Source organism: Cydia pomonella, chromosome 24, assembly GCF_033807575.1.
Source record: "Cydia pomonella isolate Wapato2018A chromosome 24, ilCydPomo1, whole genome shotgun sequence".
NCBI lineage: Eukaryota > Metazoa > Arthropoda > Insecta > Lepidoptera > Tortricidae > Cydia > Cydia pomonella.
The window spans coordinates 454,622-933,255 of NC_084726.1; the positions used below are offsets into that span (position 1 = coordinate 454,622).

General features: G+C 38.5%; 6 protein-coding genes, 2 long non-coding RNA genes and 1 other non-coding gene across 13 annotated transcripts in view; 4 read left to right on the forward strand and 5 right to left on the reverse strand.

The window, feature by feature from the left end:
* LOC133530854 (uncharacterized) overlaps positions 1-12,697 on the reverse strand; it is a 22,058-nt gene extending 9,361 nt beyond the window's left edge. The window contains exons 1-2 of the long non-coding RNA XR_009801386.1: positions 12,492-12,697; positions 9,931-10,055 (exon numbers count right to left, since the gene is read on the reverse strand). This is a non-coding gene — a long non-coding RNA (uncharacterized LOC133530854). The remainder of the gene's footprint in view (positions 1-9,930; positions 10,056-12,491) is intronic.
* A 22,587-nt stretch (positions 12,698-35,284) lies between these two features.
* LOC133530852 (putative serine protease K12H4.7) lies at positions 35,285-101,860 on the forward strand. Its single transcript, XM_061868909.1, has 11 exons — positions 35,285-35,334; positions 39,041-39,198; positions 39,750-39,928; positions 73,366-73,476; positions 74,177-74,310; positions 75,801-75,939; positions 78,562-78,707; positions 79,501-79,629; positions 97,995-98,127; positions 99,674-99,868; positions 101,286-101,860. The coding sequence occupies exons 1-11, from the start codon at positions 35,331-35,333 to the stop codon at positions 101,443-101,445; spliced, it is 1,488 nt and encodes a 495-aa protein (XP_061724893.1). The 5' UTR covers positions 35,285-35,330; the 3' UTR covers positions 101,446-101,860.
* A 5,208-nt stretch (positions 101,861-107,068) lies between these two features.
* On the forward strand, positions 107,069-107,568 carry LOC133530861 (uncharacterized). Its single transcript, XM_061868916.1, has 2 exons — positions 107,069-107,214; positions 107,250-107,568. The coding sequence occupies exons 1-2, from the start codon at positions 107,069-107,071 to the stop codon at positions 107,566-107,568; spliced, it is 465 nt and encodes a 154-aa protein (XP_061724900.1).
* Positions 107,569-109,634: 2,066 nt separating this feature from the next.
* Positions 109,635-423,832, reverse strand: LOC133530850 (rho guanine nucleotide exchange factor 11). 2 transcript variants are annotated; one of them, XM_061868905.1, is made up of 35 exons: positions 423,656-423,832; positions 355,704-355,797; positions 353,984-354,127; positions 353,469-353,548; positions 348,698-348,788; positions 347,464-347,579; positions 338,143-338,718; positions 336,285-336,366; positions 335,333-335,457; positions 334,077-334,174; positions 332,242-332,429; positions 325,140-325,312; positions 322,443-322,606; positions 307,617-307,725; positions 306,649-306,760; positions 305,324-305,497; positions 304,418-304,489; positions 169,641-169,737; positions 167,301-167,429; positions 130,335-130,438; positions 129,640-129,768; positions 128,566-128,807; positions 127,040-127,224; positions 126,270-126,434; positions 125,704-125,848; positions 125,079-125,314; positions 122,754-122,867; positions 121,879-121,994; positions 120,224-120,425; positions 119,466-119,605; positions 117,562-117,702; positions 114,456-114,545; positions 111,769-111,918; positions 111,102-111,257; positions 109,635-109,990 (listed from the first exon to the last, which is right to left on the reverse strand). In XM_061868905.1, exons 2-35 carry the CDS (start codon positions 355,792-355,794, stop codon positions 109,638-109,640), a joined length of 5,289 nt encoding a protein of 1,762 aa, XP_061724889.1. In that variant the 5' UTR covers positions 355,795-355,797; positions 423,656-423,832; the 3' UTR covers positions 109,635-109,637. The 2 variants fall into 2 exon arrangements, with proteins under 2 accessions (XP_061724889.1, XP_061724890.1); XM_061868906.1 differs by lacking the exon at positions 338,143-338,718.
* Trnad-auc (transfer RNA aspartic acid (anticodon AUC)) lies at positions 240,115-240,187 on the reverse strand. Its single transcript has one exon. It is a non-coding gene; the product is annotated as a tRNA-Asp (tRNA).
* Positions 404,951-408,628, forward strand: LOC133531089 (uncharacterized). Its single transcript, XM_061869189.1, has 3 exons — positions 404,951-405,373; positions 405,469-405,568; positions 406,983-408,628. The coding sequence occupies exon 3, from the start codon at positions 407,018-407,020 to the stop codon at positions 408,374-408,376; it is 1,359 nt and encodes a 452-aa protein (XP_061725173.1). The 5' UTR covers positions 404,951-405,373; positions 405,469-405,568; positions 406,983-407,017; the 3' UTR covers positions 408,377-408,628.
* Positions 423,833-424,005: 173 nt separating the features above from the next.
* Positions 424,006-425,414, forward strand: LOC133530853 (uncharacterized). The gene is made up of 3 exons (XR_009801385.1): positions 424,006-424,310; positions 424,396-424,468; positions 424,568-425,414. It is a non-coding gene; the product is annotated as an uncharacterized LOC133530853 (long non-coding RNA).
* LOC133530851 (zinc finger protein 665-like) lies at positions 425,406-436,366 on the reverse strand. 2 transcript variants are annotated; one of them, XM_061868907.1, is made up of 3 exons: positions 436,010-436,366; positions 434,925-435,764; positions 425,406-426,944 (listed from the first exon to the last, which is right to left on the reverse strand). In XM_061868907.1, the coding sequence occupies exons 1-3, from the start codon at positions 436,256-436,258 to the stop codon at positions 425,673-425,675; spliced, it is 2,361 nt and encodes a 786-aa protein (XP_061724891.1). In that variant the 5' UTR covers positions 436,259-436,366; the 3' UTR covers positions 425,406-425,672. The 2 variants fall into 2 exon arrangements, with proteins under 2 accessions (XP_061724891.1, XP_061724892.1); XM_061868908.1 differs by lacking the exons at positions 434,925-435,764; positions 436,010-436,366 and adding an exon at positions 427,416-427,946.
* A 1,308-nt stretch (positions 436,367-437,674) lies between these two features.
* Positions 437,675-475,842, reverse strand: LOC133531224 (dynamin-like 120 kDa protein, mitochondrial). 3 transcript variants are annotated; one of them, XR_009801505.1, is made up of 23 exons: positions 475,536-475,842; positions 475,232-475,454; positions 474,695-474,830; positions 473,702-473,839; positions 472,259-472,351; positions 471,317-471,468; positions 469,684-469,865; positions 468,720-468,830; positions 467,120-467,249; positions 459,651-459,749; positions 458,468-458,599; positions 457,377-457,522; positions 456,496-456,657; positions 455,943-456,136; positions 450,513-450,673; positions 449,941-449,994; positions 448,421-448,562; positions 445,069-445,282; positions 444,081-444,162; positions 441,823-441,957; positions 440,941-441,010; positions 438,762-439,538; positions 437,675-438,682 (listed from the first exon to the last, which is right to left on the reverse strand). XR_009801505.1 is itself a non-coding variant. In XM_061869370.1 (22 exons), the coding sequence occupies exons 1-22, from the start codon at positions 475,562-475,564 to the stop codon at positions 439,474-439,476; spliced, it is 2,826 nt and encodes a 941-aa protein (XP_061725354.1). In that variant the 5' UTR covers positions 475,565-475,842; the 3' UTR covers positions 437,675-439,473. The 3 variants fall into 3 exon arrangements, 2 of the variants coding, with proteins under 2 accessions (XP_061725354.1, XP_061725353.1); XM_061869370.1 differs by having other exon boundaries at positions 437,675-439,538; positions 473,702-473,815; XM_061869369.1 differs by having other exon boundaries at positions 437,675-439,538.
* Between the last annotated feature and the right edge of the window lie 2,792 nt (positions 475,843-478,634).

Here is a 478,634-nt window from a genome sequence, read left to right on the forward strand (position 1 = left end):
CGAGGAAAAAGAAGAGAAAGAGCACATAAGAAAATACACTGTACTTAATGCCATAAGGCATTCTCTACCAGTCCACCTTTAGGTAAAGCAGATAAGTTGTAGGTGGTGCAAAAACATGTGGTATAGACGATGATATAATTATTATACCATGTCTTTTACGAGTACCTTAGAGACATCGGTTAAAAGTCAAAATATACTATAAAGGTCAAAATATACTAATCTAACATTTATCAGAATTTTATTTATTTATAGGTTTATTTTAGAAAAAATAACAAACCAACACACACCTTTATTGGGTATTAGATTAGATTGGAAACTTCTTTAGAGCTTTGTTTGTTTTGAAAGAAAGCAAATTTTAATCTATAGGTCAGAGTAGATCAGAGTGTTGGATCCTAAAGGTGACGGATGAAAAGAGATTGCATGTAGGGGAAATGAGAATGCTAAGATGGATGTAGGATTAGGAATGAGTATATAAGAGGAAGCCTGAAATCTGCACCCGTAGTAGAAAAAGTAAGAGCGAATCGCCTAGCGTGGGACGGGCATGTGATGCGGAGGGATGAAAGTCATATGACGAGAAAGGTATTACGAGTGAATGTGGAGCGATGTAACTGAGGAAAACCGAGGAAAAGGTGGATGAATTGTGTGAGAGATGACATGAAGCGGGCGCGAGTGAATGATGAGATGACGGGTGACAGAAAGATATGGAAGAGGGAGACATGCTGCGCCGACCCCAAATGAATAGGATAAGGGCAAGCGAATGATGATGAGGACGTTGCCTTTATTAAGGATAACAAAATACTGAGAAACAAATTTAGAAGATAAGTAAGGGGATGTAATAGTGCCCTGTCAGCTATATCGACAACCTTGGTCTTCCTGAGGATATTCTTATTAAATTTTCTCTGATTCCGCAGAGAAAGTAGGTACAGTCGCCATCAGATATACAGGAGCGGCCTTCGTACTCAAAAATATCTGAACACGACCTCTAACGCCTTGACAATAGAGATGTGTTTAGAGATTTGTGATCCCCTTGGCCGCTCCAATATATCTGATGGCGACTGTACGTGAATAGCATATTTATTTAACTAGGTAGGTATATTACGCACTAGCCAGATTGTAGTGTCATGTTCGTAAATCGTATCATATCATATTAAAAATAAATCAACTAATATATTTACAATCTGAATACCGTCATTTACATTAAAAACATAAATATAAACAAAACATGTATAGTTCGTGTCATCCACGATGACGCGTGGATTAGTCAATATTTTATTGTTATATTCATAACAATATTCATTCGAATCTATATTCATTCGAATATAGATAAAGATAAAGATAATTAACCTTTAATAACGTCTTCGTGAATTACAAGATCCTACCTACCTGCTTTAACCCGCCCCGGACTGGTCCCGAAGCAAAGGTGCCTATCACGCTCGCTTTGTTGCCGCGATGGATTGCAATGGACAGCCTTTGCATTAGGAAAAATCCAGAGTGGGGGTCAAGATGTATTTTTTTTATAGATATCGTGTAAAAAATACTGTCAAAAAGCGGCCAAGTGCGAGTCGGACTCGCCCATGAAGGGTTCCGTACCATTTATGACGTATTAAAAAAAACTACTTACTAGATCTCGTTCAAACCAATTTTCGGTGGGAGTTTGCATGGTAATGTATATCATATATTTTTTTAGATTTTTCATTCTGTTATTTTAGAAGTTACAGGGTGGGGGGACACACATTTTTTCACTTTGTAAGTGTCTCTCGCGCAAACTATTCAGTTTAGAAAAAAATGATATTAGGAACCTAAATATCATTTTTGAAGACCTATCCATAGATACCCCACACGTATGGGTTTGATCAAAAAAAATTTTTTTTTTAATTTTATGACGTATTAAAAAAAACTACTTACTAGGTCTCGTTCAAACCAATTTTCGGTGGAAGTTTGCATGGCAATGTATACCATATATTTTTTAGATTTTTCATTCTGTTATTTTAGAAGGTACGGGGGGGGGGGGGGGGGGGGGGGGGGGGGCACACATTTTTTCACTTTGGAAGTGTCTCTCGCGCAAACTATTCACTTTAGAAAAAAATGATATTAGGAACCTAAATATCATTTTTGAAGACCTATCCATAGATACCCCATACGTATGGGTTTGATGAAAAAAAAACTTTTTTAAATTTTTTATGACGTATTAAAAAAAACTACTTACTAGATCTCGTTCAAACCAATTTTCGGTGGAAGTTTGCATGGCAATGTATATCATATATTTTTTTTAGATTTTTCATTCTGTTATTTTAGAAGTTACAAAATTTATTGATTTTTTTCTATTTTTGTGTATACATCTTAATGCAGTTCATAGAATACATCTACTTACCAAGTTTGAACAGTATAGCTCTTATAGTTTCGGAAAAAAGTGGCTGTGACATAATCGGACAGACAGATGGACATGACGAATCTATAAGGGTTCCGTTTTTTGCCATTTGGCTACGGAACCCTAAAAACGTGTATGCTGTCCGTACATCCTGTCTGCTGATTTTGTGTAAAAAATCATGGAAAACATACAAAGTCCTGCCCTGTCCTAGCTTTATTGGCATTTGGAGTCTTATTCCCATGTGCATAAAATCTATAATAACCTGCGGTATGAAACCAGATGATGCCTGTTGAATACATGGAAAAGTATATCCGATGTCGCCGTAGCGGAAATTGGGTTTTATGGGGAAAATATCAATTTATGAAAAAGAAAAGGATAATCAGATACTTTGTTGTAGAACTTAGTTGTAGACAGAAATATAAGGGGAGGGGGGAAGGCTTATAGAGCAAATACATACTACAGCAGCATTATTGACTTAAACCAGATGAATTTGACCAAAGCTCAAAGTTTAATCGGAAAATAATTTGTGTGATCTACCTAAAGCATTTGACACTACTATTTTCATGGCATTCATTATCCTCCATAAAATAAACCGCTAAAGGTTTCATGAAAAGTTTTGAAACTAATGACCAATTAAATACACGCAAAATTTAATGCAAGTAGATGAATATAGACTTATAGACAATGTAATAGAAAAAGCTTGGTGTACCCCAAGGACCAGTTCTAGGTCATATTATAATTAATAATTTATGTTAATGAATTACATTTAAATATAACAGAATTTACACATGTAATATACCAGATTAGCCAGATTGCAGATGGTACAGTCGAGTTCACAAGCAACTTTCCAAAAATTATTTACACTTTTCTAAGACACTGACAATAAGGTTGTGAAAACATGATTTTGAAATGTAGGCTTGCAAAAATATGTGTAAACTCGACCGTATGCTTTCCCTTTAAATGCTTATCTTATATAACAACCGTGACTGAAAATACTGACGCATATAAACCACCTACGCTTTCGAAAGCCACTATATCACCAGCAGGGGGCACAATGGACTTAACTGAGCTTAATTGGCCCCCGGGCTTGTGGCATTACTGCAGATAGCTTTTCAAAAGGCCGGACTTTTCGCAACTTTTTGGGCGGAAATGCTAGCTTTTTGCGAGTTGCGATGTTTCTGGTTTTCAATGGTATTTTTGCGCTTTGGGATTTAAGGTGAGTTATATTTGTGAGAAAATGTATAAAATGAGTAAGTATATTTTTTTTTTTTGTAAAAATTTGATACAAAATGGGCTGCACATTATTTTTATTTAAAATAAAATCCAATAGTTATTAGCAATGATTTACAATACCGCATATGATATAATATGAAATTTTATTTATTTGTGTGTGACGAACTGAAAGATCTACCTACTATTGTGAATTGTATTATCTACTTTTATATTCTTATATAGGTTACCTGGCTTAACGACCTCAAAGCTATACTCTGGTTAGCTTCTTTATGCATGTCATACGATTAATAATATACTTATACTTATACACACGGTTAACTGATAACTATAAATATGCATTGTCTTTGCTAATTCGGTGCAAACTTGGTGTCGTTGGAGTCTAACTAAGTCTAAGTATGTCATTGTTATGATCCTAAAATGGCTAGTTCAGACCATTAGTATATTAATCACATTAATAACACAACAAACTGTATGACCATATTACTCATAATGTTTCTACAAAGCAGTACCCACGGATCACAATTCGACCTTCCTTGATGAGTACTTATAAGATGAATAACGGTGGGTATGGTTGGTGTGAATCTAGTTGACTCATACACGTGTCTAGTGACGTCATTGTTCTAGCCATTTGTGATTGGCTACTGGCAGGTACAATCAGGTTCATAAATATGTATACATTTCTTCGCCTTCATTAATCAATAGAAATAGGCACACTTAAACAGGGGTCATTTTGTTTACAAAAGTTAAGAACGGTGATAAAATAAAAGCCGACATTTTAGATATAGCTCAAAACTATTGGAGATTTTCGGGAAACATAAGTCATAACCATAAATTAATTATTTAACGTTCAGGAAGGATTTTTCTTTTTCTGTGTGGGTGTACGACTTTAGGAAGGTATTTTAAATAATTATTAGCGGATCAAAGTCCATACTAATAAAAGTAATAAACTATATATTAATAAATGATAATTAGATCCAATTAATTGTGGTGCTTAAAATAATAATAAAAAAGCACATGCCGAAATGTTCGCCCCAAAAATAAAGCAAGAGCTATAACCAAATTGTTTTTTTTTTTTTTTTTGAGAAAACAAAACAAAAAAAATTAAACATTTATTCAAGCCACACCCCAAAGGCAAAGCACCCATAATTAAAATATAATGATAAATGTTATAACATAGCAAAATATGTAATGAACTGCACTCATATTAAAGCACGGTAAAGTGAACACTTATACTTACTTCTAGTCCAGTGCTCCTAAACTGCTGATTGTCAGTCAACTTGCAACTCGTTCTTTTTACAACATAGAAACTAGCAGAACAAACGTACAAAGTAGAAAAATACTGTAAAAACTTCACCCTCCATAAAAATGCAGACAAACTTTAGAAAAGATTCAACTTACGTCAGCAAAAACTACCAAACTAGGTAGTTGTCATTCTTGCGTTTTCCCGCCATTTCTATCCTATCTGTGCAAAAAGATAGAAATATGTAAATTGAGAGTTCCACAATGAACATAATACCACACTAACATACCACTATAAAACAAAAACTCAATCAAAATTGACCTTTAGATCCTAAGCGAAAGCGTATCCTTACTATTTTCCGTTCGCAAATAGTTTTTGCAAATGAAACACATTTATAAAATGCCGCTAATGAAGCGAAATCCATACCAAAACCGCTCTTAAAGCACTGACATAAGAGTCATAACTTATTTAAGGTCTGGTTGTAATGACTTGCCGGATGTAGGGTAGCTCAAGCAAGCTTACAAGGGTTTGGTACCGCAATGCGGGACGTACCAGAATTTATGGTACAGATCCAATCTCTTGGAGTTACCGAGTAAGACGGTGTCAAGTAATTGATATGGGGAAATTGTTTTATGGGAATATCTTCTAACGTGCCGAAAGCTAGGATATAAAATAATAAAAAGACTTTGCTATGTTTCTCTTAATTAATTGGACACCCTGGAGTTCGTGATAACTTAAATAATAAAGGGTCAAACTATACACCGTGGGTCAATTAAACCCGATGGATTTTAAAGGTGTAAGTATTCTTGACCGCATTTAGAGATTAAAATGTCATGCGTTTTCTGAAATCGGTCTTGTTTTAGAGATAATGACATTTGTGAAAATTTGTTTCTGTTATAACTGTTTAGCTGTAACGCTGCCACTATGTGACTTGGTTTAGACATACCTACGTATTGCCAGGCATTAAAGTTAGGTAACCGGTAGTGGGTAAACTCGCAATTTTTATCTGTAAATATTTAAAAAAAACTTTACTTCTTAGTTGTAATGTTTTTTTTTTCACCAAGGTGTCATGTCATAAATAACGGGTCATGTGCAGAAAACGCAAAAAAAAATCTTTTTGTTTCTCGGAAAATTTTTTTTTTTTTAATATGGCTTGACTGTGGTTATAACTCATATATTTTTTTATTCTGTTTACGACCTCAGGAATGCTTCGTTAAAATCTGTCGGGTTTAATTGGCCCACGGTGTATACTTAGTCGTGACTTCGTGTAGTAGGTATTATTTATCAGCTTTTTCAAAAGGTGCCTTTGTTTTGTTAGGGCAGAAAATCAATAAATAGCTTAATATGTAAGTAAGTACCTACATTAAGTACATTAAAGTGTTCCCAAAGATCGCAAGCTGGAATCTGGCTCGAAGCAGTGAATTTTTCCATTTTTTTCCTTTTAATTTAAAAATGTGAAATATCGCTTGCAGACGTAAATGTTTGATAAAAAATAGGTTAGCAAATATATTTAGAATGTTCGTGAAATTATATTTCATTCGTAATATTTAAACAAAACCTAGTGATATGACAATAGAATAGGCATTATAACCTGTGAAAAGATCGTTTAAATCGCGTCCGACTGTGTCCCATTCACCGCTCATTTGAATGTGAATGGGGGGATTTATGTGCTTCGGAACTTTGTGGACCAACCCCCCTTTTACCCCCTACAGTTATACAATACTAACGTACAAGAGTAATGAGAGAAAATTGAGAAAACATATTAAACGTTATAAGTACCTTTAGGTATCGACAGGAGAGTTAAGGTGAATGATTACACTACACACACCATCAATCTAGATTTCTAGAATAACTGGATCAGTCATGAGCGGTGGGGGGAAACAACCGAACGAGATAGTCTTATATATCTTTCAGTAGGAGTAGCAGAGAAAGCGCTATTATTGTTTGTCCTGGTTACAGTCTATTTTTTATGTTCCCTGACGTGGTTTAAGGTGGGCAACAAATAACCGACCAAATTACGTAGGTTGTTTTTGGAATGTTGTCAGGAATGTTTAAACATGTTTTTTTTAATTTTGTCGCATTGCGTATGTTCAGTCCCTCACAGGCGCACGCGTATAGCACATCTATACGATCCTACCATCTATGACACACACAAAAATAATATTGAATGAACGAATTTGACGCGTACGATATTAACCTACAAAAATCCCTTGAATAAAATGTTTGGTCCATCTTGCAATTGGTAGTTCAACTTGCTATCGGCAGGACAAAAATCTCGTTGTCATTGCATGATTTAGTCGTTGTGCGCGTGACTCTAGCTCATGTGTTCATAGTTACAAGCAGTAACAATTTAGATACACACTAACATAATATGTACGAAATTCGAATATTGGAACCTACATCCAATAATTAACTAAGTAGGTATGTGTATGTGTAATAATATATTTATTATTATATATATTACTACTTCAAAAAACAACCCCTGTTCGGACTCGGTATATATGTTATATATAAAACATAAGTGACATGCACAATTGACAATAAATGATTACTTACTTACTTATAAAAAGAATAAGTACCTATATTATGAAAAAATATATTCAATGAGAATACAAAATTACAAAAACAAACTTATTAACAAAGTAACTTAACACTACATAATTGTGATGTGAAATGCGAAAATCATTTTAAAAACGTATCTAATTTAGTCTGGCGGGTTCTATTTATGGACTAAGCAAAGGCTTTGTCCGCCAAAGAAAAGGGTTCACTCGGCAGTTCAGATTACAGCGACGTTTAGATAAATCAGTGTGTAAGCGAATTTTAAACTATCCTTCTTTATGCGATTTAAAATTAATTACTAATAAAATAATGTAAACAAATAAATTACTAAGGTTTCGTTTCATATAAGTCATTGGCTCGAGTATCGGAACGGCCATTCGAATACCATCTAAAAGGGGACGGTAGAAAAGGAAGGCATTCAGTTGGGACGTTAACTGGAGGACGGTTGAGAAAAATAGAGCTTTATCTTAATTATTTCTAAAATACAGTAAGCACATGGTCGGCGGACATGAAAACCTTTATGGGGGCCCTGTCGGAACGGCTGGTCGACGCCTCGGGGACCATAGGGCTGGGGCTTACCTTTCCCAGCCCAGCGTATATCCCTGGCAATACAGAGAGGTAACGCGGCCAGCGTTATGGGACCGCAGGCGGAAGCTTTAGAACGGGTATTCTTTTTATAACCGTAAAACTACACAACTATAGTCCAATACTGCAACTATGGTCCACAAGTTCGAAAGGTAATTAAGTATCTATACCAATGTTCCTTTTGGTTTACTCCTAGTTTTACCTTCCATTTATAAACATACTTTGCCTTAGAACTACAAAAATATAGTAGAATACACACCAGTGCCCCTAGTGTAAATTTAGTCGATAGCGAAACGTGACGTACGCGTTTGCGTTAAGTCTCATTTTGTATGGGTTTTTGAACAGCGCGCCAAGCGGGACGTTTTGGAAAGTCAAAAATCTCATACAAAATGACACTTAACGCAAACGCGTACGTAACGTTTCGCTGTCGAAAATATTTACACTAGGGGTACTGAACGAGAAAAATTGAGTTTATTTGTGGACCATAGTTGGGAGCTTTGGACTATAGTTGGGTGGTTTTACGGAACTTATTTGTTTAACTAGTATATCTTTTAGTTTTAGTTTTATTTAAAATTAGTTTAATTTATATTATGGCTAGTTTAGTTTTAATTTGCCAACTGAAAATCCTGTATAACTGATAATTACGTTGTTAAAATCACATCGTTATTTGTATTGAGCCCCACATGAAGCTATTCCCGTGGATTAACCTTATATGGATTATCGAAGCCCTACTGTATCAACAATTGTTCCAAGCACAATTTAGGTTATTAATATTATCCGCTATGACACGAGGCCCGCGTTGGTGTTGCTAAGCCAAAACCCACAATACATTGGTTAACATTATATTGCTAAATCAATATTGCCATTACAATAGCGCAGTGTTATATTGTATGGTTGTGGTTTCCAGTTAGGATACAGTCAGCAGTGGAGTAACCATAGGTATTTCATTATATGTAGATAACACAGAAAATCACAGAATCAGAGACTGTAAACGATTTCCGTGAAATTGACTTAGACTTCAAAACAACGTGTAACAATGCAAAAGCATTTTTACTTACTTCTTTTAGAATATTGTATTTCTTACAAATTATGATGTGAAAGTTTTTAAAATGTTCGATAAATAGGGTGGATTTTTTGTGTTAAATTTGAACCTTATGCCTGTTTAAGTATATTCCCGCCTTCTCTTTCTATTTTATATGTCCTACCAGTCGCTTAATAAACTCGTACAAGATCACACGTCTTTCTGATTTAGTTAAATGCAAAAACCACAATTTACCAAAGTGAACCTTATTACAACCACCAGTACCTATTTAGAACTAGGTTTGAAACTTATAATTAAGGCATACGAGTTTTTATCGCACGGTAAGACGTTACATTTGTTTCGTTTGTATCTTTTAGGTAAGCATGTTACATCTTAGACTGCATCGGCACTTAACACCAAGTGAGGTTGTGGTGAAATGCTTATCTTTTCTACAATAAAAAAAATCTGAATAAGTTTAATTACCTACGCATAATATTTATCTACCAAACGGCCAAACCACACCGCAAGTGCGTAGGTTTGAGTCAACTTGCCTCTTCGGGATTTAATATACTTACATACGTGACTAAACAAGGTACTTACCTATTTTCAATTGAAGCTAAGTATTGGGTTTTACTTGCGTCGTGATAAATATAAACATTGAGAATTATAATACAAATAAATATTTTTGTATAGATCGATGTTGTTTAGATAGATGGTGATCGAAGGGGGAGGCCTTTGCCCAGCCGTGGGACACCATAAAGGCTAGTAATAATATATAGAACTGCAAATCTTTCCATTCCTGTACCCGTTGTTCCAAAAGGTCGTAAGTCCGAGTCTTGCCGAAATCAGTGTATTTTTTTTTGCTTTTATATATATTTTTTATCACAAATGAGTTTTTATTAGGTATGAACTAAGTATGCTAACGAAATGGTGACCGCTTTCAGACGAAAGGAGTGCCTGGCGTCCGTTGGCTCGTTGGGTGGACGACATTCGGAAGACTGCGGGTTACTTCTGGATGAGATTGGCTCGGGACCGGGATAAGTGGCGCACTGGAAGAGAGGCCTATGCTCAGCAGTGGGCGATAAAAGGCTGATATGATGATGATGATGATGATGAAGTAAGTATGAGTACTCTAAGCTTACTTATTTATCTATCTTGATAGGTACTCATAATGAAAGCTGTGTAATTTTTAATATTACTATCTCAATGCACTTGTATGCACGTGTAATGTTGACCCTATAGCATGTGAATCATAACCAGATTTCACTGACATGCCTACTCGTACAATACAATACAATACAGTAGCCGCAAAGGCTGGGCCTTCCATAGTAATCAACAGTGATTCACGTGGTACCACTTCATGAATCATGTTGACCATATTGTCCTTAAGACCTTAAATCATATACTGTATGAAACGTGACATGCTTTTCGGACCCGGAAGCAAAAACCTTTTTGCTCTTCCCAAAATAAGAACCAATGCTGGAAAGCGTGCTCCGTTATACAGACTATTAGCCACCTCAATACATTTCTAAATGAAATGAATAATATTCTCGTGCTCCCGCTCCCAGTTCAAGTATGCTGTTACTCAAATATATCTTATTAATGTAAAAAAATGAAAATGTTTTATTTGTTAATAATACAGGGTTCAATTGTAAAGGTTGGAGTCTTCTAGTAAGTATAAAATACCTGTGACAGAAGACCCCGCTCTTCCATAACAACACGTGTAGAACTTAATTAACAAATAATATAAACAACAAGCAGTTTTGCGGACTAAAAAGAACAAATATAACAATCTTGATATTTATAATATCAATACATTTAATTTTACTAATACATTTAACTTTGAGTAAATTTTAATCTAATGTGATACAAATTTCCTATTGTGTGTGTGTGTGTGTGTGTGTGTGTTGTGTTGGGATTGTATATGTTATGTCTCTTGTTATTCTTCTGTCATCTTAGTAATGTAAGCTTTACCTTTTAATTCCCTAAGCATACTACAGTTCAGCTACAAGCAATGTACTTTTAACGCACGGTTTTGTTGTGAACAAAATCAAAATATTATCGCATTGCGCATATGAATATACTAAATGTTCTTAGTAAGATATATCCAAGGAAACATCTGTATCTACACATGTTTGTTTCTTGTATGATTGTTTCTGTGTTATCTCCGACATATAAAATAAATAAAATAAAAATGTCATCATGATCATTTCAGTCAAAACTTACTTGACATAGGCTATCCCTAAGAACCTCTACAACTTGGAGAAGAGTAACAGTAAGAAGTAAGTACTTATGTTCTTTATTCACAAACAAAAGAGAAAATTATAAACATCGGTTTAACCAAGTCATTAATCTACCTTGCTTTGCCTTGGAGAGGTCTTTATATAGGTAAAAAACTTAAGTAAGTCACCTGTTGTATGTAGTTGTGGCGTGTTCGAATAGACAATACATGTTTAAAAGACACACACAAACAAAACAAATGTCTATTCGAACACGTCACAACTACATACAGCAGGTGACTTACTGAAGTTTTTCACCTATACCTTATATTATATCTTTGTTAGGTTAGTTTTATTACGAATTAATTTTGTACAAACTACCCGGAACTGTAATTTATTTGTCATACCTATTATTAATAATTACTCTTTAAGTTTTAAATGACATTTAACCAACGAAAGTGTGTCAAATTACGAATTGCACGCTACGGAAATAAAATAAATACCTAGAATTAAGAGTAATACAAACGTAGACGTATAAGTGCACAATTATAAACTGGTAAGTATTAATGTCTCCTTTCTTAGTCATGATGACTAATTTTAGAAAGTAAACATTCACTATTAGCTGCTGTTTTCCTGTTTGTCCTATTTTGGTACAATGCGGTTGGGAAACTGTGAAACTGTACTCTAGATCAATGAAAACGGATTACCATACGAAGTGACCCGTTTTTATTGCTTTGTATATGCTAGATCCAGTGGTCAGCTAGAGCAATAATATTATCGGACTTATAGGTATTAGTTAAGTAACTATATAGCACCATGCATGCACTTGCTTTTACATATTTTTTTTTCGGGAAATTTCCAAGTCAAGTTTGACCTAAACATTTTTGTACATTCACTACAAAAAATCTTTATCTCTAATGAAATAACGTCAAACCAAGATCTTGATAACGCAGACGATGCACGGGTTATTTTTAACGTCAAACTTCTATGACGTTATTTGACACTTGCACCTTCTGGGCTTTCAAAATCGCTGCCAACTTATCTTGGTCTGGCTCTAAACCCTTGAGAAGTGCATTTTATACCACCAATCAAGCCACCAATTTAGTAGGCATGGCATGGTTGAACTTCAACACCCATTGGTAACGCGAGGAATGCCGAAGGACCAGAGAAAAAGCGCAGTCCAAGAAATACAGAGGGACTATGGCTATGAGAAAACTAAAAATGAGAATAAAATTAAAAGGATGTTAATGATGAGGCCGACCGTACCTGGGTATAGATTCCGATTTGTTAACGGCGGCCGCCGTATTTAATTTTTGGTTCGTTCTTCTCTCTCCTTACTCCTTCACACTCACGTTTATCACTCTCGTTTATTATAATTATTTCATCGTATTATTTTATTCATATTGTAAGGAAAAAGGTATATTGATTTTTCACTTCATTGACGTTGTCCAACAATTGACATGTATTAAAAATTTTAGCTTCTTTATTTTGCGTTTAAGTAGGTCGGCAAAAAGGCGGGTGATATGAGAATAAAAATGAGGTTGAATAGAGTAGATAGTATGAAAAAAAAGCGAGCGAGATGGATGAATATGAATGATAATGTATGAAAAGGGGCCCATAATTATTACTGCGGTGCACCAAAGCTGATAACTCACCGCACACCTGACTCAGCCGTTACTCACTGTGCGATTGATTAATTGCGACTTAACACTGGAAGCGACAATGTCAACACAAATACTTCAACCAAACGTCAAAGAAGCACAGCTTAAAAACTATGGAGTGTGGAATTAAGAGGAGTGACATCTCTTATGGTAGAACTGTTGCAAAAGTGTCCAGCTGTCAGCTATAAATAATAGTTCCAAATCTCTCCAGAGTAGCGCTAGAGTAGCTAAGAACCTAGGCGTTATTGACGGAGTGAAGTGCGCTGTCTATGATTTAATTTCTTTGTTCAAGTACTCTAGGTATTGTAGCGCCACCTATTTAAGGTTTTTTGATGACACTTTTTGGTACATGGAGATTTCGTTCCTTATCTCCACCTTCCGTATTAAAAACTCTTATTTCTGGTTGTCTTATTAGTTTGATATTGTTGGCATTTGACATATAGTAATAATTATAGCGACTGCTGTGTTGAAGCTTCCCGTAGAAGGACAATGAGACACCATCATCATGCAACCAATCTTAAACCCCGGAAAGCATATAACTCACATCTGGGGGCCTACCCCCAGGAAAGTGCTCATTATTATGAAGGAGACACATTCAGACAGCTGAGCTGCTTTCAAGGGGTACGCAATCATTACGAGGATAATTGTGGACGACCGCGTTTCCATACAAACGTTGTTCCCTTTTTTAACCGACTTCAAAAAAGGAGGACTGTTTTTTTTTTGTATGTATGTTACTCGATATCTCTGAGAATCGTGAACTGATTTTCAAATATTTTTTTTAATCGAACGGGTATAACCCCGAGATGGTCCCGTTGGCACCAAGTCGGGGTCTGATGATGGGATCTTGGAGAAATCGAGGGAACTCTTCAAAAGTGATCCGTCTGCTCGTTTGCCTCCTCTACCATAAAAAAAAAAAAAGTTATAGGTACATGTATTGCGCTTTTGGTAATATTTGAAGTCGGTTTTATTTTTTGTTTCCCTTGATATTGACAGTATGGATAATATTTTTACACAATTTATTGTTTATTTCCCATAGCCACGCCACGCCCCTTCGATATAAATTTGGCCAATAAAGTTATATTAAATTAAAAATATGTGGCATTATCTATGAAAAGGGACCTTATTGTCAATGGCGCTTACGCCGCACTGCGACGCGCAGTGTTGTATTTGTATCGGAGCATCGTTTATAACGTCACATATATATCTAGAACAGCAATTCTAACTCTACTGCGTTGCCAAAATCAGAACATTTGTAGCGATTGGTTCTTTTTAGGACACTTATTTTTCGTTTATTGGCAATTAGGTAATTATGGTTCTATAATTTAGGGGTGATTAACCTTTTAGGGTTCCGTACCCAAGGAGTAAAACGGGAACCTATTACTAAAACTCCGCTGTCCGTCCATCTGCCCGTCTGTCACCAGGCTGTATCTCATGATTCATGAACCGTGATAGTCAGTTGCAATTTTCACAGATGATGATAAAAAAAAACTATAAAATATATTTATATATATATGGGAATAAAAAGAAACTATGACTGGTGGAAAATGAAGATATATCTGAGGATTAAGCACTGATACAATTTAGATCGATTAGCAGGAAAGTCGAACAGAATGTGATGCATCACGCACGCGAACAAAAGCTATTTATATTATTCAAACAATTAAACTTGTTCCATGCGCGTTTATGCAGTTACCTACAAAACAAGATTCTTTCAGTTTACGAAGACACATTATAACAGATAAAGTACATATTTCTGTTGCCACTATAACAAAAAATACTAAAAAGTACAGAACCCTCGGTGGGCGAGTTCGACTCGAAGTTATCTGGTTTTTTCATGCATCTGAGCAACTAGAGGACAAAATATATTTAAACACCAGCTGCTATTTAAAGCACGCGATCATCAATAAAGAAGTGCACTTAAATAAATTGGCTCTTCCGCCGAGACTCAGAGATCTTAACCTCAGACCTCCGCACGTGACATTAATAAACACACGAGATTGATGAACATTAGGTATCATTTAGATCGTAATTTGTTTTTGATGGACCGACGATCTTTTGAAAATGGAATGGAACTGTCAGATGGGAACAACGTGCAACCGGTCGTTGAGAATTATGTCAAGTACCATTACTTATCGGGTGTCTACACTTGAGCGCCGAGTTGGTGCGATTTTGTGTTTTGGGTCGACACGGGGGCCACAGGTCCACATTCAGGAGATTTTGCGAGGTATGGCAGGGCGCGCACTGCATACCACGGACGTTTTCATTCTTTTGTGTAGCTCCGATTTTATTTTGTTTTTTGGACATGTCGACTGGCAATCGCTGGTCACACTTTTGTGTCTCGTGCTACCGATTGACCAAGCCTGACGTTGAAGGCGTTGGAAAGGCACACGATATTTTTTGTGTTCACGCAGCCGATACAACTAGGCTATATTTTGTAGGCGTTGAGGCGACACACGGTATCGCCGCCACTCATGCCTGGTATGTAATATTGTTTCGGCACACAACCACGTGGTTGACAAAAGCATCTAATACCTACCTCTATAATGTAAGTTAATCCTATCTTAATTGGTTGTAGAGTGTAGGTCCTGGGTTCGAATCCCAATAAGGGTATATACTACTCGTTCACTTCGAGTTGGCCGTTACATAATGACGTCACAGTACTAAGCGGGTCTGGGTTGCGGCGTGGTGCCGGGGGAGTTAACGGCCAACTTGAAGCGAACGAAGTGCTAGTAAATTAGTAATTGTGTTTAACACAAATATTTATTTCAGAATTATGAATATTTTCTATGCAGGTAAGTATTTAACCTATAAATAAATAATAAATGTATAAATAAATATCAGGGGACATCTTACACAGATCAACCTAGACCCAAACTAAGTAAATCTTGTACTATCGGTACTAGGCGACGACATATACATACATACCTATATATGTAGAAAACACCCATGACTCCGGAACAAATATCAGTGTTCATCACACAAATCAATGCCCTTACCGGTATTCGAACCCAGGACCATCGGCTTCATAGACAGGGTACGTAGGTACCCACAATATAGGCCAGACCGGTCGTGATGTATATATACATATATATCGTCTAATACCAGTCTCATTGAACTTACTTTAAGTCGAAATAGGCTTCTTTGATATTACTGCATTGAAAAACAAAAGGTTTTTTTTTGAATTGACAATTCTGACACATCTTGCATCTCTGATTAGTTTCAGCGCACTAAACTAGGACTACTGACACGCCAGTCACCAGTAGCATGACAAGTCGATAGCGGGCAAGTGACGCGACTGGCATGGCAAGTAGGTACTTACCTCCAGTCCTACACCTACACGTTACATGCAAATGAAGGTGACGTAATGGTGCTAGGTCGTTAGACACACCCACCAAATAATTCGTTACCTCGGATCCCTTTGTTTGACATAATTATTGAAAGTCATAATGTAATGATTGTCAGATAATCATTAATCATTCTGAAACCGTTAACTTCTCAGGATTTTCGCAAGCTTATCGTATATATAGGTTAGGTTAGGTTTGTTTTATGGCAACCCCGAAAAGTTACGCGTTTCTGTGAAAAAGCAAATTATGACTAACGCAAGTGCGGACAAACAATACATTATGACTTAAAACTATATGGGAAACAATAGACACCCTTGTCATCTTCCTGGTGTTATACGGAATTTGTCTCGGCTTACTGAGGGAGCATAAGGTCCGCTCGGTGACCTAATCTCAATTGCCGGGATCTTCCAATCTATTACGAGTAAAACAAGCCTTGTTGGGATTAGTCCGGTTTCACATTTTTTTTCCTTCACCGAGAAGCAACTGGTAATTATTTTAAATTTCGTTTATGTATAATAAGTTCCGAGATACTTACTCATTGCTACGTACAGGAATTCGAACCACAGCCTTTTGTTTGATAGCTTTACCAGACGTCAATAATAGTGGATAAACTACGATAAATTTTATATTCCAGATATTAAAAATGATAATGAGACCTGCGTAGACATATTGACACCGTCCCACCTCCAACGGACTAATTTAAAAGTGGGTGCAGCGGCGAGAAGCGTCGAAATTTGGAAACGTAATAAATAAGAGCCTCTGTAGAGAGTACCATTTTGTATCATTTGGTGTTGAAACTCTAGGTCCATGGGGTCCCAACGCGCACAAGTTTTTTGCAGAAATCTAAAAGCGTTTGGTTGACGTAACTAGTGACCCAAGAGTTGGCGGCTTCCTCGCACAACGTATCAGTATTGCGATACAACGAGGAAATGCCGCCGGCATTCTGGGTACAATGCCTCAAGGGCCTAATTTAGATTTAAGCTAGCTATAGTAATCATCTGTATATATCCTTTATGTATATTGTTATTTTATTGTATTTTATTAGCAAATTACTACGGACAATTAGGTACAATCGGACTGTCGTTTTATCTATAATTTAAGAATAAAGTTTACCCTCCGGTCTCGAATATAACAATGTAAGAGCATATCTAAACAACACTTCAAATGAGCAAATAGCCCACTCCCAGAAGTACGCTTCGTCGAATCTCCACTTCCGTGGCATTTGACATTGACACGTGCTTGACTCATACTTTGCCCTGTTGCCCAGGCGCATGCAATAATTAAACCATTCGAAAACCTAACGGTGCCAACTGCCGTTACCATTCACACAAATATAGAGCTTAGTACTACGTCGTAAGATTGATTTTCAAATAAACTTGATAACACTTCATGCAATTTAGGTTCATAAACTGAAAAGTATTATTTACCGATATTATTCACGCTAAAACAGACCTTTGCTCCTGCGTTTTAAGATTGACTTTGAAATACGCGGTATAGCGCATAATGAAATTAAAATTTCGAATGCACGAACGGCGAAAATATAAATTTATATAAAGGATATTCGTTACTTATTTAAACCTTATCAATGGGAGGTAAGATTGACATTGTAACGACAGAGCTAAGGCAGTTATTGCGTTTTTGTTATAATTTACATTGACGGTGTTACCTAACTGACGAGATGCAGTTGTATAACTGTAGATTATGATATTGATAACTTCATATTGTAAACAAAAACAACAACGCGATCCGCAAGAGTATTTTACTAGTAATACAAAAGGGTGGGTAAAACACGGGTAAGTACTAAGTACCTTAACTTTATGTTCAGCGTTAAATTTTATTTGTATTATTTTCATTTTAGCATCTTAAAGAATAGAAAGAATACATAGGTCATAGAAGAAAGCAACATGACTCTGAATAAAATCAAACAAGAACAGTTCATTTTTACTTGGAAAAGTTATCAATTCAATTCAATTACATATAAGTATAATAGTATACTTCGAATCAGGAGATCTATATATTGTTAGTAGGTACAATAAATCTTAAAATAATTTAGGGTTAGTGACATACGATTACAATTAATTTAAAAGACTCATAACACAAGAAAAATAAATAACAAAACAAAATAAATAATACATTACACAATAATCTAGGTAATTTAGATACACCATTTCTCAACTTCAGTTGCTGCCAATTGTAGACCGATGCAGTGCTTGACTACTAAAGGAGTATATAGGTACTTAACTGTTTATTCGACGTACAGGCTAAATCTTAATTCAATTTTAATAATTGAGTAATTGATATAAGATATCTATTATTTATGTACAAAAACAAACCTTCAGGTCCAATAGATAAAGAAGTTTGGCACATTTATATTTGCACTGTGATTGTAATAACTTTTTTTTTATTAACTTGAGGTGCACACGAATACGTAGTAATTGATTACCTAAACCTATGACGCTTATAATTACATTTTATTAATAGGTACCACCGTAAAGGTGAGTGCACAGCTGAACAATGGTCTCCCGCTACTTCTTTACGTGATCCGATTCTTCTCATCGTATCAAAACCAAATTAAGTTCACATTTTAAAACCTGATTAACACTCCTGTTTCGTCTTGTATTCTTCTTTTTAAAACGTATTACGTGTTAGAATTAGATTTCTGCGCAATTATGACTGTTTTAGTATATTTTCGTAGGTATAAATACCAATTGTTTTGAATTAATTAATTCATTAAATCCAAATAATAAACAATAAACATACAATTCTAGGTAAACCAGAATTATTGTTTAAGCATCTAACTTCCTTGTATTACTAATATTACTATTATGAATTTAATGAACAGCCATTAAGATGTCATCTAACGTTTTGAATTCAGCTTTTAAAATGATAAATTATATAAATTTAATTTATATTCCTTCGTTGTAGTTCAAACCGTCTCATTTCCAACTACGATTCACGTGACTTGTGTCTTGTTGACAGCCAAAGAGGCCATTTCGAACCTTCGATATCATTACATAATTGACAATAACAATATACATAATGGATATATACAGATGATTACTATAACTAGCTTATATCTAAAATAGGCCCTTGAGGCATTGTACCAAGGATGCTGGCGGCATTTCCTCGTTGTATCGCAATACTGATACGTTGTGCGAGGAAGCCGCCAGCTCTTCGGTCACCAGTTACGTCAACCAGACGTTTCGCGATTTCTCCAAAAAACTTGTGCGCGCTGGGACCCCATGGACCGAGAGTTTCAACGCCAAATGGTACAAAATGGTACGCTCTACCGAGGCTCTTATATTAATTACGTTTACGTTTATTAACATAATTATTATCATTAGCCCAATGCGTCTCGCTCGTGCGCTGCCGATACATGCATGAACAACAACGAGCGAATGGAGGCCCAAATGATAACGAAGTAACATTTTTATATCGGAATTTAAGTTCCAACTGGCCTCAAGGAAATTATTTCCGTGCCAGTTGTCAAAGTAACAATCAATATGTATGCCCTGGCCCAGATTTTAAAACCTAGGGCCCCTAGGCACTTGGTATTGTATTTAGACTTTAGGGGAGCCCTCTTCTCCATCTCAGAACTATTGCTAGGCTACCTGGGGCCCTAGGCCCCGGGCCTTGTAAGCCCTGTGTAATCCGCTAGGGGAGCTCACATTATGAGGTATTTTGCGACACTACGAAATGGTACAGAAATAACATTATTTGACCGTGCGTATTAGTTAAATGAATTATTAATTTAATAAAACTTCCGTTAAATGTTTACAAATGCAACACCGTTCTATCCTGCAATACGCACGTCATAATTTGTGGTCACCTTATAAATACCTAACACTTGAGGATACCTATCAGCATGTTTTGGTTTTGCAAAGACGTAGACGTATTTTGGTACTAACATGGTGCAGATGACGTACATATGTAGATATTTCAACTATTATTATTATTATTTTATATTTTTATTTGTATAAGTATACGATATTTGTGTGAATTTCTGCTATTTTGATGGATAATTAGGTAACATGTAAATTATCAATAAGAAATAAATATTATGTATCTTCTTCTTCTTCTTCTCCCGAGCCTATTTCCCATGTCTCTTGGGGTCGGCCCTCCTAGTCCTAAGACGCCATTCTGGGCGTTTTTGTGCAATTTCGGGTTTTAAATCCGTCGTCTTCATGTCCTTGGAAATGGTTCCCATCCAGGTCGTCGGACGGCGAAATAAATATTATGTATCTATCTATTAAATAAACAGGCTTAAGTTTTATTAAGTCCACCAATTTATACACGCAGTTGTTTACAAAAAGGATTCTTTGCTTTGTAATGAAATATATTATGATTTTATATTTGAAAAATAGTGTTTAAACTTTAAACAGACCCCAAGTAATTGATTATATTGTAACTGATTCACAATTAGGTTTAGTGTATTAAAATTAAATTAAATTATTTTAATTTTAATTTAATTTAGTGTATTACCTATTATAACTTATGTAATGTATGTAAACAAACACAATAGGGTAAGAAACGAGTGTTTCTAATCGCCAACAAACTTTACTGCGGTTTGACGCAATTTCAAGGCTGCAAACTTTTTTTGTTGTGTATATTAGAAAATAAAAAAAATAAAAAATGTGTACCTAGTACCACCTACTGTGACGACCTCATTTGTTTTTTTTATTAACCTATTTGTGTGTCCCACCTGCTGGGCAAACGCCTCCCCTCTTGCTTTCCAATCCTCCCTGTGCTGAGCAAGATCCCGCCAATCCCGCTGAAACGCATCCAAGTCCTCCCGCCATCTCTTTCTCGGTCTGCCTCTGCCACGACTACTCTGGGGATGCCAGCTAGTGGCTATTTTGGCCCATCAGTCATCATTCATCCGGCAGACATGTCCAGTCCAGTCCCACATTAGCCTGGCGGTCTTCATCCCAACATCGACGACACGGGTTTTGGAGCGAAGCTCTGTGTTCCACCCTATCAGATCTTCGGACACCCAGGATACTCCGCTCCATTGCCCTTTGGCAAACCTTGAGCCGTTAAAATAAATAATAATAATAAATAAATACCAGGGGACATCTTACAGAGATCAATCTAGCCCAAAACTAAGCAAAGCTTGTACTATGGGTACTAGGTGACGATAAACACATACCTTATATGGATAAATAAATTATTATATTCAAACTCAGGAACATATATCTGTGTTCATCACACCAATACATGCCCTTACAGGGATTCGAACCCAGGACCATCGGCTCCATAGGCAGGGTCACTACCCACTTGTCAGGCCAGACAGACCGACCCTACCAGGTAGGTCCCTATTTTACATGTTTTATAATTTGTATTAACTACTAATGAGTAATTCGGTTATTATGATTCACATTGCACCTAATAGTAATAACTCATGAAACCACAAAAATAAATTATTTTAATAAATCTTTTTGATACCCATTATAAAATGTCTTGTTGCTCCTTATACCCATATACCGAGAAACTCAATAAGTACAAGGTACAATTCATTTGTAATTTTAATTGCATGCAGTGACTTAATGATGTTACTTTAATTTTAATAGCTAATTCATTAATTAACTATACGAAGCACTAACTTTAAAATGTATGTTTCAAAGTTAATTTTAAATTGTAAGATTTGGTCAGTCAAGTAACCGAAATTGTACGAGTAATTGAGCCCGCTCCATGCAAACGCGCCAGCTAGCGGAGGCGATAAACATCAAACAGCGGCGGTATTATAGTCTCATTTTTATCACTTGTCATGTCATGTGTCACTTTCGCACTTATATACTTGTTAGAACGTGACAGGTATGATGACAGATGATAAACAGCCGACCATCTTAGCCCTACAGATGTTGAACTTTGAAACTTGCCGCTCAAATTAGATCGATAAAAATGTCAAGTGGTAACAGTTTTTATAGGCTCATATATAGCTCATATTCTGCGTAATAAAAACAATTTTTTTTTCTTTAAATTGATAATAGAGGGCACTAACCTATAAAAAAACCGGACAAGTGCGAGTTGGACTCGCCCACCAAATTATGAAAATGTCAATTGTCTAGCTATCACGGTTCATGAGATACAGCCTGGTGACAGACGGACGGACCAATAGCGGAATCTTAGTAATATAGGGTCCCATTTTACCCTTTGGGTAAGGATTACGGAACCCTAAAAAACAATAAAAAATAGTATAGCAACGGCAGCAATCATGAGAAATTTTAGAGAAAATTTGAACCATTTTTGATATTTGAGAATACTATTACCTAAAGGCAATAAGTCCGCACTAGGCTGCGTGTTTGCCACCGTCGTGGTTTAAAATAAAAATCTATTGTGTATTTTGAATTTATGTTTTCGACGTGTTTAATGAAATATACTGCAATTGGTTTCATTTCAACATAATTAACAAATTAAAACTATGTTTTTGTACTCCACTCATGAGCAGTATGACGCCTTTTATTTTTAAGAAATCAAAAATTAACGAAACGTCAAACTTAGCAGCTTTATAGCTCAAGTTTATGATAAAATTAAGCCAGTGTTTCAAAACCGATGAAAAATATTTATTTTACAGGATTTATATGGACAGGATAGGGTCTTTAATATTAAGTAAATATTCTTTATTGCACCAACAATTATACATTTTACATACATGTAAAACTACAAATGAATTTCAAAGGAAAATAGAACCAGGTAACAACAGGCGGTGGTATCGCTAAAAAGTGATCTCTTCCAGACAACCTTTAGGTAGCAGGAAATTTAGAACTCATACACAAGTCAACAGGTAGTGCAAGGAGCTAAATATGGAGACTATTAAACACAAAAACACATACTATTATTATGATATTTATGACTTTTTTCGGAATTTTCTTTGTCGCATTGGTACCGACCGAGGCCCTATGTACAATCTCCATGTTCTTAACCGGTTTTTCTTTACTTGTCACATTATCTGCACATATATTATAATACAAATACAAATACAAATAATTTATTAATAACATAACATAGTTACAGGTCAGCTACCATTGTTGGTATTATACATACTTAATTCATGATTTAAACATTATTACGCGTAAGGCAAAGTATACAACACTTACTTATGATTTATATTAGAATAGGTAGGTTAAGGAACTCTTCAAAGCTATAAAATAAGTGAGTCATGAGCCACATTTTTAATTTTTTCTTAAAAGCTGCGGTGGTAGCTGCTATTCGAATAGTGTCGGGCAAGCGATTGTAGACGCATGGTCCCAAATATGGATCAATTTCGCTGATTTGGCGAGTCGGTGTGATTCGACTACCAGCCTATTTTTATGTTTGTTACTGCGAAGTCTGTACTTGTCGTTAATACCTTTACATTTGAACCTGGCAATATTTTCTCGCGTGAACACCGCTATCTGTTGTATAACCAGACATGGGAGGGGAAGGACCTTTATATCCCGGAAGAGGTCACGTGCAGGGGTATCCGCTGCTTTACCGGCCATAGCGCGGACAGCTCTTTTTTGCATGGCGAACACGCGTTTCCAGTCTGCTGCGCGGCCCCACAGTTCCACACCGTAGGTGAGAAGCGAGTGTACTGTGGCAAAGTAGCACTCTCGCACCGCGGGTCTTCCGGCGGTGTTTGTTTGTTTGTTTAAACTTTATTGCACAAATTTACAAAAAGAGTACAAATGGCGGACTTAACGCCTTGAGGCATTCTCTACCAGTCAACCATTGGGCTAAACAGAAATAGTTAGTTTGGTGCAGGATTGTAAAGAGTTGATATGGAAATAGACACAAGTCGAGACTACTATGATACTATACTTACACTAATATATATTTTAAATATACCTACATATATACATATTCAATATATATAAATAAACATACATATATATAATAATAATGTACCTATTAGTGTGAGATATCACGCAGACATTTAGTCACGAATGTTTTCAAATAAGTGCTTACGCAACTTGCTTTTGAAAGAAAGCTTGCTCTGTGCTTGTCTGATAGGCAGAGGGAGAGCATTCCACAGACGTATTGCTTGGCAAGTGAATGAGTTGGACAAGAATCCAGTCCGATGAGGGAGGACAGCCAGCTTCAGAGTTCGAGAAGCACGAAGAACATAACCAGGACGGGCTGTTATAAATTCAAATTTAGACCTGAGATAACTGGGTGCAGCTGGGTCAAATAAAATTGAATACAAAGTACATAAAATTCGCAATGACCTGCGTTCACGAATTGCGAGCCATTGGAGTTTACGGCGAAAAGCAGAGACATGGTCATATTTGCGGAGGTTAAAAACGAATCTGATGCAATTGTTGAGGAGACGATCAAGTTTGGAAAGCGAGGCTTGTGTAATGTTAGTGCAACACACATCAGCGTAGTCAATGATTGGTAATATTAGGGACTGAACAAGTAAAATTTTAGTACTTGCCGGTAAAAAGTTTTTATGCCTGTAAAGCGCCCGCAATGTATTGGTCACCCTGCGACTAACGTCAGACACATGTTGCTCCCATGTCAAACCACTGTCGATAATTAAGCCCAGATTTTTAACATGCGCTGACAGAGGTATAACGGTGCTTTCGAATAGGATAGGCGCAACGAGAGAAAGATCAGTTGACGAAAGTAAGCGGGGGCTTCCCAAAACTATACCTTGGCATTTCGTGGGGTTAACGGCGATTCCAAAGTCACGGGACCAAACAGCGATGCGGTTAAGATCGTCGTTAATTTTAGCGATTGCACATCCGATGTCTTTGGTATTTGCTTGCGTATAAAGTTGCAAGTCATCAGCATACAAATGGTAAGAGCAGCTAAGACTATTAGTAATCAAATTTATAAATATAGAGAAGAGAAGAGGAGAAAGTATGCCACCCTGTGGAACACCCGAAGTGAGCTCTAGCCAGTCAGAAAAGGACTGACCAGCGCGAACCGCCTGCCGGCGATCCAGGAGGTAAGAAGAGAACCACTCCGCGACTGATGATGAGATGTTTAAATGTTTTAGCGCAGCAAGTAAAAGATCATGATTAACCGCATTAAAGGCGTTGGAAAAAATCGATTAAAACCAATACAGTTAGCAGAGAGTTCTCCATGCCGTGCCTCACATCCTCAACTACTTTCAGCAGAGCTGTCGATGTACTGTGCCCAGGGCGAAAACCGGATTGAAAAGGCGACAGTAAATGGTTAGAGTAGATGTGGGTAGATAGTTGTTTATGAACTACTGCTTCTAATATTTTTGACATGAATGGGAGAATGGATATTGGCCGAAAGTCTTTAAGTAAAATGGGGTTAGAATTTTTGGGTAAAGGGATAACATGGGCATTCCGCCACACTGAAGGAAAAACCCCATTGAACATTGAAGAATTAATCAGAGAAGTGATAACTGGGAGAATACATTCTAAGATGCAGACAATCATTAATCTACTCAAGTCGTCGTGACCAACTGCATTGGACTTAATGGACAGGATTACTTTACGGATCTCATCATCAGTGGCAGGGGAGAAAGAAAATCTATTAGAAATAGAAGGTAAAGAAGAAATGTACGAGATGCTTAAATCTTTGGTATCAGGGTCTAAGGTGGGACTTTTTGCAAAATGTTTATTTAAATCGTTAATAGAAAAAGAAGAGAATGAATTGCATGGGCTATGAGATTTGACGACACCAATAGATTTTAGGAATTTCCAAATGTCAGCTTGGGATGAAGAAATAATATTTTCATGTATATATTTACGCTTAGCCGCTCTCACCAGTCGATTACACCGATTCCTAGCAGCCTTATAATGTTGCCAGTCTTCGTCACACCGGCTGCGTTTGTACTTCCGGAACGCCCGATCACGTCTTGCCATGGCCATTCGGACCCCTCTAGTAATCCAGGGCGCAGGAGGTCGTTTCAGTTTGACAGTACAAACCGGTGCGTGAGTGTCGTAGAGCTTTAAGACTGCTTTATTCAATAAAGCTACTCCCTCATCCACCGAGGGTGCTGCATATACCGGCGTCCAGTCCACAGCACACGCGTCACGTTTTAGGGCTTCAATATCCAGCCTCGCAAAGCTACGCAGCTGAACAAATTTGGATTGTGGTTTAGGAGGCCGGATACGATAGCTCATGAAAATAAGGTCGTGGTGAGAAAACGCGGGCGCTGTGAACTGGCCAACCTTGTCCACGAGATCTTTGGAAGAAGTTAGAATAAGGTCAAGCCAGGAGTCCGAAGCATCACAGTTGTGGTGGGTAGGGTTAAGAGGAAGAACGTTTAAACCCGCTGATTCAACGATTTCGTGCAATTTTCGTGACCTATTGTTAAATTTTAAAAGATCGGTATTAAAGTCACCCATTACCACGTGATGTGTGTACACTGAGCTAATCGGAGACAAAACTGATTCAAAGTCAGTAAAGTAGTCAGTGTTTGGAGGACAATAGACTACACCAAGTACTGCAAGTGAACCCCTCACGTTAATTTCGACAAATAGATATTCAATAGACCCAGAGTATCTCGTGGAAGATGATGAAATAATTTTATACGTAATATTGCTGCGGAGGTAAATGGCAACACCACCGCCACGTTTGCCTATACGGTCGTTACGTAGCAACACAAAACCTGAAAGGCCATAAGAAGTGGAGGGTAGCTCAGGTTTAAGCCATGTCTCTGAAACCATTATAGCATGTATATTACTCGAAGAGAAAGTGTCTAAGAAGTCATTGTAGTGGCTCGGAATACTCTGGGCATTGATGTGGCAGATGTTAATATGTTTGCAATCGTTCTCAAAAGTGTGTGTGAGGCGATTCCCGAGCGTATCCGGCTCACCGGCCGAGCTATCAAGCGAGTAGAAAGAGGCAGACAAGTCGCATGCTGAAAGGTAAGATTCATTGTTCGACATAATATTTCACTAACGCAGGTACAAATATAAATATATACAAATAAATAAGTAAATTAAAAATATATAAGTACTAAAACTATTATACCCGTATACAGGCAATTTTTACAAACTATACAAGTTCGGTTTACCCTGCCAGTTGACCAATAGAAAAAAAAAAAACAGGAAAAATCTACAATAACAGAAAAAAAACATAACACAACTTAAATTACTTAAAAACTTGTCGAGCACATTAATTAGGAAAAGAAAAAACAAAAATAAATATAAGTTAATACAAGAAAAGATGTTGACATATGTATTTGCAAACTACCGTAAAATTGTCTTGCAAAAACAAAACGCATAATTTGACATCTATCATCATGACGGCTATATTGACGTTTGACTTGACTGAATCGAATTTACTAGTGAAAAATAAACTCAATATAAAAATACAAAGACGGTAGACTTATAAATTGTTCAGTGACCATAAGTTTTGCTAAACTGCGTAGTTTTTGACATTATATAAAACATGAAAAAACCTGTCAATGGCCACATGCAAGGCCCACTAACGTTTCGTTGCAGGCCTCCTGGTCGCAGCAGTCGCTGTGCTTTTACCGGCCACCGCAGAGACTTGTGATGCGGAGTTTGAGGCCATGGTGATAACCGCGTCAGATGCGAGGATTACACCGCCGGCCGGCGCAGGCGCCGTGACTTCAGACGGCGCAGGTGATGGGACTGCGGGTGGCACAGAGGCTGAGGTTTCGGAGGTGACAGACCCGGAGCTTAGGACTGCATGCTGCAACATCAGCGATTGAAGATGTTCATCCGAGGATAGCCGCTGTTTCCTCCCCGAAGGCAACTTGACAAAAATATTGCCGTCCATTGTCCATACTCTGCGCATACCAAAATACTCCCGAGCTGCATGGAACATTGATTGTCGCTCACGAGTAAGAAACTCAGAAACGACTGTTGGGGTGCCCTTTAAGCCTGTTTTCTTTGACCATATTAAGCCAACTGGTCGAGGTCGCCCGTCCTTTAATGCACCGAGCCTATGGCAGACTAAAATAGAGTCCTTGTTCACATCAGCAAGTTGAAGGCGGTTTTGGCAGATAGCGACTACAGTACCAGTGATGTCCTCGCTGCTCGCCTCAGGAATACCAGAAAACAGCAGAAACTTCCTCCGATGGCGCATTTCAATGGTGTCCACCATACTCATGACTGAGCAGATCTGATGCTTGAGGAGATTCATCATGCCCGACACTTGCTCTTTGAATGTGCTGACCTCCTTGCTAAGACTAGCGATGGTGGGATGAGTATGGGGAGATGCCAACTTCAGTGCCGCGTCCAGCTCATTGAACCGCTTGTTGATAGATGCCTCAAACTGCTTTTGTGTGTCCAGGATGGTGTTCATGGCCTCCATGTTTTGTTTTAGTGCCAGTAATTATATAAAAAGTGACAGGTGACAAGTGCAGACTGGAGTGCAAAGGTCAACAGGCAGGTTGGTGATGATTTTACACACTAATACCACATAGGAAATACTTTCCCACACAGTATGTCAATATTTAGACTCAATGCTAGTAATTTAAGGCCAAATTTTGTTTAAAACTTTTGAATATAAATAATAAATTTAATATACTAAAATCAGGTGACTTGTCGTTTTTTATACACCTACCCACCTCTTTTTGATGTGCGAAAGCCTCCGCAACGCGAAGCACGCGCGCCCAAGCTTGCCGCACAGCTCGTTGATATGCGCTTCCCAAGTTAGAGCATTGTCCAGCTGAAACCCGAGAAGTCGTATGCAGGTCACCTGCTGTATAGGGGCACCGCCCGCACACACTCTCAGGGGTGAGCTGGCGTGGCCGTTCAGTCTGATCGTCATGAAGGACGTTTTTTCTTTATTTAGTGCCAAGCCGTTTGTGCGGAACCACTCGTGCAGCTGATTCATTACGTCATTTAGTGCTCTCTCCAACTCCCGTCCAGAAGTCGTACTTACTACCGCCGTTACGTCGTTGGCGTACATAAAAATTTGAGCGCCTTTTATAGTTTTCGGCAAGTCGTTTAGCAGAATACTGAACAATGTGTTGGAGAGGCACGATCCCTGCGGGACACCCATTAAGTTTTGTAGTTCTGAGGATTTGACTTTCCCGCCATCGCCGACTACAATTTGGGCTCTCTCGTTCATGAATGATAATAATAGTCGGGAAGCTGGTCCCCGTACGCCATAATGGGCGAGTTTGTCGGCAACGAGGGCGTGATCCGCCGTATCGAAAGCGCGGGACAGGTCGCAGCAGATCACCGCCACGCTGTGTCCTGTCTCGCGAGCCAGCATAACGCAGCGCACCACTTCACGCACCAGGTCGGTAGTAGATCGACCCTGGCGGTAGGCATATTGACTGTCAGTGAATACATTCCTAGGCGACCAGAAATCAAGAAGTCTTTTATTTAATCCTACTTCGAGACACTTACTTGGACACGGTACTAAAGATATGGGACGGTAAGATTTAATAGCAGATTTCTGGCCTTTACCTTTATACAGTGGACTTATCTTGACTTTTTTCAAGCTCTCCGGGTATACACCTTTTCTCATGCAGCAGTTAAATAGCTGAGCCAAAGCATATGAGATCGCTGGGCTAGCTTGCTTGAGGAGATTGGCGGATAGGCCGTACACGTCAGTGCTGTTTTTGGATGCTATAGATGTTCTAAAGATCTGAACGACTTCGTCTGGTGTGAAAGGTCTGAGCCTTATTGAGCAGTCGGTGGCGATGCGCTCGTGTGATAAGGTGGTGATGGAAATGGTGCGGTCGGCGGCGGGCGCGCCACACGCAGTGGCGGCCGTCACGAACTCACGGTTGAGCGCGTCCACCGCGAGCTGTTTCGTGGCGTACGGGTTGCCGGCGCAGTCCACTAGCAGGTCCGTGTAGTCAACTCGCTCACGGGGGGTACGTCCCAGCTCGGTGTTAATAGCATTCCACATTGCTTTGCTTTTGTTTGGATTATTGCTAATTAAGTTGTTAAAATAATTTGTACGCTTAATTTTGAGTTTCAGGTTGTATAAATTTAAAATTTTATTTGAAGAATCGGTAAAGGAAAGATTGGTGGGGTATTCTTTTGAGAGATTTATAAAATCGAATGCTAATAGTTTCAGATCTATCATTTCGGAATCTATCCACGGACTACTTTTTGCGTGTAGGGTTATGGTTTTAATTGGGATGTGTATATCAAGCAAATATCTCATTATATTAATAACTTTTGTTGCGAATGGTTCACACTCGCCGTGATATTTATTAGCCAGCTCATACCAGTCTATTGATTCAAGCGCATATAATGAATCACAGATGGTATTTATACATTTTTCCCCAGGTACGTACGAGTATCATCGTATAAGGCTAACGCCAGCGCTTATCCATTTTCCTCCACTGACTCAGATCTTAGCTTCCTTGTTGAAATCTCGATTACGTGACTACGTGGGAAAGAATTTTTGCAATTTAATATAATTTATGGCTGATGTTTTAGCGCATGTTGATTCATTGTCCTTATAGTTTGTATTGTGTATACAATAAATATATGTAAACTCTGTCGGAAGGGTCTCCCAGTTAAAACAGGAGCACAGAGAGCTATGGAGCGCGCGATCCTCGGGATATCCCTGCGAGACAGAATTCGGAATGTGGAAATTCGCCAACGCACAAAAATTACCGAAATCGCCAAAAGAATTGCGCAGCTGAAGTGGGAATGGGCCGGCCATATCTGTCGCAGGGATAATGACCGAGGGGTCAGCGAGTACTGTTCTGGAGACCTCGACTGGGAAGCCAAGGTGACGGAAAGACACGAGCCAGATGGTGGGACGATATCAAAAAGACGGGAGGGCCGACCTGGCATGAAAGAGACACCTATATGCTGAGAAGAGAAGAGAAGAGAAATGCTAGCTCCCTCTTCATAGAAGTTTACAAGGCTTAATTAGTTAATTTATGTATGTTTTATCCCATTCTTACAAATACATAAGTCAAAATAAAAGATTAAGACAAACTGTTAGATAATAGCTAATTGTAGCTTGTAGCGCATTGTAGCGTGTTTGTGAATAACGCCGTTAGAGTATATAATAGGGACCGCGCGCGTTGTAGGGTGTGCCATCTTGTGGCCTGAATCGGAAACATAAACTTGACATTGTCACTTCACGCCAAAGCAAGTGCTGCCCTCTGCAGTTTTCGTGCGTTTTCTTATGCAATGTAGCGTCTGCCATCTTGTGACCTACATTGGAAGCTTCAACTTGACTTTTACACTTCGCGCCAATAAACAGGGGGCTCCTGTCCTGCCCCCTACAGTTAATGCAGGTTCCCTATAATTGGCAGAAGCCACGATGACAATAATTTATTGACAAATACTAACCGAAAAATGTAAATGTATGGGGATGAAAGATGCGATCATAAAGTCATTTACATTTATACATTTATCAAGTGTCTATTGACATTTTCTATATTCGATTGTCACTTGGCCTACCCCCGATATTCAATCTCGACCTAATAGTAATCTAGATCTATGGACGCTCCGGCAACTATTATCTATTGTGCAATTGTTATCTGTTAAGGAATTGGTCAAGTATCTTCACAGTTATAATAAAAAAAATTAAGCAATCAGACTAGACACAATTTGGTATCTTCTAACATGACTAGACAAAATATCGGGTCATTTTCAATGGAAATTCCAATATTTTCAATGCTAAATAGCTAGCCAATATAAACATTACAAAGAATAAATCAATTATAATCTACGATAGAAAGGTATTCGCCTAATTACTCAATCTTATCGGACACTGGCTTAGTTATCTAAACGCACACGAGTAAAGTGACATAACTCAAAAAACCAACATATTAATGTCACAAAGAAAAAATAATTTATTCACTGTTTTTTTTAAATCCATAGATACCTACTTAGGATGAAAAAATAACGTGTTTAAACATATCAGATTGGAGTCTGGGAGTATCACAGAATAAATAATAGTATGTACTACCGTACAGAAATGACACATCCTACAAAACCGAAGTTTGACAGCGATTCAGGGACGAATCATGCTATCCCTTTCTAATGTATGAACTATCATTGTCGTTTATTTAGGGTTGTCAAAATTCATGTGATTATCTTATCTGTGGTCGTGCACGCATAGGGACGTTAAGTTGTGCCTACTCTAATAATTGCTCCGAGCAGTTATGAACGGAATGGAGCCGAGAATGCCCGAAAGGAGGAGTGTCGCCCCACTGGTAATACTGTGATTGTGGATGTGGATTGTGAATAACGGCTTCCTAGCTTAGTCGGCGGTAGTGAGCCTGCCAACGAAGTAGGGTGTCCAGGGTTCGAATCCCGGTAAGGGCATTTATTTGTATTTTTTCGTCGTTTGGGGCTAGGTAGATCTGCGTAAGACTGTCCCCAATATTATTATTTTGTTTTAAGATAAGCGCTATATCTAGTTGTATGAGTATGGCGTAGGCATTAAATTGTTTAATTAAAAATTGTATACAGGTTGTTTATTTTGTCACCTGCAATAATTCACGGGCGGAATATATAGGTCATACTGAGCAGCTTTTCCTATGGGACCAACCCCGAAATCACGAAAAAAAAAATTACTATCCCATAGAAAATTACTATCCCATAGAAAATGTCAAGGTCAGACAGTCAACATGTATGTAACAGGCAATTTTTTTCCGATTTCGGGGTTGATCCCGTAGTAAAAGAAACACCTATATATTAACCCTGTAAATTATTGCAGGTTACCAAATAAACACCCTGTATTTAACTGTCCATTGACCCCTTTATTCGTAGATTTAGCAAAACGTTTTTAAATTTTGGTTCTTTCTAGTAAAAGTAAATGTTTAAGGTCAGAAAGCTCTGACCTTCTTTGTGAAAAATGCTTCCAAGAAACATTTTTCTCTTAATTTGGCGTGACACACACTGAGTGGGGTTTTCTTTTCAAAAGCCGTCTAAACTTTCCTTGTCCCGTAAATTAAAGGAAAAAAGACGAAAATACTTGTAATATGTTTCTTCTCCTTTGAAAATTAAGTGTTTTAATGTCATCAGTATAACTTGTGCCTTTGAAATAAAAGTATTAAGGGAAAATCATAAAGATAACTTGACAGCTTACTTTACGATAAAAAGCATATTCCAAAATTACAAAATTAAGCTCACTTTGAAAAATGTGCCGCAATGTCGCGAAAGACTTGATTATCCATAAAGATGACGAAAATTTAACGGTCCCATAAAAAATGAATGTAAAAGAACGTGTAAAAAGAAAAACGAGTTTTCGTACTTACGACAACCTTGTAAGATTGTTGGGTTTTTGTTTGTAGGTCAGATTCTGGCCTGGTTTTGTATGAGGAAAGGGTCGGTTTAAGTATATTTTGTGCGTGTAAGTACTTCTGATACTTTATATCTTGGATGTGTATGTATACGGTGTTATTAAATTTTGTATTGTATTGGAAGGAGTTAAACAAGGAACGGCGTAAGACATTTTTATTATTTAGGAAATGTATTGTGTTCTGGCCGAAGGGAAGGGAATCCTACATCGAGTCAGACGACGTTTCGGAGCCACGCCAATGTTAAAATTGTATTTTGTTATTTGTTGTGTTTCCTCGTATTTTTGTATTTTTATATATTTTGTAGTTCGCAGTGCCATGGTATTAATATTGTAATGTTGTGTAACTAATTTAAATAATAAAATAAGTAAGTATTAGAACATTGCGTCCGCTTAAGATCATAATTTTATTTTTATTATATACGTGCGTGATGTATGTATATTTTATGGATGACATCCGTCATCTTCTCTGTATGACAACGTAACTATAATTCCGAGCTGCTTTTTTTTTTAATACTACGTCGGTGGCAAACAAGCATACGGCCCGTCTGATGGTAAGCAGTCTCCGTAGCCTATGTACGCCTGCAACTCCAGAGGAGTTACATGCGCGTTGTTGACCCTAAATAGACATTAAGACACACATTGCTTTGTTAACATTAAGTATACCTGAAGTGGAGTTCAATAGAAATGGCAAATAATGTAAACAAAAATAACAGTTTTTGTAAGCATATGGCCTGTAATATTTTTAGTTATTTTTATTTTTATTTTAACAAATAATTGACACAAATACAATATTTATGTTGCTGTTAATGAATTCATGGTTATCCTTAAAAAGTGCGAGATTACGAAGTAATTTGGGTAAATTGATTTGTTTGGTGCATTCCCATCTGTTCCCGCCGGGCACAGCTGGTAATAGGCACTTCATACACTCATTCCCATCTGTGCCCGCCTCTTGTATAGCGGTGGGGACAGATGGGAATACACCGTTTGTTTACATTATTTTCCATTGCTATGTAACTCCTCTTTACACATTGTGTTTTGCATTACCCCTTTTTAGGGTTCCGTAGCCAAATGGCATGAAACGGAACCCTTATAGTTTCGCCATGTCCGTCTGTCTGTCTGTCTGTCTGTCTGTCTGTCTGTCTGTCTGTCTGTCCGAGGCTTTGCTCCGTGGTCGTTAGTGCTAGAAAGCTGAAATTTGGCATGGATATATAAATCAATAAAGCCGACAAAATCGTACAATAAAATCTAAAAATTTAAATTTTTTTAGGGTACCTCCCCTACACGTAAATTGGGGGTGAATTTTTTTTTTCGCTTCAACCCTGGAGTGTGGGGTATCGTTGGAAAGGTCTTTCAAAACTAATAGGGGTTTTCAAGAAACATTTGTTGATAAAGTGAATATATTCGGAGATAATCGCTCCGAAAGAAAAAAAAAAAAGTGTCCCCCCCCCCTCTAACTTTTGAACCATAGGTCCAAAAAATATGAAAAAAATCGTGGAAGTAGAGCTTAAGAAAGACATTAAATGAAAACTATAGCGGACATGATCAGTTTAGCTGTTTTTGAGGTATCGCAAAAAGTTTTCCCTTCATAGTAAAAAGACTTACTTTAATTAGGTACTGATTATGCAAATTTGCCTATTTGTTTAACTCGGGTGAAAGGTACCATTTACTACACTTTAAGCTCCAGTTTAGCTTATTGTGACGGAAGAGTAACTACGGAACCCTACACTGAGCGTGGCCCGACATGCTCTTGGCCGGTTATTTAAACTAATTTAGGTACTAACATAAAATTCTAAATTCTTAACTTCCATCCTTGTTACCTAGCGTGCAAATTAGAATATTATCGAGCAAGATAAGACGATAATTAACAGATAATAACGATTAAGCGATTATTTTATTGACAAAAAGAATTGGACCAACGCGGATCTAACATGTGTAAGTAATAGGCATTTATTTATTATTATTATGTTAATTAATTAATATTCTGAAATATCAACGTCTTGAGTAGTGTTCAATTTATACTATCCTATGTGTCCTTCCTCGGGTCTCAAGCAATCTCAATGCCAAATTTCATCTAAATAGGTCCAGCAGATTAAGTGTGAAAGGATAACAACAGACAGACAGAGTTACTTTTTCATTTTAATCTATATCGTACCTTGTTATTTGTATGACTTAAAAGTTTTATTTTTATTTACATAATAGATATATACAAAGGTATTGCAGTAACTGTACATATACTAAACTAAATTAATAACATAATAAATAACTAGCTTAAAACTTAAAAAAGGCCCTTTAAACATTGTACCAAGAATGCTGACGGCATTTCCTCGTTGTATCGCAATGCTGATACGTTGTGCGAGGAAGCAGCCAGCTCTTCGGTCACCAGTTACGTCAACCAGACGCTTCACGATTTCTGCAAAAAACTTGTGCGCACTGGGACCCCATGGACCTAGAGTTTCAATGCCAAATGGTACAAAATGGTAATCTCTACCGAGGCTCTTATGTTTTACGACGCTTTCCGCCGCTGCGTCCGCGTTTACATTAGTCCGTTGGAGGTGGGACGGTGCCAGTGTCTACGGACTCTGCGCAGGTAGCATATATACCACAGAATCAGTTTAAGTATCGACTTAATTTTTTTCATTTCTAACTTATCTAATAGTGAATGGTTTATTCGTCCAGAAGAAGTCCTTGGGAGAAGTGAAAATACCTACTTAGCTCTCGTGTATTTCATTAGGTAGTTGATTAAATGTACACAATGTTATTTTACATCTTTACATTTATATAAAAAATATTACATACTATTTTTACATTTTATATTACACTTTCGTGTACTTAAAACAGTTATTAGTTAACAAACCAAATGCAAAACTGCCTAGCTCGGACCTTAACGTTCTGGCTCTTACCTATTTTCTGTACCTTCAAATAGCTAAACATTCAGTCTCGTTTTAGGTTTTTACTAGGGCCAAGTAGTAGCAAATTTTGCAAACTTGAGTCTTTAATGCACGCCAGCATGGGCGTGCATCTAAATACCTCGCTTGCAAAATTTTACTTACTCCCCTCGTTGCACAATGTACTATATTATTGGTTTGTTTACATTTTGTTAGATCCCTAAAGAAATACACTATAGTCTCACCTCACTTTCAGACACACTGTCTCCACCACCTCTAGAAACCCTGGTATTACCATTACGGGAAATCCGTAGAAACCACAAATATTCGATGTCTTTCCCGTACTTTGGGAGACGAATCGGGAATTCCCGCTTTTAGAATAGGTATATTGTGGTAATGATGCGTGCCGATTTACATGTTGCTTCAAACTAGTTGTAAATACGTGACCGCGGCCGGCAAAACGTCCCACTTAGTCGCTTGCCATAAGGTAGACATATCTTTATATGAATAACCTGTCAAGGCGTCCTTATGGCTAGCTACTAAGTGGGACGTTTTGCCGGCCGCGGTCACACATAGTGGAAATAAATGTAATTTGTGAAAGAAAAAGTAACTAAGGAGGTCGATTCCCAGTAAACAATTGGATATGGATCGTTTTGATGATTGTCGTGCGCACCTCACGCACGACTTTTACTTCATTTCGTATGCACCAAGCTGCGAGGGCGGTGTTCAAAGTCGTATCAAGATGAGATCAAAACCGTAACTAATTATTAAATCAGAATCGAGCTTAAAACCTCGAGTGCCAGTAATATTCTCCATAACTTTTTCATCATACCAAAAATTACGATTCCCAATTAAAAATACCAGGATCTTTGGCACAATGCCGCGGGGCCGTATATATAGATATATTTTAATTTAGATGGGTTTTCTATTTTACTATAAGTAGTTTTTTTTACAAATTACAATATACAATGTACCTATAATTAAAGTTTCGCCAAACTGTTTGTTGGCGATGCGCTCCAACTAAACTAAAACAACAACACTGTTTAGGTACCATATATCGACAACACAGCTGTCCCCCGGCCAATAATTAACCGTATTTGGACGCAGCTGTCATAACATCGTTATATATATGTAAAGTATTTAGTATTTGCTGTGTACAGTGTTAATTGCTGCTAAGTAGTTTATGAATGAATAATTGAATTAAAAATAACATTGAAACTAAAAGGTAGATTGTAAAGGGTTACGCTAAAAGTTATCCACGACCCAAAGGATTAGTTTCTAATTACGATAGGGTCTCATGATTACAGATAATCCCGATAATACTAGATAATACACAACTGGTTTAATTCCGCACGGGATTCTCCGATAAATTAACAGTTTATATTAGTTTTTGATAATTATCTCGCCATTCCGTTTTCCGGGAATCTAAAATTAAGCTACACGTGAATTGTGTTGTTCTAACTTGAAATTACAGGATGGCGAATAAATCTATTGACAAATACAAATAATTAGGGAGTTAATTATAGGTTTGAAAAAATTTACTAAACAATAGACTTTTAATTAAGTAATGTTTAAGTGTGATGTTATTACGCGCCTTTCTAAAAATCTGGCTCATGTTTCGAAAGCTCAGTGTGTTGTTTATTTATTTTATTTTATTAGTATTCAGGATAACAAATGACCTAAATGTAACTAAAACATAATAACGCTTACATAAATTGACGACCGATCTGGCCTAGTGGGTAGTATAGTAGCCCTGCCTATGAAGCCGATGGTCCTGGATTTGAATCCCAGTAAAGGCATTTATTTGTGTGATGAGCACAGATATTTGTTCCTGAGGAGTAATGGGTGTTTTCTATATATTTAAGTATTTGTATATTATATATATCGTTATCTGAGTACCCACAACACAAGCCTTCTTGAGCTTAGGTACTGTGGGGCTCAGTCAATTTGTGTAAGAACTTCTTATAATATTTATTTATTTACATAAAAGAAGGCCAAAAACAGTATTATAGCGACTGGTTCGTTTTTCGAGAAAGTTATCAGTTTGGCCTAGTGGGTAGTGACCCTGCCTACGAAGCTGATGGTCCCGGGTTCAAATCCTGGTAAGGGCATTTATTCGTGTGATGAGCATGGATATTTGTTCCTGAGTCATGGATGTTTCTATGTATTTAAGTATTTATAAATATTTATATATTATATATATATCGTTGTCTAAGTACCCTCAACAGAAGCCCTAATGGGCTTACTGTGGGACTTAGTCAATTTGAGTAATAATGTCCTATAATATTTATTTATTATTTATTTATTTATTCTTGTTTTATATGCACGTAACGAAAAATAGTGTAACTAACGGAGTCGTGTTTAAATAATTTTGAACACTTCGCCCGTTTAAATACTTTCTGCAGCTGATTGTTGCGATTTCTGATTCAAGCTTTTATCGCTAAATGTACTTTTCTTTCAACAGGCAACTCATCGAGACAATTCTTACAAACCCAAACATAATCATAATGCTTTATTTGTAAACACAATTAGGTTGCGTTGTATTATCACACAATTCCTACGGCCGCTTCTTGTGTCCATCAGATCAGCTTGATGGTACCATAATATTACCATGCCACCCAGCTTACATGTGTATGTGAAGTTTCAGCTCAAACAAATAATGGGAAGTGGGTCTAATTTAGCTTGCAAGATTTTACCCGAACAAACATTGCAAGTTGAATAAAAGCTTTTAAAAAAATAAATCTACATTTCAGGGCTTCCTGGACTGCTCGTGTTCCTGGCTTCAGCATCAGCTCTCCGAGACTTGGAGCCCCCAGCTCCGACCCGTGTGTCCAGGAATGACCCCGTGGAAGGATGGCTGAACGTCAGGCTGAACCATTTCAAGGCCAGCTTTAATGATACCTTCCGAATGGTGAGAGCATCATCATATGTACTTACACCAGTTTTTTTAATATTTGATCAGCAGGTGACTAAGCTTGCTTATTCTTAACTAAATATGTGAGTTATGATTAAGAATTACGAAAACACGACGTTATCTGAAATTGTCTAACTATTTTTTGTTTGTTCGTTAACTTAAACAACCTGTAGCTCATAATGTATTGATCGTAGAGTAAAAATAAACAACCAAATTTGTAGGTAATTTTATATTAAAACTATTGTCAGAAATAATTATAATGCTCTTTGTACAAATATTCAAAGGTACCTTAGGTAGGTAAGGTACCTTCAATCTGGCTGTTATCAGCTGCCTTTTTTTATTTGTAGACTGTCTCATAATTCAATTCGTTACTCCAAAATCCTACTATAGTTCGTGTCATCCACGATGACGCCCAGATTTGTCAAATCTAACCTTTAACAACATAACATTACGAGTCAAGTCACGCGTCTTCATGAACGATACGATCTATATCATCTTATAACCTACATTATGCATGTATTTATAATAACCTTGCCTATATTTTCCAGCGTTACTACTACAACGACGAGTTCGCCGACAACAACAACATCGTGATCTTCGTGGGCGGCGAATGGGCCATCCACCCCGCCTGGACCCAGGGAGGGTTGGCGTACGAACTGGCCGAGCTGACCAAAGCAGCACTTTTCTACACGGAGCATCGGTACTATGGAAATACTAGACCTAGCGCGTGAGTATTTGACATTTAATTACAGCTTGATACACACTTCAAATGGTCATTATTCCTGAGTGTTTCCAAAGAACCAGAGCCTTGAAATTTGGCATGGTATTAGGTATTATAGAAAGAAATTTGCCACCGTATTAGGTAAGTATTATAAAAGACGAATTCGCCGATAAACGTTATATTCGCCGATAAACGTTTATTCGCCGATAATCGTTATATTTGGCGAAATATTATGTAAATGTATATTGTACCAACTTTGTTTGATAAATAAATTTAAAAAAAAGAGCAAATCTGTAACTTAATCTTAACAAATATAGAAACTTTTTTGATGGACGAAAATGGGTAAATGGGCCATCCACCCTAGTTGGACTCAAGGAGGTTTGGCGTATGAACTAGCTGACTTAACTACTGAACATCGCGGTACTATGAGAATACGAGACTTAGCGCGTATTTTACATGCTTACTTACCTAATCATTTAAAACAATCAATAATTGTGGGTGTTTCCCAAAGACAATAATATATAACCTTGAAATTTGTCATGGATGTAAATATAATAAGTCTAAGGCAGTGTCTTACCTGAGCGAATAACTCGCGAACGCGAAGCGAAGCGGTACGGCGCGGGTGAATTCAATAGGTCTCATGTCGACAAATCAAGAACATATTTTCAGTAAATTTTATGTACTCATATTTTATTATTATAACTAGTAGCTCTGTGAGCTGTAGACCTCGCGAGCATAGCTTATGGCTCCTCTACACGATGGCCCAGCGTAGGCAAGTCCTAGAGGCGCATTTATGCGTTAGAGCAGCGGTTCCTAACTTGGGGGTAATAACCCCCGTAGTGGTAAATCTGGTATTTTACGGAGGTAATAAGCTCAATTAAATATAACAGAAATTAGACCTGTAAGAAAGAATATTGATATTTATTGGGAGTAGGGGTAAAATCGGGTTCCCTAGTTAATAAAAATAAAAATAACTTGTCAGGATGTTGCCGTCGACGGATACGTCTGGGAGGACATCATCATCATAGGGGTGGCAGAACTGACAAGGTTAGGAACCACTGCGTTAGAGGGAGCAAGTGATATTGCTATCTCATTTCACCGCATAGCTGCGTCCCTTAGATTGGCCTACGCTGAGCCATCGTGTAGAGGAGCCCTTAAAACTGAATAAATGTATGGCTCCGCTGTTTAGAAGAATTTATAAAAAATAAATTGACAAAAAAACATAATTATTGAATAGGATGGTCCAACTTTGTATGTAGAAAAAAGTTGAAAGGATTTTATCTTCACATGGCTCCCTTTATATAACAGTAATCTATGTGCCAAATTTGAACTCATTTGCGAATGATTAGGTGGTCGCTATGATTTTGTGATTTGCAATATCCTCATAGATACAAATAAAAAAATGCAAAGTTACCTAAAACAAAAAAAAAAACGATCGCCGTCTTTTTTAGCATACTTAGAAATAATAAATAAAATGAATAAAGAGCCCTTAAAGACATTTTCAAAGCAGAATTATTGATGGGTCAATTTATTTTCATACTATTTTGTATAGCATTATTGTTTCATTTATAGCGACCTCTAAATAATGTTAATAGCTTTAATTTTTTTTAGATACTTTTTCGTATATTAGAATTTAAAAAGCCCGCACGTAAAAGGAATTTTCATTAATTATTAACTAAGAAAACTTTGTAGACACGTATATTTACTGCCATCTTTGGACACATGATTAAAACTTTTGGAACGTTATGGTGCCATCGCTCGAAACGATGCTGTCAAACATTTGGCCTTTAATCTATTAGATGGCGCCACTTTAGGTCTTTAACAATTATAACATATATTAGTAAACGAATAAGGATCAAAAAGATCATCAAGGAAAGGAAAGTCAAATGGCGTTCTACAAATTTTTATCATGTGTCGAAAAATATAGCAGCAATTTTACTGTAGCAACAAAATTTTGTTTGACAATCCACCTCCATTTCAAATTCTCTTTGCCAACGCCTACAAAATGGGAAGAAAAGAGAAAATACTCCCTTTCCCGTTTCCAAACGCCCACAGTTAGTCGGTCATCCCCTGAATGGTAAAAGTAGAACCACCTCCATCTTCGTCGGCAGAAGAAGGGCCATCAGAGCTTCACTCTGTAGTGTTTTACTCTATAGGATTTGGCAATTTAATCCACTAAAACATCATTTTGCTACATCGAATACCTTGACTAAAATATCAACAGAAGATATATAATGTGTTCCTGCAAATTTGTGCCCTGAATTTTTGTAGACAAGATTATAGCAAGCATCGCTGGCTCTTAGTAATCTATATGCACCTAAATTTTCTAAAAGAATGCCACGAACCGTACCGAAACTTTCTGCGGCGACTGCACGCAGGAAATATGTTAGAAAACCGTTTCCCTCTTTTAGCTATGATATATATATTTTTTTTATTAAAGCAATATAACATACATTTACGTTTAAACTTCTATTCCTAATATAATATCAATATTCCAATCTACAACTACGTCTCTATAGCAAAGCCAAAGTTGATAAATTAATCCAAATGCAAAAACTGCTCAGATTTTTTTTAAACATGAACCCGTTTTCGCCTGCGCTACTGTCCGTCTCCTTGAACTTTAACGGCTGTAAAAAAAGTTCAGACAATAAAACTGAAACGAATACGCTTTGCTCGCGCTTTGTGCTCGCTTGATCAACAATACGAAATTTAAATACAAAATGTTACAATTCAGGGAATAGATCCAGGGTCCTCTTCTCTCTCCCTGTTACAAAGCTAGCAAAAAATAGGAAAAAAAGTGCAAAAAAAAACAAAAAAGATTTCATTGTTCGGGATTTGAGCCCGGAACCTAATGATTGTTAAGCTAGTGTATTCCAATTGACCCACGAATGGAGATATGTGACACGGTGAAATTAGGCTACTTATTCTCGAGTAAAATCTAAATATCTAAATACCCCCTAAACCAGCGTTCTAAAATATCTGAATTTTTCGCAAATCACTCTGTAACCATGTCTCACAAGAAGCAAACTCTTATGATATCGATACGGCTATTTGTTTAGGCGCGACGTACCATGACTCCGCCATTTTGAAAAAATTCCAAAAACTGGATCGACAAAAAAATTCTATTTGATCATAGAATATGGTCGCAAAATTTCACGCGAATCGGTTGAGAATTGCGACCTGTAGAGGAGAACATCCGGACATACGAAAGCAGATTGCGCGAGTCAAAACGTAGACCTACGCTACGCTTCGGTCAATAAATATTCACAACACTATTCTCGTTAAGTTTATTAGCAGACTGTTTGAAACTATTCTCTCCAAGTTTTACTCCGGTCATCGGAGACTTAATAAGCGCTTTATAACGGTATTTATCACTTGCACAAGATATTACCCAGCTTCCAGCAAAGCCTTTGAAATATGCAACGCTTTATACTAGATCTCGGAATTATGTACTCAAGACTCTAGGAGCTTCTTTGTAAATAAGTGGTACAGAGAACAAACCATTTGGTCGGCGAAAAACGCATTAAGTATTTTAAGTTTAGTTGTGTCAATGGCATGCGTATCAAACTTGCTTAAGTTCACGCCAAATGGTGGCTCTGTGAGCACTTCGCATTTTGTACACTTCGCGAATACCCGTAGCTCTGCATTTTGAATAAAATCCAAATACTCAATTGACAAAAAACTATATTAATTATCAAAGCTACTTACATTTCACAAGACTGGCTTGAGAAATGCGATCTGTAGAGAAGAATAATCGGACAGACGTACGAAAACATTTTTGTCTTAGCTAAAACGGAGACCGTCTCCTTCGCATGGTCAAATATATATTGGTGTACCAAATTTTGATGACTTCATGAAAACAGGAGTTGACTCGTAAAAAAATATTTATTTGGGTATATTTGTATAAGTATATTATCTGAGTAGTCTCAACTTTTACTTTGGAGTTACAGGTGTCCATGGGCGGCGGTAATCGCTTACCATCTGGTGATCCGTCTGCTCGTTTGCCTCCTCTATCATAAAGAAAAAAAAAACTTATGTCTGCTCTCATGTTTAGACCAATGGTTGACTTTTACAGAATGCTTTAGGGCGTTAAATCCGCCATTTGTTTTTTTTATAAATTGTGCAAGAAGCTGATATAAATAAAAAAATTAAAAAATGTAGCGGGCAACTTCCGAAGATGTAGCTTCTCAATCGTATGATGTTGCGGTTGAGAATCTCTTTTCCAGCAGATTCTTGCTAGTTTTTGCCCCCCTCCCACCCTGTAACAAGAATAAGCCGACCCTCTCCAACTGTTTAATATTTACTAACTAAGAATGTACCCCCCTCCCCCCTCAATCCTCTTACGTAATAAATCGCCCCTGCTACTGACATTTCAAGCTTCTAAAAATCTGCAATTCACCCCCTGCATAGTTTGCTCCTCAGCGAGTGACAGGTCTGCTCCTCTCTGGTCTCAAGGCAACAAATCCCCCCGGACTCGCTCTAATCAAGTCTAAATTAATTTAACAAGAGATGAGATTGATTATTAACGACTGCTTCCTCTTAGCTAATTTACGTATATTTTAGACGTAAATGAGATTAATAGTAATTTAATTCCCAGGGCAAAAATACCTTTCCTTTTAAATGTTAAAGGTAAACAAAAATCGTATTACGAATACTAAGAATAAAGCATGACAGTTCTGACGATCGGTCTAGCCTAGTCGGTGGTGACCCTGAGTATGAAGCCGATGGTCCCGGGTTCGAATCCCGGTAAGGGTATTTGTGTGATGAATACAGATATTTGTTCCTGAGTCATGCATGGTTGTTTTCTATGTATTTAAGTATTTATATTTTATATATATCGTTGTCTGAGTACCCATAGCACAAGCCTTCTTGAGCTTACCGTGGAGCGTAGTCAATTTGTGTAAATATGTCCTATAATATTTATCTACGCCGACCAGTCACAAACGTTTCCTTGCGATCTCGAATGAATACCATCTTGTTGGGGCCGTGAGCGGCCTTCGATTTGCGGTCCCTACTTGAAAATCTTTCCGATTCTGTAAATGTTAACCACAGTTTAGTGCCATTACCTATATGATGTTCTTAGTAATAAGTATTTCACTTTTGCTTTGTATTCGTAGAAATGTGTAAAATAGGAAAATAAAGTGTTTCATGTGCCACGGCAAATTCCCAGAAATGAAATTACAATCCAACTGGAAGGCGTAACCTTCGCCTTATCTTTCACTTATATCTCTTCAAAGGAGCCCTAATAGTGATGTTCCAGATATTCCCGAGTTAAAACAAAATATTACCGAGAATGAGTCTCTCTTCATTCTCGGTAATATTTTCGGTTTTGACGACCGGTCTGGCCTAGTGGGTAGTGACCCTGCCTATGAAGCCGATGGTCCCGGGTTCAAATCCTGGTAAGGGCATTTATTCGTGTGATGAGCATGGATATTTGTTCCTGAGTCATGGGTGTTTTCTATGTATTTAAGTATTTATATATTATATATATCGTTGTCTAAGTACCCTCAACACAAGCCTTATTGAGCTTACTGTGGGACTTAGTCAATTTGTGTAACCATGTCCTATAATAATATAATTTATTTATAATTTATTTATTTATTTTGTTTTAACTCGGGAATATCCGGAACATCACTATTAACCAGAAAATTAGAAGAAAACAAAAGATTTAGCACGCCGCCACAGAAATGCCGTACAGAAATGACACTTCTTACAACACCGAAGTTTGACAGCGATTCAAGGACAAATCATATCTCTTTCTAATGTATGGCACTATCTCTTAGGGCTGTCAAAATTCAAGTCATTATCTTATCTGTGGTTGTGCACGTAAAGGACGTCAAGTTGTGCCAACCCTCATAATTGCTCGGAGCAATGCTGAGCCGAACGGAGCCGAGAATACCCGAACACTAGTGTCTCTCCACTGACGCTGCGCGTAAATTGCGACGGAAGATATGACCGTCGTGCGGGTTTTGACATTTCTATTTAAAATTTTGTTCGTTAGACACACTTGTCGACTACATTAGTAATTATTTTATGGGTCGCTATTGTTTCCCATATAGTTTTAAGTCATAATGTATTGTTTGTCCGCATTTTCGTTAGCCATAATTTGGTTTTTCTCAGAAACGCGTAACTTTTCAGGATTGCTATAAAACAAACCTATCTATAGGATAACCGAAGGAAATTCCTGAAAAGTTAACGGTTTATGACTAATGATAATATGACTATCATTACATTATGACTTTCAATAATTATGCCAAACAAATGAATCCGTTATTTTACATCTACCATATTTTGCTACGGTATGCAGGGTAACGATATTCAATTGAAAATAAATGAATATTAGACATGTTTTGAAACTCTCAGGTTATTTCATCCATGTAATATAAAATACCACTTTAACGACATTTGTTCTCGGGAACGGGAATATTGCCTTGAACGGCACATCACTGCCACTACCCGTGCCGAGTTTTTTCAATCAAACCCGCTAAAGAAGCCCGATTGGTGCCAACTCCCGACTTGGCATAGCTACCAACAACACTTTGATTTTAGATCGGGCTGAAACACCTACAGAATATTCATCTGGTTATTGGCAAAATCCACGGCACGTTTGTGAATCAGTTTTTTGATTATTTTGACAAAACAGAATAGAATAGAATAGAAGAAAATTAATCAGAAAACGCTTAAGTTTAAGTAATACATGAGACGACATAATCAATTTATTATATTTATATTTTTAGTATTACTGCAACAAAAGTGCTGCGTGATTATTGCTGCCGCAAATGTTAGAAATCCGGGCAGCAAGATCGATTTTGACATTTGATTTACCAATGCAGTCGGCAGTAATGTTGCCCGAAAAAAGCGGCCAAGTGCGAGTCGGACTCGCGCATGAAGGGTTCCGTACCATTTAAGACGTATTAAAAAAAAATCTACTTGCTAGATCTTGTTCAACATTTTACCACTTTGGACACACATTTTACCACTTTGGAACTGTCTCTCGCGCAAACTATTCATTTTAGAAAAAAATGATGTTAGGAACCTAAATATCATTTTTGAAGACCTATCCATAGATACCCCACACGTATGGGTTTGATGAAAAAAATTTTTTTTAATTTATTGACGTATTAAAAAAAAACTATTCACTAGATCTCGTTCAAACCAATTTTCGGTGGAAGTTTGCATGGTAATGTATATCATATATTTTTTTTAGATTTTTCATTCTGTTATTTTAGAAGTTACAGGGGGGGGGACACACATTTTTTCACTTTGGAAGTGTCTCTCGCGCAAACTATTCAGTTTAGAAAAAAATGATATTAGAAACCTAAATATCATTTTTGAAGACCTATCCATAGATACCCCACACGTATGGGTTTGATGAAAAAAATTTTTTTTTTAAATTTTTATGACGTATTAAAAAAAAACTACTTACTAGATCTCGTTCGAACCAATTTTCGGTGGAAGTTTGCATGGCAATGTATATCATATATTTTTTTTAGATTTTTCATTCTGTTATTTTAGAAGTTACAGAGGGGGGGACACACATTTTTTCACTTTGGAAGTGTCTCTCGCGCAAACTATTCAGTTTAGAAAAAAATGATATTAGAAACCTAAATATCATTTTTGAAGACCTATCCATAGATACCCCACACGTATGGGTTTGATGAAAAAAAATTTTTTTTTTTAATTTTTATGACGTATTAAAAAAAAACTACTTACTAGATCTCGTTCGAACCAATTTTCGGTGGAAGTTTGCATGGCAATGTATATCATATATTTTTTTTAGATTTTTCATTCTGTTATTTTAGAAGTTACGGGGGGGGGGGACACACTTTTTACCACTTTGGAAGTGTCTCTCGCGCAAACTTTTCAGTTTAGAAAAAAATGATATTAGAAACCTCAATATCATTTTTAAAGACCTATCCATAGATACCCCACACGTATGAGTTTGATGAAAAAAGATTTTTTGAGTTTCAGTTCTAAGTATGGGGAACCCCCAAAATTTATTGTTTTTTTTCTATTTTTGTGTGAACATCATAATGCGGTTCATAGAATACATCTACTTACCAAGTTTGAATAGTATAGCTTTTATAGTTTCGGAAAAAAGTGGCTGTGACAGAATCGGACAGACAGACGGACATGACGAATCTATAAGGGTTCCGTTTTTTGCCATTTGGCTACGGAACCCTAAAAAGTGTCATGTTGGACTATGAGCAAAACATAAAAAACTTTCACATTGTGACCCACTATGATAGAATATAATGGTTTAAGAAATTTATTCTCAAAAAGAATTTACAAAATTCGCTTACTTGAGAATACAATATTTATATAATATATCTTAGGACTAACATGCAGACAATGTAAGATTAGGAATATAATCCACAGATAATCGAATGTTGTCCATTTCAACAATCGAATTCGTACATCTTCGTCACTCCAATGCAAGAGCGATAAAGATGGAGATAGATAAACGATCCGAACTTCAATGCTTGCAGTTTCCGTAATACGTCGTTGCAATAAAACAAAGGCACATATTTTGACTCTTATTTCCATAGATTTTTAGGTTCATTTTTGTTGTTTTCCGCCATACGTGGTTGATACTTTTGTAATGAATGATTACACATATTTGGACTCTATTTTAATGGCGTGTAGGATCATTATCGATTGTTCGCCGCACGTGGTTAATACAAGCACCACATTAACCTAATAGTAGATGGTATTGACGCCGGTATCGCCTGATTCTGGGTAATGTGTTAGTGTTAGGCCGCCTGTCACGCCGAATATTAAAAGCTTTTTTAGGGTTCCGTACCAAAAAAAATCTATAAGGGTTCCGTTTTTTGCCATTTGGCTAAGAAACCCTAAAAAGAAAATCCTTTTAGGATCACTCGTGTTAAAAAATATATGTTTGCTAATCTGCGAAATAATAAAGGGTAACAAATCTCAAATTATAGTGTTTGTTTTTTTACCACTTTTTTATGTGACCTTTTTGCCTCTTTTGTGTTATTTCTAGTCAGAATCGCGAGCCCGTTTCATCCTTACAGGTGAAAGAAGAAAAAATTCCAAACATTTTTCATACTTTCCTTTTTGTCACCGCCATACAAAGTAACACAATAGGACAATAGGGAAAAAAATCTGGGACATGTTTATCCAATTAGGATCGAAAGAGTTCGTGATTCTGAGTAGAAAAATACACAATTTTTTAAAAATCCAGCCAAGTGCGAGTCGGACTCGCGCACGAAGGGTTTCATACCATTATCTAAAAATCACTTTTTTTGTATGGGAGTGGGAGCAGGAGTGAAAATTTCAACCGTCTGACTATCACGGTTCATGAGTTATAGCCGGGTGACAGACGGACAGACAGGCGGACGGACAACGGAGTCTTAGTAATAGGGTCCCATTTTACCCAGGTAGGTACGGAAACCCTGAAAAAGGCGAAAATTCGGCATCAATACCGCCGCAGTAATGTCGCAACAATAATACAGCTGCTCTTAATATCCAAATGTCACCTTTTATGTTTGATTTTAAAGACGCTGTACGGCAAAACGGTCATCGGAAGTTTTACTTAAGGTTGTCGGTAAGATTAAAGATGGCGAAGAAGTCTCGAGAATATTTTCATTTTCCTTTTTGCTCGTTCATGTTTTTTAAAGTGTAATATTGATAGCTTATTATACAGTTTATTTATTTATTCGTATGGCATTTACAGAGTCGCTTAATTATAAATTATAATACAATATCTAAGTTCTTCCCCCATTTGGCAGCGTTTGCATTAGGTGAGTGAAGATATAGGGCCTCTCCAACAAATTTCCGTATCGGGCAATTATGTGTAATGTGGTGTATAGTCTGCACTATCGTGGAAGCGGATATCGTGGATACAGTGAACTATCGTGGAAGTGTGCAGTTAATGAAAAACTAATCTTGAAACGCGTTTAACCATGTTTTAATGAACACCCGGCAATCCATTGTGACTTTTAGTAAAGTCCAGCTATCTCTTTACTAAAAGCAACTACCGAACAACGGCATGCTCTACGAGCACATTTAAAAGTACGAGTAACTACCGAGCAAGGACTTGATATTGGCAAAATCATCATAAATTTGATGGAGGCCATATTTTAAAAGAAGTTTTAACTAGCAAATGACTGACACAATACAAAAGTGGAACAACATATTTCCTTCTCCAATAAAAATGCTAATCACTCCACGACGACAATAGGGTCATTTTCCCACGGGCCAGGAAAGATTTAAAGCGTCATCTTGAGCAGGAAAGTAAAGAGGAAATCGTGATTTTGAAAATTGTGCGCTTGGATTCCCGTTAGTGTATGAATGAATGAATCTAGTTGGTGACGAGTTGTTGTTATTAACACAGTGAGATTGTGTAATGTAATGAATCAATAACATAATTATATTACTTAATGGTTTTGTTTAAAGTTCTACATTTCTAAACGCTTCTCACTACAGCCACCTTGACATTTTTCTGTTTGGCGCTATGGCTGACTGGTAGAGAATGCCATCAGACATTAAGTCCATCTTTATGACAGGTGATCGATGATCACGAGATGATTTCTATAAAAAACCGGACAAGTGCGAGTCGGACTCGCCCACCGAGAGTTCCGTACTTTTAACTATTTGTTGTTATAGCGGCAACAGATATACATCATCTGTGAAAATTTCAACTGTCTATAGCTATCACGGTTCATGAGATACAGCCTGGTGACAGACGAACGGACGGACAGCGGAGTCTGAGTAATAGGATCCCGTTTTACCCTTTGGGTAGGGAATCCTAAAACCAAAGTGTCGAACACCTCTGCCCGGACCCGGACCATTCTAATAATGTAACGTGATCCTTTAATCTAACAATTCTCAGTGTTACGCCGGCAACCGTAAATAGGTAGGTACACAAAATCAGTAAATATTGTGGGTAGGTTTCCCTTATAGTAAAAGGGAGACCGTTTCATATTCGTATTGGCTATGTGCGAAGTTGGTGGTGGGGGAAATACAAGCGACGCCAACATATGAACTTTCGTGAGACGACATCTTCATACTATTTGGCAGCTGCCAACTGACGAATAAGCAAGATGTCCCGTATGTCCTACACTCACTACCCTCACTAGGGGCCTATTAGACTAATGTTATTATTAGTCCACGAACTGGGGCCCATTTCTTGAACGGTATTAGACTAATTTTATTAGTGTGTTGTCATGGTAACTCCTACGATTTGACAGTTCACGGACTAACAATATTAGTCTGTTTTGATGACCGGTCTGACCTAGTGGGTGGTGAAGGGTCGGGCAGGGGCCTATGAAGCCGATGGTCCCGGGTTCAAATCCTGGTAAGGGCATTTATTCGTGTGATGAGCATGGATATTTGTTCCTGAGTCATGGGTGTTTTCTATGTATTTAAGTATTTATAAATATTTATATATTTTATATATCGTTGTCTAAGTACCCTCAACACAAGCCTTATTGAGCTTACTGTGGGACTTAGTCAATTTGTGCAATAATGTCCTATAATATTTATTATAATATTAGTCTGATACCGTTCGAGAAATAGGCTCCTGTCAAATTGTTGCCATGGCAACACTAATAATATTAGACTAACAACCGTTCGAGAAATGGGCCCTAGGCGGCGCCACAGTCATGCGCAGGGCTAATAAGTGTAACAGGCGGCCTCGCTATCAAACGTTAGAGCATTAATTAGAGCTGCGCATTCGGGAACACGATCGGGAGAATAACAGCCGTATAGTCGTGTAACAGCCGTAGGTAGTCGTTAATGCTGTAAATTATTAGCAAGAATTATATAATAGTTATTTGTTTTATTTACTAGGGGGCAAATTTATGTAGCCCCTCGTGCTAATATTAACAGATTGATAACCGAGTAAGTAAAAGATTCAGAAATTGAACTACGAGCGCAGCAATTGAATTGTAGGTAGAATCTTGAATGTTGGGAGGGTGTCGAGGCGTAAGGATTAAACAAACATTGCTACCGAAAGAAAGAAGCTTTTTCACCACACTAACCCGAGGAAAATACTACCTTATTGTAAAACTACTAACCAAAATCCAAAAGAATGCTATTAAATATTTATCAGACATAATAATATCTCTTTTGTTTCCTCGCGATGTCACCGTCTGTGAAGGAAAACATCGCGAGGAAACCTGCATACATCTGCGAAGAAATACAAAGGTATATGTGAAGTTCCCAATCCGCATTGGGCTAGCGTTGGGACTATAGCCCAAGCCCTCAGGCGCATGAGAGGAGGCCTGTGCCCAGCAGTGGGACGTATATAAGCTGAATTATTTTTATTATTTATTATATTATAGGATTATGTCAAATGGTAAACAGATGGCCATATTTGCCCTGCAGCCTGAAAAATACATATAACTAACGAATATAAATGTCCTAACAATATAACCCCAGACCCTTCCTAACTCGAATCTGAAAGCCCACCTCGTGAGCCTCGTCCAGGGAATACGTATGATGCTTTTAAATATGAAAACGAAGTTCTTCTTCAAAGGTTTTTATAAAATAAAATAAAATAAAATAAAAATAAATATTATAAGACATTATTACACCAATTGACTAAGTCCCACAGTAAGCTCAATAAGGCTTCTGTTGAGGGTACTTAGACAACGATAGGTATATAATATATAAATACTTAATACATAGAAAACACCCATGACTCAGGAACAAATATCCATGCTCATCGCACGAATAAATTACCAGGATTTGAACCCGGGACGGCTTCATAGACAGGGTCACTACCCACTAGGCCAGACCAGTCGTCAGTTTTTAATCAGCCACGTTAACAATTAGTTCTTGCAACCATAATGCTTGACAGATCGAGTGAAGTTGTGAGTCACAGCTAATACATATCCGCCTGACGCGCCAAAAATAATGCTTTGGGCGAGCTTTGCATATCTGTCTTATCTACTAATATTACAATCATCTAATACACTTTATTAGCCATACGACAACTTATTTACAACATACTTTATTAACAAGAAACAAATCTGTGTTGACAGATACTAGATACCTACAATGTGTTTAGCCGTCACGTTGTTTGTTAGGACTGGAATATTACTCTATATTGTAGTACATACTATAAAAAGCGGCCAAGTGCGAGTCAGACTCGCCCATGAAGGGTTCCGTAACATTTATGACGTATTAAAAAAAACTACTTACTATATCTGGTTCAAACCAATTTTCGTTGGAAGTTTGCATGGTAATGTATATCATATATTTTTTTTAGATTTTTCATTCTGTTATTTTAGAAGTTACAGGGGGGGGGACACACATTTTTTCACTTTGGAAGTGTCTCTCGCGCAAACTATTCAGTTTGGAAAAAAATGATATTATAAACCTAAATATCATTTTTGAAGACCTATACCTAGATACCCCACACGTATGGGTTTGATGAAAAAAATTTTTTTTTTTAATTTTTATGACGTATTAAAAAAAACTACTTACTAGATCTCGTTCGAACCAATTTTCGGTGGAAGTTTGCATGGCAATGTATATCATATATTTTTTATTTATTTTCATTCTGTTATTTTAGAAGTTACGGGGGGGGAGGGGACACACTTTTTACCACTTTGGAAGTGTCTCTCGCGCAAACTATTCAGTTTAGAAAAAAATGATATTAGAAACCTCAATATCATTTTTAAAGACCTATCCATAGATACCCCACACGTATGGGTTTGATGAAAAAAAGATTTTTTGAGTTTCAGTTCTAAGTATGGGGAACCCCCAAAATTTATTGTTTTTTTTCTATTTTTGTGTAAACATCATAATGCGGTTCATAGAATACATCTACTTACCAAGTTTGAACAGTATAGCTTTTATAGTTTCGGAAAAAAGTGGCTGTGACAGAATCGGACAGACAGACGGACATGACGAATCTATAAGGGTTCCGTTTTTTGCCATTTGGCTACGGAACCCTAAAAATGGTAATTAAAATTGTATTAGTATTAAGGCCTTAAATCAAGAATTAGATTCAGGATTACATCACACACATTACTAATTATGATTCATGTCCATTGTCCACCTGCGGAAATCCAAATACATAGCCATAATTTAGAGTTAAATTTGCAACGTAAAACCTACGCTTACCGTACCTGAAACCACCAACATAACTTGACCTAAGATTACCTTTTCACCACACCAGTACGTGAAGGCTCTGTTCATCCTGAAAAAACTTATGAGAAAGTTGCATTTTATCCTCAAGAGAGGCAAAGTGACTTGATGCAAATATTGAGTTAGTACCTCATGTTGGCTTGTGGAATTTACTTTTAAGTCATAATTTTGAGTGGTAAGTATATAATAGGTGGTGTTCTTTTGGATTTGATTTTTAATGCTTTGCGGTTAGTATTTTTCTCAAGTTGGTAAGGTAAAAAATGTTGTCCTGATTGCACTCGGTAGCCAATATTGATAATTAATTTGGATCTTCATCAATTTGTGTATTTAATTTCAAAATTCATACCTGTAATCCTTTTTTTTTTCTTCCTCGCGTTGTCCCGGCATTTTGCCACGGCTCATGGGAGCCTGGGGTCCGCTTGACAATTAATCCCAAGATGTGGCGTAGGCACTAGTTTTTACGAAAGCGACTGCCATCTGACCTTCCAACCCAGAGGATAAACTAGGCCTTGTTGGGATTAGTCCGGTTTCCTCACGATGTTTTCCTTCACCGAAAAGCGACTGGTAAATATCAAATGATATTTCGTACATAAATTCCGAAATACTCATTGGTACGAGCCGGGGTTTGAACCCGCGACCTCCGGATTGCAAGTCGCACGCTCTTACCGCTAGGCCACCAGCGCTTCAACCTATAATCCTTTGCATTCATTTAACTCCAAGAGCTGTTCTTTGCTTGAAAATTAAGTACCTATATTTTTAGTGGACGTTCCAATAGGCGATTTTAAGATACGTTAACATCGTGCATCGTCAAACCGTAACCGTATTAAGTTATCCTCACACCCTTTCTCCAAAATTAGGTCTTAATTTAGCACATGAACATAAAACCTGGGTCATTACTTCTTAACGACACCTTACTGAACCATCTAATTAATTAATACCCTGAAGTACTAACTAGATCATTTTACTGCCAATATAAACCTTACTAGAAGGATATAAGGTTCAAAGTTTTTTGTGGTCTGCTGTAATCTTGGAATCGTCAGACGGCGAAGTGTCATCAATGAAGGGAGCCATTTCGGCTTATTGACACTCTTAACTACATATATTACTTAATTGTATCGTTGGTGAAACATTCTTAAGCCCTTCGGACTTACCTGATAATACATTCACCGTTGAGCTACGGTCGTAGCCGATAACATGGCTTTCCCGGTATGTAGCAGAAATGCTTGGTAGAGGCAAAACGACAACGTGTCGTGATTAGCGCTGAATGGGTTAAGCTCTATTTAAAATTCTAGGGAAAAGGTTTATGTTATGATTTTAGCCGTCTGTGCATGTTTGTTTTATTTTACGCATATTTATTTTATTGGATAAAAACGAGGAATGCATTGTTTTTTACCGAATTTATAACAATATTATTTACTTAGTAAGTAGGTACGTTTTCGGACTTTAGTTCTGGAAAAAATGTTATCGCAAGGCAGTCTCCACTTTATGACTTTGTTCTACCACGTTTAGGTATTTATACTCTGCCTATTCCGATCACTGCATATGTTATGCCATTTACAGTTTCTAATTTAGCTAGGACCCTAAATGGCTCAACAAACGCGGAGCGTGGTGCACTCATCTCTAGCCACAAAGCAGGTAGTACAGGGTACCTAGGTCAGCACGGTTAAGTGCTAAAAGCACTCGCCATAGATCTCGCTCCGAGCCTTCGGCAGCCGTTTGGCGACTCGCCAGATACAGCTCACGTATATGGCTGTGAAATATGTCCATAATAAAAATTCGAATGAAAATTGAGAGCCTTTGAACTAATATACGATTCACCCCTTCACCACTGGAAGGATTGATTAATTTTTCTTGAATATATGACATCTATTTCAATTTACAATTGGTACTTATTCATACAAGGATGTTTATTATGATTAAAAAAAGAGCTTGACTTACATAAAACAAACAAACATTGACCAAGGGTAATGAAACATCAAAATCTACACGAAACAAATTTAAAGGAAAACCACAATAACCCTGGCGCGGTCCGAATGGCAGTCTCATAAACTCAAATTGGTCATATAGTGTTATAAACAGACAGAATATTCCGAAGCATAACTATTAAATTAAAAAAAACCCTGACTCTTACATCATTGTTGCACTGCACGTCGCTGTACACATGCAGCCTGTGGGCCAACTATACGCTGAAAGCATACAATGCACTTCGCGTCCAGTACAACAACGCATTTTGAGCAGTGATGGGGCTGCCTCGCTACTGCAGCGCCTCGGGTATGTTTGCGGCGGCGCACACGGCGTGTTTCCATACCACGATGCGACTGCGTGCTACGTCCATGGTCCAGCGGGTGCGAGCCAGCCCCAACACAGTCCTAGCGATGATCGCGGACAGACTGGACTGTCCTTACATCATGCACTGCTGTGACAGGCATGTAATTAAGACTGGGATAGGATAGGGAGTGAAGTAGAAATTTATTGCATTTGTATTATTATTAATTTGGATTTTTCTATTTATACCCATGTTAGTTTCAATTTTAATTTTTATATATTGTATTGTGAATAATGATAATTTTAATTAAGAGCAATTTTAAATGATTATGTTTATATATATTTGTACAATATTTTATGATACGATTTAGAATTAAGACATGTTAAAATTGATTATGAGCCTTGTAGCTTGAAATAAAGGAATTTTTTATATTGTTTATACTTTTCAAACACTGCTGGACTTATCAACCGCAAGGAAACTCGCTATCACGTTAAAAAACCGCATCGGATTCGGTCCATCCGTTTTAGAGCTACGATGCCGCAGATAGATATTGGCGTCAATAGTTCAAAACCCTTATTTTTGCGTCGGGGGCTAACGATTGTACGAGAAAATGAAACGTTTATAAATATGTTATTGATAAGTCCATAAATATTGTAAAACCAAAGTATGTGAAAGGAAAGCCCGGGTTCATCATCACCATCCTGAGGGTCGCGAAGTTGGAATCTCGACACAATGCGAAATTTAATTCGTTTGTGGTGAGCGTTCCGAATGCGATCATTCGACTGTCAAGGAGGAGTTTCGAACGAAGGGTGTCAAGTTCCGGCGGTTCCGCGGCCGGCTCCCTGACACTGTGAGGTTGCGTAATGCATCGCAACCATAATGTGATTGTTTAGTTTTAAAATATATTGTTATAATATGTACGTTCGTTTTAAGTATCTATGGGCCACTAGTTGCCTGAAATAAAGATATTCATTTCATTTCAGAAGATGTTAGTCCTGCTTACTCTAAATTACCGAGAAGTTTCAAGTATGCATTATCCATTACAAATCAGTGCATAATTCAAGTACCTTAATATAAAACGTTTGAGATCCATTTTAAAATTATATTTCATTACTGATTGTGAATTGTAACCTTGGCGATCTTTTTGGGAGATAATATATTATTTTATGGTTTTTACTTATGTTTTCATGTTGATAGTATAATTATAGTCTATGGCGGCCGTGATGTAAATTATTATAATTTTGGTTTAGGCAGATTTATATTGTAATTTATATAAGGAAAAAAAATATATTAATCAAATGCATCAAAAAATATTATACGACGTGTTTAGTATTTATTATAGCTGTTTTTTTTAACAAGGGTAAAAATGGGTATCTACTTATAAAGTCTATAATATCTAAAAAAAGCGCTAGTGGCAGTAAGAGCGTGCGACTTGCAATCCGTTAGGTCGCGGGTTCAAACCCCGGCTTGTATAAATTAGTTTTTCGGGACTTATGTACGAAATATCATTTGATATTTACCAGTCGCTTTTCGGTGAAGGAAAACATCGTGATGAAACCAGACTAATCTCAATAAAGCCTAGTTTACCCTTTAGGTTGGAAGGTCAGGCAGTCGCTTTCGTAAAAACTAGTGCCTACGCTAATTCTTGGGATTAGTTGCCAAGCGGACCCCAGGCTCCAATGAGCCGAGGCAAAATGCCGGAACAACGCGAGGAAGATGAACTTCTATATGTCTATAATGTTAATGTCAATACTCATTTTGCAATCACTCGTTTCTGCCAGGAAATTTCTATGTCTGGTTATAAACCACCAGTTTTATATGAACATTTCCCAACGATAATAACCTAGTTCCGAAATATAAAGCCGTGTTCAAAAGCCGTTGAATCTGCTGGAATTTGAATTTAAACTCGATTCTAAAGATATTTTTATCAGCTCCCAGTAAACATGCCTCCACTGCAGAATTTAAACCACCAAGAGGTGTACTCGCCTTTCGCAAATATGATATTGATTAGATATGACGACGTTCAAACCTTCAAGAAATGAGCATCTCCAAGAGCACTCCATTCTTAAAGGCCCCTTTAGTGTGGCAGGTGTCCATGGGCGACGGTAATTGAAATGAAATGAAAAATCTTTATGTAAGGCAACCATAAATAAATACCTTAAAACTAGCATACATATTATAAAAAAATATCTTAACATTATAAATAAATATAAATAAATAAATATTTATAGGACATTTTACACAAATTGACTAAGTCCCACAGTAAGCTCAATAAGGCTTGTGTTGAGGGTACTTAGACAACGATATATATAATATATAAATATTTATAAATACTTAAATACATAGAAAACACCCATAACTCAGGAACAAATATCCATGCTCATCACACGAAAAAATTCCCTTTCCAGGATTTGAACATTTTGAACCCAGGACCATCAGCTTCGTAGGCAGGGTCACTACCCACTAGGCGAAACCGGTCGTCAACATTAAAAACTACGAAAACACATAGCTGCGATGAACTACACAACCCCGCAGTGTCAAGGTCTCAGGGGGGCGGCCGCGGAACCGCCGGAACTTGACACCTTTTTTTGGGCTTGTCTCCTCCTTGGCGGACTACGTTCAGTCGGAACTCTCACCACAAAATAATTAAAATTCGCATTGTGTCTAGACTCCAACTTTGCTTACCATTAGGCCATTTGTTCGCTATAACTTGCCTCCTATCATAAAAAAAAATCATCTCAGATCATTGTGAGTATATGTACTTAGGTAGCCTCTATTGGCAAAAAAGAAGTCATCGGTCCGAACGCGCTCATACTATGAATTTTTCGGCAATTATGTATGAAACATCATTCGATGCTTGCCAAACGCTATTCAATGAAGGAAAACATTGTAAAAAAAGATTTGAAACTAGCAAAGAACCGTAATCTTCCCCGTAATCAAATGACAGTCGCAAGAAAAACGAGGCGTGACAAAATGTCGAAATAACTTAACAATTAGGAAAAGGTAGAAGAACATTTTTTTGACGAGTTTTTTCTGTACAAAGGTCAAACATTTTTTGAGTGAAAAAAAAAATTCTTCTATTTTTTCCTAATTTTAATTTCCTTTCCTGAACACGATACCTAATATGCCCTTAAACAGATCCTCACTATTTTTGTTACATTCTGTATAATGATTAATCTCATATCATCTAGCTTGCACTCCGAAAGTACCGCACAATATATTATACCTACCTTCTGACCTGTTCCTGCAAATCCCTTTTGGTTGGGTTTAACTGAAAAAATGTTTGAAGGAATATGTTTTTTCCGTATTTGTATTACATAAATGTTACATTTCTAAATAAAGTAATGTGCTAAACTACCAAAAAAAATCTAAATACATACATTTTACGCAACAGCTCCATATAAGAATTATTTATCATAGAAATCATCATTCGACGTGAGAAGGTATTAATTACAAATCAGCAGACATAGAATAGAATACTTCACAAAAAAGTATTTAAAAAATAAACTTAACTGTAGAATAGTGTCAAAATATAAGAAAACTACCAATGGGTGTATCAAAGAAGATATCGAACGTGTTGTGTATTTCGAGGTAGCTATCTTTTTATACAATGTAAAAAATATCTACAACGCTAAGGTAACATCGATAATAGACATAGATTTTGTCGATCACTTTATTCTGCCACCAAAACTTCTATGTCTGATCATATTTTAAAAAATCGGAATGCGCCTCCCGTCAGGGTGTAATTCCCGAAAAATATCGAAAACGAGCGCCGAATCTCATGCATACGAAACACTACATTACAAACTTACTGTACCATTCACATGGACCGTATGGACATGGACATATGGTTTAAAATCTTTTAAATAACCTTTTGAATAACTTGGCTTTTAACCGTTTTATACAAAGTTTTGTTTACGGTCTATTTGATCTTTAATTTGATATGGTTAAGGATTATATCGCTTTGTTTTTGTGTAGTTTGCTTATAGTTGGATTGGAGAACTAATTAGTAAGGATAGGATAACATTAGATAGGAATAGTGATGTGCAAGGAATATTTCTCAGGGATTATTGGGGATTTTAAATTCCTTATTATAATTAATTGAATTCATTAAAAATATTGTTCAAAAACCTAGCCGTTTGTTATTTAAAAAAAATATTAAAAATATCTTTATTATCTATTTACAAACATATAGTAAGCATTTGCTGGGGCCTCTCTTTAGGCTTACAAAGCCTGTGTTGAGACGTCCCGCTCTTCCACAACCGTAATTACTTGTAGTTACATTATATTACAAAATTACAGATTTTTGTAATATATTGACATTGACATATTGTAATATATTGTTATATATTTTTATAATATATTGACATTGACATATTGGTACAGATGTTATCATATGCACCAATATGTTTGTATTAAAGCTATTGGTAATTTTTAAAATTTGCGACCATATATACAACAATGATTGGCCATGTAACCTGAAAAAAATTTAAACTGGTAAATTCATGTTGGCTGGTGGAATTGACTTTTAATTGATAACTTTGAATGATAAATATTATATAACATTCATTTTAATTTGGTTTGTAATGTTTTACATTTAGTATTTTAGTAATAGTAGTAGTAAAATACTACTCCTCTCTACTATCCCTCCTCCTACTCACCCTCGTGCCTTGAAACCCTTGCAACGCTCAATATTCCAACTGTCGATAATTGAATTCTTTCGCTTGCTCGGGTATCAATGTTAGCACATGTCAGTTAAGCAACAACTTGACAAAATACTAGAGTATCCCAATCCAATCCAATAACATTATGTTGAGTGAACTTGTCGGTCTGTCCGTTAATATACCCGATGATCCCGGGGTCACTGGAGTAAGGACCAATTAACCCGACGCAGGATTCACTTACGCTTCACCAATCTGACCATTACGTCTGACAGGATTTATTATCTATGTAGGATTACTTTTATATGAAAAATATTTGACCTCCCTATAATATATTCAGGAACCTATATTAACAAACTTGTATCTGTAGGTGAATCGTAATTTTAACGTTACTTTATCGATAATCGATACCTTAATTACATTCAAATTTAGAACATCTCTGAGAAACAAAGAAATTTGATTTGGCCTCTATTCTAATATCTGTCGAGGTGACGTTTTATTTTAAAACACTGGTGTGATCATTTTAAGTAACTCATTTCATTCGTTTCATAAACCCACACTCGTATTGTAATGGCTTTCATTATATAGCAGTTACATAAACTACTATTATAGTACATATGGTCAGGGATCGGAACCGGTTTTTTGCAAAAACATCGAAATAATAGTTATTTACGATACATTTAAGATACCCTAGATAAGTAATGTTTAATTCGAAAAAGAATAATAGGTATGTAATCCCATTAGCTGTAAAGTGACATGTAAAATACCTTTATTTTATCAATAAATATTTGATTGATTGATTAACGCTATTAAGCTTAGAAATAGAGACAGTGACCTTTCCCACTTTAAATTCATTACTTTTATAATGGTTTCCAGGGTAATACATATTTTACAGTAGGTATGTATGTATTAATCGTTCACTTCTTTCGCATCATTAAGGGAAACACACGGCCCAAATATCAAATATCAAATATCAAACATTTATTCAGCAAATAGGCCACAGGGGCACTTTTACATGTCCATTTTTACAAACAATAAATTAAAAAAAAAAAAACAATTACAAATATCGAATCTATGAAATAATAAATTCGATTCGAAGAATAATTAAGACACTTTTAAGATCTTGGAAATATCTTTGAAAGGTCGATTACTAAACGACATGTCAAAATTGACGTTTATTTCGATTCCGCTGTGATCCCAATAAGATCTGTCTACGATATTTCTAACGTCAAAGTGACATTGGTTGCCCGAATCGATCTGCTTCTGTCAATTATACGACATACAAATGAGAACTTATTTAAACCAGAACTTATCGTTATCGTATCTCATTGTTCGAATCGGGCCGTAAAGCTAATTTTATCGCTGCACCCTTACAGGCAGGATATATATATTCACAATTTGAGTCTCAAATAAGAAAAATGGGATATGATATCAAAACGGGGTCGTTAACTTTTATTGTTTTGCCCACAAAAGTGACCTTTATCTAAAATAGGTTTGACCTTACCGTGATAAAATTATGATAAGTTTCTATAAACATTTTTCTCTAATTAAACAATAAATACATTAAATATTTAATCTTGAAAAATATTTTTTGAGATAACAATATACATAATGGATATATACAGAGGATTACTATAACTAGCTTATATCTAAAATAGGCCCTTGAGGCATTGTACCAAGGATGCTGGCGGCATTTCCTCCTTGTATCGCAATACTGATACGTTGTGCGAGGAAGCCGCCAGCTCTTCGGTCACCAGTTACGTCAACCAGACGTTTGGCGATTTCTCCAAAAAACTTGTGCGCGCTGGGACCCCATGGACCTAGAGTTTCAACGCCAAATGGTACAAAATGGTACTCTCTACCGAGGCTCTTATATTTATATCTTGAAATATGTGTAATATTTTTTTCTATTATCTCAGAAGAATTAATGAATGGCACATAACTCTCATTACCTACTTCTCAATTAAATGGACAAAATTGACTTCACTTAAAATGGCTCCAGTTTGTTCCTGAAACTGAAGCGAACTTTAAAAAAAAGATTTATTTATAATAGTGCTGTTGACTTTTGTATGAGTTCTACATTTCCTGCTACCAAAATGATTTCTGGAAGAGATCGCTTTTTAGCGATAAGACCGCCTGTTGTTACCTAATTCTATTTTCCTATAAAATTTATTTGTAGTTTTATATGTATGTTTAATGTAGAATTGAGCTACTTAACCGCACCAGTGCGATAATTAGCACATTACGTTTGAAATTACAAAATTTATAGGGCAATATGTAAAACGTTGTACGATACATGTGCGAATAGGCAATTCACAACACTCCCTTTAGTCGTGTTTTAATTTATCGCCACTCGTTGCGATTTTCCTATTTTTCGCACTTGTATCGTAATGTATGTTATATACCTAGACCCATTATTTAGAATCTAAGATAAGAAACCTTAAATAGAAACCACAAGCCTTTACACTGGATAATGAAAATATTCTTTGTAGACCACAAAGGGCCGAAAAATGAAGTGGTTATAGCTCTTTACACTGCACGACACGATTTCAGCTCGGATTCAGTGTCGTCCTCGCGGCTTATGGGAGCCTGGGCTCCACTTGGCAACTCAAAGATTCAAAGAATTTATTTGCATAGAACACAGTAATATAAAGGTCTTACAAGATAAAAGAAAATCCGTGCATTAAGTCTGCATGCAGGCGTGCAAATATTTAAAAAAACAGGCAATATATATAAAAATGGAAAATAATTTAAAAATATCAAATTTACACAATGTCAAGTAAAATAATAATCGCGGGTCGAAGTTAAACAAAATGTCAAAGTTATAATAAATAAAATAAAATTTACAATATTTCCTGAATATGAATGTCAATTATCAACTAGAAATTTCAGCAGCATGTCAGTTGTGATCTAAATATTTTTGTACACTATAGAAACTGTACCCCTAGTGTAAATAAATTCGACTTCCAAACGTGACGTACGCGTTTGCGTTTAGTCTCATTTTGTATTGGATTTAGAAAGAGCGCGCCAAGCGGGACGTTTTGGAAACTCAAAATCGCGTTCGTCACGTTATGATGTCGATCAAATTTACACTAGGGGTACTGATCCTAGGAATCAGCGTACGAATTAGTTTTTACGAAAGTGACTCCCATTAGGCTTTCCAACGAGGGGAAACTAGGCCTGTGAGGATTAGTCCGGTTTCCTCACGATACTTTCCTTTACCAAAAACCGTCTAGTAAATATCAATGAACAAATGATATATATCGTAATTACATCAGTTCCAGGAAACTTACTAGTACAAGCCGGGGCTTGAACCTGCGACCCCCGAATTGGAAGTTGCATGCTCTTACACAATTGGGTACTTGACACATGTTGAATATTATAACAAAATTTAGTTAAATGGATAGAAAATGAGCCATCCATTATAAAAAAAAGGAATTTAAAAAAAATTTGAGATTTTAAAAAAATACATGGCTCCGAAGTCTCAAAAAAACCATTTTTTTTTTGTCTTTCAAAAATAGAAAAGAAAATGAAACTATTCGATTCCTTACACTTTATTGAAAAATAAATTGTATGATAACTATACACATAAACGCAATATTTCAGGGTCAAAATGGCAATTTCTTTGATGTTCCATACATTTAGGTCAGACTTATATGATGTGACGTCACATCACCTTATCATTTTGTTAGAGGTGTTTCAATCGTCGAGTGCGAGCGTCAGACTTTAACTCTCATTTCTGATCTTTGTGTTGCTTAAATGCCATGAGTCCTATATAGACATTTGATCCTCAGGAAAATCAAGATCGATTGACATTATTTACAAAAAACAGTCAAGTAGCCAATTATTACGGACACAATTAAACATTTAAATTATAAGACTTTCTTTTAGCAGATACTATAACGTTTTGCAACTATACATTTAGAAGATATTGTTAAAAGAAAACGTTGAAAAATAATGCGCTTTTCAAGTATTAGAGTGTCTGGACGATAGACGGAAATAAATACATTTTGGAATAAAGTGACTACCTAAGGATCCCAATCATAAAAACATATTTTTTTAATATTTCACTGATACCTGTAAAGTGGCTCATAGACGTGTGAGTAAGTTCGCGAACTTATGGCACGACGACTTTTTTCGCTTGTAAAGTACGCGTACTTAGGCTCACACACGAGCGAAAAAGGTCGTCGAGCCGTAAGTTCGCGAACTTACTCGCACGTCTATCCGGGACTTAAAAGTTATTTATTTATACTTTATTGCACATAAAATATTAAGTACAAATGGCGGACTTAATGCCTTAAGGCATTTTCTACCAGTCAACCACTGGGTCAAAAAGAGACGTTTGTTAGGTGCAGGCTTTGTACTTGAGAAATAATAACCGATATCACTACCTACTATTTACTAATTAAATACTAATTAATATAATATAATGAAATCATAAACTTAAACATATACTTTGTATGATATACGAGTACTTACATACTGTTATAGTTATACTGTTCGAATGTCCTATTCTTATTTGGTTTCCAACATATTTCATATAAGATACTGCAATCAGTTTCCACATAAGGTAAGCGTCCCAGTGCTCGACAAGCTAAATAAGCTAATAATGTAAGTTTAAATATGTCTTCATTACCTAATTAATATTAGGTATGCAATTATTGTTTTTTTCTCCAATTATAGCCACTAACGGCCCTATTCGAAGGATGATATACGAGAACGATAAGTTCTGGTTTAGATAAGTTCTCATTTAGATATCGTTTTTATGTCGTATAATTGACAGAAGCAGCTGGATTCGGGCAACCATTGTCACTTTGACGTTAGAAATACCGTAGATAGATCTTATTGGGATCACAGCGGAATCGAAATAAATGTCAATTTTGACATGTCGTTTAGTCATCCATCTTTTAAAGATCTTTCCAAGATCTTAAACGTGTCTTAATCATTCTTCGAATCGGGCCGCAAGTTTTGTTTTCACCGTGTCCTAGAACCATAACTACTCCGGGGTTTTGGGGGCATGAATCTTTACACTATCCTACAAATCAGTAAAAATGTTAACAACAGAAACTATTTTAACATTTCTAAGCACATTTAGAGCTTACTTCCTATTTTTAATTCATGTTTCGGCAACTTTTTTTTATGGAGTACCACGATCTCACCTGATGGTAAGTGATGATGCGGTCTACGGTGGAGCACGCTTACCTATGAGATATCTATTTAGCCTTGAAGAGATCCAGATTGTACTCATACGGAAACACAGACTCGGGCGGGACATTCCATTCCTTGGCAGTTCGCATAAGGAATGTTGAAGCAAAAATCAAAATCAAAAACAAAAATTTATTCTGCAAGTAGGCCTCAAGGGCTCTTTTACAAGTCAGTAAAACATTATAGTAACATCATATAGTGACATGAAAAATACATAACAACATTTATAAATACAACAGCCAATACCTGGGTAAACATTACATTATAATAATCTTAAAATAAATAATTACTACAATACAATAGAGATGTATAGTCTCTATGGTTAAAAATACATTAAATCTGGAGATGTAAAAGGTCCCCAATGTCAGAGTACTAATACTAATAAGATTTGGAGGTGTAAAGTCTCTCCAAGTGTCAAAATAATATTTATACTAAATAAATAAACCGCGTCTGGACTGTTAAACTAGCAGTCTCATAAACTAATGCTACAGAATACATAACTAGTATGTACCAAGTCAAGAATATTATACAATATTACAGAGACGTATAGTCTCCACGTACTAATACATTATGTTTGGAGATGTATAAGGTCCCCACGGTCTGAAAAAGTAATAATACACAATAATAATGACATTAATAAGATTTGGAGGTGTAAAGGCTCTCCAAGTGTCCAAAAATAAAAATAAATAAAAGTGTATGAAATACATGTTTCACGTCAAGAGACTGTTCAGCTAACAATCTTAAAACTAGTTTTACAGAATACATAACTCCTATGTATCTAAGACTACCAAGAAGCGATGAACTAATTTACAATAAACAAAGTTATAAGTACACGAAATCAATCCCCCTCCCTAAACCCCGGAGTATGCAGACAACCCAAATCGTATCGTACAATGTATAAGGGCTTTAAGCGTAACGCGAGCGCGTCCTAAATCACGGAGATTTACGGCGCCAGTAATCGTAAGACGAGCTTAGCCCTAATATAATGAAGTGGAGATACTTTAGGATTTAACGGAGGATAATCCAGGAAAAATGAGCGGGAAATCAGTAAAATTGAGTGTCTGTATTTCTAAACAAAAATAGGTCTTACAAAACAAGAAGAATACCACAGAAGATACAAGTTTAGTTTTGATTCTGTTCTGATACGCGAGTTTGACACAACTAAATATAACTAGATTTTAAAGCAGGATAATCCAGTACAAATTTGAGAGAAATCGATGTTATTTGTAGTTGAAAAATTTGTGGTACTAGGCGATGATATAGGTACCTATATACGTATAAAATAATAATAATTCAGCCTATATAAGTCCCACTGCTGGGCACAGGCCTCCTCTCATGCGCGAGAGGGCTCGGGCTATAGTCCCCACGCTAGCCCAATGCGGATTGGGGACTTCACATACACCTTTGAATTTCCTCGCAGATGCATGCAGGTTTCCTCACGATGTTTTCCTTCACCGAAAAGCTAGTGGTAAATATCAAATGATATTTCGTACATAAGTTCCGAAAAACTCATTGGTACGAGTCAGGATTTGAACCCGCGACCTCCGGATTGAAAGTCGGACGTCATATCCACTCGTATATACATAGAAAAAAACCCAAGACTCGGGAACAAATAGCGCCTCTAGCGTCACTACTCTTTTAGGTTCTGGTAGAATACCAGCGCTGCGGGTCTCCGCAGCTTTATGCTGAGCCAGCACCTAATCTTCGCACCATCACATGGCTCGACCCATTTTCATACTTTGTTATTTTTGTATTCATTAGGAATTTAAGACAAAGCATGTTTGTTCCAATTATTTGTGCATGTTTCTATTTTTATTACTACTTACGTAAACTTTTGGTACGGTAATCTATATAGAGATGACCTCTTCTGATTACCGTACCAAAAGTTAAAGTAAACCGCCATAGCCAGTGTGGGATTTTTTTTAATTTTTAGGGATAAAGAAAATTAAAAATCATAGCTCAGAAAATAACAGGGATAGGAAGCTGAAAATTACGAGAAATAATAATTAACATGAGGGCTCTCAATAAAAAAAATACTGTAAATATTTCGTGGAAGGGCCGCTTTCACATGAAAACATATATGCTCTTTAAAATTATGCTTGAAACTAATAATATCGGCCATTAGAGCCATGTAATAATCAGAAGAAAAAAGTTTTTTATCTTTCTAAATATCTGTGATTCGGACCCGGTACCATCGGCTTGATAGCTTATTTTAATTTTTGTCTATATCTATCAATTATAATGATCGTCGACTAGTACCCCCAACACAAACCTTATTGAGCTTACTGTAGGGGAAGGTGGATTTGTGTAAGATATATTGAAAATGTCTGGCTTAATCCGATTCTCGTGACATCAGGCCAAAATGTCAATCGTCTATAGAAAACGCCAATCAAAAGTTTAATAATGTATGGAAATAGTCACGATACATTATTTAATTTCGTTTCTCGATGTACGATTGTCATCTTGGCTAGACACGCTGATCTTGGCCACTTTGAACTTGAACCATTCATCATTATCATCTTCCTCGCATTTTGCCACGGCTCATGGAAGCCTGGGGTCCGCTTGACAACTAATGCCCAGAATTGGCGTAGACACTAGTTTTACGAAAGCGACTGCCATCTGACCTTCCAACCCAGAGGGTAAGTTAGGCCTTATTGGGATTAGTGAATCGTGGATACGACAAATCTTTCGTGCGTGCAGCCAAACTGTGGAATGAGCTGTCTATTCCGCTCAGACAAGCACAATCGGCTGCGTCGCTCAAGGTTAGGTTGAAGAAGCTGTGGTTATCTGACTGCTCAATAATTTTCCTTTCCTAGTGTATAATTACTAATTATTTTCCACTTTTTTCATTCTTTTTTGTTTAGCTTAATTTCCCTATTACTTTTTTGTGTAATATATGTATGTTTATCCTATAAAGTTTGTATGTATCAACTTTCTGGTACCTTGTTGTACATGTTGCTGCATTTGTGACCCTCTTCTCACTCTCTCCTGTCATTTACTCCAAATTTAACTGGAAGAGATCCCTTCAAGGGATAAGTTCGCCTTTGTACTTAGCTTTTCCTAATTGTAAGTTCCTTTTATTATGTATTTTTGTACAATAAAGAGTTTACTACTACTAATACTATTAGTCGTTACAATGTTTTCCTCCACCGAAAAGCGACTGGTAAATATCAATCAATATCTTGTACATAAGTTCCGAAAAACTCTTTGGTAAGAGCCGGGGTTTGAACCCACGACCTCCGGATTGGAAGTTCGCTCTTACCGCTAAACCGCCAGCGCAAACTCCCATTCAAATAACCAAATACTCTTGAAAAAATCCTCAAGTATCTTTCTTCACGACTAAAATAAGGAAGCACTAAACTTCTTAATACTCATGCCACAGTCAACGCAAACACGACAAATCTAAAAGAAGAGCATTGTTCAAGTCACGAACTAAATAAAACAAGTTGCAGCAAAAACTACGGCCAAGTTCGGAAACTCGGCAGACTTGGCGAAGTGAACTAACAAGTTTATTTATGAAAGTACGGTCATGTGATGTGTGACGGGTTTCTGATTCGGCTAGCGTTGTACAAAGGAGAAGCTTCTGAAACCTCTTGGAAATCTTTCGGACCCGGGTACGTCTTTCTTTGTTTCTTTCTTTTTAGGGTTATGTACCCAAAGAGTCAAACGGGACCCTATTACTGAGACTCCGCTGTCCGTCCGTCCGTTCGTCCGTCCGTCTGTCACTAGGCCGTATCTCATGAACTGTGATAGTTAGCCAGTTGAAATTTTTACAGATTATGTATATCTGTTGCCGCTATAACAATAAATACTAAAAACAGAATATAATAAATATTTGTTTCCAATCTCGAGGTTCTCATCCAATCACCTGCACCTGGAACTTGCACTTTGCTAGTAGATGTGGCCAAAACCTTGACCTTTTTCTGGACTCCAGTTTGATAGGTTGTATTTTACTTTCATCAAATCTAACAAAGAGAAGTTGTATTTGTTTTGGTAGTAGAATCCTTCTAAATATGTACCCCCTTATTCACTAAACTTAGTAAATCTCTGTAAATTTTGTCCCTTTCTAACTCAACAATCACAAATGATTTACACAGTTAGAGTTAGTTAGACTTTACAAGCTTTTTATTTTTGAATAATTCCAGTAGAAAGTAAGACAACACTGCATGTGTGATACTTTAATAAATATATAATCAAAAACCGGCCAAGAGCATGTCGGGCCATGCTCATTGCAGGGTTCCGTAGTTACTCTTCCGTCACAATAAGCTAAACTGGAGCTTAAAGTATAGTAGATTGTTAACCAAGGGATGAACTGTGGGTGTACGTCTTTTTACTATGAAGGGGAAACTTTTTGCGATAACTCAAAAACAGATAAACTGATCATATCCGCTATAGTTTTCATTTAATGTCTTTCTTAAGCTCTACTTCCAAGATTTTTTTCATATTTTTTGGACCTATGGTTGAAAAGTTAGAGGGGGGAGACACATTTTTTTTTTTCGGAGCAATTATCTCCGAATATATTCACTTTATCAAGAAATGTTTGTTGAAGACCCCTGTTCGTTTTGAAAGACCTTTCCAACGATATCCCGCACTGTAGGGTTGAAGCAAAAAAAAATTCACCCCCACTTACCAGGTACCCTAAAAAAAATTAAATTTTTAGATTTTATTGTACGACTTTGTCGGCTTTATTGATTTATATATCCATGCCAAATTTCAGCTTTCTAGCACTAACGACCACGGAGCAAAGCCTCGGACAGACAGACAGACAGACGGACGGACATGGCGAAACTATAAGGGTTCCTAGTTGACTACGGAACCTTAAAAAGTGCTGTATGAAAACCGAACTGACTAAAACACCCAATATATTATTCAAGTCACATATTATTTTCATGTTCAAATTCACACACACATTACTGCTTATTGGCTACGCACCCAATGAAGCGAAACACACAAACAAACAGTACAAGATCCCCAAACTTTATGACAGCGCCTAAGTTATGGGAAGAATTAGGGTCGTTTCCCAAACTTTATCGTGTCCATCCACCCGAAAGACTTTTACGAATCATAAACACGATTCTTTATGGGCAACTTTCAACCTAAAAGCATGAGAACAGAGTAGTTATTACCTTGAGAAGGGATAGTAAAATTAATTCAGGCTATTTATCCATAGCGTCGAGATATTATATCGTCGTCTAGCTTCCAGTAATCGTAATGTTTTTGGCTTGACTTTAGTGCAGAGGGCGTCCGCCAGCTGGCGCGGGTACACGGAGCGGGCGCACGCAGTGATGTTAGATGCCAACATCAAAGTTATGATACAAATTTGCAAAAAAATATGATACTTAATGGAAGGTCGAGAAAAAAATATGATTCCCCATACAAATGTCCAAGAATTTACCGTGTAAAATGAACAACATGTATGAACATCCCTCAAATTTTACATGATACGCAGGCTTGAAAAATGGTACTTGTATCATAATTAATTAATTATGGTACATATAACACCACTGCGTCCGCGCCAGTTAGCGTTACTACAATACGTTGCACCAGCGTACGTACATTGTTATAATGCGTTGTTTCCCCCGGGATGTCCCTTCGGAACATCCCGGCGTCAATCAAGGGATATGATAGAGGAACTTGACCTTTAAACTCCCATAACAAACCCAAAAAAAAATGCGTTGTATTGTTGTTGTTGTTGGAGGAGGAATTTTGGCCGAAGGGTGCGTTGGTTGCGTAATGCATCGCAACCATAATGTGATTTGTAGTGTCTAGTTTCCAGATATATTGTTATAATATTTATGTTAGTTTTAAGGTATTTATTTATGGGCCACTAGTTGCCTGAAAAAAATATTTTCATTTCAATACAAGGCAATATAATCATATTAAAAATAATACTTTTTATGAAAAATGCCCTCTACAATTTTTCTGAAACTTACTTTAAATTCTCGTGTAAGTTCCCAGAAACTTGCTGGAATGTTTTTGCATTCTATGTTTCGTTAACTCGCTCTCCCACTCCGTGCAACACTCTTCACTCGTTGTTTCGATTACAGCTGTCTGTCGCTGTGACATGCAGTTACAAATAGGTAAATCAATTATCTACAGCAGCTAACTTGAGCAGCCTGTGGTCGACTAGGCAACCTTATACTCTAATACATAACTGAAATACGGAATTAATCAAAATTGCATCTAAATTTACTTTAAAAATATCCCGTAACAACAAATATACTTAACGATTATTCAAAAATATTCTTCATTTCTGAAATACCCCCATTCTTAGTTGCAACTCTGCAGCACCGATTTTGTCTCAAGAAGCGATATAGAGGTTATCTCCAAAGTGGGTGCATGCTCAACAAGCAGATACTCTTGCAGATAAGCTTTAGCGGGATATGCAAGCGCAAAATGGAAGATTGTCTTATCTGTTATAATTTGTATTTAAATGAAACTTCTTTAAAGGAAACAATCGACATGAATTGCATGAAATGAGAAAGTTAATTAATGTTTTGCTGGAATATTTAAGTTATTTATTTATGCTGATCCCTATAAGACAGGTTTACCTAGTTTAGGGCTCAGGACACTATTCCTAGGCTTTCCAACAATAGAATGCTTCTAAAAATGTAATACTTTTCTACTGTGTAATAAGCTGCAATTTTGATACCTAAATAAATCATTTTTCATTTTCATTTAAGGAGGAATACTATATCGTAAATATAGAAAACTAGATATTATAATTTTACATTCACATTAAGTAGTACATAGATAAGTAGAAAACACAGTTAAATATACTACAGTTATATATTACGTACTATGTCTATATATAATTTTTTCCATGTAATAAATAAAATATTAATTAATAATTTAGCATTTTATTTCCAATAGAAAACAATACATGCACGAATAATTATAAAAAAAATTTTTTTACCTATTTTCATTAATTAATTTAATTTAAATATATTATATAGGTATGTAACACAAATGGAAAAGAAAATGTATAACGTTTGTACGTTGGTAGGTGAATATTACAGTGATATTTTTAATGAAATCTGTTAAAAAGAAGTACAGAAAGTATGTGGCGTTCCATGCCAAGTAAAGGGTCCTTATGCTCCGTGTGCATAATCTTTAGGCATCGAAATCCACGTACACTACTTACGGTGACCAACGTTTTAAATTGTATTAAGAATTTTATTTGTTAACAGGGATACCAGCGTGGAAGACCTGCGGTACCTGACCGTGGACCAGGCTTTGGGGGATCTTGCTCAGTTCATCCAGCACGTCAAGAGCGACTCCTTCGAAAATGGACGTTACAAGTAGGTTAATACAGCTACAGTAGATAGGTAAAATAATCAATATTATCATATCATTCGACGACCGGTATGGCCTAATGGGTAGTGGCCCTGCCTATTAAGCCGATGGCCCCGGGTTTAAATCCTGGCAAGGATTTTGTGTGATGAGCACGGATATTTGTTCCTAAGTTATGGGTGTTGTTGGGTGTGGGTGTAGAATGGGTGTTATAGACGGACGGCCGAGGATGGACGAGACTCGCAAGAGATAGAGAGAAATGGAAATCTTTAGAGGAGGCCTTTGTCGAAATACAAGCTGATGTTAAGAAACCCAACCGTCGGAAAAAAAACCTAATAATATTTTATTTAAATATATATATTTATTGTAGGCATATATCGTTGTCTAAATACCCAAAACACAAGCCTTATTGAGCTTACTGTGGGATTTTAGTCAATTAGTGTAATAATGTCCTATAATATTTATTTATCATTCATATCACTGATTTATTCACAGACAACAATAGTCCACACAATGTTAGGTAATTACAATTAAAATAGAAATTAAAATTAAGTATAAATTAATTATGAATTAAATTAAAATACATAAAATTGGCTTGTAAATGTCTGGCCCCCGTACGTGAACACTTACACAGTGACATATAGGGGCAGTCCAGCCGATCTGCAATTATGGATGGCGCTATAAGATGACTAAGCTATGTGTCAACAGGAATGGCTCGGTTGGCTTAGTGGGCTGCTCCTACGCGGGCAGCATGGCTACGTGGATGAAACTGGGGTATCCACATCTCATAGATGCCGCCTTCTCCGACAGTGGACCGTTGCACGCTCAGGAAGACTTCCCCGGTAGGTGCCTACATCAATATATTCATCTCACATTTAGTTTGTGTTACCGCCTCATCTCACCGTTGATAATTCCAAATGAAGTAAAGAGCTATCTTTGTTTTTGTGCGGGTATGTATCATAATTTCTAAAATCAAATATCTTAAATTCGAAAAATTCCTAAAGACAGAACCTCGAAAATTTAAATGTCTAATGTACGAAATTCCTAAAGTTGCATGTCCTACGGTTAATCAACCTCTTTTTAAATGTCCAAAGTACAATACTGCTAGAGTACGAAAATATTAACGACCTTTTTCCCTACGTCCAGTTGACCTAAGTTTAAAATGTATAAATTACGAAATTTCTAACGACATTTGTCCTACGTTTGTCCTGTTTCATACGTTTAACTGAAGAGTGTAACGTACAAAACTGATTATTTTATTTAATACCATAACTTATTTCTTTTACTAAAACTTACATAGACGGAACCTATTTCTGGACGGTTTAGGGTAGGGCTCAGGCGACTCAGGGTAAGAATTAAATATTCTCGGAAATATTGAGTCTCAAAGTACTGTCATTAAGCTTTTTATACGTAGCTATTTTGAGCAGTAGACATAATTATTGACTTTCAAAGCAGGTATTGTCATAAGCATTTTGTACAAAGGAATATTGATTTTCGAAAATGAGATCGTTCGATTAAAACTATATTAGGACTAGAGTTGAAAAAACTCGGAAAAATACGGGAAAATTTCCAAACAACTCGTTTTTTTCAAGTTTCTTTCGAAAAAACAATGCAAATTTCAGTTACAATAGTTCGGAAAAAAAGAATAAAGCCGAAAAAACAAGTTTTTTTTAAACTTCTGTATTTTTCCATATGAATTTAATTGGGAATCTAACAGGAAGGTTAAGGTTGCACGTCTAATGTGTTAGTTTCTGGCATTTTATATATTTGACACCGTCATCACTCATCAGTTGCATTGTGTGTGACGTATTTAATTTTTCTGAATAAAACAGGAAAAAAATTGAAAAAAAAACGAAATTTGGTAAAATTCTCAAAAAAAACAATTGATGTTTTCCGGAATATTCATCCCTAATTAGGACATAGGCTACGGATACTGCTTACCATCAGGCAGGCCGTATGCTTGTTTGCCACCGACGTAGTATATAAAAAAAAATGCATGATTAAAAATTTCATACATTTGAGTTTTTGATTTTCAATGTTCTGTCTATAGGAATTTCGTACTTAGTATATTTGATTTCAGAAATTATGCTAAGTACATAACCTTCTGTACGTTGGAAGCCGGTGTTGCTCGAAGTTCTGTACACATGTTTCTAAATCGAAACTCAGTGAAGAGACAAGGCACTATAATGAATAGAGAACTAATATATCAATCCTTTTCCTTACTACTTAAAAACCTGACAAGTACTCGAGGTCTGACTAATTACCTACTATTACCAGATATAATAACAAATCAATGCTGAATATTGTTTAAATTTCTTTTAATAATTTTCAGAATACCTAGAGGTGATAGCAGAAGCGATACGCAGCCAAGGCAGTGAAGCATGCTTAACAACCGTCGAGCAAGCTGTCGAGCGTATTGTCGAGCAACTTGCCACAACGGACGGCCCTGCTAATATATCTAGTTTATTCAAGTAAGTATTGATTATCCTCAAGTCTGTGTTGCTGTCACCTATATGACAATTGTCAACTGACAATGATAATTTGCCGTTCATTGTACAACCATACCATACCATAGATATATTGTAATGATCGAGTTTAAAAAAAATATGGATGGTCTTCAATACCTAGTGGACTAAGTCTGTCCTTTTCCGTTGACCTTTTGCTGACTCAGTCCTCAAAATAGTTTTTATACGTCAATATTTTTATTTACCGCTCTGATTCACGACCTTGCCAAGAGCTTCACACTAATGACGTCATTTCGCGCCATATAATCGCTGTTTTCGTCAGGAGCAGCACCGACTCGTTAGCTCAGTAGGTTAGAGCGCCGATATACAGCAAAACTTGACCATCGGAGGGCGGAGGTTCAAATCCTTCACGAGTCAGACTTTTGTATTTATTGACCCAGTTTTTCTGAGTGTTAGTGGTTAGGAGGACGTAATGATATTCCCGAAATATATGATTAATTATATTTAAGTAAAAAAGGCAGATATTTTTGTCTTGGCCCCGTACATTTTATTATAAAATACCGTAATCATACCATTTAAAACTTTCACGTTTTGAACACATATTAAAACATATTTAAACCGGGTCTATCGCTAATTTATTTTCCAACGTTTCCTCGCAGGTTTCACTGACTTTTTTTTTACAAAATAAATCAATGTCTACGGTTATTTTTTGGAATCTCGCCTCTAACCTAACCTAACTTAACCTGTTCTTCGCGATGCCAACCAGTGAAACCTGCGTCGAAATCGAAACATCAGAAATAAAGGTAACAAAAAAAATCGCGAAAGACCCGATTTAAATCTTACCTTATTAATCTTCCTACTTTATCTTATTCATTTATATCGTTAATGATAGACCAAAAATCAGGACGAATACAGGAATTAATTAAAAATAAATAACAATAATTGTTTTAATTCCGTAATCAGTTTAATTAAACCTCTAAGCTTTTTTATACTGAGTCTTCAACCCACAGAGCATTTTTACCTAATTAGACTGTGTATTTTTAACTTCCGTAGGTAGCCTTTAGTTATACCGACGTATTTTAACCTAATACTCCGTTTCTACCCACAAATAACTTTTAAATGGTACGCCTACTTTTTTGTTCCCCAAGTGATGATGATTCAGTAGACGTGAACAGGATCAAGCATGCGTATTCAGTAAGTTATAAGCAACTGTTTCGTACCAGTATTATTGAGATTAACGTCAATTTAATTTTTTTTGTTCAAAAAAGTTTTATATATTTTAAGTATGACATTTATTGTCACCCTCTTTGTTTCATCCATAACAAATGACAAATTGAATGTCATCGGAGTCTGGTTACTTTTTAAAAATCGTATCACAATCTCACTCTAGTGTAGTATGTTATTTTCTTTATAATCAAACTGCTGTCATAACGGTTAAAGAGGTTTTATCATCAAATTTGTCCTTAAAAAAAGTTAGATAACAGACAAAAACCTGATTGTTTTACTTAAATATGACGGTGAACGATTCATTAACATTTACTTATTGTGTAGGCTTGGTCCTGCTCACGTCTCATGAATCATTCTGTATATTCCACTAGTTAATAATATTCAAGAGCGTTATTAAATTTCAAAGGTGCTAGTGAAATGAAAGAAGACAATTGGGTCTAAAATAGATATAAATCTATTTTAAACTTCATTGTTTTCTTTCATATTATTGGGTTTACATTTACACCGAATTTCCATTGTTAACGACATTGTTATAGGTTGCTTTTATTAACTTTGAAGTTTAAAGTTCGTGTCATCCACGATGACGCGTAGATTTCAAATTACATGATATCACGAATCAAGCCACGCGTCTTCGTGAATTACACGATCTATACACCGTGTTTTTATTGAATTCCGTTAACTCAGGGGTATGGGTACGTTTAAGGAAACTAAACGGCATAGATTGTAAAAAAAAAGGTTTTTTATTTTCATAAAAAGTAATTAAATGTTGCATATAGCATTGTTGTAACACGGGCATTACATTCAACCAAACGACTGAAAACTATGACATATCAATGTCATTTCGAACATCAATCGTCCGAGATAGTATTTATGTTTAGTAGCAAATGTACACACTCGTACTAAACACTAATCAATATGTAAACAGGCCATAAGGCAAGTGTACACGCTCGTGAGGGCCTTATAAGATAAAAATAAATTATTGATTATCTCGGAAATGGACTTAATTAGAATACCGGTGTCTTTGAGAAAGTGGCTTAATTTAAGCTCAAGAATGCACCCTTGAAATTAACGGAAAAAAAAAAAACGGTGTACAATCTTTTAATTTAAAGCGATTTATACACTGAAAACGCAGGACAGCTAAGTATAGCAATGTTTGTATTGGCAATGCGCAAAGTGAGTGGTTGAGGAAATATAAGCGAACACAACGCATGTAATGAAAAGTCGACTTTTTCAATAAATCTTCATATTATTTGACAGCTGTCAGATAACTAACGTGTCCCATAAGGCGTCACAGTCATTTCCCGAGCGAATATGATATGACTCCACTTGCCGCGGCAGATCACGATACCAATGTGTCTAAGGTGGTTTTTTTTTTAAATTTCACTTTTCTTTCACCCACAGCACATGTTCGACAATCCAGCCTACTCCCTTAGACATGGCCACGTTCTTCTGGTTCGGCATCACGGAAACTTTCGCGTATTTGGTGCAATACGCCACTCCTGGAGACATACCTGATGCTTGCGCTGTTTTAACCGACTCCTCTGTTGGTAAGTCTATCCATCACTTTACATAGTGTATTAACAATAACTTGTTATATAATAATATACATTTTTATGATGCAGGGGATGGAGCCGCCCGATAAACAAAAAAAATGCTTGTGTTGGGAGGCACCGCTCTTCCCTAGGTTATTATATATTTTTGTAAACGTTTTTTATTCCTAAAATTAATTTTAATGTGTATAAAAATATGTATAGTAATAATTGTGGTCTTAAAATTGTATGGTAACTATAAAAGTGCATTTTCCAACACAATTTTGTATTGTTATCGAATAAACGACTACTATAAATACTGAACAGGCCGTAACTGAGCCACTGAGCCTTAATGACGCTTACAATCAGGCTCTTGTTTCACCATGGTGCCCATTGTCACCTGACAATGACAATTTACCGTACATTTCTAGGCCAACAAGTAAAGATGTATTTACGCTAGGTCTAGGTACTGTCGTGATGTTTTGACTGGCAAATGTTCACTGTCAGGTGATAATTGCTGTATCACCACGCTGACATATGTCACGTGACAATGATAATTCACCGTAAATTGCTGGTCCAACACGTAAACATTGACGTTAGGGGCCATCCTTGCTTACCGACCCAGACATTTTCAGAATATTGTCATTGTCAAGTGACAATTGTCAAGTCAAATAGGCGTCTCGTGAGATAAGACTAGGATTAATCATAATCAGTAATCACACAGGTCTGTCTCAGATCTCAAAGCGAATGTTTTTTTTTAGGGACGGTTTTTTGGATACAAATGGGTCTTAATACAGCTTTTTCTTCGCAGAGGATCCCGTCCAACGCCTAGCCAACTGGATCACCAGCCAACCTTGGACGCAACCCTGCATCGAGAGCCGCTACTCCGTCATAGTAGAGCAACACACGAACACTAGTTATGATGCCCCGCAGTCAGTCAGTAAGTAGACATGTTAATTCTAAGCTTAGAAATAAATTGAAAGTAAATAAATTCATTGTCTCGGGCGAGAATGCTCTGCCAGCTGAGCTACCGAGACTTCTCCCGAGGATAGCGAATATTTTCACCACAATGCGCCTTAGGAGGCGCCCCTAGCGACATTTACCGTAAGTGTTGTATAAACAACACTTCTTAAACGGCTACCGGAGTTTCAAGTCATATTGGAAATGATGTTCATTTTGTGAACTAAGAGCCACTTGCACCAATCACTAACCCGGGGATAACCGATTAAACCTGGAGTTATCATGGTTAGTTAGTTACCATGGCAATTTGACACTAGTTTAATGGTTTAACCGGTTAACCCGGAGTTAGTGGTATGGTGCAAGTGGCCCTAAGTGTTTTAAGACTTATTCTTCCTTTTTTCCTCGATTTCTTTCATATTTCGATCTTGAGCTGTCGAGTATAGTCCAGTCGCGTTAAGATATACGTACCTAGTGACTCATCAGTATCAAAGTAAAGGCGCATTAATTTCGAGGTAAAAATTAACTCGATTTTTTTTTTATGGTACAGGAGGCAAACGAGCAGACGGATCACCTGATTTATCCATGCGTTTGTTTTAACGTGTCCATCGTTTACGTTTATATGATGATATAAATCATTCGTATATCTCTGCTATGAATTATTGATCCACTTTGATGTTTACGAATAGGTGAAGTACTTTTGTAATCGACCGTACTGTACTGTCTGAAGGGCTGGTCAATGTGAATACGACATTCTAAATGATTATCACCCAATTGATCCAGCCGAAAGCCGAAAGTCTACCGTGACGCCTTATAGATTATAATTTGTGAGACCTAATGGCTGTCTTGGCCTACAGGTCATTTAGCAGACGTATTACATACATTTTTTGAACTTTGCGGCAGTTTTAACCACGTCAGTCGGCTTTGCACGAGTGCTCCAGGACAGTATCTCCTGCGCGAGATGTAGACTACCCGTCTTTTCCTTACTATATGAATTAAAAAGGGATAAGTAGTCTATGTCGCGTGCGAGATACTGTCGTATGATTGCAATTATTAAAGTTTTGGAGCGCAAAACTCAAAAAAACTAATTTATAAATCTCGATGCTCGAACGAACGCTTTGTTACGAAAAGACTTCATGCACCAAAAATCCGCCTTCAAATAAAGTAAACTACGAGCAATATCGCTCAAACACCCAATAACCTAGAAAACACTACCCCACTAAATGCAAAATTTCCATAAAACTCAAAAATACACTTTGTTCCCTTGTAAATACTGAACAGAATCGCTTAACGCTGAACTACGATTTTTAAAATGCAATCCTTGTTTTCGTTTTGTCCATCAATATTGAAAAATTCGCAAGCTATGCGATTTCGCTTTAATAAAAAACCAGGATATCTTGAACCGTCATCTGTAAGACAGTTTAGAAAGATCACGGGTCATGTTTTGATGGATTTAAAGGTAAAAGATTGATTTGCGAAAGGCATTTACGCTAGAAATATTAATATATTTCTCGAGAAATAAGTAAAATGGATATGTAGCAGCGAGCTTGGCAAGTTATTATTCATGCTGCAAAATCAGTATATTTTGAAATAAAGAACAGGTTAATAATATTTTGACAGATTCAATTTTGTTGTTGGAGTTTCTTTCAAGATTTACATATACATTCAATCTCGTATATTTTTACTAGGAATTTATATTACAACGGGTCATTCGTATATTTTAAGTCGAAAATCGCTCGACATGTACCTCCATATCGAGGAGTGTCATCGGGAGCTCGCTTTGGCGGACCGGCTGCAGCTCTCCGCGCCCGATGATTTAATATGCCTGTGTCTCGCGTAAGTTGTATTATTAAAATTACTAGGAATTTAATCAACGGAAAAACAAGTTGAACATGTATGTAGGTATGCTTTTATGTCATACATTATTTAAAAAAATACAAAAACGCGTTATTAAAAGGAGGATGTACGCAAAATAGACGCCAGTCGTCGAGTTGCGGAAAATCGCCCGTACTACAATACAATACAATACAAAAGGAGGTGTTTTCACTGTCGCGTCTTTCGTGCAAACTTCATAGTAGTAAACCGTTTAGATGTTTTATAATTAAAAAGAGTAGCTCGTTTATTGAACTAGTACAGTCAGCATCAAAAGTAGCGGATGAAACAACGCGCCAAAAGTATCTGATATTCGGGATAACTTTTCCAAATATAGATAAATTTCTAGAATTGGCGTTCCAAAGTATATCTTTTACAGTCTTAGTTGTTCTATATTAAAGAGATCACTTTTTGTTAAGCTGTTACAGAAGGTAGATACTTATGAAGCGTTATTTGATCCGCTACTTTTGATGCTGACTGTACGTCTGACGACCGGTCTGGCCTAGTGGGACCCTGCCTACAGCCGATGGTCCCGGGTTCGAATCCCATGCCCAAAGGCAGAGGCGCATTTAAATATTAGGCGCCACGGACCAATAAAATTCGCCGCCCTATTAAGTAATGAATAGTAATGATAGTGTATTTCATTTAAGGCCACGCTTGGCCCTAGGGTAAATACGCCCCTGCGATAAGGGCATTTATTTGTGTGATGAAAACAGATATTTGTTCCTCAGTCATGGGTCATGTTTTCTATGTATATAAGTATGTATTTATCTATATACTTACGTATGTATATTGTCGCCTAGTACCCATAGAACAAGCTTGGCTTAGTTTGGGGGCTAGGTTGATTTATGTAAGATTGTCCCCAAATATGTATTTATTTATAAATAGGCACATTACTACTCATTGTCACTAACCATGTGACCGTCCAAGGCCCTCAGCCCACGGAGCGTAAGCGTACGCGTCGCGTAAACGTCGCGCAAGCGTAGCGTATCGTAAAAACATAACGGGTACCTACGAGCCGCATACAGTTCAGTACCCCTAGTGTAACTTTGATCGACATCATAACGTGACGAACGCGTTTGCGTTAAGTCTCATTTTGTATAGGATTTTGAGGTTCCAAAACGTCCCGCTTGGCGCGCTCTTTCGAAATCCAATACAAAATGAGGCTAAACGCAAACGCGTACGTCACGTTTGGAAATCGAATTTTATTACACTAGGGGTACTGGGCACCAAGCGTCGCGTAAGTAAGTTTTAATAAGTGAAGTTAAAATGATAGCGTCACTGACGTCAAATGTCTTCACGGATGTATCAACGATCTTACTTTCTCGTCAGATGAAGAAGATTTTTTTATGATAATGTCAGAAGTTTTGTTTTTTACGTCTGTCGTAATAACAACAGAAATCTCATACGCTAGGTACGCTACGACGACGCTTCGTATGCGGCAAAGTGTGCGGACTTGTTTGAATTATAACTAGCCTAGATGCCTAGTCTGTACATCCCTAGTGAAGCCATTTCGAGTACGACATTATGTCGCCCTCGTGTCATCGTATCCGAACGGCCCTCGCAGTACTCAAGGTCGAGTTGGTTTGTGTACACCTCCCGGTTATAAATTAAAAAATACAAGAAAGATGGTTGTTTGTGCGGTGAATTGGTGTCACAACACATCAGTGAATAAAAACAAACCGCCTGATATAACATTTCACGCGTAAGTGTCCAGTTTAATGTGATATTTTTACGTAATTGTAAATACAAAAATCCAAATTTTCGTCAGCCGCCATTACTTATAAATGTTGCCAGGTGATATGAATCTTTTTTCCTCCAAATGAGGCATGACGATTACATTGATAAAATTAATATGCTTACTTTAAGTTCCTTGTATGACTATAGAAAATATTCTTTTTTAGTTTTTCATTCTTTTATTTCAAATTATGTTTTGTCTTTTATAAAATTACAGTTTAAATTCATATTTTTATTTTGTGTGATATTCATTTTAGATTTCCGACTGATCCGCTTCTGTCTGCGAGATGGACGGAAAAAATTAGATTAAATAGGAACGATGCAATATGGAAACCGACTAAACATAGTCGAATATGCTCTCGCCATTTTGATGAGCAAGTAAAGTAAATTTTATTTGTGGAACACAGGTGTTACAGTTAAGGTCTGTAAAAACGAAACGCAACTGTCACTGTCGCACTTATATGGAAGACTGATAGAGAGACACAAAGCGTTTCGTTGTTCGAAGCAATAGCGATTGCCACCTTGGCTAGGCCTGCAGGTACAATTACTAGTACTGACGATAAATAGTTATTTGTTTTACAAGTGGAAAAGTTGTTGTTTAACCGCTCGTGCTAATATTGCTACTCGAGCTAAATAAAGATCCAAAATGTCGAAAAATGGAATCTTGAGCGTTGCGAGGGTTTCAAGTTACGAGAGTTAAACAAATTTTGCCCCAAGTGAAACACAAAACTTTTCACCACACCAACCCGAAGAAAATATTAGTCAAATAAAATCAAACCAAATCAAATCCAAATGATCGTCATTAAATATTTATCATTTAAAATCATTATTCCAAAGTCAATTCTACCAGCTATTATCTGTGCACATTTGTAAAATAAATTCATTTCATTCATTTCAAGGATGTGGTTAAAATCCATCTACTTTAAGGGGAATAAATGAACTCTGGCAACCCATTTTTGTTTATATGTGTGTGTCGCTGAGCGTAAGACACGAGCGTCGCACGCACACATCGATCGAATTTCGGCTTCACTTTTGGCAGATTAGCCTTATGAAGACTAACTGTCTATGTGTGATAGGTCAGTGCCTATACCTATGATATTTTCTATTTGATTTTAATTTGCACCCAAAACGCAATGCTCTCGGCAAACTAATTTATTACTAGTTACTGTAATAATGAAACCTAGCTCGTGTGACGGTAAGTTTAATTAATTTGTTGACCGGAGCAGTCATTGTGGACTGGCCGGTTACTGCCATTGCGTGCGCGGCCGAGTGTCAGCAGAACCAGTGTAACGTAACCTTCTCCGGGTAATTCCACGAGACTGTAACGTCAGTTACCAATTCTTTCATGTGTTCTTACATTAATTAAGCATTTTTAAGTATCCAGATATCTACCTGTAGGGTTCCGACAGACATACAGACACTTAAATTTGCTTAATTAATGTAAGAACACTCGAAAGAATTAAAAAAAAAACATTTATTTCGGACGACACAATCCATATTTTGTTAGTTACAAATATACTTAAATTACTATGTTAGTACCTAAACTAAGATGTTGGGAGGTCCAGTGCCTAATTAATGCACTGTCCCATCTCCCTGCCACGACGGCCAGGAGACTGTGGCGGCTGTCGCGCACCCTTCGGAGCGTCGCGGCGCAGCGCTTGCGCAGCGTCGCGTGGAAACCATCCACATGCGCGTCGGCGAACATGCCCGACGCACTGCAGTATCGCGGCAGCCGCAACAGTACCCTGAACGCGCCCTGAATTTGTACTGACGTTACAGTCACGTGGAATTACGTCTTCGTAATTATTTATTTTGGCTACGATTTAGGTTAAGTATAAGTCAACGAACAAGAATAACAATAGAAGCCTGGTTTTTTTTTGTAGCCTATTTTATGTCCCACTGCTGGACAAAGGCCCTTTCACGCCCATCACTCCACCTCTCCCATCACGGTTTGGTGCATGTTCCCGCCAGTCGCTGCAAAAAGCGTCGAGGTCCTCCCGCCATCTCTTTTGTTTTTGACTAGAGTTCATAAATAACTCCACCTGTATTTCGTGTCATTCACGATGACGCGTAGATTTGTCAAATCTAACCTTTCATGACATGATATTACGAGTCAAGGCTCGCGTGGTCGTATTGTTCCGCGAGCGACTCAACTATAGGTAAAGCCCGACCAGAAATATATGATCATTGTCAAGAGGGCACTGTTATTCTCATGTATAGGGTGACAGTTCAGTTTAGTATGAAAAATTTAGTTCTAATGAAATTCCGCAATATGGCGCGTGATCATATATTACTGGTGATAATCGTATGTTACTTTTGATGCCGATTATTTCAGCTAAGCCTTCGACTCAGCCTCTGTAAGCGAAGCGATTACCGCGCCTACGTAAATAGGACTCTACAATGAGAATTTCATTAAATTTATAGTAGGCTTAAAGCAAACGCGTGAAATTAAATTATTCGCTTTGATTGAACAAATAGAGAAAATCATTCCATTGCCAGAAGTATATTATTAGAATAAAGTATATTAATAGATGTGTTTGGGAAAATGACAATAATTTTACAAATGATATGAATTGTATATAACGTATTTATAAAATCTCGGGTTCTCGGTAGTACCTAACGTCGGCTCCATAATTAGGCGGACTAGATTGACAAGTCAATATGCACAAATGTTGCCATAGTTTGGGCCAGTGTTATTCATATCGAAATTATGCAAAAAGTATGCAATACGGGATACGGCGAGTTTTCCCCGCTAGGGGCGCTACTGCCTCGCGGCCAGTTCAAATGTCACTTTAAGTACATAAAGGTATTTTAGAAATGTTCGTAGTTATTTTAAAAATTGTACAATCTCACAGTAATAACGACAAACATATTATTATTATAGGATAAAACAATTGTGATTAGATAAATGTTTTGGCAATGTACGAAGGCCAACCCAGACGGGATAAATTTTCGCACAATCTAATTAAATTGTCAATTTAACTGTGTGTGGATGCAAAAAAGAATCTTCTCATGAAAGTTTCCAGAAATTGCGGAAATTTTGAGAATTTTCTGTAACTTTCACATTGCTAGTCCAATTTTGTAGTAATTATCTTATACTTAATAAAAAAATGTTTGATAGATTTGATAAAAACCAACTTAAAACCCCCAACCAACCACCAACCAACTTTAAAGCTACTAAAAAGTGGTCAAACTATATATTAACGGCACCAATCATGGGACAGTTAAGAGAAAAATTTGAGTATTTTTGATATTTCACCAACACCTGTAAAATATTTACCGCTTTACGCTTTAAAAGTTGAATGTCCAATTCGTCCTTTATGTTTTATTGTATTTAATGAAACCTACTGCAATTGGTTGTAATATTATTAACCAATTAAAACTGTGGTATTTTGCTCCAGTCATGGGATGTATAACGCCATTCATTTTCATACTAACAAATATCAATGAAAACTTAAAGACCTTAAAGTTGCTTCAGCTCTTTGGTTCTTGTTTATGGTAAAATGTTGCCAGCGATTAGAAACTAATGGTAAATACTTGTTTTACAGGATTTGTCTTTATAATCCCATTACTGGTGCCTGTACCATTATAGGGGTGTTTACTATAGTACCTAATACTTACGTATCACAATACATTTACATCAAAAAATACATTTCCGCCTAAATATGAACACATTTCAAACTCCAAAATTCCAAAACATCCAACTCTGACCAGATAAATAAAAGTTGGCGCTAACCGGCGGAATAATTCCAATGTTTCTGTTGTTTGTTCGATTGTTTGTTTGTTGTTGGCTTTCCACTTGAGAGTACTGGGATATGATTTACTTTGTGAATTGAAAATTACTGGCCCAAAAGGGCATTCATTTGTGCCAGTACGTAGGCTCAGCGTAATTATTTATTTATTATATGTAGATTTGTTTAGATATTGCTTAGAAGTAAAATGTGCATGCAATACAATCCTTGGTGAATTGTTTAGTCACCTGGAAGTTGTACATTGTCCATACTTTAGATAATGCTTCCATTCCATTGATATATTATTGATTGTTTTTATATTATTTCTAACCCTCAAAATACCTAATCGATCCAACTGTTCAAAATTTTAAGTCATAATAAAAATTTGTTTTAACTCTTCTTAATTATTATAGATAGTGTACCTATGTGACTCACTTACTTAAAGTACTGGAGATGTTTTAATGTACCTGTTACAAGTTATATTTAGAGCGTTTTCACATTGTTCGATGCGATGCGATATCGGATGTCGGATGCGACCGCGGAGAAGTAAAATGAAAAAAGGGATTTTATTTATTTATTCAATAAATGAATACTGTTTTAAACGAAAGAGTTATTGCAAAAATAATAGGACTTATGCCATAGGGCTATCTTATCTTTCTCCAAGGGTCTTCCGATATGTGATATCGGATTAGAAAACGCTCTTGCTTCTGTGTATGCATGTATGTACCTATATTGCTCTTTCTATCCTAGGTAACATAATCTCTTGGAACACACTTCTGTCAATTTCTGTAGGTATTTAACAAGACTATATTCAGTAGGTAACCACGCACCAATGATCGCAGGCTGCAGCCTACGTAATAATGCTTCAGCACGCAGTAGGGGGGGGGGATTCTGAATTGTAGATTCAGTGCTAATTTGTACGCCTGAAAGATGGACTACACATGGATGACACGGACGGCAAAAGCAAATCAAAAATCATTTTGTCAGGCAACAAAGCCCCATAAATACGTAATTAATTACATACCTTACAGACTAACATACAAACGCTAATTGTAATCTTAAGAATCAATACACAAGGTTCAAATGACCGTATATTTATTTAGAGCGTGGCATATTATCCAAACGTCGCGAAATCTATAAGGTTAATATAAAATAAACAGAAGGAAATTACAAAATAATAACGTCGAAAGTAAGTAAGTAATCAGTTTTAGTAGTTATTTAATACTTTTATATTTTATTTTATATTTTTATATTTTATCTCTGACACTTAGAGACTTATACATCTCTAAAGAATTTTAGTATTTTATGGTTTTATTTTTTTATCATAGTTTTTTTTTGTGTAATTTGACATTTAGAGACAGTATACATCTATCTATACATATAATAAAGCTGAAGGGGGTCGAAAGTCTGTACATGGAAGATATTCGAAAAAAAGTAGGCTGGGGATACTAAGGATCGTTAACAGAACACGTTCCAACAGTTTTTAGAATTTTTGTCTGTTTGTCTGTTTCTCTGTTTGTCTGTTTATTTGACCTCGCATCACGTGAAAACGGCTGAACGGATTTTGATGCAAACTTTACTAATCTGTCGAGAAAATGCCCGGCAAAGTTATAGGCTATAAAAATTCAACCCCTAGAAGGGGGGGTAGCCACTACACTCGAATGAGTTAAGTTTGCACCTGAATCTTATGGCGCTACTTAGGAAGGAGGTGCAAACTTTTACAACAAATATGTGCTACGAGTATCGAGTACCCTGCTAAACTAACAGATATGGTGCTGAAATTAAGCCACCGAGGAAGGATTTTGCCAAATTAACTCTAAAGTACCCCCCTCGTACGGATATCAATTCAATTTCAATTGTGTTGATGTAATAATACAACGAAATTAAACGAACGATTATTGTTGATTTTTGATTTCATACAATTAAATTAAAAAGACAGCGTCCTACGCCTAATTATGTAGAAAAGGAGGTAACATGTTTTTTTTTGTCACTGCACCCACCTTGACACATTTCAGATTTGCCCTATGGTTGACTGGTAAGATACCCGAAATAGGGTATTCGACTGTATTTAAGATAAATTATTTCACACCATGCATGAAATAAAGCACTAGATAATTATTAAAAAAACTAAATAGGATAGAAATATAAAAATGTGTCTTGAAAACCTAACTGCTTGACAAACATGCACAGAGAACAAATTGCCAAACGTGAACTATGCATCGTTGAAGAGTTCCATTCTGTTCATCATGAACAGTTCCACTTCATCAAATGTCACTTCTATAAATGTAAATACTTGATTTGTTGATGAAAATACAAAAATCACTATATGTATGCCTTTCACATTTGAAGAGTTTCCTCGATTCCTCATGGACCCCCATCGTCAGAACTCGAACTTGACAAAAATTTGTCTTGAAAATCTAATTTACTTAACAAACACAGCGAAGAGGACAAATCGCCAAACGTGTACTGTGTATCGTTGAAGAGTTCCATTCTGATCATCATCAGCAGTTCCACTTCATGAATAATGTCACTTTTTTAAATGTAAATGCTAGATTTGTTAAAGAAAATACAAAAATCATTATATGTATGACTTTCATATTTGAAGAGTTCCCTCGATTCTCCTCCTTTTGAAATCTTGAAGTCGGTTAAAAATGAGTTTACTTACATAGTTAAGTAGTGGCAAAATCAACACACATATCAACACGCGTATAACTGCATAATTATTTAAAAAAATATTTTCTCCGTCATGAATGTACCTGATGTATACCTAATCGTAATTTTATCGTAACCATATTCATACGTATCGCCTCTTTTAAGCACTTAATAATGGCTACGAAAGTGGGTATAATGAAGAAAAAAATCTCTGATGCTTGCGGTGTAAATGTCAAACGATTTGGGACTCGCATTTTATACGCGTTAAAATGCCATAAGAACTAAAAACTGAAAATGCCTTCCCGAAAAAAAGCGAACCTTTCACGAAAGTCTCGCAACGCATTGAGGTTACGAAACTATAGCGACGAACGTGATTTTAGGCGTAGCCACAACTACCAGAGACGTTATGCAGGATCGTTCCATCCATTGAAAACCTCATTCGTAGCATGTACGGAGACCTGAGCCATTCTTGGGTTTGTGAGAGATCCATACTCACGCCCATAGAGGAACGGTCCATGCTCACGCAGAAAAATGAACAGGCGGAAATAGAAGGTGAACATGCAGTATATAATTTCATCAACACTGTCTTGGATGAAGGCAATGTCACAACATACTCGGTAGAGTTCCTTAGTTCCTTAGCTCATTGAGTGCTTCAGGACTCCCAGCACACACATTTACCCTGAAAGTTGGAGTTCCAATCATGCTTCTTCGGAATTTGTCGCCTCCGAAGTTATGCAACGGAACCCAGCTAAAAGTAGTGCAGCTGCAGCGAAACCTCATTGAGGTGCAGATCCTGACGGGGTGTGGCGCCGCAGAAGTCGTGTTCATCCCGCGCATCCCCCTTATCCTGAGCAATTTCCCGTTCCACTTCAAGCGCCTAAAGTTCTCCGTGAGCGTCTGCTTCGCCTTCTCGCACGTGCAGCTCTACGTGGCGTGCTCGCGCGTTACCAGCTGCACGGAGCTATTCGTGCTGATGCTCGCCGGGGAGACTCGCAATTTGGTGTACAAATAAATATTGTAAAATGTCAATGTTATGTAAATATACTATTACATACCTACTTATTAGTATGTAACTGTAGATATAATTATATGTATACATTTAGTTGTGCATACATAAACATAACTGTAAACAAAATGTAAATACTCGGCCTCAAGTTTTTGATATCTACGAGTATTCTCCTTTCCTCTAATCCTACTTCTAACTACCTAATAGGTATTACACCTAAATTCGATAGTGTTCAGAAGTATGGATTTCTATGGGTATATTTCTTACCTTTTCATGCTTAGACTGATTTGGATAGGTACAGTCAAGAACGTAAAAAAAAATACAAAAGTGGAACTGTATTGTCCGATATACACCTACTACTCTATGTCGTTTAAATCACGTCAAAAATTTGAATAAGGACGAATTTGAAAAAAATAACAATTGATTTTGGAGTGTAGTTTTATTAGGTGGTACCTAATTGTAAAATATTTTATCTAGACTACAGTCCTCTAGCGTATCCATCTGTCAACTTTACTTCAAGTTCCACCTCCAGGGGAGAGGCAGAGAAATTAGCGGTGAATGAGCCGGTTACTGACACAGACCGAATACCACGCGGGCGGAGCCGCGGGCACAGCTAGTCTCTAATAAAGTATTTATTATTTCATAGATTCGATATTTGTAATTGTTTTTTTTTTTTAATTTATTGTTTGTAAAAATGGACATGTAAAAGTGCCCCTGTGGCCTATTTGCTGAATAAATGTTTGATATTTGATATTCATAACGTTGTCAAGATATTATTGCATGTGCCCATGTAAAATAGTGCATGTTATTTAACTTAATATTAAATATTGCTATATGTGAGATCCTATAATTGGCTCTGTGTCACTATTTGTGTCGTTATTAGCATAGTTATAGCTGTTGGTTCTCCATGTAAAATAAATAAAAACAAATATATTGAATACATAAAGCTAAAGTTAAATATAATTACAGGTCTCAAGTCAATTCCTAAGTTATTAAACGAGTACGGTAAACATGTTTGCAAAAGCCAAAATTAGATTCGTCGAACCTCATTATATGGCGCAGAGTAAACATTATACGTATCTAATAAAGTTGTTTGATGTTATTACCAATATTCTTCAGTCTAGACTAACTTTAATAGAATAATCAATCGCACCAAAAACATTTTCATGTAAAATGTCGCAAAGACGAAACCATAAGGCTCGCACTATGTATAACCGCGAAAATCGAAGTTCGTCAATTGCGGTCATTTTTGTCTGTCACTCTAATTACGTCTTAGTGAGAGTAAAAGAGAAAGATCCCCGGAATTTGCGAATTTCGGTTTTCGCAGTAGGCCCCCAGATCTCATGTAGAGCCAAGCTTATAACTCTAACAAGCCCTAACTTCACAAACTCAATACCTTAGTCAAAATGTTACATCTTGGAGGAGAAAAAAACATTACAATGAATAAGAATGTCATTCCAGATCTAGAGCAGAGCCCAACTGGGGAAGTACCTCCACCTTACAGAAAACCGCAGCCAAATAACACTAGACCCTACTCATAGTGTTGTGTTCCTGCCGGTGAGTAAGGTTGCCAGAGCCAATGACGAGGGGGCGGAGTTGCAGGCGTACTTAGGCTACGGAGACTGCTTACCATCAGGCGGGTCGTATGTTTATTTGCCACCGACGTAGTATAAAAAAAGAAAAAAGTAAAGTATTTTATTTACAGATTCATTTTGCGAGTTTCGTTTAAGACTATTGTCTGTCAGTAGATTTGTCTAAACCAGGCACCCAGTGCATACCCACTTTTGCAACCTCACTATACCAACTGTAAGATCGGCTTTTTAGGGTTAGTGCATCCGAAGAAAGTCGAGGATTCTAAGTTCGAGGAGCTAGTAGCGGTGTTAGATAAACAATTAGCACCAAAACGTTGTATTTTCGTCGAACGGGCGAAATTTTACGAGGCGACGCGTGACGTTGCAGAAAACATCGAACAATGGGCGGCTCGAATAAGTGGACTTGCTGTACGCTGCGAGTTTGGAGCCCCCTTGGATGAGCTGCTTAGGGACAGATTCGTGCTGGGGCTGAGCGTAGGCCCAGAGCGCGACCGGCTGTTCGAGCAGGATGCTGCCACGTTAACGTTCGCGAAGGCCGTGGAAGTGGCCCAGAAGGCGGCGTATGCTAGGAGCGCACGTACTACGTCTGTTCCTGCTGCCGTCGTGCAAGTCAAGCAGGAGCCGGTGTACCGGGTGGGTACAAGTCGCCCTGGTACCGGGGGGTCCTCCGACTCTCGACGCTGCTCCGTCTGCGGGCTTAAGAGCCACGACGCAAGTAAATGTAAATACAAGAACTACCGCTGCCAGGGATGTGGACAAAAGGGGCATCTAAAAAAGGTGTGCAACGCTGAGAAGGCGAAACAGTGTCGTGTTAACTGCATTCAAGCTGACCTTGAGGAATCAGCTGAGGCCTCTCAGAGTGCTGAAGGTTGCAAGGAGTGCGAGCTATTTAATTTAAGGTACGTTAATTATGCACCAATATTATTGGATGTGGATCTTAACGGTAAAAAGTTAACAATGGAACTTGATTGCGGTTCAGGCGCGAGTGTGATAAGTGACAAATTATATTATAAAACGTTTTCGGACACTAAATTAAAAAAATGCGATTTAAAAATGTGTTTCTACAATGGTCATCAAGTCACGCCACTGGGCTATTTCACTACAAAAATAACATATTTTAAACAAACGCATGACATAGATATTTATGTTATGGAGGATGGTAGTCGTTTAGGTCTATTGGGCCGTGATTTTATGACCAAGTTTAACATGTATTTTGCGATTGATAAACAAAGAATTAATTTTGTTAGTTCGGAATCGTTTCAAAGTGAATTACCGCGGTTGCTAAGCGAATATTCGAGCCTTTTTAGTGAAGACTTAGGTAAATTTAATAAATTTCAAGTAGAATTGAGATTAAAAGAAAATGTTACGCCTAAATTCTTTAAGCCTCGTACGGTTCCTTTTGCTATTAAAAATAGGGTAGAGGAAGAAATTGACAGGCTCGTTGGTTTAGGAATATTGGTACCGGTAACATTTTCTAAATATGCGACACCTATAGTGCCGGTTTTAAAGGATAACGGCAAAATAAAGATAGCGGGTGATTTTTCCGTAACGCTCAATAAAGATATGATAATAGATAAGTATCCTATGCCCCGTATCGAAGAGGTGTTCGCGCGGCTCGGTGGCGGTAACCGTTATACGAAACTCGACCTTAGTAACGCATATAATCAATTTGTTTTATCAGACGATTCACAAGAGCTTACTACTATAAATACAACAAAAGGGTTGTATAAGTATACGAGGCTCGTATATGGACTAGCCAACGCGCCGGCTATTTTCCAACGCGCAATGGAGACACTCCTAGTAGGTATAGAAGGAGTCAGCTGTTGGCTCGATGACGTATGCGTAACGGGACCTACTGATGAATTGCATTTATCGCGATTACGGGAGGTTTTAAAAAGGTTTCATGACTCGGGTTTAAGATTGCAAAAAAGTAAATGTGATTTTTTTAAAAACAGTGTAACTTACCTCGGTTTTGTAATAGATAAAAATGGTCTACGTGCATGTCCTAAGAAAACCGAGGCTATTTTAAACGCGCCTAAACCGGCAAATATTTTAGATGTTCAGCGTTTTTTGGGCATGGTAAATTATTACCGCGGTTTCGTACCTAACGCGTCAGGCATGCTGAGCCCTCTCCACGAATTATTGCGCAACGGGGCAAAATGGGAGTGGGGTTCCCGACAGCAAGAGGCTTTTGAAAGCGTAAAAAAAGAACTGTGTTTAGATCGGGTACTGGGTCATTTCGACCCCGCGGCACAGCTGGTGTTATCAGTAGATGCTGGGCCTGGCCTTGGTGCGGTTCTGAGTCAACGTGACCCACAAACGGGAGCGGAACGGCCGCTTGCTTTTGCCTCGCGATCGTTAACCCCTAGTGAGCGAAATTACAGCCAAATTCAGAAGGAAGCTACTGCCTTAATATTTGGAGTAAAACGTTTTCATCAGTATTTATATGGTAGACAGGAACCATTTATCTTAAAAACGGATCATCGACCATTATTATCCATTTTTGGTAAAAAGGTTGGAATATCCGTAATGGCGGCGTCTCGACTTCAGCGTTACGCGATTATACTGTCGGCCTATAACTATGACGTCCAATACATAAGTGGCTCGAATGTTTGTTTATGAAAGGCGGTACGTCTACACGATCTCTAATACTCGAGTTGAAAGAATTGTTTTCAAGGTTTGGCGTGCCACATGTTATTGTATCAGATAACGATGTTAAAATTAAGTCAACAGAATTTGAGCATTTTTGTGTGATGAATGGCATTAGATATGTAACATCACCTATTTATCATCCTGAAAGCAACGGACAAGCCGAAAATTCTGTAAGAATATGTAAAAAGATGTTAAAATGTATATTATCTACCGGCAATTCCCATACAGATGTACATAATAAGTTATTAGGATATTTATTTGAATATCGAAATACATCGCATTGTTCTACTGGCGTATCGCCAGCGCAAATCATGTTTGGCCGTAGTTTGAGGTCGCGTTTGGATCTGGTCTTACCTCAACGTAAAAATGATTTTGGTTTAAAAAACCACAATGAAGAGCTGCCTTGTAGACAATTTAAAGTGGGGGATAAAGTATGGTTAAGATGGTTTACAGCAAGAAAACAATTTTGGACTTTAGGTTTTATACAAAATATAATTGGTAACCGGATGTTTGAATTATATGTTAACGATTACAATGTTTTGTGCAAACGGCACATTGATCAGATTATAAGGTATACGGGGACCACAAAATGTGACAGTGATGTAAGAAAAGGTGAGGACGATGACAAGTACACGTGGTTCACTCCACCACCGCCCTCGGCATCGCCGCCATCTTCGCCCCCATTACCAAGTGACGAATTAAGTAATTCGCCTCCTTCTCCAACGACTGTGACTCAGCGGTCGGATCCCGTTTCCGACGAAATAGGAAGTGAGGAGTGTAACACAGAGTTACCGGTGGAAAAGGAGGCAGAGCAAAGTTCAACGGACACAGGTTCGAATGTGGAACCTGCATCCTCATCCGTCGCGGATAGCGCCCCCGCGCCGCCGCTACGGATTGGCCCGACCTTGAGGCCTAGAACTAAGAAAATAGACTATACATTGTAAAAAAAAAAAAAGAGTAGTAAGTAAGTGTTAGTTTTAATTCTTTGTGTTTTCTTATTGTTATCAGGTTTCAAAATTAAAGGGGAAGGAGTGACGTGTATGCGCCCGCGCCGCCCCCCACTTCAGTAATAAACTAGCTTCGCTATATACCGGTCGTTGGTCATTTCGCACCCCAAGTACTTCCCACGTAGTCAACTAGGAACCCTTATAGTTTCGCCATGTCCGTCTGTCTGTCTGTCTGTCTGTCTGTCTGTCTGTCCGAGGCTTTGCTCCGTGGTCGTTAGTGCTGGAAAGCTGAAATTTGGCACGGATATATAAATCAATAAAGCCGACAAAGTCGTACAATAAAATCTAAAAAAATATTTTTTTTAGGGTACCTCCCCTACACGTAAAGTGGGGGTGAATTTTTTTTTTCGCTTCAACCCGTGGGGTATCGTTGGAAAGGTCTTTCAAAACTAATAGGGGTTTTCAAGAAACATTTTTTGATAAAGTGAATATATTCGGAGATAATCGCTCCGAAAGAAAAAAAAATGTGTCCCCCCCCCCCTCTAACTTTGAACCATAGGTCCAAAAATATGAAAAAAATCGTGGAAGGAGAGCTTAAGAAAGACATTAAATGAAAACTATAGTGGACATGATCAGTTTAGCTGTTTTTGAGTTATCGCAAAAAGTTTTCCCTTCATAGTAAAAAGACTTGCTTTCATTAGGTACTGATTATGCAAATTTGCCTATTTGTTTAACTCGGGTGAAAGGTACCGTTTCATCCCTTGGTTAACAATTTACTATACTTTAAGCTCCAGTTTAGCTTATTGTGACGGAAGAGTAACTAAGGAACCCTACACTGAGCGTGGCCCGACATGCTCTTGGCCGGTTTTATTTATTTTCCATCTACTTAAGTATAAGGGTGGTTTCAGATGAGCGTTTTATAAGCTCGCTTTTAGAAGCGCGCGTAGGAGCATATACGCTCGCGTGCCATTCGTACAAACGTTGTCAGGTCGTGCGGGCTGACACGAACCGTTTCGAGCGCACAGGCCGGTGTAAGCTCGTATACGAATTACGAACGTCCGGAGTTTTGAAGCGCGCGTTTCAGCAAACGACCGTATACGCGCGTAAAAATACGCTGGTCTGAAACCGCTCTAATGCTCGTCGTCATCCACTCAAGTGAAAGTTGTAAATAAACATTTAGAATTACTTTGAAAGCTACTTGAGTGCGGTGTTACGTTTGAACGCTATTAGCACGTCGGTATTTTGAGTAACTTTTAGATTATTACTTCATTTATATAATGTCTTTTTCTAAATACAATACAAAATGTTCTTTATTGCTCACCAATATGAAAAGGAACATGACATAAAACACTTTTTGCTTTAATTCTTGTATCATGTAAGTATGCCTATGATTTAATTTTTCGAGTAGCATTTTTAACAAAGTGTTCCTAAATAAAGATGGCAAATCTTCAATGAATTTATAAAAAATTCCGTCACTGAGTTTAGTTCAATGTATGTGTGTCTGATGCTCCGTGAGTCTCACGGCCGCAATCTGCAGGCTTCGATGCACCTGCCTCTACTCAGAACACTTCCCAACCGCTACGCTACTGAACTAGGCCGCGTAGCCAACTTTACAATCGTTAACGTGCCGTAGCGTAGCGTAGTCATCTCTCTCTATCACTCTTCCATATTAGTGCGACTGTGACAGTTGCGTTTCGTTCGCCACGGAGCGTGAACGATATGCACGTTGGCTACGCGGGCAATTTACCTAATCTAGCACTTGGCTTCGAATGTCATCATCAACCTGAAGTGGATTTTAACAAACGTGTATCGTCACGCCTAACTTTCACTTCATTTCGCAAGCATTAACCAGTGTGAGCGATTTTCAAAGTCAATATCAAAACCATAAAAATAGATCTGAAACAGGGCTCCTTGGCTAATACCAAAACGGTGCACGGTGTCTCAGATCAGGGTGAGTATACAAGATGCCAATCGTTAACGCTCCATAGCGAACGAAACGCCACTGTCTCTGTCGCACTAATATGGAAAAGGGATATTAAATAAGCTGCCAGAGCGGCAGCTGGAACATGTTCCGTACCTACCAAAAATGTACAAGTGGAACACTTATGGTGTGACTTTCTTTCTTAATGGCCTACAAATGTATCGCCTTTCTGTTACAGTGCGACTCTGGACGTACCAGACCTGCGTGGAATACGGCTGGTACCAGACCACCACCAGCGGCCGCCAGCCTTTCCTCAACACGGTACCCTTGGAGTACTTCCATCAGATGTGCAAAGACTTCTTCTCTTCATAGTGAGTATATGCTTCTATAGTTAGGTACAGCGAGTACCAGACCACCACCAGCGACCGCCAGCCCTTCCTCAATATGGTTCCCCTGGAGGACTTCCATCAAATGTGCAAAGACTTCTTCTCTTCATAGTAAGGGCTCTTTCCCATTGAACATCTTTCAGTTGTCCCATTGAACAGTTTTCTACAGAATCCCATTTTGGATTTCCTAGGAGGATTTTATTAGTATACGTGCTAATATAGTAACGTTCACACGAGCATTCTCTTTGTAGGATACTGCACGCATACTACTAAAACGGGATCCAGCAGAACACCATTCCCACAAAAACGGGATGTTCAGTGGGAAAGAGTCCTGAAGTACTAGTTCAGTTTAAAGCTCAAAAGATTGGAGGTATTATAGTATAATAATACTTAAGACGGTGTAATGTGCGATATAATATTTTCAATTTTTACGATGTTTGTTTGATTAAAAACACACTAGAGTTCTGTCTTACCCCATATAATATCCGTAAGTGTCACCCGAAACCTCTTACCGTATTTTCGTAGAATAAAAATCAAGTTTAAACAAATTTTCCAATGTCATGTTCAGTAAAAGAAGCGTGCAGCTTTGATGATTATGAATAGAATAGAATAGAATAGAAATCTTTATTGCGAAACCATGGTACATAGTAGTTGTTATATTAGAGTGTGAAAACACATGGCACCCTGTTAGGGTATTGCAAATAATCTTACATCTAGGTATTCTAGTTTCTGAACGGTAGGACTAGTATATATCATGTAATGTCCTTAATTAAATATAAACAACATTGTCTAAACTTATTTCAACTAAGAATTAAATAGTCGTACCTAAATTAACATTTCAGTACACAAGGTGTTAATTAAGGATAAGTATATAATATGCAATATCATTAGTAGTTACAAAATAAAGTTATCTTCCATGAACTATTGGACGGAATAGTATGCCTTCTCCATTAAAAATAATTTTAAATTTGATATGAATGGCTTTAAATTTTCTATGTTTCTAATTTTGTTGGGCAGTTTGTTGTAAACCTGCATGGCCCTGAAATAAGGGCCTTTTTTATAGATGTCTAGCCCTCATCAATAACATAGCAGTCATCAGCCAATGCGCAACACGACTACTGTTCCCAACATAAATCAGAAAGGACTGCTGTGCTACTCCTATTTTAATATTAATTCATATTTACAGATGTTCATTTAATTTGCAATGTTAGTATGTATGTTTGTTCGGGTGAAACCTTGCAAGCTAATTAGACCCACTTCCTATTGTTCGATTGAGCTGAAAGTTCACATACATATGTAAGTCGGGTGACAATGCAATATTATGGTACCATCGAGTTGATCTGATGATGGTCACAGGAGGTGGCCATAGAAACTTTGTGATAAAACAACACAACCTAATTGTATTTTGCTTGATAAATAATATTTGCCTGTTGAAAAAACAGTAAAGTCAGCGATAAAAACTTTTATCAAAAATGATTTGATAAAATTTGATTTTGTCAAAAAACTTATTTCGAATTTCAATCTAATTCAGCTTTGATGAGGAACTCCTCGCCTCCGGCGTGTGGCGCACGAACGCCCTGTTCGCCGCGCGCCGCCTGCCGGACGGCGTCGTGAGCGTGGCCGGCGGCCTGGACCCCTGGGCGCCGATGGGGCCCAACGGGACCCATGCTACGGAGTTGGCGCCTGTTTACGTGGTGCCTACGGTTTCCCACTGCCGGGCTGTACAGTGAGTTCAGTCTTATCAATTTTACAGATAATATCCAGAGAGGAAAATGAGCTCCATCTTAGGCCCTGTCTTTACTTTCCATCAGGTGTGACTAGGGCCAATCGCCGATTAGTTTATAAAAAAGCGGCCAAGTGCGAGTCGGACTCGCGCATGAAGGGTTCCGTACCATTTAAGACGTATTAAAAAAAATCTACTTGCTAGATCTTGTTCAACATTTTACCATTTTGGACACACATTTTACCACTTTAGAAGTGTCTCTCGCGCAAACTATTCAGTTTAGAAAAAAATTATATTAGGAACCTAAATATCATTTTTTGGACCCGGGTATGTCCTTAAACTACGTCCAAAAGAGAGGTATGGGCAATGTGAATGTCATCTCGCCTTGTGTGGTAGGGCACAGCACAGCAGATGTCATTCCAGATCTAGAGCAGAGCCCAACTGGGGAAGTACTCCACCTTACAGAAAACCGCAGCCAAATAACACTTGACCCTACTCATAGTGTTGTGTTCCTGCCGGTGAGTAAGGTTGCCAGAGCTCAACGATGGGGGGGGGGTTAGGGTCGGCAACGCGCATGTAACTTCTCTGGAGTTGCAGGTGTACATAGGCTACGGAGACTGCTTACCATCAGGCAGGCCGTATGCTTGTTTGCCACCGACGTAGTATAAAAAAAAAAAAAAAAAAATTTTTGAAGACCTATCCATAGATACCCCACACGGATGGGTTTGATATATTTTTTTTTAATTTTATGACGTATTAAAAAAAACTACTCACTAGATCTCGTTCAAACCAATTTTCCGTGGAAGTTTGCATCACAATGTATATCATATATTTTTTTTAGTTTTTTTATTCTGTTATTTTAGAAGTTACGGGGAGGGGGACACACATTTTACCACTTTGGAAGTGTCTCTCGCGCAAACTATTCATTTTAGAAAAAATGATATTAGAAACCTCAATATCATTTTTGAAGACCTATCCATAGATACCCCACACGTATGGGTTTGATGAAAAAAGATTTTTTGAGTTTCAGATCTAAGTATGGGGAACCCCCAAAATTTATTGTTTTTTTTTTCTATTTTTGCGTGAACATCTTAATGCGGTTCATAGAATACATCCACTTACTAAGTTTGAACAGTATAGCTCTTATAGTTTCGGAAAAAAGTGGCTGTGATATAATCGGACAGACAGACGGATATGACGAATCTATAAGGGTTTCGTTTTTTGCCATTTGGCTACGGAACCCTAAACATAGGGACTACGTTTGTATGAAGAAGTGGTTGACCCATTTCCTCCCCGCCTCATGGCGGCGGTCACGTGGGGCGGGGGCAAATTGGAAAACGCCATAAATACTCATGTACGTGTTCGAACTATACACGTATGTTGTCATTTGTAAACAAATGATCGTTCTTTCTCTTTTCAGATCAACCGCATCAAGTGAGACGGAAGAGCTCGCCCGCGCCAAGCGAGCTGTACTGAGTTATATGCAATACTACATGACCGGGGAACGGTCCGCTGCTAACACGACATTACCTGGTATCGTCAGCTTACTGGTCGTAGTAGCTAGCTTCTTACTTCAATAGTTTCTCTATTATGCGATTATCTTCCGTGTGTGACCGAGACACCGCTATGCAAGTGTATAACGATATCCCATTCGCACATCGAAGCGGCGTGCGGATCCACATCCAATGTAAAGACCGCCTTAGTAGAGATCGAATGTCAAATTTTTTTTTGTAACCACTGCCATCTTTCGACACATGGCAAAACCTTGGCAGTGAATGTGTGAAGTGCCTAAGTCATTGACATCACAACAGCTAATGTAGCGTACATAATATGTACGTTATGTATATTATGTGTGTGTGTATACACATATTATTAATCAGTCGACTTTTAACCCAAATACCTACCTAGTTTGAAAATAAATATAGTTATTGACATATCTGTTTCTGTTAATTAATTTAACTTATAAATGAAAATAAACTAAGCTTAAATTATTTATGTTCTCGTTTTATTATAATATATATAAATTATTTATGGTTTTTTTTATGGTAGAGGAGGCAAACGAGCAGACGGATCACCTGATGGTAAGTGATTACCATCAGGTGATTCGTATATATATCACAAAAACGTTTCTGATGCTGATTTTCATATAAAAGTGTATTATAATATTAAAAGTAAATAAATTTTATAGGGACATTCTTACACAAATTGACTAAGTCCCACGGTAAGCCAAGAAGACTTGTGTTATGGGTACTCAAACAACGATATATATAATATACAAATACTTAAATACATAGAAAACATCCACGACTCAGGAACAAATATCAGTGCTCATCACACAAATAAATGCCCTTAACGAGATTCGAACCCAGGACCATCGGCTACTAGTCCAGACCGGTCATCAAAATAATAACTAAACAATGATGTTCAATTTCTAAGTGCAACTTAAAAGGTGCTTAAATAAAACTCACAAATACATTTTGTATGTAACGGTATTTATTTATACCACTAACTATGTATTACAATATATATCTCGGATGGGAAGCTGAAGCGACTCGCCTGACGGCGGCCATCTTGGAAATGCAAACGTGGCCGGTTATTTTATTTTTATCCATTTCATTAGTTAATTACCTACTATAATGATTCGAATGCAAGTACAATTCCAATTAATTCTCAAATCCTAAAAGCTCTGTATATAACATACAAACATAGAAATATTCGGAAAAATGGAGGGGATTGGTAATGCCTAGCTTACGTACGTATAAAATATATATTTTCGTATATTAAGTGTATACATTTATAAAATCGCTTGCTATATGGAATTTCATACTTAATATACAGATGATCTTATATACACCGTGGGCCAATTAAACCCAACAGATTTTAACCACACATTCCTGAGGTCATAAGGAGCAAAAAATGTTATATGAGTTTTGGCCAAATTCGCCAAAAAAAATTTTTTTTGCCGAAAAAAAACCTTTCTTTTGCGTTTTCTGCACACGACACGTTATTTATTTTTACACCTTGGTGAAAAAAAAACATTACAACGAATAAGTAAAGTTTTTTTTTTATTTACAGACGAAAATTGCGAGTTTACTTTAAAACTTTAATATCTGTCAGTAGGTATGTCAGGATGGATTGCGTGAGAGATGACATGAAACGAACGCGAGTGAATGATGAGATGACGGGTGACAGAAACATATGGAAGAAAAAGACATGCTGCGCCGACCCCAAATGAATGGGATAAGGGCAAGCGAATGATGAGTAGGTACGTCTAAACCAAGTCACATAGTGGCAGCGTCACAGCTAAAAAGGCGTTTTTGACTAAGTTAAAAAAGAAACAAATTTTCACAGAAATTGTCATTATCTCTAAAACAAGACCGATTTCAGAAAACATTGTATGACATTTTAGTCTCTAAATGCGGTCAAGAATACACCTTTGAAATCTGTCGGGTTTAATTGGCCCACGGTGTATATGGTATGCTGATACAGGGTGACTTGTCGTCAATTCATGTTTCATAAAAGGTGTTCATAAAGTAACCCTGCAAATAAATATCACACTCAGAGGCAATGCCTAGAATGTTTTTAAACTTGCTTCACTACTAAATATGGCATATACAAGGTACTGGGTTTTAGGGCACTTTTGTTTATCTACTGCGACATACATAACAGTCAAAAATTTCATAATTTGTGCATTTACAAATATCTAATCATAATTTAATGATCCAATATAATATTGTCGAGTAATACTTCCGAATACGAACAGCAAAATACACTGAATATAGTTTTTTTGATTATTTTTTTACAAAATTTAGATTACATAAAACATATAGTCGCTCTAAAGGTATATTTACATGAACTAACTTAATTAGAACATTCTGGAAAATTATTATAGAGAAACGCACATATGCGGCAGATCACATAATGTATGGAATCATAAAAATAAAACTTTCTTTTTTTAATACTACATTAATTTCGTACTTACAAGAGTAATGCTAAGAAATTATTACAAAATATACAAAGGCTCGACTCGGATCGGATCGGATCGATGAAAACAATTACAAAAATAGATCAAAAAGTTAACGGAACAAGTATTAACGAAATATTAAAATTTTACATTTAAGACAATAATCAAAAGTCATTTCGAGCGTTTCGCTAAAACTATCATACTTACAATATTATTGATTACATATATGATATTTTAATTGATATTGATCTTACACAAACATCTTATTTACGGGTAAATTTCATTATTCTGTAAGTGTTATTTGACAAAATTCCATTACAATTCAATAACCTTAATCAATAACATTGTTAATACGAAAGTTACTAAACAAACCATTGAAATGCTTATCAATGGTACAACGCATTTAAGAAAGCCGCTCCCGTCATAGATATTGTATGAAAAACGCGGCGTAGCTTTAGATCGCTATTTTGATAGATATCAGTATATGAAAACCGCCCATTTCGAAGTAGTTTTCATAAAGTTTGTATGTAGAATGCGACCTTGTCAGTTGACGCTGTTGCCTTGTTGGTCGCGTCCTCAAGTGTCCGTGGTCCAGCCAGATTGTTCGCAAGTTACTGCCTGCGCCATCACCCGCCGTTGCTCGGTTGGTCCTGCAAAAGAAATAAAAGTTACATTTGTATAACAATTAAACAGTTTCACAAACTATTCACATCTGTCCTCACCTAATCTCTAAAGCCTAATGAGAATTTCGAATATACACGAGTTCAGGTTTTAAAAGTGAACATAACTGAAATAAGCAGTTCCGCTCTCATACTCAATAAGTGCGGGAGCGCAGTGTGTGGTGACCGCGAATCTCATGTTTCATCTTGTGAAAACAACACAACAACAACAACTGGTGAAATAAGCAGTTCCGCTCTCATACTCAATAAGTGCGGGAGCGCAGTGTGTGGTGACCGCGAATCTCATGTTTCATCTTGTGAAAACAACACAACAACAACAACTGGTGAAATAAGCAGTTCCGCTCTCATACTCAATAAGTGCGGGAGCGCAGTGTGTGGTGACCGCGAATCTTATGTTTCATCTTGTGAAAACAACACAACAACAACAACAACTGGTGAAATAAGCAGTTGCGCTCTCTTACTCAATTAGTGCGGGAGCGCACTTGTTGTGTGGGGACCGCGAATCTTATGTGTCATCTTGTTGTTGTTGTGTTGTTGTTTGTGGTGAAATAAGCTGTTGCACCCTCATACTCAATTAGTGCGGGAGCGCAGTGTGTGGTGACCGCAAATCCTATGTTTCATCTTGTTGTTGTTGTGTTGTTGTTTGTGGTGAAATAAGCAGTTACGCTCTCATACTCAATAAGTGCGGGAGCGCAGTTGTTGTGTGGGGACAGCGAATCTTATGTGTCATCTTGTTGTTGTTGTGTTGTTGTTCGTGGTGAAATAAGCAGTTGCGCTCTCTTACTCAATTAGTGCGGGAGCGCACTTGTTGTGTGGGGACCGCGAATCTTATGTGTCATCTTGTTGTTGTTGTGTTGTTGTTTGTGGTGAAATAAGCTGTTGCACCCTCATACTCAATTAGTGCGGGAGCGCAGTGTGTGGTAACCGCAAATCCTATGTTTCATCTTGTTGTTGTTGTGTTGTTGTTTGTGGTGAAATAAGCAGTTACGCTCTCATACTCAATAAGTGCGGGAGCGCAGTTGTTGTGTGGGGACAGCGAATCTTATGTGTCATCTTGTTGTTGTTGTGTTGTTGTTCGTGGTGAAATAAGCAGTTGCGCTCTCTTACTCAATTAGTGCGGGAGCGCACTTGTTGTGTGGGGACCGCGAATCTTATGTGTCATCTTGTTGTTGTTGTGTTGTTGTTTGTGGTGAAATAAGCTGTTGCACCCTCATACTCAATTAGTGCGGGAGCGCAGTGTGTGGTGACCGCAAATCCTATGTTTCATCTTGTTGTTGTTGTGTTGTTGTTTGTGGTGAAATAAGCAGTTACGCTCTCATACTCAATTAGTGCGGGAGCGCAGTTGTTGTGTGGGGACAGCGAATCTTATGTGTCATCTTGTTGTTGTTGTGTTGTTGTTTGTGGTGAAATAAGCTGTTGCACCCTCATACTCAATTAGTGCGGGAGCGCAGTGTGTGGTGACCGCAAATCCTATATTTCATCTTGTTGTTGTTGTGTTGTTGTTTGTGGTGAAATAAGCAGTTACACTCTCATACTCGGTTAGTGCGGAAGCGCAGTGTTTGGTGACTGCGAATCTTATGTTTTATCTTGTTGTTGTTGTGTTGTATGTTTTTTTGTTTTTGTTTGTGGTGATATTTCTTAGGAGCGTCTACAAAGTTTACTACATACCTGTAGCGATTGGTCCAGGTTGTTGGCGGGGTAGGAGATCTCTTCGGTCAGCTGGTAATCTATAAGTATAATGGTTTTTAAGATTAACATTTATAGTAAGAAGTATTTAAAATTCATTTTTTTTTTTGCAACTAGATATTAAGTATTTTTTCAAAAGTTAATATAGGGACATAAAAAATGCATATGGGCGTTTATAAATACAACAGTCACTCCAGTGAAGGAATGTTGTCAAAGGAGGAACAGTGACCGGCTAGTAGCTTAGAAAAAGTTCTTGTCCATACCTATATGTATCTATTATATTTATGTTTTATTTATAAAATTTATATGGCTTCTAAATTTACACGAATCTTTTTTGGTTGAATAACTGTCCAAAGAAACCACGACGCAATGTCTACAGGAAGTTAGAACTCTTTGTTACTTGTAGAATAGTCCTTTCCACGGATCGCCATTTTTACAGCAGAAAAGTGTGGGAAATCAAAAACATTGCAATTTCAATCAGGATGAGGATTTCGAGGCGGAGTGGCACACTAGTGTACTCACGTGGAGCATGCCTCAGCGCGTCGTTGGCGTCTCTGAGCGCCGGCAGCTCCCGCCGCAGCTCCCTCCGCGCCGCCTCCAGCGCCGGCAGGGCTCCCAGCAGCCGCCCCAGCGTGCGCTGCAGCCCCCCGTGCAGCGGCAGCAGCGAGGCGGAGTGTCACACTAGTGTACTCACGTGGAGCATGCCTCAGCGCGTCGTTGGCGTCTCTGAGCGCCGGCAGCTCCCGCCGCAGCTCCCTCCGCGCCGCCTCCAGCGCCGGCAGGGCTCCCAGCAGCCGCCCCAGCGTGCGCTGCAGCCCCCCGTGCAGCGGCAGCAGCGAGGCGGAGTGTCACACTAGTGTACTCACGTGGAGCATGCCTCAGCGCGTCGTTGGCGTCTCTGAGCGCCGGCAGCTCCCGCCGCAGCTCCCTCCGCGCCGCCTCCAGCGCCGGCAGGGCTCCCAGCAGCCGCCCCAGCGTGCGCTGCAGCCCCCCGTGCAGCGGCAGCAGCGAGGCGGAGTGTCACACTAGTGTACTCACGTGGAGCATGCCTCAGCGCGTCGTTGGCGTCTCTGAGCGCCGGCAGCTCCCGCCGCAGCTCCCTCCGCGCCGCCTCCAGCGCCGGCAGGGCTCCCAGCAGCCGCCCCAGCGTGCGCTGCAGCCCCCCGTGCAGCGGCAGCAGCGAGGCGGAGTGTCACACTAGTGTACTCACGTGGAGCATGCCTCAGCGCGTCGTTGGCGTCTCTGAGCGCCGGCAGCTCCCGCCGCAGCTCCCTCCGCGCCGCCTCCAGCGCCGGCAGGGCTCCCAGCAGCCGCCCCAGCGTGCGCTGCAGCCCCCCGTGCAGCGGCAGCAGCGAGGCGGAGTGTCACACTAGTGTACTCACGTGGAGCATGCCTCAGCGCGTCGTTGGCGTCTCTGAGCGCCGGCAGCTCCCGCCGCAGCTCCCTCCGCGCCGCCTCCAGCGCCGGCAGGGCTCCCAGCAGCCGCCCCAGCGTGCGCTGCAGCCCCCCGTGCAGCGGCAGCAGCGAGGCGGAGTGTCACACTAGTGTACTCACGTGGAGCATGCCTCAGCGCGTCGTTGGCGTCTCTGAGCGCCGGCAGCTCCCGCCGCAGCTCCCTCCGCGCCGCCTCCAGCGCCGGCAGGGCTCCCAGCAGCCGCCCCAGCGTGCGCTGCAGCCCCCCGTGCAGCGGCAGCAGCGAGGCGGAGTGTCACACTAGTGTACTCACGTGGAGCATGCCTCAGCGCGTCGTTGGCGTCTCTGAGCGCCGGCAGCTCCCGCCGCAGCTCCCTCCGCGCCGCCTCCAGCGCCGGTAGGGCTCCCAGCAGCCGCCCCAGCGTGCGCTGCAGCCCCCCGTGCAGCGGCAGCAGCGAGGCGGAGTGTCACACTAGTGTACTCACGTGGAGCATGCCTCAGCGCGTCGTTGGCGTCTCTGAGCGCCGGCAGCTCCCGCCGCAGCTCCCTCCGCGCCGCCTCCAGCGCCGGCAGGGCTCCCAGCAGCCGCCCCAGCGTGCGCTGCAGCCCCCCGTGCAGCGGCAGCAGCGAGGCGGAGTGTCACACTAGTGTACTCACGTGGAGCATGCCTCAGCGCGTCGTTGGCGTCTCTGAGCGCCGGCAGCTCCCGCCGCAGCTCCCTCCGCGCCGCCTCCAGCGCCGGCAGGGCTCCCAGCAGCCGCCCCAGCGTGCGCTGCAGCCCCCCGTGCAGCGGCAGCAGCGAGGCGGAGTGTCACACTAGTGTACTCACGTGGAGCATGCCTCAGCGCGTCGTTGGCGTCTCTGAGCGCCGGCAGCTCCCGCCGCAGCTCCCTCCGCGCCGCCTCCAGCGCCGGCAGGGCTCCCAGCAGCCGCCCCAGCGTGCGCTGCAGCCCCCCGTGCAGCGGCAGCAGCGAGGCGGAGTGTCACACTAGTGTACTCACGTGGAGCATGCCTCAGCGCGTCGTTGGCGTCTCTGAGCGCCGGCAGCTCCCGCCGCAGCTCCCTCCGCGCCGCCTCCAGCGCCGGCAGGGCTCCCAGCAGCCGCCCCAGCGTGCGCTGCAGCCCCCCGTGCAGCGGCAGCAGCGAGGCGGAGTGGCACACTAGTGTACTCACGTGGAGCATGCCTCAGCGCGTCGTTGGCGTCTCTGAGCGCCGGCAGCTCCCGCCGCAGCTCCCTCCGCGCCGCCTCCAGCGCCGGCAGGGCTCCCAGCAGCCGCCCCAGCGTGCGCTGCAGCCCCCCGTGCAGCGGCAGCAGCGAGGCGGAGTGTCACACTAGTGTACTCACGTGGAGCATGCCTCAGCGCGTCGTTGGCGTCTCTGAGCGCCGGCAGCTCCCGCCGCAGCTCCCTCCGCGCCGCCTCCAGCGCCGGCAGGGCTCCCAGCAGCCGCCCCAGCGTGCGCTGCAGCCCCCCGTGCAGCGGCAGCAGCGAGGCGGAGTGTCACACTAGTGTACTCACGTGGAGCATGCCTCAGCGCGTCGTTGGCGTCTCTGAGCGCCGGCAGCTCCCGCCGCAGCTCCCTCCGCGCCGCCTCCAGCGCCGGCAGGGCTCCCAGCAGCCGCCCCAGCGTGCGCTGCAGCCCCCCGTGCAGCGGCAGCAGCGAGGCGGAGTGTCACACTAGTGTACTCACGTGGAGCATGCCTCAGCGCGTCGTTGGCGTCTCTGAGCGCCGGCAGCTCCCGCCGCAGCTCCCTCCGCGCCGCCTCCAGCGCCGGCAGGGCTCCCAGCAGCCGCCCCAGCGTGCGCTGCAGCCCCCCGTGCAGCGGCAGCAGCGAGGCGGAGTGTCACACTAGTGTACTCACGTGGAGCATGCCTCAGCGCGTCGTTGGCGTCTCTGAGCGCCGGCAGCTCCCGCCGCAGCTCCCTCCGCGCCGCCTCCAGCGCCGGCAGGGCTCCCAGCAGCCGCCCCAGCGTGCGCTGCAGCCCCCCGTGCAGCGGCAGCAGCGAGGCGGAGTGTCACACTAGTGTACTCACGTGGAGCATGCCTCAGCGCGTCGTTGGCGTCTCTGAGCGCCGGCAGCTCCCGCCGCAGCTCCCTCCGCGCCGCCTCCAGCGCCGGCAGGGCTCCCAGCAGCCGCCCCAGCGTGCGCTGCAGCCCCCCGTGCAGCGGCAGCAGCGAGGCGGAGTGTCACACTAGTGTACTCACGTGGAGCATGCCTCAGCGCGTCGTTGGCGTCTCTGAGCGCCGGCAGCTCCCGCCGCAGCTCCCTCCGCGCCGCCTCCAGCGCCGGCAGGGCTCCCAGCAGCCGCCCCAGCGTGCGCTGCAGCCCCCCGTGCAGCGGCAGCAGCGCCGCCGCCAGGGACGCCGACGACGCGTTGCTCTCTGCAATCACACCAATATACCACTTACTCATTTGTCACTTCACATTATATCTTCGGATGACAACCAAAACTCACTACTACTATTTCACTGGCTCAGTGACCCAAACAGGATCTTGGCCTCTGACCCAAGAGAGCGCCACTCTGCCCTGTCCTGCGCCACTTCACGCCAGTTAGGGTTCCGAGGACGAACAAGTCTTTCAGGGCTTCGTCACTCCAGCGGTATCTGGGGCGCCCAGACGGACGTTTTCCACCCGGGTGCCCCACATACGCTCCTCTCACGGCACGATGCTCTCCCATCCTCTCCAGGTGACCGAGCCAGCGGAGTCGTGTGGCTTTGATCACGCCAATTATATTGGGCACCGGGAGCAGCTCCTCTAGCTCCCTATTCTTCCTACGCCTCGCCCACAACAACAAGATATTATTTAACAAAAACCTTATTAACGCACCTTGAATTTTAGCGGGCTTCATTTATTAACAAGTAGGAAATTCCTATAGATAAAATTATCGATCCTTTTTCTCGATACCAAAAATCGCTACAAGGTTTTATTTCACTAAGTTTTGACATGATTATAAGCCAGTTACCTAGTTCCATAATATTAAACATTCTGACCCACTGTTGGTACCTAAAGGTTACCTAAGTTGCCCATGGCATCTTCGGCGTTAGGCTCTTATGGTTCAAGATCATTGGACATATCAAACGAGGCTTCTTTCTCGAGTGACGAGACGGAATCATTGGGCACCGAATTGTTCAGTCGGGAGTCCAGCTGGCCTAGGGATCTAGGGATGATCTGAAGAATAGTTACCTAGGGCACCTTCGGCATTAAGTTCCTGCGGTTCAAGGTCACTGGGCATATCGAACGAGGCTTCTTTCTCGAGTGACGAGACGGAATCCAGCATGGGCATTGGGCACCGAATTGTTCAGTCGGGAGTCCAGCTGGCCTAGGGATCTAGGGTGGATCTAAAGAATAGAGTTACCTAGGGCACCTTCGGCATATCAAACGAGGCTTCTTTCTCGAGTGACAATATGATGTTCAGCATCTACATTAAGTCGATCAGTCGGGAGTCCAGATGGGGATCGCTGAGGTGATGGTGGATCTGAAGAGTTGACCTACCTAGAGAGTCTTCGGCGTTCGGTTCCTGTGGCTCAAGGTCACTGAGCATGTCGAACGAGGCTTCTTTCTCGAGTGACGAGATTGTATCCAGCATCGACATCGAGTCGTTCAGTCGGGAATCCAGCTGGCCTGGGGATCGGGGAGGTGATGGAGGTTCTGAACACACATAATTAGAAATTAATAATGACATTTACAACAAGGAGTTGTACAAATTAAAAGGCAATGAGAATTTGGCATTGGGATCAATGGAATAGTTGAAATGTTTCGATGTTTATTATTTAGTTACTTAATAACGATTTTGGAAAAAAGACAGGATATTTTCTATCTCAAATTGGATTTTCTGAAGAGGCAACATGGGAATTGAAATTCAGTGTAGAAGTACTTAGGGGGAGAGAAACAAATAGTGAAAAATTTCATAGGAAGGAATAAAAATCTTTTTCCAAAGCGAATATTTCATTCCCCAAAGGAAATTGTAAGCGGTATCTGATATTTTATCATGTAGAACATTTCACAATGATATAATTATTATTTGGATTTAAAAAATAGTTAAAACGATTTCTACACGAAACAAATCGCGGTCAAACGATAGATACAATCAGTCAAGTCAGTGTCAGTTGGTTGTCTGTAAGAATGAGCCAGTTTCTCTGTGAATAATAAAGCAAGTGACCTCCGCCGTCCGTGCCCCGTGCCCGGAGCGTGGAGCTGCGCTGCAGCGGCCGCTTGGCGCAGCGGTCGCAGCGGCCGCGCGCGCGCGCCGCCACGGCCGCCGCCTCGTTCACGGTCAGCGCGCGCGCCAGGGACTCCGTCAGTTGGTTGGCTGCACAAACGACCATATTTCACGGCTAGGTTATGCTATTATTCATGTTCATATTCCTTTATTGATAAAATTACAAATTTTACATGTCAAAATAATAATAATCAAATTCAATTACAGTCGAATAAAACAATATAAAAATAATCAAAACAATTCAAATATCCAATAAATTAAATTAAATCATTATTATAATATTCTGACATGTCATAAAAGGCATTTGTAGTCAGCCATTTTTTTAATCGAGCGATCGATTATACAAGCTTTTATTTAACTTGCCCTGTTAGTATGTATGGGACCAATCTTTCAAGTTAAATTTGACCCACTTCCCGGTTTCCGATGAAACTGAAAATCTGCATGCATATGTAAGTCAGGTGACGATGCAATATTATGGTACCATCGAGCTGATCTGATGATGGAGACGGGAGGTAGCCACAGGAATTCTGTGATAAAACAACGCAACCCAATTGTGTTTGGGGTTTTTAGAATTATCTCGATGAGTATTAGTGCCTGTGAAAAAAAAGTACAGTCAACGATAAAAGCTTGTACCAAAAATGAAACTATTTTAGATTAAAAATAATTATATTATAGACGTCGGCGATGTCCGGAAAAAACCATTGTGTCTTTTACCCGGGTACAACGATTTCACAACAATTTTACGCCGACTCCCGACCTCGCATCGCTTAAACACATTCTGAACCAAAGACACATCTTAACATATATCAACATATCTTCTTAACATATTCCTCTTTTTAAAGCAAAAACCGATTTCGGAAAAATTCTAGAAGGTAGTGACACTTAAGCACCTAAACATGGAATTAATGAACATTTGTAGAATAATAAAAGCAATACAATATCTTTATATATACAGGATACATAAAGTCTGAATTGTAATTAAGTACATAATCATCATAATAACAAAATACATACAACTTTCACCATAGATAAATAAATACAAATACAGATAGATTCAAATTCAACTGACAATATTTGTCGTATGGAGGCTTAGAGCATTTAACCACCTGGAGACGCCTTGTCTGTAATTTTCTGTACAAAACAGTCTGCCGATTTTTGCGGGGGAGAGACATCAGAGCCACGTCCAATGTATGAGCAATAGCCGAGGTTTTCGACAGACGGGTAAACTCTTACAGACGACCCCGGTTGGTTAAATGCTCTAAGTATGGAGGTCCTAAGGTAAATGAAGTACAGGGTGAAAGATTTCCGCTTTCAAATCCAATTTTCGAAAGCGTTGTCTGAGGGAAAAGCAGGAAGGTTTTTTAGTTTCGTGAGTATTACAGACTTGCAGACGAGCCGCCTGATGGGAAGCAGTCATCGCCGCCCATGGATATAAGCAACATCGGAGGAGCCACTTATGCGTTGCCAACCTTTGAGAACCCTAAAAACCTGCTTCTTGAAGAACCCCATGTCATAGCGCAAGGGAAACACCTTTCTAGCTCATTCCACAACTTGCACGTTCTGGGAAAAAAACGAGCGAGATGCCCGCTTGTTCTTGGTTTGCCACGTGTCGAGAAAGTGAGGATGAACTTTGTTTCTTTGGCGGGAGGTGCGGTGATTAAAACGTGACGGTGGCACCAATTCAAAAAGTTCTTCAGAACATTCCCCATTGTACAGACGGTAGAACAGGCATAGAGAGCCAACGTCTCTCCGAAGACTGAGAGGTTCCAAACCGACTGTGAGATCGGGTTCACCCACAATACGAACTGCCCGACGTTGGATGGAGTCAAGTGGAAGAAGTTGGTATTTCGGTGCTCCAGACCAGAGGTGAGAACAGTACTCCCTATGTGGTCGAACCTGCGCTTTGTATAACGAAAGCCGGTGAGCTGGTGTGAAGTACTGTTTCGCTCTATTGAGCACCCCGAGCTTCTAGAGGCCAGCTTGGCTTTGAGTTCTGATTCAAATAGGATCACTGGATAGTGCGCTTTCTATTGAGACAGATATGTCCACACCAACGGCTTTTTACTTAATATTAGTACTGCAAGACCCCGATTCGGTTTTTTTTTTTGTTTTAAACTGTAATGAATTTTTCTGTCAGCTGCTAATAGTAATATTTCTGGTCCATTCTCCTTCATCTTATTAATCATAATTTGAAATCTGCATTATGCACATGTATCTTATATTTCTAAACGAGCAGTTCTATATATTTTTTCTTTCGGGGATCTCGAAAACGGTTGTAACGAATTCGATGAAATTTGCCATATGGGGGTTTTCTGGGGCGATCGATAATATCGCGGAAATCGATATAGGATCTTATTTCTAGAAAACCACGCATTTAGTATAATATAATATATATTTAATATAATAGAATAGAAATAATTTATTCGTAATCAAAAACACAAACATAAAATTATACAAAACAGAGAAACATAAAAGGAGAAAGTGCCACGAAGTAGTCTCATCTCAGCATGTTGCTGGCGACTTCCAGTGCTGGTCTTCCGATGGAACCATCCGGTGAGACAATCTCGACATTTATGTGTTTTTATGTCTCTTAGATATTAATAACTAATAGGAAAAAAGGTACATACCTTGCGTAAGAGCGGCGAGCAGCAGCGTGTGTATTTCCGAAGGTTCCTCGTTGCTCACACTACGTTGAAGCCGTAATTCGCCTGATGTATCTGTCAAAAACAATGTACAGTCAAAAATAACTATCATCAGCTTCAAATTGATGGTGTTGCCATAAATACATGTAATGACTAGTGGCTCACAGGTCGATTCGAACGTACATTGGCATCGTAGTAGGAGATACGTTATAAGGAATATCTACCCTCATCTGTTATTTATTTGTGATAAGAAATAAATGAGAGATAATATTCACATTGACAAATTGCAAATAGGTTGCCTAGTTCAAGTTTTTTGTTATTTAATCGCAATGAAAGCTTATTTTGTATATAATCTAACTGTAATAGGTCACCTTATCAAAAAGTTGTTCCAGTCCATGGTTGCCCAGATTAACCCATTGTTATCTATTATCTAGGCAACCATGGACAGGACCAACTTTTTAATAAGGCAACCTATTACAGTTAGATTAGGTAGAGGGTAGATATTCCTTATAACGTATCTTAGAACATGTAATTTTTTTTTCGTTCAAATCGTTGCATTTAATGGGAAACATACAGCACATAATAAAACAAAATGGTAAAAATTAATCTAAATTAAAATATATCTAAATAAGGCCCCCGCGGCATTGTGCCAAAGATGCTGGCAGCATTCCCTCGCTGAATGGCAATACTTATGCGCTGCGAGAGAAAGCTGTAATTTAGTGCTCTCGCCCGCGTATAGACATGTACGGACAAGTACGAGCGAAATGCACGATAAGTGAATGCCATCAGTTAGATGTGAATCCCACTTCTGATACCATATTGAATTGGCCTTTGTAAATAATGAACGACGCATTGAAGTTATTAGTTTATTGTATAAAAGTATAATTATTCAGACACGAACAGAGTGAGCGCATGTTGCGAGAGCGGATCAAAGAGGAGGGGCGAACACTCAGTGTTGCTATATATAATAATTCAGACATCAGTATACGTTTGAATTGGCGTATTTATTTATTTATTTATTTAAACTTTATTGCACAATACATGAAGAGTACAAATGGCGGACTTAATGCCAGAAGGCTTTCTCTACCAGTCAACCATGAGCCAAACCGAAAGATCCTAATTGGTGCAGGGTCAGAATACAGAGTAAAATGACAAAAAAAAAATCACAATATTACCTATATAAAATTATACGTACATAAATAATATGATACATAAATATAAATACATACATATACACCGTGTTTTTTTTTGATTTGCGTTAATTTCGAGGGTGCATTCCTGAGCTTAAATTAAGTAACTTTCTCAAAGATACCGATATTCTAACTAACTCCATTTCGGAGATAATCAATCATAAATTTTTATATTATAAGGCCCTTACGAGCGTGTACACTTGCTTTAGGACCTGTTTACTTATTAGTTAGTGTTTAGTGCGAGTTCATACATTTGCTACTAAACGTACGTACTATCTCGGACGATCGATGTTAGAAATGACATTGATATGTCACAGTTTTCAATTGTTTGGTTGAGTTAAATGTAATGCCCGTGTTACAACAACGCTATATGCAACATTTAGTTACTTTTTATAAAAATAAAAATAGTAAAAAAAAAACAAAAAAAAATTTTTTTTTTGAAAATTAACTATTCCATTTAGTTTCCTTAAACGTACTTACCGAAACCCCGGAGTTAACGCAATTCAATAAAAACACGGTGTATAAATATATACCCATCTGTGAGCTGTAGATCCTGCGAGTCCCCATGGCTTTGCCATTTAAAATATCAAAAAACTGAATCGACAAAAATCCTTCTTAATTATCGGACCTGCTTACAACATTTCATGAAAATTGGTTGAGCAATTTGATCGTAACAGCGGTAATTAGTGTAACTCGTAATTAAGCATACTTCGTTGGCGTACGTGTCGCCCCTACCTCATAGTTTTAAGTCAGGGTGCCTACACAAGATGCCAATCGTTAGCGCTCTGTAGCGCAGCGTAGTTATCTCTCTTTATCACTCTTTCATATTAGTGGGACAGAGACAGATGCGTTTCGTTCGCTACGGAGCGATAACGTATGCTGAGTGGGGATCCTATTTTAGCGTTCAATGTTTTTTTTTTTATGTCTGCATGTTTTCTTTTTCCAATATCATGAAAAGAAAGAAAGAACATACATTTATTTAACGCCACAACATATATGTTAGCGAGCTATAGAGTCGACATTAGTAATAAAATTCAACTCATATTCATACTCATACTCATACATGATTTTAATTTTATAATCAAGGTCAAGTTCACCTTGACATGATGCTTTAATTTTGTCTTTTACAAACAAGAATAATGGTCATTTTATTGCATTTATTTATATACATATTATTTTTCCTTCTTTAACCTTTTGAACGCCACGCCTATCGTACGCGGCGCGTAATCGTGAACCTTGTCGGTACACATGAAGGTTGATATTAGGCTGTAGCCGCGAGCGTCATATGACGTCTTAGGCGATCAAAAGGTTAATATACATATGTGACGTTATCAAGTAAAAGTTACCACATGTCGCTTGCCATAAAGACGCTCTGACAGTTTATTCGTATAAAGATACGAGCAAATTTCGCCCTATATAGTTAACGATAATGTGGTACCTATTGCTTGAGAACATCACATATATTTTTTTCTGTAATTTCGTAATATAGTCAACACAAAAAATGGTCATTATTCTTATTTAAGAAAATACAAAATTAAAGGATTTTTTTATAAGCTCGTCAAGGTTCTTTTTCTTGACTGTAAAATTAAAATCACTAATTAAATAAATGAATGAGTATGAGTATGAATATGAGTTGAACTTTATTGCTAATGTGGACTCCATAGCTCGCTATTGTCTTACCGTGCGATAAGAACTCCGATGCATATTACACATGGAAAAAAAAGGGGATCGGATCAAAATAGGATCCGATATGTATAGTAATATGTTGTAGCGTTAAAAAAATGTATATTCTTTCTTACTTACTTTTCATGGGGTTTTTTAACTCCATCTCTCAGTGAACATGTAAAAGGACAACCGGAAACACGTAAGCATTTTGAAAAATATATGTGACATGATCTCACCGCACTGGCCTAAAGCCTCGGCCACGGCCAGGTCGGCCACCTGCGCGTAGCTGTCGGCCGGCACGCCCAGCAGCTCGGCCACCACCGCGCTCTTGGCTCGCAGCGAGCGGCTGATCACCTCGTCCAGGCGGCGGAGCTGTTCTGTGATGCGATCAATATGGTCAATGTTAATACTTAGATAATATCATTTTTATATTAGTAAAAGAAAATTAATTAATGACACATTGTTTGAAATAAAATATTTAGGCACTTAAGCAAAATTATAAAAATAAAATAGCTGTCATTTGAATTTTTGGATTTTGTCTCATGGATTAAGGTTAGAATTGGCTACTTGACTGTTTTTTGTAAATAATGTCAAACGATCTTGATTTTCCTGAGGATCACATGTCTATATAGGACTCATGGTATTTAAGCAACACAAAGATCAGAAATGAGAGTTAAAGTCTGACGCTCGCACTCGACGATTGAAACGCCTCTAACAAAATGATAAGGTGATGTGACGTCACATCATATAAGTTTGACCTAAATGTATGGAAGATCAAAGAAATTGCTATTTTGACCCTGAAATATTGCGTTTATGTGTATAGTTGTCATATAATTTATTTTTCAATAAAATGTAAGGAATCGAATGGTACCATTTTCTTTTCTATTTTTGAAAGACAAAAAAAAATGTTTATTTTTGTGATAATCTCAATATAATTTTTTTAAATTCCACTTTTTTATAATGGATGGCTCATTTTCTATCCATTTAACTAAATTTTGTTATAATATTTAACAAGTGTCAAGTACCCAATTATGATGCTACATTACCGCCATAGTACGGTAATTGGCATTTTATGTGCCTATCTCGAAAATTTAACTCAATTATTTTTGGTCAGCCACGCAACATGTTTCGAAGGTTAGATTTTAATTTTTAGGTATTAACTAAATAAGCCACGACACGACAATTTGAATACGCAATAGTATTTTACATATCAGCCCGTAAAGTAAAAAATGTCTCAGACCGTGACTTCGCCTCGGTCGACAATTCCATGTGAATTGAGGTCTTCTTATAATATTTTTCCGCTCGACGGAGCCGGAAAGCGGAAACTTGGATCAGCGCAGGGGGCCAAAAGTGAATGCTTTTCAGCCGAAGGGCAGATAAAATTAGCTGGATATTTTCTCTGCTTCGGTCTGTACCTAAGATAGTGTCGTGAAGGCTCGGTGTACAGTAACAAAGCTTACCTTGTGGAGTGAGGGCCCGGTGTACAGGAACAAAGCTTACCTTGTGGAGTGAGGGCCCGGTGTACAGGAACAAAGCTTACCTTGTGGAGTGAGGGCCCGGTGTACAGGAACAAAGCTTACCTTGTGGAGTGAGGGCCCGGTGTACAGGAACAAAGCTTACCTTGTGGAGTGAGGGCCCGGTGTACAGGAACAAAGCTTACCTTGTGGAGTGAGGGCCCGGTGTACAGGAACAAAGCTTACCTTGTGGAGTGAGGGCCCGGTGTACAGGAACAAAGCTTACCTTGTGGAGTGAGGGCCCGGTGTACAGGAACAAAGCTTACCTTGTGGAGTGAGGGCCCGGTGTACAGGAACAAAGCTTACCTTGTGGAGTGAGGGCCCGGTGTACAGGAACAAAGCTTACCTTGTGGAGTGAGGGCCCGGTGTACAGGAACAAAGCTTACCTTGTGGAGTGAGGGCCCGGTGTACAGGAACAAAGCTTACCTTGTGGAGTGAGGGCCCGGTGTACAGGAACAAAGCTTACCTTGTGGAGTGAGGGCCCGGTGTACAGGAACAAAGCTTACCTTGTGGAGTGAGGGCCCGGTGTACAGGAACAAAGCTTACCTTGTGGAGTGAGGGCCCGGTGTACAGGAACAAAGCTTACCTTGTGGAGTGAGGGCCCGGTGTACAGGAACAAAGCTTACCTTGTGGAGTGAGGGCCCGCACGGCGGTGTGGGCCTGCTCGGCGCGCGCGGCGCTCACGGTGACGGCGGCGTGCGGCTCCAGCGCGCGCGGCGGCGGCGCCTCGTGCGTCGACACGCGGGACATGGTGGGCCGGCGCGGCCTGCCCACATACACATCGTTCGTTACCCTGGGTTCTAATCCTGCCTCGTACCAATTACTTTCTGAGAACTTATGTACGAAATATCATTTTGATATTCACCACTAGGGATAAAAAAAGCCTAAAATGGGATTTTTTTTCTAAAAGCCATGTTTTTTTTTAAAGTTTTTATTCGAATAAAAAATAATATCACGTGCCTATATTTTCCCGATAAAAACGAAAGAATCGGAAATAAACTGAAAAAAACACACTGAGTAAAGAACATGTGAATATTATTAATAATAATAGTAATAGTTTAGGTAGTTAGCCATGTATTTTGTCATCCAAATACTGAAAATCTTTTCCAAAAAAAAAATATGACAAAAAAAAATCAAACGTAAAAAAAAGGATTTAGTTTTTTTCGAGAATTTTCAACCCTATTCAGCACTGGCTACTCATTAAAAAAACCAACAACCTGCCCACAGTAATATTAGCTATTAAATATTTAACTCCGAAATGTAAGTATTTATTTTTAAACCACTAAACTACATTACTAAATCCTGTAATATAATTTTCATTTATTTCGTTAACTTCTGAAACAATACTACAAAATGATCTCATACTACATACATCAATACTCACACATGCTTATCCTCCCTATCCACAACTTCATCCTTTTCGCGTTCTTTCTCTTTCTCTTCCTCCTGTTTCTCCGCTTCCCTCTCTCTTTCCCTCTCGGCGCTGACCGCTCGTTCCTTCTCCCTCTCGGAGCTAGCCCTATCCCGCTCTTCAGCCGCGGCGGATTTCTCGGAGGCATCTGATGGATTGCGGGATACGTTGCTTCCTGTAGATACAAAAACTGGATTTTACTATCTTTGTAATAAAGTTTCATTTTTGCATGGTCTTTGCACATGGTTATTCCCACTAGTTACCACCAAGTTACCAGTGGTAACTACTGGGATTTTTTCTCCCAATATATGTTATAAACTAATAAGAAAATCCACTAATATTCTTTAAGTAAGTATGTATTGTTTGTGATAAAATCTGAAAATGGCGAAATCGACCCGTCTTTCGCGAGCCCCACGTGCGGTTTGGCTCGGCAAAAAAAACATAACTCGACTCGACTCGAGGATACCTCCCTAAATCTGGTTTGTCTAATGATCTACCATTACATTTAATAAACGATACAATAGTGCAAGTAACTTGGGATTCTATCTTCAACGGTAGTGGGCACAGAAGTAGTATTTTTGACCAAAGTAACAGTTAATCTTTTCGAACAACGACTTTGGTATAACCACAACGACATTTGTTTGCCCTTATTGATATACAATGAAATAAAAATGTGTTTCTTTATAATACAAGTTAGCAATGGAGGTGAAGCTGATACTGTTTTAGCCGATTTACAAAAAATAACATCTGAGTTGAAATCTATCGGCCTTTGAACTTTTCGAAGTGCGAACTCTTCATTGCGAATCCAGTCCCCCGATTATAAAGGACAGTTTTGCTACGATAGCCCCCGGAACCAAAATTATTAGTGAAAATCAGCTTCACCTTCTTGGCTGGCCTATTTTAGATGATCATCTTGGATGTTCTCCATCCAGCTGTAATGTAATAGTTCGCAGCCATCTCGAGTTTCCTAGTACAGTTTGGAAACCTTATCATAACATCCATATTGAACGGGTGGAACGGATACAAAGAAAGTTCCTTAAAACTCCTCGATTTTAGAACTGGTCACACACATGTTAGCTATAGCGAATCACTGATCCACCATAAACTTCAAACACTTAGAAACCGCCGAGATATCGCAGATTCCGTCTTACTCTATAAAATTATGCGCAATATATTAGATGTCCCCTCGCTACTTCACCAAATACAGCTCAGAGTTCCTCGTAGACGCCAGCGCCACTGTCAGAAGAAAAGGTTATTCTAGATTCCCAACAGTAGAACGTGTTATGCACAAAATATATTCATAAGACGTGCCTGCAAACTATTTAACGAAAATGACAAGCTCTCTAACATAGATATATTTACTTGTTCCATTAATACTTTAAAACGTGCTTTTCTTTAGGTAACAAATTTAATTATGCATGTTTTCTTTTCTTTACGCTCTCAAATTTTTAGTTTTGGGTAACATTTAAAATTGTAATCTTAAAGAAAAAAAAAACAGACTGATTTTATGTAAAAAATTAAACTCTAGGTCTAAACTTAAGCAATTTTGTATAAGTACTGTTTGTAAACGACTGTATGTTTCTAAAATATAATAAATAAAAATAAAAAATATTCCTATAGGCACGTACCCTCGTCGTCGGTGGCGCGGCTGGCGCTGGAGGCCGAGTGGGCGTGCTGCGGCGTGAGGCTGGGCTTCTGTTCCGCCAGCTTGGCCAGCGGGCACTCTTGGATGTTCTTTACCCATCTATAACGAAAAAAGAACATTACAGTACATATGGGGCTACTTTATAGCACTAGTGCGAGAAGTAGCATATTACGTTACTGTGTCGAACATTTAAAGGGCCATATGTACTGTAAAACATTGTACGATACATGTGCGAATAGGTAATTCGCAACTCGTGTCGATTTAAAACACTCCCTTCGGTCGTGTTTTAATTTATCGCCACTCGTTTCGAATTTCCTATTTTTCGCACTTGTATCGTAATGTACTATTTAGGATCTGTACGTTGTTAAGTTAACGCGATTGGTTCGTGAAGTGAAAAGTTGTAAACGGCGGCCAGTTTAAAATCTTATTTGAAAATACGTTTACAACACAATAATAAAGTGGCTCAGGAATGAGAATTTATAATGATAATAATTTACTCTTTTGTTCATATAACTTAGCAAGCTTTAATTAATTTTGTTCCTTTCTACCAAACACAGATGTCCAAATGACGGGCAAGGACTACCGATTATAAAGGGATTGTTAGAGTTGACAGGTGTTTATGAATAACGTCATTTGACTCGACACTCGAATCCATCGAAAATGTACAGTCGGCTGCGAAGACAGTAGACAAACGAATTTCTATGTAGAAGAGAGAGTCATCTTCGTATCTGCGTACCCATTTTATGAATGGAATTCATTCATCAGGTGGGTATTTGCAGCTCGCTGTACACTTTAACTGGGACCAGATCGGCCGCGAACGGACAGACAGACACAAGCTAGCTATACAGTAGTACACACGTAGCGTATTCGGCGGGCGTGTTGGCGGACAGCTCGTGCATCTGCACGCCGTTGATGTTCATGAGGAAGAACGTGTTGCGCGCCGCCGCGTTCGGCCGGAACAGCACCTTGTCCCTGCAACATGCACAAACATATTGCTGAACTAATTATCATCATTATTTGTGGACAGAGGACCCCCTCAATAATTTCGGCCGGTCCTACAATGCCGTAGAAAATTATCCATAGATTTATAATAAGGAACGGATTGTCTCTCGTTGCGTCCTACGGTCCGCGGTCGGCATTCAAGAACCTTCCCGCCCTCCATATTTTAGATTAATTTACACGTCTTAGTGGATATTCTTTGGTGTACAAAGAGCCCGAGTAAGACAACATTTGCAGTGATGATCGGTAGAGAGACTTATGTTTAACAGTGGATTTGTATTAATCATTATAAAAAGCTACTGTTAAATATTGCGTCCACATCAATTAAGCGTGTTGCTGTTAGTACTAACCGTTAACCATTTGACGAGAGGTGAGAGCGTCCCTTGTCAGTTCGGCGCAGGAATGGGTCGTAGAATAAACTTAGCAGCTCGCTGAAGCAGGACTAGTACATTTGTTAGCAACAGAGCTAGAAACGTACGTACTAACGACGAGGGAGCCAGAATAGACCGCAGATGACACGCGTGTATAATGACCGCGCCTAAGCGTCCCCACGTGGCGTCGGTGGCGAGCAGGAGAGGCACTGACCATTTGACGAGCGGCGACAGCGCGCCCTGCTGGCTGGGAGCAGGAATAGGTCGCAACACAAACTTGTCGCCTTCCCGCTGCAGCAGCACCAGCACGTCGGTGGCGAGCAGGAGAGGCACTGACCATTTGACGAGCGGCGACAGCGCGCCCTGCTGGCTGGGAGCAGGAATAGGTCGCAACACAAACTTGTCGCCTTCCCGCTGCAGCAGCACCAGCACGTCGGTGGCGAGCAGGAGAGGCACTGACCATTTGACGAGCGGCGACAGCGCGCCCTGCTGGCTGGGAGCAGGAATAGGTCGCAACACAAACTTGTCGCCTTCCCGCTGCAGCAGCACCAGCACGTCGGTGGCGAGCAGGAGAGGCACTGACCATTTGACGAGCGGCGACAGCGCGCCCTGCTGGCTGGGAGCAGGAATAGGTCGCAACACAAACTTGTCGCCTTCCCGCTGCAGCAGCACCAGCACGTCGGTGGCGAGCAGGAGAGGCACTGACCATTTGACGAGCGGCGACAGCGCGCCCTGCTGGCTGGGAGCAGGAATAGGTCGCAACACAAACTTGTCGCCTTCCCGCTGCAGCAGCACCAGCACGTCGGTGGCGAGCAGGAGAGGCACTGACCATTTGACGAGCGGCGACAGCGCGCCCTGCTGGCTGGGAGCAGGAATAGGTCGCAACACAAACTTGTCGCCTTCCCGCTGCAGCAGCACCAGCACGTCGGTGGCGAGCAGGAGAGGCACTGACCATTTGACGAGCGGCGACAGCGCGCCCTGCTGGCTGGGAGCAGGAATAGGTCGCAACACAAACTTGTCGCCTTCCCGCTGCAGCAGCACCAGCACGTCGGTGGCGAGCAGGAGAGGCACTGACCATTTGACGAGCGGCGACAGCGCGCCCTGCTGGCTGGGAGCAGGAATAGGTCGCAACACAAACTTGTCGCCTTCCCGCTGCAGCAGCACCAGCACGTCGGTGGCGAGCAGGAGAGGCACTGACCATTTGACGAGCGGCGACAGCGCGCCCTGCTGGCTGGGAGCAGGAATAGGTCGCAACACAAACTTGTCGCCTTCCCGCTGCAGCAGCACCAGCACGTCGGTGGCGAGCAGGAGAGGCACTGACCATTTGACGAGCGGCGACAGCGCGCCCTGCTGGCTGGGAGCAGGAATAGGTCGCAACACAAACTTGTCGCCTTCCCGCTGCAGCAGCACCAGCACGTCGGTGGCGAGCAGGAGAGGCACTGACCATTTGACGAGCGGCGACAGCGCGCCCTGCTGGCTGGGAGCAGGAATAGGTCGCAACACAAACTTGTCGCCTTCCCGCTGCAGCAGCACCAGCACGTCGGTGGCGAGCAGGAGAGGCACTGACCATTTGACGAGCGGCGACAGCGCGCCCTGCTGGCTGGGAGCAGGAATAGGTCGCAACACAAACTTGTCGCCTTCCCGCTGCAGCAGCACCAGCACGTCGGTGGCGAGCAGGAGAGGCACTGACCATTTGACGAGCGGCGACAGCGCGCCCTGCTGGCTGGGAGCAGGAATAGGTCGCAACACAAACTTGTCGCCTTCCCGCTGCAGCAGCACCAGCACGTCGGTGGCGAGCAGGAGAGGCACTGACCATTTGACGAGCGGCGACAGCGCGCCCTGCTGGCTGGGCGCGGGGATGGGGCGCAACACGAACTTGTCGCCTTCCCGCTGCAGCAGCACCAGCACGTCGGTGGCGAGCAGGAGAGGCACTGACCATTTGACGAGCGGCGACAGCGCGCCCTGCTGGCTGGGAGCAGGAATAGGTCGCAACACAAACTTGTCGCCTTCCCGCTGCAGCAGCACCAGCACGTCGGTCAGCATCAGGGCCTGAAGGCATAAGCAATCGTTCAACAATGTCCTTTGTCTCTTTTGCAAAACATTTACTCTAGCCGACCCTAGAAGAGGATTTCGACGCCTTAAAATGTCATCTGATTTGAAAAATGGTCCTGTCGCAAATGTCACTATCGTTATACATATATGTCACATATATGTATCTTATTAAATGCACATTTTTTTTATAAAATCCAGAAACAACTAATATTTAAGGCTTTTTGTGACAAAATAAGTATTCGCTTAAGAAATTGCAAGAGTAAATTAAAATATAAACGAAGTCCATAACTTGAATTAACTTTTCTGAAGTTTAATAACACTGTCCGGCAACTTGTAGTAGCTTTAAGATAAAGCTGGAATCTACCTTGTTCCAGATCATAACTCACCAGCACGCTGATCTTCTTGTTGCCGTCGTGCCTGATGGCCAAGTCTCCTTCCATGCGAAGTTGTCTCTGGGTCAGGTCCAGTCTGCGAAGCTCCTCCCACTCGCTTCCAGCTCGAACTTCCAGCTTGTTCTGGATTGTTCGAAGCCTGTGAAGAAGATTGACTTTATTACGTCAATTATTTTACATCGAAATTAAGTAAGTCGCTTTACCTCAGCGAGGAAGCACTCAAGCTTGAGGAAGCACCCTCGATGGGTTCAAAACATGTCGTCAATAGCGAAGAAAAAAGTCAAGTGAGTGTTACCGTGATATTTAAATATATAAATCTTGCAAGTTAAATTTGACCCACTTCCCAACTTCCAATGGAGCTGATGCATACATATATAAGTCGGATGACAATGCAATATTATAATACCATCGAGCTGATCTGAAGGTGGCCATAGGAACTCTGTGGTAAAACAACGCAACCTAAAAAAAGCGTGGACAGCGATAAAAGCTTGTACCAAAAATGAAATTTTTGCCAAAAACTTATTTAACTTGTTTTAGAAGTATGGAGATTAAGGACATACCTGTGGTCATTCTCAGCGGTCCTGATGGCAGTATCGACGCTTTGCAGTACATCTTTGGCGGTATCGTGTGCCTTCTTCAGCTGGGCGATGTCCTCGTCGGTGTCCGCGTCCGACTCGCTAACCGTGTCCACGATGCCTTGCAGGAGGAGCTGGTATTTTGTCAATCTGGAATATCATATTTACAGTACATATGGTGTTACTTTACCGCACTAGTACGATAATTAGTACATTATGTAACTATGTCGAGAACTTAGAGAGAGAAGTTACTTAAAGGACCATACTGTAAACTGTTAAGATACACGTGCGAATTTCCTAATTTTCGCACTTGTATCATAATTTACTATTAAATTAAAGTTTTGATCACTGTAAAAGATTAAAGGATAAGAGGAGGAAGATAAAGCGATATCAAGTTGTACACCTAGGAGCTAAAAACGAGTGATTGGCAAATGTTACCTTAAAATATGTAAATATTGAAAAATGCTGACATTAAAAAAAAACCTGTGGGTCTGTGATCCATACATCTCGTGTATCCTTATGGTTCGGCCATTTCGAAAATTTTTCAAAAATAAAATCGTCTATAAAATCCATATAATTATCGAACCTGCTCACCGAATTCATTGAGAAATTTATCCTGTAGGGAACAGCCGGAAGCATTTTTGCCTAAGCATTCGATCAATTACTCTCCCAATCTTTGCCACTAAACATTTATTTTCCTCTTTAATACCAACAACGTCTTCAACGTTTCTTCTGTTCAAATGTCCCAAGCTTACCTCTGCCAGACACACGCCAGCAGATCCCTCAGCTGCAGCCGGCCGCACCTGGGCAGCTGCTCGCGCGCGGCCAGGAAGTGGTGCAGCTCCTTGTGCTTGCGGCGGCGCTCGCGCAGCGTCTCCAGCGCCAGGCGCTGGCCGCGGCAGAAGCGAGACAGGCAGGAGGCGTAGCCCGAGTCACCCAACTGTGGACAAACAATACTTATTTGTTTGCCAGTTACGGAAAGAGAGACCTAAGCCCTCCTACGTGTACACGTTCAACGCAGCTGGCCAACTTTATTGTCACGCGTGCAATAGAGTATTTAAGAGCAAGTTCGGCCTGGCCAGCCACATTAGGGCTCACGCTAGACAACGTCCATAATGTGTTTATTTGGGGTCGCCGTCATCGAAAACGATGAGGAGGACTATATATATATATATTTGTTTTACAAGTTGTTGTTTTACCGCTCGTGTTAATATTGATACCCGGGCAAGCGAAACAATTAAGCGACTGGTTCGAGAAGAAAAATCTTGAGGGTTTTAAGGCACGGGTTACACAAACGTTGCCTCCGAGTGAAACACAAAAATTTTCACCATACCAACGCGAGGAATATACTAACTATGAAATACCAAAAAATCAAACCAAATGAAATCCAAATGAATGTAATAAAAAAAAATCATTTAAAATCATAATTTGAAAGTCAATTCTACTAGCTAACTTAAGGAAACAACTTAAACTGTACATTTGATTACTTTGCCCCACATGCGGACAAAAATGCAATTTTCTCGTTAGTTTTTGAACAAGCAAGAGGGCCTTTACCAATTGGTGTGGTGAAAAAAGATTTTTCATTTAAACCTTAACGAAAATGACATACGACTAAAACGAAACTTGGTCGCGTATAAAATAAACCTCAAATTTCATGTTTTTTTTTTATGTTTTTAAATTCAAACTAACAGTTATAGTACTCTTTTCGGCGAACTTTAATTGACATGTAACAATTACCAGGATACAGATGCGTGTCTACTAAAATTTCCATACATTTTAAATTTTTGTTGTTCATAAATGTTTGCATCTCCGACCTCCTTTTCTGGACACGAAAAAAACGCGATCATGTTTATCTATTTTGACAAGCTGTCTTGCCTAGTTGGTAGTGACCCTGCCTATGAAGCCGATGGTCCCGGGTTTAGATCCTGGTAAGGGCATTTATGCATGTGATGAGCATGGATATTTCTTCCCGAGTCATGGATGTTTTCTATGTATTTAAGTAGGTATTATCGTTATGTAAGTACCCATAACACAAGCCTTATTAAGTTTACCGCGGGATGTATCTATTTGTGTAATAATATCCTATAATGTTTATTTTTTTATTATCTTTTCAGAGGGTATCTTTTCACAATACTCACAATCATGATACGCAAAATGAGACTCACGTGGACTAGGCTTAAAATAGAATAAATGTGGTGTGTGGAATATAATGTCAAAGAACCAATGAATTCTTAGCTTCAAATTTACATAGAAAACAAGCATTATTATTAGATCAACGTACCGTCCCAAGCATAGCATCAGCAACTGCCCTTATCGGCACAATATGGTTACTCGAATCATTCCTCAGCGCCCTCAGATCCGCGTACAACTTCATGTGTCTCTCTCTAACTCCAGGGAGGTTGGGGAAGAGTGCCCGCAGTTCTTCGGCGGGTAAAAGAGACGGCTGCTTTTCTAACGGGCGAAGAAAGTCGACGCCGAGGACTTTGAGCCAACGGACGTGGGAGCCTTCGGAGACGATTAGTTCTGTTGGAGAGAAAGTAATTACTTGATTAGTTATTTCTACATTGTACTATATACGATTCGCATCAAAGCACGGAGTCGAGACGCGTTTACCTATGGTCAGAAGAATTTGAAACATATTTATCTAAAAATTCTACCTACATAGATTATCCAATTTATCCGTATACAGGGTGATTGAGGAGACGTGAGCAGGATCAAGCTTGAGCATTCAGTAAGTTATAAGCAACTTTTTCGTACCAGTATTGAGAGGTTAACGTTCATTTATTTTTTACTGTTCAAAAAATGTATTAATATTTATTTACGACATTTATGACCTGGGTGACCTCTTTGTCCATAACAAGTGACAAATTAAATGTCATCGGAGTCTGGTTACTTTTGAAAAATCATATCTCATCAAGTGTAACATTTTATTTTCTTCATATTCCAAGTGCTGTCATAACTGTTAAAGAGGTTTTATCTTTCTTAATGAAGTGTTGTAGGGTGTCCATGATTGTAGATTATCAAATTTGTCCTTACCAAAAAGTTAAATAACAGAAAAAAAGCGAAATTGTTTTACTTAAACGTGATGATGAACAATTCATTAACATTTTCGGATTGTGTAGGCATAGTCCTGCTCACGTCTCATGAATCACCCTGTATTTTATCTTCTTCGCCCTAAAATCATATCAGTTAACAAAGAATCAAACTTTACCACAGTCAAACATCAAATCTGAATAAATCAAATTGATTAAAAATGTCAGTTTGATGTAAACGGAATAATATCGGTTTTCTTCTACACAAGACATCATTACGTCTCATTAGTAAGCCGGTCCTAGAATCAGTCATATGAACTTACCATGGATAACCTCCTGTCGTTTCCTGTGCCGCTTGTCCAGCAGCAACGAGTCCAGAATTTGAGGAGGCAAGCTATCCGCCCACTGTGGAGCTAGGGGATCTTCCTCCTCCGACCAGTCCGATTGGGAAGCTGGAAAGATACAAATACATAATTGAACATGTTGTCAAACAGAAAACCTAACAGGAGCCCTCCAAGGGGTATTTAAATCAGCAAAAATAAAAAAGAAGAAATGCAATGCGTATACGTAATTTAGGTAGTATTTCTCGGTTTCACAATCATTTTGATTTGGTGGTCAACACGGAAAACGGATTACCAACTGAAGAAGAGAAGAAAGAGATATTAAAGGTTGTTGCATTTATGGAGCATTCCACGGGCTATCCCGTTCAGACGCGTTTTATTTCCTGTGTTGGGACTTTTTTATAGGCGTTTGAGAAAAGAAAACTCTTGTACCTGCAAATCTTCAGGAAATTCGCATTTGTTCGGGACAACGGTAGCCAATTTCAAGGAATGCTTCTTATAGACTACTCACGGCATACTGCTGGTGTTTCAGGGAACCACCAGTGGTATGTTGAGTGGTATGTCTATTTTATGAATTGAAATTCTGCTAAATATTTTAAGGCCGTGTTTTACATAATGATGAGAAGTTCGGTTGATAACAAACTGCTCCAAGTTTAAGAGATATCAAAATAACACACCTTGCTGATCAGCGGGCACCGTGGTGCTCTCATTACTCCTGGAAGACAAGCTTGAACTGCTGGAGCTGCCTGATGGGGCCGTCGCTGCGCCTCCTTCAAGGTCACTGTAAAACCAAACGGCAGACTTTAAACTTCGTAAGTACTCAAAGGAGTGTTTTCAGTTAACGAGGAAACTAATTCGAAATGTGGGTCGGTTGCACTGAACCGATTCTAAACATCAACGGTTGTCGACTTGGTTAACACATACATACAGAATGCAACTCGCCCTAAGTAATCGGCTGTGAGTTTTTTATAGGGATAGAACCTGATGGTAAAAATCCCGGTACATCCCCCGTCCAAAACCAACAAGTCAATGATTTATACGTATTAATTCCCCGCGTTATAAAATAATATACAAGTAACTACTATAATACAATTTTTTTTAATTGAACATAGGTATGTACGTAGATATAAACATCAATGAACAGTAGGTAACTTAACTAGTGCCCTAGTGTTTCTTAATGTAGACACCTGATCATTAAATACACATTAAGGCGATCTGAACTAAAAACAACATTTATCAATTCATCAACACAAATATGGTATCTCCTTCAACCGTACAATAATACCTGTTCTAGATTCAACTCTAAATATAGAGATGACACACAAATCGAACCAAAGGTCGGTCGCGAAGGAAGCCGCTCCAAACATCGGCCGGAAACCGGACTATTCCCGTACACAAACGCATTTAGACCATTCACTTTCCGCACAAGCGTCTAAAGCACAGTTGCAAATACGACTTAGTTACTTGAGAATGTAGGTTACAATTTTCTTTAGGTGATGAAATAGCGAAATCCTGAAGACTTGCATTTGTAGATATCCTGTTATAATTAATCAATCAGCATTTATTGCACCATGGTAAAAATGAAGAGTTGTTACATCATTTATACAAGTATCTCATGGACCCTAAAAGGGTATGACAAACCTTTCCTTCATCATTCGCTTGCCCTTATCCCATTCATTTGGGGTCGGCGCAGCATGTCTTTTTCTTCCATATCTTTCTGTCACCCGTCATCTCATCATTCACTCGCGTTCGTTTCATGTCATCTCTCACACAATCCATCCACTTTTTCCTAGGTTTTCCTCTCCCGTTCCATCCCTCCACATTCATTCGTAATACCTTTCTCGTCACTTATATATTATATAAACTATTTATATATGTCATGCAATAAAGCACAACAGGTTGCATCGTATTCAATGATATGTTGTTGTCCTAAAGCACCCCAGAGGTGCAAAGGGCCTTCACAAGCCCAATCAATGATATAAATAGAACTAAGTATGTTACATAATAAAACCATCTGCGAAGAAATCTTTAATAGAGTAAGACACTTTTCTCGCAAGATAATATCTTAATTTTTTTGCGCATGTTGTATCCCTTTCTTCTGCCTTTATATAGTCTGGAATATGATTGTAGCATTTAGCTGCTGCATAAAGAGGGTTTTTCCTATATATTGGTATTATCCAAGTTAAACTAAACATATGAACATGAATTGACTGAATAAGATGCAATGCGTAGTATACTTAATGCGAAGAAATATATAAAAGCTTTGGACAGACTACCTTATCATTAAAAATTGCTCCATTACACTACGCAATTGTTTTATAAAGGGACTTTGTTTTATAAAGTGTGATAGTGATATGAAATGCGTAAAGATACAATATATAGATAAGTACAACCTTTAGTACTAAGAATATTTTAACGCAGTCGGACAGAGAAACCAAGCTCGAGATTGATACAACTTGGAAAGCTAATTACGAAACAAAGAACAATTAAAATCCAATAAACTCAACTCGTGCCAAAACTTGCACGACCACCTGATGTTTCACCAATTCCAACCGAAACGCTATTATGATTCAAAGACATTTAATTGCTTTTGGAGACGGAGGCCTATTCGGTTTTATCAACTTGATAAGGTTTTCATCATTTTTGACACGACCGTGTGTTGTCACCAGGAACTTGACATGCGTCAATAAATGCGAGTGAAATGCCTTATAAGTCGACATAACATCTCATAAGCACCAATCGACATGAGCCATTAACGCTGATGGGTGTAGCCAAGCCCGCTGACTCAAAGTCATCCCTAGTAGTAGACAAAAATGCTTTCGTATGTCCATTTCTCAACCGATTCCCGTGAAATTTTGTGATCAGGTTCAAGAATGTTTTTTTTTTTCTTGGATGAGTTCTGAAATTTTCCAAAATTGCAGAGCCATAAGGGTTCGGGAGGTCTACAGCTTACTGAGCTACTAGTATTATAAATGCGGAAATAAATAATCGATTTAGATGAAATTTGAGTATGGAGATCGTTTGAGTCCCGGGGAAGGGCATAGGGTAGTTTTCATCAATCATCATCATCACTCTACGCAGGCGCAGTCGCGGGCAGACGCTAGTATCAAAATAAGATGAAACACATATCAAGTTGTTAAGCCAAAATCGGCCCCACGATTGTTGATAGTGTAAAGGAATATCGTACAAACAAGAACAGGAAACTGCAAATTTGGCGAGCAATGAGTTGCGCCGTATTTTAACCTTTGGCATCTGACACATGGGCCGATTTGGATTGCGCTGAGCTGAGAAAGCTGTGAAATATGGGGACGATTAAAAGGAAATCGTTGGAAGATATTGTAGATAGAGAAAGCATTAGTGTTAACAAAGCAAGTATAAATAGAACAGTATAACGTACAGTCGCCATCAGATATTTCTATGCATCCAAGGTGCCCAAATATATCTGAGCAATACTATCTAACAATTATACGACGTAAGGCGTAAATATACAGTATATTCTTCTCAAATGAACAGATATTTGTGAACGCCTTTGTTGCTTAGATACGTTTGGTATTTTGTTCGATCAGATATTTTTGACTGGACGTATGCAAAGAAATTATTGAAAAACAGCATGCTCAGATGTTTATGGCATTGCAGTAGTTGCGATATAAATGGCATTTGGAGAGTGCAGAATTTATAGAAATTTAGTCTTGCTCAGAAATATTTGGACACCTTGGCCGCTCCGATATATCTGATGGCGACTGTACGTATTCTTTGATCGAAAACATGTTATGGTCTATAGAATGGAAGAAGTATAAAATGTATTGCTGAAAAGATCGTCATATGGATAGAACTCTTGTATTTTTGAGCTATTTTTAACATTCGACCACAATATGACCAGCTATATCTATCACCCCACTACTGGGTAAAAGACTTCCCTCTAGGTCTGTCCCAAATAATTTAGCAAACCACATTTTACATTAAAATTAACTGGTAATTACACAATTCAATTACAATATTATTTAGTTACAAAGACATCTTCGTCTGACTACTTATTCAGCATGAATATATTAAAATTATCAAGCACAACAATTTTATCCAACTCGGGAGTACAATTTAAAGCGCTCCCGATATGAAATTATCCGACACGGCGACATAATTCGCGACCCGAGAGCACTCAGCCCTAATCTGATTCCATCTCATCTCCGCGGGTTATTCCAACACTTATTTCTTCTATTGACTTAGGTAAGAGCTTTTATAATGATTGTCAATTTTGTAAAGTTTTAAATTTACTACAATGTTTTTATGATTTTAGAATGTTTTTGCTGATATTTGGAAAACATTATCTAAACCCAGGACTTTTATAACCAGCTAAATTGAATTATATGCCATCATGTTTGGTTTGATAACACAATTAATAATTTCCAATAATATATAAGCAATTTGCAAAGACTGAAAAGTCTAAAGAATCTGAAAAGTCTAAAGAATTTCCATTTGACGCGAAGCAGGTGACCTAATATACAACCTTGAGGTACACCCCAAAATCTTTCACCATTAATCATTGTTATTGGTTGCCACGATTAATATTAATGTATCATAACCAATTTAAAATGAAACAAATCTCCATTTATTCCCTTTTTGTTCCACACAAATCAATAATGAGTTAAAAATCTATTTTTAGGCCTCAAAGGGTAACGTACGCCATGATGGATAGCACCGGACACCGTTTGATCGGTATTTGATGGGTTCTAAACAGGAGGCCATACAAACAGGCATATGCGACGGATATTGAATCTTAAGTGTAGGGATGTAAGAAGGAAGATTGGATAAGGGGGGATGACAAATGTGTTGCAGATTAGATTCGACGGCAAATGATGAAGCAATTAAGGTATTGGATGGGCTTGGTATTGATGTATTGGTAATTATTTGGGAAAATGGTGAAGGTTAGCAAGGTGAGAGATATATGCATGTTTGTTTATTGCAAATGATAAGTAAGCTAAACTAGATGTTACAAGTCAACTTACAGTTCTACACCATCCTTTTTATACCGAGCGACGATTATTTTGTCTAGGTAGGAATCCTACACAAATCTTGCAGCTTCAATAAATTATGTCAATCAATAAACAGATCCGTATTGTTACTTTACTATTTACGAATAGTGGATTTGATGAGTTTGCTACTGGATTTAAAGACACTGTATTCTTTGATTACAATGTTTCGTTTGTTACTTTATCTGTGGTATCTGATAGGATATAAAGTATTATGTAGGTATTCGATAGCATCTGAAGTGCAAAACTTTTCTGCTAGTTCATCAATTTTATCATCATCATCACCATACCTGTCAGTATGACCTAAAGACAAAGACTACTAGCGCGATTCTCGGAATTTAAGTACTTACCTGGACTGCAAAGTCATTATTTACTACGATTACTACGAAACTATTATTAGATAATTAAACTGTGACATGTTGCACACCCCGTGTTCATAGAAGTCGGTCACGGTCGGGGTAAGTGTGGCTTTTATGTGGGAAATGTTTAATGTGTTTAATATTTCCGTGAACCCATGGTACATTTCGTGGTTAGCTTTCCAAGTTGAGTCGATTTTCTCTTATTAAAACATCTAATGTATGTATACACATCATATGTATTTCTTAGGCACTTAATGAGTTAATGAGAAGATTAAGGCGTCGGTATTTTGTTCAACATTTATGTAACATATTCGTAATATGTATAAATCGTGATATATTCGTTCATAGGTTGTTCGTTTTCAATACTTAAGTTTTGGAATTTTTGTTTTCTAGACATTTATGAAGAGAAAATAAATAGCCTGATTTTAACTAAACATGATTTTTATTAATTTTATTATATGTTACTCACGACACAGATATACACTTAAGAAGATGAATATTTAAAAATATGGTTCAAATGCCTTATAACATCTAAATTCTATTAATAGGATATAGCTTAGGAAATACTCGTGTTCGAAATGTATTAGGAACACCAAAGTAATCTTGTATTCTCATAAAAAGAGTCAATTCAATTAAAAAAAAAAACAGGATCCGTCTGCTACTTCGAATTGTATTGACGAAATTGAAAACAATTACTAAAAATATTTAGCCATCATTTTTTAAATCCATTCAATCCAATCAAATTTAATTATTCTTTAACGTGTTCGTGCGTAAAACGCCACACAACATATCCAAACAAATGAAGTCCAAAGTCCACCTCATATTATCACCAAAATCGAGAGCATAATAATGATAGAAGAATCACCTGCACCAAAACCTACGTCACGAGACGGCAGCCAGGGGGCAACGACACAGACAGACAGACGCCTACATGAGGAAGAAAAAACGGTACAATAACATATGAGACGGATCCTTACGGCGTTTTGGAAGATGTTAAGACAATGCGAGTGGGTGAGCGTTTGTTATAACTTATGACGAATCTTATAAAGGTTAAAAGTGAGATTGATGACATACTAACTACGCATCGCATTAAGACAAACGAAAATATGCTCATTATAAACTAGTGTCGCATAGTCTCTGAAACATTCAGGCCCATTTTCAAATTATTACAGATTGAATGAAAAGCCTTTTCTTAGTGTATCTGTACAAAAGTGGAAGAATATACGTTGAAAATATTATTTGATTAATCTCCTCCCTTCAATAACTTAGGAGGTGTGTTGTCTTGTCTGTTAATGTCTATATAACGCAACTGTATATATTTAGATGTATTTGTGTCAGTGTTGGTATTTTCGGAATTCGTAAAGAAAACAAATAGAATTTAACGAAAGTGAATAAAGAATCATTGTAGGATTATTCCTTCTTTGCTAATCTCAGATTTTTTGCACCACGTTGAACTGAATCGAAAGCTTTTAAGAATTTTCTTTTCTGTATCATACTAGAAAAAACATAGGACTACGCTCAAGTAAATACAGATATATCAAAACTGGCAGCAATGTATCTTGTGTCTCGACTAGAATCACTTAAAATTCCAGACTGTTAAAAGCAACATTATTGAATTCCTCGGATCAGAATGGGATCAAAGCATGGAAGGTCGCAAGAATTTGCTAAGTTTTGTTTTAACACAATGTTTTGGGCCTATAATACGTAATATGTATTTGTTTTCGTAAGGGGCCTTAAAAATATTTCGTTTCTTTTTGTTTTGGACACTGTGGTGTAGCAGTTAAAAAGTTCAAAAATATGTACAGAGAGCCAAAAATTCAATTAGAGCTCAACGAGGGGGGGGCGGGTTTAGGGTCGGCAACGCGCATGTAACTCCTCTGGAGTTGCAGGCGTACATAGGCTACGGAGACTGCTTACCATCAGGCGGGCCGTATGCTTGTTTGCCACGGACGTAGTATAAAAAAAAAATTAGAGCCACTGGTAAAATATTCCATATCACACTTTTAACTCATTCTTTATTAGCGCCTGCTTTTTCATCGATGGAGGTACAAGACTAAAGCTTCTTCATGATAGTCTAGCCATCAATTTCCGTCATTAATAAAAGGCTATTTTTAAAAGTGTAACAGCGGTCACCCATACAAATTTTATCGCAACTTTTTAAATAATAAATCATTTGCTAGACTATATTTCGCGTATCTACTATATTCATTATCTCTCTATTTAAAACTATTGTCTACATATAACGTAACACTTCCACCAGGAATACAAGGTTACGAAACGTCTTCCCATTCGTGTCGCGAATCGTTTCTTGCGATTCCAATTTCACGGCAATCCCGGGCCCTTAATGATCCGATTCGAGGTCGGCTATTACATTTGATACGGCATTCGGACTGAAAATCTGATCATGATTTGATACTGATTTCACATTATTCGCAGTTCTGGCTCGTACCTAAACGCAAGCTCGCAAATGCACAAGATTTCCTTCGCATGAATATAATAATATAATAAGTGAATGCGGTCAACTCCGTCTGTTGACAATTCCGTACATGATTTTACAGTACCGTACAGTTTTTTTCTCAATTTTTTTTAACCATCTGCTTTTGACTGCTGATACTAAACGTAATCGCGGCTTTGTTGATGAAGTTAACAATCGTTTACTAGTATAAAAATGCTCGTGTACGGTATTTCCGCAAGCGCGTTTGGCCGCATTGAATACTCCGTAAGGTAAATACAAAAATGCTAAAAAAAATGGTCCCACAGTAAAGATAGACATGCGATCGGTCGACATTTTTGAAATATGGCATTTCTGGAGTCGGTCCAATAGTAGAAGTAATTTAGTATAACCTTATCACCTCGATGGCCAAGCGTTAGAGAAATACTATACTTACTGGTACCGATACGTGTGTGCATTTATCAAGCCAATATTATATCAGGATCAGATTATTAAGTTCGAACGCCGTTGCTGATATCGGGGTTAGGGCTGGGTTTTCGTTTCAAACGATAACGTGAGATTGGAGCAGAAACTCAATTTCTTTTATATCCGATTAAGGGATGTGGTTTCAAGAGAAATATTACTCTTAATTTCTTGAAGTCAATATGAGTTTGGATCGTTTCTGCTAGCTCACTGATGTAAGGCCTTATTGAGCAGGCTTAAGTTCTCGCTCAATATAGAAAAATCCCTTTAAATAAAAGCAGCGTCACCCGGAGACAGTAAGTACCATCGCGTGTGTAATGTGTATCACAAATCCCTTACAGAAAACACAATTACGTCGGTCAATGCGTTTAGATATGAACATTCATTTGTACAACAATTACCTACACAAACAGCGTATATATTTAAACGCATAATTGTCCTCGCTGCGTCGTGGGTAAAAAATAAACGTCAAGTAGGGTCAATGTGGAGAAGACCGACATATAAAATTTATTGCTGGGAAGACCGTCATAGGGCAAAAATTCTCGTATTTGTATACGTACAGTCGCCATTAGATATATCGGAGCGGCCGAGGTGTTCAAAAATATCTGAACACGCGCCCTAACGCCCTGACAATAGAGGCGTGTTCAGATATTTGTGAGCACCTTGGCCGCTTCGATATATCTGATATATCTGACGTACGTCGCGCAGAGACAGTAAGAAGCGAAGATTGCTCCTTGTGCTCTACCGACCTTCTGTAATTGTAGTATGTTTATGTAGTTGTACACATACTGTTTGTATACATACTCGTACGCAAGCGTTAAAGGCGACGAAAGAGCTGGTTTACTGTCCTCTTCACATTTACCTTTACAAATATATTACTTGAGACATGCTGTTCTTAGGTCGCCATAACTGTAACTAGGCTTACTGTATAATGTATTCACTATGTACATCTGACTAATTGTGTACACTCCATACCTTTCAGAGAGCGTCCTCCTGGCAAGTAAGCTGACCGCTGGGGGTTGCCGTCCCGCCGGTAACGAGACATTGCGCGAGACACGTGGCGGCGCTTGAGTCGCCATGATTGTTCACTGTGTACGCTTGGTTCACTGAGTACACTTAGTTAACTCTGTACACTTGGTTCAATGTATACACTTGGATCACTAATCACATAGTCACATAATCACTTGGTTTGTTTTTCCTAAGGCCTATTTTTGTTGCGGCTATTAAAATGACAAGTAAGTTCAATGATCATGCAGAATTCGATCCATTTTTTTTTTAGATAATCCATACAAAATGTAATAGTTTTTATTCCTATTGATTGTATATAGATTTCCAGGTTTAAAATGCTATTTCTGGTGAAGTGCCTGACCTTTGCTACAATTTAAATTATGAGGTTCTCAAATGTTTAACTTTTAGTACTAACACGGTCAAATTGCCTAGAACAACTATTTAAATTTAATATGAAGCTGATCGCTCTCGATTATAATAGAATCCACTTTTGTATCCAACTATACCTACATTATACCTGGACATTCTGGACAACAACCTCTACAACGTGTCTATTACCACGGCCTCATTAGATAAAAACTATATTCTTCCTACATTGCCTATCTCCCTATTATAGAACGCAAGGGCGCACGGAACTTATATAAAAATGCACCAAGCCTGCACTAATCAATTTAAAACCAACCTCAATCCTTTCTAACAAAGTATACATTTCCTTGTAACACAAAGGCGATAGTGGTCAAGTGCTGTTAAGCGAAAATCGACATTAAATATATGAAGTAATGATGGACGACTTATTTAGAAGAACTAAGTATGGGCATAAACATCTCAATAAGTATCTATCATAGTTTTTTCTAGTGCTGTTCTTCCGCGGTTTGAGAACCATATAGAAACAGTATTTTGGACTGCATAATTAAGTTAATGCAGTACAGTTATCTGTATTATATTATATGTGAGACAGCATACACGAAAAATGATTTAAAAATATCTGACACAACAACGCGTATGCCAGATCTACGTAGAGACGTAATAAAAAAAAATTGACGGACGTAAAATAATGGCTGGCTCTGATGAATAATATGAAAATATTCATGATTAAAAAATCTTTTTAACTGCAAGAGCGTTTCCAGAATTTAAAATAGGAATACACTTTTTAAAAGTTTTGGAATCTTAATACCTATGAGAATTCTCACGGGAGAATATCTGCACTAAGAATAATAAAGAAAATTTGGAAGATAATAATATTAGGACCAGTTTATTTTTTCTAGCCATCCAATCGTGAACAGTATTATTTCTGTACACAATTTAAACAAAGACAGTTGGCTTCAAAGTTAAGACCAGGTAATTAATTCTTGTTTACCTGTTTCAATTATAATTACATTCAATTAAGCCAGTATCTCGAGCGGTAACCACACAGATCGTGTCAATCCGCCATAACTGAACACTAAACTAGAACCCAATTTTCTAAACGTGATAAACGCCATAAATGGTGTATAATTTAGCACAATACCCAACCTTAACACGGTTACATTAAGTTCAAAATGACAAAATTTATGAATTGAGGCTGATTTGTTGTAATTAAAAATCATATTGCAGTTAACATGTGATTAAGCTGATATAGCGTGTATATTTATAATTTTAAAGTACATAATACTTTGGATTATAGAAAAAATCTACCTCTAGGTAACGGCAGATGGTAATGTTCGTAAAATATAATATTATATTAAAACATAACTAAGTGTGCGTTAATGTTTAATTTTAATAATAGTTATAGTTTTAATTTACCTCGTTACTTTTTTCTTTAAAATACAAAATTATAATCAGACTACTAAATTAAGATAGTGATATGTTTTTAACCATCTTAGAAAAAGAGTATCATATCATAATTTGATCGTATTTTTTAATACCATAAATTAAGTATGTGACAACCTAGTAAACAATATTGAAATTCGTGTATGTATACATTCTTGACTGACACTAAATCCTAAACTCTATTTTTAGATTTGATAAATATTATAAGTCATATTTATATACTTAATACGAGTTAGATCAAATAGTATTGTTTAATGAGTATTGAATGTAAATAATTATAATCGTCATTCAAAAGTTGGATGTATATACACCGCGGGCTGGTCAAACGCGACAGATTTTAAAGGTGTATTTCTAACCGCATTCACATACTAAAATGACATATAAAGTTTTCTGGTGTCGGTCTTGTTTTAGAGATATTGTATTGTATTTATTTATTGCATTTCACATGTACATTACAGGTATTCCAAGTACTTAAAGGTATGGGTAGATACACAAATAACACATGAAACATTGATGGGCGCAGCAATGATGTGAAGGAATGAATAGATATAAGCAATGATGTGAACGAGTGAATGAATAGTGACAATTCTCTTGAAACCTTGTTTCACTAATAACTACGTGAAAAAACAGACATTAAAGTTTTAAAGGAAACTTGTAATATTTATCCATTAATAAATAAATAAACTATTTATTCGTTGTAATCTTTTTTTCCGTCAAGATGTAAGAAGATATAACGTGTCTCGTGCAGAAATTGCAGAATTACCAAAACTCATATAATTTTTTTTGCTCCTTATGACCTCAAGAATGCGTGGTTAAAATCTGTCGGGTTTTACCAGCCCACGTTGTATATATTTATTTTGTGAGATAATCGCGTATGAGACGCAGACAGTCGGAGATGTTGGGATTCCTCGGGTGCAACGATTTTCTATTTATAGTACGGAACGCTAAAACGTGAGTTACTTTTGACTTTTAAGATGCATACTGTCTAATTAACGGTTTTTACATCAAACACTATTTATATCAAAAATATGTCAGTCTTCGATACTAAACAATGTGTTAAAAATGACTAGTTAGTTTAAATCAAACTTTCTAGGGCAAAAAATTTAAGTCCGTTATTTAAACTGAAAGATTAAAGACTACTTTAAAATCCGTCCAAGTCGAAAAAATCCATAAAGGTAAGAACAGTTTGGATAAAAAAAATTGTATTTAATTTTTTAGTTAACTTAATTACGCGGTAAAAATCAAAATAAAATCGATTGTAAAAACGATAATTCACATAATTATATCTTGATAAAAGTATTTTATAATTATTGATTTCAAGTTAATAATTTAAAATAACACAATACAATTCCTCGATGTTCTATCTATACACGCACAATTTTATTTACATTCGAAATCTAACACAAAACACTCGCGATTCACAAACATATATGTATGTCCGTATGTACGACCGCTCGCGTTCAGAGTTAAGCGCGGACTGCCAAGCCTCTACGTACGTATTAGAAGCCAGCCAGATATTCGCAAAGCTTCAAGACCAGCATAAGCCTGGCTCCTGTTTCACCACGCTGACAAGTGTAACAACTGTCCAGAAATATTGACAACTGACAATTGTCAGAGTTGTGAAATAAGGACTAGATATTTGTTGACGGTATTCGTTTCAGCTAGGGCAAAACCGCAGCGACAAATACGAGTACTACAGGTAATATTTATCAACTGATGCAATTTAAAAATTTAAAAAAATAATTGTAGATTAAATTTAGTGAGGTCTACAGCGCACAGGGCCACTAGTTTAGATAATAATTTGTATGTATAGGTCAAGTGGTTTTATGAATAGGTTTCCGCGAATGCGTGTTGAAGGAACACCGTACTCAGAAAGGTATAAAGATTGTTTATGAGTTTTCCTACGGCGATAAACAATGTGTCCGGAGTGAGGTAAAGCACTTAGTTATGGCTATATAACTGCGTAATACTAGTTGAAAACATTGAATCAGTTAATTGAAATAAGCTGGTAACCTATAATGAAACTCAATCACAATTATTGTTTGCCAATTTTTAGGATTAGGTTGCCAAGCGGACCCGAGATCATTTATCGAATAAACTGGCTGGATATCGCCTGTTTACAATAAGCCGCCGAATAAAGGTTAAAAGAAGAAGACATCAGGATTATCGCAAAACAATAAGAACGTAAGCTTTTCCAACACGAAAAATAGTTTTCAAGAAAAAATCCTTTATTTCTATCTGTATTTACATCAATTAAGTAATTACTTCTTTAGGTACATAAATAAGTAATAAACCAAAACATATATGAACTGCTGACAAAACTACTTGTGACAATTTAACTATTAACACTTATTATTTCTTAAAAAAAATACTAGGTAAATAACCAGAGACTACTAAAGATTAATTAAATCTACAATAATTACATTCGTCATTCATTCTTAACTTTAGTGTGAAGGCTTCAAAATCGCTTGTGCATTGTAGTGGTGATCATCGTATTTTTCCGTTTAATTTCCTTGCCATCGCAGACTTTAACTTCTCAGTAATAAGTGCCATCGCATGTGGAATATGACGTTGGATGAAGGGAAATTTCCCTGGCAATTTGGTGTTATTCCAAGTGGTTACGGAGTACAGGAGTGTTGTATGAACCAGCGTAAGAGCACTATCTAAATGAGAAATAGAAAAGCTTATTTAAAAGCTCGATATATGTACAGATGTGTCTGTCAGAATTGTCTGGCGAACTCCTTAGCTACAATTCAACATTTAGACATAGATTTTCGGACTTGACAATCAAAGAAATGTAAAATGGAATATTTAGGAAAAATGACCTTTTGCAAAAGGACCATCATCATCAGATACGAAATTTTAAACGAGACATTTTGTAGATGGTGCATTTTGTAAAATGTCATTTTGAATTGCACCATTTAGAGAAGGCGTCCATTCATGATGAAGAAGGGTTATTGCGAACTAATATCTATAGGAACCGTGCGCGTTGGAGGATCTGCCGTCTTGTGGCCTAAATCGGAAACATAAACTTGACATTAACACTGTACATAAAAGCAGGTGCCGCCCTCTACAGTTAACGCACGCCACCTTGTGCTTTGTGATTCTGCATCTTGTGGCGTAAGTAAATTACGAACTTAGCTTGACATTCAAATTTCGCGCTGTTAAACAGGGGGCTTTCCCTACAGTACCCCTAGTGTAAATTTAGTCGATAGCGAAACGTGACGTACGCGTTTGCGTTAAGTCTCATTTTGTATGGGTTTTTAAACAGCGCGCCAAGCGGGACGTTTTGGAAAGTCAAAAATCTCATACAAAATGACACTTAACGCAAACGCGTATGTCACGTTTCGCTGTCGAAAATATTTACACTAGGGGTACTGTTCATTCACGTTCCCTCTAGGTCAGGACCTATACACTTATAGTACCTACTTGTACGTAAGTAGTCATCCGCTATACTGGTCAGTGTGAGCGTTAGACTGGCTCGAGCTTAAGCAATCATAATACAAAGGCACGCCTTGAAGTCAATATGGCTACAATAATGTTGACAGTGGAAAATTAAAACACCCACACACGTGGAGAAAGGTAGGGTTTTCTCCGCTCTTTACGTTTTAAAGGTACTCTCAAGGTAATATAATAAACGTAGAAAGTGAGACGTACAGTCAACCAATTTGAATCCTAGACCACTGTAGAACCTTGTCGCTTTAACTACTCTATACATGACATGCATCACTCAATAAGCACTGTCGTAGAAGTCATTATGACATGGTTCTATAGTGGCCTAGGAATCAAATTGGTTGACCGTACATAGATACTATTTACGCTTGTTTTGTCGTATTTCGTAACATATGATCCTGACATGTTTTCCGCTTATTTTATATTCGCTTTATCTCTGTTTTCACGTTAAGGTCCCGTAGGTTCGGTACGTCTCTCACTCTTACTGAGCGTACACGTTAGCGAGAGGTCATGTTCTGAATTTTAGTTTGTTGTAAGGTTAAAAAAAAAAGTAATCGATTAGTTCCCTAAAAAATAAAATTGCGCATTTTTAGCAGCATTTTCATATTTTTAGCTTTTGTACATAAATTGTTACAAATTAAAGTGCGTTTTAGACCTATGTTCGTATTTTTTTCTGTCGAGCTATAGTCAAAAAACCAGGATTCGAATCGATGAAGTCACTAGAAAAAAAATATCAAGATTACAAATTCAATTTTCGACAACCGTATTGTCATCTAAACGATCTAAAAAACCGGCATGTTTTTCAACCTTACTTATATCTCAAGACGGCGGAATATCTGTAAAATATTTTTCCACTTGTTGCCAAAGTCAATCAAATGCAAAATCATGCACAATATTAGTATAACAAATAACTGTTAAATGACTTATGTAATGAAAAGATAACATAATGCAATACAGAGCCGAAACCGCTAAAGATAATAATTAAATTGGGAACAATGATTCCATGAATAGCGATGGACGAAATTGCTTAATTTGGAATAAAATAAATAGTAATAAGTATAAAGTTAATACATAACATCCACTTAAAAATAGTACAACTGTTGAATTTAGTCTTTATTCATTCACGTCTTGCTTTAGTAACACTTTTTAATAAGATTAAGTCAATAGTAAACTGCGCAATAAGCGTAAAAATTGCTAGTCCGACAAAAAAACAAGCAGAAAAGTCTGACACCGAAGCTTTTACGATTCTCGTTTTTTCATAATGTCCGTAACGTCGTCCGTTGCCTGTGCAAAAATAAAATCCCGGAGCAATCCGAAAGCTTTCGTAAAGTCTATTGACAGCTCAAATCCAAACTTCGTAACGATTTTTTCATTCGACAGCTACTTAAAATTTTATAACGGGATATTGAAAAAATAACGGTTGCAACTGGCATGAATTAACAAGAGAATATCTGTAAAGAAAAACTTTCAATCAAAGAAAGAAAGAAGAAAGCAACTTATTCCACAAAGCAAACCCACATGGCTACAGATATGGCTAAGAAAAGAAAACCAATCCACTTGGTATCAATTGTACCTATATTCATATTTTATTATTAGAACGTTACGTGTTGTTAAACAGACACGCACTTTATCTTTTTATCGGTATTTTATTGCAGTATGGCTTTTTTGGGAATCCCATCATTAACGATTATGCGAGAGTGGTCTGCGTTTGAAGGCCAATGTCAAATAAAAATAAAAAGTAAGGTAAGGAAGTACTAGTGCTCGACGCTGCACTAGTCACCGACATGGGCACTTTATTTCATGGAAATATAGGTTAAATTTGAACAACGAAGATTTTTCTGTATTCGAACTTAATCCTTGTCACTTTGACATAAAGTGCCCATGTCGAGTACTAGTGCAGCGTCGAGCACTAGTACTTCCACTAGTTATTGAAGTATTAAGCATAGGCATGTGCAGTTGAGGGATACCTGTTAATAGAAATTAGCTGTCAAGGCTTGGTCGGATTGTCATGTTATAATGAATTTATTAGGTATGTTTAGCTAAGTTGGATGTTATATTATATACCCTATAGTATTTGTCAGCCTAGTGTTTCAGATAACATTACATTGCAAACATTTTTAAGGTTACATTGCATTGAAAGGTTGTCTGCGTCTATCTTTAATCAATTTTATTTAAGCTGTATCTTTTTACTGAGGTATGCCATTAAAGAGTATACTATTTATCTATTCCAATTACTGCTTAGTAGATTTATGCATACAACTTCTAAAAGGAGGGTATCTAAAATTACAAACCACTTTTTTTGCCTAGACGGCGCAATATTAGCCAAATAGCGTGCTAGTAAACTGGTAACGTCCCGCGACACTGCTCGTTTGCCTCAAGATGACCACGAGGCCCGGTTTACGACGGTCCGCCACGGATCGTTAACTGGACGGACGGCTATATGCGGATTAGGTCACAGTGTCAAATATGTATTTGCATAGGCAAGAATACTGTCATTTTCGCGCGTTAAGTCTTAAAACACAATATCAAACATTCTTGTAAGATTAAAAAAAATGATACTATGTAAAATAAAGTCAGACCAAGCTAAGTTTGCAGCGATTTTGATAGCCCAGCCTGTGCGAGTGTTGAGTAAACGTCGAAATTCCATAGACGTTTGACGCTTAAAATAACACTTGCACTATGCGCACTACCAAAATCGCTGCCAACTTAGCTTGGTCTGACTCTAACTCATTGGGTGTTCACTGATAACTTTGATAGACATTGGGCTAAAAACTTCACTAAAATTTGAGTAACATGGTTATTTTTAGTTTTATGCGTATTTTAGCAGAATATAGTATATAAGCTTAGAATTTATTATAATTGTTCAGTAACTATATATATATATATATATAAAACTCAGATGCTCTGTAGCAAAAAAAAACTGTTTAAAATCTAGCACTCTTATATTTAATTAAGGAAACCGTAGGTCTAGCTTTAAAATGCAATAGTTAATAATTCCGCATATTGTAAACGACCGTTTGTTTCTTAATAAAAGAAAAAAAAAATATATATATATATATATATACCGAATTGTTCCTTGAATAAAAAAAACTGGCTATTGCCATTTGCAGTGGATGCCATTTGGTCTAAATACTGCACCACATTGAATTGTTTGTGATACAATATACTAAAGAACATTTACTATTAATAAGAGTATTAATTATTTTTATACGAAAGTTTTCTTTAATACAATAATAATAAAGCGCTCGATTGATTTCATTTCATTTCAATTCTATGCGATAAAAGAAGCGTTAAACGCGATGCTGAAATTATCTTAAGCGGTAAACGCATTGTCATTTTTCCTACATTCCTTTGATGGCATGCGTTTAACGCTGCGTTTCTCGCATAAAACAACCACGCGCTTTACATTTTCCGTCAGATATATCTGGCAGATGTGTGTCCACAAACAGATCTCTGGTATGCATCTGTACATGTGTCCCTAACTAATATTAAGAGCTCATTGCCATGTTACGTTAGTCGTCATTTTTTCAATTTAGTCACATTCGCATGACAATTGGTCCAAGTTGCGCGACTTCAACGTAAATAGCTTGACCCCTTTGACACGGCTGAGCCTTTCTTTGCTCGATATTGTCGGCTGTTGGATTTGCGAGCATTTCTGCATATTGCGTCAATGTTCTGTTAGTTTTATAAAGGCAAACAGTGGCTGTTGGCATAACTTATCCCATTCCAGCGAGGATTATAATCAAAAACAGACTTTCTAAGGATAAGACAAATTCATGTGTTACCGTTGCATGTTTTTTGGTATATTGCCAAAATAATCATTTCAAAGAAAATACATTACATTTGATACAAAGCCTACACCGGAACATTTCATGCAGAAGAAAACTGTTGTGTCGCCAAAATAATGTAAAACCGGACTCCTGAACCAGTAGGAAGCGTTGTCCCGGAGAGGAAACTAACAAGGAAAGGGCAACGAGAAATGTCCAATACAGAACTATAAAGACAACAAAGGATACTCAAGGACAATTGAAAAGAGGCACTTATTATGGAAATTTACATGTACAAGAATATCGTATCTTGTGATAGCAGTCTTTGATGGGATGTCAAACATCGAAATATTCAATGCTTGAGTGTACTTAGCTGCGATACAGTGACTTTTATCTGAATGATCGGAACAGCTACGTTGATGGATTAGTCCTAGCTGATTCTGATGGCAGCCCGAAAGTCAGTCAGATTTGAATTAGAAACCGTCACAGTTAACCTCCCTGCATTCCTCAGAAATTTTGACTATGGTTCATCATACGTTAACGTCTATCAGTTTTCTGCATACATAAAAGGTAACATTTAAGCCTCATAAACCCTGATGGTGGTGGTATACACCGGTTAGAATAGACCCCATCAGTCAGTGGATTGAGGGCACAAACACACGGGGCAAATAAGACGCTGGCGTCACTGCCCCGCCCCTGCGGGTTTATGGGCCAACATGGGTAGGTCTGCGTGTGTGGAAAGTTTCGTTGTGGAAAAAGGTGTTTCAAGTTCTAATGGTGCGTTTGAAAATCACCAATAAAACTCATGATACGTTTCAAAACGATTGAGAGAATTTATATGATATAGCATTTATTATTGCAGGAAAAACGTTATTTTTGATACAAGTTAATTATAGCATTGTACTTTTCTGTCAACAATCATCGAGACGTTTCAATCAAATCCAAACTATGGCCACCTCAGATCTCCCCAGCTAGATCAGGTCAATGTCATCATAATATTGTGACTTCGGTCTTTCAAAAGTATAAAAATTAGTGCGTAACCAAACGCAAGATATTGGTTCTATTTCAGTTAGTTTCCAAGATTTTTAGACACAAAATAACACGGCAAGTTTAGTAAAACATTGTAAAAAAAAATTATGAAAGTCTTAACGCGCGGGAAAAATTAAGACACTTTTCATACTGTAGCTTTTCCCGATCTTAAGACCTTTCGACCTCCATAAGCACAAGGGTCTCTGAAAAGTGCTGACAAAGTCAGCGTAGACTGCTACGTACGTGCTCGTAGAGGGTTTACGAGTGCTACGGCTTCACGAAGAGATGACCAAATTCTTAACCTATTTCAATGAGATACAGTTGAAATTTGTGTAATTTTTTCCTTTAGAGCACAAAAATTTTGCGCAGTCATGGTGCCTTTAATCCTAACCTGTATGAAAATGTGCGAATAAATTAATGGAGCGAATACTTAAAGTGAGAAAAGTTACCTGCGAAATATCAAGGTCTCTATTGCAATTTACGTATATTTATATTCATATGAACAAGTTCTTTTTTTTATATATAGGACACTATTACACAAATTGACCCACAGTAATCTCAATAAGGCATGTGTTGAGGGTACTTAGACAACGATATATATAATATATAAATAATTATAAATACTCAAAGAGCGGACCCTGGCGCTAGGCCGGGAAAACGCTAGGTTGAAGAAGACTCAAATATATAGAAAACATAGTAAACATACTGAGTCATGGGCTCAGGAAAACATATCCATGCTCATCACACGAATAAATGCCGTTACCAGGATTTGAACCCGGGACCATCGGCTTCGTAGGCAGGGTCACTACCCACTAGGCTAGACCGGTCGTCATTCGTCAGTTTGGATTTGACGAATGTGAATAAAGTAAAAGTATTTGTATTATATGAGATACATATTGCTCATGTAGTTTTTATTCATTTCTACTCATGTAAGCTTTCTCAGATAAAAAATTTCATTAATCCCTTAATATAAATCCTTAGCAAAGGAAAGAGTGCAAGCCGGCATTGTCTTCGAGATTAAACTGGAGACAAAAGCGTCCTCGCGTCAGGAGATAAGTCGAGAAATAATTTAAAGAAAACTTCCACGACGTCACGTACTTCACGTCAACTGTACGTATAAAGCGTAGGTTGAAAACGCAATTCTACTTTACAGAAATGTTATGGTTTTTTTTTAAAGATGGGACAGAAATAATAAATTTAAAGTTCGTTTTCAATCCCATTGAAGGAAACACCTTTTGTGAAAATACTGGAACACCATACCCCGCGTTAAGACTGTTTTTTTTTTCTAATCACTCCAAAAACTCTGTGTAGTATAAAAATACTCTATAATTATTAAAGATTGGTCAAAAGTTATCCTGGCCAAAATGTCAAAGAACTATCATTTGATTTACGTAAAGTTGAAACAACACAAAGCAGACTTTTTAAATACTTGCACTTCCGTTATTTATAAATCGTCCGTCGGTCCGTCATCGCATTCGTAAGGACACAGGATGCGCAAAAATAAAACCAAATGCTCAAAATAAACCTGAATATACTCAACAAAAGTATTGAAATTGATGGAGATTGAGAAACCTTCAATGTAAATATAAAGATATTATATCGACATGCATTCGAAGAAACAAAAACAATTTTTTTTACCCTTTCTAAGGCCTGAGTGAATGAAATGACTAAGAGTGAAGTAAGTGATCCCTATCTATCATATTATAAGGTTTTATTATAATATGATAGATAGGGATCACTTTGAAATTAAGGTCAAAATCAGGTGGGTATTCCCTCTGCATTATAAAGGCTGCCTACCGACATCAAAAACGCATTCGAACAATTGTACAGAAGAAAAGCAGCGATAAATGACCCCTTAGGTACTGTCACTGTGACAAAGTGCGAAGTGGTACACAAATTAAAATCCTTGACCATGGCCACCGATTTGAATAAATCTTAATTTGACCGATTCTAACACGTACCAGTATAAAATTACGTCTTAATTCTCATTTACTATACAATTGTTTTCCCTTGCATGTCATGCGGTTCGGTCTCCATTTTGACCATGCTGATTTACAACATTGTAAAAGTTAACGATTCAGTAGATTCGAAACGCTGCGGTTGATGATTTAAACGTATTTAATTGCGAAAATGTACGTAATCGTAGTCAATTAAATGTTGCTGAACAATTTATAACCCTATTGTATCTTTGTACTCAACTACACACAGATTTTCTGGAATAAATCGTTTAGTTAACTAATAAGGCTGACTATTTTTGCCTAAGTATAATTTTTTGTGTTTTGGCATTTCACTAGGCTCGCTTACGTATGCTATTCTTTTATTTTTTTTCCCGAGAATGCAAGTAAACAACGTTTTGGACTAACACTACTAAACTTAGTATTTTTTTGAAAAAAGCCATTGAATGTCATCAGAAAAAACGGCTACCCAGAATTTCTAGATGATGATAAGAATAAACTGAATGATGATATAATGATCCAAATTGCAAGACAAGTATTTCTCTTACGAAATACCAAAATGCGCAGTTCTAAAAGTTTTCTCCAGTCCCAATCTCAAATTACGTGGCGCGAAACGGTGTCAATGCTAAAGCTTTATAAATATATCCGTATATAAACATACAGACAGAGCTATAGCCGTGCGGTTTATAAACATGACAGTTATGAGGTGTCCAGTCCGCTGTCGAACGGATACCGAAGGGATTAAGGCTGAATTCGGGGAAATTTATTATTTAAAGTACTTTGCGCCATTTTAGTTAGGCCTATGTCTTCCAAACCACAGCACACGAAAGGCATCACTGAATAGTTCTATTATCATTACAAACGTTTGACAGTTTCAGGAGATCGTGCAAAGGGCGTGTTTTGTGTTGCTAATATGCTCTTTACGTACAGCAAACACACAAAACATTGAAACATCATCAATAATCCTACACAATCCCACCCACAATCTCTCTGCTTTACCTTAAGGTTGACTGGTAGAGAATGCCTTTTGGCATTAAGTACGCCTTTTATACGATAAGTTTTCTTTTATGCAATAAAGTTTAAATCAATAAATAATCATACATTATAAAGGCTAAATAATTTGGTTACTGCAAAAAAACGGAACCCTAATAAGGGAGACTGATAAATGATCAAGATCACAAGAACACATCCAACATCTAAACATGAAGCCAGCACACGACTGATCGTGGTGGAAATCGTTGGAAAAGGCCTAAGTCCAAGAGTAGATATCATTCGCTTTACACAGTCAAGTTTAAAAATATGGATGCAATTAATAACTACTTACATCAAAATATGCAGTGCACCATAGGTCTTAATTCAGCGACGTCAGACCTTCATACATATTTTCGACCAAGATGTGTGCACTAATGTGCAACCACTGTTTTTCTATAAATCTTGTGCGTAATGGCTGTGTTCATTAATTATACACTGTACATGAATAACATCCAAATCTGTGGTTAGTGACTGGATCAATTAACTCAGCGGCTAAAACGCACTCGACGCGATAAACAGATAGCAATGATTGACGCGGAAAATTACGCCACTGGATTTGGGCCGATATTTGGCCTGGTTAAAAAATCAGTATAGTTAACACGGATTCCGATAGAACTGAAATGTGAGAATTCGACCGTTGCAATAACAGTTCCAGTCGATGGTTGCTGACACAGAATGCCTGTTGAAATTTCTAAAGATAATTATTTAAAAGAAATGTACTGATAACAAGGTACAACTTCGATGCAAACCAGACAGCTGAAATTCTTTGGCGTACCTTGAACTTTTTTTTATACGACGGTGACAAACAAGCAGACGGCCCGCCTGATGGTAAGCAGTCACCGCAGCCTATGGACGCCTGCAACTCCAGAGGTGTTACATGCGCGTTGCCGACCCTTTAAAAACCTGTACACTCCTTTTTTGAAGAACCCCATACTGTAGAACCTCGGGAAAACCTCGGAAGGGAGCTCATTCCACAGCCGAAGCGTCCGCGGGAGGAAATTCCTCTTGAACCGCACAGTACGCGACCATTTACCGAACTTGTTCATATTATCTAGGAAAGTCACTGCCAAACGTCGTTAGTGTGATTTAAACATTGAGCAGTACAAGAACTGTACTGAGATTCATTGTTGTGCTAACATGAAACAAAATCCAGAATCCAGCTAATCCAGAATTTTTTTGGCACGTTTTATTTATAAAATCCAGATTTTTTTGGTTTGTTTATGTCTCGTACTTTTATTTAAACTGTGTGAGGTATGGAATATATTGTGCAACCTTTAGCTCAGGTCAATGTAACAATCAAACTCAAATCCAATCGCATTCCTATCCCGATCCATTTGAGTCACAACAACATCGAAAACACGAGGACCCGTCTACGTGTCACCTTTGATCACGACATATACGAGCCATAAATCACATATAACATGAAATATCAGTTTTTGCCAGGAATACTTACAACAATATTTAAATGATCATTGGTAGATCTTATGTCTTTACAATAAGGGTTCCTAACAGTCAGTTAACAGTGTAGATGATGGTACAGATATCCCAATGTTTTTGCATATTTGACATATTCGCGTTAGTGCGTGTTGTGATCGCCTTGGAATCGCGGGAAAATGAGTAATGAGTGAGTTTTGAAAGCAAGGTTTAGAAGTCCTTATGTTTATTCGTGTGAGAGGTCGGATATTTTTAAATAGAGGTGTGATGTTGTATCGAACGATTTAAAGAGTATCAAAGATAATGACATAACACTAGTTATATGTGGTTAGGTTACGTTAGAAAGCAAAATAGTTTAAAACGTACGTCTTGATACACTATATATAAAAAAAATGTTATTTTGCGAAGATCACATCTGATATTTGAATGCATGACTAATGATATATTCAAGGTTCTCCTTGAAGAAGAAGATGTATTGCCGGGACGATACGACGGCTAAACATATTTCGGATTAAAACATATTTTAGCAAAACCTAAACAACAAATAACTAATTTCTGGTGTGACTAGGCATCACAAAACGACTGCAAATATCCGTCATGAGATGATTCAACGTTTGTATTGATGGGAGAAACAAAATATTCTCGGATCTGTGGAAAGCAAATACAGCAGATGTAAACAACCAGGAGCGCTATCAGGCGTTCCATTTGTGAACAGGAACAACAACTGCATATGATCCCAATTTACCGATCAATATCCTCAGATTTGAGTTAGAGACTAATAAGAGGTAAGAAGACACAGTGACAAATGCATAACCACTTAAACACCCGCCAATGTCAACTTCCGATTAATTTCATACATCGCCCGGATGATTATTACTTCAGCAAAGTTATGACAACGAACATTGTCAACTCTAAAGCGGTATCGCTCCGGAGCAGGCTTTGTGCGAATATTTTACGCTGGATGATACCAGACCGTATCTGTTTTAAGAATAAGGGGGTAAGAAGACACAGTGGCAAAAGTATAACCGCTGAAACACATGCCAGTGTCAACTTCCAATTAATTCCATGCACCGAGCAATTATTACTTCAGCAAAGTTACGACAATGAACATTGTCAGCCTGACGCGGTATCGCTCCGGGGCAGGCTTTGTGCGAGTATTCCTCGCTAGATGATACCATCTTAGGCTTACCCATGTAACATGATTTTAATACATCATTTAGACGGTTCAAGAACTTGCAATAAATATTCGATAAATTGCTAATTACAGAGTATCATTTCAGTCGATCTTCCCAATACAGAAATGTAACGAAAATCGAATCCAATTAAAACTTAAACCGTCTTAATGGGGCGTAAGAATGGTAAAAAGTTGATGCCATTTTTTTAGTTGGGACAGATGTTTTCATATGCATAGGATTTATTTTGCGAAAAATATTGATATATGAGCAAATACATTAGATAGCCAGAAGATAAGTGTTAAAGATAGATGTTCATTTTTATAATTGAGCCTCCAATTTCTTTATTTTCGGGTAATAAAAAGCATCAAGTTTTGGAACTTAGTCATGTAATTTTTTTCATTTTTTTTTTCAAATATCTATTTAACCAGATGACGTTAAAATTCAATATGTCTAACACCAACCAGAAGACAACGTACACTGGTTGAGCGGAGACTACGACTTTTCCGTAGACAATAAGCCACTGGAATAGCATCCAGCACAATGTACACTCGACTATCCGTCGGATGCGGCATAATACTCGAACTTGTTACTGGGAACAAAACATCTCGCTCTGTAGTGTTTTCAGCGAGGAACTGAGAGTTTATGAAATTAAGCTGCTAGTTTGTTTCATGTATGACATGTACATACGACAAGTCTTTGAAAACTGCACAATATGTGTAAAGTTGGAGGGAGAACCAGTTCTAAGGGATTATCTCAGTCAAAATGGCGTCTATGCATCTTCTAAATTCCAACAACTAAGTCTATTACTTACGTATTCCTACTTGCTATATGACCATTTCATTTACGCTTAACATTCTTAATGCAAGACTGTCAGTACTATACTCCCAGACTTTCCTCTGATAAAATCAGACAATAGTCTAACTTTAGCTGCTCTCCTTGAACGTTTAATCCGACATCTTCATTGCGCAATACGACAGATGTCAAGCAACCACGGAAGCGACATTGGTCGGGCTGTTTACATCGCACCAAGAAACTATTTCTGTCTAAAGAATCCGCTGTTTTAATGCTACATTTAATGTTGGCTAATTTGTTTGTGTTACTTTTAATCATCTTGGGGTTTTCCTGATTATATTTTTCATAACATTTCGTCGAATAATGATTTCATAGTTATATTTCACTCCTATTTCCACTTTCTTCTTTTATGACCTTATTTTGTCTGATAACAAAGTTTATTTAGAGACATTTGCTTGTTAAAAGCTATGCCGTAACAATATCTGGCTACTGAAGTGTTGTACATCTCGACCGTACGCAAGTTTGATTATTTTTATATTACATAAATTATAGCATAAAACAATTTCGAACAATTGTAAATATTAGGTGTGTGCAAAAGTTGTACCCGATTTCAGTGGATAGAATAATGAAAGTAATATCTATGTATAAAAGACCTTTATTAATCAATATAATATCCATTGTTATCTATAACACTCTGCCACTTTGCTGGTAATAAAAAGATTCCCTTTCTATAAAAATCTTCGGATTTAGAATCAAAAAACTGCTGTATAGCCGTTTGTAATTGTTCATATTTATCGAATTTTTTCTGCGTCAAACTGTTTTGTAATGAACGAAAGAGATGGTAGTCGGTGGGTGCGAGATCCGGTGAGTATGGAGGGTGAGCTAAGATTTCCCAGGCGAAGCTCATTATCTTTTTTTGAGTTGATAAAGCTGAATGTGGTCTAGCGTTATCATGGTGGTAAATGACACCTTTGCGATTACATAAAACTGGACGCTTAATTTTTAATTTTTCATTGACTTTCTCTAACTGTGAGATGTACAAAGTAGCATTGATCGTTTGATTAGGGGGAAGTAACTCCCAATGTATAATTCCTCTGTAATCCCACCAAACACTTAACAAATTCTTTTTTTCATGCGTTTCTGGTTTAACGACCGATGAACTCGGTTCTCCAGCTCGACATACAATTTTTTGACGTTTTATATTTTTATAACTGACCCATTTTTCGTCACAAGTTACAATTCTTTCCAAAAAACACTCATTTTTCTGACGCGATAATAAAGAACAACAAATATTCAATCTGTCCATTCGATTCTTTTCCGAGAGTTCATGTGGCACCCACTTCTCCAATTTTTTTATAAAACCAAATTCATGCATCCGTCTTTCAACCGTAGTTCTATGGACAGAAAACCTCTCTGATAATTCCTCTACAGTTACATGCTCATCGTTTGATATAGCGTCCTCTAAATCTTTTTCAGAAAACTTTGAAGGCCGTCCTGATCGCGGTTTATCTTCGCAGCTTTTATCTCCTTCGCTAAATTTTCGATACCAACGACGACATGTGCTTTCGTCCAGAGTACCCTCCCCGTACACCTCACAAATATTTCGACAAGCTTGAGCAGCATTATGACCTTTATCGAACTCGTAAAGTAAACAGTGTCGGATGTGGTCCTTGCCACACGACATGTTGACCCCTCAACGATTTGATTAATACTAAGCTAGAAATGTGTACGCGCAGGCTTGTTACGACGTGTTTCTCCTAGAATATTGTGACGCAATATTGGATCGTTTTACTATTGCGTAACCATTTTTTTTTTAACTTGGAATTCGTTATTTGAAAAACGGGTAGAACTTTTGCACACACCTAATATTTCCAACTGGTCCTAAAATGGAACCCTGCGGTAACCCTCGCTATAATGAAGTTACTATACTTGATACCTTCTTTCTACATTTATTTATTTTATCAATTCGCCTAGATTTCATCGATTTCTTATCCTACCATTACCGTCTGCCTTCGTTTAAACAACCACCATTTAGTATATCTTTAGTACAGTGCTCCGGATGTGTATGCATTTGCATTGCCAATGTAATTCTGGAATCTAGACCGACATTGCTATTTGAACAGAGTTAAAAGGTTAGTCAGAGGTAGTATCCTTTAAAAACTGTGACCTCATAATAAACTGACCGCATAAATACCCATTCAACTTAGCTCTAGCTCCTCCTAAATAAATATGTATGTGCCTGTCTGTCTAACTATTACCTCTTCACGCTTAAACCGTTAAACTAATTCAGATGAATTTTGGTATAGATAAAATTTGAGGACCGGAGAAGGACATAGAATAGCTGTTATCAATCATTATTATCGTCCTTCCACGCAGACGAAGCCGCGGGCAGAAGCTAATTTGTCAATAATTGCACCTGTCTCATATGTCAATGTTTGCCAGTGTAAGACATAAACACTACGAAATCGAGGTGTTATGAAACAGTTTTGTCTCAGTCTTACCTCTGCTCATCTTTTAACTCTGTGATTCGGGCCGGATACCTTCTTGCAACGGGTCTTTAAGACTCAAATCTGTTTATTAGCCAATTTCTTGTTCAAAGGATTCTAAGCTATTAATCCAGCTTCAATGTTAATGCTAACATCTCAATTGGTGTTTATGTTTACCTTCCAACTGGAAGTGATGCATATGCGAATTTGGCTTAGTGTCCGCTGTTTTGATAGCTGTCAGTTGGACATGTAATCTGATACACGGGTGAAAGGACGCCCTGGACTCTGAAGTTTAGTGGGTAATAGTAGTAAACTCTTTATTGTATAAAACACATAATAAAAGTAACTTACAAGTTTAATGTTAACATTTCAACTGGATGATGAGAAGTCACGAATATTATAGATGTCGAATAAGTTCCGTGCCTGTCACTGCGTCCTTCATTTTTACACTTATATTACTTTTTTGGCCTCAGCTATGAAGCTAAAGTTAAAAGGTTATACAGTCTGAAATTGTTATGATTGACCATACGCTGAGGGGTGGATATAAATATCTAGGTCATACTTAACAATTTTTACTATGGGACCAACCCCGAAATCGCAAAAAAAAATCTGCCCTCTCATACATTTTGGTGAATCACATGTCAATGTTTTATATGGAACAGCTAATTTTTTTCGCGATTTCTGGATTAGCCCCATAGTAAAAGTTGTTCAGTATAACCCACACTCAGTGTATGGTCAAATATAAAAATTTCACCCTGTATGAAGTTAAGTTAATATATGAATATACATATAAGGGTCAATTCATAACTGTCAAAAATGTATTCTTACGTTACCCCTGTCACAAAATGGACTGTCATAGTTTTTTCCCGACTTTAATTGAATGAGTGTAGTATAGTAGGTATTCAAAGTCGGGGTCATACGATGACACCACTAAACATTTCGTCGAATTCCAACTAATCTAATTTAAAGCCATTTGAATTGATGTAACACCTACTATTTCCAAGAAATATAGTCCAGGATCCATCTACGCTAGTGTGAATTTATTAAGTAACACCTACAGTTTTGTATATATATAGTCCTCCTCATCGTTTTCGATGACGGCGACCCCAAATAAACACATTATGGACGTTGTCTAGCGTGAGCCCTAATGTGGCTGGCCAGGCCGAACTTTGTCTTAAATACTGTATTGCACGCGTGACAATAAAGTTGGCCAGCTGCGTTGAACGTGTACACGTAGGAGGGCTTAGGTCTCTCTTTCCGTACAGTTACAGTTCAGTTACAGTTCTTTCAGTTACAGTTTTGTACAATCACAGTCAAGGATCCTACGATAGTATGAATTTATTTCGCCATGTGTTAGCGTTATCAGAGGCTCTGGCTGGGAGCCAGCAGCTCGGGATACCCTGAGGTGACGCACCGGTTATATTCGGCTAGCAGTTCAGTCAATGAGGACAATTTGTACTACTTTTCTATTAAACCTCTTTTCTGTGTATGAGAAAGATCCTGACCGATTTATAGTCATAATTTTCAAGAATGACTACTTCTGCTCTTACAACAGAAACGAGGTTTGAATCCACGATGTTTGAACACCAAAGGTTGCGACGTTGTGGACTGTCATTTTTGTGCAATATATTTTCATTGTCTTGTTGCTGAACACTATATCACGAAATTAAATGTATTGTTTAGGTATTAAATAAATTTAAGAAGCTAGATTAGATTTTTGTATTTATGTAATCAAAAACACTACGACTAACACAAATAAATACGCCTATCCAACAAACAAAACGACGAAAATCGTCAACAATGGTACACCAAAATATATATGCCTCTGTCCATTTTTATCTAAAAGTATATTAGGAATGGGGGCTGTTTAAATTTGGCATTAGGATTATTTTTCCTTTTAATTATCAAACGTCCCCTCTGAGGGCCTACCGCCAACATCGAAAAATCGAAAATCATTATCTGCCACTCCATCGCGATGGCTCGAATGAGAAGAGCCTACCCCTCTGATTGGAGTATAGGTATATATTGATTAGAACGTGCGCCGACGCTGTCAAGCGCGTATTGATGAACCTGCTGGCATTTGCCGCGAGAACTGGGGAAACATATTCATATTCAAATATTGAGTGGCAGAGAGAAATTAAAGCAAAACCACGATGACAGACTAACAGACGAGAAGAGTGATTAAGCAATTGCAATAAATGTAAATATTAGTTATTTATATGGATGGATGCGATAACTAGAGATGTAAGATGTGGTTACATTTACATTTTATCTGTCTGGCTGATGAAATTATGCCGGTATATATTATTGTGCCGTGTACTTGTCAAATACAGTAATAATAACTCTTTCTTGTATCACGTTTCCATTTTTCCTAAGGTTACGCCATAATATTTGTAACTGCTTTAAGGAACTCGCACACATATTGATTAATATACTGACAACAACAACACAAATGACCTTCAGAGTAGCAGATAAATTTGAAACATCGTTCTATACGCTACTATTGATGCTATATGTACTATAAGCTGCAAAAAGAGAAAAAAAGACAAAAATATACGCGTTGATGGATTAGATAACATTAAAATACCGTCTACGACGTCTATTGACGCAAAGGAATGACGGGCGACAGACACATTTGATGAAATCTCGCTCTTGGCAATGTTTATATTTGTGAAAAACTATTTTCAACCGACTTCAAAATGGAGGCAGTTCTTCGTCTAAGTTCTTAGTTTTTTGCTCTTTTTCTTTATTATAATTCTACATTTCTGGAAAACGGCTGCTGGGTCGATTTGAAAAACTATAGTATTTGTTTGAGAAGGTGTACCTACTTCATAATTCATCCCACGGTCGTCGAATAAGGATTCAAGGATTCTGGAGAATCGGGGCCTCTTCAAATATTTGTATAAAGCCTTCTTATAGTAATTTCGTTATTTATAAATCAAAGCGTGATTTTTTATTTGAAATCTACATTGGTGAAGTGGAACTGCTGATAAAGACCATTACATTACATGATAATGCACCTACTTTTTTGCAAAGTCTGTTTTTGTGTTTAGAGCTGTCTGTTGTAACCATCAATATCAATATTACCGTTCCTTATAATACTATGAGCATTTCCATATACACATAACCGTCCCGATTCACAATACATAAGCAAGGCCGAAAGCGAGACGTCAAGAGTGGTGAATGGTGAAACCGATATCGAAATGATATATTCATCGAGTATTTCCCGCGGGAGATTTATAAAGCGGAATATTGATGCTCTTTTCTCTGTTCTTGTATCACTTACGTGTACAGTCAGTATCGATAGCAGCGGATAAGAACGAAGGTCCGTATTTCTTATGCACCTTTTTTGCGCTATAAAGGCTTTATAGGCAGCCTATTGAATTTCCCCGTAAAATTAGTCCGTATCTTAGGGCCGAACACACGTAGCTATGGTATACCAACAAGGCAGTTTCATATGATGAAATCTACTCGTGCACTTAAAAAAGTGTCCGCCATTTTCTAAAATCCAAACTAATCCATGATAATGCAAAAGTAACTCTGTCTGTCACCCCTTCACGCTTGAATCGCTGAACTTATTTAGATGAAATTTTGTATGGAGATATTTTGAGTCCCGAATAAGGACATATGATAGTGCATCCCGGAAACCATCGCTTAAGGGGGTGAACGTAGTATATTATAATTATATGCGAGGTGTTGTCTCTAAATACAAGTTGTGGTATTCAGTACTTCTCAACTGAAGGCCAATAATTAAGTATAGTTAGTGATTTGACCCCCACATATTTATACAATATTTTCGGAATCGTCGTTTGGCTCGATATATTGAAAACGAACAGTTTTCAGTTCAATTTGGTTAATGTATAGTAAAATAAATAAATAAATATTAAAGGACATTTTTACACAAATTGACTAAGCCCCACAGTAAGCATCAGAAAATCCGGTGTCCTGGGCATTATTTCATAAGGTCATAGTCAACTGACAGTCAACACAACAACAAAAACAAAAGAAATTGATATTTAAGTCGGAATTAAATCTTTTTTTTTTCATTAATACTTTTTAATTTACGTGGGAAATAACACATACTTAAGCAAGTATCAAGAAAATGACATAAACTCCACTAAATAGCTATCTTACTAGTATTCATAGTTTGCTTTTTTACCCATTTCAGTTTCAATGCCTGTACAAATGAACTACTAATGTAATGTAGGAAATGTAACCATCACTTGCAATTTATATCCCATCAGAATTGCACCTTATGTCTTGACCATAAAGCTCAAATTCCATTCAACAAGCATTCACGCATAACAACTAAATTCAACGCCTTATATGTTTCTATTAGGGTTGACATTCGCACACCCTACTAATCCTTACTGGTATTGAATCATGAACTCTATTCTTCAGTTTTAAGGTTGAAAACTGTAAAAACGTTGTAATGAGTACAACATACCCAACTAATCCGCACTTAGATCCAAAGAATTATAAACTCTGTGCTTTAGAGTTACGGTAGATATTTGTATAAATAGTGTAATGAGTACAATATACGATGTTATGGTTAACGTATGGACAATACGTGCTCGACAATAGACAATCGCGGGGTATGTATGCAGGGTGTGATATATATACAGAGTAAGGCGTGCTTCACTGCAACTATGTTTCTTTTAATATTGGTGAGCAATAGTTAATATTTTTATTGTATTGTATTATATCTTCTACCCGCGATTCCGCCTGTGCAGGATAATGATTTCGGTGATAAAAACTATCCTATGTCGTCTTCAGAACACAATCTATCTCATACAGTTCATACATAATATGTATAAGTAGGCAGTTACTTAGTGATTTTACTGAAAGTCGAAATAATGAGGTATAGCATTATTTTTACGCTAATTATCACCAAAAAGGTAAATCGTCTGTGACATTTTTTTTTAATACAACTTAGCTTGTAACAACCCACGGCTATAATATCAGAAAATTTCACTATCTGCATTCAGCATTCAGCAAAGGGGCAGATTTAACCAAAATACCCTTGAAACATTTCGAAAATAATTAAACACCGGTGAAATTGCCGTATCGCCCTCATTATAACAAGTCAAGTTGTCCGACCTCGTCTTTACTCAATCCTAGAATTAAATCGTCTTAAATCTAAAGCTTTCCATTAAAACTTCAATCCGCCAAGACGAGGTTCGTAGAAGTCACCCGCACAGACCATAGATTGAACTAGACGCCGCAAGCCCCGCATTCCTTTAGTTTAGACTAACAAAACGGAATCGCAGCGGTCATGAAATAAAATTTTCAGAAATACACTTAAAAACAAGTTCAAACATATGCTTACGATTTCAATTTCAACAAGGACTCATTAAAAGTAGGTAGGTAAGGTAAGTTTAGTTTGTCCGGAAGTGATCGCTCTTTAGCAATAAGACCGCTTGTTGTCTACAATATGAGATTTTAAGTTAAATGCTTAATATGGATGTACTGTTTCAATTGTTATCGATGAGCAATAAAGAGTATTTGTATTGTATTTTAAATTAATTGTGAACGGGAGCGCCACCCGGTGTTCGAAGCCTGATATTTTTTACCACGAAAATATGAAATAAACATACAATGCGCCTTGTAATAAACGACTACCGTAGTGCCTCGACCCTGCAACTCCTAATGTCACATGCACACTGCGTATCCTAAGAAACCTATTTTTTTAAAGCCTTTAAGAAACCCCAGGGAATAGTTTTCGCGGAAGGAATATCCTTTGAACCGCACATCATCTATAAAGACACGCTATGTACAGTCGCCACCATATATATCGAAGCGGCCGAGGTGCTCCGAAATATATGAACACACACTCTGACGCCTTGACAATGGAGGCGTGTTCAGATAATTCCAGGTTTCAGGTATTCTCCAGGTTTGAGAATGGATTTAATTTTCTCAGTTTTTAATTTGTCTGTTAATTAAAACTGTTAAGGGGACTTGTGACTCGGATGCGCAATTGTGTTATCAATATTTACGGGATTACGGGAATAACGGGAGTTTCTCAATACCGCTGCATTTTTTATTCTTAAGGGAACGTATGATACGGGCTCATAGTAGTTACACCTTGGCCGGTTCTATATGGCGATTGTACGAACGCTTGCAGTGTCTACTCCAACATGTGGTCCGTGCCCACCCCCTTGCCCCCTCCCCCTCTAGACAAATCTCGTTACCGTTCGCTTCTCCACTAATGGAGCGCAAAACACCTGAGTAAGGGGGAGGGGAGGGTTCCGGGACGAGTTTGAATAACTCTACACCATAGGGAAACCTTAGAAAACTCACACATCTGGTGTAGGAAAAAGTTGTGGAGGTAATTTAACGTCATAGTTTGTCATAAGATCCTCATAGTTTGTCCTTCAACTACGTCCAAAAGAGAGGTATGGCTACTGTGAATGTCATCTCGCTTTGTGTGGTAGGGCACAGCACAGCGGATGTCATTCCAGATCTAGAGCAGAGCCCAGCTGGGGATGTACCTCCACCTTGCAGAAAACCGCAGCTAAATAACACAAGACCCTACTCATAGTGTTGTGTTCCTGTCGGTAAGTAAGGTTGCCAGAGCTCAACGAGGGTGCGGAGTGTTAGGATCGGCAACGCGCATGTAACACCTATGGCTACGGTAACCGCTTACCATCAGCCGGGCCGTATGCTTGTTTGTCACCGACGTAGTATTTAAAAAAACATATATATCGCAGACAAAAGAATTAAGTTGAAAAGTAGTTCAAATATAGAGTAGCTTCACGCCGCATTCACTGCCAGCAACCCGCCAGGCGGGCGCTCAGTCCGTAGTCGCTTTTCGCTACATACGCATTTTCCCATGTTATCGGCTACGCTCGTAGCGCGTAGCACGCGCTGGCACTGAATGTGTTAAACCGCTGAACCGATTTAGACAAGTTTGGTATGGAGATATAATTTGAGGACCGGCAAGTGACGTTACCATATTCCACGCAGACGAAGACGCGGACAGAACAGAAGCTAGTAATAATACAAATAAGATCATGCGGAGTAGATCAATAACGTATACTTATTCTCTTCAGAAAACATGTGTCATTCCAATATCGACGTTCAGAAGGCCGCATATTTCTGTATTATCATTCAAATTAACCATTATATTTCATCGACGGTATGCGTTCGATACTGTAGTACTAATATGTAACAAGGTAATTCGGGTAATTTTGATAGTCGTTAACATCTGCTAAACTAAACGTAATTCATACTTTAGCAAAACATAAGCTACAGTACAATAAATTAATAGTTTCAAAAACAATAGAAAAACACGCTTTTATAAATGCACGTAAAAAATACAAACACGGCTATCATACGATATTCCAATATTCGTGGTCAAAGTTCATTACAAGACTTTTCTAACAAATCCAAACACAGCTGTGATACGATGTTCCCTCATGAAGTTACAATTCATATCTTCCGGCTCCATCATCAGATCAGTTCGACAGCACCATATTATTGGACCCGGGTACGTCCTTAAACTACGTCCATAAGAGAGGTAATATGGGCATTGTGAATGTCATCTCGCTTTGTGTGGTAGGGCACAGCCAGTGGATGTCATTCCAGATCTAGAGCAGAGCCCAACTGGGGAAGTACCTCCACCTTACAGAAAACAGCAGCCAAATAACACTAGACCCTACTCATAGTGTTGTGTTCCTGCCGGTGAGTAAAGTTGCCAGAGCTCAACGAGGGGGGGGCGGGTTTAGGGTCGGCAACGCGCATGTAACTCCTCTGGAGTTGCAGGCGTACATAGGCTACGGAGACTGCTTACCATCAAACGGGCCGTATGCCTGTTAGCCACCGACGTAGTATAAAAAAAAATTGTATTGTCATCAGAACTACACAGCTGCCAATTTTCATGACGCTACGATCCTTGGAAGATGGTTAAACCTCAGATTCCATTCCAGTTAATTACATACAGGTCGATCTAATAAACGCGTGTTAAAAACATAATTATCCCGATTTCGAAGTTACCGCAGTACAATAGAAGTTTCTTTATAGTGCTCTTTTCATTGTAGTTAAAGCTGTTTAATTATATTATGAAAGTATCTTATGAAGTAGTCTTAGTTTCCCCAGTAAATTTACTGTATTATATATTTATTTATTTACACCTGTGATACCTGAGATAATTTTCGATTTTCACCTACATGTATGTATCAAATTATCTTATTCTATCAAACCTTAATTCAATTCAAACAAAATCACTAAAACTCACTAAAATCACTGTAATTATTTATAAAGTTAAGGGATTGCAACCGCAATGCGTACGGGATCGCTTCACGACGGCCACTGAATTCTGAAATACCTTTACACTGAAACGTTACTAAAAACCAATATAACAAGAACCTTAGTCACAAAGAAATGTACGGAATACCAGACTCAACTTATATGGACCAAGGTATTAGTGTTATACGCAATGGAAATTGGATTTTAAAATCAGAGTCATAAAGTTGTCTATCGAATGATGCGTTTAGATTAGATAAATTAAAGAATTAATCGATTCCAAATAAAAATAAACTCTTTCAGGTAAACAATACTGTTGAAATTCGTTTGTTTACATACAAACTACCATCGCATTTAAACGCGCCCGATTGAAACTTAACCCTATTCCAAGTGAAATAAAGTTGATTTTCGATTTCCCACAATTGAGATAAGTCTTTCTCATGTCTACCTCAGTAGGAATTAAGTTTGGTTTCTGAAATAGCTGAAATAAAAAGATGGCGGGTTGTTGGTTTTGGACGTGTTGGGAACTAACGTCAAACGAATTGATATAATATCGAAGGTGAACATCAAAATGTATTTCTGGTATTTCAATATCTGGAATATAAATAGTGGGCCGTCAAAGCAAGTCAATATTATGAAAATATCGAAGAGAATTAAAGTTTTTCTATGTCAATTTCATCATAAATCATAAATCATAACCCATTTACAGTTAAATATGGCAAACCACTTTTGTCAGTAACAGTCGATTAAAAAAACTATAATCATCCCTTTTTTGGGATAATAATACCTTCTAGCTCATAAAAATAGAACATAATTATCTCTGCCTATACTGCATTGACAGTGACAGGCGACTCTTGCGAAACTATAGAAGCCATTCCTTCTTAGAACCTTGGTTAAACAAAGAATTTCATATTGACTTACTTTAACGATCACACTAGTTTCAGAGTGTTTTACGATAAAAAGTTAACTTGGTATAAAACCCACTTAAGTAACAACAAAGAGAGGTTTCTTCGTAATTTCCTTTGTAAGAAAAAAAAATCATTAGTATGAATATACAGCTCGAAGATTGTCACATACCAAGGATAAACTTTTCTACCGAAAAACACAGTCTCCTTAACTTTGGCAACAGCGCCACCTATCGCTAACATCGTGTACTTACTGGTTGTTGTGCGCGGTGAGGCGGTTTGGGTCGCTCGCGTTCCGGTGTTTGCCGCGGCGGGGCGGGTCGCGCTCGCGGCAGCTCTCTGCGCGGTTCACGCCGCGACCGCCAGATGACGCTGTGCGCCAACTGAAGGGATAAAAACGATAAGTATACACTGTATACAGCCCGCTAACGAGCTACGCGAGGAATCAAATGGGGTTGGCAACTGTCAAAGGTTTTTATAGATGGCGCCAGCATAGGTTTTACCTATTTCTAGTTTTGTTCTATGTAATTTGCCTTTTAGGCTAGCATCTAGATAACAAATTTAAAAAGAATTTGACACAAGGTACGATTGTCTTCGTAATATTAACAAATAAAACCACGGGCACCATCTGTAAAATACTTCAAACGGCGTACCCCATTGTAAATATAAAATGTACGGATATTGAGTGCGCAATGTACTAAGACGCGTTAGGTATAGGTCAAGTCGGGTATGAGGAACGTAATTTATTTTGCTCGCGGCAAGGGGAAATATTCCCTACATATATGTGTTTCTCTTACCCGATCTAACCTTAGTGCGAAATGGGGTTTGGAACTGTCAAGGGTTTGCAAAGAGGCGCCAGCATAGGTTTTCCCTGTCTGAAGTTTTGTTGAAATTTGGCTTAACGGGCTAGCATCCAGGCCGTAGAATCGAGACCATAAAATTGTCACAATTCTAAGGATTGAGAACCTATGCCGGCGCCATTTCGAAAATATTTCAACCGGTTGGTTGAAACAACCCCATATTATAATTAAATACCGCATAACGTAAATGCCGTATATCACCATCTATTTCAGCTGCCGAATTTAAGGCTATAATATTATGAGCCCCGCCATCTATGAGTGAGTAGCGTAAACAAAACAGCACCGTACTTTAATTCAACAATAGATGGCGTTTCATATATGACGACTTCCGAAAATATACTCATAGACTTGAAAATTACCTATACATTTTTGTGCCAGAAAATCCTTTAACAGTATACATAAGGAGATAGGAAGTGGTCACATCGTTGTCAATAATTTCAACACAGACCGAATGTCCACCCTTCAAACTACAATGAAATCTACTTTTTAACAGCACGTAGGTATAAAAATAGCAGCAAAACTACACTGTTTACAAACAAAACCTTTGTGCTATCGTTTAGATATAGACGTTAGTCACCGTTGTGTTTTATGTACTCCCAACAACAAAATGATTATCTTGAATCTTATTGCAAGGAGATAGGGAATACCATTAGTCAGTTGAGTGTTGCTAGTGCCAACGCCAACGCATTGGACGTAGCAATTATAAAGGGCATTTAGACATTACGTGCTATCTAGGGTTTTACCGCGAACATCGAAAATCGAAATGTTGTTGTCTCTCTAACTCGGCAAAGTCATTAGCTTTGTGAATTTTGGCTATGTGAATTTTGTAGTATCGATTCTATGCTAAAACTAAATCTACATACGAAAAATATTTAGGGAACAACTCCGTTACCCTCTGTTAATTGAGGTAGACGGTTTTTAAGTGGCCCTTCGTCTACAATCCTATTTCTTCACCTGCTTAAATTAACATTATTGTCATGTGGTCCACTGGTCTGATTCGTCAACATTCCTATATCATCATTTTCCTATATTGTCCACGTTCCTATGTGGTCCACAATTCTAACTCATCCACATTCCTATATGGTCTACAGTACTGGAATTGGTGGAGGTCTAAATGACAAGCCAATAAAAAATTACCGGTAGAAGAAACCAATGCAAAACTAATGAAAAGTGCCGATGTTGTCTAATTTACAAAAGGCAGTCAGGATGATGGATGTTGCAATAATGTTGACAAGCTGGCATTGTGATCAAAATAGGAATATAGATCTGGGACTATAGTCAATACAGCAATGTGGATAAATTAGGAAGATGACAATTTAGGAATTGTATGCTGACGACGTGGCATTGCGGACGATTTAAAAAGGTGACGAAATAGGATTGTGGACGAAGCGCTCCTGAGCCCCCTAAGTTTCGATATTGTCGAAATTACGCTCTTGTATATTTAAGCAATAGAAAACGAAAACCGAAATCTGCCAATTGCGGGGATCTTTCTCTTTTACTCTCAATAAGAAGTAATTATAGTGACAGAGAAAAATGTCCGCAATTGACGAACTTCGATTTTCGCGGTTATAGCCCAGATAACGTAAATTTAATTTTCGATGTTCGCGGTAGCCTCTCATCCGACTATAGATCCTGCGAGGCAAGTAGTGAGATGATCATTCAAATAACTCGAGGACGTTCATGAAGACAAGTAATGTGTGTTTATTATACTTTATCAAGTTTTACGGTACTTACTTGGTGTCCTTAGGCGGGTCCTTGCTGGCATCAGTGGCTTCCGTCTCTGGTTCTGGGGCTGTTGGCTCTTCGGAAGAGCCCTCTCGTTTCGATTCTCCTGCGTAAGCAACGTTACGTTACAATTATGATAAAGATATGGTTTTTGAAATATTAATAACAGACCATACTCTTTGTATAATTATTTACAATGCTTGTTTTTATGTTGCTGTATTAAAATGATAGTTAGATTTTTCCAATCCGTCAAATGAGTACAGAATTGTTTATTGTTTATACAATCAAGTTTTAAATGAAATTGTGATATTACATAATGGAAGTGACAAAGAGTATATACTGTTATTGGTGTAATAGTATAGTTACCAGTAAATTTAAAAAGAATAATCAAAAAATGAAATCCTCAGCGCCATCTAGTAAAAGTAAATCGAACGCTACTTACCGAGGCAAGCTTCTAATCTATAAAAGATAGTATAGATATTCCCTCGCAAAACGACAACCCTCCTATACAACTCATTTGTATAAAGAAATAGAGCAAATGTACCTAAAAGTAAATATAAAACAAACCTACATGTTGTCACCGCGGAAAGAGTTCAATGTCACGCTGATAACAACCGCACGGATAACGTTGGACAGTGCGAAATAATTATAATTTACATAAATACTGACCACACGAGGAACAATAACGAAATACCCACACGAATAGTTAACGGTGAAAAATTACAGCCACTTATACCGACTACCAATACCACTGAAAGACACACTAAAACTCTGCTGTAAATTGAAAACGAGCAGACGAATTGTCTGATGGTAAGCGATTACACTTGCCCATGGACACCCGATGGATGGTTGTAAGTGCGTTGCCGGCATTTAAAGGTATGCTCTTTTCTTGCAGGTCGTATCGATCTGGAAATGCCGCAGGCGACAGTTCATTCCACAGTTTAGCTGTGCGGCGTTTCTAGAAAAACGCACAATTTTGAGGACTGCCAACCATCTCAGTGGTGAAGATGGAAATGTTGTCGAGTAGAGCGATAATGTTTCAATGGTTAAAATTATTGTATATGTCTAAGGCAAAAACTATCACAGTCAATTTTACGAATTAAAATCCAAATTCAAACCACCAACTTGCACAACTCATTAAGAAACACCTACCACTGACTGTAAAAATAAAAATGTTTTCAATAAAAACGAATAAGGAAACATCAAACATAATAAACGAATTACAAATGTTCTTAACGTTTTTAGTCACAATTGGAGACCATCCTGCTATAATCTAGTCTTATTAACCGCTAAACAGCATTCGTAGCTCAAATGAGTCATAAAGACGTCCAGTTTATTGAATAGGAAACAACAGAATGATATAATGACACAAAAACAATAGAACAAATTGAAATTGACAATTTATACAATGATTTCAAGAAGCGAAAGAAGGTAATTGAATAATGTAACTGGGAAAATTAAACTAAGAAAAATTTATAATAATTTGTAATAAATACCAACAGTTTTATGTCACTATACTGTAATTGAAATGAGTAAGGATTCCAAAATTTCATTTAAGGGAAGCCACCCGGGAATTTAAATTATTATTTATTTATTTATAAATTATTTATATAATCCGAACTTCCAGTTCATAGTTAAGGAAGAGATAGGCAACAATTGGAAATTATAATAATCTGTCACATTGTTTACAATGGCAGCACTGAGATATGAACTGCCGTTCATATTATGTAACGCAACGCATGTTGTATAGCTCTGAATAAACCGTAATTAATTAATTAACAGTTTTATTTGGCTCCAAAATTATTTATATGTATTATTTTTTTACACTTAACAACTACTAGAATTGCAAATGTCGATTGCGGTGGCCGTGGCAGCCTAACATCAGGAGGGTCGTACGCTTGTTTGTCATCGTCATGGTATTTATCAAAACAGAAACAAAACTTACAATTTACACAAAATTATGGAAAGTCGCTAGGTTTTTATAAATTTGTTTTACCCATCTCCAAATAAATTCCTCCAGTCTAATAAGGATTAATGATAAATTGTAATCTTACGTCAGCCCAATTGCAAATTCAAGTAAGATTTAATCTCAAAATATCTGGTTTTAAAAACAACATTAACATAATTCCAAAATGGTGCTTTAACACAAAAACTTACCGCAAATACTCATCACCACAATAAGTCATCTAGTCTTCAGGATGAAAAACATCACAAGTTACTTAAGAAGCTAAAGCCATAAGCCGCTATTCGAAGTGCAGTAGTGTTAATAAATTAGCGATGATCTCATCCTATTCTGAACGGAACAGAGCGTCGACACGTTTGTGTCCCATTATAATAGAAGCAATAGAACTGAGGGAAATGTTCAGCATTCCGATGTGGCTTGAATAATTAGCAGACAATTACAGGAACAACTACTATATGTAAAGACACAATTAAGTGATTGTATTATGACACAAGATAGTAATCGAAGATAGAGAATTAAATCAATATACTTATGACAAAAAATCTTGAGATTTTGGAACATTTTAAGACCAAAAAAGTAAAATATAATACGCATGATGAATGATAGGTTTTGTCTACTTACTAAAATGCTACTGATATGATAGGCGGGCTAATCTCAGTTAGTTCCGTTTATTTTAGCAGTAAATACATTCAGTAGCCTACCGGATGACTTTATCAACAGCATTTTCGATGTTAACCAAATGATTCACTCGGGATGTGTTCTTAAAATCTAAAGCATATGTATTTTGACGTTGGTTATACATTTTTAGTAGAGGAATATAACCATTTAGTAAAGATAGGTATCTAAGGATTTCAATATACATATTCCCGTGTGGCACATACACTGTTTTTTCCAAATATAATAATACAAACAACAAACCCATGAAAGCCATTACATCCACCGGTAAGCAAGAGAAAGGCCATAAGCAAAACAATCATTACAACACACATGTCATAATATCCTGATCAAACAGCGCCGGCACAGGAAGGTTTACACAACGGGGGTATAGTAAACATAACTGGAAGCCGAGAAGCACTGTTATTTGTGCAAATCCACTTAGATTTCGCAACAGTGTGGATGACAGTAAACAGAACTAAAAAAAGATAAGATGACGTACAATTATTTCATTTAAGTAACTAAGTACGCAATATGATGTCATTTGGAGCAAAATACAACCACGAATCATGACATACCTCTTCAAGATTTTGAATACATTTGTAGATTATAATCGCACACGGAACATGGTAATGAGAATGACACGGGTTTTTTTTTCGTATTTAAATTTGCTACCAGATAAATACAAACTCTTAAACATTCAAATAGAAATTTACAAAACACTGATCGAGCATACATAAAACAATACATGTTTATAACTGGTCGGAATGTAAACACTGTTTGAACGACCTAGATTCAATTGGAATTCTCCTTATCGAAAACAGGGCATGGTTTGGGAGCTAACTGTAGAAACTTACAAAAATAAACAACGGGAATAGTAAATTCTTTGCAGATGTAGTCTCAATATAAATCAATATCCATCAGTCTCTCACTGTACAACATTAAGAGAGAATATTCGCAGTGCTTCTTAAAGGACAGTCAGCTGCAAAGATAGTTGAACAATGACCAACTATCCAGCAGGGGTCAACTATATAGCTGACTGTACAAACAACAATACTCTTCTGTATGTCTATCGGTGGACCTTATGCCTCCTGTAATAAGGTCCATCAATGGACAGTTAACACTGTGGGCGATGGTACACGTGGACTAGTTTCCAAAGTTAATTTTCTTTAATTCATTCACTGAATTAACTAATCGTTTAGTTCCACACGCAGCTTACGAAACCATCTCATAAAAAGAAAACTGACTGACACAACACGAAACTAACACGAGAAACAAAAGAGACATAAACCTTCAATTCAATGGAAAAGCAACCTTGCTCGCACTTTTAAAGATTTATCTTAAACTAGAAAACGAAACAATCGAGAAAATAAAAATAGGGAAATTTAGTAAAAATAAAGCCAAGGAAAGAGACAAACACAAATCATATATGTTTAACCAACTTAAGATATAAGAAACTCATAAAAGCATAATGAGCAATATGTCAAACGAAATGACCGAAATCAATACCTTTATGACATAATGGCATAAAATATTATGAGAAACGCCTCCTCGTATCAGATTTGAAACAAATTTATAAAGGACCATCCTTCCACATTCGATAATGTTTATTTAGCTTAACTACACAAATAATTTTGACAAATGTTGTTTTATAATGACCATCATATTGCAATAAAAAAGATGAATTGAGAAAATCTCATTAATCATATCGAAAGTCAAAGTAAACAGTCCACGAGATTAGGTCATTTGACACACTAAAATCACTCAACACTAATCTCAAGCTAAATTGATTGCATCATACTGCAATGCCCGTATCGTCGACACAATTGATTTAACAATCGTAAACCTTAATGCAACGAGATAAGGTCCATAAAGCATCAGTTAAGTTATTTGTAACAATTTATAAATCGACCCACATCCTCAATTGATCCTATGCATTTGTAATCGATGCTTCAAGTGCACTGACGTAGGTTCACTATTAGTGGTCATTTTTCCATACAAACGTACTGGACATTTGCCTCTATGGATTTTGGCTCTAGATGAATATTTTATTAATGTTTGTACGTTTTGGTTTTTTCATATTCTTTTTTTATATAAGAACTAGGTTAGTTACTTTACTTCAAAACGCGCTAAAAACCGTCAATAAATGCGTCGTAATACAAAATTGGCAACAATAAACGCAAAAAACATAGATCATTTCTTTCTCTTTCCGTTTCCAAAATTTCGTTATGATTGGTTAACTTTTGGAGGAGGAAAATGTCGAGAACATAACCTCGATTTCTGAGATTTTTACGCAGGTTGTTTTGCCTAAGCTGCAGTTGTCCTTATCGCACTAATTTAAGGAGCCGTCCTCATCAGCGCGACGAAGACATTTACCTGAAATTCTCAAATTGAAAAAGGGCTCAGCTGGTATTTCATCTTAATGCAAATAGCTAACGGACGAAAGATCGCAATGCGAATAAGTACATACTTAGGTTAGGTAGACAATAGTTAATTCATAATTGGATGGATGGACGCAAGAGCAAATAAAATGGGTCACTTTGTGACTAAATTGCCATGTGTTGAGGAAGAATCATTCAATTTCAAGAATTTGTCGTTGAAATATAATATGTCTAATTTTATGGACAATTCCTACATCCATCTATGTTTTTGAATTCGTCATCTCTTTGAAAACTATAAGGTTCAGGGTGAAAGCTAATTAAAAGCTGTATATTGAAAGTAATGAAAATTAGAATTTACGTGAATATCGGATAAGATATCAAGTTCATTCGAACTAAACGTGAAAGCTATATTAAATATGCACAGGTAAATTGTAAGCATAATAATCATAAGCATACTGAGAATGCATCTCATCGGTAAGCACGAGTCACGGAAAAGCCATCTTAACGGTAATCCTAACAGGTTTAACAGGAAAATGGTAACCTGTCAGATTTAGGCGTACGAGTACTCCTCAGAAATTTCAATAGCTACATTCTTCGTGGAATATAAAAATAATATGACGCTAACTCTACCGACCATACAACAATTTGTTAATGTGACCACATTTATTTACGAGACAATGTATAATGTAAATTGAAGAAAAATATAAGGACCTGGTTTGGAACATTCTCGAAAATACTTGTTGAGACTACAGTAAAATATTCTACCATGCGATTGAGGTAACAAATGCTTAATAATGACTTACATGGACAAAAATCTTGGCAAATTTAACACAAAATGAAGACAACTAATTAAAAATCGTACTCATAGCAAACTAATAAAATGTGGGTCTCCATTGCATAATACACAAACACGATACAAATTGTTGCAAGACCTAATTCTAAGTCGAACTCTAATTGAGCTTCCTAATGAGCTAAATGAACTAACATTGGTAAACCCTTCCTGCACTGTCTTAAGGTCTACAAATGGTGTTGTTGGTACTACTTCAGAAATAAATTAGTCCTTCACTCAATTGAACGAAGACGTCATTGTGAAGCACAAGGATAATTTGGCTTCGGAGAAGAGTATTGAGCCTACTGGTATTGAAGTCTGACCTTTTCGTGTCGTCGTTGCGGTTATTTCGCTTTTATTTCTCGGAATTGAATGAACGAGTACCATTTTTATAACTCTGTTTTCATTAATATGTTTAAGAAATTGTTTTCAGATTGTTGTTATTATGACAATGCAAGAAAAATAAACAACGATTATAAAGTAAATACTAAACATGAGCAGTATTGATGGACCAAGGCTGCATATGCCCAATAAAATATTTGCTCATGACGTTCAGCTGTTTCTGAGATGCCATAGGCACGTTGCGGCAAAGATTTAAAACGACTTACCGACCGAAATTAAGTCACTTTCACCTACTAAATTCTTACCTAGTCTAGAGAAATACCATATTGTGCTGTGCCCGCATAGCCTTAACGAGTACTTTATGAAATTAAATGTAAGATAAAATGAATTGCATGCTAGGTAGTTTATTATAGTAAATATTTTATTTTAATTATGCTTCACCGATCTGGTAAAATTGTATTGAGAGCAAACACCATGTTATAAAAATGTATTATCTTATGTAAACATACAATTTATGGCAAATAAATGAAATGAAATGAAAAGTAGAATAATTGCGACAAAAGGGAAATAATATGACTGAAATAAGAGGCTGTTTAATATAAGTAAACATTCAACATTATTCTGATATCCCGATGATCAATCTAACCCAAATGCAATTATTATTAAGGAAATATTTACTATTCAGCAGATCGGATCCGAGATCCCCGAAATATATATATATATATATATATATATATATATATAAACAAGAATTGCTCGTTTAAATATATAATATAAGATTAGTAAACTGGGAAATTAAACAACGGTTCTCCTCATAAATGATAAAGAAATAAATAACTGCGCTTTTAATAAACTACCCAGCACTTAGATCTTACTCTAATCGTCGATCTTCTGTTACTTTTAGATGACACCTCATGCGAAATAGTTGGAGGTTCCAATTTGAGAATATGATTAAGATAACAAATATGTACCACATATTTGAAAATAGAGTCACATGGACATATAAAATAAACATTACTACGCTTAATTTGAGAAGATTTCCTGGGTGGTCTGTGGTGACATAGTATATCAATAACCAATTTTAATTTCCTGGACAGTCATGCTCATGCAGGAAATGCTCTTGCTTCCCGCACATCCGAACTTTAAAGCAACCACACACTTGTCACCGATGACTGTACCGCACTGGAAATACCGAAACGCACCATTAATCCCCCAAACGACAATCAGCAATCAGCACCGAAAGTGACCGGGATCCGAACCAGCTACGTGAGTCACGGCACGAGTGAGGCCATGTTCACATCGCGCACAGGCCAGTTTGGGCTCTAGTGCCAGTGTAATGAGACCTTGAGCCCTAACAACATGCATATTTCTGGGACCCTGGCAATCCTGCAGACCAACACGATGAAGTATCCGGAAAGAGTAAAGCAGGCAAAATGGCTGCAGAAAAATATGATGGGATAATTATCCGGAAAGCCTAAAGCTGAGTATTTGCTTCGTAGTTTCAGGATAGCATAGGATTTTGTACAATTTAGCTAAGAAATATATCTAAAAATTACACCAGCACTCTGCAGTCAAACTGTACACAAAACTACAAGTAGATTGACTAGGTAAACTAGATTTAGATTGCCACTCGAAGGCAAATTCAAAAGTTCACTGTTAACTTTCAGTTTTGGTGTGACACTTGAAGATGAAAATGTGTTTTCAAAGATCACACTTATACCGGATCACCCGAGGATACGACACGCTATCATCCACACTTTTAACTGACAGTTTATAACCTTTTTTGCAAAGACGTAAGGTCCACCAATAGACAGTTAAAAGTGTTCTGTTAGTACTCCAATTGGAATAATACCACTGTATTTTCAATCGCTTGCGAGCGTACCCATTCCCAGTACCTGTGACTTCGAGATACTTAACGACAATGGTTAATCAGAGATCACTATTAAATTAGCTGGCCTGAGCCAATTGCTTGCTTGTGCTATAAGAGGATAGGGTATTTATATCGACTTCCCGTCGAGGTGCTCTCGCGCATCCCAATTGGGAGCCATTGTCAGCCATGTTTGAAGTTGGCTGATTGATATCGGGACTTTGAAGGAAAAAAGGAAGAATAAAATTGATGACAGGGTTAATACGTCTATACAACAAATATTTGGAAGTAAAAATAGTAGGTATAATGCAAACCGAAATAATATGGGTCTCTTAGCACTGAAATGTTTGCACGTTACCAAACCAAAAATCATGTATTTGGGAGATCCATTACGAAGACTTATTCTTATTCGACTAATTCCAGGAGGTATTTGAAAAATATCACAAGACTAAGCAATCAACGGTCATCTACCTGATAACCAACAAAAGAAAACCATCAGCTAAGAATGCAAAAAGCCATCTCCATCCTGAGTACCTAACAGGTTACAATAGATCAGTGATGTGATGTCACCGCGCAGGTATTGTACAGCAGAACTATAATTGGCAACATGTGTCTATTAGTAAACGATTTAAGCAACGGCTGATAAACAATACGAATGTTTACATAGACCTATACTTATATATACCCTGCTAAGATCCGCTGAAATGTAAGCTTTATGTCTCAGTAAACAAAGATGTTTTTGCAATTGAAAAGCTGAGGAAAATGTGATCTTTAGAACATAAAGTAGAACATGCAACGGATTTCAATGAAAAATAAACCGCCAATGGCCGTTTGCCAGAACGTAAAGCTACGCTCGTCGTAGTGACGACGTCGGTTCCAGTTCCAATCACAAATTCATTTTATTGGCACTGCTTGTTGACATGTCTGATAATCTTAAAACCCAGAGATTTAAACGAGTACAAAAACAAAACGGGAAGAGGATCAAAAGTTTTTACAATTCTTAAACTAATCCTACCACAACATATTGCAAAACAGAATTTATGAAAGTCCAATATGTAACTAAGAATCAAATTTACATGGAAGACCCGTAAATAACTTTTTTTACAAACAAAAATAACGTCAGTTAAGTAAAAATGGAAACACTGGAATACATTCTTGAAAAAGTTGCCTCCAAAATTTCCAATTGGCCATTGTCAAAAATAATTGTCCTACAAGCCTCTATTAGTAATAATTAGTTCGTTGTTATCTGTCACTTTGAGATTCGTGTTTGATTATAGACAATGCATATAGGTATGCATTGCCTACCTACTTGCTATATTACCTACGCAATAGGTGCTTGTTAAGTTTAATGAATATAATAAAGTATAAATAAAGCTTTAACAGCATTTCCCACACAATTGCGTTTGTTTCCACTATTTCTCAACAAAACCACGTCATCTTAATCCTTTGTCACTCCCTATTTGTCTCGGAAAACTCTCAGATCAGCGCCGCAGATCTTATATACGCGCAATAAGTTAACTTTAAACCCTTCCTCCATTCCGATGGCCTTTTACGCGTTTTGTCCTTAATGTTCTTTTGTGCCTTTATGTTCGTGTCACATTTCACCTGTGCAAGGGCTTGCTTTGTTAGAGTTGGGCTGTTAATGGCTTTATACCCGGATCAACAGGTCACACTGTGCTTCTATATTGTATAGTTGCATTTTTATAGGCCTCAGAATTTATGTAGTCAAAACTGTTAACCAGCAATTCGTAAACTCAATTTTTCAATGTGAAGACCGATTACAGGTATTATCTTCAGCGTCAGAAACAATTTACTTATCAAGAGACTGTCTGAATGTATTCAGTTCTAGAGCCTAAATCATTACACAGTTATTTGGTTAAGTTACTTCCAAAATAAGAGAACATTCTCCATTATATGACTTATTTTTTGAAGTTGTTATTTAAGAACCACAGCCTTCCCATTTATCAACAAATAGAAAATATTTTAAAACTTTAACCCCGAATGATCGTTAAATAGAACATTAGTATGGGTTAAAGTTCTACCTATTTGCTTTGTTCATTATTTGCCAACATTTTGCTCGCTTAGTTCACATTCATTTCATTCATCTCATATACTTGTCCTGCAGGTTGGGGCCCATTCAGTTCCACACGTGCTATCTACGTTTAATAATAGCTGTATAAGACTCTCATTCAAGTTCAAAGCGGCCCATTGACGATACACGACCTATCGCATACCGTCCCGGTGGTTTATATAAACTATAGCCTTATAAGAAAGGACCTTAGGGCAATTGGCGCTTATGTCATTCTTAACAAAATTTTAATATCAACCCGACCTGTCGCGACGTAAGTGCCAGTCCTTTAAGGTCTTTATTTATACGTATAACTGTTGGTTTCTCATTCCAACATCGGTCACCGGGCCGTTGATCTAGGTGCATTTTTTGTGCGAATATTTCAGGGCACGCAAAAAGATCATTATCTTGAATTGTTGCTACCATCATCAATAATATTGTCCATTCGTATACTTTATTGCAATGAAGTAAGGTCCATCAAAATTCAGTTTTATAGCTGTTAGTATTTCAATCATCGCTGGGCATTCCATGGTTGTCAAAGTAGCAGCAATACTCTTTAATTGTGAACTTTATGACTTTGTAATAAGAATTGTATGAGTAGCCAGTTAGTATCCGAGTGTTTTACTCGGCTATGACTCATTGGAAACTTTGCCTATGGATGCCAGGGAACAATTACCGGTAATAATCTGTGCAAAAAATTCAATCGAAAGTGGACGACCATTAGGGCCAAATTCACTTTCTATGAATAGGCTGCGATAAGTTTCTTTTATGATATTAGTGTAATAACTTTTTATATTATAATACTTTGAAAAGTAAGTACAATATCTAAGCTAAATTATATTATCTATCATTTGTGAAGATTTTGCCCCTAACCTATAATTTATTTTATTTTTATTTAATTTCAAAAAATGATGTCTGTCCGTCTATGCTGTCACACTATTCGCTTATAACCTGTTCTAAGACATAAGGTACTTTTCATCCCGGAATTAAGCCCCCAATAGGGTGTAATGGGGTTGAAAAAACGGGAGTAAAGAACACTGACGAAAATACCCTCACCCTCTCACTCAACCATATCCACAATGTAATATACAATATTGTAGAGAAACTGAAGTTAATACGAGGGTACTGAGTTAAGAGTTATACGACTTTTTCGAGGACGAAGTCACAGGCACAGGCTTATATACCCGGGCCAATTCAAAATGTATTTACAAAGTGAAATCACTCTGTATAACGTTATCCTTCAACCGCCTGCGGAATGTTACCGCCGGTCACGGTGCGCCATAACGTCCACTGATAGACCGTATGTGTTAGCCAATAAGGTTCAAGAGAGTTCAGCCGATGGAAGCTGTAAAATGTGCAACTGATCGTCCGTACAGAAATAGTGTTCATTAACGTGTGTGGACGGTGATGGAACGATTAAATACGCCAATTTATTTTAACACAGTGAAACCGATAAAATGAACACCTGGATTTTCAATTCGGATCCAAAGCGTACAATCCAGATCCATACAATTGAAATCTAGTTGGATCTACATATTAAACCCAACCGACTCTCCACAATACACATATATGTAGATGCTAACCTACATGAAGAGCATTTTGTCAACGGCATGAGAAGCTTTTTGCTAACGACCATACACTATAGGCCATACATTATAGGGAAAGCTAGCCAGAATATCCTGTACAAGATTACAATGGACTAGCCGAAACCATGACCTGGAACCATAAGAAAGCATCAGCATTGTTAGTATCAATTTACTTCTTGTGCTAAAAAGACAAGACAAAGTGCTCAGCAATATCAAACGTTGTTAAAACAGTAACAAATGCGATTTAAACGAGTATGATACAAACTAATAAATAATGTATTAAGTTCCAAGTATAAGGTATAAATCAACATCAAGACCATCGAGATAAGAAACAGGTTTGGTTTGGAACTACAACTAGGTAAACAAACTTTTTTATCACATGCGTGTCAAAGTCAACTTGTGGATTTATTCCAATACACTGTCCTTATAATGCCAGAATTAATGTTTTTACAATCTTAATAGAGAGATAAAAATAATTTATTGCCAAAGCAAGAACAAGAAAATAGATATTTTGAGATTCGATATTTTATTTGCAAAAGTTAGCTAACAAATTACAAAGGAAACCAATCTAATTAGGTACGTATTTCTGTGGCTTTAGGAAGACCAGCACTTAGCTAACCACTTTCGCAAAAAATAGTACCTGTACCAATTCCTCGTAGAAAGTATAGATACACATTTTACAATTCAACTTTACTAGTGCTTCAGAAAAAGGAGTCGTAAAGAAGAGACACTACAACATTATGTTCAAGAAACATCACAGCTTAAAGATCTGAACGAGTAAAGATATAGTACATTACGATACAAGTGCGAAAAATAGGAAATTCGAAACGAGTGGCGATAAATTAAAACACGACCGAAGGGAGTGTTTTAAATCGACACGAGTTGCGAATTACCTATTCGCACATGTATCGTACAACGTTTTACAGTACATATGGCCCTTTAAATGTTCGACACAGTAACATAATATGCTACTTCTCGCACTAGTGCTATAAAGTAGCCCCATATGTACTGTAAAAGATATTTTTAAAGGTGAAGCATTTTTAACGAGAATTTATAATGCTGCAAAACGATTCCATTGTGTTAAGTGATGTGTGAATTCCAGGGAGCAATTGTCTCAATCAATAGTCTTTGTGAGGCCTAATTCGTTATTTCCTTTATTGCCTTCTTCAATTGAATCACCTTTTATAAAAAAAAATATAATTATACGTAAGACAAGTTAACTTTATTTATTTTTATTTACTAGCAACCCGCCACAGCTTCACACGGGTTATACAAAACTAACAAATTATACACCGAAACTTTCCTCATGAATCACTATAAAATCCGTTCAGTAGTTTTTGAGTTTATCGCGAAGATACAAACAGGCAGACGCGGTAGAGGGCTTTATATTATAAGGTGCACAACACCTTATCACCATTAAACAAGAAACATTTTAAAGGTCAGTTTAAAATGTAGTATTGTATATTTTTATTTAAAAGAATCTAAAGCAAAAGTATTTGGGTCCTAGAACTCTACCCAGAGCTAAACGGGAATTAGGCAAAAAACCATTAGCTTCTACAGTAATAATGGATGTACTCCTAATCTGCTTAAACGCGACGACCGCGAATGATAAATCGTCTCAACCACAAAATGAAACCGAATACAAACACATTCTGAACTGGCCAATTGCGGATCTTATGTCTTTACAATAAGGTTTACAAATTGTCAGGTAGCAGTGTGGATGTTACAGACAGGACGAGGAAGTGGCGGATGACCGACAAACTGACAAACGTATGTCGTGACTACCGCGAAGCTTCAAGACCACGCTAAGGTCGCATCGATTGTTTAATGGTCAAGCCATCAATATGCAGATGACCTGGATCCCGGAGTGACAATCGAGGTTAAACAAAATCGAACCCAATTATGCCAATTAGTATACGGACTTATAATCCTTACTTTCTAATGAGATAAATAATAAAAATCAACTCACCTCTATTTCCGCTGAACAGCCAGGAGTTCTGCTTGTTGGTATTGTTTGTATCAAACTTCTTCTTCACAATAGGCGTTGATTCTACAACACTCGCCTGCCTACTTCTTACAGCTTGAGGAGTCTTAATCTTCTTCTTTGACTTCTTTAAAGTCCCACTATGTGATTTTCTTAATGTATTCACTTTGACGGTCTGACTTTTCCCTCTGACCTTGCTTTTGCTTCTAGAAGTCTGTCTGCTCAATCTCCGCCTGTGTTCTCCGATTACTTTAGGTGTTGGTAAATCTTCGTCAGTATCGGTGTCTTCAGAGGGTTTGCTATCTTGTGATGTTAGTGATGCATGTCGCTTTTCCTCTTCTAGAAAGGATCTAGTATAATTTAGGATTTCAGTCGTACTGACAATTTTGTCAATAGCTTCAGCCACAGCTTCTACTGGCTTGATAGTCGTTGGAGTCTTTTTCCTTCTGAGAAAGAAAGAGCCAACAGAGGAACCTTTACTACTCTTCCTTGATTTAGGAGCATCAGTGGTACTGCTTTTTCTACTGGTAGAATTGCTCTTATCCTCTTTCTTGCTGTTTTTTCTCAGCTGTTCTAGTTTCGTGGTAGATCCATGAACCGAGTCTTTTTCCTCTTCACTCCAAAGGCTTTCTCTAGATTTCTTTTTGTCAGAATGTTTTTCGAGATCTCTTTTGTGATCGAACCAGTCATCGCCAAGGTTCTTGACAATTTCCAGAGGGTTCGATAATGACATGGTTTTTCGGTGTGTTTTCTTATTCTTTGCAAAATCAACCTCCTCGTCAGTCACGGCCAGTTTAAGAGATTCCTTGCTCATGGTGGGGCTCTTACTGAGTCTCGGGATCGCATCATCGCTGGCTGATATGGCGTCACTGTGGCAATCAGCTGATTCGTACAACGATTCGTCGCTCTCATCTCTTCGTTCTGTCAGAACATTTTAAAGGCGTTAGAAAATTCTAGAGTAAAAGGACATTACAGATTTCCTTGCCACTTATTTGTTTGTAGTTAGCACCATTAAAGGTATATGCAATAATCAATAAAAAAAATCACACAATGATCTGAGATCAGACAGTGCAAAAAGTATTTCAATCAATCAATTGTCGAATGACGAGACAATGTCAAGATTACAGAATGACTCACGGCAGTTAGAACGGCGAATGCTTTGCAAAAAGGCTATTATCCTAATTAACATTAACATACAATACTGTAGGCGACGCTTTCTACGTGGACAGTGCTATTCAAAACATTTAAATTTACGTAAAACGTTTTGTCTTTTGTAAAACACGTGAAAGTGTTTTCAATTTCACGTACACTCGTGGGTTAAACAAGACCTTATGAAATAGCTTACAGTGCTGCAATGATAACTCCATTTACTTTATCATTCAAATTAGTACCTTATGCAGTGCCTATTAAGTTCTATATTTCATTGTTTTTGTCTAGTAAAAGTGAGTAGGCATCTCAAAATAAACACAATTAAGTATTACTTAACGGCCTATCTCTTTATCATAATTTTCTCTGTTATCTACGAGTGCGTCGGTGTCAACACACCTAGAACTGGTTTTGAGAACAGTATTAACCTGAATACGAGATTCCTGTGTATGCAGATTAGGCATATCTTAATCTGGCTTTAAGTTTTTATTGAAAGTAGGCGAGCATTTAAGCAAGTTTTGAAATGCGGTTTTAGTGTTCGGTAAATAGATAAGCTGATTGTGGTATGCGTAAATAATTATTTAAAATGTATACCTATGTTTTTTATTACCTTCGGTTTTACCTTTACTAGTCCGGTTTTGAATTCCATTATGTAGTTAAAAATAGGTGCGTACCAAACCCAACCCACTAAACTCCCCTTGATAAATCGTATCTGACATATGAATGATGTCAGTCAAAAATGAAATTATAGTTTCGACTTTAGTAGAATATATCAAATGAAATGTTATTTTTTCAAATCCAATAAATAATTTAGGTATCCAAAATTTTGGATATCAAACCCCCTTTTTCCATAAACCTGTGATTGTTTATGTTGTTGCAGGTTGCGTTATCAGTGTACTTGGTAAAGTAATCGCTTGCGCAAGGAGTAACAGTAGTTAAACTGTTGACAAGGCTTATTTACATTATTGTACAGTCAAGTGCCGCTGTTTTCTTTTGTCATTATGTATTTTTCACGTCACTATATGATGTCACTGTAAATATTGTATTGACTTGTAAAAGAGCCCTTGAGGCCTACCTAATTGCAAAGTAAATGCTTGATTTTCAATTTACAATTAGATTATTTTCATTTAATACCATGTCACATTAGAAACTTAACATGAACAATTTTAGTATTAGCGTGCCTATAAACGTAATGTTAAGATGAAATAAATAAATATTGTCCAAAATTATAGCTGAACACCACTGTGTCATCCCAGGGATGCCTTGGAGAATATAGTATTATTAATTAGTTGGTATAAGAACTGTTAATAACTCCAACTGTACAAACATTAAATAATGTAAATATGCCTCTAAATTTCTATTGACGTCAATTTCTAATTGCTATACTATAATATTATTTGACGAGAAGGTAAAAGACTGAATCAGCAGCAGAAGTAACTAAGAAGACCTTTTCAAATTTATTCTTTTTTAGCAATATCTATTTAATGTTAGCAATACGTATAAGTCCAGCCTCGACCATCTTGTACACCTCGCGTATTAAATATTTTAAATCCTTTACACGTAACACTGATTTCCGACACAGCCGTTAGTCTACATTTGCATGTCCCTCACACCTAAACGGCAATCGCCTTGCTCACTTCCTCATTCTAGATTATGACCCCCCACTTATTCGTAGACCATCGACCTAGTCAAGGTCAACTCATGCCGAAATGCATGCAAAATCATCGGCCACACCATTGACCAATGGTAAGCCTTACTGCAGTGAAAAGTCGAACAAAGTTCAATTAAGCGTTGCTATTAGTAGGGAAAAGCTTGTATCCAAATATGAAGTTTGATTGAATTGGAAAAGAATTAGAGTTGAATTTTACTTAATCCGATATTGAAACGGCAATGCAATCTGTTTTATTTATAAGGCTTTAATTAAATTAAAATCACTATCACACATGGCGTTTTAAAAGAACTTTGCTACGTGGCTGTTAAAAAGAATTAACGCTATTAGAATACTTCAAAATTATTACGTTTGTTTCCTAAAGAGAACAGGCAGAGGGGTTCTCAACGTATACGCGATGCGCATGAGTCATCTCATCATTGTTTCATGCTTTATTTTTAAAATGATCTATGTCTCTTTGAAGTTCTGTATATTTTTGTCTTTTTGTTACATTTCGAGTATGCAAATTTAAAGTGCTGTATGTTTATTAGTATCGAAGCCCCTTGTGTCATTTTGGAATTGAAATGAATGGATGACGTAGTTCGTTCAATTATAAAATGCTTTGGTGTGATAAAAAAATGAGGTCATTCTTATATTCGGTAGTCTCATCTTTTTGATATCGATACTGCTATGTAAATGAGATAATTAGTTATATTTCTCAGAATACTAATGGAGTTCACTAAAAAAGTGGATGATATTTGAAATTACATACTACTAAAACAAGTCTTCTAATTTTGTATCAAGAAAAGCAAAAGCAGACGACTGCTTCCGAAATGTAATTAGATTTGCATTCAAAGTTCAGCTGGTTCAAAAGAAAGTCCGGGATTTAAAATCCCAGCAATTTTAATTTTCTTGATAAAAAAAAACTTTCAAAAGACTTGTCAAGAGGATAAAATCATATTCTTTACCTTCATACTTTGGATTAAACAAATCAAGAACTCTTAAATCGTAATATATCTCTGACTCTATCCAAAGGCTATTAAAGAAATCGCTTTCCAGCGACAACGCCGCCTGTTTTCTGCCTATGTTTATTTTATTCAAGTTTTCAATAAAGATTTTACTACAAAAAAAGAATATTGTCAATGCTAGAGCATTGACTTAGTAGACTAAGCCCTAAGTTGAAAACTTTGGAATTAAATTTATCTTTTTAAGTTTTTTTTTTTGGGACAAATATTGGCAATTTTACTGATATCCCCTAAAGTGAAAAAACCACCATCAATTACGCCCTTAACCACGTCATCCGCGAGACCGTTGGACCGTTGGCGAATTCAAACGGAACATTTTTCGGTTACGTTTTTTGTGCGTGAATCAGACCACGAGACAGACTGTATAGTAGAACTGGATGGTTTATTGAAGTTCCATTATATTGTTAACTTTATATTAGAAGCTGCCGAAATAATTACTAAACCACTAAGATATTAATAGAGTATTTAATTTAGAGTAACGTTTACTGCTAACAAATAAATGTTTTCATGCTTCTGTGAGTTTTCTTTATAATAGGAGGCAAATAAACTGATGGATAGCCTGATGGTAAGTGATTACCGGCGTCTATGGACACCCACAAGACCAGTGGGGTTGTAAGTGCATTTCTGCCTTCTCTCGGAATCTGTTTATTTAAACTGCTATACAAGGCTCTTCTATACAAACCTCCTAAAATGAGTTAAGCATCGTTTTTTAATGTGCCTTTGTCCAAATGCAAAAAATCGCCACGTGTCAGACGGTCAACGGCTTAAAACGGTCACAATAACAAACACATAGCTCTTATAACTTTGATCATTGGGTCTACAGTCATTTGTCAATTCGTTCATGTTTATCTCAGTTATTGTATTGGTTCTATCAATGTTTTTGTAGTTTAGAAAATAAAAAAACAGAATATAAAATGTCTTAAAACACACTGTAATCACTAATAGCTACTATTATCTTAATTTCACTAAAGGGATAAAAAAAACAAATCTCTTATTTATCTGGACGCTAATTTCCAAGTAGTTAACATAACAGATAATTTTACATTTCGCTGAAACATAAGTTGTTTATTTTATTGAAGTTATAGATAATTACTGTAACACGAGTTTATCAAAAGTTCGACACTTCGTTCGATAATATAATTCCTGTGATCGAAGCCCAATCATCGTATTTGTTAACAGCTAAGTTTTTAACATTATAATTTATTTAAGTATCAACTTTGAGAGATTGGAAGAATTTATCTTGAACCAATAATTGTAGCGAAATTTGAGAGTAATTTGCTCACTTTAAAACAATAACCATAAACAATTGAATAAAAAAATAGTTTCAGCAATCATGAAATAGACTAAAATAACTTGGAAATAGAAATATCAATTGATGAACAATATATGACTTCAATGCCATTAATGGCAGTACTTTCAGAGGTTCCCCGTTTAAAGTTTTCTAAATCTATCTAAAAAAGGTTTTATTTTCTACGGTCCTTTTTGTAATTTTTAAACGCAACTAGTTTGATTTCCTAACCACAAATTATCAAAAATACTTTACAACCTTTGTTGAACGTGACAGTTTACCATTTTCTATTTCACTGTGCACGTGTCAAAATTGTTTTTAAGCGTTTAATTCCGACCATGACTCATTATCGGGTTATCAACTAGCCTTGTTTTATTCGAGCTATTGTCAATTGACTTTAACTTCTGAGTTCAAGGTTATGCGGTTGTGTGCCAATATCACCTTACCGCATATGCGCGTTAAATTTTTAAGGCCTGTTTCAACACTCATCAACTATGTTTTTCTAAATAATTTTTTTTGAGTGTATTTGCAAGCGTCTTCTCCGTTAATTTAATTTTGTACGAACAGTGTAAGCCATTGTATTGATTACACGTGTTTCATCAGTATGAAACACGTGTAATCAATCAATATCAGTATATTGGTTATAAATGTTATTATCGTATTATGTAAAACTGATATTTCCACCATGTTTTATTATTCAGACTGTTGTCAAAATAATCGATACAGAGACCTTGCTTGAAAAACCCAATCCCATAAATAAACGATACATTAGAGCTATTACAGTCTACCCTTTGTGTTCGTTTTTCAAGGTTTTCATTTATATAATCAATATATTAATGGTGTCTATTATTAAAGTTTCCTATAGCTGACCTACTTTTAGGAAGTTATTTATTTAAGTTAATGATGAAGTTTGTGTAATGTCTGAATAATTGCATTATATTTTAATTAAGTATGATATTTTCGATATATACTATTCACGAAACCAGTTCTGCGACAAATAAAAATCACATTTTATTTACAATTTGTCATGGGAACAGTTATCAAGAACTCCCCATGGCAATAATCATAATTATAACGTCTTGATATGACAATCGGGTAATAATGACTCTTAACTCATACTCATATTCAATAAAACTGCTAATAGGAAAAAATCCAGTCCATTGTATTCAATTAAACATGACAATACAATGAACCTAAAATGAGTAGGATACCATTATTCGATATTGAAAGCTTTCGCCGAAACTAAATTAAATGTTAAAAGGAAATAAAATTAAATCAATCGTCGTTTTCATTAAATGGCATGGAAATCATATTTACGATATACTTTTCAGAGAACTTACCTAGCGACACTTTCATATCCAAAATGTCAGAATGCCGTCGTTTCTCCTTCTCACTCTCTGTCGACGTTTCCCTCTCGCTCGACTCCCTCGTCGGCTTGAGGGTTATCGCCTTCTTCCTTCTCAGTCTATTCACCATCCCGTTCTCTCCTTTCACCGTCCCATTCTCTGAAGGTTTGTCCACAACCTTCGGCTCCCGTTTGAACCACATCATGGTTCCGACCATAAGTGAAATTTTGTAGTCACTCACATCTGTTTCACTATACACTTCAGTCAGATTTTCACTGGTCACTTTAGTTAGTTTAGTTACATAATCATTATCTGCTTAGACACTTTTGGTTACATTTGTATTACCAAATTCACTTAGCTGCAAAATAAGACGTCATAGCTGAGTGACGCTCTTGGCAATGTTTGTAATTAGCCGGTTTTATTCGTTTATTTATAAACTGAGATTGTCGCCCTTACTCGGTCTAATAATAAACACTCAGATTTGTTTTACATTCAGCTAATCGATTGAGTCACATGTTTCCCGACAGAATGTCATTAGCATGACATCAATATGAATTTATCAGAAATCTAAACGTTAAATGTTTGGCGCAACTCCAACAGTATTGAATATAGACCAAGTTCCAGATTTGTACAACTGAATTACAAAACATTATGAATATTAGAATTTATAGGTCAATAAAGCAATAGATTAAATCAAGAGATAATATACAAGAAGCAAATATCGAATAAACGTTACAAAACAGATGAAAGATGAAAATGTAGCATATAATTAAAGACATTAATTACCCAATATAAATCGGAAGAAATACCAAGAAAAACTATTGATTAAGAAAACGATTCCTAACCTGCGCAAGCATTTTACGTAATGTCAGACATAACGTCACCACAAAACAAATGAAACTTGTACGAAGCTAATTGAACGATTATCGCTGAGCCGCACAAACAGCACTTGTGCTCATAATCGAGTTGATGAAAGAAATTACTATATTCTGGTAAACGAGCGTGGAGAATAATTAACATTAAGGGAATGTCGTCATGGTGCTACGTTTATTTTTAATTAGAGACCTAACGAAATCAGATTTGGTCTTTACCGTCATGCAAATCTAATAAACTTTAATGATTTAAACTTTGTCATTATTCTGCTTTGCCTAAAGGTTGACTGGCAGAAAATGCCTCATGGCATTAAGTCCGCCTTTTGTACTATAAGGTTTTCTTTTGTGCAATAAAGATTAAATAAATAAATAAATTATTCTTCTCAACCTAAAAAGGCCTAAGAACTATTGAGCTTTTACGAATTCCTTTTTGTCTCAGTAACGGTCTAAGTGCAATGAAGATAATTATTTAGGAATATAAGTCCGCTTGACTCTCATATACAACAATATGTAAATAAATAAAAATAAAAAAATAAATATTATAGGACATTATTACACAAATTGACTAAGTCCCACAGTAAGCTCAATAAGGCTTGTGTTGAGGGTACTTAGACAACGATATATATAATATATAAATATTTATAAATACTTAAATCCATAGAAAACACCCATGACTCAGGAACAAATATCCATGCTTATCACACAAATACATGCCCTTACCAGGATTTGAACCCGGGACCATCAGCTTCGTAGGCAGGGTCACTACCCACTAGGCCAAACCGGTCGTCAAATATGTACTTAGCTACTCTTAACTCAATCCTAACATGATAAAAACAATCCCAATCGAATACAAAAATAAGTATTTTTGTACATTGGTATGTCTGAATCATCGAACGTTTGTCGCTACCTTATGGTCTCAAAAACGCCTATACACAAAAGGCTAAATTAACAACAAAAAGCCTCTCCACTTACATCGTTTAAAAACTACACAGCCCAGATGCGTGCGCGCCGGAAGCTGGATAAGGAAGCAGCCTACACACTACCGCTCTGATAGTGATTGTACTATTAACAATACTTTGACCATCTGTAGGCCTTATCTTGTGGCAATAAAGTTCAAACATGGTCAGCTAGATTGTACTAACTAATGTTGCCATTGGCCTTAACGAAATGGCGAGTTTCATCTAAATCGCTGTCATTAGGGTCTAAATACAGGTTATTTAGGATTTTATGGCAGATTGCAAAAGATTAGGATATGCTATTTTTGTCTTGGATAAGGAAATAAGCCATAGCCTTATGATGTAACTGGTCGGTCGTGAGTCGAATTACGTCCTATTTAATGAGATTCTCGGAAAACATTAGGAGAGTTTTAGCAGTGTGAGTTATTTAAGTATCATAATTATACTAGGGGATCTAAGTAAGTTACTATATTGTTTTCGCATTTTCTCAAAGAAATCGCTTTTAGTGATAAATTCGCCTTTGTACATTTTTTGTTTTGTCAAATAAAAATGTCATACAAACCTACATACACGCATACTATAGTATTTAAGGACAAAGTGCCACACAAGACAAATTCCTTGACTTAGGTACATCATATTAGCTCATAGGCTACCTATCTCCGAAAATAAAAAAGACATTAGGCGTAAACTATAAAAGTTATAAAGATCTTTCAACTTCGTTGTCTAATGGTCTGGACATAAGTCTAAATTCCTCAAATTCACTTCTTACATGAAAACAATTTATAAACTAAAATCAATAGAACTACATTTCTGGTATTACAAGCAACAGCTGATAGACTTAAGCTCAAAAAACAATACAAATAACCGAAGCCTCAAGCCATATGGCGAAGTAAAAAGTGTTCCGGCCCGCCGGCCGTAACTGCATTTAGCTGCCAGACATCGGGGGTGGGGTGCAGGGGAGGATGGACGGGGGTTGGATGTTGGAGGTTGGACGAGTGCTCCCAAATTATATTTTAATGAAAAATGTTTCGGAAGTGTTGGTTCAGTTGGCTGTAGTTGTGCGTTGGTGGAGTTTTCAATAATACTTGACAGTAATGCTGAATATATTCTTAACTTCGTGATAGCTACTTATTAATATCAAACTCAGGAAAATAATATGTAAGCTTTTTTTTATTGTAAATAGCATTAAAACTTATCAAGCTAATACCGCGTGTTTTATTTGTAAACACTCGACTGTGTAAAACTGTAAAACAAATCCAGAAAACAAATTACAATTTTACAATCAACATCACTTTAATATGATGAGATTTTAAATTTATACGATATGAATTTGAAAACAATTTACCTACACGAACGTCGCATTGGCGAAACTTTTTTAAATAAAACTTCCCGGGGCGTTACTGTAAACAAAGGCTAATTTAAAAATATGAGTACGTGTGAAAATATAATTAACACGAGCTAAAAGAGTGATGCATCAAAAGCTGCACTAAATATAGGGTAAAGCACAAAGAAACAGGTTTTGATGCTAAAAAAGAAACTGGAGTACAAATTAAAGGCTTCACGGGTTCCAACTTCCAACGATTAATTTTGATAAGGAAATTTCACATTTTTACTTCAATTAAGGAACTGAGATCATGTATTATTAAATAATTGACTATAGCATGAACATATCATTATAAATATGCTTGTTACGCACCATACTCAATAGTCAACATCTAGTCATAAATTTCTTTGAAACACATAGTTATGTATTGCAGTAGGCAAATGAAATCACTATAATATACCTCCGTCAATAACCAAAAGATCATTTTTCCGTTAGGTGTCTGACATGTTCCCCTTTTAAAATGTTCTGCAATTATAGATCACCATAAACAACAAACCTTCAAGGTTTTACAAAAACTCAATTTAACTTGAATCGTACATTACAATCTAATTTTAGAAATTTAATTAAGTAACTATGTCATCCCTACTAGTAATAATATATTTAATACGCGAAACACGCGTACATAATAACATAACATCGTTTCATAATGAAATTGCTACTTTCAAAAGTGAACACTATTGAATATGACAGAAACTGGATCTATAGAAATACTCTGTCGATTTTCGCTAAGCGTTCGACGTGTCGCCAGGCCCCAGGTACAAAATTAGTACAGTCCGGAAGCGCATCCTGCTACGAAACTACTAAATATGTCCCCTTCGCGTGTAATTTACATTACGTGTCACTTGGCAGGTTAGCGTAGTTTCCGGGGGATTTTTCATTGATTTTCTCTATTTCTGGGGTGCGGTGTTGTGGGTTCGCATCCCTGTCCTATTATAGCTATTTTCATCGTTTTAGAAGCAATCATTTCTTTATCATGTTATTGTTCTAAAAGGAAGATATGTTACTAAACGAGTGTTATTTGTTAATTGGTTCTCGAAAGCCACTCTAATAATTTTAGTCTAATTAACAAGAAGTTGGAACGACAAAATATCGAGCCAGGTAAGTGTTATTCATAGGAGATTTTTTTCTTGTTTTATATCCCGATAATTTAATTTTGAATTATTTCATTACAAGCTTGCCCTTTTACTCAATCTCACACAATATTAACTTTACCATCGTCCATAATGTTAACTGACAATTCTTGAACCTAATCGCAAAGACATAAGAACTACCAATAGTCAGTACTTACATAGCAAAGCACAGTAAGTGCAGTCTGAGCACAGATTTAGCCTGCAGCAATCCGTCACAGGAATCTAGACGTTCATCCATCTTTAATGTCATATCTAAAAGGACGCTGACTATATGGGGGATGAAATATGTACATGATTATGACCAGGAAGCGAGCATTGGTGACTTTATGATAATTTATTGATGTAAACATAATAAATGTTTGAATTAACTTGTATTAGGGAAGCGGCCCAAACATATAACACTGTCAAAAGTCAAATATTTTTGAACGCTTCGCTGTACACGATATTATTGGTATACAGTGTTTATTCCTTGGGTTCACTACTAGAAAATGCATTTGTAATTTGTACATTGCTGTGTTTAGTTCTATGCTATATGATGAGTACAGATAAACTAGGAGTTCTGTGAGTTGTAGACTTCGCATGCATAACTTAAAACTGAATAAATGTATAGCCCTGCCATTAAAAAAAAACTGAATCGACAAAAACGAAACATCGAACCTGCTTACAAAATTTCACGTAAATCGGTTGAGAATTGCGACCTGTGGAGGAGGATCGGTCAAACAAAAGCATTTTTGCCCAAGCAGAAAGTTCGCTAACGTTCGGTCAATAAAATTAAGATACCTTAAATATTTATTCCAATTAATATTTAAATATATTTGGTTAGTTTAGTAAGTGTCCAAACGAGATTTAATAAACGGAAAAATCATCAGCACATTTGATGTTATCTAATCAATCTTATCTCTCTACAGTATTTGATGAGCTGAACCTAAAGCTTTTTATTGCCTAGGTTTATTCAGTAGATTTAGATTTGATCCTCGACAAACACTGACTGTTTAACTGAACTAAATGCTATTGAATTTGTCCCCTCTTTTACCTACCACCGCCCCGTCCCAAGAGTGCCATAAAAAGTGACTCAGAAAATTAGGGTCCTTTTAGCAACTTGTAAATAACTGGAAATAGTACACAAGTCGCATATTACGCAACAAACTTACTCGTAACTTAAGCCCCTTATTCATAATATCTGTGTTGTCTCTTTCTAACCAACACAAATGTAAAAATGGCGGACAGAGACAATATTTCAACGCCTTGTTAGACTTCACATAAATTTAACAGGTTGATGTATTGAAAGTCCAGCCTTTGAAAATGACGAAATCACTGAGCCAAGTGATTTGAATGTAACCTAAACAACTTAAAGAAATGAAATGAGTAACATAACACTACCCTAAGGTTGTCTGGAAGAGATCGCTCTTTAGCGATAAGACCGCCCGTTGTCTACCATAGTCTAAGTTGTGTGTTTAATTTGTATGTCATTATGTTCTTTTCATATTGGTGAGCAATGAAGAATATTTGTATTGTATTGTATAACATAAAATAAATAAATTTAATAACCTAACCGAACATCATAAATTCATCAATGTCCATTTTAACTAAATAACTACACGTCGCTCAGCCATCTAGTTAAAGGCTGCGATCAATGACTTGGCTGGTTGTTCAGCCATTTAATTAGATACCGTTTAATGAACGGGCTAAGCGACTTATTAGCTGGTAAATTTTAACCAATTGGCTGCACAATACATTAAGATTTACGATTTAACTCTATTTTTTCGTTATCTCCTTCTTCCATATTCTTCTTCTATTGGCATCTAAATTTAATTTAATCTTATTTCTCAATTGATTGACAGTTACAAGTAAAACTGGAGCAAGATAATACCCGTTCCGTTTGAATCGTTGAATGTTTTTATATATAGCGGAAGCCGTCAAGATATTTACTGTGTGTTTACAATCGATCCCGTCTGTAATGATTTGTGGTTTGTTTCCTCTGGTATTTGCTGCACTCATTATGCGACAACTGATCAATGGATGTTTTCTGTTTATTTTATGTACCGTCTCGTTAAAAACAATATTTATTATACGTGTGAAAACAATCGAGAAGGCTCTCGGCGATTTTAAACAATTACGTTGGTAGCAATTAAGAGTTATCTTTGAAGAAAATCGCGTTACGTATTATGTTGGACTTTCTTTAGATTACGTTTGTAATTACAAGGTTTACTTTATCTTCTGCGAGTTTGTTGAGATTTTGATGTAAATTGACTACTTAAGTACTTAAGATTCTTGGTTTTATTTGCACATAAAATATAAACAGATTTATACGATACAATATTTATTTGTGGATCTTTAACTAATTCATCATAATACATAAAATATATACTAATAATACATTATAATACATACTATCTTGCATAAAATCCTTACAAATATCCGGTTTCACTCGATTCGATAACCGAATTGGTACAAGACTTAAATCGCAATGTGTGAATCGAGGAAAAAGAATTCACAAATAAATCTTGAAATCCTTTTTGGAATTCTTCAATCGATTTTGGATATTATCAATCGCTTCAGAGACTGAACATATGCGGTGACTGCTGGTATTTGCGTGGAGGGCGAAAAATTCTCATGTCGTAAACAACGAACATGAACTAAAAATATAAATAATTTATTTTAAGAAGTTCATCATGATTTAATTTTAATGAACAATCAGGCCAGTAGGATAATAATCAAATAAGATACATACAAATTGAATCAAAACACAAACCGGCAAAACATCAAACTAGTTTTTCATGAACAGAAAGATAAAAAGGGATATTTTTATCATATCAGAGGCGCGAGTGTTTAATGTAATCGTTTTTACGAGTTACTATAACCATGCGCGTGCGTCCATCATAATCTTTATCTAATATTATTGTTTAGTTTAGACGGATGAGTGGATAGGAAAATTTATAAAGACAGGCAGAGCGGTATGAGAAACAGGGCACTGTGTATTATTTTTTAAATGTATATTTAGAAAGAAGATTTTAAAAGTATTGTTAAAGCAAAAGTATCTGAACTATTGTTGTTTATTAAAACATCTTAATTTATATGAGATCAATATAATGGCTGGCAACAGACAAAGCGAACCATAGATAAGACGAAACAGGACGAACGAACGGATGGACTCGTTGGAAAACACTAAACAATCACGTCCAGAAACTATCTAAGTATATTCCGAAAAGAGTACAAGTATTTTTATTCTAAAACACCCTAAAGCGAAAAAGGGTTAAAAATAAAACGGGACCTGGACCGAATTTTTTGCAAACGCAAATAAGTAAATGATATGCCTTCAGTAAGAAGGCTATCCTGCTATTAAGCCTAGGCATCGTTTTGTAGATTATAGACATCCAGTTTGTTTGATTTATGACATTGAGTTTATAATAGCAGGTTATGATATAATATAACCAGTTTCCAGTTTGTATATTCCACGTAGACGGAGAAATAATTGTATGCTTCCTTTCTAAAGCAACGCGAACTAAACATTTTACTCAACTTATGAATATACTTAACTTATGGATTCATTCATTCATTCCGACTCTGATTTTTATTTAGTTTCTTGTATTTTTTGCAAGACAGATTAACAGATAAAGTCTACGACATAGGTAATTATTACAATATTGGTTGCAACATCGCAACACGAAATCGAAGGCGAGCTGTGGCAACGCCTTCAGTTTCGGATATCGCTCGTTTCGTAAAAACACACGCAACATTACATAGATTTATCCGATATCAGACTATGTAGCATCATCAGAATCAATAACCTTTGTATGTACAATGTAAGTCGTCCCACTGAACAGACCTCATCTTGTACAAGTGGGTTTGGCCGTTTGGGCTAGTCCCCATCCCCACCAGCACCACTTTACCACTCACAGGTAGCACGATAATCAGCAGCAGTGGTAGCAGACATCGGAGGTTAAAAAGTTAGTTGATAAAATTTCGTTTAAGGAGGTCAAAAGAGGAAGAAATTATAAATCATTGATAAACCAAATACTAACAATATAACGTGATAGGTATGTGGTTTGAAGGCACTCTAGCGTATCGTTGGTCTCATATTTCGTATTATTTTCTTTTTATGGCCCTAAATATAAACGCAAAAAAACCAATAGATACATAAACACAATCGAGTTTTGTTACATATCAATATGCCTTTATGAATTGAGGCTCTCCGTGTATCAAATATCCACCCGCTTATTTATCCGCATTGAAGTCATAACATTTTTTAACGCAATTTTCTTAGGGCTTGAATTTCTAAAAAGCCCAAACTATTGAAGGTAGAACGGTTTAGGCTGTACTCTGCCTCTCCTCAGTAGATAACTACTTAATGCGACTGTTTTATATATTTAAATATGGCCTTTTTTCCATTTGATCTTTGCCTAATTATGATTCAGAAGGCTTTAATAGTATGAATGCATTTGATATGATTTCATACTTCCAAATCGAGATTCAAAGACCGCCGAAACACTTGTTTCCAATAGAAATCCATCCAAAATTAGCCACACACCTACTATCCACCGTGACAGCTGCAGTCAGAACGTGACGGCATGTGGGATTCCTCTTAGGGTGCTTCCGAGAACGCCACAATAGGCATACGTCGGTAAACATCACAGGAATTTACAGTACAATGAGTGTTGATATTTTTACTGAACGTATCGCAAATCTACTTACTGCAAAGGAGGTCGATGTCATCGCTAAGATACGTAAGTTGGTTTTCAATATCCCAGGGGGCCTAGCCAACATTATTTATTTATCGTATGGCATATGTACATGTCACTGGAACATAGAAAAAAATATAGTTAAAATCTCACCCTTCCCAGTTACGCGACCGCTTCTTCTGACAGAACTTTAAAATCGTCTACATGGCCTGTGTATCTAGTAAGGGCCGTAAGGGGGCACTTCAGAATGTTGTGGTTGATGGTCTGGTCTGGGTGCTTGCAGTTATAACAATCAACCAAGATAACAATCGTTCATAGAAAACCCTAATGAAAACTTATATAGGTACTTATAATGTATCGAAATTGTCACGTGACTTTTCGTACCATCTGTCATCTGTCGGTGTACGACTTGTTGAGGAATATTTCTTGTAACATCTTCTGAATAAATATAATATATTGTTTTATTAATATAAATAGTTATTTAACCTAGTTAGGTCTAATCTTTGCAATACCTTTAAACACCTTTCTTAGTATATGAACGTGTTTCCAACAGCCGACCACAAAGGAAATTCCACACAAACTATCCGGACAGGTTGGAGTCACTTCAAAGATACAGCTGGTGGAACAGACGCTGTTTACATTGGCGTCGACCTTGTACAGGAAATACTTGTGCGGATAGGTAATTAGGTATACTTAGCCAAAGGATTCGAAATTATGAAATTTCTCTACAATGTAAATCAAACAACTTGATTCAGGAATCACAAGTGGGTTGGGGAAACCCTTTTCACACTTTCTACGTAATTGGAATTATATATATTGTTTAAAAAATAAAAGTCAGATGGTTATTTCCATATATTATTTAAGTTTCAATCGGAGTTTTTTATGATCGATTGTCATCTTAGCTCTGTAGGGCCTCTGGTCAAGATCGCAAAGAATTGTGATAAAGTCGGTATAGTAACGGTAACACTTAACTAAGCATCGGTGGACTGCATGTTTGCAATAAGATTTACGAATTTTCATGTAACTGTATGTAGGTAATATAATTGTTATCCATAGACGATGGTAAGTAGGACTGGCCTTTTACAGTTTAAGACATTCTTGGGGAGGCCCATGCCTAACAATGACGTGTTTCGGTCGTCGATAACCCTCTGAAGATAACCTTTGCAATTACAGTTTCTTAAAAAATATGTGTACCTAAATGGATCGTATACAACCAAGGATCTTCAGCCATGTATAGTTTTTGTGGTATTGAACTGGTATGACATAGGAATGTTGTTATTTTCAAGGTGGTATATGGATCTTTCGTATGCAGGTGAGATGAATGAACATGGGATAAAAAAGACAACAAGATTCCTGTGAGCGAACGACATGTAAAGTTATATATGATATATATAGTATATACTACTCGTAGACATAATCTGAAATTCGATGTGAAAGATCTAACGAAATGATGACGATGACCGAGGTGTCCAAGACATAATATTTAAGAACTCTTTGTAATTATAACAAACTTCTAAAAGAACTTTTGAAAAAAAAAACTAATTATGCTTCTAATATTTAACTGAAGTTATCTTAAACTCCATTAGGGTTATGATAATATAAATTTAATTAACATTGGAATGTATAAGTGCGCGTATATCTTGTAGCCTACTAACCTCTGGGAAGGTCGCGGTATTCCCAGTTGGAAATAATATGGTTAGAGCAAAAACTTATGAGAAAAAGAATTCAAGTTAAGGCATTGGCCAAATGTTCATGTAAAAAAGCAAAAGCCAATAGGCGAAACTGACTATAATTGACATTTAAATCCTAACTATTAAAGCAGATTACTAGTTAACATGAAACTACGTTAAGTATTAATAAGCGCAATATGTAATGATTTATCAAAAACAAACCAGGCTATAAGGAAGGGGAAGCAAAGAATCTTGAAGACAAATAAATATGGTATTCGCAGTAAACTCGATTTACGGTAAAACAAAGACTGACAGAATAAACAAATACGATAATAGCTGCAATCTGCACACGACGAAACACTTAACCAAGAGAGCTTAACTTCTTAACAAAAGCTTTAAAAATATATACCTAATATCTAAGTACAAAAAAAGAATAATATTAGGTACGATAGGCTAATTGCTAACAGATAATTCGTAAATATTATTGCACAGGCATACGATTCACACATGCTCGGTGTCAGTACAGTCGCCATTAGATATATCTGAACAGCCTTTATTATCAAGATCTTAAATGGTTGTTCAGATATTTGAGCAACTTGACCGCTCCCATATATCTGATGGCGACTCGTCCCTACTCGTACCTTAGATTCTCTGCTACTTACGCTCAGTACAAAACCTTGCAAACAACAATAAAACAAATAATGTAATGGCTTTTAGATAACACCCAAATATACAATTAACATACATAGATGTCAATATTGCCAAGAAGCCAAGTGATAAGCAGAGCATTTGGCATTGATACAAAAATTCGCATTATAGTTTCAACAATTATTTTGGTAGGATTAGATTCAGATTTAGATTCCATTCATCATATGCATTAAATAACAATTGTGAAAGATATTAAGATTGAGAAAGAAGGAATCAATGAATGGGCGTTGTTTAGACTGCGAATCATTTACGTTGTAACTATAAATACTCCGATCGACGGCGATGTTCGATATTACTCGGTTCTAGAAAAACTGTTTTCATGGAAAAACAGGTAGTTATATTATAAAGTAACGTTGGATTGGAAACATACTTCTCATGAAAAAAGCGTTCTACCGACTTGCCATAGATTCCAAATGGGTTTCAAAGAACTGTTACTTGGTAATTCAATTGATAATTCTGAGATGCGTGAAGGTTAAATTATGAACATGTACAATATAAAGTAGCTCAGGATTGGAAACATACTTCTCGTGAAAAAATCATTCCACCGAATTGGCATAGATTACAAAATGCCACGGATTTCCAAAGAACTTCTGTTACTCGGCACTTCAATTGATAATTCTGAGATTTATAAAGGTCTAAACTATAAACGCTAAAATTAGATATTCATAAAACTAGTGTTTCGTAGGAAAATCGTCCAGCTTATGAAATGAGCTCGATCTGATGTATGTTTATGTGAGTTTTTTAAACAATGTCAAAGCAATGAAAGCTTTCCTAATAGAATTAAAACCAAAAAACCTTTAAAAAAAACCAAGTAAAATTTTACCGAGTGTTGCCCGTACACCGTCCACCTATAAACGGTATAAACATTGAGGTTTCCGAAATATCATATTATGTGCCTATCACTAATAATTCATGGTCCAATCGAAAGCCGAATAAAAACATAAAACATGTCCCAAGAACACAATAAAATCCCAGAATGTATTGACAAGCAGCACGAGCCTACAAAAGAAATATAATCCCTATCAAATTATCTTAATGTCAACCTTATGTGATAGCAGTAAGGCTTATTTTGCGACGAGCTTGAATAGTTAGGTACCTGCCTGACCTGTTGTTTAACAACGGGTAACGGTCTACAAGTGGTCGTTGGCAAAAATATCAAAGGGATTTAGAAATTTTGCAAAAGTGCAGGTAGTAAGTAGTACTACGAGTTATTATACAAGTATGTAGTAGTTTGGAGATAAAGCAAATAGGGATTATTTTAATATTAAAAGTTTCAAGGATCATTGTACATCATATCATATTTTACATTATCTTCTAAGATATTTTTTCAATAAGCAGGCAAATAACTAATGACACATTATAAAGCGGTTTCTTGCATGAAATATTACTGTAGCTAGATTAATGGGCACATGTCACGAGCTTTGGGAACGGGAAATAATCCCTCGCAAAAATTCATAAGCACGTGCAAGAAGCATTAATTTGACGGTTCTAATTTAAGGGTTAATTTTCATAAAAAGTGAAGAAAACTTAACTCAAATTGGAGTAATTAACGAAGCAAGGTTTTTAAAGTCAGTTTTTTTTAATAACTGTCACGTTATGAAAACATCTGAATTCAAAAAAAATAAATTTTTTTTTTTAAGTTTAAAGATATTTATTGAGATAACAATATACATAATGGATATATACAGATGATAAAATTGTAAATATAATGTGATCTAACATTCTGCTATGCATTATAATGTACTCGTATCAGTATTCACACCACAAGTATCATCGCCAAGCAATGTCACAACAATTAAGCTGCAAACATTGACTCACTACAACAGCCTTCTGTCACTGGTATTGACTTCGACAAGGTATCACTGTGAACTGGTCCTTTGTAGGCCTTATGTCGTTCCAATATGGTTGATGTATGGCCAAGTAACAGCGTCGACGAAGGTTCCACGAGCAGCTGGCCAAACAGTCTGTCAAGGATGGCGAATCTTCGAAACGAATTAATATAACTTGGATATTTCAAATATTTTTTAAGACAACATGGTGATAATAGAGGCATGAAAGGTGACAATGTAACTGTGAGTAGAGGAATTCCATTGTTTTAAAGTTTTGAAAAACTTAAAAAAAAATCTATCAAGAATTAATATCTAGCATTCCCATAGCAGCCCATATTGTCCCACTGCTGGGCAAAGACCTCCCTCCTATTCTTCCGCGTATCCCTACCCTTGGAATTATATCTAATGAAAAGTAAACCTAAAAAAAATACTACTAGAAAAATATTGTTATGGTTAAGTCAACCGACATACGTAAGTAATTATGAAGTAACACATATTAGATAATTTTAAAACAGAGTCTTAGTCTATTTTCGATATAACAAGTCATACGTTGAAATCCAATCAACCGTATGACAACGAATCTTTAAATAGAAAACCGAAGTTCTCTTTGTAATTAGAATATGTATTTTATTTAGAATAAAATCATGATGAATCAGAACAAGTTAACCTGGGCCCACAAAAAAAAATTGAATACGCCAAATTAGACGCTGGATTATTGGCCTCTTCAAAGGTCATGGCTAAAATATGTGACGAGTTGACGACCGATCAAATAAAAAGTTAAGAACATAAATAGCAGAATGCATCAGCCATCGCCAAGGGATCGTCCGATAACATATCCTCAAGAAAGCCAGTGCATCTATATCGGTAGTCTGTGTCACTTCGTCACGAGGTCACCCCCGCAGCGATTCCTCTCCAATCGAAAACGAAGTTTCTTCATTATAATTAAATTTCACTTAAGGCGTTATAGAATGGAGTAGGCGTTGCTGTGGTGAGCACTATGCGACTCCAAATACAGAGCACATTTGGCACGCGCGCTATATTCGGATGTATATGGAGAACGTCGAGGGCTGGACTTTTGTGTGGACGGGTTGGATTTCTGTAGGTTCAGGATTTAATAATAAAGGGCAGAATAATACATATAAGACAAAGAACATAAGAAAGATTCCGAATACTTTCTCGAAACTATTAATCCATTGCAAAAAGATAAAAAAAAATACATATATATGTACTCTGTATGTGTACAACAGAATTCTAGTAGAAGTTCGGAAACTTCGGAAGATATAAAAATACTTGTTTAAAACTGAGAGCAAATTATTTATTATCTAAGCGAGCATAATGAAATTTTGCACAAACATTTAAAGCTAAAGTGGTGAAAGCAATTAAAGATACACTTTAATTGCGAGACATCTTTTGTTTCACTTCAACACGACAAGTATGAAAAGAACGGACTTTTTCATAAAAGCACCCCGACATATCTGCAATTTGTACTGTATTAAACGAAGACAAATGAAAGCAATATGAATGGCGATATTTGATGATGCAGTATAAAAATGGGAATGTATTCACTGTTTTTAAATGATATCATGCTTATGCATCATATTTACGTCACCAAAAACCACAATTTTACTATGACGTAGCTTTATAGTTATTGTATTGTAAATATTTTAATTAATTTATAAAATTACCACATTATTTTAGTAACTCATTTAAACCTTGAATCGACGATCAAAATAAATGATGTTTTAACTAGTTCCATACATTATACTTGTCGCCACAAATAACTTTCAGCTGATCGATAATAAACGGACCACCTTACGTAAGCGTTCAATACTACGGTTACGGTTACGGTCATAACTTCTAAATTATCTTCAATCGGACAAAAAAAAATACAAATGAGGTGGACCACAGTAGCCGCTGGAATCTGGAATGCGGGTCGAATCCCGAAAAGGGAAAGGCCCGTAATCAACAGGCATGGTAATGGTGACATGACAGTAGCTATGACCACTAATCCTTTCAAATTAGACGTTCACATTCCATCAAAGAAAGGATAGTAATATTGCGTGAGAAAGAAATGGAGGATACAAACAATGATGAATTAGACAAAGACAAAGAGCTTTAGATAAAGTGTCCAAGTAGATATCCTTGAGGTACTAGTAAATGCAAATGAACACATACTCGATAAGGAATAATTGCCGCGTTTGTTAAGAAATCTAATAAAAATGCAAAGCTTACTGCTAGAGAATATAACACGCCGTGCGAGCGTGGAAAGATGGAGGATATTTATTTTAGATACAGATGTAGCTTTATTATAAACAGTTGAAAAAATTTGAAAGCATTGCTAAATTTGAACCCTAGAAAAATAGTGCGTTTATACTATGGCTGCACAGACTTTTCTAACAAGACCTGGCATGGTAGAGAATACTGCAATTGAAATAAAGATAAATAACGGGCGGTCTTATCGCTACAAAGAAACATCTTCTAGATAACCTTTAGGTAGCAAACATTCAAACAAATTTTAAGTCAACGTCGTTGACTTTTGAGGATAAGAGACACTTTTTGTCATTCACATGACCCGCCCACCTAAAAGCATAATATAATAAAGTAAACAAAATATTTCAAGGGAATAAATTTGCTAGCGACCCTTAAGGGACAGCTCTCACAGCAAAGCTCGTTAAGTGACAACGTAAAATAAGCTAAAAGGGTAAAAGGATAAAGATAAGCGTTCTGGGAACAATCAGGGATGATAATGGACCGGCGTGGGAAGACATGTTTTCTGTACAATTACAGATGGATGGGCGGCGGCGTTTCATAGAAAATTAGGCGCCATCGCCCACTGCCCTCCATAAAGCAATAAACTTCTGACAATATGTAAACCTTGTAAGAATAAAGTTTGTGGATGGTCAGTGAATTGTGTCGAAGAAAAGTCATAAAAATTCTGCTTTGTTTATTGCAATGACAACTTTTGAAGTTTCGCAGAAAATATTTTCGACCGCATTTGCTCGAGGTACAAATTCGCAAGAATCTGAACGCATAAATTGGCAAAATTAAGTAAAGGGATGCGAACATTGATATAACGGTCCATCAATGCAAATTGGGATTGTACATTAAAATCCATTTAATATTTAATTAACAGACAGACTATACATCTCTCTATTTGTTTATTTTTTTGTTATATTGTAGTAATATTCTAATTTAAGATTAATAATGTGATGTATACCCAGGTATTGGCTGTTGTATTTATACATTTTGCTATGTATTTTTCATGGCACTATAACTATGATGTTGATGTCACTGTAAATTGTATTTCACTTATGAAAGAGCCTTCGAGGTCAACTTACAGACAAACATCTTTCAATTTTGAATCCAAGGAAAATTGAAATGCCAAAGAGGCTTTGAAATGCTGTTGTTTTTTACACCGTACACACAAAGCCGTTCATACCTCTACAGAAACAGATAGGAGTATGATAAAGAGTAAGATAATACTTGTATTGTTGAGGCCTGGTCTTTTGTATATCTTTATGTGTTGTTTGGAATGCTCAGCCATTAAGTGTGACATTGTAATGTGCATGATGTTTGTTATCATGTTCTTGGCACTTCATATTGGCCCGCCCATGTTGCAACGATTTTAAAGGCTGCAATGGCAAAGTTTTGTAGAATCATTTATAGGTCAGTTAATTACAGTAGAATCCGGATATAACGACCTTCAAGGGACCGGCGATATTATGTCGTACTAACCGGATGACGTATAAAACGGATATTTACATATGTATGTAATTATGTATTGGACCGAACTTGAGTACATAATATCGACGCTAAAAACGGTTAGTCGTTATAAGCGACGTCGTTATAAATGAATTCTACTGTATATCGAATCACAAAAAAGTGTAGCCTAAGGTCTGTTCACCAGCCAACCACTGAACTCTGGTCCGTTTTTTTAATATAACCAAGATACAAGAGATTATTCGTTTGCCCAATCTGCTATTCAATCTAATCTTCGTACTAAAATGACTTTTCGATTCTGACGAATCTGCTATTCAATCTAATCTTCGTACTAAAATGACTTTTCGATTCTGACGAAACTGCTATTCAATCTAATATTCGTACTAAAATGACTTTTCGATTGAGCAGTAAATTGGGCAAGCTAACTACCATTTTAGTATAGGATACTAGCTTCTGCTAGCAACTTCTTCTGCATGGCATGATGATGATGATTGATAATTGATAAAAACTATACTATTTTCGATACCTCCTAAGTACATTAAAGCAAGTGCAAAATCAGGATATTGCAGGACAGCGGTTAAAAGTTCCAAGGAACGTAACTTCTTTATTTCTTGACGTAATTCCATAAAATGTATTCTGCTGGAATCTCTTCGAGTAGGTCTGCATTAATGAAATTCTAAAATTTATCGTAGTTCATGATATAAGAGTATATACTCGTATAAAATTTGTCAATTTTCACGATAAAATTTGATTTAAAGTAGATTGTATTGTATGTCATCTTATTATTATAAAAAAAACATTTGAAATTTATGAAATAATTGTAATTTAAATTGTTATTTGAGTTTTGATACCACGTATGTCCTTCCTCGTGCCTCCACCTACCTCCATGCCAAATTTTATATAAATTGGTTCAACGGTTACAGCGTGAAGAGGTTACAGAGAGACAGATTTCCTTTCGATTTTTTAATATTATAGTATAAATAAAAAATAAGCTTAAATATACTATAGAATTATAGAATAGTCGTCTGTGCACTCTCATTATGCAAGTGGTTGAGAATATTATTCACCGAATAGACATACTTACTCGTAATATCATAGTACATTTCATCTGACTGGCCATCGACGAACTTAAAATTTTTGCAATAAGGTTTACTAAAATTCTCATAACAGTGTGGACGAGTACAAGCTGAACTTGTGTCAAGGCGCTCAATTAAAGACATTCCGTAGAAACGGTCGTAATTATTATCGTTGTAGTAGTAAAACACCACTAAACGTTATCAAAAGCATGAAAACACATGCGCCTTCGAAATAAAAGCCACAACGAGCACGTTCCAAGTATGAGATCATACATTACTTTATCCTTTAAAACGACTTAACTCCAATATATTTCTGCTATCCTTGGATCCTTTTAGAATGGAGCTTCTTTTGAGAGCCAGACAGACTTTAGTCCAATTTGTTTTTTCACGCAAGTATACTATTAATAGGTACAAGCGTAAGAACTATTATTGTTTAAATCTTTACAAGTCTTTTGGTTGCTTGAACTCAGGTACCAGACTTGTAAGACCATTATCTTTTGCCCTTCCTGGGGAGTCTTCTTTCGTTAAAATTGTACTATTAAAGGATGAAACAGAATCTTAAGGAAGTTCAATTTAAATTGGTCTTTCTTAGAGCGGGCACTAATAATTATTAAGAACTTAGGGGTTTTATTTTCAAATGCGTCTTTTTAGTTTTTTCATTATTTGAACATTGCGGCTGGAGGTGGAGTGAAGGTATTTTCTTCATTAAAAAGATCTATCTAACGACATGCAATAAGCAACTAATCTATCTAATTCAACCCGTTTTACCCTTCTAAATAGTATTTAATATTAATAAATTTAATAATATTATATTACATTTATGTTAAGTATCAATGTATTATTGTTAGTTCCCTAATTATAAATTTCGTATCAACTTCAATTTAATTTTGATGTATCTTCACGAGACTATTAAGTAAGTAACTTAAAAAATACTGGCACTGTTTGCGACTTGAATTAGATATAATTATGTTCACCGTTTATCCAGGCATAACGTGTAACAAATGAACAATCATACATATTGTTTCTTCTTAAAATGAACTATAGAATCTCCGTAGCCAAACCGTCTAGTATAAGAAACAGGACCAAGACGGTCATAACAATTTGAGCCAAGTACTGCAACCTCACGATAACCCAAGCCTTAGCTCATATCTAAATCGATATCGATTGCATCAACAATTATAGTTCAGTGAACTAGTCTTCTGTTTTAATTATATGTGGTCTGTACTAAAGCAAAACAATGTGCAAGTTGGATTGCAACATAATCATTATGACTGGGCTAGGATTAATTCCAGGACTAATTTAATATACTTTAATCTATATTGGATGCCACATTATAAACTAACCTTCATAGAATTATATACAATATGACACCATGTAAGGTACAGCAAACAATTTGGAAGATGAGATCGAATTATTTGTTTTAAATTGTCTTCCCATTAAAAACAAATTGGTGTTATTTTATTGTTTATAGTTTCAGCAGGGCTATAACCGCGAAAATCGCAGTTCGTCAATTGCGGGCATTTTTCTCAGTCACTCTAATTTCGTCTTAGTGAGAGTAAAAGAGAAAGATCCCCGCAATTTTCGGTTTTCACGGTAGGCCCCCAGGTGACCCAGGTCACATAGGATCATCCACAAATCACGTCTCACGATAGGAGGGGAAGAAGGGGTCCATAAAATGTGACATAATATATATGTGGAGACGATTTCGATGAATTTTTAAAGAATTTTGTCATTTTCAAAATGTATAGTTAGTATAAAAACAACTATTTCTACAGTACTACTCGCATAGTCAACTGAGTCAGACATGGTCCAACGGCCTTGGCAGTTATAAGGAAACCTCCAATACCTACTAACAGCATAATTGTCTATCCTGTACTATTTACCGACTGATACACTCTTAAACGCAGAGAGAAGACAGAAATCGTATTCACCTGCGAATACTTAACCTATTGTTTGTGTATGTTATTTAGCCGGATTTTTAGTAATTTTCTTAATATTTTTTTTTTGGGTGTTTGTTTTTCTGCTACTAGAGCACAAATGAGGTTTGAACCCACGATTTTTGATCATCACACACATATGACAGGTTAAAGCTTGTTTTTTTTATTCCAGAAGGTACACGTCGATTATCACAATTAGTCCGACCGATCCGTCATTTTAATGCAAAATTGGTACCAAAAGAAGATCTTTGTGTAGTAAACAGGCAAATCAAACTCTAATTTTAGTATCTGGGACATAAACACAGATTTCAAAACAGGATACGCCCATCACTATTCACAACGGCAAGTAAAAAGTCAATTTTTGGCACCAAATTTTTAATACATGTTACGTCAAAAACGTCATTTTTTTACTGACAACTAACAGGTGTCAAAATTGGCTTATAAGCCTATCTGGCCATTGGGGAATTTTGTTACTAAGGTTATCAAACTAGAGTTTTCCCAGTCGCAACCATATTTTGTTTGTGGTGGTAACAGCTGGGAATATCCCTTTTAAAATTAGGTTATCACAACAAGTGACAATTAGATTTTAATATATATTACTTCGTCCTTACAGTAAATTGTAACTAGGTTGTGGTTGGTTTTGTATGAATTGTGCACTATTAGAATTCCACTAATATTAGACCCTAATTAAATTGTCATTTTAACAACAAATCCACATATTAATATAATATTAAGTAAGCTCCGAGTGTAAAAAACTTATAAAACATAACATGCAAAACTATTGATTTATAACTTACTTTAATTATTCGAAACGGAATGCATTAATTAAACATCGTTTCCAACAAAACAATATTTCCTATTCAAATGCAAAATAGTAATGGCAACAAACTCATAGTTCGAAAACAAAACAAAGTACCAACTTGGAAGAACAATCCAATACGACAAATCCAAAAAACAAAGCCAGGAGCATCACTAAATTCACGGCACAACACTAGGGGTCTTCGTCATTAAAAAAAAAAACACTTTACACTACACTTTCTAATGTTTGAAATTTTGAATTTCGAACGCGTCGTGCGTCCGCGAGAGAAGACCGGAGACTGACCCGACGCGACTATGCGTGCGAGAGAGACGGTGATACCAGCACCTGTGCACTTACAATTGAATGTGCGTTAGAGTAGGATAAGAATAAAACAATGCATACAAGTGAGTAAGACAGAGCTACGGCGGAGCATTGAGTCACTGTAAAACCAAACGTCATTATAACCATTTAGAGTAATTTATTTTGATCTTTATTGTGTGGAAATAAAGTTGTATTTCGCTTGGCAATGAGACAGTGATTTGTTTTTTTGCCAAATCGCTCGTGAGTTTATGGTCAGGGTCAGCATATGGCGAAAAGCTATGCAGTAGTTGGCCAAATTCCACCGAACAATATATTGTATAATTCGCCGATTACTCAACTACCACGATTAGAGGGCTTGTGGACGAGCTGTCAAGTTGACAATTAAGTTGTTAACTTTATGGTTGCAATCGGGCAAAAGTTCAACGACACCGTTGCATGTCGAGACATAATTAGTTAAAATGGTTGTATTGAAACCTACACTTGAGTGAGCTTTGTGAGTTTGTGACATTGCACATTTTTTGAGTGATTTTAAAGAAACATTTTATTTTTTAAATGCAATGTTTCCGCTGGCGCTCCCTGTCGTGACATGACTTTTTGACCCTCGCTGGGACCGCAAATATCCTTATTGTGAGTAATGATTTGGAAAATTTGGCGGATACAGAAATAAGAAGATTTAAAAGGATTTTATATTTCTTAAAGGATGTTTTTTAGTAGTGCTTGTCGTGAAAAGATTAATAAATTGCGATAAGTGCTTCTGACTAAAGCAGAGGGCCTACCGTGAACACTGAAGTTCACAAATTGGGGGCATTTTTCTCTTTTTCTCCAATTAAGGCGTAGTGACAGATAAATATGCCCGCAATTTGCGAATTTTGGCGTTCGCGGTAGGCCCTCTATTTCCCCTAGATTTTCGTACATTGACTTATTCTATTGAACACGCATGTTTGTATTGCTGTCCCGCCCATGATGACGGTTGTCAATGTCACTGTGCGAACTAGACGGCAATATATTAATGTGCCTGCAATAGAGATAGCAACAGGCGGGACAATGTACGAAAATCTATATTGAAAGTGTCTCTGCTTTACTCATCATTTATATTGTGATTCTTAACTGAACCCCTTTTCTAATAAATTGTATCGAAAACAAAATAACTTCAAAAAACCGCAATAGGTAAACGCATAAGACACAGCTAAAAACCGCCAAGTTATTCGTAAGTAAGTTTATAAACAACTTGACATGAACAACTTATGAAATTCTTCTGACTGACATTCCAATCAGTTTAAACAATGTTTCTTTCTCCTCATCTGACTGACAAGGAGGAACATCTCCAAATGAAAACATGCAGCTAATGCACATGCAGTGTAAAATACTGACAAAAATGGAGACAATAAAATTACTTGACTAACATACAACTTATATTGCAAGCAGTATAATGACTGAGGAAAACGCTGAGAAATAGGGTTGTTTCCAATTTTTTTAAACGCTAAGTATTACGTTCTACATTAACTAAAAGTTGCCCTAAAATTCATCTTTTATACTAAAAACGGCTTTAAATATGTTAAATTAACAAAATATATTTTGACAGATGCTTTCGCGCCCAAAACGCTCTTTGAAAATTGTGTGACGTCACAGTTTACGGTTTGACACATAACTACGAACTATAGAAGATACGAACTGTCAACTGACATTTGTCATTTGTTGTTTATCGCCTAACTGTCAACAGTGTTAATCCGAGAGTTGTGACGTCGTCAGAATCTTCGTTGATGTTTTGAGTTTGGTCACGTGACGAGTGCCAAAACATATTTTAAATTCAATATTTACAAAAATATGGTCATTACCGGTCCCCTAAAAGTATTTTAACATGTTCCTATAATACAAAAGAATTTATTGGGATACAATTCTGCCCTAAGATTTGTAGATGGAAACAACCCTATTAACATGGGAACCCATCACACTAAATGACTCATGTTTTAAATACTTGATTAATTTGTAACAAAATTTGACTTCTTTTAAAATCGAATTTGTGACTGTCAATGTGCCCCACAAGTCCAAATACTTCAATTCAAAGAGACAATATGAAAATTTAATGAGTTTATCTTCCTAACGGCCCGAAACGAAGAATGATTAAGACACGTTTAAGAGCTTAGAAAGATCTTTAAATCGAGATCGGTAACTAAACGACATGGGAACATTGGCGTTTATTTCGATTCCGCTGTGATCCCAATAAGGTCTATCTACGATATTTCTAACGTCAAAGTGACATTGGTTGCCCAAATCGAGCTGCTTTTATCAATTATACGACGTACAAACGATATCTAAATGAGAACTTATCTAAACCAGAACTTATCGTTATCGTATTTCATTCTTCGAATCGGGCCGTAAAAGCTCATCCTCACACATAAAAGAATGCAGATCACAAAATAAAATATAAGCCTAATTCAGATTAATCTGAATTTGTTGTTAGTCAAGAGTTTCTAATAAAACAAGTTTTTTTGGAAGTCACCATACTGCAAGCAACTCAAACTAGTATCGATTTATCTTCCCATACAATTCTTATCTAATCCCGAGACTTCCTTGCTATCATTCTCAGCGCAACTTAGTCAGTGCCTTAACAAAATACATGAATGTAACAAAAAAGCGGCCAAGTGCGAGTCGGACTCGCCCATGAAGGGTTCCGTACCATTTATGACGTATTAAAAAAAACTACTTACTAGATCTCGTTCAAACCAATTTTCGGTGGAAGTTTGCATTGCAACACACACACATTTTACCACTTTGGAAGTGTCTCTCGCGCAAACTATTCAGTTTTAGAAACAAATGATATTAGAAACCTCAATATTATTTTTGAAGACCTATCCCACTCATATAGATACGACCCCACACGTATGGGTTTGATGAAAAAATATTTTTTGAGTTTCAGTTCTAAGTATGGGGAGTATCCCAAAATTTATTATTATTTTTCTATTTTTGTGTGAAAATATTAATGCTGTTCATAGAATACATCTACTTACCAAGTTTGAACAGTATAGCTCTTAGTTTCGGAAAAAAGTGGCTGTGACATAAACGGACGAACAGATGGACATTACGAATCTATAAGGGTTCCATATGTTGCCATTTGGCTACGGAACCCTAAAAACATGAGCTTAGATTCAACAAGCTTGCAACTTGCAACACCTATTATCGATATCTCTCCCATACAATTTCAAGTCTATCTTGGCACATCCGCGCTCCCAACTCCCATCGTTCGCCGCAATTAGGAAACACTTGAACTTGGTAAAAACTCAAAACAGCTTCTGTTTTGTATCAGGTATCGTGCGCGGGCGCCGAGCGGTTGGGATTTATGGATTGAAAGGGGAACTTTTTATTTTTATACTCTCAGTCTAAATTCTAAAATACTTTGGGACTACACTACAGTCTAAGGAATCTAAATTTGTATATTAATTGACATTTATCTGTAGAAATATAGTTCGTGACGGATTTAAATAACGACAAACCGTGTGGGGATAGGTCAGGAATTAAGGATATAAATTTAAGTCACTTGGAATCAGACGAACAGAGATATTTTCTAGATTTGACATTTCTCTTAACTCTATATTCTGTTAATGGCATGATTTTGTAATACAATGTTCACCTTGACAATGTACGTGAACTATTATCGCTTAATTTTCTATTTAAGCGCATTTAATGTGTTCCGAAATAGTCGAGTCTCCACAACAATCTACTCGTTCATCTGTTTTTGTTAAATTTAGTGTTAAAGTTACTGTTAAATTTATGATTTTAATACGGTCGGTATTGGTGTAAAAATAAAAAGTATCTATTAATGAGTTCTGTGAACACTCATTGAACTGAACTCTTCGTAAACAGCGAAGAGCCATCACCTACTAAACGCATGTTTCTTACTAACTGACGTAAAAACTTTTTCCTGCTGGGTTTTCTAGGTAATTTAAAGTTATATATAGTTATGTTGCTTGGCTAATCGAGTATTTTTAAGAAAAAGGTTAGTTGATAATTGATATAGGTACGAAAAAAAAAACATTTATATCGGAGGATTAAATCTATAGTTTGTTACAATTAAACTTTAATTACTATGTTATTACCTAAACTAAGATGTTGGGAGCTCCAGTGCCTAACTAATGCACTAAAATAAAAGGCGACACAAATTTCAGTGGTTTCTTACAAAAAGGGTTAGGTCACAACACCCAGCAATTGTACAAAATATATATTCTGTTTTCAAAATTTTCATCAATCATTTTGCCAACGACATTCTTGTGTATTACAAATCTGGCAATGTTACTGGGAAATGTAATTTTCCTCTGTAAAGGTATTTAGTATTCGACAGGTAAAAAGCATAAATATAAACTAATTGAGAAAGAGGAAGACGTAAACGGATTTGAATGAGGAAGTGACTGGAAACAGTGGCAGCAAGGATAATGATATTTGTAAGTGAAAGATAAAGAGATAAAATCGGAAGGAACTTTACTATACGATGGTAATAAAATGATAATTAAATTAAAAGCATTCCTCAGAGAAGTAAACGGCACTGAAATAAATATAAAGACGATAATTCCAATAAAATTTAAAGTACTGACACAAAATGTATGAATTTAAGTTGGCCTGTATAGACGACACTATGAAAAAGTCTGTCTTAGCTCAATTTACACGGACTGAGATGAACAAAGTGAGGTGGTATCATTATAAACGTCATATTTTCATATAAATTTGATATTAATGCGATGCAGATTGCAGAGTTCGCTTGGTCTGATTCTAGATGAATTTGACCCGTACACGATTAGCTACGAAAGGAGATAAATTTAGTAAGATAACACGGAGATAAAAATACCTATTGCTATAAATTAAGCAAATGTACAAACTGATAAAACCGGTCATATCAATTAATTTAACGTTACTGTGACTTTTTACATTCATGGTCCAAAACCGTGAAAACATGTCAGTTTATGTCATTTACAACCATATAATGATGGATTAAGACGTATCTTCAACCTTCACCTTTAAATTAAACATCAAGAACCGCTAATAGGAAAACAAAACAGGATTTCTTGAAAACAAATATGTGTAGCTTAGCAAAAAGCAGCAATACGGCACTTCGATCGTTTTAGAATAACGATCTTAAAGTGCAGTTGTATTAAAGAAGGTCGTATGATGAGAATTCCGTATGGAAGTTATGATGTTTTAGAATGGTATGGCAAATTAGCATGTGAGATGATGTCACCAAGCTTTAGTCACCGTGAGTCGCACCTAGTGCCTAGATTGAGGTGAAATAATGTATACAGGTGACTTTAGTTAGACGAATATTATACTAAGACCAAATTTCAAATTCCAGAATCATTTCTATCTGTCGGTCCACAAGCGCAGCACGTAGTCAGATTGGCCCAGGACTGTCTCATTTGAAACACAGACAGAGAGAATCATACTGTCTTTGCATTACACTAGTACTAGCACCCAAAAGAAAGGGATGAGTAGTTTTCTTTGTTCTTACATACTGACAACGTGTGTTTGCCAGACTATTAAGTATCAATAACAACATTCATAATGAAATACTTCGGGTTTTCCTGAAGACCCATTTCTTTATTGAAAAGTGATGTATTGCCAGCTTGCCACACCAACTATAACAAACATTACGTAGTTGCATGCTTTCCCATTTGAACTCGGTTTTCTGGCTTTTCCTTATTGAACTCATTTCATTTTAATTTTTCTATATTTATTTCCTCACAATTGCGTCATTTGTATAGACCATCATATTTTACAAGCTATATTAAATGTGCCAATCAGTTTGAGCATTCTAATTACATTTGTAGACTTGTAATTATAACTATCATCTAACTGCCCTGGCTAAGAGTAAATTAATATAAGACCGCCTTCGGCTATGGTTTCAAGAAAAAAACTTCATAATGAACAGTGGTATCATGTTGCGTAAATGAAAAAAAAAAGAATTGAAAACTCATTTGAAGTAAGATCAAAAGCAATGTCGTTTATATGCAAACTATGGACTATCATATCAATTTCTGTCTTCTGAACGTTATTTCAATGATCACAACTCGTGACATGATTATCTAGGTAGCAAAGTTGTGGCGAGACAAGAAAATTGGCCATAGGTCCACTGTCTCTCACCGCAAACTACTGAGGGCCTAGCCAAGATACATTTGCGTGGTAATTCTCTGACATCCAAGCCGAGCATTATGAAACGTTAAACTTAAAAATTGTATATGATAAAACATTCCAGTAGTTAGCACCAAACCGAACCAAACCGCGTTGGTGGGAAAAGGTGGGAAAAATATTCCCAGTAGTTACCAACAAGGCTTGATTCGGTTTGGTGCTAACTATAGTGGGAATAACCCCTCCGTTCCTGCCAAAATTCATAAACACTGGATAAAGAATAACTCAAGTTATCGTCTAACAAACACGAAACTTACAACCTACAATCATGGTGCACCCTTAATTTCCCTCGGTTGATAATTTGTCATCAACATGACCACCTTTCACAAGTGGCCTCATGTATGCCAGGTCACGAAAAGTCACCAAATCAAGTCGAAATATCCAGTATTGATTTCACGTCACGTACACACTGTTAACTGACAAGAAGTAGACCTTATTCTAAAGAAATACGTTCCAACAATTGTCAACGAAGAGTGTAAGAGTATGACACTACGCGCCGCAAACATGATCTCATCCTTGACACGTTAGAGCGGAATATGATTTATTTTAGAGTATTAAGTCATGTGTTGTGGAGGAAAATTTAATTATATTATCAGTTTTTGCTTTGTCAACAGGTTTAGTCATTTATGGTATTGCTCCGAGGTTTACGCATTATGTGGTTGTATTAAAGTCATGAATTTTAACGGTGTGTTCTTGATAATCCTGGTCACATTTCGGAGAATAAAACATCGAAGTTCACTGGATTTAGGTCTCGGAGTTATGTCAATTCATATTCCTAGTTTCGACGATTCCGAATTAGTTACTACTGAAAACTATATTTTGGGCAAATTAAGAAAGGGTTGTATAAGGAGGTAGATTAGACAGCTCCGAGAATCTTTATTCAATCTTTAGTCACATCCAATTTCGGCCAAAGCGATTACGTGTATTGGACATGGCTTTAAGATAACTTTTTTAATGGTTAGATAGCTGAGCGCGGACCACAAACTTCTTCAGCAGGCAGAATTATTTACTCCGGTTGCTTCTCAACTGGTGTTTCGGAGCCCAGGGTCCGATTTCCGACTTATATATTCCTTGCCTTGCTCTTTTGTGAAACCATTAGTACCTGTACCGTCAAACTTTAAAAAATTTATGTCCTATATCGCAAAGATTCGCCATTTCTGCTCAAGTATAAAGTTCATGAACTCAAAGTACTCGAACCAATAACCTCCTGGCGCCACTGTAAATATTATTTGCTACCTCCATTTATCAATGAAAGGATAAGAAATACCTTTCCCAAGGACTGATTCCGATGATAACATACTTCCGTGACCATCACGAAACTAGCCGGTTCTAAACCTTATTGCAAAGACTTAAAGCCTACCATTGGTCAGTTACGGGTGATGCTTTTAGTAAATAAAGAACTAAATATAAACGTGGCACATTCAGGAGACATTTCATATAAAGTAGGGGTATCTGTAAACCGGTCGGATGTGATGCAGAAAAAACAGACCAGTATAACAAGAACCTTAAATATGATTAAGTTGTTTAGTTGAAAAGATATGTGTAATTTGGAGAATCTCTGTTTACATGAGTTTTACGAAGACATTAACTGGCTTCCTTATAATGATTATGATCGTAAATAATCGATATTATGCACTGAACAGTGTTAATGGAGATGAAACGGTTGCTTTATCAAACAATATGATATTTGGCGTTCCTTTTAAGGGACCGGATGTTCGAGACAGTCACGCACTGTGTTTTAAGTTTCATCATTTTGTTTTGATTAAAATGCAAAATAGTGATAAACCACCTTAAAAAGGGACCCACAACGGATAGTAAAGTAATTTTTGCAGTCAATTGACAGTCAGACCCGTTTCACCAACATGACAATTGGCACCTGGTACCTGCCTGACAATTACAATTTCCAGTACATTTCTGGATCGGTAAGCATACCTTCGTTTCTCAGCGTCATTATTGACTTGTTGGACCAGCAATTTATGGTAAAATGTCGTTGTCAGGTGACAATTGTCAAAAGTGTGTTTACTTATTTTCAACTTAACACTACGGCAACCCAGGTGATTACATAGAGCAAATATATATAATCTGGTATAGAATTTGGTACCATAGGTGGTTGGTTGGTTGGTATTGCCTTATTGAGCTTACTGTGGGACTTAGTCAATTTGTGTAATAATGTCCTATAATATTTATTTATTTATTTATTTATTTTATTTTATAGAATGCCTCACGCCTTTTGTAAAACGTTTACTATGCAATGAAGTTTCAGTAAATAAATAAATAATGTCTGCTTCTTTAAAATTTAATTTTAGATACTAAATTGTAGTTTACGTTTGTTCGCAGAACACTTAAGCGAACTAGATCAAACGATTTCAATGCTAGGCCAAGATTTACTCTAATGACATTGTTACTAACAACCAACGTGTCTGTCCGTCTGTTTGCGACCACCGTAAACCGTTTGAGACGCGTCGTTAACCTACAAAGTTTAACTACAGTACAGTTATTATATCCTGTACGGATATGATGGTTTTACTAATCACTTATCTACATGGCACTGTAAAAATGACAAAGATCTCTTTAGATGGCGCGTTGTTAGAAAAATATTAAAATATTTTATCACGCTGATAACGTCTGCTGGATCACATCCAAAGCGTGTTTTTTTTTTTAGTTTTGTAGGTTGGAGCCTGTTAAGCACAGTAGATTATTATAAAAAGTAGTATATCTTGGAACAAAATTATTCGCACGCAAAAAACAAGCGACGTACCTGCACAGCTATCCTCGATTAACCTGGATATACCTAGTACATATTACCCTTTGGTCTTGATCAGGCAGTAAAACTTGCTGTGTCATCAATTCCATATTGTAAGTAAGGATGGAAAATCGTTGCGCCCGAATTGTGAACTTCAAAAGCCCATTTCTAATGTTCTGAGACTTCAAACCACGGTTCGTACCAATAACTTTTTCGAAACTTATGAATGATATATCATTTGATATTTACCAGTTGCTTTTCGGTTGAGTACTTATTACGATAACACTTAGTTTCCCCTCTGGGTGGTAAAGAGCCGGGACAACGCGAGTAAGATGATGAATGTTCTGAGGATAGCTTACTGTATTTAGTACCTTGCACTGTGTTGTAAGTACACAGGCTGATCAATCTTTAATTCAACATTATTGGCATTAGTGATAGCCTGCGACCTCGGAGGAAGGCCGGCTGGTCCGACACACAGGCATTTATCTCTATGGTACTATTATATACATACGCAAGTTTGATTTATTGCTACATATGTTGTTACTGTCGAATCACGTGTGGCAAAAATATTGACATTGTTCATTGTTGGTAAATATGACCATGATTAAAGGTCGGTTGGCCTAATCTCTAATACAAAGAGGCTTAAACTAGCTGGGGCATAGGTAATACACAAATCAAAGGGGTTTGAGAGTGTATAGCGGAAAAAGAAAAGCGAATGTGTTCATCAAGCTGATTTGAAAACGACTCAATTTATGTGTAGTTTTGCATCTACTCTTTATATTTTAAATTCAATGCAAGTAAAATTTTACAAAGGAAATCATTCTGCCACTTTTTACTTGGTCTAATAGTAGAAGAAACTAAATTTTTAAGCGTTAGACCTTTCTTCGTCCAAATATATCGGGCAATTTGTTGTTCATTACTAATTACGTAACTTCGATATTTTTCGCGCGTCTCGAAAACAAGCATTAACGATTTAATTGGTCAATCCGACCAGGCATGTGAGCTATAAATCGCACTGTACCATCGTTAACTGACAATTCCCAAGCCTTATTACGACGGCATAAGGCTCATCGCTGGTCAGTAAAAGAGTGTTGCTGTTATTATGCTTTGGGAGATCGCCAGTGGCCGAAACAATTTGCAGGTTCAAGCTGGTCTCTCCTCAGTCGAAATCTTATCTTCGAGAACAAAAACAACCTTGAGTGAGGATGTATTGGGAAACTGATTGAGTGATGCTAAGGGTTTTATAGGGGGTAAAATGGACACATTGGGCATCTGGAGCGACTCGATTGATAAAATATCTTTCAGAACACGACTATACTTTGTGACTACCAACATTATCTTATACCTTTAAACGAGCAATTCTTGTATATATATATATATATATGTATATATATTTCTGTGATCTCGGAAACGGCTCTAACGATTTCGCTGAAATTTGGTATATGGGGGTTTTTGGGGGTATACAATCTATCTAGATTAGTCTTATGTTTGGGAAAACGCGTGTATTCGAGTTTTCATGCGTTTTTCTTTCGACGCAGAATATGGTTGCTAATTTCGTGTTGCTGGCCACTGTCCGTCTGGTTCAGCGGGTTAAGACGCGGACTGCTAAACGAGTGTTACGGGTTCGAATCACGCCCGGTGACTAACTTTTTTTTTTATATGTTCAAGTTTATATATTTTTTTTAATTTTTATTGTTTTAGACAAGTTTCATTTAGTAAAAAAAATGTAGTTAAGATTATCACCTATACACCACCATATTACGATAAATAGTTATAACCGAGCAACTCGGTCGCCCAGGTACTGTTTCTAATGGTGAGATTCCCAGAACTAACGAGTATATACTGAGCGGTAAGGGACCTGCGTTTCCCTTAATGTGAACAAACAGTGAACCTTTGAATGCTATAAAAGATCAGCGAAGCGCTTATACCATCGCTGGAGTTGCAAGCCCCCTGAGACCCAGAGGTTTTGTTTTCGAATGTATACGTTCAGAATAGACTGTGGAATATGAACCAACCTTTGTACGAGGAGCTAAGGAGGATAGACAGAGTTATCCGCTTGTTTGCCAGTAGACGTTCGAGCACTTTTTTTCTAATTTCAGCACGCCGGTGAACGAACGGCGGACACCCAAGACAAACAAACGGACATGCATGATGTCATCGATACGGTAAGCTCAGCTTACAGCAAAAAATGAAGTGTCATACACCGGCTTAAGAGGTAGTCGCAAATTGCTTTAAAAATGTTGTGTCAGTCACTGCCTAAATAAATATTCTCAAGAATGTGTTTACTCGTATGTTTAGGTAAGTTTAATCTCTTGCCATACCTATAAAACTAAAACAATAATGATCATGATAAGTTTGTAAACATTGTGGTCCTGTACCCCTAGTGTAAATTTAATCGACATCATAACGTGACGAACGCGTTTGCGTTAAGTGTCATTTTGTATAGGATTTTGAGTTTCCAAAACGTCCCGCTTGGCGCGCTCTTTCTAAATCACATATAAAATGAGACTAAACGCAAACGCGTACGTGACGTTTCGAAATCGAATTTATTTACATACACTAGGGGTACTGAAGGATGGATAAGTAGTTTATGTGACTGCTACATAATGAAAAGCATTAAAATACGAGTGTGGGTTTATAAAACGAATGAAAAAAGTTTCATAAAAGGATCACATGAGTATTTTAATGGCCAATTATGTACAGCTACATACCTACACTGCGTTATCTACATCAATATCTTCAACAAAACAACGTAATTTTATACTGACAAACCAATTAAACGTTAAAATGGCGATAATGCAAAGTTTTTCGCGTTTGTCTCGCATCCGTAGTTTTTTTTTTTTCTTAATTCAGAGACAAACGAGAGCAGACGTTTATTTAACATGGACAACGAAAATAAAGTGTTCACATTAAATTCGTCCCCGCCCCACATAACCGCTGCCATGCGTGAGGCGAGGAATGGTGGGAATGATTTATATGAATGCACCTATTCCTATCTGTGCCCGGCGGGGACAAAATGGGAAACACCGAAAAAAAAATTTAAATCGCCGCAGCCCAGCAGTACTTAAGAGTATCCCATTGATGTCAGTGGAGCGATGCCCAAGAGCCACAAGATCGACTCTCACCTGAGGCGGCGAATTTCCTATTTTTCTTTATTTCAAAGGCATGTTTAAAAGCCCGAATATCGACGTCTGCGGAAGCAGGTGGCGGCTAAATTTAACCCGAGCAGATGGTGCCGTTCGTACTGGTCGAATTTTGAAGGGATAAATAACAAACAGTTAAAGATTTCTTATACAAGTTTATCTTAGAACCCTTAAGAATTAAGAACATATATGGTATTACAATGCAACTCAACCCCACACTCCGTACCTACCAGTATTAGAAAAAATACTAAATGGTTTCTCGCTTTTTAAAAGTTAATAACTTGCTTTGTTAGTATGGGTCAAATCTTGAAAGCTAAATTTGACTCTCTTCCCGGTTTCCGATTGAGCTGAAATTTTGCATAGTTACATATGTAAGTCGGGTGACAATGCAATATTATGGTACTATCAATCTGATGATGGACTCAGGAGGTGGCCGTGGGAACTCCGCAAACTAATCGTTTTTGGCGGTTAGAATTGTCACGATGAGTATTATTTGCCTGTGGAAAGAACAATACAGTCGGTGATAAAAGCCAGTACCAAAAGAAACACTAACTTTCAGTTAACAATGTAATCGATGATATGACAAGCGTCACTGCACCTATTTAAGCAGTTTTGGCAACGCGCTCAGTATAAATATTGATGGAACATCGCAAACTGAAGGTAGGTGGTTGACTGACTGTTTTCGATACCGGCGGCCTCGCATGTCACTAAATAAGTAAGTAGCGTTTTTAGACGATGTAATTCCATGGAGTGTGCATGTTGACATTATTGACAGCGTTCTGATGCACACCAGACAGGCAGAGACTATCATTAACATCAATAATATGTAGTCATTTAGTTTAAAAAAAAACTTGAATTAATTTTATTATATTATAATATTCATGTAAGTAATTCTTACTGCAAAAAACCTTCAAGTTTGAGTAACTAAGCTGACCTGAAATGCTTCGCATATGTTAAGTTGTTTTGAGGTAGATGGAATAGGAATGAGGGCAGTTCTGCACTGTGGAAATGTGAACTAACCAAACAACTCATTTCAGCACGAAATTTTGACAAAAACATATCGAAGTAAGAAGAGGTAGCAAATGTGGACACAGATAATGATAAAATATATAACACCTGGGCAAACGTGACAGAATGCGTTAGTATCCGTATTTCTACCACGGGAATACCGTAGTAAAAAGCCAGCGGTCACGCCATAGTGGTCATACGCCACTGTTTATTATGACTCTATGACAGGAAAGGTTGCATCTTTCCCGCACTTAACACTCACTCTAAATTCAAGCTTAATGCTTTAAGCGACGACTAAAATTTCAACGGACTTGTCTATCAAATTGCACTACATTTTTTCTAGTAATGTGTCGCTTGAAAATTCAACTTAACAGTGAATGTCTTAAGGTTGAAATTGGGTGATGGAGGTAGTGTATATGTTGTCAAGATAGAGGGCAAGGTGCAACGGGCGTGACGTCACAGGCAGGTGGCTATAGCGTGCGCGTGGGCATATACGGGATTGAATTGCAACCCTCAGGTTGTCTAAAGTAAAGACGCTGAGAACGAAAAATTTTATACAATGCTATACTGGCACGATGCCACTGTCCCGCTCGGACAGTGGCATCGTGGCCAGAACGAGTTAGGAAATGCCGGGTCGGGAAATTCTTCATCTTTAGTGTCCTTACATTACCAGCGACAGCAATGAAGTTGATAGCAGTCGTCGTGGCTGTATCGGCCGTGGAGTTTCTATTATTATTGTATTATCTCCTTAATAAGCCAAAGGCTTGTTTTAGTTGTTTTGTGCGTTTATCTTCACACATACACAGTTCACAGTTTTATAAAAATAAATCCCCGGTCGCCAAGCCGCGGCCGTGTGTTTTCGTTTCTTCAAAATCACCTGTCGGGTAACCCCGGGCTTCATGTTAATATAATTAGTCAATTACCAGTGATTTCATCAGCGGTGGGTCTACCGCGAACAACGTTCGACGTGTTGCCTCTCTGTCACACTTACGTACGAATTCACAAGTGTGACAGAGAGGCAACACGTCGAACGTGGTTCGCGGTAGGCCCTCTGAAAAAGGGATGGTGGCGTAACGTGCCGTCTGCCGTACCATCTGTCTGTACATACCTACTGTCATTTGTATATAAGAACAAATAAATAAACATAGGATATAATACTTAGACAAATGGTCTAAGCCCCAAAGTAAGCTCAAAAAGAGCTTATAAGATACACTCTATTTTTAACATAAACTATTTTTATCAAAATTCGCTAAATTATAGGCGATAGTCCGCACCCCAACGATAGCCAAACTTGCCAATGTTGCCAATTAGGAAAATTGGCAACTGAGGAAGGAAATACGATAAAATAACCTTATCGAGACTACAAGTACGTACCTACTTGTACTTTAAAAACTTAGCAAAAACAAATGAACCTACTAGAAGTTCAGTATCAATTTACCAAGTCACGTCACATTATACAAAAACCTCCGTTTACAAACCAAACAAAAACTTCAAAAAACCCAAGGGCATGATTTACCTCTTTCGATAACCTTTCAAACTGGAATTTCCTACAATTTTTTTCAGATATACCACGCCATCTCACGGCGAGTAGTGACACAAACAAGCAACGGGAGAACTAAACGTGCGAAGTTGTAGAAGTTTCACTGGTCAATCACAGATGGCGCTAAGGATAATACTCAAACATATTGAAAATTGAGAAGGGAATTCATAAAATCTTGGATTGATAATCTACATGACTAATTTAAATATTTGTCTATAGTATATCAGGATGTCACTCGCACAATATTACATTAAATACTTAGATATTTGAATACTAAAAAACTTTTATGAATTTACCTCTCGCTTACCTTATTTCGACGAAATCGTTTGAACTGGGAACAAGCCTTACCTGTAAACAAAACAATTTTGATTAGATAACAGAATCAACAGGAGTAATATTACATTTGGGACAATATAGAGCTTTTCACTTCAATACACAGGAATTGGAGATTTACGCAAGAATGAATTATGTTTGTGTGATCAAACAAATAAGAAAAACATTGTGACAATAGAAGAATTGCTTCTTTTATTTAAGGTTTAGAATATTGAAGTCAGACAATGAATACATTCGTAGACATTATGAACTGTATAAAATTATTTATTAAAAATAAGTATAAAAATTGTCTTAGAGTTTCAATCTTAAAAACAAAACCGGCTAAAACGCATGTTGGCTCAGTTACGCCCAGCCTAGTTGCAAAATTAAACCAATGTTATAATACAATTAGCAGCAGAAGGTACTATGGAGTAGATATGATCAAAATAAACTGAACAAAACTTTAGTAAAAAGAAAATAAGAGTATATTAAACACTACACCCGTGAAACGGACCTACGTAGATGAATGTTTTGCAATGAGGGCTACCGCGTTAAATTTCGCCGCTATGGGCGCTAGTGTAGACGGAGGTCTTTCAAAATGTCAAATGCATAGATTTTTTTTTTAATTTATACTACGTCGGTGGCAAACAAGCATACGGCCCGCCCGATGGCAAGCAGTCTCCGCAGCCTATGTATGCCTGCAACTCCAGAGGAGCCACACGCGCGTTGCCGACCCCAACCACCCCACCCCCTCGTTGAGCTCTGGCAACCTTGGGGGTTGCAAGCTTTTTTTTCTGGCGAATTTTCACGCCTTATTCATAATTGTGGTAAATATTTTTCCACCTTTGATTAATCATGGTAAGCGTAAGTATAGTTCAATAAATGTTAGTGGTTTAAAAAAAAGCGCTGATGACCTAATGGTAAGAGTAAGAGCGTGCGACTTGCAATCCAGAGGTCGCAGGTTCAAACCCCGGCTCGTACCAATGAGTTTTTCGGAACTTATGTAGGAAATATCATTTGATATTACCAGTCGCTTTTCGATGAAGGAAAACCGGAATAATCCCAATAACGCCTCGTTTACCCTCTGGGTTGGAAGGTCAGATGGCAGTTGCTTTCGTGAAAACTAATGCTTACGCCAATTCTTGGGATTTGTTGCAGAGCGGACCCCAGGGTTCCTTGAGCCTTGGCAATAATAAGGGCACAAATTGTAGGAAGATAATGATGGTTTAAAAAAAGTGCCAACTAATAATGCAAAATTAATCAGGATGAAAAAACGGCAAGACGTTAAAGTACCTTTGTGTTATTAGAAAGTTTTTTTTTTAATAAGAATTTTGAGATCTGTTTTTCCGGACCTACATCTACAGTGGCGCCACTGGTGAGCACATAAACGGTAGCCCTCATGACGTTGCGGAGTATACCAACCTAAGCAGTAGCTGTTGCGGAAGCGGTTCCTCGGTCTCATCTTAATAGATGTCACTATTAACATTTTTTTCTGAACGATCCAAAGGTGGATACCTTAGTATGAGATCTTTATGTTCATAACTTTTACTTCAAGAGCATTTTCAATGGGCAGGTATTAATCGTTGGATTATCAACAATTCTTATTCTGCGAAAACTGTTAACAGATTAACATACGGGGATATCTCATAGTTGAGATTTTGTTTAAGAAAAGGAAATTAAAAGCTAAAGTCACTTGTTTCCCTAACAAACATTGATAAGATGGGATTTTTTTAGGTAAGTATGTAGATATGTAAACTTCTAGCCTTTAAAGTTCGTAAGGCAGTAAAACTGAAACTAGATTATCGCCATCATAAGAATAAACTATTTTCTTCCCAAAGAAATATGATAATTCCAACACTACACCCACAAAATAGATAAACATCATCTCGCTCCTAATGCATAACAATTTCTATTTACTCTCTAGTAGGCCGATCTAATAAGTATCAATCTAATAGTAATTAAAAAAATACATTGTAAGATAGATAAATTATTTTTATTTCTCAACCAAGTTCCGTTATACTGCAAAATATTACCAATTTCTATAACAATTTTAGTTCAAGCAATCCGAGTCCCAAGCGCGCTCCAAGTCTTGACTATTATGCCAGCACAACTTCGGAGCAAATCAAGCTATTCCATTACCATGCAGGAATCGACGCATACTACCAGAAACGCAAACTACCTGATACGTATATGACCATGCTTATGTATGCATGTTACCGTCTACGCAAAAGACCAGAATGACCGGATACCAGACCAATCAATCTAAGCATAGTGTCAGAAACGCAAACTACCTGATACGTAGATTACCATGATTGTATACGCATATTGCTGCAGACCAGTACCCGAGCCACGAGTCAGAGATAGTGTCAACATTGACATATACATATAACGCACATATGGTCAAACGGTTTTCAAGGATGTACTAAGGAAATTGTGACGGGTACCGAGTGGCCTAGAAGTTATGGAATTAGCCGCGAAAGCTGAAGACGGTTCGAAACCAGGCACTTGAAGGGTTTGTTCAATTTCTGTACTTTATGATAATATATTAAGAAGTTTGTTTAGAAAGTCTTCAATTGTATTCACACGATCATTGCGAATCGTCTACGATAGACTTTACAAGCCAATGGCCAGGGTTTTATGTCACATCACATCACTTAAAATACCAGGAAGATATAACTTGTGCCTTCATCAGAGGGTTGGAAACTACTGGACAGCTCATGGCTCGTATTGTAAATACACATAATACAGAATGCATTGTGTCGGTCCGTTGCACGGCAGTGTAAGGCCAGGCTTTGCCATAGGAATAGCGGATGTATATATGACTCAAAAACATGAGAAAATATTAACATTGAATAAAACAATCGCGTGGAAGTGCCACCAATTTGAAATATGTGACTTTTACAAGTACTTATTTGTTTAAGGAAATTATAGCCTCACTCGAATTATCATCTAATTAAGAGCCGATTTTTCAGTCCCCAGTTAAACAAACGTATAGGATTTATTCCATTGATACGAGTAACACTATTCTCATATATCATTCTCATAACTTAATTATATGGAATAGTTATCGGACACTCGTGGTAAATGGTAATCTGAAAAATCGGCCCTAAAGTAAGTAAATAGTTTTTTTACCAAAAAAAAACCTTTAAGGTTTACAATAAATAATCTTACTTATGAGGACGATTAAAACTAGAACATTACATAATAAAAACATCTTTGGTCCGACAACTAGTTAATGAAAAGGGCGAATCATTCTCTGACACTTCTAAAAGATTACAGAATGACCATTAGGTATTTTTTCTAGTTCCAAACTCGCTTCCGCGCTCGCTCTCGCTACCTCCCAACCCCGGCCACATCCCACACCTACACCTAAAGAATAAAAATAGGCATTCAGAGAACAAAAGCTCCTCCAGGCCTTAATTGGAACCTGGAGCTTAATTGGAAATCTAGGTTTCAACGGCCCGTCATTTCTCACGATGTATGAGAAAAACGAAGGTCTTGAAAAGGTTCCATTAGGTTCCTTTCAAAAGAATTTAAACGAGATGTGGGTGACCTTAAACTTGACATTCCATTGTAAAATTAGGTCGTTGGATCGATGTTGTGCAGTGAACCTAATAGAATGTGTTAAGGTTACATTTGAATTGTGACTTCAGCAGCTTTGCTGGTGCAGCATTGCAATCATTATCATGCGCTCTCACGTGACTGACATAGCCAATTTTGCAGCGAATTACGGGCGTTGCAACTGCGGAAAATGGGCGGGTAACAGTTAATTTCCGTTGATTAAGTTGCTGTCTGGAAGAAAACGCTTTTAACGATAACACCGCCCGTTCTCTAGGTTTTTCAAAAAACATTAATTTTTTTGGTGAACTATAACGAATATTGTATTGGGATGTAACGGAGTTTACTGTATCAATTATGGCAGTAATTAAATGTAAATTATCAAGAACACTGACATCGCCTGATTCTCGGTGCTGCAAACTGAAGCATTAATGCTTATGCAGTCGCAATCGAAATATAACTTTTACAGTTACAATCATAGCATTCTGTTATAAATATGAAGTTTGCATGGGATGGGTAGCTAATAAATGCACTAGAGCAAGGAACACGTTTAAATTTGCGTAGAAATTTCTCCACAAACTGACACGTAATCATTGCTGTTGAGTTTAAATAAAAAACATGTCAAAATCTGGACTCGACGGATCGCAGATCTAAGAAACTTATTGGCCTATTTCGTACGTCCCACGCCTGGGCCTGACAAATGAGGCTTAAGGCTATTGCTTCTCGGATTGGCGATTTCACCCACACTTTTTCATTTTTCATTCGCAGACGTATGCAGGTTTCTTGACGACTTTTACTTTACGACACATAAGTTCGATAATATATTAGGTGGTGGATTGAACCCCGACTTATGAGCTGGCCCCTCCACACTCTTTACCGTTCGGCTCTTCGGTTATCCTGAGGTATGAGGCTTCGACACTAACACTCAAGGAGAACAGCCTTGTAGTCACAGAAAGTAAGGTGTTAAGGAATATTCTGGGACCCGTTAAAAGAGACGATGGCAGTTAGTGGATTTGGAAAAATGCCGAAATTGCAGAAGTATGTATGTATGTATATACTTTATTGTACATTGAAATAAAAACACGAAAAACAAGGTTACAGAGTAAATTAAATACAACAAAGGCGAACTCTTCCCTGTATGGCATCTCTTCCAGTTAACCTTTGAGCCAGCCAGAAGTCATATACCAAAGCACATCGCTGGCTTAGCCACCTCGAAAATCGTGCTGTAAAGTGACCATATTTAGATCGATCGACTGCACGGTGTCCTGAAGGTCATCCTAACTATCGGTGGGCGGATAGAGTGGAGGTAGATCTCCGTGAACTCCGCATCTGTGAAAGCTGGCGTGAATACCCGTGGGACTGGGCAAAATGGCATGCCCCAGAGGTGAAAACTGATTTTAGGTCATCGCGCCATCCACTTAAGTAAGTACTTATTCAAATTTGGTAGTTATCTCGATAACTAGGTTCTCTCTATATCGTAGAATATAATTTAACATGCGTCATCGAACAACAAACACACGTCCAAGCTCCGAATTCTGGTTTCTGTTCCGATATGTCCGTTTTCCGTTTGTTTACTTATCCAATCAGCGGACGGAAGGGCAAGGTCGGGCAAGCCATAATAGTTTTAGTTAGGTTGCTTTTCTGCGGTATGAAATTGATAAAACTTCTTAGTAAGTATGGATACAGTCAGCAACTGAGCTTGTCAGAGGACGAGGTTTATTAAATAACAGAACATTATTATAAAAACAAGTTAATAGGGTCTTCCCGGCCTAATGTAATATAAAGGGCAGAACCGGCCTAGGTGGGCAATGTAGTATGAAAATTCATTACCGGCGGGCCTCGCTAACACGCGCGCAACAGCCTATTATTACGAACGCAAGGACAATATTTCCACGCATATTTGAGTAAACAATCTTATTGATAATTAGTAACACAATTAGAAAATAAACATGTACGTTAGTGTTGTTGGTTAGTTCCAAACTAGGCTGAGCCTATATTTTGGAAATGAAAAACACGCAATATGTTTAGATAATTTTGAACTATTTGCTTGTCTTAGCTAATTCTGTCGGGTAAAGCGTATAACAGAAGCAAAATAATATTTAAGCAGGTGCTCGAACAGAGGCGATCAGTGAGTGCTTAGCAAGTTGGGCCAGTTTTTGCACGTTTTGCTTAGAAAGAGTACTCGCCGGCAGTATAACGATGAATGAATGAATGAATGAAATCGTTTATTCACAATGAACATATGGTAACATAAGATCTTCAATTACAAGCGTGTCCCATGATCTATTCAGTCTAGGTAGACGTGTGAAATCAGTTGTCAGTGATTACGTTACATAACTCAGTCATTTAAAATGAATTAGATTCACAAGATTGAATATAATTTATCATCAACTTATAAAAAATGATTTAATGAGGAGTCAATAGCATGAGAATAGACATAATGTATCCGTGATAAATTAATAAGGCACTTTTGAACTAAACAGTTCGCTTAATGCGCCAAAGAGCAAACTTGAATTTGTTCAGTTTGATACAGACCGTCGAGTCTTTGATACAGACCGTCGAGTCGAGTGTCATACTAAGAAAAACAGTGCTAGTTTCTTCTTCGACTTGTTGTAAATTATGTTTAACTACAACTTCGTGAATTCTAGATTGATATGATTAAAAAAAAACATAAATATGGTTTTGTCTACATTAGTTTGAAGGTTATTCGATTCTAACACATTGTTTAGCTTTCGAAGAGCTGTGTTTATCTCATTTTCGAAATTAGATTACCAAAATATGCATTTATTTTATACGTACATACGGAATCTACATCTACACGTACGTTTCTTGCGGGAGAAAACAGTTGATCGCAATAGCCGATTGGACATATGCCTTTAAAGGCGGACCCATAAGTTTTGCACTCCCGCTTCCTTTCTGCGGGCTAAAAGAGAGGGATGATGGACCCTGCTTTAGAATATCAGTTCCACTTTAATAGAGATATTGTTTAAAGTCCACCGATTCAGTTAAAATTTACGATCAATTTTCTATTTTCATTTTATCGTATGGAACCCTGGAACGAGGCTATTAACAAGCTAGTTATCCGTGAAAATTCCTGATCTGTAAACAACGACAACTGGCGCAGCGCCAACGAATGGTAATATTTGTACCAGCCTTTGATGAACTACGGAAATATGATCGTAACATTCGACTTCGACAAGCGCCAGTGTTCGAAACAACACGCGTCTATAGGTTACGTACGTCAAACATAAGACTCCTGGAATACATAACACCAGGATTCCAGGACTCCAGGATTCCGAGACATACAGAAATAGTTGAAATAGTTGTCATATACGTCTGCCCAACACCAGAGCCTCCAGTGCCCAACGTTAGAATCGAACCAGCGTTTTAAGAACTTGCGGCAGGTGCCAATTTAAAACCGCCATCTGGGTCACGGTCAAATTTTCTCAACTATATGCAATCCGTTATAGGCTTATTTAATTTAAATATTTCGAGACAGAGATATTACGGGACACTGAAATTTTAAGAATTCCGGGATTCCGGGACTCTCGAGATCTCGTAATAGTGAAATTCAGGGAAAAGGATATTTCGAAATATTATAACCCTGGGACCTTGGATTTTGGGAGGATTTTGGATTTTAAAAAAGCGAGACTCCTAGATTTAAAAGTAAAGCTGCTTCTTTACCCGAATGTAATCTTTGCTGGATATCTTTGATGGCAGGGTCCACTCCGCCCTGTCCACGACAATTCTCTCGGATAACTTGCAATCAAATCAAATACTTTGCTATGTCGATAGCACTAATAGTTTACTTGTGAAACCTGTGCACTCATTTCAAAGTACAATACTGTGGTTCCTTGACTGAACCCGTATCTTAAAAAGCAATAAATAGTCCCTTGAGAAAACCATTGCAGTTCATCCTACAACACAACCCGAATTGCGGAAAGAAATACTCCTGAGCTTTTCAAATATAATACGTTATCAATGATAAGATAAAAGATAAATCTAATTTAGGATAAAGCATTTCGTGGAGATCATTGTATACATTTGATTAGATTACTCCCACTCGTCATATCAGGAAATAAAGGACTTTCTATTTCTATGATACTATTTTTGGTTATTTATTATTAAAAAGCGCTGGTGGCCTAGCGGTAAGAGCGTGCGACTTGCAATCTGGAGGTCACGGGTTCAAACCCCGGCTCGTACCAATGAGTTTTTCGGAACTTATGTACGAAATGTTATTTGATATTTACCAGTCGCTTTTCGGTGAAGGAAAACATCGTGAGGAAACCGGACTAATCCCAACAAGGCCTTGTTTACCCCTCTGGGTTGGAAGGTCAGATGGCAGTCGCTTTCGTAAAACTAGTGCCTACGCCAAATCTTGGGATTAGTTGTCAAGCGGACCCCAGGCTCCCATGAGCCGTGGCAAAATGCCGGGACAATGCGAGGAAGAAGAGAGTTATTGCGTAGCTCTTTGCGTTTTTATGTAAGTTTTTACAATAAATGCTTTTACCAAAATAATATTTAATTTACAGCCTAATCGATAGTGTCCCTGCCTACGAAGCTGTAAGTCCTAAGTTCGAAGTCTGGTATGGTTGTTATATTTAGGAAACTACAGAAACCAACAGATAGGTGAAAAAGCGAATCTGCTGTTTGACGATCCTTTTATGAAATTCTTGTTATTACCTAAGTTTGACATATCTACAATAATTGAATGTTTTTAAGAACAATAATAACTGCATCAATAAATTGCTCTGATATTTAGATTAAGATGTTATATTTGACGATTTAAAAATGCCTTATTTTTTATTTTTTATGCTAGGGCCTTATTTGAATAAAGAATCTATTGACTTTAGACTTTGAAATTATCCAAAACTTGTACTTGACATTGAATCCTTTCGGTATTTTTTAAACAATCCTAGTTTGAATGCAATAAAGGCAGCACGTGTACGTAGCGTGTTTTGGCATGTTTACCACTAACTCCCACAACTATGAATGGATAATTCAAATCAATGCACTTGACTCGGCGCCGAATATTGCTGCTTATCTAATCATAAAACAAGTATTATGTGAGGTATTCGCTAGTATAGTTCGACCAAAACACGTATCTGCAAATCGGAGGTTAATATGTCAGTGGTATTTCATTCAATCGTTTGGGTCGGCAGTGGTATATCGTAACATTTTGGAAAAACGAAATGTTTGTCACTATTGTACAGTCGACGTCAAAGATATGTTTACATTTTTCGTCTTATTACAAAAGAGTGTTTAAGGTGCAAAGTACACATATGACTTTGAAAAAGTCAAAAGTTTTTTATTGTTACCTAAGCTTCAATAATGAGTATTCTATATCATATACCTTTAAACGAGCAATTCTTGTATATATATATATATATATATATATATATATATATATAAATATATTTCTGTGATCTCGAAAACGGCTCTAACGATTTCAATGAAATTTGGTATATGGGGGTTTTTGGGGGTATACAATCGATCTAGATTAGTCTTATGTTTGGGAAAACGCGTGTTTTCGAGTTTTCATGCGTTTTTCTTTCGACGCAGAATATGGTCGCTAATTTCGTGTTGCCGGCCACTGTCCGTCTGGCCCAGCGGGTTAAGAGTGTTAAGACGCGGACTGCTAGAAACGAGTGTTACGGATTCGAATCTCGCCCGGTGACTAACTTTTTTTTTTTTTTTTATATATGTTCAAGTTTATATATATATTTTTTTTTAATTTTTATTGTTTTAGACAAGTTTAATTTAGTAAAAAAATGTAGTTAAGATTATCACCTATACACCACCATATTACAATAAATAGTTATAATCGCCCAGGTTCTATCTATCTATCTTTTACTCATTTATATAAATTTGTAAACCTCGACAATTTTAAAGTGCTTGTTGCTAGATCTACTTGAATAAATAATATATTGACTTTGTACAATTGACAAATCTTGTTATACTTAAAACTCAATTTATACAAAGCAGGGTATAAGTAGGCCCAGAATCCTATGCTTTGAGTTTCTGAAGAGATTTTCCGTGTTTAAGTTTATCAACGTATTTCAGACTGCAACGTCGCTTTAGGAGCTTAAGAGGCTGTCAATACCTAAAGCGCGCACACTGTCTATTTGTATCGGAGTAAATGAGATACCACTGTCGCATGTTACTGGGCCTGGGCAAGGGAATAATAAGAAAAATATTTAAATAAAAAAAAGTGGATTATTAGTGTAATATTTAACTCGACCAAGGTTTAGATATAAATGTTTTGAAATTGTGATTTTAATTGCAGACCCATAAGTCAAAACAATAAAGACATAAAACCGTTTAATTGTGATTTTAAGACCAATCTTTGCAATTATTTTCTATCGAGCCAATTTCGTTCAATCGTGTATCGAGTACGACCACGATCTTTGAAATATAATTAATACGAACATATATTTTTCTTACTTGACCAAAACAAATAGTCTTTCTTAAAAATCTGTTTAAGTAACATCAATTTCAAGGACATTGGGTGTTGACAGCCTCTTAAACCAACAATAGAACATAAAGTTTGGAATTAAGTTTTTATTTTATTTTACTGATATACTTTTCATTTAACAAACCATGCGTGAATCACAACAAATAACCAATACAGAAAATTCCTTTATCTTGGCTACTTCTGCCACTAAACTGTTTACAGACAAAATTAAATAGCATTTACTAAGATATTTTAAAACATCGGTTCTGAATCTAGAAGTAAAACATCTAAGTATTCCATGGGGAGAATATGTGCAACAAACGCACAGGGAAACAATACCGATAAGGTTAGGAACTATGGCTATGAAATATTGTGCCTCAAGGTTTTAATCCTAAAAAGTGTTGCTCATGTCTAAAGTAACGGAAAGATTAATTTGTTCTACGCTCAGATTCCAGATGACTATGAAAGTTTCTTGCTGTAAGAAAAGCTTAACAAGATTCTATTTGGCCCTGAGACAGTGTCGGTACAAGCAGCTTACTTAATGGCAATAATGTGCGTAAGTCGTGTAAAACAAATACAATGTCAGTACGGGTCATATCACCGACTAGTTTCAAAACATTGTTTATTGCAATGCTACGCAATCCTTCGTCATTATATTGATGTAAATCTTTTATTGTATTTTAAATATTTTTCCTTGCATCATTAATAATCTTTTTTGCATTTTTGTGGTCTATTCTTTATATTTGCCATATCTTTTGTTCTTGTTTATATGGGTAACATTTGACAACTTACATCGTCTGTTGCCAAAGAGTCTCCTTGTCAGTAAAATAAATTAGGACCACTGAAAAGCCGCAATATGATGATGGCCAAATAAAATCCTGTTCAGGTTAGGTATACTTAGCTTTTTCTTAATTTTCTCGTGTATATTGCATTTAAAACTAAACCTTAACTCTGTAACAATAAGGCACCTGTCTGCAGCTTGTCGGCCGTGAGGCTGCGCAGGAGTCTCTTGATGCTGCGCCGCCGACGCACGCCGCCGTCCTCGGCCGAACTCATCACGTCACACGCATTGTTCATTGACACTGCACTTACACTTGCACTTCACTTGACATTAGAGATTCTATTGGACCTTATATTGGTTTCCGGGAAATTCTTGATAGCGCGATGCAGCCGATTGTACAGTGACATCTACTGTGAAATTGAGTAACTAACATTTTAACACAACATTTCTCGTAATTTTATGTTGCCACGCATTTCAAGCTCTTAAATACAGTTGGGAGAGGTCATTTTTGGATTGATAATCATAATCTTTGACGAAAATACGGTAACTTAGTCTGTGCAGACAGTAGAAAACTAAGGTAACAATGACTGAAATGAGTTGATGAGTAGCTTTTAAAAATGAAATTCTTGAAAATGTATACGATCTGTCTATCATCATCGATATTGTCAGGGCGTTTTGAAAGGAAGAAGATAGAATAAAATTGGGTTTAGTTGTTATTGTAGCATATGAAGTATATCGTAGTAAGATTCGTTTTAAAAATGCGCCAGCAATTCAGCAGTATATTTATTATATTATGAATTTTCTGAAATGATTTTCACGGCTCAGACGCAAATCTGTTAAACAAAAACCTACGTGGAGAGGCGTCATAAGCGCGAGCCAAAGCAACCATGTTATTAAAAAGCAACTATCATGTTAATATTAAGGTTCAAAATGTTCAATTGTATGAATGGTTATTCTGAGATGAGTTCGGGCAATGTAGGACGATCGGTCGCCTGTGTGTGGCCTGTCAGATAACAGGATGCACTGTTAGATAAACTTGAACCATATAAATAGGATGGTAAAGTTTTTTAAACAAGTTTGTCCCCGTTCAGTAGCGGTAACATTGGTAACAAAAAAAAATCATTTCATAAAATTCATATTAACCCTAACTTAAAGCATAGTTGTTAATGCTTTAAGTTAGGGTTTAATTGGTTCATAGGTCGCATTTTCCTAAAATTTTATTAATCTCTAAAATACCTACCTATCGTCACAGGTGAAGTAGTACTTATAAGTTTCAAAATCGATTATGACAGGCTGTCAAGGACCTAAAGGTCAAATCAAATTGCACTAGGGTTTGGAAGCTCGAATATCAATCACGGGATGAACCGGTCCGTAATCTAGCAATCAGGCCCCAAAACTCCGAGACAAATGGACTCCCATTACGCTTATTACATTTCGCAGATTTCTTCGGCAGACGAAGCGCAGAGTTTTGGGATTAATGGAATTTTTGGAGTTAAAACATTTTACAGATATCAAATATACTTTTTAATGCGGCTTGGTATATGGTTTTAGAAACATTTTGGTTTACAATTTTTGGGCGTGACGTGAGATATACTTTTGGACCCCAACTCTTTAGTTCATTTCATATTCCATGGCCTGATCCCACTTGAGACTGCACAAAGAGAAAAAATAATGTTTATCTATTGTTTACCAATTGCTTGACGAGCTCAGCTCTTCAAGTTGGTTCGTATGACCGACAGAGAAGTAAAGTCGGGCTAAGAGATATTAACACTAGTAATAATGAAAATTTCGTCACTAGTAGACGGGTTAGTTATACTTATAACTAACTTTAAAGTATTATTCATCAGACTGGCAGCAAAATAACAAGTCAAAATGGACCAAGACTCGAAATTTGTATTTATGTATAAAACACAAAACTTAACATATAATACCTACTTAAAAGTAAAATTAAGATAAACTAGGTAACATTACAGACACTTAGTAAAATAGCTTCTGCCTAGTTTTAGCCTAATTTACGGTGCTACCTTGCAGCTTGATGATGAAAGCTGAGCATGCTGAGGTGTATGGCTGAGCGTCTTGACTGCCCGGTAATAAAATATTGGGTTGATGTGACCTTATATAAGTATTAAAACAATAGCTAATACACTAATAAATATACAATATAAATATATATTTATACTTACACATATACATTATATAAAATGGCAACTTAAGGTAGATTTACAAAGTATAGTTTCAGCAGATTTTTGAAAATGGGGAGTGATTTAGCTAATCTTATTGTAATGGCAAAGCATTCCATAACCGAACAGCCCGGAGGGTAAAAGACGAAGAGGAGCTCGGAAGGTTATAAAATTTTGAAGAAGATGAGGGAGGAGCAAGAATATGAGACTGAGAACATCTGATAGAAGAGAGATACTTGAAACGCTCTTGGAGAGACAAGTAGTCCAAAAGTATCTGTAAGTAAGTAGTTTTATGTCATTGTTTTATTTTTATTTCATTTCTTTTTACATTTCTGCTTATTATTTTCTTTTTGTACGCTAACGTTTAGGCTTGTAAGATACATTAACATCTGTGGACACTGATAGTCCGAATTTTTTTTTTACTTCGATTGTATAGCGGAGACGTTTGTGTGACTCTAAATTAATTATCAAACGAACTTCTTAAAGTATTCAATCGACATTATATGAGTACTTCATTTGAAAAGTGTTTCTGTTAGTACAAGATATATGTTGTAGGTAATGTACCTGTACGATGGTACAGGTGCATTACCTACAACACCTAGTGGGTGATGACCCACACTATTAACTGTCCATTGGTGGACCTTATTACAAAAGGCACAAGGTCCACCTATGGAGTTATCACCTACCCAGTTAAGTGCGTTGGTGTTTGTGCCATAACACATCGATAACACAAACAGGGTAAGGTCGGCAGTAAAAGCCTGTATGAAAATAAACGATCGCTTCCGATACAACACGACTTTTATTATCTGATGTTATGCAGTTATTAATAGACGAGGCCCACAGAAACCAATAACAAAATGGGGGTTTTCCTAACGCCCATCATACAAGAATAATCGGCAGTTGAATTTTAAATCAATATAGTTGGAAATATGTTTGAATTTCTTGTGTGTTTCTTTTTGGTCAAAACGTACGAGTAAGAAATGCAACTCTGTGCCGATTGATCGTAGGACTATACTATTAGTGACCGTAGGCCTTATAAACCCCCCGGTACAAACTTTTGTACATATTCCACAATCTATTTTGAGCTTTTATTGAATAACACAGAGTTCAAAATTCAAAAACAAAACAACTGCTTCTGTGTCTCACGAGGATGAATAAAGATAATTAAAATTGTTTCAAAAGCTCGCGAAATCGAATTTATGGACCTACACTAAAAAAAACAGATTTCGATTACTTTAGAATCAACAGAAACTCATTCTATTAATTATTAAGTGTTTCACTACAGTCGGTCGCGAAAAAAGTTTACTTTATTAGTTTTTAACAAACAGAAACGTTTGCGAACGATGCTATTAAGCTTACAATAAATTTAAAAGTGGACAAATTACTGTCTTGAGTGAGACTTGAACTCACGGCCTCTGGATCGATACTCCAGCGCTCTACCATCTGAGCTACCAAGACCTCATCCATAGGCAGCAATTTTTTTCTAGGTTCCCCTAGACCTATATATATGGTGGAAAAAAAATCTGCCTGTGGATGAGGTCTTGGTGGCTCAGATGACAAAGCGCTGGAGTATCGATCCAGAGACCGTGAGTTCAAGTCTCACCCAAGAAAATAATTTTTCCTCTTTTAAATTTATTCTAAGCTTAAAAGTTTACTTATCTCATATCAAACTTTGACTTATATCTATACTATTCCTGCTTGATTTAACTTGCCTTTAATAACGAAATTCCACATTTTAAAAACCTAGACAACCCTCCCCTGACGCCTTATTAACCGTGATAAAAAATTAATAACGTTTAAAGGTTCATTGCGCTTAACCCGTCCACGGCCGAGCAGCCACCGGGAGATCAAAGCGGGCGGTAGGGTTAGATGTACCAAGGTCGACGACATTTGGGTGCGATGTGAATATTAAATAAACATCACTTCAGGATACAATTAGCTTATGAAAGTCTGGAAAAACTATGATCTTAAAAATCTTGGAGAAGATTTTACAATTCGTGATTTTTAAAATAGGTAATTTAATTAATATGAAGCAGAGACGACTGAGAGCGATACAACATATTTTCTGGCAAACGTTTCTGATTAATATTTATTTTAATGATTAATATTTATAAAATATTTTCATTAAGGACACTGTAAGTCTAGTTTTAAGAAAAGTTCCTGTGTTATATGTAACTATAAAAGACTGTTTGTTTCTTAAATAAATAAATTAAATTAAAATTAATTACTGGTGAATTCTTAATATAACTTGAGGCTCCGGTGCCTGTTAAGATAAGAACATTCTTACATGTTTATATCGGTCAACAGTTTAGCGGGCGAGGCAGAAAGCTTCTCGAGAAACGCACAGTTGATGTTGTGTCTTAGTTTAGCTAAAGTTTAAAAAATGGGTGTTAATTTAAAAGTCTACACAGTTTTCGCAACAAAGACTAAGAAATGATCATTCGTTAGCAATAATTTAGACCATCATTCGCAATTCGCGTCTGCATTGAATGGCTCAATTTGCGTTTTCATCTGACGAGGCGAATCCAACCTTTTTGAGGGCTTTAAACAAGCTTTTTAAACTAACATTTTTAATAAAAAAAGTAGTACGTAAATTACTGATATTAATTGTAGAAAATAGTGCGGTGTAAAACTGTCAAGTGAAGTTACGAGTAATAATATCTTTCTCAATGAAGGGTGCAAAAATATCTAACATATTATTTGTAGAACCACAAACCGTCGGCTGAGAATACGTTTGTTCCATATACATTTTTGAACAAAATCGTTTTGTAATGATTCTAAAAACAACAATAACTAAGCTATTATTGACACTAATCGCTTTTAAAAAACTTTATTTTTCAAAAATGTTGTGCCATATCCGAATTCTATATTACACTCCGTTAACAGAAAATTATTACAAAAAGTGTGACATATCCAAAACTTTGTGTCAAGTCATAAATTTGTACGTTTAACATATACTTATCAAAAACGGTTAAGGCAATAATAAAAATGCTTTTTTTTTGCATGATTACCACTATATTTAAAATATTTGTATAGTGCTATAAATAGTAAATATGTATAGCTACATGATAAATAAGTTGAATATTTCCTAAATCTAAAACTTATCGAAAGAATTTTTCTTGCTTTCCTGCAAACCAATTTAAGTGACGTCTGACACAAACGCTTTCTCATCCGACAAAACGCTCATCATATATTTATGCGTAAAATAATACTTAATCATATAAAATAAATGACTATTTACGTTTTCACATTTCTAAATACTAATGTCGTATACCTGTTTGAATATAAAACATTGTTTTCTATTCCTTTTGTAAATGTCATTAATAAAATAATGTTGAGACCAATGAAGAAGAAAATATTGCTACATTTAATGGTATCATTATTTAAATGTATCGCATTTAATGAAACCTAAGTGTGTATATAATTCCATTACGTAAATTCTATCGTTCCATTTCACACGCTCCACGTTAAAAGCTCAGTAATAAATTAATGTCTATAGGTAAATATAGCACGTTCACAAACGATTTTAAGTAAAAAAATACCGGACAAGTGCGAGTCGGACTCGCCCGCCGAGGGTTCTGTACAAATGACTTTTTTTTTATTTTTTCAATACATGTTTATACTCGTAGTTTACAGATTTTTCCCTGTACTTATAGTACGAGTATAAAACGATATTACGTTCCCAGTTTCATAGTTCTAGATTAACCGAAATTACCCTATAAATAATGATTCCCTAGAGAATGTTGATATATACGTTTTTATCGTATCTTTTTTTTTACGTTAACTTAGAAGTTAGATTTTTTTTTCACAGCTTCAAATGACTGTAAACCTGAATATAATGTTTTTAATTTCAACTCGATATACCTCCACGCGTTCCCGAGATAAAGGGTCTTGACAGACAGACGGACGTGTAACAATAAAATAAAAACAATCAGACGTGTAACAATAAAATATTTATATTATTATTTTTAGACAAGTCTTCTTCTTCTTCAACCTAGCGTTTTCCCGGCCTAGCGCCAGGGTCCGCTCTCCTACTTAATCTTCTCCACTTTGCCCGATCTTCGGCATCCTCTTGCATTGCTCTCCACCATGTCCGCTCTCACGACCTCCAGCCAGCGCTTCTTAGGCCTACCGCGGCCGCGTGATCTAGGGCCTTGGACAGTGAGGTTGAGGCATCTATTTCCGACGTAGTCTACTGGTCTGCGGCTTATATGGCCATACCATCGGAGGCGACTTTCCTGCAGCTTATCCGCTACGTCACGAATTCCAAGGTTGCCACGAATGTGTTCGTTACGTATGCGATCTAATCGCGTAACGCCACACATCCATCGCAACATCTTCATTTCGGTGACGTGAAGCTGCTGGGCATGTCTTCCGAGGACAGGCCAGGTCTCGCTACCATATAGTAGGACTGGTCGGATGATGCTCTTGTACACAAGGCCCTTTAGCTTCACCGGTATCCTAGGGTCGCAGATGACACCGGTTACTTCTCGCCATTTTGCCCAAGCAGCACTTATTCGGACTTGGACGTCGTGATCGATTTCACCAGATTCGTGCAGCACGGAACCAAGGTATTTGAATTTATTCGTTTTCACGACAAATTCGTCTCCTACCTTTATGGGGTCGGGGTCCGTGCCGCCACATGCCATGTACTCGGTCTTCGCAACATTTAGTTTCAGATCGCCATTCTCTAGCGCACCCTCCCATTTGTTCACTTTATGCTCCAGTTTCTGTTTGTCCTCATCTGTCAGTGCAATGTCATCAGCGTACATCATCAGCCACGAAGATGGTTCATGGACTTTTGCCGAAACAATGTCTAGCACTACGCTGAACAGAAAAGGACTCAGGGCTGAGCCTTGGTGAACGCCAACTGTGATAGGGAATGGGTGAGTATTATTTTTAGATAATTGCGACTAAAAAATAAATCGTGATAAGACTGATAAGTGTTATACTTAGGTATATAACACACTTTGTAAAACGTATTCATAGTTATATATATTTGACGACCGGTTTGGCCTAGTGGGTAGTGACCCTGCCTACGAAGCCGATGGTCCCGGGTTCAAATCCTGGTAAGGGCATTTATTCGTGTGATGAGCATGGATATTTGTTCCTGAGTCATGGGTGTTTTCTATGTATTTAAGTATTTATAAATATTTATATATTATATATATATATCGTTGTCTAAGTACCCTCAACACAAGCCTTATTGAGCTTACTGTGGGACTTCAATATGTGTAATAATGTCCTATAATATTTATTTATTATACACGACGCGAAAGGTGCTACTATCGTAGCGGCGTAGCAAGTACCGCCTTCCGTAGCGTCGTCGTAGAATGTCTACGAGCAGCAGTAGCAGCATGGTTGCATTTCGTCGCCTGTCACCATGCCTGTCACTTTCGCACTTAGAACGCGACAGGCATGGTAACAGGCGATAAAAATGCGACCGTGCTACCGTCGTCGCAGTGACGTATCTGGTTGAAAAAAAGGTCACTTTTGACTTACAGGCGTATTCTGATTTGAATAACAGGTTATGAATTCGATCTGGATCAGTGATGGATATGATCTGTCAATGTCAAAAGTGTCATTTCTTCAAGCAGAAACGTCAGCATCAGATCCATAACTATAATCCAGATCTAATTCATCACCTGTTATTAGTACCATATCCATAACAAATGCTGACAAATATTTTGTTACGGCCCGATTCGAAGAATGATTACGACACGTTTAAGATCTTAGAAAGATCTTTAAAAGATCGATAGCTAAACGACATGTCAAAATTGACGTCTATTTCGATTCCGCTGTGATCCCAATAAGATTATATATCTACGATATTTCTAACGTCAAAGTGACATTGGTTGCCCGAATCGAGCTAATTCTATCAATTATAGATGATCTATCACGTATAGTGAATGCTTGAGATTCTGTGAGGCGATGGATCCTAGGTGCTCAACTGTTCCAATTTAATTTGTTAATGTGCCATGATTGTTTTACGATTGTAATAACTTATAATTATTATTGCTGTTAGTCTAAGTTTCGTGACGCATTGGTTCAACTGTAATGTCATGTAAACATTTTTATAAATAAAAAAAAATATACGACATACAAACGATATCTAAATGAGAACTTATCAAAACCAGAACTTATCGTTACCGTATTTCATCACACAATTTACAATCAATTAACGCCTCCTGTGATTTCAGCATGGGAGTACTTCCCCAAGTAAGCAGATCCCCTACTCCTGTAATTTTGAAAATTATAGTTTATAGACAATCAGGTCAATGTCGAACTGTTATTTTATTGCACCTTGGTCAACCCAGCACACACTTGGTAGATAAGGTCAGTACGCGCCCTAAGTATTGATCGCGATAACGCACGTCAATAATAATTGACAGTCATGACGCTGTGGTGTTTATGCGCTATAAAAATACCCATAAAGATGACCGATCAGGTTAACCTTCGTCCGGCATTTAATTATCACTAGCGATCCGCCCCGGCTTCGCTCGGGTTACACAAACAAATTATACACCTTTATTCAAAGAGCTTAAACTTTGAACAGTGCCATCACTGTACATATTTGAAATGTGTGTTTTAGAAAAGACAAATCCAAACCTATTTCAATTTAAAAGTTAGTGATGTGTGGGGTTTCAACACCCGTTACCCAGATAACTTGTACTTACCTAGAATAAAAACAAAATTATTTAAAAACAGTTGCTATCCGATGGCTATCAGATTATTTAATGCTCTTCCGAGTAGTTTAAAAACTTGTCCTTATGGGAACTGAAGAGGAAACTTTCACAATGGTTGCTAGAGGAATGTTTCTATTATGTTAACGAATTATTGAAGAGAAATGAAATTGGCCGTAGCTATTAAGTACTTATGTTAATTAATAAATTGATTATGGTTTGGTAATAATAGTCTAGAATAAGTTTATATATTTGCATGTTTTTACTGAAAAAGCATGTGATACCGAATACCTCTGTTATAATACCTTTGTACTGACCATGTTTTGCGAAAATAAAATTTCTGATTACTGATTTCTGATAAACCTTCTTCAAAAATCACTCTATTGATAGGTGAAAATCATATGAAAATCCGTTCAGTAGTTTTTGAGTTTATCGCGAACACACAGACAGACGCGGCGAGGGACTTAGTATTGATTTATAATTGCTGTATAATATTTAATCCTTTCTGACTGGCACAGCTGTTGCTAAGCTAATCTAGTGGCTTTGCGAGCTGTTGACCTTGCAAACCCTCCAACAATTGCAAAAACTAAACCGACAGAATATTCTAGAGGTACATGATAATAGAACCTGCTCACAAAATTTCACGAGAATCGTTGAGAAATACGATCTGCAAAGAAAACAGCCGGACCTATGACAGCATTTTTGCTAAAGCTAAAACAGAGACATCGCTCGGTTAATAAATGACGGACAGGGACAAACGATTGTTCACAGCTTTTTTGATTGTTGTATTTATTGATAAAAATGTTTACATGACATTACAGTACCAATGCGTCACGAAACTTAAACTAACAACAACAATAATATTTAATTTTTATTTTTATTGGAACAGTTGAGCAGCTAGCATCCATCTCCACACTTACGCAAGCATTCGCTACACACTGCAATCCAACGCCACGCAAATAGGTCGCACTCAGGTGTCGATACCAGGAGCGCAATGAGCAGTAAAGGGCGCGGGGCAGCGGCCAGGGCCATCCTCGGGACATCCGGGACAAACGGACGCTCGAGACGAGATACAACTTCGGGACAGTCGTACTCCCCACAGAAGGCTCAACATGTCGAGACTAGGAGTTGGTAATTCCGCCTGACATTCATGGAATTGTATCCGAGAGATTTGTCAGACGTTACGAAATCATACCATATGTTTTATCTCCAAAAAAGCACGCACATACCCACATAAAAAGTAAAATATTTTGAACACCTAGCCCGCTTGGTTACTTTTGCTGCTAACTGCACAAACTATTATCTTGAACAGAAGAGCAGCAAATAATTTTAATTTACCCTTTGACGTTCAGTTTACACTGTTGTAATTTCGCTGTATTCTAGTAAATTTATGCCTGAATACCAGCTGCACAATGCTTTGATCTAGTCGGGCGGGATGCAGGAAATTCCACAACAAATACCACATATGTATGCACAATGTTACTACACTACTGCAGTGTGTCATGTTATTAATAGAACGTGGGTGCATCGAGTTTTAGTGTCCGTTGCCATGGTAACGGTTAGTTTTCCAGGGCATAACAGCATCATTTTGGAAAAGAGCTGATACTCTTCAAACAGCTGGATCGAGTGCACTAACTAGCCAAGAACCACCGCATGGAAAGTTGCTTTCACGTAAGATAAACCGTAGCTCAAATGCGCGTCACTCCTTACGCGTATACGCGACAGCCCCAACGGGATTCTGAACGCGTTGATGCGTCGGTGGGACAGCCATATGCTGGCTTTACTAACATTTAGTTTCATAAGTACTAACATAATATGAGCTTCAACCCTGAAATAAAACATTGAATTGAATTGAAATCGGTCCACCCGTTTGAGAGCTACGATGCCGCAGACAGACATTGGCGTCAAACGTCGTCCTTCTTTTTGCGGCGGGAGTTAAAAACAACTCTAATAAACTCCGATTTTATGACATTCGGGCATTCCAGCAAAGCGTATTTTTTAACAAAACTTTTTGTGAAACCAAAAGTTCTGCGTCGGTGCGACCATGTATGCTCCCGATGAAGCTGCTCGGTACGGAGGGAAACATTTCGAGCAATTAACAATTTAAAGTACGTGAGAGACCCGTTTTAATACTTTAATAAAGATAAAAAGCCGAATATTTGCGCTACTCGACTCTTGTTTCGGCAGATATTTAATTATCAGGTAATACAAAGAAATTATTACATTCCCAGCTTTTTCGGTTACCGGAATTCTCTAAGAAACAACGTTGGGAAACATCCTTCTCTTTACTTGTTTCTTCCTTTCAAACAATTCCTTTAATTTGTCTCATTCTATGTTCGCTTGTATTCATTAAATTTCTGCCTTGCCTGCTTGTATTCAAAAATTAAATTCGCCTCGTGCTTCTGTTTTAACATTGTTTTGTATATGAAAAATTCCTTAATGGTTGTTTTTTCGATGTGCAAACATTAATAACGATTCATATATTTCAATTTCGATGTCTGTAGGACAAATATGTTTATTTTAATGGTTTGCGTTTTGGGTAACATGGTGCCAACCATTTTTCACGCAAAAGTTGTAAAGGCGTCTAAACTAACTTTTCATCGACCTCGTAAGCGACAAAGTGTGAAAGCGCTACAGTTTGCGAAAAAAAGATCAGTTATTTATGACGATTAAAAGTACTCCTCACCACACGAAATTGACTGTCCCTGATATTTCAAAATATTTTTAATAAAGGTAGTTTGTGTGATTATTTAATCGGTTGATATCAAATTCATTCTGTACATTACACTATGCAATACTATATTAGAATTGCATTAAACCACGCCTGTCGAGTGGTAACATAAACAAAACTAATTTACAATACGAATGTCTGAATCACGTGCATGGCCTGCACTTGACAAAAGCTACTTTAAAACATCACGTATCCACCATAACTAGTATACAAATATACACCTTATTCAGTGGAGATAAATTTGATAATCGGTTAGAGAAACATGTTGGTTGAGTCGCAATGGAAATGCGTTTGCATACTCACTTAAAAATACTCATATTTTCATATTAACAATCATACAAGTATAAACCTTACTCCATGGAGATAGAACTGATATTTGGGTGGAAGAGAACGTCGGTTGCATCTCTATGGAAATGAGTTTGGAGCTAGTTAGCGAAATGACCAATAGTTGGGCGACATGCCAGTGAAATTGCGGAAATACTAGTTTTAACACAGACTTACTGGTATAGTAAAATTATATCGTTTGTTATTTTATTACATGTTCATTGTTCATAAACAAAAACGTCACTTTTGACCAGTGCCAAAATATGTCAGTACATATCCTATCTATATCGGATCTAGACCTAATATTTCACGTATCTTATACTTAAAATCGGGCCGATAATCTTTAAAATATTACGAAGTGTTCAGCTTATTGCGTTGCGAACACTTAGCCTGTTCAGCAACTTTTGCAGCTTTTAACCTAGATACCCACTAGGCCTAGTTTCCCGTATGACCGTAAAAATGAGGGCTCAGGATCACTTCGTCCACAATCCTACTTCGTAAACTTCTTAACTTGTCATTATTTTCATATGGTCCACTGTTCTGATTCGTAAACATTCCTATATCGTCACCTTCCTATCTTGTCCACATCCTTATATGGTTTACAGTGCTAACTCGTCCACATTCCTATAATGGTCCACAGGGCCCAGAAACCTGCTCAAACGGTATCACCAGGCTAGGGGTCGTAGGGTTGGGTAACGATCGGTAGCGAAGAGCTGGCCACACACCAGCAGCACACACCGTCCCTCAAATGACGGCCAATAGACCTCCCCACCGGTCGGTGGGGAGCGACCCGCGACAGCTGCCGCAGCCGAAAGGCGGAAGCGGCCACATACCTCCCGCGAGGGAGGTATCGAGATCGACGTCCAGTCCAGTCCATGGTCCACAGTGCTGGTAATGGCGGAGGCCAAAATTACAGGTCAACAAAACTTTTCAGTTGGAAACAGGCAATGCAATTGTAAATGAAAAGTGTCGATGTTGTCTTATTTATAGAGGCCAGTCAGGATAATGGATTGTACAATAATGTTGACGAACTGGCACTGTGGTCAAAAGGGAAATATAGACGATCTGGGGCTGTAGTTAAAAACAGTAATGTGGACTAAATAGGACGGTAACGATTTAGGAACTGTATGCTGACGACATGGAATTGTGGACAATTTAAAAGGTGACGAACTGGATTGTGGACGACGTGGTCCTGAGCCAAATAGAGTCGGCGAACCTTTGCAGTGTTTGGTGGAAGCTTTTGTGAATGTGTTTTGATAGCCCGCAGTGTCGAAACTTTACTAAACCCATTTTGATGAATGAACTATCACTATTTTTTTTTATTAAAGCCCGTGTCACATAAGTCAGAATTCAAAACCGAGTACTAAAAATGAATCATAAGGATTTAGTAATACATACGAAGTTTATATTATTTCGTAAAAAAACAAAAAATAAATTAATTCTTAATTTTTACCCAGTTCGATTCCCGGGCGAGACAAGCGAATAAATTTTAATAATAAAATAATGTTTCCTTTAAGTAAATTACTCATTGGGTGGTATTATTATTGGTTGGTAGAGTGCCTCTTAAGGCATTAAGTCCGCCATTTATACTTTTTTGTATTATGCAATAAAGGTAAAATAAATACATTGAGATCACTTAAGCTTTTAAGGCACTTTCCCTCCATGGCCCATACTTTTTTCCACACTGTATATTAAAAAAAAAAATTACGGGAACACAAATCGTACTGCACTTGACTGCACACAAACATTCAGATAATTTGGCAGACAGCCAACATGGAAACAGAGTCGGTTTTTTGAGAGTAATCCATCTTTAAACAACAATACATGTGCAACCCATGCACCATGAGACGACACTTAAATAACACACCCCTAGCGAAAACCTTGACAAGAGTCAGACCAAGATAACTCCGCAGTACAAACTGTGCAAGTCATAATTTCATAGAAGTTTGACGTTTAAAATAACACCTATACTGTGCAAGTGATAGTTAGCCTAGACTCTAGGCCATCAAAAATCGCTGCAGAGTTATCTTGGTCAGACTATAATTTGGTTAATTTTTGGGTAAGGCTGCGTTTCCACCAGAGATATGCGAGGATGCGTAGCGACGGATGTGTTTTTAAAAACCAGTAGAATCTCTACACGCTTAGCGGGGAAAACAAATGAAGTGATTCTATTGGTTCTTAAAAAACACATCCTTCGCTAAATATCCTCGCACCTCCCTGGTGGAAACGCAGCTTAATGCAGAAAGACTGTCTTTGCTACCGAAAGTTGAACATCAAACGCTAATTGCTTACATTTCACCATTTCAGTACCCTTCTACTGTGATAATAATTTATTATGAAATAAAACTAAATTAAACATTTACTCGTATTCCAGTCTTCCTCAAGATCTTTGTTTCTCTTTAAAAAAAGGTTTCCTCATTATGTAAATATAAAAAATGTACCTTTGAAAGAGGATATTCCACTTTTACACACACTCCGCGCTTGTAAAATAATCTGATTAGAATCAGACTTAACATGTAATAATTAGTAAACGTCACAACAGTGCTAATTGGTCAGTGTCAATTGCATGTTAACCTGTGTCATGGGTCGCATGTCAAGCTGCGACTCTAACTAAATGGGGCAAGGGCAGACCATGCTGGCATGGAAAGGGCATAAAGATATTTATTTCGGGGAAGCTAAACATAAAACAAGCTTATCGGAGGTCATAGTAAAAATAGAATTAACTCTTCACACCATAAAATAAATTTAAGGGACATTTTTACACAAACTGACTTAAGTCCCACGGTAAGCCAAGAAGTCTTGTGTTATATATAAAATATACAAATTCTTAAATACAGTATAATGTCTGTTTAGGCATGGTAGAGTATATCATTTGGAATTATTATATTTTCCTGTAGAAACTCTATAGTAATCCTATAGAAAACCTATAGTAACCCTGTAGAAACCCTATAGTAATCCTGTAGAAATCCTATAGTAATCCTGTAGTGGCTATAGTGGAGTCTAATACAGGTTAATTTCAATATGCCTTATTTAGAAATCATTAAACAGAAAAATAGGAATATTACTACTAAACTTAATGAATAAAGAGAAGTTCCCGCCGTGTCTGTATGTCTGTTATAACTTCTTCATCAATTTTAAAAATTGTATCTAAGAGTGATGGAAATCGCAGCCACTGAAAACATATTTTGTCTGCACGCGTGAATTGCAGATAATTAATATGTAGAAACGACGCATCTTGAAATCTATCGACAAATATCAAGTCTTCTCTAGAAGGGATTCCTTTGCAAGCAACCGTACCTATGTTCGCAGAATGACGTTGGCGATTATTTTTAAAATCACAAAAACCAACAAGCTCAAACCAGAAGCTCGTAGAGCGGGCATGGGAGACGTAAAATCGGTCGTAACGTTCCGATTCACAAAACAAACACTCAGGGCAAGGTCGACACTTGAGACGTGCGCAGAGACCATTCATAGGTTTTCTCTGAACAGTACAATAAAAACTAGTCACATTCCACGGAAATTGTCATAGAAAGTTCCGATTTCATTAATGTAAAAATACAAAAATGATCATATCGGGAAGTCTGGCAGACCCCAAACAAGGCTGAGTCTGTATCTTAACCAGGCTGTGTAACGATGTGAGTTACGGAACGTTACACTTTCAACCCTCCTAATTTGGCACTTTAACATGCTAAATTTCAAATTCAAATTTTTCTTTTGGAATCCCTTTCGCAACCTTAGATTTGGATCTATCTACATCATCTCTATCTGCACCAGAGGGCTAACCTCGTGCCTTGCTTGTTATAGGTGTCTTTTATTTCTATCAATAAATATATCGTCCTCCCTGGTACCTGCATTTCATTTACAACACCCCGTAGAGTGAGGCTCCTATCACACCGCCATCTTGTGGCCTTGGGGTCATTGTGTGGGTATATTACAGCGTACCGTTCCAGTAGTAGGAAACGTATAACGATAATGGTAATTGATAATATAACGAACTGTCTACACGCCAAATATGGAAATGAAAGTTATATTATATATTACAGAACTTTATATGATATATAATACGGGAGATACTATTTCATTGTTTTTTATATTGTTGTGTGTTGACGATTCTTGTTGGGAGATATTATTTGTGTTCTTTTATTAATTTATCGTTTTTATTTTTCTCTTATTTTCGTAAGTTTTGACATTGTAAATTTATATTTTGGATTTTGTAAGTATTTACCTACTTACTGTTATACTAATTGTATTGACAATCCTTATTGGAGCTATAATTTTATTTCATTAGTATTGTTATTATTTTCACTTTTATTTTATTATGACGATCATGTTAGAAATTCTTATATTTTTGACATCAATGCTTTATTATGTAATTGTCTTTCATGAAATAAATCATGTAATCTAATCTAATCTATAGACAATATCCGAAAGTAAGGGACCCAAAAATGGGCTGTATTATGATAATGATCATTGGCCTTTAACGTCAATAATATTAAGCAGCGTCCATAGGTCTGTAACTTATTGTGTTAATAATTGAAACCCTGACAATTTTTTTTACATTCACAATAGGTTTCTGGCAAAACATTAATTATTGGTAAAAGCTTTTATCGCTGACTGTACTTTTTTCCACATGCAACTAATACTGATCGAGACAACTCTAATAACCCCAAACACAATTAGTTTGCATTGTTTTATCACAGAGTTCCCATGGCCACCCCCTGTCTCCATCAGATCAGCTCGATGGTACCATAATATTGCATTGTCATCCGATTTACATATGTATGTAAAATTTCAGCTCAATCGAAAAGCTGGAAGTGGGTCAAATTTAGCTTCCAAGATTTGACCCACACTAACAAAATAACATACATAAGTACTAACAGGGCATGTCAATTAAAAGCTTGTAATAAAAAGAAACTTATAATTAATTTGTCAGATTCGTTGGAAATGGCATTGTGAATTACAAAACGCAAGTATTCTATAATTCAGATCCCCTTGCAGTTGACAATTGACTTATCAAAACGTAAGCGAAGCCGCAGCACAAACTTAACCATTTCTACCCTCGTCTAGACGTGTGGGTGTAACCTGACCCCCTACGCAAACATATCGGAACAAGCTATTTTAGATCTTAAAATTATTGAATAGAGGCTATATTTGAAGGGAAATGCTGTGTAGAACCTTACGCAGAAATTCATGAAAGGGATCTTCTGTAAAGTGTTTCAGCTTGTCTAATACTCGTAGTAGGAATATTTAATGGTGGTTTAATAGCAGCATTTAACTAGTCAAACGTCTGTAAAAAAAAAATACTAGTTCAAAGGCAAAAAGTGATTGAAGGAATGGATATTGAGAAGCCTTGGTCTTGATTGATCAAAGATCAATTAGTATAGTTCGACGTCGACATTAGAAGGCGACTGAAATCAGAAAATATAAAACACTGTAGCGAAAAAGAATGCCTCAAATAACTATAAGTCTAGTGGGATATCGTAAACTGTTTTTCAAATGTTGCGCCACCTCTTTTATAAACTACTCTATTAATGCAATAGGTACTGTAATAAACAGTGTTATCATTAATTATAGTGTAATAGGCCATATAAACAAGAAAGAGTATAGGACCTATGTCACTTCCTTGTGGCACACCGTATTTATTTCATAGTAACTTAAATATATATATATATTAAATACATTTCAAACGTTTCACATGAGGTCATGACCAAATTACTTGATAATTTTAGGAAGGAGATTTGTCGACCTACTCGTGGCACACATTCGTATCTTAGAAATGTTTTCCATAGCTAATGCTCTTTCAGATGTTGTCGTGTCGACATTACCTGACATTTCACAAGCCTTATTTCAACGAGATAAGGTCTACTGATAGTTAAGTGCGAAGTTGTTATGTCAGCCTTCCGGGTGTAATGCCAGATTCCAGCGCGCTCGCCCTTGACCGTTTGGCAGCCGGCCAGCTCTGATAAATGTTATTGATTCGCCCAAACCGTGCACTTTGATGCGCTTGTTAGTAACATTGTTCACGTCAATAGACTGCTGTATGTGTGCGCAAGGATGATTGAAATACTTGCAATGATGCACTTTAATTTGAAGTCCAGGTTTTGGCAGCCTACAATTAAAGTAGGAAAAGTAGGGGACCTAGTGAACTTATGCTTCCTTGTCGTATGTAACTTATTGTTTTTTTAATTCTTTACAAACTATTATTTTGCAGTTTATGTCACATGCATTCTCTCTAAATGCAAAGCCAGTAAGTTCGACAACCAACTTTTAATTCGATTTTACCTGCAGCGACAAGGTAAATATGTAACTAAGGAAAAGTACGGAACCTGGGAAACTACCTTGTGGTAATTCTGTAAAATATTGCCTTCTATAGACGATTTTGTTGCAAATTAATGTGCCACGAATTGCTTTTATTAATTTCTTAGATCTACATATAGATTGACATTATTAAGATCTATCGAGAATCGTTACAATTTACGGCAGCAAGTGATATTAAATAAGTACGAGAAAGCAAAAGCATACAAAAAGTATAGTAAAATAGGTTCAATAACAAACGTTAGACCATATTAAAAAAGTGCTATCGACAGATGTTCAATTTAATATTCCAATTTGTAATTTATTCAAACTGTAAAATGCAATATTCAAACTGCCCTGAAGCAATGACCTACATCACGTTACATTTAACTAGACTGTATAGATACCTAGGCAATTTAAGCCCAACGGTCAACTGGAATGCCTAGGGCTTTTGAAACTTGTCGACACTGCGGGGAGTCGGGGACTAGTAGAGCTCGGAATTAAGTAATACTAGTTTTAGGTCAACTTGTTTCTGAAATAATTTCTGAGAAATTTGTTAAACATTCTGAAACCCTCTCAGAATTAAAGTGGGTCAAGTAGTTTTCAAGTGATGTAAAAAGTATTATCGCATTGCAAATTATGGACCAATGCTATAGTTTTTTTTTTTTTTTAAATGATATATGAGGCAGGGTCGAGTGGAGAGAACAAGGGGAGGCCTTTGCCCAGCAGTAGGACGCTAAAGTACAAAAACTAATAAACAAAAACTAGGAGGCAAGAGGGCAAACGAAACCAGAGGGGTTGTTTTTCTTGAAGGTTTGAAGGTTGTATCGGTTCGGAAATGCCGCGGGCGAGAAGTCATTCCACATTCTCATGTTCATGTGATTGGTCACCACTGAGACGATTATTATATCAAGTTTTTTGTACATACCAAGTACTACTACTACAAATATACATAATAGGAACTATTCAACTCGTATGCGACACTTAAAAAGGTTGGCATAAATCGAAACTTGTGAGTTAAGAAAGTGTTCTCTCGTTAAATTTCGCTGACACACCATGACCTATTTGGCTACATTTTGTAATGGCAGAGCCAAAAACTGCAATACAGATTTTTAGCATAATGTTCGCTTGACAAATTGGGTGTTCACAATAAATACTTCCCTGATACAATTTACAAAAAGGATCGTCACTACAAACCCCATAAACTTACCCTACTTACTAAAACCAATAAACTGTTTACGTTAAACATTTTCGAGTCAACAAATAAATCTTAAATATAAAACTATCAAGACAGCTTACTGCATGACAAACACCGCAATACGACATTCAAGTCGCAATAATCCATTACTATGCTCTTTGCAACGTCAACATTGCAAAGTATTACCGTTCTAACGCCTTGCAATAAGGTTGTACGAGTTAATTGCAAAGATAATTTTGTTTTGATAATGAAGATAATCTGAAACCATAAGATATGTTTTTTTTTTCTTCAAACGGTACATACTTACAGACAAAATTTATAATATCGCCAATTTGTAACCAGTTTGTTGGCGAATGAAGCGCTCAATTTACATTATCGAATTATGCACCTAAACAAAACAATTAACACCTTAAAAAGAAACATGCAGAACTTCCTAATATATATTTTTTAATTTTTCTAAAAGGTATGTTTTTAGTCTTTTTTTAAGGACTGGCTTACTTAACCTTGGTTTGCCTCTTAACCACCCTATTTCATTAAACAGCCTAGGTACTAAATATTTATTTAACCTTCTCCCGTAATACTCGTAGTTGAATGCTGGCGGCTGTATCAACTTCCCCTCTCGTACCCTTCTAGTGTTGTATTTATTAAATGCGGGCCGTTTATCCTCGTCGTAATAGTTTTCTAAAGCAATCAGGTAAACAAGTAAACTGCAGTGGCAGCATGGTTCCATTTTTATCACCTGTCACTAAGCCCACTTTCGCGCTTACATACTTGATAGAACGTGACAGACATGGTGGCAAATGATAAACAGCCGACCATCTTAGCCCTACTGATTTGAACTTACAAATCGATGTCAATTTTATCTCAATTATGACATAATGCGTAAAATCGGTGCAAGCAAGAAGCGCTCCTTACAAGTAACATTTTAAATTGGTTTCGTAGCAACCGGAGACATCTTCTAACGATACCACAATAATTCTAAGAAATAAAAGAAAAAATCCCAGTCTCGAGTTTGTGTCTAATTAAGTAGTTTTTTCCTTAAATTCTAAGTATTGAAGTAACATATCAGTAACAGATTAAGGCCGATTTTATTTTGCAGTAGTTTCTCTGTCGTCAATTCCATAAAGTTTGGTGGATACGTAGTTGCCCATTATGTCCATTATCGCAATTTTACTGTATTTCCTACAAAGTCTTCCAAACCAGTCCACCACCACCGTAAAAATTAGTAGCATGAGCGTGTACCTCTCGAGCGACTTTGTATGCTACCGTAATTAAGATTACTTTTACTTTGTAACTCTGTTCTCGTGTAAGTGACTTGTATCTTGTATGTCTTTTATGAAAATCTTTAAACCTAAACCTATCTTGCTCTGATGTACGAAAACGTATTTAATTTTAGTATAACAACGGAAAATTACATACATTTAGTCTCAAACTGGGTTTACTTATTTATTCCGCTCAAAACGAGATCTTCAAATTTACCAAATTTTATAAAATAAATCTACAACGAAACAAAAATCGGCCCATTAGTTTCAAGGGGGTTTGTATTAAGCCTGATACAAGGACGTATCCGCTACATTTCTATCACCAAACGAAGGGTAGAAACATGAGAAGGCATAAAATGGTAACGCATATCTATACGACTTACGAGTAAGTGGGCCCAATATCTCTGCGCAAATCCTTGAGGCGTATGTCAATAGTCACCAATAGTATAATGTACAAACATCCACAAAAATATCATGCATAGTTATGCATCTTTAGATATGCGTCTTTAGTTAAAGACGCAACAATTCGTGATATACTTTGATTATGTGAATTGAGGTTTATTTAAAACAAATTATTATTTTCCAAGAATCATATTGATGAATCCGGATTAATCCCATGGTCTTCAGTCATCCTGCCTGGATTGGAAAGTCAAATAACAGAAGCTTTCGTGAATACTAATGCTGCAATAGTCGGATTACAGGGATCGGCGTGCCGCGACGACATCGATATCCTGACAAACTCGTTCCTAATAATTCCAAATTAACCTGTCTGTTTTTTAATAAGGCCCTGGACGAAGTTTTTAGTCATCTCTTTGGATTTTTTTCAAAAACTCTTTTTTCTGAATTGAAACCACTATTCTCGACCGTCACACACATACAACGGTATGAGAGGTATACAACGTAGGTACAGTATCCTAAAAATCGTTAAAGGAGGAATTTGGAACAAATGTGACCGCGGCCGGCAAAACGTTCCACTTTATCGCTTGCTCGTTCGTTCGTGTAAAGATACAAGCAAATCTCGTCCTTATGCCAAGCGACAAAGTGGGACGTATTGCCGGCCACGGTCACAAATATTTATTTAAAGGTTTTAGTACAACCTACTAAAATAATGTTTTAAAATTCTACTCTTTAAAAGGGTTAAAGTATTTTAATGACTTCTGTTGCGGAAGCAATATTTGCATATAATATATCTCCTAATCGGGGCTGGAAACAGTCTAAAAACATCACTCAAGAGCAAGCTCGGGTCACTTTGATCAACATTTCAAACTCTAAACTGTATATTACATAACGACTTCGCGTAGTTTCACAACTTATTTTTATCGAACATTTTCACCAGTAAGTAACTCGTCTAAGTAAATCTTTTAGCTCAATCATAGTTCGCTTCATCTTAGAAATATAAGATAATTCCCAAGCAATGTTACAGGCTGAAAAAGGGCGGTATCCGAATACAGCGGCAGTTACAGTAAATATGCGCATACTTAGCATTCGGGGCAATACCGCCAATCGATCGGAGGATCCTACCGGCGTTTGTTGTCGATATCTGACTATGAAATTTTGGCTCAGGAACGCTTCGGCCCCAGTTTCATTTCGTCATCTCCATAAATCGTCCGCAGTGTTATGTCGTCACCCTACAATTCCTAATTCGTAACCTTCCTAACTCGTCCACTTTCTTATATCGTCAATACCCCATTTTGTCTAAATTCCTATTTTGACCATAGTGCCAATTCGTCCAATATCTGATATCGTCAATATACCATTTTTGTCTACGTTCCTATTTCGACCAAAGTGCCACCTCGTCCGCGTTCTTTTATCGACCTAGGATAAACGGTAAGGTAAAGTCTAAAGGCAGTGTTTCATTGGAAATCTTATAGGCAAGTGCGAGTCGGACACAGCCATGAAGGGTATCGTAGTATAAAAAAAATACTTACTGGATCTCGTCCAAACAAATTTTCGCTGGAAGTTTGACTAAAAAAATATTTGACTGACTTTGACGACTCCGTCGATTCTAAAACCATAGCGAGCATCCAAAAGTCCCAAGCCTAACTATTACTATGCTATGTAGTTGACGAGTTGGCACTGTGGTCTAAATAGGAATGTTGACGAGTAAGCACTATGGACGAATTAGGAGTGTTGACGAATCGGCACTGTAGTACAATTAGGAATATAACCAAGTTACTACAGTGGCCCACGTAAGAAAGCGGGCGAGATAAGAAAGTGACGATATAGGAATGCTGGCGAATCGGAACAGTAGATCAAATGCGAATGAGAACTACTTAAGAAGTTGACGAAATGAAACTGCGGCCGAAGCGGTCCTGAGCCGAAATTTTCGGCAAGGAAAGACATTGGGAATTCTTGCGCTGAGTTGAAAACAGTTTTTTTTTTATGTAGCAAACGATGAGATGAGTCGCCTGTGGCATGTGAAGTGGTCACCGTCGCGCATTCCTGAAGAACCCTACCCTCTACGACATGAGAGCAAAGGAAATCAGGAGGACAGTTGTTTAAACACTGCTACGTGAAGAATAACTTCGGTGTAAAAATTAACATATTATAAAATTAAGAACAACACTGAAACGTATAGGGACTCTATCTACTTGAAAATATTATAAACTGAAAGTTGATTATACAATAGAGTTTTATGAAATTAATCGACTATGTTTCAGGTGGTTACAATCCCAACCAGTTCTACAATTCCATCCTCCATCTTGAATTTTCTCGAAATCCAACATAACGAAAAGTTCATGTTCAATAAAAACATACTTATACGGGCTACATCTTCCCTTCAGCTCGACAAGGCTTGAGTTAACTTTGCCCTTGTTTTGACAGCTGACATCTCCGCATACGAGTACGTATACGATGTATACGTAAGTTACGCTTGGAACTCCCGTGTTTTTCTTTGTAATCAGAACATTTATCAAATCATAGGGTATTGGAAAGCGAATCTAGCGTTTTATGGATTAGGGTTCATTATTAAAAATTGTAGGTGGAAGGTGTGGGCGCAAGGCGTTAAACAATGTTTCAGATCTAATAGGTTAGGTTTATTGAAAACTTTCTATTTGACTTTCTTTCTGTGAGTCGGGGCAATGTCGTGGCAAGTAATGAGTACGTTATGCTCTTTTAGTCAGTTTTTTCATTTGCTTGCTGCGTTTTCTATGATTGCCACGAATAAATGGTTTCAAATATCAAATATCAAACATTTATTCAGCAAATAGGCCACAGGGGCACTTTTACATGTCCATTTTTACAAACAATAAATTAAAAAAAAAAACAATTACAAATATCGAATCTTTATGTTCTATTTGATTTTAATAACAGTTAAGCTATGGTATTCAATTAGCTTTAAGTATTATATATACAGCTTTTCATCCGGAGGTTTTGGGTTCGAATTCCGGTTCGTTTTTATGGACATTAGGAGCGCAGTCGCTAACGTAAATGTCAAATGCCAACTCCTGGTAGAGAAGTAGGTCATATCGAAAAAAAAAATTGAAATCGAACTTCGAGAAATCGAAAACGTACAATAAAAAGATCATGTAAAAATTTTCTCACTTCCTCTTCCTCCGAAACTTTAGTGTCGGTTAAATACTGTTCACGCAGATAATTTTTCCCATATTTTTTCGCGCGATTTCCTAATCCTCAACCGCGTTACAAAGACATTATCTACGCCACATTAGTCGTGAAATATGCGTGGTATAAACTTGAACCCGCTATACAGTGGAACTGTGCCAACTGAGTCAGTGTTGAGTCAGCGAGGGACGCCGCGCCGGGATGCCGTGTCTTCCGCGAGTCTTGTAACCCCGAGCCCGAATACGAAGTTAAAGATAAACGAGAGATTACTACTTATTCGTATGACCTGTCTGGCCTAATGGGTAGTGACCCTGCCTATGAAGAGTATAAAACCGATAGTCCCGGGTTCAAATCCTGGTAAGGGCATTTATTCGTGTGTTGAGCATGGATATTAAATTTGTTCTTGAGTCATGGGTGTTTTCTATGTATTTAAGTATTTATAAATATGTATATATTATATATATCGTTGTCTAAGTACCCGCAACACAAGCCTTATTGAGCTTACCGTGGGACGTAGTCAATTTGTGTAATAATGTCCTATATTATTTATTATTATTATTATTCGTAATATTCGTCTAGCGATCATGGTATACCCCATATTTTGCTAAAAAACTAGTGGCTCTGTGAGCTCTCATTGTAAAAAAAACAACTTCTACTTCTACTCACTTAATTTCACGGTTAAAACTGCTAGTGCAAAATTGGATTTGATGGACGATTCACAAACACCTATATGAACTAACATAAATATCTCTTGAGCAAAGATACATTGATTACTTCATTTCGTGCTTCGAATTTGACATCTAAACGAGATGGCCCGGTACAGATCCGTACATTTTGCGGTAGCTCTGCTTGTCAAAAGTTGACTTTTGACAGTTCAAACCATAAAACATATGGCGCAGTACAGCGTCATCTATTCAGGATGTCAAACTAAGTAGCACGTTTACGTTTTTTACCTCTATTACAATCAAGTCTCTTTGCTAGGCTAAGATTGTTTTAAGATATTATGGGAATGTAACAGTTGGAACTGACGTCTCACTTGTCATAATAATGACATCTTGACGCAAAATGCCGACGCACAGTCTACAGGGTGGACCTTGACCTTGAGAACTCCCGTTATCCATCCAATGACGTCATTTAACGTTGTACGCATTTAAGGTGAGATTGTATCTCTGAATCTAATCGAGTTTCGTCGCACAACGAACACTTTGTACAACGAAATAAAATAGATCTAATTTTCACTTAAATGTCCGTCTGTTCGTCCGGTCGATGGGCCTTGAGGACCGCTTGTAAAAAGGTAATTATTCTGTACGGTTCCAGAGACCTTCTGGGCCAAATTAGATGATCCAAACACGCCCAGCTCCCCTCAGGGCTTTGTTCGTCATAACGTCAGACGTCACGTACCCTCCGCGTAAGATCACGCCTAAGGACTTTTTTTTTGCAAGCCTTTATTAAGAGGAAAGTAAACGTAGTCCCCATTTTCCTCTCCTTATATTGGGTTTTTATTACTGTTAGGCTGCGTTTCTACCATAGGCGTGCGAGGATACGTAGAGAATGTTTTTATAAGAGCCAATATAATCGCTACCCATTGAGCGAGAAAAACGAATGAATCGTTCTTAACAAACACATCCTTCGCTACGCATCATCGCACACCTCTGCTGGAAACGCAGCCTAACACTTAAGTTGTTTCCAAAAATAAGTTCGCAATACTGTTTTTGCTCCTAACTCTATAATAATGAAACTAGTGCCTCTGTGAGCTGTAGACCTCGCGCGCATGGGTTCAAATTCAATAAATACAAATATAATAAATAATAATAATAATAAATTCTTTATTTTGCAGGCAAGAAACCCAAAAAAAAATTACAATGCACATAATAAAAGGTGTAAAAGAAAACATAAAATATGTGAGTGAAAACTCAAAATTAGCTTAAATCCTGAGTTGTTCGTTTCCAATCTAAATAAACGTCCATCTAAACGGGAATGCCCTTTGGGGCTCATTTGAAATTGACCAACTAGCAGCCCACCTGAGACCTAGATCACATGCAAAGGTCAGATAGTGCTCTCGTTATAAGACAGACAGCCCGTCTGCTGTGACGTCATCGTATCAATGGCCCAATCTACTTTTAAGCGTCATAAAATCGTAACTAAGTCTTAATGAGCCCACTGATTACCAGTTCGCTGGACGATATCGGCCTGTCAGTTAACCGCGATGTCAGCTTTTGCAAATAACTGACGGTTTATTTGACGAGCGACGAAAGGGCCGGCCGGCCTGGTGGTGTGCGATGTAAACATAGACACTGACATAGGAAGAAACCGGTTTTTATTGCTCTAAACCGGTTTATCTGACAAGAACTGTACTCATAAAAACCGGTTTGAAAATAATGGTTTTTCGAGCGAAACCGAAAGAACGGTTTGAAAATTGTGACCGAGTGGGAGTGAGATTGTCTCCGCTTCAGCTTGGGAATAAACGCCTTCGTATGTTCTGATGTTCTCCAGGACACATTTCTCAAATTCAAAAAGGAGGTCATTGTTCATCGGAAAATTTGTTCCTTTTTTGCTTTTTTATATATGCTCTTCGGTTTCTAGATCCTGGTTGGACAGATTGGGAACGCTCTTTTGGTTCAGAGTAGTACCTAAATAATACAATGTGCCATCCATTACGGCTTTGAATGCAGGATTCGATGTAATACAGTACACAGTCGCCATCAGACATATCGGAGGTGCTCACAAATATCTGAACACGGCTCTATTGTCAAGGCGCTAGGGAGCGTGTGTAGATATTTTTGAGCACACCGGTCGCTTCGTCATATCTGATGGCGACTGTACAATACTGTACATATATTCTCCGATCTCTTGATCACGGCTAAACCAATTTGTAAAATTCTTTTGGTTTGAAATAGTATTCAGTAGTCATAGCGTCAAAACCTGATGTTAGCATCCTGAAGAATACGAGGGAACTCTTCAAATATTGTAGGCACACCCACAGTTGTTTAGGTTTTTTGTCGAATCCCTTTGTTTTGGTTTAATTATTGAAAGTCATAATGTAATGATAGTCATATTATCATTAGTCATAACTCTGAAACCGTTAACTTTTCCGGAATATCCTTAGGTTATCTATAGATAGGTTAGGTTTGTTTTAGGTCAATCCTGAAAAGATACGTGTTTCTGAGAAATACCAAATTATGGCTAACGGAAATGCGGACAAACAATACATTATGACTTAAAACTTTATGGGAAACAATAGAGACCCGTGTTTTGTACTCGTGATTTAGGAAGCTGATATATGTATAGCAAACTAAAAATGAAACCCGCAAAAGATGGTGATACTGTTTAGTGAAGTCGTTTTCTTACTAAAGGATATTGATCATCTTTTGACCGTGATATCGCCGCTATTTTCTACGAGGACAATATTACTGCCAGGTGAGTGGCGCCCATGCACCGGCGCCCGGAAGTTCCTAACTGGTGACCCTAATTTATGAGTGGTTCCGGACCGTGTTGTACACGTACAGGTTATTGTTGATTAACCATTAGCAGTTCAGCGTAGCTGGGTAGCGAAATGTTAAAACTTTTATAATCTTATATTATGTTATGATTTTCGGGGGCCCTTGACCATATATACACTATAAGATACAATCCGACCCATAGGGATCTTTTGTGTAGTTTGCCCCTTAGGAAATATACTCCAGCTACGCAAGAGCTTTTTACAAGCTTTTATTTAACTTGCCTTGTTAGTATGTATGGGACAGATCTTGCAAGTTAAATTTGACCCACTTCCCGGTTTCTGATGAAGCTGAAAATTTGCACACATATGTCAATCGGGTGACAATGCAATATTATGGTACCATCAAGCTGATCTGATGATGGAGACATGAAGTAGCCATGGGAACTCTGTGATAAAACAACGCAACCTAATTGTGTTTGGGTTTTTTAGAATTGTCTCGATGCGTATTAGCTGCCTGTGGAAAAAAAGTACAGTCAGCGATAAAAGCTTGTACCAAAAATGAAATTTTTGCCAAAACGTTATTTGACCATCTCCATGTGCCGGATGATGGAGCCTATGGGTAGCCTTTTGAGTTCCTTTGGTCTGGCGAGGGCGTGACATTCACACATTAGGTGTGAACTGTTATAATACTTTTTTTTTTTTTTTCATTTTTATGCTTCCAGATCGTCTAGGATGAGCTACACTCTCGCGCGCGAGACCTGTACTTGAAGTCTTGCAGACTGTAGTCGGCGGAGAGCGTAACTCATGCTAGCACGTCACAAATGATTCACTCAAAATCAACTTTGCTAAGTTTCACCGCACAGTCGGGTAGTGCAAAACATTTTAAATAGCACTCCAGCACCCCGGCGGGCTGTGTGCTTAGCCACCCGCGAGGTTAACAAAATGTAGTCGAAAATAACAAAATAGGTACAGTCGAGTTCATAGAATTAAATTCTTCACCTTAATCCATTGCGATGAGATGAGATGAAAAATGTGTACATATTTATGAACTCGACTGTACCTACTCAAAATGCATGGGTATAGTTACGAGTATAAAGACCGTATACGTCTGCTGCTAGTTGGACTTAACTTACTTCAAATACAGGTGGAAGTTTATCCCAATATACATTCCGTCTATCGACGTGTCCCGGAATAGACCCCGGAAGCAGAACAAACATCGCTGTAGCCGGGCCGTTCAATTACACGTGCCTGACCTTTTTGGTATTGGCTTTGTGATCCCGCGGATCAGTCGCGTTGGAAAGCTGGGAACAATCAACATCTACACCGTCTTTTTTTCCGTTATTTCAAGGGTGCATTCCTGCGCTTAAATTAAGTAACTTCTCAAACACACCGGTATTTTAATTAACTCCATTTCGGAGATAATCAATATTTTATTTTTATCTGATAATGATAAGGCCCCTACGAGCGTGTACCTTTACGTAAACGTAAGTACACTATCACGGACGATCGATGTTCGAAATTAGATTGATATGTCACAGTTTTCAATTGTTTGGTTGAGTTAAATGTAATGCCCCAGTTACAACAAACCTATATGCAACCAAGGCTTTTCCATCTCCCATCTTGCCGTAGAATGTCTTTAACAAACGGAATATTAAACACAATGGCCTAGGCCGAGAAGCTTTTCATAAACAGAAGGCACCGTACAGATTCTTTCAAAACTTTAGGGCTCCTTTGAAATGTTGACAAGGAATTGTTAAAGCCTTTGCTTCTAGGTATTAATTAGGGATTCTTTTGAGATCACGTTTTGTTTTTCTTTATTTAGCCCTCTCGCGCATGGTTGGAGGCCTGTGCCCAGCAGTGGGACGTATATAAGTTTTTTTTTCCTAGCCTGTTTGAGTGTCTCACTGTCCCCTTGATTTCCACGACTCCCGATTTGGTGTTTCCTCCAGCCATGTTTCAGAAAGCTGTCCAGGTCATCCCGCCATCTCTGCCTGGGCCTGCCCCGTCCACGTCGGACGACCCGCTACCGGCATCGACTTGGTGGCTATGCTAGCCCACCTCTTCGGATGCTGAATTATTATTATATTTAAATTTGAGACTTTTAAGACCCTAATGAAATGGGGTAAGGCACTCTAGCCACACAAAATAGCCTATTTGTACAGTCAGCAGTAGGATTGACTAGTCTGAACCGAAACAAAGTTTAAAAACGATGATAGGCAAGTATGACAAAATTTAACTAAAAGAGAATGTAAATACAAGATTCAAGTATACAAATTAATGATTGGATCGGGTTTAGTTTTAAAAGAGCGAGGTTCTTAAGTCTTTCTTCTTCTACCTAGCGATATTCCAGCCTTTGCCAGGGTCCGCTTTCCTGCTTGCTTTCCTCCACTTTGCGCGATCCTGGGCGTCCTCTCGTGTGAGCCCGTTTACGCTCATATCCACTTTCACGACATCGAGCCATCGCTTTTTTGGTCTGCCGTGGTCAAGGGCTAGGTGAAGGCACGGACAGCGAGGCTGCCATGGATGTACTCGTTGCGAAACGAGGTTCTTTAGTATTAGTAATAATTCACACGAATTCCGGACAATATTATATGACGACACCATATACGGTGCCGCCTATAACACGACCATAAACAAAGACATAAATATACCTTATGTATTACCCAATAAGGGTTACAAATGATCAGTCAACTGTCTCCAATGTTGATATCGATACGAGTCCACACATCTTGCACTGACAATTCTTCAACCTTATTTCAACGACATTAAAGTACACATTTGGTCAGTAAGTGTCGCTGTTACATATGAAGTAACACGACTCCACCAAACGGGCAATCAATCTACTAGGCACCCCATTTCATCACTATAACTCAAAAAGGCAATAAAGGCTGCTTCGTTTCAAATGCTACCTTATACAGTGGAAATACAATTAATTTTTCAATATATTAATGTCGTGATTTCGTTTTCATGTGTTGGGATATCATTTATTGTTCTGACCGAGAAATATTCAAGCGATTGGGCCTTCTGACTGTCATGCACATTCGACAGATTCACGTCAGTCCGGTAGACTTCTAAAATGTTGGATGTCACCATCTTCCTCCCGTTGTCCAGGCATTTTTGCCATAGCTCATGGGAGCCTGGGGTCCACTTGGCAACTAATCCCAAGAATTGGCGAAAGCACTAGTTTCTGCGAAAGCGACTACCATCTGACATTTCAACCCAGAGGGTAGGTAAATAGGTCTTATTGGGATTAGTCCGGTTTGTCGGTTTCCTCAAGACGTGTTCCTTCACCGAAAAGCGACTGGTAAATATCAAATGATATTTCGTACATAAGTTCCGAAAACTAGTTTGTACGAGCCGGGGTTTGAATCCGCGAATACAAAAGGACAAAACAGGTGTGAAGTGCTTTGCCGGACTTCCCATCCATATAGTGGGAATAACTAGTTATGATACTTTGACAGATTATTAGGTAAATGAAACTTTTTTCAACACAAATAGTATTTACTTTGAAATTCATTAATTTCTTAATCTTCATTAATTAATTAATTAAAAAAATTATAAAAGATTTATGTAAAGAAACATTTTTCTTTACATAAATCTTTTATAATTTTTTTTAAATAATAGGCTACGACTAGAAAAGTTGGAATACTAGGAAAACTTAGAAATTAACATGTGGAAAAGTAACTGGGATCAAGATTGTTTAGCTTAAGCATACTCTAAGCAAAACGGGCTGCTGATTGTTTTATTACTCTAAGAGCCATTAGCGACAACATTAATCGGTGCAGATAATATTTGTTCGACTATAAATGAAAGGACGCATTACAAGTAAACATTTACCGTAGTAATTGATGGAGCCTGACAGTCCCTGTACAAGGGCTCGTCTAATAAACGAGCGAAGGTCTACACGGGCCCTGAATATTTATCGCGCGTAACGGCGATCAGTGCGATTGCCAGAAAATGGTCGTATTTGATAGTAAGAGGAAAATGGACGACCACTTTTCCATACAAACGTAGTCACAATTCTGGAAGGTGGAGGAATGGGATCTCCATATACCAAAGTGTCATCAAAAAACCTTAAATAGGTGGCGCTACAATACCCGGAATACTTGAAAAAAAATCAAATCATAGACAGCGCACTTCACTCCGTCAATGGCGCCTAGGTTCTTAGTTACTCTAGCGCTAGTCTGGAGAGATTTGGAACTATTATTTATAGCTGACAGCTGGACACCTTTGCATCAGTTCTGCCTATGGAGATTGCATTCCTTACCTCTACCTTCCATACTCACAATTATTCTTTTTGGTTAAAATTATAGCCTCCTAGACCACTGGGTGTGGCAGTTGTTTTATTTTTGAATTTAGATTTGAACTTACATGCGTATTATAAATCAGTGGAGCTAAGATGGTCGGCTCTTTATCATTTGTTACGATGCCTGTCACGTTCTAACATGTATGTGAGTGCGAAAGTGACGTATGACATGACAGGTGATAAAAATGCGATCATTACACCGCATTAGTTGTTGCTGGATTAGTTATGGATCCAATATGTCAGTGTCAAACAAAAGTGACGTTTTTGCTTGAAGAAATGTCACTTATCACAAAACGCCCGCTATATAAAAGTTCAAAATATAAGTAAGTAAGTAAGTAACTAAATATTCTTTACTGTGCACCATACAGTTAAAAAAAGACAGGAAATGAAAAAAACACGTAAAAGTTAGGTAACAACAGGCGGTCTTATCGCTAAGAAGCGATCTCTTCCAGACAACCTTTGGGTAACAGGAAACTGAAAAAAATGAAAATGAAAAATGTTTATTTGGGTAACAAATAAATTACAATTATAATATAATGGCTGGAGTTTCCTAGTAGATGAATATATACATCTGTGTCAGGAAACCCCGCTCTTCCGCTTGAGGTTTACAATAACTGTTTCCTAAATAAACTAGGTACATATTTGCAAACTGAAATTCATAGTGCATAATGACAATTTCACATTACATGTGTATGTGTGTGTGTGTGTGTGTGTGTGTGTGTGTGTGTGTGTGTGTGTGTGTGTGTGTGTGTGTGTGTGTGTGTGCGCGCGCGCGCGTGCGTGCGTGCGTGCGTGCGTGCGTGCGTGCGTGCGTGCGTGCGTGTGCGTGTGCGGATGTGTGTGTGTGTGTGTGCGTGAGAGATTGTTGGATAATTGTTTATTTTGAAAAGCGTATAACGTGTCCTTGTAGTAAAGCCTCTGTTTCATCATAGTTTAGATTTTTAAGCCACTGCATAAGGTTTTTTCTACTAAACTATGAACTTAAAACATTGAACAGGTAGTGCCGATATACATATAATTCAACAAAATTAAGACGCAAACAATATAATACATACCTACATACTAATAAAATAAAAACAAAATATATTATGGAATACATACTTACAAAAATTTGCACGCCACCCGACGGAAAAAAAACATTTGTACACAATTTGATGAACAATAACATTAGTAACATCGATTTTATGTTTCATTATAAGAATTAGGAACATCTAAAAATATGTTCGCAATTTTTTTGTCTCCGCACTCTTAAGATAACAAAAAAGACGAACGAAGGGGGCATAGCTAAGGTTCGTTTACTTACACCAAATTCACATTCAAATCCACGATGTAACGTAGTAATTGTAACGGAGAAGCGGTCATCGACTTTCCTTTTAACATCACTGATTACTAACAGTTTCAAAACGAACCTAATTATCTCGCAGTGAGTTTTTTGAAAATTCGTACCGGTTTTTTAGATAACAATACTGTTGCCAAAATCTTAATTGTTAATTAAATCTTGAGTATTGTCTCTAGAGACTTCAGCGAGTCCTGATTATTTGACATTCGTTCTTCATGTTCTTCTAAAAATGCGCAATTTTATTTTTGAGGGAACTTAGCGATTACATTTTTCTTTTTACAAATACAACACAAATACGTTTATTTCATTACTTTTTACAGCAGTTCATAGGTATACATGTCAGGTAGGTAAGTATAGTCCATCTTAGGTACAAAGAGAAGGTAAGTATTTATCTCAACAATGTGCAACAAATCAATTGTGTAAGTAATGAAAAGGGTGCGTGTTCAGCTTGCTGGCTTTTTTAAAACTTACAACAAATTAAAATTCAAAAACTGTATAACCGAGGTCAAGCTGAGGCTCAGTCAGAGTGAGAGAAGTACAAGAATCTACGGGGCCTTAATAAAACCATCGTAACGGAATCGGAAGCGGAAACCCGGGACAGGGCCCCGAGAGACCAAGGTCGCGTTAATTGCCCTCAGAGGTCGCCCTTGGACCCTAAATGGATTGTTCGTTTGACTAGTTTTCAACAAGCCTGCCTGCTAATTAAAAACTATTACGGACTTTAAGAGAAGCTTTATTTGTTTTCACTACACGGCTGGTACAGGCGCTCTTTTTTTTATGGCAGAGGAGGCAAACGAGCAGACGGATCACCTGATGGTAAGCGATTACCGCCGCCCATGGATACCTGCAACACCAGAGGGGTTGTAAGTGCGTTGCCGGCCTTTAAGATGGGAGTACGCTCTTTTCTTGAAGGTTTGAAGGTCGTATCGGTCCGGAAATACCGCAGGCGACAGTTCATTCCACAGTTTAGCAGTGCGAGGCAGAAAGTTCCTGGAAAAACGCACAGTTGAGGACTGCCAACCATCTAAGTGGTGAGGATGGAAATGTTGTCGCGTAGGGCGATGGCGAAAAGAAGCGGCAGGGATTAATCAATGTCTTGAATGTTCTAAAACTTATAAGAAGAGTGGCAAAGTAAATTAATGTTTTGAGTTGCTTCCTTATGTTGGCTGGTAGAATTTATTATTAAATGTTGGTTTTGATTGATGAATATTTAATCCATTTGGAAACGATTTGATTGGATTTTGCTTGATTTATTACAGTAAGTATTTTCCTCGCGTTGGTCTGGTGGAAAATTTTGTGTTTCACTCAGCTGCAAAATTAGTTTAACCGTGGTTCGTGGCTTGAAGCCCGGGCAACGCTCAAGATTCCACTTCTCAAACCACTCGCTACGCTTGTGTAAATTGAATCTTTCGCTTGCTCGGGGATCAATATTAGCACGAGCAGTTAAACAACAACTTTGCCCTCTTGAAAAAAGAACAAATAACTATTTCAACTTACAATCACCTGCAATCAATCAGCATTTCAGTGATGTATCTGTTTATGAACCGAAAACGCGAAATAAAATCTAATTGCACTCTAGTAGTTAAGACTAAATTTTAAAAATCTTACAGAATCGTTCAAAAGCACTAAAACCTACGTGCTCACTCCATACATCAGTTTTCTTTCCAAAACGCTTATTATTTTCGAAGTCGACATCTTAATAAATATAAACAATAGCTATGCCCTTCGTTTGGCCTTTTTGTATAATGTTTTGTGTAAAAATATTTTCCATAATGTCAATATTTTATGCTTTTCTAAAAAAAATTTGATGCATAATATGTGATACTGTTCCAATATATCTATGTAATCACATATTGGCACTAGCCGTTCATTGTTGTAAGTTATTGTTTCCTGCTACCCAAAGGTTGTCTGGAAGAGATCGCTATTTAGCGATAAGACCGCCTGTTGTTACCTATAATTGTAATTTGTGTTCTTTCTGCATTCGCCTTTTCTTTAATATGTGGTGTACAATAATGAATATTTATTATTACTATTATTTATTATCCAGGGAGGAAACATGAGGACTTTTATCGTTTGTATCGAGAAGCGGTCTCTTAAGAACACTGGGGCCCATTTCTGGTACGGTATTAGTCTAATATTATTAGTGTGTTGCCGTGGTAACCCATACGACTTGACAGTCCGTGAACTATATTAGTATAATATAGTTCGTGAAATGGGCCCCAGGTCAAACAAATCGGCAACATTTTGGTTCAGCCAACGAATACGTCGCGATCAGTTTAGCTATCTAGGACAGAAGAGACATTTTTATTTTTCTGTGTAGGTATATTAGGTAGTATAAACATTATGAAATTTATGAATGCGAATTCGTTGAGTGAATGATTTATGTAAAAACTTTTTGTTGCGAGGACGTAGCGTCAACAAAATCAGCATAATCATGTTTACCCAATATTGTACAAATAATAGACCGGTCAAGCGCGAACCACTTCTTTGCGCGTTGGTTCTACATAGGTAAAAAATAAAATGCATCGAGCAATTTAAAAAGGCTATCATTTAAGTCTATCCGACTCCTGTGATCTTAAGTTTAAAAAAAAAAACAGATTAAATGTTTATACTTTATTTCCACAACAAAATCTGGTATTTTAGCTACCAGATAAATATACTTACGAAATTTAACTTAGGTTATGATTTAGTGTGTGTTGTTGTTGTTGTCCTAAAGCACCCCAGAGGTGCAAAGGGCCTTCTCAAGCTCGCGCCACGCCTTCCTATCTACAGCTCGTCTTCTGGCCTCGCTCCAGCTCAACCCGACCGCTCGTAACTCTCTTAGGACGGACCGTTGCCAAGAGTGTACAGGACGCCCGGAGCCACGGCTTCCATCCGGCGGTTCCCACGCGAAAGCTATGGTAGCATTATTCGTTTCCCCTCTTCGAATAGTATGTCCTATCCATCTCCATTCATTAAGTGTTTAGTGTATTTTTCATTTAGTGTTTAGTGTCTGATATTACTATGCGAAAACGCTATGTAATGTATCTCAATTATACTTGACCTTTCCAAAAACCACTCTGGCCGTGATATTGAGAGCCTGTGACGTGACCGCAATATCAGACCCGTCTCTTAATTTACACGAGCCTTTCAAGCACTAAGCACAACTGCACCACTAGGTGTAGCCATTTACAAGAAATTGGGTAATAATTTAAGGGCTTTACTCGTTATATTAGTTACGCGCCACACGTTTCGGAGAGCCTAATAGGGAGGGTGTCCATTTTGCACTGAGAATGCTGAGAACGGTTCGCGATTTACCACCGCGGACTATAGCTTTGCCATCCTAGCGAAATAACGGTACTTTTTCTATGAAATTCCATTTCGGTAGAAAACGTTTTCCACTAACTAAATCTTAACAAATTACTTTTATTTTGATGTCGATCGCTTCAGCATAATATATTCTAGGTTTATATTATTCTAGATTTCACTTTTTTTTAATAATTATTTAGTTTTGCTTATTATGAATAAAAGGAAAACCTATAAACCCAGTTTGTCCTTGTGTCCATAACATATTAAAAATCATGGAGAATGGAAAATATTTAGAATGGGGTGAATTTCTAATGTAGGGTGTTATTTAGGTTAGGTTAGTAGTAAGTACCTAATGTCATGAATATTTAGGTTAGTTGTTAAATTTCTAGTTTTAGTTTAGTTTCAATTGTTAGCTTAAAAATGTTTCGTTTTAAAAAAAATGTTTTAGTTAAGAATGTAACCCTCCCCACATGCATTAATAAATCATTTTAATTAAAAGACAAATAACAATAATTAATGGTCCAAAATTTGGGTTTAGTATTAATCCTAACGCTCAAATATTAAAAAAATATGATGATTAGGGTTTTTCCATTCTATAAACAGGTCCCTAATATTCGTTTATATTTTATTAACTCGCAAGAAAACCTGAGTTCATACGAAGTTTTTTTTATGAATATTTATGTCTAATAGAGGGAAAATAAATATGCAATGAATGGAAAAATGTTTAGTACAAAAGATAGCTTTTTAAATCAAGGATCACTGAACGAATATACGTATATATTAGCTGTTCAGATCACTTTTATTTCAGTATGAATAATATATAAATAAAACCCGTTTAAGAGGACCACACCAGTAGGTGTAGTACGCGGGAAATCGTATTCAGCTGGTTTAAGTGTACCTAGTTGATTCAGTTGTAGGTAGGTTACAAATGAGGGATAATATGTTATTTTTTGAATTAAATATAAAGTTTATGAACTGTCGCCTGCGGTATTTTGGACCGATACGACCTTCAAAACTTCAAGAAAAGAGCGTACTCCCATCTTAAATGCCGGCAACGCACTTACAACCCTTCTGGTGTTGCAGGTGTCCATGGGCGGCGGTAATCGCTTATCATCAGGTGATCCGTCTGCTCGTTTACCACCTCTTTCATAAAAAAAAATGGAAATTTGAAAAAAAAATGCAAGAAGAGCCATTGATTTTTTACAAATACGTTTTAAATAAGTTTATTTCGTTATTTTTTTTACAGCAGCTTTTAATTGAAAAGGTAGGTAAGTCCATCTTAGGTATAAAGAGAAGTATTATCTAAACAATGTGCAACAATTTGATTGTGTAAGTAATGAAAAAGGTGCATGCGGGTTTTATCTTCTGCACTTCTGCAAAGACACTGCACCTACTTAATCTTTCTGGTTTAACCCATTGGTTGACTGGTAGAGAATGCCTTAAGGCATTAAGTCCGCCATTTGTACCAAAGATTAAATAAATAAATATGTTGCCATATACTTATATCGTTGCCTCCAGAAATAGTTTTGCGGTCCAATGTCAAGCACAATAAGACTATATTCGCCGCATGTTCGCCAAATTTTACTTTCCTGTAAGTGGCCATTCCGACCTAAAGCGGCATTCTGACTCAAAAAATCCGGTCCTGTTTTAATATTGCTTGCAGTAAAATCTGCTCGACCACATATATAAGTAATGCAAACAAATTTGACAGGTTTTGTTACCATTTGACATAACCTAAAATTCTTACTGTTTCCACGGAAATATTAATAATCAACATATGTTTTAACTAAAAAATGATATGACTAGAATATTTAACCCATGTTATGACGGGCAAAGTTAAAGGCATCAGACCTCAGGGCCCTCCCCCTACTAGATGGTGTGCTCAAATTACTGCACCTATGCAATTTAAACTGCACAAGGCCATGCGCTTGGCGAGGAAGAAGGACATGATGTCAAAATCCTCAGCATTGAGGAATCGACTGAAGAAGAAGAAAATAATTTAAGTATATTAACTGTTGAAGGCTTGAAAAGTGCGAGATTACGGAGTTAGGAGGTAAATTGATTTGTTTTCGTGGTTTGCAATTTTTACTGAACTTCACTATACAGATCTTATTTATGAGCTACAACAAAGCTTTGAGTTTGTGTATCAAGCAAAAGCAAAAACGTTTTAGATTTGCATTGCATTTTGTAGTCTTTATCAAACGTCTACAGTAAGAAAATTATTCTTAAATTTTTGCCAATGTATTTTTGGTCATCCTGTAAAATTCAAAATCAAAGATTAAAAAAGAACCAATAATTTACACTGCAAGTAGGCCTCAAGGGCTCTTTTATAAGTCAATACATTTATAGTAATCATCATCATCGTCTCCTAGCCGTTTTCGGCCACAGCAACTGCTTTCTACCGCTGAGAGTGTCGCTGGTGCGCTCTCAGGTGACTGACGTAGCCAATCTTAGCAGCGAATGTGCGGCCACACTCGCTGCAGGTCAGCACCCCTCCGACGTAATTATATGTTATGGCCATAGGTGGTCTGGCCTTTAGCTCGTCACGCTTATCGTCAAGTTCTGTGCGTCGCCTGGCTTCGAATTCACGCACCTGGGTCTGCACAATATGCCTCCACTGTGGACGGTCACCAGCTAGACTCTCCCATGTCGTTGGTTCTATATGAGCTCTCTTCATATGCCGCTTCAACACATCTTTGAACCGCAGAAACTGGCCGCCTCGCTTTCGCTTACCATTTTGCAGTTCGCAGTAATTTACACTGCAAGTAGGCCTCAAGGGCTCTTTTATAAGTCAATACATTTATAGTAATATCATATAGTGAAATATCATAAAGTCATATCGATATAATAATAAAAAAATGTCGAATGCCCTTTTAGACTGTAACTATTATTGGCGTCCCTTTCAACACAGAATCGCAATGAAACGCCTACGCTAAGAGGATTACAGCCTCCATTCGTTCCGTGTGCCCAGGCTTTGGGATCTTAACTGACCATCGATGGACCTTGTGTCTTTGGAATAAAGTTTATGAATTGGCAACTAACTATACGATGGCACAAGTCTTACTGGTGGTTTTCAACACACGTTTTCAAGATTTGGGGACCTTTCTCTGGAATTGCTCTAGAAGGTGACGTTCGGGTGGTAACTAGCATTACTCTTGCTACCGTTAAGTACCACCGCTGCGTTGGCGCAGCCGATATCTCTTGGTAAAATAAGTGATGGATACAACATTCTAATAGCCGTAGTGCAGCCAAGACCGGCTCTTATTTCAGCAAGGAAATTGACAGTGACATGGTCGCGTCAACGCCACAGCAGTAACGTTGCGTCAGTAATGCTTCTGCCTGTACTGTACTGTAGCCTAAGGACACCTGCGACTCCAGGGGTGTTCCATGCGCTTTGCCGACCCTTTAAAAGCCTGTACACTCCTTTCTTGAAGAACCCCATCTTTGAAAGTCACCTTAAGTGTGAAGTATTTCGATAATTAAAACAACGAGAGTACGTTAACATAGCTGATGCTTTATTCGACTGTCGGTATGCCTACAATATTATAAGTACCCACATATCTATACATAACAAAGTGTAACATGCACATTGTCACGAACAATATCTACATTAGGACAACATTCCCAACACATGTTGGCGAATTTTACGTTTTCGCAAAGTGGTCGTTCAGACCGAGCCTAGAACTATTATTGGCATACTTCACATCGTAGCCGGAGTAGACTTTTTTCATATGGATTAAATTGTTTCACTAAATAACAAAATCAAAATTACAGAAATAGGTATCACAGAAAAAATAAGATCTAACATGTTTTATGCTTTCAATTAATTTTAAAACAACAAAGGAGATGGATTCATTGTGACTATTGCTTCGTCTCTCATTTTATTCATATCATATGAGCAAGAACACTGAAAAAAAGAATTAGCCGAACTCATTGAGTAATTCAAAAAACAACTGAATTTAAGTAATAAAGAAATAAATATCCTAAAGCCCATTTTGTTCTTACAGATCATGTGTGTGTTTGTTTGTGTGTAACACATACTTCGCAAGTCCCAATTATTGTGTAATTACTAAGAAAATACTTTGTTACTGTTAGGCAAACATTTCTTTCTAATAAGAAAATTAGCAAGTATACAATTTGAGTGAACATAGAATTAGCCCCAGAGTTTTCTGAAACATTTTATATGTTTTTCGTCGTTACTCGTATTAGTAGAACAAACAAGTCATTTCAGTTCGTTAACGGAGAACAATGACACGAGTTACGAATGTTTTTGTCATTAAAAATGCTTATTAGACTGTGTTTAACTTTTATCTTTATGTTGTAGGGCAAAAATGAGGATACGTCTTTGAAATTACAATTGAATCCACCTAGATATTTGTAAAACCTAAAGAGCATTAAATATTAATTAGTTAAATGGCCTGGCGCCATGTAAATGAACACTTGTTACATTGTTGGCTTTAGATTCGGAAACGGGAATAAACCATTTTAATTTTGATTTTTGTTACACTCTGTTTTTCCTTATTCTCCGAAACCATTAATATTAACTAACATACATAGGGGTCCATTCAGTAGCTGTTAAGATCCTCTATCATTGGCTTTCGAGTAATCCTCCTGGGGGCCTAGTCAAGATGAGTCGTTGATAGAAAATGCCACAAGTAATGTATAGTCACGAATTAGGGTCCTAGCTAAGATGACAACCTTTACCGACAAGCGCTAATCGAAAACTAAAAATGTATCAGGATATCAGATGCGAACCAAAAGTGAATCATTACCATATTTTATTCAAGTTTCGATTAGCATTTTCTATAAATGTTAATAAACTAGCCCCCTAAAACAGCACCGGGTTGCCGTTCGTCAGAATTTCCCCTGACATGTCAAGATTTTTGGTTCTTTGTCAGGATTGCGGGGGGACTTGGCGAGTGTCAGGGTTTTATAGAAACCTCAACAAACCACTAGAAGTTAAATAAATTTGGAGTTAGAGGAAACAGAAGGTTATGCTACTAGTTGCAGGGTATTGTGGCGAGTTAAGGGCTAGTGGCACACGAAAGGTTGGAATAAGGGATTTAATGGGTGCATTTTTGAAGGAGCTAATAAGCTCTTGTGGCCTAGCCTAAGGTCGCGGGTTTTTGGGAACTAATGTACGAAATATCATTTGATATTTACCAGTCGCTTTTCGGTGAAGGAAAACATCGTGAGGAAACCGGACTAATCTCACTAAGGCCTACTTTACCCTCTGGGTTGGAAGATCAGATGGCTGTCGCTTTCGTAATACTTGGGCCACGCCCATTCTAGGGATTAGTTGCCAAGCGGACCCCAGGCTCCCATTAACCGTGGCAAGATGCCGGAACAACGCGAGGACTATATATATTTTTTAAGGAATAACCGTCCAGGTAATGTCAGTATTTTTAGGATGATATCCGGACTTTTGTCAGGATATTCCATATTTTCATGTGTCAACCCTAGCACCGTGTACAAAGAATGGATAACCCGATGTTATATCGTACGCGGATGCGTTTGATGTTCCCGTTTTACTATTATTAGAATGTAATTATCCACGATACGTGCAGGCGCCGTCGATCGAGGTTTTATCTTATGCTAGTTATTGTTATGGTGATGTAATACCTGCTGTGATCGACTTTCACATAGGGTTACATTTAATAGACTACTACACTTTCCTTTAGCGTTAACAGGCCTTTCATTAGCTGCTGATTTTTTTAGGAAAATTTACGAAAAAATAAAGTCATGATCATGAAGCGGTAAGGACTTTTGGTTTTTCAAGTGCAAATACGGTCACTGACATCAGAATAACTAAGCATCCCTCTTTTAAAATACGTTTTTTTTTTCTTTATAATGAACACGAATTTCAAAATGGCCGATCTTTTAAGACTAACGAATTTTAACAACATGTTTAAAATACGCCTTGAAATCAGTAACCGAATGAATTATATTGTACCTATAATATACCGATGCCACTTTTAACTCACCATTCGTAAACCTTAACGCATCGACTTAAGGTCCAACAATTGTCAGTTAATTAGTACTACAGAATAGGTATTCCAAACGGCAGACAATGCCCTGCTATCTAACATGGATGCATATCCTGTGATATAATTTAGTTACCGTTTTGCAAATTTTGAATCAAATTCAACATACATAAGTTGTTGTTTTATAAATAAAATAATTTTAAGGTGGATGCTGTTTAGTTCATTTTCCAATAAGATGTCAACTCTAAGCGTCGATATTTGGATTGACATTGCAAAATTAATGTGGGTTGACACCTTATTGCTTAACAGCATTCTATTATGCCCGGATTAATAAGGAATATTGCAATATTCTGCAGCCAAAGTGCAGCAGCACTAGCACAAAACGTACCCCACAGCACTTACTACTACACCGTAACTTATATATACTACATATGCTTCAAGTTTGCATAAATTATTTGTTACAAATACCAACCGAAGGGAGGAAGATAAGAAGAAGATAGATCAACGTTTGGATTCGTAGACGCCCTGCTCGGCAGCGCTCCATCAAGTTTTAGTGTCCAAGCTGATCAGTAGACCAACCAAGAGTCGTGTCTACAAGACTGTAATTAGGCTAATTTTCATGTATGGGTGTGAAGCTTGGACTCTGACTCAGAAAGAAGAGAGCAAGCTCTTAATAGTGGCGCAGAGGAAAATCTGGCAGAAGATTCTGGGGCCTATCATAGATAGAACTTGGAGGCGTAGGAAGAACAGGGAACTAGAGCAGCTAGTTGCGGTGCCCATATAATGGGTAAGATCAAAGCCACACGACTCCGCTGGCTCGGTCACCTGGAGAGAATGGAAAAGGATCGTGCTGCGAGAAGAGCGTATGTGGGGCACCCGGGTGGAAAACGTCCGTCTGGGCGCCCCAGATACCACTAGAGGGACGAAGTCCTAAAAGACCAGTCCGCTTCGGAATACCCAACTGGCCGCAGGATAGGGCAGAGTGACGGTCTCTTGTATCAGAGGCCAAGATCCTGTTTGGGTCACTGAGCCAGTGAAGGAGGCGGTTTGTGCTAGTGGCGCTCCCTACACAGTGTTTTGCGTAATATTCCCTATCATATTGCCAATTTACACCACAGAAACAAATGTATACGTTCTCCTACAGTACCTCCGACCCGGCAGTATTCGTATTCATGGGATATCATTGTTGCCCAAGCTGAACTAGAGACGCTTTGCGCTCGCTTGGTCAGTAAGTAATTTGTCTTAATATGAGTCTTTTTGTAAATCGCGATACAGCCTCGCCCTTAATTTATTAAAATGGCGGAATATGGAGCAAATGACGTTGTTGGTTGTTTACACGCGCTGTGGGAAGGGCGAGATTTTGGGAGCGCCAAGGCGGGCCCTTAAATGAGCGAAACGTGTGGGACATTTATGATCGAATAGCTTCGCGTGCAAACTTGATAACTACACTCCCGTAAAGGATTTCAGTCATTAAAGAGTGATTTCTAGAATAAAAGAAAATCCTTTTTAATGGTTAAACTCGTTAAACACGTCTGCCTCATGCATCCGGGTGGGCTAATAGTATAGCCACCAAGTGTAAGCCGCGGACGTGGCAGCCCCAGGCGGAGATGGCGGGACGACTTGGACACCTTCATCAGTAACTGGTCAGAGATATCACAACAATGGAAACTGTGAAGATCACGGGAGAGGCCTTCACCCAGCAGTGGAGCACTATAAAAATTGATAAACTAGAGTTCCGAGGAAACCGCGCTGGATCGGGACAGGTGGCGTTCTCTCGTTTCGGAGGCAAAGATTCTTTTTGGATCGCTGAGCCAAAACAGTTAGTTTTAGTTAGAGTTCCGAGAGGAAAACATCGTGAGGAAACCGGACTAATCCTAACAAGGCCTAGTTTAACCTCTGGGTTGGAAGGTCAGATGGCAGTCGCTTTCGTAAAAACTAGTGCCTACGCCAAATCTTGGGATTAGTTGTCAAGCGGACCCCAGGCTCCCATGAGCCGTGGCAAAATGCCGGGACAACGCGAGAAAGAAGAGAGTTCCGAGAGTTCGTCAGTTGTTTGGTTCGGTTCGTACTTCGTAGTCTCTGCAAAGTCTCTATGTTTACTCTGCACTGACTATGTGTTAAATACCTATGAAAATATGACGTTTATGGAAGCGATGCTGCACAGTCGACTAAGAGTAGGTGACTTAGAGTATACTAATTAATTTCTGTAAATTAGGCCGATTATTCGCGGGTTTACATGAAATTAACGACTTTGCACGTTTTTGTTTCCCCGGGGATCATGGCTATAACCGCGAAAATCGAATTTCGTGAATTGCAGGCACTTTTCCCTGTCACTCTAATTACGTCTTAGTAAGAGTAAAAGAGAAAGATCCCCGCAATTTGCGATTTTTGATTTTCGCGGTAGGTCCCCTGATGAGTGTAGTATCCGTGACAACATAAGAAGTTAAAAGTTTTTAGACTATCATAGAAATTATCATATTATATCCTATGTATTTTAAATCAATCTTACAATTATGATCATATACGCCAAATTTGTTAAAATTATTGTTATTTAAGTAGCCTATGATGTACATAACAACAATTTTAACACATTTGGCGTATGTGATCATAATTGTAGGATTGCTTTCAAATAGGATCCCATAAAAACTTTCTAGTAAGGCTGCATAGGTTTATCTCCAGCCAGTAAACGTTTTTAGGTATTTAGCTTTGTTATGACGACTCACGGCGTAGACAGCAATTTATTCGCCTCTACATCTGGGTCGGGCAGCTAGAAATTAAATTCTAATCTAGATGTCCGTCTTGATAGCCCCTGAACTTGGTGCGTTCTTTGACAAGAGCTCTACTCTTTGTGTACAGAGGTTGAGTTGCAGGGTTAAGGGTACTTAACGCGGCGGAAAGGTTTCAATGTAATTTGGTTTGCATTCGAATCTGCGAATAAATAACTTCCTTTACTCTGTATTTTAGGTATTTAAATAAAAGAAAACAAATTGGCAATTTTCGGGTAGTTGTAAAATTTATTGGTTAACCAACCAAATTCAAAATCGGCTGGATCTGTAACTGAACGACCTGACTTATAACCTACATTATCTGATCATGTCATGTTTTCATATATCCTTAACTGGCTTAAGGAGCCATTTGAGGGTAGATTTTACTTACTTTTATTTGTATTTTCAGATTATATGGGCATTTTCAGAAAAAAGTATACCCTGTATTTTTTTAAACCTAACAAATTTAACACTATCGATTTAAGCAATAAAAAAAGTATCCTACTTTTAATTGTCAGTTTTGTAACGCTGTTAATCATACATGTTGTATGGACCGTTACAAAACCGACTCATAAATTTTGTATGGAAAACTGAGAATCATTAAGGCAAAACGGGTACATTTTTTACTGAAAACACAGAATAGGTGTCGCGTTTTTATCACCTGTCACGTTCTAACAAGTATGTAAGAGCGAAAGTGAAGCATATATAGGTTGGTAAAACGCCTATGTGACCCCGCAGGGACCAGGGCTATAACCGCGAAAATCTAAGTTCGCCAATAGGGTTGTTTCCAATTTCTTGAAACGCTTGTATTACGTTCTATATTAACTAAAAGTTGCCGTAAAACTTTTATACTAAAAACGGCTTTAAATATGTTAAATTAACAAAATATATTTTGACATACGCTTTCGCGCCCAAAACGCTCTTTGAAAATTGTGTGACGTCACAGTTTACGGTTTGACACTTAACTACATAGAAGATACACACGTAGATGATACGAACTGTCAACTGACATTTGTCATTTGTTGTTTATCGCCTAACTGTCAACAGTGTCAAACTGAGAGTTGTGACGTCATCAGAATCTTCAATGACGTTTCGAGTTTGGTCACGTGACGTGTGCCAAAAGATATTTTAAATTCAATATTTACAAAAATATGGTCATTACAGGTCCCCTAAAAGTAGTTTAACATGTTCTTATAATCCAAAAGAATTTATTGGGATACAATTCTGCCCTCAGATTTGTAGATGGAAACGACCCTATTGCGGGCATTTTTCTCTGTCACTCTAATTACGTCTTAGTGAGATTAAAAGAGAAAGATTTCGCAGTAGGCCCCCAGGGACGATACGGTTGCCGCTGACGTCAGGCTGTACGCTTCAAAATCAGTAACAAAGTATAGATAGTTGACCGTAGATCATTGCCAGCATGTAATAAGCTGATGAACACAATTGAACTATTGAGAACAATTGAAATGCCCATTTAAATACTAGTGGTTGACCGCGACTGTTCCTGTTTCACTCAAGGAAATGCAAGTACAGTTTTAGTGTACGTATACACTCATAGTTACATTTCATATACAACAATATCTTGCACAACGAAGTACAGTCAGCTGCAAAAATATGTATCGAGATAATCGTCTCATAAATATGGTACTACGCTCTTATTACACTGGAATAAGATGCTATGGGACATATTTTTGAGTAAGATGTGTACACCCATATTTTGACACTTGGCTATACATACGTAAGCGTAAAACACAATCTTATTCTACAACCAAAGCATTTTGAAACTCCTTTTTAGACACCCAAAGTTTAAAACGGGACCCTATTACTAAGACTCCGGTGTCCGTCCGTATGTCTGTCTGTCTGTCCGTCTGTCACCAGGCTATATCTCATGAACCGTGACAGCTACACAGTTGAAATTTTCACAGTCGCCGCTATAACAACAAATACTAAAAAGTACGGAACCCTCGGTGGGCGAGTTCGACTCGCACTGGTCCGGTTTATTTTGTGAAAATTAGCTGAAAGTTTTTGACGACTTTTACGCGGATAAAGTACCGAACGAGGAGACTAGTTATAATTCATACACAGTACTTATTAGTGTACTAAGAAATAGGCTTATAACTCAGTTACTTGCTAAAAAGCGGGAAATACCTGTTACTACAATGGCGTAGCGCTACAAGAATAGCTACTAAGCGGTAAATAGGTTAAATTAAACCTTCAGCGCTATATACCTAAATTATATCCATATTATACCTATTTGTCAGCGTCACATACGAACTTTAGTACAGCCAGCATTAATATTAGCAGACAGAACTACGCGCCAAAATTATCTGTCACCAATATAGGTATTACAATAAGACATTTTTAAACTCTGCAAAGCTTTCAAAAGTAACTTACTCACTTACTTGGCTAGCGCGATGACCCAAAATGAGTCTTGGCCTCCAACACAAAGTACCTTACACTCTCATTATTTTACTTTAGATACCTACTTTTGAGGTGTACTCCATATATAAAGCTTTGGTTTCATTTAATCTTAATTAAATTTTACCCATTTACCAAAATTCCTAGATTTCAAAACGGAATAGTTTCAAACTGCCTGAATCTCAGAATGCATAACGTTTTTCCTCATAATACCAAATTTCTAAAATGCATAAGCTTCAAATTAACGTGGTTTCATAATACCAAAAAGTCAACTTAGCTACTATTCAACTTAATATGTATATTTAAAAAAGAAGTCCATCGGATATTCGGTATTTGATGAAACATACTTTTTGACATTTAGGTGTTTTGATACTTGGACGATATGAATAAAAGTCATTATGACATTCGGCTATATTAAAAAGGAAACAATTTGATATTTAGGCATTTTGGGATTAAGTTGTTATGAAATTTAGGATATATAAATTCAATTGCATAATGATATTTAGGCGCAATGAAACCAAAGCATATTAAAGTGTCAAAAACATTGCACATTTAAAATTTTCAAGACGTATGCCGTTCAGTAAATCAAATAAACCATTACCGAATTCCAAAGCAAATAACGCCTGTCCCAAAACAATTTCACGAATAGTTTGGCCAAACATTGCCGTCTAAAAATGTCACATTTTGAATGAGACAAAATGCTAAACATTTCTATTGGCGCGACCTTTTCGTTACAAAAACAAGAGAATGTCACTGAAAAAAAAACCAGTTCCCTAAATTACGCTCTGAGTTAAAAGAAATAAAGATCATTTTGCGTTATCACTAGCATCCTTTTTTTGCGGATACGCAAGTTATTTTGGCGCCAATTTCAACGCCATCAAAATACTAACATTCACGCTTCACTGATATTAAGCAAACCTTATTCACTTGCGATAAGGATCAAAATCAGCCAGTGAACTATATCCACGTACACGCCGACGTAATTAACTAACAATCCAAAAATGACCACAAACAAAAATACACTTCACAAATTCTCACTAGCACTTTTGTACTTTAACTGATTTCTTGTACTGCTACTTTATGACTACTTTAAAACCAAAAAACAACCAACATTTCTCGTTTTCTAGCTATATTTCAATCACAAGATTTACCAACCCTACCTCTAACTTTACCGGTACAATTTTGCACTGAATTCAAAGTTTTTGATCACTTGAAAATTAACATACATGACACAAATACATTTATTTAATATTACAAATCTTATACCAATGTTGTACCAAAATCACCACTTTTCAGCTCAATAAATTGGGAAAGCTCTCGTAAATACCCGAATCGTTCGAAAGCGTGAAGCCGTCAGACGGCCGTGCGGCGCGACGGACCGGCCTACACTGAAACGCTGAAAGCTTTTCAGGCGTTTCAGCAAAGTTTGGTAAACTTTACGTAAGCGACCTTGTGGGCACATTGATTGTGATTCCGTCATTTAAACTTTAAGAGCTAGGTGGGGTACTGTTAAATGGTTTTAAAAACCTTTTTAACAAAAAATAAAACCGACTTCAAATATTACCAAAAGCGCCATACATGTACCTATAACATTTGAAGAGTTCCCTCGATTCCTCCAAGATTCCATCATCAGACCCCGACTTGGTGCCAATGGGACCATCTCGGGATTATACCCGTTCGATTAAAAAAAAATTTTGAAAATCGGTTCACGGTTCTCGGAGATATCGAGTAACATACATTATCGAGTAACATAAATTAAAAAAAAAAAAAAAAAATATCAGTCGAATTGAGAACCTCCTCCTTTTTTGAAGTCGGTTAAAAAGTAACTTAAAGTGATTTTTTTGTTAAAGTGGACGAAAAGTGTTACGACGACGACGATATAAATGTGCCGAGAGTAGAGAAACAAAAAAAAAGTTTCAAAAATGTTACTAGTATTTTTTTTGGCGTTTTACTACTACTAATTGAATATGACAGACAACGTTGCTTTAACCTAAAGTAAAACACTATTTCCAAGCATTGTTCAAACATACAAATAACTGTTTCTACCTAAACCTTCCTCAAGAATTACTCTATTGATAGGTGAAAACCGCATGAAAATCCGTTTAGTAGTTTTTGAGTTTATCGCGAACATACAAACAGACTGAAGCAGCGGGGGACTTAGTTTTATAAAGTGTAGTGATTGTGTTGTTTACATGTCGATTTTCTTTTTGTTTATACTACGTCGGCGGCAAACAAGCATTCGGCCCGCCTGATGTCAGTCTCCGTAGCCTATGTACGCCTGCAACCCCAGAGGAGTTACATGCGCGTTGCCGATCCTATTTTCTTCTTCTAACTTCAGCTGTAAACTATATATTTGTCACCAATGGTGAGCACTTTATTTAAATAAACATTCTGACAATAATATGTGCCAATGACTAGCAATCATTGGGTAACAGTAACTGGACGACCAGTTTAGCCTAGAGGGTAGTGACCCTGCCTACGAAGCCGATGGTCCCGGGTTCAAATCCTGGTAAGGGCATTTATTCGTGTGATGAGCATGGATATTTGTTCCTGAGTCATGGGTGTTTTCTATGTATTTAAGTATTTATAAATATTTATATATTATATATATCGTTGTCTAAGTACCCTCAACACAAGCCTTATTTAGCTTACTGTGGGACTTAGTCAATTTGTGTAATAATGTCCTATAATATTTATTTATTTATTTATTTATTTTATTTATTTTAAAAACAAACTCTACTCGAAAGTTATGAAAAGCAACTCTAGTATTCTAGTAACCACGTGTTTGTATAGTCGTGTCTAAATCGGCGTCGAACCCGTCAAACAACACTCAGCATTCCGTTCTCTAGAACAATTAAAATTCTACAAATAGCTCCAAGAGCGAAAGCGAACTCGCGAATAGCCGTTTTATTATATAGTTCGGAGCATTAAAATTGGCTCATTTTGTATTGGAATTGCATACAAAATATTTTAGTACAGGAATAGTAGGTATAAAGTAAGAACTAATACTATAAATTAGACCTTTTCACGCTTAAACCGCTGAACCAATTATGGTTATTAGACAGGATATTTTAGAAATTTTTTCCTCGCTCAACGAATAAGCGTTGCGATTCAGCGAGGAAATGCTGCCAGTATCTTTGGCACTATACCCCAGGGGCCCTCTTTAGATATAGATTTTTACTTTTTAATTAGTTTAAGTTTGTATTGTACCTTTATTTACATTTTACTGTAATTCTTATTAATTGTTAACTGTTGGATATTTTAGTAGATTTTGAATTGTAGATGTATTTTGACTGGCAGAAAATATTTTGTTATGAAAATAAATTCGTTAAACAACAATACTATTGTTTTGTTTACTAAGATAAAAAAAATCGTGGTTTTCATGTATTGATAACAGAATTACACAGAATAAAAGCGCATTGAAATCAAAAAAAGCTCGTCAAAAAAAGTAGATTTATTGTGACGTCGCCGTCTTTGTTTCTCATTCCAATATTCCAGCTTATTCCAAATTATTTTAGCAAATATTTAATCCAATTATTCCTATATGTTCTAAAGCAAGAGGTAGGTATATAAATATATTCATGGTCAGTAGGTCACTGTCAAAATTATCCTTAACTAAGTACAAATTCCGTCTCTTTCAATATATATTTGCGTAACAGAGACCGATAATACTCCAAGCGGCAAATTGCGGCTTTTCGAGATAAGCTTACCATTGGTATTAACAACAAAACTGACGATTAGTAGACTCTATGGCTATGTAAATAATGTTTATATTTAGCCATTTAAGTGTAGCAAATTATAGTACCTAAATGTCACATGTAGCGAGCTGACTAATAGGTTTTCCTGTTATGTGTATATTTAAATATCTCTAAAATAGATTTTATTTGACTAAAAGTATAAATAGTCATATCTCAGGGGGAAAACGAAAAATAATTAATATTATGAGACAATCTGGCATCTTTAATACCCTGTAAGTTTATTAATTTTCTTTTCTATTTTCTACTCAACTCATCATGTAGTAATATAGCATTTTCTGTATTCTAAGTTAATCTGTATCACCTTTTTTTTTAATAGGTTAGGTTAGGTTACCACATACCTTTGTTAGTTAAGATACTTTACTGCGGAAGAGCGGTGTCTCTTATCACAAGTATCTCTGAATACTTAAAAAGAGACATCTACCCTTTTATTGTAAAAAGCATGTATACTAACGAATATTTTTTTTTTTATCTTACACAGAACTTTCTATAATAAACAAACAAATGAATGCCTTTACCAGGTTTCGAACCCGAAAACTCCTGCTTCGTAGCCAGGGTCTCTACCGACGTCCAACAATTTAAAAAAAAACCTGTAGAGATCGAAATCAGACAGATACGGAACTATCTGTCTGTTATCTATTAAGCAGATGCTTTGCACCACTTTCCGTTACGCGGGGTCAGCTTTCTTAATTCTGAGGCGCAACTTGGTCCGCTGGTTATTTGACGACCTATGAAGCCGATGGTCCCGGGTTCAAATCCTGGTAAGGGCATGATTCGTGTGAAGCACGGATATTTGTTCCCGAGTCATGGGTATTTTCTATGTATTTAAGTATTTATAAATATTTACATATTATATATATATCGTTGTCTAAGTACCCTCAACACAAGCCTTATTGAAAATACTGTGGGACTTAGTCAATTTGTGTAAAAATGCCTAAAATATTTATTTATTTATATGCGTCGTGCGTCAGCTCCTTCATGTCTCTCTGGACATTCGTCATCCAGGTAATCAGCGGCCTACCTCTCCCTCTTTCACGCGCAGCCGTGGAATGGCTAAGTTGATTTAAATATTTGGTATGAAAAAAACATACGAGTAGAATAACGTTTTTCATCGAAATAATCCTTTAAGGGGGTGAAACGGGGAAGTGGAATGGCAGAATCTAGTTAAAAATATACAGCATAAGTCCATGACTAATAATGGAGCGTGTGTACGCTATACAGCAATGCAGCGGCGGTGGACGGAAGCGTGAGTCTGCGGCCCAATTTGTGTAATTACACGTCCTATTTAACTACTTTCTTACTGCACTTCCGCTTTACTAACACCTATAAAAATACCTTGTTAACCCTTAAATCTACACAAACGTGAAAAGTACAGGCTGTTGAAAGTTATAATAGAAGGAAAAATAGAGGGAAAACGGGGAAGAGGAAGAAGGAAGATGAACTGGTTCGACAACATCAAATTATGGCCAACATCAAGGACGCAGCCACGCTAACAAGACTGGCCAAGAATAGAAAAGACTTTGTGGCCACCGACGCCCGCTAAAAACATCTAATCTTATACATAATTAGCAGTGATCGGAACTATGGGAGTAAAACTTTAACAAAACTTGTTAAGCGGACATAAAATAGTGCATACAGCCCTAAAAATATTCATGTCCATAGGAATAGGAATAGTATAGTACTTACAGCCATAAAAATATTTACATTCATAGATATTCGAATATTTTTAAGGCTATAAGCACTCTTTTTACGTCCGCTTGATAAGTTTTGTTAAAGTTTTACTCCCATAGTTCCGATCACTGATAATTGGACAAAATCTGTTAGTTCCTGTATATTATTTTAATAGTTAAAATAATCCATTTTCCTATTTTTTACTTAAATTTATAAAAATTACATATCTTTTAAGACGAAATGTCGGAAAACTTCGAAAAATCCTGAAGTTGACGATTTTTAATATGTGATTTTTGGATGTTTTTTTTTAGGGTTTGTGGTTATTTTATATTAAAAACTATCGTAGGTATTTCACAAATAGTGTAACTTTCTGAGGGTTACTATCAAAACGACTGAATCTCAAAATGACCAGTACCCCTAGTGTAAATAAATTCGATTTCCAAACGTGACGTACACGTTTGCGTTTAGTCTCATTTTGTATTGGATTTCGAAAGAGCGCGCCAAGCGGGACGTTTTGGAACCTCAAAATCCTATACAAAATGAGACTTAACGCAAACGCGTTCGTCACGTTATGATGTCGATCAAAGTTACACTAGGGGTACTGTTTAGCAATTGTAGTAAGATTGTTCGTATATCTCTTACTGAAAAAGAAATATTATATATTTATATATTTTTTACTATTTTTACCAGAATCAGGAAATAATTACGTGACTCATATATTAATTTCGGGCAAAAAAGAAAAAAATCGAAGTTTCGAATGGAGTAAATTACATTTTTTTAACACCAACAGGTGATTTGGACCCGGGTACGTCCTTAAACTGCGTCCAGAAGAGAGGTATGGGCATTGTGAATGTCATCTCCCTTTGTGTGGTAGGGCACAGCCAGTGGATGTCATTCCAGATCTGGAGCAGAGCCCAACTGGGGAAGTACCTCCACCTTACAGAAAACAGCAGCCAAATAACACTAGACCCTACTCATAGTGTTGTGTTCCTGCCGGTGAGTAAGGTTGCCAGAGCTCAACGAGGGGGGGTCGGGTTTAGGGTCGGCAACGCGCATGTAACTCCTCTGGAGTTGCAGGCGTACATAGGCTACGGAGACTGCTTACCATCAGGCGGGCCGTATGCTTGTTCGCCACCGACGTAGTATTAAAAAAAAAAATTTAATGATGAAATTCAGGCAGTCCAACTGACTTTTTAGTATCTGAAGGTCTAGTGTATCATGACAGCAAAATATTCGTTAACTATTCGATGACGTTAGGTGAGAAAACTACTCGGAAACTAAAAACCTATACTTTTTAGTTAACATGCGAGTGTGACATGCAACCTCAAACTCGTCCTTTACGAAAGATAGCTCATTTTGACAGTAATTTACCTTTTTCGTATGTTGGTAGAACTGGGTGGTATAGGTGGCCAAATTACGAAGTACAGCCCATGAGGGATCTTCGAGCGTAATAAGATCACCACTTAATTGGTTCGCGTTATATTTCGGTTGAATAAATGCAGTGGTCGGCAACCTTTAAGCAGCCAATGCACATTGTTTATAATTTGCAACTTTATCACTATATCTGATAATTTATTATTATGCAAAGAGCACTCGACAATGTCAACGACGACTGACAACGACAACAATTGTCAACAAATACCTATTTTAAAGGATACAAAAAAAGTTCCCGACAGCGGCAGTACTCTCAAGTTCAAATGCCGCACGGGCTTGCGCTTGCCTTACTTACTTGATAGTAATACTTTTCGATAATGAAAATCTACAATCAAGCTGTTTAAAAATATGCACCCTTTCTTCGTGGTTCGCGATACTTATATAGTAAATCTGAATAGACCATAGATTAAGTACAGATACAATTATAATATGTTAACAGCACCAATCATGGAACATTTAAGAGAAAATTTGGAGTGTTTTTGTAATTTCACCGACACCTGTAAAGTTTCTACCGCTTTACGCTTTAAAAGTTGAATGTCCAATTCGTCCTTTATGTTTTCTATGTATTTAATGAAAGCTACTGCAATTGGTTTCAATATTATTAACCAATATTAATAACAAGTATCAATGAAAAATTAAACTTAAGCAGCTCTTTGGCTCTTGTTTATGGTAAAATGTTGCCAGCGATTAAAAACTGATGGTAAATACTTGTTTTACAGGATTTGTCTATACCATTCCATTACTAGTGCCTGTTCCATTATAGGGGTGTTTACTATATGTAGTAATACGAACAAAATCGATGTTTGTAAGCGCGAGGCCACGAATCATGTTGTCCCTGTCATGTCATGTTATGTCATGATCATTTGCGTACCGAACGCGCCGACTTGAGAGACGTAGACCTGATATAAATTTTATATACAAAATAACCAGGATGGTTCGCTGGCCGCCTGTTGCCGATCCCTGAACAAGAATATTGTGTATCCGTTTTCAAACGCGCTGACTGCGGGCGAGTGTAAATTCAAATATGACATTCATAAACGTTTCGAAACCTAAACTCAATAGTTAAATTAGTCACTCGAGAGTTGTCGAGTGAAATGTTGCGTTTGGAGTTTCGCCCTCAGGTGGCAATTCCATTTTTTTAAATTTTCTAACATTTATGAAATATTTACTATTAAATTGTCTCTAGTTTTGTTTTGAAATTTGGCTTAAAGTGTTTTAAAGTACAATAAAATCAAGAATCTGACACTATTCGTTAGGACTGACAAAACCTATGCTGGCGCCATCTGTAAAATACTTCGACCGGTCAACCCCATTTAACGTGCAGTAAGAAAAAGTTCAGACGTACGAGGCCACGGCATGTCGCATGTGCTGCTGTCAGAGAGGAGTGCTGCTGTGTCTCGGTTTTAGCCAATTTTTGAGGAGAGCAAGAAAACGTAATTTGTAGGTATTTCGTCTAAAATATATCATCTGTTTACTTATGCCATTGTATTAAGGGCGATAATATTCAGTTTAAGCAGAGCTTACTTTTTGATATTTTTAGATATTAAACTTTGTACAGGCAAAAATAGTTTTCTGTGTAGATTACTGCCCGAAAATCTCAGAAGCATTCTACACAAATTCAAGTATCTCTTGTTTAGCTTTGAAATAGAAAGCACTTTATCTTCTTAAATACTTCACATATTTGGTTCTTCACTCAATAACTTTTCCAATTTTCATGCCACTCTGAAGAAAACGGTATCAAATGAAAGCTAACCGTACACACTAAACTAACATATTTTTATTTTTCTTATTAGACACTGTTTGACAAAAATCATTTGAAAAAAATTCCTTGTCTTTTAAAAAACTGCCATCCTCTGACCTTCTGACACATGTGAATTGGTACCTATTTCATTGAATTTATTACATTCTAGAAATTATTATGTGACATGATGACACATTCCTTCAGCAAACCCGTTTTAAGTCCTCGTGGATGGGTGGTGCAGGATCATGCTTACGAACTTTACTGTTCTTATAGTCCCATTTGACAGACGTGTTCGATAGGAATGAGGCTGGTACGTGGTGAGAGCTCGTGAGTCCATAAAAATCTCACACAGGTCGACCTAGTCCCAAATTCAGAAAAAACTTGTGCTTAGGGTATTAGGCGACGATACACAGACTTGTATAGATAAATGTATACTTAGGTGCATAGATAACATCCATAACTCGGGAACAAATATTCGTGATGAACACACAAATAATTGCCCATACCGGGATTTCAACCTGGGACCTCTTGCTTTGTAAGCAGGGTCACTACCGTCTAGGCTAGGAGACAGTTGAATTAGACTTTAATTGACCGGTTTTATATTATTTTTATGGAGCTCCCGATATTATTAAAACAATATAAAAGGTAATCATGGTTTATATCCCGGTCAATTTAAGTCTAGTGAAACTAACCGTGACCGTTAAATTACTTATATCGGAAGTTTCGTAGTAATAATATAATTAGATCTCTCCATTCCGTATTACCTATTTTTTATATAGCCGTATCGATCTAAAACTTTGCTTAGGTATATATTGTTTACCTTTACCATCGATGAAAATACAATAGAAATAGAGGTATACCTAATAAAGGTAATCGGTGGATCTATTCGGTTGCTATTTTTTTTTTCACAATCCATAACTCCCGCGGGAACAATATAGGCCTTTGTCCTTCAGTACGCCAGCATGAAATAAGATCTTTTTCGAGCAAGTGTGATGAAAATGAAAATTATACATAATGTATGTGATGTGTACCTATGTGAAACACCATGGATTACCGTGTTGCAAATTGCCTCCAGCATGGAACTTTTCATCAAAGTAATTGTTTACCTACCTGTCTTGATCTACCCAAAACGCTTAAGTACAAGTGGATCAGGAGGACGAAGATTTACTTCCCAGCATTCAGCGGAGAGAAGTAGGCTACGGACCGAAGAACGGTGGATAGGCTTGACTTATTCGGTCAATTTTTATCCCTAGGTACCTAATAAGACATTGTTTGTAGATTTATATAATTATTATTATGTTAATTATTAAAAAGTTGAAATAAAATATACGCCTTTTTTAATTGATCGTTCGCTACATTACAATATTTTTTCAGGTCTTGGAAGTAGGTATCCAATATAAACAATACAGTTGGTATTTTGTTTTGTAATATAAGTATAGTTTATCTATGTGTACAAAAATTATGTGCACTCAAAAACAACTCAGCAAGATGTATCCTGTAGAATACTTTACTTGCCTCTGTGCCGCCGCTTCTCGAAGCTCATTATGATATGTTACGCTCTTCATGCTTGCTTTGCACTGGCCACGTAAAGTGGTAAGTAGATATGCAACGAGCGATCTAAGATGATGGGATTACATCTTAGCCGAGATGACAATAGTTTGCTACGATAACGAAACGCTTTCCGTTCTCTTTCTCTTCCATATTAGTGAGATAGAGATACATAGCTACGTCAGCACAAACGATTGTCATCTTGAGTAGGCCCCCAGTTCAGTTTTTGATGCGTGCTGAAACTGTTGAAAAAATATCGGACTTAGGTAGGCATCGGGTAATATTAGTAGGTACTCAGCTATATGACCATTATTAAGGGTTTTGCTGTACATACTGGTATGGCATCCACGTTAATGTAAAGTTTATTGCTTGTTCGATACTCTAAAACTTCTCTTTTACTCATTGGCCTCGTACCTATAGCTTGAACAAATAAAGTAGCGGTCTTTATACGCCGGAAGATCCCACATGCACTGTACTTCGTAATTTGATGATTACCACCCAGGTCTGCCAACATGCGAAAAGAATTTAACTATGAAAGTAGTGAGCTAACTTTCAGAATTGTCAAGTGTCACGTTGCGCAATACACTCGCATATTAACGTAAAACGTATCGTCAGTAGTTTGCTCGATTAACTTTTTACATGACAAGTGTCAAACTGAATGTCATCCGAGTCTGGTTACTTTGGAATAATCGTATCTCACCCAATTGTGACATTTTTTTCTTCATAATCAACGTTCTTAAAGAGGTTTTATCTTCATCGTCTTTGGTGATGTTTTGATTCGATGTTCATTTGAATATCACCCTTAATACTTTATCAGTTAGGTCAATATTAATTTGTGTTGTATTTCTACCATTTTTAATGCGAGGGCTTGTAAACATTTTAACATGTTTATGATACTACTGCTTACTGCTGATGATGGCTCCACAACGAGTAGTAGATAGGAAAAATCAATGATATCATTATAAAATAGAAAATGAAACAGTCATTCTATTATGCAGATTGATTAGTTAAATACTTGAACGGCACTTATAAAATTAGAATAATTAAATGTCACTTATAAATTTAATTTAATGAATTTCTTGAATGTATAAGTTTACTTCTGCTCGATATTGTCTGGACCGTATAAGTCATATCTAGCACAGATGAAATCAACAATCAGCTACTAAAAGTTTGAGCTCCCTCAATACCATATTTAACAAATTTACATGCCTACATTTTTTTCATCATTTCGCTTCGGTATAATGTGCAAAACACGTTTATTAGTTTTTTAAATAGACCATAATAAAATTAACGTTAAATAAAAATATTTTATTATTTATGTCCAATCTTTTCAGAAATTTATAAGTAGGTATATTTAAACATGACTTATCTAAGTTTTATCATTTGTGACCGGTTTATTGATTGAACAATGAACATGAACTAAAAAACTTAGTTCTCTCTCCTTATCGTTAAGAAGGTGGCAGAAAAAATCATAGACCTCTACGAAGATGGGAAGACGACTTCAAAGCTCTTGCTGGTGCCACTTGGCGGAGGAAAGCCCATGGTCGGGAACTTTGGAGAAACTTGGGGGAGGCCTATGCTGGAAAGCAAGACAATCTCGACTCCGATGTCTGAAACTGAGCATTGATATATAATAATAGTTTTTAAACTAATGATAAGTGAAACTAGGAAATAAGATGTTTATTATATTTTGTAAACTAGTTAATAAGATTGTTAAATAAAGGCTTATTGAATTGAATTGAATTGAATCGTTAAGAAGAGATTATCGTCAGTGTACTCGTACTAATATTAGTTTAGTACCTATTTTACCTCAATCCGAGGACAATGCCACTTAAATATGTTCATAAATCTTAGTGGGAATTGTCTCAGGATGTAGGTTGCACTTATAATTTAAAAACCAATAAGTATCCTCTTTTTGTAACATCTGCCTATGTCTGCTTTTTTTCCAAAAATAAGAGGAAACGAGCTTTTGTGGTTCGCCGGAACGATATACCTAATATTTGTTACTCTCGACTTTCGGAGACACTCGGTTAAACTCGTTTGCATGTATGTTAAAAAGATAGCAATATTTGCCGTTGTATCTTGTAGATATATTCAATTTAACCGGTTAATTTCTTTCCACAAACACAAAATAAAACTAATTTGTCATAAACTGGTACCTCATTAGAATAGTTCTTTAACCGGTAACCGCAAGCGGAAACGAAAACCTTTTCGTTCCCGAGTAATTGTACAAAAACGGTTTAAAAAATAAAACGGTTTGCGATCCCTTATAAATACGATACGAAACGTAAACGTGAGCGACAATTTGAGTAAACGTACTTATAATTTACACTCGCTCTTTGAGTTTCCAAAACGTCCCGCTTGGCGCGCTCTTCAAAATCCCATACAAAATGAGACTTAACGTAAACGCGAAAGTTACGTTACGCTATCGAATGGAAGTTACACTAGAGGTACTGTTCTTAAATATTAAGGATTACTCACCGAATACCGTACAATATTATGTATAGTCGTTACCAGATATATCGGAGCGGCCAAGCTGTTCACAAATATCTACGCCTGTCAAGGGACTAAAGTGCGTGTTCAGATATTTTGAGCACCTCTCCGATATATCTGATGGCAAATGAGTACATTTGTATAGCTGCGCTGCCCGCTCATCAGGTTAGCTAGCGCTCGATAATGCAATGATCCGTCCACATGCACCGCTCGCGGCGAACGCCTGACGGGATCTTTGGGCACTAGAACTGCCACTTAACTAAATGTGCTGTGGCATAATGAAGATATTGAAGATGTCCGACTGATAGCAATTAACGAATAATCGAGTTGTATTTTTCGTGACAGTGTCCTTTAAAGAAAGGTTTATTTATCGTATCGTATCAATAAAATATATTCTATTAATACAGGATCTATACTCTTGCAAGCCAATCTTGTCAGTAGAAAAAGGCGAAAAATTTGTATAAAAGATCGATCTTTCACGCATACATTTTTAAAATTTGCCGCCTTTTTCCACTGAAGCTGACTTGCCAGAGCAGAGTACAAAAATCTAGTATTTCCACGTACTTCCTTTGCGCAAGATAAATAAAAAAGTCATTTATTGTCGCAAAATAAGTAAAAAAATAAGTCCAATAAGGTTGTTGACCATATATAGTGCAAAACGAAGAACCCGACACAGAGGACCAGTTTTTGACAGATTAGATATAAACAAAATAATTATTTTCTTATACGTCTTGATAATGATAGTAATGTTCTACAATACTAATTATTTTCTAATAAGGATGGCGAAACATCCAGCAGCTTAATAAACACGTAGCGCACTACGTCCACATTATACTGCTATACGCCCGCCCCCGCCCTTCAGACCCTTTCCATGTTATGCTAAATTGGAAGCCCACCGTGTGCGGTCATACCTAACTATCTATCAGGAGGGCTTTCGTCATACCTAACTATCTATCAGGAGGGCTTTCGTCATACCTAACTATCTATCAGGAGGGCTTTCGTCATACCTAACTATCTATCAGGAGGGCTTTCGTCATACCTAACTAAAATATAGCGAATCACCAGAACCAATCAAGGTTGGTATTAAATATAAATACAAAGGCACAAGGCTTTACTGGGGTTTTCAATGTTTATTAGTACATTACTAATAGAGACCGGGAAACGAAGAGTTGCAGGCCAAGTAGATATAGACTGCGATAGGAATACGCGTCCGGAAACCCCGTTTCTTGCCGAGATTTGTATAGTGCTTTTCTCAAACTTGCAATAAAATAAAATATTATAAAATCATAAAATATTGAATTAACAACTATTATGTTTGTTGTATGGGAGCCCCCCTTAAATATTTATTTTATTCTATTTTAGTATTTGTTGTTATAGCGGCAACAGAAATACATCATCTGTGAAAATTTCAACTGTCTAGCTATCACGGTTCATGAGATACAGCCTGGTGACAGACGGACGGACGGACGGACAGCGAAGTCTCAGTAATAGGGTCCCGTTTGACCCTTTGGGTACGTTGCTTTGCAGGCTTATGGTGTGTAAGGCTGTATGAAATTCCTTTACGTATTATCATCTGAGATCACAGCGGATATGTCAACATTTCATTGCAAGTTAGAGAAAAGTTATTTTTCCATTGGAATATCCAGTAGTTCTATAAATATGTACACCGCCCTTCGTCCACATTGGCGCCCTTCGCCCCCTTTCCATTTGTTATGCAAGCCCACCACACAGGCTATACTCATACCTAACTGAAATATACCTGATACCAGTCAGGGTGCTGTAGTATTTTAATTGATTAAATAAATGTAAATATTAATTTTAAATGACAAAAAAAGACATTAAAATGGACGATAAACGAAATTAAAACTAAACATAAAGAAAGATACAAATACAAAAACCTAGCCCAAAAAACCCGTCCCGAGCCCTTCCAGACGCAAAGGTGCCCATCACACTCGCCGCGTTGCCACGCTGAAACGCGATAGACAGCATCTGCATCAGGAATGACCCGGAACGAATGTCATGACCTCTCTCCCTCAACCGCCGCCCCAATTCGCCCAAGAAATTTGGGCCTCCACACACCAACACCCGCACATCTCCACCGCCAACGGGACAAACATATACCTCACAACAGGGCCACAGGGGTCAGGATTAGTGTTTATTAGGTAGAAATTAGTGTCCGGTGTCTGTAGGTTTCCGCATAAAAGTCATATTTCGGCCGAAGGTTCGGTTTCGGCAAAAAAACTGCCGAATCCTTCAGCCGCGCCGAAACTTACAACATTTATATGTAAGCCTTTATAAGGTAGAGGGAATATATTTCCCACCTAATTTGGAACTTTATTTCAAAGGGATAGGGTTGAACTTTGCATAATTTCTGACGCTTATGCGTTATAAAGTTTTAAACTTTATTGCACAGTAAAAGTTGTACAAAAGGCCAACTTGATGACAGAAGGCATTATTTACCTTTACTTTTAAGAGAAACTACAATAATTACTATAATGATAAGTTAATTCTAATCAGTCTTTCTAAATTAGAATAAGCGTAGTTCGACACGCACTTGGCCTGTTTTTCATAGTACTTGTACAAGTAAAGTGCCTCATATTAGATATAGTACCTGGGCGACCGAGCTTTGCTCGGTTATAACTATTTATTGTAATATGGTGGTCTATAGGTGATAATCTTAACTACATTTTTTTACTAAATTAAACTTGTCTAAAACAATAAAAATTAAAAAATTATATATAAACTTGAACATATAAAAAAAACAAATGTTAGTCACCGGGCGAGATTCGAACCCGTAACACTCGTTTAGCAGTCCGCGTCTTAACCCGCTGGACCAGACGGACAGTGGCCGGCAACACGAAATTAGCGACCATATTCTGCGTCGGAAGAAAAACGCATGAAAACTCGAAAACACGCGTTTTCCCAAACATAAGACTAATCTAGATAGATTGTATACCCCCAAAAAACCCCATATACCAAATTTCAGCGAAATAGTTAGAGCCGTTTCCGAGATCACAGAAATATATATATTTATATATATATATATACAAGAATTGCTCGTTTAAAGGTATAAGATAAGTTTTTGGCAAAAGTTACATTTTTGGTACAAGCTTTTATCGCTGACTGTACTTTTCTTACCACAGACATCTAATACTCATCGAGACAATTCTAACAACCCCGAACACAATTAGGTTGCATTGTTCTATCACAGAGTTCCTATGGCCACATCCTGTCCCCATCACCAAATCAGCTCGATGGTACCATGTGTGTGCAAAATTTCAGCTTAACCGGAAACCGGGACACTTCCCGACCCACTGGCCAAATTTAGCAATTTGACCCACACAAACATACATACATACTAACAGAGCACGTTAAATAAAAGCTGGTAATAAGAAAAACAACCGACATGTTTTAAGAGATTTTACGAGTAACACGTCTATAAAGGCTTCGGTTTCAGTTTCGGTTTCGGCAGAAACTGAGTCCAACCTAAGACCCTCCGCTTTGAATGGCGTACGCGTTACCTTTGTGTACTAACTGTGCGCGTTACATTATATACGTTTGTTTCCAGTATTTGACAATAACACACAATAGCGATAGAAAAAAATCTTGCGCTCTCGTTCTACGCGCGTACGATACGCTTACGCGTCTCTTACGCTGACGCTCCTTGTGCCGAGGGCCTAAAGCTGCCTCTTTACAGAAACGTTAAATTAACTATTACTACCAATGCACACACAGCTCTACCGTACGAGTAGCATAATGCATTACATCGAGGCTAAAAGCCGATCGATTAGATGTGGTAAGGTACATCACTAACACGAGCGCGGTCAGTCTCCATCTGATAACGCGCTTAGTTGCTAATAATTCTGGGACACTTACTTGTTGCCATTATATCCAGCCAATTAGTACATAATTTCGTTTAAAGTGGAAAATTCATTTTTAGTACAAGCTTTTATCGCTGCCTGTACTTTTCTTTCCACAGGCAACTAATACTCATCGAACCAATTCTAAAAACCCCAAACACAATTAGGTTGCGTTGTTTTATCACAGAGTTCCTATGGCCACCTCCTGTCTCCATCATCAGATCAGCTCGATGGTACCATAATATTGCATTGTCACCCGACTTACATATGTATGCAAATTTTCAGCTTCATCGGAAACCGGGAAGTGGGTCAAATTCAACTTACAAGATTTGACCCGTACATACATAATTATAGACTGTATCTTTAGGTATTTAAATAAAAGTGAACAAACAATTTGTAAATTTTCGGGTAGTTATAACATTAATTGGTTAACCAACCGCCTGGATCTGTCACTGAACGACGTGACCTTAACCTACATTATTTGATCATGTAATATTTTCATCTACCCTCAACTGACTAAAGGTCATCATCATAAGGCCTTTAACATCTTGACAGCTGATTTATGCAGCGTCTGTATGTGAGGGACAACGTCTCTCGTGGCTGTATAAGCCAATGCGGGCCCGGCATTTGCGTATTTGCGACCACATTTGTGGCAGCTAAAGGAAGGAGCCATGTCGGCAACAACTTCAGGTGGGTTGCGCCTCTTCGCGCGTTTTCGGGCAAGGTCTTGCAACCACATACATAGGTACATTGCAAGTTAATAAAAAGCTTGTAAAAACAGCTATTCCATGGGGGCAAAGAGAATTTAGTAGGAGAGTCAAAGTAAATTTTGTAGGCAACTAAATTGACTACCGTCTTTCGACGCAGGACTAAAACTCTTAGACATATGGCTATTTGACCCATGCTCTTTCATTTATGTGTTAAATATCTACTCGAGTATAGGCCAAATAAATTGGAGCATAATTTTTTCTTGATTTTTCGAGGCACGTTTCCTAGACTCATTATCTTATACGGAGTTATATATATCTCTTTGATGGGGGTAAAGACTTAACTGTTACATTTATTTAAATTTGCCTGCACTGATTACTTGAAATCATTCATGGGAGTAAATTCAGTGTACAATCATTCATGGGAGTAAATTCAATGTACAATCATTCATGGGAGTAAATTCTTGAAATCATTCATGGGAGTAAATTCAGTGTACAATCCAGTTACACTTGTAACATTGTTAATTGTAATATTTTGGGTGAAATATTGTGATCGTTTAGTACAGTCAAACTTAACCTGCGGTCCGCGGGCCTTGTTAGGTGACCGTCCAGGTCATCTCGCGGCCCGGGGCTACAAGGCAAAACCGTCTTCGTAGCCCTCGTAAAAAGGTGGCTTATTTAGTCGGATTTAAGTATAAAGACGAAATAATATTCGCCGTTTTTATCACTTAATCGTAAAATATCACGGTAGTAAAGTAAGTATTATTGCGCTCATAAAGGGCACAGAATAGAATCTTCAACACTTACCTTTTTAAAGGCTAGTTGTAAAGCCTTAATAAGATAAATGTAGATAAACCCCTTAGGACCACTTTCTCCATCCAGGGATAGCCACTAACTCGGGGTTAACCGGTTAAACTCGGAGTCACCAGAACAATGTAACCCTGGGTTAACGGTTAACTCCGAGTTAGTGGCTAACCCAGGAACTCGAGTGGACCTTAGAAAACGTAAGTAAACCAAAAATAAAACCTAGATACTCGTATTTAATATAAACGTTTGGTTATACCCGTTGAACTTTCTTTAAAATCATAAAGTCAGAGCGCGTTTTAAAATCTCCAATTCCTTTGTGTGACAATTATTCTGTAAAATAAATAATAAATATGAAGGAATACCAAGCTCGTGCACCTACGTCAAAAACACTAAGTAAATATTATGTCTTACTTTATCATAGACAATATACTGGCGACCGGTCTGGCCTAGTGTGGGTAGTGACCCTGCCTATGAAGCTGATGGTCCCGGGTTCAAATCCTGGTAAGGGCATTTATTTGTGTGATGAGCATGAATATTTGTTCCTGAGTCATGGATGTATTTAAGTATTTATATATATCGTTATCTAAGTACCCACAACACAAGCCTTATTGAGCTTACTGTGGGACTTAGTCAATTTGTGTAATAATGATCTATAATATTTATTTATTATTTATTTATTTATATGTTTGTGTATGCTATCAATAAATAAAGCCGGAATCCGGTTCAAGGAACCATTACTGAGATGCATTTTTTTTAACTCGTTAATTAAATACTGGCTTCTTTCAAAGGTGAAGAGGAGAAAGACGCCATCACTTACAGCGTCCTGCAACACCGACGACGCCGCTGCACAGTCAACCAATTGGATTCCTAGGCCACTATAGAACCATGCCATAATGACTTCTACGACAGCGCTTATTGAGTGCGTGTCAAGTATCTAGTAGTTAAAGCGACAAGGTTCTATAGTGGCCTAGGATTCTAATTGGTTGACTGTACGTGTCCCGTCTACATTTCACTACTAAGGTAGGGTACGAGGTACGAAGGTCGAGAACGTCGTAAAGAATGTACGAGTCAAGTCCGGACTCGTCCTGAGGGTGGTGAAGTTTGAATCTCGACACAATGTGAATTTGAATTATTTTGTGGCGAGCGTTCCGACTGAACATTTAGCGACGGTGTCAAGTTCCGGCCGGCTCCTGACGCTGCGGGGTTACGAACTGCATCGCAGACATAATTGTGTGTTTTAATATTTATTTTATAGTGACATGTATGATTGTTTTAAGGTAATTAAGGCAAATTGTTGTCTGAAAATAAAGATTTTCATTTTTTTTTTTTCATTTTTCAAATCGAGTGCAAGAAATTTTCCAGTCAATCATTGGTAGTCGTAAAGTATAGTTGGCAATAAATTATATTTATAGCAATTATTTCATTAGGATATACAGGGACTACCAAGACTATGGGACATCAAGGGAAAGTACCTTAAATATAAGACATAGGATATTTTGCTAAAAGGAGACTTCATTTTATTTTCAAAACTGAGTAATACTGCATTCAAAGATTTAAAAAAAATAAGTTACTTTGTCTGGAAATCGAACCGATTCAAATGTGAAAAAAAAAACATTTTTGTTTTTATGATGCCAATCGAAAGAATGCATAAAAAATAAGTCATCTCAGAAATATGATATCGCAAAAGAAATGAATAGAGTAAATTTTTTTATTAAAATTTCAACATTCGGTTTAATTCCCAGAAAAAGTAAGCAATTTTCAAATTTTTTTTAGAAATTCTTTGAATGTAATATTTCTTACTTTTAAAAATAAAATAAAGTCTTCTTTCAGCAAAATATCCTATCTACGATATTTAAGGTACTTTTCCTTGATGTCCCATAGTCTCTCGCTCTGTATATATTCTTTATCAGCTCTAGTGGGCAATTGTCTATTGGTTTTTAACAAACACATCCCTCGCTACGCAAACACGCACACCCCTGTTGAAAACGCAGCCTAATTGTGTCCTTTAGAATGAATGGTACCACGAGCTTGGTATCGGTACCGGTATCGGTATCAGTATCAGTAAAGCAAAGAGACTGACCTGGAGGCGGCGCGAGCGCGTGCTCGGCTCGGGGAAGCTGCTCGTCCTCCAGTTTGCGGGTGCTGCGTTCCACTGTGGAAATGTCACCATTTTAATACCCGGTCAGTTTTATTTCATATGTGTATGAACACATTAACAGCAATCGAAAGGCCATGACAAGACCTAATTTTAATTCCAGTTTTAATTGACAAAACCATGATATGAGAAACTAATACCACAAAAACCAATTATACTCGTAACTATACTCTAGCAAACCCACTTTGTCAGTAGAATAAGGCGCGAAATTCAAATTTCTATGGGAGAACATCCCTAATGAAGGATAACAGGATTACATCATGGGAGAACAACCTTTCGCGGGAGAACAACCTTTCGCGGGAAAACAACCTTTCGCGGGAGAACAACCCTTCGCGGGAAAACAACCGTTTGCGCCTAAATTTTTTTACTGACGGAAATAGCTTGCCAAAGTATAGTTTTTACCGTAAAAGTTCGTTTCATATTGATCATATTATATCATGTTTGTACGTGTTGGTTATTAGCGATACTCATCATTATTGAGAAAGTGTGCTGTACTCGAAGCGTTCCTCGCTTTCTTCTCGTCTTGTGGTTGATGAGCGAGGTGTATTAAGTCTATAAGACGGGATATCCGGTTGTGGTCGTAATACAACTTGCAGACCGAGTAGAGCGAGGTCTTCAACTCACGTCAGGATTATATGTGTGTGCTGTTACTCACTGTTTAGAAAATGTGCTGTACCCGAAGATTTTTTTGCTTTCTTCTCGTCTTGTGGTTGATGAGCGAGATGAATTAAGTCTATAAGACGGGATATCCGGTTGTGGTCGTGATACAACTTGCAGACCGAGTGAAGCTAGGTCTTCCACTCATGTCAAGATTGTATGTGTGTTACTCACTGTTGAGAAAATGTGCTGTACTCGAAGATTTTTTTGCTTTCTTGTCGTCTTGTGGCTGATGAGCGGGGTGTATTAAGTCTATAAGACGGGATATCCGGTTGTTGTGGTCGCCGGTTATAATGCACGCTTCCTCCACGGATTTGGCGCAGTTGCGATGGACGCGCAGCTTGCAATCTGTTGAAATAAGTAAGTAAGTAAGTAAGTAAATATTCTTTATTGTGCACCATACATTTAAAAATAGACAGGAAATGAAAAAACACGTAAAAGTTAGGTAACAACAGGCGGTCTTATCGCTAAGAAGCGATCTCTTCCAGACAACCTTTGGGTAGCAGGAAACTATGAACTTACAACATTGAACGGGTAGTGCCGATATACATATAATTCAACAAAAAGAAGACGCAAACAATATAATACATACCTACATACTAATAAAATAAATACATATATACATACATACATTATATATTATACAATCATAAATAAAGGCAAGTTAAGGCAGCGAAAAGAATAAGATATTTTTTATAATATACAATTTTAACTAAAACGTAGATTAAATTTTTCATATCATGCATCTCTTTTGTACAGCCAGTCGTCAAATAATTTTGTTAAATTGAGTCTTTTATTGGAAGAATCGCCAACTCGAGAATAAAATACTTTTCAAAAGCAGTCATCTCCAAGAATATGTAGAAAAAATCCAATTATATTTTATGTATTTTTACCTTAAAATTCATTACAGTTGTTTTAATCGTACATACATAACTTAATGAAAAGAAAATTATACCAAAACAAACGTCGATGCAATAGCAATTTCTGTCATAATATTCGTTTAATATTGTAATCATGATCATGATTTTTTAAACCCAAAATCTACGAAATTTCAGTCGATCGAATAAAGGTGTTGTGTTCCTGCCGGTGACTAAGATTTCCAGAGCTCAAGTCAAGAGGGTGTTAGGATCGGCAACGCGCAAGTAACACCTCTGGAGTTGCAGGCGTCCATAGGCTACGGTAACTGCTTACTATCAGGCGGGCCACACGCTTGTTTGCCAACGACGTAGTATTAAAAAAAATGGGTTTTCAGTCTTTGGGTGCCTTAAATTCGTAATTCAGAAGTCATTAATGTCATGTGTTGCAAACTCTTTTGAGATCAGCAGTGTCAAATATTTAAATTTATATTGTTCATGATTTCACATGTGTCACTCTGAAATAAATGGCTAAACGTTTGCCGCGTGTTTTCATTCGGGCTATATTTCATGTAATTTTCTACATCTAGCGACCGTGACAGGACTCGAACCTGTAAACTTCGGATATATTGTATGGTAACATACCCGTGCAGAAGTATGCCTGAGGAGCCAGACCCCAAATGACCTCGTCGCAATAATGGCAGTGTGCTTCCGAGGTCAGAGCTTGGAGCTGCAGGTGGTGGCCGCGGACAATGAACTGTAAACGACAGGATTGGTTATTAGTGGCGTCAAATTTTATATTCAATTCAATTCAATGTTTAATTTCGGGTTCAACCATGCCCATATTATGTTAGTAATACAATGTTCTTATGAAACTAAATGTTAGTTAATTACAATGAATTCAATCTAACTAAATAAATAGCTCTGCAATTGCTGCGCTATCCAGCGGGCCAGCATAGGGCTGTCCGAGAGACGCACCAACGCGTTCGGAATCATGTATATTAAAGGTTAAATTTACCGATTTCGCCAAGAAAAAAGATCTAAAAGGTACGCGTCTGTACAGAACAAACAAGAGAAATTATCTATATATATATTAAAAACCCAACTGCTTACGCGTACATATATATTTAAATTATCTTTTCACTAGCTTTCATTTGATAGCCGTATTGCTAGGTAGGAACTCCCCCCTTTTTCATTTGTGAGCGCCATTTTTTCAAAGTTCATATAGCATATGTTTATATAGCCGTGCCATAGAAATTGACATTCATACATACGCTCGAAAAACATTACCCTCATTCTAACGCAGTCGGGTAAAAAGTACGATATACGTCAAACGATGGAATTACTTTTGCAAGTTACTCCTTTTTAATGAACACATTCATTCAGCAAAGGGAGCCAATTTAATTTTAATGTAAAATGTTGACAAAATGGGTTTTGGTGACCCCAACATTTTTTATAAAATAAAGTTTTCCTATGTGATCAAATTTGGTATCTCAAGGCGTTTTTCTACTGGACATTCTGTATCCGAGTTATGTTTGTAGGGCCCTCTAGGCTTTCCGAAAAGTAGTACAATCCCGAGATAAAGCTGGAAAGATGTTAAGCATGATACGTACCGGCTGCGGGTTCATCTTGGCGAGCTGCTTGACGCGCTGCTTGTACAGCTTGTCTCGTTGTAGGAAACCTGCGCGCGCGCCGCCCGCCGCCGCCGCCACGGTCGCCGGCCTGACACAAATATTACATTTACCATACATATTTTACTATTTATACATAACAGAATTTGTAATAGAAGTGTATTGTCAAAGAAAACTTTGTAGCCACGTAAATTTACTGCCATCTTTCGACACATGATTAAAACTTTTAGAACGCCGTTTGACTTTGATCCTTATTCTTTCACTGATATGTATTTTTGTTAAATATCGAAAAGTGGCGCCATCTCACCGGACACAACCTAAAGGTTATAGTGACATCGTTGGCTTTTAATCTATTAGATGGCACCACTTTCTGATTTTTAACAAATTTTACACATACTATTAAAGGTTAAGGATCAAAGTCAAATGGTGTTCTAAAAGTTTTAATCATTTTGCTGTGGCTACAAAGTTTTCTTTGACAATCCACCTCTATTTCAAATTCTCTTTGGTTATACATTTTGGGATGTGCTCAGAGTATTTGTATGACAAGTACGTACGCATAATTGCTTCAGATATCACTTCTAAGTTAATTCCTGAAACCTTGCATAAAGTACGCAAAACAGCAAACGTGGTTGCGCATCGGTGCATTGGCTAGATTTAAACAAGTTTAGGAATCACACCTCTTGGCCTAAGGACGTCACAGCATCAGGGGCATCGGGAACCGCTATGCTTACTTCGGATAGTTTTAGATTCAAGAGCCACGGACAGGTAATCTTCATTTACATGGGAAGCAATATAAAAAAAACGAATACAGAGAATCGCAACAAAAAAAGGTTTGTGAGCCTAGACTAGTCTGTATTTTTTACTACTTTTTTTTTATACTACGTCGGTGGCAAACCGCCCGCTCGCCTGATGGTAAGCAGTCTCCGTAGCTTACGGACGCCTGCAACTCCAGAGGTGTTACATGGGCTCACTTTCACTTTGTATTTTGCAGAGATGTGACTTATTTGAAATACTTGTATTTAAAATGCAAATACAAAATGCAAAATACCTATTTTGTATTTTGTATTTAAATACCTTTTAAAGAAAACTATTTTGTATTTTATTTCAAATAGTTTTTGGGACCTATTTTCTATTTTCAAAATACAAAATACTTTTTATTAGGTGAAGTAAGTAGGAGTTACAATCTCTTCTGACGTTACAATCCTTGCAACTCTCTCATTCTTTTATGGCGACCGGTCTGGCCTAGTGGGTAGTGACCCTGCCTATGAAGCCGATGGTCCCGGGTTCAAATCCTGGTAAGGGCATTTATTTGTGTGATGAACACAGATATTTGTTCCTGAGTCATGGGTGTTTTCTGTTTTTTTTTTTTAGTGTATTTATTCACTATGAATTTTTTGAAACAGGGTTTAACACAATAAGCCACTATTGGATACCTCTAGGGTTTATGTAATAGTTGGCGAGATCACGCGGACCGATCCGCGTTTGCTTAATACTATTATTACATACTTAGTTATGTTTTCCTGTCGAAGCTGTTATTGTATCTATCGTTTAAATATCGACCTTATGTATATGTACTTAAGTATTTATAAATATTTATCATTGTCTAGTACCCACAACACAAGCCTTAATGAGCTTATTACTGTGGGACTTAGTCAATTTGTGTAATAATGTCCTATAATATTCATTTATTTATTTATTATTTTAACATGGAACTGGTGAATCTGTTTAGTAGCGCCGCTAATGACCACAAGCGTAGCGAGAGATTAAAAACGTGGAATCTTAAGCGTTGCAAGGGTTTCAAGGCACGAGCTCGAGTTTTAATAATTGACCGTTAAAAACCATCACACCACGACCGGTTTGGCCTAGTGGGTAGTGACTAGGGTTGCCACCCGTACTTTTATAAAAAGTATTGTACTCTATTTTAGCTTTGTGTACTTTATATTTTACGAAGCACTAAAAGTACGCCAAAATACTTTATTTAGGACCTTTATTCATTAATTATATTTTTTTAAGCGAAACATGCAAATTTTGGAAATTTCATATCTATATTCACCAGGAAAATACATTTGACAATGTTCCTGAACGCAACCTTAAGAAACAATGCTTCCATTAAGCTTATCAGAAATGAACTATTTTATTTTTATTACTAGGTTTATTTAAATTTGTGCATGCCATGCTTAGAAGCTATAAACATATTTCAAGCTGATAAGAAACTGTTAGCCAGTGCGAAATCAAACAAAAAATATGTATTTAAAAAAATACAATAAAATACTTTATTTTTATGCCGTGTACTTTTTATTTTTGTACCGTCAGACGAGAAATACTTTATTTGGGGCGCAAAAAGGTGGCAACCCTAGTAGTGACCCTGCCTACGAAGCTGATGGTCCCGGGTACAAATCCTGGTAAGGGCATTTATTCGTGTGATGAGCATGGATATTTGTTCCTGAGTCATGGGTGTCTTCTATATATTTAAGTATTTATAAATATTTATATATTATATATATCGTTGTCTAAGTACCCTCAACACAAGCCTTATTGAGCTTACTGTGAGACTTAGTCAATTTGTGTAATAATGTCCTATAATATTTATTTATTTATTATTATTTATTTACTTAAACGTCCATTCAACCAGCAAACATGAGGAGACACAAAATTTGCACTCTAGAGGTCTGATATACACACTATTTTTAAAGAATAAAGAAAGCCTTTCCAACTTGTAAATTCCGAGCAATACTAACTTTAATTCAGACTAGGTATTCACTATTTAAGAGTACCTTTTATCGCAAAGTATTTGTATTTTAAAAAAGCATTTTGAAAATACCTATTTTGTATTTAGTATTTTAAATACAAATTTGAAAACTATTTTGTATTTTGCATTTGAAATAGTATATCAAGGAAGTATTTGTATTTTGTATTTAAATACTTTTTATAAACTATTTTTCACATCTCTGGTATTTTGTATGTGTGGATCAAATCTTGGAACCTATCATTAATTGATATTCATTTAAATAGTTAGTGCGCACATAACAGACATAGCTTATCATTTTATGCGCATTTAATTGTCCAGAGACACACAGCGTCCCTAAAATATGGCGTTCACTCAACATGGCGGCTCAAAATACCAGTAAACTCACGTCAACTGCTTTTTCTTCTTACTCTTAGGCGACTGCCACCATCTCCTTCTAATCTCCTTTGCTTGAGTCTCAGTCACTTCAGTAAATACCACCATCTCACTCTAACACACTCCACTTATATAATTTAAAAAAAACACTCGTAACTTCCCTGCTCGATGAAAAACTAGAGTTAAGAAAGAGTTAGAGTTACCAATGAAATTTAAACGAGCACATTACATAGAAATTAAAAAAAACATTTTATATGGAATATATTCCATACGAAGTGACCCAATTTAATTACTTTTTATTAAAGTTATTAGTAATGTTACTGAACATTACGAAACCGTAGTAACACACAGACAGATGGAAACTAAAATGTTCGTTATTCTATTGAAACGACATCGAAATGTAACATTGTAATGAGGAAAAGGGACAGAATCAGGAAACAAGAATAGGTAAAGTTATAAATAAATATTTCGATACTGTATTGAAAAAAACCTAAATACAAAAGTATATTCGCTTGCGAAAGTTAATCGCATAAAATGACTTTTTTATATTAAGGTGCGTATAAATGTATAAGTCAGTACTTATAGTTTATTTTCTTATTGGGATTTACGTCAAACAAAGAAGTCAATATGTAAATGTAATATGAACGATAGAGATAGCAAGTAATTGACGTAATTATTTAGCGAAACATTATTTCCTTAAAGCAACTGATATTCCATAATAATAAAATAAGGAAAATTGTCTAAAAACTCATAATGTTTTAACTAAATGGCGCACATTACACTCAATAGTAGTGAAATCGGGCCTCTTTTTAGGGAAATGTCTACACAAAATAACCCGATCTTATTTGCGCTTAGGTGAACTGAAGATCAGAAAATTTATGACAAATAACATTTGTTTGTATGTATATTTGTATCACTATACAAGATTTGTTAGATGAGTTTCCCAAACGCAGTTATTCCTTGCAGCTAATTTTCTTTTCGCATTTTTTCCCGAAAGCGATTATCCTAAACACTTTTTTTCTCTGCAGCTTATTTTTACAGTCGCTTTGCTTCTGATTCCGATTTTTTTTGTCTGAATTTTAACCTGCAGTAGAATTTTCCTCTGCAGCTTATTTTTACAGTCGCTTTGCTTCTGTTTCTGATATTTTTTTGTCTGAATTTTAACCTGCAGTTAATTTTTCCTCTGCAGCTTATGTTTACAGTCGCTTTGCTTCTGTTACTGATATTTTTTTGTCTGACTTTTAACCTGTTTTTTGTTTCGTTTTGTGTTTTTTTCTGGTTTTTCACCCGTAGCCATATTTCCTAATAGTTTTCTCACTGTTCCGTTTTTTCGTCTTGTCGTGTTATTTTAATGTCCGCGGCCAGCTACCAGAGGGGAGAAGGGGGGGGGGGGGGGGATATATGCCACAGCCGGGCGCTACCTCGAGGCTATAGTCGCCCCGAGCACCATTAGCACTAATTAGATAATATTTAGGTACTTATATTTAAATTCTGACTAACTGTTGTTGGTAGTAATTTATTGTAATTTATTATAGCTATGTTATAATTCAATTCTTATATTCCTATGTGTCATGTCTGGTGTATACTGTAAGTGACATTATAAAAATAAATAAATAATAATAATAAAAAAAAAAAAAAATATATTATATACATATAATTTAAAAAAAAAGTCGAATTTGTATTTATGTAAAAATAATCATAATACTTTTAAAAAATTGTGTAGCACCCATATTAATCTTTTAATGTAAGGTACACACGGCTAATTCCGAAAATCGGGATATTCCGAAAATTAGAGGCAATCTAAGATTTACATAAATAAAAAATCGGCCAAGAGCATGTCGGGCCACGCTCAGTGTAGGGTTCCGTAGTTACTCTTCCGTCACAATAAGCTAAACTGGAGCTCAAAGTACAGTAAATTGTTAACCAAGGGATGAAACGGTACCTTTCACGCGAGTTAAACAAATAGGCAAATTTGCATAATCAATACCTAAATTAAAGTAAGTCTTTTTACTATGAAGGGGAAACTTTTTGCGATAACTCAAAAACAGCTAAACTGATCATATCCGCTATAGTTTTCATTTAATGTCTTTCTTAAGCTCTACTTCCATAAATTTTTTCATATTTTTTGGACCTATGGTTCAAAAGTTAGAGGGGGGGGACACATTTTTTTTTCTTTCGGAGTGATTATCTCCGAATATATTCGCTTTCTCAAAAAAATTTTGTTGAGGACCCCTATTAGTTTTGAAAGACCTTTCCAACGATACCCCACACTGTAGGGTTGAAGCAAAAAAAAAATCACCCCCACTTTACGTGTTGGGGAGGTACCCTCAAAAAATTATTTTTTTATATTTTATTGTACAACTTTGTCGTCTTTATTGATTTATATATCCATGCCAAATTTCAGCTTTCTAGCACTAACGACCACGGCCTCGGACAGACAGACAGACAGACAGACAGACAGACAGACGGACATGGCGAAACTATAAGGGTTCCTAGTTGACTACGGAACCGTAAAAACGCGTTTATAAACAAATTCGAGCATGTTAAAAATTGGTTTAGGGAAATATTGCGAGCAACAAATATACTACAGAGTAATAAAACGAATGTAAAAAAACGCGTTTGTAAACAAATTCAAGCATGTAAAAAATTGGTTTTGGAAAATATTGCGAGCAAAAAACTATACTACAGAGTAATAAAACGAAAGTGAAAAAATGCGTTTGTGAACAAATGCGATCATAAAAGTCGCTACCGAGAAATAGTAAGACAGGGAAATTAAAAAAGTGGGAAAATTTGCGACTGTGAATAACGGCGAAAAGAAAATTATCTGCAAGGAATAACTGCGTTTGGGAAACTCATCTAACAAATCCTATACAATATGTTGACATTGACAACGATCAAAACGTAGTTCAACACTCGCAATTTCACAATTGAACTATTTTATTTATTTTATTTTATTTTATTCGGAAAACCAACAGCTTAAGTAAACTAAAACTAGGTTAACATAAATATGTATCAGGGAAGCCAATTACAGGTTTCCACAGACAGGATACAAAGGTAGTCATATTACAGGTTAGCACAAAATTAAAGACTTTAGAAACGCCAAAACATGCTATGAGAAAAGAAAGAAGTAATTTGTTTCTTATTTAAATCAATAAATTAAAATTAAACCTATGCTAATCTTCTGCAGGCAGGGTAGCAAAGAAACTAGATGCCATGAGGTTTTTAATTATAGCAGGTTTCATTAGATGAAAATCCAGTTGATCGTTGCTATGACACAGTTCATTCATTGACGTAACTATATTATATTAGTGAAGTTCGACATTCATATACTAAACTTTATAGCATGAAAACCCGTCATATTTTGTAGGATTTTTTAAATATTTAGACTAACAACCTAGTAATTCAAAATCCGATATAATTTTATTTTTTATTCATAATATTTACGGAGACCCGGGTCCCGTCCTAAACACCTTCATCAGTAACTGGCCAGAAATAGCACTACAACGGGAGCCGTGGAGGTCACGAGGACAGACCTTAGCCCAGCTGTGGAACACTATAACGGGGTAATAAAAAAAATCACACGTCAATTAAGCGAGAACACACTTGGTTGAACACAATCTGAGTTGCTCATTTTAATCAACACTATAACATGTACACTTTTTATACCACGACGGTGGCAAGCAAGCATACGGCCCGCCTGATGGTAAGCAGTCACCGTAACCTATGGACGCCTGCAACTCCAGAGGTGTTACATGCGCATTGCCGACCCTTTAAAAATCTGTACACTCCTTTTTTGAAGAACACTACACACACTAATAAAAAAAACTACTTGTTAGCCGAATAACAGTCTTGTGGTTTTACTTTAAATACTTAAAACGGACTAGAGTCAAAAACTGAACAAAAAATATTCCGCCGAATAGCAAATCCGGCTTTTACTAAAGTAATGTTTATAACTGACTACTTGGATCATTTGAGGCGCTTATCTGTGGTATGTTTGTATTTCTGCGGATAGATAAATCCGATAAGTACAAGATGCAAAGATTGAGGTTATGCAACCATGATATCTGCTAGGTGACCCAGTCAGACCTGGTCTGTACAATTTTGTGAATCATTTTACAATTTGTAAAATAGCATACAGTGTAATTAACTATTAAATAAATAAATAATTATAGGGACATTCTTACACAAGTTCACTAAGTCCTACGGTAAGTCAAGAAGGCTTGTGTTGTGGGTACTCAGACAACGATATATATAATATTCAAATACTTAAATACATAGAAAACATCCATTACTCAGGAACAAATATCTGTGCTCATCACACAAATAAATGCCCTTACCGGGATTCGTACTCAGGACCATCGGCTTCATAGGCAGGGTCACTACCCACTAGGCCAGTCAAAAACCCTGTGCAATTATGTCATAAAATGCGTTACATCATTTTGGGAAATAGCTGATACTCTTCAAACTCCCGGATCGATGTTTATCAAACATAGCCAAGTCCCACTGCAAGGAAACTCGCTTTTACGAAAAAAAAAACGATTCGAAATCGGTCAATTTCTTTGAAAGCTGCGATGTCTCATGCAGACAGACATTGGCGTTAAACGCCCCTATTTTTGCGTCAGTGGATTAATAACAAAATTAGAAATAAAATGTAACCTAAAATTAAAATAAATACGTACATACTAAAACTAATACCTAAAAAATTACCCAGGTCCGACCCTGCGGAAGGGTTCCCGTAAGGGTGGCTGCGTGGCCCTATGGTCCCCGGTGACTTGTACTGGGAGCCGCTCTAATACCGTAGCGGAAGCGTGGTTATATCTCCCTCTAATTGTACCCATAACCAGCAGTATCTCTGTCTGTCTATACACACCTGCACTGTAGATACAGCGCGGCGGCCTGCAGCGCGGCCAGCAGCGCGGCGCGGCCCTCCGCCCTCGCGCCGCAGCCCCCGCGCTGGCCCCGCCCGCCAGGCACTGCACTCTCTGTGTATACACACCTGCACTGTAGATACAGCGCGGCGGCCTGCAGCGCGGCCAGCAGCGCGGCGCGGCCCTCCGCCCTCGCGCCGCAGCCCCCGCGCTGGCCCCGCCCGCCAGGCACTGCACTCTCTGTGTATACACACCTGCACTGTAGATACAGCGCGGCGGCCTGCAGCGCGGCCAGCAGCGCGGCGCGGCCCTCCGCCCTCGCGCCGGCCCCGCCCGCCAGGCACTGCACTCTCTGTGTATACACACCTGCACTGTAGATACAGCGCGGCGGCCTGCAGCGCGGCCAGCAGCGCGGCGCGGCCCTCCGCCCTCGCGCCGGCCCCGCCCGCCAGGCACTGCACTCTCTGTGTATACACACCTGCACTGTAGATACAGCGCGGCGGCCTGCAGCGCGGCCAGCAGCGCGGCGCGGCCCTCCGCCCTCGCGCCGCAGCCCCCGCGCTGGCCCCGCCCGCCAGGCACTGCACTCTCTGTGTATACACACCTGCACTGTAGATACAGCGCGGCGGCCTGCAGCGCGGCCAGCAGCGCGGCGCGGCCCTCCGCCCTCGCGCCGCAGCCCCCGCGCTGGCCCCGCCCGCCAGGCACTGCACTCTCTGTGTATACACACCTGCACTGTAGATACAGCGCGGCGGCCTGCAGCGCGGCCAGCAGCGCGGCGCGGCCCTCCGCCCTCGCGCCGCAGCCCCCGCGTTGGCCCCGCCCGCCAGGCACTGCACTCTCTGTGTATACACACCTGCACTGTAGATACAGCGCGGCGGCCTGCAGCGCGGCCAGCAGCGCGGCGCGGCCCTCCGCCCTCGCGCCGCAGCCCCCGCGCTGGCCCCGCCCGCCAGGCACTGCACTCTCTGTGTATACACACCTGCACTGTAGATACAGCGCGGCGGCCTGCAGCGCGGCCAGCAGCGCGGCGCGGCCCTCCGCCCTCGCGCCGCAGCCCCCGCGCTGGCCCCGCCCGCCAGGCACTGCACTCTCTGTGTATACACACCTGCACTGTAGATACAGCGCGGCGGCCTGCAGCGCGGCCAGCAGCGCGGCGCGGCCCTCCGCCCTCGCGCCGCAGCCCCCGCGCTGGCCCCGCCCGCCAGGCACTGCACTCTCTGTGTATACACACCTGCACTGTAGATACAGCGCGGCGGCCTGCAGCGCGGCCAGCAGCGCGGCGCGGCCCTCCGCCCTCGCGCCGGCCCCGCCCGCCAGGCACTGCACTCTCTGTGTATACACACCTGCACTGTAGATACAGCGCGGCGGCCTGCAGCGCGGCCAGCAGCGCGGCGCGGCCCTCCGCCCTCGCGCCGGCCCCGCCCGCCAGGCACTGCACTCTCTGTGTATACACACCTGCACTGTAGATACAGCGCGGCGGCCTGCAGCGCGGCCAGCAGCGCGGCGCGGCCCTCCGCCCTCGCGCCGCAGCCCCCGCGCTGGCCCCGCCCGCCAGGCACTGCACTCTCTGTGTATACACACCTGCACTGTAGATACAGCGCGGCGGCCTGCAGCGCGGCCAGCAGCGCGGCGCGGCCCTCCGCCCTCGCGCCGGCCCCGCCCGCCAGGCACTGCACTCTCTGTGTATACACACCTGCACTGTAGATACAGCGCGGCGGCCTGCAGCGCGGCCAGCAGCGCGGCGCGGCCCTCCGCCCTCGCGCCGGCCCCGCCCGCCAGGCACTGCACTCTCTGTGTATACACACCTGCACTGTAGATACAGCGCGGCGGCCTGCAGCGCGGCCAGCAGCGCGGCGCGGCCCTCCGCCCTCGCGCCGCAGCCCCCGCGCTGGCCCCGCCCGCCAGGCACTGCACTCTCTGTGTATACACACCTGCACTGTAGATACAGCGCGGCGGCCTGCAGCGCGGCCAGCAGCGCGGCGCGGCCCTCCGCCCTCGCGCCGGCCCCGCCCGCCAGGCACTGCACTCTCTGTGTATACACACCTGCACTGTAGATACAGCGCGGCGGCCTGCAGCGCGGCCAGCAGCGCGGCGCGGCCCTCCGCCCTCGCGCCGGCCCCGCCCGCCAGGCACTGCACTCTCTGTGTATACACACCTGCACTGTAGATACAGCGCGGCGGCCTGCAGCGCGGCCAGCAGCGCGGCGCGGCCCTCCGCCCTCGCGCCGCAGCCCCCGCGCTGGCCCCGCCCGCCAGGCACTGCACTCTCTGTGTATACACACCTGCACTGTAGATACAGCGCGGCGGCCTGCAGCGCGGCCAGCAGCGCGGCGCGGCCTTCCGCCCTCGCGCCGCAGCCCCCGCGCTGGCCCCGCCCGCCAGGCACTGCACTCTCTGTGTATACACACCTGCACTGTAGATACAGCGCGGCGGCCTGCAGCGCGGCCAGCAGCGCGGCGCGGCCCTCCGCCCTCGCGCCGCAGCCCCCGCGCTGGCCCCGCCCGCCAGGCACTGCACTCTCTGTGTATACACACCTGCACTGTAGATACAGCGCGGCGGCCTGCAGCGCGGCCAGCAGCGCGGCGCGGCCCTCCGCCCTCGCGCCGCAGCCCCCGCGCTGGCCCCGCCCGCCAGGCACTGCACTCTCTGTGTATACACACCTGCACTGTAGATACAGCGCGGCGGCCTGCAGCGCGGCCAGCAGCGCGGCGCGGCCCTCCGCCCTCGCGCCGCAGCCCCCGCGCTGGCCCCGCCCGCCAGGCACTGCACTCTCTGTGTATACACACCTGCACTGTAGATACAGCGCGGCGGCCTGCAGCGCGGCCAGCAGCGCGGCGCGGCCCTCCGCCCTCGCGCCGGCCCCGCCCGCCAGGCACTGCACTCTCTGTGTATACACACCTGCACTGTAGATACAGCGCGGCCAGCAGCGCGGCGCGGCCCTCCGCCCTCGCGCCGCAGCCCCCGCGCTGGCCCCGCCCGCCAGGCACTGCACTCTCTGTGTATACACACCTGCACTGTAGATACAGCGCGGCGGCCTGCAGCGCGGCCAGCAGCGCGGCGCGGCCCTCCGCCCTCGCGCCGGCCCCGCCCGCCAGGCACTGCACTCTCTGTGTATACACACCTGCACTGTAGATACAGCGCGGCGGCCTGCAGCGCGGCCAGCAGCGCGGCGCGGCCCTCCGCCCTCGCGCCGCAGCCCCCGCGCTGGCCCCGCCCGCCAGGCACTGCACTCTCTGTGTATACACACCTGCACTGTAGATACAGCGCGGCGGCCTGCAGCGCGGCCAGCAGCGCGGCGCGGCCCTCCGCCCTCGCGCCGCAGCCCCCGCGCTGGCCCCGCCCGCCAGGCACTGCACTCTCTGTGTATACACACCTGCACTGTAGATACAGCGCGGCGGCCTGCAGCGCGGCCAGCAGCGCGGCGCGGCCCTCCGCCCTCGCGCCGCAGCCCCCGCGCTGGCCCCGCCCGCCAGGCACTGCACTCTCTGTGTATACACACCTGCACTGTAGATACAGCGCGGCGGCCTGCAGCGCGGCCAGCAGCGCGGCGCGGCCCTCCGCCCTCGCGCCGCAGCCCCCGCGCTGGCCCCGCCCGCCAGGCACTGCACTCTCTGTGTATACACACCTGCACTGTAGATACAGCGCGGCGGCCTGCAGCGCGGCCAGCAGCGCGGCGCGGCCCTCCGCCCTCGCGCCGCAGCCCCCGCGCTGGCCCCGCCCGCCAGGCACTGCACTCTCTGTGTATACACACCTGCACTGTAGATACAGCGCGGCGGCCTGCAGCGCGGCCAGCAGCGCGGCGCGGCCCTCCGCCCTCGCGCCGGCCCCGCCCGCCAGGCACTGCACTCTCTGTGTATACACACCTGCACTGTAGATACAGCGCGGCGGCCTGCAGCGCGGCCAGCAGCGCGGCGCGGCCCTCCGCCCTCGCGCCGCAGCCCCCGCGCTGGCCCCGCCCGCCAGGCACTGCACTCTCTGTGTATACACACCTGCACTGTAGATACAGCGCGGCGGCCTGCAGCGCGGCCAGCAGCGCGGCGCGGCCCTCCGCCCTCGCGCCGCAGCCCCCGCGCTGGCCCCGCCCGCCAGGCACTGCACTCTCTGTGTATACACACCTGCACTGTAGATACAGCGCGGCGGCCTGCAGCGCGGCCAGCAGCGCGGCGCGGCCCTCCGCCCTCGCGCCGCAGCCCCCGCGCTGGCCCCGCCCGCCAGGCACTGCACTCTCTGTGTATACACACCTGCACTGTAGATACAGCGCGGCGGCCTGCAGCGCGGCCAGCAGCGCGGCGCGGCCCTCCGCCCTCGCGCCGCAGCCCCCGCGCTGGCCCCGCCCGCCAGGCACTGCACTCTCTGTGTATACACACCTGCACTGTAGATACAGCGCGGCGGCCTGCAGCGCGGCCAGCAGCGCGGCGCGGCCCTCCGCCCTCGCGCCGGCCCCGCCCGCCAGGCACTGCACTCTCTGTGTATACACACCTGCACTGTAGATACAGCGCGGCGGCCTGCAGCGCGGCCAGCAGCGCGGCGCGGCCCTCCGCCCTCGCGCCGCAGCCCCCGCGCTGGCCCCGCCCGCCAGGCACTGCACTCTCTGTGTATACACACCTGCACTGTAGATACAGCGCGGCGGCCTGCAGCGCGGCCAGCAGCGCGGCGCGGCCCTCCGCCCTCGCGCCGCAGCCCCCGCGCTGGCCCCGCCCGCCAGGCACTGCACTCTCTGTGTATACACACCTGCACTGTAGATACAGCGCGGCGGCCTGCAGCGCGGCCAGCAGCGCGGCGCGGCCCTCCGCCCTCGCGCCGGCCCCGCCCGCCAGGCACTGCACTCTCTGTGTATACACACCTGCACTGTAGATACAGCGCGGCGGCCTGCAGCGCGGCCAGCAGCGCGGCGCGGCCCTCCGCCCTCGCGCCGCAGCCCCCGCGCTGGCCCCGCCCGCCAGGCACTGCACTCTCTGTGTATACACACCTGCACTGTAGATACAGCGCGGCGGCCTGCAGCGCGGCCAGCAGCGCGGCGCGGCCCTCCGCCCTCGCGCCGGCCCCGCCCGCCAGGCACTGCACTCTCTGTGTATACACACCTGCACTGTAGATACAGCGCGGCGGCCTGCAGCGCGGCCAGCAGCGCGGCGCGGCCCTCCGCCCTCGCGCCGCAGCCCCCGCGCTGGCCCCGCCCGCCAGGCACTGCACTCTCTGTGTATACACACCTGCACTGTAGATACAGCGCGGCGGCCTGCAGCGCGGCCAGCAGCGCGGCGCGGCCCTCCGCCCTCGCGCCGCAGCCCCCGCGCTGGCCCCGCCCGCCAGGCACTGCACTCTCTGTGTATACACACCTGCACTGTAGATACAGCGCGGCGGCCTGCAGCGCGGCCAGCAGCGCGGCGCGGCCCTCCGCCCTCGCGCCGCAGCCCCCGCGCTGGCCCCGCCCGCCAGGCACTGCACTCTCTGTGTATACACACCTGCACTGTAGATACAGCGCGGCGGCCTGCAGCGCGGCCAGCAGCGCGGCGCGGCCCTCCGCCCTCGCGCCGCAGCCCCCGCGCTGGCCCCGCCCGCCAGGCACTGCACTCTCTGTGTATACACACCTGCACTGTAGATACAGCGCGGCGGCCTGCAGCGCGGCCAGCAGCGCGGCGCGGCCCTCCGCCCTCGCGCCGCAGCCCCCGCGCTGGCCCCGCCCGCCAGGCACTGCACTCTCTGTGTATACACACCTGCACTGTAGATACAGCGCGGCGGCCTGCAGCGCGGCCAGCAGCGCGGCGCGGCCCTCCGCCCTCGCGCCGGCCCCGCCCGCCAGGCACTGCACTCTCTGTGTATACACACCTGCACTGTAGATACAGCGCGGCGGCCTGCAGCGCGGCCAGCAGCGCGGCGCGGCCCTCCGCCCTCGCGCCGCAGCCCCCGCGCTGGCCCCGCCCGCCAGGCACTGCACTCTCTGTGTATACACACCTGCACTGTAGATACAGCGCGGCGGCCTGCAGCGCGGCCAGCAGCGCGGCGCGGCCCTCCGCCCTCGCGCCGCAGCCCCCGCGCTGGCCCCGCCCGCCAGGCACTGCACTCTCTGTGTATACACACCTGCACTGTAGATACAGCGCGGCGGCCTGCAGCGCGGCCAGCAGCGCGGCGCGGCCCTCCGCCCTCGCGCCGCAGCCCCCGCGCTGGCCCCGCCCGCCAGGCACTGCACTCTCTGTGTATACACACCTGCACTGTAGATACAGCGCGGCGGCCTGCAGCGCGGCCAGCAGCGCGGCGCGGCCCTCCGCCCTCGCGCCGCAGCCCCCGCGCTGGCCCCGCCCGCCAGGCACTGCACTCTCTGTGTATACACACCTGCACTGTAGATACAGCGCGGCGGCCTGCAGCGCGGCCAGCAGCGCGGCGCGGCCCTCCGCCCTCGCGCCGGCCCCGCCCGCCAGGCACTGCACTCTCTGTGTATACACACCTGCACTGTAGATACAGCGCGGCGGCCTGCAGCGCGGCCAGCAGCGCGGCGCGGCCCTCCGCCCTCGCGCCGCAGCCCCCGCGCTGGCCCCGCCCGCCAGGCACTGCACTCTCTGTGTATACACACCTGCACTGTAGATACAGCGCGGCGGCCTGCAGCGCGGCCAGCAGCGCGGCGCGGCCCTCCGCCCTCGCGCCGCAGCCCCCGCGCTGGCCCCGCCCGCCAGGCACTGCACTCTCTGTGTATACACACCTGCACTGTAGATACAGCGCGGCGGCCTGCAGCGCGGCCAGCAGCGCGGCGCGGCCCTCCGCCCTCGCGCCGCAGCCCCCGCGCTGGCCCCGCCCGCCAGGCACTGCACTCTCTGTGTATACACACCTGCACTGTAGATACAGCGCGGCGGCCTGCAGCGCGGCCAGCAGCGCGGCGCGGCCCTCCGCCCTCGCGCCGCAGCCCCCCGCGGCGGCCCCCGCGCTGCCGGCGCCCGCGCTGGCCACGCCCGCCAGGCACTGCACGAGCAGCCGCTCCACTATCACTTGTTCCTGTAGAACAATACATACGAACAGGTAAAAACCAGAACACTCTTTCAGTTCGTCTTTTTTTTATCTCGTACCTTACTTAGGCAACTCGGCAACCTTCGTTGCCTAAACACGGTACTCGACTGAAAAGCTCGCTATTATATCACGATTATATAAAATACTATTTAAGGTCAAACGTGGCAACGAAATCAAATTTAATATTTACTAACTTAACAACATCAAAATATATAACAAATATTGCGTAATCTCTATTCAAATCAAACCAAACAACTAATAAAGCACCTCTAAGCACCGCTGTGAGCGTCGTGTCTTCCATAGAGACCACCTAAGCGGACTTGTCTCAACCCAAAAATCCGTTTCAGATGATTACATCTGAACTGTATCAACAACGCGTCTCTCAATCTTAGCGTCGCCTGGTCGTACAGACCACCTAAGCCGACATATCTTTTAACCTAAACTCATTCAATAATTAGAATTACCCTGAGCTTTATCAACAACAAATCTCTCCTTTAGAGCGTCGTCCGGTCCGTAAAGACCACCTCAGCCGACATGTATTTTAACATGGAACTCATTAAATTAATAGAGTTATAATCGGCGATTATAACTCTAAAGAACTAGTTTTTGATAGTACCTTCACGGATTAGATATCTTAGATATGATTCTGACGCTTTATGCCAAGAACGCAGAATGTCAGATTAGCAGAATGCCAGATTATTTTTCTTATTTTTTATTTCTTTATTTAGAAACAAACAGTCTATTATATTGATAAATTGTTACAATATAGGGTAATAGACTTATAGACCTACAGTTTCCTTAAATATAGTATGAAAACCATATAACCTAAATACATATAATTACTAAACTTAACCTGAAATTCTAAGTTGCCAAATCGAAGTTACAAATAATGTTCGTACATCCTAACAAAAATAAAAACAAAGATGAAGTACATTGCAATAACACTAATAACAAACAATAATTGCAATTAAATTAAAGTTAACTATCTAATTTAAGTCCATTAATACATTTCAATGTAAGTTGTTTGAAACTACCAAACTTTTTACTGAAAATATCTACATTTTGAAACTTATCATCATACATCCTGCATGCTCTTCTAATGAAACCGTTTCTCGCATATGCGGTTCGACTACGAGGAATATAAAAGAGGATCTTCTTTCTACATGCTCGCTCACAACGACGGGGTACTCTAAATGAAACAGATTTTAATAACTCAGGGGCGTCGATGATGTTGATAATGACTTTATAGAGAATTATAACATCAGTGCGTTCGCGACGCAAGCTCAAGGGTAAAATATTATGTCTTTTCATAGCGGTAGTGTAAATCTATGTATTTATTTCCAGTGCGATATTCAATTACTCTTACAAACTTCTTTTGCACTCTCTCTATTCTATCGCCATGAATTTTATATAGCGGGTTCCACACTGAACTAGCAAATTCTAATCGACTACGGACATAACTATTAAATAATATCTTATACGTCGAAGGTCTCCTGAAATCTTTACCTACGCGCAATATGAATCCCAACTGCTTAAAAGATTTATTTAAGATATTATCAATGTGGGGTACAAAGGTAAGCTTTGAGTCCATGATTACGCCGAGGTCACGGATCTGGTTCACACGAGTTAACTCTTTATTACAAAGATCATACTGGACATTAATAGTTGACCTTTTTCTACTAAAGCTAATAACAAAACATTTTTCTGGGTTTAAGAAAAGATTATTTGTGTTACAAAAAGTCTGGAAATTATGTAAATCGTTTTGTAGTAAAGTACAATCTTCTGGATTTCGTATGACTGAAAATTTTCGTGTCGCCGGCGTATAAAAGCATGTTTGAATTCTTGATACATTCAGTGATATCATTTATATACAGGACAAATAACAAAGGCCTCAAATGGGAACCCTGCCTGTACACCAGAACTGATAGACCTATAATGAGAAATATGCGCCTTCACAGCTAAGGCCTGCGAACGGCTTTCTACATAGGATTTTATCCAGCGATAAAGATCCCCGTGTATACCAAAATGCCACAGCTTATGTTAACATTATAATCCCAAAAAGAGGGAAAAATATAGTTTTGTTATTTATTCTGCTATTACTGAAAAAATTGTTTACCAAACTATATCAGGTTATACATAAATGGGCTTAATAATTACCTAAGCCTTGACAACAACGCATTTCTCGCGTCGTCTGGTCCGTAAATACCACCTAAGCCGACTTGTCTTTTGACTTGAAATTCGTTGAGTTGTTGTGCCATTTCCTCTTTAGTTAGCCTTCTGTGTTTAAACTATTTCCTCATAATGGTATAAAAATAATAAATAGGCTTAATAATTACCTGAGCTTTATCAACGACGCATCTCTCTATTTGAGCGTCGTCTGGTCCGTAAAGACCACCTAAGCCGACTTGTCTTTTCACTTGAAATTCGTTGAGATGTTGTGTCATTTCCTCTTTAGTTAGCCTTCTGTGTTTAAACTATTTCCTCATAATGGTATAAAATAATAAATAGGCTTAATAATTACCTGAGCCTTATCAACGACGCATCTCTCAATTTGAGCGTCGTCAGGTCCGTAAAGACCACCTAAGCCGACTTGTCTTTTAACTTGAAATTCGTTGAGTTGTTGCGCCATTTCTTCTTTAGCCTTCTGTCGCGCTTTTCGGAAGACGTTGCGGAGTATTTCTTCTTTATCGTAATCTGTAAAGAAATATAAATAACAAATACACATATGAACTGTCTATTACTTACAAACGGACAGACCCAGAGTGGAGGCTTAGTATTAGTAAAATAGGGTCGGCAACGGCACGATTTAAACAAAATAAATAAATAAAGAATTAACATCAATTAATGACCTTAAACTTTTTTAGGGATTTTAGTTCAGGGGTATTTTTTTTTTGCTTTAGATTATTATGAAACGTAAAATTATATCTTGAAGATATTGTAGATTTCATCACCCTCGTAAAATTGTATGCGACTTGTGGGCGACGCACCTTTTTAGAAGATGTTTACTTTTTATACTTTTTTATATTTTTGAATTCTATTGTTTTATTGTTAGTTTATGTTCTTTTTTACATTCTGTTTGTGCATTCTTCTTCTTGTGTTCAATGAATAAACTACTATCAATGAACCAGCGCATTTTACCATTAATATTTTGGTCCATCTAGGATTTAATAGTGATAGTATACTTAGTGAAACACAAGATGGTGGTTACACGATCAGTGAAAGCTTTGGGTAAGGAGAATGGTAACGAAGGTAAGACCATTGCGGAGAGTGAGGCTGGGCCGTCGACCGTGCCCTCAATCCCTCTTGTCGACTCGACAACCGCACCACTGGCGCCTTCACAATCCCGCCCTGTAAGTACATCATCACGTTCTTCCTCCACGGTGGTGGCCAAAAGGTTAGCGGCTGAGGCGCAGCACGCGCGTCGCCTCGCCGAGCTAGAGGCGCAACAAATACGCCGCCGCCGTGAGCGTGAGGCCGCCGAACGTGAAGCTGCTGAACGTCAAGCTGCCGAGCTGGACGCACGCCGGCTGGCCGATCTAGAACGGGTGACCGCCGACCTAGAGCTAAAAGCGGAAATCGCCGCCATCGAGGCAGACGCGAGTCGTCATAGCTCTAGGAGCAGCCAAAACATCGACCAATGGTTCCGTAAGTCAGAAGCTGCCTTTCATCACGAAAAAACATTAATTAATGATGATTTTTTCAGGAATATAGAAGCTAAAGCCCCTCGCGCGCATGTCTCATCCCCTGCGCGGACAGCGACTGTACGCCGCGACTGTGGTGTCGCAATGTCAGCGACCCCTCCCGAGCGCTCCGAATATGGTGCCGCGATGACAGCGGCCCCTCCCGGGCATCCTGAATATGGTGCCGCAATGACAGCGGCCCCTTTCGAGCGCCACGAGAGCGGAGAAGTTCCACAGTTGGTTAAAAGTCTGGGTGTTTTAGTTGAAAGTGTTAATAAAGGCATTGGCCACGCAATAAATCGTGTTCCTTTACCCCGTTTCGATGGCAAATCGTATTTAGATTGGCTCAGTTTGAAAAAAGCCTTTGAAAACACACAAGGTTCCTACACAGCTGCGAATAATCTGTCAAGATTGAATACGGCGCTGACGGGTGCGGCGCGCGAGGCAGTCGCCGCGCTGCTGGTGTCTGCGCGCGACCCCGGCGTCGTGCTGCGTGCGCTTGACGCGCGCTTTGGTCGCCCCGAGATCGTGGTGGCACACGAAGTAGCTGCGGTGCGCGCATTGCCGCGCGTGAGCGCTGAAGGTAAGGATTTAGCCGTGTTTGCCAGTCGAGTTCGCAACTGTGTCGAAATAATACGTTTATTGGGTCATACGGAATATCTGGCCTCGCCTGAACTATTTCAGGCTTTAATTACTAAAATATCTCCACTGTTGCGAGCTAAATGGCTAGACTACGCCGTTCGTTATGAGGCTGCCGGTCTGTCAAAGCTAGAAAATCTAGCAGATTTTCTCGCTAACGAAGTCGACCTGCAGTCTCGCTTTGGCGTAATCTCTGAGCCGACTACTGCGTCACAAGTGGTAGATAGTAGGCGGGCCAGGGATAATGTGCATGTCGCAGCTGAAAATCAATCTGTAAATTCAAATTCAACATCGCGAAATAGCGCTAAATTGAATTCATCGGCGACTGCACCTAAAATTAAATCATGCGTCGTATGTCTACAACCGCATGATTTAATTAAATGTGACAAATTTGCGTCAATGTCAATCGATGACAGATGGAATTTAATTAAAAAGAAAAGAGTCTGTCACCGATGCCTTAAAGTAGGTTGGCATAGGTTTAATTTCTGTAAGGCGAAAAAAAGTTTGTGACGTTGACGGATGTACGTTCCGTCACCACGCCTTATTGCACAACCCAAATTACGAGCGATCAGCAGCCGCGCACGTTGAAGTAGATGACGATGAGCCGGTAGCGGGAACTTCTGGCACTGCACCGCGAGCCCTGGCCGCCCATGCCGCAGCACCTACTGTCACGAGCGACTCTGCTTTGTACGATGTCGATTCAAAGGAGATCCTGACCCATACATCGACATCGGTTGCTGCGGGATCTTCAGCTCAGACGTTGCCTGCTCGCCCATTATTGAAGATCGTAGCTGTAACCGTGTCCGGCCCGTTAGGTTCCGTGAATACGTACGCCATGTTAGACGATGGGGCCACAGGTTCGTTTATTGAGCAAGATATCGCCGCGCAAATAGGTGCCTGTGGACCCCAGAGGCGCATGAGGCTAGACTGTGTCGGCGGGTTAGGAAAAGATACGTCTGTGCAGTATGTCGATTTCCAAATTAAAGGCCGTCGTGGTAAAGATACGCACGTGATTAGCAAAGCGCGGGCGATGAAGGGTTTAGGTCTCGCTACTCAAACTCCCGATAGGTCGAGCGTACTTAAATTTTCTCACCTTTCAGATATCGCGGACGAGTTTTGTTACGGCGACGTACAGCCGACGATTATAATCGGTCTCGACAATTGGCACCTCACTATTCCTAGGGCTGTACGCGAGGGTACTAGGGCAGAACCGGTCGCGATTAATACCGCGTTAGGTTGGGTTCTATTCGCTTTTGGTTGCAGTAAAACCGCTCCCGCCGAAACTGTCAACCACGCAATAGTTAGCGAGCCCGCGGTCGCGGATATCAGTGATCGTGCAGTTTTAGAGCAGTTAATTCGCGAGCAATATAGTTTAGACTCAATTGGCATTTCAAAACGCGAAGCGCGCAGCGCTGATGATGATCGCGCTATCAAAATTCTTGACCGTACTGCGCGTCGCCTGCCTAACGGACATTTTGAGGTCGGTTTACTTTGGAAGTCGGACAATTTAACAGTGCCCGATAGTCGCAAGCTTGCCTTATCTAGGTTTTTTAGCCTTGAGAAAAAGATGGCCCGTGATTTTCAGTATGCAGAGCGTTACCGTGAAAACATACACGACATGTTTCGGAAAGGTTATGCTGAATTGTGCACGGAAGAGCCTAGCGCCAATTCGCCAGTTTGGGTTTTACCACATTTCGGCGTAACCAATCCAAACAAACCAAATAAATTAAGAGTTGTACACGATGCTGCTGCTAAAAGTCACGGTGTTTCTCTAAATTCATTTTTGTTAACCGGTCCAGATTTGTTGCAGCCCCTGCTCGGAATCTTATTTCGGTTTAGGGAGGGAAAAATTGCCCTGACTGGTGATATTCGCGAGATGTTTCCTCAAGTGAAGATCCGAGCAGAGGATCGCGACGCTCAGAGGTTTTTGTGGCGCGACTCGCCCAAAGACCTTATCATGACATACCGTATGTCTTCTATGATTTTCGGTGCCGCTTCCAGCCCTTTCACTGCCATTTATATAAAGAACAAAAACGCAGTGGAATGGCAGGAGCGCTTTCCAGACGCGGCTCGAGCCATCATGGTTGATCATTATATGGATGACTGTATAGTGAGCTTAAATTCTGTTGATGAGGCCGCAAAACTAGCTGCTGAGATCACCAACATCCATAAACATGCTGGCTTCGAAATGCGTGGTTGGATGTCAAACAATCCCTCTGCGCTGCGTCTGCTGCCAAAAGAGAGCTTGGGTGAAGTCCCTGTAGTTAGCAATGAAGTAGATGTTGATCTTGGTAGACTCACTGCGCCTGTCCGAACACTCGGACTTATTTGGCAACCCGTTTCCGATACGATTGGTTTTAATATTGGAATAAAGGGAGAACATACGTTGCCAAATAAACTCACTAAGCGTGAAGTTTTGGCTCATGTGATGCGGGTTTTCGACCCACTCGGTATCCTGGCGCCAGTAGTAATTACGGGTCGCATCATGTTTCAAAATGCGTGGCGTAAGGGTATCGATTGGGACGAGGAGTTGTCGCAAAGTGACAGTGCGGCATGGAGACTCTGGTTTGAGGATTTATTTGCAATTTCAGGTTTACAGATCCCACGCTGCTACTGCCTTAGCGAATTAAAGATTGATAAGTGCGAGCTTCATTTGTTTTGTGACGCAAGTGAGTCAGCTTTCGCTGCGGTTGCATATTGGCGGTTCGTTTTAGAAAATGGTGATGTGAAGCTGGCGCTTATATGTAGCAAAGTTCGAGTAGCTCCTTTGAAACAAATTTCCATAAATCGCTTAGAGCTCCAAGGAGCGTTGATCGCAGCCCGTCTCGCTTCTACGATTTGCGAAGCACACCGATTGAAGCCAGTAAATCGCGTATTCTGGTGTGATTCCATGACTGTTTTGGGTTGGCTTCGAAGCGAGGCGCGCTTGTTTAAGCCATTTGTTTCACACAGAGTAGCAGAGATTATGGAGATAACTGAAGTAAAAGAATGGCGATGGGTGCCAAGTCAACTGAATGTTGCGGATGATGCTACCCGCATCAAGCGAGTGACGTTATCCCCAGAATCACGTTGGATATCGGGTCCTGAATTTTTGCTGTCTTCAAAGTGGCCCAGTGAGCCTAGTTCACCTGAATATCCAGGTATGGAAGAAGAGAGCAAACAGGCAGCGCGTCCCGATTTAGTTCATCTCATTAGTGACGTTAAAAGGCACGAGCCAATCTCATCCGATCCTAAGCGGTTTAGTTCTTGGGTGAGGCTGGTACGCGCAACAGCCATAGCTCATAAGTATTTGACATTACTTAGAATTTATTGCCTAACTAGAAGGGGTCTATGTGTAGACAATTTAGTCCGCTTGGAGGGGGGCTTGTGTAGTTTTGTGTTTCAGCCGTTCAACCAGTGGCAACAGTTCACCGCCCCGCGCTCTATGCGCGACTCTGCCGCGGGCCTGTCCGCCACAGATCTGCATCTAGCCGAGCTCCATATTCTACGCCAGTCCCAGCTAACCACATTTCCTGACGAGATGGCCAGTCTAGATAGCCATCCAGCCCAGCTTCTGCCACGTACCAGCCGCTTATCAAAGCTATCGGTGACAATAAGAGACGACGGACTTATGCGTTTGTCTGGCCGTATAGGGGCTGCGTCGCATGTTCGGGACGAAATGAAAAACCCCATTGTGCTTGATGGGAAAGATCCCGCTGTGCGCCTGCTTGTCGAGCACTACCATCGCAAGGCTGCCCACGGCAACACAGAGACTGTTGTGAATGAACTGCGACAACATTATCACCTTTTGCCACTAAGAAGTACCGTCCGCAACATTACCTACAACTGCTTATTTTGCCGAATACGCCGGGCCAAACAGTTTCAACCCGTGACGGGAGACTTACCAGAAGCTCGCCTTGGTCACCACAAACGGCCGTTTACATTCACAGGGCTAGATTACTTCGGTCCAGTACAAGTTTCCGTTGGCCGAAGACGCGAAAAGAGATACGTCGCCCTCTACACCTGCCTGGTAGTACGTGCAGTCCATTTGGAAATTGTAGACAGTCTATCAACCGACTCTGCGATTATGAGCCTCCGCCGATTCATCGCTCGAAGAGGAACCCCATCAGAGCTGTGGTCAGATAATGGAACTGCATTCGTGGGTGCTAGCCGAGAGCTTCGACGCTTATACGACGACGCTACATCCCAGTTCGCTGCTGCACAAAGGATCAACTGGCGATTCATCCCTCCGGCGGCGCCGTTTATGGGTGGCTCTTGGGAGAGGCTCGTGAAGAGTGTGAAGACTGCACTCAAAGTTACTCTCACAGAACGAGCTCCAACTGACGAGGTGCTACGTACACTTTTGGCTGAGGCGGAAGCCTTGGTGAATTCCCGGCCGCTTACTCACGTTTCTGTGGACCCTCAGAGTGAAGAGTCACTGACGCCTATGCATTTCCTGCTGGGTTCTTCTTCGGGACGTCCAATACCAGTGACATCGTCAGAAACGGACCTTCTGTCACGAACTAGCTGGCGTAAGGCCGTGAGATTGTCAGAGCATTTTTGGCGCCGCTGGTTGAAAGAGTACCTACCAACACTAATACCCAGACGTGGTCGAGGTGAGGTTCCCCAGATTGCAGTCGGTGACTTGGTGCTCATTGCGGACGGCAATACTTCTAGAGGTTCCTGGCCCCGTGGACGCATCACAGCTGTTTTCCCTGGCCCTGATGGTATCACACGAGTTGCGGACGTGCACACCCTGGGAGGCATTTTGCGGCGGCCCCTGCGGAAGCTGGTGAAGCTGCCCCTTTAATAAAAAAGGGGGGAAATGTGGGCGACGCACCTTTTTAGAAGATGTTTACTTTTTATACTTTTTTATATTTTTGAATTCTATTGTTTTATTGTTAGTTTATGTTCTTTTTTACATTCTGTTTGTGCATTCTTCTTCTTGTGTTCAATGAATAAACTACTATCAATGAACCAGCGCATTTTACCATTAATACGACTGGTAGCAACGTAGAATAAATCTATATGAAATTACCTTGGAATTATTAAGGAAACCTCAAAAACTACTACCATGAGAGGTCACAAGTTTATATTCCAGTTTCATCTACCCCGAAAACCTCAAAAACGACTACCATGACTTACCATCATGTAAAGCATCTTCGACTTCTTTAATCACCTGTGGGTCTAAAATAGGCGGTCGCAGCAAGAGGGCATGTGCTAGAAAAAATCTGTCTGTCTGTCTTTTGTACAGTTCGCCTTTTGTACAGTGTTTTCTTATGTGCAATAAAAATTAAATAAATGGAAGGTGAATAAGTAACAGACCATCATGTAAGGCGTCTTCGACTTCTTTGACCGCCTGCGGGTCTAGCGTGGGAGGCCGCAGCACGGCGGCGGGCGCCAGGAAGGTGGACTGGATCTCGTAGGCCCAGCGCCGCAGCGTGGCCGGCGGCGCGCCCTGCGCCGCGCGGTACCCGTCCGTGATCAGCAGCAGCAGCGTGGCGCACGCGCACCTGGTACCAAGTACGGCTCACGTGAGAAATACACATGCCATCAGTTATCAGGTTTGTGGTGCAGTCAAAGTGCAAAGCCCGTATCGTGTGATAAAGCGCCAAAAATGTCTATACAGTATGGGGTTCTTCAAAAAAGGAGTGTACAGGTTTTTAAAGGTTCGGCAACGCGCATGTAATACCTCTGGTGTTGCAGGCGTCCATAGGCTACGGTGACTGCTTACTATCGGGCGGGCCGTGTGCTTGTTTGCCACCGTCGTGGTATTAAAAAAATATCCAGGCAATAAAGTCGTGTAAACATATTTTTGACGCTTTTTCCGGGTCAATTTTTTCGATGTATTTCGCGCTGCGTAATATAACGTTGGTAGTCTAGCGGCACGGTGCGCGACTTTTAATCCGAAGGTCAGAGGTTAGACTCCTCGCAATCGTACCGATTAGATTTTCTGAACTTGCGTAGGTACGAAATATTATTTATTTGATGTGTACCATTCGCATTTTAGAGAAAAAAACATGATGAGAAAACCGAGCCAATCCCATTGAGGCCTAGTTTTCCATCTGGCTTGTAAGGTCATGGCAGTCGCGTTCGTAAAAACCAGTAACTGTGCAAATTCTTTGGATTAAGTTACCAAGGGAACCCCATACCCCGCGAGCGAGCTTTGCCAGAATTGCTAGGATTACGCAAAACAAATGATGACATGAAATTGTACTTCGCTTGGCTCGTTCGTTTTTAAAAAACAGTTGAGTACAAATTCGCTAGGAGCTATTGGAGCTATAAGTAAGTTGCCTTATTTTAGACAACTGCAACATTTGAAATAACACATGTGGAGGAATAACGATCATTAAAACGTTTTCCTACTCCTCTACTGTTATCTGTCATTTATGCATTCATTAACACGAATATAAGAACATACATAAAAGGTTTCAAGAAAACTCTATATTGTCTATGCCTCATAACAGCTCTTGTGCTTTTAATCGCTATAACGTTACTGTCATTAATGGCTACCAACCTAACAAAATAAAAACGAATACAGTTTTAAACTAAGTGCATTTCTGCCAACTTACAAAATATTCATTTGGTTGCATAGTAAAAACAATCAATCCATAAGTCAGAAACACGCATGTGACACCCGTAATATAGCAACACCCATAGACTACGAAGACCGCTTAGCGTTGCTTGTTAGTCTCCGTAGGCTACGGTGGACAAAATCGAGAAAAAACTGTCCAAAAATTTAATATAGCAAGTAGCAAGTACCAGGGCCTCATGAGTTACGAGGAGGTGTCGCCGACCGGCCGGCCGCGGCCCGGGGCGGGCCGGCCGCGTAACAAAGTATGCTCGCGCGTCTTGGCTATATACTTTTGCTTTGTTTGCCTAAATTAAGATTTATTTTTGTTGACTCGTAGGAAAAGTATTGTATGCAACGTTGTATAAGTAGGTTAAAAAATGCTCGTGGCGTATTCCTTTACAATGTTCGGCTCCGGCTCACATTGTAACTCACGCCACTCGCCTTTTTTGACCCTTCTTATACAACTGTTGCATAAAATACTTTAAAACGCTAACAGAAAAAAACAATAACGTTAAAAGAAAACGAATGAAATTTACGTAATAGAAGAAATAGTTGGTAATAAACATTTGAACGTTGTGTATTTTACCTCCTCTCTCCTAAAAGCCAGTTGAGTAGTACCGCCGTCCGCGCCTTGGAATCCAACACCGTGCGAAGATTCGAGAACAGGCCGGGGTTCGATGTTTCCTGCAAATAAGTATACGTACCGTAGTTATAAGTGTTCTAACTTAATGGTAATAATAGAATCGTTTTTTTTAAGTGAAAACTTCGTTAGCTGCGCTGTACACTTTTTGTGATGGGGAGAAAATGTTAAACTCGCGACAGGTCACGTGACCGACAGATTCGACAGATTGAAAATTCGTAAGACGGACACGTGACCTGATCGAAAAACTGTTACAATGTCATTGAAGCCAGTAGTTAAATTTTGAATTTAATATAAATTGTCATGTTTGTGTATGTTAGCAGTGATAATTAAAGTAATTCGTGAAAACATATTTCCTAACCATTCCAAAATATCAAAAATGCACAACGTTAATAATCAAGTTTTCACTTCTGTCGGCACTCCCGGAATGCAACTCGTTGTTTTTTTTTTTCAATACTAAGGACTATGGGCAACTTTGTATTGAGCCTGATCCAAAAACCAACAAAAATGAGAGTAGGTCATTAGATAGGCATTTCGATGTACTTAATTTCGTTGTATGGTCCCCAAGCGGAATTCCATTGCAGAACTGAGATATTTGTATTTTAGTCAAAATTTCATCAGCCTTATTACCTAGGCAATAGAGTCCATGTAGGGAAATTAATTGCTGCAGGGTAGATGTTCGCGCACTGATGCGTGCGGCAAAACATTCGCCGCGCTCGCTGAGCGATAGACCCTACTGCCTAGGTAATAAGGATGATGAAATTTTGACTAAAACACAAATATCTCAGTTCTGCAATGAAATTCCGTTTGGTGTCCATAGAACGAAATGAAGAACATATAAATACTTGTCTGATGGTATTTTATACTACGTCGGTGGCAAACAAGCATACGGCCTGCCTGATGGTAAGCAGTATCCGTAGCCTATGTACGCCTGCAACTCCAGAGGAGTTACATGCGCGTTGCCAACCCTAACCCCCTCCCACCCTCGTAATTACAAAATTTTCCACGTGTTGGTTTTTGGACCATTTGGACGCATAGTCCTTTACACGTTAGGAATGGCAATGCGCAACAACTTTTCTCAAATAGAGAATTAACATTAGTTTTATCGTTTGTTTACATAAAAAGTATATATATAAGTTTGTTTACATAACGCTTAGGTAATATGCTCCCGAATAAAAATACGCGATATAGTTAATACTTACACAGGCGGGCGAGTCATCCTCTTCCATAGAAATGATGGCCCTCTGAGGATCCGCGCACGGCTGCGTGTTGTGCGCGTAGGGCGGCGGCGGAGTCCCTGGAGGGGGCGTGCCGCGCGCCCAGCCCGCTGGGGACGGAACGTTGGATTGTAATGGATATTACAGGTCAGTACATCGTTGCATAATAGATATAAACGTATTGTGCGCGCAGGGCGGTGGCGGCGTGCGGCGCGCCCAGCCCGCTGCACACGAAACGCCGTTGTATTGTAATGAATATTATAGCTCACTAAATAATTGCATAATGAATTTAAACAAATATTAAAAATGGCGTTATAGATTGATTTCTGAAGATTTTATTCAAAAACGAACATAAACAGTTTATGGCCCTACCCTGTGGCCTGAATAACCCAATCAACTTTATGCAAAGATTCATTAATAATGCCTAATTAGAGCATTAATATTTATTAAAAATAAGGTAATCATTTCATCGCAATCTCAGTTGATGGTAAGTTACCCAAGTGACGAGGAAAAAGCTTATTTGAAGAGATATTACCTATTTTATAAATTAACAAAGTTTTCAAGAATCACTACGAAAGCTCTTCCCAGTAACATTTATTTGGAGAATTGAAAGTAAAATATCAAATATCAAATCAAATATCAAACATTTATTCAGCAAATAGGCCACAGGGGCACTTTTACATGTCCATTTTTACAAACAATAAATTAAAAAAAAAAACAATTACAAATATCGAATCTATGAAATAATAAATACTTTATTAGAGATGTATATTGTCTCTAAATGTCTAATTTCACAAAAAAAAAACTATGATAAAAAAATAAAACCATAAAATACTAAAATTCTTTAGAGATGTATAAGTCTCTAAGTGTCAGAGATAAAATATAAAAATATATATTAAATTATCCTTAGAGATGTAGAGAGAATGAATTTACTTACACCTAGGCAGCCCATGGTCTAAATGCTCGGGCGACGATTGGCTCCGCACATGCAGAATCGGCAATCCCGTTCTATCGTCCGTCTGCAACGTAACACATCGTCACAAACATTATATTCATTATACATACAATGACGGCAGTCAACATAATAAATATTTACACTTTTGCACCTCACAAAGAAGTAATAAGGTCACGAATGTAAATATATATTTAAATATAAATAACACTAGACCCTACTCATAGTGTTGTGTTCCTGCCGGTGAGTAAGGTAACGCACTTACAACTCCTCTCTGGAATTGCAGGCGTACATAGGCTGCGGAGACTGCTTACTTTAACGTCGACTGTACAAATGATGTCAACCCACTACCCATTATATCATACGAAAATATGTGACGTTCTCAAGCAAGAGGTACCAACCACATTGTCACTAACCATAAGGACGAGATTTGCTCGTATCTTTTATGATAGAGGAGGTAAACTAGCAGACGGATCACCTGATGGTAAGCGATTACCGCCGCCCATGGACACCCGCAACACCAGAGGGGTTGTAAGTGCGTTGCGGACCTTTAAGATGGGAATACGCTCTTTTCTTACGACGATCTTTATACGAATAACCTGTTAGAGCGTCCTTATGGCAAGCGACAATGTGGTACCTTTTGTTTGAGAACGACGCATATAAAGATAATATCGATAAAACAAAAACAACGGTCCCTATTATGGTACCTATTGCTCTTCAGTTATATTGGGTAGTGAATTGAGATTGATATCTTTTTATTATTTTACACAAGCCGTATTGATATCTCAGAGCACTAAGACCTAAAGTAATAATTATATATTTTTTTGAGTTATCAATATAACCTAGACGCCTAAATATACCTATAAATTATAAACCAATGTATAATGCGTGTTAGTCACAAGTCGATGCGAATTGTTAGATATCTCAAAGCACACACAAATAATTTGGAAAAAAACGGGTCGCAACATATTGAAAGTGCCAAATCGTAAGATTAAAGTGAAATAAATAAATACAGTGTAAAAAGCTTTGGCAATTAAACGTTAATGCAATTATTTTAAAACCTTCACCGTTAAGTCAAAAACAACCTTGAATTTGGTCATCTTATTATAGGATAGACAAACATACGAAAGAAGAAAACATAGAAACCATAAATCGTCAAAAAAAGTAGATTTTATACGTTATTTCGTTCTTGTCTATAGCCTATAAAGAATACCAAATTAAATTACCCACTTACTTTAAAAAAATAGTTTCACATATTTTCGCTGAAACTTAGTTGTTTAAGCAACATTAAATAAATTATTCCAGACACCAGTATTGAAAGTAATTGATAAATTGATTTAAAAAACTGAAAACTACATATTATAGTGTCCTTTCTATAAATAAACTATCTATCATTTGCGCATCATTATTTCATAATACATTAAAAAAAATACATTCCATATTTAAGAAAAGATCAGAATATTTAATGTTTATATATATATGCTTCATATACTTTTTAAGTTATATAATTTGCACTCAATGTCCATCTAAATCAACGTGAAACCGATTTTTTCAAGAAATGGTTTTCACTCCACCTATTGCGAAAGAACTAGGCCACATGATAAGTGGAGTAAAAAGTTTATTCGTCACTCGGTAGCGAAATTATTTAATCGCATTTAAAACGAAGAATTCTGCATTAAAACTTTAGCTTAGTTCAGAATTCTAATTGAGAATACCCCACAGAGAATTCTGCATCAGTACCCCACTATATTAACCAATCAAAATTGTACAGTAGAATCCCCCGATATGTTCCACATTGAATCTCCATATAAAATAAGCTCGCTGCCTCGTGACAACACAATACCTGCAACGGCGGAGGCGGCACGTTCACCAGCGGGTAGCTCATCTGCAGGGCTATAGAGTTGGGCTGCGGACCGTCCAGCTCCCCGTCCAACGAGTGAGACGACATCCTCAACTTCTGACTCTCATACGACGGCATCGACTGATGCATTGGCGATCCTCTATCTCTTTTATAATATTTGTGAGCCGGTGAGACGGAGGAGCTCGGTTTCGGTTTCGCTAAAGGATTCATCGGAGTCATATTTGGCGATAGAGGAGTTCGCTTCGGACGCTCAATAGACCTTGGAGGTAACGGTGGGGGTGTGTTATCCAAACACGTCGTTGGGACCATTGGAACTGTGTTGTTATGTACGTGTCGTCTTTTGTTAGTCTCATCTGAGTTTTGTCGTACTAAAGGTGGTGTATTTTCTTGTTTATTGTTTTGTCTAGTCCTTAGATTCCTTAAGCTCTGTCCAGTAAGATTGCTTAGAGATCTTGGGAGGCCGCTAAGGAAGCTGGTAGGCGGTGGAGAGCCAGCCGGTTTGTCGAGGTTGGTCTTGGTTCTGGAGAGTCGTGGCGTGGCCGGCGATGGTTCGTTGGGCTATAGAAATTGTGTTAATTACGAAGCGTGGACATTGCAATATTTGTGCTGAGATACCGAATGAGTGTAGTTTGTGAAGTTAAAAATCCGGGCAAAATTATGTCAAGTATTTCATACAACAATGCACTCGCATAATAGTTGCAGAATATTTTGAAGTTTTATATGAAACAATATTTTGTTGCGAGTAACAAGATTTAAATGTATTTCAAATGGAAAACTTTAGAAATAGAAACACATATTTGAGAAAGTCATTTAAATGTTAAGCACTTCTTTTATAAGCCCACAGCCCTTTTCGATATTTTTCCTTAAAAGTATTTTGCTTTGTAAAAAATAAGCTTTGACAATAGAGTCATTTTCGGTATCTCCACACATGTGTACATAATTGTGTAGCTATAGAATACTGCAATGTTTATACAAAGGTACAAAAACCACCCCCACAGTGTGAGGCGAAAGCTTATTCGTATTAATCTGTTGTCTGTTTCTATGCAAGTTTGCTTTTTATTACAAATTAAAACTTTACTCGAATAATAATTATTATATAATAATAGCATGAAAATGTCTAAGGTTTAATACATCATATACAATCATTGCTATACATACGAAAACTTTTATCGAAAATAAATTTTAGTCTTAAAAAACTTGAATGTCAACCTTCATTAAAACATTAATTTTCGATTTTCATAGCAAGGTACACGATTTACATTCTTATTATTCTCAAAATTAATGCTTATTGAAATGTTTATATCGCCAAGGCCCAAATAAAAGCATTTTTGCTGCAAAGTCGTTCACCGACCATTTAAAAAGAAAAAAAAAACACTCAAAAACAACCCTTAGCAAAATAGAAATAAGATCACCCGGACGTCACGAACAAACATGCACAGAAGCGGACATGATAACATGGAATCGAACTGTGTCGTTCCTTAGAAAAAGGACCGTGGGGCCCTTTTCTCAAAGAACACATTGAACCACATGGAGTTATTTACCGATGGTCGACCCGGTTAGGAGTTAGTCGATGTACCGTGTTACATTGACAAATACACTTTCGCCTCGTTTGAGCCCAAAAAAATACATATTCCACCTATGTATTTAAATATATCATTGTTACAAAACTATCAAAAAAATTATAGTACGGCCAACGAGCACGAGTAACTTAATGTATTGACCTTTCGTACTTCGGTGACCACACTTCAATTAAGTACACACTGACATTTAACTACTATACATACATATGTGGAAAGTTGCAATTTTGTGAGCCCAAAATAAAAACATTTCGTGATACTGAAATCAAAATAAATGGCTGCAACATAGTGATTAACTATCGAAATACGTGAGCCAAAATGGTCTACTAATAAAATTTTACTGTGACTATTTTACACGTGATTTTGCACTGAAAATGAATTCATACTCAGTGCATCGTAATAAAAAATGTACAAGAAGCAAACATTGATGAAGATTAACACAAGAAAAGAGCTCACGCCGATTTATTCATGTCTTGGATTTTGGAGTAAATTATAACCGTATGGAAATAGGACCTGTCACAGAAAATGTTTGGAAAAGTAAAAGAAGCTTGAGCAAACCAATGCACAGGAAAAAGATTAAGAACTCTTAAGCTTGAACCCAACTTCTCCTAAACATAGATGGCGGTAGTAGTCGTTTATTTATAGTACTTTTAAATGTACAAGTTTTACGACTACATTAAAAAATTCATATCACTCCTTGTCCAGCTTTGGCCTTGTATTCTATAAGATTTTCTCGTATTTACTGTGGCAACATCAGCTCACAGTTGGAATTTGAATATTGCTCTGTCATAGACACGTCAGTGTGTCATCAACCTACCACTAGTTAACATCGTATTTCGTCGTTCTCGCTAATTTTCGCAACTTATTGAAAGCACTACTGCCAATCACGTCTCTAGCATTTAGACTCAGTGTTGTGTGGACGAAGGACACCAGGCACATCCGCGAAGTGGAAAATCCGAGGTCTAAGTTGGACGACTCAAGGTAACGGTTCTGAGCTTACTTCTAGCTGGCGACAAGGACAGCCAGAATCACCACCAGCGGTCTTCAACGGCGACCAACGATTCAGCCCCACAACTCCCGGACTGAAAGGTAACTTCGCCCTACACTATTTCACATTTTAGTTTTAATTTAACATTCTAATCTTAATATCTCACAACTTTCTTGCTCAACCGGCCCCTAAATTTCATTCCCTATCGCCCCCCTTTTTCGAATTACAGTCCACTCTCTCGCTATTGAACATTTTGGCCTTCGATCCGCATAATTTGAAAAGTGACCTTTGGTTTTTCGTTTCTCGTTGTTTGTTGCTTATTCGAATTTGTTTGGTCATATCATTTGTTTAATTCAAAATTTAGGGTACACTTATAAAAAAGTCGAGGGTAAGCAAGAAAGTTGGTGGCCGTGTAGTAGTGCTTTTAGTAAATCATTCGTTCACTCGTGGTTAATATTGCTGGCAACATTCTCATAGTTGTCAAGGGTTAACGTCAACTGTCAATGTCACTAGTATCAGTCAGTAGTACTTCGTTTTTATTGAATTAATTTTGCAATTAAGTTTGAGTTTTTCGCCGTTTTAGTGTTTTTAATTGCACTTAAAACAATATGAGTGTACATGGTGATAGTGACACGGATCCCGCGACAGTAGACATGTTCCATGTCGCGCGAGGTTACGCTATTTTTCGGTTAGAAAATATTGAGGGTTCCGACTTGAAAGGGTATGATGAATCAGACATCAAGGATATAGAAAAGGACTTTCACAAAGCACAACTACGGATTTTACGTCCACTGAAACCTGAAAAACGTGTGGAGGAGTATGAAGTCACCAAGGAATTTGAAAGTAAGCTAAAATCCGTAAAATGTAGGTTGAGACAAATGGCTAGAAGTGAAATAAGTGATAAGCCTGAAGTGAAATCGTTAACGCTTGGGAATAATTTAGCTAAGCTTCCAAAAATATCGATTACGCCTTTTGATGGGAAACTGGAAAGTTGGGTGTCTTTTAAGGAGCTTTTTGATTCCCTTATACATAGTCGGAGCAATATTAGTAATGTGGAGAAATTGCACTACCTTCTATCAAGCGTTCAGGGTTCCGCACATGATTTAATAAAAAGTTTTCCTTTGTCAGGTGACAATTACAGCAGTGCATATGAAACACTGTCCAACTATTATGATAGGAAGAGGCAAATTGCTGTCATGTACTATGAAAAACTGCTAAATTGTGAGCCAGTCAAAACAAAAATGGATTTGGAAAGGGTTTTTAGAACTTTTAATGAGAATTTAACTATTTTGTCAAAATTTAACCTCCCCGACAAGAATTTTATGTTATATTATTTGCTTTGGGCAAAGTTAGATGTCGCTACCCGAGAAGCATTTGAGTTACAACTCGCTTCCAATACTGAAGTTCCAAAGTTTGAGGAATTAAAAAACTTTATTGAAAAGCGGAGCAGGGCTTTGGAAAACTCCAGTGTTAGTGTTAGGCCTCAAGTTCAGAATGTTAAACCGTTAACCAAAAACAAAACGGCCCTTGTCGTTTCGACTACATCAACACCAAGTTGTGTTTTTTGTTCGGGTCAACATAGTCTCGATAAATGTAACAAGTTTATAAATCTCAATAATGATGGCCGGTTTAATTTTGTTAAGGAGAAGGGTTTGTGTATTTTATGTTTCTCAAATGCACATAGGGTGAAAACTTGTCGAGCTTCTCGCTGTAGTGTGTGTAATCGCTCGCACCACAACTTATTGCATTTCACAAAGAGTGTGGAAGCACCCACGGGCACAGAGATTGCTACTGCACCGCCTAGCAATGGCATGAGCAGTAGTAGTAGTAACACGGTTTTAGCTGCTATGGCGGGAGATAATACAATCTTCTTCGCTACTGCCCAGGTGTTAATTCGGGACAGTTCTGGTGTCTTCCGCCCAGTGCGGGCGCTCTTGGATGGTGCTAGTGCATGCAATTTCATGTCAAAATCCTGTGCAGAAATGCTAGGATTTGAAACTTCTGGACAACACACTGTGTTTGGCATTGGCAATTCGCCATATCAAACATTTGGCGCACTATCATGTGAGGTCAAGCCAATGGGAAATGAACCCTCTTCACTGAGTACTAAACTCGAAGCTTTCGTTTTGTCGCCGGTATGTGCCGACCAACCTCCTCAACCTGTCGATTCGTCGGGGTGGTCGCACATCAGGAATTTATCGCTGGCTGATCCTGGTTTCGCCCGTCCGGCGCCGGTGGACCTGTTACTTAACGCACAGGTCTTCGTTTCGTCGTTGTTGCCCGGTATACGGCGCGGGGAGCCAGGACAGCCTACTCTGTTGAAAACCATCTATGGATGGGTCGTTATGGGTGAGTGTGACGGGAGTCAGCTCACAACAAGCGCTCTCGTATCGTATCGTAACAATAAAAATCATTGTTTTTTCGTGTCGAGTCCTTCGCAGATTTTGTCGCTTGATGATTCTATAAAAAAATTTTGGGAATTAGAAAACGTTAGTTCTCCGACTAAACCTTTCGTATCTGAGGAGGACCAACGCTGCGAGGACTATTTTCTTGAAAAATACTATCGCAATGAAGAAGGCAGGTTCGTAGTTCCACTACCATTTGTCGATCCCGCGAACAAACCTACCTTCCTCAATTCGCGTGAAATTGCTCTCAAGCGGTTCACGTCGTTGGAACGCAAGTTGAACTCCAACCCCGAGTTCAAAAGGGCGTATGTGGAATTTATGGATGACTATGAGGCTCGTGGTCACTTGGAAGAAGTGGAACCTCCTTCCACAAGTGAAGGCCACTTTTATTACATACCTCACCATGGAATTCTGCGCGATTCCGTCACCACTCCTCTTCGCGTGGTTTTCGACGCAAGCGCTAAGGACGCCAACGAGGTGTCCTTGAACGCTACTCTTCTCGCTGGGCCCAAGCTTCAGACTAACATCTTCGATCTGCTCACACGTTTTCGCTGGCATGCCGTCGTCTTCACAGGTGACGTGAAACAGATGTACAGGCAGATCCTGGTCTCTGATGAAGACGCTGAATTTCAGCGCATTTTGTGGCGCCCTTCTGCTGTCGGTCCTGTGCGCGACTACCGTCTTAAAACGGTAACCTACGGGGTTTCTGCTGCGCCATTCCAAGCTCTTCGTACAATGGCTCAACTTGCCAGTGATTCTGCAGCCGCATACCCAAGTGGTTCAGCTGTTCTCGCTCGTGACATCTACGTCGACGACGTCGTCACCGGAGCGGATTCTGTCGAGCAGGCGCGTTTACTTCAGGTGGACCTTACGAAAATATTGTCGTCGGGGGGTTTCCACCTCAGGAAGTGGACCTCCAATAGTAGTGAGTTCTTGGAGAGCCTTCCGTCTTCTGATCTGTACTCGGAAGACTTTAAACATTTCGAAGAAATGACTGACATTTCTCTAAAGATATTGGGCTTGCTATGGCAACCTCAATCAGATTCTTTCCGGTTTCGTGTCGCCGCTGCTCCTAACGGTCGGTGCACCAAGCGCACCATTCTGTCGGAGATAGCTAGAATCTTCGATCCATTAGGTTTCCTCTCGCCTGTAACATTTCTCGCCAAGTATCTGATGCAATTGCTTTGGGTTTCGGGCGTTTCCTGGGATGGAGATGTCCCGGAAAGCATCAGGCTGGAATGGCAGGAATTCAAAACTCAACTCTCGTCGCTGAGTGCTGTAGCTGTGCAACGCCGTTTAGTCGGGAAATTCGACGTGCTACATCTCCACGGATTTTGCGACGCGTCAGAACGTGGCTTCTGTGCCGTAATCTATTGCCGTACCAAAACTGAGGAGGGTGACGTCGACGTACAGCTCGTGTGTGCTAAGTCCAAGGTCGCGCCATTGCGTAAATTGTCGGTGCCGCGTCTCGAATTGCTCGCAGCGGTTCTGCTGTCTGACTTGATGGCTTCGGTCGTGGAGGCTTTGAAGCCTTTCCACTCGGTAGACAGAATCTTTGCATGGTCGGACTCAAGTGTGACGTTGACCTGGATTAAGTCGTGTCCGTCCAGGTGGAAAACGTTCGTGGCCAACCGTGTGAGTCATATCCAAGACGTTATTCCTCCCGATTCTTGGCATCATGTCAGAACCACTGACAATCCAGCCGACTGCGGATCGCGTGGTTTGCTTCCCCAAGATTTAGTCAACCAAACTTGCTGGTGGAACGGGCCTGATTGGCTCAGGCACCCCACTGAGAGCTGGCCTAAGTCAGTGCTGATGCCAGATAGGGACGTTCTCCATGATGAGCAAAAGATTACAGTCCTCGTAGTGTCCAATGACAATGCACTAATCGACAACTTACTGGAGAAGTTTTCGTCGTTAAGAACACTTCAACGTGTTTTAGCCTATTGTTGTCGCTTCGCGAATAACGCGAAGAACCGAAAAACGGCCGGGAAGTGGCTACGCGGTCCTTTAACATCTATCGAAATAAAGCAGGCACTCATGGTTATTGTACGTTTCGTGCAGCAGCGCAGCTTCGCTCAGGAAATCGAAATCATTTTGAACAATCATTCGAACTCTCTCCCAAAAGCGTTCAGAAAACTGTCCCCATTCATGGATGACGCGGGTCTCTTGAGGGTGGGCGGTCGCCTGTCGCGAGCTTCTCTCGACTTCGACGTGAAGCATCCTTTGCTTCTACCTCGCGACAATCGGCTGACCTTCCTTCTTATTGATGATTATCATAAGCGGTTCATGCATCCAGGCATCCAAACACTTCATAACTTGCTAGCGCAACATTTCTGGGTTATGTGTCCGAAACGGGCTATTTATGCAGTCGTATCGAAGTGCATGAAGTGCTTTCGGGTTCGGCCACCGGGTGCTCCTGCGCCATTCATGGGCGACTTACCATCGTATCGAATATCCCAGCTGAAGGCTTTCTCGAGCGCAGCGGTTGACTTTGGTGGGCCTTTCGACATCGCTCTCGGTCGCGGACGTGGTAACAAGACGTACAAAGGTTATATTTGCGTCTTTGTCTGTACCGCAACAAAGGCCATTCATACCGAGCTCGTCACCGAGTTGTCCTCGGATGCTTTTCTCGCCGCACTTCGGCGTTTCGTCGCTCGTCGTGGTCGGTGCAGCCGGTTAGTGTCTGACCAAGGTAAAAATTTTGTCGGTGCGAACAACATCCTGCAACGCTTAGTGAAGGATGCTGCCGCACACCATACAATCAACTTCGAGTTCAACCCGCCGGGTAGCCCACACTTTTCAGGACTCGCTGAAGCTGGAATTAAGGCCGTTAAAACACACTTGTCGCGTGTCGTCGGGAACCAAAGGTTGACATACGAGGAGTTCTCGACGATCTTGGCCCAAGTCGAGGCTTTACTCAACTCAAGGCCACTAACTCCTCTCAGCACCGACCCCAACGACCTGTCGGCCTTGACACCGGGTCATTTCCTCACCACGGAACCCCTATCGGTCGTACCTGAGGAAGACTTCTCAGACGTTCGGGTTAGCCCTCTCCAACGCTGGAAGTTGCTTCAGAAGATGCACCAGGACTTCTGGAACAAATGGTCGAAGGAGTATATGCATACTCTCCAGCAGCGGATGAAGTGGCACGACAGACACCCTAACGTCCAAGTTGGCACACTTGTGCTCGTTGTAAACGAGCAGACGAGCCCAATGAAGTGGCCCCTGGGTCGCATTATCGACACACACCCCGGATCTGACGGGATCTGTCGTGTGGTTACTGTGCGCACTGCCACAGGGTTGTACAAACGGCCTGTGGTCAAGCTGTGTCCACTACCTGCGTAGTCGCTTTAATGCACTACATTTGTGTCGTCCCTTCTTCGTTTAGTTTTAATATTATCGCACTTGTTTCACTTTTACTGTTCTTTTCGCTTAGTCAAAATACAAATGCATTTTGGTGGGCGGAATGTCCAGCTTTGGCCTTGTATTCTATAAGATTTTCTCGTATTTACTGTGGCAACATCAGCTCACAGTTGGAATTTGAATATTGCTCTGTCATAGACACGTCAGTGTGTCATCAACCTACCACTAGTTAACATCGTATTTCGTCGTTCTCGCTAATTTTCGCAACTTATTGAAAGCACTACTGCCAATCACGTCTCTAGCATTTAGACTCAGTGTTGTGTGGACGAAGGACACCAGGCACATCCGCGAAGTGGAAAATCCGAGGTCTAAGTTGGACGACTCAAGGTAACGGTTCTGAGCTTACTTCTAGCTGGCGACAAGGACAGCCAGAATCACCACCAGCGGTCTTCAACGGCGACCAACGATTCAGCCCCACAACTCCCGGACTGAAAGGTAACTTCGCCCTACACTATTTCACATTTTAGTTTTAATTTAACATTCTAATCTTAATATCTCACAACTTTCTTGCTCAACCGGCCCCTAAATTTCATTCCCTATCGCCCCCCTTTTTCGAATTACAGTCCACTCTCTCGCTATAGAACACTCCTTATTAAAAACAAAATGCATAAAAAAGTGTGATTATTGAAAAATTCGTTATCTTGAGCATCGATTGCCTTAACCTAAGCTCAATAAGTAACCTCTCAAAATTTATAAAACAGCCGATGCTAGTGAGTTTTGTTTAGGAGCTGCCCTATCCCAAAACTTACTAAAGAACTTATCACCACCTAAGTAAACTACAAAAGTACGAGTAGTATTTGATGCGTCTGTTGGTTGTAAGTGTACGTTCACACTTCTGACTGATAATTTTTAAATCTTATTCCAAAGACGTAAGGTCTAGCGATGGTCAGTAAAGTGTTGTTAGTACCTGTGGGGGATGTCCGGCGGTGATGGAGTCTATCTCGTGCTGGAGCGTGGCGCAACGTTGCTCGGAGGAATCCAGTTGCGCCTGCTTCCTGACGTCAGGCACTTTGGAGAGTTCGTCTAAAGAAGAAAAATGGTTTATTATTTTCTTTACTGGTAAAGATATCTATAGTCTGAAACACCAATTATTCAATGGAAAAAATAATGAAATACAAATTTGTATGGGAGATTGACCCTTCGCACATACATTTTCGAATTAGCTGTCTTTGTTCTACTAAATATCACTTCTTTATTACGTTTGCTAGTGCTTAGCAGACACAAAGTGATCTAGCGCAGGGGGGAAGCAAACTTTTAAACAGAAGAGCCAACCACATTAAAAATCATCAGTTTTAGAAATGTCAGAGAGCACCAATAGCACTTTTTGTTTGACTGTAATAATCGTTTAGGTGTCTTGAAAAGCCGCAATTTCAGTTCCAAGAAGCCGCATGTTTTTCGACTTCTGGTCAATCGTATGTGAAGTAGATAAGTAATGTTTTTTTTTTAACAAGTGCTACTAGCATAGCTAGCTCCAAATATACACGATTTTATGTTTCACACGTATACATCGGAGGCAAAATCGAACGGTAACTAGCAAATGGCTTTTTGATACTAACTATGACTTAGCAAAATTGCACTGGTGTTACCAAAAGCAACACTCTTAGCTGTCTATTTGTGAACTTTATGTCTTTGCAATAAGGTTTACAAAATATCAGTTAAGTATGAAGAATGGTATAGTAATGAACTACAGTGGCCATCTACTTTCGACTGAAATGAGCTGACTGTACATAATTAAGCATAGCAGTACACTTTACACATACATATACAAGGCTTGATCAACAAGCGTTTATAGATTACAGTAGACTTGCCATGCCATCTGTTATATAAAAGTTGTGCTGTTCCTGAAATGTTAATGTGCAATTTAGTACCTAATTATGAGGGAATATTGACCTATTTTTTTATTACAGAATTTAAGAAATGTATGATTGGCCTTTTATAGACCTGACTTATATGCCGTCCTCGAAATGTCAAAGGTGTGTACAAATATTTTCCATTATGTCAATATCCAGAAGGAAAAATGGAGGCAACGTCTGTGTGGAAAAGCAGTCGTCCATTTCCTCTTAATTATACGCTTAATCGCGTCCCGCTCAAGTCAATAATAATGGTGAAGGTATACGTCAGTGTTAGGTTAAAATACTTACTGCGAAGCTCACGGATATATTTCTGCTCTTGCTCCAGCATCAGCCTCATTGTGTGGACTTTGGACACCTCCAGCTGCCTTTGTTTCTCCGGCTGTGGACCATAAAACATGTTAATCAATTCATATGCTTTTTAGGTTATAAAAGCTGTAGCAATAATGACTCATAATTAGAGATGCAACGAATATTCGGCTACTATTCGGTATCCGGCCTATTCGGCCACAATTTCACTATTCGGCCGAATACCGAATAGTACGTTAACACGTAAATAACGGTAAACGAGGGGTAAAAAAAGTAACAATTATTAAGATCAGTCAATCTTTCAGACTACCTTTATATTCATACTATGAATTTCATAGATAGTACAAAAATATGAGAATTTTTTTTTTACACACACGACGAAAACGAACGCACCACAATGTCCCCAATTCAATACGCACTGCGCGCATCAGAATAAACGCAATTTCTATCAAAGATTGTGGTTTGTTATTGGGATTGGCCCAAACATTAGAGTTGCATTTTTTCTTTATATAGCAAAAGAAAGTCAGCCAACCACAGTATTCAAACTCAAATCACGAAATGAACTGCCGCTACCCCATACGTGAAGAAAGGCGGTAGCGACGGTGGAGCAGTTTAACATAAGTTCCATCATTTAGCATTAAATTGAGTTCTAGTCATCTGATGACATAATTTTGACGAGTGTGAAATTTGTATTAACAACCGATGCTAGTGAGTTTTGGTTGGGAGCCGTCCTGTTCCATTTAAATTTACAAAACAACTCAACCAACACTTGTTTCTCTGTTTTATTGCTACTCGTAGTTCATAAAACTATTAAACAATCTAAGTATTTATAGACGCTTTTGATGTCTAGTCTACTCTTGATGCTAACTGCACCATCGGCCACGCTGTTAACTATCCATTCGTAACTCTTATTTCAAAAACATAAGGCCCAATAATGGTCAATTAAGTGTGTTAGTACGATACCCTTGTAACATTTGCATGTGTTACAATTTCATCACCTGTGTAAACACCGCCTTGAACCTGAAGGCTTCTTGAAGTTATGTGGCAGACAATGTTATTTACCGATGAACATATTACTTATAAAATATGCGCTTACTTTGTAACTAGTTTTATCTAGTTTGTTATTTTATATTATTTACTTATAACAATTGTGAAGGCATGACAATTAAGAGTTTTTTAAGTGGGACACTGAATGGAAATCATAAACTATAAAATATTCGACGACTGGTCTAGCCTAGTGACCCTGCCTATGAAGCTGGTCCTGGGTTCAAATCCCGGTAAGGACATTAATTTGTGTGATTTTCACAGATATTTGTTGCTCAGTCATGGGTGCTTTCTATGTATACAACGTGTCCCAAAACTCAACGATAAGCCGGCACCAGAGGATGGAGCTGCTTATGATTATTCGAGAAAAAATAAGGAAAAAAATATATCTCAATTATTTTAGAAATTACAGAAAAAAAATGAAATTCATTGAAAATCGACATCCCTAATGGTATTTTTAACGACCATGTCTACAAATATTCAAATATTACTGTTTTTTATTTTGTTTTTGGAAACTTCAGTAGCCCTGCTATCTAACACAGTTCTTAAAAATACCAAAATACATGTAGTTTTTACACAAAAAATAATCAAAATTCATTTTGTCCCTACAATTTTGAAAGATTGTTTCTTACAGTCCACTTTCAATCATCATGGTGTAAAAAAATAGTATCGACACCACTATGGCAATTATTTCCAAAAGTTGACGCAACTAACCAAGATTCCAAAATGGTATAATACTTTGGGAAACCTAGTCACAACAAAAAACAACGAATTTTTAAACAAGAACCGACATTTTTAAAATGTTGATATTATTCACTTTTGAAAAGGGTTGTTGTTGCAAGTTTTAAAATTTCAATGGAAAATGTGGGTAGTTAATACAATTTTCAAGTCAGTACACTCTGATCCTTTGTTCGCTGTGCACCGTTCCGTATTAATTGATGTGGCTCTCATACTAACAACTCTTGGCTTTGCTTTTTGGACTGGTGATCTGCAAACTGTACTGACCTGGCATTATTTTGGACTGTGATTGTGTTTTGTGTATTGGACTTTTTCCGTATTCTGGATTGTTTAGCGTTTATCATGCCGCTACCGTACACACCGTTGGAATACGCTAATATGCATCTCATTTATGGAGAATGCCGATGCAATGCTAACGCTGCTAGCAAATTGTATCGAGAAAGGTACCCAAATGTTCAAAGACATCCGGATTATCGAGTGTTAATAATGTACATCAAGCCTTTGCGGAAGGTCGTTGACCATTTGACAGGAGACACACTGAAGACCTAGATTGGAACGCGATGAAGAAGTTCTCAATGAAATAGAAAACGATTCAACTACCTCGGTACGTGCCATAGAACTAGCTACGGGAATACCAAAAAGTTCTGCACATCGAATTCTAAAACGTCACAGACTTCACCCATATCACTACAGGCGTGTGCAGACGTTACTACCGCGGGACTATCCACATCGGGTCGCATTTTGCCGTGCGATGCTGCAAAAGCACAGGGAAGATCCCCAATTCTTAGACAAAGTTCTATGGTCGGATGAATCAACCTGCAAGAAAGATGGCTATTCAAATCTTCACAACTTACATAGTTGGAGCAATGAAAATCCGCACTTGATGAGAGAAGACAAATCTCAGTATCAATTCAAGGTTAACTTATGGACGGGCATCTTAAATGGAAATGTAATTGGACCCTTTGAGTTACAAGGAAACCTTAATGGTGATGGCTATTTGACCTTTTTACAAAACGACTTGCCTGAATTATTAGAAGACGTGCCTTTACGTGATTTACAAAACATGTGGTTTCAAAATGATGGTTGCCCAGCTCACTATGCCCGTGCAGTGCGAGAATACTTAAACCAAGAGTATCCAGGGCGTTGGATCGGGCGACTTGGTCCTATCTTGTGGCCACCCCGTTCGCCCGACCTGAACCCCCTGGACTTCTTCTACTGGGGCTGTCTTAAAGACAAAATCTACTCAAAACCCATAGCAACATTGGACGAGCTTCGCCAAAAAATCACACAAGCTGCGGATCATATCAATGGTAGAAGATATGCACGACGGATAAAACGATCATTTCTAAGGCGATGTCATGTCTGTATTAATGCCGGTGGCAGGCAATTTGAACATTTACTGTAGTATTAATAATGTAGTAAATGAATTTAAAAAAAAGGAAAAAAAATTTTTCCATTTCTTTGCATTTATTCAACATTTTTCAACAACAAAAATCCTTTTTTGGGTACAGTAAAAGTGATTTCCGCCAACATTAAATAATGTCGATTCTTGTTTAAAAATTCGTTGTTTTTTTTTGTGACTAGGTTTCCTAAAGTATTATACCATTTTGGAATCTTGGTTAGTTGCGTCAACTTTTGAAAATAATTGCCATAGTGGTGTCGATAGTATTTTTTTACACCATGATGATTGAAAGTGGACTGTAAGAAAAAATCTTTCAAAATTGTAGGGACAAAATGAATTTTGATTATTTTTTGTGTAAAAACTACATGTATTATGGTATTTTTAAGAACTGTGTTAGATAGTAGGGCTACTTAAGTTTCCAAAAACAAAAAAAAAACAGTAATATTTGAATATTTGTGACATGGTCGTTAAAAATACCATTAGGGATGTCGATTTTCGATGAATTTCATTTTTTTTCTGTAATTTCTAAAATAATTGAGATATATTTTTTTCCTTATTTTTTCTCGACTAATCATAAGCAGCTCCATCCTCTGGTGCCGGCTTATCGTTGAGTTTTGGGACACGTTGTATAAGTATGTATTTATCCATACAAGTATGTATATCGTTGCCTAGTACCCATTACAGGCTTTGCTTAGTTTGGGGCTAGATTGATCTATGTAAGATGTCCCCCAATAATAAACATTTTTTTTTCATTGACTCGGAACTTCAGCTGCGCCGATTTTTTTGTTTCAACGCCATGAAATCTTTAAAAAAAACTTGGTTTATTCAAAATCAAATTATTTCATAAAGATATTGTTTAGTCATATTAGCCGCGAAAACTGAGCCGGTTGAAATCCGGCCCCGTCCAATAGAGGGTTTGATCACTTTTTGTTTAGGCGAAGAACCTCCGTACCGTAAAACTACCCAACTATAGTCCAATACTGCAACTATGGTCCACAAGTTCAAAAGGAAATTAAGTATCTATACCACTGTTCCTTTTGGTTTACTCCTAATTTTACCTTTCATTTATAAACATACTTTGCCATAGAACTACAAAAATATAGTAAAATACACACCTGAACGAGAAAAATTAAGTTTATTTGTGGACCATAGTTGGGAGCTTTGGACTATAGTTGGGTGGTTTTACGGTAGCGATTCCGCGCGGTGCAGCGGCGTCGTGTGTCCGGTCTAATGGGATTATTTACACCGTGATAAAAAAATTCACGCCGGGCCACCACCGTTCCGCGCGGAGCAGCGGTGCCACACCGTTACGTGGGTTCTTCGCCTTAGTATATGACATCAATTTCAGTGTACAATTTCAGAGACAATTGGCACTTGACCACGGTTTCGTGTATTCCAAAATTGCTGTCAGAAATAAGTGATACGAGTAAAGGTTTTTCTAAGACAATTTCCCTGTATCTTCTACAATTTTGGATTTCCCCTCAGTGTCACACTATCTGTCTATATTTTATGGTAGGAACGACTCTGTTATCAGTGATAATCAGTAAGAAAGTAATGACAATGACTCACATTTACAGGCAGAGGCGCGGTGATAGGCGTTTTGTGGCGCGAGGTGTTCTGGTGGACCGTCAGTACGGCGGTTGGATTGGCTAAAACGTAAAAAAAGGTTGAGTAAAATCGACTGCTTTTCTTTGGCAGTCATAAAACCTAGCAAATGTTTAAAATAGGATTTGCTCTCCCGAGAAAAGTCGGAATCGAAAGTACTGGGATCTTTGAATTATGGGGCAAGCAAAGAATCTCCAGGACCTTCGGATCTGCAGAATATTTGGTACTTTGTTCAATAAAAATCTTTAAATGTTAAAATTTTAGATATTACCATCATGTGTTTAACCAAACAATGAGAAAAAATGCTTTTGGACTGAGCAGTATATGTAAGATATTCGGAGTAGCTGACAAAGATTACTTTAGGTATATAACAACAATTATTTTAATAACTAATAGTGATCCTCTATCCTCTCTTGTAGCAATCCATCGGAAGATCGTCTTGTAGTGGACCTTTCGATTTCTATATGATGAAAGGTTACCTCGGATCATCATGACGACCTGCTGGTGCGTGTGGTGGTGAACAGGGACGCCGTCCACCCGCAGGATGCGGTCGCCCGCCCGCAGTCCGGCGCGCCATGCCGCCCCGTGCTCTTTCACCGATTGCACGTATACTGGGTTGTCGCCTGAAATGTGAAAAAAACATGCTAGAACGAGGGAAAAGTTTAAACACATTACGATATCCTACAGTTTTTTTTTTGGGTGCGTTTCGAGGATACATAGCGAGGGATGAGTTTGTTAAGAATCAATAGAATCACTTCATTTACCTATTCTCACTCAGCGCAGTTCTATTGGACGATATTCTATTGGTTCATAAGTTCATGACCAGGGGTCGGACAAAAAGTGCGGATGACGTAAAAATGACGTAATCTTGCACACAGGATGATATTTGAGTTTGTATTTAAACTTCCGTGTGACATGTAGTAACAAAGTAGTATTAATGAAGTAACAAAATAATCGTAAATAAATCCATGGGTTTAATAATACATTTATGCATTTTTTTATGAAATTACGGAAGTTTTCATTTTGTAGTTGCACCCAGGGTATGTTTGCTGCTATCATAAAATTTGTGAGGTTCATATTAAATTCACTTTGCCCTTTTTTTCTACGTTTCCGACATGTTTGGTTGTCTCCAAATGTCTTTTAATATTGCTTACCTTCGTTGGTATATCTTGATTACAGCAAGAGCAGTATACGTGTTTGTCACGTACCTCCAAAAACGGATATATGCCACAATATTCGAGTAAAGATGACATTTTAGAGCGTTTTCTTATACATTAGTAAATATAAATTTTAGCTAAATATAATCGTGAAGATACAATAGCTAAACAATAACGAAGTCAATTTATTGTTCATCTGATTGACAATGTGTCAGTCAAAAACGTACTTACTCATTTCAAGTGGCGATATCGTTTAATAAAGAGGTTGATAAATGATAAGTGATAATTGTTTATGAAAATCAAAAATAATATTTGAAATCATCCTATGAGTGGTTTGACGTCATCCGCACTTTTTGTCCGACCCCTGTTCATGACAAACACATATGTACCTATCTCGCTACGCATCCTCGCTTATCTCTAGTGAAAAGGTAGCCTTACTATCAATTTACAGTATACGTGTAATTTCGTCAAAAGAGTTGTCAAATAAACATATGTACATTTAAAATTGAGGAGTTCCCTCAATATCTCATGGATTCCATTATCAATGAATCTATGGAATATGTTCCTATGGGATCACTTTGGGTTTAACACCTTACAAACTAAGCCTCTAATAGCTATTTTAAGCGCCAAGTCTTTCTTGAATCATTAAATATCCTATAATATCAATGATTCCCTTTAGTTTCGGTCAACACAAGTTCACATATTCCTAGTTACTAACCGATTTTTACTTGATTCCATTTGGGTTGAAAAAACACGACGAGGGTACACTGCGTGTTTAACAGTCAGACCTGCTGGCTCTGCGAAGACTTTGTTGCGATAAAGTGTGGAATTATCGCCATAAATGGCGCAGAGTTAGCTTGGTTTTTTTTTCTCTTTGTTATTTCCCTTTCTTTCAACTTACTTACACTTAAATGCCATTTTTCAAACTCGTTGCTATGGCAGCAATAAGGTCGCTCGGCGCAGTCGGCGCTGCAGTAAGACAGTAAACTCCACGTTTAGTCAGAGTCTTTTTGTTTAGTCTGATTCTCTGTCTATATCTTACCAGACACTTTCATGCCATATCCGTGCTCGTCGCGCACGACGGTGACAGTGAGCAGCTCATCGCCGCCCGGCGACCCTGCCCCGCCCAGCATCACCTGAAAATAAAAACACACGTCAATGCTGATTCTTACCAGATTCCTTGAAGATAAAAGCAAAAACCAACCACAAGGACTTGATATATGATAAGGAATGAAAAATTAATTATTTTAGCTCATACGTAACGGCTTGTGGACCAAGAAAACTACCGAATGCACACCAAACATAGTGCGGCGTTACGGCAGATCTCGAAGGAGATGGCGGGCGGCACGTTCTTGGCGACTTTCGGAAAGCTTGGCCTAATATTTATGCGTGGAAGAAAGAGAAGAAAGCCCTAGTCCAGCAGTGGGACAAAATAGGTTAACAAATAAATCAGATTTTGGCCAGGAATAGAAGAAGTAATGTAAAGTTTTGATAGAGGTTACTAACTCCCGCCCGTCTTAAAATATTCTCGGTTGCATCCTGGACAATTTTTTAAGTATTCATAAAGTTGGTAGGACAGTCGAGTTTCATAAGTCGGACCATATTTATGAGACTCTGTCTTCCGAAAATGTTCAGTAAATTTGTAACAATGTTTTGAACTCGCGATATTTTCTTATCAAACATCGGGATTGTTAGCGCATTTTTGCAATATTTGCACGACGGTGGCAAACAAGGATACAGCTCGCCTGATGGTAAGCAATCTCCGTAGCCTATGTACGCCTGCAACTCCAGGGGAGTTACATGCGCGTTGCCGACCCTAAACCCCTCCCCACTCCTCGTTGAGCTCTGGCAACCTTACTCACCGGCAGGAACACAACTCTAAGAGTAGGGTCTAGTGTTATTTGGCTGCGGTTTTCTGTAAGGTGGAGGTACTTCCCCAGTTGGGCTCTGCTCTAGATCTGGAATGACATCCGCTGTGCTGTGCCCTACCACACAAAGCGACATGACATTCACAATGCCCATACCTCTCTTAGAATGCCCATACCTCTCTTATCTAGTCTAGTTATATTGTGGTTTTAGGCCGCTCCAGTGTTTGTTTGGTCCACTACACCGCTTAGCAATTTACATATATGCACATTCATTTACGCCTTTCCCGTATGCAAAGAAAGAAACGTGTCTGGCCCAAGTCTGCCTTCGTGGTAATGTGATGACACTACACTTTCTACAACTCATTTTAGTCCCTAGACACGTTAACTAATTGCATGTGTAAACTGCCACACTACACGACATCAAAATGCGACCACATCATACGACCATGTTCTTAATTAAATAATTGTATGTTTACATTGGGGGCCTCATTTATAATTTCAAACATCCCAAAAAATAGCAAGTCACCGACGTAAATGACCATTTGCAAAGATTAACCTCCTTATTCATAAACGTGTACTAAAGTACACTGCTACTGATAATTGTTTGTCCCTTTCCATCATACCTATACGTCGGAAAGGGACAAACGATTATTAGCAGCATCGTAACTTTAGTACACGTTTATGAATAAGGGGGTAAATGTATTAGATGTAAAAAGTGTAAGACGAATTCGTGCTTCGTATTTGACACCCAACGTATATGACCATACAGCGTCATTATGCGGTCACTCTGGATGTCAAAAGTTGATGTTTGACAATTCAGTTGCCATTAAACGCTGTAGGGCGCCATCTACTTCAGCTGTCAAACTAGGTAACACGCAGTTTTTCTTCGTTTTATCTACAAATAGATCGTGTCATCGACGATGACGCTCAGGTTTGTCAAATGTAAACTTTAAAAACATGACATTACGAGTCAAGGCAAACGTCTTCGTGAATGGCACGATTTATGGGTATCTAACACTATCAATTAATATTTTCAATTTGTAAAGTCTTGTAATGTAAGATCTACCGATTACCGATGGACAGTTAAGTGTGCTACTGTTACTATCTAGCATACATACATATTTATAATCCTGTCCGTACCGCGCTCCAAAAAAGTAAAAACAATTTGCCAGCGTCTAACCAGGCTCGGTCCAGTCGGTTATCAGATTTGGCTAACTTATGCAAATAGGACACGAACCCGCCTCATTAGGCTAGGCGCAGCTTGCATACTAACGGCTACAATTAATTCACCATTGATGGAGCTTATGTCTCGGTGATAAGGTTTAAGAAAAGTCAGTTAAAGTATGGACCGTACTACCTACAGATGCCAAGCTACTGACGGACTTTACCGCATAGGTGTAAGTGGTTTATGCTGCGGTAGTCTCCCTGTGAAGTACCTAACTAAAGCTTAGGCTACTATAGTTGGAATTTTCTGAGGTGATTTCTTGAGCTCAAACCCCTGATCTGTCAAACAAAGGGTATTGTTTTCTTTATGCAGCGAGTGTTTCTGCTATTGTTAATAACCCCGTCATAAGTAAACAGGAACAACAAGCCCGTTTAAAAACCAATTTTACATATACGTAGAATGATTACTTCCGTTATAAAAACTATTCAATGACCATCCCAAACTATCTCCATCTCAATATTTTATACATCGCGACATCGGTTCTGCAGTTAAGCATAAACAGGCAAAGACAGAATTACTCTCGCTAATAGTAGTATGAAATCAAACTTCAATTTCTATCAATATAATTCGCGGTCATTAATATTCCAATCTGTATAAAGGGCATTTTAGTTCTAATTAGATTAAGATTAAGCATGTCTTAATTACTGTAAGTGGTCAGAATCGTTACGAAACATTACGAGAACGCCTAGCGAAAACAAATGGAAGTATTACTTGAGAACCTATTGCAATAATAGATATCTTAGCCAAACACGTTACAGATGATATTGTTACTCTTATTGTATAATAACAGATCGTGCTCATCTCGGACACGTATCGTTATCATTTATTTACTTGCGTAACAGTAAAAAGCATGATCGAATGAATGTTGTGTAATGTCGCTGTGATTTCGGTAATCTGATGATCGTGCTGATGTTGGTATTTGTGCCGTTTGATGCAAAATGGAGGTTGTAGGCCCTTAGACTCTTCCTCCTGCCCTTACCCCACGTTATGTGAGGTCGGCACAACATGTTCTTCTCTTCCATTCTCCTCTATCTTTCGTCACCTCAGCACTCACTCCTTTCTTTCTCATATCCTCTTTCACACAATCCATCCATCGTTTTTTGGGTCTACCATCCGCTCTCGTTACACATTAACGTTGATGGAATAAACTTGATAAGTTTTATCCTCCCGAGTCCCACAGGCCTTTATAAAGGACAAACTCCAAACATTATTTTTAACATTCACTAAACAAGACATGATTAAAAAAAACGGCCAAGTGCGAGTCGGACTCGCCCATGAATGGTTCCGTACCATTTATGACGTATTAAAAAAACTACTTACTAGATCTCGTTGAAACCAATTTTCGGTGGAAGTTTGCATGGTAATGTACGGTCAACCAATTTGATTCCTAGGCCATTATAGAACCATGTCATAATGACTTCTACGACAGTTCTTATTGAGTGATGCGTGTCAAGTATCTAGTAGTTAAAGCGACAAGGTTCTATAGTGGCCTAGGATTCTAATTGGTTGACTGGACATCATATTTTTTTTTAGTTTTATTATTCTCTTATTTTAGAAGTTACAGGGAGGGGGGGGGACACATTTTACCACTTTCCATAGATACCCCACACGTATGGGTTTGAAGAAAAAAAATTTTTTGAGTTTCAGTTCTAAGTATGGGGAACCCCAAAATTTATTGTTTTTTTTTTCTATTTTTCTGTGAAAATCTTAATGCGGTTCAAAGAATACATCTACTTACCAAGTTTCAACAGTATAGTTCTTATAGTTTGGGAAAAAAGTGGCTATGACATACAGACACACGGACGGACAGACAGACAGACATGACGAATCCATAAGGGTTCCGTTTTTTGCCATTTGGCTACGGAACCCTAACAAAACAACGCTTCTGGGATCCAGGAGGATATTTTTGGCTACTTAAATCTGTCTAATTCTAAAGTCATTTACACTCTGTCACATTGGTCTGGGGCTCTGGGCATTAAGCAGCTCGTGTTAAAAAGAGAGGCTTTAATCCCTTAATTGGCAGAGCGAGCAAGGTAGTGATATTTCTGTTCATTAAGCGAGATTAGGGTCACATTATCCTTACCTATGTCCTACCAATACATACAACTTTTCCTTCAGCCAACATAAGCAGTTGTCCGTCAAAATGCATTCATTTTATAGAAACTGCAAGGTCTCCTGCAGTGACGACATACTTTTAAAAAATCTATGCCATAGTACCGTATTTGTCATACTTGTGTAATTCAAGTTTTTTTTATGCCGCCCTCGTGTTCCGGTGTTCCCCACACGAATATTAATCCACGACTGCATTAACATACAATAACAAAAGCCAGACTGTTTGTCCGTCCGTGCAGCGATCGATGGCAGACGATGCGACGCCGGTGCACGGAGCGGATATTGTGGATGTTATCTCCAGCCCGAAACTTCCCAGTTCCGATGCAGTGAGTCGGCTTTACTATTGTCCTGGTAACTGACACTTTGTAGACCTTATGGTAAAGACATAAGGCGCACCTTCAGTTAGTAAGCGATGAAGCTAGACACGTAAAATGCCGTGCCTACTGCCTAACTAAGTTTGCTTAAACATTCTAAAACGGTTGGTGAGGTGTCTAAGTTTGCTTAAGGGCCTACTAAAGCCGCGAATACCGGTTCGTAAGCCACGCCCGCTAGCTTCCTCACTCCCCGCTAGCACGCACACATGGAAGCGCTCCGCGGAGTCCGCGGCGCACGTGAAGGTGAAAGCTCCATCTAGCGTTACAAAAGTTAACTACGATTATACGCGGTCGGCCAGAAACTTAATTCTTAGAAAATAAAAAAGATGGCGTTATTACTTGTAACTAGAAAATAAAAAAATATATTGTTGTAAATTGTAATAAATCTGAGACTACAGTATAGCCAATTTTTATTGTTGATTTTTGGAAGATGTTAATAGTATAGTTAATTGTAAGTATAATTTGTTAGTTAGTTACATTGTTAGTTATCATATTTTATTTAGTAATATATTGTTGAGGCAGGAAATACAGGGTGCCGTTTTCCGACGACCAATTTTTCGAATGATAGTGAATCACAGTTGTCAGTGGTAACTACCTACATTATAAAAAAGGAAAAAGTAAGTAATATGGTAACAACGAAAACTACCAAAAAAAGTGAAGTAAGTATTTTTATTACGCTGAAATATGTAATATTCAACTAATAACTTTTAAACAATTACTCAAACAATCAGGGTGATTCTTAAATTGTGTCCAGAAAAATATTTTTTCATAAAAGCTTTTTATTTTTCACATATTGTTACGTATAAAAAGCATTTTTTGATGCATATGGTCAAGCTTAATACCCTCAGAAAAGGTAAATAAAATGAGTACATAATCACGGCTGTCACAAAGTGTCCCTCAGTCGTGACGTTTCGGCATTTTGGCGGCCAACTCCACTATTTTGAATTATACAATATTTTTAATATAGCCTAAGTTACTCCCATGACTAAGACACATCGAATGACAGCTCATACGTTGAAATTCGTCAAACTAGCGCTGTAGAGCGTGACAAAGAATCGGATACACATCATACATCCACATACACGCGGAAACCATTTTTCTGCTTTGGCAGTTGGGCAATAATAACAAATGAACGTAGCTAAAAAAATCCATTTCTAAAGAATGAATATGCCTCTAAATTAATCAAACGAATTGAGAATGTCACGACCACGTGTCTATATGTCACGAACGTGGATTCAAAAGTCCGTGGCGGGGACAGAATTGAGGCCACTGTCGTGACAATTTGAAACATGTTCGGTATTACCTAAAAATTACCTTTGACTTTGCAAATATTAAATAATTAGCTCAATCTCGAATGTATTAGGTATATCTTATGTTACAAACAATAACGTGAAATGAGTACAGACTTTTAAAACTGCAACACGGCGGTGACGCGTTAAGGTTGACCTTTTTTTTTAATTAACACAAATAAATAATTTTCGACAACACTTCTCCCTTCAGCCATTTGCAAATATGACACCAACACAGTATTGCTGTTCTAAAAAAATAGCGTTAAAAAGGCTGCCAGACGTAAAGGTAACTTTCTACCGAGTACTGCATGTTTATGTTACCACGCGCGGCGGTGACACGAAAACTGATCACAAGATGTATGTTATTAAAATTGTTATAAAGTCGTTATATATCCATACAATTTATAAACCGTATTGTGGAATAGGTGTAAGTGTTAACTTTTGATATAAAATTCTTCCAAAATCACTTTCAAAGAAAAATAAAATATCATAAAATCCGAGGAAGTCACACTACACGTTCCGTGACATTTCGAACTTCTTAATATGTTTCTAATAAATGCTCTTAGGATATTAGGTTGACATAAAACTAGAGGTAAATTACTAAGTATATTGATATTCAGTTTACTTATTTTCTTAAAAATATATGCTATTCTTACAGGTAAAACAAAATTGACGTATGTATTTATGATTGTTATTTTGACTGTTTTTAATTTAAGTTAATTTGTATTGTATTTTCGTTTGTTTGTGATGTAATTATGGGTCTTTCACCTGAAATAAACGATTTCATAATATCGTTCCTCTGGCTTTGGTTCACTGTGATTTTCATTCCCGTGTGTTTTGATATAAAATGTTTTCTTCATGGGCATGTACAATGTTAAATCATATGTCAAGTAAATGATTATTTACTTTCATGGATTAAGTAAAAATGATCGTAATCATAACAGTTGATCAAAGACATACTTATTTCTTTTCCCCTGGTTCTCATTCCATGCCTTTGGACTGGGGTTTCAACTAAAATCAACGTTTGGCACTTCGTTCTATAGATCTTAAAAATAACATTAACTTGCTAAGAGCGTTCTATGATTCAGTGTATTATTTTGGAACTAATTGTTCCGAAATTCATTGTCATTATGTCATTCCTTGTCATTCCCTTATCGGTTTTTTTCATTCCCTCGTCGCTTTTACTTTCTTTTTATCGATTTTATTATTCCCCTGATATATTGAAATTATATTTAATAATCTGATTTCAAAGAACGACCCTTAAATGCCCGCCATAAGCTAATTGGTTGGCTAATGGTTTCAAGAGCATGGACTAGGGAATGCTAACCGGTTAACCGGTTAACCGGTTACCCGGTAATTTGACCAATATTACAGTCGGTAAAATACCGGTAATTTCCAGCCGTAACCGGGAATTTACCGAACGTTGTATAGGCAAATAAAAATGTAACAACCTGTTGAATTAGCCCATCTATGTCTTCGTACTTACAAAAAAAAAACAATTACTACGGTTTACGATTACGAAGAGACACTTAAAATACTTACTTTTCTGCATCTTATGATCTCGTCGGAGTAGGAACTAGGAAGCAATGTTTTGTGACAAATGAGTGGTCGCTAATCCCTCGCCCTTTCCCTTCTCGCCACCCCTACCCGACCCGCCTTACTATGTTCAGTGTCCTTTGTTTTAGTCTGTAGTGTCCGACAAGTGTGGAATGCGAAAGAACATTTTCTACCGCTGGTAACTTGTGTTCAAGATATCGTCGAATGTCTAAGCAACGTTCTAATTAATCGCCTAGATATTTAACAAACGCAATTATTTTATATATAATTAACAGAATGATCTGATGATGACATGTTCCTGATTCCAACTCCTATCTTAAGAGCCCGGTAACGATTTTAGAGCAAAAATTTTAAATTGATAGATTTTGTCGTTGGAATTGTACACCTTTTGTTACGTAATATCTAAATAACGAGTATTGGTTTATATTAGCACGTTTTTTCATCTTGCCTTTTAATAATGAGGTCGCAAACGAGCGTCCCCGGTAATAGGTGACGAGAAGGGATAGTTTTTAAAAATTCATATAAATTATGGTAGTAAATTATACAAAATGATGTATAAGAACAGTTTCAGCAAATGTTGTAGATGGTTTAAGTATCAAAATTACGTTGAAATTAAGTCAATTTTCAGAGAAATTGTCACTTGTTTTAAAGTAATTTCTGGAGAAAATTGATTTCGTCTAACTTTCATTTACACTACTTCAAATTTATAGTAACAAAAATGTAGTTTATTAAAGTTGAAGTACAGGATATGTGTAATACAAAATTACCATTTTTAGCAGTCCAAACTTAACGAAATTCACAAATACGATCGACAAAATCACTGCTTTTCGCGCGTTAACCAAAACGTCCATCAGAAAAAAATCATTAATAATTAAGTGAGTCTGTTTTAAAAAAAAAATTAATATAATGAAAGATAACAAGACATGCTAAAAGAAACCAGTACTTGTTATTTTTAATAGTTAACAAAAGGTGTACAATTTCATGCGCTTAATCTATCAATTTGACATTTTTGCGACTAAAATCGATAACGGCCTTTAAAGTGCAATTTTAAAGTAACTAGTGTTAAAATGATATGAAACTTATCTTGCTGTTGAATTTTTTTCTTATATTTACTAGATGATTACGGTTTTAGTTACTTTAATAACAATATTATATTGATAGATGTGTAAATGCAAACTTGTATGACATTTAAATGACGACTGTCACTCTTTAGTTATAATTTTTGTTACCCTTTGATTACTGCGATTTTTAAAGAATTAAAAAAGTTTGATGTTGCTTATTTAATGTACAAGTTCATTTCGCTTTGAAATGATACATGTTTGATCCCTAGCATGGACAAATAAAGTATAGCCTAACATTATCAACACAGAATCGCGTTCCTCTGAAATGAAAAGTTTGGTCGGGATATCCATAATTGCACAACGCCGTCTATTAGAAACTACTTTAATTATCAGACAGTTAGACAAGAGGTTGAAGCACCGAAACAAGTGTAATGAACTGAGTGCCTACCGCGAACCACGTTCGACGTGTTGCCTCCCTGTCACACTTACGTACGAATTTACAAGTGCGACAGAGAGGCAACCCGTCGAACGTGGTTCGCGGTAGGCCCTCTGATACTGCTGTTAAATGGTGGTATCTGCTATAGCAATTGCCTAAACTTACAGGAAAGCGATTTTATAAAGACATTGTTAGTAAGCGAAAACTAAGTATAAAACTTTAATAGTCTTTGTCAAGACTAAGATATATTAAATTATTAAGGTATAAAAGTAGAGCGGTATAATTTTAAAATCAGAAAAAAAAAGAAATTAAAAACAGTTTAAGTTCTAAGATGTACATTATCGAAAACCATCCTGTATATGTTAACATTTATAATATTTTTCAAACTCGATGGGGAGGGTGACAGGTGTTATCTCTATATAATTTTAAACCTAAAAACGCCAAATCTCGCAAAATCGTATTGAAACGACAGCTGTCAGCGTACCCACATAAAAAAAGAAAGAAAACTTTACTCTTTGCTGAAAAGTCATATTAGTCATTGACGTTTTGACAGTATCCTGTTAAATAAATTATGTGAATTGTTCTTAAGGCATGCGGATTACAAATCAGAGGTTGCTGGTTCAAACCCCGGCCCGTGCAAACGAGTTTTTTTTTTTCTAATAAACGTGTTGATTTTTTTCGTTTTTTTTTTTTAATATAATAAGTAAGTATATTTGTTTTACATAAAGATTACCTAGGCTATACAAAAATTGGTATGAATAAAATAAAATTATTCGTGTCATTAAAATATGTTTTTAATACACATATTTAAAAGAATAACTTTATTTCTGTATAAGACAGACAAGATTTACTTTTACAATAAAATAGAAAATAAGGAATAAAGATATTATATAGGAACAAAAAAAGAAAACAAAAAGTTACGATTAGGTTCGATGGGTCTATAGATGTCTCGCATTTTTTCTTTGGTGTCTACACGACCACACAGCTACCGATACATTACAGAAGCTGTCGAAATTTCCTTACCCGTTGTAATTGTTCAAAGAGTATTAGACTTTGACGTAGCTAGGCAAACACGCACACATGCGTAACGTATAGGCCTGTAAAGATAGCTCCATTCGTAGTAGACCTCGGATTCCGTTACTAGTTAATAGAGCTACGACTCAACGTTTATTGGATATGTCGATTTTACGTAATTTGGAGCGCTGCGCGATTTGACATAGGTCTTACCTCTTTGAGGCACCACGGCCATCTAACATTACTGGCATAAAGGACGCATTTATGACTTTGACGCATGACAGAAAGAGAAGCCGAACTGCGTAAAATGGGCGTTTTCTGTTAAATTCATAAAATCAAAAACGAGAATAAATCCGTTTGTATAAGATAATAAGTTGATATTTAGTTGAATGATGTTTAAGACGAGATGAAAACCTTTACTTTAATGTGGATTATGCTGGATGAAGATGTGTTTTCTAGTTGCACTGAGGTAAACACTAAAAATGTAGATGTAACTTTGGATTTATATTCTATCGAGGAAATTTTAAGCCTTTTTGTTTCGACTAGTATCATATCTCTTATCATATAATCAAGATACATATATCCGAAAATCACGTCTGTTTGTTTCCGGGGCTAGCCACTGCCACGCTTCAAAGATCCCGTTATTTTTCGATGCAGGGCCTTAAACATTCAGGGGCCTATTTCAACGACTGTGACTACTCGTATTAAATTTCCTGACGATTTCTAGACTGCTCGCGTAGCCAACATGACAATCGTTAACGCATCGTATAAGCGGACGAAACGCAACTGTCACTGTCGCACTAATATAGAAGAGTGATAGATAGATAGATAGATAGAATTTTTATTGGTATTAATCATACACTGTCAGTTACATTATAATTATTAATAACAAAATGATGATAAAAATTAGATAAACATATCAATAAATCATTTAAATGCACTTAACTATAAATTAATAATGTCAACAAATTATATAAAAAAAAAATAAAAACAATAACAAAAGATATTAACTCAAATTACAATCACGGAAACGACTTATAATTAAAAAATAAAATAAAAATAAAAACAAAAATAAAGATAACGAGAGATGACGACGCTACGTTACGAAGCGTTAACGGTTGGCATGTTGACTACGTGGGCTGGACTGACCAATACCTTACGAAAAGTAAAGAATCTACCAAAGTTTTCAGCAATATTCAATTAGACATAAGTCATAGTGCATTGTCGGACTTACACTGATTTAGACGCGCTTATTAAAGTTATACCTAAATGATGTAAGCTACAATTTTGATGTCGACTAGATAGTTAACATATTGCCAGTAATTTCAGTGTATTAAAGACCTAGAACGTTGGAAACAGTGAATAAACAACAAGCAGCCAAATAAACATCATTGAGTTTTCCTCAATGAACAACCAAAGCGTACCCGCGTAGGGGCGATTAAATTGAACCAACAAAAGATAGCGCCGTCGCCGTCCTGTGGGTTATGACAATAGATTGTGACACTGTGAAGTGTGAACTGACTATTTTTAAACCTTGATGATTGATGACCTTGATGATGATTACAGATGATCAGTTAACAGCTATTTGAACTACATGTATGAACCCTGCATTACCAAATGCATTGTTTTGATCATTAGCAAGTGTGCGTAAGAGATCGTTAGACAACAATACGCATTGATCCATTCATGAAGTAGTAGAGTAGTACAGATTGACATCAGATCATATGAGATGAATCTTAGTTATTATGTCGAAGAATTTCTTTATCTGCCTGCATTTTTTCGCGGTAGACCCAATGCTTTGGCTTCGCACGAATCTAGTATATCTACTTGACAAAATGACGCGAAAGGAACATGGGCAAATTTGTATGGGCACTGTCCCCACCCACCAACAGAAACGAAACATGTCTCATTCAATAGGTCTTGGCAACCTGATGATTTGTTACTATGACGAGGATCACCTTATGTATGGGGTTTTCTTGGAAAACTGTATTTTCTTTTTATATATTTTTCGCTCATTTCATTGAAAGTTGCAGGCAGAAGGTTAAGTGATATAACCGCGAACCACTTCGTTCGTCAATTTGCCTCTCTATCGCTCTTGCATATCCGAGTGAGAGAAAGGCAGATAACAAATTTTTGGTTTTCGATGTTCGCGTCTCTTATAGGCTCGCACACCGAGCGTCACCGTAATCGTTCAGCGGTGGCAGTACGGTTATGGTTCCATTTTTATCACTTATCACTATACCCGTCACTTTCGCGCTTACATACTTGTTAGAACGTAACAGCCATAGTGACAAATGATAAAGAGCCGACCATATTAGCCCTACAGAATTCTCAATATACAAAAATATTTAAGTATTTTTAAGTAATATTTATAGTATTTTATGCAACAGTGGTATAAGAAGGGTCAAAAAAGGCGAGTGGCGTGAGTTACAATGTGAGCCGGAGCCGAAGGCGTAGGCGAACATTGTAAAGGAATACGCCACGAGAATTTTTTGACCTACTTATACAACGTTGCATACAATATTTTTCCTACGAGTCAACAAAAATAAATCTTAATTTAGGTAAACAAATTACAGCAAAAGTATATAGCCAAGACGCGCGAGCATACCTTGTTACGCGCCCGGCCCGCCCCGGGCCGCGGCCGGCCGGTCAGCGACACCTCCTCGTAACTCATGAGGCCCTGGTACTTGCTACTTGCTAAATAAATTTTTTGGACAGTTTTTTCTCAATTTTGGCCACCGTAGCCTACGGAGACTAACAAGCAACGCTAAGCGGTCTTCGTAGTCTATGGGTGTTGCTATATTACGGGTGTCACATGCGTGTTTCTGACTTACGAAGTAATTATTTTTACTATGCAACCAAATGAATATTTTGTACGTTGGCAGCAATACACTTAGTTTAAAACTGTATTCGTTTTGGTTTTGTTAGGTTGGTAGCCATTAATCGCAGTAACATTATAGCTTATAAAAGCACAAGAGCTTTTATGAGGAATAGACAATATAGACTTTTCTTGAAATCTTTTATGTATGTTCTTATATTCGTGTTAATGAATGCATAAATGACAGATAACAGTAGAGGAGTAGGAAAAATATTTTAAAGCTCGGTTCTCCATGCAAACGTCGTTACGCTCTAGATATTGCTTTGAAAGTTTACTTAACTTTAGGCCAATGTCGTTACTAATGTCAAAATATTATATACATTAAAATAAACATGCAAATGCCGAGCCGCCCAACCATCACCTACAGAATGGTTCCGGGAAATGTTTATAACGCGCGTGTCACGTTTAATGGCCGATATATTCACAATGGCCGGTGTTTACAGCTACGTTCTGTCAATTCGGTAATTATTATTAGACCATGCACGCCTACGAACTTGCTCCTATTATTACGAAGTCATTTCGAGTTGCCACATTCGTCTAGATTTTATAGACCTGCATTGGGACGCGTGGGAACTATAGACGATACCCTCTGGTACGGTCAGCTGTAGAGAGATAGGCGCCCCGGGCGCCCCTCCTACATACAAACTTCTATGCAGGAGGGGCACTTTATTTCTGCAGCTGACAGTAAAGTCAGCTTCAAATAGGTTGTGACGTCCAAAGTGGCTAAATGTAGCGTTACACATTTTTATTTCGATAGAAACGAAGGTGTGTTAGGATATATTGCATAGGTACAGTCAGCCAAGAAAGTGGTTTACCACTTTCGACTATTTGTCAAGTAATAGAGTCGAAAAGTGGTGAACCACTTCTTTGGCTGACTGTACATATGTAAGTCTGGTGACAATGCCATGCCATGTTATGGTACCATCGAGCTGATCTGATGATGGAGACGGCCATAGGAACTCCGTGATGAAACAACACAACCTAATTGTGTTTGGGGTTTTTAGGATTGTCTCAATGAGTATTATTTGCGTATAGTAAGAAAAGTAAAGTCAGCGATAAAAGCTTGTACTCAAAAATAACTTTTTACCAAAAACTTGTTTTATTATAGGTATGCATGCACTGATAATTAAAAGAAACATAATCTTGTTACTAACTAGACATCCAGAAATCGATGAACTTTTATTATCACAGTATGTGAAACAGTTGCACAACTAAAATAAATATTCGCCTCCTGTGTTTATATGTGTGTTCATCGTATTATGAACTCTAACGCAATGTAAATACGGTTTGATTTAGTACGGGGTGAGTGTTTTATTGCATTTGGAGCATATTCCGTGCTTCCTGTTATGGTTTTTCGTGGTTTATATCAAGTTAGCAGTATGTTGACTTACTTGCAAGCAGCGGCTGTGGCACGGTCGCATTTTTATCACTTGTCACTATGCCTGTCACGTTCTAACAAGTATGTAAGTGCAAAAGTGACAAGTGATAGAAATGAGACCGTGCTATAGCCGCAGATTGAAAGTTAGCCTACGATTTTTTCTAAGTGGATGGATGCAGCATACACAAGTGCTTGGTTTCCGTTGATAATTAAAAAAGGCAAGAGAACTGGAACAGTTCTGAATGAATATTGGGATTAGTCCGGTTTCCTCACGATGTTTTCCTTCACCGAAAAGTGACTGGTAAATATCACATGATATTTCGTACAACATAAGTACCGAAAAACGAGCCGGGGTTTGAATTGTCGCACATTCAATTCAAACCCCGGCTCGTCCGCAATGAAAGTCTCACGCTCTTACCGCTAGGCCATCAGCGCTTTTGCTAGTACGAATGACAACTGAACTGAGTAATGCTTGCTCTCAGCTTAGTATTTTAGGTAGGGACACAAATAAGCGCCTAATCATGTGTGTGGTAATCGCGTTTCATGGTAAACATTTTATTAATCGGAATTCGTGCGAATGAGTCACTCTACTGTACAATGTTTTGACTACATTTTATCTGTCCGCCGCGAGAGGTTAATAGCATTGACACCTAATTAAGTTGGGGGTGGAGCTATTTCTGGACCGATGATGATGATGTATTGTTACCATCATCATATACCTTACAGAATATCAAAATAACAACTAGTACAGATTTACGGAATAAGTGAAATAAAAACACGCGAGCAGTGGTGGAGCGTCCATAAAACTAGATTACCTTCAGCTTTTCTATTTTCAGTTAGCTTAGTGCTTTTACTCTAAACAGACGAATTGCCTAATAGTAAGCAATTACCGTCGGCCATGGACACCTGCATTACCAGAGGGGTTGCAAGCGCGTTGCCGAAATTTACGATGGGTGTACGCTCTTGAACGTGTGAAGGTCGTCTCGGTCTGGAAATACCGCGGGCGACAGTTTATCCTACAGTTTATTAGCTTTGTTCTGTTCAATTCAGTTCAGTGAAAAGTTAGCCTATGTAGAAGAAGTCTGTTAAAAATCCACATAATGTAGGTACTTACGTGGAATTCTTTCTAATTATAAAGACGAAATGTGAGAAGCTCTACGCGAGCAGATTTCAATTTCCAAACTACATTTTTTTTCTATCAAATACCATCGCACTTTCACTGCCTCCATCATCCATAACACACAGCGTCATAAAGATGAGCAATAAAAGTAAAAACGGCTGATGGCTATAATTACCCGAGAAAAACCGTAAGTGTGCAGCTTATACATTCGACGGACTGACCTTTTTTGAACCCTATTGTAAAAGACATAAGGTCCATCGGATGGAGAGTTAATCTTGCTGTTAATGTTCATGAATACTTTCTTTGCCCTGATGACCGGAGTGCCTTATTTTAATTCATCGATATTTCAAGCTACTTTAATGCAAAATTATTAAATTCCAGTATTCCATACACTTTCAGGAGTGTTTTTTGTCTAATAGAAGTTAAAATGGCCGCCAAGCTCAATTGGAGATTTAATTGGACAAGACATGTCTACCGAAACCACCCGGATAAGTGAGCCATGAATACGGAATGAACACCACAGTTTAGCCGGGGTAGACGCCGAATAAAAAAAGAGATGGCGCGGGACGACCTCATCGTATTCTGCAGCGATTGAGCGAAAGAAGGCCTTTGCCCAGCAGTGGAACACAAAATAGGCTATTAAAAAAAGGAGAAATGGCCACTTCGGTAGAGGTGGCGGGGCAAGGCGTGCGTGTGAGGGCTCCTCTACACGATGGCCCAGCGTAGGCCAGTCCAAGGGACGTAGCTATGCGGTGAAATGAGATAGCAATATCACTTGCTCCCTCTAACGCATAAATGCGTCCCTAGGACTGGCCTACGCTGGGCCATCATGTAGAGGAGCCATTACAGCCCCAGGCTTGTGCCAAGATTTTTATGAAACAACGAAATCGACGAAACTTCTCAGATTTCTAGATTCATAAGCAAAATAATCGAAAATTTGGTTATTAGCCAAAAGTACAGGTATACATAGAGATAATCCCTCAACTGCCTCAACAAACCAAAGCCAACAATCGTTGAAAAGCTAGCTAATGCCAGAAGTAATTTTAGATACTGCTGGAGATTGTCCGTGGTGTGAATCTAAGAGTGTATCACGGAGCGGGCAAGGCGCTCACAAATATCTGGACACGCCTCTATTGTCAAGGCGTTGTTCAGTTCAGTGCTCGTTCAGATATGTTTAAGCACCTTCGCCGCTCCAAGACCTAAATGTGTCTGATGGCGACTGACCCTGTTTTAGAAGATCCCTGCGTATTTATCAAAGTGTAGAGTAAATAATAATAAAATGTCTATTTTTACTACTTAACATGAGTAATCATGTAAACGTAATACAAATAATTAGACAAATTGCTTGGCTGTGTTCCAACGGGAATATTTGAAATACAAATTATCAACTATGGAACAAAACATGCTTTTGTTACTAAAGAATCTTTCATAAATCAAACTAAAGATTTTGATGCTTTTATACGTAAGACTTAGTTATTTACTATATCTTACGATTTACAAAGTTCACTATAATAAATAATACTGAACTACTAAATACTATGAAAATATCGCACAGAAAACTGATCAACACGGCTTCAACACTTTTTTTTATAAATCGCATGATTAATTTAATTTCTTTAAAAATATGAAACATAAATCATCATTGCCCTCCTTAAATATTTACGTAAGACAGCTAGGATATATGACCTATATTTGTACATAGGGATATCAAGGATTGAGTTGAGACCAAGTTTATCAAAATTGGGTTAGTAGCATCGATGCTACAATGAAACAAACAGACTTCTAAAATCTTAACCCTCCCTTCGACTTCACCATAGGAGAAAAACATCAAAGGGGGCGTCTATTAATTTAGTAAGATGTTTTTAAGGATTTTTGGGCACCTTCCCTTATTCACGTAGTTAATGGATATAAGAAAATAGCAACATATGTGTGACGTCATAGTACTGAAAGGTATGCGGTTTATATTTGCTCTGTATAACGACTATAACGGTTGAATAATCGCAACGCTATCAAGTCACTATCACTAACAATAAAATTGATAGACCTTAATACAATGCAATAAGACTTTAAATTGATCAGTTATCTGTGTGGACAATGCTACTAACAGCAACACTTAACTGACTAATAATAATATACCTTACGTCATTGTAATAAGGATTAAGAATGATCAGTGGAATAAGTGTACGGTAGAGCTATGAGTCAGCATGGACAAAACTGGAACGTGACAGGGCATCTCGTTCTCCCGGCACAGAACTATATAAACAATACCTTGACTTCGTTGCGTACGAATGTGATTTTCAGCGTATAGAGGGGAAATCAAAACTGTTTGAGCTTTTGTGTGTTTTTTTATAAAATTCACCTCATTAACGTCCACACTGTGACCTGGAACTAACAAATCTTTATTCATTCGGCTCTATAAAAACATTGTAGGTATCATAGTGCAAAAATATACGATACCAACAATGTTTATATAGAGCCATAGAAGCGTGTCATACAATAAAAGCGTACTCCCATCTCAAAGGCCGGCAACTCACTTACGGGTTGTAAGTTGCTGGTGTTGAGGGTGTCCATGGGCCAGGGTAATTGCTCACCATCAGGCGATTTGTCTGCTCGTTTGCCTTCTATATAATAAAAAATACACATATTAAAATATCTCTACCATAGCTAAGCCGCCCACGATGCCTGCTTGTGCGACCGGGACAGCAATATAATTAAGCGCGTGCGATAGAAATAGCATCTTCTTCCTCGCGTTGTCCCGGCATTTTGCCACGGCTCATGGGAGCCTGGGGTCCGCTTGACAACTAATCCCAAGATGTGGCGTAGGCACTAGTTTTTACGAAAGCGACTGCCATCTGACCTTCCAACCCAGAGGATAAACTAGGCCTTGTTGGGATTAGTCCGGTTTCCTCACGATGTTTTCCTTCACCGAAAAGCGACTGGTAAATATCAAATGATATTTCGTACATAAATTCCGAAAAACTCATTGGTACGAGCCGGGGTTTGAACCCGTGACCTCCGGATTGCAAGTCACACGCTCTTACCGCTAGGCCACCAGCGCTTCAAAAGATCAGCGATAGAAATAGCATCAAGCATATCAATGTATGAAATCCCTCGTGCTAAGGGTCTTTTCTTTAGAACTAAACGCCATCGCCATAACAATGTCTCTGTTTATGGAACTACATGAACGTATCCTTAAGCGGTATTTGATGATCTGTGGCAACACAGTAGACGACAGAATAATGGCGTACAATAAAGACAAGTAACATTTAATTCAGTGTTTTTATTTAAATAAATAATTGCAAAATGAACATGGTGTCAGGTGTGGGGTCAGGCGTAGTGCCGCCCATGACCTATGAAGGAAATCTGGCTGAAAATTTCAAAATATGGAGCCAGAGGCTAATAATTCATATGGAAGCTAACGAATTGGACAAGGCCAAGGAGAAGAGAAAAATTGCAATACTTCTCAACTTAATTGGAACAAAAGGAATCGATATCTACAACACGTTTACAAAAGATGAAAATGATACGTTTGAAAAAGTACTCGACAAATTCAAAAACCATTTTTCTCCAAGAAAAAATTTGACAATTTTACGCCATGAATTCTTTGTTATAAAACAAAATGGCGGTGAAAGGTTGGAAGACTATTTTACTAAAGTTATTAATCTTGGACGACAGTGTGAGCTGGGGGAGTTGGAAGATAAACTGATTCCAAGTAAAATCATTTCCGGACTAGACAGACAATATGACATGCTAAAAACAAAATTAATTTCGGAAGAGGACACCAAACTGACATTGGAATACGTGACTACGTACCTGAAAAATGCTGAAGCTTCAAGGCTACATGTTCAACAACAAAATTTAAATAAGGAACCGGAGGCGGAGGTTCTGTTTGTTCGTAAGCCTACCAACAATCAACATTCTTCAAGTAAAACTATAAAAAATTGTAGAAACTGCGGTAAATCTCATGGTATCAACAAGTGTCCTGCTTATGGAAAAACATGCTATAATTGTAACAAAATTAATCACTTTACAACTATGTGCATGAAAAAGAAAGTGCATATGGTTCAAGAGGAGTCTAATCATGTAGAAGAGGTTGATGACATGAGCGACCACTTCTTCGTCGGAGTGGCCAACGTCGAATCAGCGAATGAAATTACACAAACATTCTACGTTAATGGACAACCAACTCTTATGAAACTGGACACAGGTGCGGGATGTAACATTATAAGTACAGAGGTATGTAAAAAGCTTTTAATTCCCAAAGGATTAATTAAAATGAGTGAAAAGAAAATAGTACAGTTGGACAAGAAAAGTATGAGTGTCCATGGGGAGTGTAATTTAACGATTAGACATCCTAACAAAAACACTTACATGGTGGATTTTGTAATTCTTGAGGGTGAAGTCCCTACTTTGCTAGGCTGTGAGACATGTTTAAAACATGGTTTCATTACTGTTAATGAGGACCTGGTCAATGTTCATAGTGTTGAAATTGACAATAAAATTCCTAAGCTAATAAAAAACTTAAAAAATAATTACAGTGAGCTGTTTGATGGTGGTCTTGGATGCCTTCCCAACACAGTAGAACTGAGACTTTGTGAGGATGCAGTGCCTGTGGTGCAGGCTGCACGGCGAGTTCCATTTTCATTACTGTCCGAGCTAAAAGAAGAACTGGGAAGAATAGAGCAGATGGGAGTAATACAGAAGGTAACCAAGCCAACTAAATGGGTCAATAGCTTAGTTGTAGTCAGAAAACCAAATAATAAATTGCGCATTTGCCTTGATCCAAGAGCATTAAATAAATTTATTATTCAGCCTAAATTTCAATTGCATACATTAGATGAAATAAAAAGCAAAATGCAAGGTGCTAAAGTATTTGCAGTGTTAGATGCATCAAATGGTTTTTGGATGCAAAAATTGGATGAGGCAAGCTCAGATTTATGTACATTCCAAACTCCATTTGGCCGGTACAAATATTTAAGAATGCCATTTGGAATTTCCTCTGCGCCTGAGGAGTTTGGTAGAACAATTGCACAAATGTTTGAAAATGTAGAGGGAGTTAGTACATACATAGATGATATTTGTGTATGGGCTTCTAGTATTGAAGAATTAAATGAAAGGTTGAATAAAGTTCTTAAAATAGCATCAGTTAACGGTATCAAATTCAATGAAAGTAAATGCAAGTTTTTTGTTAAAGAACTATTGTATATAGGGCATAAATTTACATCGCAAGGTGTGACCCCAGACCCATCTAAGGTGGAGGCAGTTATGAAAATGGAAACTCCAAAATGCAAGAAAGATCTTGAAAGGTTTCTTGGTATGTGTAATTACCTATCAAGATTCATACCTAGGTACTCTGACATTAATCAACCTCTAAGGGAACTAATGAAAGAGGACAATGTGTTCCGTTGGGAGAGCAACCAAGAAGATTCTTTTAATAAGTTGAAACATGCTATATGTAACAGTCCATGTTTAACCTACTTTAACACAAACCAAAACATAACTTTGTCAGTTGACAGCTCGTCTACAGCTCTTGGAGCTGTCATTTTGCAAAATGAAAAACCTGTTGCATTTGGATCCCGAAGCCTAACTTCAACAGAACAAAATTACTGTCAACTGGAAAAGGAAATGTTAGCTGTGGTCTATGGGTGTGTTAAAATGCATCAGTATGTATATGGCCGTAAAGTGTTTGTTGAAACTGACCACAAACCTCTTGAATCACTCTTTAAGAAACCTTTATACAAAGTTCCTGCCAGGTTACAGCGTATGATGCTAGCAGTTCAAGGTTATAATTTAGATGTAAAATACAAACCAGGTCGTGAAATGTATATTGCTGACACACTTTCTCGAAGTTGTAATAAAAAAGAAACTGAAAATAAATTCCAGGAACTTAATAAGAATATTATAATGCATGTAAAATTACTTCGAGAAAGTTTGCCAATCTCAAATGTCTGGCTAAAGAAAATACAAGAAGAAACAAAGAATGATAGGGTGCTATGTATTGTAAAATCGTTTATTGAGAATGGATGGCCAAAAAATTGTCATGATCTAAATGCAAATGTAAAACAGTACTGGACCTTTCGGGATGAACTAGCAATTTTAGATGGTATAATCTTAAAAAGCAATCTTGTAGTTATCCCTAGATCACTAAAGCAATACATGATGCAAAAAATACATGAAGGACATGTAGGTTTAAGTACATGTAAAACTAGGGCACGTTCTTGTGTTTTTTGGCCAGAAATTAACAAAGACTTAGACTGTTATGTAACTGGCTGTATGCCATGTGCAAAGTTTATGCCTAACAATCAGAAAGAACCCTTGCTGAACCATGACATTGAGTTTTTACCATGGTATAAAATAGGTATGGATATTTGTAATTTTACTGAAAATAATTACTACGGGCCATATCAGCCCTCACCTGCTCAATTAATGAACTCAAGAAATTTAAACTCTCTTATACCTGTGTCTCTGAATTGTCTTAAACCTAAAGTAGTTACTATTGATAAACAAAAATATGAGCAATATCATGACTCTGTAAAAAAATATTATAATAAGAATACTAAGCATCTGTCAAACCTTAACCCTAAACAAAATGTGATGTTTAAAAAAAATATTGATTCTCCATGGGTTCCAGGCAGGGTCCTTAAACGTTGTGATGAGCCCCGCTCATATTTGTTGGCAGATGATAGTGGCAGACTCTTTCGTAGAAATAGAAAATATGTAAATGATAAGCCTAAATTTAGAAATTATTGTAATATGTTTGATGATTTAGATATTACAACAGGCACCCTAACACCAGCTGTTAGTTGTAGTAGTGATAGGAATTCACAAAATAACAATGTAACAGGCATTTCCCCTAATGTTGAAACTTTGAGTGATACTCCTAAGAATGGTGAAGATTTGTTAAGTAACGCTGATTTGGCTGGTTCTTCTGCTTCTGGTAATGTTTCTGTTATAAATGCTCCTCAAGCGTTCAAAACCAGAAGTGGCAGGATAGTCAGGGTGCCTGAGAAATTAGATCTGTAAGTTATAGGCTTATGGGTTTAAACTTTAAATTTGTTTTTATTTTTTATGTTAATTAAAAGAGGGGGGATGTTTATGGAACTACATGAACGTATCCTTAAGCGGTATTTGATGATCTGTGGCAACACAGTAGACGACAGAATAATGGCGTACAATAAAGACAAGTAACATTTAATTCAGTGTTTTTATTTAAATAAATAATTGCAAAATGAACAGTCTCTGTCAGTTTTCCGGCAGATACAGCTGCGCCTAATTCCCGCCATAAAAGCCAGACACATCTGCCAGACAGATCTGACTTTAGGAAGGGATATACGTAAAGTCAGAGTTCTGCGAAGTATATTGTATGTGAAGCCCTACAAACGAGGTGAGAGATCGCATTGTCTAACAATATAACGGCAGTGGGCGCCATCGTTGACACAGTTACTGCCCATACGTAATCCTTATTGCAAAGTGATAAGATCTATTAATGGTATACTGATAGTACAGTCGTCATCAGATATATGGGAGCGGCCGAGGCGCTCACAAATATCTGAACCCGCCTCTATTGTCAAGGCATCAGGTGCGTGATCAGATATTTGTGAGCACCTTGGCCGCTCCGATATATCTGATGGCGACTGTACCATCCTCAACAGTAAACTGAATTTTCGTGAACCTTATTGTGAAAACATAAGGTCCAACTCCAACCATGTTTTAGCTTAGTGTTAGCACACGCGCAAGTGAGTTTCTTGCGAAAAGAACCATACTTCCCACAATCCCGTAAAAACGAAGCAGAGGCTTTGATCATGGCCGTCTAGACAAAAAGTTTGGATCTTCCAATAATGTTGTGATTTGAATAACTAACACTGAGTTTAAGATGTATATCATTTAATAAGGAACACCACACGACATTGTCATAACGTAGATGATGTGACAAGAAGAACAAAAGAACAGTACTGTCAACTCTTCAAACAGCTAAAAACTTAAATGAGGTTCATATACTATGAACACATACAAACTCCATGTATTTGCATTGCTGTATTATTCTAACAAATAAGTAAAAACTTTAACATAAACACTGGACTGGACTAAATACGGTTGTTTCGTGTCCCTTGAAATTAGTTTCTCTTTCTCGCTCATAAAAGCAGCTTAGCAGTATTGACCGTTGACGCTACACGGAGTAAACATTCCAATCACATACATACATTTCTTCCTTAACGTTTTTCCGTGGTTGGGCAAAAATCGCCAAACTTACCTGAAACAAAAATATCGTATGTCAGTAGAGTAACTAAACTTTATAGAATTTTGATGTACAAACATTATATGGACGTAGTTAAAGGAAAAGGATCCAATCCACAAAAATACCAAAACATGAGTTAAGTATACCAGGCAGGCCTTTAATGTGTATATTTTCATTCAGCAAAAAAGCACTGAGCTCACATAGCGTTTTCATATTTTAATCGACATCGGATACCATCCCCCATGTATGAAAGATTAAAAATGATATTCACCAATAAGTATTCAATACTCTTGGTACCTTGTTGTAAAATTATGTTAGTGACAGGACTGGTTTATATCAATTTCAACAAGAAAAATCCAAACTGCTTGGAATCTTTTTGAGAAAATGTAATTAATACTTTTCGTCCTAAATATATATCAACAAAACTGATCCAACCCATTTGGATCGTTTTTGAGAAACTAATTTGACGATGTGTAAATACTTTAGCTAAACAACAAAAACGATTCAGCAAACTTGGATCACATTTTGTGGAATTCTTGTTATTCCAGCATTGGTGTATCAGTAAACAACAAAAACGATTCATGTTAAATATATTAACTTTAGGCTGACTTTTTAAATTTAAACAACTTTATACTTAACCTAAAAGGCAGTTTTACTGCTATGATAGGCTAATTTTGAATTTTTTACTATATATGTCGACTTGGATCGTAATTCATAAACAAACTAAATAGATGAGGAAAAATAAGTGAAATCATTCAAACTGTTTGAATCATTTTTGCAGGTTTAAATTAACTTGTTCTTATATTCAGCGTCAAACATCAAAGTCGATTTAAGTTACTTGGATCTTTTTTGATAATTTACTCCAGGTATAGTTTCATAGTGGCAAATTAATCAACGGAAAAGATCCAGTTTACATAAATACGTTATAGGGATTTTTTTTATATTTAAAATGGCAATATAATGCTAAATTTTAATAACGATCCATGTTAATTATATTGTTCATAAAAAAATTGCTTTTAGTATTAATTTTGTTTATACGTTGCTGGTATTAAAAATGTTATAGTAATTATAATTTTGAAATGTTACCTATCATTTTTGTAACTAAAAAAACTGATTTTGCTATTGCGTCATGCTGTGCATTGTCGCGAAAGACAGGCCTGTGGATTTGTAACGACAAAAATGGTGAGTAAAAGCTATTTTGGTTGAGTCCATCAAAACTTCTTCCGACTTATAAGATAAATTATTAAAGTTCTGTTCTAATATGTGTATGTTATTATTTAGCTGAGAATAGCGATCCTAAATTTTTTGCAAGGAAGGCATGCTATGACAAGAATGAATAAAATGACGAAAATAGGCATAAAAGTAAGTGGTATGGTTATAGTTATATATCTTTTAATCTACAATTACTTTGGTATTAAAACTATTAAATATTCATTTTCCATTAGTTTTACAAAAGATTAATATGTGATGAATTTGGTATGTCATGGGAAATATTGTTCAAAAATGGTATTTTGATTTATGTCCTAAAAATTTTTTTATGTAAACGATTAGTGATGCGTTTCAGCGGGACTGGCGGGACCTTGCTCAGCACAGGGAGGATTGGAAAGCTAGAGGGGAGGCCTTTGCCCAGCATTGGGACACACAAATAGGCTAATAAAAAAAATAAAAAAACGATTAGTGATTATAAGAGGCTTTTATTATCGTTAAACAGAAGTGATCTCAATTTTGTTAATACTCAATACTTTGATAAGCTATTGCATTGTTTTTTTAATAAAGTTTTTTATCTTTTCTTGGTGATTTTCTCGTTTTTTTCCAATTTATTGGGATGGATCCTTATTGCCTATTTAAAATGAAAAAGGTTACATTGAAAAAGTATTTTCTCAAAATGGATCCAACCCCACATTTAGTTAAATATCTCAAGAAATACGACATTAAACTAAATCGTTTATGTACAGAATCTTAAAACACATCAAAACTCATGTTTCATCCAAATAAGTATTATGGGAAAAGTGAATCAGTAATGAGGAATACCATTTCTAACTTTAAACCTCCATAACTTTTGCTCATCTCGCTGTGGATTGAATCCTTTTCCTTTAACTACGTCCATATGTCAGTTTTGCTATTGCCTGATAACAACTCTGCAGAAAAACCCTTATTCATAAAACTTTACTAATCTCAATGAATTCATTTATATTTTATCCCTTTCTTACAAATACATAAGTGAAAATAATAGATGAATTCGCCAAAAGAAAACATCTCAATGGTACTATTATTCCAACTCCAACAAGTTGTTGTCTGAAGATCATGTCCTTGAACAGACCTTCGCCCTACAAAGTTCTGTTTTGACGGGAGATGTCGGCAATGACCTCATTCCACGCGAAACTATCCTGTGTGAACTCGACTTTGTTGTCTGTGGAATTATTACATTACGCATTCAAAGACGTAGCCTTTTTACTTGGAAATGCTTCTAGTTGTCAACAGACTCAAAAGCTATTGATTGATCTGTAGCAGCAGTTGTGTTCAACGGGAAGAGATTTTTGCTTCGACGAAAGTTATTCTAGCAGTATTGTGGTCCGTGTCAACAAAATTATGGTGACGCAATAGATCGTATGTGGATACAAAACATAGGCCTAGCAATTGGTCAAGAAGAAACTTGAACGCCAGTAAAAATAACAGTGTACCTTAAGGGTCCACCTTGGCTATGTTTATTTTATTTTATTTCGTAGGAACTATTTTACTTACACCAAGAGTAACAAGAAGGGTTTTTACCCGTATTGGGTATATGATTATATAGAAACAGGTACAACTGCAAATTTCAGATTTACAAATTATCGTTCACAATCAGAAGCGTGAATTTGTAATTAAGTATATCAGGCCCAAAGGCGATCAAAGATAGTGCAATGACTCACAGTATTTTACATCGAATTCCTATCCTATCATACAAAATGGTGTACCTCAAGGATCTGCCTTAAGTCCGACTTTTTATCATTGTAATATAAATGTTAACATGAAGCCAGTGCACATATAAATATTGATTCACTACTTTTCAAGCCAACGGCGAATTCCTGTAATAAATAATAGGTGCACCTCAAAGGTCCGCCTTCGGTCCCATAATTCATAATGTTTATGAAGAGAGTTTATAATTATACTTCGTATCCAAATCCAAGACAACAAATATAATTTACTAGCAGCAGTACACGTTATCGTGCAGTCCAAGTCACACATTTTAGAGATTATAGTATTTAAAAAACAAGTTCGCGCTGTCCCTCTCACTCGCTACGCTGCGTTCCTGCTTCAACATCGCTCCTCCAGTACTCATTACATGTTTTTGTGTTAGTCCGAGTCACACGTATTTTCGCCAAAATAGTGTTCCTCTAAATATGTGTACCTAATTGTGTTTCGATTAATGTTTATTGTGCGTTGAATAAGAAGTATAGAATCAAAACATTATTTGAACTGCCGACCGCCGTACCCTCGAACGAAAAATTTATGTTTATTCAGCTCGGCAAGTCTAGTCTCGTTTGCCATACTTACATGGTAGTTAAACTTTCAATTTGAAATTGTAGGTATATTCGTTTAGCGTAATAAACTTATTACCTAAGAAATCAAGCAAGTAATTTTAACGTTCATACGAAATCACTTACTACAACTACCTTCTTTTTTGAATAAATAAATTACGGAAAAAATAAGTATGGGGCTACAAATAGATTACAATTTGAACTTTAAATAATTGTAATACGTACTATTATAGTATTATTTACTAATATAATATTATTTAGATTTCATTTTATGATTGCATAAAATGCAATGTTCGCTCACAATTTTTTTTTACGAGATGCTTTCGCGTACAGATTTAAATATACAAACCATATCTGAATAAAGTTAATATATACTTGGTAATCGTTTCACGAAAGCGGCTTTTACCATGTCCGATCTACCCTACCATATAATAAAATAGATAACAATGGTAATCCTTGCCGATTGGTAATAAGTGCCTATGAATGATAACAAAACGCGTCTTTATGCAAATGTACATACACAGTACCAACAAGTTTAATGAGCGTCTTATGAGGATACCTATAGGTATAAATGTACAGGAGTAATGTCAATCAATACACAATCTATAAGACATTGGAAGACTATTTAGTCTGACTGACATTAATCGACGTATACAAACGGGACGTGCTATGCGTGCTCCGATACCGTGCGCCCCATGCGCCCTCATAGTGAATCTATCGTATGGATCATGACGGATTAGGTAGTAGGCTTTAATCGGACATCGCGGTATCGTCGAGTCTTGGGTCCAATCGATGTGGTCGCCTCCTAAATTTGATCATCAGTTAGTTACCCGCTTTGTTATTATTAGACAGCTTTGATTAACATAATATAATATAATTTTAAAATGAAATATATTATGGAAAGATATACTTGATTTGTGTAATATTGTGGACTCCGTCTAATAATAATTCTCCTTTCCGTGAGTACTTAGAAGCTTAGGTTTACTGTGCAACAAGATATTCATCAAACAGAAAATCGGTATTAACTGTGTTGATTAAAGTTTTAATGTAATTTTATAATGCACATTAATTAATAGTTCAAAATTAAAACACATATTAAATAAATATTTTCTTATAAATGAGATGTCGACATGGTACTATATTTGCCCCACTTTAATAGTGAAGAGGCTATCATTACTCCACAATCATTGTGTCGAGGGCTCCGCTTTCACAGCGTTGAGGTTATATTTGCCCCACTTTAATAGTGAAGAGGCTATCATTACTCCACAACCATTGTGTCGAGGGCTCCGCTTTCACAGCGTCGAAGCTATATTTGCCCCACTTTAATAGTGATGAGGCTATCATTACTCCACAATCATTGTGTCGAGGGCTCCGCCTTAACAGCGTTGAAGCTATATTTGCCCCACTTTAATAGTGATGAGGCTATCATTACTCCACAACCATTGTGTCGAGGGCTCCGCTTTAATAGCGTCGAAGCTATATTTGCCCCACTTTAATAGTGATGAGGCTATCATTACTCCACAACCATTGTGTCGAGGGCTCCGCTTTAACAGCGTCGAAGCTATATTTGCCCCACTTTAATAGTGATGAGGCTATCATTACTCCACAATCACTGTGTCGAGGGCTCCGCTTTAACAGCGTTGAAGCTATATTTGCTCCACTTTAATAGTGATGAGGCTATCATTACTCCACAACCATTGTGTCGAGGGCTCCGCTTTAACAGCGTTGAAGCTATATTTGCCCCACTTTAATAGTGATGAGGCTATCATTACTCCACAACCATTGTGTCGAGGGCTCCGCTTTAACAGCGTCGAAGCTATATTTGCCCCACTTTAATAGTGATGAGGCTATCATTACTCCACAATCACTGTGTCGAGGGCTCCGCTTTAACAGCGTTGAAGCTATATTTGCCCCACTTTAATAGTGATGAGGCTATCATTACTCCACAACCATTGTGTCGAGTGCTCCGCTTTCACAGCGTCGAAGCTATATTTGCCCCACTTTAATAGTGAAGAGGCTATCATTACTCCACAGTCATTGTGTCGAGGGCTCCGCTTTCACAGCGTTGAAGCCATATTTGCCCCACTTTAATAGTGAAGAGGCTATCATTACTCCACAATATTGTGTCGAGGTCTCCGCTTTCACAGCGTCGAGGCTATATGTACCCCACTTTAATAGTGAGGAGGCTATCATTACTCCACAATCATTGTGTCGAGGGCTCTGCTGTCGTAGTGTTGAGGCTAAGTTTGCCCCACGTCATAGTGAGGATGCTATCATTACTCCACAATAATTGTGTCAAGGGGTCCGCTGTCGCAGCTGTCGCAGTGACGAAGATATATGCCGCACTTTAAGTTATATGTACTATACAATTCCACAATAATCGTATCGAGGCCTCCATTTCCGCAGCGTCGAGGCTATATGTGCTTCATTTTAAGTGTCGAGGTTATAATGCTTCGGTCATTTGGTTCTTCGGTTGCTTTGCTCCTTTTGGTCGCTTCGCTCTTCGGTCGCTTCGTACTTCGGTCGCTACGCTCTTCGGTCACTTCGCTCTTCGGTCTACAGTCGGTCATTATACATATCTCAAAATGATTTCGTCAAAGATATATAACGTTGCTCTACTATAACAGTGTTGATGCCAATGTAATGATTGAAGACTTTAATAGTATTGGAAGTAGCTTTACGCATGTAAATATAAGGGACTAAAGAGCAAAAATATTTAAGGTTGAGCTAAAGTTTACAGGACTTGTAAAAATAATGAAATATAAAGGAGGTTCTTGTTACGCTGAGGTAATTTAATAGGTGTTAATGCGGCCTAAAATACCTTAAACAAAATGTACGCAATGTCATTGCCCTTACAGACAAAGAAATGCTGTATGTAAACAACATATAGGAAAAAATATATCTGTAAACCCTTTAACCCAAATTTATGATTCGTACTCATATCACGCTGTTATATACTCCTAATAACTTCAAACGTCAGCTTTGATATGCTGTCAAGAATATACCATATCAACGAGCCTAATGTAATAAATCCGGTACAATTTACTTACGGATTCTCAGCTCCAAACTTCAGGGGAACATCGCCGCATCAAACAAGAGGTGAACCGCCGTTGATGCACTATCCCGCGACGCGAAATAAGTGCTGTAAATTGTGCAGCCATGCAACTAGAGTTATGCTGCCACGTGTTGCAGTCGCTTGCGCTAAGTAGCTAGATTAATAATCGCAATAAAGGGTTGAAATCCTTTAACAATAACATTATTATTGTCTGAAATGTAAATGCTCGGGTTGTCATATTGTCTTGCTGTAAAGGAAAGCTTAAATAGTTTTCATTTTTCGTCGCAATGCACACTGTACAGTTTTATTGTAGGTAACGTTAAAAAATGTTACTCCTTAAAATGAAGTACAAGTTACAAGTCATGCCAGATATTTTGTTCACAAATATATCATAACTCAACACATAATCTACCTAAGTTCCTTGCCAGTTGTTAGCGTAGTAGCCATCATCGTTCAGATACGCATAAGCAGATGAGATTAGCTATTTAGTTATAAATAATATCATATTACTATTTCTTGATCTGTGGTAATAACTAAAATTAGTCCATCTATATTTTCAAAGTGATAAGTTTCAAATACTTAATACCTACAGGATACTCTACTAGTAATTGTCCAGACTTAGTTTTAAAGTACTTACATATAGCCTTGATATTTATGGTAGCTTTACAATGAAGGAAATTCTCCTTTATCTACCTCACTCAAAGGCTATTTACCGAGGAAAGTATTGATTGCTGTATTCAAAATTAACTTTAAAGTGTCGTAACATAAAATTAGATTATATTTTAGGGTCAGTAACGCGCATGTAATATACCTCTGCAGTAGCGGGCATTCATAGGCTACGGTGATTGTTTACCATCAGGCGGGCCGTATGCTTGTTTGTCTCCGTTGTAATTACATCCAGAGAATGGTTGGTAAATTCTAAATTATACAAAATGGTTTGTTTATATGGTTACCGACAGAAAATGCCCATCTAAAACTTATTTAGAGCCAACTAAAGCTTGAAAACACATTTACACTTAATGGCGTCCTGGCTTGTAAATGACATAAAAATAGTTGTACCTTGTGAATATTAAGATATATACAACTTTATCAATATACTACAGTGAAATCAAAGAAAGTTTTATACTTTTTTAATATTAACGAAATGAAATACCAAGAGCAATTTCACTCCTTAATTTTATTATGCTATACATACATTTTACATTTATACTATGTGGATACATAAATAATTATTTAAATTGGATATAAATTAATAACTTCTAGGTGGTACGTTGTTCTCTTTAGTCAAAATCAATAATATCAGTATGTTCGTAACATACTGATTTGATATCGATATTTTATTTTATTTTCGCATTCAGGATTTGAATTTAAATACAAAGCTCTGAACATCTGCTAGTAAATTATATTTGTTGTCTTGGATTTGGATACGAAGTATAATTAATAATCAAACGAACTTACCTGTGAAGTTTGATTACAATTATGCGAGTATCCAAATCCAAGACAACAAAGACCCGCCCCCCATCCCCAAAAATGAAAATAAAATAGTCTCTGTTAATAACACAAAAATAACTCTGAAATAATGAGTACTGGAGGAGCGATGTTGAAGCAGGAACGCAGCGTAGCGAGTGAGAGGGACAGCGCGAACTTGTTTTTTAAATACTATAATCTCTAAAATGTGTGACTTGGACTGCACGATAACGTGTACTGCTGCTAGTAAATTATATTTGTTGTCTTGGATTTGGATACTCGCATAATTGTAATCAAACTTCACAGGTAAGTTCGTTTGATTATTAATTATAAACTCTCTCTCTATATTAGCCCTCAAGAAATCAAGGGCCGCTGGATGATAACGCACTGAGTCACCGCATTTCAGGCCGTTGGCGAATTCCTATCGTCTGCCATCATGGGACTGAACCGGTAATCATGAGAACGATGCGTATGACTACGTTAAATTGATTCTTTAACACGTGATTTGAGAACTTTTTCGAATAGGATACATTCTTATGAGAAACTGCAACATATGTATGTGTGATATTTTTTTGGTTTTCTTTAAATGATTATGAATTTTTTAAAACGTAACCGATTCCTCATTATTTTATTTTAGGTCGATATAATGGCGTTTTGACCATCTTGGCCGAGTTCTTGATAGGTTATTAAAGTCTATAAGTGTCAGTCCAAGTCTATGTAACTGTATAATACTTACAAAATAAAAATTAAACGTTTATATTAGGTAAAACAAGTATTTTAGAAGTTAGTTGTTGTATAAAACAACGACTGAAAATATATGTACTCGCTCATGATTTCGTTCATTTTTTTTCTAGGCTGATTGACTGTCAGAATAGCGGAGGTGACCCGACAAAGATGAGATTCAAACGAGCCATCCGCTATAAAGAGGTGCCAGAACTATTGCGACAATGAGCAAGAACAGTCAAGGCCACAAACAACACATTTGGTTCGAAGGTATTTTAACTAAGCTTAATACTATCAGACACCTAACAGTACAGGTAAGTCAAGTACATTATAGGCCAAGATCGTTATATGGATTCTACTATTTATTTTATTGTTTGCAGTTTTGCACTGATATCTATAAAATAGCTAATTACATTGAAAATGCAATTTACACATGACACACATTCAGTAAACAATCTGCACTTATGTACAGTCAGCGTCAAATACTTCGTAGCAGTCAAAGTAGCCAAATAGTTCGGTACACCATATATTTAGTATGGTGTACCGAACTATTTGGCCACTTTGACTGCTACGAAGTATTTGACGCTGACTGTACCTAACATAGACCTTATACTGCAATTTAAATGAAACTAGTTTATACTACAAGCATTGTTTTTTTAAGGTTCTAATGGCGTTAGTCATAAACATCTGTCAAATCTAATAAGACGTCGATAATCGCTTGTCACTATCCCTCATTTTGACGTTCATGTTTATTGGAAATAAACAAATTGTACTTTACTGCGGTTCGCTAGGTTTTGCGAAAAGGGGGGTAAATCTGGCGACTCTCTCCTTACTTCTTGTCTTGACTTCTTACCCTTATTTACTTTCGCCTTTAAGGCCTTTGACCTGAAATCTAGTTCTTGCCCATTGTTTCCCATCTACTTTCAAATCTATGTAAAATTAAGGAATAGGAGTTCCTCAAGGATCCACCTCCGGTCCTGTATCCTTCAAGGGCCACCTGCGCGTTCCAGGGTTGGCCAACTAACTCGCAGTTGACCGTTTATACTGGGTTAAACTATACTGTATAAACGTTTACATCCAAGTTAGTTGGCTCACCCTATAACGCGCACGTTTAACACTGTCAATTGAGATAGAACCTAGAAATCTGCCCTTATTGTTTGACGCCTCGCCACTGCACTGCGCACTTTTTAAACACTTAAGCGGTACACTTGAGCGCAATTAACACGGGCCCTAGACCCACGTCATCAATTAACTGGTTTAAGACAAGTGTAAGGCTAATTGTGGCAAGTTCTATTCCCCTCACGAACCAATACAACTGTGGCCTATGCACACACAACACCTATATGTATTCGCGGATCAACTAACGCTGGTTTATATGACTAATTGTATATGGACACGGCACGGGTACATTGACCTTGCTCATAACTCCCATTCACGCTCAATCGAACAAGCTTTTAGTACCTTGTCACACAGTGATATGACGAATTTGAAGCGCATACTTGGCCGCCTTAGTATGACAAGGTATTAGAATTTAGAATGTTCAGCTGCTCCGAATTCAAAGTATCATCGTAAACTAACTTACAATTCTTAAACCTTATTGCAAAGACATAAGTTTTTTTTTTAAATAAATAAATCATTTATTCAGAATAAATATACCCCATTTTACAAAACAACTCTGCTCCCTTAAAACATAGATGGGTAGACTTAGGGCCAATTTCACAACGTCCGAGTAAAGTATTGGATAGCTAATTGACAAATAAATTAACAGCCAGATAAAACGCGCGAACTAACTTACTCGCTAGAGCACCGTTGGTCACCGCAATCAATATTTTAAATAAGATCTCGACTGAAATAGATTTGTTTAGCTGTTCTCTTACTGAGTTCACAGAGGTCACTTACAAACAATTATGCTATCCGTAATTTATAGATATTGTTAATTATATTGAACTTACATTGCTAATTATATTAATCACATTTTTATATTTTTATTTATTATAAGAAATTATTATGGAATTGCTATTGAATTAATTTCCGGTGTAAAATTGTTTATTGAATGTTTTTAAATGACTAGTATGTAAGCACTTTGGTACAATACTGTAATGCTTATGTATGCTGCTGAAAATAAAACAATAAAACAATAAAATTTCCTACAAAACTTAGCACTTTATCTACCAGTTAAGCTTATTTGAAGATTGTGACGCCAACGATGACTTTATTCGTCAGATAAGTGGCAAGTAGCTTATTCAGGACTTTACTTGGACATTGTGAAACAGGCCCTTAGCTAAATGGCTAGTTACTTGTTAACTACATCTTATTGCTTATGGTGGTAACTTCAAATTGATTTTGTTTAAGAGAAACAATTACTTTTTAAACTTAAACATCCTAAGTGATTTACACTCCCTTATATCCATAGTATTTCATTATACAACTTGGGGACCAAATACTTCCTGTGTTTCTGTTCGTATGGCTAGAAGCAGGCCCGGACTGCCCCTAGGGCTCTTAGGCACTAGGAATTGAGGGGGGACCTTTTCTCCATCTCAAAAAATTACGGCTATGTTGATTGGGCCCCTTAGGTCCGGGCCTTGTAGGCCTAGGCGGAAATCCGGCCCTGCCTAGAAGTACAGAAAAACTACGATTGTCGGACCACGTTGACGTACCACTTGGCATGGAAACTTACCCTGGCCCGAGTCTATATCTCTAGAGGGAAATTAAAAGACTAAGGTCTAATTTTTCAAATTATCTGTCAGACAAAGATAACAAGCTCTCTTTCCTTCCCAAGCAAGAAGAAAAAGAGAGTGTTATTTTTATCTGATGTTTGAAACATCAGACCGAAGCCAGCTTCTCTAATATGCAAGAGCTTCTGCGCAAAAAACGTATATCTATTTTATCCATCTACAGGTCTGTTTACAATTTCAATAATGTTTACAACAGTTCCAACTAGTCGGCATCGGCACTACAAAGGTAAAAACAAGCTATTACCGATAACCCGGTAAACTCGGCTGAGCGTGACCAAAACAAACATTAGACTTTAGCCCGTCGTGATAAGGTTTAGGAAACTTTCTGCGACGGAACGAAAGGAGTGTAATTCTTATTGCTTACAAGACAGACTCAAATGTACAAGGATCGATGCTATCGATGTTTTATTAATTAATGAAAATTTGACGCAAAGCGAACACATGGGATAAAAAAACAAATGGACTTCCGTATACCAACCACACAGTCGGATGACCACTGAGATAAGATTATGTTAACGAAACACTACGAATTTAGCTAAACTAGACGTTCTCCCAGCCTTTCTCGCTATTGGAGTATGACAGATAGTTTTTAATGCAAATAGGAGAGATATATTTCTAATTGTAAAACTGTTAGATGCTATTGCAGCTGATGTACAGGTTCCGTCATATTATAGTAAACATTTTTGACCATGCCAAGCTGGTAACTTATTGGATCATTTGAATTTGGCAAAACTTTTCAATGGGATGTCCGTAATGTAATCAAGTAGCAATTTCATTTATTTCTCAAAGTTGATTTTAGGTCAAAATAAGTAAATAAACAAATGTTATTGCTTATGGGAAAATGTCTCGGATGGTTCCAGCATTCGAATCGTTTTCGTCAAAGCAATGGGAATACTGTAATATGTCCGCCCGCCTCTGACTCACCACCTCAAATGACACTGCGCCGTTTTTTTCTTCTGCGCAAAAACAAGGCCGCATATTTTGACGTAACGGCCAGCTATCTTTAACCTCTGAGAGTTTAAGATTTGAGTTAATTGTTTTATCGGGGTCGTGACATGACATAAGATAGATATCGCAGATCAGTTAACTGATCTTTTGTAAACCTTAATACAAAGACATAAGGGCTATCAGTGGGCACTTGTTATGGTTCTGTAATTAAAATCCAAAGAATAGCAAATTTAAACCCTCCTGCAAAGAGGTCTACCAATGTGTTCAAATGATGTTGAAACTATGTTGAAACTTACGTATTTACTTAAATTCCTAGATAGTATCAAAGTTCAAAACGCTTTCGTAAAAATCTCTACGCAAGGTAAACTGGACCGTGCCTATTTGACCTCGATTTGAAAACCATCACGAATCGGCTTTGGCTATTGTAACCAAATGAATATGTAAAGTAATTTTAACTGGCTAGAATCCTTGAAAACTGACTAAAAATGGAGAATGGATATTCAAACGCGAAGTCCGATGATAATCTCAACAGACATTCTGTCAGACAAATATTGAATATACAATTAAGGGGTCAAAGTGATAAACCAAACAAACATCCAGCCAAAGGAAAACAAGACTTAACACGTCACAATAAAGGTCACAAAGGCAGTCCTATCTTATCTACACTCCTATGACCGATTCACCGCTCAAAAGTAGGTTATCAAAGCAAGTTTCAATTATAGTAAAATTAGACTCGCTGCTCGAGAATACGTAGTGTTCTCTCTGTCACACTTAGCTACGGCGGGTAGGTGTGACCAAGACCACACTACGTATTCGCGTGCAGCGAGTTTGATTTTACTATATCCTCCCGTCCCGAGTGTCCTAAGACCTGAAAGCAGTTGTTTTGTGTTTTAATTTGGAACTCTAAGTTACTAACTAAGAGTTCAGAATAGGTTGTATAATATGTATAATGTACGCGGGGTCCCAGGAGGATAGGATTGTAGTTTGTACAGTCACTTTAACAATAAATATTTAGCACCTTATTGCTTTCGTAACAAGACCTTTAATGCATGAAGATTTTATTCCAATGTATAAGAGTAAGACGGGGTTTTACGACGCATTACAAAGGTTTGAAGAAAAGTTTTCTTGACGTTTATGTAGTTGGCTTGTGATGTGAAGATTTGTGAGCTGGAAACTTTGACATTTATAGTCTGACTGATCAGTGCTGATTGATGGAGTGTCTGGGATCTTGTAGAATAACAATAAATCCCAATTCTTAGTTCCTTTGAATCGGGGGAATACGAAAGGCCAGGTCAAGAGCACCCTAAACCGGCGAGCGTGTATGAGGAATGTTACAAAAGTGAAATAAGCCAAAGAGGTATGCCAGGATCGTAGCAAGTGGAAATCCGTGGTCTCTGCCTACCCGTCCAAGAAATAGCCGTAATTATATGTATGCTTTGAGTCTTCTAGTGAGCTGATCTTGAGCTACAGGGCTGGATAGACCAAACTGTGAGCGTAATCAAATTGGTCCTTTTAGTACGACTCAACAAACACATTTCAAAAATATGGCCCCACCCAAAATGTGTCTATGAAATGTTGCAGCTCGCTGCACATAAAAATGGAAGTGGAAATAAGCAGGAATGATCAATGTTTTAAATCTGCTTCCCTGAATTGGTCTGAGAAGTTTTAAAGTTTTTCTTAATGTGACGCTAACGGCGCAGGAACATATTTAATGTTAATCATTTTGCACGGTACAATCCGGTATTCATTATAATACGGTCGAGGAAATTGATTCTTTAGCAATTTGCGGTTCAAGTAAATTTGGTTGAACATACTTAATGCTAAGAGCTGCCCAATGTAAAGTGAACCATAAACTGCTAAAGAATCAATTTCCTCGACCGTACATTAATCCTTTTAAAGTGACCATAGGTATAGGGTACGGTCACGTTTGAAAATATAGATACACCTTAATATTATGGGCAATAACGTCGCCGTGTATACAGTCGCCATCAGATATATCGGAGCGGCCAAGGTGCTCACAAATATCTGAACACGCCTCTATTGCCAAGAGTATAATTATATTCTTGGGACTTTGTTCTTGTCGATATTTTCAAACGGCTGCACACTGAATTGAAAACAGACGATTTTGGCGATCCAAAAGCATCATTTGGTTCTAATTTCAAATCAAACACTTTGTAATTTTAGATCAAATCAACATTGAATATAAAAGCACTTACATTTTGAATACGCCTTGAACTTTTCTAGCTCAAGTTCAGGTCAGAAATATCAATGAGGACATTCCGAGAATTCAGTTGCCCAATTTCTAGCTTTGTAAGTCAACATTTCACGATTTAGAGTTCTACAAATATCATATTTTTGAATTAGCGTTCTAATTTCATGCGAAAATGGCGAAAAGGAGCTTGATGTCAGTTGTATAACTAAAAAAAAACGCTCTAGAATTTGATATATCCAATTGGAACTCGAACTACTTTAGACAATTCCAAGAAGCTAGACTAAAGCCCAGTTTTTTGAAATAAACGAAAAGTGGAAAACTCACTGTCTCGAGCGATATTAACCGTCTCGAGCGATACTCACCGTCTCGAGCGATACTCACATGTCTCGAGCGACTCACTCGGTGTCACTGTATCGGGATTTTCCACTACTATTCCTTTACTTCTAAGCATTATGTTATCATTTACAGACATTTCTTTATGTAAGATCCCAGTTAATTTATATTTTACAATGCAGCGTACAAGCTCACCCCAAATACCTCGTGTTTACTCCAAGCAGTTCAAAGTGTTCAAACGTTGCGTGTTCCGTTCTAAATATTGCCATGGGAATAGTAAACAATTACTCATAATACTCATAATCATAGTGCCGACACCGATGTAGAATATTCATAATACACTTCAGTCTAAAATCTATTGTTTAGGAAACAATGAAGATGAGTTTGAATTGACCCACAATGGAAATTTCGAGTTGTAGATTATGCTTTTCGGTCTGCGGAACGCACCATATTTGGAATTTTTAGTTGTACTTCAGTGAGCGTAATATCAATGTTTACCGGTGAAAATGCGTTGTAGGGACGAGAAAGTGCTATCTAGTTGACCTGAATGAACCGAACTCGAGTTAAACAGTGCAAAGGAAATGATGCCCTCAAAGTTTCCAAATACAAGCGAGTATGAATTAAAGATCTTCGTATTTGAAAGTATCTGTAGTCCCTGCTTATCCCAATGTACATACATAGAAATGCAAAAAGTACAATTTTTTAGATACATAGTTTGATAATCCTGATAAGATTGTTGCCATCAGTTCGTTGTACAGTCAATGAACTTAATTTCAGTACCATTTCGTACGTTGTCTCAGTGACAATATGAGGTCCCTAGCGACTTCAGTGTGACAAGGTACGAAATAATACAGAAATCAAATTCTTTGTCTATACCAAGATACATTTCATTTTGCCTGAAACGTTTATACGTAATACTTTGAATTTTACGATCACAAAATGTTCACAAGTGATTGTAATCTGTTCCCAAGTCCATAGATCCTCCATTGTTGAAGACTTATTAGCTGTTTTGTTATAGACAGCGGCTCCTATCGCAGTTATATAACTTCCTCTTTTATGAGTTTCCCCTGTAATTTATCGGAAGTTCTTTTTTATTAGTCCCATTAGTATATGGGACATGCCAAACTGTACCTACACGTATATTTGTATACTGTAACGCAACGTGTCACACCAAAGTTTAATAAATTGGTAAAAGCTAGAAAATTATGACTGGAAATCGTAATAATATATCGCTATAAAAGCTATATATGCTTGACTCTTCTCTCTCTGACAGATCTTTAAAAAAGCCTGGTGCGTAATATATCAATAAAGCGTTTGTGTGCGTGTGTTTCCACCGAATTATATTGAGTTGATTCACAGATAAAATTAACGTAACATTCCAACAGACCTTTTGCAAAGTCTGCTACAATAATAACCTTGCAAATCTAGACCGCCCTATTTATCCAGAAGACTTAGAAATACACTTACTCAGAATCGAGATGCGGACGTCACATGTATGACATGTCGTCAGCCCATCTGATTCCTATTGGTTGATCAAGTCGAGTTCTACGATTAACCAGTATATCTCGAGATCCGTATTATTCACTAGCTTTTATTAGTAAGAAAGAAAGAAAGAAAGAAAGAAAATAAATTTATTCAGGACGAATATTGCTTAAATCTATTGAAACACATTTATTAGTAAAAAGTATAAACGTCACTGAAAAGGTCTCCCCTCAGCTTGATGTCAAGTTACCTTTCAGATATCTTGACGCTGGTCTTCCGTGGATTATTAGTAGGATAACATACCACTGAGTTATTCACAACACAACGCATAATGGACTTTTGAAGTTTCTGATAAGTCCGATTATTATCATTGACTCAGTTTCATGGGCCTTCGTGCGGGGTGCGGGAGATTTCCATAAAGCATGCCATAATGCCCGCATTCCGGGAACTGTTTTCATCGCTCGATAGGACCCATATGCGGAGTGCGGGACATTTCCAAAACGCATGCCATTATGAGTTTCACTAGTCGTTTTATCACCTCACCGCCTGCGGGGAGTCACCCGCATGCTGTGTATCGACTTATGAGTTTCACTAGTAGTAATACCGCCTGCCGGGGAGTCCGCTTTGTATCGACCAAGTTATCGACCAATGAAACTGAACCATTAGGACTGCGGACCGTACCAATTTTCAATTCGTTCTATACTAACAATGCGCATGAGTTTTGAGTCCAGGGGCTGTTATAAAACTTCTATTGAAGGGGTTCCGGGAACGTCAAATAAAATCTAAAGCCGCACTCGTTGTATTTGCCTGTTAAGGCGAAGAGTCGCACCTATTATAACACGACTGTGGATTGTGAATTGCAATACAGTTATTTATAATCGAAAGCATTTCTAGTGAATTGCGTCGACTTCTAGTGTTAGTACCATCCTCGACACAGTTGATTAAACATGTGTAATGTAATTGTGAACCTTACTGTAAAAACATAAGGTCCACCGGTGGACAGTTAATGTGCTGTTAGGTAGATAGAATATTTCTGTATTACGCAGTAAACAAGGTACATAATAACTCCTGAAAATAGAGATGACGGAAATGTCTATTGAAATAATGAATGACGTAAAGAAATGACATTTCTGTTAGTAAAAAATGCAAAGCTTTTTGCGTTATTTCTGTTGGCAATTCATACAATTTGTGTAACGAAATATTTAGTAGCAACTGTCAAAATGAATGAATTTATTTAAAGTCTTCAAATGAAACACGACAACATAAGAATGATGTATGAAACATTTGACGGCATAGAAAGGTGTACGTAAAATCTTCACTAATCTATTTTAGATTCAGAAAAAAAAGGTTTCATTCTAAGTCACCATTTCAACGCTAGTGCAGAGATAACTGGGCCGTAACGCTCTTTATTGTTGAATGCACCTGCCTGCAACGCCATTCATAGTTAGATAACAACCCCTTTTCCTAGGGGAGTAAATCTAGGACGCAATAACTAGACTAGAATAAATTTAGTTCCAGTATTCACCGAGTTGTGTACCTGAATGCCTGGAACGTGTTTTTTTTTCTAGAATTATTATAGTTTTCTATTTAAGCACATCTTTAATTAAATTAGAAGCATAAGCTTCCACGACAAACACACCACAATTTATATTCCACATACAACCAAAGCTATAAAAAGCCTTTCCACCCACGAAACACCCCAAAAATATTCAAGCATCATCCAGAGCCCCGAAACACGAATATGCGGAGTATGATTTAACAAGCAAAGCTCTTAACGACCTCTCCAGACGACCTTAATGACCGAGAGGATTCACATTTGAGAATGTCAGATGTTGAAGTATTTCTAAAATTGAAACTGCCTTTATGTAGGTATATTTAAATATACATAACTTTTAAATTTCAAACTTAAAAAATCCCTACGCATTATGCCAAAAAAAACCATGTTATGCCAAAAAAAACTATGTTATGCCAAAAATGGCTTACATCATTTTAGAAAAGAGCTGATACTCTTCAAACTGCTGGATCGATTTTTAACAAACATAGCTAAGAACCAGCGCAAAAAAACTCGCTTTCACGTTAAAAAAACCGCAGTATGGGTGGCTGCCGTACTTCAAGCCACTATCGCCTATCGGAGGGGCAACTGACGTCTACGAGGATTCATTACACGTCCCCTTTAACAACTTTAGGAATTATCGCCCGGGATGCGAGGACCGACGAAATTAGCGCCGGGCACAGGAACATACGTGCGTTGTCTATCAGTACCTGTAACTACACCTCTTCTCCTTTTCAACATTTCCTTACCACACTTAAATTTCGTCTTACTCATTCAACTGTAACGCGTATAAAAACCTATACATTAAGCAGGGCACCGAACAATATACATGGCTTTTGCATTTCCAAGTTAGATCATAAATATTTACCTATAGAATTTATTGAAAACGTGTTGCCAGCTGGCAATTGGTTTTATTGACAACTTCCGGTGGTGCAGGATGTGGCAATGAGCCAGTTAATTGTTTCACCAATTACGAGTACGCTAAACTCATGGAGGATTAATTACAATCATATGGAGACAATCAAATTTTGCAGAATATTTTCTGTATTGGCATGCACTATCAGTAGCAGAAGTATCTTTGGACAACTTCGGACACTGGATTTCACACTCATAATTTGTCCATGCAATCTTGCAGCTCCCTGTACAGTCAAAAGATTTACCCATTTCGTACCTTGCCACAGTGACAAACAACATGAAAGTCGCTAGAGACCTCATACTATTCTGACTGTACAAGGTACGAAATGGGTCACAATTAAATCTTTTTACTGTACATGTTTCCACGAAAGGTTAAAGTCAAAAGTGTTTATTTTGTAAAACATAGGTACATCATATGAGAGGTGTTAGTTAATAATTGTTTCACTATGTTTTGCCTTTCGGCGTACAAAAATATACTTACATTATTAATTGTATACAGTCTTCATAACAAGCAATACATAAAGTCATCATCAATAATTTATATTCTATAACATTTTTATAAAACTATCAATTAATTAAATATGTCAACGAAATAAATTACAATTACATCAATTTATACAAGGTTATGATTTATATTTATTTTTTAAATAAAGAAAAAATCAGACAAGTGCTAGTCGGACTCGCCCACCGAGGGTTCCGTACTTTTTAATATTTGTTGTTATAGCGGCAACAGAAATACATCATCTGTGAAAATTTCAACTATCTAGCTATCACGGTTCATGAGATACAGCCTGGTGACAAACGGACGGACGGACAGCGGAGTCTTAGTAATAGGGTCACGTTTTACCCTTTGGGTACGGAACCCTAAAAAGGTAAAATGTACCTACTGTCTCGAGTGAGATTCGGACTCGCGACTCCGGGATACCGCTCTAACAACTGAGCCACCGATTACCGGAGCTACGAGTACGACTTCGGCGATCTGATGGGTGGGCTGATGTCCCAAAGCCATCTACTAGATTTGAATCTCGCTCGAGGACGCAATTTTTTCATTATCATTATAAATTCGTGTATATTAAGTCCCCAATCCGCATTGGGTCAACGGTATCGCGCGTAAGGAGGCCTATGCCCAGCAGTGGAACCTATATACTTAGTATTATTGTTATTACAATTTCGTAACCAGGCGACAAGGAAAAATATTTGATTAAGGTCTGATTTTTGAAACATCAGATAAAATTATCTGTCAGAGGCAGCTTTAAAGTCGCTCCTATTAACGAGAAAGTTATTGAAAAACGCCTTAGATGGTACGGACATATACAAAGACGACCCGAAGACCATATCGTCAAAACAGCCTTAAACTTGCCGACGACGAAGCGTGGAAGCGGAAGGCCCCCCGCCACTTGGTTGACGACGGTCTAAAAATACCTTATAGTACAAAAGATCGACAAGAACCTAACCAGGATTCGTGCCACCTGGAGGCTTAGGACAAGGAAGGCCGACCCCAAATAGGGATAAAGGTCCAGGATGATGATGATGAGATAAAATTATCTGTTAGATAAAGATAACACTCTTTTCTTCTTGCTTGTGCAAGAAAGGGAGAGCATCAAATAAAATCATTTGATGTTTGAAAAATCAAACCTTAAGATTAGACCTTAACAAGACACGACCTCTCATCACATCAATACAAGGTGACTGTCATAAGTCATAACACGCGTCATACGTCACCGCGCTTACGTCAGTGTTAGCTCATCGAAGTCGCCTGACCGGTCCTACTAAATATAGGTAGCTTAGAACCTTATACAGCTTAGATGTTTCTAATTCCTAGACTAACTGGTAAGCTGAAGTTAAAAGCAATGTTTATTTAATCTACATCATAGGTAGAGTAGAATGTAAATAAATACTAGTGTCTGCGTGAGACCTCGCGATCAGCTTTAGAAATTAAAAATACTTTGCTGAACCCGGGTACGTCCTTAAAATACGTCCACAATAGAGGTATGGGCATTGTGAATGTCATCTCGCTTTGTCTGGTAGGGCACAGCACAGCGTATGTCATTCCAGATCTAGAGCAGAGCCCAACTGGGGAAGTACCTCCACCTTATAGAAAATCGCAGCCAAATAACACTAGACCCTACTCATAGTGTTATGTTCCTGCCGGTGAGTAAGGTTACCAGAGCTCAACGAGGGGCGGGAGGGGGTAAGGGTCGGCAACGCGCATGTACATAGGCTACGGATACAAGCTTACCATCAGGCGGGCCGTATGCTTGTTTGCCACTGGCGTAGTATTAAAAAAAAACTTCTTTGCCAAAACTTCAGAAGAATCTGTTAAGAAATGCGACCTGCAAAGGAGAACTTCCAGACATACGAAAGCATTTTTGTCTAAGCTGAAAGGAGACCTTCGCTAACCCTTGGTCAATTATGGGACCATCTTACCCAAATCAACTTTGTGTTGCAATAAGCACAATAAAGCTTGTGTTGTGGGTTTTTTGTAGAGACAGTAAGTTCGTGTCATATACCTATTTAATTCACAAGATATCATTACTCGGGACCAGGGGTAATATAATTAAAAACAATAATTTGCTCTGATCTTAGAAATTCTGACCTGACCTGGCTTAGTTGACCTGAAAGATGCCCGGAAAACGGAAACATGGTCGCCTTAAATTTACTTGGTGCCGTTCCGTGGAGCAAGAGTTGGGTGTATTTGGGATGGGGTGGGAGGAGGTTACCCAAGCTGCCCAGGACCGGAGTCAGTGGAAGATAATGGTTCGAGCCCTACACCCCAGCAGGGGGTAACAGGATGGAAAAAGAAGAAGAGATCTTAGTTATATTTCGTTAATTATACAGTGTAACCATAAGGCCCGAAACTTACTTCATAGTTTCTTATTGCGTTATTTGCGCTGCTGAACATTAATTCATTTGATACATTGAGCAGAAATACAAATAGTGCAACCCGTTATCATGTCGGAGATCATTTGATTTGTACATTCATGATTTAAACAGGAATTAAAATGTATTGTATGTATGCCTCGTTGATGACTAAAGCATGCCTTTACTTAACTCAATCTCGCTACTTCACAAGGCAAACAAAATATCATTTGAATATCCATCTTCACACGTTCACTACTCAAACCTTGACTTGCAACTTCGATCATTAATCCAAGCACAGAAAGCCGTAATTTCTTGGTCCCAGTGTTACGAGTATTGATAAATAAGTTTAGGCTGTTGGTAAACAGATTGGTTGTTGCAATCAGTGGTTTACTGCCGGTTTTGTTTGCTTGTTTGACATTAGACATGGCTACTATCACACCGTGAAGGGAAATGAAGTAAATATGATCGCGAACACAATGAAGTTTTGTGTTCTTTAAATCCGAAAACAGAAAATGGTCTTTAAAAGGGTAACTAGGACTCGCCCTTTGGAAATTTTGCAATAGACAAATTACAATAGACAATTAGACACAACATCATATCAGGGGACCACGGGGTCAAAAGAATATTGGCCAAGATGGGACACTGACAACACCGACTGTAGAATCTGTGACGAAGAGTGAATGAAAATACAATGACCGACCAAGAAGAACTTTGGTGAAGCTAGGCTATCCGGTGTTTCTCCGACACATGGAGATTCGAGATGATCAAATAAGCTGAGTAGGCACAAATAGACGACAACGAATATTACACAAAATATCCCAATGGGTCGAAACGTATCCGTAAGGGTCCGAAATCTTTAAAGATAAAATAACAAACAGTTTTTTGTCCGTAGGCGGTTTGGAAAGATTTTCAATCGGGTCAGATATAACCGACAGGCATGGACCTCGCGTTTATCTATGGTACCTATGGTATTCCTGTCCTCACCAAAAAAACCGTATAATTTTCGTGTGACGGTGTGACAGGCGGCCGTCACATACGATCCGCTCTCTAATTGAAGCGTTTTCGTACAAAGCTTCTATTTGCGTGAGCATTAAATTTAATTACTGATTTACTGTCTTGCGCAGTCCAGCGGTCACTCAGCACAGGAATCGAAGGTCTTGTGTCGCAGTGCGAGTATTTTACGCTCCAACACCGATGAGTTTCATCTCCGGGTTAAAAGATGGTCTTCGGTGGTTCGAAGGGACGAAACAAAACATGGTAAGTTTGTAACGCAATATTGCGAAGAGATATAAGAGGGGAAATGTACTAGTAATTTATGTATTTTTATGTTAGATGCTCAGAAAATAATAAAGTCGAAAAAAGTCCACATGAATTTACCCCCAACGCAAAAATGGGAGTGTTAGAAGTAAAATATGTTGGTATGGCTGTCTGTCTGGATACTAGAATCGTGTATAGGTAACCACCAAAAGAATAAGGTTAGGGTTTAAATCGTTGGATGTCGGTGTTATAATTTTGATAAGGATTTTTAAATTTGGAGGTATTTGCTAATGTCCGACCGAGCGAGATTTTTCGACGAAACCGGCTGGGTTTTACTCTATCGTTGGCCGAAACCGAATCCGTCACAACATGATTTTTATGCCGATACCTGCCAATACTGAAACTTGGGTCGAGCACTAGTATTTATATATATATATATATATATATATATATAAGACATTTATTCGTGACGGTCACAAACATGTACGAACAACAAAACCAAGACAACAAAAACAAGACACAACAAAACAAGGCAACAAAAACAAGAACAGAACATTAAGTGCGCATCACGAAATGGACTCAAATCAGCATAATCTACGTTGGATTCCGTAGGGCCCATACATAACACTGGTTTCGAGTATTATGTTTAGAAAACGGTTAGTACGTAGTACGTACTCGTAGTCAGTTCTGTACCCCTAGTGTAATAAAATTAAATTCGATTTCGAAACGTGACGTACGCGTTTGCGTTTAGTCTCATTTTGTCGCGACGAACGCGAAAATCCGATGCCTCAATACTAATTCACCTGCGGCAACACCGAACAGCGCCCTCTAGGTGGAACTGTGGTAAGTTAACCAACGTAGTAAGTTGGTGAAGCTAGATTCAGTATGGCGCGAAACGCGCTAGTTCTATAAAATGTGATATAAAGTGAGGAAGCCTACAACTGTCCGGAATCATCTAAAGCTAAGTATTTTATTTACTTGGTGAAAGCTCGCAGTAGTGGTATGGTTTCTCTGTGCGATTATCTCCTTTATTCCTTTCTGGTTCGAGCTTGCCACGTGACCTTGACGTGGAAGCTATTGGGAGCCCATCTTAGGTAAGGCGGACTAGGGACTTATGATTGTGTAGGAGTCTGCGGCTTCGGCCGCAGATCCTCCTATATCAATGTGTAAGAGAATGGCAGGTTTAGCTGCTAGATGCTCCCCGTAAGGGGGGCGGCTACTATAGAGAAAGGCGTTAGGAGTTCTGTGGCTTCGGCTGCTAGGTTCTCCTTTATCCCCGTGTAGGAGTAAGGTGGCTCCGGCCGCTAGTTACTCCTTTATCAGCACGCAAGGGGCAGCTTCGGCTGTGGTACGCCCCCTTGAAACCAGAGAAAGGCGTTAGGAGTTCTGTGGCTTCGGCTGCTAGGTTCTCCTTTATCCCCGTGTAGGAGTAAGGTGGCTTCGGCCGCTAGTTACTCCTTTATCAGCACGCAAGGGGCAGCTTCGGCTGCGGTACGCCCCCTTGACTATACAGCTACTTAGGTAGTTGGCTTTGTGTAACCTACATCCGGCCGGGTAAGATGGGGCTCACTAGTAAGATATATAGATTTATGTGTGGAGGTTAATGGTTTGGAGAATACCATGTTCATAGAGCAATTTTACCCACAGATCTCGGGTGTCATACATTCAGCCGCCTTAAGATAAGCGAAGCAGATTAAGGCTCCTCTGGCCCAGGAGTTGAGGTGCAGAGAGAGTGAGGATGAAGAGTCCCTTATGGGATATGAAGGTATGTATGCGATGCATTCTATACCCCAATAGATCCCCCTAATATAACATATAACATAAGTTGCCGCCTTTCCCCTCTTTACGGTCTCATTTATATACCGTAGGCGGCTAGGGGAGAGGCGGCCACAATGGTGGTTAATGCTGGGATTCAGCAGTTAAAGAACCAAGGCTTTTTTGAGAATAAATAATATAAAGAATGCAAAGCATACATCTTCACTATAGGCATATATGTTTACTATCGGAAATCATAGATGGCGCTAACAGTAGCGAATACTGCGAGGTTTTATATTTTATGTATACATTTTAAAGTGTTTTCTTATTACATCTGGTTCGATATTAATTTAGGCTTGTTTAAATAAAGAGGCTGGCATTAATATTCATCAATTGAAGATATTTTGAGTTAATAAGTCATGTTTTTATATACGTGAACGGCAGAACATCAACATTGTACGGAGCCAACATGAAGAAATTACATCGCGGTGACCGGAAGCAGTCACACGACATTTTCATAATGGATGTATTTTATTTTCCAATTAGAATGGAGTCGCAAATTAGTAAAAGAATAAACAAAGATGAATAAAAAAGGGATTGGTGCATTTGTCTATATTTATCAATTATGATATTTATTACTTTAAATTAAGTGATACACTATTGTGTAATAATGCCTTCGAGTTACCAACGTAACCGGAAAAATAGGCGGCGCGAACCGCCTAGAACAAGATGGCAGGTGTTGCCACACTAGGAAGATTATCCACCAAATCGCGGAAAATGTGCGGATTATCGGGATTCTCAAGAAAATTAAAGAAGAAAGAAAAATTATGTCGCTAAGCTGATTCAACATAGAAAAGTTATACGATAACCAATTTCCAATAAGACGCTTCAGTAGGTACGTCATAGCAAAGCGTACTTAGATATAAGTAGATGATTTACTTTATTTTATTATACATTAGTTGTTAGAGTTGTGGATTTAATATGATTATAATAAGTAAACGTATGCGAGTCAGAATAACTAATAAGCATCTTATAAGAAACGTACGTGTAGTAGATAAGAGTTTGTATGAGTAAGCACTCTACATTTTACCTTTTATATTTACGTTATACTTTAGAACTTAAGTAGTTTTAAGAACACAAGGATGCAATCATTTATACGGAATCAACATAAAGAAGAAAGAAATTTGTTAAAGGCCCTAAATTCATTTCATATTTATCGAAATTTATGGGGTTTGAGTTGACTTTGGCAACACTGACTGTTGCAAAGCGAACGTTCCACCATTTTGAATCGTTGGCGGAAGATCTCCAAGCAGACGCGAGTTCCCCGGGAAGGTTCCTCAAATTATGCTGGTAAATATTGAGAATATTATAATTTAAAGGGCACCAACAAAGGGATAAGCGTGTAGATAGGCAAGATTGTGAAAAACTACGTATTTACTTCATAGGTACAGTGAACTCGCCGCCGCCAACCACACCGGACAAGACAACTCGGATTTGACGAAAACCCCCCTGATTAGACCTGCTATCGGACTAGACTATTTCTCGGTAAGTTTTTAAACATTTACTTCACAGTGACAGAGCTCTATTCTGTAAAACAAATGCGCGCGACGAAAATTATTTCATAGCAAGCGATCCGACAGCATGGCGGCCATGATCATTTGGGTTTCTAACAAGAAAAGGAATCCGTTTTTAACTAAGTATCCTTCCGTATGTATGAATTATGAGTCGATTTCGTCTCCTACTTTATTGAAATAATTTCACTTTCTAGAAGTTGATAGTTGGGGACGACCGTAGACAAGAGTCAACCCTATTGTTTAGGTAACACGGCTCATATTAGTACGACTCAGTTTTAGAAATATCTAGAATTTTCCAAACAAGAGGCGAACCTTAGTAATTTTCCAAGCTTACTATAGGCCTTCTGGAATGTTATCTCGGGTTCCCTAGTTAGATAGTTTGGTATTATTACGCTACCTTATTTAAACTAAGAAAGACAATTTATTTCTTTGTGAATTGATTTACGGCGTATGTACAAAGGATTTAGTTGAGTAAGTAAACGTAAGTAAGAAGTATAATTATATACAATATTATGTATATAGGCCTAAAGGGAACTTATACCTGATTTATTTTACATGCATTCCATATTGAAGTCCATGATTATATTATACGAAAGCAATTGTGGTGTGTATGTGTATATATAAGTTAACATCTTCTTTCCAGATTTATTGTGGTGACTTTTATGTGCAATTAGACTCATTAGATAAGTGATTCTTTGAAGTGTTCAAATAAATAAAATTAAAATGATTACTAAATAAATAAACCAAGCAAGTGAAATAAAATTAAAATTATTACTAAATAAATAAACCAAACAAGTGAAATAAAAATAAAATAATCATTAAATAGATCAATAAAACAAGTGAAATGGAAATAAAGTATTAATTTTCGTTGTGCTACGAGTGAGCTTGAATCAGAGACACCAACATTAGAGGTTGTGTTGTGGCAACAGTGTATAAACGTCAACATCACTTACTGACGTCGATGACGCTTGTATTGGTGTAACCTATAAATTATAAAGATAAAACTAGACACATTTATATGTAGGTGTGTATGTTATGTTGCCTTCCATCCTTGTTTTACTCCCTCTCATGATATTTAAATGAAACATCGGATTATAATTGGGTCAATGGTTTCATTCATGTAATTTAATTGACTTTGATTTTTATTCTTTTTTGGTTTCAAATTTGAAAGGATTTTAGAGATCATTAGTTAAATTTAGATTTCAATATTTTGAGATCATTAAAATAAAGAATAAATAAAATAATTTAAAATTAAACAACCTAAAGTAAGTATGAAACATAGTTACTGCAAGGCAGTATTAATTAAATCTACAAGCGTAATCATTTCATACATAAGCAAATAAATAGGACTTTAGGTTAAATGGGTTTATTTCTATACGTTACAGGATTAAACAAGAAAAGAGCTTACACAAACAACATAATGGACGATTTGCTTTTAAGAAGGCTTAGGCTCATTAACGACAAACTCACCACAGACCTAGAAGTTATTCCTGTTACCATTAATTCAGAGAACTTAGGGCAGGCTCAAATTACTTACAGTAAATTAGATGCATCTCTGAAAAGACTTGACAACGACTTGATGGAGTACTTTCGCTTGGCTTCGACACCTGCTTCTGATGAAATATGTTTACTGAGTGGATTGCAACTTCAAACAGAGGAGACTTTGGCTGAACTTAAAGTGAAGATCGACCAAATAACTTTGAAAGGCAACGCTACAGAGAAACCTCCGGAAGCGAATGCCTCATGCCGACTCCCTAAACTTCAGCTGCCGGTGTATAGTGGAGATGTGCTCTTTTGGTGTGAGTTCTGGGACTCCTTCAAGAGCAACATTGATTCAAGAAATCTGCCTGATGTTGACAAGCTCTCCTATCTTAAAGCCTCGATGACGGGAGATGCCAAGAAAGCCATAGATGGTCTGTCTACTACTAATGCTAATTATAGAATAGCCATATCAATCCTGAAGGAGCGTTTCGGCAAGACCTCTCATCTCATTGACGCGCATTATGCAACACTATATAAGGTTAAGATGGCCAAAAGCACCGCTGAAGACTGTAGAAAGACATTCAACGAAGTTGAACGAAATCTCAAAATTTTGGAATCATTAGGTGAAAACATCAATCACAATCATCTTCGTTTTATGTTGCTGGAGAAATTTCCACCCGATCTAGTTTACGAAATTAAGCTGAAGGTTAATGATGATTCTATACAAGAAATCAGGAACCAATTAGATAGAATTATTACCGCAAAAGAGGATGCTGAAAGGATTTCAGGAAGAAAACGCACGCATGAAGCAGAAGATAGTACAGTCGGAACTCTACATATAAATGTGAAACGTGCAAGAAGCGCATATCAACCCAAACAGCAACAAGGTCCCCCTAAGAAACAAAATCCTCAAGGAGGTTTTGATAGAAGACCGGAAAGGAAGAATAAGTTTGATAGTATTAATAAACCCAATAAATGGAACAGACCAAAACAAACTCCGACTTCTAACAAGGATCAACCAGAACCTCAGCAGGGCTCTTCGAAGGGGAGAACAGCGTGGACATGCATCTTTTGCAAAGGTGATCATTACAATGATAAGTGCTCTGAAGCTACTACCTTAGCAGAAAGAAAGAAACGACTTGGAAAGAAATGCTTCATGTGTTTGAAGTTAGGCCACTTTATAAAAGACTGCAAGAACAAACGTAAGTGTAGCATTTGCTGTAGTGAGACACCGCATAACAGAGCTTTATGCCATTTAAATTTTCAGAAGAATACTGCAATGAAGAAACAGTCCTGACGGTTCTAGGAAAGGGATTCACTACTCTTCAAACTTCTGTCGTTAGGGCTAACCCCCTAGATAATAAAAATAAACAATATAAATATAGACTTCTTTTAGATCCAGGCTCTCAGCGCTCCTACGTCACATTTCAAACTGCCAAGGAATTGAAGCTTCCCATTGAAGAGGAAAGTCATTTAACTATATTTACCTTCGGTGAAGATCCTCCTAAAGAAATACATAGTCCAATAGTTACTTTACAATTGCTGTCAAGGACAAATAAGAAGATAGTTATACAAGCCAACTGCGTTGAACGTATTTCAAGAGGATACATACCCACTGTCAAGTTGAAGGACTTACCGGAGTCATATATACTAGCGGATGACGGCTCGCTAAGCGGACAGGTGCAGATTCTGGTTGGAAACGAGTACTACTTCAACCTAATTTACGAGAAGAAAATACAATTGGGTAGTAACCTGTTCCTGGTCGATTCTGCCCTTGGTTGGATAATAAGTGGTAGAACAGAACCACAGCTTAGTGACGAGCCCTATGTAGTGACTTACGCTCAGACTTGTATAGAAACGAAGCTTCATCAACCTGACCCACCCCTTTGTGATGGAGACATAAAGAGCCTCTGGGAACTAGAATGTATAGGTATTAGTGATTCACCGAAAGCAACTAGAGAAGAAGAAGCAATCAAGTATTTTAATAATACCACTCTAAAATTAAATAATCGTTACACGGTAAGCTGGCCGTGGATAACTTACCCACCGGACTTACCCAATAATTATGGAATGGCTTTTGGTCGCTTATCAAGCTTATTGAAGCGTATGGATCAAGGCACGTTGTTATCATACGATGATACGTTTAAAACAACAATTAGATAAAGGTATAATAGAAGTTGTACTTGCTTCAAGAACGTCAACGGATAACGTAGTTCACTACCTACCCTTCCATGGAGTATGCCATCGAGGGAAACCTATGAGAATAGTTTATGATGCTAGCTCCAAGAGCAGCAAAGACACCAAGAGTCTGAACGAATGTTTATACAGAGGACCACTCATGTTAGAAGACCTCACAGGTTTACTCATTAAATTTAGAACTCATCAGATAGGACTAACCTCGGATATTGAAAAGGCGTTCTTACAGATGGCGTTACACGAAAAGGATCGTGACGTAACCAGATTCCTGTGGCTCAAAGATACCTCTAAACCGATATCTCAAGACAACCTATTACACCTTAGGTTTTGTAGAGTTCCATTTGGCGTCATTTCGTCACCGTTTTTGCTTAATGCAACAATCAAACACCACCTGTCTAGTGCGGAACATCAACAAGTCAGACTAAAAGCAAATGACATATATGTGGACAACTTTGTTTCGGGTTCCAGCACTACAGATGAAGCGATGGAGCTCTACAGAAATCTAAAAGGATCTTTTCAAGATATTTCAATGTCACTCAGGGATTGGAGCTCAAATTCTCGAGAATTTATGAAGAAAGTTTCTGATACATGTAAAGAAGATAAAGTAAAGGTACTTGGTTTAGAATGGGACATTAAGAAAGATACTCTTCAGTTGAAACCTAACTTGCAAGAGGAAGCAGTCACAAAAAGAGGAATACTGAAGACTATTGCATCAATCTATGATCCATGTGGTTATGCCGTGCCCTATACTCTATCATCTAAACTCTTTCTACAAGGACTCTGGAAGGCTGGAGTGTCGTGGGACTCGCCATTGTCAAGCGAACTAACAGAAGAGTGGAACGTCATCAGACAGAACTTAGAAGCCATTAGGGAAGTGTCAGTGAACAGATGCTACATGAAGACACCAGTGGGAAAAGGCTACCAACTACACTGTTTCACTGACGCCTCCCTACAGGCTTATGCAGCATCAGTCTTTTTAGTTTGCGGTTCGGGGAAAAGCTTCATCATTGGTAAATCCCGTTTAATACCAAGTAAAGATCAGGAGAGTCTCAAGATACCCCGTCTTGAACTATTAGGAGTACTGATTGGCAGTAGATTGATAAAGTTCGTTCTTAAATTCTTCCAGCAGAAGATAGCAAGGCAAGTCTTATGGACCGACAGCCAGATAGTCATAGAATGGTGTAAATCTGACAAACTATTACCACCTTTCGTTGCCAGGAGGATAGAAGAGATCAGAACAAATAAAGATCTGGAAATCAGATACCTTCCAACAGACCTAAATCCAGCAGACGTAGGCACCAGACCCACCTGTTCGAGAGAGGACGGGGAGAAATGGCTGAGTGGTCCACAATTTATAGTAGAAGATCCGAAGACGTGGCCAACTACATCCGGCAGTGGACCCACCAGTTCTCTCTTGACTGGGGAGGGTCTTGGGATCCAAGAAGATGAAGAACTGATGGAAATAGATGATCCAGATATACCTAATGTTAACCCGGTGGAAACGGAAGATGGCACAACTGCAAAAGAGATAATAAATCAAGAGAATGGTCAGATGCCAGACAATAAGTTTCAAAAATTGAAAGAAATTCAATCAGAGTATTTTCCTCTAGAAGTAGAGGGAAAAGTAACTAGTTTAAGTTTGAATTTAGGCATATTTAAAGATATAGATGAGTTACTGAGGTGCAAAGGTCGTATGAAACACACAAACTGGTCATTTGACAAACGCTATCCTATACTTATTCCAAAAAATTCAGATTTCACCAACGAAATTATAATAAAGACTCATCAAGAAAATAAACATGTTGGAGTGAGTCACACGTTAGACAAGATAAGGGAAACATACTGGATTCCACAAGGAAGAAGCCAAGTTCAAAGGATCCTGAAGAAATGCCCTGAATGTATGAGACATGACGGAGGGCCATATAGACTACCGGAAACTCCTGCTTTACCGAAAGAGAGAGTCAACTATAGTTCTCCATTTACATACGTTGGTACCGACTACCTGGGACCACTTCTAGTTAACAATGGGAATGGCAATTGCAAAAGGTGGATTAGCCTATATACATGTTTGGCTGTAAGAGCCATTCACCTAGAAGTTGTAAAGGACCTAACAGCGGAAGAAGGTTTATTGGCCTTACGCAGGATGATTTCAGCAAGAGGAGTGCCTATCTTGATAACGTCTGACAACGCAGCTCACTTTAAGTTACTCTCGGAGATTCTTCAGAATCCATACTGCGTAGATAAAGAAATAAAATGGAAATTTATACCACAGTTAGCACCATGGCATGGAGGATTCTACGAGAGATTAGTCGGATTGGTTAAGAACTGTATGAAGAAAACTTTACAGAAACATTTATTGAATGACAGCCAGCTGGTTACAGTGGTTAAAGAAATAGAAGCGGTTCTTAACACAAGACCTTTAACTTACGTGGACTCGGAGCCTGATCATGTATTAAAACCTTCAGATTTTCTTACCATGGGAAAATGTATCATTATGGAAACGTCAGGAAAGGATCCTACTACGTCACAAGGAACGGTGACTAAAGACAATTTAATTAAAGGTTGGAAGAAAGCACAGATAATTCTAAGAGAATTTAAAGAGATGTTCGAGAACCGGTATCTCCTAAATTTGAGAGAAAGATATTCCCACCATCCTAAAGAACCTAGGGTAATATCCAAGTTGGCTCCAAAGATAGGTCAAATCGTGCAGATCAAAGGTGACACGAAGAACAGAGTCAATTGGAAAGTTGGGAAAATATTATCTTTAAGAAAAGGCGCCGACGGTTTATGTAGGGTTGCCACGGTACGAGTAGGAGATACAGAGTATACAAGATCTATCGCGCATCTCTACCCGTTAGAGATCGAAGATGGAGAAGAACGGTGTAAACAAACATCATCTTACGACGAAAGCGCAGAAGAACCTCTGCAACTTCCTAATCTACCCCGTTCGTCACGCAGAGATGACATGACGGTGGATTCCGTCAACGATGTTGCCGAATCCGAGTCTCTTTCTGAGCAAAGATGCACGCAAGCAGTCAGAGATAAGCCAGAAGAAGAAGTACAACCTTATGCCTCGCCAGTAGAGGGAAGGAGTTCCTCTCAACGAATCCTAGAGCCTATGTATAGTGAGTCAAACGAGCCTAAGCCTAAGTCTATGTCCGAACCAGAACCGTTCGCGGTCGTCGACCTCGAATCTTACGAGCACACTAAGCCAGAATCACACAACCTGGAGGAGGTTACGCTAGGCAACGAGTCAAGACCTAAGAGAGCCGCAGCTCTTCGAGCCTTTGAGAAGATCAAAGAATGGACCAGCAATCTAGTCGCCCTATTCCTGCCTGTGTTGGGGAGTGTCGCGACGAACGCGAAAATCCGATGCCACAATACTAATTCACCTGCGGCAACACCGAACAGCGCCCTCTAGGTGGAACTGTGGTAAGTTAACCAACGTAGTAAGTTGGTGAAGCTAGATTCAGTATGGCGCGAAACGCGCTAGTTCTATAAAATGTGATATAAAGTGAGGAAGCCTACAACTGTCCGGAATCATCTAAAGCTAAGTATTTTATTTACTTGGTGAAAGCTCGCAGTAGTGGTATGGTTTCTCTGTGCGATTATCTCCTTTATTCCTTTCTGGTTCGAGCTTGCCACGTGACCTTGACGTGGAAGCTATTGGGAGCCCATCTTAGGTAAGGCGGACTAGGGACTTATGATTGTGTAGGAGTCTGCGGCTTCGGCCGCAGATCCTCCTATATCAATGTGTAAGAGAATGGCAGGTTTAGCTGCTAGATGCTCCCCGTAAGGGGGGCGGCTACTATAGAGAAAGGCGTTAGGAGTTCTGTGGCTTCGGCTGCTAGGTTCTCCTTTATCCCCGTGTAGGAGTAAGGTGGCTCCGGCCGCTAGTTACTCCTTTATCAGCACGCAAGGGGCAGCTTCGGCTGTGGTACGCCCCCTTGAAACCAGAGAAAGGCGTTAGGAGTTCTGTGGCTTCGGCTGCTAGGTTCTCCTTTATCCCCGTGTAGGAGTAAGGTGGCTTCGGCCGCTAGTTACTCCTTTATCAGCACGCAAGGGGCAGCTTCGGCTGCGGTACGCCCCCTTGACTATACAGCTACTTAGGTAGTTGGCTTTGTGTAACCTACATCCGGCCGGGTAAGATGGGGCTCACTAGTAAGATATATAGATTTATGTGTGGAGGTTAATGGTTTGGAGAATACCATGTTCATAGAGCAATTTTACCCACAGATCTCGGGTGTCATACATTCAGCCGCCTTAAGATAAGCGAAGCAGATTAAGGCTCCTCTGGCCCAGGAGTTGAGGTGCAGAGAGAGTGAGGATGAAGAGTCCCTTATGGGATATGAAGGTATGTATGCGATGCATTCTATACCCCAATAGATCCCCCTAATATAACATATATATAAGTTGCCGCCTTTCCCCTCTTTACGGTCTCATTTATATACCGTAGGCGGCTAGGGGAGAGGCGGCCACACATTTTGTATGTGATTTTGAGTTTCCAAAACGTCCCGCTTGGCGCGCTCTTTCTAAATCCAATACAAAATGAGACTAAACGCAAACGCGTACGTCACGTTTCGAAATCGAATTTATTTACACTAGGGGTACTGAATGTTCTGATTAGAGATTACCACTATTAAAGGTGGGCGGGATCGGGAAAACAGGTGACTAAGAGATTGACTGAACTCTAAATACCTGATTACAGTGATTACTCATAACAGAACAGTCTGTAACGTGATATGATAAGGCAAGGATTCGTTGCAATTGCCACGCGTAGGTGAGAATGAGAATGCTGGTGGCCTAGCAGTACCACACTGTTAACTTTCATTCGTCAACCTTATTGCAAAGGCATAAGATCTACCGAAGGTCAGTAAAGAATGTTGTTGTTGTTACTACCAATTAGTTTCTTGAAACTTGAAGTCAGCAGCACCAGTATCTAAGCCGGCGAGATGTTTAAAATGACCTGAGCACTAAATTTCTGGGTGTTAGAAAACAAGCTATGTTCGGATAATTCTGCAAATGGGCAGGAACACAACACTATTAGTAGGGTTTAGTGTTATTTGGCTGCGGTTTAATGCTAAGACCCTATTTACACATTGAGTATTTATTGCAATATTAGTTGTAAATTGTTGAGAAATACAAAGTTGCGACGCCCGAGACAAATCTAGTGTCAAGTAGCAGTACTGTCTACTCGATGTCGACTATTACGAAAATAATAAGCGTTTTGGTACCAAAACTGACGTATGGAGACTATGGAGTGAACACTCTATGCTTACTTCTTATTTCTTTACGACCAGAATGCTGTTTTGCTGTATAAAAACTAATTATACAGCAAAACACCCGTACCCGGACCCGGACCCGGGTACGTCCTTAAACTACGTCCAAAAGAGAGGTATGGGCATTGTGAATGTCATCTCGCTTTGTGTGCAAAGCCAGTGGATGTCATTCCAGATCTAGAGCAGAGCCCAACTGGAGAAGTACCTCCACCTTACAGAAAACAGCAGCCAAATAACACTAGACCCTACTCATAGTGTTGTGTTCCTGCCGGTGAGTATAGTTGCCAGAGCTCAACGAGGGGGGGCGGGTTTAGGGTCGGCTCCTCTGGAGTTGCAGGCGTACATAGGCTACGGAGGCTGCTTACCATCAGGCGGGCCGTATGCTTGTTTGCCACCGACGTAGTATAATAAAAAAAAACAGCATTCTGCTGTGCAAACCAGAATTTTTTGAAGGATGCTTTTATAGGGATAATTTAGAAATATCTCCTAATCAATGTGTACACAGACCCTTAGGAGTAGCCAACCGTTTAGTGCAAGTAGTATTTTACCATCATTAAGACAATAGCTAAACAATTTGCTGTTTTGGCCCATTCTTTACGCGATCACTAATTGCCTTTGTTCTGCTAATTTATCGTAAAGACGAACAATCCGTGTAAATTAGACGAACCCTATTGTTTTTTTTTTTCAAGTGGGACACAATGGGAAGTAATTTAATTATTATAATAAATGGACGTACACACACACATTATTGTTAAGGCCCCGTAGGTTCGGAGTCTTCTCTGAGGCCCTCAACACACGAGGCGTCAGCGTAAGCGTATCGTAAAAACGTTACGAGTACGAGCCGCGTAGAGTTCTGGGCACCCAGCGTCGCGTAAGCGTAATCGTTTACTAAGCGAAATCGAATTAGTTAAAATCATGTAGTCGCTGGCGTCAGATGTCTTCGGCGGATGTATCGACGATCTTACTTTCTCGTCAGATGAAGATTTTTTTATTGTTTGATTATGTCGGATGTTTTGTTTTTTACACGTGCATTACGCTACGCCTGTCGTAATGACGACAGAAATGCCATACGCTACGCTACGACGACGCTTCATGTGCGGACTTGTTTGAAGTAGTACGTGCTCGTTAAGCTTGACCGAGATGAATGTGCGTTCCCGATATCGTGATAAATTATATTTTTTTTGTATTTAAATAAAATAAAAAGTATAGATGACTTCCCTCAAACATTGTTATTAAAATTAGATTAAGTTGCTTCGAAAACAAGTCAAACTTTACGTTCCTGAAAAAATAATTACGAAAGTAATTAAATACCCTTTAATTCTATACATCTTGATCGTGCCGCGTGAACCACCACTCGCGCCGCCCGGCTCCGAGCGGCACTATCAAAATATATAGACTTGAATGAATCTGTCTTGGACATAGAAATAGGATAGTATAGAACGACTGTCAAACTTGGAAAGTGTGACCAAAAATGAAATGCAAGTGTGTGCGTAAATTGTCTATGTGCGAACAAAAATAGTGATGTCATGCTACAACATATTAATAATCTATCGATGTTTAACTGCTTTATCGACTACTTTTTCAAATGTGTTTGAAAAAGTTGAAAATGATAAAGTTGAAGTTGTTTGAAAATGTGTTCGCAAAGAGTTGACTTACCAAAGAAAATTTGAATTTCGCGCCTTTTCCTGCTGACAACTTGGGTTGGATGTGTATACGCTGTGTACAAGTATACGCTGTCTTGTGTTTCCTTGTGTTGGCGGCAAAGCCGTGGAAAAGTGGTTAAAATGTAAGTACTGTGTTGGAAAGTGAAGTTTAAATTTATCGCTAAACATGTACACGTTCAAAAAAGGTATTATAACAATCGTTATTATTTTAAGTCGGTTATAAAGGTAATATCTTAATGATGTCTTGTGAACAACTAATTCCATACCTACTAATATACCGACAAGTTATCGATACAGTCATATGAACATTTTGTCAAGCCCTAGCGTAAAGTAACAGTTTAGGTTTTTACACAAAATATTCTAAATTATTGACTAATATGATGAAATATTAACACACAATTGAAGAAAAACTTATAATGAACTGTTATAATTAGTTTTTTAAACTTTTTATGCTGTTAATTTGATAAAATATCGTTACGAAAATTTCGCTAGGAATATCATAATTACCTGTGAAATGAGTATTTTCCTGGGTTTTTTGGCCCTGAAATACTACAACCCGACACACAACATGACACCATCGTCACTGAATTACTTAATGTATAATTTTCTTTTTGATTCGCTTATATTTTTCACGTTAAAAAATACGGCAATATGATTTTGGCCGCCTCGGCCGCCTTGGAACTCAAAATTGGTTACGTTTTCTCCTATGTAGTCTGCCTCTTTTGCACTTATGGCTTGTTCATATACGTCATGGCTTCCCTTTCGCACACTTCATCTGTCTGTCAAGCGAAGCGACTGACATGTCTCTGGTCTTGGACGACAGCGGGGGCCGCTTGCCGCGCCGCCCGCCTCCCGCTTGCCGCGCCGCCCGCCGCCCCGCTCGCCGCGCCGCGCACCGCGTGCCTCCAGTCCGTGGCCTTATAGGTAAATTATTATAATATCTGTTTTCTCCTTATGTTTATGCGTCTATAACAAGTCAATGGAAACTCTGAGAGCATTCAAAACAAGACTGAGTCTATAGGCTGCTTTGCCAAGTTGCCACTAAGATGGAGATGAGACAAGTGCAACAATCAATATAGCAGTGGTTTTAATTGTAATATTATAACTCAAGATCGGTTATATTAGGCGTTCCAAAATTGAAGTGCTTACCTTGTACAAATTGTACAAGTTGCCTTTAGTCGCGCCTAGGCAAGCGAGAAATGTGCACGTTCTAACGACTCTAACGAGTGATACCAAAAGAGAAAGAGACTAGCTTATGTTTAACAACATAACGAGTGTGACAAAGAATGCAACGCGAAAATTAATCAAAAATATCAGATTTCTTCGTAGGTATAGAAATAAATATAGAACTATTTTTTGTGCTCCTTATGTATCTATAGTTATAATAAATTAATTCGCTACACTGGACTACAATAGAACTCTACATACCTTGCAACGATCTCATGCGATTTTAGAGAATTGTCAGCTACCTAAAGGTGGCGACTGACTTGTAACATTTGCTTGTAATGTATCGTTCACGGCGATCGTTACAAGTCAGTCGCCACCTTTGTAACACTCAAAGGGATTCGCGTAAAAACCGACAGCCGAGTGGAGCACGCGGTGCTCGCGTCGAGCGGCTCGGCTCGCTGCACTGACTGTCGTAATGCTCGGGTTGTATCGCGTTACATTACACCGAAATGTTACAAGTCAGTCGCCACCTTTACACCTCCTCTCTTCAACGAAATCAATCGATGCCGCAATGTAACAAAAATAACATTCGATTTTAGGTGAGGTTTATTTGCCGGTATATTTTCATCACCGGCCCCAAAGGTGCGAATTGACCTCTATTTCTTAAACAATAAGGTGCTAAATCAAACGCTTTACTGATTTATAACTCTTTGTTAAGCAAATGGACATTTTCTTTGTTTCAAACGCTTGTGGTAAAATTATGGTTAATAATTAACATACTTAAGTTGGCATTGTATATGCAATAAAATTAACTTTCATAAGTTACCGTGCTTATTTCAAGAAGACATGTAGAAGTAAACCTTATCATATTGTAATAAGCATTATGATTAATTAACTGTAGTCAATTGTAATTTAGAATGATACAATGTTTTGACGAAAGGAAAAATTGGAAAATTTTACCGCCTTGAGTTATCTGAGCATAAATAATGATGAGATGGAAAGATTCCCGAGATTCAAGCAAACTTCGGTGTCGATGAAAGCAATAATCGAAATGTCGCATTTTTGGAAGGGCTTCCACGGAAGACCAGCGTCCAGGTATTCAAAAGGTACCTATACACCAAGCTGAGTGGAAACCTTTTCCGTGATGTTTTAACCCGTTTTTGTGACATGCTATTGTTAATTTTTTTTTGTTCAAGCGTTCTGAATAAATTTTATTCTATCGTAATGTTTAATTAGGTGCGCCACTCATTCAAGGCGATGTTTTTTTTTACTTTCCTGACATCTAGGCTGAGCAGTGGCTAGTCAATATTGGTACGAGTAGCAACGGTTGGATACCCCCGGCCGTATCTCCGCTGCCCTTCACGGTTTGGTCATTACGACAGGTTAACGTAGAAATTACAGAAAAGGAACTGGAGGGCCTACCACGAATACCAAAAATTGGAAATTTAACTATCTATCGCTCGAATATGCAAGAGCATGGGCATATTTTTGATAATACGTTTTAAACTCTTAGACTTTTTTACTGAGCGTGCTCGTGTCGCCGCTGGTTACACGAACACGGGTACGAAGTTACACGAGGTTTTATCTTATAATATCAGTCTACGGCGGTTAAAAGGTTGACAAAGTTTTGCGTTTGTGTAATAAACCCAAAGGAGAATTGTTTCAGTTATATGATTTTAGTTTTAACTTTTAATGACATTTCGTAAGACGTAAGGTAATTTGGTGAATCAACTTTTTTTGTTTTGTTATCCTGTCCCGTTGTCCAAGGGACAACAGTGGCACAGTTTGTTTGAAGAGACGTTGTATGCCGTTCTATTAACATGCTTAGTAGGGGGCCCATTATGGACATTGGTTATAACGACCACAAAAACGCAAGTTTAATACATTTAAGTACCATAAAATCAGTTTTTCAATGAACTTTTGTCCCCTGGACAACTAATCGTAACCATGGCAACGAATAACGCTAAAAAGTTGATTCTCCCAATTATACCTATTTTTATATAATAATAATAATAAAAACATTTATTTCAGACAGAGCCCATACAATCTTGTTAGTTAATCTTAAAAACTAATTATTAATTGATGTTCTTAACTAGCATTACAATTTACGACTAAAAAGTAAAATAAACGAATATTTGGGTCACTCTATAATTGAATTCGTTTATTTTATAAAAGGATTAATCAATTGTGGCAGCATTTTAAGAGTTCATTGCCACTTTCAATATTAGCACAACATAATAGCCATGACGTAACACGTATAATTGGTCGGTTTCACTTAGATCTGTGATATGCCTACGCAAGATCCTTGCGCGCACGCACGGCCGAACTGAATCATCGTAGAACCTTGTCATAACAAGTAATGCAGTATACACATGAAGTCGGGAGGCGGATAGTGAACGTGAATATGCAATGACGCAGGAAAAAGGAAAGAAAAAGTAGGGAAAGGTTTACGTTTTGAAACGTTGGCAGGATGTATTCCGTGACGAGTGCGGACCGTTGTGTAGGATACAATGCCTGCTCCGCAAAGGCGACTTTCGTAAATTAGATATTTATTGCTGGGAAGGTAACAGCTGCTGCGTACATCCAGGTAGGTGGGCTAGTGTACTAAATGGATGCCAGAAAATGGGCACGGACGCGACAGGCTCAGGTAGTCATGTCGGAACGACCCAGGTATCAACCTAAACAACTGGCCGGAAGAAGCACTAAATCGGGAGTCGTAGAGATCAAGGGGAGCAGCCTTTGCCAAGCACCATAAAAAAGGAAAAAAATGCTAAAAACTTAATTAATAGAATCAGATGTGAGTTTGCGGAAATCCATATTAATTAAAACAAAACAAAATTAATATGATAGAATAAAGCCCTCTTTAATTGCCACGCAGGCAATGTGACAGCTGACATAAAATACCATAGATTACAACAGGGTAGTGTGTGATGCCCACTTATAGGCAGCGGTCTAGTTATGTTGCATTACGAATCTAATGTGATTTGACTTTAAGTACATATTTGTAGACTCCTAAACAATCTGCATAGTTTTATGTTCGCAATATTTTAATTGCTCCCACTTAATAGGAATTATAACTATTATGAACATTGAATAACATAATTGGTGCATAATTTTACACTCTGTTTGGTTATCTAACCGAGCTAGGTTTTCGTAAGTGAACTAGCTATTCAGGTTATCTTAGTCATTTAATGTTTTTATTTGATATAACTAGAGTCAGACAAAGATAAGTTAGCAGCGATTTTGATAGCCCAGCTTGTGCAAGTGTTAAGTAAACGTCATAATATCATACAAAGTAAATGTTTAAGTTTATGATTTCATTATATTATATTAATTAGTATTAAATTTGTAAATAGTAGGTAGTGATATCGGTTATTTATTCTCAAGTACAAAGCCTGCACCTAACAAATGTCTCTTTTTGACCCAGTGGTTGACTTGTAGAGAATGCCTTAAGGCATTAAGTCCAACATTTGTACTTAATATTTTATGTGCAATAAAGTATAAATAACTAAATAAATAAATTTCATAGAAGTTTGACTTTTAAATAACACTTGCACTGTCTGGGCTGTCAAAATCGCTGCCAACTTAACTTGGTCTGACTCTACGATATATCAAATAAGAACATTAAATGACTAAGATAACCTGAATAGCTAGGTCACTTACGAAAACCTAGCTCGGTTAGATAACCAAACAGAGTGTAAAATTATGCACCAATTATGTTATTCAATGCTCATAATAGTTATAATTCCTATTAAGTGGGAGCAATTAAAATATTGCGAAAATAAAACTATGCAGATTGTTTAGGAGTCTACAAATATGTACTTAAAGTAAAATCACATTAGATTCGTAATGCAACATAACTAGACGGCTGCATATAAGCGGGCACGCACTACCCTGTTGTAATCTATGGAATTTTATGCCAGCTGTCACATTGCCTGCGTGACATGCACGGGAATGGGGCTGATGTACATCAAGTAAAAAGTAACTTTATTAAGTTTTCAAATTACTATTGCCATATGGGTCTTATTAGAAATAAGAAAGCTTGCTTATTTACCAAAGAAAATATTAAATTTATTTTATAATGGATGTTATGTTTGAAATATTTATTTGCCTGGTTGTTAATGACATACAGAAAATTTTGCTTTTAATGTCTTTTCTGTTCTTAAAAGCGAAACATACACAGCAATACACTTAACAGATAAATTGTGACTGACATATTTATATGGCAATTTACCTTCAATCTCAACTAACCTGAACAGAGCAGAGTTATGGGAAGTGTAATTATTAATGATCATATTTTCTATTTAAACCAACACGATTATCATTCATAATTTTAAACACATACCATTGGATGTCGTGAGTCTTGTGTGTAGGAAAAGTGACAACCCTAGCGTACAAGTAAATAATCAAGATCAAGTGCGGGTAGTTCGCAAAACCCGCGCAGCAAGATGTTGATACAATTCCTCGCCAATGTGCCCATGACCACGAACGTAACGTCACGTTCGAAACGTCAGGCCATATAATAAACGTAAGTTTACGCGATTAAGCCCTGTATTAGTTTTAAAATTATGATCATATTTTCATATAATTTTGCCATTATTGATGACATGCCACACTTTATAATTGCAAACTCTATGCAGAGGTACCTTGGCCAGAATATCTCTGAACAGATTTTGGTGTAACAAAGTGTGGTTTTGCCATAAAACATATCATTGAAAAATCTGCGCTTAGCTTAGTCCAGATAATTCAATATGAGAAATAACACTCCAGCCAGTGTCCACAACTGTCAAGAACACAAAAGACTTTTGTTTTTTCTATATGACCTACAACACATACCTAGGTATGCATGTGTGCGCCACAGACAATTAGAAACTCACAAGGTGAAGTGAAGTCATTGTATGTTCGTGTTTATATGCATGTTTGCCAGGTGTATTATGTCATTCTTATGAATGTCTATTAAAGTCTGGATTCTGTGAGTCTTATTTATAAATATTTCAAGGTTTTGAGATTACCTACTTGGCAATCCTTTTTATCAATCATCATCATTAAGCGGGTCCACACAGAGCGAGCATACGCGCGAGGCAATTTCCTCACGCACAAAACGGCCAGTGTAGACGTGACTCGGTCGAGGCGGCGCATTCAAGCGAAGAAAACGCATGCGCCTCTTCGGCCGAGACTCATCTACACTGGCCACTTTGTGTGTGAGGAAATTGTCTCGCGTGTATGCTCGCTCTGTCTGGACCCATCTATTGACTTTTGGAGACCCTATAGATCTCTAAGGATAAGTTGATAAACTATATAATCTTTTAGTTCTGATACTTAGAGATATTTACAGCTCTAAATAATTTTTTTTTGTATCTGTTTGTGTTTTTTTTTAGTTGTTTTTTTTGTAAAAGTCAAATTTTTACAATATTCTCTCTAGAACAGTGGTGGGCAAAGAACGGCCTAGGGCTTTTATTCGGCGCGCTAAAGGTCCTAAAAAATACTTAGTATATGGCCCATAAAATAATAAAAATGTATTTTTGCTGCAATTCTGGCCAGACTCTGAAATTTTTACAACTTGAGGAAAGTTTGCCCACCACTGCTCTAAAATGAAATTTGTTTAATCTTACCAGTGGAATATTGTTAAGAGACAAGAGTCACAAAGGATGCCCTAATCTGTGTTACTATTATTCATTGATAACTCAAGTACTCTGATCTTTAATACATCCTTTACAAACAAATGGTAATGACTATAATAGTGTTTGTATTTCTGTGTCATTTCATTACACACTACAATACAGTGATAACGAAAAAGTTGAATTGCAGATGAATAGAAAGTAAAATGGGTTATTGTATGTGTAATATGCATCAATATACGAACTTTTACGCGGAGCGTTCGGCGTGGACAGTGAAAATAAATAATTTATTCCCAAAATACGCGGCAATGATGTCACTCGCAGTCATACCCGCGTCCTACGCCAGTTATGTCACATCCAATGAACAGGGGTCAACTGCAATTACCAACTCGACCTCTCATACAGGACTCCAATGCATTCATTATAGGTCACCGCCAAAACAATAACAATACTTTCCAAAAAGGATAGGGGACTGACAATACCACATACTTCGTCATCTATCCCGTTCTATCTAACCAAAGCCCCGTGAAGTAAACAAGGATAGAATTACGTGTCAAAACTTTACGAAACAAAAAGTAATATTTATAAGACACTTAAAACTATTTAAAAGTACTTTCAACGATTAATTAAAGGGTCAAAGGTTAGTACTTACCGTTATCACGTCAACATAAATCCAAAACAGATGTCAGGCCGATGTTACTCGGGAAAACAAGACACAAAACACTGATAAAACACCTTGTTAAAAACTAGATCACAACGTAGGCACTGGGTAACACAGCATTCACTGACACTAAAAGGACGGCACTAGCACTTTAGTTTATTTACAACGATGATTATTCCACGTTCATGCACACATACATTCCGGGACGTCTGCCGTGCTCCTACGAAATTCGGCCATTTTGCTATTGAAGAAAGAAGGCCACCTTTCGACCAATAAACAAACAGATTGCTCGTCTAGTGCTTCCATCTGACGACGTACCAAACTGACTGCGTCACACAAAAAAAAGTTTGCGCTGCGTTTAGTTATTGCAATTTTGCTATTATTGTAGGCTAGCAACACTGACAATTTGGTCTATTTGTGTGAAAAAGTTATGTTGAACGCACTTTTTTGACGTCATGAATGCGCGAATATTTGAAATTGACATTCCGTTTTTTTAGAAAAGGAAATCCAACGAAATTGTAGAAAGGCAATGTTTTAAAATCCTAATATCTACCACTCTAAAATATCTGACTGTGCAAATTTATAGTAAACCATGGCCATGAACTTTAGGATCAGTGTTATCTCTTTAGGAATTCTGCTGTTGATGGTAAATAAAAATAATCAAAGATACCTTAATAATTTTATTGCAATGATGTCTCACAGTGATTTGTACTAACATGCATGTTGAATAGTTTTATGTTTCAGGATCTGAATGTAAGCCAATTAAGGATACACTTGGCTCAATTACAAATTTAAGTGATACAGGTAAACTTTTTTTACACCCAAGATTAGCATAGTGGTTGTGATATTGAAGCACTACTTTATCTGTTTTGTAGTTATGTCTCTACATGTTTTTTTTTCTAGAACCACAAGGATACACTCAATATTTACGTAAAGCCCTGATGGATGCTAGCCACGTTTTAGACAACATGCTACAGAAGGGCAAAATGAGACTAATGGACCTACCTTTTGAAGGCTGGGTCATGTGATCAACTCGTAACATGGTTTCCTTTAGTTGAACCAAATGTAGTTATATCATATGGTCTCTTCAGTCATATATATATAGTCTTCAGTTCTATTATTGTGCCTGTGAGTTGCCATCACAGCACATTTTTTCTTATATCAGATGTAAAGTGTAGACAGCAGTCATAGTCATGATAAGAACTACAGACACTATGTTAATATTTTTATTGGCTATAAACTTTAAGAGCCCATCAACATGTTCACTAGTGCCACTGGAAAATAATTGTGATTATTTTTATTTTACGATAGATATTTAAAAAAGGGGGCCGCTACGTACTGTATTTTGTATTTAAGTACCTTCTGAATACATAAAACTAGTTTCTATGTTGCTGGATTCGTTGATCTATGAACTCAAAACAAAAACGGCCGTTTTAACTTTGGACGCCTAGGTTGAGGAATCCAGCAACGTAAAAACTATTCTGATGTATTCAAAAGGTACTTAAATATTACGTACAGTACGTAGCGGCCCTTTTTTAAATATCTATCGTTAAATTTAAATAATCACAATTATTTAGCAGTGGCGCTAGTGAGCACGTTGATGGGCTCTTAAACTTCACTGAGCTACATTTGGTTTGTGTTATAGAGCCATATTCAAATGTAATGCAATATTTTGAATAAATGCATGTCTTGGGCATGATATGTCATGTTTCAAGTAATGCATCTGAAATAAAAGTCATACTGATCACAATGGTTTTTATTTATAATTATATAAATATAACTAGTTGATTTAAATAAATGTATTTACAGATCAAATGTACAAATAGATTAAAATTATAAAAAACATTTTCCACACAAAAACTTTTTTCACTGAAAGTTCCTCAGAAGCCAATATTTAGTATGCAATGTTTTTTTTTTATTTGGGCATATTTCACATGTATAAAAATATCAGTCAGCATATATTCTCATTTGAACTTTCTTCAGCTTGTATTAGTTGCAATAATAAAACTTAACCCTTGATGCAGTCATTTTCCACATCCTGAGGCTTGCCTTCAAGAGCAAACAGCCTGCTGTTCGGGTTTGCATGCCTCTGCTTATGCTTCAACAAGCATGAATGACCCCTAAACTTGGCTTTACAAATGTCACAAGTCAGCGTCGGGTCCATATGCTGACGTCTCACATGCTCGGCCCGTCGGGATGAAGATAGAAATCTTAAATCACAGAATGAACACTTGTATGGCTTCTCACCAGTATGTATGCGAGTGTGGTAGAGAAGAGACTCTTTCGTAACAAATTTACCCCCACACATATCACAAGGAAAGTTCTTTTCCTGCGTATGCTTAACTGTATGTGCTTTCAATCTGCTTTGACAACTGAACTTCTTGTTACACCAACTGCATACATGTTGCTGCCCTGTGTTTGTATGTTCAAATTTGATGTGAACACGCAATGTGTTTTTACGGGAGTACTGTTTGTTGCAAATATCACATTTGAACAAGCCGTCTGTTGCCGATTTTCTATTGGATTGGCCACAGATCCCATATTCTATATGCTGTTTGAATGTGTCTTTATTTTTATACACTCTGCCACAACTTTGGCATACAAATCGCAGTCTATGTGAAAGTTCATGTTGTTTTAAACTGAAACGGTTTTTGTATGTTTTTCCACATTCAACACATATCACAGTCTGGTGGCAGTCTTTTAAATGCTGCTCTACTAGTTTATGTGAAGCATAGCTGCGCTCACATTTAGGGCATTTGAAAGTTTTTGGTGCATGTAACCTGAGATAGTGCTGGCGCAAGTAATCTAGTGTTTGGAAAATTTTAAGGCACTCACTGCATTTATATGACAAATGTGTACTATCCTTGTGTAGTATAAGTTCTTTTGGCAAAGTATTTTTCCTAGGTTTACTTTTATGTTTTTTATTCTTAATTACTGGTTCCGTGTCAAGTTCAAAGTAATCAAAATCATCATTCTTCACATCTTGTACATCATTTCCTATGTTAGAAACACTTTGGAACCTCTTTAAGATAGCCGATGGTGAATTAACAGGCCTCTTATAATCAAAAAACTCTCGGGTTGTTAGATCTTCATTAAATGAAATAAATAGTGACTTGCAATAAACATGTTCTATGTCATGTGGTATAGTATAATCTAGATTTATTATAGCTTTATGTAAATTTTGTGTGTTTTCTTTGCTTTTCTTGATAAATGTGTAGCAATGTAATGCTGTTATTGCACATTCTTTACACACTGTGTCAAAAGCGAGGATTCCGTTGACCTGGAAAATATAAAATAAGTATTGTAATTATTTTTTATATTGTGGTTTTCATCACACATAGTGGTGTCTATTCCAGATGATTTATTGATCCAAGGAAGAAAAAAAAAATAAAGGACAATATTACACAAATCGACCTAGTCCTACAGTAATACACGTATACTTTTATACATAGATAACATCCATAATTCAAGAACAAGTATTTGTGCTAAAGTAACAAATAGCCACCTACATGGCCCGGGATTCATATCCAGAGACTCAAGCTTAGTAGGCTGGGTCACTGCCGCTACACTAGGCAAAGTAGTCGTCAGGGTCAGGGGTGATCGTCTATTGCAGAATTTGCAGACAATTTATAGTGTAATATTGGAAAGACGTGTTTTGTAACTGACAATCTGCGAGAATAAGATGTTCTATCGGTAGGTTTGACAAGAGAAGTTATACAATAAATGATCGATTTTACACTGGGATACTTACCTCATTCCCTAAAACAAAACTTAGAACTTCCGAGAGCTCTAAGTGGTTTGTGACACTATTTGTTTTCATCACTAATTCGTCTTGTATATGGATGGCGGCGTCGTCCACTGCGTTAAAACACAAACAGCACATGCTCTCTTTTCGTAACAATGCATTAAATAGAGCATTCTTGATTTCCGTCATTATGTTATAACGAAAATAGTAAACTGCGGCCGGTAAATAAAGCTTTAGCAACCAAACGCTCACAATCAACTTTGACACTGACAGTTTATTGAAGTTAAAAAAAAAATGATTTATTGGTCCTTATTGAACATTTGATTTTTCACGGCAGTCACGTATACCCAAATTGAACTTGGTCAAAAAGTTATTAATTTTAAGCTTTTAATTAAGCTTTATTGCTCATAATATAATATGTACAAAAAGCAGACTTAAATTTTCTTCACTGGATTTACGACCAACCAATACTAACGGTTGATTACTTGATTTCTGTACATCCCCTCTGATCTTCGCCTCGGTGCAGTACATCCCCTCTCATCTCTCATCTTCGCCTCATAGTACGGTCAAATTAACTCAAATTTCACTAAAGTCAGGAACTAATTCTAAGGACTAATAAAATCACTACGGATTGTTTTGTATGGGCTAAAAATCGAACTTTATACAATCGTTACTAAATTTACCCCCCCGGAAAGGGGTGAAATCGGCTGAAAATAATGTAATGGTTATAACTAAGAAGAGAAAAAAGGTGTACTCGGTGTAATTTGGCGTACGTTTTACAACACTTATATCTAAATTCGCACGTGTTATTTATGTTAATTTAAGCTACGGAACAGGTAAAAAAAAATACAACATTAAAAAAAATCTATTTTGGCCATTGCGGGTCTGGGGAAAGTAATGTACTCGGTGCAAATTGAGTAAATAATTAGAAAAAATATCTAAATCCAATGTCAAATTCGCACCATGGTGCGACACCCGGAAAGTAGTTTTTAATGTTTTACTGTCGTTGTACTTCGGGGGAAATTTTAATACTATTGGAAATTGATGCAATCATATTCATTTGATTTTGTTTACATTCGCACTCCATAAAAAATTGGCATTTTTATACGGAACATGCAGTTTTGTAATCAAGTACCAAAAACGTAGACCAATAAATACACAGAAGCGACAAGCGCGTGATTAGTGGCAAGAGAAGGAACGCGCGTAGATGCACCGACGAAGCACGGCTCTTGAGGCACGAGTAGTGGCATGTACTGCAAAAATAGTAGGGTTTCTGAGTATGCAGACAGACAGTCAACAAATTAAATACAGGTACTCTCAATGTTTGTTAAATTCGAAAAATCGCGTTTTTCCATATACTTACGAAAACGTCAGACTACTTAGTTCACTCAATGATTGTTTAAACAATAGTTCCGTTTTAATGCCAGAAGAAAGATTTGTGCTCGTTGCCCGTCAAAAGTGTCAAACAAACTGTCTCGGAACAATCGCTGCGCGTAGGGTTTGAGATCCGGATATCCGAAATATCCGGATATCGGGTCATAAGATCCGGATATTACGGATCCGTTAAATATGGTTATTGACCTATAACCGGAACAATTTTCTAATGAAATTTATGAATAATTTCTTACCATTTTGTCATTTAAATATAGTATTTTCATATATTTAATCAATTCAAATACTAACAGCACATCAATTTTGATAGGTACATACAGGTGTCACGCAGTAACTTTATACAATGAATGCGAATGTTGCTTAATGCAAACATTAGATCATTGGATATCCTGATGACTTGGGGCTATAGGCTCAAAACAAAAGCAACCTGAAGGCCAAGGCTAGGATAGTAGAGTAGGAAGGAGAGAAAATTGGTCTGATAATCAACCACTAGAATAGCTCTTTATCATTTGTCATGAAGGGCATAGTGACAAGTGATAAAAATAGAACCATGCTGCCACCGCAGATCGAAAAGAAAATACCTACCTAAAGTAATCGGAAAGAGGAGATAGATGTTCGAATCCAAAATGCCCTAAGATGCTCAGCAGCGCTTCGCCGAGTTCTAGTGTCCAAGCTGATCAGTAGACTGTCCATGATTCAAGTCTATAAGACAATAATTAGATTTTGATGAATGACATCGGTAAGTATTACACTTGGACTCTGAATCAGAAAAAAAAGAACAAGTTCTTAGTGAAGAAGACGAAATTCTGGCGGAATATTCTGGGACCTATCAGAGATGAAGATAGAGAAGATGAAAGCGTAGGAAAAATAGGGAGCTAGAGTAGCTAGTTGCGGCACCCAATATAATTAGCGAGATTATAGCCGCACGACTTCGCAGGCTTGGTCACTTGGAGTGGACGGGAGAGAATCGGGCTGTGAAAAGATATACCGCAGGAGCGATGTAGCCCTAAAACGCCCTCGGAGTATCCATCTAGCGTGGAGTGGTGCAGAATAGAGCAGAGTGACGTTGTTCTTGTATCAAAGGCCAAGATTATTTTTGGGTCACTGATCCAGTGAAGTAAGTAAGTATTGCTTTCATAGTTAGTATTTCATGACGAATGAACACGAGGTGAGGCATTGGATGTATTTCCAACTATGCACCAGCTAATCCAGATATAAACCCTCCTTATTAAGTACGGTTTTAGAGATAACATTATGTTAGCTATTATAGTAATCAAGTAATCATTTAAAATTAGTTGGGGTGATATCATTGTATTAAAACATAGTTAAAAACGTTATTTCTATGTTATCTAAATCAGTTTATTCGGATATTTATTTTGGTGGATATTCGAATAATTAGAATATCACAATATTCTAATTGCAAACCCTACATATAACTTCCCAGTAGGGACACAAATAGGTAATGTAAATACTGCGAGGAGGATCTTGTTTAGGAAAAACCAGAGCGATCGAGTATATTCCTTCAACAGGATGCTCTCCTACAGCATATAAAAAGGGCATAACAGACCCACATTGGGACCAATTTACCTGAATAGCGACCCACAAATGCTAGATTCTTGCAACTAGGCTTGGCGAAAGAAAAATGATGGACCAGCGTACACCTCTGCAAGGAGCTATTGTCTTGCAAGTGCAAAGAACGCTGTACAGGGTGTGGGGGAGTAAAACACGGATTTAAATACACTATGCTATATACACACTAAGAATATAGCAAAGGTGAATTTTGAGAGTCTGCCTCCTATCTTATTCGATGGGGTCCAGATCCCGTACTCGTCCCAAGTTAAGAATCTGGGAGTGATTTTGGATCGTACTCTTTCTTGGGGTCCGCAACTTAATGAGGTTGGACGAAAAATTTTTGCTGCCGTGGGATCGCTTAGGCGTCTCCGCAACTTTTTACCGCTTGCCACTAAAATTGCGCTGGCGCAATCACTTCTTCTTCCTATTCTAGACTATGCTGACATATCTTATCTCGATCTTACAGAAGAGCAATTAAACAAGCTTGAACGTCTTCAAAATGTGTGCATTCGTTTCATTTTTGGGCTACGGAAATTCGACCATGTCTCCAGCTTTCGGTCACAGCTCAAGTGGTTACCGATACGTTTTCGACGTAATACGCATATCCTTTCTCTTCTCTACAGTACCTTATTTATTCCTAATACTCCTGGTTACCTTAAAAAGCGGTTTAGTTTTCTTTCGTCTGTTAGGTGTTCTCAAAATCTTCTTCTTGCTCCCCCTCGGTCATCTAGTAAGTTCTACATCAAATCCTTCACTTTCCACTCTGTAAGAATGTGGAATGCTTTGCCCATTGATATAAAACGAGCTCAATCCTTAACCATTTTTAAAAAACGTCTTAAAGAGCATTATTTATCACTTTCTTAGTCTTGGTCATTTTATTCATGTAATTAAATTCTCCTTTATTTTCTCTACCTGGTTGTTACTTCACTCCCTAGAATGCTTAATATTTATTTATGTAGGTTTATGTAGTGTATTATTGTAATTTAAATAATTTGTGTAGTTTATGTAGTGTATGTTTTATTGTTTGTAGTTTATAATTTAAAATTAACATATTATAAGTATACTTGTTTTATTGTTGTTTTGCACTGCCCAATAGCCTATTTCTTGCCACCGGTTCGCTATCTGAAGGTTGTCTGGAAGAGATCGCTTTATAGCGATAAGTCCGCCTGTTGTTACCTACTAATTTAAGTCCTGTCTTTGTTTGTAATATGAGTATTTCTTTAGTAGTGCACAATAAAGAATTTTATTATTATTATTATTATTATTTGGGTTCTTAGTTTTTCTCGGTATTCCACGGAATACCGGTGTAATGAAATGCACGGGCCGAAGCCAAGTGCATTTCATAATAAAATTAATCACTACATAAAAATTGACCGTTTTCAGCTCGGTTGTAGCTTGGTCCTGGTGGCGGTAAGGTAACTGAAGAAAGTTGGTTACTTATATTAGGAAGTTGCAAATCATTCTGAAGAAACTTTCTGACTATGCGGCATGTGTTTAAAATAACTGCTTTTTGCATAAGTAAATATGAAGATGGTGATAGCGATAGGGTTTTTATTGAGGTGTGTAGTTGTTTTGGGATTATTATTATGCTTTGCGCATGCGAAGGTATGCACCAAGTCTCAATATATTTATATAAAACATTAAAGAATTTTAATATTGATATGCGTCACTATAAGATGCTGTTAATTATTACGTAACAACTTAATGCTTCGAGTACGGAGATTCCAGACACAATTGATTTTCAATTGTTATGGACCACGATCGTGGTCTTAGAGACTGGACGTATTAAGACAGAAAGTCGCTTAAGTAGAGACTGAATAAATTAATAACCGACTTGGTATTACATGGATCTCACAACTTTTTACCGCAGAACAACTGAGTTGCGAGACTTGGTTTTTTTGACAAGTATTGTTTTTGATGGGATTTAATTTTGCTTTTTATGACACCCCACACAAGCTTACATGTGATATACTTGCTGTGGTATACGCAATATTCTGAACACGGCACCGGCCATTTTGATGACGTCATAACTGGTGACTTAACCACGTTAGAAACTGTCTCCCGATGGTTTTTTAGTCAGAATAACATGCTTAACAACATACTAAAATATGATGCTGGTTTCATAGGCACCTTTTGGGCCCTATATGACCATAAGGGAAGCGACTTCATACCTACTCGTATAACATTTTTTTATACAATCAAACACATTTGAATAAGTAGTCGATAAAGCAGTCAAACACCGATAGATTATTAATATGTTGTAACATGACATCACTATTTTTGATCTCACATAGACAATTTACGCACAAACTTGCATTTCATTTTTGGTCGCACTTTTGAAGTTTGACAGTCGTTCTTGATATCCTATTTCTATGTATCCGGATCCGAAAAATTGTCGGATATTGCAAGCCCTAGCTGCGCGCTGCGCTATCTCCCCGCCCCGCGCGCCCCGCGCCACGTGCTGCCAACCACCTTCGCTTGCAGTTCGTTGCGATTAATTCTATTTACTTTTTGACAAACTTCCGGTGAAAAAAATCTATTTTTTATTTAGTGCAAATGTAGTGTCTTTAGATAAGTACCGTTTTTAAAATTTTCACGTCTCTCTTAATTTCCCCCGAAGCACAATGTACAAAATAATTAAAAATACATGTTCCATAATTTGCCCAGGCGTGCAAAGTTAACTGAATGTTTATAATGCTTTAAAAAGCTTAACTTGAGATTGCACCAACCGACTGACTTATCCTCGAGCCGCAATCGAGAAAAAAATTTTTTTAGGGTATCATACATTGCACATCTTTTTAATTAAGATATACTATGCACCAAGGTGTTCTCTATACACTACTTAGCTTGAACCTAATAGCTTTTAATTTACTCCAAAATTACGGCACTTTATAGTTTATACCTAAAATTTAACGGTCTTCCGTACATAATAGGAACGGTGCAACTCGGGGGAATCAATCTAGTTGCGCCATCTAACAAATCCAAAAAAAGCACGACTACACGACTTACTTCCATACTTTTTCTTAACTTGACTATACTACTCAGTGCACAGCACAGAAAACCGCCTATGTATTTTTAATTTTTTTTTTTGCTATGCACTGCAAGTGTTATTTTTCATATCATAATTAATAGATTTTGTTTCTTTTTGTACCATAAAGTGTTTTACGACTACTATGACTCCTACATAATTAATAGAACATTACGGCTGCCTTTCCGGAAAAATACATTTATTAACTCAAATAATACAAAATTATCCTTAAAATACAAATTTGTACATGGGGGTATTATAACATACATAACAACACTAGCTAACAGTAATAAGGTTTTGATAATAATTATTGAAAAAAAAAATCTCACCATATTAAGCATAACTTTAAGGACCCGGTAACGATTTTAGAGCAAAAAATGCAAGACTGATAGATTTAGTCGTTGAAATTGTACACCTAAATAACAAGTATTCGTTTCTATTAACACGTCTCCTCATATTGCTTTTTAATAATGAGGTCGCAAGCGTGCATTCCGGTAATATGTGACAATTTTTAAAATATCTTCAAAACAGTTTCAGCAAATGTTGTAGATTGTTTAAGTATCAAAATTACCTGGAAATTTAGTCGATTTTCAGAGAAATTGTCATTTGTTTTGAAGTAACTTCTGGAGAAAATTGATTTCATCTAACTTTCATTTACACTAGTTCAAATTTAAAATAAAAAAACTACAAAAATGTAATACAAAACTACCATTTTAAGCAGTCCAAACTTTACGAAATTTTCAAATAAGATAGTTCGTCAGAAAAGAAAGATAACAAGACATGCTAATAGAAACCAGTACTTGTTATTTCTAATAGTTAGAAAAGGTGTACCTACAATTTCATTGACAAAATCTATCAATTTGATATTTTTGCGACTAAAATTGATAATGGTCTCTTAATAATTGTAGCCTAAAAATTTAAACCATGCTATTTTAAACAATCCTTGGTCCTATTATCAGGTTATATTAGTTTTCAATGTCCATCCTAACTACAACCCTCCTTGTCCTCATAGACGGTGTAGGCTGTTTTGGTTCTTTGATTCCTACAGGCCTTAGAGCCTTAGGCACATAAAGCTTGCTAGCGGGATTAAAGTGCCTTCGCTCATGTTTACGCTTACCGGCACCAGATTTAAATATCATGGGACAGAGTCTGCATGGAAGTGATGGTTCTAAGTGCTTTCTTCTCATATGTTCAATTCGTCTTGAAGCAGAGATGAAGCTTTCATCACAGTATTCACAAGGATATGGTCTTTCCCCAGTGTGCAAGCGAGTATGGTTCACCAAAGCTGGATGTGTAACAAACTTCTCATTGCAAAGACGACATTGGAACCTCCGTTCTCTAGTATGCTTAACTATATGGCCTTTTAGACTGCTTAGTGCTTCAAATCTCTTATTACACCATGAGCAAGTGTGTACAGCATCGGCACTTCCAAACCCGTGAAGAGTAATCATATGTGAGCGTACAGCATTCTTCGTAACAAATTTATTTTCACAAATATCGCAAATAAACTTTCCTATACTTACTGGTTTTCCTGTTCTGCGTCCTCGCTCACAAACTCCGTTGTAAATGTGATCTTTCATGGTTTTATAGGTTTTGTATACTCTGTGACAATTTTGACAGATATACTTAGATGAGACATTATGCGAGAGTTCATGTTTTTTCAAACTCGCTATGTTAGTAAAGGTTTTTCCACATTCAAAACAGATGGCATCCATATGGGAAAGACTTAGATGGTATTCTAGCAACTTGCTAGTAGCAAACTTATGATCACATTTTGGGCACTGTAATTTCCTTGCTGCATGAACCCTCATGTAATGCAATCGTAGCATGGTGATACTTTCAAATGTCTTCTCACAACCATTACATATTACCATCTTATTTGTACTATTTTCATGCAGCATCACACTGTCAGACAAAATGTCATTACCTCTATAACCCCTTTTAGTTTTATTTCTTTTTTCTGGAGATATACACCAGTCACTATCAAAATCGTTATCAAAATCATCAACAGTTGGAACAATCCAGGTTTTCAATACTTTTTTTTCAGATCTCTCTACGTAATATTTACCATTACATACATCAGAGGAAACATATTTAAATCTCACCAAAGCTTTAGGAAGTGAAGTAACTGGCTTTCCATAATCGTAGTAAACCTGTGCTGCAAGACTTGAGTCTAAAGAAAGAAATATGGTCTTGCATGATTCTAGATGGCTTGTCGAGTTTTGCAAAGAAATATCTAGATTTTCAATGGCTTGATGTAAGGTTTCAGTGTTTTCTTTGCATCTTTTGATGAACATGTAGCTTTGTATGGCTGATGCGACGCAATCATCGCATAGGGCTTCGAAAACTAAATTTTTCATCACCTGTAATATAATGGGCTCAATTATCTATAAAATGACAACGCTGGTCATAAAACTGCGATTTCTGGTCATTGATTGCTTAAGTAACATGAAACGTTCTTCAGAAATCGACATTCACGTTATTGGGATCAGTAATACTCAATCTTCGACTTTACCGCCAATTAAGTTTGATTTCATTTGAAAACCTATTTAATGTTACCTAAGCTTTAAGTTACCAAGATCAACTGTGACTTAATAAGGATATTTACATCACATCCTAGAATATAATTCAGCACTTCAGCAAGCTTTACGTTGCCAGAATCATTCACCATCGCGTCGTCGTCTAAATAAACATGTTCAGATCCAACTGCGCCAAAACACAGACAGCACAAGCTTTCCTTCCGTGATAATGAATGTAATATGGCTTGTTTTAGCGCTGTCATGGTTGTGATATCAAATAATTGTTGATTATTTAATTTGTTTATAGCAAAAAATACGACGCTAACAACCATCAACATAACCTAACGCAGTTTGACAGTGACGCAACAATTTGACAATTAAGACTTTTAAAATGGATAAATTAAGGCTGAATACCATTCTGCCTTGACTTTCGTAAATCGGAACGTTTTATACCTGGATCTATATTATTATACACATATACACACATAATTTAGCAATTTTCTTTATTCGTATTGCTAGATAATGCTCTGGATACTGATTTTGCTTGGTGAGAATCAGGAAATCAATGTTCTTATAGTATTGTTTCCACTTTTTATATAGAAAACGAGTAGGTACCAAAAGCCCACCTTACTTCTAGCTCTTGTAATGCTAAATACACTTCGTGGTTTGTTACAACGTATCGTCACTTTCGTTGAATTTGTTAAGGGAAAAAAATGCTAAGGACACAACCATCCGCGATTTTGAGTTATGACACATTTAATTTACGTCTGTGTCCATTTTTAATTTAGTTATGTTGAGGCCTTTACAGAGTCGTCATGCGATTTACATTACAGTGCGATACATGTAGTTACAGCCGGCAATTATTTAAAATCACATGCCATTTGTTGCAAGGTCTGTTCGATCGAGTGGAAGGTGGTTGGCCGACCGTTCGTTAAGAACCATAGATGGTAGGATCAACTAGATGTGCTATACGAACATACGCAATACCCCAAATTAAAAATACGTTTTAACATTCCTGACAACATACCAAAAACAACCTACGTAATTTGATCGGGTTATTTGTTGTCCACCATTACGGTGGCTCAGACCTCTAAGACCCGAAGGAGTTGACGGTACCGGTTCCACGTCGAACAAGGCTCGCATGTGGTTGGAAGCTAAACGTTTAGGATTGTTATAACGTTCACAAAGCATCTGCCACGCGAGCGTGTATCCTTCCTCGGAGAAATCGAGCGAATTACCTCGAGTGCACCGTCTCGTAAACAACTGCGTAGGTATTTATATTTTACGATCGGTGCCAAGCTAGCTTGATTGACTAGAGCATCAAATGTGTCTCGAAACTGCAGCCACTGCGTTAGGTCTCCATCAAAGCTAGGGAGGCTAATTTCGGGATATTATATCGACTCAATGAGGGGTAGCTGCTGCGGGGCTTGCGGACTATGGTCATTTGGTGTTGATTCGGTATTAACTTTCGCCAGCAGCTTGCCCTTAGCGCTAAGTCGGTAAAATGTGTACTCGAAAGACTCACGTTCGGCCTCTTGGGCCTCGATGCTTGGGCTCTAGAATTTCATGTTACTTATACTTATTGTAGAGTCTATTCAGAAAAAGAAGAGTCACGGAATGTATTGGGCCCCATACATTCCACGACTCTTCTGTTTCCGCACAAATTCTACCTCTATGCTATGAATAAAGCGAAGAATAGCTGACCGGACCAAGGTCGCGGTCCGGTGCGCCCGTCGTGTAATTAAAACAAAAACTTAGTGTAACATTTTATTAGAGATAACTTAGAACAAGCAGTTATATAAATAAAGAAATGATACAACACATGTAGCATAATAACCAGGGAACAATTAACGACCATTTAGGCCCTAATGCCCCTTTATAAGTAAACTCCTATGAGTCCTTTGATATCTGAGGTTTTGACGCAAACGGTATCACATTTTCGGTTACAATAAATGCTTTATTGACCACCGACACGACGACCTTTTGCTTGAAACCGACACAATTATTGCGAAAAATGAGGAATTGTCTCATTCTCACTTCATTGAAAAGGTATAATCACAAAGGTTCTGATTTAATAAATTAGGACTTTAATGTCATGACAGTAAGAGATAGTTTGACCTTTGTGAAATTAATCAATAATATGGCTGAAAATGTAAAAAAAAATACTTAGTATGGGGTGCCTTTGGTATCCAATTTCTTGGTCCAATGTGCATTGCATCTTACTCTCCCATTAAGCAAAATGTGAGACGCAACTATACATTGGACCAAGAAATTGGACAGGTAGAATACTACCCTTAGATATGTACAGTCACTATTTTTATTTCATAATATTTGTATCCAGATATTTATGAACACTTTGTTCGCTCGTTATATCTGAGGCCATAACGCCAATATCGAAAAATCTAAATAGTTAGCTGCCTCTGTCACTCGAATATACAATAGCCATAGAGGCAGCGATTTTCGATGTTGGCGTTATGCCCTCTGATCACAACTATACTGTACTCTTTGTGTGATAAACTCATATTTATTAAATTGTATATATAATCAACAACGAAGGAGATGTTTAGAGCTACACTAGCGTCTTGCGAGCGTGGCCGTCTAGTCACCTCTGTTTGCTGCTCGACGCAACGTTGGCCCAACTGCGCAGGGACGCCATTTTCCATAGCGCTGACTAGACGCCGACGCTCAAAAGACGCTAGCGTGGGGTGAATGACACTTTGGGCCACTTGAACCTTCCCACTTACCGGTTTAACCGGTTAAACCTGGAATTACCATAGTTCCCAGTACAATTTGACACTGGGTTAACGGTTTAACCGGTTAACCCCGGTTAACTGGTTAAACCTGGAATTACCACAGTTCCCAGTACAATTTGACACTGGGTTAACGGTTTAACCGGTCAACCCCGGGTAGGATGCTGCAAGTGGCGCTTAGTAACGCAGATCATTAAATGGTAAAAATATACAATCAACAGGATGAGATTTAGCAGTAAACAGTCCCTATTATTAGTGACTTTCCTATACAAACTTAATGCCTCGACCACAGACAATATAACATAATAGACGTGCTAAGTCAAAATTGTCATGCCTTTGCTATAATCACTGAAATAAATATGTGACCGCGGCCGACAAAACGTCTCACTTTGTCGCTTGCCATAGCTGAGTGTTTCTTTAAAAATGCCACTTTCATTTATTTTCAATTTTTTCATAAATTTTTCTACTAACAAACACGAGCTGTTTCGATCCTAATGACATAAAAAAATGTCCCAGAGATTTCTTCCTATTGTGTTACCATTTCCCCATTAAATGGCGATAACAAAAAGGAAAGTTTGAAAAAAGTATAGAAATTTTGAGACACTTTTTCTCCTATAAGGATGAAAAACGCTCGCGATCCTGACTAGAAATAACACAACAGGGGCAAAAAAGGTCACATTAAAAAAAGGTGGCAAAAAAGGAACGCTATTGCGACGGACCGATTTTCGAGTTTGCACGTCTATTATTGCATGTCTGTCTACTAAACGCAGCCCTGGTGTACTACAATATACATTATATTACATCTATTTCTCCTTGTTCAGAGCCTCTATGAACTCCTCTAGTCTCTCTTGGACTTGCCGGACGCGTTCTGTAAAGGATTTAAAAGTTAATAATTTTGCCAGTAGATTTTATGAAATAGGGGATGGATTGGCATGCCAAATTGTTACAAAATGACTTGTTAGTACAGTCAGCTGCAGAGATAACTGACCCCTCTCACATAGATGGTAGAATCGTATAGATGTGCTATACGCGTGCGTCCTTGAGGGACAGAGCATTCGCCATGCGACAAAATTAAAAACACGTTTTGACATTCCTGACAACAACCTATGTAATTTGGTCGGGTTATTTGTTACCTATCATAAACCATACTAAACGACAATAACGCTATCTCTGTTACTCCAACTGAAAGATAAATAAGACTATCCCATTCTGTCAGTCCCTCCACCACTCATGCGCAATCCATACTCAATACTAGATTCATGCCCCCACTGCATATAAACTTGTCAACAATCTCTGCAGATGTACACACAATACAAACTTGTCTGTGCTTGACAGATGGTTTACCTGTAGGGCTAAGATGGTCGGCTCTTTATCATTTGTCACCATGCCTGTCACGTTCTAACAAGTATGTAAGTGCGAAAGTGACAGGAATAGTGACAAACGATAAAAATGGAACCATGCTTGACCACCTGATCTGCTTTGTTTTAATAATTACACTGTCATTATAAAAAGGAATTCAATTGCAAGCGTCAAGCCCAAACTAACTATTAAATATCTGTATAGTTTGTATAAATGTTCTACATTAAATAAAAAATAAAAAATGCTCGAACAGATGGCGGTATACTTTTGGCCTATACTCGAGTAGATGGCGACACCGTTTGATATTTAACACATTAGTGAAAGAGCATGGGTCAAATAGCCTATGTCATTAGGCAGGTCCACACAGAGCGAGCACACACGCGAGGCAATTTCCTCACACACAAACCGGCCAGTGTAGACGTGCCTCGCCCGAGGCGGCGCGCGCGTTTTCCTCGCCTGAGCGTATGCTCGCACTGTGTGGACCCGCCTATTCTAAGAGTCTAGTCCTGTGTCGAAAGACAGCAGTAAATTTACTTTGACAATACGCCTCTATACTCAATTCTCTTTGATATCACGTTTAATATTTCAGTAAGTTAAATCTCATAGGCTTTCTCATAGGCAGTAAGTTAAATCTTTTAGGCGGATTTCCACTTGCTACGATCCTGACATACCTCTTTCGCTTCCTTCACTTGCAAAACATTCCTCATACACGCTCGTCGGTTTAGGGTGCTCTTAACCTGGCCTTTCTTCAGGATTTCCCCGATTTGATCAGAGAAAGTCCGCCGAGGTCTACCCCTTCCAGCTCCCTCTTCTACTTCTCCCTTATACACTCTCTTTGTTAACCTTCTTTCACTCATCTTTCTTCTTAAATCTCAGTTTAGATAAAACAGGATTGTCAAAAAGTAACTTACTTAATTCTTCTGCTAACTCTACCCTTCTTCCTGAGAGCAGTTTCTTCTTGAGCTCAGGATCTGCTGCCATCTGTGAACGAGACATATTTTAGATTAATTTATTATTATTACATATAAACTTCATGTACATGTAAAATCCAAAGGCAATAGGGTAGTTGGCAAATTTGTATTAATGGTATCAGACGTTCAGGCTACGGAACCCTAAAAAGATCTAATATAATTGATCTAAAGTTACAGTTTTACCACAATTTTCCTTTTCTTATTGACCGCTATCATGATGCACACAACTGTAAATGCCCTTACTAGGATTTGAACCCGGGACCATCGGCTTTATAGGTAGGGTCACTACCCTCTAGGCCAGTCAGGTCGTCAAATAATATACACCGTGTTTTTATCGAATTCCGTTAACTTCGGGGTATTGGTAAGTACGTTTAAGGAAACTACATGACATACTTAATTTTCAAAAAAAAAAATTTTTTTTTAATATTTTTTTTTACATTTTTTTGTTATAAAAAGTAATTAAATGTCGCATATAGCGTTGTTGTTGCACGGGCATTACATTTATCTCAATCAAACAATTGAAAACTGTGACATGTCAATGTCATTTCGAACATCGATCGTCCGAGATAGTACTTACGTTTAGTAGCAAATGTATTAACCCGTACTAAACACTAATCAGTATGTGAACGGGCCCTAAGGTATGTGTACACACTCGTAAGGGCTTTATAAGATAAAAAGAAAATATTGATTATCTCCGAAATGGAGTTAATTAGAATACCGGTGTCTTTGAGAAAGTTACTTCATTTAAGCTCAGGAATGCACCCTTGAAATTAAAGCAAATAAAAAAAAAACACGGTGTATAAGATGATAGAGCCTAGTGACCTCGTCGAGCAGCTCCCGCAGCTCGCGGTCCAGGCGCGCGGCCTCGCGGTTGCCGAGCTGCTGGCGCAGCGCGTTGGCCGTGGTGCGCAGCGTCTGCTGCACGCGCCAGAACATCACCACCTCGCAGCATTCCTTCTGCAATTGTCACTTCACTATGAGGAACAGTATCTTTTTCAACACACTTGCTCAAAACGGCGTTTTTATTCATTATAATATTCGACTAAGTTGAAGAAGGTAACTGATTGCTAATAATATGTATGGAAACGAAGCCTTCGCAATTGAATCGAAATTGGTCGAGTAGATTTTACAACGCGGACTGACGGGAGCGCCGGGGGCGAGGGGCGGCAGGCAGTAGGACAGATGCAACACTGCATACTAACCGATTTAACAATTAAAATTTGATTAATATGAAAGTTTTATGTCAGTTATTATAATTATACAAGTTTTGAGAATATAAATAATGTATATCGAACGAAAGCAACGTTCTCATAACGTATCGATATAGTAGATTTAATTAAACACATTTTTAGTTAATAAAAATGTTTTTTGGTGGGTGGAATTCCATTACGCTACGGACACTAATTCTGAAAACGCCAATGTAATGACAAACTTAGCACACTTGTATCACAATGTGCTATTACAGTACATATGGTACTAGTTTACCGCACTAGTGCGATAATTAGTACATTACATAACTATGTCGAAAATTTAAAGGGCCATATGTACTGTAAAACGTTGTACGATACATGTGCGAATACGTAATTCGCAAATCGTGTCGATTTAAAACCTTCGGACGTGTTTTAATTTATCGCCACTCGTTGCCAATTTCCTACTTTCAGCACTTGTATCGTAAAAGCTAAGTAGGTCTTTTAATGATAGGTATTTTAGAAGAAATGTAAAAAAAATTATTTCCTAAATGTCAGTTCCATTGCCTTACGTTTTGGAAACGATCTGTCATGCTATGTAGTACAAAATTGGTACAAAAATATTATTAATATTATAATTGGATAGCAGTGTTGGCCGAACGTTAATTGCAATTAACAATTAACTAATATTAATTTACGGTTCAATTTATAATGGTTAATGGCCAATACTTTTTAATTGCATTAACGTTTCGGCCAACACTGTTGGATAGTAAACTTGCTAATGAAACTGTCATTTTAATATCCGGAATACAAAAACACAGCTTAACTGGAAATTTAGAATACCTAGGTTTCGTGTCTAAAATGATTGATATTTAAATTTTGAGATCTAAATAGTGGGCAAGATATAAGTGCACAATCAAGTTTAGTCTATTATACATAATGTTTACTTAGTCAGCTGCAATAATTTACGGCGTGAATATATAGGTCATACTGAGCATCTTTTACTATGGCACCCACCCCGAAATCGTGAAAAATACTGGCTGACCTTGACATTTTCGATGGGAGAGTAATTTTTTTTGCGATTTCAGGATTGGTCCCATAGTAAAAGTTGCACAATATGACCTATACCGTCATATAACAACCAAAACTACAGATATAGATAGATATATTCAGCGCGTAAATTATTGCAGGTGACTAAATACAGCCTGTATTATCAAACTCTAGTTAAACAAAAAACTGACAACCTTAAAACCCCATAAAAAAATATGGGCATGAATTAAATTACTTACTCTATTAATCCTTTGCAGCTAAAATGAAATGTACATGAAACGACAAGCGATTTTAAGATAACATAAAATGTGTATTTACAAACGGAATATGATGTACAGTCAAGTGCAAAAATATGGGTGCACACAAGTTGCTCAAAAATATGTGCCATAGCTCTTATGTCGGTGAAATAAGAGCTATGGGACATATTCTTAAATAAGTTGGGTGGACCCATATTATGACACTTGACTGTACATCAAGCAACTGAAAAAATAAATAGGTGTCTTTTATTTAATGGTTCAGCTATTAGTAAATTTTGGCAAATAAAGTAATGCTGGAGGCAACAATGGATGTGCTATTATCAATGCTATAGATAATGTAGCACATCAAATGCTACGAAATAAGCGTTAGTTTGCAAGGAGTGAAGTAGACGGCCGAGAGTAAGCGAGGTCGTTTAGCAGTAAGAGGCTAGCGATTCCTGGTGATGATTAAAAAAATGCAAGGAAATACAAAACAGATGGAAATAATAACCTTAAACATCTTGGATAATATTTCCACGTATGTTCGAGAAAAAGTAAAATAAAGCTTAGTTAACAAAAAAAAAACATGAGATAAAATACAACTTACGCCGTTGCCGTTCTGTTGACTATACAAGTAGAAGCTCTTCTTACAATCTCTGGCTCTCGTCTGCGCGCGTTGAAGGAAATTTCTGGAAATGATATGTACATTATAATACGCGCCGTAAAAAAGGATTTCGCTCTCGAATAAGCCATTATATTATTTTCAACATTTGCCGATAGATGGCGCTATATCATGCGCTGAATTGCGCTAACAACATTTTTTATAAATTGTGTTCAGTTTGGGTAAGCGAAAGTTTCAAAAAAAATTGTGAATGCGCTTTCGGATGAAAGAAGCGTCTGGTGTCCGTTGGCTTGGGTGGATGACAGTCGAAAAATCGCGGGACACTTCTGGATGCGACTAGCCCAGGACTGGGATAAGTGACGTACACGAACAGAGGTCTATGCTCAGCAGTGGGCGACTGGAGGCTAAAATGATGAGTATTATATTGACAGTGAGCGGAATTCTTCATAGCAAAAATCAAACTGTCAGAGGGATTGACCTAACTGTTTTATCGACTTATCGATAAATATTTGTCACTTAACGAAACACAGGTGTCCCTAATTAGCTGACCGCCACTGTATTTTGGTATAATAGTAAAGAATAAAATAGAAAATACTTTTATGATGTAAATGAACGTAACATTTAGAGCAATATATTGTGGAAGAATCTTCTTTGAAACTGAAATAAGAATCTTTCTGTATCCATTTTGTTTTCTTTTAGGATTAACCATTTTAGTAACACGGCACGGAAATCACTCATGAAAACTCAAGTGACATAAATGACATATGTGACGATGACATGATTTACTTTAATACGGAGATGCAAGTTGCTTATCAAAGAGGTCAAATGTTACAGAATAATCTTTTAAGTTTATTATGGATACCTAATGCGATATGATTCCGTAACATCGATAAGTCGATAAAACAGTTAGGTCAATCCCTCTGACAGTTTGATTTTTGCTATGAAGAATTCCGCTCATTGTATATTGACTTACTTCAAGTAGACAGGCTTCCAAGTTTCTCTAATATAGTCATTGTCCACCTCCACGCCCCTCCTCCTCAGGTTGTCCCGCACGGCGACCAGCTCATCGTAGGCCAACGTGGGTCGCGCCGAGCCGAGCCGCTCGAGTTCCGCTCGGACCTCGGCTCGACGGTTCTGCTCGTCGCTGCTGCTCTGCCAGTACAGCCAGCGGTCTTTGAAGCCGGGACCTGAACACGAATGCTTCTATAGAATACACTTAGAAGCAAAACTGTCCCAATAGTAACATATTAGTAAAAGAAATTGAGGCACAAAGAGAATGGAGAGAAGAGACTGGATGTAGACAGTCGAAGATGATGATTAGTGGCATAGATCGTAGGAGAACCAGCTATCTTCTGAAACTAGGTAAGAGTAGTCTGAGACTATGAAGCGCTGGTGGCCTAGCGGTAAGAGCGTGCGACTTTCAATCCGGAGGTCGCGGGTTCAAACCCCGGCTCGTACCTATGAGTTTTTCGGAACTTATGTACGAAATATCATTTGATATTTACCAGTTGCTTTTCGGTGAAGGAAAACATCGTGAGGAAACCGGACTAATCCTAACAAGGCCTAGTTTTACCCTCGGGGTTGGAAGGTCAGATGGCAGTCGCTTTCGTAAAAATTAGTGCCTACGCCAAATCTTGGGATTAGTTGTCAAGCTGACCCCAGGCTCCCATGAGCCGTGGCAATGTGCCGGGATAACGCTAAGAAGAAGAAGAGTAGTTTGAGACTACTGACTGGTATCATAACTGGTCACAATACTTTTAATAGACGTCTGAATATAATGGGCATAAGTAGAGATGCCTCCTGTCCACACTGTGGTTCCTTACCACGGAGACTAGCTTGCACTTACTAGCAGAATGTACTATGTATGCGGCACCGCGACATGATACATTCGGTAGTGATACACTAAAGGATGTCGAACTTAAAGATGTCCTTCTGTTCTGCAGGAGAACGAGAAGATTTGAGCAGAATAGTGGGGGAATGCCACCGGGACAGTAACCTGCAGCTCCAACTCCAGAGAATTGGGCTGAGTGAACGCAACGAGTGATCGACAGCCCGCCTGCTTCCGGCCGGGCGTCCCTGCACTACATCTACATCTAACATATTAGTAGAATGTGGAGAAGTTGATGTCGATCAAGGGGAGGGGCACATGATTAATACATAACGGTACTCCTTGAAATTTTCTACAAATCGGCCTAACATATGATGTACTTGGCATTTACGGTTATTTTGTAATTTCGAATCGCAAAGTAGAAAAAAACACATTTTTATTTTTTTCTACATTTTTATTTCCTCCTATGGAAACTCCAAATAGGGAACCATATACACCGTGTTTTTATTGAATTGCGTTAACTCCGGGGTTTCGGTAAGTACGTTTAAGGAAACTAAATGGCATAGTTAATTTTCAAAAAAAAAATATTTTTTTGTTTTTTTTTACTATTTTTATTTTTGTAAAAAGTAACTAAATGTTGCATATAGCGATATTATAACACGGGCATTACATTTAACTCAACCAAACAATTGAAAACTGTGATATATCAATGTCATTTCTAACATCGATCGTCCGAGATAGTACGTACGTTAGTAGCACATGTATGAACTCGCACTAAACACTAATCAATAAGTAAACAGGCCCTAAGGCAAGTGTACACGCTCGTAAGGGCCTTATAATATAAAAAAATATGATTGATTATCTCCGAAATGGAGTTAATTAGAATATCGGTGTCTTTGAGAAAGTTACTTAATTAAAGCTCAGGAATGCACCCTCGAAATTAACGCAAATCAAAAAAAAACACGGTGTATAATTAAGAAATTCTGCTGATTATGATATTTGTAAAATTTGACGATTTAAAGTGCTTGTTGCCAGGCCTATTTGAATAAAGAATATATTAACTTTGACTTTGAATCCAAGCCATAGGAGGCCTAAGGGTACTTTTAAGTACTGATTTAAACTTTCACGATTTTCACACATTATTGAACTATACAGGGTGACCTTAGCCATTGCACAAACCCTGAAATCCCACGTAGGGTGACTTCTCAGGAATGCTCTGACGTTAATATTTTTTAATTAGAACAAAAGATAAAAAAAAATATTTTTTTTCGAACAAAAGTTGTTTGCAATAATCGACAACAAAAAGAAACAATCCTTGGCAGTGTTTTTGATAATTTGTTCGAAATATTTGATAATGATGACATTTTTCAAAAGTCAGAAGCTTATTAGTGTCATAAGTAGGAGATAATCATAAAGGTCGAACAAGGTTCCATGCTATTCTTTAAATTTCTTTGTTAATTTCTTCGAAACCGCTACACCGGTTGTTATGATACTTTGTACACTGGTTCTAAACACCCTAATGCATATGTACATTTCGGCTTTGTCCAATGGCTAGGGACACACTGTAATATAACAATATAATAAAAAACTTTATTTAGTTCCACACACAACAATATACAGGTAATAAAAAGAAAAATATACATTTAACATAAATAGAAAATAAAATTAAGTATTAAAGAAAAATATAAGAACTAAAATGAAGTAATAGGTGTGTGGACCCCTTCTGGGTAAAAGCCTGGGACACACTGTAGAACGGGACTTAATCCCCTCCGAATCCGAGACAACGGGGATAATGGCATCCTCGAAACGTCGGAAGTAAATTTATAACTTAATACGCGATTAATTCCCGTTCTATATTTTATTTTTAAGTGCTGTAAATTATTCGTCGATCATTCCTGTATGGAACTAAGGCTGCAAACATGAAAGTGCCATAGTTGACAATGATCAAGATGGGCTAGTGTCTGTAGTATCTGTCTGAAGTATTGTGAGGTGATGGATGGTAGTGGTATTTTATAAAATTGTTGTGTACCGTAGCGTATAAATTGTCTCAGACTGTATACATTTTGTTTGAATAAATAAAATAAAATAAATGTGCTCTGAAGAATTGTTTGACATGATGCCCACGGCTACTTTCTATCACCGCACCGCCCGCCGTCGGCAGGGTGTTCATCCTCACACCCTAGAACCTAAATGGTCGCGCACTGTGCGGTTTAAGAGGAACTTCCTCCCGCGCACGCTCCGGTTGTGGAATGAGCTACCTGCCGAAGTTTTCCCGAGGGTCTACAGTATGAGGTTCTTCAAAAAAGGAGTGTACAGATTTTTAAAGGGTCGGCAACGCGCATGTAACACCTCTGGAGTTGCAGGCGTCCATAGGCTACGGTGACTGCTTACCATCAGGCGGGCCGTATGCTTGCTTGCCACCATCGTGGTATAAAAAAAAAAAATAATAATAAGTCTTTGTTTCGCTCGGTAGACTAACAATATTAACAGACTGTACCTGTGAGTGCCGTAAGTTCCTTATCCGTCGCCTGGAGCTGGTCCCGCAGGGCCTGCTCCATGAGGGCCACGGCGTTATCCCAATCGCTTCTGGAGCCCACGCAACGGTCCTGCAGGGCGTTTAGTTGGAGAACTCGAAGTACCTGTACCCAAAACGATTTTTTGTATTCTTATTCCTGTACAGACGCATATTCTGGCAGGACCGCCATGTACGGACGGTGTGCATCAAACAACAGCTTCGATGAAGATTATGATTTATTCTGATCTAATTAGGCAAGATAAACGTTTTTATGTGCAATGCTTACATACTAATTATATACATTCCGAGGTCTTAGGGTTTAAGTCCCTTGTGGAAACTGTAACCTGCCGCGAACAACGAAACTTCGTTATCTGCCTCCGTATCACTAGAATATCCAAGAGCGATAAAGAAATATCGAAATTTTTATTTATACAAGCTTTTATTTAGCTGGCCCTGTTTGTTATTTCATTTGTTTGGGTCAAATCTTGCATACTATACTCTGTATCTTTATGTATTTAAAAAAAGGTAAACAAAATCTACCCTCAAATGGCTCCTTAAGGCAGTTGAGGGTAGATGAAAACATTACATGATCAAATAAAGTAGGTTTAAAGTCAGATCCAGGCGGTTTTGTATTTGGTTGGTTAACCAATAAATATTAAAACTACCCGAAAATGTACAAATTGTTTGTTTACCTTTTTTTAAATACCTAAAGATACAGACTATAAATTAGACCCCGCTTACGATTATTCAATGAGTCGAAATTTCACATAAATAAATAAAAACAGAAAAATACGGGAATATACAGTAAATACAGTCGATAGATATTGAAAAGATTTTAGAAAGATGTTTGGCTGTAATGTAATTTAAATTACAACTCTACAACATCACAAATTGTTGTTTTTAAGAAATTCCTTTTGGGGGAGATGTTGTGGATAATGGTATCTAAGATTCGGGTGGTACCCTCTTGCATTTTAATAAATCAGTTGTTGTTTTTTTAAAGTTCTTGTATGTATGTTGGTCGACAATGCAATATTATGGTACCATCGAGCTGATCTGATAAATCATCAGATCGGCTTGATGGTACACAGTGATCATACACAGGAGGTGGCCATAGGAACTCTGTGATAAATCCACGCAACCGGTTTGGGTTAAAGTTGCTTGTTGAAAGAAAAGTACAGTCGCCAATAAAATTATCAAAAATATATTTTTTGACTTATTAAATGTTTGGTCCTCTGGATTGTAACTTTAGCACGAATGTACACCCTAGTTCAGTGACTTTTTTGCCAATCGAAATTGAACCATACCATCTAAATCATAGCCGAGTTTCTTGCCGGTCCCATATTGGGATACCCTCCTACGATTTAGAAGGGATTTAAATCTTCTCGGGTCAGAGGTGTAGGGTTAGAGCTGGTGTAGCTTTATTTGACTTTCATAAGCGCATTGTAGTATGCCTACTTGGAAAATAAACTATCTTTATCTTGATAGAATGTCAGTCTACTTACATCTTGTGCTCGGTCCTCCCACCGATGTCTCATTAGTGCTTGCTCCACAGCCTCCTATGAAATAATAGATATTGTTATACAAGGGGGCAAAGTTGTTGCTTAACCGCACGTGCTAATATTGATACCCGAGCAAGCGAAACATAACAAAATTGAACCACGAGCATAGTGAGTGGTTCCAAAATGGAATCTTGAGCGTTGAGCGGTTTTCAAGGCACGAGGGTTAAACAAACTTGGCCACCGAGTGAAACACAAAAATGTTCACCACACCAACGCGAGGAAAACGCTAAATGTAAAAATATTACAGATCAAATCCAAATGATCGCTTTTTAGCGATAAGTCCGCCTGTTGTTTACCTCTTCTTAATGTGCTGTATTATTTGTATTGTTTCTGTATTGAGGTGTGCAATAAAGAGTATTTTTATTGTACTGGAACGCCATTTAATATTACTTATTGAAAATCATCACTTAAAAGTCAATTCCACCTGCCAAAATGAGGAAACATTATTTATACTAACAAATAATATGGGATTGTGTCTGAAATAAATAATTGAAATTGAATTGATTATATCGTACCTTTCTCAGTGCGTCGAATACAGGATCTCCTTCGCCCCCTTTGGCCATGACTTCTTCGAACTCTTCCCTGAGCGCCTCCAGGCCGGCCTGGATGGATTGTATGGGGAGCTCCGCCTCGGCCCATTCTCGCAGTTTTATGTCGACTGACGTGTTGAATTTATCTGCGGAGAAAAAAAAATACAAATTTGTCACTGATGGCATTTATTACACCTTAATTTTTAGTCAATACCTTAAAATATAAACAAGAAACACTGTACATAGAAAATATATATGTCAGTTAGGACTAATGTCAGGTAGTACAAATTAAATTATTATCTAAATAAATAAATAAATATTATAGGACATTATTACACAAATTGACTAAGTCCCACAGTAAGCTCAATAAGGCTTGTGTTGAGTACCCTCAACGTAGACAACGATATATATAAAATATAAATATTTATAAATACTCCAATACATAGAAAATACCCATGACTCAGGAACAAATCTACATGCTCATCACACGAATAAATGCCCTTACCAGGATTTGAACCCGGGACCATCAGCTTCGTAGGCAGGATCATCTCATCATCTATATATGTATACCTAAAATTAGTGTTGTCTAAGTGTAAGCAGTTGTTACATTTATGGTACTAAATGAAGTTTATTTTTATTTATTTTATCTACATTAAATCTTCGAATCATTACAAAAGATCTAATATAATATTTACATTTAATGGAAGCAAGAATTAATACTTGATCTAAACAACTTACTACTCAAACAAGAGGTTTAGGACAATAGGGCTAATACTATTTATAATAATAATAATTCAGCCTATATACGTCCCACTGCTGGGCACAGGCCTCCTCTGATGCGTGAGAGGGCTCGGGCTATAGTCCCCACGCTAGCCCAATGCGGATTGGGGACTTCACATACACCTTTGAATTTCTTCGCAGATGCATGCAGGTTTCCTCACGATGTTTTCCTTCACCGGAAAGCTAGTGGTAAATATCAAATGATATTTCGTACATAAGTTCCGAAAAACTCATTGGTACGAGCCAGGATTTGAACCCGCGACCTCCGGATTGAAAGTCGGACGTCATATCCACTCGGCCACCACCGCTTTTTTACTATTTATTCTATATAAAATAATCATAGGATTCGATCAAAAACTAGGCGACCAGTGCCGGATTAAGACATTTTGGTGCCCTAAGCATTTCTAGACCATGGTGCCCCCTCATCAAGATTACATTGAATTTTCTTGGTAAATTGAGTGACGTTTATTGCCGCATTACTTCTGAGAATAGAATTTTCAATCCGTCACATCATTTTATCACGGAAATTGACAGAACTGCAGTATTAAGGTCAAGTGTAAGCAAATTCGAAGACCGTGCTTCGCATAAGTCCGGAGGCCAAGCCAACCATAGTCCAAGTGTAAGCGAAGACGTAAGACATAGGCAGTATTCCGCACAGGTTTTTGGAACCTCTAGAGCTTTCCTGTGAAGCTCATTCATGTGAGGGCAAATGCCGAGCTTCAGTAGGGGCTTAGCCATTGGCCATTGGTTTTTGTCAGAACAAGTACCAATGGCCACAAATGTTTTAAATAGCAAATTATTGTTTACGGGACTTAATAGGGTAAGTTTTAAAATTACCTCTGACCCGACGTTTCAAGGACGGCGTAGTCCCCATGGTCTCGGAGAAGCCTGTGTAAAGTCGACATCATTATCTTGACGTTGGAGGTAATTTTAGAACTTAATCAAACGCGAATAAGTCCCGTTTTCTTAAATAATAATGTGTCACAATTAGGCCAATACAATTAGATTTTTTCGACCTAAAAATACGTGTAATCCGAGTTTGCTCCACTCCAGGAGGTGTGCATAAATGTTTCCTCTTTTTCAGTTTTTTTGCTTGTAAATCGAAAACGGTACGGCTGTCGGAAAATTTGTTCTAATTACAAGTATTATTAAAATTGATATCTGAGGATCCGAAATGTAATTTAACTATGTTCTTGCAATAAAATATATTGATTGATTGATTTATTTAAGGTACCTTAATATGTATTCGTAGTCCTAAATTGTAAATTAGGTCGACATTTTTATTTTTGGTAAAATCATGTTAATAATCCGAAAACGCTTTCTTACCAGTGTCTGATCCACTAAGTGCTATTGTAATTGATACTGGGTTCCTTCTACATCGAGTGGTTTGGCAATCCAAAGGAAAAAATTATCTCCTAAGGATCCCAAAATGTATGCACACCTCCTAGGATAGAGCAAACTGGGATTACACGCATTTAGGACCAAATAAATGTATTAAAACAATTTCCAGCTTGCTGGGAATTAATTCCTCAAAACGCTATTTTTGGATGTAATTTGATTGGCCTAAATCGTGAAGGTGTTTTTAAAGGCAAAGTCTAAGGCTGAATGCGCGGAGCGTTCGATCAGCGCTTACGGATGAGGCCAAAGGTCGAGCTGGAAGAAAGCAAGGCTTGAATTTGACCAATGGCGAGGTATGAATAGCTGGACGTCCGCAGCGTCAGATCGCGGCGCGTTATCATATAATACAACTAATGGCGAGGTGTGAGCAAGGCAGCCCAGCTGCGAAAGAGGACAGCATGGATTTGGATCCATGACCAAGCGAAAGTGGGGCAGTTTGCATAAAGTAGAAGGCCTGGCGTCGCATGAGACCTAACGCCGAACTGCAAAAGAGTGGCTTGAAATCGAACCTATGTAATCACGGTCCTCCTACTGCTCGGCCTTTGCCTTAACTCGAAAGCGCAACTTGATAAGATGCTTTTGTTTTTCGGCCTTCGCAGGGCCCTTTATTACACTTTGACAAAAAGGTCGCAGGATCGCGGCTCTGCAGCAACTCGGCCTGGCCGACACATCTGGTGTGCAAGAGACCAAAATACGCTACAAAATCGGTAATCTACGTCGAGAAAATCGGTTGGCCACAAGCCCGACGGTAAGATTTTTTGGCCATGAGCTTTGATGAAGGTTGGAGATGTGCTTACGTGTACTCACTCTCTTACGACCCTTCGTTATAAGATGGGTACTTGCACACGTATCAAAAAGTTTCGTGTACATAAGTGTAGTACACTATGACTGCGATGCTGATGCAGCCTGCGCGTTTTTTTTTTTCCTATGATTTTGGTGCCCCCCTAGACGTGGTGCCCTAAGCAAGTGCTTATTTTGCTTAATGGTTAATCCGGCACTGTAGGCGACGACCTACGAATCGAATATAAGGTGTAAGATGTTTATTTCTTTAAAGATTACAGCTTGTGCACAAATCACGCGAGGTTTTTTCGGCTACTTTTGGTATAAAGATTTCTATCTCTATCTGAAATGATCACTTACTGAGAAATACATATTTAAACTTAACATAATACAAAGGAGAGAAATATAAAGACAACATTTGGTTATCTCACTGGCATCTATATCGTAGGGGTCGATCCAGAAGCCGCCGAGCGCTGCGGGCTCGCTCGGGTGCTTCGGCTTGGTCTGTTTGGACACCAGCTTGTCTGGGGGTGGGAAGGAAAGGTTGGGTATTGGGTTGTTTGCTTTCAGGGTTCCGTACCTAAAGGGTCAAACGGGACTCTATTACTGAGACTCCCCTGTCCGTCTGTCCGTCCGTCCGTCTGTCACCAGGCTGTATCTCATGAACCGTGATAGTTAGCCAGTTGAAATTTCTACAGATTATGTACCTCAATACTATGGTAAAAACAGTATAAAATATATATTTCTTTCCAATCTCGAGGTTCTCATCCAATCACCGAAGTTAAGCAACGTCGGGTGGGGTCAGTACTTGGATGGGTGACCGTTTTTATAGATAATGGTACGGAACCCTTCCTGTGCGAGTCCGACTCGCACTTTGTCGGTTTTTTTATATACGTACTGCTTCGGTGGCAAACAATAATACGGCCTGCCTGATGGTAAGCAGTCTAAGTAGCCTATGTACACCCGCCACTTCAGAGGACAGTTAGGAGAGGAGGATGTGTACAGTATTATCTTATTAACGTGAAGGTTCCTTTAAAGAGGCATAGGGTAACATATAAGTAATAATAAATAAATAAAACAACTTGACTTTTCCAAATTGTCTAACATGCCATTATGCCCATTATTTTATGGTCATCTTCAGCAGTTCCACTTCAGCAAGAGGTGCTTTGATACTTCACGAAAGAAAGTACATCTGAGTTCCTGACCAGACACCAACTTCTTCGAGAAATTGGGGAATATACAAATAAAAGGTCCCGACGAATTGAAAAACTCCTTTTTGAAGTCGGTTAAAAATAGCCATTGTTTAAACTAAATGTACGAGAGAGGTGTCAAATGGCCACTAAACCTATATACACTTAGGTGCGAAACTGTACCAATAGTAGCATCTCAGTAGAATGTGGAGAAGTTGATGTCGATCAAGGAAAGGGGCACATGATTAATAAATAAAGTACTCCTTAATATTTACTATAAATCGGCCTAACATATGATGTACTTGGCATTTACGGTCATTTTATAATTTAGAATCGAAAAGTAGAAAAAAACACATTTCATTTTTTCCAATATTTCTATGGAAACTACAAATAGGGGACCATACATAATTAAGATATTCAGCCTCTATAAAGTCATAATGAAATTCTTTTAATGGGGCATATTTTTAAGGAGTACTTTAAGGAGTGCCCACTTTTCCACATTCTGCTAAGATGCTACTATTGGGAGTTTTGCATGTAAGTAAGTAACATTCTGGGAAAGACGAAGGATTAGGAAAGGAATGGGACTCACGATCTTTAACGTCATCTCTTTCTTTAGCTTCGTTTTTGTCTTTAGAGCTTTTGCCAGTTTTCTGTTCGTCTTGTTTCTTGTTCTGTTCGCGCCGGGCGTTATGTGATTTGACTAGATACAGGCCTAGAATATCAAGGTATAATCGCTTTGAGCTACGGAGACTATAGGAAGAAGTAGCCCTAGAATATGTTAAACTATTTAAAAGCAACGAAACCTTTGTGGTGTCTGCTATACTATCCTTATTACAGCGGATTTCCGCTTAAAAATGTCGTCTGTTACAGTTACATCGAAAATACTGTATTTTTTAAATAAACTAATGAAATATTAACGTTAATGACTCCTCGCAGCGCGTAGCAGTAAAAATTATTTTAAATTTATTTTACAACAAGCTTTATTACGCCTTTTTCTTGAACATACTGAGTTGCCGCAGCGCTAGACAGATATATCCAGCAATTTCCAGAAGCAGTGGTCCAGGGGGCGCTATTAAGTCGTTTTGTCCAAGCGGCTGATTTAATAGTTTCACGTATCTTTGTCCTAGGTGATAGACTCATGCATGGTTAATGATTATAGGTAATTTTTTCCCCTCATGGGCCACCAAATTACCGAAAAGCGAACACATTTGTATTGGACCATCAATGTCAATACGATCAGAGGATAATGGCCATCCCATCTACCTACCAACGTCTTCCTGAGCGGCCGCAGCGCTGGGCAGGTATATGGCATTGAACACCTTGCCAGAAGCCGTGGTCCAGAGGGCGCTGGTGAGCCGCTTCTCCCAGGCGGCGGCCGGGACGGCGGACAGCTCGGCGGACTGGTCGAGCAGCTCGGCGCGAGCGCGCTCGAACAGCTCGTCGCGGTCCAGCTCGCGTTGTCTGGAATAAATAAGCTTAGTCATTTTAAAGACTACAGGATAGTCAATCTGGACATTACGACGTGCCGATAGATCCAAAGTATATGCCCGTTCGGGCTCAGACCGTAATTTCATAGTGCATTGTGATTGGTTTCCCAAGAGATGGCGATTTTAACGGTTTATCTCTATCGTTGTGTCGACGACTTTGAAGTAGTGAAACCTTGGTATTCTTCCAGTCTGTCTCCAAGTTAAAAACATCAACGTGCTGTTATATAAAAACCCTGACCATTCGCTAGGAACAGTCAGCCATGGCTAGACGGGCTAGAGACAGGTAGCGGATTGTCACTTGGGATGGAGTGACCAGGTTTCATAAGATCTTACCTAGGAAAGGTATTCTTCCACTCCGTCTCAAGGTTGAACCTCATGGCCTTGAAAGCATCAGCCTGCTGCTCCACAGAAGCGCGGACCATTCGCCAGAAACAGTCTGCCACGGCTAGGGACAGGTTGCGGGTTGTCACTTGGGATGGGGTAACCAGACCGTCTCTGAAATAGAATAGATTGTTATTTCCAATTTTTGTGAATGTGTTATTATATACCATCATAAAACTTTACTATTTCTATATGGACTTCTAAACATTTAGTTAAAAATAAGCATAGCCTCGATTTAAGGATAAAAAAAAAACAACGAATTGCACTCCGGGAGTGCCAGCAGAAGTGAAAACTTGAATATTCGTTGTGCATTTTTGATATTTTGGAATGGTTAGGGAATAATTTTGCACGAATTGCTTTAATTATCAGTATAAAAGCACTATCATTTATGTAGTAAAATACAATATTCATTTATTACGCTATCGTACAGAAACATGACAATTTTTATTACATTAAAATGTAACACTTCAGAACTATTACAATTATTTAACATTTGTTTTGCGATCAGGTTACGTGTCCGTCCTGCGAATTTTCAGTCTGTCGAATCTGTCGGTCACGTGACCTGTCGCGAGTTTAACATTTTATGCCCATTACACAAAGTGCACAGTGCCGCTTAAGAAGTTTTCACTTCAAAAATGGCTCCTAATTTAATGAATGTATTTAAAATGTATGATTCTGATTCAGAATGAGGTGTCAATCGCTTTGTTTTTAAGACACAGGCCAAACTTTCAACCGACTTGGTCTGATAAAAGCCGAGCAGGTGGTTTTTACCAGAAAAACTGTGGGGAGGTAAAAAAAATAACGTTTTCCTTGTCACTTTGATTTTTACTTACTTGAAGAGCTTGGAAGACCGGAAAAATCTCTCCTCATATTCTCGGATGCTCTGAATGGAGTCATCTTTTCGACTGCGACCCGTCACCACGGCATAGTAGCCGAGAGCCTTCATTGGGAACAACTTGCCTTCCAGTATACGACGAATCTTGAAAAAGAAAGGCATTGATATACAATAAGCACACCATTTCCCATACCTTACTCAGTGTTGTGTTCCTACCGGTGAGTAAGGTTGCCAGAGCTCAACGAGGGTGCGGAGTGGTAGGGTCGGCAACGCGCATGTAACTCCTATAGTGTATGCTACACCTTACACCTACAGCGTACTACTATATAAGCTATCACATATGTTATTTTAGTCACAATAAATGTATACTCAAGACCAAGTAGTTCTCCTTTAACGCCCCACATCACATCCTCTGGAGTTGCAGGCGCCTATACGCTGGCTGTATGCTTGTTTGCCACCGACGTAGTATAAAAAAATGCAATAAGCAGAAACACTAAGAACAGGTAATGCTCTTCGAATTCTTCCTCGTTTCCTCATGACTAAGGGTCGTGACCAGATGAGGTTATTGTTTTGTGCACCAAGGCTCTCCATTCTCTTTTTCAATTCGAAAATTTATTTCAGAAAATAGTTCCATATATAATTACATTCAAAATAAAATAACTAAAATAAAAATATAAATTAAGATTAAAATTAAATATGTTAGGAGCAATGGGTAATTCTTAAGAAACTATGTTACTAAATAAATTGGTAAAATTAATTAATAAAAAGAAAAAAATTACAATCTCATATTATCATAAATCCATTCAAAATTTAAGTTTATTTTACCATTTTTCTATGGAGCTGGGGCCCATTTCTCGAACGGTATTACACTAATATTATTAGTCCACGAACTGTCAAGTTGTATGGGTTACCATGGCAACACACTAATAATATTAGTCTAATATCGTTCGAGAAATAGGCCCCTGAATCCATCGGCGCAGTATCGGGGAGTCCTCTCGGCCAGCGTTCTTTACAATGTTTACCTGTACAATCCAACGGGTTCGTGGATGTCCATGTGTACATCGCCGGAGAGAAAATTGAGAATCTCACCCTGTTCGGATTAGCGAGGTTTTCCTCAGCCAGATCGACTTTAGTCAGGACGAAGATGGTCCTCTTGCCCGACGGGTCGCAGGACGAGACTAGGTCGGTCACGTTGCTTCGCTCGGCGTCTACCGACCCATCCTGAAAATATCATACAATAACATTCGTTTGTCTTTATCTGTCATTTTGACTTATGTATTTGTAAGAAAGGGATAATAATACATTACGATACAAGTGCGAAAAATAGGAAATTCGAAACGAGTGGCGATAAATTAAAACACGACCGAAGGGAGTGTTTTAAATCGACACGAGTTGCGAATTACCTATTCGCACATGTATCGTACAACGTTTTACAGTACATATGGCCCTTTAAATGTTCGACACAGTAACGTAATATGCTACTTCTCGCACTAGTGCTATAAAGTAGCCCCATATGTACTGTAAAACATAATTTAACTAACCGCCGCCGCCGGCCGCCGGAGTCGCGGGGTGACTTTATAGTACAGATGGGCAAGTTGCGGAAAGTTTCCAAAACATAGGAAAAGTTCTCGGAAATTTCTTGAAAATTTCACAGAAATATAAGAAATTTCCATTAAATGTTTCGGAAACTTTCAATCCCCATACAAAATAATAAGAAGTTTCCGAAACTTTCCAACGTCGAAAATTTCGCAATTTTGGAAAGTTTTCTTCAGCACATCAGTACTTTATAGTGTAGCTGTCGGAATTTAAGATTTTTTTATTTACCTGTATATTTGTTTTAGTAAAATGTTAATTTATTTGACATTGTTAATTATTTTGTTTATTTTTAAAGTGGTATTGTATGTTAATGTAGCTTAATAGTTAAGAATAATTTATTTTGTGAAACAATATTAATTCCTATAGACATTCATAAATTATTTAATTATAAAAAAAAACTAAATCAGGTCCGTAACATAGTATGAATAACAGAGTATAGGTTAACAGACGCTGATATACCATTTTTTATTCACTATAAAAACTTTATTGTCATTTCATAATAACCACTTCTTTTACCATCTAGCTCCTGATTAAAACCCATTTAGTAGACTAAATTAAATGTAATATTACCTGTATACACAATATGATAGCGTTTGGGTACACTAGATTATGTGTAATATTACCTGTATACACAATATGATAGCGTTTGGGTACACTAGATTATGTGTAATATTACCTGTATACACAATATGATAGCGTTTGGGTTCTCCATGTACTGTTTGCTCATTTGTTTGATAGCGTCCCTCGTATCTGAAGCCATATCTACTGTTTGCGTCTGGAAAAAAAAATGGTATAATTTCAGAACAACATTATGTATTTAGAAAACAAATCGCCGATGACAGGAAATTACTATACACGGTGTATCACGAGGAACCTGAAATATTTTAACTATGCATTTCTGATGCCAAAAGAAGGAAAAAATATCATATTAGTTACGGTCAATTTCTCCAAAAAAAAATTGTTTTTTTTTTTTTATGTATTTCTATATAAACATCAAATGTTATAAGTAAACCTGTCACATAAAATGATTTTTTACTTTTTTAACACGCTTTTATTAGGTCGACCTGTATGTAACTATGTAATGGAATCTAAGGTAACTAATTTAATCATCCTTCCAAGGATCGTAGCGTCATGTAGTTGTGATGACAATACAATAATATGGTACTGTCGAACTGATCTGATGATGGAGCCGGAAGATATGAACTGGATCTTCATGATGGAACATCGTATCATAGCTGTGTTTGGATTTGTTAGAAAAGTCTTGTAATGAACTTTGACCACGATGAGGTTTCAAGGTCTGATGATGAAGCCGGAAGATAGGCACTGGCATTCCATGATGGAATACCGTATCATAGTCGTGTTTCCGCTTGTGAGAAAGGTCACGTAATGGACTTTGAACACGATCAGGTTTCACTTATAATAGCGTGTTTTTGTAGTGTTTTTTTAAACTATGTAATTATTATTTTGTAAAACCTAGTTTTTGCAAAGTGTTATTTGTCACTTTTTTACATCTATTAATGAGGATACCCCAAGCTGATCCAGCAGCGTCCATCGCTAATGGTGAGGCCACACAAGTAAGACAAGCTGTTCCAGCGACAGTGCGTCAAGCTAACAACCCGGCCTGTCTGCAACCCAGTTCACCTGGGGAGCAGACGACCGACCCAAACTCCTTCCAGGACTGGCAGGTAGTGGACCGTAGGTCCAAGAAGCGACCCACTGGTGGGAAGCCTCGCCCTGCCGGGCCTGGGACATCTTCATCTTCCAACCCACCCCCCCCTGTTAAATGTCAAGGTGTGGTGGCTAAGAAGAAGAAGAAAAACAAGAACCAGAGGCGTGCGGCTCGACTAGCACGAGAGCAGCAGCAGCTGGGCAGCACACAAAACCCTGCAACCGGGGAGGGGGCCCAGGCTTCCCAAAAGCCGGCACCCAAACCGGGGTCGAACAAGCAGGATGCTGCTGGCAGACCTCCGCCGAAGGGGAAAGGTTCCACCCTACTCCCTAAGGCTGGTACGTCGGCCAGTAGCCCTACTGATTCGACCGCAGCTCCACCCAAACGACGGCCCGGCAAGCTCGCACGAGCCGCTGCTAAAAGGACGAGAGACGAGTCCTTCTCCCCGCAAGGAGAAAACAAAAAGCAGCGACTAGCGAGCCCCAGCCAACCAACCGGGTCGTATGCACAAGCGGCGGCGTCTGACCTGACGATCGTCATTACTGACGCGAAGTCGGGAAAGATCTCTGCTGAACACTCCAACGCCGTTCTCCGCGGGTTGCACCAAGCAATCGTGGAGGAGGCAAGGAAACACATCGTGGGAGCCAGGCCACCTAAATTCAAGGGCAAGCCTGTCTTCGCTGAGGGGCAGCTGAGGGTCTTCGCAGAAGACGAATACTCGGCCGCCTGGTCTCAGCGGTGCGTCCAGGCCCTAACCTTACCAAATATCTCCCTGACGGCAACTCGCCAGTCGAAGATGGCAAGGAGAGTTAGGTGCGGGCTCCTAATACCTAATATAGACAACTCGTCCTGGGAAGACGTCCGTCAGGCAGCTGATGGACTAAAGTACCAGAATGAATGGGCCAAGGTCGGTACCTGGTCCATCATTGAGATACTGCGGCAAGACCAGGGGTGGTTTGTCGCTTTCACAATATCCGAAGACCTCGTCCCCGCCTTTATGGAGAGGGGCAGATCCCTGAACTGTGGGGTGGGCAATGTCTACCTCAAGTTCAGGGGTCCCGGAGGCAAATACGTGGACCAGCCTCCCACCCTGCAGGGTTCCACCCTAAGGGTAACGGGTGCACAGGTCCCGAGCCAACAAGCCGCGGGCACCCCCGAGCAGAGCAAGTCTGCCTCCGGGGAGGAAGTTGCCCCCCCGTTGCTACCCGGGCCGGCGATACCCGAACTCTCGGAGGATGAACTCCTTGGCATTGGTGAGGGACCAGCCGAGGCATCATCCGAGGGCGTGGACTTGTCGGCCTGGATAGAGTCGGGGCTGGCCGACATGTTGAAGGAGGGAGGGGAGATGCAGGATGGCGCCCCTACCACCGACAACATGGACACAGACTAGTGTCCTACAAGCAAACCTCCAGCACAGCGTGGCCGCTACGGCCCAACTGAGGCGCTGTCTGGTAGGTTTGCCAACGGCCGTTGCCCTCCTGCAACAACCCTGGACGGGCAACGGACTCATACGTGGGCTCTCCGACACCAAAGGTAAGCTCTATTACTCCACGGAACACGCCGTCCCTAGGGCATGTATCCTAACTACTAACAATATTACTGCACAACCGCTTACTGAATTCTGTTCCAGAGATCTGTGTGCGATTAAACTACAAGTTCCGTTGCCAACAGGCTGTTGCGACCTAGTCCTTGCCTCGGCGTACATGCCTGGAGAGGACGAACCGCCGCCTGCGGAACTACAACGACTGGTCAGCCACTGCGAGGGAGCAGGCCTCGCGATAATCATCGGGGCCGACTCCAACGCACACCACCCACTGTGGGGAATGGAGACCAGTAACAACAGAGGTAAGACACTTGTTGAATATCTTGTGACTACTAATCTAAACATCCTAAATGTAGGCGCCGAACCAACATTTGTTAACAAACGATGCAGGACGATTATAGACCTGACTCTGGCGTCGGAGGAGATCAGTGAACTTGTTATGGGATGGCACGTCTCTCAGGAGGCCTCCTGCTCAGACCATAGATGGATTCGCTTTAATCTACTAGCATCTAGTGACACACCAATCGCCCGAAGGAACCCTAGGAAAACGGACCGAACCACTTTTAAGAAAACACTAGGTGAAAGCCTCGAGCTGCTTCCTCCGAGGGTTGACCTTCGGGAACCGATTCAAATAGAACAGCAGGTAAACAACTTAACTGATGCCCTAGTGAACAGCTACCACAAGGCGTGCCCCTTAAACCCACCGTCAAGGACGGCCATAATGGGTCACCAGTGGTGGGGTCCAGAACTGGAGAGACTCCGGCGGAAAACCAGGAGACTCTTCAACAGGGCCATGAACACAACGGCCGAAGTGGACTGGGATAAGTACTATGAAGCCAAGGCTAAGTACAAAAAAAGGCTGCGGTATTGGAGATCCCTATCATGGAGGAACTTCTGCAGCAGCATCGAAACACTAGACCACGCCAACCGGGTAAGGAAAACCTTAGCGCACAAGCCCACATCACAACTGGGCTCACTGCGGAAACCCGACGGCACATACACATCCTCCCCTGCAGAGACCCAGCGCCTCCTCCTGGAAACCCATTTTCCGGGATGCGTAAGTCTCGCCGATGAAGGCCAGCAGGACGAGGAATACAGCACAACAGACAACAACTGGCAAATGGCGCACAGGATCGTCACCGCCGAGAAACTCAGGTGGGCCATAGACAGCTTCCATCCCTACAAGGCGGCTGGTCCGGATGGGATCTTCCCTGCTCTCCTACAGTGGGGTCTAGGACTCATCCAGGAAATCCTGACCGACATCATGGCAGCCTGCCTAGCCTGGGGGTACGTGCCCAGGAGATGGAGGGAAGTGAACGTGATTTTCATACCAAAACCAGGTAAGAATGACTACACAGCTGCCAAATCCTTCAGGCCCATCAGTCTCACATCATTCCTACTGAAAACACTGGAAAAACTGTGTGACAGAGATCTGAGGGATCGAACGCTGAAGAACATACCGATGCACAACAACCAGCACGCGTACAGCTCAGGTAAATCCACAGAGTCGGCTCTACACATGGTTGTAAGCCGCATTGAGAGAGCCATCCATGACAAGGAACTGTGCCTCGGCACTTTCATTGACATCGAGGGCGCTTTTGACAAGACCCACTTTACCAGTATAGGGAACGCCTTGGATAGCCACGGTGCGGAACCCGGACTAACAAAGTGGATCATGAACATGCTAAACAAAAGGACTATAAGGTATGCAGGTCAACCGCAGGCCGTAGCGGCGGTGCGAGGATGCCCCCAAGGGGGAGTCCTGTCACCTCTGTTGTGGAACCTAGTCGTTAACAACCTTATAACTAAACTGAACGAGGAACACTTCTACACAATAGGCTACGCCGACGATCTGGCAATTTTAATATCAGGTAAATTTGCCAGTACAGTATGCGACCTCACCCAGTCAGCTCTCCGGATTGTAGAACGCTGGTGTAGAGAATTTGACCTATCAGTAAACCCCACAAAAACAGAAATGGTAATGTTCACCAATAAAAGGGCGCTTGGCAACTTTACCAGACCAACACTTTTCCAAACTGAGCTACAGCTGTCCGATGAAGTTAAGTACTTAGGACTAACTCTCGACAATAAACTCAATTGGAACAACCACATCAACAAACGGATAGACAAGGCGGGAGTTGTCTTCTGGCAGTGCAGAAGGATGATTGGTAAGAGGTGGGGACTCAACCCGAAAATTACCCTCTGGCTCTATAAGACGATAATCCGCCCCTTACTCTGTTACGGTGCTCTGGTTTGGTGGCCAAGAACAAACCTAGGCAACGTACGAGACAAACTACAAAGACTTCAAAGGCTCGCATGCGCGGCCACCACTGGTTGCACGAGGTCTACCCCGACTGCAGCCATGGAGGTCATGCTAAACCTTCCACCGCTGCACCTACACATACAGCAAGAGGCCAGTCTCTCAGCGGTAAGGTTGCGAACCCTCAAGATATGGTCTAACATCACAGGAGCTCTTCACACAAAATGCCTGGATAAGGTGTATGACGAATTTCCAGTGCTTAGGTCAGGCACGGACCGGATTCATAAACAAGCTATCTTCGATAAAAGGTACAAAATACAGTTATATGAGGACGACAATCATGAAGGACTCAATCCCCGGGAGCTGAGAATCTTCACTGATGGGTCCAAAACAGACAGCGGATCGGGCTCTGGAACCTTCTCAGAAGACCTGAACATGTCAATCACCACTCCGCTAGGAGCCCATAACTCGGTATTCCAAGCTGAGTGCATGGGCATCATAAACGCGGCGGCTGCCATCACTGCAAGGAAGGTAGTAGGATCCTCCATCCGCATACTCTCCGACAGTAGAGCAGTCTTAATGGCTCTAAATAGCCATATAGTTACATCCAAACTTATACACGAATGCCACGAACGACTAATGGAGGTAAGTCATAATAACAAGATCACCCTACAATGGATCAAGGGACACAGTGGATCCCGAGGTAACGATGCTGCGGACGAGCTCGCCAGGCAAGGATCGTATGCGGGGGCGATTGGTCCGGAACCGATTCTTCCGATACCATTTAGCAAGGTACGCTCAATGCTGCTGGCACGTACAGGGAAACTACACACAGAACACTGGCTGAACCAGACTGGATGCAGACAGGCAAAAGAAGCCATGCCTGGCATCAACGGAAAACTCACAAGGGCGCTCCTGCAACTAGGGAAGGTCCGACTGAGTATGGTAACCAGTGTCATAACAGGTCATGGACTATTTAACAAACATCTTTTCACAACAGGTGTCACAGACAGTCCCCTGTGCCGAGGTTGCATGGAGACAGAAGAAACAGCCTCTCACGTGGTGCTGGAATGCAGCGGAGTGACTCTATACAGGGCTAAACATCTCGGATCTCCGAGAGACCTCCCCGAGGTCCTACTCAACATCAAAGGTTTGATAGGATTCCTCGAGGAGCTGGGCTGGCAGGACTAGCCCACCCCCAACATATCACGCAAAATAGGCGCAAGTCGTCGAGTTGCGGAAAAATCGCCCGAATACAATACAATACAATACAATGAGGATACTCATTAGGTAATAGATGTTTTTTTTTTTAATAGTGTAAGTTTCATATGACGTCACTCGATATAACGATTCATTCCATATAACTTCGACAAATATAGCCAATACTTGGTTGACTTAGTGTTCATTTCTTTCTATATAACAAAATCTCTCTATAGCGTCAAAAAACATCCGGTCCCTTGTGTCGCTATATTTGCACTGTACATCCCATATTAGCAACATCACTATTAAAAAGGCCTTTAGCACTAAGTAACAATAAAAATATGTTTTTTTTTTTCATTGGCATTCTTCTTCTTCTTCAACCTAAGCCTTTTCCCATTATCTGGGGTCGGCTCTCCTTGTCCTCTTTCTCCACACAGGACGATTTGTTGAAGTTCCGGCGTCCATATTTGTATTTTTCAGGTCATTCTGGACCGTTGTCAGCCAAGTAGCAGGACGTCTTCCACGGCCTCGTTTCGTCGTTGGTAGATCCAATGCTACTCGTACCATGTGATCTGAAGACCGTCTGAGCACGTGGCCGTACCAGCGTAATCGCTTTTCCTTCAGCTTTTCTTCAATAGGAGCGATTTTAAAACTGCCTCTCACGTATTCGTTACGGATCCTATCTTTCCGGGTGGCTCCAGCTGACCAGCGAAGTATGCGCATCTCTGTTGTATGTAGTTTTTGAACGTGTTGTTTTGTTGATGCCCAGCATTCGGTTCCATAAAGTAAGGCGGGTCGTACTGCGGTTTTATATAATTTACCCTTTATTTTTAAAGGCATTCTTTTATCACACATAACACCGGTCAACTGTCTCCACTTCATCCAGCCTACTGTGGTTTTATGGGTTACGTCTCTATCAATTTTACCATCGTTGCTGATTATCGACCCTAAGTATTTAAATTCTTTCACTGCAGACAGTGGGACATCATTTATGTAGAGCTTGATTGAGTTGGGATCTGTTGTACCGTCAAACAAACATGACATGTTCTGTTTTCTTGCGACTTACTCTCAAACCATTTTCCTCTAATGATTTAGTCCAAAGGTCTAGTTGATTTTGGAGGTCTTCGACACTATCTGATATTAGGGCGACGTCATCAGCATACAAGATGTTCCATGGCACTGGTTTTTGGTGAGCCCTTGTTAGGTAATCTATGGTGACGTTAAATAATAAAGGGCTTAATATTGACCCTTGATGCACTCCGTTGCTTATTTCAAACTTCTCACAAGTTCCATTTTTTTCATTGGCATTAACTCTGAAACTAGGCGATTTCCAGAAAAGTTTATAGAACATTTTGGGCATTCAAATATGATCAGGAATACACTATTAAAATCTTTCGGGTTCCTCGTGAAACATCGTGTATAACTGTTAAATTTTGTCAAACTATATCTATTTTAATTTTTTTAGTAACTTACTGAAATAACCCCCGGCAGATCGACCAGCACCATGCGCTGGATGCCGGGCCCCTTCACGGACATGGCGATCACCTCCGCCGACACCGTGCGCCCGCCGCGCACGCTGTTGCGCATCCGCAGCTCCACTTCTCTGATCACAAATAAGTAACGATCATGTGATTGATGCGCAGAATGCGAATAAATAAAATAGGGTTCCGTACGTAACACTATCATTTTTAAAGACCTATCCATAGATACCCCACACGTATGGGTTTGATGAAAAAATATATTTTGAGTTTCAGTTCTAAGTATGGGGAACCCCCAAAATTTATTGTTTTTTTTTTCTACAGCGTGTATTTTTGATATTAACACATAATCAAAGGGCAGTTAGTTTAGGTTGTAATGAGCACACATTCATAGGTTTTATAAAAAATTGACGACTTTTATTTTTTCATACAAAATAATTCAGCAAGCAATGTATCACTACTTTGTTTAAACTCAAAACGTCTCATTAATGACGCGGCGGCGTCACAAGTGTCACAACTGTCAAAAGTGATCATGATGTACGATATATTGCCGCTCGAAAAAAATTCAAAAATTAATTGTGCTCTGGTAGTGAAGACTAAACTAAAAAAATCTTTCAGAATTGTTTTATAGCACTAAAACCTACGTCTAGTTTAGCTTTGAGGTTATATCAAAAATACATACTGTATATTTGTGTAAAAAAATCTTAATGCGGTTCATAGAATACATCTACTTACCAAGTTTGAACAGTATAGCTCTTATAGTTTCGGAAAAAAGTGGCTGTGACATAATCGGACAGACAGACGGACATGACGAATCTATAAGGGTTCCGTTTTTTGCCATTTGGCTACGGAACCCTAAAAATGGACAAAATTTATCGCATTATAATTGAAAATTGGTTGAAAAGAGCTTAGTAAAAAGAACATAATCAATGTCTATTAGGTCGTTCAAGATGTTTCCAGAAAGAAAATTATTCCGACAGCAGCGACAGCCTACGGTGGTTCAGTGGTGTTTTTGATGAACCCATTGAAATATACACACAACATTTCAGCAAATCAAATTTGTCTATATATTGATAGCGGCGCCACCTACCGGGTCCAATTCAAACCATCCATGTATAATAAAACTTTTTCCAGAATGTGACAAACACTTTTCTGAAATCCGCATCAACATCGGTTCAGCCGAGCGAGATAATCGCGGACAAACATACATACAGACATACGGATGAGAACCTCATTTTTTTAAGCCGATTAAAAATAACAGCGTTTAACTTTTAGGACATAAACGCTATGTAAGCAAATTCATGTTTTGGTGATTCTATGTTAATCTCAAAATGCCATACAATTGAAAATTACAAGTACCATATATTCTGCCTCCGTCATAGTTAAAGCTACACTAGCTTTCAAGTTCTTTCGAAAAATTATAATTTTCTATTTCTAAGATTCAAAATCTAAATGAGCTAAAAAAACCCACACAATATAAAAGGTTCCAACCATCAGGAACTTAAAAAAAGTCTGTAATTCTGTGGTTTATGTATCTATGGATTTGGTATACATACTAGACATTTTTATAGCGTGTTTATCTTGATTGTACTTACTTTCTGAGATCCGCAAGATCTGACTCCTTGTTGAGGTCGAACTCGCGCGCCGAGTCCCTGAACTGGGCGACGTGGTACGGTCCTTCCGACAGGGTCACCTTCACTGGGGCTCTGTGACAAAGCAAGGGCCATTCATAAAAGCCTATAAAAAAATGTTATTTACGATAAAGCTATTGGAATGTGGACATGGCTAAGACAAATTTTTAATGGAAATTGTGGCCAAAAATGACCGAAGAGTGGTTACGAAGAGATGATGCTTTTTAACGCATGGTGTAAAACTATTTCGACAAGCTAAACATCCGTATTATGTAGTCTAAAACGCATTTGTATCCTAAAATGATGCTCAATTGCTCAAATTTGTCCACCGGATCTGTGTTTTAGTACAAAAGCTGGAATTTCAGTATCTGGAATATAAAATCAGAGCAAAATGTAGTAGGCACTATATCTGTTAGTTAGATGATTGTGATACTTAAGGTTATTAGCCACTAATCGTATTAAGTGTTTTTTTATAAGCTTGCGTTACTTCAAAATAGATGTGGACCCCGGTGTGTCCTTAGACTACGTCCAAAAGAGAGGTATGGGCACTAAACTAAATGTCATCTCGCTTTGTGTGGTAGGGCACAGCACAGCGGATGTCATTCTAGATCTAGAGCAGAGCCCAACTGGGGAAGTACCTCCGCCTTACAGAAAACCGCAGCCAAATAACACTAGACCGACACATAGTATTATGTTCTTTCCGGTGAGTAAAGTTGCCAGAGCTCAACGAGGGTGCAAAGTGTTAAGGTAGGCAACGCGCATGTAGCACCTCAGGAGTTGCAGGTGTCCATAGGCTATAGAGCTTACCATCAGGCGGGCCGTATGCTTGTTTGCCACCGACGTAGTATAAAAAAATGTTTTTCAGGTCAAATCAACATTGTTTAACTCTTCTAATAACAGAATTCAGTTGATTGAGTCATGTTCATACCTCGTGCACATCTCGCCCGCTCCCCGGGGGAATATCCTGGCCTGCGCGATCATCTCCAGCACGGAGGTCTTGCCGGCGGACTGGTCGCCCACCACCACGACGCGCGGCAGGCGGTCCGTCTCGCCCGCGTCCCAGCCCGACAGCTCGTCCAGCACGGCCGAGTACATGTCGATGAGAGACCGCTGGAAATTACGTTTGCTACTTGACACATGTTGAATATTATAACAAAATTTAGCTAAATGGATAGAAAATGAGCCATCCTAATGGATGACTCAATGTCTATTCAAATTCCACTTTTTTTATAATTAAAAAAAGTGGAATTTGAATAGACATTGAAATTATAAAAATATTTTTTTTTTCTTTCAAAACGAAAACTGAAAATTGTACCATTCGATTCCTTACATTTTATTAAAAAATGAATTGTATGCCAACTATATACATAAACGCAATATTTCAGGGTCAAAATATATATATAATATATATATCCATACATTTAGGGCAGACTTACGTAAAGTGACGTCACATTACATGATTACAATATCATTTTGTTAGAGACGTTTCAATCGTCGAGTGCGAGCGTCAGACTTTAACACTCATTTCTGACCTTTGTGTTGCTTAAATGCCATGAATATTATATAGACATTTGATCCTCAGGAAAATCAAGATCGATTGACATTATTTACAAAAAAAAAACCGGACAAGTGCGAGTCGGACTCGCCGACCAAGGGTTCCGTACTTTTAGTACTTTTTAGTATTTGTTATTACAGCGGCAACAGAAACACATCATCTGTGAACATTTCAACTGTCTAGCTATCACGGTTCATGAGATACAGCCTGGTGAAAGACGGACGGACGGACGGACGGACAGCGGAGTCTTAGTTATAGGGTCCCGTTTTAACCTTTGGGTACGGAACCCTAAAAACTGTCAAGTAGCCAATAGTCCACCGTTGTCCTGTACAAACTCGAATTTTCTGAAGATTTGCAGGTACAAGAGTTTCTTTTCGGTGACTAATGGTCAAAAATATGCACAGAAAAATAATCGCCTGCTTTAAACACCGAAAAAAGTCGCAATACAGGAAATAAAATGCGTCCGTGCGGGCCAGCCCGTGGAATACTCCTTTAACTTCTATAAATCTGGACAACAATCAACGTTGAAAATGCCAAACCAGTTCATAACTTGGGGACTTTTGGGAGTCCTACACTCCTACTACATTAAGTTTGCACCCAGTTGGAAGTGACAATGCATATAGGGACCGTGCGCGTTGGAGGGTCTGCCATCTTGTGGCCTGAATCGGAACCATCAACATGCACATTTACACGTCACCTGCTTTCTTGTGCATAGTAGGTTCTGCCATCTTGTGGGCTACATCGGAACAATAAACATCACATTTACGCCTCGCGCCAAAAATCTGACGGCTCCTGTGCTGCCTCCTACAGTTCATGCACGCTCACTATATCGTGGCCAGATATTAGGATTCATAAAATGATCGGTTGGCCACAGCATGAAAAAGTCAAACATAATCATAATATATCATGAAATGATCATATTCTATGTTCAAAAGCGCCATACTAAACAGCAGTTGGCATGAAATTTAGCATGGTTCGACAATAATTATCTAGTAGCATATCTCACCTTGATCTTCCTTGCGGGAGGCTGCCTGCCCTGTCTCAGCAGCATATTCTGTTGTCTCAGCTCTCTATTCTCTTGTTCAAGTCTCTGGAGCTCGCGTTGGTAGCGAGCTTGGAGCGCAAGGACTTCCTCCTGAAGGGCATGTACGCGTTTTTCTAGAAAAATTAAAAATAACATTCATTTTATTTTTACATTTCACAGAAAATTACTAAACTACAGACATTCCAGACAGACAGGTCCTTTTTGAACGAATGTAATGTAACTGAATATTACTTTGGGGCTTTCAATTTCGAGAGGTGTAATAATGAACTAAATTACTAACATAAATAATTAGAAAAGAGACTTCCAAAGAACTGGTGGAACTTCTAAAGGTGCTGTCAGTTTCCGTTTATTAGACATACATGATTCGCTGTTATATGATATTATAATTTTGACGTCTATCTATGTTTAAATACCATCTAATACTAATGGTTGCGCATAAGAGCGAACGTGCTAAAGTGGGGAACATAGAACTACGAGACTACAGCATGAAGTCTACTATCTCCATAAGAACTATCGTCGGATCGGCTACCACCCGTCGCCACCGGAGCAGGCTTGCTCTGCAGATTGTTCACAATCTTCGGGGCTGTTTCTGTTTTTTTTTTTTCGGTGTAACTCCAGAGGAGTTACATGCGCGTTGCCGACCCTAACACCCCCCCCCCCCCCTCGTTGAGCTCTGGCAACCTTACTCACCGGCAGGAACACAACACTATGAGTAGGGTCAAGTGTTATTTGGCTGCGGTTTTCTGTAAGGTGGAGGTACTTCCCCAGTTGGGCGCTGCTCTAGATCTGGAATGACATCTGCTGTGCTGTGCCCTACCACACAAGGCGAGATGATATTCACATTGCCCATACCTCTCTGTTAAAAAGTGAGAAACAAGACAATTCTACAGCATAAAGTCTTACCATAAGTACGATCGTCGCTGGCTCGGCTGCTACCACCCGTCGCCGCCGGAGCAGGCTTGCTCTGCAGATTGTTCACAATCTTCGGGGCTGTTTCTGTTGACAAGATTCCAACATTAATGAAACACAACTAAACTTGACCAATCGTTTAAATTAAAAGTCTATCCATATAGAATAAATTAAAATATCTGTTATTAAATTCGCTTCGCCGATGACATCGTTATCTTTGCCCCTTCCACCGCAGAAGTTCAGGTAATGCTCCAAGATCTGAGCCACGCAAGCCTTCAAGTTAAACTTCAAATGAATCGAGCCAAGACTCAAGTGATAACCAACAGCAAGAAACTTGGGGTCGCGGTAGACGGGCAGAATATACACTATGTTATGCTATGGAGTTAGTATCTTACAGCAACAGGCAAGACAAAGAAGTCGAGCGCCGTGTCAAAACGACGAGTTACTGGTCCATGAAAGAGCTGATGAAGGGTAGCTTTCCACTGTCACTGCAGCGAAAACTCGTCGAAATGTGTATTTTGCCCGACCCCACCTCAAACATGGTCACTCACTAAAGTCAGAAGTCCGAGTCAACGGGCCATTGAGGGCAGCATTTAAGGTGTTAAGAGGACCTATTGTATCCGGAACACAACAATGCGCTCAAAATCCCGCATTGCTGACGTTGGCGAGAAGACTGCTAGGCTCAAATGGAACTAGACCGGCCATATCTACCGCGTGCATTTACGTGGGCTAGTGTAGCTACCAAGTGAAAGCCAGAAAATGGGCGCGGACGCAACAGGCCCGGACGGAGATGGCGGCACGACCTAGAAACTTTCCTCTACAACTGGCTAGAAGAGACACTAGATCGGCTTTGCCCAGCAGTGGGATACCAGAATAGGCTAGGAAAAAAAACATTAAATTGCATTGCACCTCAGTCAAGGAGAACTTAATAAGGAATTGGGCTTGACAACCATGGAGTAGCGAAGGCAACACGGTGACTTAATAGAAACATACAAACTACTTACAGAACACTACAATGTACCTGCATTGAGTGATATTTTCACTCGGAAAATGTGTGACAGACTGAGACATTCTCTGAAGCTGACACGGACGCAGCGTAGTGCTATTGTGGAGCAGTTTGGCCGAATCCGTAATCAGTACACCCTCAGTGAACTCTTTAAAAATAGACTCGACAACATTTTATAAATGGACAAAACACAAGTGCAGGACATTGATGTGCACGTATAAGCTAGAGTCTGTTAGGAAAGAGAAGAGTCCTGGAATGTATTGGACCCCATACATTCCACGACTCTCCTCTTTCCGTACAGATAAGCTGCCAGTGCATTCATAAATAAATAAATAATAATACTTACCGATGTTATGCCAGTTACTTTCCGATGAGACCATCCATAGACATTTAGTTATTAAGTGGGCCATTCTGAAAGATTAACCACTTACCAAAGTTGTTCTGGTTGTTGACAGCGGCAGCAGCCACAGCATCTTCATACCGTTGAGCCAACCACTCTTTGAGTTCAGCAGCCCGCGCCAGCCCGGCGTCGCGGAGCCGCGGATCTGCGACAAGCATCAGGGGCTCACCTACCGGCAAACAACTAGCTTGGACACAAGCGGTGACATGATGTGTTGGTCAATACTAATGAAGTTGGCCAATAAGTACTTAACAGATAGAGCCAGCATAGGTTATACCTGTCAGACCTAAAAATAGAGTCTAATTCTTGTTTTTTGTGGTGTTTCATGACATGGATGCTAGGTTCTTTAAGCCAAACCTTAAAGAACAAAACTAGAGACAGGTAAAGCCTATACTGGCGCCATCTATACAAACATTTGACAGTTGCCAACCCCATTTACAGATAGAAAGGGATAACGTGATGAATAGGGAATAGGACTGCTAGTTAAAATCAGTTAAATAATTGTATCTATGTGCACCTCACTACATGGACCCCAGTTTTTGAAATAAATGTCAAAATGTTAACATATTATGATTATTCATTTCATAAAATTGGGATATATGTCGAAATTACGCAGTTAAAAGTAGTTAGTGTTTAGCAGTGTCGGCCGAACGTTAATTAGAATAGAAAATACAGAAAATTAACCATTACAAATTTGAACCGTGAGCTGTAACCATACATTATGGTTTACGGTTCAATTTGTAATTATGATCCATTTATTTTCGTGGTAAAACTTAAATTACATACAGAAGTATATATATATATATTACAAAAAATTGGTTAATTTTTGATACTTTCAATACTAATTCACTTTCGGCCAACATTGGTGTTTAACTCTTTGCAAAGTTTGAAAGGTTTTTTAGGGTTAAAATCATAAAACAAACTGTAGGAATTACAACACTTAACCTAACTACCATAGCTTAGCTTAAGTTAATAAATCTAGCAGAATATTAAAAGAGAATCGGATAAGTAAGAATTTCCTCACCAATATTGAGGTTGTCCCCAATCTTCTCCTTAGCATTGAGGAGGGTTGTGGTGAACTGGTTCCATTGCTTCTCGTCAGGGAGCAGCTCATTCAGCCACCCCATGTCGGGGAGCCCATCCTTCCATTCTATGTATTTCTGTAAGCAAGAGAAATGTATGTCACTTTTGGTGTATTCATAACAAAAACAACCTAGCATTCCCTAGAAGCATGTCTTCCAAAAAGCCTTTAACATAGACATTCTTTACCATAAGTCTTTACTATCTGTATCTTGTTTTTAAGTACCGTGTCTTTCTTTATTTTGTCATGGAAAGTTTGCAATAAAGTTTCTTAATCCCAATTATGTTGACATTTAGTGTCTGTAAGGAAATATGTTTATGTCCATAACAATTTAGACTTTGAAGCCCTAATTTAGTAAACTCTTTGATCTAGCAGACAAAATTTATAGATTAACTAATTAATTGTACAGATAGCACATGAAAATGGTACATGCAATATGATTGCAGTAAACATGTTTATGACCTATAAAACTTTAGCTACCTTGTTTAGCGTCATGCCTCCACCCACGGCGCCTCCTAGCACCAGATATCTGATCTTCAGGAGTCCTCTAACCGCCCGGGCCACCAGCATCCCATACTTTCTCTTCTGAACATGACTGGTGTCTACAGGCTTCCGGAGAAGCAAGCTGCGCCCAGTCCACACCGAGAACGCGACGGCTCGCTTGTCCACGCATGACCATACTGGAGACTTCGTAAATGACGATCTGAAAATTAAGATTTTTTTTGTTAAATACTTTGTAAAAATAACTTCAAGGTGACGGGTAATAGAACAGGTTAGAGGTTACCTTATGCGATTGTGCAGTATTCTCGACATAGTTTACGTAATTCTGTTGTATAGCTTAAACATAAATATGTTTTTAAAGGGCGATTCTTATTTCATAACCTCCAACTCCGGTGCTTGTAAAAAAAAATAATCACGTAACAATCAAAAACACTTCAGCGGTATATATATTCAATTACATCTGGTAAATACTACACAATCAGCTTGTAAATCATTATTAAATTACTTCATATTTTGAAAATCTGACAATTTGCGGACTTCAAAAGACCACTTCGATTTCATTTTGGATTTTGCGTTCTGTTGTTGCTTGAGCGCAAAAAGTTTGACAGTTACGAACTTATAAGATTTCTTTTCTTTTACTTAGTAACTCTTGCGGTGTTCATACATGGTTCATACAAAAGATATAATATAATAAAAACATAAATAAAAATGTTATATCACCTTTATACAGAAAAGCTGAAATAAAGTTACACTGTTATAGTAAATGTCTGTTTCATGATTATTTTTTTAAGCCCAGTAACACTGCGTTTCGTCTAGACAAACGTCAAAAATGGACTGAAATTTTCTGCAGTGTTCACAGTAATTTACGTAAAAAATAAGCCTCTATAAAAAGGAATTAGTCATTTATTAGTAGGAAACAAGTGATAAAAAGACAGTTTTTGTGTCCAGTGCGAAAGAAACAGTGACGAGTGTTGTAATGTCCTTGTTTTTCTGATGCGAGACACATCGATATTTTGATTTCTGTGAGTATATCCTTGGTTTTCGTCGAGTGAGCGTATTTTTGAGTGGAGCGGGGTTTTTTGTGTTAATTAGCGTTGCAGAGAGTGATGCCCGATGATATCACGGCCGGTTCCTTGAACCCTGGTGGGGCATGATGTAATTTTATGACTTCGAGACAACACATAGGGTTTCCTTCGATTGGTGTGTGTTATTTTTAGCCTTGTAGTACTACGCGCATGTCGGCGTCTGTTTGTTTGTGCGTTTTAATATTCTGTTTACAGTGTGGTCCTTTCATGTCAATGTTTGTGGAGTAAACTGCCATTGAAATGGGCATGCTATGAGGGCTTTTTGTGGAGCCATGTTTATACGAACTGGAAGCTAGTTTCTGATATAAAGACATGGTTTTCATGTTTGTTTAATGATAAAAATGGTTCCCAGTATTCCTTATCAGTTGCATGCTGTCTTATAAATAGCAGCCAATATCTGATATAACAAATACACATTTTATGTCTGGTTGTATATACCTATCTGAAAAATCACTGAATTTATAAATATCTGTAGAGCATACCAATCTAAAGTGAGACACAAAAGTGTACATTTTAGTAAGGAATAACATAGAAATGTTTTATTTTATCACAGGTTTAATTAATTAAATAATTAAACCTTTATTTAAAAAATATCTATTACAAGGCCTTTATTCCTTTGGCACTGTGCAGTAAAATCTGCTAATCAAAGCCACAATATTAAAAATAAAGGAAAAATCCACTGCCCCAGGCAATACTTCTCACAATTTTTGGGATAAGGCTGGCCTCCACTCTACAAATGAGCTACCTACTGTGGTAATGTGAATAAGTACCTTAAAATTTCCTTTAAAAAATAATATTCAAAGTGTCGAACTAATCAATGGATCATTGCACATTGATATTTACAAATGTTACTCATCAGGAAATTAAATATACTAATTTCCTTATATTAACATCAAAAGCAATGTCACAAAAACATTCCATTGTTACAATACTTCTCATTCAATGGAGAACATAAAAAAACCTTATTAAAGTGACCTTAATTAATCATTGCTGTAAAAGGTCAGTATATGTGACTATGCATAATTCATGCATTTCACAAAGGATAAAGATTCTTAATATTGTGGTAGTAAAGTCTAATTTTAACACATTCACTGCCAAGAACCTGCTAGGTGGGTTCATTTTGTATAGGAAATGGGGTGCTTGGCACTGAAATCATTAATTAGCTAGCAATAAATGTAAGAATTGAAACTGTTCTCCTTGCTAAACCATGTATGGTGAAAATTACATTAAAAAAAAATATATATATATTTATTCCCATTTTACATTGCAGCCATAGGATATTCCTTTTATAGTAAAGGTTTAAAATCTTAATGTTAATAAAGCCTAAGATTAACGATGATCTCCACACTAGGCGAAGCCTGTATCATGGTTACCAGTTTAAAGATACTTAAATATAACAATAAAACTATTTATTTATTGAATTGATTATAACCCTTGGAATGGTAGGTTGTCGACTCCGCCGATTATGTCATCTAAATTTCAAATTTGATCAATTGAAATGAAAACAAAATTCCAATAACTCAAAAATGACATATGCCACTTGAAGAGTTAACTTTTTTTTTTCTTAGTAGGTAGGAAGGGAGCAAAAGTAGCTAAGCAGGCCAGTTCTGCATAATGATCTGAGCACAACTTTACTGTTAAAATAGCACTTGTGTAGATTCTTCACAGCACCCCATCCCCTTAGCTTCTTCAACTGCTTTATGTTGAGAAACTAGTCAAAAATAGCACTTTGTAAGCTTTTCAATAAAGTTCAATTTTGCTTAAAACCATATGCTCAGTATAAAAATACTATTATTGATTGTTTATTTATACTAAAACAACAGGAAGTCCTTCTGTTTGACTGATAACTTGAATGTTGCTTGTTATCATTTTTTATTCATTCTAATGTGTATTCATTTTCAATGTACAGTTCATGTTAGTTAGAGTTGGAGCAAGCGAACACTACATAGCGTTTACTATGACAAAAGTGTGACAATGGCATCAATAATAATAAACTTCTATGTATATGTGTTTTATTCGGAAACAAACAGGTAGCAAAAAAAATCTATATGATGTTTATAATGAAATGACACTCCCACACTTAGTTCTATTCAAGTCTGTGCTAAAGTTAGCTTATTATTTTTCATTACAAAGGGACTTCATAGTGTAAAATTGAGTTTTAAATTTACCTCCGACGTTTCGAGGACGGCATTGTCCCCGTGGTCTCGAAGAAGACTAAACAAGACCAAGTGCGGGTAGTTCTAAAAACTCGTACGCTTAGGAAATGATGATGTCAACTTTAGCCAGTCTTCTATGAA

Bases quoted from the DNA above. Each gene is read 5' to 3' on its own strand.
- LOC133530850 (XM_061868905.1), bottom strand. From the start codon at position 355,794: ATGCTGGGCGGGGCAGGGTCGCCGGGCGGCGATGAGCTGCTCACTGTC. The intron at 122,868-125,078 runs GTCAGTGCCTCT...TGCATGTTGCAG, and splicing joins CTGTCGCCGCTCGTCAAATG to GGACAAGGTGCTGTTCCGGC. The intron at 111,258-111,768 runs GTCACTTGCTTT...ATGTGTGTTCAG, and splicing joins ACGGGGCACGGACGGCGGAG to AACCTCCATCACCTCCCCGA.
- LOC133530861 (XM_061868916.1), top strand. From the start codon at position 107,069: ATGCCTCAGCGCGTCGTTGGCGTCTCTGAGCGCCGGCAGCTCCCGCCG. The intron at 107,215-107,249 runs GTCACACTAGTG...AGCATGCCTCAG, and splicing joins CGGCAGCAGCGAGGCGGAGT to CGCGTCGTTGGCGTCTCTGA.
- LOC133530851 (XM_061868907.1), bottom strand. From the start codon at position 436,258: ATGTTGATGGTTGTTAGCGTCGTATTTTTTGCTATAAACAAATTAAAT. The intron at 435,765-436,009 runs GTAAATATCCTT...ATTATATTACAG, and splicing joins ATTATATTCTAGGATGTGAT to GTGATGAAAAATTTAGTTTT. The intron at 426,945-434,924 runs GTAAGTATAGGA...TATATTTTCCAG, and splicing joins GACGCAGAACAGGAAAACCA to GTCAACGGAATCCTCGCTTT.
- LOC133531224 (XM_061869369.1), bottom strand. From the start codon at position 475,564: ATGTCGAGAATACTGCACAATCGCATAAG. The intron at 448,563-449,940 runs GTAAGTAGACTG...TTTTGGGTACAG, and splicing joins GGGAGGACCGAGCACAAGAT to GTACTTCGAGTTCTCCAACT. The intron at 441,011-441,822 runs GTCACTAGGCTC...TCTCGTTCACAG, and splicing joins TGCGGGAGCTGCTCGACGAG to ATGGCAGCAGATCCTGAGCT.
- LOC133530852 (XM_061868909.1), top strand. The intron at 75,940-78,561 runs GTAAGTATTGAT...TTTCACCCACAG, and splicing joins AATATATCTAGTTTATTCAA to CACATGTTCGACAATCCAGC. The intron at 99,869-101,285 runs GTGAGTTCAGTC...TTCTCTTTTCAG, and splicing joins TCCCACTGCCGGGCTGTACA to ATCAACCGCATCAAGTGAGA.
- LOC133531089 (XM_061869189.1), top strand. From the start codon at position 407,018: ATGGACGATTTGCTTTTAAGAAGGCTTAGGCTCATTAACGACAAACTC.